Source organism: Agelaius phoeniceus, chromosome 10 (assembly GCF_051311805.1).
Source record: "Agelaius phoeniceus isolate bAgePho1 chromosome 10, bAgePho1.hap1, whole genome shotgun sequence".
Taxonomy (NCBI): domain Eukaryota; kingdom Metazoa; phylum Chordata; class Aves; order Passeriformes; family Icteridae; genus Agelaius; species Agelaius phoeniceus.
The window spans coordinates 18,906,905-19,438,202 of NC_135274.1; the positions used below are offsets into that span (position 1 = coordinate 18,906,905).

A 531,298-nucleotide genomic window follows, 5' to 3' on the forward strand; every position below is an offset into this window, starting at 1 on the left:
AGAAAAGGCTCTGGAGGTGGCTCAGGGCAGGTCAGTGGTACAGGGAAACACATTCCCACCAGCTGAGTCAATCCAAGGGCACACACGGCTCAGTAAAGCCCTGCCCTGTGCCCACCAAGGGTCAGAGTTTATTCGAGTGCCACGGTTATGCTGCATAAAATTACCTCCTGCTAATGCAGCCCTAACACTTTCCAAAAATGCAGTCTAAACTTCCCAAAAGCATTGAGGTATCTGGTACCCGTTGTCCTTTCATGTACAAAAAGTGATTTACAACACCAGGCAGCTCCTCCATTGTCGGCTTCCCAAGTGTCAGAAATGGACAAAGTTGGATGGACACCCACAATCCAATTAAAAAACTGAAATTAATAGAAGTGAAACACCAACAGGGCTCTGGGAGAAGGAACAGCCCTGTGACAAGTTCCACTGGGGATGAGTGTGTTGCCAAATTCCCAAAGGATTTTTAGTTTCCCAAAGCCTCCCTTCATCCTATGGGATCAGCATCAGCCAGGGGTGTTTCTGCCCTAGGATGGCACTTTTGTCCCACACCTGCAGGTTCTCACATGGGAGCTCTGGCTATGGTGGAGCTGGAGGTTGCAGCTGGCTGCTCCTACATGAGCTCCTCTCCTGCAGCAGCAGCAGGCAGGGGGATGCCACCAGTCCCTGGGGCCTGAGGAGATGAGACCCAGCACAAGTTAAGGAGCACCTGGAGGGGGCTGGAGCTGCCTTGGTGCTTGGAGCACTGAGCAGGGAACAATATTCCAGGGTGGCACATAGTTATCTCTACAGGGCAGAGGACTCATTTGGAGAAGCCCTGATGATGGTCAGCAGACCAGCAAGTTCCTCATTTAAGGCTCAGTGTGGTCTGCAGGTCTCCTTCATAGAGGTGCTGGTAACTCTGGTGTGATGAGGGCCAGTGGCAGAGCAGCAGCTGAGCATCTGTCCCCTGAGCCCATGCTGCAGCTACAGCCATCCACTGACATTTTTAACATTTTTCTCTAAAGAAATATTTTTTTCCTCTAGGAATGCATCGAGCTTAGGTGTGCTCATATGGCTCCAGGAAACCCATGGGACCTCAGAGTGGGATTTACTGGCTATAATACTTTGTAAACATGTATGCATTTTAAAATCTGTGGCTCTATTTTGTTAATTGACTGGAAAAAGTGATGCATTAAAGCAAAACTAAGATCTAAGCAATGTCAGATGACCATGGATACTCACAGTGCCAGCAGGGCTTGAAGCTGGAGCTGGTGGAGGCTCAGCCCTCTGGCTGCTGAGCCAAAGGCTTTCCAGGTGGATTCATCCTCAAACTGCCCACTGCAGCAGCTAAACAACATGGGGGAACAAAAGCCTCTTCAGTGGGAAACATCCCACGAGGCTCCATCCCAGGTCCTTTGCTGTGTTCCTTTCAGAGCAGGGACTCAGGCAGTGTCAGATTTTGCCATGGCTGGGGCTTCCTAAAGTCACGAGGGCCTTGGCAGTGATGGGCTCCAGTTCCTTCTGTACCTACAAGTGCCCTGAATTTTTTCAGGAGCAGGAAAGGTCTGAGCAGGGACCCTCTCCCCTTTCATCCCAGGATCACAGGCAGCAGTGCTCACTTTCTGAGGAACAAGGGTCCTTTTTAAAAGTACTCCTTAGGTTTAACTCCCACGACATTTGTAAACTCTTTAAAGGCAGGAATTAACCTGGGTTTCTAGAAAGCATCTCTGACGCTTTTAAGCAGTGTTTCAGAGCCAAAAATGATCTTCAAAATCTTCTGACTTCTAGTTTTGAGAGAAACACTTTTTTTCTTTGAAATTCGTCTAATTAGAAGATCACAAAATTAATTAAAATGCAAAATGAAATGCAACACTTTGCATCAGGTCAAATTAAACGTTTTCACAAGTTTTAAAATGAAATCAGAGCTAGTTTTCACTTTGATTAAAGAAACCTCCCTCTCCCTCCCCAGGTCCTGGAAAACACAGACCCAAAGAAAATCCTCCTTTCCCAAGCCTGCCCATTCCAGCAGGCAGAGGGGCACAGCTCTCCCTGCCCTGAAATATCAGGGACCAGAGCTTCCACTTCACACTCACCCCTCAGCTCTCACCACAGGCACTTTGGCTGGATGATATTTTAAGTGCTCCTACTTGGTGGCAGCAGCTCGTTTAAAATTAGCAGCACCCCTAATTGGGAAGGGGGGAGCTGTGCCTGGCAGAAATGGCACTGCTGGCCCCTGGCACAGCGGGGGCAGCCCGGTGCCACCCTCAATAGCCATCACTGTCAGAGGTGAGCTCCTGGCCAGGCCTAAACTGTCCACCCATTTAAATATAGCAAATCCCAAAATGTCAGGAGCTCTGTAGATGGCTGCAGAGCAGTGGCAGGGGGGAGGCAGGGCTCAGTGCTGGGTGCTGGCTCAGAACCAGCCCCTGCCACGGGCTGGGTCGCTCCAATGTGCTGGTGTAACGCCTGAGCTTTAATTGCCTCTGCTGTGCCCTGTCCTGCTCCCGGAGGAGCTGCTGACACAGCCCACTGTAGCTCTTGGCACCAGAAAATACATTCTCCTCCGAGACCCAAAATATCAGCTCACTCTAAACATCAAGAGAGCTGCTTGTGATTAAGCATTTGGGGTTTTACAGCATCCTGAGGATGTAAAGTGCTATTTAAGTGATGGCTATTTTTACTGTGGTTATTTATTATGTGGGGCTGGTCAGTGCTGGGGTCCAGCCCCCTGTGCACAGAGGTGTTCCCAGCATAAAATGCTGGTGTAAGGTGGGCCAGCCTCAGGCAAGCACCACATCAGCAGGTGGCCACGGTCCTCCTGCTCCTTCAGCAGGCTCCCAAAGGCAGGAATCACAGGGGGAAGACCCTTTTGGCCCTAAGGAGAGTGGTTAAGCCCAGCCCCTTGGAGGCATTCATGTTGCTAAACCCATAGGGGAACCATGGCTGCTTCCCCAGAGCAAAGCACTGTAATGTGGCTGCAAGGGGTGTATCCCTTGGGTTTGGTTTGGCTTGATGAACTTGGAGGTCTTTTCCAGCCTGAATTCTATGAATCTATAGTTCTGTCCCTACAGAGCAGGGTGAGGCACAAGCCTCAAAAGTATTTCTTTTGAAAGAAATACTCCATTTTTCTCCCCTCACCCTGTGATCTGGCCAAGTGCAGCCAGTTCTGCTTGTCCCACTGTGATGACAGCAGGACCACAATCCCCCACTCAGGCTCACAGCAGCTGCAGAAGGTTTGGGTTTTACAGCTCCCTGCTGGCTCCCCTGCCCAGCTACCACACATGAGCTCCCTGGGCAGATGGATGTGCAGATCCCAGTGGGAGGGCAGCCAGAGGGGCTCTGTGTGGAGAGACTGAGGAGCCAGGGCATGCATGACTCTCCCTGCAGCCCCGGCACTTGTGAGTGCTCATTTGAGCCCTAACATTGCACAGTGTCAGCCCTGCATTGCTGCAGCCCTCGGGGTCATTAGGCCTGCAGGAGCTGAGGCTCCCCTCCAGCAGGCTCACTGCCACTCAAATCCCACGCAGCCATGGATACTCCAGCATCATCAGAGCCCTGCCCCTCACTGCAGCCACGCAACCTCCTCCCCAAATGGGAGGCTGTGCTGCAAAGGCCCAAGGATGAGCTAAGCCAAAGCAAACCCCCAGGCAGCTTCCAAGGGGTTAAGCACACCCGCTCTCCCCTCTGCCTTTCCAGCCTCCTCCTGCAAAAGGCAAACAAAGAGGCTCTCCTAAGAGCACCTTGGCCTGCCATAATGGCATTAGGGGAAGGGCGGAAAGAGATCCTAACTCTCAGCTCACATTTGAGCATACAAAAACAAACAACCAAAAAAAGGGAAAAGTTAAAGCCATCTGAAAGTGCCTCTCTCTCTCCCAGAAGAGTGATAAAGGCTTTTTGGCAGAGTGAGGTGGTGTTTATTTTGGTTTGTGTTGTGTTGCTGCTCTGACCCCCTCAGCTGTTAGCCGGCAAACTTGACAGCCTGATTGTTTTTACTGGACTGTGCCGGAGTTTTTTGCTCTGCGAAAGTGATCTGGGAGCAGTTTGCACTGATTGCACAGAGGGCTCTGACCAGGGCCTGCTGCCATGTCCTGTGCTGTGCCCCGTGTCCCAGCCGGGGCTGCAGCCCGGCCCGGCCCGCAGCTGGTTCAAATCAGCACTTTCTCCCCATTTCACTGCACAAGGCAGCGCTTGAAGATTTTCCTTTCTATTCTGCTGAAATGTGACTCTAATTAGATGATAACAAGGCTCTGACATTTTCTAATCGTAATCCTATCCGTGCAAGGGGACATTATTAAACCGATTAAAATTATTGATAAAGGGGAGGAGGGGTGCTCAGTCATGGAACTTGGTATTTGGCTGTGGCACAGGAGGGGTGCACAGGTCTGGGTGTGTCCCCTGGGATAAAGGCACCACTGTCCCCAGGGACATGCCACTCTCTAAACGCTTGCTTGAGTAACACAACACTGCCCACCAAGCTGGAGCTTCCTTTCATGACCAGGACTTGAAGGAAAGGTGGCTTTGGAAACAAAAGGTGGCTTTCATGTAGAGCTAAGGAAGCACAGCTTCACCAGACCTGAAGTTACCAAGGAGGTTCTGGACCCAGTGTTTTCCACACCCATATGTGCTCATGTGGAACACAGTGCAAATATCAGCATTGCACATGTGGCTTTTAGTCCCTCTTTCAGCAAGGTTTTTGCTCCATGGGATTGGCACGAGGGATGAGCAATTTTACTACCTTTGAACCCATCAAGACAATGCAACAAGCATCTTCTCTCTGACCCAGGGGACAGGCAGGTGATGTCCTACACCCCCTGTCCCATATCAGCCATGGCTCCTACACACAGTGCCATGTGAGGGGCATGCCAGTATCCTGAGGGAGCCTGCTGTGCCATAAAGGGATGTGGATCTCAGCTGCAGCCTACTGAGCAGTCCACAAGCACAGGGCCAGCCCCTCCAGCATCCCTCTTGGTGGTCCCTGACTCTGCATTGCTCCTACAGGATCCCATTGATTTGTCAATCACACATCCTTCTCTGCAGGGCTCCGCGCCCAGCTCTACATCATCCCTGTCTGGCATGGAGGCAGGCAGTTCCGAGCCAGTTTTCTGCTCTGGAAACCTCGGGGATCTCCCTCAGTGTTTCCCAGAATAGCCCCAAGGCTCCTCTAACTTCCCACAGCTGCTGCGTGGCAGCGAGCCGGCGGCTCCACCCGGAGCATCCCCCTCGGTGCTGGCAGGAACGTCGGTGGCACAGCCCCCAGAGCTCGGGGATTCCTCATCTCTGGGGAACTCCCTACACCTGCAGAGAACAAGGCTCGTTTTTAACACCAAAACAAACAACAGCAACCCAAAGGGGACAGGGACAGGCAGGCAGCTCAGCCTGTGCACTGACACTGCAGATGCTTCCAAGCTCCAACACCAGCCCTCTTCACCCCCGAGGGCAGGGGACACAGCACCACCCACCCCAATTAGCCCACACGTTCTCCAGGATAAAACAGAGCATGAATTTTTCCAGCAGCATCCATAGCCCTGCTCAGCATAGTCATCCCCAGCTGAGGGGGGGAAGTCCCCAGAGAGCAGGAGCCAGAGGCAGAGTGGGATGGGTCGGTAGAGCCAGGACATGCAAAGCTTGAAGCGTTCCAGAAGCCTCCCCCAGCATTGGTTTGCATGCAGGGTCAAACCCCCAATCCACAGAGGACCAAAGACCCCAGCACTTCTCAGAGAAAAGCCCTCTGGAGCCAGCAAACCGTTCGCAGAGAACAATTTATTAATCCAATTTACATCTTATTTCTCTTCACAAGCAGATCATAGTCTTCATGAAATTGCCCATTGCTAGAAATTATGCAGCAAATATTTTAGGATATGAATCTCCAGCAAACTGCCTGCTGCCAGTGCTGTTTCCCTGTGCAGGGCTGGAAATCTGAGCTGTGCTGACAGGACATGCAGCTCCCATAGCTCGGTGCATTCCCTCAACAGAGGCGTGGTGCTCTCCCAGCCAGGCACCAACAGGCAGCACTTCTTAGCTTATAAATAAGAAGCTACAACAGAATCAACCTTACAGTGCAAATATTCATGATTCTGAATTTGAAAATCACTTCCTATGAATAAGCCTGCATAGTTTGCATTAAAATATGCTGCTTCAGCACCATTCCTGACAGTGTACATGTTTGCTAGAACAGCCACATAGAGCAAACCTGAAAAGGTCAGGAAGGGAAAGGGAACAAATTTATTGAGGAATTGAAACATATGTTTGGTGCTAGTTTAAAAAAAAAAATCTGCTGCAAGTACATAGATGGTGTCTATGTCAGGGAAAGTGCACTATGCAGAGCTCGCTACACAGGGACAGAGGTCTCAACTAATTGAAAAACTGATTAATTTCTACACCTACGAACTTTGGTATTTGGAAGATTTTAATTTCTCTTCAAAACGCTGAAGATTCCTTTGAAAAAGATTTAGAATTCGTATTGGAAATCCACAAAGGAGTTTTTAAGACTCTACCTTCTTATTTTAATAAAATGTAGTTTAGATTTTTTTTCTTGGAAATATCTTCATTAAATAGAAGAAGAACTAAAGGGCATGGTAATATAATTCACAGATGATACTAAATTAGGATATATTGTACGGCAGTGCGGACTGAGAAATAATACAAAGAGCCCCAGAGAGATTGGAAACCTGGGTAGAAAATAAATGAGATTCAATTTGGAAAAATGCTGTCGATGCCTCTGGGGAAAATAATTTGAAACACGCGGAAACCTGGGAAGCAGGAATGGCTAACATGGAGTTTAAAACAATAACAGAGAGAAAATTGTCTGCAAAGCATTACAGACCCCCTCGGACGGCCGCTGGTGTCAGCAGAGAGGTTCCTGCTCCCTGCTGTGAGCTCTGGGCACGGTCACTGCTGATGGCAGAGGCTCCTGGGCACAGCCCCAGGCAGTGCTGAGGTGACAAAGCCACACGGAGGTGACCAGGGACAGGATCAGGGCAGGGGCATTCAGGAGTCTGGGGGAATGACCAGGGCTGGGAGCAGCCCCTGATGGGCTGGCATGGGGACACAGGAGGGTGAGGATGCTCCATGGGACCCTGATAAAGGTGTGGGGCAGTAGGGCAAGAGACACAAGCGAGATTTTGAACCACTGCCTCAGAGGATCTCCCAGCAGTAAAGAGCAAAGGCACAAAGAGGTTTTGAGAACACAAAATTCTGTAGACACGTGTGTTCCTGCATGCAGACCTCTCCTGGGAAGGAGATGGGATGGCACCCATGTGGTCCCTTCCTACCTCAAGTGTTTTCTTTCCTCTCTCTTTTTCCTTCAAACTGGTATGTATTTATCACTGGATTAAAGGAAGAAATGAGGAGCACAGAGCAAGTGTGACCATGGATCACATGGATCCATCGTGGGATGGATCATGACCTTGCTCAAATCCCCTTTTTCCCCCAGTCCCCCACAAACATGTGCTTCCCCATCTCCTGGGACAACAGTTTCAAGAAAATGAAGTGGGGAGGATGAGGGTGAGGCTCCTCAGCTGCTCTTGCCCCTGCTTCAAGGGCTGTGAGAAAAGGGTCTGGCCCTGCAATGTGTCCAAGGCACAGGGGCAGCTCCATCACACACCCAGGAACACCCTGGCTGTGTCCACAGCCCCAACCCTTCCATTCACACAGAATGGCACCAGGCCAGTCTACTGCAGGGTAACAATTATTTTTTTAAAATTATTATTTTCTTTTAAAGTGGTTGGGCACTATTTCTCCAGGGCATTCAGAGTTCTGCTCACATGTCTTCTGTATTTCAAGAAACCATCTAAGCCTATATATTCCAGATGATAAACTCCACCTAGCAATTTTCTCCTTTTCATTAAAATTATTTACACCAGAAGAACTTAAAACAAAAATCGATTTGAGGAGAAACAAGGAGGGACAGACCAAGGACTCTGCTTTTACACTGCTATTTTTTAGCTTCTGAAAGGCACACGCTTCACTTATGAACTTGAGCATCACATATATATTTTAAAAGGAAACAGTAGAAATGCTTGTTACTGTATCCATCACTTTTTCTTGACCTTACAAAAAATAGAGCTCATCAGGTAACAGCATTTCTGACATTTTGAAGTTGTTTTCTTTCGCCTTTGGGATAGAAATAAAACCTTTAAGCATTCTGTTGAATGAGCTTTCAGAAGTGTGGCTTTGGAGACATCTAACCAAAAATCAATGTTTTTGTTTAGATAAGGTTGAAAGTATCCAAAACTTCCAGTCAAGTCTAAAAAAAAGTCTTATTTCAATTCTAATTCTAAAATAAGTTATCATCTCCTAAGAGCGTTTCAGATTAAATGCAATTGTTCTTTTCCTCCAGATAAAAACTCTGGCATGGGAGTGGGGCTGAAGATGGTTTTGATGGTCCACCCCAGAGACATCCACATGCTCTTGGAGACTTCATCTGAAATCAGAGGGAAGTTGTTTACTTTTTTCCAGGACTATTGATTTTTAAAGACATCTCTGAAATAGTTTGTATCTGGATCTCATGAGAGGGGTACTTAGGAATGAAAGGTGTGGATGTACAACTGGATCTTGAATTCCTTGGGAAACAGCAGAGAGGAAGCTTGAAAAGGCATTTTCCTGCACACCAGGACTGCCAGAGCCCATCCTCTTTCCAGTCAACACTGAGCTTGAGCCAGCAAACATTTAAACCTTTTGAGGGCAAGAGAGAAATGAGGAGGCCTCAGGATCCCAGCCTTGACTGATCTCACATCATCAACAACCAGGTATTTCAGAAAGGCCAGCTTCAGGTGATGGATGTGGGAGTTTCAGCAGGTTACAAACTCAGAAAGGAGCATCCCTGCCTTCACAAGACAGGTAACCCCTGGTTGCCCTTTGGTTACTTAAGTGCATTGGGTCCCACATTAGAACACCATGTCAGCCTTTAGACTGAAAAAAGGATGGATTTATTTACCACATGTAAATATCTGCACATGTTGTCACACAAAGCTCATCTCCTCATGCCACCAGTTTCCAGTCCAGCTACCAAGTGTAGGTCAAGGTGATCTTCACCCAGCCCAGCTCAGATGGAACTGGGAGAACAGGGAATCAATCTTCCCATCCTTGCTCACCTGGCAAATCTGAACCCACAACAGAAGGGTGAGAGCTAGAAATTCTAGAATTTCAGAGGAAAAAAGCCACACAAAACATTTCAAAAAGCTGTAGGTACTAAACCAGTAAATGCAAGCCCTTGCTCTCTTGTAAATGGCTTCTGGAAATGCTTTCCATGGCTGCAGAGGCCCTGGACAATGAAAGGCATAGTCCTGTTGTGACCAGAATCTGTCATATTCATTATCTTGTACTCAATCACTGCAAAATGCAAAACATGGTTTGACAAGTTTAATTTCTGTATATAACCAGTTTTAAAAGTATATTGTTTATTTTAATTGCATACCATTCTTCATCCAAGTGCAGCCCAACAAAATTCAAGCTAAAAACCATCTCAAGGTTATGTTCACTTTTTAAAAAGTGAAAAAGCTGAGGTTTTGAATACAAAAATTGAACTATGTAATTGTTTAAATGAGCATTCCTTTACCATATCATCCTCCCTAGTAAGAAGTACTGCCATTTTTAATGCAAGCAGCTATATTTGGTTACAAATCATGTTTTAGCAATTATACTACACAGCAAGAACGAACAACTCTGTAGTCTTTAATAAAATACACATGAGAAACAGGATCTTCAATTTACATTTATTTTTATCTTGCTTGTTCATTAAAAGTCTTGTTCAAAAACTACTTTGTCTTGTCCTTTCATGAGAGCAAAGTAAGGATGTTCTGGAGCCCAGCGTGGGACTCGCCTGTCCTGATCGGCCTCTGTGGGTCTCAATTCACATGTGGCACCACCAGGGTTTGCAAGGGGAAAGGGGCACAAATATTGCAGGCTGGGAAGTGGCAGGACCCCCCTCCCTCGAGGGGCAGCACCCTGATCTCAGCTGCATCAGTTGCCTCAGGGAGTTTGGTCATTCTCAGCCTTGCAGGTTCCTGTGATTTCACACACCCAAGACCTGACACCTAAGAGGTGAGAGCTGCACCTCACAGAGACCTTGCCACCTTCCTGATGTGTCCCACGGACAAACCAAGTACTGCTGCTACTAAAACGAGCCTGCAAAAGCAAAATTCATCTCATTTTAAAGCCTACAAAAGGCTGCAATTAATTCCCATTGGCAACAGACAGGCTTCTTAAATCTACTGTGTTCCAGCCCTTAATTAAGACTTTGTGTAAGGAAAGGAGGAAGACAAGGAAGGGCATAAGAATGTAAAATAAAATAACAGGGCTACATGGAAAAGAGATGAACAAATCTCCCTTAAAACACCCAAGTGATGAGTAGCAGCTCATTATCCTCCAGAGCACCTTGCTCTCCTGCTGCCCCCATGGTTGGTCTGATGTCAGAAAGGATTCTCACATCAGCACTTTACTCCCACTCTAGGACAGCCAAGGCTTCAGCACCCCTGCTCCAGCAAGTACATTGACAATTTTTATTAAAGATAATAATCCAGGTCAGTAACTTGAGGAGAATGATGACTTTGGTGCACTTGGCACACAGAGCTGGCTACCAACAGCCAGGGCAGCACCTTCAGAGTGTTCCCAACAGGCTCGCTCACGTTTGCCAAGCCAAAGCCTTCCCTGGACCCAGAACTTCACCAGCTGGGATGAGGATGCTGCAGGTCACTCAACCCAAGAAATCCCATCAGCAAAATAGAATAAAAAGGACACGAGGGTGAAGACATGGCAGTGCAGTTCACTTTCCGTCCACCACGGGGATTAGCATAATTAATGAAGTATTTAGAAGCTTTTAGAATGGGAAGCAATGCCACCTAGTGAACAGGATGGCGTGTGACAGACGGGGACACCTCTGAAGGTTGGTCCCTCGGTGAGGTGTTGATGCAGCAACTCCCACTGCTGCCATGAGGTGAGCAGTGCTCTGGATAGGGGGCATCTGAGCAAGGACCATCCAGGAATCCCAGCATCTGCCCCTGACTCACCAGCTACACAAACACAAGTTCAAAGACATTTTACCAATGAATAATTTAAAGAAAAATACATTTTCAGTAGACCATGAATTTAAATTTTCCTTCAACAAGACCTTTTAAAGCTGGAAAATACACAGCTCAAAAATGACAGATGGCTTTAAAATTAGAGATCAGATTATATGGGAATTTATAAAGGTATTGCAGAGGAAAGTGAGCGCTGAATGTTACTAAATTTAGGATAAAGCCTGAGCAGACACCAGCAATTAAATAAAAATTCAAGAAAATGCATGGCCCAGAGGCTGTCACAGTGTTTGGCAGTGGTTGACAGCCACAGCACAGTCCCAGCTCACTAACAGAGGGCAACCAGTTCCCATTCCTGCACTGAACCATTTTCCATTAAAAGATGCAAATTGTGAGCAATTCAGACTCCACACAAGATATTTGATGCAGCCGTTTTTTTGAGTTTTGGGTAGGTTTTTTTTTCTCCCCCTAAAAGAATTCCTGGTTTTGTTTAGTTATTTGCAAGACCATGTCAAGTTATAAGCATACGACCACAAATCAGACAGAGGTTGCTACTGATGTGGTTTCCCCCCCGTCCCAGCATTTGCCATGGTAATACAGAGTTATAAAAATAACAGTCATGATCTATGGTAGGGCAGCAGTTTGATCAGACTAAAGACCTCTGGTATGCAAGGCTTCTCTACCAAAAAATGTTTCGACCAATTTGTAAAATTGATGGGACTCTGGAGTAATCGCACTGGAGCCAAACACTTACATGTTTGATACAGAGGGATTTTCAGTGGATTTGATGGTGGGTGGAAGGTGGTGGTGGGGGGGTTGGTTTAACACACACATTCTTTCTGCAACTGCAGTGCAGACGTTGCTGAGGAACGTGTGAGAAGACAATCACCGACGTGGCAGCGACACGCAACAGGAGACACCATGGCTTGGTCAACCATGAGCTGGGAGCTGGAGCTCAGCAGCACATGCTGTTCTGGTGGTCCTTGCGTGACATCTGGTGGCCAAAGAGTACCCTGGGAAGATCCATCTGACTCAGGCTGCACCCAGGGAACCCCACAGCCCCAGGAAAGGCCATGAGCTACAGCCCTTCTAAGAACTGCACCAGAACTTAAATGCTCTGTTTCTGATGTTCGTTCAGGTAAAATGATCAGAGAGTGAATTTGGGAGCTGGACCTTTATGCTCCCTGTTTTCTAAAGAGCACTGATCCCCTCAAAATACTTCCCAGTCCCTTCTAAAGACTAGGACATCCCATCTGGGGACAACCAATTGCTTACAAGAATCTTAAGTGGTCATTAATACAAGGCATTACATTTCATGACTTGAGAATATTTTAGCTATATTCATGTTCTAAAGGGAAAAAACCATTGACCTGAAGATCCATTCACCAGAGAACAAAACCCAAAACTCTGCCAAAAATTTGGCCCTGAAGACTTTTTTCTGCCCATTAATAGTGAAACAGAAGCATTTCAGTATGCAAAACTGAGAGCAGATCTCCTGAGCCAAGTTTCCTGAATGAAAAGGGAACATACTAATTGAAAAATTACCCTAAAACTCTCTGTACTTCAGACTTCTTTAAAACAAAACAAAAACCAGCAACCCCCCAAACCTGAAACCCTGAAGAAGCCAGACCTGAAAGGTGAGCTGGAATTGATTGGATTTGTGAGCATCCTCCCTTGGAGCAGCCCTGGATTTGCCTGGAGCAGCAATGCCTGCCAGCTCTTCAATGGGCTGGAGCTGCCAAGAGATGCTGAGGAGGAGCTGTCAAGCCCCAACTGCCCTCAAGAAACGTGATGTTCAGCTGAACACTGCAGAGGGAATTTCTTCCTTTGCTGCAGTTGCTGCCTGCATTAAGTTGATGGAAAATGCACAGGCTTGAAGCAAGACAGAGTGTCCATTTGTGCAGAGCAATGATCCCTGCAGAAGGCATCTCTTCCCTGCATTTCTCCCCCACTCATCTCCAAAGGTTTCCATAAACAAGATGGCTCCTTGTCTGCCTCAAGCTCTATACATACCATAAACATGACCTGACCCACATTATCCAGTAAAATACATCTTTCTTAAAGCTTAGTTTCTCCCCTGCCCTTCCTCCCACAAAACATTTATCACAAGGTGGTGCAAACAGATTCCCCAATCAATTTTTGACCCCTCCTCCTCTCAGCCACTTCCCAAAGTTGCCTGTAAAAAGCCCCAGGTAACCTTAGTGCTCAGGTAAGGTCTGGAACTCTGAAGTGCCAGGTTAGGGGAGATGAGTTACCAGCAATGCTGAAATTAAACCCAAGAATGAAGAATCATGACAATTTCAGGCAGGAGCTGGAGCTGCTTCACACATGTTCTGCTTCCTTGTATTGAGAGAAAACAAACCAGTTGATTTCTCAAGATATTTCACTCCGTTTACAACAGTTTTTAGCTCTGTAGTTTGTAATATTACATACTCTGAAATGAAATTCAATCCCCAAATCCTTCTAGCTGGTTACTCATAAAACCCATTAAGTTCAGGCATAAGCAAACCAGACTCATCTTTTTCCCTCCCAGTGCCTATTACATATAAATAGTAATTATTGTTCCTGGCAAGGCTCTAGTGTCTCTTATGATTCTGTACTTTAATGATCTGATTTCTTAGTACTTTCCACTGAAGAATATATTTAACAAGCATCCATGTTTCCTCCTCCAAGATAGGATTTTTAAATTATGAATGTAATAAAGACAATGATGTTGCCAGTCTCATGATTAATAGCTTAAAGAGACATTTGCTAAGCCTTCATTCTCACCATTATCACAAATTCACAAGCTGTATAGCTTTGTAACATGCAGCAAAGACAAGATTTAACTCTATAGTTACACAGCTAAATCCACAAGCAATACAAGAAGGGCATTAGTGTAGTTTGATCTAGAAAAGCAATTTAAGTCCTACGTGCTCTGTTGACAGATTTGTGTTTTTTAAATGCCACCTTAGAAGAAAGTGTCTAATGCAAGATTCCCACCCTTATTTATGCAATGGGTGACATCTCCAATCTTGTATGTTGTCAGAACTTAAACCACAGTAAGTTACATCACTGTGAGACAGAGAGCATCATTAGTGTTCAGCTCAGAGTTACTGAACTAATCAACTGGAGAGGCTTCTCCTAATAACACATCCCCAAACAAGCTGCTACAAACATTCCCTCAAACATCACATCGGTTGCTTTTAAAATTAAAATGAAACCAAACCACTGAAAGAAAATAGGGTTTATGGTAAAACTCAATTTTATTACTGCACAGGAACATGGGCTTCATTCAATGCAAGAGCACACCCACAGTGCACAGTCGTTGCTCAGTGGAGTTAACTCTGCAGCACTTTGCAAGGTTTAAATTTTCCCGTTGAATTGAGTAAATGCTACAGTAGATAACGCCAATCAAAAGTCTGAGAAAGTAAAGGCAGGTTAAGCATTATGCTGGAGATGCAACACAAGCCAGCAGCTCTGTGCAAGCCTGTCTGGCTCGGTGATCAGTGCATGTGAAACATTCAAAATATCACCTTCACACTCAAGAGAGACAGGTAAGAACAGAACAACTGCATATTAGACAGCACAAAGGTCCAGCCTGCATTCTGCAAGTGCCAGCAGCTCAGCAATAGGCATCTCTCTACTCACCTTGCAGAATCAAGGCCACACTCTGCATTTATTGATTTGCATCAGGGGCACAGTCATTTAAAACTATAGATTAAAGCAAACAAAATGGAAACTGATAATTCATTTTCAATTCTGTTTAAGGTTTATTACAACTCAGGTAGCTGAAATTTGTCACGCACGAGGCAGAGGCTTCACCAGTTCTGGGACTATTTGTATAAATCAGCACAGCGAGACAATCTCTTTGGAACAAGTCGTGAAATTTAAGCATCTGCCAAACCAGTTCAGAGTGATTTATGAAAATCTGAAGATCACATTAATGGAATTGTTAACAGCCATAACTACATCCACATAAATGTGCCTCTCAAAATAAAAACACTCTACATAGTTCTGAATGTTTTAAGAACTAGTAAAATGACTACAGATTATGAAGTCCATCTCCTTTAAGGCATCAAAGACATTCTCAAGGAGGAGTTAATTAGTCCAGTTTCACAGGATACACCATTACAGAGCCTGAGATTCCGACTGCCTGTGATTAATTTCAACACTGCACCAACATACTTTGCTTACATTAGATCTGTTTTCAATTTCCCCTCCTTTTTTTTTTTCAGAGGCCCCTCACTGGTGTGTTCACAGCTGGAGACTCAAGTGCAACTCCTCTGTGCTGCCCCATAACCAACTGGAACACTTGTCAGGAAACCTCTAGATGACAAGAAAGCACATAAGAAGTACTTTCCAACATGCATGTTTCCCCACCCTGTTCCCCAGTTCACAAGGCAGCAAATTCAAATGCAAGCCCCCTCCCCTCCAATGATCTGGGACACACATGCACTTGCTTCAAAGCACTCACGTTCAACACACAGCTCACAGAAATCCTGGGCTCTGGCTGATGGTGCTGATAAGGAATCGTGATTAAAGGCTCCTCACCATCTCTCATACAGAGCAAGATGGATGCCTACCAACCAGTAGTAGGCACCAAGCCTTAGGAAACAACTGTCTGTAGTGCAACGTTCCAGCACATTCCCATGCAATGAAATAAATCCATCAACAAGGCAACTTGCACAAAGAAAGAAGGGTCATTTTTTGAGGTATTGAGCCTCCCAGGCTGATAGTCTCACAGGACACCTTTCAAGCTTCCTTACCAAATTGCTCAAGTTCTGAAAATAAAAGCAATTTGCTCATGCAGTTCTTTTTGTTCCACTCCCTTTCTGCCAGGAGTCTTCAAAATAAAGCCTCACTTTCATGCACCCAGAGTGGCACTACCTCCACATCTCTTCCTGGCCACCCAATTCCGTGTATTTCTTCATACTGGGATGCACAATTAGTAGCAGGTTTTACTGAGGTAAGAACTGTCCTCTGGGTTAGCTGTGGCCTGGATCAGTTGTCCCACCACACAAGCATTGGAACCATTCTTGTGACAGCAGTGCACAGAGATGAGAATGGCAGCACTGGCTTGTATGTGCTACCCCACAGGAGGAACTACATCCCAAGTTCCATTTTCATGGAAGTCACCCTCCACTGCTCACAAGCACTCACCTCAAGAAGGTGCTGCTGTCCTTCCAGTTACACCTCAGGGAAACACAAACCATGTGCTGTGGGGTGCTTTGCACTATACAGTGGGCAGATATATCTTGCCTGTCTGGGTTTTAGGTTCTTTCTGATTCATTAAGTTCCTCATTTAAATTATCTAACCAAGTGCTTAAGGCTTTCCTTATCTTGCTAAATTAAGCCAGTCCTTGCCAGCTGCCAACAAGGGGAAGTGGGAACACGCAAGAACACTGCAGGAACTCCTTCTCCAGCACAGCAGTGTGCACGTGCTTCCACTTCCTGGCCTGACTGTGCTTGGCACCCCCTCCCTTCTCCCTCCCGTCATCTAGGAGGGATTTGCACCTGGCTTAGCTCAAGTCTGAATTAATTTGCAAGACAGGGAAGTCAAAGTGGTTTTCCTCCATCAGGAGCCAGGGCTATGGATGGACACAAAGTGAAGCTGTGCAGCAGATGATGCTTAGCAATGAAAATACTTTTCCTCTGGGCTCATTCCTGTATCTGGCAGAAAAACACAGCAAAGACATTTGCTGGTGTAGCAGTGCCAGACAACAATCTCTTCAAGCAGAAGTAGCTCTCTTCAGCAAGGAGCACATCACAGTTTACAGCCCAAGGTGAAAGCCCAGCAGACCCACTGCTCTCACCCACCCTCTGCCCAGCACAGCAACCCTGCAAAGTTCAGGGCTGGGCTCGTGGGCTCCCACCCCTCTGGAGCAGGGTGACACTGCTGTGTTTGCACTGCACCCACCACAAGTGCTGCAACTCCCAGCCAGACCCATCGGCGCTACTGGACACAGACAAAACCAGGGATGTTCGAGACAATCAAACAGCAGATGCAGCAGAAATGAATTAATTTACATTTGAACAAAAGCAAAAGCCAATGGGAGGTTAAAGACAACAAGCTTTGAAGACAGAGCTGAAGGGAGAAATGGTACATTTTCACTGCATATCATGGATCTGAGAAATGACTCAAAGCCATCTGAGATGTAAACAGTTACTGTCAAGGAGTTTATCTTACTATCTAGGCTGTGACTCTTCAAGGCTAGCTTTATAGTTCTCTTTAATACACACATCATGGAGACTTCTGCAGCATCTTGGAACTTACCACCTATCTGACTGACTGAACACTTCTGTATTTTCTCTTACACAGACAAGTCCTGAAGCTTTATTTGTGCAAAGACTGCTTTTTGTCTATAGGGACAGGCTGATAATGACAGCCAGAGAAATGCTAACAGAACAAACTTTATTAGCAACTTGGACTATTTGAAAAAGGGGTCTTCACAAATTAAAGCTGTAGATGAGTTTAGCCACCCTAAAATGTGGTATCCAGTATTACACAGCCACAACAGGGACAATGGAACTATCAAATACATTCTAGCTGTTCTTTTTATGGCATTGATTTTTTTTTTGATACATTCAAAGCATTATTGCATCAGAAAACATATCATGCATCTTTATTTTTCCAGACAAATTCACCTGTATTTGTCATTTCTAGCTACACCTCAAAGGTGCCCCAAATCTACCGTTTCATGGGTTTAGTTGCATGCTTTGCCTATATGCATGCTGAAATAATAAATATTAAATACAGGAAAGAACATAAGAGAACCAAACTGACATTAGGAAACCTCTATGGCAGCTCTGTTATGTTCTGCCAGTTAAAGAACTTTGCAAAAGATTGAGGTAACAACAGTGGCCACACCACTCAGCTGAGAATCGCTCAAATTCATGGAAATTTTCAGAAATTCAAGTACACAAACACCAGCTGCAACTTGTCAGAAATGCCAGAGAAATTAGGTTGGCTGCATTTTATTAGTCTATTAGCTGGCGTTCACACAGCTCCTTGTAAATCCTTTTTCTCACTCGGGGCATATCTTCCTGGGAGAACTGAAAAGGCTGGTCTAAGGCGAGGCACTTGCAGTACTGGGGAAAAGGAAAAGGCTTGGTTGAAAAAAAGGACATTTACTACATGAACAACATAGGCCACTGATTTTTACATAGGAATGCTCTTACCTGGAGCACAAAAACCCCACAGTCACTGTCATTTTTCTGTTGTGGAATGCACTGAAAGGAAAAGAAACAACCAGAGACATGTCAGGTCCTTATCCTTTTACTTAGTTAGATCCTTTTATTCTCTAACTCCTGCTTAATATCCAAAAGCAGATTCAGCATAAGGATCAGCTGTCTCATGCTCAGAGATAGCTGCTTTGCAGCACCAGAAACTGGAGTTGTAATTACTTGTTCTCATCCCAAACTTTGCAAGGTGACACTCAACACCTTGTTAGAATAACACCTAATAGTTAGAAAAATATATAGTATAGGACAGAAAATAAATTACAGTCTTTCTTTCAAGTTTATTTTCTTTTAGTGACCTACACAGAACAGCTTCTCAATTAGTTTAAATAAATGTTTGTACAGCATTATCTACTTTACACAGGACAAAACTATATCAGCAAAGTCACACAGGCCTAGAGGAAGCTTACTCTCAGCATCCATGCTACCAGCAGTGGCTTTCCTCCCCCAGCCACACCAAAGGGTTTCAGAGAGCATGACAAATGGTTCATCACTAGGCAACAGGACTGAGCAAGGCAGTCTCAAATGATAACTTTCAACCTTCATTATTTCCTCAAACACGCTCAATTTTGATATGCAGAGCTAAAAAGTCCCAATCACTAGTGCTATTATGTCTCTGGCACTTGAAAAGGCAAAGTAATTGTTTTTTCTCAGCTCCCAGATCTTCTGCCTCACAGAACGCAGGAGGATGAACTGACTGCACAGGTTGTGCATGAGTGCAGAGAAGAATCATTTTATCATTGTATCAGCATCTAAAAATAAATCTGTGCAAGGAGGGAGCTGTTGGAAATATGTCTAGTGTGCAATGACCTGTTTTATATCTTTGGAGCCATTATGGGATGGCTACGCAAATTACATATTCCCTCATTTACACTACACACAAGTTATTCCCTTTTATTGTTGCCAGACTTTGTTTACTTGTGATCAAACGCAATGTGCCACAAACAGCCCTGGAGACCAAAGCCCTCTATCCATAGCAAACATAAAATATCAGCAACATCAGCCTGTTCCCTCCCTCACCAAAGCCCATCCATTCAGAACAGCCCTTTCAGGAGAAGGGAGGCAGCTGAGTGTCCAGCTCAGTGAGTCCTTGACCTTGTGTCAATATGGACACCAGGTGCAGGTTTGCTGTGCACACATTTAATTGTTCAGATCACCAAGCCACTTGCACAAAGTGCTAAAGCCCTGGTGGGAGTTGAATGACCAACAGAGCTGGAATTCCAATGTGTAACTACCTGCATCTCTCCCAGTACCCTCCCTGTGGGCAGCATAAACCCATTTAGTACTTGTACAAATATATGAATTTAGAAGCAGCTCCATGAAATCTCCCACAAAGTCAGACCCCAGGGCTCAAAGTGCTGTCATTTACCTTTGTCACAGCAGTCTGCCAACCCTGAAGGAACTCGGGGCGATTCTTCTCTTTTGCTTCAGTCAGCAAATACTTTCGAATGTTCTTTAAAGAAGGAAAAAAAAGCAACATTATTCACCCACTAAAGAACAGGAGAGAAACACTGACTGCTTGGTTGGCATCCTTTTGACAATAGGACAATTTTCAGGTGAGCATTAGGAGATGAGCTAAAATCTAGAGGTAAAGAAATGAACTCTGGTGGGTACTGTGCCTTCTACCATCAAGACTCATTTTAGTCTATCAAGGGGAGCTCTAACACCCCTCAGCCACACTGTACACTGCTCTACTTCATTCCAGACTACTGTGGCACCCAGGCACAAGGTCAGAGTGCTCCCAGACATGCAGAGAAAAACAGAGCAGCCTGGCATGTGTTCTCTTCTGGCTGACACCAAGGTCCTTACGTTCAATACGGCCGCATGTTCCTGCTGGAATCTCAATACAAAATGCTCCAGTTCTGCAGCTAATCAACAAAGCTCCAGGGAGAGTTTTAGTGACATACAGGGGAAAAAAATAGGCTGACACAAGCAAAGAGAAGGAAGCAAGATAAATGAGACTATGGTCTTGGGTTAAACAAATCCTACTTCTCTGTAAACAGGCTGGGAATTTACAGCACAATTTAAACACTGCAGCACACAAATATTCACCTTGGTGTGTGGATCACAGTGAATTTTGGGGTATTGCTGCCCTCCTACCCCTAGAACAGGCAGAAATAAAATTTCCTCATGTCTGTGAGACATTCAGGTGCAAATGCCTTGCCTGGAATGGGATGGGAGAGATCAGGTTGCAAGGCTGCAGGAGAGACCGCAGGGCTGATGGCTGGTTCCTGCTGCACGTTCACAAGCTAGAGAGCATAAGATCTCTTGTTCCCAGGACAAACATTAGCTTCATCCTCAGCAAATGCCAGCAGGCATACTATCTTCATTCAGAAGTCCTGGCTGGGAACTCTCCTGGGTACAATAATTACTACTCTTCAGTAAGCCAACAACTACACACAGTTAAAAGTAGAGGGCTGCTGCATCAAGCAAGCAATTAAGTTGACAAAATTAGCTTTTGTAAGAGGGTCATTACAATTTGCTAAGCCCAGCAAAAATTTCCTGGCTGTTCTTTATCAGGAAGACGGATAATTTAACTCCAGTGTTCAGGTTGCAGCCCTGAAAGGTTGCTGGGTTCTAACCAGAGGCAAACACTCTGTTTCAATGCAGGACAAGGAAAAAGGCAACACAACAGCATCTTCAGTCCTGTGCTCTCACCCAGGCAACCTATCCCCTAAAGGAGCACAATTTATCATTTATCCTAAACACAAGCCCCTTAACAGATGAAAGAAGTGCCCTCACTCTCCTTGGGGTTCTTCTGCTTCCCCTTGGCACTGGGCTTTGAGCTCCTGCTTTTTGTGGGAGTGCCAAGTCAGAGTCACCAAAGCTGTGCTGATTACACGGTCAGGCTAATTGGGCAATAGGCAGTCTGACCTCAGCTCCCAGCTCTGGTGTGACCCTCGAGCTCTGTGCTTCAGACTCCTCAGCAGGACAGGCTGATTCTCATTTCATACACAGCAAGACAATGACAGACATACCACATTTAAAGTTTATGGCTGAACAGAAACAAAGGGGGAGTGTTCCCTTTAAGAAAATAGTTCAGACTTTGCAGACACAGCTGTCACTCTTACCTCTACACAAAACTTAAAATGAATGCCTTGGGAATCGTAAAATGAAATAATTCGACTGGGGATGTTCACAGTAATGAGGGACCAGTGGACTTCCAGGTGAATAGGAATTAACAAGAGAGTCTTCTTAAACAAGTCCACCTGGCAAAAAGAACAACCTATATTACAGAGAGTTCCACAGGCAGAATACAGCATAGCCAGAAATTAATTGTATCCAAGTTTCCTTTCTGCCACTCCATAACTGAAATCTTCTTTTGCCCCCTCCACCCTTTCACCACATTCTTCATGTTTACCTAATACACAACTTGTTAGCAGGCACAAAAATACAGTTACAGTCCAGAAAGTGGCTGAGGAACCTTGTACAGTATCAGAATTAATCACTACTGTATTTGTGACAAAATCCTGCTCATGCTGCACTGCAACATCTGTGTTGAAGTGCGATTTCTTAGGTAATGATGGCAATACAACTGAGCCTCAGTTTAGGTTAGCTCTTCATCTCTTCAGTAATGACACTTGTCCAGCGTGAGCACCACTCATTTCTATCAGAGCTGCTGATAGAAACGAGTAAGTGACAGACTTTGGAGCTGTTGATGAGAAGCTCAACACAAGGTAGCAATGAGCATTCACAGCCCATTCACAGCCCAGAAAGCCAACTGCACGCTGGGCTGCATCACAGGCAGTGGGGCCAGCAGGTCAGGGAGGAGATTGTGCCCTTCTACTGCTCTCACAGGACACCACACCTGAAGTGCTGTGTCCAGCTCTGAGGCCCCATACATAAGAAGGAGGTGGACCTGGACCTGTTGGATAAGGTCCAGATGAAGCCAAAAAGATGTTCAGAAGCCTGGAGTACCTTTGCTATGAAGACAGACTGAGGGAGTTTGAGCTGTCCAGTCTGGAGAAGAGAAGGCTGCGTAGAGACTTTATAGCACCTTTTAGTACATAAAGGACTACAACAAAGCTGGAGATGGACTTTGGACAAGGGCATGGAGTGACAGGACAAGAGGGAATGGCTTTAAACTGACAGAGGACAGGTTTAGATTAGATGAAAGAAAGAAATTCCTCCCTGTGAGGGTGGTGAGACATGGGCACAGGTTGCTCAGAGAAGCTGTGGCTGCCCTACCCCTGGAAGTGGGGCAGGGGCTGAATGGGGCTTGGAGCAACCTGGGATAGTGGAAGGTGTCCCTGCCCATGGCAGAGGGGCAGAACTGGATGATCTGCAAGGTCTCTTCCAACCCAAACCATTCTATGATTCTATTAAGAGACTGTAATTACAAACACCCCACAAAACCAGCAAGTTTGTAGTCTGACCCCTTCTGCTCTAACACAGGCTCTGGGACTTGCCAGAGGAAAGCAGAGGAGTGCAGGATGCTTTGGTGAACAGAGGAAAGGAGGGCATGAAGGTAGAGCAGATTCATCCTTTCTCAAAGCTAGCTTTGTAGCAGATGTACTGTGGTCACAGGCAAGCAAACAAGGGAAAAGGTCTTGAAGTACAGAACAAGTAGATCAGATGCAACACCCCCCATGTCTGTATGGCAGATGAGCCCTTATGCTTTTGGAAGCCAGCCAAGCCAGGGCCTTTCATGGTCTTCCTTCTCCTAGCTCCTCTTGAAAGAAGTGTCTAATTACTGGGGTTTTGGTGGCACAGTCCAGAAAATAAGCAAAAATAGAATCCTGAACTAAATGAACTCATCCTGTGGGAAGATTTCTAAGCTTTTTTCCTGTTTTTTTAAGCACTGTGCAATTTGAACAGTACATAATTGCAACACTACTGGCAAGGGCAGGTCTTTTGTAGGAAAGAAAAGTCTATTTCTTGAGTAACAATGGGAAGTCGAAGAGACAAAAAGGTGTGGGCATTCATAGCAGTTATCAGCTGAGCCTGGCTCACAACAGTCCTTTGATTGTGACAAGCATCGACCCTGCTCCCACCTGCAGAAACTGCTTCCTGACTGGATTACAGCACATTCACTACACACCAATCCATCACTCCTGGAGAGAAGCACAGGGATGTCAGCCAGCAGCAAGCTGAGACCACAAAGGAAAACTGGAGTAAGAGAAATGAACTCCATCTTCTGTGATATCCAGCAACAGCAGAGCCACACAAAACTCAAGGGACCTCATGTGGCCCTAGTTGTGGGATTACTGCAGGTGTGCAATCCTGCAGCAGAAGAGCAGAAACAGGCAGCCAAAAGTTTGTCTTTAGTTACAAACTGATGTACAGCAAGAGTGGTGGCAACCCAGATTGACTTCACCATGAGAGCAGAGTCAGCTCTGTGTCATGGCAGTGAATCAGGAGTGCCAGTGTGATGGGTGATCAGAAGGGACGGACACTAACAGGAGCTCTGAAACCACTGCAGCCAGAGCCAGCACAGGAGATCCTGCATCCCAGGAGAGAACATTTACAAAACATGGTGCTATACTCTGCTGTGTTTCAAGAGCAGAAACAAATTCCCCTTAATTGTACATTGCATGATGAAGGAGTCTGCAAATCCTTCCCATAGAAACGGCTTAGTTCTCATTCTTGCTTGAGAGATTCTTCAGGAATTTAGGTGTAAATATCTAAAAATTGTCCTGTCTCATCAGGTACCTCTCAGCAGCAACAATACAGATCCTGCTTCCAGAATCTCTCTTAATTTCGGGAGTTTTTACAAAACTTGGGTTGCTGGAGAAAAGGAACGTTTAAAAAATAATATGTGGGAATATTAAGCACCGATATTCCATCTCTCTTTAAAGAGATTTTTAATAAATTATATGAATAGATTTTATATTTGGATAATGAGTTCATCTCTAGCATTTCACAGATGTGTGCTATTTAAGTACTTCTGCAGAAAGATCATACATTCAAACATGGCCTTTGATTAGTCTTGCCTCATCTCCCATATTAGAAAGGACAAATGTTCCTAGAAAAAAAGAGAGTATTTCTTTTTGCATTAGCTATCCCTGAAAATATCCCACCCATGATCTGGTGTGGGTTCTGGAAAGCAAGGTGAATTCTGTTCTTGTCAAGAGAACAACAGTCTGGCTTATTAACCATTGGTCTCTTTTTTGCTTTCTAGTACCTGGTATGTGTTACTTGGAGTAACAATTTGATTTTGTCAAAGAATACCAGGCTGAGATAAAAGGAAGAAGCAGAATTAAGTCTGCTCTCCTGTAGATTAGTGTACCTGGCACTGTCAGGAGCAGTAAGAGACATTTCTTGCAGTTAAATTAACAACTTGCATGAACATACACAAAGAGATAACCTCCCACTGAAGATTTAGCCATTCCAAGTACAACATACCCGTACTAACTTGAATAGTGCCACACTACTATTTTCATCAAGCCCTTCCCACTTTCTACAGCTCCTTTGCTCACCCATCCTTTGCAAATAACACACTGTAACCCAGCTTCAAGTTAGTGGCTGAGCCCAGCCCAGCAGAAGCCCAGCACTGATGACACCATGTTAAAGGTACCTTTTTAGTCCATCGTTTTACCCCATTATATCCTTTGGTTACGAGCTGTCTATGAAAAAAGCTGTTAAAGAAATGAACCTAAAAAGAGAGAGAGAGGAGCAATGAGCACAGAAATTTTAATGCACAGTCATTCCCCTTCCCCCAGGATAATTTATACAAAACAACTTGTAATGAGGCAATATTTAATGTAGGTTTAGAAGCAGAACCCCAGTAGGGACAAACGGAGGTTTTGCCAAGCCTCAACTCTTACTGTTCTTCAGCAAGCTAATAAAATAAGCCTCATTTCCCTATAATATATCATGTGAGCCACTGCAGCATTTATATTTACATTTTTGTATCTCCAGGCATATCATATTTAATTTTTTGTTGGGGACAGACTTGGGAGAAAAACACCAGGACAAGGAGTTAGTTTTTGTTGTTCTTTACAGGGATCAAGGAAGAGAACACTGGGCTGGAAAAACAGGGGTGGTGGAGAAGGGAGCAACTTCTGGCTTTAGTTGCTGGAAGCTGAGACTCAGAAAAAGAAAATTGATCAAAACAGTTATGAGGTTTAGTCCAACAACATTGTCTTTGGCATTTAACTCTCATGACATGAACAATATTCTGCTATTGAGAAGTATTTTTAAGGTATGACTGATCCATTTGGAAAGTGAAAATCAACATTTATGACAAAAAAAATGTAGGCTTATGCAAAAAAAAAATAAGCTCCAAGTTCACACTATTATTCCCTCTGCTTCATTTCTTGCAATTATACTAACATATTAATACAAATAGAAATCTGCAACATCTGTTTTTAATAATTCTGCTAGTGTAGAGGTGGTAGGAGGCTTGAGCTGTTACTTGAAAAAAAAAGTTAGAAAATTCAGCATCTGAGAACACAGTCTAATAGCCATTAGCTATGCCAACAGACTTCAAAACCACATTCTGAGGTACCAGCACAAAATCTCCCATGAGGATTTCAATTATGCACTAGGAAGAAAAAGCAGACACAAGCAAACAGATACAATCTCCAATACCCCTAGCCTAGCACACTCAGGAAATATGGAGAATACTAATGAAGAATCACCATCACCTCCAATCAAAGCAACAATGCTTTCTTCAGAGCTTGAAGATTTTAAGAGTTACATTGTGCAGAGCTCATCTAAAAATTGCTTTGTTTGGTTCTTCCTTTGTGGTCTCACCTGAAAACTGTTCTGTCCCTAAACAGATGGGTTTTTATAATTGTCACTGCTGCAAATTTAGTCACAAAATGGGGGGGGTTGTTGTTATCTTGATTACTTTTTTCACTTTCTTTCTCTCAATTGCCACCAACAGCCAGGCACTGCAGTTGCAAAGCTGTAAGCATTCTGAGGAGGATGCACAAAACAGAGTCCTGCAGAGTCAATACTGCCAAGGAACCAAGCAGCTCCACAGAAATTCACATTCACCAGGCAGGCAGCTGACACAGCTTGAGCTGTTACAGCCCCCACAGCTACGAGGTGGGCGGGAGGGTGAGTGCAAGCAGCACATGTGCATGGTTCAGATGCTAACACTCATGGTTTGTCATCTCAGCAGAAATCCATCTTCATCAGAAATTTCAGCTGAAACACCAGGCTGCTGAGCAAAGGCATGAATACAGGACTTTAGAAGCTGATAAGCTGGAAACAGAAACCTCCAGGGAAGTTAGGAGAGTGGGATGGGCCAAAATAGGGCACATGTTTTCCACAGGTACACCACTGACATCAGGCTACCACAAAGAGCACCTGCAGGGCTATTACAGTCAGTTCCTGAAACAGGAGCAACAGCACTGAAAAGGGAAAAGGAAAGGTAGAAAATCTGAGCAGCACATAGCAAAAAATTATAATGGAACCACTCGTTCCACTATAATTTGTTGGCCATGGTTGAGTTGAATCCTGATTCTATACCTGAAGTGTGCAAAGTTTCACCCTCCCTCTTCATCTGTCATTAGGTACATTTGTGTAATAACAAAACCCCCTCACCTTTTCAGGGACCGCATCCATTACGAGTTCACCATACATGTTAATTATCTGGAAGAGTTAGTAAATAGTTAAATACATACATCACAATTTTTTAAGATCCAAATTCACAAATGCCATAAAACATAGGCCCCTACCCACTTAAATCAGCAATATGGAGAGGAGACTTAAGAGCCACATTGTCTGAAGGACAAGCACTCTGCAACTAATAGTGGTCATCCTGGAGAGAGACTGTAACTTGCTGCTTGAAGTCTGCCTCAATCTTAAATGAAGTTTAATTCAATTTAAATCTACTGGTGCATCCCTGGGCTCTGCAACCTTCCTGTTTTTTTGGCTGTGGGCCACAGCTTGCTGTTTCACTTTGTCATTCTTGCAATCTGCTCAAACTTAGGATGGGGAAAGTTACTAAAACCTATATGAGTAGCCACTATTTTATGAAAATAGTCCAACATCATTTGTTCAAAAGGAAACAGTCTAATTGTGACACCTCCCAGCTTCCAGACTTACTGCACCTGTCACTGTAAAAGCTGCCCACCACTCCTTTTACTTGAGAAGTGTAAAGTAAGGGTAGCCCACCTGTAATGTCAGCAGGCATACAACTGGTATTCTAATATAATGGGCTAAAAGGGGTTAGGGAAACACATGAACACCAAGCATGTCTGACCTGGTCATTCAGCCAGTTCTGGCCTTCCAGTGTAGCCAAATCATCCATATCTAGCATGTGCTTATTATAGAAGACCCGGAAATTGCAAGTGGAGGTTTTTGGATGTTTTTCCCGATACTTCATGATTTCCCTGGTGATAAAAGGTTTTCTAAAACAGGATTCAAAAGGTAGAGAAAAATCAAGTCAAGGTCATGTCAAATGGATTCTGTTCTCCTAGTTGTTAGATGAAGATCATGCAGTAGCAATGCAAGTGATTTTTGTTCTTTACCAGGTGTACAATGTGATACTGCTACACACCTATGGGAGAAATCTTCATTAAAGACTTCTTTTAATCTTCCCATGACATCTTTTTCACAGAGTGGTACTAAACTGCCATATTTCTTCATAACTTCATCTAGGAATCCTTTAAATATACCAGAAAAATTAAAGTGCAAACATATAAAAAGCTTCTGAGTTCACCAATCCAATAAAGCTTTCAGCTCTTATAGGTACAAGCAGCAGTCATTCTGCACCCAACCAACATGCAGCACCACACATGTCAAGTACCTATTTAAGAAAACTAAGCTCAAATTGGCAACATAAAATAAAAGCGGGGGTAGGGGAAGAAGGACAAAAATAAAAATGCATGAATCTGATCACTCAGCTTCACAGGAAAAGATCACCCCCTCTTCTTGCCATACACATATATATCTACAGCAAACTAATTATACCAGTGCTAGAGAAGAATCCATCCCCTTCCCTGCTTCAATTAGCATTTTAAATCATTTTACTGCAACGTGAAAAGCCATCAGTTCCTGCAACAGGTTTCATTGAAAAGCCAGTATCCTGTCCTTATGGCAGGCAGAATGACTCTCCTCAAATGCAGGCAGCTGGAGCTGGCAGTGTTTGCAGCCTGCTCAGTTCCGCTGCTGCACCACAGCGAACGGAAAAGACGCCACACAGACTCCCAGCAAGTTCAACTCCTGTACCCTTGTATCCCAGGGATGGCATCTAAGGTGACACAGCCAGCCATGTCAGCCTGTCATTGCCCAGGAAAACACTGAGCAACCACACCAGAAAAACATATTAACTTGGAAATAATGAAGAGATGAATGCTGGAAGAATTGAAAAACCTAAGAAATAGATGTTTTTCTTTCTCAAACACAAGACTGGAACACTGGAGATAAAAATTCCATAAGAGCATCCAAAAACACTCCGAGAATGAAAGAGAATGGGGAACAGGATTTCAACACTTGCTAGTAAACAAGAGAAAAAAGACCAAGTTGTCCAGCTCTCTGAAAATGAATTTTCAGATGCAGCAGAAAACGTTTGTTCTGTGTACAGAAAGCTGGTGTGTACAGAAAGCTGGATCTGAGATCAGAGTCCAGGAAAATTGCATTAATCCAAAGTCCAGGACTCTTCTGAGGCTGGGGTGTGATGGCAGAGCATCACTGGATAGGGCATTGTGTGCTTACTGAGACTTTAAGAACATTTCCTGGAAACTTTCAAGATCAGGATAGGAAAAGGAAGATGAAACACTGGACAGAAAAAGTGCCAGAAAAACAGCAGTAAGAATAAAAACCAAAGGAGAGAGACCAAGAAAAAACCCAAACCAAAATGAGCTGAGAATAGCAGGGAAGATATAACAAGATGTGCGAGAGAAGGAAGGGAGGAAGGATTGAAGAACAAGATCAAATCACAATGAAGCATTCTTCATGGAAAAGAACCTTCTTGCAACTCTGCCACACTTCTGCCCAACAACTTTTATCCCTTACATCTCAGTACACTGTGACAGGGAAGATGTTCCTCACTCTGGCTAGAAGTCTAGCTACACAATGCACGGGTCTTATGAGTGTAACTTATTCTGTTTTAATATGTAAAATTTTTAAAGGCATTTTATTAATGCAAAGAAGAAGGACTGTTCTTGTCATTACAACTAAGAGCTGCAGAGCTCCAGACCTCCAGCTACCACTGACCTCACTTGGTGTAACTCAAGGAAGAGAATACAAAGTTCAGCCCCGGGGCAAAATCAGATACCCATCATGAACAGGATTTACCATGGGGCTGTTTGATACCTAATAGCACTTCTGAATGCACTAAGCATTGCAGCCCATTAACGTCTGAGTTCAGCTGCTGCAGAGAAATTCAAAACCCAAGAGCAGCCCTAACACTTGCACCTCCTTCATGTTTCTACCCCAGGAACTCCTGCCAGGTCAGTGCTATCTTTTAGGGTGCAGTTAATTATTAACAACACTCCTAAACACACAAGAACTCCTACAACTACAATTCTTTACAGCTTTTCAGCTGAGAAAACTCAGAAGTACTATACTATCAAACCACAAAACGTTGACCTTTGCCACCTTGATACAACCTTGGCTCTTGCCTGTTATAGAAGGACTACATCTCTTTTTCTGATGGACAAACTTTGTAACTCCATTGCAGAAGTGATCTCTTCACTGGGTTACCAGAGTTTCTCTCCATTTCTCACACAGCATATGGTCCTTGCTGGATCACATAAAGCCGGTCACAGAGGTACACATCCCACACTAACTTACAGATATGGATGTGGAGAGCTAACTCCTCTCTTGAGGTTCACTGTGTCCTTCTTCACATTTTGCTTTAGAGAAATCAATTGCAAAATTGAAGGACAAACAGGTAGGCAGAAAAATCAGAGCACATCAAACTTCACACAATTCCTTTAACACTCATTGACACCAGCTTACAGTATATGGGACTCTAAAAAGCCAATTTCTCCAAAGGAAGATATCAGAATATCTCTGAAGTTACACTGAGGATACAAGATGGCACAACGTGTTAGCTTACTGCTCCTTACTCTGTGTGTAAAAAGCTGCTACACATAAATAAGACACCAATTACTATTTTTATCGTGCTTGTCTTTAGAGTGACTATTGAATACTGCATGCTCAGCATAGCACAAAAAACCCCAAAGACTTTTTGCTGAACCTTTGCTAAGACCAATCTTTTAAAAAAAATATTGTCTCATAGGATTTATTAAGCTTACTCTATGAACAATTGGAGAGAAAACTAAGGGACAATGAACAGTATTTGGCTATTAAAACCTAAGTTTAAGTGATTTAGTGAGCAAGAGAAGAGAGTATAAGGGCAGAAGCAAGCATTAGAATACCTAGGATTTTCAAAAACCGAATTAAGAATAACAATTGTCAACCAGTTAAAAACCTGAACCTTTTGATTCCACATGATAAGACATTTAAAATTTCTATCAACAATTTCCTGCAGATTCCAATTAAACTACATTGTATTCTCTAAAACAAAATAATCTTAAAATAGCTTGACAGATAAACATTCATTTGTCCCTCCTTCATGCAGCTCTCCTCTTTGCAGCCTCATTTAATCAAATGTTATGCTAAGTGACCTTTACAATTCAGAGTAAGAAACCATTTTATAAAGGAATTAACACAATATGTAAACTCCACAATACACGCAGCAGTTTCCAGGAACTCCTGGATGCCCTAAGATATTTAAAGGTATACCACAAAGCCATGCTGCCAGCTGCTCATCAGCCACCCGGGAAGTTTTCTGACTGTTCCTTTTGCCTCCCTTCCGAGTTCCTGATTTCACTCCTGTGCTTTCTGGTGAAGGCTCCTCCAGAGGACTTTTACAGTAAGGGTGATCTAGCAATTTTGAACTAAAAATGTCCAAGTTTAAGGAGCCTTCTACTTCCATCTGGCTAGAGCTGTCCTCATTCTGTGTCAGCTCCATGGATAAAGGTCCATTTGCAAAATTATCACTGACATCAGAATCCTGCAAGGAGGATTGCAACAGTGTCAATCCATCAACACACACAACCTCCTTGGATTCTGACCCATCTTGATCTGAAACAGCGATTTCTTTTCCTGTCACAGAGACGACAATGTCAGAGCAATGATCCTCTGCAAGAGCCCCGTTGGTCTCCACCTGGTGCAAGGTTTCTGCCTCTGGAGAAGCTCTAGCATGCAGTTCTGGTGGGACAGCATCCTCACTGCCACCACGCCCTCTGGATTCGGGATCCTCGGAACACGGCTCAGTGGACACATCCTGCGTGTGGCAGATCTCAGGCGCACAGATCTCATTCTCCGCTCCTAAAGATTTGGGTGTATTATTGTTCATATCTGACAAGCTGTACCGCTTCCAAAGACGCTTACTTTTAGATTTCCAGGAGGAAAACAAATTACACAATCCACCTTCAAAATCCCGCTGAAGCGTTTCCTGATGGTCCCTTGTAACTTTCTGCACCCACCTTCGCTTGATTTTTCTTAATTTGCAAGTCTTGCCTCTTGCTCGAAGTTTTGGGAATTTTATGATTCTATACCGAAACCTAACCATAGAAAGTTTCTTATGCATCATAAATAAAAATCTCTTTTTTACAGTATGATGGTTAAATTTGGACCTCTTTAGAGCTGTCAAGGGGCCACAAGTTCCATTCCACTCCCTTTGCAACAGCATTTCCTTTTATAGTTGTTTAAAACTACCAGGACTGCGTTGCCCTCATCATTATTGCTCTCCTCCACGCTATATACAAAACCACCTTTCTTTACAGGCAAGGCAGCACCTTCCAGCGAGCCACATGAGACATAATGGATATGGCCAGAGATGCTATTGAGAACAGCAACAGTTTCAAATTCTTCATTCAAGGGATCTTCACTCTGAAAGGATTCATTGTTGAGTTTCCTTACTGCTTCTACAGATGAGCTTTCAGCTTCGTGATAGGGACAGGATCTTTTTGCTCTCAGTAGTTTTGTAAGGAAAGTTGTATAATTCAACAGTAAATTTTGGACAGGTTTCTGCATTTAGAAGCACATGAGGAGCCCACCTGCTTTGGAGCTCAAGTGTCTTCCTTCTGCACTGCAGTATTCTGTACAGTTTGTTGTGATTTAAACTCACAAATAGCTGGGCACTCTGTCTTTTCTTCTAAGTTAGGAAAACTTGCTTTTTGAAGCAGTATTTCCCACGCTTCCCAGAAACAGTGGTCCATTTTCCAGACTGGGCCAACAGCTGACTTCTTTGCCAAAGCCAAGGTCTTCTATGGCTTTTCATTTTTCTGCTGCATTATTATCTTCAAAAATAACTGAAAGAATAAGGGAAATTAATTCAGAGTTATCTGGACTGTAACATAATAGCAAAACACTAAGGCACATCCCTCAGGCCACATGCCTATCTAAAATTCCACTCCTCCTCCATTCACAACCCCACATTCCCGAAGACATTTTCACTTCCACCAAAAGGAAAAACAAGTAATAGTTGCAATGGTCGGTGTGTAAACAGACTTTGTTCATTTACCTTCCCTAGAGGTAGAGCAATAAACAGGTAATTCCCACCCATCCCATGCTCCCCATATGTAATTCATGACTCTCTAGCCTAAGGGTAAACCTCTCTCACTGCCTATGCCTAGGGCAAGCACAGTTAGCCAGCTCACCGCAAAAGGCTTTTGAAAAACAAAACTTTGAAGTCCAAGTTATCAACAAGTGCATACAGGTACCCCACACCATCAGCACTGTACAAAGGAGCCCTTACTCTTGTGCAATAACGTGAGCAGACTCTGAAAACACTTCACAAGCTCACACAGTCTTCCTTTAAAGGAACAGCAAAACACAAACACCCACAGAAATTTTGATTCTCTGACTAGATAAAGAACGACACAGTTTACTCCTGAAGTAATTGCTCTGTATTTACAGCTACACCTCACTCCGTATGACTCCACCACTATCAGCTTCTATAATCAGTGTTTATCTTTGCATTAACAAAGCAGTACCAATGCAGCACAGCAGCTAATCATCTTAAAAACTCCTTTCCCCACTAAAAACCCTGCATCTCAAAGTGTTCAATAAGGATATATCTGAGACTACACAAGCGTGTAACACCTGCATAGTAATAATCTGTTTATCTTCACTACATAGCTAAAAATATTAATTAGAAGTTAGAAGAATCCAGAAACACAAGGGGAAGGCAAAAGCAGCATACACAACATGGGATGCTTCATGCAAATTGCTCCAGCCTCACTATGTACATCTCATCCTGTATTTTACAAGTTTGTGTTTTTCTCCAGTTCAGAAAAGGACTTTTTCCAGCCCCTCTATCAGAATTATCCTGACTTACAATTATAGCAAGTTTTACCTTAGCTATGTCTGTCCTAATCATTACACATAGGCATGTGTAGCTCAAAATAAAGGAGTCTATAAATAAACATAAAACATTAACAACTTGACTTTTAAGGAAAGTATGAATGACACCTGAAAAACGAGGTATTCAAAGTCTGACTTAAGAAGCTCTTCTGCATTTTTCACTCTACTCATCTTAGACACAAACAGCAGTTGGGATTTTTTTGTGTTTGTTTTTGGTTTCTTTTTCTGTTTTTTGTTTTTGTGGAGGAGTGAGAGGGGAGTGCAAATGTAGAGAGGACAAAAAATATAATTTATCACTTGGGTAATATATTCCCATCACACAGAAAACTGTCCAGAATTCACTGGACCTACAACATAGAAAGAAACCTGGCTACCTCCACTGATAGAGAGCACAGCTGAACAATATAAAAGCACTGCAACAGGGCCTAGCTGTTTTGTAACCCTCTATTACTCACCACACAACTCAGTTATCAGAAAAATCAGGACATAACATCCCATCACACCAATTTTCTTGTACTTGCTCATCTAGCACTTCCATATTTCTCTATCCTAAATGCAATTTACCCCTGTTTTTCCACTACAAACTCTTATGTCTCTGTCTACTGTGTGCAGCACCTATTAAACATTCCTTGAGTGGCCTCAGTAAACATCAGCCAAACCACAGGCTTGCTAGGACAGCTTATTCCAGACACATTTCATCCAGGTAAAACAAACAAACCCAGGCAAATCTCAACATTCTCAACAGAGCCCCATACACAAGGGGCTTCTGCCAACACAGTGAGTGCTGAGCACTCCAAGGACAGCAGAGCAGATGAAGGCAAGGGTTTAATCTTCTCAAGCCCTGCAATAGGTGCTACATACCTGCCAGTTTTTAAGAACTCTCCTGAACAATTTGGAGTCACCACGTTTCCCCTTGCTCTCTCACAGCCAAGTCCAACAGTCTCCACAGACACCGCCTCACACATGGGAAAAGGCTCTCTGAATGGCCATGGATTACACAGGAGCTGAAATTCCTACAGCTGCCACTGCTCTACCCAGAGGAGACTGAACTCATGGGGAAAAACAATGCATCAGATTCTAGCAAAGGTGAAGTCCTGGTAACAAAAAGGACCCAAGGCAAACCTGAATGGAGACAAGAATGATGCCACAGTTTCAACATAATAGCAACAGCAATGGAAATATTTACTCACTGGTGTCATGAAATCCAGCTTCTTAAAACTGCAGCAAAGGAAGACGTTAGGAAAGCTACTCTACCTACCTGTTCTTCTATTTAATTTTTAACTTAGGCCATTAAAGAATGCTTTAATTATAACTTACAGGATTAAAAAATATTTCATGTTTGTCTGTGATGTCCACACCAATTTTTCCACATTACACAATTTTTCTGTACAAAAAAGTTTCTCCCTAAAGGGTAAATAGTTTGAGTAAGCCATTTAATCCAAGCAAAGTTTTCTTGCCCTCCCCTCTCCCTTTTCAAACATGATCTGTTTTGAGTCTGGATCCCCTTAAAGTAAAGGCCTCCAAAGAGCAGTTAATCCCAGACCTAGGAGCTAAAACAGTTCACTTTTCTAACAGCAGTGTTACTCAGAGTGACAAAAGATAATCCATATGCAAATACTTAATTCAAGATGCTGCTTGAAGAACTGACTTTCCACCAGTGCTACAGGAGTATCAGTGGGTATACTTGGCACCATAAACCAGCAAGACAAAAGGGCAGCTTAGAAGTTCACTGCTAGAAAAGGAACTGAAGTGAGCAATGTAAAACCAAAAATAAAGCAAGCACTGCCCGAAGTTTAAGAACCTGAAGAGAAGTGAAATATGTGCCCCATTCATTAACAGAGATGAAAAACCTCTGGACTGAGGAACTTGCACCAACCACTAACAGAGTCGTGTGGCTCATCAGTGGGGGCAGCCAGGTTTCTGTGCTGTGTGACTGCACAGGGATGCTGCCAGTACTACACCAGCAAACCTCAAAAAGCCCAAGATGTACATGTCCCAAAGACCAAAAGTGAAAGAAATTTACTGTAACTTACCCCTTTAGCAGTGTTTGACATACCATCTGCAAATGGTTAAATATTAAAAGGCACAATCTCTTTTGCACTGGACGAAGGCAACCCCAGACTGTTACACCTCCATATTAATGGCAGATTCTGATTACAGATTTGTTTCATACTCGAATTTTTAAAAATATGTTTGGGAACCACTCAGTTTTCAGAATGCTTATCCCAAGAGCTCTGGTAAGGTATAAGCAAACATGACTGTGGCAACTTGACATCAAGCACTGCACACTTGCATGGGAATGGAGAACATGAGGCCCTCCATCCTTTATGAGTAACAAACTCAGTGTGCACACACACACACACACACACACTCTGTATTCTCCTTAGATCAATCAGCAGATCACTCCATTTGCAACTTACATGGCTGAAACCTGCATCACCTTCAGTGAAGTTGAGTACTGTAAAAGATACTTTACATTCACCTTTCACCCATTATAAGCCTCTTAGTTTAGCCACTCATTAGTCCTTGGCAGTCCTATTTATTTTTGACAGTTTTACAGACCACAAGTTCTAACTGAAAAGCACATAACTGGGGAAAGCAATCCCAGCAAATGCAGCTGACAGAACTCTACCAAAGGTTTCTAGCTGACACCTGAACTGTCAGACCACAGAAACCTTTTGTCCACACAAGTGCAGAATAAACCCACAGTACTGCAGAAGAGCTCTCCCTCATGCTGAGATCAGCACAAGCCATCCAGGGCTGTGTCAGGGAGCCCAGTGGGTGAAGAGGCACATGGAAATTCTTCTGTTAAAGAAACTTATTTCTAAGAGCCACAGTAATGTAAATAGAGTGAACAGCTGCTGTGAGAGCGTGGCCTTGTCCAGGCAGGAGTAACTCGGGCATCACCTGCTCCCGTGGGAGGCAGCTCTTACAACATGCAGAGCTCAGCCTTTCCCAGTGAAGGTCTGGGCAGCTCCCAAGGACAGGAGGTAAGGAGGAAAGAGAAAGCCAGCCTGAGACTGTGGTGTGCAGCTGAGATATGCTGGGCAAGAAGATGCCCTCCCTCCACCAAGCAGGATCCAAAACTGGAAAGAGAGAGAGGAAGCTGGAGAAGGGTGTCTCTCTTCAAACCACCACGTGGCCGGAGCTAAGCTGAGAAGGTCCGGAAGTCTGAGATTACTCCATTAGCACATGCAAAAGCAGACTCACAGCACTGGCAACCATCCCCTCTTCTCTTTCTTTTCTGACCAGCACAGTTCTGTGAACTGTTAAGCAAACATTTTGTCCCAGAGGTGAAGCAAGCCCTAGGGAAAGGCACTTTGACACAACATAACTCATTAGCACAAGACCATACAGAAATAGCCAAAGTCCGAAGTTACTGACTCAGAGGAACACAGCAGGACATGCAGCTGGTGACCTCATGGTCACACTGCAAAGTTTCAACTTCTACAGTTACCACGGACTCTTCTCTCAACCAGCACTTCTGGGAACTCAAAGTCTCACCTGGCTGGCTACACAACTACTGGATTTATTTCTGGCAAGATGATAGAATTTACTTACAGAAACATCCTCTTTTAGGCTAAACCAGATTAATGGAGATATATGTATTTTAAGAGACATAGTGTCACAAATCAGAGATGGAAATTTTCTACATTAAAGAACCCAAAGATTGTTTTCTATAAGCAAAACATAAGGATATAAATACTTTTTAATCTTCAGGCTTTAGATTGTAATAAAATGTTACTCAAGCTTTGTCCCTTCCTTCCTGATTACCTCTGCAAGGGAGAAGCACGGAAGCAGCTGAAACAAAGTCCATCAAACTTTGCTGCCCAAGCTCTGTGAAGGGAACAGCAACTGGTATTTCATCTGGGGGTCCTGAATGTGTCTGAGGTCAAGGGTCTTCCTGATGCTTTCTGAGGGCCTTCCTTAAGAGAGAGTGTATTTCTACAAGTATTAAAACACATTTTCCTGCACTTTTTAAAAAAATTACTTCTCTTCTGTGTTAGCAACATGAAAAGATAAGATGAGGGTATTACCAAAGGCAATCCATCTCTCTTCCAAGCGAGAAGTCTGGACTAGAACAAGGGGAGTTTGGAAGTGATAGAACACACTGGTTAAACACAGCTTTTAGCTCAGGAACACATCTCTGCTGTGCCTGTCCCGTGGCTCAGCACTCACAGCTGCTGCTGCTGAACTCCCTGACCCTGTCGGCCAGCACAGCTTGGAAGGGCTGAGAGACGGGACAGCAAACAGGACTGGAGCAGATAAGCGCTGTGCTTACACTGCAGAGAGACTGGGAACTCAGGGAGAAGACAACTCGGGGGCAGAGCGGGGTCGAGAGCCCAGTGATGGAGAAACAAAGCTCTTGCAACACCTGAAAATTCCCTTCTACAGCTTCCCAACCCCACCAACGCCCCAACTCTCACAGCAGGTAGTCAGGGAGAGCCTCCCCGTGCTGCCCAGGGCACAGCATGCCTGGATTGCCCCCGACTCCCGCAGGCCCGGTCACAGCCCCGCGGCAGCCGCGGCCAGCGCGGGGCGGGCAGGGCAGGAGGCCGGAGCGCAGGGAGGGCCGGAAGGCAGCGCAGCCACACGCGGCGCCCAGCGGCCTCCGCCCGCCCGCCCGCCCGATCGCGGCCCCGCGCTGACAGCGCCCGGACCCCGCCGCTCCGCGGGGCCGAGCTCCGGGCGGGCCGGGACCGCCGCCCGCCGCCCCCCGCTCACCTCTGCCCGCGGCGCCGCCCGGCTCAGCCCGGCCGCCGCCTGGGCCGCGCTCCGCCCCCGCCGCTCTCGGGCCGGAGCTGCGCCGGCGCCGCCGCGTCAGCCCTGCGACGGGCGGGGAGCGGCACCGCGGGCAGGGCCCGCCCGGGCAGCCAGCGCAGCGCAGCGCAGCAGCGGGGCCGGGCCGCGGGGCAGGGCCGGGGCTCGGCCCCTCCCGGCGCAGCCGTGCCCGCCCTGCCCGCGTTCCTGGGAAGCGCTGGCGGGGCACGCGTGGGGCTGTGAGCTGCGAAGCCGAAGGTGACACCGGCCCTCCCTGGTGCCCTGGTCCGGCCGGCACCTCGGGGCCGTCGCTGTGCCCGGGAACGGCCGCGGAAATGAGACACTTAAAAATGCCAACCTGGCTTTTTAAAATGAACCGTTAATTAATACCACGGTCTGTGGAAGTGCTTCTCAAAAACTCAATTTACAAAATAAGAAACTCAACAACCTGACCTTTTAAAATAAGCCATTAATTAGTATCTCGACGTGTGGAAGTGCTGCTAAAAATCCCCAAATTAAAAAGTTCTGCTGTTAACTCTGGCCCCAGCAGTCTGGCAAAGCTGCTTCTCTATGATGCAGGGCTTGTTTCTCCATGTGCTGCCATGTGTGGGTCACCCAGCATCTGCGTACCCCAGTTCCCCTGCCTGCAGCCGGGGAAGAAGGCACAGGCCAGTTTAACTTCTGTGCCTGCTGCATTGTACAGAGACATCATGGAAATGGGAAGTGCTCCAAAACCATTGCATTTTTGTTGCTGGGTGGAGAAAGGTTACACTTCCTCTCTCACTCAGTAGCCCTTGTGAGGAGAAGCTGAAAGAATTTCTCCAAATAAAAGAAACCAGTGAAGCAGGGACAATTGGGAAACAGCCATGTTGCATCGTTTTCTGCTATGGCTTTGCACGAGGTGAACTATTTTGTGATCATGCAGTATTCATTATGCTGTGCATTCCTTCAGGAATTACCGTATCCAGGCTGTGGGTTGTGAAATGCTGTAACAAAGAAATTTAAAAAAAGAAGGGATAGAGAAGACAATGGGGTGATGCAACAAACAAAACGGCAAAGTCCATGCCAAGCTCAGAGTTGCTGGCTTTTATCTGTTTGTTTGAAAAAAGTTCAGCCCGTCTCTCTCGTTAAATACAGCACTTTCCTAAGCAACCGTTTGTTCTTCCTGAACAGTAAATCCAGCCAAAGATGGGCTAAACAGTTTCAGAGCAACAGGATGAATCCTCTGGCCTTTATGAAACACACAGTAAACAGGCTGCACAGGGCAAGGCTCAGGCCATGAAGTTAAAACAGGAATATAATAAATGGAAAGAGGATTCCTCCCCCAATCCATCTGAGTGCTGCAGAGCTCTCTGCATCTAACAGCACCTCTGCACTCACATCACGGCCTGACCCAAGCCATCATTAGTAGAGTCTATGCCAGGCACTTGAGACACATAAATGGGAGACCCAGTTCATGAGATCCTCTTAAAAAAATCATATTTGACTTTTTAAATGTGGAGTTTTATGAGCCTTCTGGTTTTGCCTGTGAGGATCAGCCTCATCACACGTTCCTGCTTCCTCCCTGTCCGTGAGGGCTAATAGCAGATCTTTAAAAACTGGAAGCTGAGCTTCTCAAATGACTAAGATGCCTGTAAACACCGAGGCTTTATGGAATGCCTGAAAAACATGAGACTTGTGAAAATGAATAAATAAATAAAAGCTGGACTTGGCAACGCTGACAGAAAGGACTGAATACCAACTGCATTACGGTAACATTTTTGTGGCCAAACTTGCAGCCTCAATGTTTTAATGATGGCAGCCTTTACTGCATTTAACAGAAGCCTGGATTTGATTCTTTCAGAATAAAAGGGCTTTTGAATGCTCTGTAAAGGCAGTATCCTGACTTCATTGATCGCTGACACAAACACCAGAATTAAATCTCCTACATCTTGAGCTAAAGCAACAATCCCATTAATTTGGAGACCAGTGGGCTTGTACAGGAAGCAGTTGCTGGAAGAGGACATGTAGCATGAGCCGAAGCAGTTGGCTGCTCTCTGTGTCTCATGTCGCCAAGCAAGAGCAGGGCCAAGGTAAATCTCCATATAACCATGTTTTATTTGGAGGCTGCTAACAGCCAGTCTGAATTCATGAAGGAATGTGAACAGCCACATCAGGAAACTCAGCAAGAGATTATTCGAACTGGCAGGGTTTAAGAAGGAAAATTAAATTTGCTCTTTGCTGTCCCTGCCTGTTTTTCCGCTTCTGAATCAGAATAAAATGAGGGACCACTCCAGAGAACTTGCACATTCCTTCACATAACGTCAAGTTGTGATGTAAAGACTATACTGGCAGAAATATCTGTAGGTCTCAGCACATACTTTCATTAAATACATGGAATGGATTATTGTTAAATTACAACAAAGTAAAAAAGCTTGGAAAAAGGTACATTCACAGCAGGCAACCTCTAACCTGAACATAACTATGTACGTAATGATGGAATGTGGCTACTCCTTGGCCCATGCTTTGGAAGTCTGAAGTTTTTTCAGGCCATAAGAATTTTCATGAGGTTAATCCTTCAATGGCACAGGGGTGCAAGAGGTGGGAAGAAAGCAATAATACAGCAGAGGTAGCCCAAGCTTCCCTAAGAGGAAACAGCCCCACTACATAATCTTACCTCAGTATTTCTAAACCCTGCTCAGTTACTGAAGAGAATCTCAGTCAGTTGGAGAAGCTCTGCCCCTGCTGACCCTCCCCATGTGCTCACACCCTGCCCAGGATTCTGCTGCCTCCACCCCTACTTGTTCACTTATTCCTCCCAGGACAAGTGCACAGCAGCTTCCAAAAAGATCACTTCAGCATATCCCAGAAGTGAATCTTCTAGATTTGAACATTGATCTCTATGTCACAATAAAGTAAAAGTGTCATTTCTTCTTCCCCCAAATTCAATGGACTTGATAAGGATAAAGCCTTATATCACTACAGCCATGTAGATCCACACAAACCTCATTTAAGGGATTGCCAATTTTCCAGCTGCACATCTTAGTACATGCAGTTACCCCAAATCAAGGACTGTCCATATAATGTATGCAGCAAACTCCAAACTGGATTTGCAAAGTGACCTGGTTAAAAACTCCCAAACCTACAATATTTTAAAGGCAGACTTCTGATAGCTTGTTTAGGGCCACTCCATGGCCTGCACAATTCACCCACAGCAACTTCTGGCAGAGGTGGGGGTGAGGACACCTCTGACATTTTTTACCACTGCAGTGTGAGGCTTTCAGTTCCTCCTCTATGATTATAACCCAATTATATAAATACAGAGAGAGCTTTTAAAGCACAAAACCACCACGACTTGCACATTTACCCAACTGCATTTAAAATATCTGTACTTTCATAATTACAACATTGACAAGGATTTCAGAGGAAGGCTAATTTTCATGGGGGAGAGAGGATGAGAATGATGTGCATTGACATCAATATTCTGCTCCACTCCAAGCTGCTAGAGTGAACCCCCACATATCTGGCATTTCAGGACAGAGCTTCCCCCACAGTGTCACCTCCTAGCCCAGGCTGCAGGGCACAAAATGCTCTTGCTCCCTGTCCACTTTGTGTGCAAGTCAGAATATCTTGGGCCACCCTGAAGCAGTGAAGTGCAGATACCCAGCCTTGTGCTGAGGGATGAGGAGCCACACAGCCCATCAGGTCCCTCTCTCTCTCTCTCTCTCTCTGCCCTCACACTGGTGGAGTAGTAAAGTCCCAAGTGATCCTTGCTGCTTTTGAGTGTGTTCCCACATCTCACTGACAGGACCCAGACAGGGATGCTTGCCTGCCCTGCAGGTATGTTTTGAAAACAAACAGATTGAAGTCAACAGGCTTGAGATTTAACTGCAGAAGGGACTGTGGTAGTGAAAGAAAGGCAGCCCTAACATAGTGCTTAGCTTTGGACTTGGAAAATCCATAATTGTATCTTGCTGTGTGTCTGCACCCACCAAAGCTCACGGAGACCATGTACAGGCTATATTTAAATGAGCTATTCCAGGTACCACAGGCAGTGTCATCATGGTACCAACACAGGCTGCAGAGTCCACTTCTGAAAACATGCAGGTACCACTGCTGTGCTCTGCAGCTCACCAGCTGCTCAGCAGGTAATATAAAGCTAGTTCTAGGTACAATTCCACATGTTTATTTAAGCAGTGAAGCCAGCAGAGGAATTTCTTGATCCCTGACACTCTTTTTTGCTTCTGCATCTCTGTTCCCTTCCACTGTCTCCTGTTATGCCACTACAACTATCCATGAGGCTCTGGAAACTGAATGATTGAATTTATCCACATAGAGAAAACAAAAACAAAACAAACAAACAAACAAAAAAACAAACAAAAAAAAAAAAAGAGGAGAAGCAATGCCCAACAATTTTTCTCTAGAGTTGCACAGGGACCACCAGAGGCAGGGGCTGAAATGGTCAAGACTGGAAGCATAGGTGGGAATCTCCCCTGAACATGTATAAATGGCACTAGTCCAAATGGTGATACAGAAAGAATAAACACAGTTTTTTCTTTTCCAGTCAGCTGCCAGTGTTCTTCATTAAAACATGTTGGTTGTGTTCTCTCTAGCAGTGACACACCAGGGGCTAGATCTGGAGGAAGGCTGCCTCCTGGAAGTGCTGCTGCTGCACAGCATCCTACTGGTACATTTTGTCTTTTGCTTGGCAGCCAGACGTGGGACTTGCTTTTGACACTGTGCTGGCTTTCACTGATATCAGATTGTGAGGGGTTGTTTCATCAGAAACAAAGGAGTGAAATGGAATATGGAATAAATTAGAAGAAGGACCAAGCTGTTGTTGCAATTCTTGCAGCTTGAAAGAAAAAGAGGTAAAAACCAGCAGAGATTTCATTATCAACTTCCCCAAATGATACTAATATTGTAATTGCTGAACTCCTTCTAAAGCAGGATATAGCTCCAGTTATTGCAGCACCAGAACTGTACTTGGGGAAGGATACAGAACATGCACTGTAGGACAGAAATGAGGATGTTTGAGTAGGTGGAAATCTTTGTTCTCTGGAGAGGCTGGAGAAGCCGAGACCATTTTCAGAGAAAAATGAGAGTGCTGGAAGGGCCTTCTTACATGTTTTCACACCATTTAAAGGCAGCTGTGTTTATGGATTTTTCTTAGCCTGGGAGAATCCAATAGGAGAAAGTAAGGTCAAGTGGGGCAATCAAAATGACGTGGGCAAGGATGTCAGCCTTTCCCAGTGTCCTATGAAGACATTTATGCAATATCATCTGTAGCTGGGCTGCCATACCTAAGGCTTTTGACACAGAATGAACTTCGCTTTTCAAATTAGAACTGACAAATAAAATAGATTATTCAGCTCTACTCAAAAAAAGAGAAAAAAGAAAAGAAAAGAAAAGAAAAGAAAAGAAAAGAAAAGAAAAGAAAAGAAAAGAAAAGAAAAGAATTGAAGGATTCCTTGTGCTCTTCAAGTATACAAAAAAACCAACCAAACAAAAAAAAAACCCACACAAAAAACCCACAAGTAACACATAAACAAACCCCTAGCAAAACCTGTACAGTGTTAATGGAGTTTTTCTAGTACAAGAAATATCAGGGATCCTCCTGTGCTGAAATACAGTGGTATTAACCAAAACTGACTGTGTAAAAGGAGACATCCAGTCTGACCTTACTGCCAGGACTTCTGAAATGAACAGTAAAGTATATCCTTCTCCAGTGGCAAGTCATCAAATCTAGATTAGATGATGAATCTTCAGGTGAAGACACCATTCCTGCTCCATTCATTATGGACACACCCAGACAGCTCCTACAAGTTAAAGGTGAGGCAGATGAATCTACCTTTAGTGAAAAACAGATTCTTCCTTTCTTCCCTAATTTATCACAAAGACAATGGAGAGACATCCCAATCCAGACTGCAGAGTTGCCAGGATGGGGATGTGATAGGACACTTCAGGTGGTAACCTCTGGACCCAGAAGATACCATCAAAGGCAGATGTTTACCCTCATGTACAGGGCAGTCACTGGCAAAGCCCAGCCAAACCCTGTAGCCAGATAATCTCCTTTTTAAAAACAGGAGTCATCTCTCCTGTACAATGAATATTGTCTTGAATTATGAAAACATTTTGCCTATTGTTTTGAACAAAATCCTGACTCATCCTTAGTTGACCTAGTTGACATTTTTAGTAGTTTCTCACATTTCTGCATTGCAGTGCTGTTAATATATACCTGCAATATTGTTATAAAGATCAAGGGCTCAACTTGTTTCAAGAAGGATACCTATAAATATTTCTACAGGCTTTTATGAATAGTCATCCAAATTCTGCACTCACTTTTCTCTGGATAGGAGGGAAAGATATTCTTTAAAGCCTGTTAGATAATTATTTTAACTTACATTTCTTGAACATTTATTTGTGGTCCAGAAGATAATGTGATTTAGAAGCTTATAAAATGTGTTAAGTTGGCTTAAGAAGAGCCACACAATGATCCCATCTAGGTAACATGTTAAATTGGAATAAAGTTGGATTAACTCACAAGAAGAAAAACCACAAAATACTCCAGATTCACCCCAGTGACCAGTGATTCACCCCAGGCTGAATTTCAGTTCAAGGAAGATTTTCAAAGTTACTGAAATTCTGGCTGTTGAGCAATTATTCATCTGCAGTTCTGAAGGACATTCTTCACATTCCCCACTTCTACTAAGAGCTAGTAAGTATAAAAACATGAAAGAAATAAGCAAATGAAATACTTGAGCCTCTTACCGAAACACACTAACAGCTAATCATAATGCAGTCCAGGAAGGTAGGCTGCCATAATGTATTCAATAACGTGCTAAAGTTCCCATTGCAGTCAAACAAAATCTATGGTAAGAGATTTCTAGATAGACTCCAATGAATATCACTTACAGGAGGTCTTACTTGTCTCTGTGAGGCCAGAGCAGCTGGGGCAGCCTGTTGACTGACTGCAGGGATTTTCATCCAGCTCACAGTCAATGAGCAGCTGCTGCCTTTGGTTACTCTCTAAGGCTCACCTGTGGAGTTTTCCTTGGATGAAGGCCTTGACCACCCAAAAGTGGCAGGCAGGTTCTTGGGCTTCTCTGCTGCTTTCTTGGCCAGGTGATGGCAGTTGGATTTAGAAGAACAGGTCAAATGGTGCACACAACAGTAGGAAATGGGACATGTTTTTCCACAGGAGAGATGCAGAATAAAATAATGCCACTGCTACAAATTTTAACTCCAATCTTTTCTAATTCAGATGGTCTTTAAGCATAGGTGAAATGCTTTGTAGCATTCATACTATGAGCAACCCACATTTGAATGTTTTTTTCACAATACAGTGTTCCCTCTTAGAAAGAGGAAGGAATCAGAGTTTAGCACTGGGATTGCCTCATGTGGTAACATACTGTGATTTAGTTTCCAGTTGGTAACATAGGAATACTAATTCCCTAGCCAAGGAGGGATCCTGTGAAGATGAACATGTTTTAGGCATTCAGTTAGCAGAGATACCATGATGCTGAGAGGATCTTGCACTATGTTGTCCCTTGTCCCAATGTAGTGTCATGGTAGGTGACTTCTAACCCTCTCCTAGAATATATTTACATGTGCCCTATTTACACAGCCTTGTGTCATCTCTAGATTTAATGTTTGATACCCTTCTTTTGATACCCCTTCTTCAGGACTCACCTGCACAAACAAATCTGTTTTCACACCTTCCCTGTAGTTGCTTGAGATTCTTAAAGAGCAGGTTCCCTTCTCTTTTATCATTACCCAGAAGTCCTCAAACAATTTGCTCTCATCGATCTGTCAAAGCAAGCATACTCAGATGAGACACTTCAAACAGTATTTTCTTCCTTTTCCTCCTGCCTGTCCTCCCTGAGCAGTCTGTACATACAGACAAACTCTAACTAGCTGATGCCTTCAAAATGCATGTCCAAGTCTCTGTTAAAATCTGTCCCCCCTGCTCTGAAGCTGAATGAGTTGCAGAGCTTCTGAAAGGATAAGGCCTTGACTGTTGGAGATTTTCAAAACTATGCATCCTTTTGATCCCTTTCCCAATATGCACAAAATACTAAAATTCTCTCCTGGATTTCATTACACATAAAAAGACATGAAAGTGCAATTTGCTCCTTACTCATCAACAACTACCCATCAGCCTTAGCTCCAAGCTAGACCATTCTGGCCACTTCAAGAAATGTGTTTTGAAATTTCCATTTCCAGATTGCCCTGGCAGGTATAACTGTGACTTTGCAAACAGCTACAGCTGTGTGTGCTAATTGCTTTCTCTAAATTATTTATGAGACGCTTTTGACTGATGAGATTTCTCACAGCAGCATGTGCTAAGCATTGGCAGTGGGCTCCTGAAGTGGTGGGAACTCATCACCTGCCGAGCTGCAGAAAAGCCAGCTGTTAGCAGGCACTGCACTGAGCTGGGAGGACAAGGTCTACCTGCTTTCAGCTCCTTTTCCAACAACTGCTCAATAGAAATTTATGTGTAAGCATTATATCTGCACATAACACACACCCGCCACTTTTGGGATTAGATCAGAGAATGCTGGAGACTGCCTAATTTAGATAAGGCAGAATATAGGGTGTCAATGACCTGTGGAAGACAATCCATTTCACTAAACAGGACTTTTCAAGCTCTGGTCCCAGAGGCAGCAGGGGTTCTGTAAAATGCAATTAGGACAGCTACAAATCAATAGGCTTAAGTTCACCACATAGAAGGTAGCAGATTTACTGGAAAAATTTTACAAGATACATAAACTGAAAAAGAATGGAAAACACGACTACAGAGAGAACAAAATATTTATAATGACCCACCACTTTACCACTGCTTTTTCCTTCAGGGCTTATCTCTGTCATCCAGCTAAAAACTACTTTAAAAGCTATGTCTGAAGGTAACCATAAGCCCTGTCAGTTAAAAAAAAACTTGTATTCCAGGGTCCAGCAATTTATGTCAGTGTTTTTCCTTTCCCTTTCAGATATGAATAACTGATAGGGAGAAGCAGTTGGAACCATGTTGGGTAGAAGAAAAATTTCATGTCTGGAGTTGCAGGAGCTCAACAAGGAGTAGCCAGAGGAATGAAGCAAAGCAGCCTGTTAGAATTACTGCTCACTATTGGTGCTGTGATTACCTTCCCAGGAGGCTCTTAAGGTTGTTGGGTGAGCTACTGATGTGGCATCTTCATGAGTTTCACAACTGTATTTAAGAACTAAGTTTAAACATGATTCTCAGCCAAACTCTAGATGAAATTGTGCACTGGGTATTTTCCTAAGCAGTGGTTTTATCCTGCCCATTCCATAAGTTTTAAACAATTTGAATTTGCCTTGTGCTCATTTATTCAATATATGCCAGAAGATCCAATGTTTTCTGTACAAAAGTGTTCTGACCCCAAATACAGGAGTTCAGACAAGAAAGAGACAGTGACAAAGGGGGCTCTGTTGTTTCTCAGAGGTGAGCTGGTATTTCAGAGCCAGGTCAGATATTCCTGAGCTACTCTGCTCAGTGCAGCAAAGGTATAAACTCAATTGTTGTGGAAGGTGTGCAGAGGACAGCACACCATAATCCAGCTGTGCAGAAGGTCAGGAGGAGGAAGGCAGAGCAGAATGTGCCATTGCTCTAAGAGCACACAGGAGTTTCATTTCCTTACTCCTTTCTCCCAGGCAGTGGAGTTGACTCTGGCTGTGACCTGTTCAGTAGGTGGAACTTAGGAGTTGAAACAGATGTCCCAGCTTCCAGGCCTGCTCCCTCAGAGAGGTGAGCCACGTGGACAACTTGTAATTCCATGAAACAGAACATGGGGATGAAGAAGAAGAGGAGGAAGCAGGGAGGGGGAACAACTGATGCTCGCAGCCACCCATCACAGATGCAAAAGGAGACAGGACAGAAGGTATCTGTCTGGATCTGACACAGACTAACAGCATGGCACAGGTAAGGCTAGGAAGTCATTCATGCCTCATTTCTCCCACCTGTAAATTATTCCTCCCCCTTCATCCCCATTGGCACATCATTATGACTGCTCAATTAATTAACAGTTTAAAAGAGCTTTGAGACATTCAGATGAAATAAAAGGGGTTTTTTTGTATTTCTGCTTCTCCAAAGTTGCATGTATAAACACTGAGCTTTTCAAGTCCTTCACTGATCATGAAGATTTATTTCCTATTTATGGATGGGAAAGTTAAATCATGGAAATGTTAAAGCACACATTTTGAGAAACAGCCTCAGGTTCCAAGGTCCTACTTTCTGCATGTTCAGGTACATACAAACACGGCTTTCCTTTCACTCCCAATCCTACCTGTGAGCAGCCACAAGTGAAGACATTCACTCACTGGAGATCTTGTGTTCAGGACCCCAAATCAAGTATCTCAAAACTCAACCCTCTCTTGGAAACCTAAAAGAAAACCCAAGAAATCCTGTCTGGAAGCAGCACACTGCAGTGCTCTGCCCACCACATCACACACAGCATCCCTGTGTTCAGACAGAGCTCTGGAGCAGCTTTGTTGACACTGGGGAGTCAGAACCTGGGATCAGACTTTGGGAAGTGTCTGTCACATGGCTCTCCAGCACAGTGAGTGTAAATCAGTGTATTACAGGGGTGAGAGTTTCCCTGACCAAAACAATTAAAACTCTCACATAAAAATAGAATGCTGGAAGGAAAATCTGTCCATTCTGCACTATTATTGTGTTTAACTGAAAACCCAAGTTCCTGTCAAAAACGAGAGAATAGAGAATCTCCAGCCAGCTTTAATAGCAAGATCTTTTGAAACACTCAGCCATCTGTCACAGCAGGAGTGCTTGTTGTTCAGCCCTTCTGAAAAATTTGGCCTTTCTTTGGGAACACGATGCTTTTGAAACTCAGCTCTCAGGCCCCTCCCAGGAATCACTTCTTCCATGGAAGGTCCTGCTCTTTTTGTATCTACCACACAGAGCTGGACAGAGCTGTCCTCAGTGCAGTGCAACCTGCCAGTAAAGCAGGTAGAGATGGGATTGAAGTGCAAAACTGGAAGAATGCCCTGAGGTAGCCCTAAATCCAAGGAAAAATTGGTAGGTTAAGTCCAGGATTAACTGTACTTTCATTTAATGTTTCTTATGAAAAACATTACAAACATATTTTAGCAAATTTCCAAATGCGTGTATCTCATGAAAAGTGATCACAGAGTTCTCCTTTCCCCCCTCCTCTGATTCTTCCAGTCATTTCTCTTCCTTCTCTCTCTATTGTTGACACTTTGACACATGTGAAGAAGAGGGAACAGAGGACTCAGCAATGGAATGAACAGCTCCATGCTTGTAAAATATTGTTAATAGTAAGACCTCAGTTTGGGATGGAAAACCAGCTTCCAGCTTTCTGGGGGTTAATAAAATCTGCTATACAGAAAGGAAAATCCAGGAGCAGGTGAATCATCTCATGCACTGGGAGCAGGCAAACAGAGGCAGAATCATGCACAGCACAGCACTGAAACAGAATCTCCCTGTAAACACCTACATCTGGAACCTGCAGTGATTCTCCTCCACAGAACAAACAATTTAAAAGCAATGATATGAAAACTGCCCAGCAAAGCAGAGCACTAACCTGGACATTTGCCCTTTCCTCTGCTACTGTTGTGTTAGAAGAACATGTTGCTGGTCTCCATTTTAACAAATATAGATCGAGTTCCTTGTGGTTCTCTGGGACAGGGACAAAAAAATTGCGTTACCTTCAATGAAGCAAGACCTCCAACAAGTCAACAGGATATATAAGAATATTTTTTATTTCTGAAGTGGGCCAAGAAGCTTTGAAGTTACATTAATACCTCCAGATAGAGAGTCACACAATCCCTCCTGCTGCAAAGAAAACCTCAGTAAAATGGCTACATGAAAGTCAACAGCAAAATTCCCACCAGCTTCACTGTGAACAAGACTTCAGGCCATAAATCTGTTCTGCAAAGGGTTTCCTACCAAATGTTTGAAAATTATTTTTTCCAAAGGAAAAAAAAAAGTTAATTGTTTCATTGTATTTTCTATAAAAAGCCGTAACCAAACATTTCATTTTAGATTGGGGTCAATCTCAGTTAAAAAATTTTCAGTTCCCACACACATTTTCACAAAGCAGTAGAACTCTGTTGGCTGACATGTTCTGTTGCTAGACTGAACTGACACACAAGAGTTTGATAATGCCAGGCAAAATGTTTTGAACTTTGAGCTCCACAAAAGAAAAAAAATCAGCATATCAATATTCTTCTCCAACCCTCACTCCCAAGTTTTCACAGTACAAATACATATGGTAATACTGCAGTTTTTGAAAGAGATGTTAAAACTACAATTCACATCACAAATGGCTACCACCTGGCACAACCCTACCAAAGCTGAGAAGTTACTTTGGAAAACAGCATAATTTGGAACAGAAGTCAGCCTGAAGAGCTCCATTTCCCAAAGAGCCCAACAAAACCTTTCCCTTGGCTCTACTCATTCCTTTTCAGGAGGAGCCCAGCGGAAGGGAGGCAGTCAGTGTGACTGCCAGTTTTGCAGAGTCCGTGAAACTCTTCAGAGACATGACCCCTGTTCTGGCTCTTGGATTTCCAACAGAGGACTCTATTAAAAATTATCCTCTCCAGGGCCCCAACATCTTCACCCTTAACCTTTCTGAGTCATTAAAGAGTACTCAGCCCGTAATGCAACAAATACAAACTTCCATTTGCTGCATACAAAGCAAACTTCCATTTGCTAGAGCACAGCCACCTCAGAAGCTGCTGAAACATAAAGTAACAGCCCAGACTTTGTTCTGCAAGGCTGAAGCCCCAGGAACTGAAAAGAACTTCAGCACTTGCTTGAGCTTAAGCACAAGCTGAAATGCATGGCTGAATAGGAATGGCCTGAGGAATTATGCAAATGCTTAGCTGAATCCGGGTCCAAATATGAATTACTTTAAAAGATAGAGAAGCAAGCAGTGCAATTTAATCATTTTTATCTCCTTACCAAGAATGCACAAGTTCTTACAGCTAATATTACAGCATCTTCTGCTGCTGCCAGAAGCCAAATGACCTATTCTTTAACAGTCAAGCTCTCCTCATTTTCAAACTGAAGATTAGTCCATTTATGCTGAACAGTGGCACAGAATGACAATTTCATAATACACAGATTGAGAGCTATTCCACTCACATGTCACATTACCTTGCCCTTTATCCACTGCACTACCACTTGCAATTGACTATCATGATAATAAGGTGGAGCTGATTCTAATCTCCAATTTTATATGTTCTGGGATGCTGGCAATTCATTATACACTGCCACAGAGTGACCAACTGGATCTGACCTTGAATCTGAACACAGAACCTGAACTCCAGAAAAAGTGGAGACATAACTTATTCATATGAACAGACAGAAGTTAAGTTACAACATGATCTGGGCACTTCCTTAAAATGCTGAATAAAATGAACCTCCAGCAATGGCACTGCCAAGGGCAGCCAGCTCTTCCCAGCAGACTCTCAGCACTGTCCACAAGTGATCCCTCCCATAAACATGAAGGCTAATTGTGAAAATTTTTCTACACATGACTAGTCCTTACTTCTGCAAATATTCTCCCAGCCATGAGCATTTTCAGGGTCAGATCCCACAGCTATACTGCTAATAGGCAGTGCAGTAAGTGTCCAAGACAGTTTCCAGTTTGCTCTCCTTGCAGGAATATCAGTGAATCCATAATATAATCTCTGATTATGTCACCATAGAAAACTAATGTGTTACAGTAGGCTATCATAACTGTTCCACACACTGAAGAAAGTCTTTATTTCACTGTGATCTGAGCAGAAATACATTGGAGAAAGTAGAAAGCAATTAATAAATTCTGCTACCAGAAAGAGGATTGTGGTGATTACAGCACAATTGCCATAGAAGATATACAAAAGAGCTCACTGAGAAAACATCCCAATTTAGACCGCACAACTCCAGGGACTTCTTGCTAACAAAATACAGAGTATTTTACTTCTAGGTCACTGATTTCAATCTGGCCTCAAAGGAAAAAATGACTGGAAGTTAATGCCAGCTGACAGTGGTGTGAAAGCTGCAGGGTGGATCTCAGCCCACTTCCTAGCAGATTGGAGGACACAACACAAGTATTTGTGATTTGTGTAAGTAATATGGCTACAAATTCAGTCTATGATTCAATGATACTGCAAATCCAGCTGTAGGACTCTTAGGACAAGGAGCTGATATGACACACACAATTCTGCCAATTCCAGCTTGTCTGAAACCTTTTGACAAGTTAACAGTGCACAAACAGGTGCTGGGGCAGATCAGATGTCATTATGCTTTTTACAGCTGTAAGAAAAATCCAGGTTGTGTGTGCCAGCCAGTCCAACAGGAATGTAGGTAAGTGCCCACAGCTCACTGGGATCCAGCCTGCCTGATCTCCAGGGTCACCAATCCATGGCCTCCAAGCTCCATCCTCCAGTGACAGCAGGTGCAGGCTGTGTCGGAGCAGGCACATCAGAACTGAGCTGTTTTACTGCTGCTGGTCACTCCCTGAGCCAGAGACAAGTGAAGGTGCTGTCTACACCTCCGTCTGTCCTGCGAAAGGGTGGAGGCTGCCAGATGGTTTGCAAGTCACCCAGGGCACATAAAGCCACACAGGCATTAAATAGCATAAATAGCGAGGCATTAAATGACACCATCCCTGCTGGCACCACATCCCTGCTCATCAGTGCTCCATTCATTTAAACGCTTTAAAGAGAGCAGGGAAATAGGAGATTAGAGAGATGTGCTGCTGCCTTTGATAAGCCTGAAAATAGAAGCAATGTTTGTGTTAATCCTGTAGCAGTAATATAGAAAAGGCACGATTAACTGCAGTTGCAGGCACAGTCTAGTGCAATCTATTTTGCCAGTGAATTTCTCCACGGAAAGATGGGTCACAGGGCACACCTGCAAAATGCATCCAGGCGTTCATATCTGCATTGTGTCCATGGCCTCTGTTCCAACAGATGGTTGGCCAAAGGATTTCTTCTCCTTTTATTTTATTTTGGGTTTTTTTCTGAACACACAGGAGCAGAGCAAGCCCTCCTGCCAACAGCGCAGTGAATGCAGAGCATTCAGCAATGAAAGGGTGACCTTGATTAGTGTCTAATGTGTAAAAACCAGTTACTTTTCAGCACATAATAAAGTAGAAGTGTTCTGCTATGATCTGCCAGATTCTTCAAGCTGCTCTGAGGAATACTGTTGGAGATGTTGTCTATACAGTCTTTGCTTCAGGCACCAGCTAATCCTTGGTCCCTCCACCCAGGTGGTTTCTCCTGCTTCACTGCAAGATTGCTCCTATAGAAGAGTGTGTACTGCTTATTACATAACAGGCTATTCCTTAATCAGCAGCACAAATGTTAGGGCAGCTCTACCTGACTTGTACCTACAGATAGAAAATGCAGACAGCTTCTAGAATCCTTATTTCCTATCTTATTTCCTTTTAAAATTATTATATTATGTGAGCAGTATCTATCCCTCATTGCTGCTAGTAATGGAGAGGAGTGAGCAGCCCTGTAGGGTAAGAAAATAAGAAATTCTGGATCCACTGATACTGAGTGAAAATATCCTTGCTGAGTGTTCCCCTTAGAACTCTACACCTTTGGGAAAGAAGCCAAAAGAGGTTGGATTAGCTGGTGTGAAGGTTTGCAAGATCAACTGTAGCTTGGAAAGGCAATACCATCATAAAGGTGCTACTGAGAATAGAGGGGGATTAACACGGTGTTTGAATGGATCCACCAAGTCTTGGGATGAGGAAACATGAACAGTGTTGGCATTATGTGATTGTAATAAAATCAGGCTGATGATGGAGAGGGGGAAAAAGTGATATCTCTTCTCTACTAAATAACAAGAAAAGAATGCTGGCTAGAAGGCTGCAGTCCCTGTGCACACAGCCACATTTCACTGGAACTGCAGAGAAAACCCCCATTTGGGACAGACTCTGCATTAGCAGAGGCCACAGAGGAACAGGAATCAGGAACTGGAGGTAGCAGTACAGAAACAGAACAAACCAAGGACTTTCCACATTCTTTAAAAACCTAGGGCACTCACAGGACAAAAGCTTCCCTGGGGGCATGGGAGGGGGGTAAAATCTGTGCTTTGAAAGAGAAAAAATTCACAGCTTATAAAAAGGAGGGTGGGAATCACAGATCTGGAAACCAAATGCATACAGGGGCTGCACTCTGGTGCAGGGGGAGGGGTGCTGCAAATGGGAGGAAATATTTTTGTGCTTTTCAGAGATTTCTAACCCATAAACCTACAGCCTTCCATAAGGTATTCTGCTCTCTCTCTTCAATTTCAGAGCTTATCTGGAGAGGAAAATGTTACGTTGTTAGCATTAAAAAAAAAAGGGAAAAAAGTTAAGGTGTTTTTAATTTTAAAAAGCAGAAACTTCTTCATAGCTGCATGATCAGTTAAAAGTTGTCTGTGGTGTTATGTCCATGTGCTAAGTTTCCTTAGGGATCCATTTACATCTGCATAATCATCTATTTTAATTATATGATGCCATAGGGTATATGATACTGTATGGACAAGTAAAGAGACAAGGAGATGACAGTGGGACAGAAAATACAGCGACCACATTTCCATCAGCAAAAATGACTGTTGCATGCAGTCATGAGCATGGGATAGAGGAGGAAAAGTCACGTGAAATGAGTTACTTCAGTCCTTCAAGTCCCTAAAATAAATTCCTTCAATCCCTTGTGAAGCAGATTTTCTCTTTTCTGTTCCACATCTCAAACCCAGTATGATTTCCTGCTCCAGACTGTGGCAATACACTTCAAGCCAAGGCATCCATCTTCTCCAGACTATGATCCCAAGTCTCTGCCATTTCAGAAACCCCCCCAATCCCAACTCGAAATCCCACCATTTCTCCAGACTCCCTGTTATCACTTTTACATATATAAACATTGACATTATCTATACAAAAAAAGATCAGGAACTTCTGGTATCTGAAGAATCCCAGAGCACTCCTTCCAACCCTGAAATGTTCCCATTTCCTAACCTCATTTGCAATGGAGGTGATACAAAGAATGAGACTTGTTGACATCAACTACAGCAGAAGGATCTCCAAGCTGGAGAGAGATCAGGGGAATATGGGCTTTGCACAGCCAGATCTCTGAGCAGCACATGCTGTTTATCACACCAAGCCAGAGTCATGACTGCATCTCTTCCTGGCAGATGAATCCTTTCTCTTCTCTTGTTTTTCTCCACCAGTGGCTGTTGTGCTCTCCCAGCACCTCTCCAGAGACCAGCAAAGACAGTGGTAGGTACAGGGGCAGCACATCTGCATTAGTCATTTCCCAGGGATCTTTACTAGCTGCTCTGGCCCCTGTAAGCTTATGCTGATTTTGTAATGATGGATTCTTAGATCTCCTCTTAGAGGTGAATCCCAGGAAATTACAGCACTGGTGAGGGCACCAGGACCAGTGATGAAGCTGTCCCACCTGAGATCCTTAGGGAGACCGGGAGGTGAAGAGTCTACCTGAAAAATGGAGCAAGGCACAGGGAGGACTTTTCAAAAATTAAAATATTTCTAGCAGAAAGACAGACTGTGACATGACATGAGCAGTCTAAAACAGCTGCCAGAGCTTGTCTTTCAAATGTTTGGTTCTAACTATCAGCACAGCACATCCAACCACTGAAAGTCAATTCAACAATATCTGGATTAGTAACTTTACATGCTCTGTTACAGATTGAGACACACTTGGGTGGAAAGGAGTTTCCAACTGGAAACTGCACAGCCTCAAATTTAGTTACAGATTGAGCTTTAACTCCTGAGCACACTTGAACTTTGTTCTAACTATAAGACAAAAGATGCACACGACAGAACTAATCAGCTTAAAACAATGCTGTTGACATTCACAATTTCATAAAGAATGGTTTCACCTACCAAAGTGAACAGATGATCATGCAAGTGGGTAAAATATATTAAACCAGGAAAACAGTGCTAGCATTCCCCATAAAGAAAATACTCTGTAATTACCAAGAGACAGGATATGGATAAGCAGTTTTCAAGAGGAAAGCCCCTCTATCTCATTAAACAGCTGCTTCGTTCCTGCATTTTTTCCCTGTTCAACTCTTCACCTTTAATCTGCAATCCTCAGCTATGCTGCACACACCAAGAATGCAAAGCTGACAAGCACAGGAGGGCCTCCCTTATCAGCTTAGGATAAAAGCAAGAGATCGAAAGGATGGATTGTCTGTGATTTTTCATTGCAGACTGGTAGATATTTTATGCTGGTTTCAGACAGGCTAAAGATTTGGAGATCTGAAGATTCATTTATCTCAAAAGATTTGGAAGAATATTGGTAGAAAATAACAGGTGAACTTCCACACAGGAAAGAAGTGCCATGGTGTGGCTGTGTGGCAGGAGCTGGGGACAGCGGGGCGCTGCCCTTCCTCCCCTCACAGAGGGCTGAGCACTCCCAGTGCTGCTAAGAGGAACATGCAAATCAATGAGTCAGTCCTGTCTCCCCACAGGATGCAAAAAAAGGGTACGTGCAGGTATAAAGCCTGCAGTAATATGCCAGCAAAGGAAGTTTCTTGCTAATCCCAGTGCCTGCCTTGTGGCCTTTAGAAGGAGGATTTCGATTTTTCCTGAGGACAGCAGGTAACCCCAGAACACTGCTGAGCCACTGCGGCAGGCAAGAGGAGCACAGAGGCTCCCAGGCCCTCTTCCTGGCTGGCTGAATAAAGCTCCTGAGTACAGAATAGACAGCTTGGTCAGGGCCTTCCTTATCCTCCCCTCCCTGCTGTGATCACAGGGAGCTCCCACTCCAGGCCTCTGATGTGTTGGCAGCCTCTATAATTTAGAGTAGCTGTGATTTATGGCTTGGACAGAGCCTGTACTTAGGGAGTACCAAGGTAGGGCTGGCCTGACCAGTGTAACTGTGTTGTGTCCGGCCCTTTGTATTGATCCAATGAGTGATGGGAGTGAAGAATTCAACGGCCTTTGCTGTCTGTAAGGAACAGCAAAGGGACAGGAGCTGGGGTGGAGGCAGGGATTTCATTACCCCTCACACCCAGCACCAGCAGCCAGAAGTGTGAGAGTGACACTCTGTAGTGATGGGGGAATCACTCTCGGCGACCTCCCCCTGCACCTCCGCTCAGTGAGGAAGGAAATGGGAACAAGAATGAGAAAATTTTTTGAATGCTTCATACTGCATTAATCACGTACCATATCCTTCTCCTCATCTAGTCTCAGGGGGAATGTCACAGGCACTGGAACAAGAGAAATGAGAGGAAGTTTACAGTTGCCTAAATCTGAGAGAGAGAGAGGTGTTTGTGGCACACAGCATGTTGTAGCTCCCGCTATAAATTCATGGGCAGATTTCCAACAAGTAATAGGGAGCCAAATCCAAACTATTCAGTGAAAGGCTTGAGCAACCTTTAATCAGACTCCTAATTGGTCTTTTCCTCTGTTTCAACATTTGTTGTTTGAGGAAACCAACAAAAGTTCCCAAATGAGCTTTTTAAAGTGCCATTCAGGATATAATCAGGTCTCTTTGAAAAGGGACAGCTCTAAATTCAGTCATAAATATTTAATACTGTTGTCTGCCAAATTTAGCAAATGGTTTTAGTGGGGACCTGTATTTATCAAATTACCACCTTCAAGACAAATGCTTATGAGGAATGCTCCATCTTCCTAGACCTTATTCTGCTAATGAGGGCATACCCCATCTTTTCCAAAACACCACTTCTAAGACAATGGTCCAATTTTTACATTACAGCCATGTCTGCCTTGTACTGGCTGAGTAGCTGTCATTTGGATTCCTCCTATCAACTCTGAATTCCCTTTCATCTGGGGTCTGTGTTATGTGATGGCAGCCCAGAGCAGTGACCTATGGCTATGCTTGACTTCTTATCTCATGACATGTGGACTAACTTACAAATGCAGGTAATTAGTTAAAGACGTTTCATGACAAATTAGACTAATGGAATTGTAATGGTTAAATTAAGTCTTGGGGTCAGTTTTAAGGTCCCTTGTTAGGGGTGATAGTTAAAATGCAAGCTGTCAGACTCTGGGACGTATCTTGTTTCTTTTAATAAAGTGCTTCTTTTGCATGTGAAAAGCCAAGGACGTAACTGCTTCGATAGGGTCTGATCCAAGGGAAACAATCTGGTTGGCAGTTTTTGGATAAGTCCCCCATTCCTGCCCCCAAACTCTGTCCTATAGGCAAGACACACGGTGGAGAGGAGCAGTAAGTGTGCAGAAGGATCAAAGCACACAACTTTGCACTGCTCTGAACACTAATCTCTCACTCTCCCCTTGCACCTTTCAACTGAAAATTTCATCTGAAATCTTTCTTCGGGGAGGAAGTTAATTTTGCAAAATCAAACAGTCCAACATAAATTAAACAGATAAATCATGTCCTGTTATCCACATCCTTCCTCCAGAAGGAGTCTGCAAGGCTCTCCCTGTAGGCCCTTCTAACAACAGAGCGACTTGATAACTCACACACTGCTAAGGACAAATGGGAAAGGAAGAGGCAACAAAATGGAAAACATTATTCTGCAATTTTATCATTCCCCAGTGTGCCCATGTCTTGAGCACTGCCTGCAATTCTGTTTGTGCAATCTCAAAAAGGTACATTAGAGTGAGGAGAAGCAACAAGAACATCAGAGGTACCAAATGGCTCCTGTAGCAGAAGAGACTTCATACACAAGGACTCGTTTTCTTGACAAACAATAGCTGAGCTTGGATGTGATTGAGGTATTTAGGTGGAGTGGGATGGAGGAAACAAATGGAGTAATTGCTCTTCTTACAATAAAAGGAAACACTTTTTACACAGTTGGTAGTTGAATTTGGATGTTCACTGATGTAAAGTCCAAAGGAAATAAGTGCATTGAAAAAATGAGATAAATTCATGGGACTCTAACAGCCACTACATACTGCAATTCAGATACAGCCTGGAGCTCAGCAAGTGCCTCCACACTGGGGACCAGAAGCTGGAAAGACATCAAAAAATGGAGTCCTCTCCACTAATGCTCTTTTTTACACTTCCAGCACTGCAGTCTGAGACAGGACACCAGGCTGGGCAGGGCCTTGTTCTGACTCGACAGGGCCACTATCATCACTTGGTCTTGGGTCTCTCCTCCCTGCAGACAACAGATTAGTCACAGATAAGGTTAAGCCACTTCCCTTCAAAGCAGCCCTGACCTCTGATGGCCACGGCAAGAACAGCTCGATTCGGAGCTGTCTGCTGGCCCAGGACGGGCGGTGGTGAGGGCAGGAGGATCTCATGTATGTCAGTACATGTGCATGGACTGGGAACGAGGGGGGGTCCCTAATTACACAGTCTCCATTTTCAACTCCATGCACACACTTTGATCTTTCCTTTTCCAACATAAACACAGAGCAGAGCACAGATTTAGGCAGAAACCCTGCACTGCTCCCAGCCCAGGCAGAGAACCAGACAAAAAGTGACACAAGGCAGCTGTTTGCTACATCCCTGCAGCCACACTCTTGGGACATAATGGCAAAAATCACAGTGCAAGGACTCCTAAGGAAGAGAGAGAGTAACATAAGTATGTGTTCAGATACCATTCCAGAGCCAGTCCAGGCAGCTCTGGCAGGCACAGTACCCTTCACTGCTGTTTACCTCTTGAAAATAGGATCAGTCCATTGAATTCACTTAAAAAAAAAATCCAAGCCAGAAGAACAGAGCCCACTCTGATTTGGTACTTCTGCTTGGTCTTCTGCCATATAGGCAAACAGTGTCCTCCCCAGTGCCTCAATGATGGTGGCTGTAGGAGATGGAGACCCCACAGTCCAGTCACAGTGTGCTCTCTTCCTGACTTGTGGCACTCCCTGCCCCTGGCTGCACCTGGGGCAGCTTGCACAGCTCATCTCTGGAGCTCCCCAAGTCCCAGCCAAAACAGTGCTGTCATTGCTTCTCTTCCTACCCTTTTCTCCCAGCACACACACACATGGAGTAACAAGCCAGATCTCTGGTGCTTAAAAGGAAAATTTAAATTATTAATGTGCATCAAAGGAAAATAATTATTCTTTAGCACACTTACTACACTTTTTCTCAGGACAAAAACTGCAGGGGTGGAGAATTTAGGTATTCAATATGCATGTAAGATACCAGTAAGGTAACAGAAGGAAATCAAGGCCAACACCCACTCAGTGCCTTGACTTTCTGTATCTTTCATTTCCTTAATTCCTGCCATGTGTCGTTCAGGCAGGACTTTTTTCATATATGCATAAGGACCAAATGACACTCAAATGCAACAATTCTCCTCCACCATAAAAACAGGACTCGAAAGCCCATTAATAGAACGATGCAGAATTTGTTGCATTGTGCATCCTTGTAAATATGCATGCACACTCTTTTTATCTCAGTTCATGTACGTGAAATAGTAATAAGTAGGAAACACAAAAATATAAAATGAGACCCTCATGTTGTTACTACACTACAGTTCTTCTTCTTTATGTGAGAGCTTTTAGCATTAATAGCTAGAGGAGAGTACACACAAGTCACTCTGAGTTGAGAGAACTCATTAAGTTCTGCTGGTTTCTATTACAGAGATGGGACTATTTGGACCTTGAACATAAGACAGAAAGACGTGAATAATGATTTATTTGGAATATAAGAGAGAGAAGATACTTCCCATTAGTGGAATAGCAGCAGCTGTTAACTCTGTAGAGCATATATGTATTAGTTTGAAAAGTCTGTAGGTAGGGAAGATATTTCAGCCTCAAGTATCCTCATAAGACACTGACATACTTAAGCTGCAGTTTGCAATATGTTTGTAGAGTTAATGCTTGACAATTTTTTGGTTTAGTATTATTATACAGAAGTGATACCAGGATGGTGTTGTCAAATAAATTATTATGTAAGATGCATAACCAATGGATATAATAGAAAAATTAATTTGAAAAATGGATAACATATCAAATCTAATCTAATATCTGTCTTTAGTTTTGCTTTGAGAGAGCCAGAAAGCAGGGCTATTCAAGAGTTTGCCTTTGGTAGAATACTTACTCAATCCTAGTAATAAAGGATAACAAACACTTATCTTCTTTCCTTCCACTGCACAAAGATACAGATATTTCCTAAAATAACTTTGATATTTCCATGTAGGACGAAGCTAATTAGATTCACAGAGTCACAGAAATCTTAGTTGGAGGAGACCTCTGGAGATCTGCAGTCCAGCCTCCCACTCAAAGCAGGAGAGCTGCCAACACCAGATCAGGTCATCCACGGCTTAGCCCCACAGCCTCTTAAAAATATATAAAGACGGAAATTTCACAACCACTTTTGGTGACCTCTTCCAGGGCTACACCACCCTCTCGATGAAGAAATCTAGCATGAGAAAGTCTGCTGAGAGTTGTAGTATTTTGTAAAAGACTAATGAAGGTCAACTAAATTTTGTTATTAAGAAGCTGTCCCTAAAAGTCTTGTCTCACTGTTAATTCTCACAGAAAGAGTAAAACCCAGTTAAAGAATAGTATTTACTGGCCTGTCTATTTTAATCTCTCACCAGTGAATATATCTTCAAAATCACCTTCTGATGGGATGGAAATATTCTCAGTTTTAACTGATGGAAGGAGAACTGAGGTGAACAGACACTGTATTCAATTACACAGCACATCCAAAACAAAGCCGGGAGCTGAATCCAGATTTCCTCTGCACTGCATAACTGAATTAACCACAAAATCACTTTAGTGTTACTTAGTGTTTCTTTTCCCACCAGCTACTTCAAAGGTAAGTTGCAAAAAGTTGAAATAAGTATCTAAGGGTAGCAGGAATGATGATAGTCTTTGTCAGAATCTGAAATTTAGAATTGCTCTCTGTTAGTACGTAAGAAAAAGTCATTCTTCCTTATCCCTATAAGTGTGGAGCTCACTCGGATCTCAGTCTGCCATTCTTTCACTTCATCCTCACTGAGATGGATCCTGCAGCTCCTCCTGGAGAATGTAAATCGAAGTCATTGACTGGCACACACATTGACTTTAGATTTCTATCAGATTTCAAAGATGCCACTGGAACCTTTGAGAAGGGTTCAGTCTTTAAAGAGACACTTAAAAATGACAAGTGGGATCAGAATGCAGCAGCAGGGGTGGCAAAAGCAGGGTTCAGTGTGTGCATCTACACTCCTAAAATGGATCAGCTGGAATGTCATTGAGCGTCTTCCCTGAAGAGCAAAAGAGCAGCCAGGTCTCTGTGCTCACTTCCTATCATTTTATTCCTATCATTGTTGTGCCACAGGGTCAGTTTATCTAACAGTAGGAACTGACTTCATGGAATGAGGATTTACTCCTGAGAATGGGACCACTCAAGCCCCTGCAGAGGTGCTATTTTGTACCTGCAAACCTTCTCTGCACTCATCTGGTGATAGCAGAGATATGCAGCTCCCATTACTATCTCTGAGCACACAGTCCCCTGTTAGCCGAGATCATGCAGTGCCCCTTTTACTGCAGCAATGTAAACATTTACCAAGAGAAGACAAGGAAATATGATCTGACACAAGAAGATTAAGCTGTATGGGTTTTTCACAGGAAGCCAAGTCCTTTAGCTGTCAGGTAGAAGCCACAGAGTGATGCCTATTGTTTCTTAAAGAGTAATTACTTCTGATTGCTTCCGAGTACACTAATTTGTCTTGATACAGAATGACAGCATAACCCAGAGCAGTGGATAACTGCATTACTTTACCTGTGTACAGGTTTTCTGGGGCTGGCAAGTACACCTATGCTGGTCTGAGCAGCACTAGAGCATTGCACTCACACTTTGCAGCAGGGCTGTACCCACAGGAGCAAAACCTGCTGCCTCTGCCCGGGAGGGGCAGGGCCCTCACTTGGTGCTGAGATGGGATCCCAGAAAATCCTGGCTGCTCAGGGATGGGGCTAGCTCAACACAGCATTATGGAAAGGCAGAGGGGACTGGGAACAGCTGGATCCTAGAAAGGAACAACTAAACTGACTGACTGAACGATAAGACTGCAATTGCTGGTTTTCTGATCTGCTCTGATTCTCTCATATTCTCATATACATTATATATGCTACATATGCTGCTACTTGAATCCATTCATGCACCTATGAAAAGCCTTTTGCTAAGTTCATCCAAATAAATTGTTTTCATTAGTATTCCTTCCAAAAGGCAGGAATAAACAGAATAGAGGGAAAACTTGCTACTTCACAAAATTGTTGGAAATGTCAGAATACTCTGTGGGTGCCACCAAAAGTCCTATTGCTCAGGGATGACTTTGCTATGTCACAATTTTATGTGGTTGTTGCAGGGCAGGAAGAACCCCTGCACCAGCCAAAGAATCCTGGTTTGTCAATGCTTTGCTCCTGTGGTGCAGTCAAATCAGGAAAGTCTAGAAATTTTGCAAACTGAAAGCTGAACAAAATGTTCAGGTTAGGTCACTCAGAGTGTTCTGTTGTAATTTTTAAACATTTTGTTTCTATTTTAATTTTATTCATTTAAATCTTCTGATGTCAACTACCTTAAAACTTTGAAGTAGAAAGTGACTTCAATTGAAATAAAAATATTAAGGTTTCTGGTAAAAAATGTCAAAAAATACTGTCATATACATTTTGAAAAAGTGGTTCCATGCTTTGGCTGAGCTAGAGAAGATCCTGGTTCATTAATCATTTAAATTTTGAAAAATCAGGATTTCTAAGAGGAGAAAAATAGTGAAAGGAAAGCCAAAACCATAAAAGGATCCCTGACTGGTCCTAAACAAAAGTTCACCAAGGCTGTTATCCAGTGATGCTGTCTATTTGCAGAAAACAACAGTTTTATCATTACTGACTGTTGTTTATCATAAATTACTCTGGTCAATCAGAAGCTGCCCAGGACTTGAAAGTCAGACCCAGAGAGCTGCAGTGAGGGGTCACAAAACTGACCATCATGCTCCCAAACTTCAGCTGTCATCCAGAAATTCAAAAGCCAGAGGAGAAGCATGGCACGGATTTTTCCACCCTCCTGGCATCCCTCAGATTCTCCTTATGCCACTTCACAGCCATAGCAGCTCCCTGCTGCTCTTCACATTTTCTGACACTTCTAATAATTCTGGTCTTAAAAATTCTTCTTTGCAGGGAGAACAGTGACGGCATTTCAACACTTATTGCAGATTCATTGCAACATGAACAAAAGACAATGCTCACCTCATATTACCTCTGTGGTGGTAAAATTATTATTTTTAAGATCTGAGAGGGTTGGCTTAGTTTATCCTAACTAGAAGAATGCTCTCTTTGGCTTAACAGCCTGTGATTGTTCCCAGCTCCCCACTTCTGAGGCAAGATAATACTGAGTGTGCCACTCCTGTGGGCTCCACCAAGAGCCAGCTCTCCATAAGGCCTCATTATCTGCTTTGATTCATTCTCACAGTTGTGGCAGTTAAGAAGCTTTTAAGGAGTCCCTCCCTCCCAGGGTTGGCTCCCTGCCTTTGTTAGCCTAAATGATGTTTTCTTCACCTGGTTTGTTATTTTCTGAACCAGTATATAAACTGGATTTCTGCAACCACTTGGAGGAAGGGGGAGCACAGGGGGGGATGCTGTCCAAGTGTTCTCTCACTGATCATAGCTAAAAAGGCTTCTGTCTGACCTACTCCAAATTGCACCTGTGTCATGATGCTCTTGTCCCCAGTGCCTCCAAACTCTTTCCTGGGGGCACATCCCACTGTGCCACAGACACTGTAAAGAGAGACCAGAGCTTATGGGAAATGCAAGGCCCCAGCTGCACATAAATCTCTGGGGTGATCATGGGAAGCACCAGAGCCCTGGGAGCTGCAGAGGGGCTGGGTGCCAGTGTGTGCAGGCAGAACAAGACCTGCCACTGGTGTAAGTTCAGGCTGGTAAGTAATGAGGACTCAAATAACAAGAGCTGCAGAGGATTTACAGAGCTGATGGACAAAATGAGTGGCCAGCGACCAAGCAGGGATCACAGCACTGACTCGTCCTGAGGAGCCCCTGCTGCCTGCAGCAGCCAGGAGCCAGAGCTGGAACAGGAGTGGGTCTGATGGCTCAGCACACTGATCCTCCATCATCCATCACCATGGCACACTTGTGCACCCAGTCAGGACAGGCCCCAAGGCAGTAAAATGTCAGCTGCCTGCTCTCCCAAAGTGCACAGAAAAGATCCCTGTGACTGTGCAGATGGATTTTTGGAATCCATGTGTATGGATGCTTCAGGTGTGATCAAGCCAAATTCTAATTACAGTCCAGCATCCATGGGATAGCACTCTGAAAGCAAACAGTATTTCAGAGTGACTTCAGTTATTTACTCTGCAAATTTTGCTGGAGTAGCAAAGAAATTTGGCTCATGAAAGCCTAAAGAGGATCTCATGTATAATTTTTAGTTAGAATTTATTGATTTAATTCTGTCTATAATCAGAACATGAGATCTAATTTTCCACTGGACATTAATTTAGAGAGTTTTCTGAATTTAAAAACAATAAAAATGAAGACCAAAATGTGACCAGTTCTTAAAATAACCTATAGAAAATTAAATAACTTTAAAACCTTAAAAGTAAATGTGTATTTATGCTAGAAAACAGGTTTTTTCAGATTTGAATTATGCATTGTGAAATAAAAAGAACATAATAAATGCCTCTCCTCATTTGTGTGGGCTTTGTGATAAAAAGAACTGATAAATAGGTCAGGATAAAAAAAAATGGATGCTGTGGTTTGGAAGTCTTGTTTTGTGTTATAGAAGTAATAAAGTAATAAATCAGCATTAACATAAACACATTTACTCCTCCTCTCCAAAGCAGTTAATTGTTCCACGTTATCAATAAATATGTAACATTATTGATGATGTTTTCTTTTCTTAAATCAACCCTGAAGTAATTCTATTGATTTCCACTGAGTTACCAAAGGCCAGTTTAGACCTACTATGACCATTTAAATATATAACTGTGGAAATCACCTTTCCATAAGATCTGTGACATTAGTTGCCATTATTCAGTGTTTCCAAATACAGTTCTTCCATTAAAGTTATTTACCAGCTTCTTACACTGCAGTTTATCACAACCTTCATTATTCCCTCTAGGAGTTGCACTAAATCACCCAGCTGACAGCTCAAGTGATCCAGCTCCCTGACTGCTGGTGCTTCTAAAATAATCAAGGTCCAAACCGCCTTCTATAAAGCTTCCATTTAATCAGTGCTGACATGCACCTTAGATTGCACTTCAGGAGGTGCCAGCAGTGCCTCCAGGGCTTTGTGCCTTTATCACCAGGCAGACAGGACCTTGTTCTGCTGGCAGGTCTCACCATGAGCCCAGCCCTTCATGTGAAAGTCACTGCCTGGGAGGGGGATTTGCTTTACTACCAAATCTCCCTGCACCTTTACAGTTTTGACCCAAGTCAAGGAGGTGGGAGGGGTGTTATTTGTTTTTACTCCAAGGAAGCAACAAGAGCAGAAAGCCCCTTGCAGGATGAGCCAGGTGACAGTCAGGACCAGGTACAGCCTCTGAGTCCTTGCCTGCACATCATGGGTCCAGTCAAACGACTGCCTTGATGAGAAACTGGATATTTTTCTTCTTCTGACAATAGCAGTGTCAGCAGAAACGAGTTTTCTTCCAGGCATAGTTCATGCAGCATGGGAAACTAGTTTGAAGCAGATTGGCAAAAGATTACTATTATTCTGCCAATATAAGCCATGTCTGCACTAGGGAGCTTCTGCCCCCAGTGCTCAACCAGTCAAGCAGGCCTGTGGATAGACTGACAGATATACAAGGGAACTTCTTTTCTTCCAGTGGTGCTAGCATGGATTTGTCCTGATAAAACTGTGAAGCAGATACTGGTCCTCTGTTCATTCTTTGGCACTTAAATGGTTTTCTGAGGAGCCACAAGAGTCAGTGCTATAACAGTGAGCCATAAAAACAGACAGAAAATATAAACACATCTGTCCCCATCTCCCATAAAAATTAACAACATTTCACTGAAGAAATACTTTATAAAAGTTCCAGGCAAAAAATATATTCTTTGAATGATTTTTAATAAAAAAAGTGAAAATTTCCCACCAAAGACTAAACTTCAAGCAAAACGATCTTGTCAAGAATCCAATTTTCCACTGAAAAGCATGATAGGCTCTCCCTTAATAACAATAATAACAATCACCACTGCCAGTGTGCTACAGATGGAGCAATGAAGCAAGAAAATAGCATGTTCTTTAAGAGAACAAGAAGAATAGGCAGCATTGCCCTGGACACCGTGCTAATAGCAGTTTTTGATGGTGGTACAGCAGCGTTTCCTGCTCGGGAGCTGCAGCTGACATGGAGCACTGCAGGCAGCTTTTCAACACCTTCACACTTGCTGCTCTCACTCGGAAAACTGTCACAGGAAAACCACCACATACTGCAGCAGGATGAATTTTAATTCCACTTTTACAAATTTGCATCAGAAAACATTGAAGACTGATGGGAGGGAGCTTATCTGGAGGAAGAAGATAAGATCGAGCAGGAAAGCTCACTTCTTCCAGCCCTTGTGCAGAGGGCTGCTCTTTGCAGCAGAGAAATGCATCAAAAACAAATACATAAATCAAGATATATCAGTCTTTGGGATATAGAAAGATACTTCCAGCAAAATACACAAGATTTGGAGTAGAAGATGCAACAGAAGTAGGAAATGTTTTTTCATCAGGCCCATCCTGGTTTGGATGAGGTACCAGCAAGATGGCAGAGCTGGGAACAGATTTCAGGTCTCAAAAGTCATAAGATGAACTGCAAAGGCAAACTGATCAACTTACAGTTATCTGAATAATGCTCATGGTGGTAAAAAAACAGAGGTCGGAAATATAGATATTTGGTCAGTGGCTTTTTTTCCCTTTTTTTGTTTTTTTTTGAGATTTCTCTATTTTTGTGCTGCTAAAGCAATTGTGCTTCAAAATTCTGTGCAAAGCAGGTGCATTCTGTGCAAGAACATATCCTTGCATGCATAAAGTGAAAAGTTCTGAGTATCCCTGTGTCTGAGTCTGGGAAAATCTGTGCTCCACTGTGAACAAAGCCCTCACAACAGGGCTGAGCACAGACCCTTCAGTTATACCCACAGTGGCTGAAAAGTCAAGCTTCTCCCAGAGCTGCCTAGGAGAGGTTTGAGGAAGGGGAGCTCTGCAGCGCTTTGCTGCTGTGACAGAAGCCTTTGCATATTTTCAGTGCATGAACATTTAAGTAGGCCTGATGTACAACTAAACCTTAGAGATTATGCCCTGGGAAGATTGCACGAGGATTCAGCAGGTCCCACAGATCTGTGAGTGAAGGCACCAAAGCTGCTCTGGTGGCTTAACTCATCATAGGAACATGAAAGGCACAGAGCATGAGGGGGCTGATGGCTTTTCCTCTGATTTGAAGACTGTAGCAGGAAGTGCTTGGCACAACTGTGGGACCGTTTTCAGGCTTTGCCTGTTTTCTATGACATAACTGCTTTCTTTGTTGCTTCCTACAAAATTTAGATTTGCACTGTCATGTAGTTCATTTCACCAGTTTACATCAATAAATTGATGACTGTCTCCTTAGAGTATCCTGAACTTCAATCCAGCTCTATCTGAAAACAATAGGTATTGTCCAGTGACACCAGAGGAGCTGGGATGTGCTGAAAGGGGAGGAGAGAGGTAGATCACTTGGTAGATCTAATTTTTAAAATGCCTTCTAATCAAGGGAGAGGCAAAACTGGTATCTCAGCTTTACAGATGAAAACAACAGTATAATTTGGGAAGATTCCTGCACTGTGGTGTCTAAAAGTAGATCTCTGCTGCAAAGAGACTTCTACAACAAATCTACATACAGTTAAAGACCTAAGTGCTCAGAGGCAGATACTCAGAAGTGGCAAGCAGCCATAATTCCTCCTGAAACCACTGGAGTTTTATGGATGGAACTGAGGAAGCACTCTCTCCACAAGAGAAGTTGCTGACAATAAATCAGCAGCAAGTGTTGCAATTACTGCCCCACACAGCGTGATGCCTTGCTTGATGCTGCCTCCACAGAAAAGAAATTCTATTGATGGTACTTCTCACAGTGGCACTGGAAAAAAAAACCAACAACAAACAAAACCAACTTCACAGCAGTTTTGGCACAAGGAAAGATCCAGACAACTGCCAGTCTGCACTTCAATACACAATCCTGACCAGGAGGAAAATGACTCATGCAAAGTCTGGAGCAAGACATGGTATAATGCTTTCATATGGCCCCAGACACAATTATAATTCCTCCCATCAGCTCTTCCTGCTGACATCAGCTTTCTCATTGGTTTGGCCTAATAATTAGAAAAGTTCTTAGAACTTAACCAGAACATCATTGTTCCCATGGAAAACACCCCACTGCTCCTGTGATGGGAAATAGCTTTTTTCCTCTTTCCTTTTGAAAATTTTACTGCTGATCTGGCTAGGCCAGGCTCCAAGTCTAAGCTAGGTTTCAGTGTGCTTTTACAACACTGGCTTCACATCAGCATCTCCCACTGCTTCTGAAATCAGCCAGAGAAAATGAGCCTTTGTAGGGAGCAAGCAGGAATGTCCCAGAAAAACAGATGAGCAGCCTGGACTATACCCTGGCAGCAGAGCAGGAGGGGGAAAGGCTTCTCACACCGCCCTCCCTGTGCCCTGGCTCCGGGCTGCTGGGAAGGAGGAGCCCTGGTGCCATCACCAACCCATCCAGAGGCAGCAGCAGCCACAGAGAGAGGGAGAAAGAGCAGGTAATGAATGTCACTGAGAGATGTGAGCTGCTCCTGGGGCTCAGTGTGTGGCAAGCAGAGAGGTGATCAGAGGCAGCAGCAGCTAACAGATGTCTGGCAATGCTGCTCCAAGGGAGCCCCGGTGTGGTGGAGACGAGGGAGGGAGGGAGGGAGGAAAGCACCCCAAGGACCAGGGTGGATGGTCCCTATTTGCAGGAGGCTGACAGGAGATATTGCAATCCCAAGCCACCCTTGGGGGAATGAATTGGGTCAAGCTTCTCTGGTAAATCCAATCTCCCAACTTCCCTGCACTATTTCCATATTTCCTCTTAAAGATTTCGGTCATGACAGGCGCTGTCATACTGTGACTGCTCAGGCAGGCACAAGGGGAAGAGATGCCCTTGGAATACAGAGGAGGAAAGGGCTGGCCCTTAACTGTGGCTGGTGATGCAGACAAAGCTCCACCCAAAGCTGCCGTGGTCACACGGTCTCAGCCTCAGGTGATGATTGGATTTGTTCTGTGCCTTCACAGGCAGGATTTTAGTGAGCTTCCAGCAGGTGAGGTGTGACAGTGTCCTTCAGTTCACTGTCCCATTTGCTTTTGCATGGCATTATAAGGATTTGGAGACTGGAGCTCCCAACTTTAAGATGGTAATAACCCTTTTGCAGCTTAAAATAAAAAAAAACAGTAAACCCAGTAGAGGATACAGTTAAGCAGTAAACCAGCTTAAACTCAGTAAACCAGCTTAAACTCAGTATGTTTCATTTGCTTTTCTCACTATCCATCATATCATCCTGGGAGAGCTGAAAGCATCTTATAATAATTTGAAGAGTGAGAATTTTCTGGAAGGATACTTGCTAGAAAATAGCTTTTTGACTCCTGGGCAATAGCAGTTTTACAAAATCACTCATTTTGCACACTTGACCCTTTGCCATCACCAAGGAATAGTTTTTAATATTCATTTTAAGGGCCCAATTTCAGATTCTTCCAGCCACGTAAGCCACACTCCTTACTGCAGCTATTCCACTAGAAGAGATGCTCAGACCATATTATGGGTTATGTATATATATCCACATACATGCCACACTGCTCTACAGAGCTGGAGTGGTTTAAGGAGGAGCAACAGTCAAATTGAGGAGCAACCCAGCCATGCACCACCTTAGCAGGCACTTTCAGGTGTGGTGACATGTTCTGTTCTCTTCAGCAGTGAAATGACCCCTGACTTTATCATCACCTGTGCTCTGGGGTGTGCTGCCAGGAGAGATGATCCCCTGAGGGACCGTGCTGTCACTGGAATGAGCCAGAGATGGGAATTCCTCAAGCTGCCATTGCTGAGAAATATTTTATACTGCAGAGCTCTAGCCTTAGATTCATATGGCATTACAGCATATGGCTTTAGGTGCCTGTCTCTGTGAGGAGAAAAGGTGTTCCTACCTTGTGTTAGGGTTGGAAGGGGACTCTCCCCTCCTGCTGTTCTCACTGACAGGCTGGGTGTGCTGCTGTGACTCCACTGAGTGTTGGTCTCCCTGAGAAGCTGATGTGAGTTTTAATTGAATACACACAAGAATGCACTCACACTAACCTTACCCAGCACTACAAAGTTGAACTGGATGTGAGGGGCACCCAGAGCAGATTTTAGCCCTCCCTGTGGACAGCTGAATAGTTTGATGCATTGTTGCTGGGAATTGTGTGCCTCTTCTGATGAGGGCTGAGAGGGAGGATTCCTTGCTGGGCCACTAAACATAGCAACATTCCTGATAGTGAATCATCAGAATAAACAACTTCTTCAAAGTGAAGCACATTTTCCAATTGTGAACACAAATTTGGCTTTTAATTTACTGAAGACATCAGAGAGAGAAAAAAAGTTAATTCTTACGAAAGGCAGAAGTAGCAGCAGTCACCTGTAACTCAGCACCAAGGGGATCAAATCACTCTACAATTAACTCTCACAGGGCTCCTGCTGGGAGGATGATTATGCCTTGATGCAGAAACTGAGGCATAAATGGTTGATGTGCTTAAGACTCTGTACTGGGTGAGCACTCAGGCAGGAGCAGAGCCCAGGTGTCTTGGGCCACCACCACTGGCTGAGGGGTTCCTGTGGGATGTTGGGCAGAGGCACTGACCAAAAATTCATGACTGGTTTCTGTCTGGAGGTACCTGCCACTGCCCTGCCACCAGATCAGCAGGCAAGCAGGACACAGCCTCTTAGGGGATGATCTTTTAAGCATTCCCAATCCTATCAATCAAAACAAGACAGGTTTACTTAAAATGGTTTAAGTAATAGCTCTTTGCTAACTGAGAGGATTTTGTCAGAAGCAACTTAAGAACCCTCTTCTGAACATTCCTGCAAACAATCTGAGGACGAGATAACATCTGGCAGGAAGACACCAACAAACAGCTGGGAGAGGAGGAAAGACTGGGAGATAATAACCTCCTTTTTTAGAGAATTGGATTCAGAGATGGATATCTGATCCTGGCTTATCACAGTATCACCTGAATCACTTGGTAAAAAAGGTCCCACAGAGGAAAAAAAAGCTTTTTTGAGCACCTACCTAAGAGCACTTCCTGTGGCCCACACACCGGGTCAAAATTTTGGCACACTAAACAGAGACAACACAATTAATTAAAGTTTAGTTTTTGTTTGGCTTTGGTTTGGGCATTTTTTTTGGGGGGGGGGGGGGGTTTGTGTTTGTGTTTTTCATGGTAGAAAAATGCACAGATATGCTGTCTCTCTGACCTTCATTTTAAGCTAAACTCTGACAAACCTCTCATACCCCAGAAGAAGAATTTTCACCCCATCTTAAATTTATGCATCAGTTTAATCCACTCTTTTTTTCCCACATAGACAAAGCTTTAGTAATCCTATAGATATCACGTGTTTTGAAGCAAATTATGGTGTTTTCCACTACAAAAGAGCACTGATAAGTAGATGCAGACCTATTTCTGGCTTTGATCCTCACTGTGCCATGAAAAAGTATTGATCAGTCAGTATCAATTAGAAAGAACCAAGCAGCAAAACACCCCACCAAAACAATATTCCATGTAAACATTTCAGAAATCTTTGCTGTTTTCCTAATGTTGGTGTTAGTCGAGAATAACTCAATGACAAACTGTGCAGAGGTGCACAGAACCAGGTCTTTTATCAGTATTGCAAAAGGATGTTGTCCTGCTGAGGGGATCAGTGAGGCTTTATCCAAGGTCAGGGGTTTAGTGAGAGTAACTGACCCCAGTCATGCTGCTGGGTAAGCTGGTTAGCCAAGGTGAGGAGTGAATCCCTGAGGTCTCCAGAGGTTGGTCACACTGGCACAGAGCACAGAGCTCATGAAGCCCAGCTACTGAAGTGCTCCAAGTCTGGTTTGCCCCTCAGGTGGCTGTGGAGATTAACACATTGTTTTTTTCTCAGTTGACAGTGCCCATTTTCAGGATTACTTCTGAAAGACTGGAAGGTGAAAGTGTCACAGAGGCATTGAGAAGATTTGGAGAGCTACAGCAATTAGAGCTGCCTTTGCTCATGTCTAGGGGAGCAAAAGGCTGGGATGGCTGTGGCAGCACAGCCCAGGGCAGCTCTGAGGTGCTGCTGTTCCAGTCACTCCAAGGAGCTCCATCTGTGGAGCCAGTGAGCTGCACTTTCTGCCCTGCAGGGAGCCCCTGCTCTGCCTCAGAAAGCACAGCTGGGGAAGCACAAAAGGCAGCACCTTCAGGCTCTTCTTGGGAGCTCAGTCACGCTGAGAACTTTGAGAGCCATGTTTATACCATGAAAAGATTGATTTAGGGATGAGTTGTCCATATATCAGAGTTCATATGATGACATCCAAAATCTCTAGTCTGCAGAAAATCTCCTGTCTTAGGGGACAGCTCCCAGCTCTACTGAAAACATTTCAATCACTGAATTCATCGCTTGGCTGTGCTAGCCCAGCCCAGGGCCCAGTCCCTCAGGTTGTTACTCAATCAATGCAGCTATTGATTTCATCAGGAGCCCTGTCGGCATCAGATCAAATGCTAAGGAGTTCACAAGTTGCCAGGCTGATAAAGAGTTTCTCCATGACAGAGTGGCTCTCTTTCTTGGAGAGTATGGCTCACAGATATTAACTGTTAGTGAGCTAAGAGCAGCAGAGATCCACATAGTGCATTTGGTGTAAAACAAGTGATTTATTAGACCAACATGCTGCAGCAACAGACTGAAAGAAAAAACTCCAAGTGACACCAGGAGGTGATAAGTGGGCAGCAACAAGTGTAGTTTTGGTACCATCTTCTACACCCCTGCAGTCAGTCCACTTGTACCAGTTCAGAGCCTAATCTTACATTCTGTTCTGGCCTGAACCCTGCAAATCTTGGCACCCAAGAGTACTCTCACTGAGCACTGAGAGATCACAGCCTGCAAACAGCTAATAAAGCAGAAAATGTTTTCAGCAGTAGACCTTGAACTAGAAAGCATCAATTCCACCATCCTTTCAGTATGATGCATGCATTTGAAAGAACCACTCTTACACTTACACAAGGAGAATTGGAAAGTCTGACTTAAATTGAGGCTATGTACTCCTCAGGCAAAAAATGTGTCAATGGGGAACTGATTCCTCATCTCAGATTTTGTACCCTCTCAATCTGTTTTGTGTTGCAGTCTTCATTTTTAACAAAATCCTAAAGAATAAGAGAGACATTAGTAGACTGCCATCAACTTTGACCAATTTCAATTCCAGCATCTGAAAAACACTGAGAGGTTATTATTTTGTTTCAGGGATTTCTCTTTCCCATCTTATATTTTGAATTCTTTAGGGTAGGGACCAGTCCTCTGAAGACTTCAGAAAGCACATACTGATTTTCAGACAGTAGTTGCAATGAGTATCATTGACTCTGGGATATTTCTGAAACTTGATTAATCTTTCTCTGAAATAGTCTTTCCAAATTATTCATAAGACTAAAGTATATTTAATGCCAGCAATATTTAACTGATTTGAAATGCATAGTTAGGGGTTTTTTCCTTTTAAATGTATTTTATGCCTAAAAAAATGTTTCTGTAGTATTTATTATAAGGAAGGACCACTCACACTTTCTCAGTATAGAAGTCTTGTCTTTGCACTGATTTATACAGGTTTGAGATTGACCATGAAATGAAATTCTGGCTCCACACAAGCCAATGGCAAAATTTTCATGAAGCTCAGACTTGAGCCATGCCACACAGGGCACATCTCTGTAATGTGAATGGTCTTTTAGATGGTACTGCATCAAGTAGAACAAAGGTATATTTAGAATAAATATGTATCGTTATTTAATACTAATACTAGTACTAGTAATATTTGGTAACCTAATTGCATTCTGCCCCCAGGAGTTCAGAGCTCCTCCTGCTCACATTCCTGAATTAAGTGGCACAGCACGATTACATATTCTCCCTCCTTTTCAGGTGAGGAAACTGAAGCTTACAGAGAGGTTAAGCAACTTGCCCAAGGCTACAAAAGAAGTCTGGAACATGATATTCAGACATTTAGATATATTGCCAGTGGCTTAAGGGGTCTAATTTCTGAGAATTATAATTTTGGAGAGGCCCAAAAGCACCAACAGAGATCAGATTGGGGAATGTTCAAGAACGTCTCTCTGAAGCACGAGGCAGAGCAGCACAGTGATTATAAATCTCTCAAACTGTGCCGAGGTCCGGAGCCAGTGGAAACCTTCTGAAAACTCTGGTCCAAGGCATCCAGAAAAGTGAATGATCTGATGAAGAAAGAACAGTCTTTTGTCATTCTAAAAATACCAAGCCTGTACATCATGTGCACTGAGAGAAAAGTTCCTGTGTGAGACATCCTGAAGAGAGAGAGCTTCACACACTTTGTGTGATTGCCTCTTTCACACCTAAAAGTGTTTAACAAAAATGAGTTTCACTTTAGTCACAACTCTACCTACATCCAAAGCCTTAATGTAAGAGTGCTTACATACATTCTTTTATTCTTTACTGAACCAGGGCTGATTTCAGCTCATGAGATATAGTCTCCACTGAAAACAGTTCATTTCTTGCATTCTGCAACAGAGAAAATAATGAGGAGGAAGAGAGGCTATTCTACACATTTTGTAGAATGAATTTTTATGAATTTATGTTTTCTTAAAAGTGATTTCAATATATTAAAAAATCCAATATATTCTTTCTTTGATGTTCCACTTCCTTTGGTAGAAAGGTCTGACTGAAAGATGCACCTCAAGATTGAAATAAACAGCTCCACCCAAATCCTATGGGACCCAGAGTGTAAATCTCTGAGTGCTCAGCTGTGCTACTTGCTGAGTTTACACCCTCTGTCCAGGCTCTCAGCCCGAGCCAGCAGTGCTGAGTTCCACCCATAAATGGCTTTAGAGCCAAAGCTCTCATCTTGAACAGCACCTGGCAAGGAGCTGTGAGATAGTGCAGCGTACAGAGCCTCAGCACAATACCCCTGTGCAGACAGCTCAGAAAACCAAGTGAACACCTCATTCTGCTTATGCTGACATTTCCACAGGCAGCATTACATACTTTCTTGAGATGGCAGTTCCCAATGAGCATAACAACATCCATATCCAAAAAGCACGGGTTAAGTGTGTCCAAGAGCACTGCAAGCTGTGAGTCTTCATCAGAACAGCAGAAATTACCTTGTTCTTTTCCTCATTTTGCAGCAATTTTCTGCATTAACAGAATTTTTTTTCTTTCTATTGATCTCCTTAGACTGTCCTTAAGGTTCCTTTAGACTTCAAAATTACTCAGGAAATTTGGTGTTGCTAACATTACTCTCTAAGTTAGGAATCTGAGGGAGTTTGTTCTTTGTCTGGCAAGGCTTCAAACTATCTTGATTTTATCAGCTATAATTCATGTTTTGTTCACGGGACAAGCTTTTTCTTTTGTATTATTTTGAGTCATCTCTGGAAAAAATCACCTCGCACTAAAATGTAATAAAATATGAGAAGAGATTATGACTTATTAAATTAAGCCAAAGCATACACTGTATTTTGGTATAGCACCATCCCTGGAGGGAAAGCGAATACATTTTCAAATGAGTTCTGCTTCCAATTAGGCAGGAAAACAAGTACCTAAATTTTCAAAGGAAACCAACACACAAGGTGTGCAGTGAACACAGGACACCAAAAATCCCAGCCCATAAGCAGTACCACAGAAACTGCTGGGTGCTGACAGTCTCAGCCAAGACTGGGGGCTGCACAATGTTATTTGTAATTTTTTGCTCCAGTCCTTCCCCTCTAAATTCTGCTTGCTTTGCATGTATTTTGCTACATGGGTGAATCTTGAAGAAATGGTAAAGCATTTTTCATAGGCATCTTAATTCATACCTATAAACAGCTTAAGAAGAAAATGACCTTCTGCCTGTTGGATGTGTGCCTTCTATCACCAAGGGTCACTTATTTCAATTATTTAAGTTTGCAACATTAAATGCTCTACCATTGGAACAAACAAGGATTTCAGTCACTGAATTTAACAGTAGCAGGATCAGGCAGGTATTTACTTCCTGGCTCACAGAAAATGAAATAAGATAAAAACCCCTCTCTGTTGAGCACTCAGTGCCCCAGTATTGATAACCTTTAAAAATTATGTCAAATACACATGAGATGGGAGATGACTCAGCAGCTCCTAGATTTTCAGAGCAGATGGAACGTCGATGTCCCCATATGAGAGATTTCTGTACAATTGCTTCTTGCTGAAGACACTGGTTCCAGTCATGGAACAAAAGATTTTTACTGCAAAGCTGGCTTTACTAATAATAAGTGTGAAATAAGGATATTTCTCAAGGGGATTTTCTAAATTTAAAATGCATTTTGCTTCTTAACATCTCCTATCCTATGGAGTGCTTTAGCCTACCACAGTCAAAATGCAGTAATTAAGTGTAAGTGTAATTGTTACAACTGTCTGTGGCAGGACAAAAGTAATTGTCAGGGAACTGTCACATCTCCAGACTGTCCTGCTTCCAGTCCATAAGTCATGGCTGTGGGACCAAATTATTCCTCCCAATTTCCCTCTAGTTCCACTCCAGTGTATTTAACTTGACTAGTGGTACCATGACAAATGTTAGTTACACTCCATCTGACTCTCAGTTCAAAAAAGCAGGAATATGCCCTATTTCTCATTACACAACTACAACAAAATCTCAACCAGCCCCACTGATATTTAACTTCCTTGATCCTTTTAGTCATCATATTTGTTGAGAGGAGGCACAAAGTGTTGTCCTGAATGTGAGGTTGAATATTTGATTTCCTTATGGATTTTGTGTCCTCCATCCACTCATATCCAAAGCAATGGCCACTTCTACCCTAAGAATAAAGCCCATCATTCAGATTCTTTGACACTACTTATGCTGATCCGTTTTGGCTCTGTAACTTTATTTTCTGAATTTTTATATGGAGACAGTGACTATAGCATATAGCCAGGAATGATTTTCAAGGAGTAAATACTAGGGTTGGGAATTAATCACAGGACATTTGAGAAGGGCCACTAAGCTCTTCTTGTCTGCCATGAAAACTCTCTCTGCAGGGCCGTTCCCTCACCACACTGCTGCTACTAGGGACCAGAGACAGGATCAGTTTCTTTCCTGACCTGGCCAATGTGGGGCCAGTAGCTGTTCCCTGTTCCCTGCCACGTCACAGGAGCTGGAAGCAGGATGTGGCATTTTCCCTGTTTGGCACAAACACTGGTATGAAAGGAAGGAAGCAGGCAGGCCCATCTCAGTGCTCTCACAAGGCCTTCTTTCCCCATGGGCACCTGGGGGTAGGGCTGCAGGCAATACTGGCATTTGTGCCCTTCACCTCGTTTCATGAATCTTGAAATGATCCTGCCTAATAAATCTTAGTGGTAAATCCAATCATCCGGCCTTATTTCATTAGTTTTGCTGCTCTGAGAATGGCAGGCTAGTTTTTCCTGTAACCCTTCTGAATTTCACACATTCCTTTTACTCTCAGAATTTATTTTCCCTGTGGAGTCTGAAGTAATCTGAGAGAGCAACAAACCACTGCACCATTATAAGCCCCAGTTTCTCTATCAGTGTAGTCCAAATACGCTTCTTACTGTGCTTGCGTCTGTAATAGAGGTTTGTACAAGCTGCCAGGCAGAGACTGATGGGAGACAAGATAGGTATTTTCTGCCCAGAAAACAAGAAACATTATTAGGCTGTGCACAGTTAAGAGGAAAACTTGGTAGGATTTAACTCCACTTGGGCAGTTTTCCCATTTAAGATGAGCAGCAAAGATGAGACGCCCTTGCTGCAGCACTTCACCATCACTGCTGAGGCAAGCCTGGGTGAGACAAGATAGCACAATAGTGTGGACAAAGAAATATTGGTCAAGGTTGATTTGGTACAAGTTCTTCCCTCATAAATGCACAGAAATTTCTAATGTTCACACAGATTAAATGGATGTCGCTTGAAGTCACATTTGGAAACTCCCTGAGTACCAAATTGCCTGTCACTTGGGCATTAAAAGCAAAGTTCAAACACATTTTCTGTAAGTCCAGTGAAATATTATTTCAGAGCTTTGGTGCTTTACTCAACAAAAACAATTTTCTCATTTTTAAAGGCCATGCCAAGTATTCTAACAACTGTAGCTACAGATCATGTAACTGAAAACCTTCCTAATGTGAGCTTGAGAATTTTTACTAGCTCTAAAAACAGCTGGTCATGAACATACTAGTCAGAAAAGAATACAAAACAAAACTAGTAAAAAGAGTGTTGATTGCTAGCTCTCTCACGGGTATTTTTAACCATTTCTTAAATGTGCTTTGCCTGTCTAGAAGTGAGAATATTCACATTATTTATTTCACATCTATCTGGGAAAAAATCCCCTAAATTCCTTATGAAGTGCATTTGTATTTGACCAATACTTCTAAAATGAAACCTGGTGTATGTACTTACATAAAAAGTTTATTAATTTTGACTGTTCTAGGATGAAGCAAAACTCCTTGAAGACGAGTCCTAACCTCAAAAATGTTTTTGAACAGGTTTCAGGGATCTGTCTTCTGTAGCTCTGTGTATGCACAGACGTGCTGTGAGTGTAAAGGTGAGGCTGTGTGTGAGAGAAGAAAGACCCTGACTGTTCATCCCATCCACTAAACTGGATAAGGATCCTTGCACTCATTTCAGTGCCTTTGGTCAGAATATACCCACAACCTACAGGAAGCTTTCACTGATTTGCTGGGATCTGGATTTATTGCTAGCTTTGATTTTAATTGTTAATATTTTTAGTAAGTGGTACCTGGATGTAAGTATTGATTAGGAACTAATGCTTAACAAGAGCAATACAAAAATATGATTAAAATGTCAGTTACCAGGCATTGGCAAATGGGTTTTTACTACATCTTTGCCAATTATTGTGCACATAAGTTGTGCACCTATTCACTGTGCCAAGCTGTATTAGACAGCTGTAAACAGTGGTAAACAGATAAACAAAACGTGCTTTCTGTTGCTATCACTGGCACAAAAGAGAGAAGTGGATTTTTAACTTCCCAGACATTTCCAGGAATAGTGGAAGGTTACTCCAAAACTTATAAAACAAGATGAGAGAATGAATCTGACATAAAACCATTCCTGAAAGGCAGGGTCAGTCTTAGTCAAACCTTCCCTGGTCAAAACTAAACCAGCTCTTTAAGGTCTCCATCTCTCTGTTTGAGCTGTACACGAACTGTACAGGCCGGCAGCAATACTGCATTCCAACCAAAACACAGCTCTCACCTTGTCACTAGAGAAGAAGATGAGTCCAGTGGTTCATAATGGCTCACAAGTATTTGATTGACCTTTCTGTGGTTGCTGAAAGGAATTGCCATATTGCAAATCTGATTGTCTCCCTGTAATCAGTCCTCATGGCAATTTCAGGGGGTATGTCTAAGAAGAGTCCCTGAATGCTTGAAATCCAATAAGGATATTGATTAGCACTAGTGACCTCTGCCAAGAAAGGTCAAAGGGAAAATTTTCTTTCAACTTCTCATCAGCTTTTAGCAAATGAGTGCCAGATCCCATGCTTCCAGCTTAGCAGCACCATGGAAACCGGTCCAGGTGAACTGCTTTCCATTACAAAAATCTGTGTTAATCACATGCATAAGGATGATAGAAACGCTCCCTGGGCTCCCCAGTGCAATGAAACAATGTGACTTAATGACATTTGCAGGATCTTATATAGAAAGGGAGGAAAGAATAGGATTTCCTTCAGAGATAATTAAGATAAGGAAGAGAGACATCAGTAGGGTAAAAAAAAAGGTTAAAATAAGGAATAAAAATCTATGCTGCTGATCTCAAGCTTTGCACCTTGGCCTTTCATATCTTTGCAATAATTTTCAGAGTGCTTCCTCAGTACAGGCCAGAGAGAATTTTTTATGAACTCCTGAAAATAGATTTAAAATTCACAAAGTCTCATAACAACCGCTATGCTTCCTGCCACTCTCCTCTACGGTCGTTTTTTCAGCTGAGAACTCAGCAAAGCTCCACAGCCTGACGTGGGGCCGTGACTGGGCTGCTAAGCAGCCTGTGATGTGGAGGAGATGCTGCTGCCCATCCTTCCTTTGGCTGCTGAGATTTCCCGGGGTTCGGCTCCGAGCCCCGCTCGGCCCCGGGGACGGCGCCGGGCCGAGGTGCAGCAGCGCCACCTGCTGTTCACAGCCGCGCACTGCGCCCGCCGCCTCCCCGCGCCCCGAGCCTCTGCGCGTTCATCCTTCGAGAGCCTTTATTTGTCTTGTAAGGCAAGATGAATAAAAACAGAGGCCACTTAGGCAGGGGTTGTGACATCAACACTCAGGAACTCACAGGTGGATACACATTGCTGCAGCCAAAACACAGTCTGGTGTTAGAGAGCAGGGGAGGTGGAATAAATACATCCCCATGGCTTGGGAACAATTTTCTCACCTCCCCAGCAAGCACTCACACAATAAATATATTTCCAACTCATGAAATGGGGAAGATTTATCTTTTATCACTAATTTAAGCTCACTGAAAAATCCAACTGGCTCTTTTACATAAGGAAATCAAATGGCTAAGTCAGAACATATTCTGGTAAAAATCAGCATAGCTCCAGGGACCTCTACTCGGGTGGATCAGAGCCAATTAACTCTGCCTTGTGTACAGAGGTCTGATAAGTAAGCCTGTGCTGGGGATTAAGTCACCCAGAAGAGCACAGACAAGGCCAACTTTTATCTGCTGCTGTTTGTGAGCAAAGGTGAAAAGACAGTTGGTCAAGTGAACCAAAGTGGGCTGGCAGCCAGCTGGTAAAGCCTCAGTGACTCGGGTAGAGCCACTCCAGGTTCAGGTCTGCATAACGGGGACTGCAACCTGGCTCCCCCCTCCAGCCCCATGCCATTTGACTTAAACATGTGTCCTAATGGCACTCCTAAGTAACACTGCCTTGCCAGAGAGCTGCATCCACATTCACATGACTTTACATCCATTTGCTTTATCCACCTGTGATGGCAGATCTCAAACAAGCCTTTGCACTAAATCTCAAGATTTAGCTATTTTATCAGCATCCTCCAGCTCTCCTTTTTAAAGGCTACATAGAAAAATGTCTGATAGTTCTGCAGTCAGTGCACACCGACCTCCCACACAGGGGAGATGGAATTATCTCCATATTACCATTCCTCACCTCTGCAATTTCTCCTTTATTTTTGAGATGGGCCTGATTAGGCTGTCTCTGCTTTAAGGAGGGCCATTGCTGGCTCTGCAGGCACTGGCACGTGCCTGGGGCTTCCAGATCACTGCACAATGCAGTAAGGGGAAGCACAATAGCAAGTGGAAGCTTGGGTGAACCTCTCTGTTTCAGACAAACAGACTGTTTAATCTGTCCAGAGTTTAGTGACTGATAATGACTGACTGACTGTACTGTTAAAAACAAAAAAGGCCTTATTTGCTCTTACCTCCCCTTAGTCTTGAATTTCCAAGAATAAAAGAGCTACTCTTCCCACATCTGCTGCTGTCTAAGGGGCTCTGCTCACCTTAGAAACCTTTTCCTACACCCATCTCCACAGAAGGCTGTTCCTGAGCAGGGTGCCAGACAGGAGTATGGCACTGCAGATGTTCTAGCAGTTCCCTGGGCATTCACACCTCCCTGTCCTGCTGCTCCTCACCATCAGACACTGAAATTCTTTTCCAGATGCTACATGCCAACAGTCCAATCATCCTGAAATCAGGCTAAATGCCCACTCTTCCCTGTCCTCTCTTTTGTTCTATTGAAGAGTTTACAGCACAATGTTCCCAGCTACGTGGCTCTGCTTTTCTCTTCTTTCCTTTGTTATGTTGCATTCCATTTCTATTACTCCACTTCTGGAGGTCACCTGGCCCTTTGTGTAGCATATCCTGATCCTCCTTTACTAATGGTGTCCTCCAAACACTACCAGCAATTTGCATAACATTGTCCCTACCTGTGTGTGCTGAGGACATGAACCAATACAGTTCTTCTTACTATACCAATATAGTAAAGCAGGATATGTTTTAAGACTAATCTAAGATATCTAGGAAACATCACTATCAGCTTCCCTCCAAGCTGATATGTTTCCTATTTATAGTACATATTTTTGTGTCTCCACTTTAGCCAGCAGAATTGTAACATGTAAGTAACATCTTTAGTAATTCCCCATATAGCAGCTATCAGATAGTAAAGCCTGGGAGATCCACCACATTTTTCATGACTATGAAAATTGATTATCTTAAAAATAGTAGTGTGACATGACCCAGCATTAGTAAAAGCTTGCTACATTTTATTCCACTTTCCTCTCTCTGTCCCTCCTATCCTTCCTCTCCTATTATTCTTCCCTCCAAAGTCTATTCATAAGTCTTACATGCTACTGTAACAAGTTGAGCAGCCCTGTTGTTACTGCTTGGAAATACAAGGCATTTTTTATTTGCTGTTCTCCAATCACAAGCCTGAGGTTCTGCTTGCTCATTTCTCGTGCCCAGTCTGAAAGGGTTCTAGTACAAAAAGTGCCTTGTCCTCGTGCCCACTTCCCTCCATAAAAGTGTACAGATTTTGCTGTACAAATACAGATTTTGCTGTGACATTTTCTCTCTTCCATCTCTGCCAATGGCTTTTTAGGGAAGTGGTAAGCAGTTTGTTGCTAATTCCTGTTATGTTTGGAACAAGGCTAAAGATTGTCATAAAATGAAAAGATGCAAAAGGTTTATGTACCACTGTCATCAGGCTTAAATGGACTGGGATTGTCTCTTGGATGAGCCACAAACTCCTCATGCATGTCTGCAGAGATGTAGCTCTTTCCAAGACCCATTCCTCTGTTTAACTCATATCCAGCCTTGGGTCTGCTCAGCTGCTGGAGCATCCTCACACAGGCCAGCAGTCTCCAGGACTGAGCCCACACAGCGTGGGCTTGTTCTGGGGAGATTCCCCATTCCCAGAAAGGAAACCAAGCTCTGTTTCTTCCCCAGCACAGGACTTGCAGGCAAGACCCCTGCCACAGGCTGAGGTCACAAACTTTTGGTATTTCTTACTTCTTTTCCCCTTTGTCTTGTCTTGTCTTGCCAGCCAAGCAGTATTTTTGGAAAAAGAATCCCACAGTACCTATCACCAGGTGCTTCCTTCCGCTAGAGAGGATTCTAAGGCTTTTTCCACTCATTCTCATTTATTTATAGTATTTTCATATCATTCTCCCTCTGACTTCTCCAGTGAGATCAGGCTCACCTTAAAGTATATATATATGCATTATTTATCCCTGCCTGCAGTTAACCCTTTCAAGGCCAGTGTAGAATTTTTGCATGAGGTCCCAAAAATATAATAAGGGTGAGTTAAAAGAGACTGACCATGAACTTCTCCTTATTGCATCACAGTGTGATGGTCTGGGTGTTTACTAGAGAAAGAAAGTGGTTTGGTGTTGACTTAAATGTTGTTCATTAACTTATTTTCCATCTCCCATGTTTCAGACTATGCTGAAATACAGTGTTTGTTCCTTTGGAGAACATGTTATGTAAACCTCTGATGAAAAGTAAATATTTTCTTTGAAGGAAATGTTTATACCTGATCCAGTCTGAAACATGGAAGCTACTATAAAGGAGCAAAGAAAGTCTCTCTATTTTGACATCATTCAGTTTAGGTAAACAAATATGACAGCCAGTATCACATTAGGAACAGCTTCTAGGCAGCCACTGGTTTTAAATCTACTGGGAAACAGATGAACTTTTAGGGCTGTATTATCCCCTCTTCAATGGTGTATGTACCAATATGGTTGTATTTTTTTCTACAAGCTGTGCTTAGAAAGGCTATATTTGAACAAATTCAGCATTCTTGTGCCTAAAACATGAATCCATATCACCAGCCTTATACTAAGGCCAGGAAAACCAGAATTCTTATCCTTGACTGCCAGCAGCTTTGAGTAGTTTTGTACGTCCTTCAAGCTAAGGCAGTGCTGGTTGCCTGTTGACCTCCAGATGCTTCACCAAACAGGTATTCAGCTTCCCAGTGTGGTGTCACCCCTGTTTCACATGCACAGAAACTGAAGCTGAAACAGCTGGTGCCTCCAACCACCGCTGGAATGCCAGTGACAGTCTTGCTTTGTGTCGGCAGTTTGCCCAAATGATCTCCAGAGATCCCTTCCCAAAAGGTTTATGATTCGGTGACTCGACTGGTTCGATTATCCAGGTTCTCCTCGGGCTGTTGTTTCCCATGTGCCTGCACAGCCACTCGCAGGATCTGTGTTAACCCAACTCCTGGAGTCAATCTGCCAAAGAACCAACCTCACCACAATGACTGATCCATCTTCAGATGGCAGAACTCGCTGCACCACCGCACTGCATGGTTGGGTGAATGAAGGAGCAGTGCCAGGGGAGGGTGAGAGCTGTGGCCAGGAGCAGGGAATGGCACCTCCCCTTTCCGGGGCAGTTAGCGCTACCCCGTAACGTCAGCCCGTGCCATGGCACAGCCATGGGAACTGAGCCTGCCCCATGCTCCACGCCTGCCCCGTTCCCCGAGCTGTCACTGTGCCACGGGTGTGGTTGAGCACCTCTGATGGACATGAGCCAGCCTGGCCCAGGGTTGCTGCCATTGGGAGGCATTAGGCATGGATCCTGGCATTGGACTGCAGGCACGCAGCCGTGCCTGAAAACAGTTGGCAGGGGCAGTCCCTGAGCATCGTGATTAAACCCGTTAGTAGCACCAGCTCCTTCATTTTCTGCCAGCATGTTCACCATCTTGCTGAAGGTGCAAACCCCTGCATCCAGAATATGCCCCTGTGGGACATGCCACTTGTGCACGTTTTCCACAGCTTTCTGAATACTAAAAATTTTAAGCATTAAGAGAGTTTGGCAGCAGGTAAGATGTTCTTAAGCCCATGCACAGCGCCTCTTCTAGTTTCTAGCTACTCTGAAGCATTTTTTATTTGTAGGCTTGGGTTCTTCTGCCTCAACAGCTTATCTTCAAAAACATGCTCTTATTTCAGATTCAGTTTCTTTGACCTTTGTTACACAGCAAACTTGAACTTCTGCTCTAAGAAAGCCTGTTCATCTCTTCCTGTCTGCTTCCATAAGCTTCCCAAAGTACTCTGCAAGTCCATTTAATACCCTCTTGTTGTCTCTTTTGCTCTTGGTATATTTTCCATTCAGTAGTCTGTTCAAAGTTGGCTAAACTGGTTTCCCAGATCAGGCTTTCCATTTGAATATCAATCACTCAAAAGTACAAACTTCAGTGTTAAGTGTCCCACATTGTCCCTAGTCTGAAGGGACAGGCCAGTAATGGTTTTTTAAACACCTACAAAAATTTACAGGCTGGCTCTTCTAACCTGATTAGTTTCAGTGGAATTTAGTGGGCTTTCCTATTTTTCCCTCCCATAGTTCCTTTCACAGGCTTTAGTTGCTGAGAGTTTCAATTTGTGGCATTCAAGGTCATAAATATCCAAAGATCTCTACCCAAGATACCCATCAGTTTGGCTCATTGCTCCTGTGTTTTTTCCACAGGCACTGTTGCACTTTCTCCAGTGTCTCTGGTAAATATAAACTGGATGGGGACAGAGTGGGAACTGGAGATGGAAATGGCTATTTCAGGAATTATTCCTGCCCCCAAATAAGATGTTTTATGTTCAGCTCCAACTGCAGAAAGGGCCTTTGGACTGGAATGGGGGAATTTACTCCTGAATGCAGTGCTAATCTGTTGGAACCATGTGTTTCTTCTCACAGGGACATGCTTCTTACGGAATTATTACTTTTTCTGGATTTATTAGGGGGCATCTTTGGGGTGAGTTACAGTTGATTTCAGATTGCAGAAGAAGCAAAGGGCATATATTCCTTACAGAGCAAACTGTCTTTTACTGACAAACACATATTGATCCTAGCAGTGGGACCCAATTGTGACCAAGATCTGCAATCCCTATTAGGTTATTACTTAGAGATGCAAGGAAAAAGGGTTTTCTTCCCTCATTATTTTCATAATACAGCTGAGAAATTGTCCATTTCTTACTGACTTAAATTTTCTTTTCAACAAAACTGAATAGAAATTATTTAATCATTCATCCTCTATTTACCTTTCATATCAAAGCAAAGTTAGCATAGGCAGCTTCATGATGCATGTAAAATAAATCCCAACAGAGACTATTCCAGGATTTTAGGGGAAATTATTTGTATCATTATTATTCTACCAGGCTGCCTGCAATTTTCATCTCAAACCCAATAAATTTTACCCCCAGTATCTGCAATGACTTCCAAAATTATGCAGATGATTATTTTATTAGCATGTGCCCAGATGGTAGACTGCCAGGCACAGTTACTGTCATTGCATGTAGCTCTCTGTAATGCAAGAATTACTAGGAAAACAGTGCATTTGGGCACTGGTTATATAAATTAAGACCAAAGCAACAGTAACAAACTCAATTCAAACAAAATCAATAAAAGGTATGTAAATCATCAGACTAGTAACATTAGACATAATGTTAATACCAATCTCTTCATGTCAGTCTAGCCCTACACTGAATTGTGGGAAATGTCTGACAGGCTTCTGCCCCATAATGTCATTTCTCATTGACTTTATTTAAACCCAGTTCTATTTAAAGCAGTTCATCACAACTCTTGCAATTTATTCTATGGATATACCTTAGACCACACCTGAAAGACAAGGACCTAAGAGCAGACTACTATAAACAGGGAAAAACACACATTCACTTTAAAACATCATTTTTGTACCATGGCAATCAGATCCCTCTGTGACATTTGCCACACTAGACTGGTAGTGATGTTTATTCCAATACTGTATTTTGTATAAATGCAATGTTTGTCTCTTCCTACCTCTGAGGGATACAGTTTGTAAAATCATCTTGAATATGAAAAGCACTGTGGAGATGAAGAACCCTGTGCACTGTAAGATCACTGAATGCATACAAAGCCCCAGAACCCTGTGGCTGCAGCTGTGCAGTGGTGCTGGATGGGCTGCCTGGTATCAGCAGTGGCTGATGCAGCAGGAGCCAGCAGAGCCTTGGGTGGGCCAGCACCCATCCTCACCCTGGGGGCTTTTCAATTGCTGAATACTCCCCTCCTCCTCTCCTTAATTTGATTTCTTCCTCTGGTGTCCATCCCTTCTTTGTGGCTCCTCTCAGCAGCTGTGGACTCCTCTTTGGCACTGACACAACAGTGACCAGCTAGCCTCAGGTGTGTTTGCCCTTACTTAGCCCACAGACTAAGAAGTATTTTATTCTGTCTGGGCCCAAGGACCAAATATGGACTGGAGAGCCTTTCCCTCACTGAATCCTGGACCTACCTCTCTTCTCTGCAGCACATTGTGCAATGCACCCTGCCTTCCTCCACAGACAGATCACTGGGGGAATGTCATGGCAGCAGAAGTCACCTGGCTTCCTCTGTTGGACTGTGACCTGTAGGTAGAAGTTTCCCAATGCTGCTGCTTGGGAAACTTCTCCCCATCTTCTTCAGGAAGAGGCAGAAGGCTACCAGCTTAACCATGCAGGTTAAGGCCTGCCCCAAAAGTGTGAAAACATAATCCACAAGTGCAGGAGTTAGTATACCAAGGAGGCAGCAATCTCAATACACCTTACACTGTTTCAGAAATCTGTTCTCTATCTGTTCAGGCACGGGTGGGAAGATTGTACTGTTGGATCTGGACAAGCTAGAAGCCAAGTGTTATATTAAAATCTGTGTGCCACAGGAGGCTTGTGAACACAGGTCTTTTGTTGAAATATATTATATATACTATATCTGCAGATTGGGTTTAGCTTTACACCTTGATTCTTCTGGCACAGCTGTTCACATTAGGAAAGTCAAACACGATGACAGATCTGATAGCTGGCACTGTCTGATGCAAACATGGGAAGCAGGAAGCAAGAGAAATCAAAGAAGAAAAATGTGTTTCTCCTTTAATGCACAACAGCAAACACTCCAGCCATATTCTCGCTGAAAGGAATTTGATGTCTCGGTCAGTGCTTTGCCTAATGAGCTACCAACATCAATCTGTCATCATCTGTATTATTTGAAATGGCCTCTGCTGACACAAGGTATATTCATGTACTGGCCCTCCTGGGCACTTGAGAGTTCAAGTCCTGGGCAGTTTATACCACACTGAATGATAATGAAGGGTAACAGAATAATCATTGGCTTCCTTCTCTCAAGGGGAGGCAAGAATGTTGTTGCAGGGATCTCCCCCAGCCAAGAATGGCTTTTGATTACAGAGCTGGGAATATGAGTTATTTGTTTCTCTGTGCACAAATAGTCTCCAGCAACTCTTTGCAACAGTGCTTTAGCTCCCCAAAGCACATGTAGCGCATCTGTCCATCTGTCCTGGCATTTCCATGAGCCTGCCCCAAGTATCTGACTCTCAAAAACTTGAAGGGCTGTATCAAAAGCCAGGAAAGAGATGAACACTGACAATAGGTGGGAATTTCAAGGAAAAAAATCCCCTTTTAGTGCCTGTCTTTACCTGTTCCTATAATATACACATAACATTACACAATCATCTTTAACATCTTCAGCTGTACTCAGAAAAGTACTGTTTCTGGAAATATCTTCTCAGTGAGATTTTAGATTGCAAGGTTTCTAACCAACACCAGCAGTTGTTTCAAGACCCGAATCTTTAACTTGCATCATTAAATGGAAGCTTCACACAAATGAAGCAAATAAATTGTCAAGAAACTTAATACGAATGACAGCTACTATATTTTTATTGGTCCAAAGTTTGCAAAAGATCTTGTTTCCTTTCAGAAAGTACCTGGGAGTTGCAACACTCCTAGCCAAGCCTTACGCTCCCATGTTAATGCACACTTAAAACTGCAGGTGAGCTTCAGGTGAGTTACATAACAAGAAAAATAACAATGTTTGACACCACTATTACCAACCTTTCTCTTAAGAACTCAAAGGTTTCAAAATGTATGAACTAGACCTCACTTCCTCTTCTACAACAAGTAAATATTATATGTTCCCTTTTGTCAGTGAAAGGCTTTCATCCAGCTACCCCAAGGACAGTCTTATTTGCAAGACTTGTGTATGCACTACAGGACGGTTCCTTTGTTCCTCACATATCCCAAAATGAAGGCAAGAGTTAGGGAGGGGCCAGATAAGAGTCCCTCTTATCAAATAAGATTTGTTTTCAAAGGAATGTTTCATACCAAACTGCTTTTGGTAAGTGGAGAAGATAAGACTGTCCCTAGAGTGGCACTGCCATGTGTGCTTTTAAAGGCAGATTGAGCAGATACCTGTCAAAACAAAAATGTTGTAGATAAATTCACAATTTCAGGTGGTTTTCAAACATTTTGCCTTGTGAAGTCCTAAATTTTTTCAGTTAAGTTCAGCCACCCATATAACAAAAATGGGTTTAAAAGTCATGTAACACTTTACTGCAGATAATGTGACAAGGGGCAGCTCTTCAGGCCCTGTGAGAGCTCAGAGAGGTGATGGCCTCAAGGACCAGCTCAGAAATGGGATTCTTTCTGAAGAGAGTGCAAGAGACATATCTGTCAGTGACAAGGCTGAATGGCTCAAAGAGATGGTGATGGCAGAATGGACAAGGTGAGATCCAGGTGAAAGTTGAGCAAGAAGGTCTGGTCTTGGCCAGGGCCTTGCAAATGCAAGGAGAAAATTGAGCCTGATGTTCTTGTGAATGGGGAGAACTTGGAGAAATGATGAAATACAGCCTTGCTTAGGGAGTAGGATCAATGGTAGAGGAAGTCATCCTATGGAGTTCATTGTAATATGAACATACTGAGCTACAGTGACAGATAAAACAGGGATTTCCGATATATTTGACAGGAAGAAAATTATGCTGTAGACCCAGAATAGTTGTATTAGACAAGAGGACTCAAAAAGACCCAAGATTCCCTTCAAGAGACAGAAAAATGGAAATAACTAATGGAAAAATTAGAAATTTACTGAGACTAACAGTGCTCAACAGAACAGCAGAGGGGACATGCCAGGAGCAAAGCCTGAGATGCCCAGTACAGAAATACAGAACGTTGTAGCCTCACCAAAGCAGTTCTGTGAGTTCTTTTTGCCTGTTTCATTCATAAATCCATGAGTACAAAATCAGTGTTCTGCACTAGCCAGTTACACGTACAATTTTAACTGGCAACATTTAACATCACTGTTTGGTTCAGAATTTCTGGGCTGAATGTAAACAAAGCTACAGCTCTCTTTCCTCTGGCATAACAAAATAAATTCACAAACATATCGGGAAAAAGTGTTGTTATGCACCTCTGCACTGAAACGTGACACTGGATATTGTTTTTAATCAGCCCACGATGCTCACATCACATCTCCCTTGCTCTGAGACACTAAGGAGGAGGTCACCTGGGCACGGGTGTGTCTGCTCAGAGAGACTTGTGTTTATTGCTCCTGACAGCCTGGGCTCCCTGTCTGCTGTGAATCCCAGGCTGTGTAAATTAAGCAGGGAGAGCTGTAAGTGTAGTTACTTTGTTGTCATAAAAGTCATCCATACTTTATGTCTAACATGCAAAATTTCAACTCCTTAAGCAGGAATGTCTATATAAATTCCTTCAAACTGCACTGACTTGGAAAGACCCACTTCCCCTGTTGCAAATGTGTTATTAATATATCGCCTCCACGCTATTAAATTAAAATGTCCCCCTCATGTTTCCGATCTTACTTCCAGATTTTTAGCCATGTGGCTGGAAGGCAGCAGAGATTGAATTAAATGGGTGATTTAGGGACATGTAGCAGTAAAAAAAAAAATGCAAAAACCCATAGGACTTCATCATCTGCCTCACTAAAAATAAATAACTTAAATTTTTTAAGACTCTCTTGCTTGTCAGAATTATGTAAATCTCACTGGGATATTGATTGAGTTTGTCATGCCCCTGAAGGAGTGCTCCAAGGTGAGAAAGGATATCAGTTTGCCATTCCCCACCTGCCATTCCCTAGCCCTGCCTGGAATGGTGTGGACCCTCCTGTCACTCATGCCAATGAGCCTCCACATGGAAACACATGCACTGTTTTCAAAACAGTAGCCCAGCATAAGTAGGGAACAATTTCATAAGTAGGGAACAAATGTTCTCAGACTGCCACAGCATAAGAATTCATAAGAACGAATGTGTAGCTTTTTCTACAAAACTCAGTGGAAAAAGCACTTACCTACAGTGCCAAGAGTGAACTTTTGTTTCTCACATCAAAAATATGTCATTGCAGCTGAGCATGTGGGAATCCAGAGAGCACAGCAGGCTTCCTTAACACTTGCTACTAAATTTCAGGGTTTAACTCAGCAAGGGAAGATAGCATGTGGAGTTATCATGTGGAGTTCTCCATCAAAGAGACTAACAGAGTCATAGAACATGACAGCACCCAGACAATTTGTGCACTTACATCTTTAAAGACTCCTGTAAGTAGAAGGAATTAATGTAGCATGTTTCAATTTGCGTTTTTAAACTGGAGCCATGTGTTTGTGGACACCCTGGTAATGCCAGGACAGTCACTGGAGTGGAGTTGAAATTCCCAGGGAGTGGAGCTGAAATTCCCTTGCTGCTCATGGAGATGGGGAGAGGTCAGTGTGACTGCAGGGTGTTTGTTTGCTCAGTGTGAAATACCAGGTTTCTGCTTCTGATCCACTGTTTGCTCCGGAGGTTCAGCCCTGCAGTCTCTTCCCAGGTATCCTGCTCTGTTTGTTCTAGGTTCTGGTATGAAGCAATGATCAGGGGAACACCCAGAGAAGCTGCAAGAACAAACTATAGCATAAGAACATAAAGCCAACCCCCCCCCAAATCCTTCCACAGCTGCTAATCTCTGATTTCACAGTTGCCACCTATCCATCTCCAGCACAGCTTTCCCACACCCATCAAATTGCACAGGAATGATACTGAGAGAACCATGACATCCCTGCAGGGCTGAAGCAAAAATATCCCACTGTTTAGAGTTGCATGGCAACATAAATAACTTTGACCTCGATAAAAGGGTAAAAAAGTATAACAAATTTAGGAAGGGGGGGGTCTCCCATAGCAGGTCAGTGTAACACAGGGTAAGTCAATCAGGGGCTTGAAAACCCTCAACTCATAAAACTGCTCCTGTTACTGATTGCAGCATCAAAACACAGAGCAAGGAAAATGCGGAAATGGGGAGGAAAATTTAAATCAATCACAAACTGCACTAAGACAAAACATCTTATATAATCTTCCCACTGGGAAGAGAAGGAGAATAGACTTTCATGTAACAAGTGCTAGTTTTGTCAGTTGATGTACTTCTGGAAGGCACTCAAGTATTTCAGTGCTATAGACAATAGAAGAGCAAAATGAACAAGAGAGAACAGAACAGAAATAGACTTGGTTAGCTTTGTCTGGGAGAGCTGGTCAAAAATTTAAATTTTCATTTCAGTAAAAATTTCAAAATTCTTGACAACTTTTTAAGCTCTTTCAAAGGAAAAGAAAAATAAAAACAATACAGTTTTTTAAAAGAAACTCTAACCAGTGAAAAATGTCTCTGAAATAATAAATACTAAATCTGGAAGACCAAATTTCAATCCTCTCAATCTTCCTACCTTTCTGATAAGTCCAGGAAATAGTCTTATCTAAGGTTTTACTGACTGGCATCTGGTTTTTCTGACTCTTGGATTCCTCGAATGTTTTGAATTCATCCTTCTACCCAGTGATACCAAACATTTTTACAAAATTCAGTAAGTTATTTCAGATCACAGAATTAAAAGGGAAAATAGTTATTTTCATCCTACAGTTGAAAGAAAATAAAGGTTAACAGATTGAGATCAGCAAAGCTCACAGAAAAGGAATCTTAGCTGGACATCCAGGACTAAAGGCTCTCAAATTAGATGCCATGTCTGAACACTTTATATCTCACAGTAAGAAATTTCTCAACTGCAAATAGCACAGCAAACTAGGGCACATGGTCAGCCTTTCTTCTCTTGAAGATTCTAATATTTAATAAAAATAAATTAATTTTCATATCATATGCTACTATTACTATCTGGTAAAATTGTTCAGACTTCACAGTTTTTCTTAGCCTGAAATTCCTGTTATAGGGACAATGGGGGACTTGGACTGAAGTGATTCTGAGCCAATTTACATCTGCTGAAGATTTGCCCAGGTAGTGGAAAGGGGCCAATAAGACTATGCAAATCAATTAGTCTAATTTGTCTTGAGGTTTTTCTCAGACCTCTATGGGTTTTCACACACTTTATTTTTAAATGCTGATTATACTGTCATTTAAGGGAGCAATATGCTGCCTTGACAAGGCTGGTGACTTTAACTTTCTGACATTTTCCCTGCAGACATTTTCTTGCCTTGGCGTGCAGGTTTCTGAGTAGGTGATGGCTATATAGAAGACAGCCCTGATGTTCCAATATCTTGTGAACTCGATGATCCAAAAGTAATGTACTTAATCAAGTGTAAAGCAAAAGGTGATTAAGTTTTGCAGTACTGTACAATGCCTGACTGCTCAGAAATGCATCTTTTGATGTGGTACAGAGAATTGGACCAGTTCTGTCTGCTTTACCAAAAAATGTCGGTTTAGTAATCTGAAAAGAGAGCCTCAGAAATCCCCACAAGTGTTTAACTTTGATGTGAAGCTTTAAAAAGATGATATTTATCTGTTTGCTTGGTTAATTTGCTTGAATTTTAAGCTCAGGAAGGTGTCAATTTGACATCTAGGAAAGGGGTTTTTTGCTTTTTTTCCAAATGAGTTTGAGCAGGGGCAGCAAATTTCCAATCATCGCTAGTTGTTCCAAGCATCCAACCAAAAAAAAGAGAGAAAGCAAAAAAGAAAACCATCAACTCACCTTTCCATTGTGGTTTATATGAATTATTAAGAACTGAGATTCAGTGGAGCCTCAATTTTTGAGCATAGAATCAATACTATATTTTATATAACAAGGGCAGTAAACCCAGCTTGTTCTGCTTCCATCACAGTGAAGCCTTGTCAAGTCTCTCAGGCAACCTAATTCACCAGGGCCAAAGCCTCACACCACTGATGTCAAAGGTGGATTGAGGTGGGTTGAAAACTGGCTGAAGAGCTGGGCCTGGAGGTGCTGATCATGGCACAAAGGCAAGATGGAGGCCAGTAAGCTGCAGTGCCCCACAGGGGCAATTCTGGGGTCCAGTCCTGTTTAACACCAGCAGTGATCTGGATGATGAGCAAAACTGTGAGAAGTGACTGGGATGCCACAGGGTGATGCTGTCATTGAGAGGGACCATGGCAGGCTGCAGAACTGCCTGATAGGAACCTCACAAAGTTCAGAGAGAAGTCTGAAATCCTGAAATCCCCAGGGCAGCATATGTAGGAAAATATGCTGGAAAGCATCACCCAGCTGTAAAGCAGCTTGACAGAAAAGGACCTGGGAGTCCTGGCAGGCACCAAGCTGAGCCAATGATGTTCCCTTGTTGCACAGTACCCTGAGCTGCACTAGGCAAAGCACTGCCAGCAGCTTTAGGGAGGTGATCCTTCCCTTGTATTCAGCACTGGTGAGGTCACACCTGGTTTCTGTGCCCAGTTCTGGGCTCCTCAATACAGGAGAGAATACTGGAGACAGTGTGGCAAAAGGCCACAAAGGTAACTAAAGTACTGGAGCATCTCATGTGAGGAAAGGTTGAGAGCTGGGACTACTTGGCATAGAGAAGGCTTGGAAGGGCTTAATGGGTATAAATACCAAAAGGGAGGGTACAAAGGGGTGGAGCAAGGCTCTTGTCAGTGGTACTCTGTGACAGGACCAGGGGAAATGAGCACAGACTGACATAGAAGGTTCTGTCTGAACATCAGGAAACACACCCGACTGTGAGGTGACCAAGCATGGGCACAGGTTGCCCAGAGAGGCTGTGGAGTCTCCTTTCTTGGAGATAATCAAAAGTCACCTGGACGTGGGTGACCATTTCAAGGTGGCCCTCCCTACTTGTGCAGTGGGGTTGCACAAGGTGACCACTCGGTGTCCTTTCCAAAGTCAACCCTTCTGTGATACTGCTATTCTGTGAAAGACTTGTTTGCTTCAGTGGGGTTGAGATGCCACCTTCTGTGCAGGAGCCCACGGCATTCAGATCACTTTCTTGTGCTGTAAGAACTATTTGCAGCCATTACTGCAAATACAGGACAATGTGTTACTATGTCTCAGGCATGAAAGAGGGAGAATAGATTTGCCTGGGGTCAGTGAGAAGTTATCTCTGCATTATTGCCTCTTCAGTGAGGGGGCTGTAAAAAGGACAGTCGTGATGGGCCACAGGCCTGCAGGGAGCTGACACCAGCCATCCCACCTTCAGAGGGAATAATTAGGCAGATGCGTGTCAGTCTGTACCCAAAATGTGCAAGGCTCCTTTGTCATATTACCTGTACCCAAACTACCTAATTGTATTTTTAAACTCCTTTCCCAAACATAAAAACCAAACACAAATTTCCTCCCACATATCACAAGTCACCCCGAACTGCCAACATTCCACATTGCACTAATAATTGCATTAATAATCATGTGGGCACATTTCTCATCCTCTGTATGCCCACAAAGAAAGTTCACACAGTCACCAAGAGGGGAAGGGCTTGAGTAAGCCTATAGAGAAAGTAAAGAGAGGTACAGCAGGCTTCAAAGTATTTCCTTTTTGTCCTGCTTGGTAAATGGAATACAGAATGTGACTGACAATGAAGAAGGAAGAAAGAAGATAATAAATCCTGTTTGCTATTTGAGGTTTTAAGTTGTTCTTTGAAACTGGAACCTGAAGTTGACTGAACTGGGTTATACATTACATTTAGGAATATGCAGAGCTTGACTGCAGAAATGTTATACATCCTACAGTATTTGCAATTCTAAGTAGAAAAGATGTAACCTAAGAAACTGAGTAATGACCACACAAAATTTAGAAATAATATTTTAAGTCCTTCACTGGGATAATTATATGTCACTCAGGTGAAAATCTGCACCTGGTGGAAGTTCACCTCACTGTTTCCAAAAAAAGGAAAAGGGGGATTAAAGGATTTACAGGTTAGAAACTGAACTGTGCATTAACAGTAAAGAGTAAAATACTATCTTGCTAAATAAATTTGCTGTAATTCAAAAGATGCCCACAAGGAACACTTAAAGTGTGTTTCTGGGACACCAAGCCTTCATTCTTTAATTGTTGCAGGCCAAACTCAGGAAAACAAATGATCATCCACACAACAGAGCAAATGCCAAAAAACCCCTGCTTCAAGTAATGGAGAAGAAACAAATCATGTTCAGACCAATTTTTTAATGTGTGTGAGAGAAAAAGTCTTTCTTTTCCCCATGAATCTCTTCAATTTGCAAATCCTAGCATCCATAACACACCTCATGCCACACAACTGAAGCAAATAATCCAATCTGTTCAGTTGCTTCCCATTCTCCTTCTTTATCACGTAATCTGTCCAACTGAACCATTGCTATTTATAGTGTTTCCTCTATTCACAGATTCTAGGACAGAGAGGAATGACTCAAGATTACTTCTTTTCCCAAAACTTTTAGCCTCTCTCACAATATCATGTAAGCTGAGGGGAAATACTTATTATCTAAAGTAAAAAAAACCCAGCTTCTAACTATGCCAAAGTCCTTCTATTCATCTCAAATCTGCAGGTAGTTCCTCAGCTCTAAAAATGACAACAGAGATTCAGATGTGTTAAAGCCAAAAGGGACCTTTACTGTTCTGATCACTGCCCTAGCATGGATGGTAGAAACTTGCTCTGAAACCCCTGCAGGAAAAACCATTTCTATTGATTGAGCCAGACTGTCTAGATAGAATCTATCTAGCCAAAGTCATCTCACCTTAAATTAAAGGTTGTAAATGCTGGACACATCATAGATGCTTTATTCTGCTATAAATTTTTTTTTATCCCGTTATTCTTTTGTAAATATGTACACTATGAATGTAAATATAAGATAGGATCCAGCATTCCTAAGCATTTAAGCAGCTAATTTTCCTCTATATCCTCCTTAAAACACTTTGTGCTCTTTAGGATCTTCTGCCAAATCCTCAAATCTGTACAACATATTCCAGAAACATTCCTACAAGATGCCTGCTTTGCAAAATAAAACTCCAAGAACTATTGGACATATTCAGATTATTCAGAGAAAGAAAGAGCTGATGCAAAGGATTTAGGAACTATGCCTCATTTCCTATTCCAAATAAATTCAGTAGCAAAAGTTGCTATTCAATTACATTTGCTGTTGAATGTGATCCTTAGAACTACTTAAAATTCCATTTTCTAAATTATCATGCTACTGATCTCACAATTTAGCTTGGTGTCTGGTGAGATTTGGGCCCCAACAGAATGTCCTGTTTACAAGAAAGCTTAATTAGCATTAGCATCTCTACACATTTAACAGAAGGGATCCCATTCCTCTTATGTGGACAGTATTTGGTTGGTAGAAGTGTCTAAAAATTGTGTTACATTTTTGCTGACGCTTTCTTCTTAAGCTGCTTTAGCAGACTTCGCAATATCCTACCTGATAAAATTTACTTTGGCCAAAATTAATCAGTCAGCTTGATGTCCTAACATTTACTTTTCTCTTTTGTTGTTTGCAATGCTTCTTGGAACTGGGACAAATATCAGGCGTGTGCTCATGTAAATCTGAGGTATGTACTATATAAATGAGGCCCCAGCTCTCGCTACCTAGCTACCATCTGAGCTGTATTCTTAGATCTCTATTTCTGAAAGGGATCAGTTTTCCTCAGGTGCCATGAAGGCACTAGTAGCTTTAATACTGCTTGTTCAGCTTCCAATTCACAAAGCTGTACCAGCAGCTCCCCCTGCTCCCTTGGGCTGTGATGACCCAGAATCTGAAGCAGCAGCTGAAGTTGCTCTGAATTATATTAACGGCCAGAGTCATCATGGATACAAGTTTGCCTTGAACAGAATCGAGGATATCCGTGTGGTACCCCAGGTAAGTGAGGAGCTTGCAGGCAGAACACTCTGCTCACCTGGGGACGCTTGGAAATCACCCAGGGCCTGCAAGGGCTGTATCCTCACACGGGGAAATCAGCGTGGCTCTGTTGATTTAAATGGGGCAAGGACACCTGGTAGCAGTGGAGAATCCAGGTCACTGGGATGTATCTCTCAAAGAGCAGAACAGAGGGGGAGGGAGAAATGTTCAGACGTTTTTGTACAGTGCTAGAAAGAGCTCGGGTTACAAACGCAGCATGTTTGCTAGGGCAGATCATCCCAGGTGCTGATTTGTAAGCCCAGTAGCTAATCTGGAGAAAAACCGAGGATAATCTTTGAGATGCAGGTAATTACTTATTGGCTAAACACATACCTATCAAAACTCCATGCTATTTGTGATGTTGTAGTAGGCACTAATTTTACCTAATGTCCCATTGAGCTGCCAAGGAGTCTAAATGGAAATTACCGTGGCTTATTTTCCCATAGATCTATTGCTATCAATGAAGGCATCTAGAAAGGCCATAGAAGAGTCACAAATACAATGTATGTGCCAATTCAGAACCTTTGATTCTCTTAAAACATGGGAAATAGTCCCATGAGTGAAAACATGACATGAGTCATAGACATGAGTAAAACTCCATGGCTGTTTTCTACTTGTTATGAAAGAGAAGATACCAAAAGATTCGTTTAGAAAAGACTACAACAGACATAAAAGAGATTAGAAGTGTGTCCAGAGTTACCCATATAAAAACACTGGTGACACTGCTTTGCTCATATTAATGCTTTTACACTAAAATGACTTAATTGGTTTAAATGTAATCACTCATGACTCGAACATCACAATCAATCTTGGACCTAGAGAACCCAAGGAACTGTGTCCTGTGTTACAGATGCAAAGGAACTGGTGCAATTCAGTGTAATTCCAATGGACTAAACCAGACAGGTCAATGTTCACTGGTGTTTGTTTGGTATCTGGTTATAGAAACATGAAGTTTTTTCATCAGAAAGCTGTTGATTTCTTTAAAACTACCCAAAAAAATAAAATTAAGTTAACTTAAGAGAACTGACTCACTACATACAAGCTTGACTTTGCCAAATTTATGAGCCTGTTCCTTATTAGCTGGAATAAACTCAGTGTGATTATCTTGACTTACTCCAGATTTGGAGTCCTGTTTTTTTTTATAAAGTTAAAAGTAAGGACCTTTTCATTTACTCTGGTGTATACCTGGAGCTACCCATGATAGTCAGCAACAGAGGAAGTGCAGCCCCAGGGAAGAAATCTGGTGGTGTTTTGTGAAGAAATTACATCAATTCCAATGGTTTATTTTTTTCCTTTCAGGGGCCAAATAATGACATCATATTTCTTGAACTTGACTTACTGGAGACCACGTGCCCTATTCTCAGCCCTACACCTCTTGCAAATTGCACAGTGAGGAGCTTTGCAGAACATGTGAGTACCTGAACATTACCAGCTGGGTCCAAAGGTGCATGTTCAATATGTTGATGCCGAAGGCCAGGCTATCACCAGATTCCCAAGCAAAAGTCATATCCCTGTAACAGCCTTTAACCACCCAACCACTTGTAACCTCCTTGCTGACTTCACTGCCTTCATGTCATGAAAGACTTCTCTCCTGGATTTCTTTCATGTCCTGTTATCTGAAGAGGACAGATCTCTGCCAACATAGCATCCCACACACAGTCCATGAATGCCATGGGGCCTTCTGCAGGGGTTCCAGATTCAGTCAGCCCAGATGTCACTGCCTCATTGCAAACCACAGAAAGAGCAGGCTGTCAATGTGTGCAAAAATACCCTTCCCTTGGCTACATGTGGGTTGTTACCTGCTGCAGTTCCACCAAGCCTTCTCTTCCTAGTTACAGCTGCAGATGAGCTATTCCCTTCAGCTAGGGCTCTGCCTTTGAAGTAATGCTCAGCTGGAATTTACTGGCCTCAGATATTTTGTTCTTATGCAAGTGTGATCCAGCTGTGAGACGCTTTCCTGACCAAAGCAATGGAAATGTTGTCTGAGCCTGCTGTTTCTAGAATGGGGCCCAATTCACAGAGCTCACTAAATATGAATCATGATCTACCCCTGTATTCATCAGGGCTCAGATTCTATTTTCCATCAGGGGGGAGGTAACTCTAACTGTTCCCTCTTCCCAGTGACTCCAGCTTTGCCTTTGACATCTCCTCCCTGCTGGATCATGTTGCTCACACAAGGCAGCACACTCTGCTGTTACCATGGCCACTGACCAGCTGAGATTAGTGAGAACGTTATCAAAGAGCTCTGTGGAAGGTCTTAATTCATAAGTATTCATATTCTTTGCTCTATATGAGAGACAAATCTGTACTTAATGTCCACAATCTTGCTACCCTGGTACTTTTGATACTTTTGAGATCCAGATTTGGATCCAGATTCTGTAGCTCTGATCTGCCTTTTACAAAATCACAGACATCAGGACATGCCTAGCAGTGCCTTTGCCATCAGACCGATGTTGCCAGGAATGGTCAGCCAGGATCTGTTCTTTTGAATTTAGTGGCCTTTTATCAGAAAATCCAACAATGTAACCCTTTGATTTTTGTCTCTCTCTAGGCAGTTGAGGGTGACTGTGATGTTAAACTGCAGAAGGTGGATGGGATATTATCTGTACTTGCTAGCAAATGCCACTCACATGCAGGTAAATGCTTTGTTCTGTAGATTTGAATCTAGAGGCTGGAGTATTTTTATAGCAGTGGTTACAGTTCAGTGGCTTTTCTGATTCTAAACTCCTGGGTATAAATATGGCATAAAGGACAGCAGTTAATGGATTTTCTAAATCCAGCCCTCTTTTCTGGTTTCATTCCCTTACAAACCCACTGTTTCTCTTTGCACCTCTTTACTGTTACAACTAAGATACTGTAAGACTAACTGGGGAGCAAGTCCCAGATTTGAGTCTTTTCAGTCAACAGTTAAACCTTAAGAATTTGATTCCTTGTTGGTCTGAGTTTACTTGCACTTGTTGGTCATCAGAGTCCCATTGGCAGATGCAGCTTCTTTACTGAATCCAGCATTTTCAATAGTACCATGGGAAAGCAGAATGTCTATTCTGCCTGCTCAGTGTGAGATCTCTTTGCTCTGTACGAGATGTCTTCAGTACTACTGTCAAAACTGATGACTGAAATAACAGACACAACTCCAGTGAGGTAAAAGATCTTCATTTTTCTACCATTCCTTGTGTAAGCTGAAGCACCTTCTCACTGGTGTTATAGAGAGGTTTCCAGAAAGAAAATTTTCTAAAAACTGAGTAAGAACATATAAAATGTGCTACTGAAGTCCTCAGAAAGATTTGCATGGTCAAGTCGTGTGACACACTGCCATCTATAGCCTGCACTGGAAAAACGCCACTTTAATTTGGGACAGGTTTTTAAACAGTGCTTTGTGTTACTGAATAGGCCTATAATGCCTTTCTAAACAATTTACAATCTGATCAAAACATGATCTATTCCTCCTGCAGACTCCAGTGAAGACATTCGCAAAGTCTGCCCTGACTGTCCACTGCTGGCAAGAATGAACGACACAGAGGTGCTAGAAACTGTGTCAGCTGCACTCAATGACTACAACAGCAAAACCACTGATTCTTACCTCAGACTCCTCGAGATTGGAAGAGCCAAAATACAGGTAATTTCTACAGCTATGTCTAGCCTTTCATGTAAACATAATACTTCATCTACAGTAATTGTGCACTGCTACCTAGTTATGTTTGCAAACAGACACAATTTGCTTGCTCTAATTCGCCCTCCTGATTTGCTTCTAATTTCCCAACTATTATGTGTCATTTTAGCCACAGGATTCCCTTTCACTCCAGTGGGAGATGAAGCCACAACATTTGCCTTTTATCTTTTCTCAGCAGCTCTGCAGTTTCTGAGTGCAAAGTCAGTCAAACATTTTTCCTGTTTTATCAGTATCACCCAGGGCACGTTGTTGTTACTGAGTTTGCTGTGGGTGCCACGAACTGCTCTGCACAAGAAGCTAAAGCCAACGTGGGGGCTTGTCAGCTGCTGCCCGAGGATCAGTCTGTGAGTATGGCAGCACACCAGCCCCAGCTCCCCAGCTCTGAGGTGGAAAAGCAGCATCATGCTGGGATGTGCTTGCACTGGAGCAGGAATAGACCCCTGTGGGGATCAAAGTGCAAGAGATGTGTACCATCATGATATATTTTTCAATATATCGTTCTTAAAGCTATATCACACCTTTCTCTTTTCTCTAAGGTATCTGGACTGATGGATTTGGATACATTTGAAAAGGCTTGAGGACCAGAGACAGAATATTTTTAATGAATAGACTATATATTATTGTTTATTCTTAAAATGAGCACCTGAGAAAATCAGGCTCTTTGTACTGGACAGTACACAGTCAAATTAAAAAAAAAGAAAAAAAAACAAAAACAAAAACAAAAAACCCAAAAAGCAGACTGTTTCCCCCTCCTACAATTCCAGTGCACTCAGTTCTGATATATATGAACTTGAGAATTATATTGTATACTTTACCATGTTAAAATTCTTCTGTTTCTGATGAAACTGAGTCCTAAGCAGTTTTAGGGGGTGGGAGCTCTTTACCTAGATTCTTATATATTCTTTCCCTCCCTCATATCCAGACATACAGAAGATCTTACTATAGAAGAACACAGAAGTTTCCCTTATTTGCTGCTTATGCATTTAAAGAGCTTTTTTTTTAGCCCAGCAGGCTAAAATGCAAGCACTTTACTGCTCAGATAGAACATGAGAACAAGTAGCCATTTCTAAATGTGCTGAAATACAAAGTTCTGATGCAGCCTCCCTCTATTTTCTAACTATTTTCTCTTGACTGTGTTCTGCTTTGCCAGAATTTTGGTTTCTGCACAGCAGTGATGGTAAAAGCTCCCACAAAAGACCTTCAGGTGGACTGCCAGTTGTATGGACATCAGGTACCAGCTCCAGATATTCCCTTGCTTTCCTGGGTATTCTAGCCCACTGGTACTGTTACAAGACATCATCTTGAGTTTACTTCTTTCACTATAGACTGCATTAGCCACCTGTGATAACTTAACTTTGTACCCTAAAAGCCAAGGTAAGGTAGCTCCTGATTATCCTATGGATTTCTGGGCTGGGCATTAAGTCATGTCTGCCATCCATGCCTGACATAATTCGCCCTCTTGACCATCTGGGAGATTCACATGTCCATCAGGGCAAAGGGAACCAGACTCTGCTCAGCTAAAGGGATGGAGCAGATAAATGTAAAACAGAAATCAGCATTGTGAGGCTGGAGGCTTTTAGTCCTTAGAGATGACTGAATTCAGGGACCTTGTCCTGCAGTGCTGTAGCAAGGGGAGGGAAACATGTGCACTCGACCTGAGTACTCTCCAGGTATTTTAGCTCACATTTGGTCTCAGGAGGACTAGGTGGTGGTTGAATACTTCCTATGGACAACAGCTCTTGGTAGCTCAACAGTAATTAGCTGTCTAAGAGGTATATGAAAGAGAAAATGAGACAGCTGGTCTTGAATGTTTCACCAGCTGTGCAGGTGGCCCTGAAAGATCATATAGCACAGAATTTGGTCCTGATGATTCATTGGCTATAAAAATGTGTTCCTGGGTTCCTGTGCATGTGTTCCAATGCAAATCAGACTTCCTGATAGTCAGGAACATTTGAACTTGGGTTGCAGGCCTGCAGCTTTTAGGAGCAGGGTAACTAGTAAGGTATCAATTACCTGTACATCACAAGCCCCAAATCCCTGAAAACCAACATGAGCTGTTTTTCTTTTCCAGCCTGGAGTTACCTACGCTCATCCAGGTCAAGACACATCAGCAGGACTGGCACCCAGTGCTGTGGGCATCACAAACCACAATCTTGGGCTTTTCCACAATAACCCTGTTGCATCTGAATCCAGCTCTTCAGAAATTTTGCGTTCCATGCTCCCAGCAAAATCAGTAGCAAAGAGAGCAGTCGCAGAGGCTGCTCAGCATGACAAAGTACCTCGCCCTGTTGGCTTTGTGCCTCCTCCTCCTCCCTGCCCTGGGAGGATTCGCTATTTCGATATCTAGGCTGTGTTTCAGACATGCAATGCAGCCAAGCTGAGGGATCAGTGCAGCAGCAACACACAGACCACAACATCGACTACAAATAGGTGAGAACACTTGACTCTCAGCCTGAATGAGTTTTACCCTCCAGAGGGCAGAGCCATGGTCAGGGTCTTGCAAAGGCCTGCTCCAAAATATAGATTATTACAACATAAAGCAGTAGTTTATTTTACATACAGGGATTCTCTAGTTAAAATACAGAAAATATTGTTTCAGTGAAACTGTTGTAAGAGCTATACAACAGTTGTAGCTTTGTGATAGAAACACCACCTGAAAGGTTAGTTCACAATAAAATGTTCAAAGCTTTGCTACCTTCTATCTGTATATATTTTCATTTAGTTGTCAAGTATCTCCTTCACAGTATTATGAGTCATATTCTGGGCTTGATTTCAAAAACACTAAGCTCCTGCACTTCTCATCAGCTTCACTGGGATGTGTGGGTGCTGAGCACTGCGGAAAATCAGGTCAGTCCTCCCTTTTGATCACACACCAATAGCACTAAAGAAGTGGCAGGAAAAAAAGTACTTTTTCCTTCCACCTATAATGTTTCCTACCATGTACCTACTTTTGATATCCACTAGAAATACCTCAAAACTTTTGGACGTGGCACAAGAGCATCCATGTCTATGAAAAGAACAGAGAGTCAGGACACACTCATTGCTGGCAGGCTGAAAGCATCAATCCCTGCAGCCAAATACATGTGCATTGTCTGTCTGCCAGCAGACACACAGGTGCAGTACAACCGTGCGGTCCTGCACGGTCTGTGTGCACGTGAGGAAATGCCAATTCAAGGGAATAAAAAATATATGACTGGCATGTATATCATATAACAGGACCCTGACAGTGATGGCAATTTACCACTGTCCTAGCAGTCAAATCTTCCCTGAATTTCTGGCACATGTTAGAGGCAGAATCTATTCTAGATAGAGAATTAATAAGGGGCTGGGGCCAGAAGGATCTTTACTGCCAGCCAGACTGGAATTCTGCAGGCCCTGGGGAGCAGTCTCAAAGACAGTCATGAATGTTTAACCAGGAACAGCACTTGCTACAAGATAATTATCATGCAGGCAGCAAAAAATTGCAGAACACATGTCATTTCTGAACTCTTTCAAATAACCTGTCCTGTTCTCCTAGTTACAACCACCCAGTACTCAGTAAGCAACACAACTAACACTTGCTCTTGGTGATAGTGCAAAAGCTCACAATACAGAGAGGTTCTGCTCTGCAGTGTCAGCGGGGAAGGAGAAAGTCATTGGCACTTGCACCAGTGCTTCAGCTGGGTGTGTAAAGAAAAGAAAATCAGCCCAGACTCTATAAACCACAGCCTGATGTGATGGCAGCACACTGAGGGCAAGCTCTCCTGTGAAGGTAGCTGCTCTCACATTTCAGCAAATGCTGAATTTTGCAGGAAGTGTGTTGTGGGCAGTTGCACCAGCCACAGCCACTCAGTGGCTCAGGGAGTTTTTGCTCCTCTGTAAAGCAGTGACTCCAGTATAACCTGCATGCAGCCTTCAAAAAGTGCTAGTATTAAGCTGTAGAAATCTCTTAATGCAGTAAGATAGGTCTTCCCATCTCACTGCATGAGACACAGCACAGGATTTAATGAAACTGCAGCTATTGAGTTTTGCATCCCTGTGACACCAGATACATGAGACTTTTCAGAACTAGGAATCACCATTACTGAACTATAGATATTGTCTTCTATATAATGAAATAGGAACTAATTAATAGAAGAGAGAGTGTTTTCCAGGCTTAGAAAATTTTCTGATGGCAGAAACAATGTTTATAGAAGGGATCCCTACCCATGGGGAGCCCTGAAATCCAGAAATGCTGCATTTTCTTGTTGCCTTTTCAAACTACACAAAGCAAAGATATACAGCAGAAACATCTGCAGGCTCCATACTTCACAGATGTTCTCCTATACCTGGTGAAACCAATCCCTTGTTTTCTAAAACAGGAAGAAAAAAAATTTCTCTGTGCATTCCATTTTGGTAGCTGCATTTCATCTTCTTTCTCCTTAGCACTTGTCCTCTTAAGGACACATTGTGCCCCCTTACAGATCTGTTTTCCATGACTGCTTTGAAGCAATCACTTTGTCTCCCACCAGTATAGCCCCATGTTTATGCACCTAGGCCTTAGTAACAGATTCAGTATTTAATAGTCAATTCTCTGGGCAATGAGACATATGAAATGGTGGTAGATGAAATACAAATGCTTCCTCCCTTGAAATGCAGCATGAAGAGTTTTGCCAGGTCTGCATCACTGGCTGACAATGTTTTTCAGCTTTTTCAGACCCTGTTTTGCAAAAGCTCATGTACTTCATATGCTGCTTTGGCTGGACATGCTCGGATTTCCCAGCTGTGTCCATGTTTTGAGGTCAGCTACTTCAACAGAGAAATTTTTCCTTTCCAGGCAGAGGAAGAGTACAAAGAGCAGAGTCAGGGATATAACAATCCCCTATTATAAGAAGCACCAACACAGCCAGTACTAACTGGCACCCATCTCCATAGAAATGCCATGCACTGTAAGGATAAAGAAAATGAGTTATTATCCCTTAGCCGCAGGGGAAGCAGCCCCAGGCACAAGGAACAATGGGAGCGAGTCTGCATTGCTGCTGCTGCAGTTCCTGTACTATGGCTACAGCAGTGTTTCTCAACATTCAGCCCTTGTATCCCCCCCTCGGGGACACAGTCTGTGCATTATCCCTCACCCAACACGAGAGGGGCTCTCTCCAGCAGCCATGTGCCCCTTCTGCCCTGCTAGTGGGGTTTTGCACCTCTGCCACCAAGCAAAGTCTTCTTAGAGGAGTTTCAGCTCCAGTGCTGTTGCAGCTCTTCTGGATGTATCTATAATCCCAGCTTTCTATGGACATTCCCTGGGACACATTCTGCTGTCTCCCGATGCTTTAAACATTTCTGGGCTCAGATTCTTTACACAGCCAGTAAAAAAAGTGACAATATAGAAATCTTTAACTACTCCAAACATCACAGTAGCATTGAAGAGGCAATTATGCCCCTCACTTGAACTTTTTCTTCCTCATTCAACAGAACTTTCAAAACTAAAGGTACTGGATGTCCTCCAGCAGAAAGCTGCAATCACAGAGTCCCATGACAAAAAATAAGAGCCGGGGACATGGTAACCCAGCTTCTGGTATCCTTCAAGGTGAAATGCTGCACAGTTGCCCCTTAGTAGAAAACCAGGGACATTCACCAGGATCCTCCCCAAGTAATAGTCCCTGTCACTTCTCCAGATCTTCAAGATAGAAGCTACTCGCAAAGTTATCCCCCCTTGTCTCCAGCATGGAGTTCCTGACAGGTTATTCACAAGGAACACTGCTGTCATTTCAAACTAAAGTTTCTCTGGGAAGAATTCGCCATGACCCTTGAGGAGTGTCAATGCCTCCAGGGCTAAGGGGTAGCATTCAACTGTAGGTATCCAGATGAGTGGAAATGCTCACAGAATGAATCCAAACTGAGCTTCCTATCACAACCAAACTGACTGCATATATTAGAGTCAATATATTTGCTTAAAACTGTCATTTAACAAATAGAAATTGCAAAATCAGTCAACCTTGTGGCATTTACCATTTTCTGTTCAAATTACTGAGACCTTTGTCTTCATTTTATTTCGCAGAAGAACTGGATCACTGACAGAACAGAACTGGAGCCAGACCTGTTCTCCACATAGATTTCTTCAAGCAAATCTGGTTTCTTAAGGAAGCAGCTTTGTGTGTGTATTCTTATCCCTTGCCATGAGGTCAAAATTGCATGATCTGCCCAGTGAAGTCCAAATTAGAGATGGAAAGCCAGGGGGAAAAAGTGCTGTCTGGTCTCAGAGGGAGCAACAACACTTCTGTAAAACCTTGTAATCATTGACTTAGTGTTTACTGTTGCAGCTGTAGGTTTAAAGGTGATGGTCAGTATGTAATAAAAGTGTATAAAGAGACACAGCTCCACTATAAAAGTCTGTTATCTCACTCAGGTCTCAGCCCCTCCATCCTGACTCATCACCCTGATCTGCAGCACTGGCTCTCTAAGCAGAATGGTTGGGCTTGCTTGGATGCTCTTTGGCATGCAGGTGCTTTGCTCCTGCACTGCTGCCCCTCCAGCCCCAGGAGCAGGGGCTGCCCTGCTGTGCCCCCGCTGCGATGACGCCGCAGTGGAGGCGGCTGCAGACCTGGCTCTCCGCCACATCAACGCTGACCGAGAGGAGGGCTACGTGCTCAGCCTCTACAGGATTGTCAGCGCCCGAGAGCAGCCCCAGGTAAGCCACCCTCTTGCTCAGTGTATGCTCCTCCCCGTGTCTATTTCTCAGAAATATCTATTTGAATGAGGAGATATTTCCAAAGGCAAATGCAAAGCTCTATTCACAGGACTCCAGAGGCCATGTCAACTTTATGCACAGACTAGAAACGATTTCATCACACTGTGGGCAATTAGAGAGCAAATCTCAGTCATGACTCTCTGCTGCAGGCCCTTGGAATAGCTCCAGGCATCAGTTCAAATTTGAAATGAAACACCACTACTCTGATTTAATTTCATTTTACACCTTCCTCCTGCTGCCTTGAGCAGTTGGAGTGCAAAGGCTGGTAAGTCATAGTGTGTTTTGCACAAAAGATATGAGCACTAACAGGTGTAAACACATCCTGCTTGGGACCAAGGAATTCTTTTACAGACCTCTAAAAGATGACTCATTCTCCAGAAGAAACCTGAAACCAGTTCAAGGGCAAAAATACACTGGAAATACCTACAGAATATCACTCACATTTCCTCAAGTATCATATTTCTCTGTGTGTGCTTAATTTATGACAATTTTGTGCTACAATAACTGAATCTATTGGCACTAACTAGGGACAGCCTGAAATGAATTCACAAGGGCCTGCAGCAGATTAGGCATTATGGAAGCATGCTACTAGCATTCCCTGCAATGCCTGCTCACTTCCCATAAGCTTACCTTACCTGAAAGGCTGAGTTCTGAACACTAAAGAAAATTAGGCTCGTTGCCAGATGCTTAAAGATCTGTGCTGGCAAGGATATGACACTTCTTCCTGCTGCTCTTACAAGGACATGGCTCCTGCAGACACACTGTGGACTCCAGCAACCTGAGATCTCACAGCTAAAGATGCTCTGCTGTGTTTTGCACTGTGTTCTCTATATTGCCTTGCTCAGGTGACAGAATGTGCCCACTGAGCAACTGGATCAGATCTCTTCAGAATTTTTCCACATGATGCAGGTGAGCTGGCCCAGAATCCACATCAGCAGGCAGGGAGTTAGGTGCTCAGACCCCTTCCTGGGGCTATTTCATGGACTTTGGTACTCAGACCTCCCTCCTGGGGCTATTTCCTATTGACAATAATTCGAGCCCCCCCTATGAGCACCCAAGAGTGCAGCATGGTAGGTGCAGACATGCTGTAAACCACCTCAGTTATCTCCCTACTTCTCCCTTTACCTGTGCCAAAAAGATCTCAACACTGGAGAAATTTGGTCCTTGGTTGTGATTTGTCTGTCACTCAATTTCCTAAAGACTTAACTTACTGGTTTAGAGCAAGCATACTTTGTTAATCTGGGGGTTTAATTTATTTATTTACTTTTATTATTTCTTTTTTTTTTTAATCTATTATTGTATCCTGTAAATAAGGTGTTTCAAGTCATTGCAATAACAAACTAGACATTCTAAGCCCTTTGTCCCATGGTTGCTGCTGCTGGGACTGAGTACATAAGGAACAGTCAGCAATGTCAAGGGGTTCATGGACAGTAACAGCCTTATGGCACCTCCCATTCTTCCCAAAAAAGTGAAGAAGTTATTTTTCCCCTGTGCACCAGTCAGTGGTCCTTCCTCTCACTTTCTTAAGTAGTACTGAGGATAAAAACATTTTCAAAGTTACTTCAAATTCAAATCTGCCCTTAAGCAACCTGTGGTTCAGCTTTGCTCTAATTGAAACTAATGAGCCATCTGCTATTAACTTATATGCAAGTAGGACAGAGCTTGCTTTCATACAAGATACTCATGATTAGCTTCACTGATGGGCACTTAACCAAAATTACAAAACATGCCCAAATATTTTATTTCTTTCCCTTGCACCAGGTCACCCTGCTGCCACATCTCCTCTGGCTCCCAGGCTGCCCAGCACACATTGCAGCCTGGCACCAGCAGTGCTGTTGGTGGAGGAAGGATCCTTTTGGCAATGGAGAAAGATACAACTTTTTATTCAATACTAAGCAGATATCAAAAGGCCCTTGCATAACGGTCTTGTAATGAAAATTAAAATAAGGATGATTAAATCTTCAGTGATCTGCTGAGCTCTGAATAAGCCCCAAATTATCCTTTCCCTGGGGGAGAATGATACATACAGAAGCAGGTAGACCAAAAGATGTGTAGATTTTGTAATAAACCTATCTGCTTATTAGAGCTGGTATTATACAAGAGACCTATGGGCACGAGTTTGGTCTGCCCTGGATGCATTTAGTATTTCTAAGATCACCAGTCTTTATAATCAATATTCATGATTCAGCTGAGGAAACCCATCTAACACCAAACACATTTGATTATAAGAAGATTTCTTTAATGAGGTATTTGTGTCCTTTTGCCTCCAGAATACCTTAACAACCAGTTTGAAAGCTCAAGTCACCAATTCCAAATATAAGACTCCTTAAAGACACACATTTTTCTTGGCTATTTCTTCTTCATGTGGATAGTCTTAGTGATGGCTTTTTTCTTATACAAGTCAAATGTAAAGTTACAAACTTGTACCAAATGCTGCACTACTCCAAAACACATTTTCAGCAAATAGCAAATACTCTTTGACTGATCTTACTGTGTGTTTACTGATTTAAGCTGTATTAGCTATCATATTAAAGAGAATTATCATCATGGTATTTAGATATCTTGTACATAGACAGAAAATTATGATTAGTCCCTTCCACAGAAGGATCTCTCCAGCCTGGTGTGGGGATATTGCTGTGCCACTGCACAAACAGCACTGCTGCACCTCAGTGTCACTCTTTGTCAAAATAACTTTTGATCTTTCCACAGCCTTCAAAATGAAACTTATAATTAAACCTCAGGATTAGTGTAAGCAAGCTCTGAGATCTCAGTGCAAGGCATTACCAGATCACTTTATAGAACACTTAGGGAAAAAAAAGATAATATGAAAATACAAAAAATAGTAGAAAGCATGAGAAGCTGCATATATAAGAATAGAACTAAGAGACAATGGTAACAAAGCAATTTAATAATTCTTTTTATTTATTTTCATTTTGCCCTTTCATATTTAAAGGGTTTAGTATTACTAGTATACATGTAGAGTTCACATACAATTACCATCCCTCAGATCTCTATAGATGTGATCAGAGTAGTTTGCATCTCTCAATCTGCTCAGAACTCCAGAGCAGACACCACTTTGTGGTTTTCTAAGCACTATGAAGACAAAAAAGTCAGCAGTACTCCATCTTCATAGGCCCTATGGACTGGTGTTTAGTCACTGTTTAAACAGAGGCCAAAACTAAAGCCAAAATGATACAGACATCAGCCCCAGACTTCCACAAGACTGCCACCCCATTTAGTGTTTTCTCCACAAACCAGTGACATCAAGCAGGGATGAATGAACACTGCTGTCACTCAGTTTGGTTTTTCTCCCCCTTCAGCAAAGACATAATCTCAGTCTGAACACACAGCTAACGCTCACATCTAAGTCCTTTAGGTTGTATAAATGACAGCTGCCCTCTTTCCAGCTTTCCACTAAGGATATAAATAAAACATGATCCAACTAAGCTGTATCCTTGATAAATATGCTGGAAAGGTGCTTACCCATGTCTAGTGTGGAAGGAGAATGAGGAGCTGCACCATGCAGCAGCTCATCTTCCTGCACTTCATGATGTAAGCACTAGATATATGGAACTGTATTTTTAGTCCTTCCTTGTACTTCCTGCCTGGAAAGATGAGCCTGAATTGCTTTGTGCTGCAGTGAACTGAATAAAGGTTTCTGGACTTAAGCACAGGTCAGAACTCAAGCACTGGGCTGAAGCTTTAAGTGAGTCTGAGGCATCCATGTGACCCTGCAAGGTCTCTCACAGAACTCCCTGATAGCTGAGATAATATCTAAGCTTCTCTATCAACACAGCCTTTGCCTCTTTACAGCAGGTGAGAGCATCCACACTTGAAGAAGACACTGTCCTAAGAAATAAGATATTTCTCTTTCTAATGCCTGCTGGGAATGTTCCATGTTGGCAGTTTTTTATTAGTTGTGGTATTTACAATCTCATTCTTATTTCAGGCAAAATAACCTACCTTTCAAATCTGATAATAAAATGCAGTTGACAGTGAAAACATCAACATGTTTAGTCTTTATTCTCGGGTTCTGGTTGGTAACAGAAACAGAAGAATAAAACTGACCAAAGAAAGGACTGTTCTTTATATACAGCTGGCTAGCTGCATGACCAAGCCTGTTCTAACAGGACCTGAATTTCACCTGGTTTGCCACTTTTGTCACAGAGAGTGTTCAGTTCTCAGGATATCTCTGCATTCCATCTGTGTGTTTTTCATTTCTTCATCTCTCCTTTTTATGAGCCCCTACTTTGATACAAAACTGGGATGTGACCCTTTTGTTTCTTGTTTTCAGGAGATTGGTGGTTCTGTCTTCTATCTCATCTTGGATGTAGTAGATACTGAGTGCCATGTACTCAGCAAAAAGTTGTGGAAGAACTGTAACACCAGACCTGCTCATTCAACCGTAAGGATTTTATTTTTCTATTTAATCTCACATATGATGAGTTACTCAGGTACTAGTGATGACTGCAAAAACCCTACACTTGCATTTTTAGTGGGCAACAAAAAAAAAGCTTAGAAAAAAAATCAAAGCCTATTTTATAATATCCACAATTTTACTCTGTACCTTCTAGTCAGTTTATAGACTGGTAAGATTTATTTTTAAAAGTGAAAATTAAAAGAAAGTTTTTGACCAGAGCAAATAAAGAGACCAAACTAAATAGCCATGCTAGGACACTATTTAGAATAATGGTTTACTTTTTATAGCAACAGTATAAAAGTTTATTTTAAAGACAGCTTGTCAAGGAGGGAATAAAAGAAACACACTTTTATATAACATGTGATTTTTGGTTTAGTTTAATTCCACTTTTATTCTGACAACTTTGCAAAAATTGCACTGAAATAGGAGAAAAGGGAAAGCTCAGCAAGATAAGCAGAAAAGACAGAAAGTGGTCCAAGACTGTTGCTACAGGTGACCAAAACTGCTCTGAACAACTGAAAAAAACTCTTAGAAAATGAAGAATGACATGAAAAAAGGTTATATAAAAAAAGCTATGATTAAATTTTCCTGGACTGCTTCTAAGGCAAATCAATTTTAACTTTTCAATGAAAAACTAGAAAAAAATAAAAAGAATTCTGCTCACTTCTCATTACAGTGTTTTCAGCAGAAAAAGGGCACAAAGCCTATATGGCTTATATGGCTTCAGTGAAGCCAAGAAATGCATGTCCAGAGGCCTTGAGCACACATGCAGGAATATCTAAGAAGCCCTCAGAGAATATTTTTCAGCCATAAAGTCAGATTTTTTTGTCTGCAAGGATGACCCTACTATGCCACAAAACTGATTTATGGTCCTCCCTACCACTCTCCCTATGATTATAGGGAAAAGGGTGAAGGTGGAAGACAGGTGACTGGATCCAGACACTCCGAATTATCTCTGGGTTTAAACTCTGAGCTCCAGACATAGACCCAGCCCAGGACAGAGACCCAGGAGCACTCTGTGACACTTGGGCACTTCTCAGCTGCCAGAAGAGTGGCCCTGGGCAGGCCACCCAGCAGTCAAGCACTGCAGCTCTGTAGCTCAGAATCACACCAAGGGATGAGCTGGCCTTTTGTTTCCAAATGAGATGCTTGGATATGTGATTCATTTTCATTTGAGTATTAACAAAAGGTATGTATTGAAAAGAATTCCATAATTTCTAGAAGAAAATGAAACACTCCTGTCTAGGTACTAGATGATCTGTAAAGGGTGCAATAATAATTGTTTCTAAATGTTTATATTGTTTTAGGTTTACGGTCAATGCAAAGCAATTATCTATATAAATCAGGCAAGAAATATTGCTCATCTGAATACTTATGAGTGCACTTTACAACCAGGTATGTCTTTAACATACTCTTTATAAGAGAACTGGAAAAATTCTTTGCCAAATAGCATTACTTTAAATTTTAAATGTAATTATGACTGCAGTATCTCCATTAGCTTCAGCTGCCCTGATTTTCTCAAGTCAGTGATCATAAGGCCAGGGAGGTAATGCAGCTCAAAAGAGTTCAGTAATAACTGTTTTAACCTCTGGGACACTCAGCAGAGCCTCTATATGGGCTTTTACCCTCTGAACTGAAAAACATTTTGTGGGTTTGTGAAAGGCAAGGAAAAACAGCAAGCCCACTGTCAATAGGTTGGATTTTTCCTTCAGTGTCTGCTTCCACTGCAACATTTTTATGGGTCTGTAAATACATAAAGATTTGAAATTATTGAGGGGTGCAAACCACATATATCTTACTCCAGGGGAGTGGAGGACAAGTGGGTAGGGTTGGGAGCTTAGATGCATTTACAGTGACCTACACTGTCAACATGCTTTTCTGGTTATGTCTTCTCTAACAACACTGTTGTGTTTGAATAAAAAGTTCCAGGCAAATATATTTGGTCAATATGTCCCGACTGCCCCATTGATGGTTCTCCAACCAAGCCTGAATACTTGGAGGCTGCTGCCCGAAGCCTTGCCAAGTTCAATGAAGAGAGTGAAGAAACTCATTACTTCTCTGTCCTCAATGTCACAAGAGCTTCAATGCAGGTAAGCCAAGGCTCATCTGACTTGGTTGAGCCCTCAAGAATCCTTCTATTCAGAATACTCCTGATCTTTGTGATCCAAGACTCTGATTCCATTTCTTGCAAAAAGAAATGCAGAAGTCAAGACATAGACTTGCTACCAAAGTTCAGAAAAGCTTCACTGTTAACTCTTTCTTCTTCCACCACCATGAATTCGCTATTCCCTAATAGAAAGTACTTAATAAAGTACAGTCATACCTTCCAATTCATACCTGTAATTCACTGAATGAATATAAGCATGGTTTAGAACTAATTTTAGACTAACAGAGAGCTCATGATCTCATGGCAAAATCCTCTTTGTTTACCACAGTATTACCTAGTCTCTCTAAAATTCAGTATGTGTAGATAGCAAAGTGGTTTTTCTTGTTTGTTCTAAACCATCAGATATTACTACAATATACTATTTAATAGCTTCCATTTTCTAACCCCAATTTCAGAAATTGTAAAATGATTCTGTTCATTAAAACAATCAGAAATTGTCAGCAAGACACTGAACAGGGTCTTTGGCTATGTAGTTCTATGTGGATGCTAACTTCTGACAAAATCTAAACCCATTTCCACTATGCCAATCCATGAGTTATGAAGATTGTGCATATATAAAAAGTAAAAAATGACCAGGCAATAAAGCAGCACTAGCAAAAAAATTCACTGTAACACAACAAACAGTAATGTCCAAGTATCACCTGCTCCTTTCATAGCAGGAGTTTTTAATATATTTCAAGGTCAGTAGAAATTCTTTATTGTTCCTGACACATGCACAAGTTCTAATTGCCACTGGCCTCTCATTTACAGTGGGTCATTGGTCCTGCACATTTTGTGGAGTTTTTAATTCAGGAGACATCTTGCTCCAAAGATGACACAGTTGCTGACATCTCGATGTGTGAGCCACTTCCACCAGAAGTAGCTGTAAGTACTTTTCCTTGTATGAGCACCAGCTTTCCAGATACTATGATTACTCAGCAAATATTTAGTATTTATCTCCTTGGCTCTTTGCAGAAAAGAACCAAAACACACCATCATTTTTTTATGGATCATAACTCTATAGTGTCTTGCAAGCCTACAGACTGCTTTAGAATATAGAAACATTTCAGCAAAAGTTCTGAATTCTTACCAAAAGTCCATAAGCAAAGAAAACCAAAAAATACCATTCACAAAAAGGTGGAGCAGCAATCACCTTACAAAACTGAATGAGTTTAAAGGATTTCTTCCAAAGAAATAGACATAGACCATAAATCACTAATAATGCATGAAGAGTATATTCATACTACAATCAGGTCAGCTAAGGAAAACATTTAGGAACTAAAGTAAAAATTGTAAGATAAACTGAAAAACTAAACAGGCATGTTGTCAAGAGGTAACATTTCAAGTCACATCTTAAGTGAGATCCAAGTGATGATACCTATAGATGTATATACCTATAGACAACTACAAGAAACAGCATTTTTTTCACGGTTTCTTTCACTAGTATGGTGTGAAATTGATTCTGTGTGGAAAATTATATTATGTTCCACACACAACTTGCCTGTATAGGGATATTCTGCTGCATGAGAACTGAAGCAAGCTGTTTGGCCTTAAGTAGTCAGCTTAGTTTTGCTACTGTGTTACCTAACCCCCCTTTGCAAACACAAGGCTTTTATCAAAACACTGCCTGCCTTTGTGAGGTTGCCAATCCCAAAACAAAAATTTGCCCAAGCTGTTTATCCCTACAAATACACTTAGAAGCTATAACTATTCAGCCTTTCATAATCACTTATTTTACAAGATAGGAGCTTAGTATCAGGGCTCCATGTGAAAAATGCTTGTATTTTCTTCTTACAGAAAATCGGTTTTTGCAAAGGCTCTGTAGTAAAAAGCCGTGTGGAAGAGTTTGTCACGATATCCTGTGAAATCTACAGTCAGCAGGTATTTCTTAATCTAATCTTAATATTGCAAGAGTAATACTCCTTTACAAAACAAGTATTGAACTTTTGAAAGCCTAGCCATTTTTAAGTTTTCTTATTCACAAAGATGTGCTTCAAGAAAGTGATAAGGCTAGATCAGAAAGAAATCTCTCTTGTGATAAAACCAACTGTTGTTGGGTGGACAAAAAGGCAATAGAGCGAGTATAGAGACAATCTTGCAGAATGTGTTCAGAATGCTCTACAATGAAATTGTAAATCACAAAGGGAATGCAAGGGGATATTACTGTAGTTACCCAAGTTTCATGCACCCATCTCCACTGGCACAAGATGTAGTTACATCTTGTTACCTTTGAGCTTCTGTTCTGTAGCTGGTCTTGGAGGACTAGAGATGCAGCAGATCCTTAGTGTGAAGGGTAGTTTTCATATCTGAAGGAATTTGGAACTGCTTCAATTTAGATAATGCTTAATCCTTGTTATTTAGGATCCTGCCACTGAAGAGGAAAACCAGGAAGCTGATCAGACACCTGGAAAATCCATGCAGGATCAACAGGCTTCCCCTTCAGATGCCAATACTTTTTCCCCACACCTGGAAAAAACAGTGGGCTGGGTTAAAATTCTACCCCCTTCAAATGAGGACATCACTTTCCATAGCCTACGAGAAAGTCAAAATGAACATAAAGACAGAAAGCCAGTTCCTCCTAAGGCTGTAGGATCTGCCCACAGGTGTGATGGAGAAAATACTCAAGTAAACAAACCAGACTTGACCAAACCAGTCACTGGACCAGTTATTCTCCCTTTTCCTGAAGAACCTTCTCTATCAGATTCATGTCCAGGAGAAGCAAAGCATCCAGAAGGCATCCTCCATCCTTTGATAACTAGAAAGCCTACCACAGTCTAGCCAGCACCCAGCACCTCAACTATCTGCAACAAAATAACAGCAAAACAGCAACATAGTCTTCAACTTGTGTAACACCTTCAAATAAATAAATACTTTGTTACAGTCTTCATCTTTGGCATTCTCAGTTTTATGAAAGCACAAGAACAGATTGGGAAAAGAAATTTAACAGAGGCATTTTCCAACAACAGTATTTGGCTTTTAATTCTCAAATTCCCCCCATCAAGCAGGGCATGAAGGAAAGGTAACTGTGGAGGATAAAAGAACTTGCAGGGCTGGGACAGCCCAAAGACATCAGAAAAAAAATATCCTTGGTAGCAAAATCTGTCAGGGCCCAGAGGGAGATGGCTGCTCCCTAGGGGATGGGGAGATGAGCCAAGTGTGACAACCAGGCTGGCGGGGCAGGGGCCTCTCCTGTGGTGCCTGAGGGAGGCGAGCAGGCACAGCCAGGCATGGAAGTCAGGTTATTGAAGGAGCCAGGTCTCTGTGTCAGTCCAGGGGCAGGAGGCAGGCCTGAGGGCAAGCCCTGAATGCGAGTTAGCAAGGCATGGTCAGGGGCTGGAGTGGTCATGGCAGTGAGTCAGGCACAGCCCAGCAGTGTCCCAGCAAGTCCGCAGTGACCCGACAGCGTGAGGGACACAGGGCTGCGGGTCTGCACCTGCCTCTGCACCTGCCCCTGCATCTGTGGGTCTGCACCTGCCCCTGCATCTGGGGCCAGGCACAGGCACAGGCACGGCTGCAATGCAGCAGGAGCTGCAGCTTGGGCAGGGCACAAACACTGCAGCCTCAGCCCAAAGCAGCTCCTGAGGGAAGTGGGGCCGTGGCCTCCCCAGCACTCCCCAGGAGTGCTTTGTCCCCAAGGCCACCAAGGAACAGCCCCGGCGTGCTGAGCCTGGCACCCCGCATCAAACCCCCCTGGAGCAGCCACGCTCTCAGGAGGGTCACAGCATAGAACAGGGCATGGACAGGGAACAGCACTGCAGCAATGGGTAGCATTAAAAGCTAGTGAGGTTTTGCTATTTTGTGGGTAAACTTAATTATAATGTGAAGAGCTTAGCCTATTTTTGTATTTCCTGTAGAAAATCTCAAGAAAGATCATTTTTTCTTAATGCTTCATACCTCACTTAAAGCATGTGGAAGAGCCTACATGCGGGTGAAGTCTCTGCACATAATTCTGGCTGGTGAAGAATCAAATCCAGGCTGTTGAGATTGTTATGCTCTAGTGATGCTGCTGTGCAGGAAAAACAATGATTTTAAAAAATCAGCCTAATTCTTTCTTGAGATAGGTCATATTAACTGCCTTATAATAAAAGCCACAGGGACACTCGACAGCCTGCAGCCAAGAAAAATCAATTTCACCAAAGTCAGACATGGTAATTGTACTGACAAAAACAAACATAAATAAATGAGAAGACAAGAAGAAAAAGAATGAACATAGGAAAGAAATGTCATCTGTGGCCAGGAGTACACTGATATTTGCAATAATTAAGGGGTTTGTATGAGACCATAAAGCCTTTTTCCGGTTGCCACCAGATCTGTAAGAGCATTTCTTCAAAAAAAAAATCAATAAAATATAGTTTCAAGCTTTTATGAGCTGTATCATCCCTAGAGATCCTGGATAATTTCTACATTTAAAGAGCCTTCCAACAAAAAACTATGGTTTTGTCAAAGTATCCTGGCATTCTGCAAGTTGATTAAAATGTATTATTTTACTATTATAAATAAAATATAAAATATTATTTTATTTTGAGTGGGACCAAAATAACATTGAAATGTTTAGAATTTTATTCACAGAAACTATGTTTGCATTTTCAGTCTGCAAAACTCTTAAAAACATAAATTTGATATAAAGAATTAATTTGCTTCAAAGATTAAAATAAGCTAAAAACTGATGTGTGAAACATATCAACTGAGCCAAAAATAATTCCACTTTAATTCTACATTATGAAAAATTTCAATATATTTTGGTTTCATTCATTTCAGAGTAGAAAAACTTTCAAAATCAGACAGTTCTTGAAAAATCCTGAAATTCAAATGCTAACTAATTCTTATTGCAGTAGGAGCTCTAGGCTGTGTCAGCATTCCCGTTTTTATCAAGTCATCCAATTACAGCATCTTGTTTTTCCCTCGGGAAGTTTCACCTTTGCCAGCTCAGGTTTCTCTAACACAACCAGAGTGTTCTCCTTCCCTGGACAGGAACTGCTGACCTGCCATATGCCCCAGGCTGGGATCCCAGGCACTGCTCCACGCCCTCACACAGAGCACCCATGGCTGCCTTCAGTGGGCCAGGGAACTGAGCACTGGGGCAACAGCCTGTCACACTTCAGGGAGTTTCAAAACACTGGGTTTGCTCCTCTTTTCAGTTAATCACCACACTTCTCACTTCTGCTGCACAGTCCTTTTTATTAACTGTTTGCATGTTGATTCTATTCTCACTGTGGCTCCATCAGTTTAATGACATTACTGAGACTTTTATCAACATACACAACCAGATTCTTCCCCTAAAGGAGCACTGGGGAAGAAATCAGCTTCATTAACTGCTAGTCACAGACACAAATACCCAATTTCACTCAGTTCTTTTTCTTGGCTATGGCTTCTTACAACAGTAAATTGAATAGCCACAGTGAATGGAGATAAATGGAGTGGAGTTGGTGTGAACATAAACAGGGGAAACTGGAAAGTCTGGATGCCCAGTTTTGAGCATTCCATTTGGATACTGTGTAGCCTGCTCTGCAGATGAGGCTCAGAAATGACATTTGAATCAATAATTTCCCTAACTTGGATTTGGGATTTGGGTTCAAAGACTTCTCTGATTTAAAAATAAACAGAAGAAGGGGTGTTTATTTGAGCAATAGCTGTACCTCCAGCACAGATCAGCAAAGCACCAGTGGTCAGTGCAGAGTCACGAGCATTTCCTTTATTTGCTGTGGCCACTCCAGCACAGAGTCCATCCCCAGTTTCAGTGCCACCTGGGCCACCACCAGTGTTACCATAATAGAGTCCTGGTACTGATGTCCAAGATTAAATTCTTGAATTACAAGAAGGAGTCTGAGGTTGTATAGTTTCTGTGTTTCCTTTGTCCTCAGGACATACCTGGATACTGCAGCACTCCATATGGCATTGATATCATTAACAGCTGGTAGCATTTATTCATCAGGGCTTCAAATCCTGCTGCTGACTCAGCACCTTTATGCCAATCTGTGAGTGGGCCAGCACTGCAGCATTCTCCCTCCAGCACACCCACATGGGCAGCTTGTCTCCACACTGACTCTGAGACAGGACTGCAGGAAATCCTCTTAAAAACATGCCCAGGTTGTGCTGAATCCATCTCCTGGCCTCAGCTTCCAGGCAGTGTGAGCACAGCAGCTGGGCAGTAACACACCCTGTGTCCCTCCAGCCACACCCTGGGTGCCCCTCACCTCCTCCCAGGGCTCTGAACTGGTACGTGCTGCTTGTCCTTGTCCTGCAGAGAACAGGCCAGTGACACAAAGCAGCCTTTCATCCAGTACTGGAGATGAGAAGCAGATGGATTTGGGCAGACAATTCCTGATTCGCTTTTCAATTTTGTTTTACGGTTTTTCAACACTTATTGATCCTATGAAATAATACCATCCATCAACAACTTATCTGGGCAATATGTGGTCTAAAATGTGGTCTGATGTTTGTTTGAGCAAACATTCCAATTTCACATGAACAACATTTTTTATTCAGGCACAGATAAATGATGGTCAATAACCTCCAGGACTGTTAACATTTTAATCTGATACTTTCAAGCCTTCACCTCTGAATATAGTGAGGCACCATGTGCAAAAACAGGAACAGTAATATTCAAAGGAAACAGAAGATTTTTAAAAGCAAGATCCAGACATCAAAGTTCTTAAGATGGGTTTTAAAAACAAGGTTTTTATAAAATAAACTAAATATAAATTCTATTTGTGTGACTTCAGAACCTACCTATGGCACACACTTCATAGTTAAGCATTTTCTTCTGCATCTGAGATGTAGAACTCCCTCTGACTCTATTCTTAACATCAGATTCTAAACCTCACCTTTTCCCCCAGCCTCTCAAGCCCCTCTGCAGAAAGGTCAGTCTTTCAACATATCCTTACAGTCATCAATTTACAATTAGACTGCTTTTTTCTGAAAAGCAATTTGCAGCCAAAGACACTGAGGACAAGACAAGGAATACTGACACCCTTTTTATTTCCTGTGTTAGTCCTTGAGGCCTCCTAAGCAACAAGACTTCTGTAACTAGATTGTCAACCTGCTCACTTGACAGTTTGTCTCCTCCAAATAGCTTTTGAACTTAAGGTCTCTTTGAGTGAAATTTGATAGACAAGGTGATGAAACTTCTACAAGTTTGATAAAAAAGTGGTGACTGGTAAAGAAAAATAAGCTGCAGGCTTAGAAAATAAGCTGCAGAGAGGGGAAGCTGTAGCTGGAGCTGCTACTCTGAAAACCATAACCAAAGCAAATTTGTCTAACATTGCATTTGCATTGGAGCCATCCTGTTTACACCCAGCAGATAAAAATAAGACATGTCACATTTACATATTTTTCTGTCCTACTTGGGGACATTCCTGTTAAGTGCAGAGCCACCCCAAGAACTGCAAATCTTTTTTGGTTTTTGCATCAAGACCAATAACGCCTGAAGCTCTGGGGAATTTCAGACTGAAAAAAAAGATAAGCCAGCCTAGAATTCATCTCTAAGCAGCTAGAGCCACACATGTCTGTGTTAGCTGGGCTCTGGCTTGGGAGCAGGAGCAGGAGTGGCTGCAGAGCAGCACAGTATGAGATGGGAAAGGCTTTGCAGCCTGCACAGGTGACAGAGCTGTGCAATGTGCTGGTGACACCAGCCTGGGTGTGAAGCACTCCTGCAGAAGGCAGAGAACAGTCTGCTCATAGCAGCTGTGCTCCCAAGAAGCCAGGGATATCTGTAAATAATTACAGCTGTACTTTAGGAAAGGAGGAATTGGTTATTGCATATCATCTCCTTTATGTGTCAGCTCTCCTTTTCCTATCCCTCTCATTTAAAGTTATATTTATTGCACATTTCATACACTGTTTTTCAAGAGGGGAAGATAAGCCTCTTTGATGTGTTCTCCCAGTGCTCTGGAGAGGTTTAGGATGGATGTTTATCCTTTACCATATCCTTTAAGTCTGAATGTGGATCACCTCTTACTGTTGCAAGTCAAGCCTTGGTAAAAGTCATAAATGAGGTTTTCATACACTATGCAAGAGAAATGCCATGTTTGGATAAATATTTCTATTCCTTCCAGCAATCTTTTTACAGAGATGTCTTCATTAAAGCAACACACAAAACTTAAAAGTAATAAATATAAAAACAAAATAAGTTTTTAAAAAGATGTCAAACTGAAGGAGAAGTGATAAAAATACATTATTCTGACTTAAGTACAACCAATATTTAATTAACTGCTCTTACTGTGCCTGGAGTTCTTGTCAATGCTTTAATAAAAGGATCAAATCTTTCTTTTCCAAAGAAATCAAGGACAAAACTCTCTAGAGTGGAAACAGAGTCTTACTTTACTTCTGCAGTCAATTTTGCAGAAATTGCACATTTTCCAGTGTTTATTCATACTGTTTCAATTTCATACATAAAATATACATAAGCTATGGTATAAAAAAAATTATGAGTGTCACAATGAAGAAGAAGAGAACAGAAGAGGAAAAAAAAGAACAATCTGCAAACAACAGACAGCTGAGAAAATTATGTTATAAATCACCTAATCCAATGCTTTTCTTCAGTATCTCTGTCCATTTGAAAAAATTAACAACTATTGTAATAAATGAATTGGGGTGCAATTTGGAACACAGCAATAACAGGAACTTTATTTTTAAATTATGTGATATATTTCAAATGTCTTTGATTATTTACACAACATTTATTTCACTGCTTTTTTACCACCTCCTGGAAGAGATTCTGAGTAATTATAATGAAATATTGTAAAATCAAGCCAAAAGAAATGATCTATTTCATCAGAACAGTTGTGCATCCAGCCCAGTATCCATCTCTCCCAGTAGCAAAAGACAATTGTGGTTAGAAGAAGCTTATGACCTGCCCCTCTCTGCAAAGCAGTCCCCTTGTACTTTTCCAGCACCCAGAATCATTCCACCAGGGACTTTAAAGGGTTCTCTTCTGCTGAGTCTTTCTAGTATCCAGGTCAGGACCTGCTGCCCATGGACTTTTCTAAGCAATTTCTGCCCTCAGTGACAGTATCTGCATCCAGATCCTTCTGTGGCAACAAGTTCCACAAGCGAGGGGACTATTTTAAACCATTTTAAACTTACTCATGATGGTTTTTTTGTGCTCCTGGTTCTAGTATTGTAAGATGTTCCATTTAGCTTATCTATTACCAGAGAACTGTTGTGTCCTGAACTAATGAATGAAATATACTGCTTCAGCTCAGTTCATTTTAGAACATGATTTCTTAGACAACCTGCTAAGAAGTGGAATTTTTAAAAATAAAGATTAATTAAATTAGGTAATTGTTAAGGATAATTATTCACTGTATTTCTGAAGGTTTCTGAAAAAAATAAGTAAAAAACCCCTTCATGGTCAAACATGTAAATCCAAGTCATAGAATCATAGAATGCTTTGATTTGGAAGGGACCTTAAAGATCACCCAGGTTCCAGCCCCCAAGTCAAATCTACAGCCAGCACTTTTTCTGTGAGAAGCTAATCCAACCTTCACATCAAACTAGATTTGGAAAATTCCTCATCTGAGTCTGACCTTGTCATTTTGGACTCACTTTGCATTTTTGTATTTTCTTATTTGGTGTTTAAATTTTGTATTCCATCTTCAGCCACTCCCTGACAAGCAATTACTGCCTTTTAAGAATGTCTTAAACTATCCTGAAAAAAAGATTTTGAATACAACGAGAGAACATCTCATCCTTTCTGCTTAGGAGAGGATGTTGGCATATACTTAAAAGGTATAAATCTTACTAGGTACTGCATTATTTTATTAAATACAAAAAGAAAAATTACCAGCAATTCTCTAAAGAAGTCTATGAGGGCTACCACAGCCAAAAAAACACACAAAACTGCTCAGGTTGAGAATGCAAAGGCAGCTTTATGTAACTTCTTGCCATACCTAGGTTACACAGTATTAGCCAGTCAGTCCCTTTCTGAGTACCAGTCTGAAATGATGTAAAGCTGATAGAAATATGCTCTAAATTTTCTTTAGCTGGAGGAGTAGGAGGTACTCACATAGCAGCTACAGACCACCAGCCTGCAGTGCACCTTGAGCTATATCCCTTTTCCACATCTGAGTGAATTCCTTATTTCTGTAAAAACAGGGATATGAATAGAGCCATAATTTGACCACAAATATTTCAGCATATTTTCAGTTCAACTGTTTTAATAGTAAACAGAAGACCAAGATTGTGTAATATCTGCACACATAAACTGGACCTTCTTACTGCCAGGCTCAGCCTAACACAGTTAGAAGTAAGTTCTTTCCATGATAAAGCACCATTGCACAACATCTGCATAAAGATTCATAAACAGGCCCTTTGGAGGGTAGTCCAGACAGGTTATAAAGCCTACTTTCTTCAAAATCTGATCAATCACTATATAATCATTTACTTGCTGTTTGCAAATGTTAATCCAGGGTCAAGGTAATGGCTGTCTGACATGACACTTAAACTTATATAAAACCATGCCCTTTTAGCATTCATTTATAACTTTGGAGGGCTGCTCTGATTTAAAAGCAGGCTGGCTTTATCAGGGCATGGGCACAAGTGACCGAACACTGCAAACAAAATGCTGCTTCTAGCTTCAGCTTTTTTTCTAACACTACTGCAGTGCTCTAATACCCAAAATGAAATAAGCATTACACCTGCAGACTGTAACACCATTGAAACAGATGCAGGAGTGGCCCTGGATTTGGTCAACAGACATCGCAGAGATGGTTACGTTTTTGGTTTGTTCCGTGTTGCTGATGCACATGAACTACATTTAGTAAGTATGAACTTAAAGGCTGATTTACACAAGACTGTGATTTTTAAATAATGAGCCAGGTAATTAAGAGCTTATGTTTATTGCTTTTACTAGAACAATGTTGATGTAATCCAATGAATCAGCTGTGATTTACAACACCTCAGTATTCATTTGTGTATGATTTACTGCACATAAACTTGATTTCAAACAATGCTGAATGGCCTCTCTTCTCTTGGCCAGCAGGATGTTTGCATAAGAGATGCTCTGAACAGCTCTATACAACTCTGGAAATTAATCTGTTCTGTCTGCTGTCTGGTTTCAGATGGTACACTCAAAATTTATATTCAGAAGGTTTCTTTATTCCATGAATGTCTAACATTAATTAGACCAATGCATCCTGCAAGATTGATATTTTGTTATTACCTTAATTTCAGACATACCTGAATAAACTGGTGGAAAGGGAAAAAGGCAGAGGAAGTCAAAGGAGTTGCTACTCTACAAAACAGGGGAGGGACTGGATAGAGAATCCCTATCAGTCATTTTCTATTTCCTTCCTATTTCCATTTTTTTTTTCCTAGAGAAGATAACATAAGCATTTCTAAATGACTGCTGAAATGCCAAAACAAATCAATAGCAGAAAAAGCAATAGAATAAAATGGCTTTGACTAGTACATAAAAGAGAGCAAGGACAAGCAGATTTACTAATGCACCTGGTAGCTTTCAGCTGCTTGATTATGAAACTGGTATACAGGCACACATGCACCATCACAGACATCCCAGTATAGCAACAGAAAAAACAGGATAGTGTTTGATGGAGCTGCTTGGTAGTGCCTGTAAGGACAAGTATAGATTCAGAAAGGGACCCAAAGTCCAGCTTGTCACAGGTCTTCAGGTACACCTGCAAAAAAACCCGATGGAATTTTTTGCTTTCCAAAGACAAGAATGCAGCAAGTAATATCATTGGGTTGTACACAGTAGTCAGGCAGTTAAAGAGCTTCAGCTGGGAAGAATCTCTTCTGCATTAAGATATTAAACCCTGAAGTCTCCTGTCCTTAAAGAATTCTGCTGCCATGCAGCTATGTATGTGCCATCCCTCTTCAGCTGTCACACAGTGTCTACAAAAACAGAAAAGACACTTCTCTCTGTCTGACTGCTAAAGAACCCTCTCTGTAAGGTCTCTGTATGTTCTCAGACCCAAAGCCACCAGATGTGATCTCCTGCACACTAATCATGTACATTATTGTGCTAGACCTTTCTTTGGTTCCACTGCCAAGATAACATTAAGAATGTGTATATATTAAAAAAACAAAGACCAAAACATTATTTTTGTTTCTCCATGCAATAGTGTGCAACAGGTTTATCATATCATCCCCTTCAGAAATCTAAGCAGAGCAATTTCAGACAAATCTCTACTGGGTTTACACAGGAGTTCTAGAAGCATAAGATACTCAGGTATCCACAACAACACAGTTCTGGACTTGTGTGGGCAAAATGCTTTTAAAACAACTAAGAAGATACCATATTTCCCCCAAAGAGTTATTGAGGAGATGAACAGAAGAATTTTCTACTGCGTATTTGGATGTAGACATTTAACCCCTATTTTAAAATTAGACACAATGCTAAGATATACAAATATTGCAAAACCAGTGTTTACCATGACATTGGTGGACTCTTACTAGTGAAAATATTACACTAAACTGCAGCAATTCTTCAAGGTCTCATCTATAAAGAAACACTGAAAAAGGAACTTGAATGGATGGAATTTCATAAAGCCCAAGGACACTTCACATTGAAGGGCTTTGCACGTTTTTATCTAAATGACAAAATAAAATACATATCTGTTTATTCTGAATGTCCGTACAAGGGCTGAATAAAGTTTAAATAATCCATTCCAAAATCGTTTCTGTGGGCCACAGAAGATTCTTAGCACCAGATGCCATTACACTGCCATCCAAATTCAAATTTTAATTCTCCTAATCGTATTTGCTCAGGAGACAGAACATACTAGAATAGTTTCAGAGTTAAGGATTCTGATTGGGATTATTAAAGTGTTGTTGCATCCCTCCCTGAATAAACTGAGCAGGAAGCAAAGGTCTGAAAGTCTCTGGTCACTAAGGTAATTTGAAATGGATGTACATACAGAATTGGCTGCTTAGACAACTGATGTCCAAATAGAACAGTACATTCTATGGGAAAACCAGAAATAGGGAATGGCAACCTTTTAACAATGGCATTTTCCCTACTTGATGAATGTCATATTAACAACAGACACTTTTCACAGGTTATCAACAAAAGGATAAGAGGCAACAAGTGTAAGTTGCAGGAAGGGAAATTCTGATTATATATAAAACTAAATCATGGAGAAAGTTGTGAAGTACTAGAATGGCCCAGAAATGTTGTGGAATGTCTGTCTTGGTGATACAGAGAATGCAGTCGAAACTTTGAAGTTTCAGCTTTGCCTTGAGCAAGTGGCTTGGCAAGATGACCTCCAAAGGTCCCTTCCAGCCTAAACACTTCCTGTACTTGATAGCTCTGAAAAACCTTAATAAAGAACTGGAGAAGCTGCATTAAAGATTAAATATAGTGACCTCAAAAAAGTTTATTTCAGATCAAACTTCTTGTCTACAAACTCTGTTTCACTTGCACTTCTCTTCCAGGGAAATTCAACGGTCCTCTACTTAACTTTGGATGTGCTGGAAACGGAATGCTCTGTCTTATCCAGAAGACACTGGGAGTCCTGTGACTACAGTCACACCTATCCAATGGCAAGCAATGGCATCTGCACCAACTCATACACCAATAATGCACTAACTTGATCTTCCTCTGAACTGCCCAGAAGTGTGTGTCTCAGAGAACACTGGGCTTTAATATGGCTCTTTCTAAACCAAACTATATCTAATTCTAGAATGTTAAATATATGCTAAAAGCTTGGGAAAGGATTGAGTCTTCAAATAAGTATAACTTATTTAACTTGCTGTCTCAAAGGAACTATACTCCACATTCCACTGCTTGTGGCAGAACTTATGTTTTAAGGGTAATTTGCTGACAACTAAAGGGCACTAGAAATTATTTTTTAAGCATGTTCCTGGTATATGAGCCAGAAATACCAGTGGTATATTTTGTCAGTTTTCTGTCATACCATTTGTGGTATGACAATGGGAAAGATTGGTAGTGTCATTGCATGAACAATGTACAGCAATACTTGTCCTTTCTTTTGCACTCCAGTGATGAGAACTCCCAGTCCAAAACTTTATTTAAATGGGAATTGTGATACTATGACAAAGGAGAAAGAAGAAGGCCCAGGAGCAGACAAGAGAAAGCATTTATTCTTTTTTTTATTGGAGAAAAGGAATTGATGAAAAGGTCCATCCACTTTTGACCAAGATTTGTATAACATGGCATTCTAAGTTTCCCTGTCATCTTGTCTTATCCTACTCTAAATAAGTATCAGGATGACTAAGAAAGCTGTTTCAGTTTTCCATTGTCTACTCAATCATGCAAACTGAGAATTAAAATAAAAGCTCTTGTACAGAGAGATCCCATTTTATCTGAAGACAAATTTTGAGTGCTACCTGATCAAACATGGCATTAATGACCACATCTGTTATTCTTAGAGGCACTGCACATTGAAAGGAGGTATAATTTCTATGGTCGCCTACATCCAATTAAATCCAGGGAAAATAACATCATAATCATGTATTCTTTTTTCCTCTCAGGACTTTGGGCAATGTAAGATTATCACATATACAAACCATCTGCTGAAGAAACCTCAACTATATGGATTTAATTGTACATTAAGTCCAGGTAAAATAACCACTGCTGTAAGCCAATGCATACCTCAAACCAGCCCTTGTACCAAAGTCTGTACACCACCAGTGTATGGAAACCATAACAGATCCATTCATCTGCTTGTAATTCATATTTTAGATAATTCAAATGGAATGTTAAGAATGAGTAATAGAATTAAGGTTACCCTACTCCTCTAAACCAGACTTTATTGATGTCAGCTGATATCACCATTCCAGTCCACCAAAATATGATGATGAACATCAGAACAAATGTAAATTTGGGAAGACTGCACATTTGGGGTGGTAAGAATCTAAGGTGATTCATAAGAATACTCATTTTCATGGGTTTGGGTTGTTTTCACATTACAGAACAAACCCTTATTTGTGGAGCAAGGGACAGGTATTTCACTTCCAAGGAAATGCTGCATTTAAGTTTCACATTATGAGTTCACATTAAAGGCATGGGCACACTCCCAGGAGTATTAATATCCACTGTAATATTAGTTAATTATTTGTTTTCACAGTTCCACCTGACTTAGTAGAGTGCAAAGACTGTCCTGTGAAACTTGAAGCCTTAGAAGTCACTGAGCAACACAAAGATATTGCTGCAAAGGCCCTGAGGAAATTCAACAGTGAAGGTAACCACACAAACAACTTCGCTGTGGATAAAGTTGAAAGAGTTTTAAAGATGGTAAGTGGCATTTGCTCCTAGAATTACTTAGAAATGACACAATTTTGTGAGCAACTCCAAGACCATGGGGCCAGAACTGAAACCCTTCTAGGATCAGATCTAAGTTGAAGGTCCTACTTTAGCGAAGACTTGTTATCAACTTTAATTTAGGTGTGTGAAAGCAAAAGGACTTCTCATTTGCTAAAGAACTATGGCAGTATGATGGCATTCAGAATTCAAGGCCTCCTTTGTGTACATATTTTAATTTTGACATATGTTACATACATGGGTTTATTTACTACTGAGCAGACTTCAAGATGGACAGTCATGTATTATCACAGTCACACTTTTGTCAGTCGCAGACAGATAATTTTTTACTCTTAGAATATTTATCACATGGGTACAACAAACAGTGGAACATGCTCAGCATCATTTTGACTCTTGCTGCAGAGCAAAGCAGCACTCTGAGGAAGGGAGGTGAATTTGTGCTGTAGCTCTTGAAGAACTTCTGGGTCTGGTAAATATCTCCATATCTAAGTGAAGTCAACATGAAGATTTATCCTTTGGGTGATTTGAAGTATATTAATAACAAAATTTCTTGTTGGTAGATACTGGAGACTTTCACTTAAACAGCATGGGATCATTCTGCCAACACATGTGTCAGCCCAGGACACCTCTGTAATGAGGTCCCAAGGCTCCCATCATAATACATGTTGATCTTGGAAACTGCCTAAATGATAGCATGCCAAACTCACCTCCCTGCAGCTTTTAATATCGCTCAGAAACCTGACAGTGTCCCACACTGGAGCCCTGTGCACGCTGTATCCCTACTGCCATTTAGAAAGGGATTGTTTTCACATTGCCTGGGTTCATGTGTTTCTCCCCAAACACTTGGTTTTTCACACTTCACCATCTTCAGCTACAGCAACACTTTACATTGTACCACTGGATTTTAACACTCAGAAACTATGAATTACAATAAAAAACACCATAAAGTATGTGCATGCACTTTCAACCAATTTAGTTTAACTAGTGAAACTTGTATGTGCACACATGCTAAGGACACCTTCAACACAGACTTGATATAAAAGTACTGCTATAGCTGGAAATTAAAATGAAACACCTCTTTATGGATTTTAATGGGATCACAAAGGCTTTCTCCCATGTTCATATGGAGTAAGGCCTTCTCTATAACTAATGCCCTTGACAACAAAGAAAGCAACATTCTTACAGTAACCGGCAGAATTTCACCTCAAATTAACATCAGCACTCTAATACTATGCACTCCCAACACTGGAAATGGGTGGTTGCCATCCAATAGATCTCTCTACTTTCACAGAAGCAGCAGTTCACTTTAGGGAGAAGACTCAAAGGACACTACTTCCTAAAAACACAGGCTGTAAAAGTAACAGATTTTATAACACATGCATACTAAACAAAGAATTAAAGCAAGTGTTCCTGGAAGCAGTAAGGGCATGAGATATAAATTATCTAACCTGTTTTCCTTGCTGAATATGTGTATGTGCATGAACATTTGAACAGGACAGGTAAGGAAAGCATGAGGTAGATGGGATTTTGACAATAAGATGGCGTATGGTTGCTCTGAAAATTGACAGACTTTAAATACACCTAGTCACCACTTCTTCTTTGACCTCTTGGTTTCAGACTGCCTCCCGTGAAGGTCACATTTTGGGATTCTCTATAAAAGAGACCAACTGTTCAAAATCTATGCAGGAAACAGATCAGGCACTGGAATGTGATTTTCTGCATGACTGGCATGCTGTAAGTAAAGTTTTAGAACAAGAACTGATATAAAGGGTGGTACCAGTAAGATTCTACCAATATATTTTCAAGTGTTTATTATAAGCATGCACCCAAACTCAAAACTAAAAATCCAGCATGTCCAAGCCCAGATCCTAATTTTACAGCTGCTCCATTATCTTTTATAAGGAAACAGTCTGAACTCTCAAATCTTAATGTAATTGGAATCTGGCATGTTAGAGGCCTAGAGTTTTTCAGGTTGTATCTAGCTTTTGGATTCAAATTGTGGCCAATCCCTAGCAAATCATTCATGCTCTGTCCATAAAAACTTTTACACCAATATGAGTCATAGTTCCTAAAAAAAAAATATGTCTTAAGTAATCCCAATGAGCTCAGGGTTGCTTTTTTTGCTGCAGAAGAATGGAGAGTGGAATAATTCAAGGTCATCTGCAGAAAACTATCAAAAGTGTTCTCTTCACCCCATTTTTTCATTACTGTTATAGTCTACACCAAAGAAACAGCTAGGCAAGATTTCATAATTTCAGAATAAATTATTTCCCAGAAACTAAATTGAAATAATGAAATAAAACATGGAAAAAATAAAATATGTAAAACTTTTGGTTTATATGATTTACATCCATCACCTTCTCTGGTTTTTTATACTCCAATCTGAAGAGATGTTTGACAAGCAAAGGTGGGGAAAAAAAAAAGGAAGAAAAATCAGGCACCCAAGAGTACTCATTCTGGAGGCATTAGTGGCTGGCCAATTTCTCAGACATCAAAATGGAAGTGAGATGCAGAGTAGTAGCCCCCTAGCTGCACATGGTGAAGTGCATCTAGAGTGCATCACAGTCAAGAACCCCCCAAAACCAGCACTTATTTTAATCATCATTAATCCCTAGCAAGCATTGGTTAGAAGGCTCTGGATCTGGCTAAGTTATGTGAAGATACTTAGGTGTCAAAGGAATAGCCTAACTTGTAAAATGTTGAACATTCAGTAGTTTGTATTAATTCCATCACAAGAACCCAGATGTGCATTGTGGGTTTTTTTCCTTGTCTTTTGCTTAGCACACCGGATTCTGCAAGGCAAGAGTTATCAGTGATGCAGATGAAGCTGATGGAGCAGATATAAGCTGCGAAATCTACCATCCCTGGGTATGTACTCAGTTATGGACACATCTCTGGCTGTATCCTCATGCAGGTTGCAGCAATCTTGCTTAGCCCAGACTGGCAGATGATTGTAAAATTTATGCAAATTTTCTATTGCCTGGGTGCGATGCAGCCTGTCAGGACAGACTGACCTGCAAGTCCTAGGTCACTCAAAGGATTGATCAGAATTGAGCTGTCCCTACCACTCCTTTCAAGCATGTCTTCTCTCAGTTTAATCACTTGACTAAGCGTCAGTGAGTAGAGACTGGCAAAAAAGTTCAAAGGAATTTTAGAAAGCAAGGGGAGGGGAGATGATCTTTATCATATCTGGTATTCCAGTTTATATCACAACAGCTACTCCAGTGTGGATTTGTTTTGTTTTGATCTATCACAAATACTTCTCAGCTGGTTATATAATTTCAAAATGGTGTAGTATTTCAGGCAGATTTTCAGTAACTTGGCATTTTATTATCTATTCCTTCTCCCCCATCATGAAAAAAATACAGATTTTTTTCCTTAAAGATCATTAGAGCTATGAATGCAAACCTGCTAACTCCCCCCTCTCTCTTTCTCATCAATTTCTTCTACCCTATCAACACCTGATTAATACTTCCTCCCTGTTGTTTTTATAAACAGCACCATGGCTGTGGGCAAAGAGGGAAACATTCAGCCCTGGGACATCCACACAGACATCCCCACTGTCATCATCATTTTGGTCACAGACATCGCCATAAGCATCACCACAGACATGAATGTCCCCCCTCTTCTCAGTCCAGACCTGAAGACCTTGAGCATAACCCCAAATCCAGCAAGGAAGATCAAGACAGCAACAAAGAACTTTCTTCTCCCCCTCCTCCCCATGATGAACCAGATCATCATCATCCTACTCTACCTCCTCAAGGACCAGACCATGACCATCCTCCTCACCACCATGGACCACCCTGTCCCCCTCCTCATGGACCACATCATGACCATCCTCCTCACCACCATGGGCCACCCTGTCCCCCACCTCATGGACCACATCATGACCATCCTCCTCACCACCATGGACCACCCTGTCCCCCTCCTCATGGACCACATCATGACCATCCTCCTCACCACCATGGACCACCATGTCCCCCTCCTCATGGACCAGACCATGACCATCCTCCTCACCACCATGGACCACCATGTCCCCCTCCTCAGGGACCAGACCATGACCATCCTCCTCACCACCATGGACCACCCTGTCCCCCACCTCATGGACCAGGTCACCACCACCCTCCTCACCACCATGGACCACCCTGTCCCCCTCCTCATGGACCAGACCATGACCATCCTCCTCACCACCATGGACCACCCTGTCCCCCTCCTCATGGACCAGACCATGACCATCCTCCTCACCACCATGGACCACCCTGTCCCCCTCCTCATGGACCAGGTCACCACCACCCTCCTCACCACCATGGACCACCCTGTCCCCCACCTCATGGACCAGGTCACCACCACCCTCCTCACCACCATGGACCACCCTGTCCCCCACCTCATGGACCAGGTCACCACCACCCTCCTCACCACCATGGACCACCCTGTCCCCCTCCTCCAGGACACCCTCCTCATCACTGTCATCACTATTACAGACATCATCACAACAAGACAAGCATATCAGGGAAGTATTTTCCATGCCATGTAACAGGAGCTGTCTATCGCATCCCAGTTCTAAATCAGCAGGATTCTCTCACACCTCCTACTGCAAACTTTCCTGAACTATCCCAATGCAACCTTCACTTTTCCAGAACTGGCTCAAAACTAAAGGAGATGGCAGAATTTCCAGGCTTTCCAGATCACCCTACACAATCAAAATCATGCCCCGGAAAACCCAAACTTCATCTTCCAAAATTTTTGCCTTTATTTCCTCATAGCCTTGTAACAGAAAATTCTCCTATATGACCTCAGAGAATGATGTTCCTGGCTCAATAATTTCAGGGGCAACCACAGTCCTACAGTCAATGAAAACAGCAGATGGAGAAGTGGGAAAAGTATTCTGTTTCTAGGAAGGAGAATCAGTGAAAATATTCATTAAGTATTTCAACCTATGTCTTCATCATGGCTACCTCAAGTTCCACTGTAACTGAAAGGCTCAAAATTCTGAGTCCCTCAGATAATGTGAATGGGTAAAAATCTCCTCAGAAAACAATGTTCTTTCAGTTCTAACAAAAAAGAAAATTCTCTAATAGTGCAAATTACCATCTATAATCTTTCTTTTTTTTCATAATTCGTAATTATAATGTACTTCTCCAAGGAATCTGACCTAGAGGAAATTTGACTGTTTTCCATAAAAAAGTAATCCATGACACTACATTCATGCTTTATACAGATTTATAGAAAATAAAAATGCAAGCATTTTTTTCTTGACACAGTTGCCTGTTTTGGTTTTTTTTTGTTGTTTTTTTACTACACATAATTAGCTATTGGATACTGAACTAGAAATTATATTAAACTATGAAGTTATTTAAGTATTAAACATCCACAAAGCAAACTCTAGCATAAATTGACTAATGGTGTTTGGGTTAGCACTGTTATCTAGTGGTCTGAGAACAGTTAATGATTTGCTGTCTCACTGCAGGGTGGCCTACACAGGTGCTTCCATCACTACAGCTGCTGGTGGTGATACACAGAAATATTGCAGTCAAGGACAGCCCTTCTCAAATAGTTCATAATTGCTCTCAGGGGAAGAGAAAAGCAGATGCATGTAATAACTCTTTCGTGTAAATGTTTTCTTTATTGCTGAACCTTCCTCACTGGAAACTGAGTTGGGAGGAGAAGGAAGAAAGAACAGTGGTGCCTCTTTATACTCCAGCCCCCATCAAGGTCAAGTCCCTCCAGACTGTCCAGGGACCAGCAAGCTGGTTCAGAACAGCCATGTCATCAGCAAGAACATGGGATTAATCTCAAAAAAGTTAGTAACTTGATCATCCAAATAGCTTTTTAATGGCATAAAGTGAAACACAGTGCAAAGGCCACACTGAAGTAAAAGAAAGAAAATGAGGACCCATTGTGACTGAGTGAAGATTGACTAATTTTTAAAAGTCTGTTATCATGTATGAACAAACTTATTTCTGGTTTAGTTTATCCACAGTGTCTAAAGTGCATTTTCTTTAATCAAAACTTGTACCAAGTGTGGTGAGTTTGCCCTGGCTGGGTGCCAGGTACCCACTAAAGCTGCTCTGTCACTGCTCTCATCAGCCAGACAGGGGAGAGAAAATATAACAGAAAGCTCATGGGTCAAGGTAAGGCTTGAGAGATCACTCACCAAATATCATCACAGGCGAAACTGACTGGACTTGGGGAAATTGGCTTATTACTAATCAAAACAAAGTAAGAGAATGAGAAATAAAGTAAAATCTTTAAAACGCCTTCTTCCCAGGCTTAAATTTACTTCTGATTTTCTCTACCTTCTCCCTCAGCTGGTGCAGGGGGATGGGAATGGGAGTTGCAGTCAGCTCATCACATGTTGCTCCTACCCCTCCTTTTTCCTCAGGATAAGGACTCCCTACACTCTTCCTTGCTCCAGCCAGGGATCCCTCCCACTGGAGGCAGTCCTTCATGAACTGCTCAGTGTAGGTCCTTTCCATGATGTGCAGTCCTTTAGGAACAAACTGCTCCAGCATCAGTGCCCTCACAAGTCCTGCCAGAAAACCTGCTCCAGCCCAGGCTTCCACAGGGTCACAGCCTCCACTGGGCATCCACCTGCTCTGGTGTGGGGTCCTCCATGAGCTGCAGGTTAATCCCTGCTCCACCAGTGACCTCCAGGGGTTGTAGGGACACAGCTGCCTCACCATGGTCTGCTCCATAGGCTGCAGGAAAATCTCTATTCCTCACCCACAGCAGTTCCTCCCACACCTTCTTCACAGGCCGTGGGATTTGCATAGCTGTTTTTCTCACATATTCTCTCTCTTCTCTCTCCTGTTCTTTCCCAGTTCCTTCTTTTTTTTCCTTCACCACTGTGTTATCCTAGAGGCACTACCACCAGCACTGATGGACTCAGCCAGAGCTGGATCCATCTTGGAACTGACTGGCATTGGCTCTGTCAGACATAGGAGAAGCTTCCAGCAGCTTCTCACAGAAGCCACCCCTGTAATCCCTTGCTATCAAAACCTTGCCACACAAATCAAATACAGCAAGAAACAGCTGGAACACAGAAGCCAAGACAATCCCAAGGTGTTCACAGACTCAAAGCTATTTGGTGCCACACAGGGGACAAAAGCACCAGATGTTCTCAGCCATCTCTAATCCTGGCTTGACCAGACTCAGATGATAGTGTTTAATCCTTTGTTCTTGGGTGTCACATATCTGTAATGATAACAAAGCACTATGATCACTAACTAATCCATAAGCCAGGCAGTCTCCACATGGCAGCAGAGATGGACTTTCCAATAGGACCATGAAGGACAAGGTTTATCAAGTGCTATTGAAGGGTTATGTGACATTCAACCATATGCACATGTCCAAAGACTTTTCAAACACATTCTGAGCACTATAGTTCTCAGAACTGTTGCAGCCTGAACACTAAACAGATCTATAAAATTTACAAGGTTGTTGTCCAAAACTTCGTTGCCACTGTGACCTTCCTGGATGTTTTATTTAAGCCTTGTAAAATTCATTCTCAGTAGCAGTTTAGGTGTTAAGTCAGAAAGCTACTGCCACTTCTTTCTCTTATGCTTTACTTTGCCTAAACTGGTCCCCAGCTGCAGCCATTCATCCTGCTATCTTGATGGCAGGTGGATAACCTTAGTGTCATTCTGGTGAAAAAACAAAGTTTATTTAGATAAACTCAGAAGTTTATTTGCAGTATAAACAGGGTATGATAAGAACCAACCAACCCCAGCAACCCACTCACTCTGTTTACTTAACTACTGCTCCTGAAAAAGAGAAGAGGTGACTACAATCCTGTCAGACATTCCTTTTACATTTGGTTCTTAAAGAGCCTTCTAATTCAGGGGGCCTTTTTCATCCAGTTATGAAGGCCTTCATTGTACTAGCACTCTGCTTTAGTTTTTTCTCTAGCAAAGACATTCCTCTTGCGTTTGAGTTTTCAGACTGTGATGACCCTGATGTCTTTAAAGCTGTTGATGCAGCACTGAAGAAATACAATGAAGATGAAGCAACTGGTACCCAATTTGCTCTATACGTGGTGATGGAAGCCAAGAGAACTGTAAGTAGACTTTGCAAAAAACCCAGAAGTTGGAATTGTTTATGCACTCTGAATCAGCTTATCTCCATCTCGTTTGTTAGGGGGCAAGCATGAAAGCACAGTGTCTTCCAAAAATGTTTTAAAAAATCAAAGTGACTTGCACAGTAAGATACTTGTTTCCCTGACAAGTAGGGGTGTATATTATGTTTTTATCAGCAGAACTCTGTGTGCTGGTGAATTGCTTACTAATGCAAGGAACAAAGAATAGAAAATTTCTATCACCAACGCAATTTGTCTTATTATTCCACTCTGTTCTCTTTTTTCTTTATTGGGATTTCTACCCCTTTCCATCATCTGTAAGGTTTTCAGGCCAATGGCAAAACCAGACTTACAAAAAAATATACTCTTGACTTGGGAAGAGCTGGTGCTGCACATAAAAAAGAATCACCTGATAAAGTTTGGCAATATTCTGACTTGTTTGTGAATATTATTTGATTGACACCTAAGTCACAGATCTATCTAGAATCACTAGGTGGTATTTTAGTCAAATAGGATGACAGCTAAAATTACAGGAGAAAAGAATGCAACATGATCCTTTGCCTGGAATCCTTCTATATAGCCTTAATCTAACAAAAGAGTATTTACCTCGGAGAGGTATACAAAGATGGTATTACCATAATAATGACAAGCATTCTTTTCCTTGAAAATAACATTAGCATATTTTTTCTACTGGATTGGATTTTCATATGTAAACCACAAGAAATCCAGTGTTAGAGAGAATATTTTGCACTCCAAAATCACAAGACACTTTTACCCAGACAGAAATTGACCTCGGAAAGGAGCCATGCATTGCTAAACACTTACGGCAAATTACCCACATCTCCTGGCACCTGCCCTCTTGTGCTTCTGTTTACACATTGGGGAGATTTTAGCATGTGGAGACAAAGAGTAAAATCAGAAAGGCCTTTATATAATTAATATTAAGTAAATGAATAGTCTCACTGAACATTCTTAACATTCTCACTCTTAACATCAGCCAAATGCAAATATCTCCATATCAGAGCTGTAGTACCACCTACCTTCCTTTTGCTGGTGTTCCCAAAGGAAAGAGAGGAGTTTCAGAATTTTATCTTAAACAATGCTATATTTTTAAGAATACATATTTATTGCAATTATTATTCATCTTTCCTTCTCTAGATAGCCATCTTTCCTTTTCTTAAAAGATAAAAACTGGAAATAAATTATTACTTTGAATCATTGATCGGATTATGATGTTAAGTAAAAAACAGAGAAAATGAATCTGCAATTAAAATTTCCTCATATTTGAGATTCTTTTTCTAAAAAGAGTATAGATTTTACTCCTCGCTAGTCTCACAACCTTGAATGCATTAATTAAATAGCTGCTTATTACATATTCATGTACATTCATTATTGATAAGGTAATAAAACATAAAAGCTTACTAATGAAAGACTAAACCTGCCCCAGTTAAAGGCATAGCTGTTCGTAATAGTAATGAAATAAACTAATAGCAAATAATACAGAAACAATGCTTTGTTTACTTACTGAGCTGATTTATTGCAGATTTAGAACACTGTAACAGAGAACAGAATTTGGCTCTTTTAAAATCCAAATAGTATAATCTGATGTAATTCCATAAAAGTCAATTTCTACCTGCTGAGGATTAAGTCTATTATATTTTTAGAGCCCCTTTTATCCTTTTTTACAACTATTATACAAGGTACCTCTACAGTTCTTCATACCTGTAGCAATACACAACAGGAATTAAGAGAAGGCAGAATATAATGCTGTGTCTACTGCATCAGTGTAAATCCAGTATATGCCAACCACATCAGCTCAGCTTCATTTTTTTGGTAGCACTAAGGCAAGAATTATAATTTAATCCTCCCAGCAGAGACAGAGAATAATAACTGGATATTTTAGAATAATCAGTGCTAAACTACAGCAGTTGCCTGTTTGTATTTGAAAAGTCACATTGGCAGAGCATTTTAGTGGCTGTAAAAGGTTAGTAACTTCTGACTTTATATCTTCTCTAAAGGATGAACCAAAACCCTATAGTGTTGTCACTGTCCCCTGTAGGCACAGGCCTGCTACCTGGTTTATGACAAGGAGAAAATGCCCATTACTGGTTTACCAAATTCTGAAGTACTTACACTGGCCAGGCCAAATTTTGCTTAATATTTTTATTTCATCTTATGGGATTGCTGAGGCTGTCCTGCCCTGCAGCCCAGCCTCCAAAGCCTGTAGAAAACCACAAGCACTGCCCAAGGTTGTCTCCAGAGCACATCCCTGCTCCCCCCTTCCCGTGCAGGCTGGGCAGCTGAGGTTCCCTGGTACCACCAAGCAGAGGCTGTTTGGGCACTGCCAGGCTGCCTGAGGGCTGCTGGCTCTGGGCTGCCAGGGGAGCTGTACAGAAAGAAAGTGGACAGACCTGGGAGGAGGCCAAGAGTGAGAGCGAGGGAGTCAGACAGGAGCACAGTCCAAGCTGGTAATTATGCTAACTATCCAAGCAGCCACCCAAAATGGCTTTTTGGAGTACATTTGAATGAGAGTATAAAACCTAACCACTTCTTTTTGGTTCTAAACCCATTGTACTACAAGTTAAAATGAAGGCAGTTGAGCATATTGTATCCATTATATCAACATATTGTCATTGTAGGTAAGGGCTAAGTAATATAATTAGGTGAGTTAATATTTGAACTACCAAGATCTGAGAGACCAGCAGCTAATGGGAAACCATACTATAAAATTTAAGGTAAATAAATAATAGTATTTGCTTTTTTGAAACTCTTATCTTTTTACCTGACTTATTACCATGCAAATGATGACGTGTATATTGTTTTAATCCAGGCAGGTCCTGACCCACAGTTCTATGTGAAATACAGAATACTTGAAAGCACTTGTGCCACTGAGGAAAACAAACACTGGCAACACTGTCATTACAAAGTATCTGCAGAGGCTGTAAGTATCTGTTCTCTTTAAAAGTTCTCTGTACAGAAACATAAGGACCAGGACCACAATTCCCTGGGGAAAATACAGTAGAAGAATTAACTTTTTTAGCTGCACTGCTTTTGAGAGCTTATATGACTACAGTACTGAAATGTTTACAACCCCAAAGTTAACCATTATAGTCTTGAGTTTTCTGGTACAATCCTGAATATATGCAGAAAGGAACATTTCAGTGCTTCAATATGAAGGTTCTCAATAAACCCAACATAAGATTTGTGCACTGTCAGAGTGTAAGAACTGTAAAACTTGGTATTAATTATGTGTAAAGGAAACTTGCACAATCAAATACTGACATGGAAGCCACTGTGGCAGAAATTTTGGCAGAGGGCTTTCAGCAGTGCCAAACTTGCCTGGCTCGTGCTACCAGAGGGCACCCGGGGGAGGTACAATGGGGCACACACTGCAGGGACACTGCAATTCCCAGGGGGTGGCACTGCTCTTTCACACGGTGCACAGGAAGGGATGATGGTGACAATATAATTTGAATCTATGTGAAAGGCCGTGGTCATTGCTGCATACCTTGTACTAGCAGAGGGGAAAATGGACAAATACATAGTTGATATAGTCATTACTCATGTGTTAATTTCCATTATTCTGACTGTAAAGTCTTCAGTTAATTAATGCACATCATACAAATAGAAAGCATCATTCAAGTAATCTGCTCAGTTTGTCCCCTGCTTTCCTCACAATCTGATCCTTTTTCAGCAACAAAACAGCAAGTTAGACATTACTACAAATATACACGTGAACCTCTTCCTCAAAATCAGTCTACAACTGTCAGCTGTGTTCAATAGCTAAAGCATTATATTTTTCTTGAGCAAGTTTCAGACAATTGTTGCCATATGTTTTTGCAGAAAACAGGAGAATGCACAGCTCGAGTTCATATGAACGATGCTGATAAAACAACTAATGTTTCACAAGACTGCAGAATTTTCTCAGGTATGTAACTATTTGGGACAGCTTTCAACGAATACATTTACAAATAAAAATGGAATAAATACAATACTGAGACTTTCAGGTAATTTTAAAGGTAGAAGCTCCTTATCATTCTAGTCAGACATTTATAAATAATCTTTTGTAAGCAACTATTGGTTAAAGATAAAATTTCACTTCAGTGGTATATGCATATAGAACAAATCAGTGAAGCACAGGCAGTTTCTGCCCAGGGTAATAAAATTCAGCATGTATGTGTAGTAAGTTTCTTCAAGCACTAGAATTATGCCAAGTTAAAATTTGTTTGCTTAAGACCAAAAGCATACTAATAATTTAAGAGACCAGATGCAACTTGTCACACTTCAACTTTCTGTCCTTAATTATTTAAGCATAAAATTGTCTGAGGAATTACTGGAAAAAACTTGGTATGACAAAATGGCACCTTCATTTTCAAAACTGAAAATGACTGAATTCTTGCTGTTAAAGTTTACCAAAACAAGTATTTACCCCAAACAAGAATAGAAAAAAATTTCATTTACAAGATAGAAATCTGGCAGTGATATAATCATGTATGATTAAGAGACTGATCTTTTACACCTTAACAACAAGCAGTACTACATTTTTCACCTATAGGACACTCATATATGACTATTGCATTCACAAAGGAATTTCCCTTAGTTAAAAGAGATCACATTGTTTTAAAGATTTCCAACTGAGATCTCTATGCCTGGTGCTCTGAAACACACACCCAAGTTTGCTTTAAAATATCCATCTAATTATTAACTACAGAAATATTCCCCCCAATTTCTGAGATGTTTGGCAGCCGGTGTCTGCTTTTGTTCCTAGCTATCTTGTTTAAAGCTGAAACGGCTTTACCTACAGCCTGTGTCTTTCTAGGAACTGCAGTACACAAACTCCATGTTCTGCATTGAACAAACACTGCATTTGTAGGGCAATGGTGACACCTAGTTGCCAGCAAAAGTTGTGTGAATCCCACAGAGAACACAGGGGAAATTTGCATTTGAATCTTTGCTTAGAAAATAAAAAACCCCAATATATGAATTAAATTAATCAGGTATTTAGCCTAAGGAACTCCTCTCTTCTTACTAAATTATAACAACTCTGGAAAATAACACAGGTTTGTTCAGCAAAATCCTTACGAAAGTGCTGAGACCACAGTTGGTCTAGAAGTGGGTGTGCTGTTGGTTCATTATCTCTTCTGTGACTGCTTACTGAAAATGTGGCCATAGTTTTTGGTAAGGTATCTATTTGTCATTACTGAGTCAACATAAGACGTACTTTGGTCTAACAGGTGACAATCCCCACTGTACTGGTACCATGCTGTTCAGCCTCTCTGGAGGAACAGTTTGATCTAACTGACCCTGGACTGGTTTCCTGGTTGGTGCAAACTGGCATAACTTCCTTTAAGCCAGTTTATGCCAGCTGAAGATCAGGCACATAAATTTTACTTCAATTCCACAGAGACCACATATTGTCCCACTTCCATTCTCATGCTCACTGACTTGTGAAATTAATTTATGTACTGAACTATAAAATTAATTTATGAAAATCCAGTCCATGATTACTAGAAAGGAAAGAGAGTTAATAGGATTAGTAGTAGGAAACAGGAGTTTGAGCATCCCTGTCAGGCTTGTCTATTCACAGCCAATCCAGCTGGTTAAGCCTGAAGGTAGCCCCAAGTGGTAACTGGCAGCCACAATGACTGGTGAGGACAGCAGAATAGTCCAGCTACAGTCCCTGGGGCACTCAGAGTCACAGCAGCTCATATGGGTGAGCCCAAACACTTCACCATCCTGAAACATGGTAAGGACAGCAAGCAGCTGCACACTGTGGGTGAGCTTTGAAGAATCTGAAAACCATCCCCTTAATTGTAGCTTCCGCTGGCTCCTCCCTGGCTGAATGAGTAATGTGCCTTCCTCAATGGTGTCAAAACTTACACACAAGGTTTTCCTGCAATTCGTAATTGCTGGAATGGGGTTCACTGCCAAAACCATGCCTGGACCCTAAGGTCATGGATGGCCCCTGCCACCACAACCAGAGCATGTTCCTAAACATTAAAATGTCTTTGTAGGCCTTGAAACTGGAATATAGGGTTTGCTTATCACATCAGTTAAAAAGCAGGAAAGGTTCTTGCTCACTCCCAGATAGGAAAAATGAAAACCTAAGGCTGTTTTGCATGAAGCCCTATGTTTTTTGGTTTGTTTCTTTTCCAGATGTGTCAAAGATAAGACTTACTGAGGCTCCATGTCTTGGATGCTTTCATCCTATATCAAGTGATGGTTCAGAAGTGTCAGAAATTCTGGGAAAAGCCATTCAAAAGTTTAACAAGCACAGTCATGAACCTGCCCTTTTTAAGCTTGCGGAAATAAAAGAAGCTAAGAGACAGGTTTGTGCATGATTTTTCTCTAAATTTTACTGAAATAATCCAACCCAAAGCAGGTACCTCGTTTGTTTTGTGTATGTTTCTGATATAAAAGTGGATTAAATTTAATAGTAAAGCATACAAAATGTTTGATATACCAATCTAGAGGGTATCTACCAATATAGAGGGTAGACTCAATAAATAATTATCTTAATTTATAAGGAATCATTAACAGTTACCGACTAGATTTTCAGAGCTCTCAGCTAATAGTATTCACATTTTTTTCTTTATCTGCAGTTGCTTCTAAGCAGTGTTTAGCGCCAGTTTATTTTCATTCTGGTCTGAGATGATGCAGGCACATGCAACCTGTATAATCTCAGACCCTCCTGGGTATTTCCTTTGGCCTTGCCCTGAGGCTCCAGCAGGAGCAGATCCCTCCTAGGGGCTGAGCCAAAGCTGCCAGCCTGCACAGATGTCTCTCACACTCACCAGCCTCTCAAAGAGCAGCAGGCATCTCTGTTTTTGCAGGCAATAAGGCCCACTTGTCAACAGCTGCTGTGTGCTATAGGACAGGTAAATCCCACATAGGAAAAATGGGTAAGAAAACCCAAAAACCCAGCATGCCACTTGCTGCAAGATTTCTGCTCATGGGAATATCTGCTTTGCAAGAAATGACTACTCAGATTGCAGAAATTCTGTGTCATCTGGTATTTCATGCAATAATTCCTTCCCTGTGAAAAGCTTTCCTATGGATTGGTGTGACATTGCTAGAAAGTAAAGTTTCTTATTTGGTTTTTAACTAGTGTAGAACCCAACAGCAAACACAGACCCTTTTCTTTGAATTTGTGTATATTTACTAAGCTAGAAAGCAACTTCTAGTCTCATGTCAGCTTGACTCATGATTTAAACCAGACTGTCCTTGTTATATTTACTGATGGCAGCAATCCTCTTTGCCAAAAGACAAACTTGCACAACATTTAAGCCACATGACAAAGTGTTGCAGATAGACTGCAATCCAGCAGCTGGAAAGAGAACCATCATGTCACCTCTGGCACACAGAGAAAAGTCAGAGCTCTCCAATTGATCTGGGATAACAAGTTCTTATATTTGATTGGTTTTCCTTTTTCATACAATGTTACCTGGCCCAACAGTTTGATTTTGAGAGGTTTCATGGTTGAGAAGAAGTAGCCACTGTTAGGAAAATGGAACAGCTTCCTGGAGAGAAAATTTTAAAAAAGGGTTATGAACCTGGACAAAGCAGTGTGTGTGGGAAGGTAAAGCCCAGGATAGACACAATTATGGGTAGATGATAAATGCAGAACACTCAAAAAATAATGATGCCAGCAGTATAAAGTTACATTATTCAGATACTGTTTTACTGTGTCCCATGCTCAGGAATGCAGGACTTGCCAGGCTGTGTTACTGTAGTCATCTATCTAGAGCAGCTTCCTGTCACGGGCAGTAATAAGTAACAGATCTTTGGAGCAAAGCACAAGAAACCCAGCAGTGTGAGGCTGCAGGCTTGCCAGAAGTGGACACCAAATACAAAGTGCACTTCTAACAAAAGCAGGATTTAGTTTACACTTTGTACTGCAAGGACAAGTTTGGTTTTTTTTGCTGTCCATGAACAATCTATGGTTTAATGAGTGTGAGTGATTTGATAGATAGAAGGCACTAGATGAGTAGTTTTGCTTTCTTTGCTAATCTCATGTAATAGTTTAACTTTCAAGTTTGCATTATTTTACATAATATATAACCTAAATATCTCTTCCAGGTGGTAGCTGGATGGAACTATGTAATTAGATATAAAATTGAGGAGACTAATTGCACCAAAGACCAATTTCAAGATTTAACTCCAGAATGCAAAATCACTTCTAGAGGTGTAAGTAATCTCCAAATCTGTTTATCAAGAAAGTATCACATTAACAAATGGTCGTTGAGATCTGACTCAAGAAAATATTTATAGTCTTGCTTCAGTTCAGGAACAAAAGCTTCAATCCAGTCTTATACATAACTGTTTATGTAACTAGGACATCTTTGTCTTCTGAATCAGTGACTAAGAGGACCACTGAAAGGCTTACAGATTACACCACAGAATCTAACCAGTCTTACCCAAATAATAAATCCCTTGAGACATTTTTATCCAGATATTCAAGGAGTTACTCATGTACAACCCAAGAGGTGATAATTAAAATTAGCACAATTCCCAGCCTAAGACATACTTTCTCAGGAAAGTCAGTAGCTGAATTATTACTTAACCTTCACCACAGTCCAAATAATAGCTTCAAAAGAAATTTATTAACATAATTTGTACATAATCCAGGTAAACAGTGCTGCAAACCCAGGTACTCCCTTGGCTTCACTGACCCGGAACTGAAGCAGCTGTACCAAAAATAGAGGCTTCCTCTCTCAACTGACCTCCCTGGACCATCTCACGAGGGCATCAGAGAGATGATTTTACAAACACAAGGCAGAGGGCAGGAATGCAGAGTCACTATGAACAGTGGTGGTAAAGGGGAGGGGACAGATGGCATCTGTTTCAGCTGTTGAGGAAATGCACCATTGAGTGTTACATTCAAGAGCCTCTCCTGTTCAAAAATTACTCCTTGTACATCTCAAGAATGTTTCAGAAGTATTGATCAAAAAAGGAAAGAATGACAGCACTGGTAAATAACAGAAGCATGAGAGTCAGACTAGCTGAAGCAAATCCCTCCACTACCCATGTGCCCTTAAACCTTAAGCAAGTTACTTAACCAGCTTGAGTCTGAGTTTCCCCAGCTGTCACCTAGAGGTGATGACTTCTGTCACCTCACCTACTGCAGGAGCACTGCCTCACTCACATACTGCCTTGGTCACACGGGGCTTCTGGAATTAGATCATAAGCACTTATCCCCTGAACTTGCCAGTAGATCATTGACAGATACTAGAATACCTTATTCCAAGAATATTGGAATGACCAAATTTCAAGGAAGTTTTCTCATACCTTTAATCAGCTCTGTACTATTAATCTAAATGGGAGGGCCAGAATTGCACCCTGTATTCAACACACATATGAACCGCTGAGCTATACTGAGACATCATGTCAATCCCTTTAACATGGATAATAAGCCTTGATATTATTCTTCATCAGTTTTTCTAAAATACTACCAAGTCGATTTTTTATAATTACATTTTCAAGTAACTGTCATGGTCCTAAGGCCAGAATTTTAAGTCTTTCTTCTTATTATGGTTTATTTGGTTTCTTTAGTCTTTGATAAAGGATTTCACCAAAACCTTTCTTAAAATCTCTGTATATCAAGAGGTCTCTTTACTCACCTTTGTTGATGCTTTGCAGAACTTTGACAAATCTGCAAAATATTACTTCTGTTTACCATAAAACCTCAGTTTCTCCTGGATGTATTCATTCCCCCTAGTTATTTCCCTATTATTGTTTTCATCACTGGAATGATGGAATTGGTTTTAGGCTCTATAATCTCTAAAAAAACCCCACAATCAATATCTGCTTTCTTCAAGCTTTAAGATATCAAGGCAGTTTTAAGCAAGTTATCTACCACAGTTCCTTTAGAAGACCTGGGAAAATACAAGAAACTCAGTAATGTTTGATTTGATAATTGTGTAATTTTCTTTTTGGTCTTTACATTTTGAGACAGAAATTCCATGGAGTCCTCCATAAAATATGATTCTGGCTTGTAGACATTCTCATTTTTCTCTTTAATGAACACATACAAATAGTTCATTTGGCTTCTCTTTTAGGGTATTATTTTCTCTGAGTGGTCCTTTTGAACTCTGATTATTTATTGCCTCTACAGACTGTCTGTCAGGAAGGAAGGAAGGAAGGAAGGAATTATTAGAAGCATGCTTAGCATGCTTGATTTATTCTGTTAGCAGGAAGGTATTAGGATGTGAGCTTTTTCGTTATTTCTAAATAACAAGGAGCTGTTTTGCATTTTTGACTCCAGCGTGTAGCTATATGTGAGGCCAAAGCATTTCAGAATCTTCATGCAGACATCGTAGATACCACCAGCGACTGCAAGCTTCCAGGTATGTCTTAAGCACTATCAGCTTTAAAAGTTCCACAATTTTCAGTGTCTTTTATTGTTATGTATTGTTATTGTTGTTGTTTTTTATTACATTGTTATTTTTTCCTCCATCCTATCTGGACACAGATACTGTTCCATGTAGTAAATGCTGCATTCTCACCCATTCAGACTAGATTTTCCTCAACACACAAATTCACTGCCAGTTACATGCACCTCTTGTTTCACCCAAATCAGGTCTTTCCATACATGTAGCTGTTCCCTCTCCATATTTTCTGGCCACCTACAACTGGGACACGCAATTCTTGTTTCTACAAGAGAACCGTTGTTAAATGTCCCATGTGACACTGGGTGCTGACGTTCTTTTAGGTAACCAAAATATGATATTGCTGATCAAATAAAACTCAAATATATTTTGTTTTCATTTCATAGACCCAAAGATGAAGAGTTCCAGAAAACAGGGCTTTATAACTGTTTTTCCCAGCCTTTATCTACATTGAACCTTTTGTTTCTTAGATCTGAAACCTGTTGCTCTCTTTCAGTTGAAGAAACGGTGGTTGCTGCCATTTGCCCAGGTTGTCCAAGGACTATCCCAACTGACAGTCCAGAACTGAAGGAGCTACTGAAGGTTTCTACAGAGAAGTATAATTCAGAGAGCGATGATGACTTCTACTATAAAGGTGGAGAAATACAATCAGCGACAGTTCAGGTTGGGATATTTCACAGAGATGAGGAACAGACATGACATTATTATTGGCCTGAGCTAAATGTTACTTGAAGTTTGTATTTAGATTTGAAATAATGTTTTTGTCTAAGTGCTGATACATGTGGTAATTTAAATATCCATGCAATTTTTCCTGTAAAATCAAATCCATATTGGCTTGCATTCAAAAATTTCCAATCTCTTGAATTTTCTTTTTTCTTAAAACAAAATGATTTTAAAAGTATGTAAAGAAGGTTGGCTTAGGACATTTGATTTCTGTGTATCTACCATACTTTTTACCTTCGTAACATACCTTAGACTTTTAAAGTATAAAAGTTTTTTAGACAGGACTACTCCCTTGATCCACCACACCAATACTCTTCATGTTATTTTAAGCAGTGTCCACCCTACAGGTGTTGTATGGTCCAAAATGAGGCATCTTAATTTCCCTTAGAAATGTGTTATTTTATATGCTGATTTTGCTGCTAATAATATTCTAGCTAGATTCTAAAAAGCACACCTGTGCATAACTTAGTACATATAGATAAATAGAGCTTGATAAAGGATGAGGAATCAGGAAGATAATATTGGTCAGCATTTGCATAAGCCTTGTTTACTGTCCCAACACATCAAAACAGAAGTTTAGAAGAGAATTAAAAATTTGACAGTGGAATAGTTTAGAAAATAATTGGTCATAACTACTCCTGAGCATGAGGTGTCACTGGAGAAGGCACTTAAAGCACACCAGAATTTTTCCAAATAGCTCATATTATCTTACTGATAATATCTGTACCTTTTCTTCTTTCAAACTTTTTTCTTCCTTCTGAATTTCCCTATCATGACAGATATTAGCATGCATACACCTTTAAAACAGATTTCAGGGAAATAAAATTTCATGTCTTGCCTGATGTCCCCAAAGGAAGATATATTATTTCAAGCTCTGTGAAAAATACTAAGAGAACTCATAGCAGGCACATTCTTGAACCCATGCAGTTTCTCTCTTTAATGCGTTTGGCAAATAGGTTCATTTTCAACGGAGCCCGTTCATCAGACACTTTGTTTTACTCACATTCCACTTTTCTGACATCGTATTTGGCTCTCTACAGTGCTATCACTAATGATTTCATCTGTTACTAATGAAATTACTACAGACATTTAATAATTGTGGGCCCAATATTATTCTGACCTTTTCTGTTTCCTTCAGTTTCAATGCCAGAATTTTTTGAGAATAGGAACTGGAGTAAATAAGTTATTTGATTAGAAGCAGATAAGTTTATTGCCAAATATTTCAATATTGTTCTTCACATATGTTGGCCCAGTGGTTAGGACTTGTAGAATACAAGTAGTTTAAGCTTGTAGAACATCATCTTTCCTGTGAAACCTTTTCAATAAAATGCCTTTAGTGCAGAAAGCTTTCTTGCTAATTTTTCAGGTGGTTGCAGGAAAAAAGTATCAAGTAAAATTTACAGTCTGGAAGACAAACTGCTCTAAGAGTGAGTTTGAAAAACTTAATGAAGACTGTACAGCCACATCAGAGAGTGTAAGTAATGATAATCTTGCCAGCTGTAATGTTTCTAATGGACAAATTCATTTGCATCAGAAACAGTAAATGCTTATGTAAAATCATATCCTGGGTTCTGTTACCTCTTTCAGTAAACTTTTGTTCCAAGAAGAAGGGCAGCTTTCACTGTTTGTAACCTAAGTTAAGAAACCCTGAAACTTGAACCACAGCTGCAGGATCAGTGCTCACTGCAAAACCAAAGGAACTTTCTTTTGATAATAATCAATCAAAGAAAGGAGAGGAGAAGGCTGCTGCCAAATGAAATAGCTGCAATACTTCTGACTCTGTGGACTTGCAGCTAAGGAAAACATGAGACTGGATTGTTACTTGTGAGCAAAGGAATGAAATTTCTGGAGTGTGTTCCGTGCTCTTGATAGCAGGAAAATGTGTTCTGGACACTGGAATGTTGATAGGGCCAGCAACCATTGGCAAGGGGGTTGTTTGGGGAAAGGGCCTTTACCTCCCATCTCTTTTCCCACCATATGAACAGTGCTTACCTGTGAGCTTTTAGGATTTGTTAGTGCAGCAGGAACCAAAAGGAAAAAATAAGGCTTTATTTAAATTTTCCAGTTTTTAGTAGGAGAAACACCATAAACAAAAACATTTCTTAGGAATATCATGAAGATTATGCAGTTAGTGCTCCAAAAGTGAGAGAGATGAAAAATCCAATTTTCAAGATTTAATCTGAAATCCAAAGTTGAATTAAAATGTTCACACAGGCATACTACAACCTTGAAAAGCTAAGCTGTGGATGTGTCCAAATACAGAAGTATCCATCACTAAGATAGATTTAATAAACACTTGGTTTAAGCTCCAAGGATTTTAAAGTATTATTGAAAAACCCATTTCTCTTTCAGGCCCAAGTCTCTTCCTTTGTGTCTGAAGTTTTGTTGCCTTAATGTGTTGGTTTTTGTTTTGTTAACAGGCATCACTGTCGTGCAATGCACAAATTCACGTGATCCCATGGCAGAATAAAATCTATCCCCAGGTGAACTGCTCTGAAGTGCACCAAGCGGTAAGATTCTTCTTCACTATCCATCCTATTAAGCAGAGTGTAGGACAAAGGCAGTCAATAAATTCTTTATCCATTCCAAGTTATCCCATATTTTATACCAAAAATAAAGGAACACAGTTCTTTTAACAGCCTCATTAATGTCACACTCTTTTCTCTCACCCTCTAACCTCAACCCCATTACATCAAAGCTGTTTCACCACAACCAATGAGGTGATCACACAAACAAAGACACTGGGACAGGGAGAAGTTCTGCCTGTTGCCTGCTCCTCTGCCTTCTCAGTTAAGCTCTGGAGTATCAAGCCCCATCAAATCCCTCAAATTGCTACTCATACTAGGTTTAAAAGTTGAAATAAAAATGTATTTGCTGGCACAATAATTATAACCCACAGATATCCAAAGCATCTGTGCGCCTTTCCATATGAATTGAGTGGCGCCTGCTGCAGCTGTCAGTCTCTGCACAAGGATCTTCCAATTTCTTCCTACTCAGCTCCACGATGAACTAGTCCTGAATGCGAGTCAGTCTGAAAATCTCACAATGGGATACAAATATTTTTATTGTCAGATATTTCTGAGGATTGCAGAGACTCCATTGTGACACTGAATAAATACAGATTACCCTGCCCTTGTAACTAATAACTTCACTCTGCTCAGAACCTTCATAACTACATAGTCATTTGTTACATATCAACTAATGCCTCTCCTCTATTTTCACTACAATATTTTATCCATATCGACTTTCAAATTTAGCTTCAACCCAAATAACTCTGATTTTCAGCTAATAATGATCAGACTTTGGAGGAGAGAAATGAAACTCGTGTTGTACAGTGAGTGTACACCATGTATTCACAGCTTTTGTCCCCCAGTTGAACACTGATGAGTAGAGATGACTCAATAACAACAGAATGTTTGATATTATCAGCTTTAATCTCTGTGTGGGACTTCCAGGCAGTATTCTGAAATGCATATCTCAAATCTAGAAGTAAAAAATTGAATAGCTACATTTTATATAACAAAATTACACAGATCTTCTGCATATTCTGCCATTGATGCTATTCAGAGATGTGTTAACTTTCAGCATAAATTGGTGCTATACATGGGAGTGTAACACTCTAACATGCACCCGGACATTTAGTCCTAGAATCCAACTGTATTGTTCATAAATTAAAACCAGTACATGTGTTTTGCTCTCTGTATTATAATTCCTCTCTTACACTGACAAAATTTCAGTGATACAAATTTTTTTTACACATTTAGCTGCTAAAATATTCCAGAATTATTTGGGAGGACGTTTATGTTTGTATGCTTATCTCAGAAGAGAGACTTGTTTAGTTTAGATTTTAGTTTAAAAATCTGCTATGATTCATGTAATGTAATGAGCCAGCTTCTGAATTTCCCACATCTGAAGTAATTGTTCTGTTTCATGTAACAAATGTGGCTACTATTGCAATGTTTTTTAGGTGTTCTTTGCAAGGAGGCCTCCTGGATTCACACCTTTCCGGAGCACTGTGATGCTAAGCCAGCCACATGCAGTTTCACAGGCTGATAAAAATGAAGAAGAAAGTCAAAGCCCTAGCACAGAAACGAGGAAAGACAATGGACAGGAACCAGAAGGCGAAGGTGAACCTGAGCATAAACACAAGCACAAGCACAGGCATAAGCACAGGCATGGAGTTAAAAAGGATCATGACAATGACAAAAGGCACAGGCATGACATTGGTTGTGGGCACAGAAGTGGCCATGGGTGTGGGCATAAAAAACACAGTAAAAAGAATAAACATAAACATCCAAACCCCAAATCTTCTGAGGAGTCAAATGAAAGGGGTTTTAATCAAAGTGAAACCTTCCCATCATCATCCAGTGCTGAAACTGCACTGGAGCTGGTTAGTACAGGGGTTGCAAGGGAGGAAACCAGTAGACCTGCAGAGCCACTAATTGTTCCTGATACTTCTTTATTTAATGGATTGCCAGATCACCCAGAATCTCCTCGTCCCAGATGTCCTGGAAAACCATGGAAACAACTTGTGGGCTTTCCAGCCCCTCCTAGCTTTCCCAGAGAATTCACAAATGAGGATCTCTTGCCTTCTGCAGCAGGAAACATCGATCCAGCTACAGAAAACAAGGAGAAAGACTTTGATCTCACAGATGCTTTAGCATAATTCAAACATTGCAGGATCCTTTCAGAAATGTTATGTAGAATATAAGAAGAATACTGCCTTTTGAAATGTATAAAAGATGAAGAGGCAAAAGCTCATATTCTGTTAGCTGAAATACTCAAGTAGGTCACCAGCATTTCTGGGGACCTAAGACCATATGGCAATACTGTGCATTTGCATATATTTGCAAATATGTAAATCTGTGTAACTCATCTGCCTCAATTTTCTATAAGCACAAACTGAATCACTGCATCAAATCTTACTGTATTATATCTAAAAGAATGGCAGAAAGAATTTTGCAGATTACGCTAAGAATCTTGACCAAATATGGGTAAAACAAGACAATATAGAACAAGAGAGCCTCTCTTAGATATGTGAAATATTTTTTTCTTTAATTGACTGGAGTGGATCATTTAAATAACAAAATAAAACAAAGGAACCTTTTCACCTGTTAATTTCTTTAAACAAATCAATATTGCTACCAGTCTATCACTAGCGGTTGTTCTGTTGGATGAGATAACAGGGACAGCTGAGAGAATCCTAAAATAAAGCAGATTTATTATTCCCTATACATATTATGTTAACTATCTAGAGAAGCACATTGATTGCCAGATTTTCATTCAGCAGAGATGAACAAATCCTACAGATCAGATGACAAAATTATGAACTCTTGAGACACCTAAAATTTGTGTGCCTTCTTCCATTATTAGGTTGTGCATCATTTTGAGACTGGACTGATTTTTCTGTTTGGGGCATCTTACAAAGGTTGAGTTTTTGGTGCAATGCATTAGCTAAAAAGCAGCAAATATTTCTTGCAAAATAAAATGTTTTCCCTTTGTATGGATGCAATAACTTAGCTGAAAAAACCACAAAGCAATAAATAAATAAATACTTCAATGCCAGATCAGTTCACCAGTTGAAATGCTACTCCATCCTGTAAAGGGTTAGTGACAGGTCCTACAAATGATAACGCCTCACTGATTTTGTTGTAAAAGACCACATTACTTGAAACCACAGTGGAAATGCCCTCCACCACAGCTGCAATTCCGCTCATCCCAGCTGCTAGGATTGCTGTGGCATCAAGACTTTATATTCAACAGCTGGGAATGGCTTCTTTTGTGTGCTGTGCTTCTACAGCTGGGGAGGAGGAAGGGGAAGTCTGCTCAGAGAATGCAAAAGAGATGGGAACAGGATCAGAAGGTCCTGGTGTAACAGGTGAAGGATGATCTGCAGACAGGAGATAGCTACCAAGAAAGGTCAGAAGACACAGAAGTGGAAATAACAGAGGCAGGGTGGCATGATATGGCCTGGGGTGAGAAGAACAAATTAGTGGTAAAAACTGAAACAGAGTGAATGGGATGGAAAAGTGGGTGAAGGTACAATTGTCAGGAAGCTGTAAATAACAGGAACTCAAGAAGGGGGGCAAGAACAAAAATAAAAAGCAAGAGAGAGTTCTCTGATTGTGAAGGAGAGTCCCCAACATATCACAGAACAGAACTCATACTGCCTGAATCTAAACATCCCCTGACAGTGTAGGCACACCTCCCATTTTCAATGCCTGGTTCCTTTTTTTCTAACTGCATTAGAAAATTCATTAGAATGTATTGAAAAAGTAAGGAAATCTAAAATTAGAAACAGGAAACAGTGCCTGTGAGTAAAAATTCAGCATGGTTGTGTGCATCTGAACTTTTTTTCACATAGTATAACTGGCTGCCACATAGGGATGGATGGAGACAGACAGACAGATATCTATCATGACTGATGGTATCAGAACCATTATACTTCCTTTCTTTCTGAAAATAATCATTCAGAAGTCATAAAAATTTGCTGGAGCCCAATTTTAAAGAAAGATACAGTAATAATAACCCCTAGATGCATCACTAATCAGATCCAGCCTTTTTAATTCATTCCTTTCCTTGCAGCATAATATGAAAAGGCTATCTTCTCGTTTTGACAAGAACAAAACTTACAAAGCTATGCCAATGAAAGCCTTGAGAGTTATCTTTAGTTCTCTGCTTCTTTTCTTCTGAATATTTGACTGGTATGATTTTGGCTGTAACTGGAAACTGTTTGCGTATATTGAAATACACACAACAGTATAAGCTCAAAACCAGTTTTTCTTTAAATTACAGTAGCAATTGAATAATTAATGCAAAATTACAGCAAAGACACAAAGATGCAAATATAAGAAAAACAAAGTTTTCTTTCCATTTCCAGTCTCCCTGATGTGAATGAAAGGAACATCACACTCTTGATGTATTCTCCCCACAGAACACATACACAACCATGGGTAGTGAGACAGGACTGAGTGGTCAATTACCACATGCTACAGCGATGATGTGAGGCTCCAATATTGTTTAACACAAAAATGACAATTTCCATTTGTTTATACAATTTACAAAAGTAATTACTTTAAAAAAAATCATTCTGGAATAAAAATCAGTGTTCCACGTGTAAAAATTCTGAAACAGAATGTTTGGATATTTTTAGAACAGAACATTTCCATTTCTCATTGATGTGTTCCCGCAGAAAGTTTCAATTATCACAAAACAGCACTTTCAGATGGAAGAAGCTGCTGTGAGAAAACTCCTGACCAGGCCTTTTCCTGCTCCTGCTGAAGAGCTCTGCAAAACTCCCAGCTTCTCCTCCTGCTGGAATCACGCTGGAGCGCTCTATCCAGGGCCTGCAGCGCCAAACGAGCACTTTCCTCTTTGGCCAGCAGATGGCACAACTTTTGTCACAGGGTTTATGATCACCAAATTTTTTCAGGTTTGTCATTGCCAGGAATGGTTTAGTAGGCTTAACACTCAGCGTTTCTTCTGGGTGAGTAACACTGTAGCTAAAAACACCCCATCTGTGCAATCTGTTTTAAATATTAAGCTCTAGCAATAGAGCTTCGATGCTTGCCAGTTACTTACTATAAGCAAAGCATATAAATAACACTCTAAATGTAATTGGATGAACATGTAAAATAAGGGCTGCTCTCGCACCAGAAAAATTGTATTCTTATTGATACAGACAATCGGAACTAGGAGCCTGGGGTATGAAAATATGTCTGAATTAAACCTCTGTTTACTCATACTGCTGACATCCAGAGCCATATGATGGCCATTCTGCAGCTGTCTGAATTTAATGTTCTCCCTCCCCTGTTCATTCCATCTGTGACAATAGCACAAAACACATATTTTAACTGACCATATGAAAAATTCCTCAGCTTTACTATGGATGGACTATTGGATTTTTGCCATAATTCAGACATGACCTTTTCATCACACTCAGCAGTTTCAATCATCCTCCAGTGTTATGTTCACACAGTGTAAGCCACGGGAGAGAGCTGTGCAAACACCTGACATCAGAACATGTGGAGCATTAATGATGAACACTGCTATTTGATAGGATGCAAGAACCCATTTCTTTCCTTGTTTTCTCAGGTCTCTCAGCCAGCAAGACAACTGCTCCCAATTTAGGAATAACAGCTCTGAGGATAAATGAGTCTAAGTGGCTACAGAATTAGAAATGACACTACTACATTGCCATTGTAATGTAGACAGAGCTGTACCAAATCTAATGTACAAATTCCTCATATATTCTTTAAAAATAACAATGGGGATAGATATTTTCAATTTTGTAACCAGCTACTCACCCACAATTCTTGATTCTGCTGTGTTTACAAGACGACATTAATGTAATGCAGCTCCCACAGTTTTAATTAAGCTTATGTGCAAGTTCATTTGGGAAAATGTAATTAATAACACAATGTTTCTACTGCATTCTAAAATAAGAGGAAGGGTGTGTTAAGGAGTAAAGAATGAAGGTTTTTCTAGTTGGGTACGGCATTTTGCTGCAATGAATACTCCTAATACTGCAGCTCCTGCAATGGTTTCAATCTGCTGCCCACTGAAAACTCAACCATAACCTTCAAAGGAGTAACTCCTACCACTATGGAGTAACAGGGATTAGAAACCTCATAGTGATTCTCTTCTCTTCTGCCATGACTACAGATAGTGCTGATCTGTGGGTTGAAGATCAGGCATTAAAATACTTACCTTACTCAAATTAAGCCAAAGAAAATCAGAATGCCTTGCAGAATTCAGTCACGCCAAAGGAATATATTTGTTTTAAAAATGCAAAGACAAAATATATTTATGAGGGGCCCTGTATGAATTTGGTGGATGCCTCTCCACCTTCCCACTGGATGCACTTATCACAAGATCCAACAGACCACTTGGCTTGAAAGAAAAGAAATACTATAGTTTCAGTGCAAAACAAGGGAACAAAACAAGTCTGACTAAGGCAGAGAATGAACAAGGATGTATTTTTAACTGAAACTTAGATTACTATAAGAAAACTCCAACAGTTGGGCTAGACAAGAATTAAGGATTATTGATTTCAAGTTGGGGAACATAATGCTTATGAACAGAATATCAATAGGAGCATGTTTAAAGAAAAACTTTGTCCTACATGCCCAAAACACTATAGTTCAGTGCCTTAAAAATCCACCAGACACATGTAAAAAAAAAATATTATTTTGTTTCTTATTCTAACCATTAAGCATGTCAGCAGAAGTTAATTTCTTGCCATTTAATCCAAGAGAAAAAAAGACTAATGCCATAAAACATTATGAAGAAGTAAATCTAGTATAACTGAATTCTCTTCCTTTCCTGTGTCAATTGTTCTACTAGCTGTAGTGACTAAAAGAGTAGTAATGCTCACAAAATTAATAAAAACAAAGGGGTATAATGGGATATAACTCGGGCTCTGCAAAAGAAAAAAAATCAGTTCCAGAAGGAATCCAGAATTCGGACTGATCGTTTAAGCAGTCTTGTGACTGCTAAACTAAAATCTCCTGTTTGAGTGCAGAAGCCTGATTTTACATTTTGCTGAGAAGTCTGTGCTCCCATTAACCTTAAATAGCATTATGGGTACTCAGCATTTCAAAACTCAGGCCTTGGACCACTCAGCCAAAGCCTATCGCGTTGAAAGTTGATATTACCTGGAGTGGTTGAGATGGAAATTGAGCAGCGCAACACCTCAAAAATGTAATTATGGGCAGCATTAGCCATCAAAGTAGCTTTTATATTTTACAGTGTTTTGGGAATTAGTGCAAGTCCTGGCATTAACCACAGCAGCACTAGTGGCTTAACAGCTTTTTTTCCTGGCCCAAATGCAGAGATTAGAGTGTTCTGGGCAATGTTTGCCATACTTCCTTTTTCCCTTGATCACTCCCACAATACAAACCAGGTGGAAGACACAGGCAAACCAAGCATAAACTACAAGATCACCCTTTTCTTCAGAATTCAGTACAAACATGTGGACAGATTAGTAGATTTACAAACAACACCTCTGTCTTGTTCAGCTCCGTTAAGTTGCTTTTCTATCATAAGACAACCAAGATGCCTCTGAAACTTTGACTCAAGTTGATAGATCTGTGGGTTGTAGCTGACAGTTTGGCATGGAACAGCAGCAGTATGAAGGTTATAATGTGGGTGCACTCCACTCAAGACATTTCTGTATCAGCACTGCTGTAGCTCTGCTCTTATTCACTGTAAATACATACTAGCCACCATCAATCCATCAACTGGAACAAATAAATATTCATACTATTTGGAAATTGATGAGAATAGCTTGTCATTTAGCAACACTGTGCTTCTGCCCCCACTCTCTGCCAATGAAAAACTATTACATTGATCTTAGACTGCAACACTAACCATGCACTAAATATTTATATAAGGCAACCAAATTTTTGTCTGGATAGGGTCCCTCCATTCCTTGTTTAGCACTTATTCCACAAAGAGGTGTTTATTATACAGTCATACTCGTTTGAATAATCACCTCATGTCTCTGAAGAACCCAAACTGATTTGACTCAGAAGTTCAGTGATCTCTTCTGAAATATAGCACCTAATGCCCTGTGGAAATCAGTCCTAATACACTCAGCAAGGCACTATCAATTGTTCAGAGAAAAAGACTAAACCCCTTGCTGACACTGAACTAAATTACCATCATTTGTACTGCCTCAGTCATGGATTAAGACTTGAACTTCACATGCACTGGCTCAGAGGACCCCCACAAACCTTAACAGGATGTTATCAACCCCAAGTGCACTGGAGAACAAAGTAAATCAAAAGAATGGTTCTAAAGAATGCAGGAGAACTTTTTGTAGCTTACAAGTTTGACAAAATTAGTCTGAATCAAAAATGAATCTGGCTAGTAAAAATACACTTGAACATCCAATTCCACGTGACAAACTTTGGAAATGGAAACTTATGTATGCATGATTGATAGCTCTTGCCCAGTGCCATTCATGACTGGGAAATGTATGAGCTAAACTCTATACACTCAAAGAATAACAATTTCACAGTGAGAGATGGTAGTCCTAAAAATAAAAATCTGAATCCCTAACATTAACAGCCTGAATTACTCAGTCTTACTACCAGGCTGCTATAGAAAAAAAGTTCACTCTGACCCAAACTGCAAACAGACTACAGGAGAACAGTCTATTTGATAAATGGTGGTAAAGTGCAAAACAAGAAATTGTGAGAAAGGGCTGATCTATCCAAGCACACTCAATAACACAGCAAACAGATGGTTAAGCAATATCAACACAGGAGTATCAACACAGCTAATACATTGTTACCACTGCCTCCAGAGTTTGTTTTGTTCTCCTCAAGGCCCCGCCATGCAAACACGGCAGAAGTGCTGGGTTTGCTGTGCAGGGCACGTGGGTTCAGACACCTCAGAAACATCCTAGGGACTGGGAGAAGGAGCAGGTGAAGGATAGCAAAAATATGTAGAGTGTAGGAAAGCAGCAGCAGATGTAGAAACAGCAGCAGCAGCTTTTTCATGAGTGTGTTGCAGATAATTCTGTAATGATATTGAAGTCTTAAACTACTACAGAGCTCACCCCATTAAAGATATCCCACAGAAAGCATGTCTGATGTTGGTTCTATAGTCAGTATGCTTGAGTATCTAAAATTCATTTTTATTTATTTATTATACATTTCCACTCAAAAGACATCTACTTAGATAACAGAAGACAAAAGGTCATTGATAAGAGATTGATAACACAGCAACATATCACAACAATCTTATCAAAAAAACCATAATTTCACTTGCATTTTGAAAGGTTTCACAGCACTGCACAGCTGAATGTAACAACTGAGGCATTTTAATATATACAAACTGCATTCATCAGCTCAATATTATGCTGAATTTTTTACCACCATTTTTTCTTCTTTTTTATCTCCCTACTGAGTTTTTTCATGGCTGTCTCTACCCAGGGTAATAATGTTAATGCCCAAGTAGTATCAAAAAGCAGCTACCTTGAAGCAGCAGTGAGTATTTTCTAAAGGAAAAAGTCACTCTTCTTCTCCCTCCTTTCTTTGCAGCATTTCCTCCTGAAAGCATGGGAGTGTGCTTGCTTGCTCATCACTCCTGCTACCCTAAACAACTGAGATAGATAGCTTTGTTCTTCTGCACCAGCAGTTCTGCTCATGAACACTGACACTGAATTTCCTTTTTTAGACAGCAAGGACGCAGACTTTCTTCCTCTTCTCCCTCCCTCTGCCTTGCCTCCCCTCCCCCTCCTACAGTCTTTGCTGTGCCCTCATCTTACCTTCAGCAGCACAAGAAATCCATGCTGCAGTTTTTTTTCCTCGTTAGCAGCTCTATGGCAACAGCAGTTCTGAGGCAGCAGTCCTTTACAGTTCTCACTTCATTCTCCTTCCTTCTGCATAAAGATACACAGCCCGTTAGCCCAGGAAACCAGCAAAGACAATTCTGATGGGAATTAGTAAACACAATTTCACAATTATTTCAGGAAAAAAGCATGTTCCAGGGGGTACAAAGTTGTATTCCCAGAAGAGATTAATATTATGTGCAATGCAAATGAATAATATTAAAAGGAAATCAGAGAAATTCTTTTGGGTAATTAACTGTAAAATCATCTTTGCGATAACTCTGCTTTCTTGGACAGAAAGGTGAAAAAGAGAATTCTGAGCTTAAGATATACACAGTATTACATTCAAATAAAGTCCTCTAAGAATTTGTCATTGTTTGACCGAGTCTTTATTTGTTATTAGCACATAAATTAAATCATTGCTTTGCTTGTAAAAATCCTGCTGAAATAAAGGCAATAATGGCTCACAAAATCTTGTAGTCTTGTAATCCATGGAAAAATATATACCAGAATACATTTAGAAATGGTAACGCAAACCTTAGAGAACAAAAAAGTGACAAAAGAAAAACTACCGGTAATTGGGTAGTTACTGAGTACTATAGCAGCTGCCTGCTTCAAAATCAGGATTTTCTGATCTCTTACTTTGTTACTTCTAAATTAATCAGAACAATGAGCTACAAATAAATGCAAATATGACAGCAAAAAACCCAACTACTTAAGACTCAGAAACAATTATTAGCAGAAGCTCTTAAATCAAAGCACAAAATACTTTGAATAGAGGCATATCCATTCTCTCTATATACTGCAACAAACTGCCAATATTTTATAATCTAATCACTTTTATCACGTGCACAAAATCAATCAATCGATATAGTCCTGCAATTCAGCATGAACTTGCATTTCTCTCTCCTGCTGTGTAAAGAACAAAGGTTTCTTGCCACTGCCAAAAGCTGTGACAAGAAGTGTTAAAGTGCATGTCCCTGACTGGCACGAGCAACACCACAGTTACTCGTGGCTGGAGTAAAGGCATCGCCTGCATCCTGTCTGTGCTTGCATCAGCCCATGTCCACACCTGCTGGAAAACCTGGGAAACAGGGGCAGGTGCTCCTGGGCACAATCTGAGAGGAAAATATTGAATTCCTTACTAATCCAGCACCTCACATGTTCATTTTTGTCTCATCTGGCAATATTCAGTTGGCATACCAAATAATATAGAATAGTGTTCTGGGATGGGTTGAAGCACAAACTACTGGGGCTAAGGACTGACCTACAGAGGCTTCCTAGCACTAAACAGAAGCCCCAAAAACCAGAGCAGTTACATTTAACAGCTCACTTGGCACTTCAGTTTAATGGGCACACAACTGAGACTCAGCCACAAGAAGAACGTGCATCGCTAACACTGTTAAAGAGAAAAGCCTTTGAATAGTTACTTTTCATCCAAAAGAATCTCAGAAGGATTAAGAAACCAAACAAATAAAATGATTAAACAAGTCAGAATGTTGATCTTGATTAATTTTAAACTTTTTCTAAACTTTTCCCCACCCTGATCTGGCTGCTTTGCAGGCTGAAGCACAGGTCACAAAGCAATCAGTCCAAGCTTTACAATTTACAAAAAGAAATTCTTCAAAGAGAGATAATCATTTCCATTTTACAAAGAGATGAAAGAAGGGAACAAAGCTGAAACTACTCATCTATAGTTTCACATTGTGCCAGTATCAGTGACAGAAACAAAACTTAGGGAATCTGAGCTATTATTACCTGAAGAAATGAACAGTCTCAATTTTCTTATGAAAAGTACAGCTCAGTAGAAAACTTTCAGTTTATAGAAATTAAGATTTACCTTGAGGCCAATACTTCTGATCACAAAGCTCATTTTATTAATGACAAAGTATTTAGCTTAATTAACTTCTACATGTTACAAGAAGCTCTATAAACTGCAAAATACTGTTGTGAAGGTTAAAATCCTCTGATAGAAAAGAAACAAGAAAAATCAGTTACTATGCAACGCTGGATATGGACAGAAAGAGCTTCTGTTAGGAAAAATGAAATTATTTCTGTGATATCTTACTGCTTAGAGATGTACACATTTGAAATATTCTGACAATAAGTACAGAGTGTATTACTGCCTGTAACACACTCAAAGCAAAGCTCTCTGTGCAGTGCTGTATCAGCTGGTAACACCAGACATTTTGTTGTCACTAATTTGAGATAGGCCCTCCTACCTCACAGTGCTGCACACTCTGGAAAGCACAGTGTGTTTGTTCTGACATCCAAAAGTGAGATTGGGATGGACAGACAGAGTCACATGGCTCACTGCTGTCACCAGTGAGGACACAGGCCAGCTATCAAGGTACACATATGTACAGCATACATTACAGACTGGTGCTCTTTTTACCACTTATGAGTCCCGTGAATTTACCCCTGTAAAAGTCAAAGAACTGCTTGGCCTTTTTGGTGTTTTCATCTTGGGTTTGGTTCCCACACATTACTTCCTCCTACTAAGCAAATAACACTCAACATTTTTACCAATAAGGAAAAGTACTCGAATTAAACACAGACATAGGTGTGCCTGCAGTGGCTGTTCCAAAACGGAACCAACTGAACACAGCAAATTAAAAACTCAAGCAATGTCAGTGAATAGCAAATTTGTCTAATCATGAGAACAAACAATGTGCAGAGATGGTTAACCAACAGCAGAAGGAAAACAGTTTTCTTCAAAATAATGCACAGGCCTGTATTTACCCTTCTCTCAGACCTGGTAAAAATATTCTTGGCCAATTGTCTCACAGAAATATATGACATGCAGTATTTCATGGCTTAAAAATTAAATGCAACCACAACTATGTCAGGATGTGATCATCTGCCACCTGGTTCATCTCTCAGCTTTATTTACTTTTGAAATATAAAGAACAAACTCTACCCTGGAAGTAGCCTGCAACTTCTATCAAAGACTTCTAGGCCACCTTCCATTACTGATACCCACATTCTTTAAGGATTTGCCCACACATAACCTTTGAGACAAACAATATCAACCCCACATTACAGAGAAGAAAACTGAAGTGCAAAGAGAGCTCTCACTCCAATAAAAGTCAATGGCAAGTCTAATAAATATCATCTGCTCAATTTTAGTGCTAAAATTCCAGTCTGTGGTCACACTAGGAGCCCTTAACACAACAGAGGAACAGAACTAAGCTGATTTCATGTCCTGGGCTTGACTAGAAACCTTGAAAACTTGGAAACAAAGAATCAAAGTGCTCAATCAAGAAGAACATTCAAGACATAAAACTGTAATTATTGAGTTTTATAGCATGCAGAGGCCTGGATGACTACAAAATCATAGAAAGAAAAGCATATTTCTGTTTCAAGTATTTGGGCTAAAATTTTATTGTGCCAACATTCTTCTTATTACCAGAATTGTTACTAAAATTACAAGACTACTGTAAGTGATTCCATATGACAGTTTTCTTATGTTACACTCATTTAAAGAATTAACAGTAATTTACATACTTCCACTAAGAAATTAAATACTGACTTTCTAGAATTAACCCTGTTTTTTATTAGAAGATCAACCAAATGCTAACCAAAGTAAAAGGGAAATTTTTCACAATTTTAAAGTTTTGGACGAAACTATACCCACTATAAAAATAAGTAGCAATTAACTTCCCCTAGCTCTTTAGATTTTTTGATCCCCTGGGAGAGGGCTGAGAAACCAAGGTTCCTTTGAGGGCCCAGAGTACTTCTGCTGCTTCCTTTTCAGCAGCAGTTTACAAGACCTGTCTAACTGTATAAAGGAAACACCATCTTTCTTAAAAATTCAGCAAGAACTTCACCATTTCAGAGCAAGAAATAAGTAATAAATAACTCCAAACCCCTGAAGGTGAGAGGGTCACTACGAGTCTGAATTTAAACTCCAAACTCTAAGAGGAGATGAATTAATGGATGAATAATCTGAAAGAATAAATTCACACAACTTTGCTGTTATTTACTTTAAACCATCCAAGTAAATTAGTCTTAAATAGTTTAACAAATTATTACAATCAAGAAAAAAATCTAACTGGGAATGAGAGAACTTGAGCTAAGAAACAAAATTCTGCACAAGTGAAGCAGGAACACTCCTTGGAGATGTGTGCTCCAAGCAATTAGGAGGCACAAGCCATAAAGCACCCCACAAACATTTCAGACAAGTGAGTCAGTGGCCAGCCAAAGGCCCCGTCCACCCCACATCCTCTGCACAAGCCTGAATATCTTGAATAGACTGAGCATGTGGTGCAATTAAATCAACCAAAGCAGTTTAAATCCCACTGCCTTTCCATAGTGCTTGGCACCTAAATAATTTAAGGATCTTTGATTATGTTCCTTATTGGCCTAGTGCACAACTATTCAGTGAGACAGAACCTGGACAAGGAGAGGAAATTCTGGATGTACTTTCAATTCACTCAACAGGGACATCACTGAGATTTCACAACACATTTGACTACAGTTACAAAGACTAGAAATATCTGTCAAAACATAACAAAGTTGTAAAATAACGTTAAAAAAGGATGACAAAGCAAGCCTAACAACCCAATGTACTAAAGTCATCATAATGTGCATTTCAGATTACACTGAAGTACTACAGAATACAAAGCCAGCATTCTCAGTCCATTAAAAACATTGTACCTTATACATTCTTATTGTTCAGCTTTTTTAGATTGTAATTTCAATGGAGGAACCAAAAATACTTGTTAGCATTAATGACACCCCAACTGCATTTAAATAACAAGCATGGGACTCCAGGAATTTGGACTTTCTTTCTCCTCTGGAGGTTTTCCAGAACATATCCACTCCTACATCTGAGGAAGCACGCTTTTGTTTAGGCAGGATCCTTTGGGACTGATGAACTGAAAATATCACTTCTTGCTAACAACACCCTAACAAATCATCTTGATCCTTAACATGACCTACTGTGAGCAAACTCTGTTTACCATTACCTTCCTTGCCCTGCCAGTCATGGCAATCAAATAATACACAGTCTGAACCCTGGCACCAGACTTAAAAATGCAGGAAAAGAATTCTGGGATCTTGCAGGCTTCCTATGAAGTACCTGTCAGTTTCACAGCAAATTCAAATCATGCCATCAGATTATTAAAAGGAGATTTCTGAGGTTTCCTAATGCAAATGGTACCATTGCCTTTACCAGGATATTGGTGAGCTGGAGCTCAGTTTCAGGAGGTGTCAGCTCCTACTGCTTTCTTTAACTACGTCACTCCTTCCTTCAGTCTGCATGAATAATCACTGGAAACCCAGCTGCTAAACCAGCTAGTCCATCTGTTACCCCTGCTAATAAATGTATTATTATGTTCACTCTCACTAAAGAGCTCATGATTCACTGGGATTGTCTTTTTGGGAAACACCTACAAAAGTATATTAGGTGTACATATATATATATATATGTGGTTGTGGATCCTATCTTTAGCAGCCTAGACATATTAGTGTCTTCTTGGTTTCCCTTCTGCCTGAAGATAACATGAACCTGGTCCTTGGGGAGCAAGTTTTCAGCTGAGGCTGCTCTAAAAAGCTTAATCAGATTTAAAGCCAGGGGACCACTAGAAATCCCAGTGTCATTACAAGATTTTTGTCAGTGACAAAATCTGACCTTTTGGCACCTCTCAGTTTGATGCTTCCTGTTCAGAACACAAATAATTCCAGGCAGAGTATGGCTAACAGTGGCCCATAAATACACAAAGTTGATATGAACACACATGAAAAGACTGTTAGCACTACTGTAATCAAAGAGATATTTCTCAAACCTTGTACAGAGCTTTTAAAGGGTATAAAATGTAGGATTCTTTTCTCTAGTGCAGTTAGGGGTCATTGCTAATACAAGAAGCCTGGATATCTTGTTTCGTAAAAAGAGAAGACTGATTCTGTGTTTCCAACTGTTTGCTTGAAGTTTATGAAACAACATTTTTTTCATCTTTTCATCTTTTCATTTGGTGAAAGAAGTTGATGATTTCCACTGGAGGAAACACTGGGGTCCTTTTCTCATATACCTTAATATACCATATGGATGTGCCAGATCCATATAAGTGCCTTTCACGTGGGAACTGATGATTTGTTTCTTAAATCATAATTTCATTGTTCCAGTCATACACACTTAGTATGGCAAATAGAGGCATCTGCCAAGGAGCCACTGGACTGAGGAGTGTCACTGCATTAAAACAACCATGAACCAGAGCAAATAACACAACCAAATTATCAAATTCTGCCAAACTCTGCCACAACCATGTGACAGCAGAAACCAGTCTGCTCACAGGCTTTACTTTCAATTTTAGCATTAGGTGAATCAGAAATGAACAAAATCCTCAGACACAGGGATATTTTAAGCTCATCTATAAAGGTCAGCGATCAGGAGCTCAGGGGGATGTTCGGCTCTGTAGTTGCCTAATGACAAGAAATCTTGGCATTTAATCAAGAGAGCTCCCACTATTTTAGCCAATAAATTACAATACCAACTTTTAAAATTGTCCTTCTTGATTGAAGATAATAATTTAAAAAAATTTTCGAGGCTTTTTTTTTTTTTTAGTAGAATGAAGTTTGACCAAGTGTTGTAAAACAAGATTTGCCACAAGCTAGAGCAATGAGAACAACTTCTCCTTAAAGAAATCCAGGAAAGCCTTGTTACTAGAAAACTGTTATCAAATCTGAGCACTCAAAGTAATCTGAATACCTGGGTAATCTGAAATGACACTGATTTCTTTATTGGAAAAGATAAAGCAGATACTTGTTTCTGAGATGCCATTCCAGGTCTGGGAAGAATGATGGCTTACCTTCCTAAAATTCCCACATGTCTGGAAATCTTTTCCTCTCAGATTTGCAAATCTACTGAGACTTAAATGCAGTGCTTGAATAAAATATTCATCTAAATTCAACAATTTTCCTAATAAATATTCAAGATCCTTAAAAAATACTCAGTAGTGTTATTTCTCCATTTAGACTCAAATCACTTTTAATGCAGTGGGAAATCTAACAGTGCTAGCCCAAAACTGTGTTCACATTCTTTCTTCAGTCCATTCTGTTTGTTTTTCAACCAGAGGTTAATAGTCCACACAAACTGGCATCATTTATTTAAAAGGCCTCTAGCTATTGTTGTGTGTCTAGCTGAACTGCAAACAAGAAATATGCTCAATATTTTCTACCCAGCAGGGGTGGACAGAAAGAACTTGAGAGCATTAGGATAGGCTGACAGTGGATTTATATAATTTTGTTGGGATAGTGGTAGGTTGTAATATTTCTACAGATAATATTGCCCCAGCAGATGCTACCATAGGAAGATTTAAGGTATATATAGTATTTGAGAGGTTCCCTTTATGGATATTCTAGATGATTCTAGACAATTTACAATATTCTAGACAAGTAAAGGGTTGAGTTTTTCAAGCACTGCCTCCATTTCTTCATATATAATCACTATGGAAACAGATTGCAAAGTGATACACATAAACCATACAAAGGTGGCACAAAATTATCGCTTATAATTGATATTACTTGCCACCATAAGAAATACTGATTAATAGATTAGATTATTGTGAAATCTGATATGAGCATTAAAATGATCGACATTTTTTCTGCCACAGTAGAAAGCGTTGGGCAAGATCATGCAATCGGTTTGCACAGTAACAGTTCTTAGTGCTTTATTTTGGACTGCACTAACCTTTAAATCATTCTTGCCAGGTTTTTCGTGTACTGCGATCTGCAGCACATCACAGCACCGTGCTTTCGGCAGCACGCCGAGGACCACCTAACCTGTCTCCTACAAATAGTCCTGCATCCCCTTCAGGATTGATCCACCCTCAGGCCTCGGGACAAATTTGGGGAATTCAGCCACGGGCCCGCGGGCCTGCACTGGGTGTGAGCCCGGGCCGAGGGGCCGGGGAGCCCTCAGAGGCGCCTCCATCTGCCCCCCTGCCTCAGGGCCTCTCCGAGAGCTCCCAGCGCTGCCCCCTCATGACCAACGCTGCCCCGGCTCGGGAGCGCAGGGGGAGAGCTCGGGGTGTGTTCCGCCTGCCAGGGAGGAGGAGGAGGCGGGAGCCATTTCTGTGTGAGGATGGGGCGGATGCGCGACCGCCGGCCCCCGCCCGAGGAAGCCTCTTTTTCCCTCCTGTCACCCCCCCGACTCCGGGGCTTTAAAAACAACCAACACGACGGGGAAAATGCAGCTACGAAAAGGGGCTACTATGGCGCCCCAGCCGCTGCCGCAAGGGCCGCTCGCTGTGCCCTCACTCGGCCAAGCCGGCGCCGCCATTCCCCCTCCCGCCCCACGCTGCAGCACGGACCGGACGGGAAACCCCGTGCGCGCGGGGGGGAAGGGGAGGCAGAGGGAGGAAGGAGTGGGGCGCTGTGACGCACTCAATGGTGCAATATCCTTCCGCGATCCGACAGAAAAAGTAGTTCTATGTTCCACGTAGCCTCTTAGACCCCAGAGGTTCATACACAACCTTCGGATTAACTGAAAAAGTCGCGTGACGGGAATCTCTTGGGATACAGGGCTTAAACTGGAGAGATTCTTGCTTTTTTGCGCGTGGTATAAGGTGTATATCCATGCGCAGAGCAGAGCGCAACGAGTCCGGCAGCAGGGCGGGTATATAAGGCGAGCGCCGCGGAGGGCTTGCCTTTTCAGTTGAGGACAGAGCTGGTGATCGGAACATGTCAGGGGGCTCCGCGGATTATAGCAGGTATGGCAGGGGCCTGGGCTCTTTCCACATTCGGGGGCTTCCTGGGTTTTGCGGGGGCGGCCAGGGAGAGAGAAAAAGTCGAAAGAAGGTGGAGGGGTGGGAGCCGAGGCGCCCTGGGGGAGGCAGGGCGCTGTGCTCAATCAGCCCTGCGCCCTGGCCCCTCCCGTTCTAGACGTTTCTGTCCCTGCGCTCCCCTTGCTCGCGGTTCAGCAACGGTTTAGCTGTAGTCCTCGGGGCTCGATTTTCGTTACTGGCTTTCTTAGCAATCCAGTGAGCCCTAGAAAGGACTTATTCGAAATTTATTCGTGTACAGCTGTGTTGTAGCTTTAATATTTAAATGTCTTTCTGCGGATTTTTTTTCCTCGACATTCTAGTCTCCCTCGCGCCGTTGGTTCGCCCCGGGTTTTCGGACCGCGCTGAGGGCGAGACCATTATATTTTTTTTGCGGGGGGAGGGGGAGGCCCCCCCCGGGCGATCGCCCGGCGCCGTCCGCCCGCAGCGCCCGGTTTGCGCAATCCCAGGGGTGGAGCTCTCGCGAGAGTTCCCGGCGGGGCGGGGCGGGGGGATCCGCTGCAGCGCCGGGAGCGCGCCCGCCCCCCCTCTTCCCCCGCCGCGGGAGCGCGCGCTCGGTGCGCCCATGGCCGCGGCGCCGGGAGATGGGCGCCGGCTTCGGGACGCTGGGGAACGGGGGCAGGAGTTTGTCCATTGGCAGCAGCTCAGAGCACCTGCTGGAATGATCTGTCACGGGTCCCGCCGCTGTCTTAGCCGACGTGTCAGCTCGCTCCTGCGTGGTGGCGGCTCCCGTGCTAACAACGTGTTCTCTTTCATGACAGAGACCATGGCGGCCCAGAGGGAATGGAGCCCGATGGTGTCATCGAGGTGAGCACTTACGAAGTGACCTGAGAATTTATTCGCTGGTGGACAGGGGTATTGGATTTATTTTTTTTCCTATTGTTTCTTTATTACAGAGCAATTGGAATGAGATTGTTGACAATTTCGATGATATGAATTTAAAAGAATCCCTTCTAAGGGGCATTTATGCTTATGGTTTTGAGAAGCCTTCAGCTATTCAGCAGAGAGCTATTATTCCATGCATCAAAGGTATGCAGTAGATTCATTAATATCAACATCGGATAATTAAGAAAGCATTGTGAAATGCATACGTTGTTTCATTTAGTGTGCAGTAATAACTAATTTCAGTCTTCATTGAACAAGTGATATGATGGTACACCATCTTTCGGGACTGACCTGAAATGGAGAGACCTCTTTAGTACTGATCACTTACTTCAAGGGGAATTAAGTAAAACTAACGTGATTGACCCGTGTGGGAGCAGTAAATGTGTATCCTACTTTTTTTAGGGTATGATGTGATTGCTCAAGCTCAGTCAGGTACTGGCAAGACAGCCACATTTGCTATTTCCATCCTGCAGCAGTTGGAGATTGATCTCAAGGAGTCCCAGGCACTAGTATTGGCCCCTACCAGAGAACTGGCTCAACAGGTATTGATAGTGTAGTTTAAAAAAAAAAAACCGAAAACTTTGTGTGTTGCATAGGTTTCAGGTTTCACAACTGTGAGACAACATTACCAGACTTCTTCAGGGGCTGTAATAAATATCCATTCAGAACCCTTTTTGTGTCCAGTAATGGGGGATACAAACTGCCTTCTGTCCCACAAGTCCTCTGCCTCCTTGAAGAGCTGAGGTAATAAACATGGAGGGTGTGCTGGGGCAGGCGTGCAGGGGGCAGCTGCTGTGCTGTGTGTAAAGTGGAGGGAGCATCTTCAGCAGAAAAACAAAATTACTAAAGCACAGTGTTCTGAGTGGAAACAAAAAATTCACTTGTTTTGAAGCCGTTTAAACTTAAATGCAGTTGTGCAACATGAAAACTGCAGTGCACATTTGGTTACTTAATGGTTTTGTTTCTTTGTACGTTTTCCTGACAATATAATTGCATGTCTTCGCCTTCAAGGCTTGGTATTCTGTTATGCTAAGTGGGTGTGTGGTAATAACTTTCAGAATACTTGAATATTTAGAATAACTGTATCAGTAGTGAAGGGTCTTAAAGTACAATGTTGAACCAACTCTGAAGTAGAAAACTTACTGTCATTTTGAACTAGACTATACTGAAATGCCAGTGCTATGTGACAGTTTTTCAAGGTAAAGCTAAACATACTAAATCAGACAGAAAACAAAAGAAATGGAATAAGGGCCTTTTATCAGAATGTTAGGCCTTTGTTCTACTCTAAAGCTGTTGCGGTGAGATATGTTTGGAAACCTGGCTGGTAGTGGTGCCATAGGAGAGAGTTCACTGAAGAGTGTCCAAGTGCTTAACATGCAGGCCTGAGCACCACCTCGGAGCTTGAGCTCACTTCTGGTGGCCCTGCTCTCAGCTCATGGCAATCACTCAATCAGCAAGTTTAGCCAGTAAAAAAAAAAAGTAACTGTTCCTCTGGCTACTAGTTAGCAACTTGAGTTATGTGGAGTTGGGCAGCTTTTTTAGCAGCTCTCAGTTCCAAGAGCTCCATAGTCCTTATTTGGTGTCTCAACTTCCAAAGTCCATAAAAGCCAGTGAGAATGGGGCATAAGCTTCATTGTCCTATGAGCTCCTAATGGAAGGTTCTGTTTTAGATTCAGAAGGTAATCCTGGCCCTTGGAGACTACATGGGAGCAACATGCCACGCTTGCATTGGTGGCACAAATGTGCGCAATGAAATGCAGAAACTGCAGGCTGAGGCTCCACACATCGTGGTGGGAACTCCAGGGCGTGTGTTTGATATGTTGAACAGGCGCTATCTTTGTGAGTATGAACCTCATTGTGCCCTTGCTGATAAATTTCCAGTGAAAGCCTCATAGCCACTAAGAGCTTTAGTGTACTTGTTGTCACTGTGGAGAGTTGTGCTGGAAAGCTTAGTAGTACAGAAGCATGATGTTCTTAAAGGATTGTGTATTTGTGAAACTAAATGAGATGCTTCTGTTTTTCCAATAGCACCAAAATGGATCAAAATGTTTGTTCTGGATGAAGCTGATGAAATGCTGAGCCGTGGATTTAAGGATCAAATTTATGAGATCTTTCAAAAACTAAGCACAAACATCCAGGTACAAAAGCTTTCACATGGTGAAGTGATGCATGCAGCTTTGGTTATGGTGTGGCTGAGAGCTAAATTGGCACAAATAAAAATTGTTGTATGGGGTATGTGCTAACATAGAGTAATGTATTTTAGGTTGTGCTGCTGTCAGCTACAATGCCAATGGATGTGTTGGAAGTGACCAAAAAGTTCATGAGAGATCCCATCCGTATTTTGGTGAAGAAGGAAGAACTGACTCTGGAGGGTATCAAGCAGTTCTACATTAATGTTGAGAGAGAGGTTGGTACTGGTTATACTCACTCTGGCAGGAGGAGTTAGGTTCTCTTACCTTCTTGTTAAAGCACTGTGCTAAAATTGCGGAAACCAAGGCTGAGCTTTAGTTTCTGCAATAATGCTAGTAGAGTAAATGCAAGAAGAAGAAAAACTATGCACTAGATCCAAAAGGACTAGGGTGGACCTCTTTCTTAATGTCCAGTGTCCTGTGTCTGAAGATTTAGTGCAACAATTGATGCATAAACTTGACTTAGTTTCCAGGTTATACTGAATGTAGTTGTGTGCCAAAGCAGGCTTAATCAATTGTTGTATTGGAGTTCTATTCCTTGCTTCAAGTTTGTGTTATGTACTGAGATGTGTCATGACGTGTTTCCTGATGGTCTTTGTTCTGCTCAGGAATGGAAGCTGGATACTCTCTGTGATTTGTATGAGACACTGACCATTACACAGGCTGTTATTTTCCTGAATACAAGGAGAAAAGTAGACTGGCTTACAGAGAAAATGCATGCCAGGGACTTCACAGTCTCAGCTCTGGTAAGAACTGCTACTTCAAATCACTTCTGAAATGCTGCGTATTTACTGGAGAAAAAATGGTGAGGAGGGGATATCAGTGAGAAGCAGGAAAGTTATAATATAGCTGTGAAGTGCTGTATTATCGTTCCCCCTGCTTAAAGTAAACTGTTTCCTTTCTATCCCTACCTGCTTAGTTCCCACAGCAGGTAGGGACGCTGGGATTCATACATGCCTTTGTTCTTTATAGAATATTCTGGTTTGGAGCATTGGAAGTGTACTAATTGCAGCTTTTTGTTTTAACTCTCCAGCATGGTGACATGGACCAGAAGGAACGAGATGTTATCATGAGAGAGTTTAGATCAGGGTCCAGCCGTGTCCTGATCACTACTGACTTGCTGGTGAGCATTGTCTTTCATTGAATACGTTCTGTTACAGCCTTCTCCCAAAAGCTTCATAATTGAGTGATGGTTTTTGTAACCTGAACTGCTGGGAGCTTTTTGGAACAGCAAAGACCATGCTCCACTGTGGACTACACAGTTGTAGTTCATAACTAATGATGTGGTTGACAGAAGTCTGAGATAGATAAATTGGAAAATAGCCCCTAACTTGCATTAAAGACTTGGTGTTGCTTTGCAGGCTCGTGGCATTGATGTGCAGCAAGTGTCCCTGGTTATCAATTACGACCTGCCGACCAATCGTGAGAATTACATTCACAGGTCAGTTGGCTCTGCCCCCCGTCAGTCCCTGTGCTGTGATGGATGGGCATTGGCACACACCCTCCTCACCCAACCAGAGGTGTTAGCATCCATGCATGAACTTCTCACAGCTAGCAGGGAATGCAACCACTTGTGGATTGGCTTTTTAAAAGCCCTGCTTTGCACAGCAGTGGTTCTGAAACAAGGGAGAAGCAGAACTTTTGAACACTTGAAGCAGTGGGAAAACTTAAAAGATAATAGGTTCAGTGATGAGTGATGAACATTGGAGCTGTGGGGAGAATGCCAGCAACTGAACTGCCTCTTGTCATGTAGGCTGTGACATAGGAGTGTGACACTGTTAGTGGTGCAGCATCTTGACAGCTTGGTCTGGGCTCTGGCTGATCTGGAGTTGTTGCTGCTCAGTGACAGGACAGACGTTACTTAGTCCTAGCTTGTAGGGCTGCCTTTGCTTGTGGAGGTTCAGCTGTGTCCATGTTGTGTGTGCCATGTTTGCTCCTGGTAGCTCCTTAGTGGGATTCTTTGCAGTGTGTCTTCTGGTAGGAATTTCAGTTTGTCTCCCTAGGTTTAGTTAACTGCTTCTAGTGCCTGTCCCTAAATTAAGTAAACTGTGCTTTGTTACTTGATGTAAAAAAATACAGGAGTCGATAGCAGCAGTTGATGACACAAGATGGTGCTCAGAAACGGCGTTGACGTAATTTAGGACGTGGATTCGTAAGCGGCACAGTTTGAATAAAGAGCGAGTTGGTATTTATTCATTTATTTTGTCATGATTATCCCCTAAGTTTTGTGAGCCCTTTCTGTGTATTTAGCTCCTGCTGGGAAGGTGCTCTATTGTGCAGCCTGTAGGAAGGTGGAGCTCACGGTGGGTGTAACTAAACCGTATGCACTGATGTGTCAGTGACTGATGTGGGCTTAAACACAGATGTTGAGCTTGGATTTTACTCTATAAAGGAAACCAACAAATCCTAGGTTTTCCCACTGGAAGCAGGTTGAATTGAAATTCTGAAATAAAGTGTGCTGTTCCATGTTACTACATTAACTTGGTAACAGTCTGATTGTTAAACAGCAGTGTGTGCTCTCTGCTTGGGTGTGAATGCATGAGGGGGTGGGTGCGTAGTTGAACAGAGGGGAGAGACTGACCCAGGACTTCAGAACACAGCACCAAGCGTTAAATGAAGGTCTTACTTTGCAGCCAAAGAGTAACCATGTGTGTGTCCTGCTGCCTGCCACGGAATGGACCTGCTGTGCTGCTGGCACCAGCTGCTGGTTTTCCTGACCAGCTGTGACTTGGGTGGCAGCATAGACTGGCCAGTGGCAGATAAGAGCAGCAGTCAAGAATGGATCTTGCAGACATGTAAAGCAGATGGGCGAGGTTAACTCGAGTGTAAATGTGTTTTCTTTTCATGCAGAATTGGCCGGGGTGGCCGTTTTGGCAGAAAAGGTGTGGCTATCAATTTTGTCACTGAAGAGGACAAGAGGATCCTGCGAGACATTGAGACTTTCTACAATACTACAGTGGAGGAGATGCCGATGAATGTGGCTGATCTCATTTAATCCCCGGGATGAGGTGGTTGTGAATCCAGTGCTCGCTGTTGCTGAATAGGCGATTCACAACGCGCATTGTGCTTCTTTCTTTGGGGATATATTGAATCTTGTCTCAATGCTCATTACGGATCAGAAATACAGATTTTTGATAAGAGAAGCGACTTTCTGTCGTGAGCTCTTGTGGGGAAGGCCATTGGCTTTGTCCACTTTAGGGTTAGACTGTTGGGGTTGGGTGGAAAGTCATGGGGTCTGTAAATTTTTTCTTTATTAGAAATTTATTTCCTAGTTCCATAGAAGTGGTTGTATTAGATGTTCTTTATCATTTAATAATTTACTTATGGACTAAAAGATATAAGTGCTGTATAAAGTCAGCCAATTATGTTAAACTAGCCTACCTTCCTTTATTGTATGTACTTACACCTCAGATTAAATTGGAAAGGCCTTTCAAAATCTCTAAACTTTTATAAGAGCATTAAAATGCATTTTTGTTTCATATGTATTTATTCAATAAAGTATTTAATTAGTGGTAAGTGTGATCTGGACCCTGTTGCTAAGCCCCAGCAAGCAAGCAATCATACTATTGTCTTAGTTAGGGTTAAACCCAGTAAAATTTGCCATATTGCACATGTCTTAATGAAGTTTGAATGTTCAATAAAATACTTCTATATTCACTTAAATTGTAAATAATTGCTTCTTGGGTTGAGGGAGGGTGACAGCAGAGACTGCACTGTCTCAGGGTGGGAGCTGAAGCTCGTGTACTGTGTCATTAATTGCAGAGGTGGTTCTGGACTCCCAAGTGCTAGTGTGGTTCTGGCATGCTGCACCTGTGTCCTTAAATATGAAACACCCCTTCATCAGAGTAGAAAATGGCTCACTTAATAATTGGTGCTGGCTTGATGAAGAAGCTCTGTGCTGCATTATTAATGCCTGGCCAAGGGTATTTTTTTTCCCAAGCCATTCAGGAAGGAGGACAGGTGGTCAGAACAGCACCTCTGAGAGTGTTCCCCAAAGATGCTCATCCAGGTCACAGCTTTAAAATGGCTTGTGAGCAAGAATAGAGAGATGACAGGGAATCCTAAGTGATGCCTTCAGAACATGGCCTACTCTTTGCTGTACATTTTTTTTCTTTGAGAGCTTGAATGGAATAAAAGTTGCAATAGGTTTGCTAGTAAAGTGCTTTTTGCTATGTTTAATCCCAAAGGATCATTAGATAGATACAAGATGGTGGAGGTGTGGGCCGTGTTCAGCCTGAAGCTGTGTTGTATAGGGATGTGATCATTTTACCAAGCCAATATAGGCTACAAGGACTAATCCTTGTGTCTCTGCTTGCAGCTGATGAAGACACCAGTATGGATATGCTCACTTCTGATAATTTGCTTGCATGTGTAAGCACACAAGAAGGAACTGCACAGTAGGAGCATTACACACCCCTGTGCTCTTTACCAGTGTAAAAAAATTGAATTAAATACTCCAGCCTCAGGTTTTTCAACTGCAGTGCAGTCCTTTTATTGCAAAAAAAAACCAAAACAGTACAAAAGTACACAGGTCCCTGCTCTGAGAGCCCCAGCCACCCCTGGAAAAAAGGGTGCTGGAGGAGTCAGATGTTCTGTGTGAGCTGCTGCATCACAAGGGCACAGAGACTCATCAGCTGCAAGAATTCATCAGCACCGTCTGCCAGGCATTTGTCCACTTCCTGCAGAGGGAACACAGAAGGGAAAACCCTCTAAAACTTGCCATGCTCAAGGCAGCTGTGTCTTGGGATACAGTGGAGAACAAGAAGTTTGTCAGCTGTTCTCTTACTCAGCACAGATTTCTCCACATTACATCCCTGTCCAGCTGGGCTGGGAGCCATGAGCTCTCAGCCTCCACCTCATCTCCCAGAGGAGGCCACCACTGAAAGCTCCAAACACAAAGGGCTGTGGCACTGGCCCTGCCAGCCCCTGCCAGGAGCATCACTGCAGGGCATCCACAGCACCTGCCTGGCTGCAGTCACTTAGGCAAAACCTCCACCACAGCTGGCTTTCCTTCTTCATCAAAAGTGGAGCAAGTTAATGAATTTTCTCTTTTTTGGAAAGGCAGATTTTATTCACCAGATCAAAATCTTACATTTTGCAGCTCCTAAGTTTTTTTCAAGTGCTGACTTACTCTCATCTTAATTTTCCTTCCATGTTATATTAAAAAACCCCAAAACAATCAAACCCGCAAACCTCTTGATCGAATCCACTAGAACAACGTAATATGGATAATAATTCACATAACTAGATTTCAACTCCTCATGAAAATTCTCAGGACAGAAGTTTACATTCTACCAAGAAACATTCAGAACAAAAAATCACCATGTACTTCTTGGGAGAGATTGTGCAAACAAAAATCAATCTGTAAAGATTAATGAGTTTTGGGTTTTTTAACTCAAGTTAGACTTACTGCAAGTTTCTCAACTATGGCAGATTTCTGCTTGTCACTGTAATCTCCACTCTCCACAATGGTGTCATGCAGCTGGTTTACAAGCTGAGCAACAGCAAACCCCTCGTTGATGAGATTCTGCACAGGGAGAGAGGAAAATGGAAGTAATTTGGCAGCAGAAACACCATAAACTGGAAAGATAATCTTGAAAAATTCTGTCTGAACTGAACTGACAGACTGCACTGCAATTTAGTATGGAACCTGTACATTGTAGAGGACAATTCAGTGGCCTGAGCACAGCCCTGCCCTGCACCAGCCCAACAGTGACAGGCTGCACGTGCAAGGCAGGCACAGAGCAGCAGTTCAGTCCAAATGTTCTTCCAGCTTCTGACAATTTACATCTCAGAAATTTTATGAGACATTTAAAGCATTTAACAACCTCCACTGAACCTGTCCAATCCTATTCTAAAATTAGGAGAGCTTGGCATCCACAGCATCAGATGGCAGTTCCACAGCCTTCACATTTTAAAGGGCCAACTACTTAGGATTTATTTTGTTCATCTGGTTATTGCTAGTCTCAGGAATTGAGAGATCTGTAAGACCAAAGCTTTTTTAATGAAATAAAACCCATGGCAACTAAAGACAGCTTAAAAAAAAAAAAAAAAGTAGTGCCCAATTACAAAAATGTCAAGTATTGAGAACAATGGTCAGTGAAGCTATTTGGGAAGAGAGAAGTTTATGAAAATAGAAATATCATTGGTGCAACCTTATTTTTCTGTTCAGCTGAACAGGTCTACATCAGTTTAACCCAGGAGAAAGCCAGAGTCACATTGGTAGGGAAATTTATTTGCAACTTTGACAGCTCTTCCTCAGAAGGGAAAGACTGGGAGTCCTGACTGGTACAAGACACTTCCCAAATGTGCATCCAAACTGACTGAGGCCAAATGTTCCTCAGCCATAGCCTGGGAACAAGGGATTCACAGGGCCTTGACTGAGAGAAATACCCAGGCTAAGCACTAAGAGAACTCTACCTTTGCCAGTGTTTCCAGTTTCTCAAAGGAACCACTCTGGCAGCCCAAGATCAGCTCATCAATTGTTTCTTTAGGGATTACCTGTAACAAGAAGTGATATTTCTTAATTTCAACTTTGTAAACTTAAAATTGGTGTTGATGCTTACAGTAACAAACTGTTCATGGCAGAAGGCATTTCAGGATTTCATTCCTCTACACACCCCTCCACCTCTAGCAAGTATATGGGACAGACTAAATACATTTTAGAAGTGAAAACTAGGCTGTGATATTTTTCCTTTACTGGTGATATTAAAACAAAAACCATATCATGACAATAGACCATCAAAGTCACCTTCCTAAATCCAACTGCTTATTCAGGACACTGACTAAGAGGAGGACATTCTTCAACAGTTAGATCAGCCAATGCTTTCTGTACCATTCTACACCTAAACAACACAGCAAATAGATTTTATTTCCAGTGACAAACCAATAGCATCCAAAAAATGCCCAATGCAACAAGATTAGACAATAAATCAGAAGGAAAAAAGTTGACAGACGCCATTATTTCACTCTGTGCAGAGAAGAGCTGCCCCTTTCCCCCTTCACTCATTGTCATTCCTGTCAGTTGAGTGCCTGGACAGTTTGGTTTCAAAGCTTCTTTATGAAGCTTTTGTACTAAGGTCACTCCACGGTCACAGAAGTTGTGAATGATCAAGAACTTCAAGTTTTTATGGAGATATAAAGTTGGGTTCCCTTGCTTTAAATGAGCTTTATTCATTCAATAATGAAATGTCATTCTTCTCTTTCTTATCAATACTCTCAATTTCTGCCAGGTTTCAGATGTCTGATATCTATTCAGATACTAGCTGGTTTACAGATGCACAAAACTGAACAGTGACTTCACTGTGAAAATTGTTTAAAATTGTTCTGTAAACTCTGCACAGCAGCAATTGCCTCTGGTTTCATCAAAGTCAGAACCTCCCAACCCCTACAACGAGCTATGATGGCAGCACCTTCATGGGAAGTGTGTCCATCATTAAAGCCCATCTATTTTTCAGCTCCTCAGCTCCTAATCTCACTTCTCCTTCTTCAGGGGTGTTTTGTTGCTATAGGAACACCTTCACACAAGTTTTATTAAATGCATTTTCTCTCAGGTTTCTCCTGTGCCTCTCAGTATTACCCATGTCATTCTAGAACAAACCACTGCTGTTTCATTAAAAAGCAGAAGCCACACAGATACTTGTCACTGTCACTGTGAACATTAAGCTGAAAATGAGCTGCTACTGAAAGTCATTTCCCTGTGGTGCTTCCAAACCAATATTGCAATGATCTCTACTTTTACACATACGTACAGAAAAGCACCAAAAATGTTTTAATCTACTCTCCCACAAAAAAAAAAAAACCCAAAACCCACAGTTTGCATTTATGGGCAGATTATCTCAACTTCAGTTTGAATTATAAGACTGTTTTACAGGTTTCCATGATTTACAGAAGTTGCTAGAAACCTGCTATGTAATAAGTGTACAGAATCAGGCAGTCTTTTAAAATTCTGGTAAATAGTGCATCATTACCATGCTGCAATACTAGTGAGTATAAAACTATTTTTTAACAATGGCAGATAGAGATAGGAAAAATGCTTTTCAGAGTAATTCCAGGAGAAACTGTAAGGCACAGCTTACCCCAGCAATTTCAGTGATTATCTTCTCTGTGATCTCCTTCCCACCCATTAGGCGAGTGGCACTTTGAAGAAAAGTAATTGCTTTTCTTAAGTCCCCTTCTGACACTTTAACCAGGTATGACACTGCCTGAAAAATGATGTCAGAAAATGCTAAGTTAAGTGTTCACTGTTAATTAAAATCTAATACACTTTTTCAGCAGTTACTTTAAAACACCAAGTAGTGCATAAAGCAGATTGTCTGAGCCAAGCACAATACACAAGTTACAAAACAACCTCTCTACTAACACAAATGTGTGCTGGCAGTTTGAGAAAGAAGCACAGTTCTCTGCCAGTACACTCAGCAGAGAAAAAAAAGCCCTACAGTTTGGCTTCAGTTTTCTCTGGTGGACATTTCTTTGGTTTTAGGACGATTTAAAATTCATCTCATCTATGGAAGGAGAATAAATGAGTTTATATATTTTATTTCATACAATTGAGCAGCCTGGAAAAGTATGCTGACTTGGCCTCTTTTGCTGCCATGCAATTATGCACTGGATTAAGCAGTAAAATTACATGGCAACCACAAAGTTACCTCATTACTGATTTTCACATGTTCCTTCTCAGAAACATCCAACAGCCTCTGCTGCTGGATACTGTCAGACAAAGGCTTGAAGCGGAATTTGGAGCATCGAGACGTTAAAGGTTCAATTATTCTGAAAGAAAGGAAGGACAGGGGTAGAAAACGTGTGGGTCAAGTTCTCACAGACAAAGCTAACAAAGGCAGAAAAGGTTTAAAATACCTTAAGGTTTAAATAACTCTAAAACTGCAACATTGTAAAAATTAATTGAAATCTAAGTATTGTTTCAGGCTTGCATGCATATAGTGACATCTCTATTAACTGAAAACTATGAAATTAGATATCAACTTTTAAGCAGGGAAAAAATTAAAAAAGAGACTACAGACCAGATAGCAAATCCAAATAAGCAACAAGTTCCAGGTATACCTGCTGATGTAGTTACAAATAAGACAGAAACGTGTTGTTTTAGATTCTTTTTCCATTGTGCGTCTTAAGGCTGCCTGGGCTGCTGAAGTCATAGAGTCTGCTTCATCCAGGATCACAATTTTAAAAGGAGGACACATTTTACCACTGAAAATTAGAAATCTGTTATTCAGCAAACAGGAAGTGTACAGACAAAGGGAAAAAAAATTAAAAACATACACAGAAAAATCCCTGCAAATAGCAAGTAATATTTTACTTAAGCATGTATCTTTAAAAATAGAACAGATTCAGAGGTTCTATCTTTTTAAAAGATTTCATTGATTTTTAGATTAAAGACTAATATTTTTAATACAGGCAGGGACTGAGTTACCATAAAAAGACCAACACTTGAATACTGCAAAAGCCCTCTAAAATACATACTCTTACTGTAAGATGCTTCTTTTAACACCTTATGTGCCTCTTTTTGCAGGCTTCCTGATTCCCTAAACTCCCAAGAATACTCCACAGACTGATTCCAGTACACAATACTGTACTGGAATCAGTCAGGCTGTCTTGGCATGCAGTTTCTTCCTGCTGCTTTCCACAGTCCATACACATGGCTTGACCTGCACTGAGCTTCCCATCAACTAACAGCAGAATCCTTTTAGAAACCAACACCCATGTTGTAGAAATTCCTGCAGATTAGAAGGGCTAGGGAAGTAACTTCTGGCACAATTTACCCAAAGAAATTTTTCTGTGGTAGTCAAACAAAATCTGCAAAGGCAACAACATGTGCCCAAACCCAGAAGTCTTGACCTTGTGGAGTTTTTGCTGTCTGCCTCCAATGATAACAGCAACAGTAAAAATCCTCCTGGGTATTCAAACCCCCAATGTGAAATTCCATGAAGTAAAAGCTCAGCCAAAGCACTGTGTTTTGCCAGCTTCTGGGCAGTGCTGAGCCATCATTTATATTAGAAACAAAAACAACCACATGCTTTGTCCTAAGCAGGAGGGGTTTGATGCAGCACTCACTCTGAACGGCTCCCAGAGGCCGTTAGCTGAGCAAAAGCCTTCACCTTCTCCCGGATCACTTGTATCCCACGCTCATCAGAGGCATTCAGCTCAAGGACTCTCTGCCGGAATAAATCAGGCCTGCAAAATTTTTATTGCAACACGTTAGCTGCTAACCCCTGTAATGATATGTTATAAAATAGAACAACAAGCCTTCTGGCTGCTTTGAATGGCAGGGATTATTTTTATCAGCATTACTAAATAACATTGTTAAAAGAGACTTAAGTTGAGATCATAAAATATCAAGTATGAATTTCCATTAGATATTTTTAGAATCTCCTCCCAGGCTACTGAAAACAATGAAGTATAAAATTATATCAGTTAACCAGGAAGAAAAAAAAAAGGAGGAAGTTGGCCTCATATGTTCACAGCACTATGTTTTATTCCTTTTTACTTACAGCCCCTGAGCAATGTGAAATAACAAGTAAAATGCCACAATGCAGTCACTAACAGTACTACCAGAATGAAATATCCAGAAAGTAAAAGATATGCAGTATTCACCTGCAGTACTATACTCCATTTAAAAAAACAAGCCAACAATTAATACACTGGATTTTAAATCCTGAGAATTAAAATGGACTCACAATGTGGAGTTGTCTTCCTCCTACTAAAGTAGAAGTGGTTCTCTCCAGAAAAACAGTGAGTCAAAGATTAAAAATGACAAATGGGATGGGGGAGGCATTAAATTCAGCATTACATTTGATCATAACATCAAACCACCTTCTCATCCATCTTTTGCTTATAGATCACTGAATTTGCTACTCAAAAACTCCCAAGTGCTACAAGTGAGTTAATGAATGTATACATGCTGAATTTTAGTCTGAGTCCCAACACTACTTTTCAGACACAATTCAATGGTGCATAACAGAGAGATTAAAAGTCAGACATTTTATGAAACACTTTGAGATCTATGTGTAGCTAACAAGTTACTAAATAAATCATAAAAATTGGAATTCCTTTACAAAGTTCAGTAAATCATATGCAAAGCATATTCTTTCTATAGTCTTTATTGGGGTTACATGGCTGCCAATCTGAAGTCCATACTGGTAACAGGAATTGGTGACTTGTGGCAGGACAAATGAGAAAAAAATCATATGTTAGAGCTGAATTAGAACACAAAGATATTCCTGAAAAAGTGCTGGGAACTACCTAAGAGCGGGCTATGACCAGAGGCACTTCATCACATGATTAGGAGACATGTGACAGTTGATTACACTGAAGCAACTTGATTCCAGCTTACCCAAACAGTTCTCTAGCAGCTGCTAAAATAGTGGAAGTCTTTCCAGTTCCAGGTGGGCCATAGAACAACAGATTGGGAAGCTGAAACAGCAAGGCATCATTTGTAAGAAAAGGAAATTAAAAAAATATCCACTAACAGGAAAACCTGCTGACAATCTGAGCACCTAATAGAACAAAAACTGTCTATTCCTCACAGTAAATAATGGCAAGTCTTTCTCTTTTGGTCTCTAAAGGAGGACAACCAGTTGCTGTTTATAGTACAGTATGAACAAGTGTTATTTGGTGGCACCATCCCATGTTCTATTCAAACTGATATTCCAATCTATATTTATTTTTATATATACACTCCAGGGCATGTCTGAGATCACTAAACCTACAGAGCCTACTGTTCTGATTGCAGCAACACCCAAATTTATCCAAAGATGGCCTTAAACAGCCTGGGCAATACCAGCAGTGCAGATGAAACCATCCTTTGCTTTCTCAGCTGCCCAGCCTGCCTTGCCCAGCCAGGCTGAGGATTCTGTGCTGCCACCAGGTGCACTGCAGGGAGCAGGGGCAGCTCAGAAGGCTGGGCTGCAGCGAGGCAGTGCTGGCACAGCCACACGGACACCACGGGGACAGTGCCACCCACTCCCTGCGCTGCACGGCCCTGGCAAACTCCTGCACCCCTCTGAGCCGGTTTCAAAGGAGACCACTGGCACTTCTTAAAGAAACTAGGTTAATTGATCTTTGAAATAATTTAATTAATGACCTCAGCATGAAAAATACAACTGCATTAAGGAGATATGCTGACACAGGAAGATCAGAGCAGCACAGCAAAGACTGCAGCAATAATTTTAGGATGACATTTAGCAGCACAAAGCAAAAATATCTCTCAATGTGAGAACATAACAAAGTACCTGCAAAATATCTGAAATTCATAAGATGGAATGAAACTGATAATAAGCTGATTTTATTTTGACTGTCAGAGGAGCAGTATAAGCCTGTGTAACATGGTGATCTGAGTTGTGCACTTTTAATGCAGATGTAAATTATCAATACTAACAGGTAATGAGCTGCACACAGTTCAAGTCATCCTTAGACAAGGATAATGAATCCAAACTGGGAAAAGTGATTAAAGGAATGAAAAGCCTATCTTATGAGAAGTGACTTTTTGAAGAGTTTGATTTAGTTAGCTCAGTAAAATAAAAACTGAGAGGGAATATGACTGATCTCCATAAATACACCTGAGCATCACAAAGAACAAAGCTGGCATAAACAAAATTTGTGTAAGCCATGACTGAATTTTGGCCGAAATCAAGAAGCCTTTCAGCTGACATAGGAGTGATAGTTTTCTATATTACTGTTTCAAGCAATCACTAAAACTGCTGTCTTTCACAATAGGGGATGTTCTACTTCTACATTCTTAAAACAAGGATCCAAAAGTTCCCTCCAAGTTCTCAGTGTGACTTGATTTCTAACCCCTAATAAGCATTCTATTTTTAAAGAGTCAACTAAAATTAGATTTGAGAATTCTGTGCTGAATATAGCATGCAATGCAGACAGAATGGGAACAGCAAAACCAAAACCATTCAAAGAACAGAGAAAAATGCAGGAGTACACAACCCATAATCAGAAAATGAAATAGGGACAATCAGCTTGGTAACAAAGATCCTGTTTTAACAACTAAGACAAGACACAGTGCACAGACTCAACTGTGTATGTACCTACAAGTAGAGATAGAAGAATTTCAAATTCCAATCAATTTCTTGTAAATAAATGAATTTCAAGTTTTGCCTGCTCTTTCTGCCAATCAATTGTTGCCTGTTTCTCTAATTACTAATAAGCAAACAGCATCCCCTACTAACAAACACCTTTTCCAGTTTAGATACCACAATAGTATTATCCCCCTCTTTTGTGACAGCCAGAGAGATGGAAAGTGTGCTGAATGACAGCTGAAAATTCACCAATCTCTGTGCTAGGCTGGCACATTGCAAGGAAGATGTTTGTGAGATTCATAATTTCATGCCTCTGTGCTAATTCACACACTACTGTTCTCAAAAAAAGCATAAGCAGGTAAAAGGTTTAATTGGAATGTTTCCTAATTCCATTACACCACAACTTTATCACTGTTTCAACCTCACTTATGCTGGTTTCTCACTGAAGTATTTACACCACTTTTCACCAAGCACAACCTAATCCTTTATGCAACTGTGGCAGTATTTTTAAATAAACTGCAACCTGATCTGGTTATCCATTTTTCCACGCTTGCCAGGAGTAAGCAGGATACCTGCAGGCATCACTCTGCTCATGGGAAAGCTACCTCATACAGTGCAAATCTCAGCTGCTTTTCCAGAAGTTTCAGTACAAGTGAAGATGTAAATTGCAATGATAATCCTACACTCTCTTTTTAGTTATTAAGGTATCATGAAGCAAATGAAAACTAAAGCATACCATGACTGTTTTCAGTTTCTTCGACAAAAAAACCCAACAAATCAACACTCCTGGCAGACAGAAATCAATTTCTCCAGTTCAAACCCACATGGACTCTGCTGTCCCCAGTTTATAACAGGATGATGTGTGCTCTTACAGATGGAGGTATATGAGCTATAGGGAGTTACAAATCCTGTATTAATTAATGGAAGCTACAACTCCTGCTCCATTTAGCAGCTCCCAAATCAAGGCCCACAAATACGGGCCAACTGACAGAGGACTGACTCTCCATTTCCAGCACTGTGGTTTAAATAAAGCACATTACTCAAACCTACAGCATTGTCACAGCTGTTTCTTTGATCTCACCAGATCACCAAACTCAGTAAAACCCCTGCAGTAATATTTACTTACTGAAGTAAGTACGAATTCAGAATTCAATTACACTTTTTCCTATTTGACAGAATGAGTCCTTTCAAGATACTAATAAAAATGTCTAAATTAAAAAAAAAAATCCAAATATTTTAAAGTACTTGCATGATTTCATCCTCAAATGCCTTGCTGAGTTTGGGTAGCTATGGCAAAATTCAGAGCCCCTAACCAGAAGGAGGAATTATAATTTGCCTTTTCAACTCAGGAGGCCAAAAGTCAACACAAGTGCACTAGGCTCAGAATCCAAGAAACACTGCTGATCCACAAGCTGTAGGGTTTTAAATAACTGTTGCTGAAAATAGAACTTCCCAACCCATCACCTAAGCAATGTTACACAACTGATATGTCCAGACAGAATAGGTGGCAGCAGCTCATTTCTCCTTTGCTGTTAACAGTTCCTTCCTAATTACCTCAACTCTATAAATACTGTAATCCAGCAGCACTGCTGCTGAAACCCAGATTTCTGGGGTACAACATTACCTGACAAGGTCACATTACAAGAGTGTTCTCAAAGCAAACTGAACATGGAGAAAGAAGCTAAGGAAAGAAGTACAAATGTTTTGCAGTTGTGTTGTACCTGTTTGATTTTGGCTTCATATGCTCAGACAAATAAGGTATGTCTGTTTTGCAAGTTTTGATTAAATTATTATTTTCAGAGATAAACAGACTCATATCACTGTAGAGCAAACCAAAACTGCAGCCCATGAACACAGACAGCTTTTGAAGCACAAGTGGGATTGTCCCGGGTGAGGAGGAAAAAAGTCTCAGTATGTACAAAATAAGGAATTGCTCAGATTTGGAAAAAAGCAGAGCAATCTCTTGGCCATGTACTTTATTTCTCCCTTCAGCCCCTTCACCTCCACACCAGCTACTCTGGAAGAAATAACCATCAAACATACCAAATATTTACTAAATTTTTACCCAAAAGCAAATGCAAGAGTAAACAAATGCAATGACAAATGCTCTGCTCATCTACTCTCTTAGGACACACAAGCCAACCCTGCAACTGCCACATTTAGCTTTTTAAAGCCAGAGAGACTTGGAAACTTTAACCCAAAAAGTTTGGGAATCACTATCCAAGCAGTAGACCTGGCACTTATAAATTAAATTCTCTCATCAACCAAAATTTTTAGTGCTCAGCAGTTTCACAGAAGCACTGAAAGATCAATAAAAATGTTTAGGAGTGACTGTCAATTCAGACTTGTCTATGAAAGAAAAACTTTCTCCTCTTGTCTTAAACACAAATGGTGCAAATACTGGTGGAGTAGCAGTGTGGAGACAACAAAAGCTTTTCCAGGTTTGAAACTATTAACAAGAAGTTTACTATTTGAGCTTTTCTAGAAAAATTCCAAACTGCATCATGGAACTTACAATTCTACAGTGTTCAGAGGACTGGGAATATAAGAAGCTTTACACATATATGACAACAGAATACCACACAGGATAGCACAAGGAAGTCACTTTAGCCTGTTTATGAAGTACTACTGTAAAAATGATCATTGCTGAGTGGGAAAAGAGAAATTTTTGTTACCACTGACACAAGTGTCTGTTTAAAAATGCTGATTAAGTAGATGTTGTCATTGCACTCACATCAGCACCTTCCAGGGACTTCTTCAGCACAGCTACAACTTCATCCTGGAAGGCGACTTCATCCACATTTTTGGGACGACTAAATAAAATGACATTAAATAAAATGTATTAGCTAACAAAGTTTCATAGGAAAGCTAAAATTTAGAAAAAACAACATCTCCCCTTCTGATTACATCAGGTACTGAAGAATTACACTGAACTTAGTAGTTGAAATCAAAATCAGAACAGGAAGTCAAATGCCTCTGGTCTCTGTGAGTGAAGTGATCTCATTCATCAGGGAGCTGTTTGTCTTTTACTGTCGTAAACACCTGTCTGAGATGTTTTTAAAAGCAGAACTGCAATATTTTACCACTTTGTGATAAAGGCTTCTCAAAAATCCAAAGCATTAAATGCATTCATGCACCAAAACACAGTGATGAAACAGCACAGCTTGACATGACCAAGATTTCCTGTTCAGTACCAGCCACAAAGGGCACTTACAGCACCTCCCAGCCCTGGAGTTCCCCCAGAACAGGGAAAGTTAAGCTCTTCTCCCTGGTGGGGACACCCACACCTGCGCCCCCCTTTTGCTATGCATCAACTACCTCTCTACACCCTCCAGAGCCAACCTCCCCCTCACGGCCAGCCCCCCACTGCCCCAGAGCATCCCTTACTATTTCTCCACCCAGGGGATGGGTTTGGTCCTCTTGCCCTCCCCGCTGCTCCCGGCCGCGTTCTTTTCCTTGGCAGCGACGGGCTTGGTGCTGATAGAGGCCGGACCCTTGAGGAAGGCCTGCATGGCTGTACCGGACCGTGCCGGGCTGTGCCAGGCCCCTCACGGCCCCGTCAATCACAGACCCCACAGGCCCCGCCGGCCCTTCCCGCCAACTCGCCCGCTCAAGGGGGCGGAGCCACTTCCGCCCGCCGACAGCCAATCACAGAGCGCGGCGGCGCCGCCGAGGAGGAGGGCGGGCGCTGACGTCACGCCGCGCGCGCTCCTGTACCTGAGGGGCGGGGGGTGAGGGGGGCGGCGCGCGCGGAGGGCGCGGGGTGGGCGGTGCCTCAGGGCGGCCGCGCGCGCCGCCTCACGAACGCGCCTCCCCACAAATGCCGAGTGCCTCCTCACAAATGCGCTTTCCCGCAAATGTCCCCGAGCGTGAAATGAAAAACAAAAAGACCCTTCTAGAGAACAAGCGCTGCGCAAGAGCAAGGGAGGAGGGACCTCTCTGTGCAGTGGGACCTGCTGGGTTCCTGAGACAGGGCCTGCTCCCTTCCCCTGACGGCTGAGGTGCCTTTGGAGGCTCTGGAAGCTCTCCCGAGTGAAGTGAAATGAAACCCAGGAGGGCCCGAGGCTGGCCAGGGCCTGTCCTGGTACAGACATTTCCTTCATGGGCGGCGGTGCTCAAAACTGCTCCGGCCCTCGCTGCTGCCGTGCGAACAGCTCCCCCAGGTGTGCAGGCTCAGGGGTATTGGTGATGGAGTGAAGCGAAAGTCAATCCTTTGTGTTTTCCCATTATTTCTAATGACATCCATCACAGCTAAGCCAGGGAAAAAGTAAATTGAGGAGTGTGATTGATTTGACAGATCCCTTTAAATGACGAGAAAACATCCTGGTAGATGTGGCAGTCGTGATGAACGCCCACGTTTCCATGTGCTGGGTGGCTGTAGCTTATCCTTCCAATTACACACCAGCTTTGTGGGTAGAAAAATGGAAGTATTTCTGCGACCAGCAGAATTGTATTGTGTGGCTGCAGATGTTCTGTTTTACTGTTTTCCCTTGGCTACTCCTGGGCACGAGACACAGACAGAGTGGCCTGGGAAGCTGCAGTGGTGATCCCCCAGAATAGACCCTGTGGAAGTGAAGAGACTGGAAATGGTCTCTATGGCAACAGAAGAACAGCCTTTGGAAAAAGAGATGTAGGAAAAAATGTAGGCTGAAAATACATAAATCTGTCAGTGAGTCAAACCTGTAATTCGTGTCTGGGCAATTTTAAATAAGTTGTTTCCTTTCATCTGGAATTCTTCTATTGAAGAATGAAATCCAGATTGTAGTCTTAGCAAGAAATGCCCACACATATAATTACTGAAGTTGTTTTGTTCTAGGTAAAAATGCAATGATTTTTTTTCCTACTGTAATTATATTTGGTACTTCCAAGTCATGGTAACAAATGATTTCTGAAATCAGTTTCTTTCTGCAACTGTATAAAGCTTTGCTGTCTTTTTGAAGCTTTGTTCTATTTGCTGGTCACTATTCAATCCACTCTCCTTAATGGGGCCACCTCAAATGTACCTTGCATTTCTCATTTTGTCAGCTCTGGATGAGCCTGAGATTCAATTCAGCAGTGGAATTTACCTTCTGCTACATTAACTGAACTTCATAGCACAACTTTTAGTTTCATTACTTTAAGAAAAGTTTACAATTCCAGAAAGGAATAATGAAGCCCAAGCTTCTCTCTGCCTGTTTTTTTCTCTCTCTCCCTCATATATATCTAAGGACTGAAAATTATGCTTCCTCTATTCTGTTGAATGGCATTCACTCACCATCTTAAGGACCAACAGATCCAATTCTGTTACCATGTCCTCTCATTTGCTTCTGTCTGGCATTTCCCATGGAAAGAGTGTTTTTTACACCAGTCTAGTCAGTGCTCCTAAATGGAGACCCTTCCCAGTTGCTGTGGTTTAGCCTTGGTCAGTAACTAAATCCATGCAGTCCTCACATACTTCTGTCCCTCTGATGGGATGGGGAGGAGAATCAGAAAAAAAAGTAAAACTTGTGGGTTGATACAAGAACTATTTAATAATTGAAACAAAGTAAAATATAATACTGAAGATAACAAGAAAAATAGCAATAATAATTGTAATGTAAAGGAGAGAGTGAGAAATAAAACCCCAGATAAGTGATTCACACAAACCTGACCAGTGCCCAGCCCATCCCTGAGCAGTGATCAGCCCTCACTGTTTATACACTGGGCAAGGCATCCTGTGGCATGGAGTATCCCTTTGGCCAGTTCAGGTCAGCTGTCCCAGCCATTCTCACTCCCTCCCAGATTTTTGTGCCCCTCCTCACTAGCAGAACATGGGACACTGTGAAGTCATTGACTTTGGGTAAGCACCACTTGGCTACAACCAAAGCATCAGTTTCATATCAGCATTATTCTCACACTGAATCCAAAACACAGCATTGTAGCAGCTTCTAAGAAGAAAGCCAGATCTATCCCAGCTGAAACCAGGGCACCAGTCATATGTGAGCCATTTGCAGATGTACAGCCACAGAATGAGGGTGCAAGAGCTCATCTGACAGAAAGCCAATGTGTCAGGGGCTAGTGACAGTAGCAGGGCAGGAGAATTGATTAGAGGGAGGACATTTGTCTTTATAAGTTACTCTGCCTGCTGCCCTGGAGACCTCCCCATGCCTCCATCAATCTAGACCTCCAGTCAGTTGACATGAAAGCTTCCTAGGAGATCAGCTCAGGGATTTTTATGATGCTGAAAGTGGACAAGTGCCTTCCTTAAAATAAACTACATAGAGTTCATAAAAGTAACCTGGGCCTAAAAATTACAGAATCACTTCTGTTCAACAGCTTTGTCTAAAATCCAGGTTTTGTTTTAAAAGAGGAAAGAGTTGAAAGAATTGAATTCAATAAAAATAGGCATACGGATTTTTGTAAAAATTTAACTGCAAACATTTATCTCCTAACTCTTAGCATTGGAAGACATCCACCAGAATTACATAAGCAACACAGTGGCACTGGAGGTTTTCACTGTCCAAGCTGCATAAACAAGAGAAAGTTCAAAGCAACATGGCAAGAATGTTGAAGGTATCAATAAGCTTCTTCTTTTTTTTCCCTTAGATATAACTAGTACAGCATTTGTCTCAGCTCAGCTCAGGTAACTGTGGGATATGATCACTGCATAAAAAGTCATGGCTAAAGTGGATACTGCAAATAGGAAAGTATCCATTCCTTCTCAAGATGCAGGAATCAGAGGCCTGAAACTGAACCATCAAGCTTCAGATGGTTCAAGCTTTTAAAACCAAAAGAAGTTGCTTTTTTCACACAATGCATATTTAAATTGCAAGTCTTGTTACTATCAAACTTTATGGTCATCAAAATTATAAGTAGATTAAAAAAATTGGCTAGACAGATTCCTGAAGAAATAGAGTATTAAATATTATCAGTCATATGCAGACTTCAGTTCAGGAAGTCCCTGAACCAGAGATCACTGCAATCTGACAGGGAAATACTGGAGAGGGATAATCTCTTTAAGTGGCCTGCTTCATGCACTCTTTCCTGAGGTTGTATTAATGGTCCTGCTCACAGATGGGCCACTGCCCCAGCCTGTGTCAGGACAGTTGTTCTGGAGCACAGAAAGTGAATGATTGATGTAAATGTTGTTGATAAAAAGGTTTATGACTGGGAAGGAAGACAGGGAGCGGAGCAGAGAATTTTGCTAAAACTAGTGTTGTGTCTTCAGTGGCCTCTTTTTGTTCAGAATAGATTTTACAAGGAGATGTGCTCCTTTTCAAGTAGCTGAAAGAGCATCTGAGGCAAAGCAGGTCAGACTTTGCAGGGCTTAGGTGAGAGGCTAAGTGTGAGGGCAGAGCCTCAGGCGTTGCCAGGGGAGCTGTGTGTGGAGGAAAGTGTTCCTGCAAGTTTTGGCAGGGAAGCCCAGATTTGTCACAGGAGCTGACCAAGAGGCCAGCAGAAAACCGAGAACAGCAGAGGAGCCCCAGCACTGTGACTCTCTTAAAAGCCAAGAAAAGCACTTTGGCTGAAATGTTCCAAATAGAATAAAAGTAAGAAAACTTAAAATATGGAGTGCTATTTTCCTTTACTATGTGACTGATGTTCCAGAAAGGAAGCAGCACTCTGGGTGCCTTCTTTTTGTGTGAATCAAAGAAGTATCTGACTCACTTAACAGTTTCTTCTACTAACGGAAATGTGCTGTTGTTCTGAGGTACTGCCATAGCCTGTCAGAAGTGGTGACAGTGTAATTACCTTTCCCAGTTGTGCCAAAAGTGTTCTAGTTCTTCCCAGCAAGTAACAGAGCCACAGTCTTTGATACAGGGATCTGCCAGTCTAGAGACAAAGGGGAAGGGGTATGATATCAAAGTAGTCCCAAAGTCTTCAAAGGAAGAAACTTGGTAAAGGGATTCTAAACTTCTCTGTTATTCCATCAGCCTGCCTATTTTTCTGCTATGGAAAAGTCTTCAGATGCACTCTGTATAAGAGAAGGTTGTCATCTTGTTCTAGAAGGAGATTTTCATGAAAAACTAAAAGATGGCTGAGTTTGTAAAGGTTATGTAGGACTGGGAAAATGGAAATAATCAAGACAGTGAAGAAGACAGGCTGGTTTCAGGGATGGATCTCATTCCAATTCTCAATAGCTCTTCAGGATCATTTGGCCAAGTGTTTTTTAGTGACTGAAGGAAGATATATAGCTATATAAGATGAAAAAGGAGAAAATGTCTTTTTTTTTCCCTTTTGAGAGTTTCCCTTTATACTGGTCAGGCCATAGAGTCTTATAAACACTTTTTGTTAGCAGTGTGCAATTCACTGCTTACTAAAATTGCTTACAATGCTTTGGCCTCAGATGTTTGATTCAGGATCTAATAAAGAGCTGGTGATTTGTCAGGCTGTCACTCTATGGAAAAATCAAATTGTTTTGCCTGTTGGCCATCATCTTAGCAGTGGAACCATGGTGTTTTCACAGCCCTTGATTCTGTTTTCAGTGAGATCCCTGCCTGGAATGTAAATCATCATCCTCTGTACCTCTACCACATGTTTATCAGCAAGGGCTTTTATCCTTCAGAGGGGAAGTCAGAATTTGTTGTAAAAGTACTGGCTCAATTTCACAAAAAAAATTTCTCAGCACTGGAAATTGTTACCATCCCATTGATAGACTAAGTTACTTCAGCAACTTTCAACCATTCCTCTAGTGACAGACACAGGGCTTTCATTTCTCTGTGTCTCCAAGAGATCCCTATAGTCTAGGCTTCTATTTTTTTCCCTTTCTCAACTTGGCTTTGTGGATCACCCGTGCTTTTGCAATATTTTTGACTTCAATCCAATGGCTTTTCCATTTGGGAATTTGTAATGACAATATACACAATGAACAGTAGCCTTTTTCTAATGCAGGCACCACTGAATCTTGGCAGTGTAAAGAAATCATCCTGTAACTGCTAAAACTAATGGAGTTTGCTATCCCATGGCTGTGTCCTGCTGCCCAAAACCTTCCTACCAAAATTCCCCCTTTTTGTTTGTTATCACTTCCATCACAAGGGAGGGACAGCACCATAACTTGGACTAAATCGCATTTAGCCTTAGACTGACCCCATGTAACCCACCCTGCAGTTTAACCCACCTGGGCAGGGAGTGGCCAGGATTAATCAGTGAGTCCCTACTGCATCCTTCCCCCTTTCAGACTTTGTGCACCTGGCTGAGTTTCAGTGAACCTGTGAGAATTCCTCTCTCCTGAACTGGATTGCAATTGACTGCAATTGACTGGTTCAAAAGCTATTGAAGGTGTGCTGGAAAGCTAGAAAGCAGATTAACATAGCAAGAACAAATAATAAGAGAAAAGGGATCTTAAAATAGCAAATATTCACAAATCTGGAGTTACTGATGCTGAATAACAATGTCGGTATAAGAGCATATGGTCCTAAAATAGCTGAGAATTAATCTAGCTAGAAATTAGACAAAGGCTCTTAGTTATCCTTGGTGTTCTTGAACAGCCTTGCTGTAGGAGTAGTGAGAGCAAATAATCTACTCTGCTTTTCAGTGTACTTACTTTATGAATGGGCTTCTACAGTGTCTGTGCCTGGAGAAAAAAAAAAAAGAAAAAAATCTTTTAAGTGTCTGGAAACATGGTGACTTTTTTAGTGCCATGTTCCTACCTGCCATCTGTGACCCTTCAAGAAAAAAAAAAAGCATCCCAGACCTTTCAAATCCCTCAAAAAAGTTATAGCTAGATGTCAGTCTGTTTCCCACATATTTTTTTCCCCCCACTGATGCCATCTCTTCCCTGGTTGGGGGAATCCTTTTAACATAAGTCAAGGTCTTTGCAGTTTGACCTTTACTGCCTAGATAGGCAGTAAAATTGGATCTCAGAAAAAAAATGGCTTTTGCTTTAATCCTAAAATGTTGCCTGGTGGGTGGCTCTGAAGTCATCCTTCTCATGTTTTCAGACAGATTTGCTGTTAAACTAACTGAACAGAACTATGCAAGGAACCTCTTGGCATAGTTGGTCAGTCATCCAAAAATGAGGACAACAGCACAGGTACTCAGACTGGCTTTTAGGTCAGCCAGCTGATTATAGGATTTTCTTTTCACTGAGGTAAACCTTTTTGCAACACCAGGACAGCCTCACTAACTGTGCTGTAAGATCTCACATGGCCACAGGGGTACTTTACAGCTCCAGCTTTGGGCATCCATGTTGTCAGGTTCTTTGGTGTGCTTGGAAAGGTGGACTTAAGCAAAACTCTATGGATGGGTAGGGATCTGGATTTAGAGCTGAATTAATTCTGTGGGAATAGAGCAGACCTTGCAGGCAGCTGCACCCTGGTCTGTTTTATTTCTTCCATTTTAGCTGTGCAATAAGTTTTCCATGTGTGGAGCTTCAGGTAGGCTTCCAAGGACCAGGTGCAAAGAGGGATGGAATGGAGATATACAAGTCCCTGGCTTGTCCTCCCCTTCCTCACTTCCTTGCCTGCCTTACTCTCCCTGTTCTCACAGGGCTGGTGAAGCTTTCCCGTTGCCCCACGGCAGCCACGCATCCAGGCAAGGCTGGCACCCGTGGGTGCCACAGACCTGCTCTGGCCATTGAAGGCCACCTGTGCCTGCCTGCCCATGGGCACAGTGAGCTCCGTGGCCATGATCAGCTCTGCCCAGCACCCACAGCTGATTAATTCACCCTGCTGGTACAGGTGCAGCTGGAGAGGCTCCTGTGGGCTCAGCCAGGATCCCGGGGATCCTGTTCGTGCAGGTGGAGCAACAAAGCCCCTGGTCACAACACAGGTAGAACGGCCAGGGGCCCCCTCCCCCTCCATGGAAGCGCTGGCCCCGCAGGCAGGGGCTTCTAATAGGGGGTGGGAGGAGGGTCTCTGGAGTCATTGCGGGGTTCCACTCAACCACAGCCTGCAAGGCACTCGGGCCCCAGGGGCCGAGGGGGAGCATCGGAGGCTGTGTGCGTGTTGTTCTCCGCTCCCAGGCTCGCTGGTGAAGGGAGCGTCGCAGAGCAGCTGCGGCTGTTCGAGCTCTCCTGCCAGCTCCACTCCTCCCGATGCCATTCCTACCTCCAGGATTTTTCCCTGACTCGCAGCATCACCATCCAAAAGTCTCCCTGGAGGAAGGTATCTGCTTGCTGGTTTGTCTCTTTATCCTTTGCCTCATCCGCGGGAGAAGGGAGGAAAAAAGCCATAAGCAATCAACTCGTCTGCTTTCCCCCGCTTTTATATTTCCCCCCTCCTGCTCCCTTCCTTCCGTCGAGGGGGGTAAAGTCCCCATCTGGAAGGAGCTTTTCAAGGTCCATGCATGGATGGCAGCAAATTGGAAGAGGTGAGCAGCCGAGAGAAGATGTGAAAGCTGGAAGGGCCGTGCCGTGGGAGTGGTCCTTGCTTTGTGTGCAAGTGAGGCAGTGAGTGTGCAGCCTCCCACTCTGGGTGCATCTTTTTTTGGATGCTGTGTAGTTCCCTGTGTGAAATGCTTTTTTGGCTAAAAGAAGAAGAGATGTCACATCAGGAGCTCACCCAGCGACTGACTACGGTTATCACCCATGTGGGTAAGGCATCTTTATTTTTCTTCTTACTACATTTGTGTGGATTTGGGGGCCCTGTTCCCCCAGGAGGTGCTGCTGCCTTTGTGTGACAATATTACACCTGTGTGTGAAATAGGAGCCATCAGCAGACTGCAAATCCCCGGCTGTGGGCAATTACACAGCCATTTATTGATGGTTTGTTTTCCAAGCATGTTTTCTCTGAAAGTAAGAGCAGCATGTCCTACCTGTGAAGTGATCTGTGTAAAATACCCGAGCACAGTTCTTGCAGGGAGGTGGTGGAGAAAAGGGGGTGTGGGAGGATGCTGGAGCAGCGGCAGCGCTAATGTGCTGTGCATTTGCTTGTGGTACTGGAATAGCAGCCCATTCTCAGAGAATCTTTTCATGGCCTTTGCTGTTTCAGGATTTCTGGAAGATACTAGGACAGGGACAGGATCTCAAAAGCTTTTCTCTCTGTCAGTCTTGATTTTACTGTTTCTAACATTCAAATGCCAGTGAATACAGGTGAGGCCCTATGCTTTGCACTGACATCCTTATGCATCTGAGCTGGATACCCACCTGCTGGCATTGGGGACTGCACGACCAGAAACTGAGGAACCTGAAACTAGAAAGACAGTAGGAGATGCTGGTGATCAAAATATCATCTGAGAAAAGCCTTTGTGACCCTTTTTTGTTACCTACAGTTGAGTTAAAGCAGATTACAGCTATGTTTTATCGCATAAAGAGAACCTTTTTGTTGAATTGCATAGGAGCAAATTTTATAGCTGTCAGTGTTTGAATGGATTGTATGCTATGAATGCCAAAGATGTTGTACAGGTTCCTGAAATGCCTTTGTCACTGGCTTTGTTCAATCTGTATATGAAACAGAGTGTGACCAACATTTGGCTTTTAGACAACATATAAGTAAGGTTTTAGACCAACATTATTCTTTGGTTTGATATTAGCTATGGCAGCTGAACTAAGTTTAATAGAGCACGTGCAATCAGTATCTTGCCTAAAAAAATAGCACAAAAGCAGATTCAAAGTCAACAAAATATTTAGGACCAGGCCCCATCTCTCCAAAATCTTTTCCAGGATATCCTCAGCAGGAGCTTGGTGTGGGAGAGAGTATGATTGCCAGGAGAGCTTGCAGCAGCAGGCTCTTTGACCCAGTAATGCCAACATGAATTGCTTTGCAATTGTGCAAATTCAGATTGACATGAAGTCACATGAATTAACATTTTTTTAAATGAAGATTTGGAATTCAATACGAGGCATATCCATTTTATTTTTTTTTTTAATAAGTATTTCAGGAGAGCCAAAAAGATTTGTATGTCTTCTGGTTTTCTTGTTAAACTCAATGCAGGTCCCGTCATCCATGTTGAGGACTCTCCTTGAAATCAGAAGGGATTTGTTAGAGGTGACATAGCATTATGTTACCTACTGTGTAATATACTATTGTCTAATAGGAAGTCATTCTGGGCACTAGAAATGTTGGTGAACCTTTCCCCTGTTCTCTGCTGAATTCAAGACAGGTTTCTGGGTCATGAGGCTGATGCTAGAGAGTCTTATTGGTTTCCTGGAGGTCACCCAGCAGGCCAGTCCTCAGGAGAGGAGCAAAGAGCACGGATTGTGGTGTTTTATCCATTCCACACTGAGGCAGGAGCCTAGCTGATCAGCTTCCATCAGGGAAGGATAATCCCACCATTTCCCCAGCCATTTGAAACCTACAAATCAGACCCTACTTATGGAGTTTGCCTGCCTTTTTGTAGGCAGAGTTCATTTTTTATTGAATCATGTAAGTGGCAAAAATAGTTGTGCAAAAATGGAAGAAAATAACATTAAAATATTTGTTATTGGCTGAAGGAAAAATGTTTCTCCAAACCCATGATGATGATGCACCATTATTATGAATCACATGTTGTAACATGGGTGCCTTAGCTGAATCAGCAGTAGCTTATTGGACAAATAGTTCCCAGGAACCTGCAAGGGTCTCTTGTATTTCATTGGGAATCTTTACAGCTCAAACAAGTGAAAGGACTCTCAGCCTTAGCAAACTGAGGGGATCCCTGGCCATTTATTGTGTTTACTATTTTTACAACTCTCACCCTCATATTGCCGCTTGGACTGGTGGGATTCAAACTCTCCAGAATGTAGCCAGCTCTTGGTTGGGAGCACAGCTCCCAGCTCGCCCAAGAGCAGGAAGGAAGAAATTTATTCACAAAATTTGCAAAATGTCAAACAAGAACTTTATGGGAATGTTAAAAAGAAAGACCTTTACATTTTCAATAAAACCTTTATAGGATCATTTTGGTCTGTGTGAAGTAATGACACACCATTTTATTTTTAATGTGTCAATAAGAGTGTCACATAATTAATTGCCAGGGGCTCAACTTATCTGTCCTGGGCAAAAGCTTTCATCCCTCATTAGCTGACTCATGTTGTGTTACACGGTTCATGTGCTAGCAAAAAAGCTTCTTATTCTGCTACAGACTTCATACATACAGTATCTGCCTCACCTGGGTCAAAATCAAAGCTTTGAAGGGATTTTCCTGCTCCACAGTAGCTCTCTTACCTTGACACTTTTCTAGTACCGACCTGCACAGTAGCACATCTTCACAGAGCGTAAAACAATGGAGGACCAAATTAGATCTCTTAGGTAGCCCTGTGCTCCCTCAGCCTGCCTGGGATTATTCCTGACTGTCCTGGTGTGGCTGAGGTAATGGGGCCACCACAGGTGCCTAGGACAGGAGTAGTTTGTGAATGCTAGCAGGCTTTCTGCTTACTATCTGAGATTTAGCAGCAACACTACCCAATCTTGTTACCAAAACTGCGTCAAGAGTCTTTTTTTAATTTACCCTACTTTCATTGAACTTGTTTGTTGGGAGGTGTTGGGGAAACACTCATCAATTTTGGAAAAAGCATGTCCTTTGGGTAGGTGGGCAAGTGGCAGCTCTTCTGTGGTGGGGAGGGAAGAGCTTTGCAGGGTGACACGCCTGGTGCCGACGGCAGGATCGTTTGCCTGTGGGAACACATACAGCTCTTGCAGCCTGCAAAGCCCACAGGAATAGGCTTTTGTGCTTTCACTACCCACCCACACTTGGCAGTTGGCCTCCAGAAATCTGATGCCAGCTTTGCTATGTGTGGGCAACATTCTGGGCACAGCTGCACACACAGGCACCTCCACCCAGTGCCCCATTTTCTGCAGATTTTTTTCTTAAAATGATTTTATGATAGGATGGAGCTGCCAGAACCAATGTGAGCTGTCTCAAAAGGTCAGCAGCTTGGCTCATCTCTTGCCAATAAAGAATTCCACAGCACATGGGAGATGGGGTTTTGTTAGAGGCTCCCCATAATTCTCAATGAAGTTGTAAGAGTTCCTTCCCTTTGAGTGTTAACTGGACCCAGATGAGCTGACTGTCAGTGTCCCTGGTAGGAGATGCACTGATGTGAATTTGCAGAAAGTGCTACATTGCACCAATGTTACGTACAAGAAATAACCCCATACATTCATGTCAACTTTCATCTGATTTTACACATTTGTATTTCCCCAGTCTCTCATTTTATGGGGGAAAAAAAAAAAAACCAAAACAAAATGAAAAACCAAACAGAAAGGAATTTAAACAACTTGATGGGAATAAAAAGGAAAATCATTAACTGAATTTAGTTTAGGATTGACATCTCTGGACTTAAAATTCCTATCTGTTAACCATGGTATGTCAATTCCTATCATTCTTAGCTTAACCACCAGAGTTGAGGAGCAGTGTAAAATACCTGTGTGTGTGAAGAGAAGCTGTGTTATAATTTGGGGCAGGAAGTAAAGGATGATACTGCATCCACCTGACTGTGTGAGAGGAATTTAGGTCAGCAGAATGGAATAACCCCAGTTGGCACTTGTCCGAGGCCAGTGGCTAAGCATCACAAGTCCCAGAATCTGCTTTATGCTACAAAGCCACAAATAATCTAATATGTCACAGCTGGACAGACAATTGCAATGTTTCTGATATGTGTCTGTGGACATTAAGGACACAAAAAAGGATATTTTAGGAAATTAACTTTTGAGATACCATATCAAATAGGCCCTTTGCTACTCCTATGCAAAGGCTTAAATCAAATAAAATTCCTCTGCAACATAAAATTCTTTCCTTTGTTTTAGAGCATTCATGCATTTCAGGAACTCTTTTTGAACCACAGATTCTGTGTCTCTGTCCTACTTAGGGATTTTTGGTGCACAGCAAGTGGAAAGTGGTCTTTCCACTGACTACACACACCAGATTTCCTCACCCAAAATAACATAAGGCATGGGAGGAGCATCTATCACTGCATTCCCAATAAAATATGACAATAGAAAACTGCAGAAATGGGTTTGCTAAATTTACTTGGGATCTCATGCTTATGAGAAATGGTTGGTTGAAATTTCCCCATTAACCTACTTCTATAAAAAAATTGAGCTTTGATCACATTATCTGCGTCTTTATCTCTGTTCCCTGGTAAAGCTTTTGAACTGTTGGCCAATTTTTACCAAACTTGGTGAAGTGACAAATGTCAAAAATATTGAATTCATGCCAAGTATAAAAACAGTATCTGAAGAGAAAGATGAAAATAGTGAAGACAAGGGAAATAAGCTCATTCTATTAGACCTCAGAGATTCCATGTGGGAGGGTGGAATGTGGGAAAGGAGAGATAATAGCAATTTATCTTTTTTAGTTTTACAGCTTAAAAAAGCTACTTGTTTACTTTTTTGTTCATAGATTGTGGTTATTAATTTTACCCCATTCTATATGGCCTATTCTGTGCAGCTGTTTCACTGGAAGCTGTTTACTAAAACTGTTTAGAAGTGTTTTGCTAATGCTGCAAATTTTGTATCTATAAAAAGTGGAAACTAAGCTCTCGGAGAAATCCATGAAAAATGTGCAGATGTACATGGTGCACTTTCCAAGATGTAGAATATTGCAAGTACCACAGACTTGTTAAAAGGCCACATTCTAATCTGGTTTGCAGAGGCATTATCAGAAATAAAGATTATAAGAAACTGCTATGAGTTGGGATCCAGAACACTAGTTTGTCTCAAGGCAAAATATTTATGTGATAGTTTGGTCTCATGTTCAGAAAGACAGAGGTGACTAAAGAGCTTCCTAGAAACAGTAGCATGCATTAAGGCTGCTTCAGTTTCAGGAGAGAACAGGTCAGAGATGTCCCTCTTCTACATTCCATCTTTTACTTTAGGTGAATATTTTTTCATGTGGGATGTGATCCTGGCATCCTTGACAGAATTTAAGAACACCTTGCAATATCCAGGTGTGATACTATTACTAATTACTTTCAGAGCAGTGGGCTCTAAGGAGAGCCATGCAGAGCCCCAAATATTAAAAGGCTGCTTACAGCCCTGTTTTCTCATTTATTGATACCCTTCCCAAAACTAGCTGTTACACCCTGAGCTTTCATTCTCATGCCAGTGAGACCAGGATGTAGGGGAGAAAAGGGAATAGGAGTAGCTATCCACCATCTGCTTGCTGCAAGATTTTCACACTTTCTACTCACGCATGTTGTGATGGCAACTGTTGGAGACAGGGAACTAGGCAGGATGGAACTGAGGCGTGATCCAATCTGTCAATCTCTCAGTCATTCTCTCTTTCAAAAGCCTCTGTATTGCTGCTGTTAAATCTAATGCTACAGCAGTCTCCCTCTGCCCTTTATTTTCTAATCTACCTTAGTAATGACTTGTAGGTGTTTGTCTGTTGGCATGGAGGAGTGTTTAACATGGGAGGAAATTAGTAAAGGAAAGTCAGGTGGCGGGATCCAAGTTTAGCTGTTAGTGGTGGTGATTCCTATGGTCCTTTCCACAGCTGTGCTTGCCAGACACCAGGTCCTGTACGTCCTTAGAAGATTCTGCAGTACATTTTTTTAGTGCCTGGAAAATAGTTGGGACTCAAGTGAGTTATTCCAGGATACATGCTTCAGCTGCAAGGAAGTCTGTCTGTTTGCTCTTTGGGTCAGCTCTTCTCATGATTATCCTGATGCTTCTCCAGGCCTGTTAGCCCTCTGTTGGCAGTTTTAGTGAAACAGAAAGCAGAAACCTCTGACTTCCAGAGCAGGCTCTTGCTAACACTATATGGTAGTCTAGTAGGGAGTGGGTTGGCCATCAAGTAAAATTTTTTTTAAAAGAATGAGGTAGCTTAGGTCAAAAGCAAGGGAAAAATGATGCCGTCATGCAATGATCTAGTCAGACTGTGGCACTTCCCAGTCTGCTCTTAAACTCTCCAGGGCAAGCCCTGGGTTACCTGGAAGGAGGAAGTGGGAGGAATCTCCAGGGCAAAGCAAGTGCAGGACCTCCTCCTGTGTGAGGTCTCTGAGTCAAGCACAATGAGAGATGCTGGTGCTGGCAGAAGTTATTGCTTGCTAACAGGGCAGGCAGTAGTGACCATTCTGCATTGCTAAGGCTCAAGCTTAAAAAGCAAATATGACCAAAAGGAGGCAGAGAGGAGCCCCTGTCTGTTCCCATCTCTCTGGCAGAGGGGAGCTCAGATGGCCTCACTGGAAATTAAACTAAGCTGACATTTATCACATTGTGTGGCAGCTCATTAAATACAAGGGCCTTTTTCCACCTCTTGCCTCATCTTTTATTTAATTCCTTTTTCTCACCCTCCATATGGTGTCTAAATCCAAGAGTTCCCCTGAGAGGACTTCTCCCTGAGGGAAGCAGGATCAGGATTTGGGAGGGTACTTACAGCACCAGGTCATCTCATTGAGTAGAAAATAAGCTAATCAATTCCATTGCTGTCACTCTTTTCCCCCTTCTGTACCACGTTTGAGGCCTCTCTTAGTCCCAAGGCTGGACTTAGTGTTTAATCTAGGATGAACTTTCCTGAATGAGGCCTAGGTGACTGTTAAAATAATTTGACAGCACATGTCTGGTACATACTAGTCCTGTGTGTATTTTTCTCCTGTTCTTCAGAGCTGGGTGTGTGTTCAAGTGTCTGGGAGAAGAGAAAAGCCATAAATGTTTTGCTGCTAAAGGCCAGGGTGGCCTTGTACCTCCCTTTAGAGTTGAGCACAGTAACAACTGGATTGCCCCAGGTGGTCAGTGGGTCAATGACTGTCAGAAATCCTAGTTCTCTGCAAAGCTGCCTGATCATGCTCATGTGAGAAAATGTTGGAGAATGATGTGAAAGAGATAACATGGCACATGGATCATTGCTAATCAGTGACTCACACTAACTAGTGCAGCAGAGCTGCCAGAACTGAAACCAAGGAACAGAAGGGAGACAGGGTGAAGAAACAGCCAACTCTTACATGCATAGATGGAAAAACATCAGTAGTGAATACCTTGAGTGTTCTGTAAGTCATGGCATGGAAGGAGGTACTGCTTAGGGAACAGGAGCACTGTAAAAAGCTCTTGAGTTTAGTGAACCAAAAGACATCAGGCTCCACTTTGGCATGGGGACAGATGTGTAGGGGACAATTGGGTTGAGATCACAGTATCTTCCAGCTCCACTGTCATGTAAGCACAACACAGATAACATCTGTGAGTCCAAAAGCATAACTGCCTCTGAGGAATGATTGAGCTCATGTACTGGAGGAGGGCCATGTCCAGCATGTGAATTCAGGCTGGTAAAATCTGAAGCAACAGCATTCATTCAAGGGTGAAATACATTACATTTATATGCACATACTTCTTGTATTTTGCAGTGCAGCATTGCAGAAAGCTGGTGCCTTTTCAGCAGAGGTCTGCAAATAACTTTGTATTAATGAATTATTGTGAATATAGTTCTGCATTCATCCTATTTTCTATTAGAAGATTTCCTGCACTGTAGTATGGAATGAAGTCCTGAACTGAGACAGACAATCATAAATTTCCATGGACCCTAGGATTAGGTTACAAAGCTGCTGTGTTCTGTCTCCATCTTTTCTAGCCATTGCAGGGATCTGACAATACGGTACAATATCCCCCCCAAAAAAATGGCCAGAGGAAGGACAGACTACCAGGATCAATAATCCATGCTGTCATGAAATGATTGTCTATTTTGTTTGCCAGCACAACACACATACACCCACACCCACACTCCTGCTCAAAACCAGCTTTGCACTTGCTGTGCATTGTGTTTGGTGTGTTGTTGAAAATGTGTTGCTCCAAAATCACTGCTGTGATGACCTTTGAGTCCTAAATCTTTTGGGCAATCAGGAGCTAAACAAGCACAGCCAAAGCACTGAGTGTCCATGCCTTCATGGAGGCTGCTACTCGTTTCTGTACCATTACTCTGCCTGTCTCAAAGGTGGATTGTGCCCACGGTTTGGCTCCAGTATAAGGTACTACCATCTCATAGTAGCTCTCCTGCTCTGAGCACACAGGGGCTTGTTTGGCCCTTCAAGGCAGCCAGGCCAGCCCTCTCTTCTATCTGCAGAGCTTCCCTGATTCCAGAGGTATATGAAAACAACACAGATTAAGTTCTCTGGGGACTTGGTTGCAGTTAAGTGCAGGACTATTACAGTGAATGCAAAGGTGACTCTATGGAAGTGTAAACAGAGACACAAAGGTCCTTTCTGGAATGTTAGTCCAATGTTCTTTTGATTTTAAAATTCACTGATTCCTGACCTGGATTACTCAAGCATGGGAGTAAAGGTTAAATTTCTGCAGAAGCCAAAATCCTTTGAAACATTGCAAAGTGGTGATGGGAAGTGATCTGTCATCAATATTACAACAAAGTGGCTCTGATCCAGAAAGCTGCAAAGAGCTCTTCATTTCTGTGTGAATATGGGGAACTGCTGGTACTCAGCACTCCATGGGACCAGATATTTTTGTCTGAGTGCACTCAGCTGTAGCTGACCCAGCTGTAGCCCCTGCTGCAAATAGGTATAAGAGGCAGCACAGAGTTAGCACCTGCTGTCAGCATTGTCCTGGGTTCATATGAGGATCCTGAGTTCATTTGTCAGAGCTCAAGGAAAGCCATGCTGAGAGGATCTGGACTCAGATTCCCCACATCCGTGAGTGCAACCTGTAATCTCTGTGCTTCCAGTTACCTCCATCTGTGTCTCAAAGATCTTGGATGGAAACCAGCAGCTCCTATCCTGAGACTGTTTATGCACCCACCCGTATCACCTAATGCATGAGCACCCCAATAGTACTACAGAAGGGCTGTCATAGTATCAATCCATATATTAACACCATAAATTACAGAATTCATATGAGGAAGGCTGAATCTGCCACTTCCACAGTGCAGACTGTTGCCCAGGGCAACGAGATATGAGGGGCTGCAAACCATTTAGCTCTTGCTTCCTCTGCATGGCCAGGAGCTGTGTGATTTCCAGTTTCCCTTGGGCAATGAATTGTCTACAGCTGGCCCCAAATACAAGAGCAGTTATCTGCAGTTGTGAGACATAAATACAAGACAAACAATGCTGATGTACGCCATTGTGGGCTGCTTGGCAACAGCTCCTGATAGGATCTGACTCTCCTCTTACATGCCTTGAGCTTCAGAGATTTTGTACTCACATTTTACATTGGAAAACCACTTCAGGTTCAATGTGAAGAGGTGAAGAAAATCTAAAACCAGAGAGGGTGCCTTTCAGTATTTCAGGAGAGTGACTTTTGCTTTTAAGTTCCAAGAACTATAAGAATTTTAGTTATACATAGGTAGGCAACTAGCCCACAGTTACTGGCATCTCCAATTATTGTTACTGCAAGATCTCCAGTTTAATTATAACTTTCCAAGGATGTGCACATGCTGACAGACAGGTATTGAGGAAAGAACCACAGCAAACACATGCAGCTCTAGTAGCAATGATAAATGAAAATTAGATTATTTGGATGTGAGAAGTTTGAATTTGCTGCCTGTTAATCATATATGTTACAACTTTAACACTTCAAATGCATTTTTGTCTGATATGGATTTCATATTCTCACCGAATTGCTGTGGCTAGAATTACTATCAAGAGGGTTTGCTTCTTGTTATCAATCAATAATCCTTCACCTAACGAAGCATGACTATAAATATTTCCCCTCTTTGAGTCTGAAGTTCACTGTTATCCATTACACTGTGGTTCAGAGGTCTCTGAAGCCAAGGCTTAATTTTTGAAGGGATCAATATTGGTGTTTGCAGAATAAAAGCCAAAGCTGATGAGATACATAGGAGCCATACTATTGATCTTGCAATATCCAGAGAAAAGGTTATTTCAAACTGAAACAGCTGTGGCCTTAGCATGACCCTGAGCTGTAAGCAGGTGCATAACTGATCAGAGAGCTCTAGCAATTACATGCCAGTTGTTGGTGCAGGAAGGTTCCTGGAAAAACCTGATTAATCCTTGTTATGGTGATCAGCTTATTCTGTGAAAACAGACTTCCTATTTTTTAAAATGAGATTCTAAACTATTCTCACCATTTCATCTGTCTCAGATATTTGTACTGTTATCTGTGTCTAGTATCTCTTCCCTTTCCACATTGATGAAACTAGGAGAGGCTTCACAGCTGGCTTTGAAGTCACAGTTCAGTTTGAGGTAAACTTTTTAGTAATTTTGTTGATAGCTCATAAAAATCCATCTTCCTGGTTTTGTTTTCAGTTAGAGGAGAATGCAGTTTCAGCAATGTGCAATTGTCATTTTGTATCATGTTGAATTACACTCTGGCTATAGATCAGGGCCTTGTGCATCATTTTGTCTAGAATGGGAGCAGAGAGCTGGCAGCAAGAGCCCTGTGAGGAGCAGAAGTGGTTGGACAGAGCAAAGAGCAGCTTGTCAGTGATATTTTGTGCCCATTCTATCCCAGTATCTGCAACAGCAGCTCTGTACAGGTGCACACTGCCTGCCTCACTGTTCCCTTCAGAGCTGAGATGTCACCACTGTGAGGTTTTCCCAGTCCAGCAATGGGAAGCAGAAATGAAACACAAGCAGTTATCCCCTGAATCCTCTTTCCAGCAGGATAGCAGGGCAGGGCTGCTGCCTGGGGAAGGGGTGTGTGTGTGTGTGTGTGTTGGTCCCAGGAAGAAGCTGTGCCAGAGCAGCCTCCTCTGCCCAGGGGGAAGGGGCAGCAGAGGGCACAGCAGCGCTGTTTGACACTGCAGTTCCCACCGCCCCAGACCCTCAAGGATAGGGCCAGACCCTTCCCGGATTAGCTGAAAGGCAGGATGATACCGAGTTGGGCAGAGGAGCCTCTCTCCTTCAAGCCCCTTTTCCAAGAGATGTGATGGCTCTGCCGGGTTTGCTACCCAGGAGCTGCTCTCCGTTGCTGGAGAGATGCGGGCGCTGCCAGCGCCGCCTGTTTGCGGAGGAGCCGCTGGAGGGCGCGGGGTGGAGACTGAGAGGGACACAGGGACCCGCTCCTGGCCCGACAGGGACACAGGGACCCGCTCCCGACCCGAGAGGGACACAGGGACGCGCTCCCGGCCCGAGAGTGACACAGGGGCCCGCTCCCTGCCCGACAGGGACACAGGGACCCGCTCCCGACCCGAGAGGGACACAGGGACCCGCTCCCGGCCCGACAGGGACCCGCTCCTGCGGCAACAGCATTCGCATGCAAAGTACCGACAGCACTAATTCGGAGAGAACCGAGGTCACCAGAGATAAACAGCGAGATAGGGGCTGAACCTTTGAAAATGGGGTACCCAGGTTCTCTATTTAAGCTTGTCATCTAAACTGGGTTATACTATAGAAGGACATTACTTGACTACATGTCTAAACTGCAGGTCAGGAACAGCAGAGAAAGCAGCTGAAAACAGCATCACCCACAGCATAAAGGGAAGGGAGTGGGGAGTAGGGAGGCTACTGCCTCCTAAATGCAGTAGCCGAAGCACTGGATAGAAGGTGTCTTGGTGGAAGCCTCAGGTGAGAATGCCCTGGCAGGTCAGGCTGACTGGTGTACTGAGGACCCTGTGACTCCATACTGCTGCCAAATGCTAAATACTCTCAACAGAGCTCACATGCTCTAAAATACCTGGCATGTCCACTGCCAGTGCTGGTATCAGTCACTGAGCCTGATTATAAAACTCCATGTTAGCGTTTTGTTTTTATTTTATCAAATTAGTTCATTCTTAACAGTTTCAGTTCAGCAGCCTTCACTATGAGACCTGCTGACCCTGAATGTATGTATAGTAGCAATTAGGCTGATACAGATAATACTGCAAAATCTTAATGAGCAGAACTCTGTTTTAAATTCAATGTTGGAAAGATGGGGATATCTACAAATGGTACAAAATAACACTGAGAAATGCTCTATGTGCCATGCTTAAGGCTACATTCAAGAAAGGGATATTTCTTAGTATTTTAGTAGATACTTCTATATTTTCTAGCTTTACTGTAGTAATTGCAATTGATCTTAGACAAACTCTATGAATACCTTGGGATTCAGTTCCCAGTTGAAGAATTTTTTCCTTATGCTTCATTATTTGTATTGAGATTTTAAAGTTCACTGGTGGGTCCTTACAATGCTTCTGATACAACTAAAAATATTGGGTTTATGTGGTTTGTTTTACAGTTGATTGCTAATCTTGAAGCAAGTATATTTAAACAAGAGACAGGAAAATATTCTGTAGAATTATGTGCATTTGTGCTACAAAGGGGCAGCAAAGAAGTGGTTAAAGAGGGGGTGAAATTATTTTTAAGCCAATTCAAAGGGCTCTCAAGCCAGTGGGAGATGTGTGGATATATGCTTTTAGCACATTCCTCCCCATTTTTAGGCTCTTTGTGGGGCAAAACTTGAGGTGAAATTATTCTTTCCCCCACAAGCTTTCTTCAAATAGTTCTCAGATGCATTCTCAAATATATATAAGCAAAAATATTCTTCTTAAACTATATCCTTTTATTGGCAATTAGAAAGGAAATAGTCTATTTCATGGGAGTAACAATTTCTCTGTGGTGCCAGAGTGCTCAGCTGAGAATCACTGGAGAAGTACAAAGCATTATTTAGTGCTACATGCCATGAAGTGAACTTATGCTGGGACTAAGGTCCATAAACGGATGTGGGATTTAGATACATTTTATTATGTAAATCTTTGCTGGTCAGCAGAAAGCATTTGTAATGAGGTTTCCTGACAGACTAAAGAGCAATTTCTTATCTCATCAGAACACTGCACCACTCAGCTTTAGGCAATTTAAGTCCATGGTGCTGTTGAAGTCAAAGCACTGCCCTTATTTCATGTGGGCTGGAGGTCTAACCTTGTGCAGACAGTGTTCAGCACTTCCCAGCATGTGAATGCTGCATGTGGGATGCTTGGAGTTGGCAGGCAAGGTCACAACACTAGTGTGATGTTGCAGGGAAACCCTTGTGCTGCTTCCTGTAGGAAAAGTTCACTCAGGTGCAGCTCTATACCCTTTCTGCACCTGAGGCTGACTTACAGATGTCTTTTTTACTGTGTGGGCATACTTGCCTGTTAATATAGATCCATGAATAATTTTAGTCTTGGTATGAAAGGAAATGAGGCTTTCATGCTCATGCTTTTTCTATCCCAGCTGGCACTTTTCCATATAATTTTAGCAGCTCTTGCCTGGTTTTGACAAAGGATTGAAACTCATGGTTTCCTGTAAATTTATGCTATTTACATATTTGAGATTGGGTGTGATGACAAAACCCAATAACTGTGCTGGCTGTGAAGGAGAGGGAGAGGACTGGGGTGTTGTGGTGTGTGGTAACACCTTGCCCTGCTGTGCCTGGTGTCAGTGCTGCAGGGGGGGAGAGGTGAAGGAAGAGCACACATGGTGCACGTGCTAGCAGATTGTCCATACCTGTATTTTCCTGCTTCACACCAGGCTTTGGTGTGACCTGAGAAATCACCCTATAGATTGTGTTTTTCTAGAACCTTGAATCTGTTCCAGCTGGTGGTTCAGAGACAAAGCTGGGATGGGTAAATTGGGCTGGGAATGGTGCAGGGGTTCAGGCTGTGAGTGGACATGAGCAAGGAACAGCTCTGCAGTACAGTGCACTGAGCAGGACAAGTTCCTGTTACCTGGGTAGGTGTGTGCAAGCATCCAGCTGCCCTGTGTGGTTGCACTTGTGGATGCACACAGAGGAAGTTCCAGCCCCTCATTTGCTGGTGCTCAGCACAGAGAGATGCCTGTGTGGGCAGGTCCTTCAGGACAGATGTCTGGTTTCTGACAGCAGTCCTGGGCCAGGGGGAAAAAAAGGAAGTGTACTTCACAATTGCCAGAGCAGAGGGAATAACTCCTCTTATCCTCAGCTCCCTAGATGAGCACAGGCCTTGTCCTGGGGATATTAAAGGAGTGTGTTTGATGTGTATCTGCCAGCTGAGAGCCCAGTCAGGTGAAGCAGTGTCCAGGAAAGTCTCTACAAGAGCTTCTTTTTCCGTTGGACTGCCCAGAGTGACTGAGTGAACCTCAGAGCACAGACAGGCAAACAGGGAAAAATCAATAGTCCCTAAGGCCCAGTCTCCTACCCCTTGTGGTAACTGATGTTGAGTGCTTGAGAGATGGCAAGAAAACATTGGAAAGGCCCTTACTGTACTTTGTAATGTGAGAAGCTCTTTCTTCCTGTTCAGCTAACATTTGGCCTGTGTCCAAAAGCCTGGAGTATCAACAGCCCTTGTGATGCTCACAGATGCTATTTTTATCCCTGTGTCTTTCTGGTTCTCCTTTATGTGTTTCAAGTTATGAATTGCAAGCAAAAAAAAATGCTGTTTCCATTGGGGAATGTGCACAGCTGCTCCTCAGGGAAAGAAGCTGACCTGGTGGTCTTAGCTGCATGGATCCAGCAGCTGTTCTGCATTGGGAATGCTCCAGAAGTTCCTTGTAGGGAGGAAAAGGTGAAGGGGGAAAGAAAGAGGAATAGAGCAAGGAATCCAGTGCAGTGCTCTGGATGGCAGCAAGGATCAGGGTTACCATGCCCTTGAGGTGACTCAGTCTGTCAGTGGCAGAGTACAGAGAGGACAAAACACGTTCCCCCCAATGTCCAGAGTCTGTCCTTTTCAGCTGTCATGGTGCTGCTGGAGGGCCATGACACAAAGACTGTGCCTGTGCACTGGTGCTAGGGTTTAGGAGCTGGAGAATGGGGCTCTGATGTGCCTGGTTTTATGGATCACAGCCTTCTCTGCATTACCCAGCATCTCACTCGTATTTCTTTTGCATTTACTTGTCTCTCAGTTTATTCCCATGATTTTAAGCCAAGAGCCATTTAATGTTTTGGGTAGAATGCTCAGAAAGACTCTTGGTCTCACATAGGTCTGTAACCATTTTCATTGTCAAGACTGGAATCATTTTGCATCCAAGCTGAAACCCTGGATCCAGCTAGGGTCTTCACCCCCAGGGTCTTTACCCCTGTGCCAGCTACACTTTGGTAACTCTGGGATCTGTTTGTTTATCTTGCCAAGCAGAGGCCTAGCAGGAAAAAATGCCTTCTGTTCTTTGTGATCTGCTCTTAGTTGCAGAAATCAAGAGAGCCAGGTAAAATTAACCCTACATGTGCAGCAACAATTCATGTCCACTGCTTGGCCTGGGAAGATTCTGCTCCTCTCCTGATCTCTTTAGAATCTTGTCTAATCCAGCTGTGACATCATTGGCTTTGGGGTTTCTTTTTGTCTGCAGTTTTGTTTATTTGGTTTGGATTTTCTTCTTCTTTTTTTTTTTTTTTTTTGTTTTGTTTAATGATGGTAATGGTCCTTGAATACCCTTGATGTCTTCACAGCTTTGAGATGACAACAAAAGTTCCTTGGCTAAGGTTGTCCTGTGATCTTCACTGCTCACTCCTGCTTTTGGCAGTTTACGTGGGAGTTCATGTGCGTCAACAGTGGCAGAATTGTTGTTTCCCTCTGCTGAAGGTGACCAAAAATGTTTTGCTTGTCCACTAAGAAATCACTTTAAGCAGATCAGTGTAATGAGATTCTGAAGCCATATGGCACTGGAATTAGAGCCTTCTAGTGCAGGAACTGCATGTTGCAATTGCAGCAGTGCTGCGCGCTACAAGGAATTTCAGGAACAGAGATTTTTTTCCTCTGCTTATTCCTTTAACTCCTTGGGGTTTAAAACCATGCCTGGGATGTAGCTCTTTATTAAAAAAGGAGGGAGAGGAAGTCCTGGTCTGCTTTTTATTAGTTGGAAGAAAATAAATGAAAGTTAATAAAAAGACTGGTTTCTACTTTCTAACTGAACACTGGAATGGATGTTACCCTTGCACCAAGAGTGCTCTGAAAAGAAACCGTTGTGTCAAACTACTGAAATGGTTTATCAGATTCAAGATCTGGGAGATGGGGAGGCAGAAGGAAGGTTATTGAGCTATATGCAAAATGAAAATGTGTTTCAGCATAGCTATGAAAGATTAGTTAAAACATTAGCTGAAACATCATGAAATAGGAAAATGTGAAGCTGGGGTTTCAGGAAAGAAATATATATTATTTTCTTAGCTTCTGTGTGTATCAGTCTTTATAGTGGCATTGGATTTAGATTACTTATTTCTTAGATTTTTGGAATACTACATACTACATGGGGGGAGCTGCTGGTCTTCATGAATAAATAAGACACCTTTTGCTGTTGGGTTTTTATGTTTTGTTGTCTAAAATGTTGGTGGATAAGAGAGGTAATTTTTTCAGTCTCTTCTACACTAAATTTTCTTAATGGTTCTTGCAAGGCTCTGATGGAAAAGCGATGCCTGTTTCCCCTCAATTGCTTTAATGACTGTGTGGGGTAAGCTGCAAACAGCAAGTGTTTTATGGTATTTTCTAGCTGCCTCATTTACACATGCAGCAGAAGCAGACTCCTCTTACTCCTTCCTCTGACACATAATGCTGTTCCCAAACTCAAATTTTGATTCTTCACAAGAAATTATGTCCCTTGGGCTCAGCATCATTGAGATCCAATGTGTTTGTTGCATGTTTTGTGCTTAACAGTGATACCAACCATCACAGCACTGCTTTTTGAGGCAGAAGCATCTTGTTTCATGAGAAGAGATATGGGGCTTAAGCGGATTTAACTGAGCTGACTTTAAATTTGTTGCCATCCTCTGGTCACACAGTCATGGCAGCAAGCACTTTCCAGCAAGCATCAATTCCAAGGCAAACTGGTATTTCTAATGAAACTAGGAACTAGTGCAGTTCTGCAGGCTGTTTTGGGTAATGGCAACTGAGGGTATCTGGGTCATGGGTTGTGGGGTGGGTTTTTTTCTTTATTTTTTCAAAATTTTTAATTTCTGATGACACTTTCTTACATTTATTTACTTGCTTATTCATTGACAGACCAACCCAGATTATGTTGCTAGGCAATGCTGGCAATTCATGACCAATTTTCCAATCATTTTGCTAAGGGTGTTTAGAGCAGCAGGAAAGTAATGCCCTTGCATTCTGTGTTATTATGGAGAAGACCCAGGGAAGCATGCCTACCATTTTCTGTACCTGTTCCCTGCACTACAACCTTCTTCTTTCAAACAGACTGGTACCTTTCAGCTAATGGAGGAAATTCGTGAATTCCCCATCATCCACACAGAGTGTGTGTTTGGTAACATGTTACATAGAAGAATTCCTGCAAGGCAGGAATTCCTGCAAGGCATAGAAGAATTCCTGCAAGCCTTCACTGCAGCTCCTGTGCAGACACAGCCAGAGCAGTACAGAAGAGGTCATTTTTGTAGTAGGAAACAGTGTTCCCATGTCAGTGTTCCCATGTCAGATTTTCCATATGTGTCAGGAGAAGCTAGCCCAGCTTGTGAATGGGACTGCAATGAAACTTACAGTAGAGCAAACAGATCCTTCTGTCCATCCATCACAGCACTCAGTCCCTGAGATGACCCTTATGTGCCTTGTTGCTAAATGTGTAGCAGCTGCAGCCAGCTTATTTTTGTGTCTGGAGCTGGGTGATGGCAGTGGTACCCCAGGCAGCAGAGGTTTGTGTTTAGTATTGTAATGGATCAGGCTTTCCTAGGGAAAGACTGGGAAATTATTTTAGATCATTTCCCTGTTGTGTGCTGTGTGGCTACCTGTGCTTCCAAAGCTCACATCTAGGGCAGATTTCTTCTTGCATCCACTTCCAGCATCAAGTCTCCCCCTTGGAATGCAGCATGTCACAGATCCTCCTGTTCCTAAGCCATGTAGATACTGGTGGGGGGCAGCGAAGGGTGGGAGACTGAAATATATTTCCACAAATTCTGGATTCTCCCTCCTTGTTTATGCCTGTGTGCAGGGTTGAAGTGCAATTATTCTGTGTATGTCAGACATTGATATGTTGTCAGAAAAGTTTATTTGCCAAGGTATATCATGTTTGTCCGTGTAAGGAAGGACACCTTGAACCCTTGTAATGAAAGAGAAGAGGGAGGAAATGTTTAAAGATAAAACTGCAGGGTTGTGTTTCTAGTTTTCTTATCTCATCATGACAGTTTTCTACAAAGTATTTCTGCCTTCTGTGCCACTGGTCTCCCTATCTGTAAAATATTGCTCTCCCCTAGGGATTGCTCTATGGAAGCTCTAATAAATATTTTACAAATGCTAATGAATCAGGTTATTCAACAGTTCAGTACATCAGTGTTCTCACTTTGCAGGCAGGGTTTTGGCAAAGACAAAGAGCAGGAGAGTGAACAACTTCATACCACATACCAAATTTGGAGATGAGAGTAGTAAAATCTTTTACCTTTAAGAGTGGAATTGTCCTTTATAGCTTCATTTCATCAAAAGAAGAGGTTCTGAGACTCAGTTCTCAAGTCTGGTAGCTGTTTGACTATATGGCCAGTTTGTGTGTGCTGGGTTAGGAAGCTTAAACATCTCTCCCTGTGTGCATGAGGCAGCAAAGCTGGCTGGGGAGAAGCTGCAAGTTCATGGAATGGGAAAGAAGTAGGGGCAGGTGAGTTGACTTCTCTATATTTCAGCTTACAGGCATTCAGTGCAGTCCATCCAGTTATTCAGCATTTTAGTAATGGCACCAGAGGAGGCTTTTTTCTCCTTGACATCTTTGTCCCCTCTAGGTCATTCTCTGATTTGGATTAATTAGCCTTCTGCTTTCCCACTCCACATCTAGGAATCAGCTGTGACCTGAGCAGGCCACGAGCTGAACTGGATGTTCTGGCACTGTGTAAAGTGCCAACAGGTGTTAGTGACTGAGGCATAGGAAGGCAAAGGTTCTCAAACTGTGTGTAAGATCCTTGCAGGAAACTCATTGTGTGCTCAGGTCACTGCAGTTGAGCTCTGGGTGGCAGCTCAGCCCTGATTCATTGGGTTCTCACTGTATTCTTTGCACTGTCACCAGTGCTGGCCTTGTGCCTGTTATGCATCTCCTGTGCAGTCCCCTGCCGATCCTAGGGAAAGCTCCTTTTTAATTCACTGTATCAGGATTGAATGCTCTCTGCACTCAATTCCCCAAAAACTAGTTTCTTCATAAGGCTCTCTAACCAGTGATTGGTGTTATTGTAATTGTTAAAAGGGAAAAAAAAAGTCAGCTTAAATATCCAGCTCCTTCCAAGGAGGATTTCTAAATGAATGTTTCAAATATCTGAGTTTGGTGTCTAACTAATGGATCCGACTTCTTTGTTTAAAAAAAATTAGTTGGGGGGTTGCACAGCTAGCAGAGCATGTCTGCCAACAATATTTCCCTTGTCCTCCATTTGCTACTCTGTTCATTTCGATTATCAGATCTTATGAGCAGGGACTGTGCACAGCAGCAGAGGGCTTTTCTGTACAGTTGCAGCCTCCCAGTGCCACTGCCAGACGTGTGAGTAATTGGTTGAGCAGCTCTGCAGAGCAGTCTCCTTGCACCGTCCAAGCTGAAATGCAGAAGTAAAAAAATTCGTTCTCAGAGATGAAGACTCATAAAATCATAAGCCTGAAAGGAAAAAAAATCATGAAGAAAACCCTTTTCTCAAAGAAGAATTCTTTGTGAACATATCTGGCATGCTCATTAAGAGTCGTTCTGTGATCTTGCAATGTGCTTCTGGGATCTTCTCTCTTCATTGTTGCTTATAAGACAGCTTTAAATTAATGATAAGGAAGCCATTCAGGGCATGGGCTGCGCTGAGGTTCACAGCTTTCATTCTGAATGAGAGATTAAAGTAAACTGATATTGAAGGCAAGGAGGGAGAAACAAACACAGTCAGTAAGCCTATAAAAGTCTTAGCCAATTGCAATGGTGAACATCCTGCTGGCGAGGGTGACCTTGAATGAACTAAGTGGGATAAAGTCACCAGGCTGGACTGACAGCTGAAGAATCAGGCTGGATTCCAGCAAACAGAGAGCAGATTCCTGACAGGAGTCTCCTGAGCTGTGGCAATGGCTTCTCGGTGTCGGAAATGTGGACAACAGGTCCTCAGGAATCTGCCTTTCACTGCTGTCCGGATAACAGAAGGTGAAATGAAATCTTACCATGATTTTATAGGAGGATGCGTTAGGCTGGAGCGCATGGCAAAGAAAGGTATGTGTAGCATCTTTAAACAAAATAGCATCTTCTCCTAGTGGTAATTGCATTGCATCCCCAGGCAATTTGCAAAAAGAGATTATATTCTTAATGCTTTCTCTGAGGAGTCAGTGATAATTAAAGGCAACTGGCTGGATTTGGGTATCACCTCAGGTGTGACTGCAGTGTTTGACTTGGCTGTATATTTCTGGGATATTTGCAGTGATTTGACCTAAAGGAGTTAAAATGAATGTTAGACTAGTTCTGAATAAATGTTTATTTCATTCGAGTGTAAGACACTGAGTTTTCTGTATATGTCAGGAGTAGGTATCTGTTGTGCATGGAAAATATTTCTTAAAAATAAATGTAAAGAGCTGGAACAGTGGGTGTCATGACCCAGCTGACCCTGTCACCCTGTGCTCCTGAATTACTACGTAGAAGGTCAATATCTTCCTCTCTGTAAAGATTTTGGTTTCACTGTATTTGGAAAGTAGCACAACAGAGTTTTTTGTGCTCTGTGTGAGTCAGCCCAGGTACAGGGCAGTATTCCACTCTCAGGGGGCTGCTAGTATAAGGTACTGGTACCTAGCAATTTGTGCTAACTGCATGCTAACTCTGAAGTGGAGTGATGCAGTTGAAATCTAGGCTGTTGACTGTCTATTCACATATCAAGATTGCTGAATCATAGAACACTTTTTCTCCGTGTCATTGAGAGGAAGATTTTTCAAAGAGCCCCCCTTCATTTTCCCTGTTAACTTGAATAAATACTTTGTAAACCTCATATCCAGAAATTTACAAGGCATTCACTAGTGCATGATGAAGACTCCCAAAAGCATGCAATATGACTTGGAAGTTAAATTGTTTATTATGATTTAATTAGCTCTTCAGCAAAGAGAGTTGCATTTGATCTGGTAAATCGAGAATATTCTGTAGAAAAAGGTGGCTCAGAAGCAGGGTATTGGCTGCAGCCACTGCTCACACACTGGGCTTTGCAGATGCTTTCTTTAACAGGACTGTAATGCATGCACAATGTCAGGGTTTGAAAAGTGCAAAGCCAGTCCATTGTACCTCTGCTTCTATGGGCGATCCATCCATGCTGATCTTTGGGCTCAGTGCCTACCTATGCATTGTTGTATTTGGCTGACCTTTCAGTAACGTGATGTTTCCAGTTGCACTCTTTGTACTGAGGCATTCCGAGTTCAGCGCGGCAGGGCAGAAATGTCTGGTATCCAGTAAAAGACAGTGGATTCATTGAAGTTCCTTCCTGAATGTTTGATCAGGTTGCTTATGGCTTTGTGGGCCTGTGGACCTGCTGGAGGCAGAGCTCAGGCATCTGCTGCTCTTTTTCTTCCTGTAGTAGAGACGGGAAGAGACTGGTAAGGGCTTTGCCATGGTTACTGTTCCCAGGGAAACACCTTCTCTGCCTCTCATGCTGAGAGACTACCTGGCATAGTATTATGGGTGGAAATCCCTTGGAAAATAATTTTTTGCTAGGAAACAGAGAGCATGTCAGATCAGCCTGAGCCTGTTGTCATTTTGTGAGGCAGAAAACATATTCTCTGCTTTAGTATTAAATTCTTCCAGCAAAGCTGCCACAGGGGCAGAAGTTCAGTTATTGCTGAGGACAAGGTGCCTTCACCTGCAGGTATTGGAGCTATGTGAGTTGTGAGAACACACTGGGGCAGCTCTGTGTGTGCTGACACAGAAGGGGAGCTAAGGAGCTGGCAAGGTGGCACAGGAGTTCATAAAAACATTGTGTGGGTTGTTTTCTCCTGCTCTGAACTGACTCTGACCTTGTGTTCATTGTGAGGTTTTTTTTTGGCCTGTGTTTTCTTATCTGTAAAGTAGGAATGAGAATTAGCTGCCTCCATAAAAAGTGGATCCTGATGATGTAGCTGTGACTAGTTCATATTACTACTTTGATGACTAGACCAGTTTCCCTTAGTTGTCTGTACTGCATAAATGGAGAGGCAAAAAGATTATCTGTCCCAGAGAACTTGGATTCTGTCTGCCCCACCTAGTCCTACAAGCAAAGACTCATTGACTGCCTTTTTCTCAGGCTGGCTTTCTCTGAGCCTAGTGGCAATGCAGGATCCCTGGGCCATGTTCTGGCTTACCATCATTTTAGAGGAAGTACCCTTTCTGCAGTGTAAAGGTTGAGCTGGAGTGTTGCTAAGGTCCAATTGGCTGATGTTTACTCAGTACTTCAAGCACTCCAAAATATGGAGCAATTTTCACCTTGTCCATCCCCAGGACACACACACAGACCATGCCTGTGGAGCCTTTTGAATATTCTGTTGCAATTTTATCTTGTGTATTAGATATCATAATGGGAAGATATGGAAGGCATGCAGGTAACTACAGCAAAAATAGAGGCCACATGCTTGCAGTGGCCTCCAGGTTACCTGCCTTTTATCAGCAGTACCCCACAGTATGCAGTGTTGTGCCAAGCCATTCCAGTTCCTGTGTTCCACTTCCAGTCTGATCTTCCACATTCCTGGACCATGCAAGTTTCAAGGCTTTCTTTCAATCAATGTGATTTGTTCTGATAAATGGTTAGAGGTGTGGTAGTAGGCTTCTGTTCAGGTAAAGGGATAAAGATAGTGAATGGTCACAAAAAGAAGTGCTGCTGTGAGGGGCCAGCTGAAGGGCAGTTTCCTTATGGGCACATAATGCCTGCTGAGAGCTTCACAGCCCTGGCTCCCTGTAACAGGCTATATGAGCTGCCTACAGGGCCCTCTGGGGTCTGATGTACAAATGGTGCTATTTTGAATGCCACTATGTGACCTTGAGACTGGGAGCTGCAGCTCCAAGGTGCTGGTTATAGCACAGCATGAGAACCAAAGGGAAGGAGACCCCAGAAAGCCAGGCAGAGATGTGGCAGGGACCCCAGTCCAGGGCTGATCATTGTTGGAGTGCCCTCAGTTCCTCACAAAACAGATACTGAAGCTGAAGCAAAGCACAGCCTCTTGCCATGAAATGCATCATTCTTGCACAGTGGCTCACATGTCTTTTCAGCACAGACCTGACTATTTATGTCACCCTGGTGCTGGTGAACTCCTTTAATGCTTGAGGACACCTCTTGCCAAACTGGCCCCTTTGTCCCCAAATGCTCCTAGTTAGCCTGTCTTGTTGTGATGCTCAAGTCCTCAAGGGGATCATGTACCCACGGGGCTGTTACATGGATGAATGATCCTGTGCTGGCTATGACTGTCTCTGCATGCTGTGGAGCTTGGGGCTGCAAGGGGATTTTATATTTTTAGGGGAATAAATGTGTGTTTTTCATCTGCACTCAAGGCTGGTGGCTGCTTAAATCAGAGTAGTGAATCTGCAGACACTAAGGGATATGCAGTTTATTACTGAGGCTTTTCAGGATTTTGCTGTTACTGCAAAACCAGGCAGGAGGCTCCTTGCCAGTAGGATGGGGACCTGTCTGTTGTGCTAGCAGTGTTTCTGCTTTTGTCCTCTGTAGGACAGAGGAATGCTGCAGTTTTGTCTGTCCAGCAGTGATGGGAGGTTGTACTCAGTCCTGCTGCTGTGTCTCTGTTACTGCTGGACTTGAAAACCAATTCTTCAGATCCATCTGTTCAGGGAGGAAAAGGGACTCAAGTACTGGAGTGGTTAAGGAATTATGGTGCTATCTCTGGAAGGAAATCCCATCTGAAATGAATTGGGACTGAAATTTGTTGGACTTTTTGGAGCTTCTCCAACTTTAGTAGTAAAATAAATGAGAAATGCTTTCCTTTTTCAAATGAATGACCTTTCCACAAAAGTGCTGGTTACTGGAGAAAGTGGCTACTTCATGTGAAGACCAAAATCTGAAGTGTAAGTGGAAGGTATTTCTAAATCCCTTGAGACTCAGTCACAGTGGCTCCATGTGTATTGCTCAAAATTGTTCTGGTTCTACCTGCATTCAGTATTTCTTCTTCTCTTTAGGAAAAAATGCTACCTAGGGGACCTGGGATAACTTTTTTCAGCTGGCTCTCATTGCATATAGAATAGCTGAAATAAAATATTCTGTTTTCCACAGAGGTTTTTCTGAGAAAAGACAATTATCTTAGATGCTTGTGTTTCTTTTCACCTGTTCCCATTCATATGCAGCGTGCTCTGCTGTGGTGGAGAAATACTAACACCCTGTTTACCTTATCAGAAAAGTCCAGACAATTATGAGACAAATAGTGAAGGCACAGCTTGATTTTCATTTAAAAGAATTCTGAGAGAGATGTAGTACTGCAAAGATCAAGAGAACAAATTCTCAGAGGGCAAGTTAGAGCAGAGGCCTTGTGGGTATTTATGTTTTTCCCTTTCTCCCATGATACCGGAACAAGAAACAACTCAGCAAAATGGAAAAGCATTAAACATGGATAGACAGATTGCTATAATTGGCAATGTTTGGTTAACTTGTGGGACTTATTACCACAATATAATAGCCCAGTTTGCTTTTCTTTATTACCTAAATTGTAGTGTAAACTGCCTGGGGAGAAGATTTCAGGGGAGAATGGTGCGGAGTGTGCTGGGAGGTTGGAGAGTGCCTGTGCAGAGCTCTCAGCCTGGTTATGCCCACAGAGCTTATTCTCCAAATTCAGCCAGTTCTGCTGCTTCACGCCTCACTTAAAGACCCAATTCTGCTGTGCTAATGTATTGATTTTTTAAATACAAATTGTACTGCAGCTTTATTACCTGAATCTTGCTATGGATTAGCCTGACCAGTGACTTTTCTAAGACATGGACTTTGCTTCTTCACCACATTATCTACTAGAGATACTCAGGATCAAGTATAAAGTAATGATAAATAAATGCTTGGTTGGAGCAGCCCAGCTATATATGAATATTTGGACTATGCCAAGTGTCTTGTTGCACAAATTTCTGATCCTATTAGTTAATTCCATTTTTCAAGGGGAAAAAAAAATCCTCCAGGCTCTTACAACAGACAAGAATTATTGACCAAGCTTTTTTTTTTTTTCCCACCATTTTCTAAGCTGGAATATCCCAGCATCTTTATTTTGCACAGAGTCAATGCCTTATTTATATTCAGAACCTGTGCCTATGAGTCATTATGCTGGGGATTGCTCAGTTTAGGCTACTTGTCTAAACTCCTGAGTCATACCTTGAGACAGTGTATGACAGTGTATGCTTCTGGGGATGCCTCTGAGGAGGTCTACAGGAGTGCAGACTTGATTTTTAAATTGGGATACTGTAAATTAGTAAGGTCATCATTTGCTAGCATTGGGAAAAGCTGAGGTGAAATGGGAAGGGGTAAAGGGAAACTGTGTTCCATTTTCCCTTGACTTTACCCCTAGGCTCAAGAACTGACATCTGTCAGAGAATGGATGAAAGGAGGGGAAACTTAAATTTTCAAGTCAAAAGCACAATAAAAATCAGTGGCCTGTAAGTCAAAGTGGGAGCTGTAAAACACAATCCAGTTTCTTTGTGTTAGGCCTTCTCTAGAGGAAGCAGTAGATTTGCAGTTGCCTGAAGTCTTTAACATAAGATTAAAGAGCTTTCTAAAATGCTAGTTTAATCCAATTGCCATGAACATCTTGTGTGTTCAACAAGTCAAACACAATGAACCTAGTGGTCCTCTTTGGACCTGCAGTGAAAGAATCTGGGAAGATGATCTCTGAGTTAGAGGCACTTGGGTATGAGCCATTCCTTGTCTTGCTTTTTGAGGCCCACACCCACAGATATGAGCACATGAACGTGTGGAGACAGATGCTGACATGGTGCAAGTTATTTCAATGAAACTGAGATGTACTGTAGCCAGAGAGGATGATGTGCTTGAATATTATTATTTTTTAAGTAAACTTAAATGTGTAATACAGTTGCTTCCCAGTAACAAAAACTGAAATGTCAGTATTACCCTATTCTATGGGCTGGTGAGACAATATTTGGATAGTACAAAATATTGTTCTGCTGAGAGAGGCACAACTAAGCCTTTTCAGCTTGGCAAAGCCATTTTGCCAATGCACACTGAAATTACCTGTACTAATTACCCAAATGAAAAAATGTCTGACGTGTAAATTTAGCTTATGAAACTTAAAGTACTGCCCAAGGAGAATGCACTGGCCTGAGGAATTTCTTGGTGCCACTTCCATGGTGAGTTCATTGCTCTCCTTATATCCTGAATCCACATTAGATTAGTAATTTCCGTTCACTTGCAGAGTAGTATTTCATCCTCTAACTAACTGGGTCTGCTACTTCTGGAGCATCTCTACACACAGGGTTAAAGTGCTTTTCAGACTGTAATCATCTGGCACATTGATCAGCCACTGGGTCCGATGTGACACTTGTCCCTCTGTGCTCCCGGGCAGGAAGGTTAGGGATGGTGCCAGGAGGGGGCCGTGAGCTACCCCACACCTGGCTGGGGACCAGCTGTGCACAGGCTCTGCTGCTGTCTGGGCTGCCCCGGGGCTGGGCTGGGCTCAGTGGCCAGCAGGGCTGTGGTCTGTTCATTCTGCACAAGCAGAGGGGAGGGGAAGCTCCCAGGAGAGCAAAACATGTCTGGAATGAGAGACAGATCTTGTACATTGGTTACATATGGACATTTATACTGGTACAGGCAGCAGAGTAACATTGCACACCCACTGCAGCTGGTGAATTCACTTGTCTGGCAAGCTGGGAAAGGAAGTGCAGTGTAAAATCCATGCATCTTGCCACTCTCCTTCTGTACCTTTATCCACCAAGTAGCGTCTGTCTGTAAAGCTGCAGGTGTCATAAGCTCTCAGGTGTATCTTGTACCAAGCATGGTGATGTTCTGCTTAAATCTGGCATTTATTTGTAACTACATAGAAAACCCTGTTAGTTTTCTCATGCTATACTATAAGCATTGTCATAGTTTGTGTTGGTTAGCTGATGGGAGAAGGATGGTAATCCTGGGTGTATTAACCTTAAGAGAGATCCACTGTCCAGTAGCCTGTCTGTAGAAACAACTTTGGTCTGCTCCTCAATTTACTGCTGGGGAAAACTGAGATTGACTGGATTCCTATCCCTGTGCCTCAATTTCCCTATCTATAGAATGAATGACACTTGTCTTTTTGGAGCCTGAAGACACAGAACAAACAAGGTATTACCATTTTGCATCACACATCCTAGGGGACAGCTACTGTAGCCTGGGTGAAGAGTGACTTGTATCTAAAGTTACTGAGCTGTGGGGGGTTGTGGCAGTAAAGGGACAGTAAATTTTATGAGTTAACCTAATGTTAATGTTGCTTCCCAGTATTGCTTCAGACTGCTGTAGGTGTGATGTCACCTTCTTCAAGCCACATGTGTACTCCTTTCATGCACTGAAAAGTTGTGTTCTGAAGTATTCATTGAACTAAATATGTCAAAATGATTACTCCCCTGTTCAAAACCTGAGGTCATGTTTCCTACCAAATTCTTAGGTCTCGTGCAGTCTTCTCCCTTGTCTTTAAATAACAGCGCTGTGTTCTGATGTGTGGGTGTGCCTTCGGGATAGTGCTCGAGACAGCAATTCACAGCAGCACTGCTGGTTTCCCTTGGCCCTGAATACCCTACTATTTAAAGTTATTTTAATGAAAGCCCTTTCCATGCCTCACTCTGAGCAAGTCAATCTGTTTTGTTGTCTTTTGGGCTGTACTTTTATTGTTTGTGCCAGGCTGTGAAAGCCACCGAAGTGTCCCTTTGGAGGGGCCCGAGTGAAGAGCTGTCCGAGCAGGGAGAGGCGGCTGTACCTGAGCAGGGTTAAACCTGGCCCTGGCGCAGTCAGAGCTCTCTGCTGTGCTTTGCCCTGCAGCTGTTCCGAAGCACTTTGTGCAGACTCCTCCAGCAGAGGCTCAGCCCTTGGGTGCAGCCTTGGTTGGATCCAGGATTACTCGCAGGGAGTGCGGCCTCTCTCCATCCCTCCCTCCCTCCCTCCCTGCCTGCCTGCCTGCCCTGTGCCTCGGTGAGCTCATTGCCACGGCGGGACTGCAGGAGCCGCGCTGCCTCACCGGGGAGGGATCGTGAGTGGCTGCAGGGGATGCAGGGGAGCCATCGCTCCTTGCCCTGTCTTTCTGTGGCTTTTTGCTGGGCTTCTGAGCTGGGCTGCTGGTGACAGCTTGGAGAAGGCTGCAGGAGGGTGGCTGGGAGCTGTCCCGGGCAGAGGTGGGCTGTGAGCAGTGCTTGGCCCGGAGATGCTGCACTCGGTGCTGCTGGCAGCAGAGGTGCCTGCTGTGGCTCACTGTTTGTCTCCAATACAGTAACCAGGGAAATATTTTTTAACTAACTGGCCTCTGTTCAGCAGTGAGCAAGCAACCAGCCCTTCAGCTCCTGAGCTCAGAAATTATGTGAATAGGCTCTGAAATTATTTTGCTGGATGCAATAGTTCAGGGCAGAGCCAGTGGCTAGAATTGTTCTAAGATACAGTTTCAGCTATGGAACTGTCTCCTGGAAAGCTCTGGGAGAATGGAATGGAGTCTGCCGTACAGCCTGCTGTATCTCTTGATTAGCTCAGTGTCCAGGCATTGTAGTGAGCATATTTTAGCTTTGCAGTTTGCCACATGTGGGTTTTGTTATTCACGATGGTTTCTAACATGACATTATGGAAATGTTCTTTTTTTCTATTCTCTGAGCAGGAATTTGTGTTCTAGCAATCCAGCATTGTTGTGAAGGACAGATTTTGGGAAGAAGATGAATTAACTTTTCTCTGGCAAAAATCAGAAACTATCAAGAAGTTTTTACTACTGAGGCACTAGGCAAGAGGCTGTCCCATGCCGCTATAAATCTGGATTTATTTCTTGAATGCTGAGATTAGACCTTTGCCTTTAATGCCTTTTATTAGGGAAGTTTCAGTTTTGTGGATAGTAGGATGTAGCATCACCCCACCAGGGGGTGGTCTGTGAAATCAAGCAATATCTTGCTGAGCAGATGATGTGGTATGGTGTGTTTCTTTAGATCTTTTCTGATTATGGATAATTCATAGTGCAGAGTGAAGATTTGTTAATAATTTTTTATCTATCTCTTACGATTTTACAGCAGTATTATAGGAAGTGTCTTCATAATAGGCTAGGATATGAATTGAACTGAACAGTGGAGAGTGCTTTGAGAATTTTATATTAGTTTGTAAATTTAGCTTTTATGGGGATTATTAATGGAGAATTCCTAGATGTGTGCACAAATGTATGGTGTGTTCTGACAGTAAATAGTCATTGAAATCCTTGAAGTGTGACTATAAGTATAAATTTGTACACACCAATGTATTTTTACAGAATGTACCAACAGTAAATTAAAATGACAGTTCACCTATGCAGAAGAAAGCTTTTAATTTTTTTGCTATTTACCAATCAAATTTAAGACTTCTTTAAAAACAAACAAAAAACCCTCCTTCAAACCTTTTTGAAGAAGTGGTTAAATGGCAAAAGCAGCAAAATCTGTTTCTTCATCCAAGGAAATGTATTCCAAAATATTTTGACATTGGCTTAGACAGCTGACATCATGCCTAGAGGGTGCATTTCCATTTGGGAGGGCAAGATTTCAGTTTTATATATGAACAGCTCTACTTTCTTCCCCTTATAAGTCAACCACAGTAGACTCCTAATGTGTACTGTGCCTGCCTGTAAAAACAGCTTACTAAAGTCTGTGACCGCTCCTGGAGCACAGGAAAACACAGCCTCTAAACAGGTCTTTTCAATCTGTGACCTCTCCACTTTATAATTTTATGTTAAAATGAGCATCAAATTTAGTAAATGAGATTAATTGAAAAGTGCAGTGAACCAAAGAATTTGAACGGTTTTCCCTGAAAGACTTAAAATCAGCAGAAATATGTGCCTGTAGAGCCAGGCTCAGGTAAAGCTGTACCTCCATCATTAAGCTGCATAGAATGCCTTGGAAATACCAATCATGACTCAGTGTGATGTCAGGAGAAAAGTTCAGAGCACATCTGCTGTGTGACAGAAAATCACATCAGGCACCAGTTCAGCTTCTGCCCAGGTAGACACTGGGACTCACAGGTTTTTGAGCTCTTCAGAGAAAGGTGCATTTCTAACCTTTCATGGAGATTGGGAAAATTTGCAAGGCAATTCCTTCCACACCATGGCCTCAATCTGTCCCCTTCTCAAGGGACTGGAACATGCTGGCAGTGCATCACTCAAGACAGGATCTTGCTCCTAACCTTGCTTCTCCAGATTTCTACTATCTAAGTGTACACAAAACTGGGTTGCTGTTGCAACTAAAAATCCACCAACTTAAAAAGATACTTCCAAACATGACCAAGTGTTACTTAAATATTTTGGAAAGATCCAGTCTTTGGTTCAGTCTTTGGGAGATGGCTACCAAACTCTGCTATGAAACTTGGCTTTAATGAGAAGAGAAATTGCTTTTAAACAAATACTCTTTGTAGGTTTTACAGTTGTGCTTGGTGAAAAATTGCTCTGAGAGAAAAGTTGATACCAGCCACCTACACTTCATTTTGGCTTTTGCTCTAAGCTGACCTAAGTGGGATTCTCTCCTGGAAGGGTAGTCCTGGCTTTGCCACCCCCAACCCCTCCTATGCATTACCAGCACTTGTACCCTTCAAGCAACTTTGCAGAGAGCTAACCCAGATCAGAAGCAATCACTAAGGAAATGATGCTTCACCTTATTTACAATAATGTTATTCCTGGCTTAGTTTTCAGTTGACTCAACATGGGTTAGCAAAAAAAGAGGTGGCAGGAATGTGCAGAAGAATAAGAGAAAGGATGAGATTTCCCTTCTGTTTATAGCTAGATTTTTAGTTCCTCTTTAGAACAATCTGTAGCACAGCATCTTGTATCAGTAACTGACCTCACTGTTTGTCTGCCTGGGCTGAGGGAATAAACAAACCTTTTCAGAAAGTAAACAAGGGCCATGAATGGTGAGAAAGAAAAATAAATAGAAATTTTAAAAAAGGATTCCAAACTAAGAGATTCTTTCTCTGATGTAATAACCTTGAAGTTCTTTTTGACCTTCAGAAAGGGAAATGTTTTGCTTAAGGACTTGAACCGGGAATTCTGGTGGGACAGAATATTTTCAAATCCTTTAGCCTGCTTAAACCTTATCAGTCAAATGTGCAAATTTGTTTCCTTAGTGTGTTTAATTCTTGAAATCTAACTTAGCTCTGCTGGACTTGGCTGTTATTTGTGGCAAGCAAAGCAGACTCAGGACCTGGGAGAAGTTCTGGACTGTAGGAATTCTGCCACTTTCAAACTTTGGATTTGCCTTTTGGTACTTTCTAAGGAGCATAAGAACACATAATGTAAGATGGGCTTTCACGTTTTTAAAATGAAATATCTGACCAAGAAATATCTGGCCTGATGCTTAATCCTGTCTGACCCTTTTCCATCATATCAGCAGTCTGATTTTTCTCAAAAAAATTATGAAAACTCTGAGCATAACTTTTGACAGAGCTTGCACAAAGTAGAAGTAGGCTGATGTACTCTACTATTTTAGAAAAGATTGTCTTTCACTGTCAGCTATCTTCTTTCACTGTGAATTACATATTAGGCTGTCATTAAGAAGACATGAACTTTGCTCTGGAAATTTGTAGCCCATTATTCCAAGAGCAGTGGCTTCACATGGGGGATTGAAGCCATCCTCTCCTGCAGTCAGCAGAAGGCCAGGCAGTTGTAGCCTCCAGCCACTTAAAAACAAAGAAGCCCCAGTGTCCTGGTGTGGCTGATGGCCTTTAGTTGTCCTTGGTGGAGCAACAGGCACTGCTGTGTTAATCTGCTGGTGCAGCCCAGTTCCTCACTCCAGCAGGTCACCTTTCCAGTGCTGTTGGAAACAATTAGTTGCCATTAGCATGTAAACTAGTTTGTGTCTGCTCAGAGAAGAAAGGAAAGAACAAGAGGATATTCTTTGTTGGTTTTAAGCATCTGCTGTTGGTGTAGCTCCTCCAGACCTGCTGTGGGAGCACACAGAGCTGGATGAGACACAGAATAAGTGTGTTTTTGCAAGCCCAAGCAGGTTGCATTGTTGAATGAGGAATTATGAAGCATAACTGAATGGCTTTCCCCTTGAGGATCAGATAGCACAGTTGCAGTGAGCCTCCCTGGAGAGCTAGGAAGGAGGAGAAGCTGTGCCAGACAGATGGCTGTAGTAATTGCTTTTCTTTTCCTCCCCCTTGGTAGAAAACCTTGGGAAGCAAAACTGTAAGGCCTAATTCTTCTGCATTTAAACTGGCCTCTGCTAAGAATTTAATTCATAATAATTTAAGAGGACAACCAAGAGTAGATGAACTGACTTGTTTCTTTTATTTTTTTCCTCCTTTATCACATCCTTATTAATATTTAAATTGTCCTGACAAATTCAATTAATTCAAGTAATGAAGGACTGTATGGTATAGATAAATGTTCATCTTTGATGACCTGTGTGGGGGATTGGCATTGTTTCATGTAACACCAAACAATTAAATTTTTCTTTTTGAAATTTCAGAGGCAAAGAATAACTACTGCCTTTAAAAAAAAAAAAAAAAAAAAAGGTGAAGACCACAAGAGCAATCACACAGAAGGTGGGAAATGTCTGAGTCAAGTTTCCCAAAATAAATATCTTGCAGACACTTGGCTGGTGTATGTTTTGATAAGATCTTGAGTTGCATGCCTATACAAATACAGATTTTATCAGAGGACAGGACTGCTCTGCAGCTTTTCAGCTTCCTGAAACCTTCCCCTTGACCTCATGTAGTGTTAAAATGTGCCTATCATCAATACGTTTTTCTGAAGTGTCTATGAATCTGTAGCTGTCAGCTCAATACCAGCTCATGTCACCCTGAAGAAGGGGTTTCTCAGCTGGAATATCAGTCCCACAGAAAAATGGTACCTTACTTCTATCCAGGAGAGTGAGCAGCACTTCCTGCTGCCTTCTGGCTTGCAGTTCAGACCAGAGAGGCTTCAGAGCTTCCTGGGATAAAGCTAGTGGAAGATATAAATGATTAATGCTCACTGGTGCAAGGCAAATGTCAAAGCTTTGAAACAAACCCAGACTTGTGTCTTTTTGTTTGCTTATAAGATTTTTTTCAAGCTTTTCTTCTAGTCAAAGATTAAAAACTTCCTCCAGCAGCCCCAGGTAATCAATCATGTTTCCAAGGACTGGGACTTCTACTGCAAGGTCCGTGCTGTGATGGTATTACAAATTCTTCCATGTTGGGGAGTAAATACCTTTAAGTACTGTCCTAGAGGAAGTGCAAATGGGACCTTCAGTGCTGTGGCTACAGATGCTGACATTTCATAGCCACATGATCTGATTTGCCCATTGGGCTCGTGAGGCACCTTCCCTTGTTTTCTCAGATTTTCTGTCTCCTGCTAGTTTCTTTTGCTGCAATTGCTTTGCCCAGCATGTCAGTGTATGAACTGTACTGACTTATTGGATGTGTGATTCCCAGTCGCCAAATGTGTTTTGTACCACCTTTCTCATCATCTGAACATCTCCTGAGTGTGGCTTTTACAGCAATCCCATGAGGTTTGTCTTGCCCAGGCAGGGGATTTGATAAGAACTAACTGGCACTCTGCAGTTCTTGTTTCTTTTGCTTCATTTTATCCTTACATCACAAAAACCTTCTAAATAAAAAGGATATTTAGAAACCAGAAACCAAGCTATGTTTAGAGCAAGCTAATAAAGCTAAATAGGGGTTGGGTGGGTGGTGGAATTTCTGTTCTGCTCAAGACTGGTTAATATTAATGATGTCTTCACATTGGCAAACATCAAACACAAATTTAACTACTGGCAGGTTTGTTACCCTGGAGGGCTGGGCAAGTCTCTGAGAGGTCTGTGGTCCATCTGGACCCAGCCTCCTTCCCTCCACCTGCTGTCTGGGTACTTAGAGGTGATCTGTACAACACCAGGACTGGTTGTTCTGTACAGTGGCTAAAGGAGTGGTTCCAATAGGTGTGGATAAACCTTGATCCTGCCAGTTAAGTTGGCAGATATTTTTTGTAAAATGTTGCTGCTTTAGACTGGCGTGAAGAGTGGGGGAAGTAACTGGGTGCACCTGTTACAAAAAGAGATCAAATTAGCTTCATGTGAAACTATAATTGCTTTTCACTCCATAGATCACACACAAAAATTGAGGTCATTTTTTGCTCAGCTGCTTGCCAAGTTACTTTTTAACTTTTTAGTGTTTAAACTAACAGGCTTAGTTAAAATAACAGGCTTTGTTTTCATGAGAAGAAAGTCTCACAGCCCCTTATTTCCTCCTTTTACTATGTATTTGCTTGTAGCGGAAAAAGCATCGGGAAAGGAAACTGTTGTGGATTGGCTGGCTACACAAAGTCCTCCAGCAGAGCTCGGGGAGTTCAGGGTGGAACAGGGCCATGTACGTGGAGTAGACTTCACTGCTTCAAAGACTGAAAAACTGCTGTAGTGGGAGGCCAAATGCAGTGACTTAATATGGAACCTGAAGTGGTTAGGAGCAGCTGTCAGCTTGAGCAAGCCTGTGGCAAGCTCTGGCAAATCCACTGGAGCTGGTTTATGAAAAGCTCTCTCTGAAATCACAAGGCAATAGATGAAGTTAATAGGCTGAAGAGGAGACTCTGTAAGTACCATAATCTTTACCACAATAGTCATATAATAGCTCAGGCAATAGTCTGGCTAGGCTTTGAGTGTCATCTTTGTTTTGCTGGTTTTTTTAAAGGAGGAAAAACTTGTCATTGAGGCTTTATGAACTCACGGAAGATTTCTGTTTTCCCTTGCACAGATGAAATCATGCAGCAGGAGATACGGCCGCTGGTAGCAGTGGATATAATAGAGCAGCTCCACAGGCAATTTGCAATCTTGTCAGGTAAGAAGTTGCTGGTAATGACACTCTGTGATTCTCTTGGAGACATACTGAAATGTGTCATGCTGTCTGTCACCCTTCAGCTCTGTACAGGAGTTGCAATAGTATTTTCATATTGCTCCTGAGAAATGCTACAGTCACATATTCATGGTGTATGGAATGGAAAAGTGCCAGGCTGTTGTACTTGCTTTTTTAGGGCAAGTTAATTTTCCATGTTCTCCACAATGGGCTGGGAGGAACCTATTTAGAGGGCAAGAAATTAAACAAAACTTTTACTACATATCTTTGCACAATGTCCAAGCATCTTGTTTGTGGGAAAAGATTTTGGTCTATCAGAGATCTATTCATGACCTCCCCCTTCTTCCTCATTTGCCTTTGTTTTAGAAATGATTCATTGCTAAAATGTAAGGTTCTAATCTTTAAAAGATATGATTATTACATAGTCCTTTGTTTGCCTGAAATTTGCAATCACACAAAGTGACGCAGTTCCTTCCCCAAAGAAAGAGCTGATACCGAAATATTTGGCAAATTATTTAATTCATTCTTTTGGATACTGTAGATGATAAAATCTTATCTAGGTCCTAAAACAGTCTCTGCTTTGACTGCATGGCCTCTGGCAACTCCTTTTGTCTCTTTTTCTGTCTGTTCTGCAAATAAGACAATTCAGAATTTGCTTATCATGTTCCTCACAGAAACAGTGAAGTATCATGATTTTGCACAAAATGCTGAGGTTATAAGAAGGTCCTCTTGGAAAGCCTGTCCCTCTTGGTGGGTATAGAGTGCAGAGAGTGCACCAGCGCAGCTCTGGAAATGGTCAGCTTGGCAGGCCCTATTCTGGCTGTGCCTTTGCATTTTAAAATACATTCCAAGTTGCCAAAATAAATCCAAATCTAGTTTACACAGAATTCTTTATGAGGCTCTGAGTATTAAAACTTGATTTTGGAGGCTTGCAGGTAGGATCTTGTGGCAGTTTCCTAAGCTCAATGACTAAAGGGTTTGCACTAGGCAGAAGGTATTGACTGAGCAGAGGGGGAACCAACTGCCTTCTCATCTGCAGTAAAACATATTGGGGTCCCACCTTCCCAGAATTCCTGATGAACACAACCCTCTGGGCAGGACAGGGTCTGTAACTGCATTAAATTGCTCAAACGCTTTTCATCCCACTGTTGTGCTCAGTGCAGGGTAAGTAGGAATTGTTGAGAACTGAGTGCCTCATGTGCAATTGCCTACCCAGTAAAATGTGGAGGATTGCTATTTTTGAACTCTATTACCTTGCAACATTTGGGACCAATAGCAAAAGCTGAATACAGCATGTAATGAGCAACTTATGGAAAGTGGTTTACTAAACAGGAAGAAAAAACCCATTTCCAGTATCAGCTAGAACATTAAACAAGGAATAAAAATGTCAAGGGTAGACACAAAAAAAGAATTTCATATTTCTTTATGGACTCATAATTTCAGCAGTGCCTGTATTCTCACCTGCTATTTTAGCAAATTCAACCCTTCACATTTATCTAATTCTTTTATTCTTGGAAGTGATGAGAAAGGTGTTTAAATGAGGCTGTTCAAATGTGAGCAGCTTAAAGACTTGAAAAATAACTCTTCATAGAAGGCAAGGTTGAGGGGCTTGTTTGTTAGGAATCAGCAAATAACTGGTTCATCCACATAGAAGTACTAATAACAAATAGCAAAGGAGAGTGAGAAGGTGTCTTTCATGCTCCCATCTACTTAAATAACAAATCTCATTTTAAGAATTTTCAGGCTTGTCCAAAATCTCCTCAGTACAGTCCAGAAACAGTATCCCACTATGAAACAGGGCAGTGTAGTTCATAGTTTCTAAGTTGATTTCAGTCTGAAGTTTACAGATAAATTTGGAAATCTGGGTGCCTCCACTCCAAAATCCCCATGGTAGTATGTGAAGAAGTTAAGGAAGGCTTAGAAGCCCCTTTGGCCCAGTCTCTTATTCTGTTGGTGACCTCTGGTGAGTCATAGGTAAAACATAGCAGGAATCTTCCTTACTCTCTCTATTGCCTCCTGCAAAGAGAACTTTAGGTGCAAGCCAGACATTACTATACTTTTCAAAAATGCATTTCGCTAAATAATGTAACTTTCTTTTTCCTTTAGCAAAAGATTGGGTTTTTTCATGCAATGAAGACAAAACTGGGCACTCTTCTGCCTCATTTCACTTATTAAAGTAATTCACATGTAAATGACCTCATTTGATTTAGATTTTTTTTCCAGATGGCTCTGTAGCTTTTCCTCAAACATGCTGTTAGCTGCTTTTCATTAGGTACCAGCAACCACAAATATTTTGGTGCTTCAGTGCTTGCCTACATGGTGGCTGAAAATTTGATACTTAGCCTATTTCCTGGTTTCCCATATTGAAATGTTGCAGCTCAGTAGCCACTGTCTGGAAAAAAAAACAACAAACCCTTCTGTTCTTTGGTGTCACCATCTTGGGCAGTAAAAGACAATTCCAATGTTTTTGTAGAGCGTTGTGCACATAAATTATGTTTCTCTGAACAACTTCCTAACAGGGGTATACACTGATTTATACTAGATGGGGTTATTTTTTTCAGTCTGGAGGCTGCAGCCCCCAGAGCACAGCCAGTCACCTCTTCCATGCCTGTGCAGAGCCCAGAGGATGTAGCACTAACTCTGGTTTGTGTTACTCCACAGCCTCTGGCTTTGTCAAGCTCTCCCGCTCAGTCCTGTTGACCCCAAATGCATTTGTCCAGTGATGATGGAAGTCAGTGGTCCACTGTTGTAAACTTTGTCATAAATGAGTATTTCTTTGGTTGATACCACCCTTTTAGTAACAGCTGGCAGCTGAGACAGATGCAGTGAACTCACAATGTTTCCTTGCAGGAAAGCAGAAAAGAAAGGGGAAAATGATTGAATCAAAGGCTCTTTGTTTTCTCTGGACATGACTCATTAGAAACACTTCTCTCCACTATTGCTGTGTGCAAACTTCTTAAGAGGATCTGGTTGTCTTGTGGTCTCTGAGCAGATGGTAGGAATTATATAGCAAGTCTGATGAGTTGGGTGTTTGATTGTGTCAGGGTCTAGTAATAATTAATGTATTACCTGCTAACAGCCTCCTGTTTGTCCTGGTCCTCCACCTACCAGACTACTCAAGACCTTACTCCATGCCAAGAACAGGGAAACTCTCCAAAGCCTTCCCTGGTCCACTGAGGTCATGGAAAAGGCTGCAGTGTAATGTGGCAGTGTCCTTAATCATGTAATTTTACTTTGGTCATCTCTTTTCCCATGTGCTGATTTAGCCCTGCTTAGCTTGTGAGATCTGGTAGGAGTACTGGTTCTTGTGGTTAAATTCTAGCTTTGATATCACTACTGCCTCTTTCCTTTCCCTGAAAACCAAACTCCCAATTAATGGACTACAGCTGTGACAGCATAGGAGTGCTTAGCGAGGTTTGTGTGTTTCCTGGAGCTGTTGAGGGAACTAGATCACAAAGTTGAGTAGTACTGAAAGCCTGGTTATTCTAACACACCAGTTATTACTCAAGAATAAAGAACCACTAGTAAAATACTTTTTCTATCTGTCCTGCTGTACCAATCTACCATTCCTTCCCCCCCCCCCACTTTTTATCTGCAGCTTCACAACCTGTTCTTATCTGTAATTACTCTGTCAAAGAGCCCAATCTGCCATTTGCAGCAATAATGGATCATGTTGCTAAATCACGACTTTATTAGGCAAACTGTCACGAAATATATTAGCAGAGAGAATCATTTTCTTTGTGTTCTGCTCCTGTTAACAGCCTTCAGTGGATGGGAGAGTATATCTGAAAATGGTAACTGACTCAGAAGCCAGTTTATTTAATTTGCAAAGCCTGGAGGGTATTTGGCCATCTGCTTCCTGTTTAAACTGAGCCTTTTGGAAAACCTGGCCTGACCTTGCCAAAAGGACAGTTTGGATCTTTTATAAAAATTAAGACCCAGGAAACTTGATTTAATGAGAAATTCATCATTCACAACTCTTTATCAATATGGAAAACCAAAACAACAGAGCTTGGAAAAAGCAAGACTTGACCAAAGCAGTGAAACTTAGCCAAGATCTCATTAGACTTTTTGGCTGTCTGACCCAGGAGATGAACTGTAGTCAGGGCTGGGCTGTGATGACTCAGGGAGCTCTCTGCATGTGGGCAGGCCCAAGCAGTTAAGGCTGCACGTGTCAGCAGCATTGAGAGAACACTTTCCAATACCAACTGATGAGTTAGTGTCTGTGGCAGGCTGGGGAGGTGAGCTCTGGAAACTTGCAGACTAACTTTTGGAATTTCTCCTGACTATAGCCCCTTTGTTGGGCTGGTGCATTTCCTTTGTTTTGGTATTCTTTCCCAAGGGAGTCAGCATATTTGGTGATCCCTAGTTACAAGAGCTGCTGGCTATGGAATAGGACTTCAGTGAAGCCCCTTATTGTCTCAACCATGGATATTTTTTGTGCCTAGGTGGGAAGCATGGGAGGGCTGGAACTGAGGAGTGGGAGGTTGTTTAAGATCCTGATTGTGTTCAGGGCCTTGGCCTGCAGTTGTGGTTGCTTTCTGCTTTTACATCAGTCATTCCAACAAACAGATTCAGCTGTGAGAGCTCTCAGAATTCAGCACTCACACCTCATTTGTCAATCACACCCTTTACACTGCAAAGCAAAATTAAATTTTCTCAGCTGCCATAACCTTTTCTCCCCACCTATATTCCTTCCCCAAATACTTCAGCTGTTTTGTTTCCACAGCTGAATTCTGGCCCCATCTTCACTGCAGCAGCTATCCAGGCTGCATTGGCTGCTGGAAAGTCTGTCTAATAGGAGCAGCTATGAATGCTGCTCTGTGTCCTGGGACTTTGGGGATTGGCACACCTAAGAGTTAGTGAAGGTCCAATTACCATGGGTACCTTGTACAATCCTGATACAGCTTGTGTGCTCTCTCTTCTAAATTTCATAAAAGACGAATTCCATGTACTCAGTCCTTATGGCTATGGTGCTGACTGGAGACTGTCCCTGTTGGCTTTTAGTTTGTGCTGTCTGCTCTTTCAAGACACTGAATAGTATCTAGCTAAAGTATTTCAAGGACTGGAATAAATCTTGTGGCAACTCCCTAGAAAGAAAGGTTGATGGACGAGGAAAAAAGGGTTGCAGCTTGTCAATCCACATTCTGCAGAAATTTGCATACTGCAGCAATTCTTGGATTAGTGTCAGGGAAAAAGTGGCATTAACATTTAGATGTATGGAATTGCTCTCTTGTACTGAAGAGAGAGTTTTCCAGACACCCTTGGTATTTAAGGAGCTTCCCTTATATCCCTTATCCAAATGGCTATAGATAATTTTCCTATATAACTCAACTACTGCTTGAAGTTCAGATATGGGCAGGAAAAACCCATTTGTAACATATTTGTGGTATTTCTTGTCACTCAACACTTTACACATTTCTGCTCTCTTCTCATCATAGCACTTAACAATTTCTGAATACCAAACACCCTCAAACTTCCCCCTAATTTCCTGGTGTGGCAGGAACTGAAGGTTTCCTTGTTTATTTCCCTGTCTGAAATACAGCTCTGCTGAGCCATCTGAGGGTTCTGGTGTGGCTGCAGCAGGAAGTGTTGCCTTCACATTGGAGAATGAGATGGAGATCAGGAGCTGTAAAGGGCCTGTGGCTTAGTCAGAGGCAGGAGCTGCTGACTCTTAGTTGAACGTTCAGTCTGAGGCTGCTCCTAAGTGTCCTAGATTTGTTGCCAGTGGTGAAAGGAAGTCAGTGTTCAGTCTGCTTACATTCATTTTTTAGATGGCTTTTTATAGGAGAAGATCCCATGACAAAAATACACACCCACATACATAGAGTGCATCATCAGCCTGCCTCATCCAGCTCAGGGAAGAGCCCAGGGGAAGAAGAGCACATGTGTGAATGGAGATGCAGGAGATGAAATAAAAGGGACACAAAGAGATCCTCATGAGCAGATGCATTTGAAACTTGTAGTTTGAACAAATCTTGATTATAACTGCAGCTAAACTATCAAGTGTTAAAGTAGGGAATCCAGGGGAATCTCTACCTTATCCTCCAGTGGTAAATATTGCTGCTTTAAACCAAAATATTCCAAGTTACTACATCTTCCTCATTTGAAGTATATTCACATACTTGAAATATGTGAATGAGAAAGTTTGGTTCCCAGAAATCCTGTGAATGTTCACAAGATACCAAGTATGAAATTCCTTGGCATGCACTGGGCTCTGCACAAAGAAACAGCAGACAAATTTGGTATTAAATTTTCCTGGCTGTTACTGTTTGTGTCCAGAAGATGTCACTGAGAATCTCTAACAAACCAGGCTAACTGGGTACCTGCTGGTCTAGAGTGCAGCAGTCTGGGGAAAGCCTGACCAAACTTGCAAGACAGCATATTCCAGATCAGTGCTGACTGCAGACAGTGCAGCTGGAAGTCCAGCTGCCATGCATCAGCATTTGGCATCACCCCAAGGCCAGTGGGGAGGTCAATGTGGGGGCTGTGGCTCTGCTCAGCATTTGAAATCCAGTCCAGTGCAGTGTGAATAATGGCTTTCTTGCTTTCCCTCTTGGCTGAGACACTTTTGAGTCTCTGTAGGCCTGTTTTCTCCCTAGCTAGGTGAGTTTAGTGAATGATCTCACACAACTGAGTCATTTTCAGATGTAATCAAAGCAATAACCAACCTTCAGGAAGGAAAAGAGGGGCTAAAGGTAGTGTGCTGATACCTGATGTCAAGAAGAAAAAGGGTTTCCTTGTTCAAAATTCCTATTTTCTAGAGCTCTGAGTTTTACCTTGTGCAAACATTGTATTCCACATCATTCTAGCTCTCCATGGCCAGAAAGGATTTTAAATAATCCAACTGAGGCTGTGAGGATAGGGCAGAGGCAGGATCAGGACTAGCAAGGGACTGTCCACTCTACAGAGAAATAGCCAGGAATTACTGGAGCACCTCCTTGCTCTGCAATGACCACCAACAGAGCAGGAGAAACTGGTTTGTGGCATCAGCTGTGGTTATCAACAAGGAAAGGCAATGGTGGATGGGAGCAACCTGGAAACAGGGATTATTTATGGGGTTTTAGAGGGTGCTTTCAAGGAATGAGAATGGGCTTTTTTCCCCTGCTCCCATGCTCCTAATGGGATCATTTATTGGATATTTTCCTGAGGAAGGTAATTTACTGCCTCACAGCTTCCTCTTTACTAAAGAGAAGCCCAGAAACTGGCTGTCCCTTGGGCAAGAGTCCTCTGTGTGTGATGAATGACTCAGAAAACTGTGTCTGCAGCAGAAATACACTCAGTATTGGGTTGTTAGAGAATTCCTGAGCCTGGTCCAAAAAGTAGGTTTACATAAAAATTGCAGAGAAAGGAGAAAGACTCGGGGAAAATATCCTTAATACCCTATTTAAGGAGAACTAAGCAATAAGGTACCTGTAACAAAAGCTTTGTTTCATCGTGTTGCTTTATGTGCTGCTGCCCCCTCAGTCTGCTCTCAGCTTTGAGCCCAAGCTGGTGAGAAAACCCCTAATAACTTCTGTAAGATTGGAGCTGATGATGATTACTGGATGTGGGTGCTTTACAAGGAGAAATATGCCAGTGCTTCCCACTTGAGTACTGACCAGTCTGTACAAAGTCATAAAATCACCTTCTAAACTTTGACTTTTTTTTTTTGCAGGAGGAAGAGGGAAGGATGGGGCACCCATTATAACCTTTCCAGAATTTGCAGGATTCAGTGAGATACCTGATGATGATTTTCTGAATGTGGTCACTTATCTAACCAGCATTCCCAGGTGAGACTAAGCACAAATTTCTGTTGATTTCTTAGAGAGTTTTGCTTCCCCAATGGCTCACTGATTTTAGTGGTGCTACCAGGACATACCAGTGCCTCTGCATCTCTCCAGTCATTATGAAACTTCCCTATCTACTGGAGGCCGTAGGAATTGTGTCATGGAAGAGAGAGCTTCACAGAGGGCAGGTTGAACTGAATTGGAACAGGAATAGATCTGAAGAGCAGCAGCGAAGATGGCAGATCACAGGGAGCTAAGAGGGATTGTTTGTGAGAAGCCTCAGGGGCACTGGATGTAATGAGGGAAGGGCTGCTTCAGGAAGGAGCCATACTTCCACAGGCCCCATGACTGCTTTTTCTCTGAGTGCACCTTTCTATGCAGCTTTCCCTTTGCTGAGAAAGCAAGTGAGGTGCCTCACTGACAGGATTCTGGCAAGCACCCTGTGCTTTCAGGTACTTCATTTCTTTGGAGATTGCTCCACAGCCAGCATGTTTTCCTTGCTTTTTGCCTACAGCTTTATAAGGATAGCAAAACAAACTGACTTTCCCTGCTCTGAGGAAATGTGCTAAGGCCTGACTGCTGAATTATTTTTTGTTCATCTAAGAGAGCTTAATATTTTTTCAGTCCCCTGATCCTGTCTCTAGACCACGGCTGTTTGTACTAGTGAGAAGCACAGCCACGATTTATCATTTCCTGTGGTCTTCTGCAAAAAGGTGCTCAGAGGATCATAGCAGAAAACGTGCCTCCTTCAAGTTTGAGTGAGAAGTTTTACAGCTCCACCTACGTATTTGCCAACGTCGTGGCCAAAGAGTTGCCAAAGCAAGCTGAGAGAAACCACATACTGTGAACTTAACAGCTTCATTGTTTCACTCTGCTCTGTGGGACTTTTGTTCCACCAGGGGAAACTCTGTTTTGAGCATTTCCTTACTCCTTCAGGACTGGGAGGGTGACCAGCCCCAGGGTATATACAACAGCAGCAGTGGCTGAGAAAACCATAAAAGTAGTTTTTTAGTTCTTTGTACTTGGTATGCAGGGAGATGATTCCCAGTGATTTTGTCACATGCGGGGGACCAGCATGTTACATTGTCAACATGACAGACAGAAACCCTTTGAGCTTCTGCAGCCTGTGTGAAGCCCAAAAGCACAGATGCATTCAAAAGAAATTAGCCAAATTCATGAAGGATTGCTCCATCATTGTCAGCTGGACACAATGGCTCAAATACAAACCAGGCTGAAGAAATTAATTATTCCTTAATGCTGGGACTTGGGAGAATATATATAAAGAGAAATACTGTCCTTCTCATTTTCCTGCTGCCTTTGTCTCAGGAGCCACTATCTACCAACACTGGAGTCAGGGTGTTGAGTTAGATGGACCTTTGCTTTGACACAGTTTCAGTTCTCTTCTGTCTTTTCTTCCCCTGAGGAATCCCAGAGCCATGTGCAAAGAATGAAGAACTGAGTTTCAAAACTTTGTAAGTCAGGAGAGCTGTGATATACCTATTTTACAGATGTTGAGATATGTGTGAGTAATATCTCACTCTACAGACAGGATCACCAGAACTTGTGTTGAGTAAATGACTGCTCAGTTTGCTCTAAATGACCTGTTCAAGGTCAAGCTGGGGTTTCAAGGTGCATTTTCTGCATACCAGCACCTTGGTTGGCTCTTAGGTTCATCACAGACCACACTGAAGGGATGTGAATTTTCCAGGAAATTTATTGCACTTTATTGCAGTGCTTTTAGAAAGACTGCTTGCATTTTTTGAATCACCATTTGAAACTTGCCACTATCTCTGTAAATGGTGAGGGAGAAAGAAGTTAATTTAGAAGAAGAACCTGAGCAGCAGGCTTTGTGTGATTTATGACATAATTATATAGATTCAAACTCAATGAGGCCCAAGCTGTGGATCTGTTTGGGTGCAGCAGAGCTCTGTAAATCTGCAGTTGGCTGGTCCATGCACATAGTGTCTCTGTCATGTACCTCAGCAAGCAGTAAAGGGTGTGCATTGTTGCTTTTGCCAGCACTACTGTACTAGATAGGCCTGTGTGTAATATAACAGTATTCCCATGTAATATCCTGAATATTCCTGTGTGTGTAGTTTCACTGCTAATTGTCCACCTTTTACTTTAATTCTCAAGAAAGATGTGAGGGTATCCAACAAAGTGACTAAGAGCAGAGAACTGTCTTTAACTCTTCTGGAGTTACAAAGTTATGGCCATGAATCAGGTAAGATGAGGTACAGTTTGAAAAGCACTTCATCCTATTTATCATAGAAAATTCTTTCTTCTTCAGAGCTCAGTGAACCAGAGAAATCAGCATCATTTTCCAGGCAAATGTAGAGAGAATATCTGTCTTTTATAAGGTCTGATTTTGCATATCCTGTACAATAATGTTCATGCTAGTTGTGAAGATAAGCTCTCTGATTGCAGATAACATCACTTAGCGTTAGTAACTTTCTAAGTCCCTCTTTAATGATTAATTAAATCTGGGCAAATGTGCCAAAATTTATTTTGGAGGTAAGCCTGATGTTTATCTGCTCTTCAGGATTGTCTTCAAAACCTCCTTTTCAGAGAACTGCAGAAACCCCAATGCATTTTCATAATAAGGGTAGAGGTATTACAGTACTGACACTGAGAAAATTGTTAGAATGTGTGTGTGTGTTAGTTCTTAAACAAACTTCCTCTGGATGCACACTGGGCTGGGGGTTCTCAGCTGTCCATCCACTTGTGCTGATGCTGCCATCTCAGCCAGGCCTCTCCCTGTGGCTGTGTGCCTGCATCCCTCCCTTGGTGCCAAATGACATTCAGACCTTGGCATGGCCTTTCAGCATGCTGGTGAAATAGGATCCCTTGCTGACACTCTGTTTCCCTGGTTAAATTTAGGACTTTAGCCAGTCCTATCTAGCTAAAAAGAAAAAAAAATCCGCAAAACCCCTCAACAACAACAACAAACAAACAACCCCACAAACAAGCAAAACAACAAAAAAACCTCCACATCAAAAAGCAAACATACAAGTACCATTTGCTTATCTCAGTGACTACAGCTGATGCTGTGCTGAGCATCATTTGAAGGTGAAGGGCCCAGGTTGACACTTTTGTGTTTAGTTTCTCACCCTTTCTGTAACCATCTGCAACACACGCAATACCTTTGCTGCCTTTATTTGAGCATTATCAAGGAATTTCATTCTGTGGAATATTTGTAGAGCTACTGAAGGATATGTATGTTTTTGTGTATATTTAAGACTACTGAAGAGTATGTATACATTTGTGTATTTATAAAAGGTAAAACAGATGAATTCTCTTCCCTGTGCTTGAGAGGCACTGTTGCAAATATATTTTCTGTTCTCTGCAGAGAGCTGCATGTTGCACTACTAAAGAGGAAAGGTCATGTATTGTCATTGAATTTTGAAATCCTCAGAGGAATGCTGTAAAAATACTGCATTGGAAAATTCAATGAGTTTTCCTGTTATCAGTATGAACTACTAGGAGCATTCACATGGCATCCCATTTTTGCACAATACTTTGGCTTTCAGTTTTTGATCCTGCAGAACTGCAGCAAGAGCTCAGATTTTTTACTGTGTTGATAGTCTTCAGTAGATTATTGACATGAGTTTGAATAAAATGACCATGGAAAGAGTTCCTGAGTTGGTCCTTGTATGGACGGTGGAATAGGGATCAAGGAGATACTTTAAACCCTTTTTTTTCCTTAACCTGTGATAAGATGTTTGATTGCAGTATGTCCTCTGATTATGACATTTATACTCTTACTGCCTGCCTCTGGTGTGTTCGGAGATGGCTGAGCCATTCTGCTTTAGTGAAGGTTCTGGACACTCACTGTGTACTTCTTAGCTTCTCCAATGCTGAGTGCTCTTGGAAGGCAGAGAAAAGAGCAGTCTCACTGAAACCTGGCACTCCAGAGTGGAATTTTTGAGAGGGCAAGAGAGGATGGGGTATTTATGAGGTCTACATAGGAGCACCAAATCACTGCCTCCTAAATCCTCCTTGAAAAGCACTGAGAATGAACAGGAACTGTTATTCTAGCCAATATGTTGAAAAGGATAGTTTGGAATGACTTGCAACCCCAGAACAAGTTTGTGATTGGCAAAATAGAACTCTTCATTTTCTGCTTTGCCTACCAGAATTCCTGGGGCTTTGTGTATACAAGTCAGGGGATACTGATGCCCTGGACCTCAGTGCCCCTGCCAGGTGTCAGCCTACTTGGAGACTGAAGACTGTAGGGGGGTGTCTAATTTTGCAGAAAAAAAGGAAAAAGATCTGGGGATTTTGTCTTCAAAAGACCACAGTGTAATTTGTGATCCTGAACTATTCATGTCACCTAGACTGGCAGCAGAGTAGCACAGCAGCTGAGAGATTCAGCAGATAAAATATTCATGTTTTGTGTAAGCTGCTAGCCTTATGCTGGAAAGAGAAATTTTGCTGGCTTTCCTTTTCATGTGCGTTTCTGCCAAATATTCATTCTTTCCACTGTACGTTGTGTTTTCATAATGGGCTCCGAGCGTGCTGTGACGGAGGCTGTGTTTTGCTGCAGTTCTCTGCCTTGGAACAGGAGTGTCTCCCTGTAACCCAGCACACCTATTTCATCTGTTTTGCAGTCTGGAGGCTGCCAGCATCGGATTCATCATCATCATAGACAGACGACGGGACAAATGGAGTGCAGTCAAGGCATCCCTGACACGAATAGCAGTAAGTGCTTGCTTTTGTTATTTATCTTCTAGAAATTAAATTTGTCTGCTGAACCTTCAGCACACGATACAACCTCCTCTGCTCATTTTAAGCTCCCATTTTCTGACTGTGGATGCAGATTCTCCCTGGCTCTGCAGCTCATAAGTGTTAGATAAGAGGAGTAGGAAGCTGCAGAGACAAATTACACAGTCTTGTTTACTGCTGAATTAGGACAAATTCCATATTTTCTGGGTTGACTGCAATATAAATTCTAGTAATTTGAAGTTGGTTCCTAGAGGAGTATTGAGAGGTATCCCTTCTGTGCCCAGAGGAGGGATGACGTGGCCTGCTTATGAAAGAAATAGATCCCAAGGGATTTGTATTTGCATAGTTGTAAATTATCTCTGTCTGAAACTCTTAATAGCTTATTTGCAAAAGTCAGAGCTGGGCACTGATTTTCAGTGCTAAAAAAAGCAGCTGGTTTTATACATCTCTTACTGGGAGCATTTACTGTGAGAGGACCAAGCACTTACACAGAGGTGTAGGATGCTGGGATGACAAAGGCGACTTTGAGTTCTTTCAAGGTATTTAGACAGAAATGTTTTTCATTCTCAGGCTTTTTTGCTGCTCTCTTAAAGAAATTGTTCTTTTTTTATGCTTGATGAGCTCAGAGGAGTGTGAGAGATGTAGGCTGGGTGTTGCAGGCAGGGCCATATCTGATGAGCATGTTGAGTGTCTGCCTGTGTGTAAAAATATGTGAGGTTAAAAAGATTCAAAACCCTTTGCAGAGTGAATAGGTAGGTCAGCTTGGGGAACCCATCTGTGCTACCAACTTCCCTCACCAGACCAACGTGGGCAGCCAGCTTTGCCCTCTAGTGGCTGCAGCCTAAAAAATGGGAGAACTTGTGGTGTGGTGGTGCAAGTGGGACTTGGTGGGATTCGGGTCTGGGGGAGAAAGGCAATAGTCAGGAACTTTGGAGCTCTGTGATAAATCTGTATCATGAAACAACATATGGCTGGGCAGTAAAATACATGGGTCAGTCTTCCTATTGGATTTGGAAATAGTGACAATGAGCACATGCTGAAGGGACCAGCTGAAGCAATGAGCAGCTGGACTGAGCAAGATTCAGTAAGTCCTACCTGCTTTGCCCTACTGGTGAGGAAACACTTGGCTGAAAATTCCCTTGTAAGGTAGAAATGTGCCTTCTAAGAGTTCTATATTTCTTGCAGGGAGCATTCCCAGGGAACCTGCAGCTGGTGTTTGTCCTGAGACCCTCCCGCTTTATCCAAAGGGCAATCGCTGACATTGGCATTAAACTCTATCGAGATGACTTTAAAATGAAGGTACCGGTAAGCATGCAGTTTTTTGTCCATGCATTTTCTTTTCTCCATTTCTGCAGTTCTGGGCTGTCAGCAATTTCCCATAACCCATGATTGCAAGTGGCACCTGGGGCCTTTCATCTGGGTCTGTGTGGTGATGCCAAAGAGTTATTTAGCAGTGGATGGTTCATAGTGTCTAACGGATATGTTCCCATGTCCAGTCTACTATAAAATGTGGCTCAGTTTTTAAGTACTGGCATTTTAACTCAGTGGAGATGTTCCCTTCATGTAGGCAGAGGTAGATCCCACTCCAGTGACAAACATAAGTATTCAGGACTACAGAGCAGTGGAAGCCTAGGGCTGAATTCTGCACTGTTTGCTGGGTTATCCATGGCAGCTCTGACTATCCCTCTAACATTGCTTATTCTGAATGTCTTTTATGATTCCCATGCCCTCAAGATTCAGAGTTTGTGTTTTAGTTATTTTTATATGCACTTGGCATACACTGTAGGTTGGTGAGACTGTGATATGAAGAAGAGCGCAATCCTGAAAGAGTTGGAGATTATTCTATGAGGGGTCTTTTAGGAGTTGTTTTTAGCTGCATATTTGCATGTGATGTCAAAAATTTTAAAGTTTTATAAATAAACTTGAATTATGATTATTGATGATATTTCATCCTGGATCAGACTCATACTGTGTTTCACAGTGACTTTACTGGAGGGATTTCAGATGACTGTTTTGGATTTTGCTTTTGGGTTTATGTTGTTTTGCAAAATACTTATGGGTCTTCTCCAACAAATTCTAGCTCTGTTGAAACTCAAGTTTGAAGTTCAGGTGTTAAAAACAGTTTCTGCTTCTCCTGAAGTGAGAGACAGCAGATAGTTATTACAGTGCATACAGGAAAGGAACCATGAATAGACATTTGGTTACTGTGGGTAAATTGCAACATTTACTGTCATTTGGTAAGGGTGGCTTTTTGGTAAAATGCAAACTTGATGAAAAAAATTACATTTGAATGCAAACCAAAATATTTTATAGTAGTTTAAAAAATGGATGTACCTATATTTAATATGCCACAATCTGTTGCTATAGCAACATTTCTACCAGTGACTGCAGCCCAGAAAGGGACAACTTCATCAAGGACTGGCATTTTCCAACAATTCAGCATTTCCTATACTTTTAGCAATTTATTTGACATCAGAGTTACATTTCAAAACTTGGAAGGGAGGTTAGTTCTAGGCAGGGGTCAAGCACTGCATTAAGTATGAAATACTAACTTATCTTTCTTATAGGCAGGAAAATCAAGATATCAGTTTAGTTTGGGGTTATCTTGGATATTTTGAACCATCCTGGGTATGTCCACAGAGCTCTTAGAGAGCAGCCTTACAAAAACTAAGAGCATGACACACTTGCTGTCTCCTGCCCAGATACCTGTAGACAGCCTGTCAGATTTATAGACAGGCTGCCCACATATGTCTGATGCTATTCTAAGTTACTTAGGGTTGTACTACAGATGTTCTAAGTTCCTAGGATCTGTCATGCTCTCTGGAGGGGCTTTTCTCCTGCGTTGCAGCCCATCCTTAAAATACCATCTGGGCATGTCCTGCATACCCAGTTTCAGAGCAGGGAAGTTACTGAGAACAATGTCTGTTTGTCCTCCTTGAAAACAGCATCCTAAATGCCAAGCAGGAGAACAGGACCACAGAGTTCTTGTTCCATGGGAGATGTGCTTACTCAAGGAATTAGGGATCAGTACCTGCCTTCAATATCACCATGATCTTTTAAATGGTTTGCAGGTTGTTTGTTTGTGTTGTGTGTTTGGCTCTATGACAACATTCCTGCCATAACTGGCCTGTGGATGAGTGGCATTTCCTATCACTACTGTGAGTCAGGACCAAGACATGAGCATTCAAAAGGAGCTCCAAGAATATTGTGTGTGTTTGTTAAGGAAGCATTTGTTTAATAATTTATTTGAGCTATCAGACTGCAAATATGCTCAGTAAAATAGATTTGCTGGGTTAAATCAATACTGGAATGAATAGAAACCAGAAGCTCAAACAGGAGCTGGAAATAAAGGCTGAAATAACCAACCAGACACAAAAAGGAAATGCAGGATTTATATCACATTGACATACAAATGTGGGTAATAAGACCTCATCAGGTAAATTTCTGTTGGGATAGTGATTTGATTAGATATCATTAGCCAGGATCAAGATATAGAAATATAGTAGACACAGCAGGGTTCATCTGGGATTAAAATCTATGAATTCAAAAGGAGCAGCCAGAGATGTACCCAAGGAACCTCCCGTCATAGGAAGTGAATTAAAGCATCTTCAGAGCAATCTGTCCATAGCAAGTACTTCCTTGAGCTTTTTAGTCTGTGACTTCTTTTTGACAGCCTAACCCATCCAGAAGCAGCCCCCCCACAGCTCCATGTTCCACACTGACCCCTCTCTTCTAAACTGCTGCTCCTTTGCACTCTCCAGCTGACTGACTGTGGCTGTCTCCTGTCTGGCAAGCAGCATGGGAGATGCTAATGCTCTCTCAGATTGGTTTTTTAGATGGATGCTGGATTGCTCATAGGCTTTCTCCTGCAGGAATGCTTGTGTGGTGAAGACTCACACCCTGTTGGGTAGCACCATAGCTGACAATATTAATAGGTTTGTTTGGTGTCTCATGCCGAGCATACCAAGTTAAAACAAACATAAAATTCTTCCTAAAAGAAAACTGCATGACAGTGTACCTCTGTGGTTTCCATGAGGTTTGAAGTATCAGAAGAGTTCCAACTTGTCAACATCTCTGATGGGGAAGAGCTACAAAACAGTTAAGATTTACTTTTTCAAATGTGATTTCCAATTCAGAATTAGTGCATAGACTTTATGTTCCAGTATGAGGCCTTTTCAAGATGTTGTAGCTTTTTGAACTTTCTGGCTTTGATCATAACAGAGCAGTGTTTCATAACACATTCAGGGAACAGTTTTTCCTTTAACTTTGGCTGAGATACCTTTCTTTGCCACAGTTTCTTCCCCAACAAGATCTCCTTGTTTCTGTGTTTAAAGACGGGGGTTAAGGAGAAGATGGACTGCTGGAAGTGAAAAAGAACAGAGTGAGGGCCTACTTGAGAATTTTCAGCCTGTATGGCTCCCTGGGGCCAGATGCATCCTCCACTATATTCTTGTATCCAAGTCAGGTTAAAGTCTGGAGGGATGGACAACTACATGTGGTTTTAAAAACTAGTTTCATGATGGGTTAGGAGGGTAATGGTAATGGGGCATGCTCTGCCTGGAAGTGGGCAACAAGTGGAGTGTTGTAGTGATACCTGCTGGGACCTGCCCTGTTTGATGACTTCATCAGTGACATGAAGAGGCAACAGGCTGCACTGTCACCAAGTGTGCAGATGACACTAAATCAGGAGGAGCAGATGACAGACTCCAAGAGAGGGCCATTGGAACAAAAACTCAAGAAATGGGCTGACCAACATATAATTTTTTATATACCAAAGGGGCAAAGCAAAGTCCTGCAACTGGGAAAGAGTTTCCTTCCACAAGGATTTTCTTACTCAAGAAATAACTTATGTCCTTCCCTTCCAACAACACAACAGCTTTGTTGTTGACAATGCTTCACAGTGTAGCCTGACTATCCGGGGAGCAGCTCTGCAGAAAAGGAGCTGGGAACTTGGTAGACAGCAAGCTGTACCTGAGCCAGAGTGTGCCTGGCAGCAAAGGAAGCCATCAGCATCCTGCACTAACAGGAGCAGCATGAACAGGAGCATAGCCAACATGTTGAGACAACCACTCATCCCCCTTTACTTGGCTCAAATTAATTCACATTGAGAACACCCTGAGTTTTGGTTCCCCCACTACAAGGAAAATATTACCCTGGAGTAATCTTGGAAAGCCAAGAAGAGCAGGACTTGGAGCATGTGCTCTGTAAGAAGATGCTGAGGGAACTGTGCTTGTCTAACATGGCTTAGGAGGGTTAATATGACATAGGAGCAGCTTTCCAGTCCCTCCAGGTTACTGGGCACTGCAGCCAGCTTGTGTGTGGTGGTAGGACAAGAAATAACTCACATCAAGTGAAACAAGGGCAGCTCTGACTTGACATAAGGAAAAACTTTCTCACCACAAAGACAGTTAGGAGACCAGACTGCCCAAAGAGGTTGTACAATCTCAATCCTTGGATGTTTTTAAGTCTTTGGTGGATAAAGACCTGAGCAACCTGGTTTGATCTCACAGCTGACATAGCTTTGAGAAAAAAAGTTGGACTAGAGAGCTGAGGTTCCCGCCAAGCTGAATTATTCTAGAAAGATTCTGTAACAAATATCAGCTAAAAACTTGTTTGGGTTTGTTCTTGAGGCTTTTCTTAGAGAACTCATGGCCTAGAAAATGCATCCTCTTGTCTCCATACATCTGCACTCATCTCACTATCCACAGTGTTTGTCAATGTACTTACCATGCTCCATTGGAGCCTGCTGACATGCAGAGCCACTTAAGCTTTCTTTAAATAGGGTCAAGTAACACATTTGACATGTTTTTGACATTTATTTATTTAAAATTCTTGGTCATTTGTGCTCAAGTTTTTATTCTTCTGTTGCTGAAATCCTGGCAAATCTTCTAGCTGTTGGAACAACAATGAATGAGTGTTACTTGTGTAACCACTTGTGTTGACAAATTTACAGTGGTTACCAAAAGTTAATGCTGCTTATCTGAAGCTGAACTCAAATCTTGTTTGGCTTTCTTCAAGTCTAGTGGTGAGGAGATTCTAAAGTAAAATAATCGATCTAGGTGTATTTCTCCTTTCTCTTCCATTATGATTTTAAATGGAAAAATGCCAGTGAATTCAGTGAACATACAGTGCCAAAAAGATCAGAAAATGGAAAGAAAAATCTTATTCTCAGTGGTTTCATTTCAGCACTTTCCTGGATCAAGTGGTTTGTGTTGAAGAAGCTGTTTAACTTGCCTGTGCCTCCATTTTTCTGTAAATAAATCTAGAGAATATCTTATCTAGAGATAGATCTTATCTCTAGTTGTCTAGAGAATAAATTATGTTATGGAAGTTTGTGTGAGCATTATGAATGCCATACTTTTTGCTCTTGATGCACATGCAAAATGAGTCAGCCCAGCAAGGAGAAAGATGATGTCAAACCAAGGTTAGTTCAAGAATGTCCATTTACACATTGAGAAGGCAAAATGTAGGAAAAATAAATTTTGGCCATGGCATGAGAAAACGCAAAATGAGAACTGATGGCCTCTGGTGGAACTGCAGTGGTCATCTATGTTCAGGCAAACCCAGATCCCAGGAACAATGATTGAAAGGCTCGTTATTTCTCTCAGTCCGGTGTGTTTGGATTCCTTTCAGATCATCATGTTAAATTCTGTCTCTGATCTGCATGGCTACATTGACAAGAGCCAGCTGACCCGGGAGCTGGGAGGGACCCTGGAGTACGGCCACAGCCAGTGGATCCATCACCGAACGGTGAGTGCTGCTCTGCACAGCTGCACCACAGCTGTCCAGGCACTAATGCAGAGCAACCACTAAGCAGGAACTTTTCAGTTGCATTACAGCCTCTGGATTCTGCTAGGGACTCGGGGAAAGAGGAAATCCATGACTCAAACAGAGAAAGGCAAATTCCCCAAAAGTTTGTAATGGAAGCAGTAATTGTATCTCCCTGTGTACCTGGCCCAGGGCCTAACAGTGTCGTGGTGTTCTTACTCAGCAAGGCCTTCTCTTGCCTTTTAAATAATTGATTGATTCATAGGCCTTCAGCTGAAATCGAAAATAGGCTGTAGCACTTTGCTGACTTTACAAAGGTCAAAAGTACGGTCAGAAAATCTCACTTTAATGATTAATTATGTCCATGTTTTTAAGAGAATAAAAATACTCAGGGCACTATATTTTATTTTTCATTTCTGTACTATACAAGCATGCTGGTTCTTATTTTGGGTAACTGAAGAACAGTTGCTAGTAGGAAGGGAGAAAGATTTTTTTATTCTGCTGAGGAAACTTGTACAGGTTTGATTGCTCCCTTTTTGGGCTGATTAATGCATTTCAGTATATCTGCTTCAAAGCAATGTAAACAATTCATTATGGTGCCCCGTTAAGATGACAGTTCACAAAAAACAGACTCCAAATTCTGGCACATTCGCAGACAAAATATTGTTTCATTCTTTCTAAGCAAAAATGTGCTAAGCTGGGTCATGATCCTGGAAAAGTAATTAATTTCATAGAGTGCTTATACAATGTTTGTGTCTCTCTTTGTGGGCCCACTTGCAAGATTGATAAATTAGAGCCCACATCCAATGTAAGCCTCAATGTTTTGCAAAGTTCTGAGCAGCCCTGGGTTTAAGTCTGTTGTTGCTGATGAGCTGGTTACATCTAACCTGTAAAAAGAGCTTTTCTGAGGTAGTTTAAGTCAAACCACTTTTGTCATTTTCTTGCTATATTTTTTTTATGCTTTGCTGTCCTTATTAAATTTTAGTCTCCTTGAGAACCACCAAATATTTCAGGCTTCTAAATATGCAAACATAGAATCTGAATTTCGTCTAACATTGATTTTCTACATTTATAACTGTGTTGACTATAATGAGGTTGGGGTTGAGATGAGTGAACAGGCTTATGTGTCAAAAGTATCAAAAATATGAAACTGTCCTTGCAGAAAGGGGGAGTGTGAAGAAATGAATCATCTATAAGAGCTTTCAAACAGCAAAAGGTCTGAAAATATGAAGGGGGATAAAAAGAAGCACAAGAAAGGTTGTATTATTTATTAATGACAGGGGTTTACATAAAGCAATAATACACATTTTGGTAAAATATGAAAACAAAATGAGCCAAGAATTTATGGGAGTAGGGCTATGTAATCCCCAGAGGTTTTGGTTCAATTTGTTAGAAAAAATTTTACCAAGCACAGAGACTGGAAAAAAACCAATCCACAGATGTAACTTAGGTACATAAAACAATTTATTGCTCATATACACAGGAGAGAGTGGGGGCAAGCAGGATATTAAGTGAAACACTGACAAGTTCATGGTGCAGTCAGCCAAGGAATATCTGCTGGATAAGAGGCTGTCATCAGGGAAGTGTCAGCTTCCATGGCACCTTGAAACAATCTGACTTCCAGTCTTGCTGAGCTATGGTCTTCATGCCCTTTGCTGCTTCTCTCAGTGTTCTCATACCTTGTCCTGCCAGTGCTTTTCTTCTGAAAAAGCTTTAAACTCTGGCTAAATGGCAGGGACACAGCAACCTCCTTGCATAATTCACTGTTTCTGCTCTCCTCTCTTGGCTGCCAGGAGCCTGTGGGCTCTCTTGCCCCCAAAGTGCATTTTTGGCTTTCAGTAAATGGCCTTTGGTCCTGGATGGCCATGTCTGTGTTGCAGTCAGAAGTGTGACATTTCAGCCAACTCTAATCCAGTAGTTCCAGTGCTGAGAACAGCAGCATATAGATGCAGAGCACCAAGACAGAGCATGTGTGGGTCTGTACTGCTTGTGCTGAAAGCAGACATGAATTTATGGGGGAACAGGAAAGAAGGCTGTGAACTCTGCTAGCATTCCTTCATGGGGGCATGTTTGAGGTCACAAATGTGGGCTAATTTCTCTCTACACCTTTTGAATGATGATCTACCTCCAGTTTGTTTTTCACTGAGCACACAGCATCATTTCATCTGTCACAGTTGCAAACAATGAATTCCCATCATTGCTGGAGAAAGGAATGAAGTGTGCAACAACTATATAGTGTTTGATTGGGTATAAGAGCATCCCTAGTGCTTGTTGACTGACTCAGACCTGTGGGGGATTAGATCAAAATGTACAAAGAATAAAGAGCTATACAGAACAACACAGTCACCCCCAAATTTGGGCATGATCATGGAAAAACATCCTATGCAGTTACTTGCTACTAGATATAAAGGTTTTAATCCCTTGTCACAGGTCTGAACATTATGTTCTGCTCTGAGAAGGTGGCATTGTTTTTTTAGCTTTCCTCATTCCCCATTCTTCATTAAAACCAGATTTCTGACAAGTTTTGTGTTGGTGCACCCAAGTGATAAAGAAACAGCAATGATCCCATGAATTTATGCATTTTAACTGTATTTGTAGTTACTTGTTCCTGTATTTGTGTACTAGCATGGACAGATGGGAGGAAGGGACTAGAATGCATCTTGTACAGAGAGGCAAGATGGAGATGCACATATTCAGAAGTCAGGGGAAGACAGATGACTGCTGAATGAACAATGGGTTTCATAAATATAAAGGCTTTGCCCTATATATTTTAGTAGTGTTCTCAACTTAAATAAAGCCTTAATTAAAATTTTAAATGCAGCAGAACTTCCCAGCAAGCATCGGCAGAGGATCTGAAGTTCCAGGCCTGCCTTTGAAGCTGATGTCCTTTGTGGTTTCATTATGTCTGCTGAGCTCTGGGAGTTCCCTGTTGGCTCTTGGAGGTGACAAGGTGACAGGTGGAGATCTGTGAAAAGGTCATTTGTGGTTTAATTTGTAACTTTAAGCACACCCACCCATAAAAAGGCAATGTGACCAGCTTTACAGGCATGTAATACTTGCAGCACGGTGTGCCTGAAGCATGAAGTGTTGCTAAAAGGGCTAATGGTAAATAACCAATCTGTGACTTTATGCTTTTGCTTTTCCAGGCCATTGAAAACTTTGCAATGACAGTAAAAACAACAGCACAGATGCTACAGAGCTTTGGAACAGACTTAGCAGAGACTGAACTTCCCAACGATGTGCAGTGCACAGAGGAGCTTCTCTCCTCACACACCGAGCACCACAGCAAGCTGAAGGTGATTGCTGCCCCATGATGGCTCCAGCAGTGTAATAGATGAGCTCTGACCTAATAAATTTTCTGCCATCACTTGGCAATCCATTGTCTGGAAACCACTGAGGAGGAGGACAGACGCCTGGGTTCAGGAGGTCAATTTGATTCAGCTGTGGAAAAGGACATTTTACAGCCTCAGGAATGATAGAATAGTGTCACTTCCACTGTGTGAGAGGGAGTAATGGGATCACATCTGGAATACATGGGCCCTTGATGAGGAGTTCATCAGAAAGGATTGACTTATATTGGAGCAGAAACAGAGAGTATCTGTGAGGATAGTCAGAAATAGACAAAACGATCTAACTAGATGGTGACTGTTGTTTTGTTTAAAAAAAGTTGGGGCTAGTTTGGCTTTGCAGAGTAAGGATCAGAAGTAAATATTACTGCTGTCAGCAAATGCCTTAGGTTAAACACAAGATTAAAAATACTACTTAAGCTATATTAGCACAAGAACAATTTTTATGGAAGAACTGTGCAGTGATGTGGGGATTCGTCATCTGACAAGTTAACATTTGAGCCTCTTTGTCTTTTTTATTGCTTATCTTTCATGCTGGGAAGACATTTTTGTGGATGACTTCTTATAGCTGGTGTACTATGGCTCAGCATGGCACAATATTGTTTGAGGAAATTCCATTAAGAAGTGCAATGTCTCAGCCCAGTCTCTCAGCTCACAATCTCCAGCATACATTCAATTTGTGGTAGAATAATTTATTCTGCAAGTAGCCTGGTCAGATATGCAATCTGCTCCGAAATTACTCTATTCCTTTTCTCAGAAATAGATCTACTATTCAAAGTGAAAAGATTTAGATCTCTGCATTTGCTAGAAAAACATATCACCTTTGGTAAGCATTTATGTTTTGTTTCAAGTATTCTGTACCTATGAAAGGGTCCTCCTTTATCATTACTCTGTTGTCATCTAAGAGATGTGAGTGTTGCTAGAAGTACATACAGTTTGGTTTTTGGCTTGTTTTTTTCCCCTCAGGACGAGCTGAAGCTAGCAGTGAAGCAGGGGGCCACCTTACTGACATGCATCCGGGAGCCAGTCACCCGAAGTGCCAACAGCAAACTCAGTCCAGATGAACTGGAAAATGTGGCCACAGTGGAAAGGTCAGTGATGCTAAATTACCTTGTGCAACTTGCTAACTTATTCCTAGGAGATGCAAATGTAATTTAAATAATTTAAATATGCAGGTTATAAATTATTACTAGTGCATATACTCAGGATTTTTGGACAGGTAAGTCCGGGAAGGAAATAGCTTAGAGGAAATGACTCGATTAGACTGCCAAAGCAAGTTCAAACAAGTCCTGAATTTCTTGGTAAGTTTTGGTCAGACCACTAACTACCTGGCTGAAGATTTAAGGTGGGACTTATTTTCTCCATAACATATATGTCCTCCACTTCTGTGCCTGGTTACAAAGTAGCACCTGAGTCTCTGCGAGATGAGTGGGTGATGTGCTTGTGTCTGCGGAAGCACTGGGGGAGGAGCAGATGGAGATGATACCTGAAACATTCTGTGTGTCACAGATCCAGAGATACACAGAGAGAGAACCCCCTTTTCCTTCCTACAATGCTAGTTATTACCATAAAGCTTTTAGTCACCATGTAGAAGTTTCTGCTGTGCCATGTGATGCAGAGCAAAGAGAAATGCCATGCTAGGGTTTCAGCGTGTCTGCATTCACTGGGAACAAAGGTGCTAAAAGTAAAGCTGAGCTGATATTTTTCACTGAATACTTTAAAATCCTTTGAACAGTCATCCCAAAGGAATTTGTGAATTCATTTTGAATTCAACGACTAGCTTTGATTAAAAAAAGTTTTCCAGGGACAGACTGAAAACAGAAACTTGTTTTTGAGAAAAATAAGAGGGAGCTATTGGCATTTGCCCCATATAACTTGATGATTTTATGCATGAAACTTGATTAATTCAGCATGCACTGATCCCTTATCTGCCCAAAGAATGCCCATCTATTGAAATACAAGATATTCAGAGAACACTTCCTTTTCGTTTTTTCTTCTTGTTTAAAACTGTTCTACTTTGTAATTAACGGATCATTGAGAAACCATGTGGATGGCTAGTGAGGATGACTCACTAGCCTGGTGTCAGATACTTTACTGAAGATATGACACCTTGAGATTAATGTCTTTGCAAATAAATGTTTCATCATTTACACAAAGTAAAACAATGTCCATGGGAGTCATTATGAGCTCCTAATCTATTGTTTTTAATGGACTGGGAAAAATTATTTAGCCCTTGCCTATTTCTGAAGGGTGAAGAAAATTAACAAGTTGTAGAGTTCTGGTTTAATTATTCCATAAAATAATAATATAATAATAATAATATATAATATCAGTCTGCATAATTTGGGGGTGGATTGTCTTTGAGGCATAGAGTGGAAGCTAGGGAGTGACAGCTGCCCTTGGCTGCCAGCACATGGAACAACTCCGAGTCCCTCTTGCACATCAGGAGGCAGGACTGTAACTGCCACAGTAGATCCATGTAGTTGTCACTCATCTGTCACATTCCTGCCCGTCCTATTGCAAATTTCATTCTCTTTTGCTTATGAGACAGTTGACACAGAGCCCTCTTACATAAGTTTAGGGCTCCCCACCATTTCCCTGCTCTGCTTTCTGCCATCACTTACTGTAACTTAAAAGAAATTATATATAGGAAATAAGTACATTCTGTTCATTATAATTTCTTAACAGGTTGTTGGCTCAGTTGGATGAAACAGAAAAGGCTTTTGATCAATTTTGGACCAAGCATCATCTGAAACTAGAACAGTGCCTGCAGCTTCGACACTTTGAACATGATTTTAGAGAGGTATTTCTTTGTTCATGCTGTCTAGCCTTCTCTGGTAAATAAGGTCAAATTCTACCCATACTTCAAGTATACCAGCAGTCCAAAAAGGAGGTAGGGAGAGAAGATCATTATGCAATAGGAAATGAATATTCAAAAATTAAAGTCTTGACAGCTTTCAGATGTCTTACAACACTTGAGTAAGGCACAGTGAGGAAAGTGCCAGACTGTGAGGGCAAAATGTGGAACACCAATAAGTAAATTTACCTTGATAAATAATTTTTTATTTAGGTGTGAAGTTATCAAACATAAATTCTTCTGTGATGGTAAGTCACCAATTCTACCAGAGTCAAAGGAATACAGTTCAGAAAGCCCAACTGTTAGTCTAGAGACTGGAGTAATACAGATTCTGAAGTAATAGAAACTCTGGAGTTACAGGTTGTCATAACTTTGTGGGCCTAATTAGTGAGAAGCAGGGAAACTCTTTGAAGAATAGTTGGTTGTTGATTTATTCCTTGGATTTTCCATTTTGGAACAAACTGAAAGACTAAACTTGAGATGCAGACTTTTCTCAGAGATGTAGGTGAACGTTTGTTGTAATTTTTATCAGTATCTTGTGATGGGGTTTTGGGTGGGTTTATTTTGTTTTTGTTTATGTTTTTGTTGTTGCTGTTTTTTAGGTAAAATTGACACTGGATAATCTCATGGAAACACAAGCAGGTTTTGCTGACATTGGAGATAGTGTGACCCGAGTTGAGAACCTCCTCAAGGAACAGAAACATCTGGAAGAGAAAGGACAGGTTTGCTCTCAATTTAGTATTCTAGCTGCTATAGACAATGTATTCTAGACACTTGCCACTGTCCTTTTTTTTTTTTCCAGATTTACTCTCTTCTCATGAGTCATTACTTTAAATTGCAAAATACAGATACTAATTTCCAGAAGCCAGAGTTGTTCAGACCCAGTAGTTCCATTTAATTGCTTGGAAAACTAGGGGAAAAAGTAGGGAAAAACTTGTATAATGAATGTCCCTAGTATGTGAGAAAGCAGAAGTGGGCTCCCTAATCTCAGTGGGCAACCTGTTGCAGTGTTTGGTCACCTTCACAATAAAAAAAGTGGTTCCTGGTGTTCAGATGGAACCTCACAAGTTTCAATGTACTCATTGACATGGAAGTTGGCCTTCAATTAAATATAAAGTAAGACATATCAGCTATATTAATATTCCAAACCTTTATCCCCAGGCTACAGCAGGGGTTATAGAGGAGGATTGTCCTTATTATGCATGTAGTTCTAACTTTGGATTTTTCTCATTAATTTCACAGGAACCTTTGGAGAAAGCCCAGTCTCTGGCTCTCCATGGAGAACAGCTCATCCAAAACAACCATTATGCAGTTGACTCCATTAGACCAAAGTGTGTTGAACTCAGGCGAATTTGTGATGACTTTACCAATGAGACCAAGAAAAAGTATGATATTTTGGGAAAGTCTCTTGAGCTGCATAAGCAGTTAGATAAGGTGAGTGAACCTTTTCAGATAACAGCTCTGGCAAGGTTCTATTTAAAATGAAGGATTTTATTAGCTCAGGTAATTATGATGAAGATAAAAAATTGTGTTTGTTTTTTTTCCATTTTATTCAGTAAATGTTAGTACAAATATTGGAGTTTTGCATTAGTTCAGCAAGTTCAATTCTGCATATGCTCATGGGGTGACTTGTGGGCAGGAACTATGGGGCAGGCACTCTATGAGTAACATTGATCCCCTTTTAATGACATGTTAGAGCAAATCTGTTTTTCATAGAGTAGAAGCAACAGCTGACAACTTGGACTGTCAGTGATGATAAGTCCTTCTTCCCCCACTTTTCCTTGAAGGCAAGCCAATGGTGCGAAGCTGGAATCTACCTCTTAGCTTCCCAAGCTGTGGACAAGTGCCAGTCACAAGAGGGAGCTGAAACTGCACTCGTTGAAATTGAGAAGTTCTTGGTAACAGCTAAGGAACACCAGCTCTCCAACCCGAAGGAGTTCTACAATCAGTTTGACATGATCCTCACCCCTGAAATAAAGGTAAAACCCCTCAGATGTGCGTGTGCTCACTTAGAAGTTAAAAATGTCTGATTACTTTGTCCATGAAAGTGTACTGGGCTATATATTTGAGTCTGCTAAAATATGCCTCTTTCCCTACTCTAAAAGGGCACAGAGGTCAGTATTTGTGGCAGTAAGTTTTACTCATAAGAGCAGTCATGCAACACTTACGTAATTTTCTTCAGAGCAGTGCTAGAAACACTGCTTGAGTCACCATGTCTTGGTCAGAGAAACTGTGATCTGGCCAGAATGTGTGGTCTGCAATAAACTGCAGCACAGTGTAATCTCCAGCTCTAGTCTGAGTCTGATAATACAAGTCCTTTCTTCACTCACTCAGTCCAGCACTGACAACCATTTGTTGTTTGTCTTTTCTTTGTCAAGGCCAATGCCCAAAGAATTGTACAAAAACTCGAAGATGTGCAAGAAATGTTTGACAAGAGGCAAGTAAGTCTGAAGAAGCTGGCAGCCAAACAGACCCGGCCAGTACAACCTGTTGCTCCACATCCTGAATCTTCCCCAAAGCGAGCATCACCAAAGATTACCAGACCAGCAGCAGTAGGTAGGCCATGAGCAGCTGCTTTCAGACTCACACCAATGTTTTGTCCACATGGTCATGTTTGATTTTTGTTATCAGAATGAACACTTGAATTTGATGTGCAGTGTCAGCCTCATAGGTCCAGCTAGTAAAAATGAATATGAAATATCTCTCACTGCAAACAAACAAACAAACAAGGGTGAATCAAAAAAACCCATCAACTTTCTCCTCCTAGGTCTAATCTGCAGAGTACATTTCCATACTGTGTCTCAGTGTGTCTTGTATTGCTAATTCTCAAATACCCATGCCAGGGTAGTCAATGCAAGCCTGCAATGCAAACATGTGAACCTCTTTTATATTGCCAGATAATGTAATGTGAATATTTTCAAGTGTCATAATTCCTCAAGTTTCAAACAGATACTTGCAAAATTAATGGTCCATTAGTGAGTGACACTGACTCATTTGTGGAATTTTTGCTTTTCCCCCCTCTACATAGTTCCTTTCTACCTTGTCCTCTGCTATCATAGAAGCTGAGCATTGTTTCTGTTTGGAAATTACTCAAAGTTCCCGATTTGAGGTTAGCATGTGCATTTAGCCAAGACAACTGTTTTCTGCAAAAGGAACATGGGTGAAGCTAATTTGAAACTGTATCCTGAGACCAGCTACCCTGTGCTTGGTGGCAGGAAGAGGTTGTCCCTTTGTAACTTTTAGGGCTGTTCAAAAGTGGAACCTTTAGTAAAAAGCCTTAAAAACCCCCTCTAATTTGTATGAAGAGCATTCAATAAACTGCTTTCTCAACAGGAATCTTCCCAGTGAGATGGATGACCAGTAGCCTGATCATTTTGCTTTCTAGGCATATCAGCAGAAAGTCACACCAATGTCCCTGTTCTCCTGTGCTCCCCAGCATTCATCCTTTCTTCCAGAAGAAAATCATCTTTTTCCCATTCCCATGCTGGTTTGACATCTGTACATTTTCCCCCCAAACCATGCTAGCTGTGTTTTTTATGTACAGTTTCTACCTCAACTTTCAGCTTCTCTTTTAGTTTGAGGCAAGCTGAGAACACAATGCCCGTGAAGAGGTCCTGCTCTGCCACACACACATCCTCCAGCACTGTGCTCCCCTCTTGCGCTGGTGTGGGCACTCAGTTTGCTGGAGTTGTGATTTGCCTTGAAAACTGAGTACACAGACTGCAAAACTGTAGTAGTTCTTTCTCCATTGCATGAGTTAGAAAAATGCAGGGCGCTCTGGAGATCACACAGCCCAGTCCCTGCTCCAAGCAGCACTAATTACAGCATTCATCAGATTGCTCACTGCATGGCCCCTAGTGCAGAAGAAAAGGAAGTTGCAGAAAATGGGGTTATGGGGTCAGTAGGTCAGAACCAGTTAGTTCCTGTCACTGGCAGCAAAGTTTTAGGATGGCTTTTTCCTACTCTGAAACTGCATCTTCAGACTAAAAGCTAATCTTGCCATTCTGTTTATGCATGCAGTCCCTTGAACTGTTTCTTGAACTTCTTTCTTGTCATTTTAGCACATTTGCAGATTTTTAGAATAAATTATTGATATAGATAGAACCTTATAGAACAGTCACTGGTTTATGACAGTGCTTTAAGTTTTGATTCTTGTTCATACAGCCCATCCCATATATCATCAGCTCTTTCACAAAAAGTCATGAAATGCTGCCTTGCTCTGTCCCTTGAATTGCAGTTCATTGTTATACAACCCAATACAGGATAACTGTGTGACAAGGCTTAGCCTTTAATGTCCTGTTGCAAAATAATAGGTAGCTGAAATTTATTTTAAAATGCTACTCTGGTTGTGAGGAGGTGCAAAGTGCAACCCAGTTCTGTTCAGACATTGATAAGCAGACTCTGCCATTTCATTCAGATTCTAGGAGGTGACTGACCAAGAGTACCTCTGTGCAAAGAAACAGAAGTGCCTGAGTATCTACAGCTCATCCAGGGACTCTCAGTCAGTGACTTTAACAGCCATTAATAGTACATGTATATTCACATATTCTTTATGAATCACTTTGGTGTTATCCAGTTGTCTGCTACAGAGAATCATACTGTGCAATTCCTGAGTGCCCTTTCCCTCAGAATGCCAAAGCACTTGGCAAGTACTAGTCAGTATTTTAACCTCTTTTTTTCCAAAAGAAAACTGAAGCAAGATAAACTGAGGAATTCACCAAGGTGTTTCACAGTCTAACTCTGAAACATGTCTGAGAATAGAAACAGGGACACTGAGTCCTATTCCAAGCCTGAAAATGAGGCTGTGAAATTCTGCTCTTCTTGAAGCTACTGTCTTTTGGACTTTCCTCTGTGTCCTTTCTTCACATTCAGGGCATCAATGCACAATCAGCATTTACTTATGAGGAGAATTTATTAAGCAACATCTTGGAAACTGAGAGAGGCTTAGAACGCCGTCTTGAAACAGGTTTTGTAACTCATTTGTCATATTTTACCCAGGATATACCTGAATATTTCTAAAAGCTTGCAAAATAGAATATGACAACAGGAAAATACCATGTTCCTAGACTGTGTAAATAGAAAGGCAAGCAAAGGCAATAAAATGTGGTAAACAGAAATAGAAGACCAGAAAGAAAGGCTTTTGTCCCCAGGCAGCAGAGTAACAATACCATGGCAGCACTGGGGTGGTTGGTCTGTGAAAGGAAAAGAAGTTACATTTGTTCCAGAATAGATTTTGTTTTGTTCTTCCTTGCTGACTCTCCATTTTCCTAACAGGGAGCAGTAGGGAAAATTCAGTCCAATTCAGGGTCCTAATGGAAAAATCTTCACAGATATGAAGGCTCAGACATTAAACACTCCATTATTGTAACTGTCAGGCTCTCCATTTTACATGGACAAATATGTAGGCAGAGATGGATTTTCTGCACACAAGCATAGCTGATACCATGTCTGAGAGAAAGGGCAGGTTTCTGTTGGGAAAATGACTGTCACAGTTTCATGTGCATGTCCTTATGGTTTCTGGTGACTCTCAGCAATCTTTTAGCTCAGTGAAGATCCAGAATAGCAGCTCAGAATTGACTCTACTTAGGTCAACACTTTTCTATGGGTCTGGAAACTCTGAAGAAAAATTTTACATTAATCCCAATTTTGCTTGATGCTTCTGGTTTCACAAGTCGACTTCCATATTTTGCAGGGACAGGCCTGTTCAAGACTGAAGTACTAGTTCTGGAATTATTGTGATGCTGAAAAGTCTGTGGCAGCTGTATTTGGTGCATGTTTTAGCTGTGAGAACTTGATTAAATATTCACAGATCAGACCTGAAAAGGCAGAAAACTCTGTTGACCTTTTTATAATAAGAACCTTTAAAATATTTAAGTAGTATATGTGACACCTTATTTTAAGGAGAACTCCATTTTCTCCCAGTGGAAGCTGGTTGAATTCTAATAGCTAAATAAATTTGTCCCTATGTCTGTTGGGAGGAAAGAAGTGGCACTTGATAGGGAAATAGTTTTGCTGTGATTCACTTTTGAGGGCATATTTTTTGATAATTTGACTACATATTTGTTCTCTGCATTTCTATGCAGAACTCTAGCATGGAGTGAATTGGAGTAGGTCCAGAGAGTCAAACCACACAGTCTGTCAGACACAATGAGATGAACTGCAGAACTGTAAAGGATAATACAAGCAATTAGAAATTACTGCAGTTAGCATTTATCTATTTTAATTTTCTTGTAATTCTCCCAAACTCTTACTCTTTGAAATGAAACTTTCCCAAAGACTATTCCCTTCAACCTCACATGTTCTTGGAAAATTTCAGTAAAAGGTGATTTGGCCATCTCAGTGACCATGGCTAGGAAAAATGTCTTGCTTTAGTTACATTTCTGACAAGAGTTGGGACATGGCAGCACAAAGTGCTATAAAATATTCACCTAGAGAGTTCTTTGTGGGCAACATAAATATGAAATACAGGAGCAGAGATGTCAAAATGTCTGTAAGCTTGTTAAACAAACAACATGTTTAACAGCACATTGCACATACAAAATCCATGACTCACCATACAAGCATCTTAGAAGGCCAACTTGGAACACAAGATTCATAGGGGGGAAAACACAGCTGAAGCCTTTTCAGTTCTTTAAATAATAAAATTTAAGCGGGTTCCATCTCATTTAAATGTATACAACTGCTCATTGGATCCAGTCCAGCATTCCTCACAGTCACTAGTGCATAACACTCACTAACTAATAACATCTGGACAAAGGATAAAGGAAGAATTTCTTGCAGGAGTCTGGGGATGTGTGCAGGGGAAGTGAAGCTGTGGAGAGATTAGCTGACTCAGAAGAGGTGGTGTGTGTGACTCATGAATGGTTTGAGAAACCACTAGTTTGTCTGGTTCAGTATATTTCTATAAATGAAGTTGTAAAAAGGAAAAGATACTTTCAGTTTTGTGGCTGTGGGATTGCTATTACACTTGGGCCAGTCTGAGGAAACCAAGTAGTGTCTCCTTGTAGCAGAATATTCCACATCCAGAAACCTTGCTCTGTGCTTCTTATATCAGCAGATTTTCAGGGGGCTTGACAGAAATTTTGCCAGAGAGAAGTCTAAATTATATTGCCTAAGAATGGCAAAGTCTTTCTGCCCTAAGCCATTAAGTGACAAACCATAGCTGCTCTGGGGTTTCTTTAGCTGCCTAAACATTGTTTTGCCATCACCAGCATTCAAAATAGCAATTAAGCCACTAATTACCTTCAAACTTGTGTTCCTGTTGTACAGCATAAGCAGCAAGCCCCAATAAAGTTTAGCACACTACTTATTCCCATGCTTGTTCTTGCCAAAAGAATTCAATTCTGCTGGAAGTGATGAGTGAGAATGCACAGACCTGTACAGAAAACAGATGGGAGAACATGATGGGAGAATTCCCCCCAAACCTGAATGTGAAGTGTGGTGTTTACTTGAGGGGGGCTTGGAATATCTTACAGGTGCTGAGTATGATTTGTAACCCTTGGCTATGGTCTCTTGCTAGCTAATGAGTTGCACTTATTCTAGCAGGAGCTAACTTAGGGCCACTTACCCAGGTGAACTAATCCAGCTGTCTCTGAGCACCTGGGAGCTGCCCACAGTTCTGTCTGTCTCTCAGTCTGTCCCTCAGTGGAGGATGTAGCCCCCACTGTAAGAGATCAGCACCTGAGAGATGATGCCTGTGTCCTGCCACAAAGGAGCAGGGGGGAGAATGGGTGAAACCACAGCTTTTTCTCACAAGCTGCACAGCAAGTTTTCCTCACTGAATTTATTTCAGTGTTAGAGGGGTGGAGAGACTGCAAAGCAAAACAGAGCACATGAGTCTCTGTCATTTTCTAGCAGCTTTAGGGACAGTACAGCCCACTTTACCATTTGCTGTGGGCTAAATAACACAACAGTGATTCCATACTTATCATACCACTTCTTCATAAAAAACCAGTAAACAGTACTAAAGCCCCATTGGAAAAGTGTAGAGGTGCTCCAGGTGAATGCAAGTGACAGACCCAAACTCTGCTTTACAATGCCCTTTGACAATATTTGCTTTAAAAGCAACATCAAGCAATTAAAAATATTAATGAATTCAAAATGAAATCATCATTATGTATCATCCAGGGGAGTACTGTGAAACAATAGGATGAAAACAACTCTGCAGCCATGCAGACATTAGATCATTTCTAGTTCTCCTTTGTTCCTGTGCCTTTATTCTTTCAGTAGGCAATTCAACATTGTAATTTTCAGCTTCTTAGCAAGACAATACTGACCTTGAAACAGCCAACTGTACTGAATTCTATAAGGGAGTTTCCCTTATATTGCCTGTTCCACGGTAATTATTACAATAATAATTGGCAGGTATTTGGGCTGTTTCTTTCTGTACAGCTTCAGCAACTACTTAAATGCAGTGACATGCAGCAGTTTCTGACTATGGGGCAGTCAATAACTGAAAAATTCTCCAGAGCATAACCAAAGCAGCTTGTTTCCTGTTTTCAGTTCATTTCTGGGTCTAATTGGAAAGGGAAGTTTGCTGTGTCAATATGAATCAAATTCATCTCTGAAACAGACTCAGTGGAATTTGACTGCTTTCATATCTTGTACCTGTCTCCTTTTCTGAAATATGTCACACTGAAGAAGCCAAGACTCAGACTGTGAACTGACCTGAGAAATTTACCGCTGGATCAAGGAGCACCTGTAGTTTGGCTTCTTGTGACTGTGTCATCTTTCATTTAAACTGTGCTGTGCTCTTTCCTGGATCACCTGGAGCTGTCTGAGCTTGCAAGCTGTGATCCAGACATCAAAGTTGTAACTGATTTCCACATTTTCTGCTGATTGCTTTCACCTAGGGTTTTCATACCAATATCAACCATCCCTTCAAGCTACAAAATTTTCTGAATAATGAATAAGCCAAACAACTTGGTATTGCTGACTATGCTCTTCTAAGTGAAAGTCCTCATGTTTTCTGAAGTTATTTCTGTTGCTTCCTTTAATTTCCATGACATATCCATTGTGAATTAGATTGTAGAGCAATCCAAGGGACTGAACTCAGATTTAGATAGGGCAACGAGACATTGGCAGCATATCTAGGGTATTCAAGTATGTAAGATTTTGAAAGAATATCTTGGTGGCCAAGTCTCAGATCTATTTTCTTAATACTGATTTTTCAAGGTATAAATAAGATAAAGCTGGGAGAAGCTCCAGGAGATAATAGTTTTTAGTGTAATAAGTCTGATCACAGCCTGTTTTGTCATGATGGTGGTAGGTGAGACTTTATGGCTAAATAGAATCTCCAGGCTGCATCAATACAAAAAAGGGTGAATTTGCTGATGCTTATAGATACTTTACTCAGAGATTCATGGGAAAACACATAAAAGGACCCATTTGAAAACTTACCAAATATTCTGTTTTTGCCAACAGTGGCAGTCACCCTCCCTGCAGATTAGAAAGGCATGAAGAAGTTTGACAATTGGGGTCAATAGTTTCCATGTGCTGCATCTTGCATCTTTTTGTTCCCTTGGTTCCAAAATGTCAGTAGACGACTTTCTGAGTGAAATAAAAATACCTTTGAGAGAACAAATACTACTTCAGGGGAGAGGAAAAAGGTATTTGTTGAAAGTAGTGTTCAAAGTCAAAACAAATCCCCTGCTGTATATTCTGAAAGAGTGATGGGAGAGCCAAAACCAGATATTTGCATTTCAGCTCAGTCCTGGGAACCACAAGAATTCTCTACCAGTTGATTATAGCTGCTGGTGACTGCCAGATTTCACTGTTCCATTGAGGAAACTTTCTAGTATGGAGTCATTGTGAGGAGGTAACAGGCATGAAATGGGCATTGCCAAGTCCTTATGTCATTCAGCATTGGATAAATCCAAGATTTAGGGAAGAGTTAGAGACAGGCTGCTTTAATTAATTCTCTTCCCAGCTCTGTGATAAGGCTGTTGAAAAGATACAGGGTAGAAGAAATGTCAGCTTCCATTATTATCATCTGTGAAACTGATACGTTGCCTTTTTAACTGAATATAATTTGGGTGCTTCTATGTGCTTCTTTTTGCTGCTTTAAAAACTACTTTAAAAGAAGAATGCAAGATGACAAGGGCATTTGAAACTTTGGTAAAGTGTTTCTTTTAAAAAAGTGTTCAGACCTCTCCTACATAAAAAAATTGATACTAGGTCCTCCTCATTCAAAGAAGTCTTCATCTTTTTTACTGTATCCCTCAGCTTCCCCCAAAGAAGAAAAAGTTAATGACTATCAAGACTCAACACTTCAAAACTTTAAACTTGGTGAAACTCTCTTAAAATGTTGCCAGATGCATTTGAAAACACCAGCTTTTATTCTTAGAGAAAGTGCTTCTTCAATTATAAAGTTTTGACAGAATAAAAAAGAAAAGGACTTAACCTCAATTTTTTTCTTTGTTGCCTGACCCAGATTCTTTCAGCATTTCATCTGGCTGTCATACATGTTTTCACCCATGACATGAATGGCTGCCCATATCAATTCAGCAATGAAGAAAAAAAAGAGTGCTATTGGCCTTGTACTTGCATGTGCTGTGAACTCATTACCAATCTAAAACAAAGATAAAGCTGTAACAGGTATTATTTTCTACTCAAGCCAAATGTATTATTCCCCTTCTCAGAGTTCAGTCTAACCCTTTGCTTTGGACAGCAGGCTCAGCACAGGTGGTTTTGTTGTTAAGGATGTCCAGTAGCCTCAGACACCCCAGTGTCAGCCTGCAAGGGCCATCAAACCTGACACAACAGGGCATATTCTGAAATAATATCCTCAGATTCTGTCCTTACACACCTGTCATTGTGCCTTGCTGAACTCCTGTGATTCTCTTTTGAGAATTGGTCATGTAATGAAACCTTACAGGGAACAATCCTTTAATCCAACACCACTCCGCAAACCATTACCAGAAACAAAATTTCCTGGGAACCCACATGAGCAACACCATGCAAGTGGCAATTACCCACGTTGGTACAGCTGGCTAACATTTACCTGTGCTGTCCTAAAGATGCTTTTCCCAGGGGAAGCCAAACCAAAGGAATCCTTTCAGTGTGGAGCTGAAGATGCCAATTTGAGACAGTGCAGCACTGAACAAGGGGACCCATCCCTTGTTCCACCCAGTCCATCACTGCTCCAGCACAGCTCAGTTCTCTAAGCCAGGCCTCATTTACCACTTGGCTCATTGCTTTTATTAAGAAGCAGAATTTTAACTTTTTGCACATTTTCTAATGCTACTTTCCTTTTTACTCTTTCAGCTACCAACAGGAGGTCTACAGAAATTTCCTGCCCTCCAAAGACTGTTTCTGAAGTAGAGTTATCAAAAAAGAAAAGCATTAAGAAGACAAAAGGTGGAATTAAGGTAGGATTACTTGTAATTTGGGGACATCCCATATTGGGAGAGAACTCAATACCTCATAAATATAGATTTACATACCTATACTTGGAATTAAAAAAAAAAAAATTGGAGCATTGCTAACTTAACTCTCTGATAAGGACAAGCTACTTTAACCCAACTTGCCTGGTATCCACACCCCTGACTTGTTCATACATTTCATCTTTATTCCTCTGAAGCTGAAAGCAAAAATTAAATGCAGTCCATTTTCTGAAATGGCCAATATAGCCCACAACTTCAGCAATAAGTACAGAATAAACAGCTACCAGCAGGAACATACAGGTGGTTTCCCCTTTGTCTAAACTCACAGAGAGTGATTTTAGAATTAGTTTTACTCTCATCAGTAATGCAGGTAATCAGCTACATGTCTCCCACATAGTTAGGTATATGCAGCAGTGTGGTATAGGCTTTATAAAACATCAATTCATTAATTTTTAAATCCACTTCCCATGACTACACTGCAAATTATGCCCCCTCCCTATGCTCCCATTGTTCTGATAATAGTTCAGATGAGGATAGTTCATTACTGGATTCCATCATTATCATCAACCAGCTAAATAATTTAGCAATATAGAATGTAAGAATCAGCCCTTAAAAATGAAAGTGCTCAGGAAGTTGGATTCTGCTGGGATTTAGATATTGGCTTGGATTAACAGCAAACTCAGCAGATGGGTTGTTTAACTGAATTTGAATAGATTGGCTTTTCAGTAAGTGCAAGTAGTGCTTGCTGCTCTTAGAACTGCAGGCAAAAGGAGGAAAAGCCTGCTTAAAACTTGCCTGGAGAGCACTTGAAATGATCCAACTCTGCAAGACTGGACAAGGGAGTGTGAGAGTGTTATCAAAACAAACACTGGAGCTGTGCAAAAGCTCTGTTTCAGCCTGGGCACAGGCTCTGCACAGGTCCCTGTGCTCAGCACTGCCTCACCCAGCACTGCTGCTGGGACACTGACACTTCTCAGAGGCACACGGAGGATGCCCACATTTCTCCACAGGGCATTCTACAAAGAACTCTGGAAAGGTGAAGTCTTTGGGTTGGCTTCAGACAGGAAATGAAAAAATAGTATTCCAGAGTCTAAGGAACAGATTATTATGCCCATAATTATCTACACAAGGAGATAATTCCCCTTCTGTGGTGCAAGAATATAATGACTTTGCCTGGAGTAAGGAATGCCTCCATGACAACACTGAGCAGAGATGGAGAATATAAATAGAAGATATTTCTGCACATCTAGAATTCAATTATTTGAACTTGTCTAATGACTTTCTAGGTTAGGTAGGATCTGGTTTTTATTCTTTCAAAGAGTTAAAGTTCTCTAAATAAAAGCATCAGCAGTTAAGTGTTTTCAGTTTTAACATGTCCTTCTCATTCAGATTGAAGTGATGCATGAAGCCAGCCAAGGAGGATCCAGCAGAGTCCTGGTGACCAGTGAAAGTGATGAGAACTTGTCGACAAGGAGGAGGTAGGGCTGCACATATGAGCCACTATAGATTTTTTTCTTCTTAGAATGCAAACTGAAGCATTTGTAGTACATTCTCTACCTCCTCTTTAAAGTTCACCAAGATTAATAAATAATTAGTAATAATGAAATCACTGAAATGCCTACAGCCATGCATTTATACCAAGTCTATCAGATGAAAAAGCAAATAAGAGTTATCTTTTGTTCATGTTGGGGCTTTTTTGCAGGTTTTTTCTCTTAGAAGCATTAATTACAAGATGTGAGAAAAGAAGTCATTAGAATAAGTCTTGCATGTATTTACAAAAAACACCTGCTGTTAAAAGATCCTCTCATAATGTTCAGAATATTCACATTTGACTATATACCTCTCAGGGGCTTCTGGGTTTCTTAACTGCAAGCTCAGGTTTCTGCAAAAGCTTGAGAAAAAGATTATTAACAATGCATTCTAAAGCACCAGATACTTAAATGATTTATTTCAACAAAAAGTATCAAGCAAACCCAGTTTTAGCTGAACTGCAGTTTCTAGGCCAAAGGGAACAATTAAAAAAACCCCAGAAAACAAAAAACCCACAAGAAACCCCCCCCCACAAGAAGCCAAATGCCACAATCCTGACTTCATTTCCTTTGTTCTCTTCTTCACTATCATTTAGATAATTAATGCTTTAGTTATGCCCTTGTCTTATACACTGGAGTTACCTGATGCAAATGACTCCATTTGTAAAAACTCTAACTTGATACACTAAGTCAGACAAATTGGAGAGACAAACAAATCATAATTATCTGAATTTAATTATACCCTATGAAAATACCATGTCTGGTCCCAAGACCATCAGCTACTTTTCCAAAGGTGCAAAGTATGATCTGAAATCTTGTGTAGACAGATACACATCTCCAGGGGAATGGCTGCCTGAAGAGAACATAGAAATTATAACATTAACAACAGGTTCAGCTTCTAATACCTGGCAACTTTATGCAACTTTAGACCTAGAAGCTTGGTAAACAAATTTGTGAGCTCTCTCTTTTCTTGGGAACACCAATTTTGCTTTTTGCACACACTGGAGGTGGGGGTGGGGAAAGAGGGGCAGTTTGAAGTCCTCTTGTAAAAGGGAATTCAGAACAACACTTAAAAGTATCAGAACTGATCCAGTCAGTTACAAAGAAAGCAACAAGAGATATTTACCTTTTCTGTATTCTTAGGTTTTTTTAAAAGAAATAAGTCTGTTTATTCAAAACAAATTTTACAAAACAACTGTCTTTCTGTGATACAGAGTAAAGTTTAAGAATAAATATTGAATACTTTGTATAAAAATTAGTAATATCAAAGGGAAACTGATGCAAACCAAACAAACAGATAAAAAAAATAGCATTAAATATGCTGTGCAACAATGTCAAACTCTTAATGAGGAGTGACCATTCAGGCTGATACAGTTTTATTTGAAGTAAAACCTATCAGCCCTGCATTGGAGCACTGAGACTATTGTTAAAAAAGATTCCTGATGGAAGTGTACAAATCTTCAATTGTGTTTAGAACCAGAAAATATGAAGTTTTCTATGTCTCTTCTACTTTTTGAAAGGAGTGCCTTCATGCTTTCCTTTTTATTCAACAAGCAACTTCTTTTCACTGCAGCAAAAGAAAATGCATACTACAAATACCAAGGCCCTTTTAAGATTAAGAAACAATCCAAACAAAGCTCAAACCAACTGTAAAACAAAGTATTGCAATGGTCAAAATGGTGATTTTCAGATAATGGCAACTACATTTAAGCAGCATTTTAGTTGTTAGCTAGTTAAAGCTACTTACAGATTACCTTACTTTTGCATGTATGAGTGAAAACAAATCCCAACACGTAGGTATGCTGGAAGACTATAGTCTTACTAGCACATTTTGGTTGCCTACTGCATATGAAGACCCTCTTTCCCTTCAGTGAACAGGGTGTCTTTTTAGCAGTGCAGTTTTTCTGTGCAGCTTTGTTGATTTAAATGGCTCACAAGAAGTCAGAAATCTGATTAAGCAGCTTTCCTTCAATGTACAATATTTTCTCTATATGTGTATTTATTTTCTCTGTATGCAACAGGTTATAAAAGATCTACATCCCCAGTACTATTATCCATTTGTTTAGGCAAGAAAGAAATGAGATTTGTTCCTTCTGAAGTATAGCTGTTATACTCGTCGGTTGTTCTGACACTGATAAATGATTTCTTTGTCAGCTCTTTATATGCCCAACATTTGGGACCAGTTAGGAATCTTATTATCTTCCTTCTGCAAAACCAATGATAGAAAGTTACATGTTTGACTTAGTTCCAGTAACTACCTACCCTCCATCTGAGCAGCTTAGAGAACAGTCAGCAAGCTCCCTCCTGGATTCTGTCTGCACTGACAGATGCCATTATCCATTCAAACCAGAAAACCTGCAGCATGGCTCCAAGAGCAGTAGCAGTTAGTTACACCAACTTTGCTACTCACAGCTTCAAACTAGCCAGTCCTGTACAGCTGCCACAGGTTTGGCAATGAGCAACTAAGATATCTGTCCTGAGAGTCTGTGGAAGCACCATGACTGAGCTGTGCAAGGACTGCAGGCAGCCTACAGCTCTGGGTCTCTGCAGTATCTGAATGGCACCACAGGACAACTCATAAGGGCTGCAGTTTGCAGATTACTTAGCTCTGTTTTGGCTTACAAAGCACAGGCGTCTTGTTCCTTTGCAAGTGATATTAACATTGAGATATATTTAAGGTACAGGAGTTTGTGGACACCAACAACCCTGAAATTTTAAAGACAACTTTGACTTCAGGAGAAATATTTTAGTTATTATGATTTGTGTACTGAGTTTGTGTGAATCACCATCTCCCTATCCCTTCAATGCAAAGTCAAAGTTTGTACAGAAAATATCCTCCCTCTCTGTTAGTACAAGCATGAAATTTTGGTTTTTTTAAGTCTTTAAGTCTTTACCTAGCTCTAAGTAACATTCCCGGGGACTTCTGCTTGCTTTTCACCTCTAGAATACTGGAAAACAGAAGCATTATTAGAAGAAAACTAACTTAACTTATTTCCTTGTTAAAGATTGGACTTTTTAAACGTGCTGATTCAGTCTTTGGAAGACAGAGAAATATTAGCCCAACCAGTCACATGAGTGGTATTTGATTTCTGTAGCTTCAGGTTCTAAAGGGGGTTCCTTTGTTATTTAACCACCAAGTCAGAGGGCATCCAAATACTGTTTCCCTATTTCAAAGATTTAGGCAGCTTTGAGAAAACAATTATGGCAGGTCTTCACTTCTAGCACTCACTATTTCTCAGCTGTGCAGATCCAGACTGACTTCATATGAAGCACTGAGAAATGGTGAATATTTGTAGAGAGTTTACACTACCTTAAACGACTGTGATAGTCTCATTCATCAAGTCAGAAGTTCCACTTTCCTCATGCTTTGAAAGGTTTACTCCATTCTGATATAACAGGGAGTTTTTTGCCACATGCCTTAGTTCACATAGCTTTTATAAAAACCAACAAGACTTATTGACAAGTTCAAAGAAACAGGTATTTTCAACAAGCATTTCAAAGTCTAGAAGTCAAGTCTGTTATAGTTCACTTATAATCCAGACTTGTATTGCTTGAAGAGTGTAAAAGAACAGGCTACAATGTAAAAAGTACAAATACAACAGGAGAGTTATTCCAATAAGTCTCTGAACAGAACCTGGGACCCTGGGACCATCTTCTTACTCTCCCTCTGCCCACCCCAAGTATTCATGTGTAAATTTTACCTCTTTCCATGTTTACATACATTTTGGATAAACACCTAAAATGTTGTTTCTCTGTCTTGGCTCAGTGGATCTTCAATGCAGATATTCAAGTATTAAGAAAATGCAGCTGAACAAGGATACGTGTCCACATAGTACAGTTTACAGAGAAGCACAATATTGACTAGTCTGCAGTACATTCTACCCCAAATCCCTGAAGTAATCTTTTTAACTTTGGGATCTGTAGCCTGCTTCCAGAGCTGGCGAAGATCATCTACGTGTCCATGAGATGTCATCATCTTGTTATAAATGCAGGGATGATATGGAGCCTTTCCTTCCCCAGAAAAAAATACATGATATTGTGGTACAATTCCCATTTTATTGGCACAGAGACCCATGAAAACATCATCTATATAAAGTCTTGTATTCAGAGTCAATGAAGCCTCATAGACTTTAGCTGCTACATCATTTGATATTACATATGCAGCTCCTGCTGTGTAGTCAGGGTAAGAGGGCCACTGGTACATTTCATATGGAACATAGTATTTGCTCCTCCTGTCTCTTACGGGAGGGGATCCGCGATGGACACGACCAATCCAGAGATCTTGAGCACCCATTTGTGTGAGGCTTTGGAGATAAGCAATGAGATTTGGCATATGGATAAATATGTCATCATCTGCAGACATAATGAACCTGGCATGAGGACAGTAGGCATTCACCCAGCTAAACTGCAAAAGCAATTTAAGAGTGAGATTGTGAAAAGTATCCAAGAAGTCTTGCTGAATCAAATCCTGGTATTTCTGGTCTTCGAGCTCAAGTTCTCTTTGCTGCTGTGTTTTCTGCAGATGGTGTGTTGGTCGTCCTAAAGCAAAAAGGGTTTTAATGTTGGCATTAAGTTGAGAACGAACATACTTCTCATCTCCCCAAGTTTGTCTGATTGCATCCCTTCGATAACGGTTTTCAGGAGAAGACTTCACAAACAGTAGGAGAAGGACATCCTGCTGCTGACATTTCTCTCTGTGGTTGATCAAGTACTGGTAGCTTGATACCCTGTTCAGGTTATCCCTGCTGATAGACAGGCTGTCATTCACAAAATGGTAGCTATTTATGAGGTATCTGTAGGAATAGGACTTCATATGGCTCACAATTTGATTATCAAACGGTACCCAAAAAATCATGAGACACAGTATGAAGCAAGTGGCACATAGCTGCAAAAAATGGCATTTTCTGACTCTTCTGGGACTAACAAACATTCTGATGCAGTTTTTATAATCCTTATTGTTGTTCAGGATCAGTGTTTTTACAGTGCCTGTGTTTTACTTTAAGAGCACAGTGTCACCCTTCAAGACCAGTGTCCCTTGTAAGGCATGATGTCTTTCATTCAGTATCCTTGTGAAGACAGCTTTGTTCACAGACTTCACAAGTCATCTTTCTCAAAATACGTTTTTCTTTGATTGAAAGAACACAGGGAGTTTTGAAAGAAGAGACTTGCAGATAAGTATTTTCTCTTTGGGGCATCTTGAAGCAAACACTACAGCTCTAGTCTGAAGTTCTAGTGTTTCTTTCCTTCATGAAGATGAACACCTGCCAATTCTGAAGGGGAAGAGGAAAAAATTTTAAGTGAGCTGTTATTAACACATTTAGTTTTAGGTTTGGTCATGGAAATTAGTTGACTTCTCAGTCACTGCCCATCACCACCCGCATACACACGTCTGTCCCACTCCTCAAAATAACAAAAAAAGAGCCGACTGGCAGCGAGTCAGAGGCGGTCAGTGCCCGGAGCAAGCTTGTGGAGGCCAAGTGAGTGAGAGATGAGACTGACACAGAAACCTCTTTCTTAGAAACTCCCAGTATCGTTAGCCGGCAGATGACAATCTCTTAAAATTCTTCTAAGCCCGGAGAGCGCCGCGCGCTACAAACGGCCGGGTTTACAAATTGTCTTTTGGGCTGGCATCTGCTGAGCCCGGAGCTAGGCGGAGCCTGCGACTGCTCCCGGCCAGCGAGGGCCGGGCCAGCGCTCGGGATCCCGCCCGGCCGCGTTCCGTGTCCCCGCCCCGCCACCCCCTTGTCCGCGCCGCTCCTTCCCCATCAGCCCTGGGGGCGCCGCGATGGTCCCGTCCCGCACCTCGGTGCCCGCGAAGGCCCAGGCCGGCCCCGCCACTCCGCCCGACCCCGCTGGCCTGAGGGGAGCGGCCGTTGGGCCCAACGGCTGAGGGGCGCGAGGCGCCGCCAGCCCGCGGCGGCCGTTAGCGCCAGGCCGCTCCGGGCACCCCAGCTAGGGGGACACACGGACTGACACACAGACACAGACACACAGGCTCTGCATGTGTGCCCGCACCTTCGGGCACCCGAGCTGGGGGGCACACGGACTGACACACGGACACTGACACACAGGCTCTGCATGTGTGCCCGCACCTTCGGGCACCCGAGCTAGGGGGCACACGGACTGACACACGGACACTGACACACAGGCCCTGCATGTGTGCCCGCACCTTCGGGCACCCGAGCTGGGGGGCACACGGACTGACACACGGACACTGACACACAGGCTCTGCATGTGTGCCCGCACCTTCGGGCACCCGAGCTGGGGGACACACGGACTGACACACGGACACTGACACACAGGCTCTGCATGTGTGCCCGCACCTTTGGGCACCCCGGCTAGGGGGCACACGGACTGACACACAGACACACACAGACACACACTGGCTTTGCCTGGCCCGCACCTTCAGGCACCCGAGTTACTGGGACGCACAGACTGACACGTAGACACACAGGCCCTGCATGTATTCCCACACCTTTGACCACTCGAGTCACTGGGACACACGGACAGACACACAGACTCACTGCTCTCCCGTTAGGCACCCCTGCCACAGGTACACCTCTCGACACTGCTCACACTTACAGCGCTACTGTCTCTGCTACCGGCAAAGGTTTAAGTGAAGAATCCAAAGCACAAAAAGCTGCCCAAGTTCAGCCTTCTTGCCCTGCACATTAAAATTTGGTTCTTGTAGCCGGAGTTGTCTCTGCTGTATGATAAACAAGAGCAGCCTGAAGTAGCAACTACTTGTTCATCCCATAAAAAGCCAAAAATAGCTGTCAAGCAAGAAGTGTAGGACTAGCACCATAAGGAATGACATCCCACAAACTAAGCACTTGTTGCATGGAAACAACCCCAGAAGCAAGAGAACACAAGCTATCACTTTCAAGTCAAAAGTTATGTGCAACACAAATATTTTGAGACTCTTTTAGCCATCTGAAGTCTTGCAACCAGAATAGCATGATGAGAACACAACAGAGTATACAGTGATAAGAATACCTGGGGCAATTTTGTGGTGCTCCAAGAAAAGGACCAGCTGCTCAAAATGGAAACCATGCATTGGTGTACCCGAGGATTGCAGATTGTAATGCATAACAGAAAAGCTGTATGGGCAGTTTGGTGAATAAAAGTCAGTCAGCGCTTTTTATAGTATCAGTTTAAACCCTTTTTATTTTGGAAACATGAAGTTAAACAATGCACCTCAGAGTTATAAACTCAGCAACTTTACAATAGAACACTATTGCAAAGCTTACTCTTGTTTCAGATGAAGCACAGGGGGTCAGAGAAGCTGGAGTGTTATAGAAATCTCAACTTTTGGTGGTTCCTTTTGACGGAGTAGGTCTGAAGCTACCAGGTAGTCAGGTTGTTCACTGCCACCATGATAAACTTAAAGCAGAGGACTGAAGGTAAAAGAGGCACAAAGCAATCTATTTAACCACCTGAAGCAAAGTTTACCTTGGTAAACACAGGGATACTCATCACCAAAATAAAACTTTTTTAGATTACACTTGGATAAGAAGTTCGGGAAACAGTCTGCAATTGCCAATGTCATCTGGTAAAAGGAGTCAACAGTCAACACCACAGATAAAAAGGACATGGTCACTGCAAGCTAGCAGTGAAACTAACCTACATGACAGTTATTCCCCACTAGGGAAAAAACCAGTCTCCAGACAAAAACCAAAACCACCAAACACACTCAAACCAAACCTACACACCCACCAAAAAATCCACCACAAAACACATCATGGAAATAGCTTTAAATATGGAGCAGGTAGCAGGGGACAAGGGGCATGCGTAGACTCAGTTTTCTGCTCCCTAGCACCCTTTCCTGAAGTCAGAGATGCTGGAAAGAGAACTTAAACTTTTCCTATAAGGAAAAAAAAAAGCCATAAAATTAACTGGCTAAGGGCTGGAACAGTCTGGTTGCCATTTCCTTGTTCTAGTTCAGTGGAATTAGATGAACCATTAGTAAACAAAAGTTGTTCAGAATTCTCCTCAGAAAAATACCTCTCAGGTAAAACTTTAAAATGCAATTATAGATGAGCAATACTGATGAAATTTAAGAAGGTCTGTACCCACTTGCCCATCTCCCTCCAAAAAAGCATGGAGATGTGCACTGAAGTTACAAATGCACAGGTAGAGTCTCTTTGATTGTTAGAAATTTTTATAGTCCATTTACAAGACCCAGCCTTTGGACTTAGTCATGTTGTCCTTCCCTTAACCGGAAAACAGGTTGAGACACCACAGGTGCTATTTGCTGCTATTCAAATTTCATCATTCCAGGAAAAGAAAGCAATCCAGCTCATCAATGTGTAGCATAAGGAAACACCACGGAACAGAGATAAAACTGTGCTTGACAGTCATTTTTCTGACCATAATTAATATGTTTTTCCTCTTGTTGTGCTTTTTCTTGCTTGTGGCTTGAAAGCTGTTAGATCCACTCTAACATTGGAGAAAGATTGTAAGAACCACGGATCCATACACAGTTCCTGTAACTGCCCTTCTTTCCGGCAGATTTAAGATTAGAACAGGCTGTGGTATTTCCCCCAGTTGCAAGTGCTGCAGGCTTTTGCCACCCTGTAGCAATCTTGTCTTTGCTAAAAGAGTTTGTTATTTAACCTTTCAATACTTCCACAAGCATGACTCATTGTAGCAACTGTTAGAGTTCTGTGTTTTGCATCTGGAATATATTCTAGGGTGAAAGAGGAGCTGGCATAGTTTGACTTGCAAACTCGAGTTTGCGACTTACAAACTACTGGTTTGTAGAGTGACCACTATGGAAAAGCAAATCCTTAGGGACCTACTTTGACTTTTGAAAAAAGTCAGTATGAAATTTATTTCAGGATAGAAGTAGAACAGTTTTGGAAAGTCAACTAAGGAGAGACAGACAAAACACATCCTAAAGAGAAATAAAGACACCCTAGACATGAGACACCAGAGGCACAGACCCTCACAAGAAGAATGAGGACACAACAATTACACAAAAGACATCCAACGTGCAGATTTTTTTCCAACTAACACCACCCTAATAAAAACGTAAACCTAAGAGACCAACTAAGACTGCCCAGAGAGACCATCTCAAAACTCTCAGCTACAAATTTTGTCATGCGGTACCATACACAAGCTGGGCTTCAATACACCACATCCTGGCATGACATGTATTTTAGGACAAAGATCATAATATGTAGTTATTTTTCACTCTTCCCACCTAGGACAGTAGATTAGTTCAGGTCACAAGTAGCTTTATCAGGATATACCAGGAAACACTATCTTAACTAGAGCCACTTTTTACAATCAACTTGTAGCAGCTGGCCCTTTCATATCAGCAACTCTGGGTAAAGTTCAGAAGATTACCAGAAAGACTGAAAGCCTCAAATGTTACCTAGTTCCAAACAGAATTAATCTGAAAAGCTGCTGCTTTCTATGTCCATGTTTTGTCCTTGGCTTTTGGGGACAGCCTCACAGTCACTCTGCCCTCTCATCCTTACCACACCAACTTTCCACAGCTTGCAACAGCTCTGGAGTTTATATAGTTGCTCAATAATCCAAATTCAGCTCTTCCCATCCTCTTATCTCCCGAAAGCCACCTGCTGAATCCCTGAAGGAAATATCAGAAAATGGCTAATTGAGGTCAGGCTGTGCCTAACCTAAGTGCACAATAGGACTCCAGGGTTTTCTTTTGTAGAACCAGATGTAACATTGTGTCTAATGCTTTCATACTTTGCAATTCTAAGGCTACTGCCAGGCTCTGGTACCACAGAAACTTTGAAGCCCTAGGACATGTTTTTGCTTTAAGGTCAGGATAGTTCTGTCACACGAGCTACTCCCTATCAGCTTGTTTGACACTGGATGCCCAGGTTAGAAGGCACATTGTAGAGATGTGTTTCAGCTCCTGTTTCAGCTGCACTCCATCCTGCTTGCTCCATCCTGATGTCAGATGTGACATGAGATGTCCTCTAAGCTGCAACACCACTTCTATGGCACTAAAGGAATGTGCCCAGCCACAGAGGTGACAGAGGCAGATACGTTGCAGTTAAAGCTGCATGGGCCAAGATTATCACTGCCTGGCTTTAAATTCAGAGAGATGTGTCAAGCCTAGTGTAAGGATGTAATCCTGAAAAGAGTGGGTTGGATTTTCTTGAAGCTTTCAAAATCTGTTTAGAAAGGGGCTATGTTATGTTTCAGAGTTTTATTTGTGAAGTAGAATTCAAAACCTTTTTTTCTGTGTTTGAAGCAATTTAAATAGTTATAATTCCCATGAAATTGAACTCTCCCATCTCTAGTATTATGTACTGTTTACACCCAAAGTCCAAAGGAAGTCTAGTCAAGTTCACTCATCAAATAAGCCATCAAACACAAGTTTATCAAGATTTTTCATGATGATTGAGTAATTGAAGATGACGAAAGTACCTGTCTAAGTAAATGGGGGCAAAGCCTGAATGGACTTTGCTGCCTACAGCTTTAGCTACAAGATTATTAACCCAGATTCCTCTGATGGTTTTTCTGTTGCTGACATGTCTTCACAAGTCATGTTATCTGTCATCTCTTCCCAAGCCTATGTCCTCCTTCTTCATTTCCCATTTTTTTAAAACTTCTTATATATTAAGCATTTATATATTAATCTTCAGGTTCTTCTTTTATGTGAGCTGTGCCACAAAATGAAGAACAGTTCCTGGCACTTCTGTGACTTCCTGGCATAGTGACAGATGGTCACATTAGGAAAAAAAATGCAGTAAGTTGCTTAGCTGAGGCTGCCTTCCTACATAGTTTGCAAGCACCAAGATGAAAAGTCACAAACAGCCTGCAAAGAAAATAATTTCAAAAATGTAAAGACTTCCCCTGTTACACCTTGTTCTGTTCGAACTGTTGAGAAATGGAAGCCAATTCAGGCAAGTATTTAGGAAAACATGGTCACAATGGCAATGGAATTAACATCAAAAAAAACAGTCCTGTGCTCCAAAGATCTATGAAAAGTTTAGGATCAGGTCACAGATGTTGCATCAATAAGGAACATAATGCAGCAATGACTGATGGTAGCTTTGCAAATTTTGTTTCAAGAACATATAACCCATCTGCTGTGACTTCCAATGCAGGCTTCACCTGCAAGCTCTTGAGTGTGCCTGCAGCTCCTACTCAGGGTACAGTTTCCTGGGATGGTACAGCAGTATTCTTACATGCTCCTTGTGTATGTGTTGAGGACTTCTCAGGTTGAACAGATACCTGACTTTCCATGAAGGTAAACATCCAACACTTTCCAAAACACAAACTCCTTAAATGATCCTGAAATTGCTCGGTCAAGAGGAATCCCCTTTTTAAAAACAATGGGCATTGAAGCACAGCACTTTGTCCAGGGAAGTTCTGTATCAGAATAACTATAACACCACCTAGAAAAATGAGCCTTTTGAAGCTGTGCCAAATTGCTGATTCTCACTGATGGCTAAAACTTGCAATGGCTGAGCAATGCTGGCAGAGAAATTAAAAGGATGGCAAAGCTTTAGATGGCAGTTGAGTAAAGCAGTTCAATTCCTTCAGGGCTGGAAGCAGAAACAGGTTGTAAATGCTTAGCACTGCCAGGAAGCAGCTAATTGCCAATAGAGGTTTAGTTTCTACAGAGGTTTTGCACTTACTGTAACTATTGGGTGGAAAAAAAGAGAATTATTTCTTCTAACTTTCCACTATTGGGTGGAAAAAGAGAAATGATTTCCCCTAAAATGAATTGAAACTTCCCAGCTGCTACAAACCAATGTAAATGGAGACATCTGCCAGAAATGACAGATTTGCCTTCTTAAATGGCCTTTATCAAGAGCAGTTGTCCAAAACAGCCACTACGGAGATGGCAGGAGAGGAGCAGGACCACATCTTTCAAGCATCAGTCTACATTAGCCTGCAGTTCTCAGTTGTTTTAACCTCCCATATCCACTGCAGACTCTTCCCCATACAAGCTAGAAAGAAGGACAGCATTTTCCAGAATGAGTCTCCAAAACATGAGTCATTTAGTTCAAGGGATTTTGCATAAAATGCACAAGCACCAACATGAATTTTTTTTGCTTGACATGCAGCAGATGAGGTAAAAAGAGCCTGTTCTTTCACTGACAGTAAGGATAATATTCTGAAGTTTCTCTCTGTCAATGACATGACTGAGGCCACATGTCCTCAGTTCTGAGAGGAGGGACTAAGTTAAGCACTCAACTTCCACACAGACAAGTCAGAACTCTTGAGACTCAGCTACAAAGGGTGTAGTGGCACCTATTTTACAACCTACAACATCTGTTTTGGCAGCAGTGAGCTCTAATGATGCACTAAGCAGCAGTCTGAATTTATGTAAGTTCACTTTCACAGTGCCAGCATTTAAAGACATGACTCTGGCACACATTCCTTTCTACTCCCATGCACCAAGAGAAAGAGGTAGCAAAGGGGTAGAGCACGCTAACTGCAGCTGTTAATGTTACCCCATTACTATAGCCTCTGGAGAGTCACCTCCCTCTCCATCTTACAGTAGATCATTTCTCTTCATATTTGGAGTCTTATCTGTGCAAGTGGTGCAATGAATTTTCTAGTGATTATAATATCACTTACTCCCAGGATATTATAAACACAGCTTGCCTGCAAAAGTGAGCAAGGACCACAAGAGGCATTACAAAGGGCTCACCACTACTTTCTGTCCCACATTAGTGTATCCACCTCCTTACAAAAGTGGATTGCAGACAATCTTGCAAGGACATCCCATTAAACATGGCACGCTTTGAGCTGAACATTGAAGAAAACGATTTTTGCCATACTGGAGAAAGCAATTGTGAAATATCAAGCAGTTAAGGGTCCAGTATAAACTCAACACTGGAAGATAATAAATTAAAAATTCCCTAGTTAGGCATTAATACTGAATGTCCCTGTTTCATAGCATGTTCCAGTTGAAGAGCTACAACATCAGGACCCCACCTAATCAATAATTTTTTTCAGGTGCCTGTTTTAAGTAAGCCCATTCAAATATTTATTTGCAACTTGGTTTAGAGATGTTATTTCCTGCCTATTTTCCCCACAAACCCAAGGTGATTTCTGTTCCAGTCTGCAGGAACAGAAGATCAAGCTGAACATCTATCTGAAGCAGACTTTTTCCATGCTAGCCACGAAACTAAAAGAGGAAGTCAAATTTCAGACTGACACAACTAACTGTAAGACTAGTTCAAGCTGCCTTTCTAGGGGCCTCTCAGAAACCTTTCTTTTGCCCAGTAAGAATACTTAAAAATAATGCAGTGACTCAGAAAGTGTGTGAAGGGCTTATTTGAACCAAAGGCTAACACCATTGTACCATGGCCATTTCTAGGTTTTAAGATCTGCTTCCCAGTCTATCCCTCTTCCTCAGAAAATACTGTAGCCTATTAACCTAATTCAGCATCAAACTCCAAATGGATGTCCCACACTGCAGCAAGAGCTTGGATGTTGCATGTGCCACTACAATGTAGGCATTGAGGCAGGAAGACAGACAAATTAGAATTTTTAAGTTCAGTTTTAGATTAGGATGCAGAGTGTTTTGTGCCAAATTATTGTGTTTTTCTCCTTTAGTTAGACCAGTGATGATAAAACATGTTGGAATTAAAAATGTCAAATATGCTGGTTAACTTGAAGGTTGTGGGAGCTGGTGGGTTTTCTTAGTGCTCTTTAGATTAACTCTCCCTGTTCTGCACTGAAGTTAGCACAGACCAGAGGTGAACTCTTGAGTCCACCAGCACAGTGTCATCCCATCAAGACTTCCCAAATCATCCCAGCTGCTCTCTTAAGCATGGCTCATTCAGCTCAGCCAAGTCTCTTGCTGATTTACCATGCAGACACCATTTATGCTCTATAGACAACTGAGCATGAGTCCTGCATCACTCTTCTGCTTCAAATCTTTTCCCAAACCTACAAGTAGAACCCAGGGAGACAAATCTTCAGGTTTGCTTGTAACCTGCAAAGCACTTCCACAAGAATTTGAGGAAGCTGGGTTGCAGAACACTAGTGCTGCATTCCCATCCTAAGATCCTTTCAGTAGAACCAACTAAAAACTCTTCCATCAACCAGGAACATAGCTGGTTGTCAGGGAGGTATCCAGGTCTGCAGTTTCAAGGCCATGTTTTCCCCACCACATGCACACACCCAGCAAGCACAAGGTCCAACACTGCACTGAATCCACCATGCACTTATGCACATGGGTCTGGTAATTTAAACTATAGGATCAGTGTAGAAAGGAAGCTGCTCTGTGGAGAAAAACAATACTTCTATCAACACCTAAGGATGCATGTGCATATAAAATTAATTATAAAAAATGAACTTTCTGATTAATGATAATGAGGAAAAGAACCTCTTTAAGATGACCCCTAATGGCTCATTCCCTCCCATGAATGCAGTAGAGCTGCCACTACCACAACACTTCAGAGGCCTCCTCTTGAGATCACCAAGAGCAAATATTGCCCAAGCCACTCCATCTTTCTGTACACCCACAGACCTACATGCACTTAAGAAGAGACAGTCATTGCCCACTGTTCTTTGGCTCTGAACAGAGCCTGCTCTTGTTCATCCTCACCCCCTCCCATTCACTGCTGTGCATAGCTACCACCAGCACTTAGGGCAGAAAGAGAGAAATGCTGTATTCTGCTTGAGGCTGAGGGAAGAGGAAGGTTGTTAATGACCCTGTCTGCTTCTTGCATAATCCCATCTAGCGAGTTGTCTTCTTTCATTCATAGGAAATGCATCTATTTGTCCGATCACACATTCATTTCTTGTTTAGCATTTGTACTGCAGTTATTTTCTTGAGAGATTAATTACCATTTGGGGTAGCTCAGCAGTAATTTGATACAACTCTGCAGATGCTGTGTAAATGTGAAGTTTATATATACTATACACACACACACACACACACACATTTTCTATAAAAGCATGAAGTACCAGTCATTCAATATATACTAGCAGAAGTTAAAGAACTTACATTTTTAACTACTTTAAAATTAAAGTTACATAAACAGCACCTTAAATTCAACTAAAGAGTCACTCTAACTCGAGGCAAATCTCTATCTAGAAATAGGAACACATCAGACTGTCCATTTCTCCAACTTTCTCAGCCTTCAATTCTGAATGCATTCACAGTTTTCACAGACCAAAGAATAGCCCGAAATAGTTGTAACATTGAAACTGAAGAAAGAGGCACGGGAGATAGTTTGAGTAACCAAACTCCTAAACAAACAAGCACTATCCAAACCTGTAAGGTTCATGTTCTCTAATTTCTATTTGTATTAAAAAATCGCACTTCTTGGGAAGGGGCTGTCAGTTAGGGGAGAAGGTTATATAAACAAAGTTTTGCTATTATACGTGTACTTGAGGAGCTGGCCACCAAAAAAGACCAGAAAGGATAACGCTTCACCACTGATTTAACACTTCTATGACATCTGGATTCACCTATCCAGCTATCCTATTCCATCAGTTCAGTAGTGAAATGTTTCATTTCAATTTTTTGTATGATTACATAATTTCAAGGTTCTTACGTGGTTTGCACATTTTAAAGTTTTCAAGACAGTCAAATATTTCACATAACAAAGTGATCGTTCTTTGAAAATTTAAAAACAGATTCAGTATTGAAGGCATCTACATGCATATTCGGGGTGTCCATGATTGCCTCAAGCCAGCCAGAAAGACGTAAGCATTTAAGATTTTAGGATAATGTGGATCGAGAACCATCAGCATATACAAAGGAGCTGCAGATTGGCTGGGATAATAGCGGTGCAAGGCTTTGTTTAAGCCTGTCTGCAAACAGGGTGGGATGAATTCCATTAGTCCTCTCCTACTTCTGTGGGAACTAAGGAGAATTTTGGCTTTTATACAGCCTCTTCTGCAATGCAACAAGGGCAGGGATTGAACAGGAGATACTTGCCTGCTCTTAGTTGTTATTAAATACGGGGAGCGGGACGAGCACAGGCTCATGGCAGAAAAGCAAAGCAAAGCAAAGCAAAGCAAAGCACCCCTCCTTGCCCACCCCATGCACTTAGGAGGAACACAGAGCTGCAGCTGCCCAGGAACAGCATCCTGCAGTTCCAGCTCATCATGGCTCAAGTGCCCTCCCTGACAGCTGCTAACAAGCAGCCACAACAAGCCACAAAACGGAGGGCTAACCAAAGAGTTCTCAAGATGCAAATCAGATAAGAAAAGTCAAACAAAGGAGCTGCTAAACACTCCCAATGTGTTTAATAAGGAGTGAGATTTCTCCGAGGTAACAGTCTTTGTAAATTAAATGAAGGAACTAGTGCATTTGCATTTAAGCAGAAGTGTTTGTTTCAGCTTAGGAGAAGGGATAATAGATGACATTAGTCAATAACATCAAGAGCCAGTAAAATAATATTTTTACATATATAAAAATACATGTCTGTTGTACATATGTGTGTATATACACATACACACTTCTTTGCAAGATTAATATAAGGCCAAGAATGTAACAAACTACCTACAGCACCTGTCTACACACAGCACCTGATTAGGAGCTGCTGTGAGGACAGTTTAGTGGAACGGAGTTAAGTAGAAACTACAAATGCAATTCAGTGAGAGAGATCCACAAAACACCAGTCTGTGGACTGCAGAAGGAAGCTACACAGATGGGAGCAGAGGCTTGCAAGGCAGGGATGACTTAAGAACAAAAAGCAAAGATGTCGCTAAAGAAGCCTGATCGTTCTAGAAAGTTGAACTTGGAGAACAATGCACTAGAAAGCCAGTATTTGTAATTACCACAGGACTTTACTCAGGGCTAGCTGACAAAGCAGCTGGAACCTCAGCAAACAATTAGTCATAGGTATGGTACCTTTGCTGCACTTGTTACCTACTAGAAGCCTTCCTACTAAAAATGTAGTGACTAAATATGTTACTGAAAAGTCAGGAAAGTTACAAGGAAGAAAGCACTTTGTGTGAAAGTGCTTTGTGTGGCTTTAACAGTAAAACACATGGATTGCACAGTCTGGTGCACAGTGCAGTGTTAAAGACTAAGCATCCTTTAGTTAACTAAGTCAAGTAGCAGAAAGTTCATCCTTCCTTTGCCTGTTTCATATTCCTTACAAAAACACAGCTAATCGAGGGCTGAGGGCACAGGGCTGCAGCCCTGTTCGTGAACTGCTACTGATGAGTAGCAGTTTAAAGTAAGAAAAACTAAGTTTTCTGCCCTAAGACAAAAGGTCTGTTCTGTCTGACAAGCCTCCTCAGGTCTTAGTGGAGATGAGACTGGAAGAAACAAATGATGCAGGATATAATGGGAGAAGAAATGTGAGCAGTCTTAGCAGACCAACAGCATGTTCAGTTTGAAGAAACTTTCCTTAGCTCTAAATGCATAGGACCAAATAAATCCCTTCCTTTGCTGCCATGTCCCAAAGCACCTCCAACCATATGCTCGTTGACAAAAGATGTTCTTTATTCCCAACTTCCTGCCTCACTGGAGTTGGTGAGGTTGAGCTGCTGCACCTGAAAGGTGATCATGAACCTTCAGAGCATGGCAACATTCCTGGGAGTTCTGAGGGACCATTTTTTATTCAAGCTTTAAACTACATTCAGAAATCTGGAGTTGGTACCAGACAGTCAACCTTGACCTCATGAAACTGCTTTGCAGAAAGCCAAGGCAGGAAATCCTACAGCCTGTGGTCCTTGCAGTGTGTACATGTATGTCCCACTTTTACAGCCCTGCCAACTAAGTTGCTTTTGCTTACAACAACATTCCCTTCTTCTGAGGTCATCTGTTTGCAGGTTGTTTAAGCATCCTTGGGATCTGTTATATTTTCTGAGTTATTTGGGCATGTAGCAGCCACAGCATGTCCAAGCCACAATTCTGAGTTGAAGATCAGGCTACACAGCCAGCCAAGCAACAAGTAAACTTCAGGACTGGGACAGGTTCATTCTAAAACATTGCAACTCCCAAATCAAGGCATGTCATCATCCTACGTCCATGCATGGTGGTGGTTTCCCTATTGACTATAAAATTTAAGTCAAGTGTCATCTTTCAAAGATCCTTCCACAGCATTCTCCCCTTTGCTGCCAGGGACAAATGTCCTACATGGAAAACCTATGATAGAGTGGAACCTCTAGTATCCATTACTGTTATTTCAGTGTCTGAAGACTCAGGAATTCACAGATCTCAGTTCAGGATCTGGACCACAATCTCCCAAATGATGCAAAGAATACAAATATATGTCTCCTTTATCAGAGAAAAATCCTGCTTTCACTTCTGACCAATCTGACAGAGGTAGGCCATGCTGCTTTCCACAGGAATTTAAAGATTAGTTATTACTGAGGTCTGCTTGAGATGTGCACATCCTAGGAAGGTATCTGACTAAAGCTAAGGAAGGTATCTGACTAAACTCTGCAAGTGCCATGTGGAAGGAAGAGCTGGTACTGCAATGCTCATCCATCACAGTAGTGCAGTGCTCATCCATCATGTTCTGGTTCCCTCCACCTCTTTCTGCCAGTCCCAAGTCCCAGCCAGACCCACTGCAGTAACAGCAATGCCACAGGGAGACTTCCCAACAACAAAACCCCCTCAGTACTTCTGTACTTCTAGTAATCAACATCTTCAAGGTAGAGGATTACCTGGACAACTATTCAGGCACAGAGGGATAAAACCATGGCAGAGGCAACACTCAGTACATCCTGGATGCTGTAACACTGTAGGTGCAGAGTGACACCAAACACATCAGCCACTGGCATTTCCAATGATAAGCCATGACTTGCAGGGTTTTCCACATGCTTCTCTCTAATCTGTAGGTGAATTACCATTCCAAGCATCAGTACTCACTCCTCCAGTTTGGCCAGATGTCAGAGAGATTGTCCCAACTGTTGCTTTGGGCAGCAGGAGCAACCAGTTTGTTTCTCAATAATTTGGGATCTTAGAGCAAGTAGAAAGTGATACAGTTTTGTTCCACTCAGTGGAAGACAACAAGTAAGCAGAATTTCTAAGCAGAAAAACAAGCAAACAAACTCCAAACCCCTTGCCTGCAAAAAAAGCCCACATTTTTACTGCAATACTACATTTCTGTATATAATAAATGATGGACTTCTATGAAACTAGTTCTGGGAAAAACAACCAGTAACTTCCATAATACCAGAGCAACACACAGCTCTATGTGACAGTCCACGCTTCTGGAATACTGCTAGAATATTCCATAGCTGTTATCAACAGTGGCTGTCTCCTGCCCTATTCAACAAAAAACCCTTAGATTGCAGCTATTTTTCCTTTCAAAAAATAATCCGTTCATTTTCTAGACCCTTTGCATTTCCAACTGCTAGAAGAAATGCAAGTACCGAGGAGAAGTGAGAACAAGACAGCATCATACAAACCAGGTTTCAACAGCTGCACTGGTGGTTTCAACACTGCTGCTAAGAGATCCTCAGGCATGCGCCTGGGTAGTTCGGAGTTGAGGATGCTGCAGCACGTACCGAGTTCTGCGCTGCCTTGCCGAGTCAAGATAGTTACAGGGCTTCTTATCATTGTCTTGCACTCCATGTAGTTGACCACACCGACATCTCCCATCTCAGGTACTTCCAAGATCTCACGCAAAAGCAGTTAACGAAGCTACTGTCCCGCCAAGAGCTCAGGTGTTTTCTGTGCTCCCTGCAGCGCGGATGAGGCCCTGCGGTTCTCCCTTTCCTGGGGTCCCGCCGCCCCCAGCCCGGCCGAACCCGCGGCTCTGCCCCGCGCTCGCCTCCCGGCGCGGCAACGAGGGCATCCCCCAGCTCTCCCGAAACCTTCGGAACCCAGGAGAACGGAACATACCGGGAAAGTCGCGGGCTGGAGGACACCCCGCTGTCCCCACGGGCTTTCCCCCGCTGGCTGTTGCCGTCTCCCGGCAGCCCCGCAGCCCCCAGCTCAGCGATGGAGATCCTCCCCACCGCGCCTTCCCCCATCCCCGTCCCCCGGAGCACCCGCGGAGCCCGGGAGCGGCCTGGGAGGGGCGGCAGGCAGGGAGCAGCTTCCAGCCATGCGGCTGCGGGCGCCCCTTCGGGGGAACAAAGGCGGGAGCCGGCGGACACGTCCCCGCACACCCCCCGCCGCCAGCCTGCCCCCTCCGGAACTCCGCAGCCTGGCCAAGAGCAAAGACAAAAAAAAAGATACTTTTTTTTTTTTCAAGCTTTGCTTCGCGTCAACGCCCTTTTTGAAATCATTCACTCTCCTTCTTTTCCCTAATGTGATTTCTCCTGCCGATTTTTCCTACGGGGTGCCCAAACACTGCTCGGGGCGGAGGCAGCTCCGTGCCCACGTTCCGCGCTCAGCAGGCGGGCGGCAGCCCCGGCGCTCTCGGGGGCGCGTCCCCGTGTTGCAACGCAGGGCTGCGCGGAGAAACTCCCGGCTGGATCTGCGAGTTTCTTGTGTGGGAACAGTGAAGGAAGAAAAAAAAAATACCCATACTTTTCCTGCAGAAAAAAAAATAGTTTGGAGGAATAGGAAGCCGGGAGGGGCTGCTGGAACAAGGGGCGGGAGGAAACGGCGCGCCTTTGAATGGGTTGTTTCACCGCAATGCTCGAGCGGCCGCGAGTTTTCCCTCCAAGGCTCAGGGCATGAGAAAGACCCTGAAAGGACCACAAAAAGCCTGAAAATTTTCTGGCCTTTTTTTTTTTTTTAACATAATCGACTGCCAGACAATCAGAGGTTTGGGGGGAATCTGCTAAAATTTACGCAGAACAGACATCAAAACTACACTGAAGTTTGGGTGTCTTTTATCACAGGAATTTGAAATCCCAAACCTCAACAAGACCCCTCTTTAGGACGGGAGAGGGGCAAGCGCCTACGGCGATAATGGATGCGGTCTGCACCGAAACCCTGGAAACAAAGCAGTTGGAAAACTCGTTTGTCCAAAGCAGGGAACCGCAATTCCTGAAACGCGGAGAAGTGAGACACTCTCCTCCCCTGAACAGACCAGCTCTTACAATCCCTGAAGCCAGGCAGAGAAGGGAAAAAATAGCATTTAGAAATTCGGAATATTTTCGCTACTTTTAATTACCCGGCACTCGCTTTAGCCATCAGAGGCACCAAGAACCCGGCTGCTCTTAGTTCAGAAAGCGCGAGGGGCAGCGGGACGACACCCAGCAGAGATCCCCGCACCTCACCTACCGAAGGGGCCGCAGAGCCGCTTTCTCCTCCGCTGGCTTCCTCGGGCAGCAGGGACGGGCCGGGCCACGGCGCTCCCCGGCAGCAGATGGGCTCCGGGGCCCGGGAGCCACCGGCTCCGCCCCCTGCGCTCCCCGCGCCCGGCCCGGGCTCCCGGCTCGGCTCGGCGGCTGTCCCGCTGCTCGCAAACAGCCGGCCCGCCCGCGGCGCTGCTCCCCGGGCACGCTGACACCGCAGTGTGCCACCTGGGAAAACTCTGTCTGTCATGCGCTGACACTCACAGTGAGAAAAGTGATGTGCTAAAAGTTCAAAAGCACTTATAACTTAAAAATTTCTTAGGGGACGCCATAAAAGTTTAGCTAATTGCTCTTCTAAATCTCCCAGGTGCCAAATAACATCTTATTGCTGCGGAGTTAGTTTGTAGGTCACAGTGAAACTTGTTTGTCTCACTTTGCTGTTGGGAATCTTCAGAGGAGTGAAAAAGAGCAAGATTTAGGGTTTCTTTTTCTCTTCTACCTTCCCTACAAATCTTGGTGACTTCCTTACACCAGCCTGAGGGGAATGCCTGATTCATTGAAGAACACTAATAGTGAGTCAGTCTCCATGGACAGTAGGACTGGGACAGAAGTATTTAAAAAACAAACCTAAGAAAGTGCTATGAACGTGCCTTCATTGAATACACTTTTGCCAAACTTTTGTAAAGAGAAAAACTGGGTTAAAAATGGCATTCAAATTCACTTGAAAAGCCACTACAATGCTGTGCCTTGTGTAATTTTATAGAATCACAGAATCATAGATTTCTCACTGTCTAAAAATATCAAACACAAACCCATTGTGTATCTCCAATTCTTTCACATGACTGTGATTGATCTGAATCATTCCTGATCTCATCATTGACTTCATAGAAATTTAACTATTGCATATCATGACAATTAGGGCCTGTTTGTCACTTTGCAACCATAAATCTGACAACGTCTTTGTGAGGCAAGGAATTGTTTTCTTTTCACACACAAGAGAGAAAATAGAGATAGGAATACTATTGTCAAGGTCACCCAGCAAAAGTAGAGCAAGGGTAAAACCTGAGCAGCTGGTGATCCTAAGGAAAGATGTGTTGTTTTGCAATACAGGTTTTGCTTGGGAAGCTTCAAGGCCTAAGGAGTTTTTCACTTGATCTCTCCTTTCTCCTGTTGTGTGTCTTAGTATGACTAAATACTCTATAGCAGCCTTCCCAGACTTTTCATTGTCTGTTTGATTCTGGAGTAAGATGAAATATAATTCTGTGCAATCTGCATTTCACCTTAGAAGGAGAAGTTTGTAGGTCATTGTGGAGCATGTTTTCTGAGCAGTGTTTAAATAACAATAGAAATAACCTTATAAACAAAGCATCATTCATTTTTCTTACCAAAATGATAATTGTTGGTTCCTTCCCTAGTTCACAAACGTGATGGGGTTTTTCTTTGGGTTTTTTTTTTTTCCATAAATTATTCTTTGTTACTTTTAAGTGTCATTTCTGCATTATCTGTGTCTGGATAATGCAGCTTCCAGAAAACACAGCTTCAATGAGTCACATTCTCAAAATCAAGAGATAACTTTAAAATTTAAGGTGTGTTTATGTGGAAACATCATTCAGACATAATTACAAGATTTGAAGAACTAGGTCCATAGAAAACAAAGTCAGAAATATTTCAATTATTGAACAAAACTGACTATTTCTAATCAGCACTGCAAAGAAACTGAGTTTGTCATACAGTTGTGTCCACTTTTTTCCTGAAAAGTGACATCTGCTCAAAGGATCCACAACCTTTTCTTTGTCCTCGCTAATGTCCCATCTTGATTGATCTGGATTTTCTCCAATTGATATCACGGGAGTAATCACACTTCTTCCTGCTTCTGACCCGAAATTGCAGTAGGAAAGTTTCTATCTGTATCTCTTAATAGATTTTATTTTTCAGTAAACAGAATGTAAAATGGACTTCCCTTCCCTTCCCTTCCCTTCCCTTCCCTTCCCTTCCCTTCCCTTCCCTTCCCTTCCCTTCCCTTCCCTTCCCTTTCCCCTTTCCCCTTTCCCCTTTCCCCTTTCCCCTTTCCCCTTTCCCCTTTCCCCTTTCCCCTTTCCCCTTTCCCCTTTCCCCTTTCCCCTTTCCCCTTTCCCCTTTCCCTTCCTTTTTTCTCCTTCCACTTCCCTTCCCCTTTTCATTTCCCTTGTCTTAAACCAAATCTTGTTCAGTCCTCTGTTGACATACAATTTACTTAGAAATTAAGCTCCACCTTTTCTTTTTTTTCTTTCAGTGATGCTGGTAGGTAGAGTTTTTCAGAGCGCCACCCTTATTTGTTTATAAATTACATTTTAGCATCCCTTCTCAGCTATCTCAGGCCCAGTGAGCCCTGGCAGAGGTGCAGAGCTGGTTGTGTCTCTGCAAGGCAGGAGGCAGCAGTGTGTGGCTGGCTGTTGTGAGAGGCCCCTCACATGTGGTTTTCCCCAGGAAACCTGCCCTGCTCTAATCATGCTGCCCTGCACACACAGGCTCAGGTCACTGTTCACGAGAGATTATCGTGGTTTATCAGTGTAAGGATGTGGGACAGTGCAGTTTGTAGGGATGGGGGTTTAGCAGGTGCATCCCTGCACCCACACAGCCTTTCCATTTCACTCAGTCCATCACACCATGGCACCAATATCAACCTAGGCTGTGGGTTTGGTTCCTGTATGCGCCACTCATTGGCCTCACATCCAGCTGGAAACCTCAGGCCCTATTTCAGAGTAAATAATGAGTTGATAAGATTCAACAGAACATGGAGAAATACCTAGGTGTTACTGTTTTGTAGAATGGTTTGTAGATTTGTGTTGAGGTGCTGTGCTCTTATTGCTTCCTACTGTATGAGCAACATGGTTTAGCTCTTGTGGCCAGTGGAAGAGGAAGGTTGGAGGAAAATTCCATAAAATACTTTGTAGCACAGAAGCCTGCTTGCCAATGATGTATTTGCACAAAGAGGTTGGGATCAGAGATCTGTCATTTAATGCTTCTGATTCAAAGGCTCAGAAGCATTAAATGACAGATCTCTGATCCCAAGGGAAGGGAAGGGAAGGGAAGGGAAGGGAAGGGAAGGGAAGGGAAGGGAAGGGAAGGGAAGGGAAGGGAAGGGAAGGGAAGGGAAGGGAAGGGAAGTCCATTTTACATTCTGTTTACTTCCCTGAGGAAGCCACACAGTTCTCTCAGAGGAGTTGTGCTTCTGGCCCAGCTGCTGCTGTCTTCATCCCACACACCCATCCCAACAGAGGGACTGGCATCTGCTGATCCACCAGCACCTGTTGTGTTGTCTAGTGCAGCTCAGTATAGCCCAGACCAAACATCCATGAGAAGAGATATTCAATCAATGGAAAGGCAATCTAAAAATACAGAACCACAGTTGTGTTTGATAAGCCAAACCAACATCTTTCTGTATATCCTTGAGGTGCTTCTTGTATAAGAAGTGTGAAAGTCTTTCACAATCACATGACTGTGCTTAGACTGTAAGTATAACAGAGCTGGGCATTTTTGACAAAATTTCAAACAAGGCAACCCTCTCTTGTTTATTTGCACAAATGGCACTAGGCAGCCTGTTCCTGCAGGAAACTGACCAAATCATGCATTGACTCCTTTGCTGGGATATTATTCTATTTATTCTCAAGTGTTATTGTTGGGAAATGATTTGGTTGGCTGCTCTGTGGTGTGATTTTATGGCCGGAAATCTGATTCATAGATCTATTCTGAAAATAGTTTCACAACCAGTCTAAGCTCATTTAGGGCTGCTGCTGCACCTTTTGCTCTCTCTCCCCACACCCACCTCATGTAGTCCCTTCGTGTCCCTTTTACAGGACTGGCACCTGAGCAGCTGGTATGACTTTTTTTCTTTTTTGTGAGGTTGGTTTTGAGTTGGGTCATCTCCTCTTGCTCACCAGTTTACCCGAGTGTGCATGCTGGTGTACACTCGCTGTCAAATGTGAGCAAGGGGGCAGGATGGAGTGACTGGGAGCATGCAAAGATGCTCAGTTGTTCCTTTGTAGTTATGGAGTGGATAAACTGATCAAGAAACTCCATCCAGAAAGCTGATATTGGCAATCCCCATCAGATAGGAAACTGAATTTCCTGTAAATTTGGAATATTTTTCTGGTTGATTTGCTTTGGATCTGATAAACCCAGCATTTTTCTAGTCCACCTCACAACAAGGGCTGGACGATTGTTGGGCGGTGTTAGTGCTTCATTTTGAAAACAGAAGTATGACGTCTGTTCCAGGGCTTTCTGACCACAGTTTCACTCTTTTCACAAGATGATCCCCCAAATCTTGCATGTGGTTGTGATGTTCCAAGTGAGTGGTCAATATGGCCTTGACAGAGATCCCTTACAAGCACAGCAATGTGTATCTTGAAGTGATTGGTGTACAGTGGCAGGAGTTACAATGTTATTCATGTTTCATCTTCATTCAGGTCTATTACTGCTGAATAATAAGCTGAAAATTGCAAGGCATTGGTGGTTTTGTACTCAGGTGAGGCATGGCACATAAGCAGCATAACCCCTCCTTCCTCAATTAAATTCTCATGAGACAGTAACCCCTGCTACATTTATATTCAGATAGAATTAACTTCATGAATGACCAGTTCAGGGTTTGAAGTCTGAGGTACTATCTTTGTGACTTTAATGAAAGAGAGTCAAGTTTAAGACTAAGGAGTGGCCTCAGCTATCATGTATGCATGGAGCACTTCTGTACACATGCAAAATAATCTCCAAGCATGTACACAGTCCAGACTCACTGCTTGTCCTCTGAACATGCACATAAAGTGTGCTTTACATACTGAGGAAACCTGTGGAGCATCCGGAATCACTTCTGCACACCAGCAGCCTGCCATCACTTTGCGTATTCACATCCTGGACTCTGCAGCCTGAAGGTGCCTGAAGGTGCTTGTCCCCTTAAATGACAGGTTCCAGTTGTAGATTTGGATATTATTTAAGTTTAGAATCCTTTATATTCAGTGTATCTAATTGTCGGGGTTATTGATCTAACAAGGTCTGGGGACATCCAGTCTGTGCATCTGAACATGAGAATAAATGTATTACTGAATTATCAGGTTGTGTGGGGAGAGCAGGACAGCACTTCTGCCCTGGGTAAAGAATTAGAAGCTATTTTCAGAATGAGAATATTGTGCCAGAGCCCTATTCTAAATCAGCAATAGCAAAGTTGTGCTGACATTAGGTCTGGGAATTGCTAAATTTAGGTGTAGACTGGTGTCAAAAATACTAGTAGCTCAGGGAGTGCTACTGAAAGCTTTGGTGTCCAAGTGCTTATTGTAATCGTCACAGCTGTGTATGGCAGGACAGAACTAAATTTCTAAAACAGTTTCCTAAATTCATTAGCTATTGGCCAAAGATGCAGAGCTCTAAAGGAGGCAGAGATAAATATTGGAAACATAGAATAGTGTGGGTTGGAATGGACCCAAAAATCTTGTAGTGCAACTCCCCTACCATGGCCAGGGAACCTTACACTAGAACAGGTTGTTTAGAGCCCCATCCAGCCTGGCCTTGAACACTTTCAGGTATGAGTAATCCTCAGCCTCTCTGGGCAACCTGTTCCAGTGCCTCACCACCCTCACAGTAAAGAATTTCTTCCTGATATCTCATCTAAATCTGCCTTCAGCCAGTTTAAAACCATTGCCCCTTGTGCTGTCGCTACAGGCTTTGGCAAATGTCTCTCTCTTGTAAGCCCCCTTTATATTTTAAAAGGCCAAAGCCCAAAGCCTTTTGTTTTCCAGACCAGACAACAATTTCCCCCCTTTCCATAAGTAGGATCCATTGCAAAGGTTTCCATTCAGTGTGTAAATGAATGGAAATACATGTATAACCTGAATGTAAAAATAGATAACAAATTTCATAAAATAGTGTAATATAAGGCTTCTGTTACAATTGAAAGAAGGTGATTTTGGTGAGTGTTACAGTAGGAGCCCAACAGCATGTCCTTCCACTCTAATTTCCAGGCTCATGAAAACTTCCAGCTGGTAGAGGGGAAGAACTTGGAGTCTACATTTTAAAAGACAAACCATGTTCTTGACTTTATCAATAGGCACAGAGAGCTGTTTTCTTTCACCAGACTTAATGCAAGTTAGTCAGCAGGAGAATTTTCAAGAAGCCACAAGCCATTTCTTGTTTGCCATCCTCTCTTTCAACTTTTACAAAATCTTTGTTTTCAGAGAAGTTTTCCTGTTGGGCAGATTGGCTCCAGCATTTACAAGTCTAATTACAGCCTAAAGGGTTGGAAAGATCTTTGAAGTGAAGTGTATGCTGCCATGTAGGGAGATCTGGCTGCTGATAGAAATCTGTGTAGAATAGCAAGAAGAGATTCATTCCTACTAGAGTTCCAAATATTTCTGGGAACTGGGAAAATTATTATGAAGAGGAGAAAAAAATTTCTTATTGTTACAATGCAGTAATTGACTGAGTGTTCTGGAGGCTTCCTGAAGTTCTTGTGTCCTTGTGTCCTTCCTCCCCAAGAGTCTGGGAGGTAAAGAAAGCTGCAAAAAGCACTCTCAATATGTTTTCTTACAAAATTTGCACTTAATCGAATATCAAAGAGCATTAAGCAGTCACTTTGGCTATTATCTCTCATACCTGCTTGCTATTGGATACTAAGGTTATTTTAATGCTCTTCAGAAATTCCAGGAATTCCTCAACTTGTTTTCTGTGCAGTTGTTCTGCTGCCTGCTGGCTCTGGGCAGGCTCCTGGAATGCAGCTGGCCACATGCACATTCTGGATGGTCGATTTGGTTCAGGCACAAGGGGTGTTTAGCATCAGAAGTATCTTCTGTCTTGTCCTGTGTCACAGAAATGCATGTGCTCCACTTAAAAAGCACTGAAAATTTCTGCAAGCACATAGTCAGTGGGCAGCAATCTCCCTCCTCTTCCTCTGCCTATCCAGGCCAGCACTAAAGGTCTGCTCCCTCACACCCCTGATCCAAGTCAGGCTTTACAGAGCACATGCAAAGAAAGGCAGCTCTGTGCTGGCTTAGGACTGGATGCATCTTCTCTGAAGAAGCACATGTGGACTTGAAGTTTTATGTGTTTGTTTCTCCCTTAACTGTAGCTTGTTCATCTCTCAATAAAAACCTGACTTTGCTCTGACATGGCAAGTCGATAGTCCTTTGCTTTTATGTATTTGCATAATACATAATGCCTCGAAATCCCTGGTAACACAGGAGCAAGCCAAGGAGCAGAGGAAATTAGCCCTGTTGTCAGTGTTATCAGCTGATGGATGGGGAAGGAGAAGGAGAGGCACTGGTGTGATTTTATACCACCTAAGTTCAGGTGGTGCTGCTTTCTCTGCAAAGGGCAGAACAGTGACAGTCTCCAGGCTGGGAAACCACTGAAACAAACCAGGAGCAATCACACCTCTTTGAGTGTAAAATTCTCCAGACAGCTGCCAAAGCCTTCCCTTTGCACATTCACACCAGTTTCAATGGAGTCTGTTTTTAAACTCTAGTTAAAAACATGCAGTTCCTGTGTGTCAATTAGCTCATGAAGGAGTGCTGAGCACTTCACATTGTTATTTGCAACAGCACAAAGAGCACGTCATGTTGCCTAATCAGATGTGAGTGACTTGCACCCACACTGGGCTGATCTAAATAATTGCACGGTTTGCAGGACAGCAGCAGACAGGACACAGCAGATGGGAGATCACCCAGTCCCATGTACTGAGTGATTCAATGGAGCAGTGATTTATCAATTGCACTGTGCAGTAAATCGCTGCTGACTTTATTTCCTGCATTTAACAAGCTGCTCATTAACTGGGAATATAATAACTAGGTTTGGAAGATTTGTGACATAATCATGTTTAGAATTCTGTATTCACATCTGAAAATTCATGTGGATTTTTTCATCCAGCAGGAACATTCTTTCTATGTATGAGTCTAGAAAGGAATTCTGTTTTACATAGTATGACTTGTCTGTCCAGCAGCTCCTCTGTAGACTCTGCAAAGTTCCTGTGCATATGCAGATTATTCAATACACTGTTGCTGATCTTTCTCTGTAGCCTCTAGTTGGAAGACACCGATGCTTTATTTGCATTTCTAGTTGTTACAAACCTGTCTTCAAATACTGTTCCCTGGTTAATAGCTATGTTGGACAAACTGGCATGGACAGTCTTGCCTTTGTGGCACCTGACCTGCATTAGAGCCAAACAATGACCCTGAGTGTGCTCTTGTGGTAAAAGTGCCAAAGTTCTATTTGTCTCTGCTCCCCCAGCAGTCTGTCAGACCAGATTTCTTGTGTGGGCAGAGGACACCGAGAGCTCCAACCCCTGTAAGAGCCGTGCCTGGCGCAGAGCTCTCACCTCTGCCAGGCAACCGCCCAGCCCCAGCTCTAGCTACAAACACTGGAGTGGCAAACAAGGCATTTCCCATGTAGCCAAGGCTTGTGTAAGACCTGCAACAGCCACTGAGGCTGTTAAACCAAGCTCCCTATTCTTCCGAGGAGAAAAGGGTAGGAATGGCTGTAGTGGATGAGCCTAGAAATCTCTCCATCCCATTGTATTATCTTGGACATCCCCCATTAGCAGCTGCTTAGAGAAAAAAGTAAGAAACCCAAATGCTGGGTAATGTCCTTCCAGTTTCGTGCAATCTGCAGTTGTGAGAGTTTCCCTCTGAGTTTCCTGCTGAGTAAAGTGGCCCTCTGACCATGTTCTCCAGCTGGAGTCTATCTGACAGTTCTCTAAAGTTTCTTTCTAAGTTTAGAATATCCTCCATATGTGTCTCTCCCTCTTTCTCCAACTTTATCATTAAATTCTGCAAGCAGTGTTTTGGGGTGTGGCCGACAGGGTTGCCCAAAGTATAGTTCGGTAAATGGATGTGGATGTTGCTGAGAGCTGTGATTCCCAGTCCCTGCTGGGTGGAGTGTGGTAGCTGCAGATGGCAGGATCCTTGCCTGCCCCTCTGGCCCAGATTACCGTGGCTGAGGATGTGTGACACACAAAAAGGGGATGTTTGTCCTCAGAGTGGTAGTTCACAACTTACTGACTGATGTAAATGTGCCAAGAAGAGATTAACTAAAGCATAGTATGTGTTCCAGTTTCTCTCATAAACTCCATTTGAGCTTGTCAGAATTTTCTCTCTCTGTTGCATTGCTGTTATCCTGTAACTAACACCTGAGCTTGTTTCTCCCAGGTCCCAAAGAATACTGATTCTTGAGAGTATTTAAAAGCAGGGCCCAAGATACACTAGAGTTTGGGCTGGAGGACCAGAGATCTAAGTCTGGCACAATGCTGTGTCCTATTACAGGAAGAAGCAGGATGGAATTTCCTAAGGGTTATATCTTAGACTGAAATCATAGAACCATAGAATCATTTCAGTTGGAAAGGACCTTTAAGGTCATCAAGTCCAACCATTACCCCAGCACTGCTAAGGCCACCTCTAAACCATGTCACCAGGTGCCACATCTACACAAGTTTTAAATACCTCCAGGGATGGTGACTCCACCACTTTCCTGGGCAGCCTGTGCCAGTGCTTGAAATACAGACCCTCAAAGGATGAGGCATCATCCCCAAACCTATCCTCTCACTTCCAAGTGCAACATGAGCTTCCCTGGTCAGCCCTCTCCAGCAAAAACTCAGGCCTGTCTGTAAGAAAAATTGTCATTAATTTTATTAATAAAACTAATTCTTCATTCTATCCAAATGACTTTACAAAGTCTTGCAGAAAAGAGCTTTCAAAGGCAGATCTGCCATGAGAATCAAAACCACTAATGCTCTTCTCCTGCTCTCCTGAACAAGTTGGCTCTTCAGGATAGAATTTGTGTTGCCATTTACGTGAAGTAAATGATAGTTCTGTGTAAAGCTTTTGTATCCCAATCAAAAATGGCTCTGTATGGCACAGAATGTCCTTGCAGGGACAGGAAGGGGACAAGTGAATACCACAGGAATGACACATGTAAGTCACAGCACTATCAGAGGTGCTCTGCAGTGGGAGATTAGGATGGGGTAGGAATCTGTAGGGACCAGAGTCACATGTGCCTAAATCCTTCTCTGTCCCACCAAGACACCCACAGCAAGGATCCCCCCTGAGACTGCCGAGAGTTTTGGAGCAAGGCTGTGGGCATGGTTTAGGTTTAGGTTTAGGTTTAGGTTTAGGTACAGGTTCAGGTTTAGGTTTAGGTTTAGGTTTGCTTAGAGCCTGAGCTCTAGCAGTCAGCATGAATTCTCTGTATGAACAATTTCCCTTACATTTCCTTTAACCTACTTCTGGGTTTAATATTTCTGGTCTTGTCTGTCTGAAAGTTTTGGGGCTTTACCACTTTTGCTGTAACTTTTGCTGTTATTGAAAAAGTGCTTTACCACCCTGTGTGGGAAAATCCACAGCACTGTCAGCCCTTATCAGATTTCTTGCTCAATGAGGTCAACTGGTATTTGGATATTGTTGTATTGCGTCTACAAAGGAACGGAAAAAGCACACAGCGTGTAATCTGAAAGTAGCTGCGGTCTTAAAAGTCAGGTTGGGCATAGAAAAAGGCCGTTAAATATTTTTTTTTTCAGAAGTCAGAAACTATTAAATATCTTGAGATTTTTTTTACCTGCTCTATTTTCAACTTTTAAGGAAAAAACGGCCAGGAAGAAATTACTGCCAGGACATAAAAACCCCGTGAATTTCCCTCATGAGTAGGACATGCAAAATCTAAAGTGCTTCATTCCAGAGGCCTTATCTTTCGAATATCAGTTGTGACTGATACATGCATATATCTATCTATCTCTCTCTATATATATATATCTCACTAATATATGTATGTATATATGACTGATATATTCATAAGGTATGTTCTAATCATTACTATCTAGAAAGAGGTATGAGAATAAATGTCAGTGTTAGTATATGAATTACTTTTATGCATATGTGCATATATTTATATTTCTACATTTTAAAAAACAGTGATCTTCCTTTGTTGGCTGGTAACCCATACTGGTTTCAGTTCAGCAGATCAAATCCATCCTTAAGGAAGTGTAATGAAGAATTATGTCTTCCTCTCTGTCCTCACTTTAAATCCTTTATGCAATATGGTTTGCTGCTGCACTAGATCTGCCTGGCCCTAGGAAATCACCACGTTTTCTTTTGACTGGGTAATATTTCTAAAGAATATTGAAATCTGAGTAATTAATTTAATTCTGTGGCCTGCATGTAAATATTCATGGTCTCAAGCAAACAAAGAAATTATTTGGAAGTCTGCACAGTGTGGGAGCAATTTGTTAACCTGCAGTGTCTCAGTTGCATCAGATATTTCACAAGCATGTGTGTGTAGTAGTTTCTATGGATCTCAATTTACTACCAATCTACTACAATCTGCTGGAATATGACCTAATACTAATAACTCTTAGTAGTTACACTATTTTTGTATATAAATTATTCATCTGCTCTTAGCTAATTGATTACTCAATGCTGAGGTATCACAGAGCTAAATATATCTTTATGACCAAACAGAAACAGTGGAGCTGCAAGATTAAAACCAAAATCATGAGGGGGGCCTGATGGGTAGTTCACAAATATGGGTAGTTGACAAAATATGTACACAGCTATGTGGGCTGTTATTTTGGCCCACAGTAAGGACCAGTCTGTAGCATCCACATTGTATAAAGGTAGCTCAAATTTAGGTTCAGAGATGCATCTTTTCAGTGTAGATGCACAGCTGAGATGAGAAACAGCTCCTGTGTGACTTTTAGTCCTCTATTCATATTATTCCTTTCTGTAGGTGATTTAATTAATTTACCTCTCCATTAACAACTATGCTCTGGTTCCTATAATGTAGGTCAACTAATTAAGATATATAAAAATATTTCCCCAAGGTCATTTGTTTTGGGAACAGTGAATATGGGACAATTCCTTTTATGTGAAGAGTTCAGATCATTTCAGAAGAAGCAAAATATTATAAATGGTGACTTTGGTGGGGAAATATATTTCTAACAAAGATGCAGTCCTTCTGCTCAGAGGAACTTCCACAACAGCTGGAGCAAATCCATTAGACATTGCAGCAGGCAACTACAATAACTTCAGTAAAGGGCACGAATTTTGAGATGGGGTGAAGTGTATTACCTAAGTCCCTTATGCTTCTCAAAGTTGGGTTAGTTGGGTTTTGTTTGCAGCCATGAAATGCACTTTAAGAACAATCATTCCTCTTTTGAGGCATTGCTCTCATTGGAAAAAAAAAAACAACAAAACAAAACAAAAAGAAAACCAACCAAAAAAAAGAGTACATGGCAGAGAAATCAGAACTGTGTTCTGTATCAACTAACAAATACTGTATCAACTAACAACAAGTTCTGTTGAAACAAGTGTTCTTACGTCCAGAATGATCTTTTTTTACATTTACACTTTAGGGGGTAAAGTACAGCAACTGACTCATTACTCAAATTTCATTTCATTTGAGCTGTTGCATAACCTCAGTTGAGAACACTTTTTTACTGAAAAATGCCTTTTTAGCACTGTGAAAAACAACTAAAAAAAACCCTCTTAAATGCAATTATGTAGGTGGAATGGAAGTTTCTTCTACTCAGCTATTGACATGCTGTCATTTCTTTTCATTCCATAGCACTGAGATAATTTTGAGATTTTACAATTAGACCAGTCTTAGAATTTCTTGTAGTGATTTCTAATTCAAAACTGGATGTGATATTTATTGCTGATTCTGTTTCTACTGCAACAATGAGACTTTCATCATATACTACCTACAAAGAAGATACCATTGAGAATAAATGGTAGTTTTGTTAAATTTTATTTACATTCAGAAATAGAAATTTCACAGTACTTAGAACTAGCCAGAGTGCTGGGCCAGGGATGTTTTTACCACTGTGCTCATTTTTGCAAGCCAGTAAATTATTCACTTTGATTTCCCTTAAGTCCAAATCTATCCAATGTTGATATTTTTTTCTGTGTTTATGTTTCCATTCCACATAGGTTCTTTCAGTCTTTACTATTGTGTTTGAAGCCTTGGGTATTAAAAGAGACAGTATTTTCAATTTAATTAGCTCTCTATCTATATTAGATATATTTATAAAAGTGATGGGAGTGTTTTTAAAATTAATTTATTAAATTAAATAGTTTGCTCTTGCATACCCATTTTCTGCTGTTCTGGCTGTTGAAAGTACTCCTGTTCCATCTACTAGGCACCATGTATTTTTGTAAGACAGGTATGCATGACTGCCATTTCTGCTGGTTCCACACCTGTCATGCAGTCAGGTTTTCTGCAGCACAATAATTTTGGAGCACCAGTTATGATTTATGCCAGGGTCTCTTTTCAGAAAAACTCCCTGGTTTAATTCTAATTGATGGCTTCAATTCCTCTTCTGAGAAAAGACTCCTTATCAGGACAGACATGTGTGATAGCAAATCCTGGCATAGAAACAGGATCTGTGAGTGGAGGTGAGCCAATGAGTTTGTCAGAGAAACACAGCTATGGAAACAAAAATCCTGAATTAGTTTATATTGTCATCTGAGCAGGATGCACAAGTAGTAACTGTATGAGGACAAAGCAATTGAGATTTAGCCACAGGAGATATTAATAGGGTAGGTGGTAGGAGATATTAATAGGTTGTGGTAATCTCTGGATAATATTCCTGCTTAGTGTTTCATTATATTTGATGGGGTTTTTTAAGGCAGCATGTCACAGCAGAGAAACCATCCTGCCAAAATTATTTTGACAGAGACTTGCAGAATGACCTGACAACCCTGGGGAGCTTGGCCAACTATTCAATTGTTTCTTTTTCCTTCTGTTGTTAAAGAAGAAGGAAGGAGAAAGAGTTACTGAGATGAAATGGTCTGATATGTGTCTGCTTTATGGTCACTGTGGTGAGGCCCTTCCTAGAAGTGTGCTCTCAGTTACCCGAAGAAGCCAGCTCAGAAATACCTACTGACACAATTTTGTTGCAACAACACAATACAGTGCAGGGTAAGTTTATACTTATAACAACAGTGCTGCTAATTGCTATTTGCACAGTCCAAAGTGATATAAATAATGACCTTTGATCTAAATACCAGCACAGGCAGGGGCTGATAGAGAAATGCATCTCTAAAAGTCAAGGGTGATAGATAATAGCAGACTTTACCTCAGTTTCAAGGTTTCACTTACAACCTTGGCTAAAAACAAGTCTTTTCCCAATGCTTTGTTGTCCATTGCAGCTCCTACATTCTAATCCTTGTTGAGGAACTTCCTCTGTAAAATAATATTTTTTCTTCACTGCAGCATGGCATGACTAACTTGCCAGAGAGAGCACTATTGACAAAGCAGAAATTGTTTTCTTTCTTTTTACTCTCTCTTTCTTATCATCCATATTGTGCTGGCACTTCAGGGCTTCTCAAAGCTGGGGGTCATGGAAAGTGGCTCAATGTATGAGATCTTAGTGGTGCTGCAGGGCCACAGGATATCACAGCTGCTGAAGTGAGAAAAAACAGCCCAAATGGCACCTCTGTAAAACCCCCCTTGTGGGAAATGTGGTCGTGGTGTATCCAAGGCCACAGGGTTTCCTTAGAAACCCAGATCAATCATTCAAGGAAATGTGAGCTAGTTCATGCATTGTAATTAAGTTCCATACCAAGAAGTTTCCTTTGCTGGAGGAACATCTGACAACATGGTATCAGTGAGTCTGTGTGTGATCCCTGCCACAAACACACCCCAATTCTGTCAAGCAGGGGTCACAGCAGGGGCCCTGCCATACTCAGGGCTTTGCCAGGCTGCTGGTTGCTGAGCTCCCTCTGCTAGGACATGTTTAACTCCTCCAGAGGGAAAGCTGGCCTTGACCTCCTGAGCAGTGCACATCACTATTTCCATGCCAGGAAAGCTACTGAGTCAGGTATTTCTGGGACCAGAATATTCTACCTTTGGCTAACTCTGCTGGTTTGATGAATCTCTTTGTTTCATGGGGCATGGAGGAAGTATACTTGAGTGGAATAAGTTTTATTAGCAACAAGGATGCCTACAGAGAGGACCTTAGGGATTTCTCAGATTCTGACCTTTAGGTTAGATGCCTAATCCTTTACCATCCCTGCTGAGATGGCCAGTTTGCTTGGGAATGATCCTGGTGAGGAGTTATCCTTGTCAGAAATGCCCATAAACCTCAGCCAGCTCAGAGTTTTGTTGTGTTTGGACTGCTGCCATGCAAACCTCAAATTCTTGTAAAATTTCTCTGAAATGAATGAACAATACAGTGTGGAAGTTTCCCCCTGCCCCTTTACCTCACACATCCCAGTTACACTAGAAATTATTTCTAACCTAGTCGTGCATGTCAAAGGGGAAAAGGGGATGGGAAGAGCTGCCTGTGACAATAATCCTGTCAATTGCTGCCTCATATTTTTGTTAAATGTGATACTGGCAGCAGGTGTGTGCTAAGCTCTCCTCATTGCCCATGACAGTCATGGAGCAGCTCCAGTCCTGGCACAATCAGCAGTGGAACATTCTGGGGGAGGGGGTCTCCCAAACTAGGGACACCTGAGGGGGAGCAGAGAGAGTCACCAGGAGCCCACAGCCAGTGCAAGAGTGGCCAATGGGACCTGAATGTGGCTAGAGGAGAACTGGTACAGCCCTCACCCACTGCCCTACTTGTGCTAGATACTGCAATTTAAGGCATTATGCCAAGACAGCTATGAAATCCCAGCTATTTTATAACAAAATCTGAAACATCAGTTGAAGGTAAGGTCTGGTTTTCTCAGTATTCATAATGTTTCTCAAGCAGTGGTCCATAAAGGAGTAATAGCCTTTGAGACCTGAATAAGTGGTCCCCAGCTAGCCTGCAAAACCACATTTCCTTGAAAAAGGACTGGGGAAGTCCAAAGGAAACCAGTGAATCTATTGTAGTAGCCAAGTAACATTTTACTCAGTGCTTTTGCATGTCAAGCTGAAATGTGGCTATTATATTTTCAAATGCTTGACCAAACCATTCAAATGAGGCTTTAGCAGAAGTGTGATTGTTTTGTTAACCTCAAAAAGGACATCCTAAAATATTGTGGAGAATAAGGAAATCCCCTTAGAGTGGATGCAACAGTACAGTCATGACTTATAATCTAAAGGGATGACGGGGTCTGGCTGATGGTGTGGCTGTTGTGTGACACTCAGAGCCAGGTAAGCAGGGCCTGGCTGATGGTGTGGCTGTTGTGTGACACTCAGAGCCAGGTAAGCAGGGTCTGGCTGATGGTGTGGCTGTTGTGTGACACTCAGAGCCAGGTAAGCAGGGCCTGGCTGATGGTGTGGCTGTTGTGTGACACTCAGAGCCAGGTAAGCAGGGCCTGGCTGATGGTGTGGCTGTTGTGTGACACTCAGAGCCAGGTAAGCAGGGCCTGGCTGATGGTGTGGCTGTTGTGTGACACTCAGAGCCAGGTAAGCAGGGCCTGGCTGATGGTGTGGCTGTTGTGTGACACTCAGAGCCAGGTAAGCAGGCACAGGCAGTGTGTGCAGGGAGATGCTGGATGAATGCATGTGTTGCTATTGATGCCAAGAGTTGCCTACACTGTCCTGGCCTCAGGTTGTGTGCTGCTCATGGCTGGCCACACTCCAGTTCCTCTAGACATTATTCCCTAGTGTCCTTCTGGGGATGTGTTTTGGCTTGAGATAGCTGTGCTTAAAAACTCTCGAGAAGCACAGACCAGGAAAAGAACACCAGGTACTTGTCCTTTCCTACTGCTCACACCTCTGGAGCTACCCTGAAAACTTTGTTTGTAACACTACTAAAGACCACACTTTCTAGATAATATGGAACATTTGATGCATAAAAACATAAGAGATCTAATGCAATTTTATTTTAAAATCTAATTAGTTATTTGTTCAAAAGTTAATTGGTTACATTCATGTTTCTGTGAAATGTCAGGAATCTTCAAGATATATCTTCAAGTTACCTAGAAGCATTAAACTAATACTAGAAATGAAATGTTCAAAATGTAGTAAAAATATTTTACTCTATACTTTCATATTTTCAGACTGACATAATCTTATTGCCTATTTTTGCATTGTACTAAAGGATGGAATTCTAGCCACTGATTTTGTTTATTTTATAAAAGAAATGAAACAGAAACATTAGCATAGCTCTGAAGTACAATTTCATTTTATTCAGTATTAGTTATTCTTAGAAAAAAAACCTTTTTTTTTCTTCTTGGGAAATTTTTTTTCCATTTGCAAGTATAAAAATGACAGAAAAATCCAAGCTGAAGTTTAAAATGAGCTAAAAAAATTTACAGTCCAAGATGTGCTTAGGTCCTTTAATCTTATCAACAAGGCACAGGATTGAAGAGCTGAGAAATGACCTTCAGAGGGTTTTTGTGTGTAGTTGAAGGCATAAACAGGAATGTGTAAGGAATCCTATTTTTTCTCTTTCACATGTGCTTGGTTAACACTATGTCTCTCTACCTCTTGTCTTTCAGCCACATAATCAATGAGCTGATAGAAACAGAGCGGGTTTATGTAGAAGAACTTCAAAGTATAATAGAGGTAAGAAACTCTTCTGAACTTACTTTTTGATGCTTTACCTCTAAGTCATCACTGCAGGTGCACATCCTTCATGGGCTGAGCACTCCCACCTCCTGTTTATAACACACAGGCTGTGTTGGCAAGATAGCTCAGCCTTGGATATGGAGAATGGGAAGGATGTTTTGAACATCCTTCCTCAGGCCTTAAAGGAAAAGGCATCTTCTCTGGCCCAAGCCCACAGAATGACAGTTTACATGGTTCTGAAAGTTATAGACAGAGAAAGAGTTAATGATGTCTTTTCAAAATATTACCAATAGGTCTCAGAAGCAGCACTTTGATGTCCATGGGGCCAGACACTAAATTCTGTGAATCTGCATTTGGAAAATGATTAAGAAAGAGGAAGGCACCCCTCCTGCTCTTCTTTATTGTCTCATGTTGTGCTTGAACACAGGAAAAAAAGCTCATGCTGCAAATATAATTCTTGAGCTTTTGAAACTGACAGGATACCAGAATATCCGTGTGTGTGGAGTCTGAGGGCCCCAGTCTGTGGGAGGACAGAAGCTGAGTAGGGATCAATCATGCTTGTATTTGGGTGGGACTTTTGGGATGTGTAGTTGATTCTTCATTGCATTTGTTTCATGGGGGCTGGCAGCTCTGATAATTGATATATCACTCTTGAGTTTAAAATCTCAATGTTCTTTTCTCAAAGTTATTATTGAAGAAACACAATACAGTTTTTACAAGAAACAAAAAAAATAGTCCAACAAATAAATCCAAATCCAAACTAACTCTTGTGCAATGAAGCAGGGTGGCAGAAAGATATCTGTCTGTCAATCTTAGCAGTCTCTATCCCTACATGACCCAAATGGCTTTTGAATCCTAGAGACATAATTTTGTCCATTTTTTTCTTAACCTCATGACGTTCATTTGTGGTTAAAATGTGTTTGCACAGTTACAGGGTAAAATCTCTGGGGAAAATCAGAAGCATCAGGAATTCATGGGAGCAGCAAAGCAGCAGGCATGGGAGAAGCTTTGTTTGCTCTGTGGAGAACAAAAGCACATGAACTTTGGGGCTTTCCAGTGCCTTGAACACAGTACTTCTTCCCTGGTAAAAACAGGCTGATTTTATTTTCCACTCTTCCCTGCAGGGGTATGCTTCAGAAATGGACAATCCCAATTTAGTACATCTGATTCCATCTGCACTTCAGAACAAGAAGGAGATTCTTTTTGGGAACCTCCCAGAAATCTACTATTTCCACAACAGGTACCTGGGAACTGGTGGTTGTCCTGCATCCTTGGGTGCCACCTCACGTCCAGTCCTTTTTTGTCACTGTAACTAAAGTGGGAATTTAGGAATTCTTTTGAATAATAATTGCCTGTAAGATGTAACAAATAGTTGCACAAAATAAATTTTAAAAATCTCTTTTGCAAGTCTTAATATTATGCCAGAGTAGTTAATACCTAGTAGAAAAAATTATTTTCCAGTTTATATATTATTTTCAAAGATTGTGTCTTCCACTTGGAGAAGAATATTCCTCTCCCTTTGCAAGCCCAATCTTTCTTTCCCTAAAAGTTTCGAGCATTCACTGTCACTGCAGAAGCCTTTGGACTACATCCCATATTTTCATTGCTTGCTGATTGAGCAACTACATCTGAATGAGCATTCCTGTCTTTTCTAGCTGTTCTGAAAACTCCTCATACCCAAATGGAAAGCAGGTATTTGGTTTACAGATTGGAAACGAAATTCAACAGCCAGCGGAATCAGATGTAGCAGATAAAATATGATAATATTTGTGATTTAGGGAATCAAGTGGCAGCCACATCCCATTTTTCTAAAATATATATTTCTTGGTGTGTTACCTTCCCCATTGATTCCTCATATTACAAAAATGAAGGCTTTAAGTTGCATTTATGCAAGCTAACATACAATGTGAATGGGATTTTACATTACTCTTTACTCTCTTTTTCACCCTCTCAGGATTTTCCTTAAGGAGATAGAAAATTGCATTGAAAACCCTGAGCTTCTTGCCCGATGCTTTTTGAAAAGAGTAAGTATATCCTTTTTCAGGTTTGAATGAATATCTATGGTCTTATCCTACAGTACTTACAGATTTACTCCCATCTTTTCAGTCTGTTTGCTTTTGTGAATGAGGGAAACTCCTCTAAGCAGATATTCCCAAATTAAGTCACTGTTACCAAGCATATATTCTGATACCTGACCCTTTACCTGGTTTACTGACAGAAAGAGAACTGTTACCAGTGTTTTACAAGTATTTTAAGTCCCATTTAAAAGAAAAAAACAACCAATAACAGTGATCCAAATGTTTGCCATGCTTTTCTTATCAGACACATCTATAGGAGGAGAATGATGTAACCCAGACACCACCCTGCAGTAAATAAGCAGAAGATGGTATTGGTGTCACAGCAGGCTGCTCTGAGTGCAGACAACACATCCTGTTCCTGATTTATTTTATCTCTCTCTTCTCTGCACAGTTCAGGACACTTGGTCCCCTAGAACTGTCCCAGCTCTGCTGCTGTCCTTGCATGGACCCCACCAGCCCCAAAAGACTCTGTGAAGTCGATTCCCTTTACTTCTCCACATAACTCACCCAGTGGGATTCTCCCCTCTGCTGAGGTGACTCTCAGTGCCCAAATGCTCAGCTCTCTCCAAGAGCTCCCTGTGATGTCCCTCCTCCACCTCCTCCCCCACTCAGCCTGACCATTAGTTCTTTCCTGTAGCACAACCAAAGGTGTTTGTTTATATAGCACTCCTTCAGGGGCCCTACTAATGAAAAAAAATCTGTTTTGGTGGTTTGCTACTGCTTTCAGGGTTTGACAAAACTCTGTGAATAAGGCTCTGTGTTTTGCACAGGAAATGGAAGTGGCATGAGAAATGGGAAAATCTTCCCACTGTAGTCAAAGGTACCTCCTGCTTCTACTGTATAATACAGGTAGCATTTGCTGCTTTTCCAGAGCACACATTAAATACAGACAAATTTAGATGAACCAGTCAGAGGTGCTGAGCACTGCCACATTACTAAGATTTATTGGGAATTCGAACATGTGATACTTGCAAAGGGTACGTTTCCAATTTACAAACAGGTCAGGCTGGAGAGAATCATACAAGTGTAAATGTGATTATATGTCCACTGGATTATTCTCTGTTCAACAACTTAGCATTTAGAGCTTGAGTAAATGACACTACTAAGGCATATGTTGTTGTCCTAGAATTCAGATGCTGGGCAGGAAAATACTGTGGTGAAATCATTATGAAAATGAGGAAAAGCAGCCTTTGAAGAATGCAGACCTCTGAAACCCAAGAAATGTAAAATAGTCCATGTGCTGCATATATCCCTGAAGAATGCAGCTAAATAAAAATTCTTGGTATAGAAATGTTCTGATTCTGCAGGAGGTTCAAACTCCATATTTAAATATTGTAGCTTGTCTCTCAGTGAAAACAGCTATTAAACCCAGTTCTCCTATGAATATGAAATATGAAATGAAAACAGCACTAAAGCTGAGGTTTCAGGTATGAAGTGAAAGAAAACCAGTCCCTCCATCACCTTAGCTCATCAGTTTCTGCGGCCTCATCAAACCACACTAAATCTATCAAATAAGAGGTTAAATTGTGCATTTGCTTTCTCCCTATTTCAAATTTCACACTAAGAAAGCACAAGCTCCTCTCTTGAGATGCCTTTGCTCACACAGTAGCACCTTTGATTCCTGCCCTTATGTTCTGTTTTTAGAAGAAGCCACACGAAGTCCAGAAATGTGTTGTTTCTGTTGGACTGCCTTTGGGAGGCACCAACAAAAGTCTGGTTGTGTGTTTGTGTTCCCCATGATTTGGCAGCTTTTTATGCCTTCCTGCTGAGCAGTGGCTTCTGGCTGCCCTGTGAGTTATGGCCGTGCTTGCAGTGACAGGGGCAAACAGAAGCAGCTGCTGTTCCAAGTGATGCTGAGCTCTGGGAGGAACTCACACTCTTGTAGGTTCTCCCACTTTGTATGGGTGTGACTGTCCTGCCACAACAACAGTTTTTTTAAAATTCATACTTTGAAGAGTTTTACCCTGTCTGATCACACTGGGCCTTTTCAGCCCTGATTCCAGAGCTACTTGAAAGTATCCTGAGAGCTGCAGTGAGACACCCTGGTGCCAGAGTCACTCCATCCCCTGCCATGTCCCCACACACCCTCCCAGCTCCACCAGTGTCACCTGAGCAGCTGTCACTATGAATGTAAACCCTGCATCTCAGGTGATGGGAGAAACAGCCTGTGGAGTCTCTCTCTGGCTTTGTCTCCTGGCACATGGCAGCAGAATCTGGTAAAAGATGAGCCAGAAATGCCTTTCTTGTTCTCCCTCCCACTTTGCCTGACTTCATTTAGAGCATGATCTTCAGATGAGCTAAATTACAAGTGAGCCAGCTTAACTTTACCCACATGGCAGCTATTTTGCCATCACCAAGATGCTTGACCCTCCTTACAGCTCTGTGTGGTCAAGAACTACACAGCATTCAAAGACAGGAGGAATGTACACTGAATTCCTTGTAGAATGGTCTTCTGGTGCTTTATCAGCAACAGGGGGGGATGCTCTGGGCTGATCTGCTTTCCAAAGGGCTGTGAAGAAGGAAACCTTACCAAACTAAGGCAAGAATGCCCAGGATGGAACCAAAGGTGTGTCAGACTGCTTACCAGAATGTGCCAGGTGAAGTTCCTGGCAGGAGTGATTTACTGTGGATTACCACTCTTCACTTATTCATAGTGCTAACCTTAAAACAGGGAATAGTTTAATAGAAACCAGCAGTTGGGATGTTTGGTTATTCAGGGAGAAAGAAACATTTAGAAAAGGAATCTACCTGTGAAAGGATAGTAGCAGCTGACTAGAAACCTGTGAGTTTGATTCAAAGGTCCAAATTCTAGACTAATGCAAAAATTATCCATAAATCAGCAGTCAAAAAGATAATTTGAACTGTACTTATATGCCATGTACATTGGAGCTTACAGAGCTCTCAAGGTCCAAATCAGTGTGGAAAGGAAAAGCTTTGCAGGATAGAGGAGCATGGTGTAAAAGTACCAGCAATAAGTCAGAATCTTTGCATATGAAAATAGAGATGTGTGGAATATTTAAGACGGATTTGAATAATTAGACAATCAATTATTTCTTGGCATTTTAAAGTCTGAGCCTAATTCTATTCCTTACACTATTGCAAAACTTAAAGCTGTAATTAAATATGTAAGTATCTGCCTTAGCAGGTGTCACTGATTTAGGCAGCAGTAGATTGCACTGGCATAGGGTGGTTCCACTATGGCAAATTACTGGTAAATTGTTGGTAATTGTAAATTTTCTTTAAGTTTAAATTGGTTCTTTTCTGTTACTCCTCATAGTTCTCTTGTCTGTTGCTCTCTCTGTTCTTCTTACCCAGTCCAGTTAGGTTTCTGTGGGCCAGGATGAGATTGTAATCCTTGATTATGCTTTGTTGCTATTTTTGGTTCTGTGAGGTTTACCGCCTGCTAACTTCCCTCCAGGGCAACATGTACAAATAATTATATTTTTGTGAAGAAAACTCTGCACCTATTTTGAAACAGCACCATAAATATTCTATAGAGTTGCAACAGAATAGGTTTTTGTATTGCACAATCCTTGACACAGTGTGGTGGTAGATGGCACAGCTCTGATTTCCCAGCTGATTCATCAAGGTGATGTCAGGATGGGTCTGTGGAGGAAGACAGCAGAAATGCTGATTTCTTCTGGTAATTGTACAGAAGGAAGTGATTTCCCTGCAGCAGGAGTGTATGGGAACTGCCTGGTGGGCTGAGAGCGCAGAGAACAATCCAGGAATTGCTGAGATTTATTTTTGGTGTTTTCTTTGATTTGCTGAGGTCACATCCCAACAGGATAGGTGCAGATGAAGGTGGGAAGCTCCTGGCTGGTCGGGCACAGCCAGCCCTGCTCAGGAGCCCCAAGGCACTGCCCTGGGGCCACCCGGGTGCCCAGGCAGCCAGCCCAGGTCCTGGCAGAGGAGCACCCATCCCTGCCAGCCCAGGTCCTGGCAGAGGAGCACCCATCCCTGCCAGCCCAGGTCCTGGCAGAGGAACACCCATCCCTGCCAGCCCAGGTCCTGGCAGAGGAGCACCCATCCCTGCCAGCCCAGGTCCTGGCAGAGGAACACCCATCCCTGCCAGCCCAGGTCCTGGCAGAGGAACACCCATCCCTGCATCCACCCACAGAGCCAGGGAGCTCAGAACACCCTCTCTGGGCTTTTGTAGAGATTGTTTTCATTGAAGTCAGGGAGATTTTTGCCATGGACCTCAGTGAGAGCACTTGGAGTGTAGTCAAAGCTAAATAAAATTAATCCACCCACTTCTAATTTGGAGAAGAGAGGGTTTAAGTACATCCCCCTGCCTGGCCTGGGACATCAACAGGACAAACTTCCTCCTTTTTAATTGGTCCTTGTACTGTTGAGAGACAACAGTATTTTTGAAGTCTATTGAACTGCTAAACCTTAGTCATCATTAACAATTACAGTCTGTGCCAGTATTGTTAATAAAATTGTTAATAAAGTTTAAATTTCTGATGTTTCTTTTTTGTTTTGTTTTGTTTCTTTCTCCAAACCATCAATTCACCCTTCTGAAAAAGATACTGGTTTTGCTGTTAGATTATGTGTCTTCCAGTCGGCAGTCCCCCTGCTTTGTGTGAAAAGTGAGGGGAAAAAATTCTCACTTTCAGGTGTATTTAACTTAATCAGAAGTAAAAAGTAGGTTTGGTGGTTTCAGTATGTTTTTAATACAGAGTAAATAATTACTTAATGTCTTAGGATAGAAGGTAGGAAAAAGTGTGATTCAAGAAAGACACTCTGGATTCTTTTTTCTTCCCTTACCTAAACTCTTTTCTTGCAGAAGGAGGACCTCCAAATATATGAAAAGTACTGTCAGAACAAACCAAGGTCTGAAGCTCTCTGGAGACAGTGTGGAGACAGCATCTTTTTTCAGGTGGAATTTCATTGCAGACTAGCAGTGCAAGACCCTCAAAGCTCATTTTCCTTGTGTATCTCTATTGATTAGAAAACCTAGAGTAAAACACAGACTTTCCTGCATGCTTTTTATATTGATGGCAGGTGCCCAGTGTGTGTCAAGTTGTTCTCTACAGGAGACTGGGCAGGGAGAGCAGTGGGTAGATTTCTTGGACAGGAGCCTGACTCTGCAGGCTATACCCACACCAAAAAAGTGCTGGCTGCTTTGCAAATCCCAGCTGATTGCAATCTCATCAGCAGGGAATGCCAGATTTCAACACCAAGTGGAACCTAAACATTAGCTCTTGTTTAGATATATTTTCACTGTGGGATAAGTAACCCGGAAATTCCTATGCAGATGGAACAAATTTCTCTCTCAATTAATTCACAGACTTATAATCCTCAGATTGTCAGATGATAATGGTCTTGGTGACTTGCCTGTGTTTCAAGAAACAATTTTATTTTTCTTCTGTGTTGTCTCCTGCAGGAATGTCAGCGTAAATTGGATCATAAGCTCTCACTTGATGCTTATCTCTTAAAGCCAGTTCAGAGAATCACCAAGTACCAGCTGCTGCTAAAGGTAATGTCTCCATGACAGTGCAAAGAATTCCAAAGTATGGCTTGCTTTACTTCCAGAATTGCACGTGGAAATAAATCCTTACTCAGTTCTTCAGCGAATACTCAGCATTTTTTAGTTGTAAATGGTAGAAAACAGTCTTGTACAGGGACTTCCTGTTCCCAATCTATTTTAGATTTTAGATTAGACTTTTTCCCCATAGCTCCCAATCTATTTTAGATTGGGAACTGCTATTACTTAGCAGTACTTATACTAAGTAATAGCAGTATACTATTACATGTATAGCTCTATATAAAATAATATATTGTACTTACTTTCTAAGACAGTAAGTATTTTATTGTTTTATTTATTTTTAAACAGAAATTGAGCTTGGTTTTATTGTATCAATATATAGTTTTACAAAAAACAGGAACTGATGCCTTAAATCCTGTCAGTAACATCTGTCCCTGTTTAACAGAACTCTTTCAGCTCCCTGAAGTAATATTTTCCCATGGTTGTGACTCAAACCTTTCAGAGGGAGCCACTCCCTTTGCTGCTTCTTTTTAAAAGACACAGCCAGGAACAAATTGTCTGTCATTTTTCTGTAAGGTGAATATGTGAACTTACTCTTGATTGGTTGGAACCATGAGTGGTCCATGCTTGAAATTCTGATCTGAAGGCAATAGAAAATATATACACTCAAAACAATGATTTTTTTTTTTTTTTAAGCTGGTTGCCTAAATGTCTCTCTCTATCTACTCAGTTCTTAAAAATAATATTTACTGACTTTCCCTATGGGAAGGTCATGAAGGTGAATTACATGCTGTTCTCAAGCCTCTGGGCTTAGAGTAGGGTTACGTGCTGACCTGAAATTTAGCATTGAAATTTGCAATGAAGATTTGAGGTTGCCATTTAACTTGCTAATAGCTACTATGGCACTGCTCAAAATGTGCCAGTATAAGCCATGGGAGGACCTGGTTGGCCATTCTTGTATTTCTGCTTATTGACTTCATGTAAAACTATAGAATCCAAATATTGAACATGGATATAGACAAGGATGCAACATCACTGATTCCAGTAGATTTACATCAACATAGTCCAGAAATAAATTTGAACTCTGTTTCTTGAAACTATTCTGTGAGAAGGGAAAAAAAGTCAAGGTCTCCAGGAAAGCAAGAGTAGACCAGATTTTACTTTTAATTTGAAATATGACTGTAAATATACCCAAGATTAGATCAAGGAGTAAAATTCTCAAGCAAAACAGGTCTCAGCCATTGGGGTTTGAAGCTGGTCAGACCAGTTTCGTACTTAGCAACAACACATTGGAACTGGCGTTTACTTTGTCAGGGTTTATGAGGTCTGGGAAGATGGTGCACTCCTTCCCTGGCTGCAGGAGCATTTAAAAGTATAGAAAAATGGAAGCCAGTGAAAAATTGGTAACAAACAAGTGCTTAAGAAGCTGTGTGCCTTGAGTGGTGGGCAGATTGGATTTGAATTTTGGGTCACAATTACTGCACAATTACTCTGGTTTCAATCAGTTTAGCTAATGTGCTCATGCTGATAAAAGCAGCATGCTCATATCTCGTGAGATCCATCCTTATTCTGGAAAATCTGCAGCAGGTACTGTAGGAATGCATCCTGCTTTTACCTTCTAATCCCTGGTTACCCAAGCACTTGAGGACAGACTGCTGCTGTTTGAGGTTTGCAGGAACTATCTTTTTGCATCCCTATTTTACAGAAACACAAGTGCCTCAGCTTTTGGATTAAAATATTTCCAAACTCAAAATGCAGAATGTCAAACCTGCCAAATTCAGACTAGAAATTAATTTGTATTTTTAACAGTGGTAGTGAGTACCTTGTGCAACTAATTGCAGAAGAAAATGGGGAGCTAACAGCTGAAATAATTATACTAAGTTTCTTTTCTAGCAGTTTCTTTTCTAGAAGAAAAACAAAAACCCTGGATGTAATTCTATGACATGCAAGGAGTTCATTGTAAATACGTCAGAATGGTCCTGTCTCATCTTAAATGAACCCTTTAAACTTGAAAATGTTCAAAAGATCAAAATGTGTGTCCTCAGTGACCACCCTGGTGAATATCATATTTGGGGTTTTTTTGGTTTTTTTGTTCCTCTTTTGTTTTCCTCTAGTTCTGCTACTTTGTTTGTGCAACACAAATTCCAGGAGGATTGTCTTACAGTGACTCCTGGTATCAGAAGTTCTCAAGTATTCCCCATATCTTTTTTAAATCAGGAAATGCTGAAGTGCAGCAAGAACTCAGAAGGCACTGCTGAATTGGAAGAAGCCCTGGCCACAGTGCTTGATATCATCAAATCAGTAAATGATTCCATGCACCAGATAGCAATCACAGGATATGAGGTAACTGCTGCTGCTCCTCCTCTGGTCTGAGCCATCCCATGCTCCTATCACCACTGACCATGCTGTGCCTGTGGCTGGTACTGTGCTTTATGGAGCCTGTGCCCCATTCCTGAAGGGTGGCACTCAGAGGTCTGTTGTGATGACCAAAAATACATCTCAGCACCCCTGTCATGTGGAGCTGGGGTGTGAATGTGGGGGAATAATGGGGCAAATGCAGGACTTTTGTGTAATTGCACCCCAAACTCATTTGTAGGTGAGAGGTACAAGTGTAGCAAAACTAACTTAAGAAATTTGCTGAAACTCTGTGGCTCCTGTGCAACTCAAGTGTTTTCAAATCTTTTGCACTTAGGGAGAAAAATGTGGCTTTCATTTAAAGTGGGTAATGGAATCTGTGCCAGTGATTGGCAAGCTTGTTATCTGAAATGTGAAATAACAACCACGGTACAAATCAAAGGGCACAAATATATGTCTCTGCAGAAGCTGCATTGAAGTCATATGACTTTCAAGAACTAGGGCTGACTACATAAAATGAGCCCTTAAGTGAGAAGTGGAAGTGATTGACATATAAAGGAGAAATAAGCCTGGCAAAATGAGGCCTGAGAATCATGTGGTTGCCCATTTTGAAATAGCTGCAGGGTGAAAATGTCAAGAAAGAAACAATATACTGAGTATTGTTCAAAGAATTCTTACATCACAGTGACAGGCTTTAATCCAGAAAAAATGTTTTGTGCAAAATCTGACTTCCTGAGAAGGTGCTGAGGTCTGTACAGACAATGTCTGAGTGGGAAGAGTTATTCTGGTTATCAGGATGGAAGTAGCCCCAGGAGTTTTGATTTCTATAGTTCTCTTTAGTGCAACTGCATCTGCACCTGGTAGCTGAGGAACCCATGCCTGCTGCCAACATGATTTTATAAATAAATGCAGTTGCTCATTTAACTGCTTGTCAGAGATCCATTGCTGCACACAGCTGGAGATGTGGACTGTGCATTACATTTGGGATGAGAATTTGAGTTCTGCCTGCAGTAGCTGCACTGGGTTGAAGGTGAAGCAGTTGCCACCTCATTGAACTGGCAAACACTGAATAGGAGTGGTGATTGTGGATCAGAGAAACACCACAGGTCATAAATACAGTCTTAGATCTCCTAAACCTGACAAACTTAAATAAAGTAGAATATACTTAATCCATTCTGGTCATGGCTAAGTCTGAGAGTCTTGGAGACTCCTTTTAGTTCATTTTAGAAAAACTCTTTAGAGCCTGTATATTATTATTGCAGACTTGAACCAGTCAACATGGACATGGGAAGGTTGTATCATAGAAACAGCACACCTTCTACCTCCCAATTTCCACTGTTTCTTATTAATTCCCAAAGAGAAAGGTAGCTTTCCTCCTGTATTTCTCAGTTTAAATATATGTACTTAGAGCAATTCAGCAAAAAATTTATTTCAGAACAGTTCTGTAAAGGGAAGGGAAGAAGGGCTTCTCCAAGAAAGGTAACATACTATCCTGAGTAGGGGGGATTTATCCAGATTCCTGTCCCTATAAATGCTGTGGCCATCCTTTTGTCTATTCCTTGCTTTAAAGTGTGAGTAGTTTTGTACTCAGGAATTCAATGGAACATTCCTGTTCCTTTTCAACTTTTACTTTTGAATTTTCCAGCCTTTCATGAAATACCAGATAGTAACTCTAAGGACTAGATTTTTGCCTCTGTTTCTTAGCTGAACTGCAAAACATGGCACAGTAGGACATGGCCACTGTGTAGCCCAATGCTGACAGCATTCCTGAGATGCTTTGTTACATGATTTTAAATGGGGTGAAAGTGTGAAAGAGGATGTACCCAATAATTTCTTCTCCCTGTTCCACCTGTCCCAGGTGCTCAGCTGTGGTGCCAAGTAAAAACCTCCCATAGACAGTGAAACCACACTCCATCTTGTGGAGTCTTTCCCACACAGCCATGATAGAAATACTTGCCTGGAAAACCTTTCAGAGAGGGATATTATGGCAGTAGGGAAGCAGGTTTTGGGACAGCTTATGAATGCTCCCAACTGCACATTCTGTTTCTTGAACTTGGGTACATGCAGATTTGAGGAGCTGAACTCTTGTGTAAGAAATTGCTAACATGTAAGTCTGGGGTTGGATTGGTGTATGTTTTTTATTTTTAGGCAAAACCACAAAAAAAAAGAAAAAAAAAAAAAGTAGAATCAAGCCCAGAGAGCAGAAGATTTAGATGTGTTTCCTACTACTATCCCAATATTTGTACACAATCTGGCCTGGGTAGTTTGTCTATGAATTATGATGAGAAATTCTTATAAATTATCATTATGTATTGCTCATCTTCCATAAACATGAGATACTATGTATTGCTCTAATAGGGAATAATTATATTTGAGATAGTGATCAAATCCTCCACTTTAAATAAACTTCCTTTAGAATAAAGTATTGCTGTCCACTAGCAGAAATTAGAAGAAACAGTGTCCTCCTATTTGCTGCCTATACTGAAGACAGTGCAGTGCTTGTGGGCTAATATTCAAAGTCTGCTGTGGGATTGCTGCTGTCTGTCATCCATGTCTGTCTCTTTCTTGTCTCCCACTTCACTCACTATTATCCCAATCTCAAGGGATTCAAGGTTGGAGAGACAGACCTGTCACAAGAGTTGAACTGAGCTTCTGGATCTCAGTGCTGCATTGAACAGTGCCTGGAGTGACAGGAGCCTCTCACCATTATCAGAACCATGTAGAAAATATGCTTGTTGGGTTTTTTTGTTTGTTTTTAATTTAGCTTTACATATCAATGTGCTTTTCACAGGCTTGCAGTTTATAACTACATGCACATATAAATACAAACAACCCCAGTCCTGTATGCACAAAGAAAAGATCCAGGTCTATATATTAGAGATGACAGACTTACCTAAATTGCTGAGGTTTTCTGAATAGTTTGGAGGGTCTAATAATACACTGATATAGAGTGTAAAAGTACCAAATAAAGCTCTGGTTTTGCAGTTGAATGTAGGATAGAGGAGGGGGAGTGAGAAGGAGAGCAGGTTGCAATTCTTAGTATAAGAAATGAGACATTCCCACTTGGACCCAACATCTTCACCTTATAATCAACAGAACATGCAAATGTTGAAAGTAAGTACTTTAATAATGGACTGGGCTTCTTTCCTCAACTTATTATACAAAGCATTCCTAGGAAAACTTGTGTTAAGATAGTTATTATTATCATAGTTTGTTGAATCCCATTACCATATAGGCATTGCCATTTCTTATATACCCACATTCCTCCACTTTTAATGTGGGATTGTTCTGGTGGCATCTGAGCTAAATATTTATATCAGTTGAAGTATTTTCCCTTCAGACAAGAGCTTTAATTTAGAAAGGTCTTATTCCTGCCTGGTTTCACTCTCCCTCAGGTAGTTTTATGGTTCCTTGGTGCATTCACTCCCTCTTTGCCCAGGGCTGTGCAGTGTTGCATAGTTTGCAGATGGTGAGCCAAGAAATTATTGACAAAGCTTGTAAAGACTATTTTGAAACAGGAGGGAATTACATACCTACACAGCCCTAGGCACTGATCCGTGACTTCAGGCATCTGAGCTCTTTCAAGGTTTTGCCCAGGGATGGAGGAAGCTTGTACAAGAGTGGAAACTGAAACTAGATCTTCCAGAGTCACAGCCTTTTTTGGGTATTGGACTGCACTAGCCCTTCCTACTGCCTTGGAGTCAGGGGCCTTGAAACCCAGTTTTTGTCAGCAGAAGCTTCCTCTGAGGTCACCGGAGGGGACAGCCTGTGTGTCACATCCAGAGAGATCCTGAGGTGGATCTTAAATGCTAACTATGTGTGGGGAGACAAACTGGGAATTATGGACATGGAAACCAGTGCGTTAATGGTTGTGGGAAGAAACCACACAGGGGGACACGTGCACTCTCCAACACTAGGGATGCCTCTGCCTGGAAACTCAAACACCAGCAGAGGAATGAATTGTGCCTGGGACTACCCTGGTTTGAGTGTGATCTATGCTGTCTCTTTTCCTTGCTTGCTAGGGGGATGTCAGTGAGCTTGGCAAGCTGTTGATGCAGGGTTCCTTCAACGTATGGACTGACCACAAGAAGGGGCACAACAAGGTGAAGGACTTGGCTAGATTCAAACCAATGCAGAGACACCTCTTCCTCTATACAAAGATGCTACTTTTCTGCAAGAAACGGGAGGAGAACACCGATGGCCATGAGAAGACAGCTTCATACAGCTTTAAAAATTCATTAAAGGTAATAAATGCACTGATGGTGGGGGAGGGAAATAAGTCTGGTGCTCTCACAGGCAGGGATGTGCCCACATGGGGATTTGAAGAAGGTGCACATGTTTGGAGCTCTCTTGCACCCATGAATAAATGACAGCTCCCATTTAGTTTTGGGCTGGAGACAGACCAATCTATCCTGCAACTGCAGATGTGAACCTCGTTCTTTGCAACTTGACACAAAGAGGCACCTTGTGTGATCTTGCCCAGCATCCCATAAAGAGAAGCCAGACTGGATGGACCTGCATCTGTCATTGCTCTGCCTATGGGCATCCTCCAGGTGCAGTTCTATGGCAAGTTTTACTATTGGCACAGCTGAGCAGATATTTTCTGTGGCAGTAACACCTACAGATGAATCAGTGCAGTAGAAGTGCCCTTTTATTTGCAAGAGTGAAATTTCCAGATATGAGTCAGGACATTTTAAGGTGGCAATCACAAGTAGGCCACATTTTCCCTCTAAGCACATTGGTGTGACACTTGTGACTTTACCCAGCTAACACAGGTCATCAAGTGCAATGTTCCAAACTTATTTCAGGGTACCCAGACAGGAATTGTAACAGAACCTGCTTTAAGGCTTGAACCAATTCATATAAGTATTTCAAGTTTCTTCCTGTAGAGATAGAAGGAATGGTGGCATAACACTGTCTAAATCTTTAAACTAATGCTGATGTAAACAAGAGGCATGAGCAAGTACAGTAAAAAGATGAGAAGCTGGTTAGTAGCAGCTGAACTTCAAGACTGTGATTAAGAATTTTTCATTTAAGAAATCCAGAATTTTTTTCTTCAGGTTTTTTGTGTCATCTGGACTTGCAGACTGGTCATTAAATTTTACAAAGCCCTATTCCATCCCTCTTTCTCTCCCACCTCAAGAGGTCAGGGATAGCAAGTGAAAAAAACAGTCCTAAAACTGAGAATTTATCAAGGTGAACAAGAGCCAGGATGAGGTTGAAAACTGATCCACAGATCAAGCAATAAAAGAAAAGAGGATAAATTCAAGATCAGACATTAGCTTGGGTTAATTTTGAACATTCTTTTTCCCTCTAGCAATCAAAAAGATGAATGACAAATTAGATATTGAGAAATAACATACTCTGAATTTTACTTTTAATGACTCCCAATGGTATCAGAAGTGAATACAGCCTTTTAAAAATGCTCCTCAGAGAATGAAGTTTAAAGACTATTGATATTTTCCAGATTCTAGCTTCTTGTTTTCTATTTTGAAACAGATGAGCACTGTGGGCATTACAGAAAACGTAAAAGGGGATAATAAGAAGTTTGAGATCTGGTATAATGGCAGAGAAGAAGTCTATATCATTCAGGTAATGACAATCCTTTTTGTCTCCAAGGGCTATACTTCCTTTCAATTGAATTGTTTTTAAGAATGTTCACTGTCCTGTACACTCCAGAAACAATAGCCATTGAAAGCTTTATTGGTGAAGCACTTTCAAAGGCACTGAAATGGCTAATTTGTTGTGAAAATGGTCAGGATTTTGGCCAGAAGAAGAAATAAAGTAATAGAAAATTCCTTGGAATGCTGGACAGAAAAGCAAGGACAGGACTTTGGATTTGTAGTAACTTTTCCATCTTGAGGAGTGTCTGTTTTGCTCAAAGCTGGCCACAGTGTTCCAATCCTTGGCAAAACTGAGAGCCAGTGTAGGTCAGGGCAGCCCAGTGATTGGCAGCATGTTTTAACTGGATCTGCTTTGCCTTGTCCTCTTTTGTTCTCAGGCATCTTCTGTTGAGCTGAAAAACACCTGGATTTCAGAGATCCGCAAAGTCCTGACAGGACAGCTGGAGGCATGCAGAGGTAGGGCTCACAGAGCAGCAGCTGGGAACGTGTCCTTCCCCTGTAGCTGTGTGTGACAATATGGGGCTGGGACAGCTTCAGTGCCAGCCAGTACCCCCAGTGAAGCCAGCAAGGACCAGCTGGGCAGTTACAGCATTGCTGGGATTTAAAGCCATGTCCTGATGAAAGAAAATTTCTTGGGCTTTTAGAAGTGACAGGGATAACTATTCCATTTACAGTTACTCCAAGGAACATGGTTTCCCTCTGTTGTCCCTCTCAAGCCACAACTCCAGAAGCAGCCTTTTACCTCAGCATGTGAGGAGATGGGATGTGCACTCTGTGTCTCCTGGATAAAAGGTCTCCTTCCACATCCATGACTGGACACAGCAAATGCTCCTCTGTTTTAGTCTTTGCTTTGTTTTGTTTGGGCTTTGAGGGTTTTTTGTTTCAAATCTAGTCCCCCCCACCTTATGTTCTAAATGTCGATTGTCCCATCTTTCCATCTTAGTGACCTCCCTGTAAAACATGGTTCATGACATTTCCCTCTCTCACTGAGATGTCACTATGAAGGTGGTTTGTGATGTGTTCAACACTGTCAATGATTGAAGCCTCCTAAATACCTAATGACACCCTTTTTTATATAAGATATTGAATCCCAGACAGACAAAATTCAGTCTGGTTATTTCAGATAGCAAAAGAACATAGTGATGATAGCTGTCATGGATGCTACTCTATTTATTCTCTTAGGACAAAAAACCCCACAGACTTTTCCTGAATCTTGGCATTGCCTCTCACCTTGGTCTGTCAGTTTCTGTTTCTTTCATACATTCATATCTCTTTAAAGCAAGGTCAGCAAAGCCTCTCCACCCACATCCTTCAAATTCCTGAGCAGACTTTGTCCAAGGTGGAAACCTGTGTCTGTGCTTTAACTTTAGAGGTCACCTCTATTTTAATTGCCTGTTTCACAAAGACAATGAGTTCTTGCATCCTCCTTAGGTACAAGGAAACAATTATGAACGTTAGCAATTGAATCCAACCCATAACAATACGCTTATTTACAATGTTTAGTGCTCTGCTCTTGTGTTACTGATCTTTCCTTCATCCTTTCTCCTCTTTATTCTGAATTTTACTGTGGTTAGTTCATCAGGAACTGCTGAGGAAAGACCACAAGATTCTTTTTAGTGCAGTTTCAGGACTGGATCTAGAGACTTTCTGATATGGTTTGTAATATTTGCTTCTGAAGTATAAAAGCTGGTTACTTAGGCTACCACAAAGAGTTGCTAATGGAGAAAATGTACATATTTAATAGGATAGAGTGCTAGTCCTCTATTTGTGTTTCTAGGCAAAGGAAATTAAGCTTGTATGTTACCCAGATGAGCATTTGTGAAATCTCTATAGCATACAAGACCTATTAGCTATTAGAGTTGCTTTGCATTTTCCAGAGAAAAATATACAGGAATCAAGACTGATTGAAACATTTCTATTTTGATCTTCTTTATTGTTTTGCACTAAGATCATACCATTCTAGAATATTTCAGCTTTCAAGGGACGTCAGGACATGACAGTCCAAGGTCCAGCTCAGGGCAGAGTCAGTTATTGGTCAAACAAGGTTACTCAAGACTTTATTCAGTCTGGTCTCGAGACCATCCAAGGGTGACTTTCATCCTACTCTGTGAATATAGTCAAGCTTTCCTTTATTGTGAATCCAGCAGAACAGCAGTCAGAGGATATCAATTGTATCTCATATGCTATTGCAGCTCTTCCCATTGCCTTTTCCCAAATGCTCACATGAATCCAACCCCTTGCTGCAATAACTGGTGTCAGGAAGCACATGCTTTGTCCTGTGGTTTTAAAGTTTCTTTTTTTAATGACTCACAAAAGAAGACACCTTAATCCAAGACTGGATATTTTTACAACTGAGCACTGCAATGGGAGAAGGAAGAGGGATATATTTGGTTTTTTGGCTGTTTTTAATAACTGTTGTTAGGAGTTGCACAGGGGGTTGGAACGTTGGAAGGAACCAGCTGAGGTGGATGAGTGAGGGGCAGAGAAGGTGGCCACAGGATGGGATAAATAGTTTAAAATATGGATCACTGGTGTCCAAACACTTGGTGTGTACCCAGCCCTGTCAGAGACTGCAGTGAGCATGGAGTGCTAACGAGGCTTTGGGCAACACCTTGATCCATCAATCCCCAAGAATGCCTCTCTCTTGCAGGCAAAGGAATTACTGATACAGCTCAAGGGATTTGTGTAAGTCCATGAATCAGTTGCCAAACCCAGAAATGGAGCTACTTCCCACTCCCCAGCCAGCATGGGCATTTCTACCCCACCAACAAACTACCTGAGTTTAATCTTTCAGTGCTGCCTCATCCCCTTGTCATGTCTCTTTCACTGATAGGAGGTTCATCTTTTTCAGAGTGAAATAGCCCAGGGATCTCAGCAATAGGAGAGTTTGAAAGCAGCTCCTTCCACTGCTTCCTCACTTCTCAGTGTCTGACTCTCCTGGCCCTGAAATCCAGGCTCTGAGCAACTGTCTTATAATTTTTCCTCACTCAGCATTTACTGGACAAAGTACAAGTCTGTTGCTACCTTGTGACCTTGCAAAAAGAGTGAACAAGTGGCATATATAACATTTTCTGATTACTGTTTACCAGGATGCTGAGCAAAAGCATTCTGCAGAGAGATAGGGATATATTCTGCTATGTGGCTGAGTATGCAAAAGGACTGATGGACATGTGTTGCTGAATCCAGACAAAGCTGTGAGCCACAAAACTTGTATTCTGGGAAAAAGGCCATTATCCATTCTCCAGATCAATATCATGCAGGAAGAGGTACTAGGAAGAGGTACTGGGAAAAGGGAAGGTAGTAGGGAAAGAAATCTCTTACGTGGTGAAAAATTGTGAGTTTGGTGAGCTAAAAGGTTTCATTAAGATCTTAATATGCCTTTCTCTTCAAGTACAAGCATTCCATTTTGATTGCAGTGGCAGTCAAAATCTCTCCTCTCCTGTTTCTCTCTCCCACCTTCTACATAAAAACAGAAGCAATTGAAACATTTTGGAGCAGCTTCTTTTTACTTTTTTTTTAACAGAAGCAAGTCAACTGCACCAAAGAATCACTGAGAGTGTGTATCATGCACCAATGGATTCCTCCAATGCAAGCAGGTAACCACAGAGCTGCCTTGACATATCAGGGCCATGTTTTGTCTTGCATTTGTGTTTTTGCGGTACATAAATTCATAGATTTTTGTGTTTAGCTTCCTTCAATTGTCTTCAAATTCTTTAAAGATAAATAAATACAGATTTGCTCAAGAAAGAAGTTATATCACAATGCAGAATTAATTTCAAAGACTAACTCAAGTTTAGTTAAAATGTATTGGAACATTTCCAGGATCTTAAATGGAGCTGCCAGCAAAGTTCTGTAATGATCCAGTTGCTGGGCAAGTTTAATGTAAGTTGGCATGGAATTTCACTGTAAAATTTTAGCAGGATCAACCAAGCCAGGAGATCCCAGGTAACAGCCAGCCTTTGAGAGCTGTACAACTCAATGCAAGAAATATCAAACAGATGTAGTGCTATTAATCCTGCACCATATTTTCTCTAGGCTTGGTTAATTTGCTTTTTTTAGGGTTCAAGAGTGGAAATCTTTCAGCAGAACCACCTTGGGGATAGGAGAAAATTATTCCAGTAAGATATGAAGTGCAATCACAAAAATGTTTCAGAAGAATCCAGATGTGTGTCCTTCTTAAAAGGCTCTTAAAGTGAGATTTTCCAGAGCAGAAATTACAGACAAAATATGTCAGCAGAAAATTAACTCCAGGAAGAAATGCCATATGATCAGCTATTTGTCCTAGAGTGGATTAAAGCAAAGGAAAAATGAAGTGTTGTCCTCACTCTGCCAACTGTGCCAGAAAAGGAGAGGTCAGATGCTCCTTCTCCAAATGCTGGGTTATTATAGAAACAAGAAGAATACAGCGAGTCTTCATGAAAGAACAATGTTTTGGGCTGTGATGAATGGCACAAAGTTCAGGGTGTCCCATTATTTGTTATTATATGTGTCCCCAGGATAAGCTGGGGCAGCAGAATCGCAGCATCAAGCTGACTGTGCAGGAGTTGATGGGAAATGGTGGATCCAGAGTTCCTCAGACTGGGGAGCCCTTTCTGCAGCCTGTCCTGGATTGCTGGGGGAGTAGGACAAGGAGGGGAAGGAAGAGGCTGGACTGCAGTAGGCAGCACATGGCACAGTCTGTGCTCAAGGCTGATGTGACCAAGCAGCCCCAGCTGCGAGAGGTGCTGGAGGCAGTGGCGACAGCATCTGCTAAAGAGCAGCCAGCACCACCAGTGCTCTGCCAGCAGAAGGAGGCTGATTAATCACTGCCATGTTATCTACCCAACAGACACCTACTCCTGGTCGGCCCATGTGTGACAGTGACTCTGTTTTCTGTTTGCTGGATGCTTTCCCCTCCCCAAGCTGTACCTGTCCCATGACAAAGACTATCCTCTTTACTGTTTACATGCCACCAACATCACTTGGGACTGCAATTCCATGAGATAAGGCAGGCCTGACTGGGGATTGGAGCTGAGGTTTTGGGAAAAGGAACACTTAGAGCCAGTGTCCTACACACAGGCAGTTACTGAGTGTCCTTAAATCCTGTTCAATCTATTTCAATTCTCTCTCTCTCTCTCTCTCTCTCTCTCTCCCCAAGTTCTTCCACAAAATTCACTGTTAATTCTAAAATGGGATGCCCAGTGGTATCTATTGCTGCTGTATCTCTCTCTCAAGGGATGGCTGCTGCATTTCATTGATAATGAAATGATCCCTTTGTATTGTTTTCTAAAGTATTTAAACACATGAAAATTAAATAGTTTATTGTTCTAACTGCTTAACTATCTGCTTTGTTGGAAATGACTGATGCACTCATACATCCATGTAAAAATATCCCGTGAACATGGATAAACACAAACTCTTGGAATTTGGCTGCAGATGCTGTTTCAGAAAGGCTTTTTTATTTTCTTGGTGTCTTTCTCACAGCTGTAAATCTTTAACTCTGTCAGCTGCATGTTTCACAGTTATCCCAGCCTAGCTGGGAAGAAAGAGAGGAAAAAGAATAAGGAAATGTGAGTGTGCTTTGGATTTGTTCCCATGTTTATTTTGAGCCCCATTTTGTACCTGACATGAGGCTGCAAAATCACATTTTGATGGAGTACAGGAGGTAACAGAGACCTTGCTAGGATTCCATCAGAAACAGGTCAGAAGTTCAAATGCAAAACAATGAGTCCTGGACTACCTTATATTTAGAAAAGGTATTTACAGATCCCTAGTATTTAAAATGTTTTTAAGTTGTTAATGATGTATCTTGGACCTTCCCTTACAGCAGTTCACAAGTTAATTGCAAGGAGCAGTTTAATTGCTGATACGTGTCAATAACAAGCACTTTGGCAAAGAGTATTTCAAATGTGTAAATACAATGATTTGTGTGGAGCAGTCTGCCAAAGATAACAGTCAAACATCCAAATTAAACCACCAGACATTTGCAAAGAACCACAAGAAAACCTTGCAGTTTGAATGTCCTACAAACCTGGGACAGGGGCCTCAGTCCTATTACCCAGGGCAGTACCTGGGCAGGTTTCTCAAGGTGGATCCTCCCATTTGTGATTCAGCTGCAGACAGGGATATCCCACTGGGATTCATGCTCCAAAGAGCAGAAGAAACAGAAGCTGGGGAAGCCAATAGAATTCATATGTTGCTTATGCATGGTATGACCTCTACATGACCATCCAGTATCCATTTCTCTGCTGGAGACAAATGTATTTATGCTGCAAAGAAAGGAAAGTCTGGGTTGCTTTTTCTTACCTGGCTTCCCACTCCAACCTTTCAAATCTGCTGCACTTGCAAAAAGAACTTGTGCAGACAACCAGCTTGTTTCTCCATTTTTCCCTTCTCAACTCTGAAGAAGCACATCCCTCACTGTGTGGTGTGCAGAGGAGGCAGGATGGGTTTTTCCCACCACACATGCCTGCACAGATGCAGGTTTTTATAGCACACAGCATTTAAAAACCAGTCCTTTTTTCCTTAGGCTTCCATGTTTGAGGGTAAAGAAGAATGCTTAGTGCTCAGTGCTTTATTAGATGTTAATGGGAATGTTACTATTTTTATATTTCTTTTGTCCCAAGGTATAGCAGGAAGTCATCAAGTATATATGAAAACAAATCTGAGACATCAAATGTGGATGCATCTAACAATAAAAACAGGAATTCCAGTCCCAGCGCCAGACAAAAGAGAGGTAGGAGTTCTCACAGAGCTTTTGCTTCCAAAGGGTAATATTTTTATATTTGCATATATTCCTGGAGTTTGATGAGGTTACTTTAAATCTACATTATTTTAACCCAACATCAAAAAACCAATGCTACAAAGCTGAATGACTGTACCATGAAAATTTGTGAGCACCAAAAGACATCACCAGTTTAGGGTTTTTAAGTCTGAGTTTTGATGCTTTATAGTGCTCTTTATACAACTTGTGTTGTTTAAAAATAGAACTTAGGGGACAATAGCATATGTGTTTTGACCAGCTGCCTCTTGGTGAAGTTGATTTCTAGACATACTTAATTTAAATTTTTTTCTACAGACTTTGCTAACTGATTTCTTTGTTTAAGTCAAGGAGAGTTTTTTGCCTCCTCTGTGTATATCAGTTTTCCTCAGGTGTACAGTAAATAAACCCACAGGCAGTCACAGAAAGTCCCTCCATTATTTGAGGCCATAAGTACAATAGGTCTTCTATACAACAGAAGTTAAAATAAACACTATAAAGAAATGGAATCTCATTTGACAGCAGGAAGAGAAAATCTTTTGACAGCAGTTTCTCTTTTAGGCAGTATTTCTTAATGTTGAACAAAGAATTTTCTACTAAAATGAAAAAAGAAAATTGTGAGGTCTTAAGAGATTAATACCCAAATGAGGCATAAAGTAGTAACAGCCCCATTTTAAATAAAGATATTTTTAAAGAAAATGGAATGTCTCTCTTGGAAAAGAAAAGCTATTCACCAAAAGATTTTTAATTGCATTAGGTTTTCATGCTGGAAAAAAAGTTACATATTCTTCATTAAAAAAACTAATCTTAAAATTTTGTTTCAGTAAATTTTTATTTTTAAAACATTTGGACTTTTTTTTCTAATTCAAAAAGTGGAAAAGTAGCTTTTCCTTTTAAATTTATAAACTTAAAAAAAAAAACTCCAAGAAGATTACTGATGTTTTCTAACTGTCCAGCTTACTCTAGAGTGTGGGAACGGGGCTCACATTCCTGCTGATTGTCATTCTTCTGTCTTCTGCTTTCCCATGAGCAGCTCCTCAGGGCTCTGGCTGGGATCCCACTGGCTCAGCCCAGAGCATCCTCATCCTCTGGTGGGTGGCTCTTCCTGCAGGGCTGGGCAGTGAGTCCATTCTTTGGTGATTCGGGTGCCCTGTGCATCCTCAGCCGCAAACCTCGCTCTGCAGAGCCAGCAGAATGCTCTCCAGCTCTAGATGTCCCACCAAAAGGCGAGTTTGTGTCCTGTGAGGCACCTGGGGCTGGGGCTCTGCAGGGGGCTGAACTCAAAAATGTCCCAACACCCGGCGCACAGCCTGGGGCTCTGCCAAAACTGTCTCTTTTGTGCCACCTACTGCCTGTAAAATGCTTCCAATATCGGTGTAGTTAATGTGAACACATTATTTTAAAATACTGGGGAGTTTCTGCAGTACAGAAGGGGAGGGTTGACTATTGACAAACTATTTCAGTTTTGTTATTCTTATTTGTAAGTGGCTGTGGCAGAGTTTTCTACATGTAAATCAGTATTTTGTGTGGACCTGACTGGTGGAGTCACTGCCTTGAAATAAAACAGGAGCAAATCCTGCAGGATCCTCTGGGGACCCCCTTGTCTGACTGCCCTGCTCAAAGCAGGGTCAGCTGCAGCAAGGTGCCCACAGCCGAGTCCATTTGGGTTCTGAACAGCTCCAAGGATGGTGACTCCATAATCTGCCACGGGGACACTCTCCTAGGTTTAACCCCTTTCACAGAAAAAAGGGTTTCTCACATTTTTAAATGGAATTTCCCGTATTTCAATTTGTGCCTGGTGCCTCTCTCATCCTTTCACTGGGCTCCACTGAGAAGCATCTGGCTCCATCTTCTTTATTTTTATAAGATCCTCCTGAGCCTTTTCTTCTCCAGGCTGTGCAATCACAGCTCTCTCACTCTCTCCTCATGTCACCTGCTGCAATCCCTTAATGATCCTCACTGGATTCACTCGAGGAGCCCAGGACAGCACTGCAGGAGGGTCTCTCTTGTGCTGAGATGAGGGGAAGCATCACATCACCTCCCTGGAGCTGCTGGCACAGCTCTGCCTGATGGAGAAAATGTTGCCCAGGATGCTGGTGGGTTTCTTTGCCCCAAGTACCCATTGCAGGCTCTCCTTCAACCTGCTGCCCATCAGGACCTGGTTCTTATTATGTTTGGAAACCATTTCCAGGGTTATTTGGTATACCTGCAGAATGAAGGAAAAGGTTTGTATGACTCAGGTGGAGACAACATGACTTTAGAGACCAGTGTCTAATGCTTTGCTGGTGCTGAGAGGCTGTGGGGACTTGTGAAATGCAAAGGGGTCCCTCAGTGAAGTGATTCAATTGCAGAGCAGAAGAACACAGGAGCCCACTCCTCTGCACATGCTCTGCTGTACTCACTCCCTGTGGGACTCTCTGATAATTTGACATCTCTGGATTTTCTTGCCCTAAGAAAACAGAAAGTAAATATATTTTATATACCAGTTTTTGAATTCTTTATAAGCTACAGTATCTGTACAAAGTTTGCCTGGCAGTGGGAGCAGCCATGGCAGGGAATGGCCAACAGAGACTGTTTGGAAGCCAAAGGCAGCCCCACAGCTGAAGCCACTGCTTGGGAGCAGCTCCTCACCAGATGCACCTGCCTGGCCCAGAGCTGGCACTGGGCACTGGGTAGAAGGAGCTGAACCACAGTGACATAATTCTTCTGTGTTGTTAAAATCTGTTCCTCTCACACCCACCTATGCATGCAGGCACCTCAGGTCCTGGATTATCATGGCTGCAAATCAGGAAGTGATGGGATGCACTTTCCTTTGGAAGCACAGCTAATCTGTCAGTTGCTTGTCTGTCAGTGTGGATTCACTGTCTTTGTGTTCCCTTTGTACTTTTGGTCTTCATTTGTCCCTCTAAAGATTTTCATGTGATAGTGTGTGAACTAAAGAGGAGGAAAATCTATTGGTTAAATCCCAAGGCTCAGAAGCAGGTACCCATGGTTTTTCTCCTGCTCCTTTGCCATAAACCTTCTGGGTGTTATCTGCCCACAACAAGAAAGGAGCAGATGGAGGACTTGGCAGGAATGTGTGGACCTGGGGGTTTGAGCTAGGTCCTGTTTCCTGCAATGTGAGTAACTGAGTATCTTTCAAGCCCAGAGCCTCAGGACCTCGATCCATCTGTGACTGATCTCTGCAGAGGCAGCTGTCAGACAGCATGGCTGATTATTCATGCAGGAGCCTGGCATGTGAGCTTTGCTGGCATGGCATCCTTACATCCCAGCAAATCAGGAAATCAATTGCATGACCCTGCCAGCTTCAGAGGCTTTAGAAAGGTTTCAGCAGGTAAGGCTGCAGGTGTACCAGCCACAGGGCTGGTGAGAGCAGACTCTTCAGTGCCAGTGCTGGATTGCAGAAGTGGGACTGCTCCCAACACTTGCATGTCCTGTACTGCAAGGCTTCATCTCTTATTTCTCCCTACAACTCACTGCTCCAAGCAATGATGTGTTTCCATAACAGAAGGCACTAGCTTGCTACTAAATTGTATTTTCCTTTGATAAGAGCTACCTCTCTTCACCTGTTATTCTTTAGTTTTGTTTTGTTGTTGTTCTCCATTAAAACTCAGTGAGCCAAACTCAACCCAGGGGTCTGTTTGGTTCAGCTGGTTTACTCACCCTGACCTCATGTCACCTTTCTAATTGATTAGCTCTTGCTCAGGCTTGAACTGAATCAAAGTTTATTGATTTCTTTTTAGTTGTCATCCAGTGCTAACCTTTCCTTTCCCATAAGCTGAACAGCTGTCCCTTCCTTCCTTATTTCTCTTCCCTCTCCCTCTCTCTCCTAGTTGATGCTTCCAGCAGCCTTAACCTTGAGCGCACAGCGCTTGCTAGAAAGCGATTCACATTGCAAGGTCTTTCCAACCGCAGAGCTCCACCCAAAGGTAAAATCACCCATGCAGCATTTGGTCTCAGGCCATCTGTCTCCTGCACTCCCACAATGTTCTCTCCATCCCATGGTGCCATCCATCACTGTTTCCTAAAGTGCTGCTGCATCTCACCCAAATGCTCCTTTCTGGTGCACACAAGTGGCTCCTCTGCTCAAAGACGCCGTCACCAAAAATTGCTCCCACAGCAGCATTGGCAAGGCAACCTCTGGGTTGGCTGGTTGGGTCTTTTACTGGTGCACAGTGCAAATAACATTTGTTTCAGTTTCTCTCAAGGGTCAAAGTGTGAACTGGTTTTAAATGATCAACTGAACTTCTTTCAGCAGCTTACAGGCTTGAAGGAAAAGAGTATCATATCTGTTGTGCTACGTGAGATTTTCATATGTGAAATCATTCATTGGTTGGATGTCACTGTTTTTTCAAATATTGTTCCATTGTGGCCTAGTGGGGAACCAGAATTCAGGAGATCTGGGGTTTTATTCCACTTAATTATGTTATATGACACCATAAAATGCTGTGTTTTGGGTACTTGTGCATAAATGTTTAGTAGATATCCATGAAAAGAGAGCTTTGTGAGTTCCTGTGATAGCTGTACAAGGAAGAGACTTTAGAGGAAAGAAAGAAATGTGAATAGAAATTAAATTGACTGACTACTTATAATTACTTTCTGAAAAGATACTGTAATTACTCCTTTTATTGTTTTTGTGTGGCTTTTCTTCTGTTCTGATAAATAATATTTCCTCTGTGAGACAAAGGGTTAGTATGCAGTGATGGAGAGGGTGAGCATCAAAGGAGGAAGAACCAAGATGAAAGCATAAAAGCAGAAATACTGAAGCATTAAATGGTGATGTGATAAAGTAGATAAGAATGCACCAAGAGTCAGCACTGCTGTAAGATTCTGGCTACCAGATTAAGGCTGCATGTGGTAGTGAGATCCAAGATGGACAAACAAAGTTTAATGTCTGAATATAAAAACAAGTGGATTTTAGAACTTGTGGCTCAGGAAAATCAATGACAAAACACAGATTTCAGAAATAATGCTGTAATTTTTGCAAGTCTAGATTTACAATTTTGTTTGGGGTCTCTTTTACTTTTTAATCTGAGTTTTTCTTGTCATAAGAAATGTCTTGCCTTGTATTCAGTGTTCCAGGCAGCAAAGCACAGCTCAGAAGAGCTCAGCTGTAGGTATCTGAGTTCAAAGCCTTGCTGGGGCTGGTTACTCGAGATTTCCTGTGGAGCACCTCTTGCACAGTGTCCTGCTTCCCTCTGTGGGGCTGACCTGCTCCTGGCCAGAGGGAGCTGCTGACAGACAGGCTGGTCATGGCTGCAGGCAAAGCCTCTCAGCAGTGCAGGGGCTGGCTGCTGAGGCAGGTTGGAAGCTGGGAGAAGGGAAGTGTTTGCAGTCAGCTTGTCCTGCTCCTCAACACTTTGTCTAAAGGTTTTTGTTACTGGCCATGGTGAAGGATGGTGTGTTGAGCTGAATGTACTTTGGTTCAGATCTGCTGTGTCTGTTCCTGTCAAGAGCACATAAAAAGGAAGGTCTAAACAATATAATAACCCAATGAACCAGGGTGTAAACAAGATTGGGTATTGCCATTGGAGCATGGATGCTGAGAGAAATGCTGAACTGTCTGCCTAGGCTGGATATGACAGGCTGGAAAATGTTGTATATAATCACTTTGGTGTTTTAGTCAAAGAAATGCTGATGTCTGGAGAAGAAACTTTGGCATCCTGCACTCCATCAGAGCAGAGATCCCTGGGGCAGCCGTCCCAGAGCTGGCACCAAAGTGTATCCAAGTCCACACTCAAAGCACCCTGCATCTCCCCACCCTTGGGTCAGCATTAACCATCCTGGTTTGCAGAGCCAAGTTCATATTCCTTGGGGTGGGCACAACTTCAGCACATCTCATAGTGAAAAGTGGGGAATCTGTGTCTTTACTCCTGAGCAGACTTAGAGAAAAGGCAGGATGCTAAATAAGGAAACAAAAAACCACTATGTAGCCTTCACTTTCTCCAAGCTGATTTGCGCTGGTAAAGAAGGAAGCTTGGAGAATATTTTCAGGCATTCACACAGTTAAATTTTAGAAATGACAAATGTGAACTCCAAACTATTCATGCTTGTTTTTCAGTGTATTTCAGGTCAGTCATCACAGAACAAGCAGTTCAGTGTCTAAAATGATCCAAACCTCATCTGTAGACACACACCCCATTCCAGCCATCATGCTCATCTCTGTGTTTTGTACTTGGACACTAGTTGGTTGCTAAAATAATAATTGGCATGGCTCTTTTCTGAAGTATTAAAATTGGTGCAATTGGAATTGCTTTGAGAATATGTTCACAATAACACTTTCTGTGCTTTTCACCTTGTTGAGGGTATTTTTTCTCCCTGCTTTTCACCTTCTTGAGGGTATTTTTAGAGGAGCAACCTTTCTTTTCTTTACCCTTTTCCAGCTGCTGCTTTGCTTTGAACATCTTTTACCCCCAGTGCTTATTAACCTCTAACCCTGCCCTGCATTGCATCTGTCTGTTCTCCCAGATCCAGAGTCTAAGGACAGAGAAGTTACCCGTCGCTTTTCCCTAGCCTCCTCCATCAGCACCACAGCCAATGCTTCTGCTGTCACCAAAGGTACTGTCCTGCTGCTTGCTTAGCTCCCCCTCTCCCTGCCTGCTGCCTGGCACATTCACTGCCAAATGCTGCTCAGAGTGAGCACCTCAGGCCCAGTTTTTACTGAGCAGGAGGTTCCAGTAGAAGAAGAGTGAGCACCAGTGTAACACCTGCAGGGAGGCAGGCCAGGACATTTTGAATGTGTATTGAGGTGTGCTGTCAGCCACAGAGTGACTCTTCCCAGTTTCTCCATTGTAGGCTTCAAAAAGTGTTGCTGATGTCCATGGAAATTGGATTAATTTTTGGCTGATGTGGGTTGGATTTCCAGTAGCATTGTGGGCACATATGCCTGCTTATCAGGGATAATTTTGACAACAGAACATATGGTCTTACATGGAATTCTGAATATGCTACCTTTTGGCACTTCCTGGAATGGACTGGAGGAACTGATTTGCCAGGTTAAGATTTTCAGGGCAATTCAAAAAATCGAAATAGAAGGAAAGATGGCAGAATTAATTTGGATAAAAATCTTTGCTCTGTAGTTGTCAGGAAGAAAGTTGCTCAGTATCTGTTGCCTTCTCAACAGCTGTGAAGGATATGAGCCACATCCTTGGCTGCAAGGAGGCTGTCAGGGATTGAGGGCATGGTGGGGTTCATGGGCAGAGAAAGGATGTGGCAGTCTCACTACCTACAAATGTTTCTTTGACAGCCCCTTTAGACCATCCTCACATGGAAGTGATGGGCATAACACATGAGAAGAGGTTTTTACAGCTTTTTGCCCTCAGCAACAACTCAGAAATATATGATCAGCTGCTAAATTATGGGAAGACTGAGTCATTTCCTAATAATTCTTTTCAAAGCTGGGGAACATAATGAAGCACATATCTACAAAGAAAATGGGCAACCAAGGGTTGTTCTTTAGTGTGGTGTATCAAAGACATCATGTGTGAATTGCAATGAAAGTTAAAATTTGTTACAGTTTCATATCAAAAAGTCCTATCCTAGAATCCTGTCTGCCAAAAGACTGTTGGCAATCTCTTGGGATACTGAGAAAGCCACTTCTGCAATGATTTTCAAAGCTAGAAAACAGAATCAGTGCTTTTAAATTAAGTGTTTTAGTTACAGCATCTACTTTAAGAAAATATTTCAGATGACAGAAGAACTGAAGCCTGAGTCTTGTCTCAGCATCAGCCCAGATGCAGACCTAGCCAGGGTGTTGTGGTCACCACTTCTGGCCACAGCTGCTGCCGTGTCTGATCCTCACTCCTGGCAGTTCAGGTCCCCCCACATCTGCAGTCGGGGCACAGGAGAGGGGCTGCACACGGACCACACTGGACCCCACTTCTGAGGGTCAGAAGCGTTGGCTTTGTGAGCTGTGCCCTGCCAGGCTCACGGCTGAAGGCGGGGACTGCGGGTCTGCTGCCTTAGTGCCATCTCCTGGGCAAGAGTGAGAGGCAACATCTGTGAGACCCCAAGGGAAGCAGATTCTTTGCTGTGATATCTCAATGTCTTTTGACAAAAGGGTTTGTTCCCTATCCACTTCACAGAAGTGTGTATCTTCACCACCCAGAACCCAGGGGTTGGTCATTCTTCTGGCTGAAATTAAAAGTGGTAGGTAGTTAGTGTTTTCAGGTGTAGGAAAGCAAGTTTCTCCTTTAACAATATTTACAGCCTTGTGACTCTATAAACTCCACACAGGTCCCCTTGTTCCTGCAGTTAAAGTCAAGAGACATGAAATAAAGAGTGACCCAACTCCCCTGGGGTTTGAAGGTAGGACTATTTCCATCCTGCATGAAAACCTTGTTTGATATTATTCACTAAATTCACATCTCATCACAGCTGGTGGGTGACACTGGAGTTCATTAGGGGTTGGGGTCAGTTTATCTGCATAACTGGGATAAAGACAGCTTGTTACTCCCTTGCCTGTCCCCTGCACTCATATTCACCTAGGCATGGGCCTGAATTAAACCCCCAGGTCCCTGCCTGTTTTGGGAAGTAAAGCTCTAGGCTGTCACCTGGATCTGAATTTTCTGCCTGGTTCTGCCTCCCTCCATAGGGAGCAGCAGCAGGGAGCCAAGGGGCTCCTTTTCACCTTCACCTGCAGTCCTTGCATCCCTCTTCCCTTGTTGGTGTCTACTCTTAATGAGAGAAGCAGGAGCTATGTGCATGAAGACTACAGGGGAGGCTAGACTGTGCATTCATAGTCATTTCAGGTGCAGTGTTTCATTTCAGACAAGCAGAATTTCCACCAATTTGTTGCAGCGGATTCAAAAATTACTGTTTAACAAACAGTACCAAAGAGTTAAATTGGGGTGCTGTTCCTCAACCACTGGAAGATCACCAGTTTCCATTGTCAGCCTTTCCCTGACCATTTGCCTTAGGGGGACACAAGGATCCAGTTACCTCTGCTGTAGGACAGACAGGAGAGGTGTGGGCTGAGGACTCCTTTCATAGCAATGTGTTGTTCTGCACAAAAACTTGGTAGGAAGAGCCAGTGAACAGGTCAGTGATGGAACTGGTGAAATATCAGAGCTATCTCCCATGGCACTCCCAGCAGAAGAGGAACAGAGAGGTTGGAGGAAACAATTCAGAGACAGCAGAAGTAATTTTGCTGTTTGCAGAATATTTCCTTTTGCCAGTGACCCCTGGCACTATGTTTAGAACCATCCTGGCACCCAGCACCAGAGTTTCCCAAAGTGTGAGGTTTATGCCTTGCTTTCCTCACTGACAGATGCCCTGATCTCAGCATCCCCTGTGGCTGCAGGGGCAGGGGGGATTTCAAGGTGCAAGAACTACCTGCAGCATAGAACTGACTTGCTCCTCATAGGTTAAAAACAAAGTACTGCTGCACAGCATCCCTCACCAGACTGAGTAACTTTAAGTAGGAAACAATGGACATTATCACCCCTTTACCAGAGGATATTGCTGCTATTGCCAAGGCTCTGAGTGAGGTAACAACACAAGGGATTGCCTCCCAAAATTCTGTTGCGTTCATCAAGGGTGAAATCATTAATTTGTGGTCTCCCTGGTCTCCTTTGCTGCTGTATGGATTAGGATCAAAGCCATAAATTATCACCTACAAAATGATTTTAAAAGCTGCAAAGAAAATATGTTAAAATGGGTAAGGAAGCTGTAATGAAATAGAACACTGCACTGTTCACACAGCAATTGTCTTCCTTAATTAACATCAATACTTCTGTTTGATTCATTTCGCTGTTCTCTGTCCTTCTCAGACTTACAGTTTTTCTGTGGAATGCTGCTGTCCTTTCACTCATTTGTGCTGGTCATGTGTCTCCTCTTTTATAACTGTTGGACCGCAGTCCACCTGTTTGTTAAAGAGACTGTCAGTTGCAGAGGTGATGCAGGAATTCACTTTGTACTGGTTGTCTGGTCACTGTTTCACCTTGAAGACACAAATTGTACTTCCTGTCACAGATGCTTTTGAGAACACCATTTTGGCCCAGACTAAATGTAATGCCGGTCCCACCACGAGATCCGTACCTAGATCTGCTTCACAGACAGGTAAACAAAATTAAAGTATTTGTAAATTCAATTTGAGGGTGCAAACTAAATTTATGATAATATTTACTCTCTTTATTATAAGGAGAGTTTTCTCTTTTGGTGAATATTATTTCCCACCAAAACAAAGAAAGAAAAAGCTTGGATCGTTAGCTTAGAAACAATGCCCAGATTCTGGTTTTCTGAGGTCAGGCTGAAAATAATTATTTTAATTGAAAGCAAGAGAGCTCAGAATTTGATCTGTATTATTTTATAAGAATTAAGCATGAGAAACAAGCTGTTTCTTAGTCTCTGAAATTAGAATAGTGATTTGTATGGAAGAGGGAGGCTGATGCATGTATTTGTAAGGAATTCTTGCTGGTGAGGTTTCTAACAGTGGCAAAAGACTGTGGAAGCTTTGTCTAATGGAGTAGAGGGGTATCTTATTCTCTTGGTGTTTGTAGTCCAGCCTGTGAATTTGAACTGAAATTGCAGTAGCAGTTTGAAGTTAATTAGAATCGTGTATTCTTGTATGTTTAGACCTTTGCTAATATTGCTCATGTGAATAAACTGGTACAGGACAGTGTCACTGCAGAGGCTGGTTTACACCTGTAAAAGCACAGATGACCAGACCATCCCTGTGGGGGGATAGCTGGGGATGCAGCTGTGCTGGAAGAAGGTCCCTGTGTCCCTTGGAACTGGGTTGCAGTTGTTGGAGCAGACAATCCCTGGGTGGCAGAAGGGGCTGCAGAGCTGCATGAGCATGTGTTGCACCAATTAATAAACTTATTTCTCCCAGATCAGATCACTTTTCTGTTTACTGCATGAACTGCCTGGCTTGGGTTTTGTATTGCCTCAGGCCAGGGTTTGGTGTGGGTTAAGAGTGCTGGGATGTGCATAATCCCACTGTGTGAGCATGTCTCCATGCCTTGTGGTCAGAGCAATGGCCCACAGGATGTAAAGAACTTGGTTCAGCATCTGGTCAACCCAAGTCCCTGTGAGTCAGCTAATGCCCAGCAGGTACAATAATTAGGAAGGCACATGGTAAATTGACTGACTGCATTCAGCTTGTATCTGTCAGGGCTACAGAATTATTTGGTAGATGCAAAGTCTGTTTCCTCTGAGCTGGACTGTAGTCATCCCCATCCCCACCAGAAAAGGGACAGGCATCAAGTGCAGGAAAGTGCAGATGGTGGTTGCCATCTGCACAAAAGAGCCTGAGCTACTTTTGCACCATGGGAGCCTCAGGCAGACAGGTCTCATAAGGCTCAGCCTCAGTTTCCCTCAGGACACATCCTATGGACAAGTCTTTTTAGGTGAAGAGAGACTGGCTGTTGAGCTTGGGCTGGAAATCTCTCACTGAGTCCATTCCACTGGGTTGGGGTGGTTCTGGTGAAAATCATGCAGTAAGACAGGTAACAGCACAAATATGACTGAGCTCTCTCCTCACCCCCCTGGCTGTCTTTGTGCCTTGCTGTTCACTCTGTCCCTTCCCTGCACTTGCAGCCTGCTCCAGGGTATAATCTTGTAAATTGCTCAGGTGGTAATATCACCTTGGGGTGAGATGGAGATAAGAAGTCAACCAAAATTCCATGGCTTTGTACTTAACATGTGGAGGAAGCTGGAAACTGAATCATCATGGCCCTCTCAAAGTCATGTCAGCACAAGTTATCATTTGCTGTGCAGGAAGATTCCCGGTCCTTGTTTTTTGTACCTCCTGAGCTGAGGGGATTGAGCAATGCTGAGCACTGGGAGTATCCATGGGTGTGAATACTGCAACCACACATGCTGCTCTCACACCAGGGACAGGGACACCATGGTGCAGGCTTTTAGAGACAGAATAATGGCTGTGACATAATTTTTATGGCAAAACTGTGGAATAAGCTATAAAAAAGTACCAGCAATTCGGTAAGTGGAAGAGCGAGAAGTGAACATGTGACATTTATTTTACAGACTGATTCTCAAAGAGGCTAATGTCTGATAGCTAACTCTTTCTGATTTGTCTTTTGAAAAGGTTGGCCCAGCAGACAAATGCCTTCTCTAGACACATTTGAAGATTTTGAAGCCATTCCTTCCAGCATGGATGAGCTCTCCAACTCTTCTGATTTGGAGGAAGAGACCAACCCTAGCAATGTAATTGCTTTTTAAAATTACACTGCCCTTTCCCAGCAAAACTTCTTCCTCTTTAGGGATCACAATGTGACCTGCAAGGTTTGGGTTCACACCAGCCTTAAATCCATGGATGTGTGGGAATACAGAAGATGGAAATTTGATCTGGGGTGTTGGAAGATTATTACAAGACTTTTGTTGATCAGGATGAGGATCATAAAAAGTCACCCATACTTGCAGGCTGTCACTTTGTCTGCTACAAAATGAGGGAAAACTCTGAGTCTTTAAAAAACTAATTTCAGACTTTTCCAGATAATTTCACCTGGTGTCACAAACCCAATTTTTATATCAGAATAATGGCTGGTGGGTTAAGCCTAAAGTCTAAGTGCAGAGGACAGGTCTATCCAAATTTTGAGTAATATTTACCCTGGGCATGATAAATCACAATTGCCTACAGAAGAAATATCTGCCAGCTTGAAATGCCTAATTCAGTATTTAACTAAAATCTCTTGCACAATGTTCTTTCATCCATAGTGATTGTTTCTGGTGCCTTGTTTCATTCATTTTAGGGGAGCAATCTCTTCCGGGTTGAAGGCAGTTTTGACAGCTGTTTCCCAGATTCTCTTTCTCTTGAGGATGGAGATTTAGTGCAGTTTGTGCAGGAAGGAGAGAATGGTCAATGGTGAGTATGGCAGAGAGACAGAACTGGACATCTGGAACAGCCAGAACCTCCTGGAAAAGATGGAAATGTAGGTTGGATATTAGGGAACAGCTTTTTTATGGAAAGAGTGATAACGTTCTGGAATGGTCTGCCCAGGGAGGTGGTGGAGTGACCATCCCTGGATGTGTTTTAAAAACACTAGATGTGGCACTGAGTGCATGGTTTAGTTGAGGTGCTGGGGCATGGGTTGGACTCGATGATCTTGAAGGTCTCTTCCAACCTGGTCATTCTGTGATTCTGTATGGATACCTGTAGGACTGCCCTGCGTCCTCTGCCTTCTTCCTTAGTTCAGGAAATAATAGCCCAACATGCACCTCTAAGACACACAACCCAAGGAGGGTCAAAGTAGGAAAATTCACTGACTGTTCTCTGATTTTCAGGTTAGTGAAGAAACTGGTCTCTGAGAAAAGCGACTGGGTTCCCTCCAGCATATTGCAGCCAGCAGAGGGGGACAGTAACAACATAATTAAGAGCAGCAATGCAGGTAATAGAGAAAATGTGTTACTGTTTTGTTTGTTTGTTTTCTTCTCCCTACTGAAAAAGAATGTGATAGCAAAAAAAAAAGTGATGAAATGAGCTAACCTGAAATTTGGTGCCTGGGTGTCAGAGTTAGTCAGGCACAGCAGCTTTCCTTGGCCTGGCTTAATTGTTTTCCCCTTTCTGAGCAGAACTTGAATCTCCCATCCAACTTCTATGGCTACCAGTACTCAGGCTGGCTGCTTTACAGGGAGCCCAGGTGTCTCATACACAGGGTGTGCCTGCAGGACAGCTTTGATCCTGGCATGGATAGACTTTGGATGGAGACCAGCATCAGGGCTGTGCTTCTGGCCTAGGTTTGAAAACATTAAAATTTCATGAACCATTACTGCCTTCATCATATTTCACAGCTGACTCCAAAAGCTGCAGGAAGGGCTGCTCTGGCAAGATTTCAGCCAAATCAGCACTAAAAGTCATCCAGTCACAGCTTTGGTTCTGACCTAACACCCAAACAGGTTGCACTGGAAAAGCTGAATCTGAGCAACTCTGCAGATCAGAGGTTTACAATTCAGACTACTATTTGTCCATCCTTAAATATAACTTACCAAATGTGCCCTGCTTTTCTTCTGGTAGCAGAAGAAAGCAAAATCTGGCACAGCCATTCTCTGGGGATCTGTGATGGAGAGCTACCAGAACTTTATTCTGAGTTACTGATCTCTTTTGATTTTTTTGGTCAGTTTGTTTAAGTGGAGGAAATCCTTTTTCAACCTCAGGATTTTTGCTGTGGTGTAAAGGGAGTTTGGTAATTGCTGCTCCTTCACCTCCACAGCAGGTCAGTCCTCTCCTCACCTGCCCAACTATGGCTCTCATTTCACTGGCATATCCAGTGCTTCAAAATAAAAACAAAGCCAGGCACACACTACAGTTACACACCAGAAGAGCCTCCCTTGCCTTTTGTAAAGGAATTAGAAGAGCAGTAGAACTGTGATTTTATGTTTTATTTTATTCCAGGCTTTTAAGAAAGAAGCTCAAGACTGTAGATGAAAAATCCTGTAGACACATTGTAGTGACAATGCCCATGTCCTCCTTTTCAGACACGTACAACGACTCCTGCAGCACAGCCTCAGTAGAGTCAGACACGAAGGAAAGTGAGGTGGCCAAAAGCTTCCCAGCAGAACAGAGGGCTGGCAGCTGAACAGCAGGACCAGCCTTCCTCAGGACCCATCCACCTGTCTTTATCTTGGGTGGACACTGGATCAAAGTTGCCTTTCTCACAAGCTCTGAGGTTCATAATTCACTAAAATTTTATCAACATGAACAGATGAGAACTGTGCTGTCCACCTGGCAAGCTGGGAAAAACAAACTTGAAAGGAGCATTAAACATCCACAAAACATCAAACCTACCTTCAGTATTAGAGGAGAAAAATGCTTCTTGCATTGATTATCAAACTGTTTCAGAAGATGTGGCCTAAATTAGGTCGACAGCAGAGCTGAAGAGTCTCTATGCACGCACCTTTTGGCAACTTTGCTTGAGCACCACATCACTGCAGAGGGGCACGTGGTGGTTACGAGTCCTTGCTCCACCCTGGGGTCACCTGGAGGTTTTTCCATTTGCTTGCCTCTGGCTGTGCCTTCCCTGTCCTCCTTAATTCCAGCTGATACATCATCACAAATGTGCCCTTTTTGCTGTCAGTCAACACCAAAAACACCCCACTTGAGGGTGGCTGTGGAAAGGAGACTTCTGGCTGGGACATCAGAGAGGCTCCGTGCAGCAGTGTCATGGCCCTGGAAGGCCCTGCTGCACACAGCATTCCACACCTGGCATGGTGCAGGGCTAAGCAGGGAAGTAAAGACATGTAACAGCTACTGTGACAAAGAACACTGAACTCTTTTTACAGTCCAAGTCATTCCTCTGCCCCCTCTACAGTCTCTGGTTGCTGGATCACAACCCTTTGCATTTGGTGCCGAGAATTCAGTTGAATGCCATTTACTGTCACATGTTTGAGTAGACTGCATGCTTTCCTTGTGTGCTGGGCTATGAGTAGATACATTTCACCCCCCATTTGGAATATCCTTAAGCATTGCAAATAGGCAGTGAGCATTAGATGCTCCAATGAGTGGATAAATTGTTTGTTGTTAAATACTTCTTTCCAGGACGTTTGATGAAAGGACTGTACCAAATCTCTGCCACATAAGGATGTAATGTATAATATAAAGTGATTACAGATGTTTTGATTCCTATAGAAGCCATTAGCTCATTTAGAGCAGCTGTTAAGGCATGAAGGCATTTTGATGGTAATTGTGTCTTAGGTCCCACAAAAGCTGCTAGTACTGATAATTACTGCTAGTAAAGATAAATAGCTAAACTAGCTATTTAAACTAGCTGCTAGTAAAGATAAATATTGACTAAGAGCTGCAAACAGGCAAAGATTAGTCTGGTAAAAATGAGCCCAGAAGAAGCTCAAGAGTGAGTGAGTGGCTTTCACTCTTAGGGATGTTTTGTTTAACCCTCAGACTAGTGGTGCTTTATGTAAATAAAAAAGGGCACTGAAAGCACTAGAAATGGAGATGAAGCAAACCAAAACCCACTCTTTACTAAGTGAGCCTCTGAGCAAAGCAGTAGGTGTGTGTGTCATTTCTGCTCTCACCTTCGCAGGGGCTCGAATGTTTTCCTTTGTGTCTCAGTGGAGGATGGTGTTGCAAGTACCTTAGTATGGGAGTCAGGATAGCTGTGGAGCAGGCAGATAGTCCTGTTTGAGAAAAAGCCTTGGAGCAGGTTAAGGGTTAGTCAGATTTTTTTTTTGCCTGTGAAGACTTACTGCTTGATTATAAGTTGGAATGTGGCAATTGATTCCCATGGCTCTTCTAACCCTCCATATCTAAACTCTGTGATTTTTGACATTTTCTGTTCAGGACTAAAGGACCTTTCTGGAAGCTATTTTTGTTCTACAGAGGCAGGAGCTTGCCTGTTTGTGTCGGTCATTTACCTCAAAAGTAACATGTAGGCTCTCAGGAACACGAATCCTCTTGGTCTACTGTGGTTATCAGCATTTTGCAGGAAGAATTGATTTCTTTCAGTCCCCTAAGGAAATATGCAGCGACATTTTCTTATAGTGCAATTACTTTATCCTCTCCCTAAAATGAGTTAATTCTGGTTTCTCTATTACTTTCAGTAATTTTGCACAGGAACAGTGCTGCTATCTACCCCTGCCCTAAGCATAGGAGAGGGAAGGGCTAGGGAGCTTTGATTGCACATTAGAGAGTATAGTGACCTTTTGTGTGTGGGAGAGAGAGATAGGGAAGGGTTACCCTGAGTGTATGAAACTGCCAAATTGAAGATTTGTGACATTGCTGATGGATGGAAAGACAAAAGAGCAACCTTCTGGCTTTGCTGAGACAAAATGGGGTTTGATGACTTTTTGAGTTTTTTTAAATAGTATGCAGGGCAGTCTTTCAATTAGTGTATTTCTGTCAAGCAAAGAGATAATTAAGGGAATGAGTCTCCATGTACAGTCTAGAAGATGATTTGGTAAAGTCCAGCAAGACTAATGTGTGTTAGGGTATGCTTATTCTGTCTGTAGGTCTTTGACACCATCCTACTCAGGTAGATGGACCTAAAAATCATAGTTTGCAAATAAGGATTTCATTTCAGTGCTGTTTGGAGATGCTCTAGTGACCATTTAGAAGTCATTTAAAGGTAATGGTTGTGACTAAGATTTGGCTGTAGAAGACACCAGATCCCAGGTAAATCTGTGCTGCAGCAGCCCTTGCTGCTGGCCCCGTGCCTGGCTCTGTTCCTGGGCCTGGGCTGGCCACACCTGCCCTCCAGGCTGAGGGTTTGCCTGGGCTCTCTTCTCTTTGCTCTGCTGCTCTTCTGTGAAACTTCAGAAACTTCACATCCTCAAAATTGCCCTCAAAAGTGCCCACTCAGGTGTGGGTGGGCTGCAGAGTCCTTCCCTGGCACCAATGGCGAACAGAGACGGGCAGTTGCACGACACACAAGTCTTGCTTTTAGTAAACCAGACTAAAACAGAATCAGGCCTGATCCTCTCCTCTCACCTGGAACCCCACCAGGTGGAGAACCAGACCAGTGCTCGTTGTCTTGAACACAAACAGCTGCAGCCAAACCACTTCTGAGCTCTGGCTTTCCTTGCCAGCAACAGCAAAGCTCTGTGTGTGTCACGTTCTGGTCGTGTGTGTGATGAGAAGCCATTTTATTATCTATGATTTTCTTAGAGTCTTGATATTTCAAACAGGATTGGGTATGAGAAAGGCCATGTGATTCCTTTCCAAAAATACTCAAAGACTTCAAATATATATATATGTGATTAGAGATATATAAGAATAATAAGAAAAAAAGATCCAAAATGTGTATTTCTTCTTGCAGCTGGACTGAAATAGCTGCTAAGATTTCCTCTCCCCAGCTGAGAATTGGTACAGTTTGTTTTCTTACATGATTTCCATGGTGTTGATAATGATGTATTTGTATATTGTGACTGATGAGAGATAATCAGACAGGGAAGGAGCACAGAATTACCTGTCCTTTTTTCCAGTCAATACAGAATGTATGAATTTATTACAAGAAAAAAAGTGGGCAAATGAACTTCCTGTAATTAGGCCATTCTGACCTGTGTAGAACCACACTTTGTTTGAAATTTATAAAAATTATAACTAGTACAAAACCTTGTGGTTGATGTCTCTATATGAAGCAACAAGTAAAATGACATTTTTTTCTATTTGAAATACATGAATACTCTGATAATGGGCCTTTATCAGTAAAGGCCCATTATCAGAGCTGAAAAAATTGACATATTTGTCCAATATAAGAGTAATTTGTCCAACACATGTATCAAAAGGCAGAGTAGGGTTTTTTCCATTACTCATCTCCCTTAGTTGTGTTCTGAATCACTGGGAACCTGTGCAAAGGTTCACACAGACAGAGGGTCATAGATGACTTTATAATAGTTACTCCTGAGATATCTGCATGCCTTTGCCTACCAGTGTTCATTAGGGAGTGCTAATTGATCCAAATACAAACTGTGGATCATGTAGAAAGGCAAGCAGGTGAAAATAAGAATGTGGAAACAGTGCAAATAGAGCAAGATAAACTGGACCTGCTGCTGATTTCATGCAGCATCCAGATTTCTGGGGGCAAACTTCACCTCACCTGACTCTTCAAGTCTTTGGTTCCTGCAGCTGATATTGGCATGAGGAAAAGAAGAATGAGGAGCAGCCAGATGCCAGCGTGGGGGCTGCTTTGTTCCCTGCCCAAGCAGGGCCCTGGCAGATGCCCAGGGCAGGGGATGCCAGGGCAGGAGGGAGTGAGGCTCCCCTGCTGCACATCCCGGCCCTGCAGCCTGCACTGCCTGCACGGCTCCTGCGCCGGCCCGCGGAGCTGGGCAGGAGCCCTCGGTGTGACACTCATGCACACCTGGTCACACTCACTCACACTCATGCACACCTGCTCACACTCGCTCACACTCACGCACACCTGCTCACACTCACTCACACCCGCTCACACTCTTGCACACTCGCTCACACTCACTCACACCTGCTCACACTCATGCACACCCGCTCACACTCTTGCACACCCATGCACACCTGCTCACACACTCATGCACACTCACTCACACTCTTGCACACCCGCTCACACTCGTGCACACCCGCTCACACTCACGCACATCCATGCACACCCGCTCACACTCTTGCACACCCGCTCACACTCGTGCACACTCATGCACACTCGCTCACACTCACTCACACCCGTGCACACGCTTGCACACCCACCTTGGCTGGAGCAGCACGGGGCCAGGCAGCACAGGATGGTGGTGCCCATGGGACAAGAGCCCGTGGGCGGCTTTGCTCAGCCCTGTATTACTTTCAGCAGGTGCTTTGTGCAGATGGTCACACCCCTCTCCCTTCTGTGCCTTAACATAAAAGATGGAGTTTGCCCTTAAATAAAGTATTTTTCTAAAGAACACAGGGGAGACACTGATTTACAGCTTTTACAGCTGTAACCCTCTGCTGGGGCACTCTGCACCAGGTTCTCACACAGGGAGGGAGATGCACGAAGCTTTCCCTGGCCTCGCAGAGCCCCAGCTCTCCTCCCAGTCAGCCCAGCAGTCATTTCTCTTTTCACTTTCTTTCCTAACCATCATTTATTTCCTTCTGCGCGAGTTTACAGGCGAGAGGCATCGGTGTCCCCCTCTCTCTCCACCTCCTTCCCAGCCATGTGACTGAGCACTCCCTGCAGCCAGTGAAACTTTTCAGTCCGCAGCAGAGCTGGGTTTGCTCTGCACCGGCTCCGGGAGAAGCAGCGCCTCTCACAGCCGTGCTGGCCATGGGGAGGAGCGCATGGCAGCTCATCTCGCTGACCCTCGCCTGTGGTGAGTAACAGCATCATTTCTACCTGGAAAACGGGACATTATGTCAGTCTGGTTTCCTTGCAGTCAGGACAGCACCCAACAGACTCAAAACTTTGGACAGTTTTGTTGCTAACACTGAGGGTGCTTTCAGTCAAGTCCCACTGCTAAGAAATAACCATACCTGCTGTTCATTGCCTCTGCTATACCCTCAGTTTGACACACACAGTGTATCCACCTGTTTCGTTTTTAAGATACACTTAGTTTTTGATGTTTTCCTCTGTATTTTCCCTTGAACTCTTGTGGTGGCATAAACTCTGTGTGAAGGAGTCAGTTCCAAGCCTTGTTAGAAGCAGACTTTTTTTGGCTTTGCTTTTCATAATTAAAAATAATTTCCAGACCTGCTGATCTAACTGAAAATCTTGAGTGAGATAAACAGGAAAGAAAAAGCTAAGGAAGCATTGCTCGAGTCATTAATTTATCTGCATTGCAAGATGCAGAGCAGGATCAGGAAAGCAGGAGTGAGGCAGGAGCTTGGAGAAGACAGGCTGGGGCTTCTCTCAATGACAAACCCCATCAGAGTCACCATCTGATCCTTAATGCTGCTCTGTGAAAATCTGGGGAGCCATACACATGAAGTCTCCCAGTCACTGCTCAACACCTGCAGGAGCACCAAATTAGCCTGGTGAAGAGGACAAAATGTGATTTAATCTGTGGAAGGGCCAAGGGTTTGAGCTTGCTGTTGGGTGTGCTTTGCCATCAGCACACGGGGATGACAGAAAGAACAGCCCTGTCCCCCTCCAGTCCATGAGCAGGGAAAGTGCCCAGGGACTTGACCACGAGCAGCTCCTGCTGTATCTCTCTGCTTTCCCATGCCTGCTTCATAGCCAAAGTCTGCTGAAACAGCCCCAAAACATACAGATGAAAGGGAGAGCAAGATCAGACTGAGTAGCAACACTAATAATTCAGTGGTCAGCAATCACTTTTGACCAGAAAGAACTTGTTTCCTCTGTTCTTTACCCGATTTTGATCTTTCCTTTAATAATTTGTTGTGATGTTTTATTAATGTCACAAAGTCAAGTCCTTCTATGCAGACAGGGAATGAAACATAACTAGTGGAGAACAACACTGTGGGACAGCTGAACAGATGAGTGTGGTTAGATGAAAAGGGGATGAGTTTCTATCACACACCCCAGCACAGACTGAGAAATAGCACAGCCAGGCCATGGCACTGAGCACTCAGCTTCCCACCATAACACCTGGGAGCACAGCAGGGATGTTCTTGTGACCAAAACTTGTCCCCAAAGCATGAAAAAGGGATCTCCAGGCCCAGACTGGGAACAGTGAATTTCTGAGAACTGTGCTGGTCCATTTCTGGGAGTTTTTTCTGGAGCATTGCAAGGAGGCTGTCAGGGCTCCCACACAGCCCTCAGCATCTGTTACACACAATTTTGGTGCTGAAGTGAGACAAGGGGACTGCAGCTGCTTGCTCTGGGAAGATTCACCCCAGGGCACTTGCATCCCTCAAACAAAATGTTGCTTGGATGAAGTTTTGAGTTGGCATTATAGGAGGGGGAAAAAAAGGAAACTACTGGGGGTGCAGAGCTGCCACTCCTCGTGTTTCTGTGGCCTGTTCTGTTCTGCTGGCAGAGCCACAAAAGGCTGTGCTGGGGGAGTTGTGCTCTCAGCTGCTTTCTGAGCTGTGCCAGGCTCCCAGAGAGGAACCTGGCCATGCCAAGGAGCCATGGAATCCTTCCCAGCCTCAGCTGGAGGGTAAGCCAGGGACTCCATGGGCCCATCTGCCCCTTCACCCAGCAGGGCCACCAAACCACCTCCAGCAGCCCCCCAAACACAGCCAGTGCCAATGGGGGCAGCTGGAGAGGGATCCCTGCCCATCCCTGGGGGCTGCTGTGGCCAAATGCCTTTTGGGAAGACCAAGCCAAAGGATTTAGCAGTGTGGCCATCATGCACTGGCAGAAACCCCTAAATTCTTGGAGGAACAGTCTGGTAGTCACCCAGTGAGCAAGAACCATGGGCCATTCCAAAGACATTGCTGGCTGCACCCCTCAGGTCACCCTGTCTTGCTGAATAATGAAAAGTAATTGGGTTGAAATGACCTTTTGAGGAGTTTTTTTTAAAAGCTATGGGTGATATTCTAATGTCACTTCAATATTTCTTTCTACATCTGTGTAACCTGGTCAGTAATCAAAACCAATCTGTGAGCTGAAAACTAAGACCTACAGACAATTTAGGACTCGTGTAAATTTAAATATGGATTGTTTCACAGTCTTAGAGGGGAAGAAAGAGTGAAAATTGCAACTTCTTCTTTCTTGTTTTTATCATGCTGATACACTTGGATGCAGCTACCCATAAGTGGTGCATGGCAACTGCTCTGGCTTTCCCCTGGCCCCACAGAAGGAGATCAGTCATCTGATATACAGCTCTGCATCAGCTGTGGCAAAGCATAGGGGAAAGAAAGAAAATGAACTAAAATATCATATGAATTATGCATTTTTAGGTTCATTTTGAGAAAAATCAGAATATTTTTGAGGTTTTTCAACTGTCTCAAGTTGCATTTTGATGGTAACACCTAAAGTGGCAGTCAGGTGTGTTCTGTACAGCTCAGAGTGAAACCCAGGCAATTTTAGGAGTATGGAGTATTTACACCTGCATTTCTGCTCTTCTCCAGCATTGCCATTTTTAAGGGAAAATTGTGGTAAGGGTTAAGATCTGTGCCTCTGCTCTTTTTTCTTTGATTTTTATCTTTAATTTGATTCAAAACCCAGTAAGTTTTATTATTCTTACTTAGATTATGTGTATCTGAAAATGGTTAGACTTTGTGAATTCAGTTATTATTGAAGATCTCTGTTCATGATGAGTGACAGTAAATAAGTGAATAAATGGAAGAACTTGTGAGATTTCAGCCATTTTCACTCCAAATGTGCCTCTGGCATTAATGTATCCTGATACTCTAATCTCAGCAGCCTGCCTGCCATCAACTTTGACACCAATTCATGAGAAATTTCTTTGAAAGAACCAGTGTACAGTGAACTCAGACATGTTGAGGCATTCTCTGTGGAGCTGTACTGCTGGGAATATGAGCTATCTTGGACTTTTGGGTCCCTTCTGTCTCCAAATGGGAGAATTTATCTCTGTCCTCCCACTAATTTAGGCAGTAAAGCATTTAACTACCTGTACCTTCATGTACATCAAAGAATTCACAAACATCAGTGATTTATTTCTTTAACTCAGCCTTGTCTTTCCAGAGTCTTGTTGCACACTCACAAAGACTCAAGCAGAAGAGTTGTGACATTCAAATATTCTACAGTGTACTTTCCCATTTTTTATTCACTTCTATATTTACATTTAGGAGCCAGTTAATTTTTTTTCACTTCTGCAAGAGACACATTTCTGTAAATGTTATTAGGTGGAAGCATAATTTTGGTATTCTAACTATTTCCTAATGTGGTCCAAAATGCTCCTGGATGCTGCGCCCTAATTTTTTTTTCATTTCTGAAAGCTCATCACTTAGAGGGGTGGTTTTTCTTTGGGTTCTTCCAGGAGGAAGAACTCCAGGGTTCAAGCTGACATTGCTACAACAAAATAAATACCTGGAATTTCCCTGTTCCCAGACTGGTTTCCCAGACTTGTGAATCACTGTAAGACCATGACACTGCCTCACTTCCTTCACACACACAGACACATCCCCACTCCCTACACTTTGTTGGTAAGAAACCAACCCCTCTGGCCTCTACACCCACTTCATCTTCCTTAGACCTCAATAATTTGCTTCCAGCAAATCCTGCTGAACTACCTCCTGCAGGGAATTCTTGTGCTGCCTGGGGATTGTGCAAGGTCTGCTTCCTCCGTGTGTGGAGAGCTGGGAGCCAGTTTGCTCCCCTGGAATGGGAATACTCAGAGGTGTGAAGCTTGGGGGATTGGTGTCTAGCTGTGGATAGTCCTACAAGGTGTCTGCCTTCACTCTCCTATCATGACTGGAGCCAAATGAAAGTGAAATTGTATCACACATTTGACAACAAAGCCAGTGCAGGTATGTTGTGGTTATCAACATAAAAGTGAAGTCTAAAGGTTTCTAGACTACTGACTTTAGTTTCTTTGCAGCATTTTCCTCCTGCTTTGCTGAAGTGGCCCTGGGGGTTGAACTGTCTCCAGAAACCACATCCTTCCACCAAATGGCTACTTCTGCTCAGTCGCTTTCCTTTTATCATTCCTCGCCCCATCAAAGCACCACAGTTCATCTTGCCAGCACAGACCCTCTTCAAACAACACCCACGAGCCACAGAACGATTGAGCAGACAAGGGAGCAGCTGCAGGCAGCATCAGCTGCAGGCCAGCCCACGGCAGGAGCAGCAGCACCATCCCCAGCCCCTGCAGACAGCCCCAGCACGGCCGGCCAGACTGCGGCCCCGGCCATGCCCTCACTTACAGCTGCAGCCAAGAACACAACCTCTGCCCCTGTGTCCTCCACCAGGCATGGCACGGGACCACTTGTGAGCACAGGAACTGCAGCAGTGGCCACCAACACCTCCCTGAAGCAGGAGACAGCGAGCACCCAGGGGACAGCTGCCAGCACGGCCACCAGCACGCCGAGGGCCGGGCCCAGCACACGGTCACGGAGACAAACAACAGCCACGGGTGATCCAACAGCCACGGCCGTGACCAACACAACAGGCACCCATGCAGGGACACAGACAGCCCACACGTCCCCTGCCAGCACAGTGAGACCCTCTCCCACCCCAGAGCCCTCTGCCATCCCCACAGGCACCTACACCATTTCTGATGGGAACGGGACCTGCGTCAAAGCCGTCATGGGCCTGCAGCTGATGGGCCGAAATACACAGCAGGTGAGGTGGTGCTGAGCTTTTAGTGACTTCATTAATTAGCAGGAGCTTTTTCTTCCTCTTTCCAAGCCATTTTCAGAATTAGCTTCTATGATCAAAATAAGGGGTTTGCTGCCAGTCTAAGGCCCCTCATGCCACAGCATCCCCACTGCTGTACCCTCTCTGGCCTGTGTGATGATGATGCCAAGGGGATGTAAAGGTGCTCTCAGTGATATTTGTGTGGCAGCAATGCTGGGGCAGGGGAGCAGCCTGCAAGGTTATTTGTGCTTCCCACAATGGAAGGTTAGTTAAAATCTGAACTGACTTCAGGTAAGAGCTTGACATTGTGATTTGCAATGAAAGCAAGAAATTGCCAGTTCACAGACTTGGATTTAGAGGTGGGCTGTCCAGATGCTGATGTATGGACATTTTAGGACATTGGGAACTGCCAGGTCCTGAAGAGCTGCTCCTCTCTCCTAGAAGTGATCCACTGAGAATGATTCAGCAACAGATGCCATACAACCTGAAATGGCAATTGTGTCCCTCAGGCTTAAGGTTTTTTTGCCTCAATTAATACACCATATAGAGCTACATCCTCAGGCTCTGGAGTTCTTATGCCATCCCTGTTACACATACAAATACTCATGTTTGATGTCTGAATATTGCTAACATAGGAAGAGTGACTAATGTTGGTAAAGGTAATTTTCATCCCTTTTCTTGGCAGAAGCCAGGAAGGGAGCAGGATTCCCAACCTCACCATAGTGAGATGTTGATAATAATATAAGGTACTCCCTCTCTGTAAATTACCACTCATACTCACCTGACTCTGCCTGAATCATCAGTTCACTGAATGAACAGAAACCAAGTATTTTCTGCCAGCTTCATGCACTGGAACAGTTCAGTGATGTGTCAGACAACCACCAGTGCTGGTTCATAAGTGGGGAACAACCCTGGCAGGCAGCAGTTTGGCTGCCACCACCACTAGCCTGTTCATTCAGCCACACAGAGCCTGTCTGGGGGCATAAAAAGGGCAAATCTCTGCATGTTTTAAAGTTATTAAATCTCTGCATGTTTGCTTTCATTCATCAGCAGCCCTGCAATGTCTCTTTTCTCCACAGGAGCAGATGGAATATGTGACTGTCAACCCCAATATGACAAAGATATCTGGAAGCTGTGGGATGGTGCAGTCTGAGCTGAACTTAACTTTTAGTGGAGGATTTGTAAACATCACCTTTGTAAAGGTAATTGTTGCATTTAGAGGGAAGGAGTGTTTAGGACTGGAAAGCAAGAACAAAGCAAAGCTGCCTTTGATCCAGCTTGAGCTGTGGGAAAAGGCATTTTATCCATCTCTGTGCTTGTTTTCCATCTGTATATAAGGCATGGTTACTCCTGTTCTACCCAAAGGGCCAGAACCAGAGAACCATGCTTTAATTAATTCAGATTGGAAAATACCTCTGCAGGCTGCCTGTGCAATGTCGTGCTCACAGTACAACTGACTTCAGTGTTAGATCAGCTCTGTTTGAACTTTCCATTTGGAAGGGAAGGGTAAGCACAGTACTCTGCCATTCTCTGACAGAAAGTGCCAGAGAGTAATGTTAAAGCTGCTCATCAAGCAACACAAAGTCTAGGAATATCCAAGCAAAATTTGAGTCTTTTTTTACATAGGTAAAAGTCTCATGGTAGGGGAGGTCAGATCTGCTGTTTGCATTGGAGTGGTGCAGAGGGAAGGGGTTTGGGACTGGAGTCCCTGTGCAGGAACAAGGTGTGCTGGGAGCTGACTCTCACTGTCAAGTTGCTCTCAGCCATTTGTGTCCCCTAAAAGCCAGCTGGGGTTGTCAAATTCAAAGGACAGCCTGTGCAGTTTTAAGTGCCCAGGAGCTATGACACATCCACAGCTGAAGGAGTCTAATTTCATCTAATTTCTGAGTGGAGAATTCCAAACAAGTGAACTGCCAACAACAAAATTGTAGATAAGTGGCCTTAAAATGCACCACACCAGGGAGACCCTATAAACACACAGAGAAACTTGGACAAGATGAGAGATCCTGCTTACACAGTGGGAAACGGAGCTTTGTTTTTGACATTGTATCTATTAATTCCAAATTCCCCACTGGGGCCACATCACATGCAGGTGTGGCTTTCACACAAGCTACCAAGAGTGCTGCAGCTTTTACAAGCACAGGAGATGATCCCTGAGAGCAGCCATCCTCTTGCTAAATCAGGGATTTGCACATTTTGGAAGGCAGCACTATTTACCTGAAAGCTGTAAGGGCTGGGTGATGATGCCAGCAGAGGTAAAACAGAACTAACACTGTGCATGAAGTCATTAATGGGCAGGGAGGAATGGGCAGGAACATGGCTGGATCCCATCAAACTCGGGCAAGTGTAATGAACATCAAGGCCACATCCTGGAGCTCCACAGCAGCTGAGAGCTTCATCTGGCCATCACTGCTGATCTGTGTCCTTCAATTAATCAAGCTAAATGTCAGTCTTGCAGCCTGGTTCCAAGCTGCAAGTCTCAAATTAGAGACAATTAAGAAAAGTACAAATGGTTAATCAGTCATTTTCATAAAAAGCCCAAGAGGGAACAGGAAATTATACCCCACATGTGTCATTAATTCTTGAACGGAGAAAATATTTCGATTAGTAGTCATCTTTATTTTAGCTTACGGCTAAAAGTTTTCTAAGAGCTACAGAGGAAAAGTAAGGTAAAAAATGAAGGAGCTCTTTCAAAACAAGGGATCAGTTCAGACTCTGAGTGTTTGCTTTAAATGTGTGCTTCCTGCAACAAGAGGAGCATTTTTGGTGTTACAAGAATCCTTAGGGAAAGGCTGGGGATTCAAGTACCCACGAAAGCCCCCAGGTTGCAGCAGTGCTAAGGAGAGTGATGTGAACCTTTAGGAGGTCCTTGACCTGCCTTGCCCTGAAAAAGGTGGTTTTTGGCACAGCATTAGACAATGCACCCTCCACTTAAAGATAAGCCTCAAGAGCATAGCAGGGCTCAGCTTGGACTGCTTTGAAATTCAAGTTAATAAGAAAACAGTTTGCTGCTGGCTCTTTGTGTTTAGTCCCCACAGCCTCTCTCAGTGCTTTGAAGCAGGAGTGCCCCAGCAGTGGCACTTGTGGCTGTCCTGTGGGAGAGGAGCTGGCTCAGGCCCCGGGGCTGGGGTGGCAGAGGAGAGGGGCTGGTTCATTGCTCACCACTCCAGTGGCCTCCATGAAAGGGCTTGAAAAAGGGAAGTTGTGCAACCAACCCACAAGATGTGAAGTAGGAGCAGGTGTTTTCCCCAAGCAAAGTTTTTAACCGTGGCCAAGCAGAACTGCCATCCAAAAATGGTCATATTTATGTCTTTAAGTTGGAATGATGCTGAGAACCTCTCCTCTGGTGCATTTCTTTCTTCAATTTTCCAGCTCCATCCTACAAGTGCACAGGAGACATTCAGGTAATTTATCCACCAGCTGCACTCATGAATCCCTGTGTGCCCACAGCAGGAATTAAACAGGGTAGCAGGGCTGCTGCATGAGGCATCACATTTTACTGCAACATTGCTACCAGGGAGAAGCTCCCAGGGCTGGCTCTTGCCCTGTGGCACCCCAGGGGAGAGCAGTGTCCAGGCTGCACCAGGGTTTCAGGGCACATGTGAACAGGACACCTGGCTGGAAATTCTGTTCTGTGCTGTTGTGCCAGGTGCTTTCCATGTCAGCAATCTTCCTACTATTGGTTATCACAAGTATCTGAGGAGTGCCCAGCTTGAGCAGTTTGTGTAAAATGACATCTGTATGGCCCCATTTCATTGAACTGGTGATGCAGCTGAGATTTGGAAAAGAAAAAAAAATCCAAGAGAGTTGGTTCTTGGGTCTCAAAGGTGGTGCTTTACAAAGTGTTCCTTTGGGAAATTCCTTATGACCATTTTGTGGAGGTAAGCTGTGTTTCTTTCCCCTGCATATATGAGCATGTATTATGAATAAAGATACATCTTCTTTTGCAGCAAGCTCCAAGTTACTCTGTCACTAAAATTGAGAGCAGAATACAGTTATCTTCTGAAGGTCAGTGATTTTAACCTGTCTTAATTTCATATCAAACTGTTCTGGGTGTGGGATAAGCTTTCAGATCTTTAAAACACTGGATGTTGCAAATACGTGTTTTATCAAGCTTTCAATGTGTCATTCACCTAAATCTTGTGGTATAAAAAAGGAAGAGAAGGGGCCTGGCTGCAGTTACATCACTATTACTACATTTTCTTTTTGATCTCAAAAGCTTTCCCTGCCCCACTCTTTCAGAATAGAGATTACTTCAAACCTTGCCTGCTCCTGTGAGATTCTAACCCCCTCTTGCTGACTCAATTTGTTAAAATGTGATTTGAAGAAGCATCTGAAATTTTAGCCAGTTTTTCAGACCTAAGCTCAGCTGAGTTGTCCATTGATAGTTAAAGCACTCATTTAAACATGTAAGAAGAATAAGTGATAGTTTATGGAGAAAATGTTCTGTGCTTTATTCACCTCTGGGACCATTTTACCTCAGGAAGGTGTTGGTTCCAATGGAGTCAGTGTGGATTCTCATCTGTCTCTCTCTGGCCTCCAGGTATGCTTTACTATGCAGCCCTAAATGAGAAGCTGTTCACAACAAAGCTGGGGAATTCCTTTAAGTGTGCCAGCAGGCAAACCTTCCCCTTGGAGAACAATTTCCAGATCCTCTTTGTTCATATGCAGCTGCAGGCCTTTGACATTGTGGGTGACCAGTTTGGAAAAGGTGAGTAGAAGGATACTTTTCCACCCTTCCCAGATCTACAGCACTCTGCTGGCCTGATGGATGAAATCTGCTAAATTATACCCAAACACATCCCACTGCTGTTTTCTCAACCTCTTCTGAGTCATTTCCAACACAGTGCTAATACCTATGGAGGATGGAAAAATATCTTTCCCCCCTGCATTCAGTACCTTCTGTTTCACCTTCTCATTAAAAATGTTCAGCTCTACAGCCACAATTTTCTTCTTCATCCATTCTCTCCTGGAACAAGCAGAGGTGTGTTCACCACCACTGCACCCAAACCCCAACGTGCAAAGTTCATTTCCAGGTCACTGTTCTCAATATAGCCAGATTTCAGATTTTAGCTATTCTAAAAGGCTCCTGATACTCACTCAACTGCAGCAGCAAAACTGTCAGCTAATAAGGGATATTTGTGAATGCAGGATGATATTTTCAGAGCAGCTGTGTCTAGACATGATGAAATGTGCTCCTGAGGAGGAGCACAACTGGCCCACTCCCAGCTTCAGAATTAAACATGATGCTCATCTCTTCAGTTTGTCTTTTCTTGGAGAAGTGCCACAAAGAAGCAATCAGGTATCGCAGTAAAAGACAAAGACCAGAGAGGGGGACTCAGTGGGACCTTGTGATCTCTTTCAAGTTGTCCATTTTCTCATTTCTGTGGCTTCCTCTCAGGGCATTTCCATACAAGGACTCAGGTGCACAGAGGGGCTGACCAGCTCTCCAGCCCTTCAGATGCAGGAATAAGACATTTTCTCTTCTGCCACTTGTCTTTCTGTGTGCTTACAAAATACTGCCCCGTATTCTTTTTACTTTAGATCTGTCTTTTGACTGTTTGGCTCTGTTTGACCAATTCTTCTCCTGTTAGGTCACCATTTTGGTTATCTTTTCCATTCTAACAGGGATATAACGGGAAACAGCATTTGGGGCTTTTTAAAGACATAGTCTTTCTCCACACTGAGAAGCCCATCTGTACTCTCATTCTGTGGAGAATTTTTTCATGCAATAACAATGAGCTGGAAGAATTCATGGGATCCCATCTGGTCCCTGCATTCCCATTCAAATGTGTACAATGAATGATATTACTGATGGGACTAGGTATGGTCTCACCTCTAGGAGAGGCTCAGCTGAGAAAGATGCTCTCTGTTCCTCCTTCTCTCTCTCCAAGTCAGACCAATCTCTGCTAGTCAATGCCATGTAAAAATTTAAATTAGTTTTTCCTTTTAATCAGAGAGCTGAGAAAGCAGCTCCCACCTCTGAAATAATTCCCCTGTGGCTATAAAACAGTCATGAAACGGTGGTGTATTGGCTGCATGTGCAGATTCTGAAAAAGAAAATCCCCAGTGAAGGAATGACTAAACACATCATCAGCCTCATCCCCTGGGGTGTCTCAGGACTGATAGTTTCACTTCTGTTGCTCCTGATTTGCTTATCTTTAAATGGGGAAGAAAAAGAAAACATTAATGGTCACTGGTTTCAAGTTCCTTACAATTTTGTACAGATTACAGCACTGTTATATCAATAGCTTGATCTGTTTGAGTCTAGAAATCTGTAAAAGAGCCTTCTGTACTTCATTGTATCAGAAACAGTTTCCAGAGTTCATAGAGTTCATTCCTTCATTCCCAATGTTTCATCAAAGCAAAATGGCCAATTCAAACATCTTTGGTTTTTGCAACACTTAGATGCAAGTACTTTTCAGCTCATTTAACAGCAGGTTACATTAACCAGACAAAGCTTTTAAAAGGCAACCTCTAATGGAATGCTCATGCTGCTGGCTTTGTGGCATTGCATCACCATCTGGATTAGAGCAGAAGAGGGTCAGACTTTGGGAAGAGCCAGGTGGAGGCTCTGGAGCTGTGACATGATGTCATGGACTCCACATGTTCCATGGGCTCGTTGCCCACTGACAGTACAAAATTCCCCTGGGGGAAAAGCCCAAGCCAAGCTACAACCTGTGCCAGCACAGTCATGGAATAAGAGCTGAGGTTTTGATCTCAGAGTGCTGTCAATCCTGCCTCAGAACAGCCCCAGGGAGTGAGAGGGAACAGGGTGTTGGATATATCCTGGCTATAAACTGGATTTGCTGCTGAGCTGGGATCCACTGTGGGGTTTAGCTGTGGGGTTTAGCTGACCACACTGCCCTGCTCAGAGAACAGTTTGCTCTGCAGCTGCCACTCAGAGCAGCATGACAGAGGTCTGTCTTTCCTTGGAGCATGAGGGAGATCATTCCTGTAGAGCCAGTGGGAGATGTAGGTCTGATCCAATTCTGGGATAACACATTAGTGGCCATTCCCAGACACTGCCTTCATTCCCAGGACTACACTTGTATTTTGAATTTGAGGCTGATCCTGCCATTGTTACTGGGTAAATTTTCCATTTCTGTCAGTGGCCCACATGGTGCAGTCTGTCCATAGGAAAGATGCCAATTTACTTCAGTCTAGAAGTTCACTTTAAAGTAATAAGTTTCTGTTTAATCAGGGGATGATTTGAGTATTCATTTGGGTAGGAACTGGCTGAGAAAGCCAGAATTTGCCCTCTCTGTAGCTAAGAGGTATGTTTGGAGTGATATCTTTGTATGGTCCTTCAGAAATATGATTTGTGTATGATACCATCATATGTACAACAAAATTGCAAAGGTACTGCTAAAGCAACTCTCTGGACTATGTCCAAGGCTTCTCCCTTCCTAATCTCTGAATGTTCTGAGTTAGCCACCATTATCTACAAATACTCTGAATTAAACAGAGAGAATAATTAGAATTTGATTTTGATTAGAAAACACTGACTTAACAAGGATCCCTACTGCACTAGTGATGTGCTGGACTATGGGCTTCTGTCTCTGGCCTGATCCTCTTCACTGGGAAGAAGCAATCAGATGTCACACAGGAGCAGTTTTTGACCATGCAGGATGTCTTGCTCTTTATTTTCAGGCTGGCACTTTGTATTGTGATGCTCCCATCTGCTTTTGGGAACAAAGCCCCTGCTGTGTGTGTGCTGAGTGGTGAAACAATTCCTGCAGATGTGAGGGAGAAGAGCCACTCTCCAGGGAAGCACAGAGCTACTGCAGAAGGGGCAAGGATGGTTTTCTTGAGATAAGTCTCACCACAGATAAAAAGTGTAGTAAATATAGTGTAGTAAGTATAGTATATATACTATATAGTAAGTATATAGGAAAAAGAAAGAAAAAACAAAGCAAGGTTTTGAGAACTTCTGGCTTATATTTGCCAACTTTACTGGAATACAGATGTACAGTTTAGGAGTATGGTGTTCTGCTGTAACATTCTCTGATTTCCTTTTCCTTTCAGAAGAAGAATGTTTTCTTGATAGAAACGGCAAAGTAGCTCCCATTGCAGTGTGCCTGAGTATCCTGGGATTGTTTGTCATTGTGTTTGCCACCTTCCTGATCTCCAGGAGGAAGCCACAGAGAGGATATGAACGCATCTGAGGTGCCCTTGTGCTTCCAAGTGTGTGCAGCAAGCAGAGAAGTCACAGGAGTTTTGCTTCTGCCTGAAAATCTCCCTGCCCTGAAGCCACATTTTTAAGTGAGATGACACCATGTGTTTACAGCTAATGAATGTTTCTGGAAGGAGTTCTTTTAAGGTGGGAAGGAGAGAACTCACACCTTCTGCTTTAGGCTATTCTTAGCATCTAATTTAGATGTAGTCCAAAATGAGGAGCCTAAATTCTCTCTGTTGTTAACAAAGGAGGTCATTCAGATCACCTAAGCCAGATTCCTAAAAATAGCTTAAAGCAAGCAGTATCACTATCCCCCAGAAAATCCATCAGGTTTGTTAATGATGGTTAGATTTATCAAAAGATGTAAATCTGACCTTCAGGTGAATAAACCAGAAGGTTTAGAATAAACCAGCTACAGACAACCCTGCTGAGCGAGAGCTCACTGAAAGCTTTTTTCAGAACACAGTGAGTGCCAAAATCTCAGGGGAATTGTCAGTGTGACTCCACTCACAAGCAAGTTCTCCAGTCCTACACACAGTTACACTTCCTAAACTCCTGGGGTTCTCCCACTAAGCCCTTTGCAAAGACAGAGTGGTAATTGTGACTCTTACCCTGGAGCTGAATATGTTCCTGGTCTTGTGAGAGCTCAGGAATCCCCCATGTGCTGTTCAGACATGGGCCTGTCACAGTGACCACACTGAGCCCAGGAAATGTCCTCTGCTGGGGCAACAGGGTGGTCCCTTAATCCAGGAAGATCCCACTCACTGGAAATGCCTGGGATTAAGTGGCCACCACTGGAGCACCTGCATGAGGTCCATGAGAAATGGAAATCCACTGATGCTGTATGGTCAGGGTTTCAGTGGGAAATAAAAGCTTGCACAGGCCTTGGACAAATCTGCCCAAAAGTGAGTATTCTCCAGTGTGCTCACAGATGAGCAGCTGGATTTTCATATGGAAATAATCTGGAGTTGCTTTAAAGCACACTGATACACTCTGTAGTCTATTTCCTGCTGAACCAATGATGAAGGCATGAGAATAGTAATTGCTTTTGAGATTTAAGTCCAGCTCATGTTCTTTGTTGTAAGAAGGAAAAGTTCCTTGTCACAAAAGATTTACATGGGCAGAAATGTGCACATACACACACATACACGTATGCACATGCCACACAATCTGCTCACTGGAGCAAATGACATCAAGATGATAAGAAATTATGTATAAAAGCATTTGCAAAAGAGAAAATAATATTCAATAAGAGCACACTTCCTCCAAGGAGTTAGGCTAATGGCTTAAATTTTACTAATAAAAGTTTGGCCTGGAAAAGGACTGTGGAATGGCACTCATTAAACAAAAGAAAGATGAAGTCATAGGCAAAAATGCCTTGACAGTTTAATCTGTATCTAAACAAAAAAGAAATGCTGGGAGTTAATTTAATTTCTATGAATAATGGCCCAAATTCTCTGCAGTTTTTAATGGTGATGAAACCTCACTGGATTTTCACTGGATAAAATTGATGGTTATGTCATATCAGATATTCCCTTAAGTATTTTAAAAATAGTTTTGATATTTTACTAGTATTTCACCATTGCAGTTTACTTATTCAAATGAAGAAAGAAAAGAAATTCTTCCATTCTATGAATTAATTAGAGATGTTGGTCTGTGTGAAGCAGGAAACATGGCCATAATGCTCTATAATCAGTATAATATGTAGCTGGAAGTAATTACCATTCTCTAGAAATGTTCCCTTTGAGTCTGAATAAACCAATAAATAAGAAAGATAAAGACAATTTTGAAGCTCTTTTACGCTTGGAGAAACATCAGAACCAGCTGTGAGCACAGGAAGAGCTGAATACATTTATAAGGTAAAACAGCACAAGAAATAGGACACCAAACTTTCAAGACTTGAATACAGACACCATGATTTGGACTGTATTCAGTTGAATACTCAAATTAAAATGATTAAAATGTAAGTATTTCAATTATTCTTTTGCAAAAGGGCTCCAGCATTGTTCATAATGCTTAATGAGCTTTATTGAGCTCATTTTTCCTTCCTCCTTCTCCCCTTAGCAGACAAGCAGCAACTGGACTCAGACCTTGGGCCTAATAAGATCCCTCTAATTCTCAGGGTTACTTAATACTATGAATCTGTTGCTTAGAAAGCAGATTTTTATACTCAAAGCATTCACCTTTTTTAAAAAAATGAGATGTCTGTGAGGAAAGGTAAATGGATGAAGAGCTTCCATTTGAAAATGAGCCTGTGCCTGCAGTGGGGATGTCACTGTCCCCGTCTGCTACACGTGGCCATTTTAACAAAAGCTGCCTAGAAAGCTCAGCACATGGTCTGGCCCTCAGCTGTTCTGCACAGGGATCAGATATCTTTCCCTTGTCAAAGCTGAGTCCCATTTCACCTGTTCTTTGGATTGCTGGACTGTGTGATCTATGTTACTTCTACTGACATGGATATAGCATTCGCTTGTTCTGTTCCGAAAATTTGCTTTATGTTAATAGTCAGTCTTTAATAAAAGTCTGATATCAGCATGAGGACAGAAAAGAGTTACTAATGACTGCTAATTCTGTGGTTAATATTGTGACACCTGCCATTTTTACTAGTGATGCACAAATAATATTTTCCCCCATAGTTTTTTTTTTTCTTTCTTCAGTGAATCAATATGTTGGTATTGAACAATGTTTGGATTCAGATTTATCTTATTTGTTCTTATGCTTTTTCTTGCTATGTTTTGAAGCTGCATTCTGCCATTTGTACATGAATGATACTCTGGGCTTGCTCTAAGGGGCACCGGTGAAGTGCACGTGGTGCAAACCAATGAAACGATTGGATGCTCCCAGGAAATGCTGCCAACATGCAGCAAAATTAATCCAATGGAGTTAGTGCTTTACAGCAGTAACTATCCATTGGAGAAATCCTTACTGCATCAGGAGATCCCAGCCTTGAAGTGCTGCCTTTCTCTCAGCTGTGGCCCAGCCTGCATCCCATCACGTCCATCCCTGATCCCAAAACCCAACCAGCGTGCAGCAGGGATGTGTCAGCATAGCAGGGAGTGTTGCCTCTCCAGATTTAATGCTGAATTAGAATCAGACAGCCCAGCTGCTCCCTGAGCTGCTATGTGCAGCTCTAAAAGCTGATGCCCATGTTTGTTTTCTGCCAGAATATAGGAATATATTTAGCTGGCACTTTTTTACCTAATGGAGTGGCTTTGAGGTGTCCCTCCTACTGGGAAGACTCTATAGGGGTAATTCCTCTTGGTTTGCCAGACTTGCTCTTTTAAACATCTTGTCTGGGGAAGTATCTTGAGCAAAAAGTCCCTAAAAGAACACCATACAAGAGGAGGACATTTGGTAAACTGCTTACACACTAGGTGGGCCATAATGGCCCTGCTGTGGGGCAGCAGGGTAGTTTTGGCTGTGGGAGGAGACAAAGCTGCAGCTGGGTGCCAGAGTGACTCAGCAGCCCCAGCCCACTTCTTCCTCAGCTACAGGCTCAGACCAACCCAGCCCTGAACCAGAAGGTGCTGATCAGGGTGATGGGGTGCACTGATGATGTGGTGCATTGATGATACATCCACCAGGGAAGCAAAGCTTAACTTCTGTGCAAGTGTGTGCTGCTCAGGAGGCCATGGGGCCATCCCAGGACTGAGGTGAGCACATCCCCACATCCTGATGGCTCCCATGCTCTGCTGCAGCTCCCATGCCAGACCATCCCCTGTGGTCTCTGCGCACCCAAGACAAAATGAGGGTCTTGGGTGTGCAGAGAATCTCAGAAACACAATGATGTCACACATAGATAAGTCACTGAGGAGTTTAAAAAGCAGGGTTTAATTTCCTTCAGTTCTTTCTGTTCTCTGATGGACAAGCACAAATTAAGAAACAGCTGTTAATTCAGTTGAAAGAGGAAGAGAGATTAGATTGGCATCTTGAGTATCTGAACATGGCTTGGCTGATCACTGTTAGCTTGCTATAATGTATGGCTGCTAAAAATAACTTGCTATGAGAAGTAAGATATGCTCTTTATTTTTCTATTATTGGTGTTTCCGTAATAAAGGCTGTATTTAATCCTTAGGTGTGCAATGATTTTATCTCTGAAATGTCTGAGTGAGTCTCACATGTTGTGCTCTTCATGAAGCAAAGGTTCTTAGATGGACTGCAGGAAAGCAGAAGACATGGTAAAGATGGGGGTGAAAAAACAATTTGCTGCCAGCAGCTGATTGAGGAACTTTGCTGTGGGACAAGTGCCAGTGAGGGCAGCACAGAGGCTGTAACTTCCCTCAGGGATAAAATACCAGGATTATGCTTCACTTCATTTCTGGTGTCAGTGCACATCCCTACACGATGGATAATTTAATGTCACAAGGTGAAAACTTTGCAAGCCCCTTTATTTGTCCTTCAGAAGAAAAGCAGGGCTGCCTGGGGAGCAGGGGCAGTTTGCTCTGCTCTTTGGTACTTGCTTGGCCTGGTACAGTGTTAAATTTGGTGCCACACTTGCACCTATTTAGATTCCTTCCTTCTTCATGTTTTATAAGCTGGGCTGATAAATACACACTTGTGTGTGTGAATTAGGCCCTCAAAGGCTGCTGGTGTTTCAAAATTCTTTCTTGACAAGGTTTAGTGGCAGATGGAGGAAAAGTCAACTATTTTACTTAAAGGCAAAAGTCCCCATCTATGAGTCACACCCTGGACTGTCCCAGAGGCACAAAGGTTTGGAATTCATTGAAGAAACCTTTGCACCAGAATATTTAGGAGAAAAAAGGAGGTATATTTTTTAAGCATCAATTTGAGCAAAATAACAAGCATGAGAAGAGAAGGATTTCTGTGGAGTTAACCCTTTGTGATTAAGGTGACAAGACTTGGACAGGACTTTCTTCCTCACGTCCAGGGCGGTGGCCATTGCATGCCAACAAGGCAGGGGGATGTGGGTCTGAAGTTTATCTGCCACAGCAACATAACACTGCTGGGCTTTCCTCAGCATCTGGGCTTCCCCAGCTGGCCACAAAATGTCACAAAACATAGGCTTCTCTTTTTCTGTGAGTCTTATTGCCTATGGAATTGGTAGATCCCAAGCACTGTATGAAATTATAAACTAATTGACTCAGATTCTTAGCGATTTCTTCACAATTTTAGATAGGAGCTTTTCCAACAAGCAGAAACAACATAAATGGCTGTTGGGAAAAAGGAAGGTCAGTATATCCTGACTCAATGAGAGTAGGATATCTGTGTTTATTAGACACTGATCTTGGTTTAGAACCTCAGTCTTACTGAGACTTTCCTATATCACAAAAATGTTTGAAGATTATGAATCATGAGTCCAGACAATGTTTAACCTCATTTTACCAAGGAATGGCTTTTTTGTCATCAGGTCAAGGAAAATGGATTCATATTTCACATTATATTTTTCACAACCTGCTCATGGGAAAAATTATTATGAGAAAACGGCTCAAATTATTAATCAAAGCAGCTTTCAAAATATGCCCAGCTTCCACAATAAAATTTAAAAAAAATGTTGCCAACCCACCTATCCACTACATTGGCAGGTTCACCTGAGTGCTTCGGACTATGGATGTGCACATCAAAGATATTACTGGTGTCACTGAGGAAATTATTATTTCTGCATTTAAGCTTTATTACACGGTACTTTCAAACATCTGCATGTACAGTCTGGTGATCCCTCTTGATTTTGCAAGCCCTAAAGGCCCTGCTGGCAGGATGCCTCCATCAAGAGCAGATTTGCAATGTAAATGAGTTTGCCATTTCTATTAGTTCTATTGCTAAAAGCCTCCTCTGCCACCTCTGATTTATGTACTGTAAAATATCTGTTGCTCTCCTCAGTGTCCAACAGTTAAACTACATAAAATGCTGCCATCTTGTGTTTAGAGGCAAATTAAACATGACCTTTTAAAAATCTGGATTATGAAAGGCAAAAGTAGGATCTACACTGTCAGCATCTTATGTTGAAGAAGATTGGAGTGAATGGCTTATGGAAAAGCGGAAGCTTCACTTAACAATTTAGTTTTTAAAATCTCATCCATAGAGCAAGTGCTGATCCCTCTTGCAGTCAAGGCCAAGGGATGATTTCTCCAAGCTGATCTGGTGTCTGTTTAACCTACTTGAACCTTCCAGTCACTGGTGTGAGGGGTCACCATGGCAAAGTAAAAATAGCAAGAATGGAGCAAGCAGAGATTGCCTGCATACTGAAGATGCTCTTCATGTAAGAAAATGCTTCAGAGTATGGAGAACACTTAAGACACTAAACACTGCCACTATTGCAATTGATAGCTTGTGTATTCCCGTTGTGGAAAAAAGCATGGCAGCTTTGCTATTTGTAAACAACAAATGGAAATACTTATTTTGACTGTGCTGGGGCCGGGCAGGTTTAGCAAGGCCCCACACTGGGGTGGGCTGGGCCTTAAACTGATAAATATTGGGAATAAATTCTTCCCTGTGAGGGTGCTGAGGCCCTGGCACAGGCTGCCCAGAGCAGCTGTGGATTCCCTATCCCTGGAAGTGTCCAAGGCCAGGCTGGATGGTGTTGGCAGCAACCTGGGCTGCTGGAAGATGTCCCTTCTCAAGGGAGCGTAGTGTAATGTGATGAGCTTTCAGCTCCCTTCCAGCCCAAATCTTCGGTGGCTCTGTGGCTTGCAAAGCTCCAAAGCCTGAGGGAGCAGAATAGATCCTGACGGCTTTCTGATCCCTTCGCTCTGTGACCGCCTCTGCTGCCCGAGGCGGTTTTGATGCCGGATCTGGGGATGTTGAGGCACCCGAGGATGCCCACGCCCTCCCAAGCACCCTCACCGTTGTGTGTCTGTTCCACTACAACCCCGGATATCATTCCTGAAGGAGCGCGCTCAGCTGAATCCGTGCACCCACAGGGCCGACAACCTTTCAGCGACACGCATCGTTTCACATTTAAATGAATTTATTCCATCGGCCCTCTCAGCGCCGTTCCTCGGTGCAGCCCAGCCCCGCCCCCGACAGCCATTTCCGCGGCTCTCCCCGAGCGGGCCCCGGCCGTGCCCGGCTCTCCTCCCGGTGACGCGCTCTCTCCGCCCGCTCCCTCCCTCCCCCTGAGGGCTTTCCCCGCTGCCGCCCGCGCTCCCCAACATGGCGCTGGCGGCGGCCGAGCGGGGCCGCGGCTGCCTCGGGGCGCTGCGCCGGCTGTGAGTGCGGGCCGGGGGAGGCCCGAGCGGCCCCGAGCGCGGGCAGGGGCGGCCGGGCCGGGGACAGCCGTGGGTGCGGGCCGGGGGTGGCCTGAGGAGCCGTGGGGAGCTGCCCACGGCGAGCACAGAGCCCGCTGCCCGGGCAGGAGGGGAGGGGGCTCTGCGGGGTGTGAGGGGACACACAGGGAGCCCGGGCTGCTCTGGGGGAAGGAAGAGCAAATAAGCCCTCCTGGGCCTTAGGGAATGGTTGTGGCAGATGCCGCGGGTGCCACGAAGCTGCTCCGGCCCCGGGGGTCGGTGCGCAGGCTGTGCGCAGGGAGGTGACCATGACAGCTGTGTATTCAGAGTCTGAGACATGCACAGATTCCTCCTCTGTTACATCCGAGCTCTACTTGTGTGGTGCCGAGGACGTCCCGTGTCTTTCTGTCCGATAACGCTTAAAGAATTCTGGACTTGATCCAAAATTCCGACGTTGTTTTACATACTAATTAAAACAGTTCCAGGAGTTTGCTTTCACAGCTCTATCCAGTCACTTCACTGCTGTTATTTCATTTAGTTAGCATTAATTATCTGAAGTTTAACTTTCCATTTCTAAAAGTCACCATAGCTCACTCTTGCTCTTTCACATTCTTTTCTCTTGCACCTTTGCTCTACAAAAGCAGCTCCTGTTGCCTTTTTAAGCTTTTTTATCTTATGTTTGCTCACGTCTTGTTTCCCAAATAATTAATGAGTTGGCCTCTCCGCAATAAATAAATGCGAGTTGTTGGCTGTTCTGTCCACCAAAAGAGGTTTTTTTGCTTGTTTGTTTTAAGAAAGCTCCTTGATTATTTCTGTTTGAATGCTACTAAAAAAGCATGGGGGTAATTTTTATTTTGTACGAGTGAAAGTACTTAGGGTGATCTGGTAAAGTTTGAGCAACTTCCCTTGTTACACCTGAATATGTTCTGTGTCAGTAGATGTATCAGAAGTTTCAGTGCTGTACTTCTCTCACCTGAAAATAAAAGTAGCTCAGTTGCTACTTGTTCATATGCACTTGTAACACTTCTGTCCCTTTATAATTGCACAGGCAATGGAACCAAGTACGAATATTTGTGAAATGGGCCTCAACAATAGGTATGAAATTTCACCTCTTTAGCTACTAGCTTAAATTGCTATACAGAATGGATGGTTTTAGAGTATTAGTTGCTGAAAGACTGCAGGGTTTTTTAATAAATATTCAGTATCTTCACAGCTTTTGAAGAAAGGAACCTGTAGCTAACCAAAGAGAAATCGTCTTTAATGTTTAAACAACATTTTGTATAATTTTATCTATCATATTTAGGTATATGGAAATTAATGAAAACGATATATTTTTTGTGATGTTTTTCTCTGAGTCCTTTTCTGATACAAATGTTGCAAAGTCTCTGATAATTGTTTTATAGGCATAATGGTATTTAAATAATATATAAAGGAGTGTAAAGGGGTTTAGCAAGATTATTTAAACTCACTCTGTGTTCCTGTTATCTAAAAAGTTATGTTTGAGAATTCAGAGATCTATTTTCATTTTATTGTTTAGTTTTAAGCTATTTAGTTCTCACTGAGAAGCCTCTGTCAGTGTTGGCCTCATAATTCTATCAAGTTGTGGCTGCTGTCATGACAGTTTTTAGAAGTTTGTAAGTCACTGATTAAAAAACCAAACCAATAAAAATTGATATCTTTTTATTTCTTTGTCACTGGGTATCAAGGGGGAATGGTGCTCCTCATACGTGAATCACTTCTGTTGTGGGGGACACAGCACAGCTTTGATTGTTTCCTAGTTAGTCCAGAAGGTACATAATACAACTATAAGCATTAGCTGTTATGTAGAAGTGGGATTTTTTTTAGTGTTAGGATATATTTCTTGAATTCTAAAAAAGAAAAAAAAAAGCATAAAGATACTTCTGCATAAGGACCCTGAGTTAAGAATTCGAAGAGCAGCTTGAAAATGCTTTTGGGTGAAGCATGCTTTTTCAATTATTGAAGAAATGCATAAACTTTGTAATGTAAAAGAAACCAGAATTTTAAAGCTGCTTTGTTTCCAGAGATGTTTTTGTGGCTTGGTTTCTTACTGTGCTTCATCCTTTCAAACAGGAGGTCACAGCATAGGGAAGATCCTCATTGCAAACCGAGGAGAAATCGCCTGCAGGGTGATGAGAACAGCCAAGAAAATGGGGGTGAAATCTGTGGCAGTTTATAGTGAAGCAGACAGGAATTCCATGCACGTAGCAATGGTGAAGTATATTCATTAAACTTGGCTGATGTTCATTCATGACAGTATTTTTCAGTGATAAGTTCCGTGGGTAAAGCAGATTTGGGTGCTGATACAAAGTTGATTTTCACTTCTGTAGACCTATTGCCAAGTTTTCCTTGAAGGGATGGAAAGTTTGCCTGGTGTCTGTCTCAACACCTGACAGCTTTACAGGAAGTGCATTCAAGTTTGGCTCCCAGACTCTGGACAGCCAGGGGTTGGAGAGTAGACTGTGATTCTGGGGAAAAAGTCGGAATTTGTTTCACCCAGCTGAGCCTCTCCATGAGGAAAGGCAGTGATTTCAACTGCAGTCTGATAAGTGATATAATTAGCTTAGAAAGTAATTTAAATTTGCTAGTAACCAGTCTCTGTTGTATGTATTTTTTGTAAAACAGGCAGATGAAGCATATTGCATTGGTCCACCACCCTCTCAGCAGAGTTACTTGGCCATGGAGAAAATACTGCAGGTGGCCAAGAGCTCAGCAGCACAGGTAAGGAGATCAATCACATTTTCTGTTACTTCCATGTCTTTAGTTCTTTATTTTTGCTCATCTTGTTTTTCCTTAATGATCTATGAAATTTTTGGGTTTTCTAAGCTAAACTGATACAAAAACAGGCTGGTAACATTTTTCTGTTTTAGGCTATTCATCCGGGTTATGGTTTCCTCTCAGAAAACACAGAGTTTGCAGAGCTGTGTAAGCAGCAGGGAATCATCTTCATAGGTCCTCCTTCATCTGCTATCAGAGATATGGGTATTAAAAGGTATCTATTTCTGATTTATTACTTGCTTATGCAGTTTACAGCTTGGCAAAGATGATTTTGTTAACAAATGACCAGTTGCTCTGTAATTGTTTTATTCTGTCAATTTGCATTGTATTTTTACCGTTTTCTTCAAAGGAATAAACTCCAGGTTTATAGATTCATTTCGGGACATAAACAGTCAAGATTGTTCAGTTACTGGGATTTTAGTAATTAAATAAGTAATGGTTCTACTTTTCCAGAATTGAAGCATTGCAGTGTAGTATAGGTAAAGGTTCAGCAGTCAGATTGGATAGGTCAAAAGAGCAGTGGAAAAGAAACACCAAATCATCAGGGTTGTGGTGGCTCATGTAAAATTATAAGTTTAGTTCATCACAGAGAATCTTATTCTTAGTTTCTTAGATCAAAGAAAGACTTTAAAGGTATGAAGTATAAATCAAGACTATGGAAGTATAAATCAAGACTATGGAAATGAAGATAATACTGACACAGGAACTGTATAATCGTAGTTAGAGAGAATTAACTTTATCACCTCATAATGTGAGAGTAAATTGCCTCAGTAATTTAACAAGCTTTGCATGCATTTTGGAAATTAGAGTTGTTATGCTTGAGGGTTTTATGTGTGGTGTGAATGTAGCCTGTGTAATGAAAAGTTTTGCCTTTGTACAGCTTTAAATATTGTAGTGTTTTAATTTGAAATTGTTAAATTTTGGCATATATAATGTGGAAAAACCAGTCAAACTAAAGTGTAATCCTGCTAGGAGAAATAAAAATGTTTGTTGGAAGTATGTGCTGAATTACAGTCCAATGCTGTGTAACCACCTATGCAAGTAGTCCTGTTGAGGTCTACTGTGGAACTATTTTCATGGAGAGAATTAACACTGGGAGCATTAGACAGGTTGGAGCTTAAAGTAAGAAAAAAATATTTTTATCATTCTAAATATAAAACTGTTCTGTCAAAGCACTTCCAAAGCTATAATGTCTGCTGCTGGCGTTCCTGTTGTTGAAGGTTATCATGGAGAAGATCAGTCTGATGAGTGTCTAAAGGAACATGCCAGGAGGATTGGATACCCAGTAATGATTAAAGCTGTCCGTGGGGGTGGAGGAAAGGTAAGGAACTCCTCTGTTCAATATGTGCTGTAAAGTTACCATGGCTCAGGATCTGTAACTCAATATTCGAAAAGAAAACAAAAACTGGAAAAGTACTTTGTGTTAAAATTTATTAATGGCCAATCTAGCACTATGAAATCTCATTTCCCTTTGATATGCAGAAGATAAATAGCTGGAATAAACTGGAACAGTTTTGTTTGTTTCAATGGATCTCCAGTAATTCACATAAGCAGAAGAGTTATGCTGTGGATTTATGCAAAATGAGATGACTTTAAATTGTTACTCTGTGATAGCTTCTGTGACTTCCTTTGCCAACAGTTTTAAATGTTGTATAAGAAATGATTAGAAATAACATTTTGTGTCGAGATATTTTTCAATGGGTGGTGAACTCCCAGTCTAAATCAGACTTTGCTCTGAAATAAATGTCTATAAAAATTATGTATAGAAAATCTTAGTTATTTCCAAAATAGCTAGACTTATTTTGTAGAAAATAAGTTTTTCTCTGCCAGCCTTGGAAGATTTCTATAATATTTGAGGAAAAAATTGAATTTTGTGCTCACTCATATCAATGGAATGATAATATCTATTTTTTACACTTCTTATGGCACTTTCACTGGGACTTAGTAGGATTCTCTTACTGGAAGCTGATACACAATTCTCCTAAAGTTTTTGAAGGAAAGAAAAAATGTTATTTTTAAGCTAATTTTCACTCTGTGTATGCAGCAAGGTTTTTCATTGTGTATTGTTAGCTGTTTGGATAAGCTTTTTTCTTGTATTTTAGGGCATGAGGATTGCTCATTCAGAAAAGGAGTTTCTGGACCAACTAGAATCAGCAAGGAGAGAAGCAAAGAAGTCTTTTAATGATGATGCAATGCTGATTGAGAAATTTGTAGATAATCCAAGGTGTGAAATAGATGTTTCAATATAAACACTGTAGTGTTTCTTCTGCTTAAATAAACATAAATAGCTCAGTTTAGTTAAATAAACGTAACTAGCTTAGTTGTAGGATTAAAATTGTTTTTGTATGTCCAATTTGCACTATGAAATTTGTTAATTTGGTCAAAATTGTTTATAATTTACTGAATTTCTTGTAGTGACTTTGTTTTGAATGACAGGAATTAAAATGCTACTGCCTGGGAGATGTGGCAGTGAGATTTCTAAAATTGATTTACATCTAGGAAAAAAATCACTATAATGTTCAAACTGTAGACCTTAGTGAAGCTGTGATGGTGTTTCTGCTGCCCTCAGGTGTCCCAAACCAGTTATTTAATCTTCCTCTACTTGGATGTTTCAAACAGAAGTGAGAGTCTTTAGCTCATGCCTGGCCTGTGCAACTGAACCAATTTATTTTTTATAAAGAATGTCTCAGAGGTCTGTTTGACATTCTTGTACTTTACATCTGTTCTTCCTTGAAGCATCACTATAGGGAAAGCATTTATCCCAAAGAAATTGAGGGTCTGCTTATGCTGTCAGGTAGACATGAGAAAAAACTCATTGCTGGGGAATTTCTTTTGCCAGGATCAGGGGATTGTCAGAAAGGTGATGTATTTTTATTAGTTTTATGCATAGAATAAATTTCTGCCACCCAATAGTTGTCCTTTGAAATGGTGTTTTGAAGTGAATAATGTTATTCCTGAGCCAGGACTGCTGCAGTCTCTTGTGAATTGCTGCACAATAAATTATGATGGAAATAATCATTATCAAATTAATAGTGAAGTGGTTTTACTTTATTATAATAACTAAGAAAGAGGTAGCAGCCTTCAGATATGTGTCTTGCTTATCCTACAATCTGTGAGATTTCACTGCAGTAGTTGGTATTAGGAATCCTCTTTCATTTAGAAGATGAATAACTCTAAAACAGCAAAATCCTGCATAATATCAGCCTCTCTTTACATTTTTGGCATTTATTTAAGGGCAGACACTTAAATTTATAAGAAATCCTATTAAAATTATAAGTTTAAAGTCTCTTTGGGGCATTAAAATACATTAAAACATTTATTTTTGTGGAGCAGGCATGTTGAAGTCCAGGTGTTTGGTGACCAGCATGGCAATGCAGTGTATTTGTTTGAAAGAGACTGCAGCGTGCAAAGGAGGCATCAGAAAATCATTGAAGAGGCACCAGGGGTGAGCAGAAAATTGTTAATATTTTTTATGAACTGCCATGTTTTTATAGTGATTGCTATCCCCCTCTGAATGCATGTAGTGGGTAATAATTTAAACAGGTTCCTGGACCTGTTTTAGTTTTGCTGCTGAAGATGTTCTAATTGAATAAAACCCCTACATTCTTTAGGAAAATGATTCTCAAAGAAGTACTATGTAGATTTCAAGTGTAACAGAGATCAGGGTTTCACTGCATTTGTTAATTCTGTTCAATATTCATGCATACCAGGTTTAATATCAACAAACTTAACAATAGTTTGTAATCTTTTTATTGTTATTTACAGCCAGGAATTAGTCCAGAGGTTCGAAGGAGACTTGGAGAAGCTGCTGTCAAAGCAGCTAAAGCAGTGAATTATGTGGGAGCAGGTAAGCCTGGGGAGGTGCAGCTTTTAACTTAGTCAGACTTTAAGTCTCAAGCAAATGGCATCTGGTTGTTTTCAAGTATGACACACATCCCTCGAATTTTTGAGGTTTAAGCAAGTAATCATGTAGTTAATTCTGATGTAATTACAGATTTAAATTAGCATACCTGAACTCAAGACCAGTGGCAGCTGAAGGATAGAAAGAAAAAAATTTCAGGGCAGATAATTTGGTCAACTCAACTGTTGTTGGAAAGTGAGCATTATGAATTAGTAAATTTGAGCTGAGCAAGGGGAAAATAATTTTTCTTTTAGCATAGAAAGGGTAATACTTTATATGCAAACAGTAGTCTTTAAAAGAAAATCACAACTCACTTTAAAGTCCACACCATTTCCCAGATGAAAAATAACCTCCTGAAATGATTTGTAACTTTGTTTTCTCACTGCTTTCTTCGGATATTTATTTTTAAAAAATTACATATCCCATGAATATTCAGAATACTTTCAAAGAGTCTTGATGCACTTTTTAAAGTGCTAATGAAATGCAGCTCTTACTGTAGAGAATGGCTACTAAACAAAGGTTATGTAAATGTATAAGGAAACAACCCTTCTGTTTTCAGATCTCAATTTTGTGACCCTTTTAGATTATTTGTATAGAATTTAATGAAATTCAGTGTGTCTGAGTTAGAAGTAATAGTCTTGGCATAGTTGAATTAAGTGTCTTGGATGTCTTTTCTATAAATGGACACTAAGATGCTCTTAGGTGAAGTGTCCTTCTGTTAAATACTTCAGGAACAGTTGAATTTATTATGGACTCCCAACATAATTTTTACTTCATGGAGATGAATACCAGGCTGCAAGTAGAGCACCCAGTTACAGAGATGATCACTGGAACAGACTTGGTGGAATGGCAGCTCAGGGTGAGTGTTAATTGATTTTACATGGAGTTCCTCCTGAGTGCTGTGTGACACTGCCTGTGAGAGGCTGGATGGGTTTCCAGATCCTCATCTCCTGCTCAGCTGTCAGGGTAGAGTTTCCTTTGCTCCACAGGAGCATCTCACATTGCTGTATTGGATGTAGAGCATTGTGTAGGTGCTCTGAATTTCAACCAGCTGTGTAGAGAGAAAACATTTTAAAAGTGTATTTAGAGGCATTAACAGACAGTGTGGAAAGTGGGAGGGAGTGAGGTCCTGATCTTTCCTTTGCTATGTTGTAAGGTTTCTAAAACTTTAATTGAAATGGATCTGTGACCCAAAAGTCATTCTTGCATCAGGCTGTAGGAGGAAAAAATCCTCACAAAAACCTGTGTCTGGTGTTATACCAGTATAGCCACATTCTGAAATAGATGTACAGTGGGGTGGACTGGAGCAGTGGATTTCCTCACACACCTAATTTGCAGAGATTATTCACACATTTAAGTGATCACAGGAAGTTTTGGGTATTAGGGAACTTGAAATAAACCCCAATTCTGTTTTCATAAATCCAAAAGTGAGGACAGCAGCTTAAGAAGTGTGAGATTAAGAGTGGGGAAGTGTAATCAGAAAGAAAATTAAACTGGCAATGCTGATGCAAAAAGAAGGAACATTTGTCTTCCTTATCTGGGCATGGAAATTGAGAATTGAATCCTGGGTTAGAGCAGGGATCAAACAACACTGGAAGAGAGAAACAAGGTGGACAGGTTCAGTGGTCTTGGCAGTGTTTTTCTCCTTGTGCTTTTTAAAATGTGCTTCCTAGTTCTTCAAATTCAGAAGAAATACACTTAATATTTCATATATCAGCATTCCAGAATATTCATCCTGCATTCAAGAAAAAACCTATTTTTTTCAGGTTGCAGCAGGAGAGAAGATTCCTCTGATGCAGGAAGAGATCCTGCTGCAGGGCCATGCATTTGAAGCTAGAATATATGCTGAAGACCCTAATAATAACTTTATGCCAGGAGCTGGGCCACTGTTGCACTTATCCACCCCCCCAGCAGATCGTTTCACCAGGATAGAGACTGGAGTCAGGCAAGGTAAAACTGAAGGCAGTGATGGAAGAAGAAATAATTAACATCAAGAACTTGTTTTTGTAAGCATTTCCCTCTTTGGCCTGAATAAGTTTGTCTAAAAGAGTGGTGTTATAAAGACAAATCCCTACAGAATCATTCTTCCTTATGATTTTCCATGTACTTCTGGTGAATCACTGAATATTTTATTTACCTCTTCTATACCTGTACCCACATTAATGTCCGCTGGCTCATGCTGGTGATATTCTCCTCACCATTTAGCAATCCTGCATTCTAATTGCAATAAAGAAAGCTGAATTTGAGTCATGTTATCTCTACAAAAATTTATAAATTTATTTATAAATTTATAAAATTTATAAAAAGTCTGTGCTGAAATTGTCCTTGAAATTGAAATGCCAGGTCACATCATGTCCTTAAACAATTTTAATCTTGAGAGAAATGTGGCCATGAGTTGTGCCCGTGTTGGATGCCATGTGGTGCCCAGTACTTTGCATTACCAACTTCCATAAATTCGTGGTTGCATGTTAGAGCATTTTTGTTTTATTGCTGCATTTCAGGTGATGAGGTTTCTGTGCATTATGACCCCATGATTGCCAAGCTGGTGGTTTGGGCTGAGGACCGACAGGCAGCGCTCAGAAAGCTGCGCTACAGCTTGCACCAGTACAACGTAAGTGGGAGGAGGAACCCAGTGTGGTACCACAGCTTGAGCCACAAAAGTGGTTTCCAAAAGGGAGCCTGCATTGCTACTGCATTTCAAATTCATTAATTATTTGCAGAAGTTGTATTTTTTCCCAGTTTGCAAACTGTTTTCATTGGTGGAGTGAGTGAAAATAAGTGTGAAGCCCAGTTTTACACATAGATTTTTAAGTTTGTGGTTCAGTTTGAATATGCACCTGGGACTTTGTAGAAGGGTAAGGCTAAAAAACATTTTTAATTGTACTGTGAGCTTTCTCAGACTTAAATGGTTTCTTTAGTGGAATTTGTATCAGACAATGTTTGCTTGTAATTTTTAATTTATTAAAAGAGCTAAGTTTTTAGACTATACATGTGGTAAAGAAATATGCTGTCAGTTCTTTTTAAGAAACATTCCATTTTTCCCTATGAAAACTACAGGTATTATAACTGTTTTCAAAAGTGGAATTCAGAAGGCTTGGCTTGAGGGGAGACTGAATATTACTTGTGCAGAACTAATTTACACTTTTAAATCAACAACATGAATGGCATGTTCATGTGCCTGAGGTAGTGAAAGTGTTGGGCCCCTTATTGTTTTAGCTAAAAATGAAATTTACTTTAAGAGAAAGAGATAAAAGAATTCTCTTGTTTTTTTCAGAATTTTCTTAGCAGTTCTGTCAGTAAATGTTAACAGCATAACATGGTTACCAGTGTCAATGATTTCTCTAAAATAATAATGTTGTTTCATTGGGTATTTTACACTATAGGAAATGGATAGTATCTAGTAAACTTACAGAAATCCCTGTTCCTACTTTTTACTATTAAAAGATCAAATATGGGATACTGGATTTATTGTAACTCATTTTTAATAAGAAGCACTTGTCAAGTTAGGAATGTTCTTCTAAATACTCAGAGCACAATTTTCCAAAAGTAGGGGTTTTTTTCTGAAATTACCTCCTGTTACTGTTTCTGGGAAACTTTGCTCACCTTCACTGTGGACAAAGGCAACATTTAGATAACAGAGTGCTTTTGAGAAAGCAGCTTTTGGGTTTTGTTTTGGTTTTTTGTCTTTTTCCAGTCAGTGGTTTTATTGATAATAAAACAGACTAGTTGAATGAATTACATTTTATTGATAAACTTTGTGAGCAGAAAGCTGTGTAGTCATAATTCAGTTTGGCAAAATACTTCTGTTCTGTTTCTTTACAGATTGTAGGATTAAGCACTAATATTGATTTCTTACTGAGCCTGTCAGGACACCCAGAGTTTGAGGCTGGAAATGTGCACACTAATTTCATTCCTCAACACCATGATGAACTATTTCCAGCCAAAAAGGCAACTCCACATGAAGTTATGTGTCAGGCAGCTCTAGGGCTCATACTGAAAGAGAAGATGCTAACAGATGCTTTCAGAGATCAGTCAGATGGTAAGGATCATTGTTTTGTATTGTTTCATTTTATAAGTTCACGTGCAGTTGCTTAATTTGGATGTTCTTTCTTTGCCCTACTTTGTGCCTGCTCAGGGTTCTGCGTGCTCACATCTCCCAGGTATTTGCACACAGGGTAGACTATAACTTTTGTTAAGGATCAGATATGGAATATATCACCACTGTAATGTCCAGAGAACTTCCCAAAGCCCTTCAGACAGGCACTGCTTGAGAGACCTTGGGATTCATGGTCAGTGACACTGTGAGCTCTTTGCTCTTGATAAGCACAAGCAGGGACCTTCTGCCTCTCTTATTCCTACAGCTGGCCAAGGTCTTCAGACAAAATTACCTCTGCTCTGAATAGGAGAAGCAGTGGGGATTGATTGAAACCTTCACCTAAAGGTTAATCAGGACCTGCTCTGGTGTAGTTGAATTCTGATGCTCTCTAGTCCTGTTCAGGGATGTGTTCATGGAAAACAGCCAGTGCCCTTCTTAGTGTCACGTTTTCTGTAGGTCACACAGCATCAATTTATTCTGTGTTGGAGATCAAGGAATTGTCACTTTCTCTGACTACAGTCGTTCCCCAGTCTTTTCTGTGCAATATAAATTAATCAATACTAAGGTAGTAAGAGTAGGACAATGATTTTAAGGCCTAAGTTCTAAGTATTGTGTTTTGCCGAAGTAGAATGAAAAATAATAATATCTGTATATTTTGTGTTTTAGATAAATTCTCACCATTTGCATCCAGCACTGGTAGAAGATTAAATATATGTTACACTAGAAAACTGTCTCTGCTGGATGGGGAAAACAGTAAGTTAATAAAAAAGTGTGTGGAGGGAAGGGAGGTACTTGATGGATGAAGTTATTTTAACTGGTGCTTGAAAATTCAGGCTAAGAAACAGCATAGAATCAGTATGAGTTTTATGCAGTGTAAGCTGGGAATTCACAGAATTGCATGTTTAATCCACACTGTTTGATCCTGAAGAAATGTAAACCAAATTGAAATGACTACTAATTCATGTTCATCATTTAAATGAATGAGGTTGAGATTTTAAAAAGAGAAGAGTGACATTTCCTTCTTTTGAACTTCTTTTTTTTGTGAAAGGAGTACTTCCTCCCCTCACAAACTTGTTTTCTGTACAGATAATACAGATTTTAGATACATTTCAGATGTTCATCGTTGAAAGAAAAATTGTCTGGAATTCAATAGGAATTCTGCAGTGTGTAGTAAGCTAATCTGAAAATACTTGTTCTTATCTTAGTGTTGGTAGGCCTCATTTTTATCAAGAAAGCCTTGATAGAGTTTATATGTCATCATTCTCTAGATACTGCAGTGAAGTCTACTCACACATGCATGTTTTGTTTTATTGAACAGTTGTGGATGTGGCTGTAAGTTACAATCAAGATGGGTCATACAAAATGCAGGTATGAGTACATTTTTTTCAGATACTTCATTAGATAAAAGAATCAATTTCTTGTAGATTTCTCTTAGTACTAATTGTTGCTAAAGTTGCTTGGTGATTACAGATGCAGGATTCTGTTTTTAGTTTGCTTGTATCCATTGCTATACACTGTTACTTCGACCTGAAATTATCTGTGCTAGATGCTGGATCGGCATGGAAGAGCTATCAAAATGTTCCTGACAAGGCTAAGGGAAATGTTTGTATTTTCAGTACTTAAAGGTCTTATTCTTTATTTTCCTTGTTGAATTTGTCTGTTTAAAACCTGGGAAGTTAGATTTAAATCTGCATTTAAAAAGACTTTTTTTCCACAGGACTCCTGCTCTGTTCTTTGCATGAGAATGGATCTTCTGTGGGATAAATAAAAGCTTTCTAGAGCATTATCTGCAAGATAACATTTTATTTTGAAGATGGAAATTGGAGAGTGATTACCAAATGAGCTGAGGCATCTTCTGGTTAGATAATTGAGTGATACCCCCTAGAATTGGCTTCTTTGTCCATGCTATAGAGCTCCTGTAGTAAACAGCTCAAGATGCCTTAGTTGTAGCTAATTTTGTGTGTGCACATGTGAGAGTCTCCAGTTGTTGGCTTAAGGGGGTTGTGTTTGGCTGGGTGTTCAATATCCCCTGTAGCTGAATGTCTTATTCTCTCAGATTTGGCACCCAGAATGGATGAATACTCAGGAATGTCCTGAGTGAATATATTAGATAATTTGCTGAGCTATTTTTATTGAATACAGAACAGTCTCTTAACTGAAAGACAAAGGATACATAAGGTTTAAAAATGGTTTTTTTTAATTCCTGAGTTGCCTATGCAGAATCACAGGTTATGAGGGTACAAATACAATCTTTTGATTTATTGCTCATGAAGGGTTAACCTTTGTCCTTATAAAAGCATTTAACTTTCAGATTCAAGATAAAACGTTCCTGATTTCTGGAGAGATCTTGAAAGAAGGTGATTCACTTTACTTGAGGTCTTCAGTAGATGGAACAGTCTCTAAGTCCAAGTTGGTCATTTTGGACAACACCATTTATCTGTTCTTCCCGGTAACGTTCCTTTCTTTATTATCACAAATTTAAAATTTTGGATTTTTATCCATATAAATGAACAATATAAATTGCAATGGAATGTGAAAGAGAGCAACAATTTCAGTCTCTTACTTTGACCTATCAAGTTTTGATACCTGTTGGATTATTGTTCTAATTAGAAATTCATTGCTTGTAGTGAGTGAGAAAAAGAATTACTTTTAAAAATTTGAAATACAGCTGGTGAGGAAATTATGGTTTGGAAATGATGGTTTAGGAGAGGGGAACACAAAATACTAAAATTTGTCAGGTATTTGAGTTTGTCACAGAACAGTAGCAAGTACTTCAAACTGACAAATATTTGAAAGGCCTTGTAATTGGTGTTTTAATTTCAATTGCAATTTTTAAATTATATGACAAGAAATAAATCAATACTGGTCTGAGGAAGGGTAACTTCAGCTAATATTAAAATATGCAATTATGAGTTACCATGGCATTATATGCATTGCATATATGCAAATGACATTTGAAAGAAGAGGTACTCTAACTGCATTATTAGGTTGTAATTTTTTATTTACAGTTAAAACATTGCAAGGCCTTAAAGTAACTCAGTGTAATTAAATAAATAAATAATCATTTATTAGTTTCAGTAATTACCCTCTAGCACTGAGCCCCTTAAGACTTTCAGCAGAATGCAGCAAAAACTTTGTTGCTCCAGTGATGAGGACAAAATAACCCCATGCTGGAATGGGAAAGCTCAGTGGTCCTGTGGTATCAGAGTGGAGTCTGGGATGAGTGATAGAAATCACAGGACTTTAGGGCATGGGAAGGATGTGGGAGATAATGAGTCTTTGAGAGACTCTGGGAAGCAACTCTGAGAGGACTTAAGGGATTTTTGAGCAACAGTGAGAAATTTTGACTAAATTTAGCACTGAATTAATTTTATTGTAAATTGTGAAGGATTCATTGGCAGTGGCTGGCAGTGGAGATGCCAACGTGTCTCTTGTTGCAGCAGGTGCCTGCCCCTGTGCAAACAGCCTTTATGCACTTCCAAAACCTGCACTGCTGATGCAGGAACAGGGAAGGTACAAACACAGGGTTTGTACAAAGATCCACGTGGAGCTGCTTTGTCACAGGGGTTGTTCCTTCCTTGCTGGTCCTTCCAGCTGCAGGTGTGACTTCCTAGGCCTCAGGCACTGGCACAGCAGTGACCATCGCAGTCCTAGTGCAGCCCTGACTCCAGGCTCTGCCACCCTCAGAGCTGACTGCTTTGCCTAAGGCTGGCGCTGTTCTTTCCCTCTCTCAGCCCATCTACTGGTGCTGTTATCTCATGTTGTTAACTCACCTGTCCTGGATTTTCTTCTTGCAGGAAGGCAGTGCTCAGATTGGCCTCCCTGTGCCCAAATATTTGTCTGCAGTGAGTTCAGGGGCAGAACAAGGTGGAGCTGTGGCGCCCATGACAGGCACAGTAGAGAAGGTAATTATAACAACAGGATGGGACCTGAATTCTCCAATATATTCAGATTTACTCTGCCAGAACTAGAGCTTCTGTACTGCCAGGAAAGAACTGGGGCCAGTAATGTCAGTGTTGTGTGGCTTCTGATTGGAAAAAGCTTTGTTTACTCCAAGTTTTCAGCATCCACCCATGGCTTTTTAAGGCTTCTATTTTTTCTCTAGAGCTCTGGAATATCTGAACTAATGCTACTGCTTAACTAGTTTTTTCTTCATCTTAATTACTTCCCAAGTCAAAGCTCCCTGAAGTGTTATGGGCTGTTTGATTCATTTCATCTAACAAAAGAGTGAGATGCACTTGCAAAAGAAGAAATAATCAGAAATGCCTCTTTTGTTAAGCTGTGAATTGATTTAATTTTCTTTAGCTCAGCAAGTCTTCTGCATTCTCTGTACAGTGACAAAGTTTCAACAGAAAGAGATTTTCTGGAGAGTTTAGTGGTTGAAAGATTCAGCCACTAATAAAAAGGCATAAAGGTTGGAGTACATAAAACATGGATCTCTGACATCCTGAATGAACATTCCAATTCAGAGTAATTGTTGAAAAATGAGGTGGCTTCTGCCATCTTCTTTCTGGATGTTGTTTTAAAGACTTTATGGACTGGCTTCAGGAAGAGGTTCTGCACTTTTCTCAAAATAGAATTGCTGAAGCCCAGAAATGGTAGACTGTACATCATCTCTTGTAGTCTTTCCTTTGACAGGTAAATGGCTTCCTGTTCATCCTGTCATCTGGCACTGACCCTCTTTCTGTAGGCTCTGCCTTCCCTTGAGGAGATCTATCTAGAACTCTTCCCTATCTACAGAACTCAGATACCCAGATCAACAAAAATAAATAATATGAGGCTGTTTTGTAAAACCTCCCTCCCTCTGTTCATTGTGTTAGTCAAGATCCAGCTGATTCTGAATTGTACAGGCATAAATGATTTTTCCCCCAATTTTCTCCTGAATTGCAGGTGTTTGTGAAGGCAGGGGATAAGGTGCAGATTGGAGACCCTCTAATGGTTATGATAGCTATGAAAATGGAGGTAAGTGACATATAAAGGTTTTAATAATTGAGAAAATAAAAATCTGCTCAAAATTTAATAATTTTTGGTTGCATTATTGAATTTCAGTGTGGAGTGCAGCTTGCAGCTGTCAGTATCACTTCATCTGCTGTAACATCAGTGTTGTGTCTGACTGGATTTCAGAGGATTATATTTGCTGTTATTTCACTAACAAATGATGATTATATAATGCATGGTATTTTGCAGCTGTTTTAACATGCATTTGGGTGGTGGTGTCAGGCCTTCTGTCCCCTCCTCTCCTTTGACTTTGCTAGCACAAAACTGTCTTGGTGTGTCTCTTGTCCTCTGGTTGTGATCCAGGCACATGGATGTCTGCAGTTTCTTCAAGTAGAGATTTAGCTAATGGGGACTTTGTAAATATACACGGGATTCTTCTTGTGTATAATCCTTTTATTATTAATGATAATAATAATAATGATATTTACAGAAAGTTTTATGAGGAGCACACTAAAGATTCTGTGTAGTTATTCACACAGCATTCAGAGGACTGAATTTTATCTTGTCACATTGCTTGACTGTGGCTCAGATTGCTTTAATTACAGTTTCTGTAGCCTGAACTGGTTTGGTTTGACTATTAGTTTAAAATAAACCTCAGTTTGTGGCAGCAGAACTAACACTGTTGAGAAAATCTGTCTTTCTCTTATCATGTTCTTTTTTTAATTACACTCAAATTCTATTAAATAAAACTGTGTGCACTAAAAAACTTACACACAAACTTCTTTGCAGTTGGATGCTAAATGTGTTTGTGCCTCTTCAGCTGATACCCAGACCGACATTATCGGAGTTATTTTTTAAACTGCTATTGAAATATAAAATGTAAAATTTAAACAGCAAATTATTATTTAGAGAGTCCTTAGATGTGAGGATTTAATATCTGATCTTAAATGTTTTGATGCTAGACTAATCCTCTGTAGAAAACTACCAAGAGGCAAAGCTCCAATATCAAAGTAACCTGGTACAATGACAAGCAGACCAGCTGGGGGTTGGTGTGTAAGCATGCTGTTCCTTTACTGTCATTAGGAGCTGTATTTGTGTTTCATCTGCATTTTGCCAAATATCTGCCCACTAAAGACCCCTCCTGGCCAGAAAACACAAATATCTTTAGTAAATCTGCAGATTTCTCTTAAGGGAGCAAATCTGCTCTCTGATTAACATTTTGGATTAATTGTGTGTTATTTCTGTTTGGTATTTATTACAACAACAGAAAGTATTAGGGAGGTAGTCAGCTGTTCATACTGATGATCATTCATATGATGATGATAATTCATATAAATGTATTATACAGCATTTTTCTCCACAGAATACTTGTCAAATATTCATGAGAAAATTAAACTCAGAAATGGACTAGGAATGTTTAAAAGAAGGTTTAAAATAAAATATGTCAGAGGAAGGAATTAAGTGTGTTCAATTCTCTTTGGACCAAGCAGTAATGCTGGCATTTGCTGGAGAGAGAGGGAGGGCAGGGAAGCCCCTGAGTGTCTGCTGTTGACTCTGGCTGTGTTTCTGTGCAGCACACCATAAGGGCTCCCAAGGCAGGAGTGATTAAAAAGGTCAATTTCCAAGAAGGTGCCCAGGCCAACAGACATGCTCCACTCGTTGAATTCCTGGATGAAGAGGCAGAGTCAAAATAAAATTCAAGAAAGATGCGTTTTATTTTTTCTACTTTGCTGATTTTCTCCTGGAAGAAGATTTCTTCATGTTTTCAGCAAACTGTTTTGTATGGTTGGGGGATTGGTTTCCTCTGCACTTCCTGCATAGTTTGACTGGAAATTATGCTGACTTCACTGAAATTTGGGTATCACTATACTGTAATTGTATTTATAACTTGTGGACCTATGTGATTGTTGTCCAGTGGTTGTTTGCTTGAGGAAAGGACTGGAAGAAGATGTGAAACTCTGAAAGTATCAGAGAGGTTAATAAGGACTATAAGGTACAGACAGGTTGGGTTCTTCTTATTCACAGCTGCCTTTTTTCCCTTAAATATGTGAGGATTGATTTGAAGGAAATCTGAAATACAGTTTTTCTATTTTCTGGCAAAATTCCTGTTTCTATCTTATGTTTTTGCCTTAATAGGGAATTTAGGATTGTTCCTTAGCCCAGAATCCCTCTCAGTCATTTCTGGTGCATCTGTTTTTCCTGTTTACCTCAATGAGTTGTGAAAATTTGCATTTCAAAAATTATTTTAATATACCTCAAAATATGTGATGCAAAACATTTCTAAAATACATTTGCTACACTAATCAAAGTTAAAATGTAACTGCTTTCAAAAAATGCCATTTTAACTTTAAACATGAAGTAGTAACATAGAAATATAAGCTTATTTAATACTTAGTGTGCCAAAATACAATACTGACTTCAAAATCTTTGTTACTGTTACCATATTGTTCATGTTCTAGTGTATTTCTTATTGGCTGGAATGAAGTACACCACAGTCTTTATAACAGCATGAAATAAGAATACTAAGAATAATAGATTTTTTTTTGTATCTGCAGGGTTTCAGAAGGGAAAATTGGTAGATTTTTGGATATGCAAAGAAAAAGAATTCTCAGACTAAGCATACTGATAATTTGCCATAAATTTAACTTATTTAACCAACACCTTAGGGAAACAAGGGAAAGAAAAAAATGTTTTAATTGTTGCAAACTTTTCAGTTAATGTGAAGTTCTGTTATCACGTGAAGTTTTGGTATGCTAATTTAATTAAATAATCTGTTCTATACTGCAGAAAGGAACAATCAGATGCTGCAGTGATCCCAAGCCTGTAGTTAGATCTGTGCAAATGGACCCTTACCTGAAATCTCATTTCTGAATCAATATACAATATCATGGGGAATTCTCTGATCTGCTTTTATAATTGTGCAGCCTTGTCTGCAATGCAGAAAAAAAAGTGGTGAAAAAGCAATGACTCTGGATATCAGTGTATTAAAAGCATATTTGAATACTTTACAATTTTCCTTCCAATCCTCTGGTCACCTAGCAAATAATTAAATTCCAGTGATCATCTTGTAGAATATTGCCACTATGATTTTTATTTACTGCCAAATAAAAATGAAGCATAACTTGGAATGTTTGTTTTGATGTTTTTCCATTTTGTTCTTTCCTTGGTTGCTCCTGTTCATGCATTGGATTAGAGGGTTTAAGCAGCTGTTTCTGTATCATCTGATGATGATGAGCACAATCTGCAGACCACATTTAGGAGGCAGTGATCCAGACACTCGTGATGGGTTTCACTGCAGGTAAGGTTAGGCACTTGTTTTATCCAGAACTGAATCCTCAGATAGAAACATGAGCTCAGCCCTGAAGAGACTCAGCAGCTTGGCATTTCTTTTTCTCTCTCTCTGTGACACGGCTGTTTCCAGACTGACTTTGCTGCACTGAATCTGTACCAAAACATGAACACTCCCAGCAGGAGGTTCCCTGCCCGCTCAGTCTGCACAGCCTGGCTGCACACAGCCAGTGCAGCAAAACACATTCCCTGGGAGCTGACAAAATGTCCTCCCTTTGGAGCCAGGGGAGACAGATAATCTCACCAGTGTTCGTTTTCCCTTGCTTCTCAAAAATTAGCTGGTTTTATCTCTATAGGTTTCTACTGAGATCGATTTTTCAGATAGTGATGGTTTTGTTTATTTAAGAAATATCTCTTGCAGAAGTCACTGTCACAGTTTGCATACTTGAAATGCTTTACTGCAGTGTGATTTAATTGAACTTGGAGATGCTCAAAAAATTATTAAAGGTAGGTTGTTCCTATACCAGTATCTTAGTTAACAAAATATTCATGAATCTTCAGTTTTTTACAAATAAATGTGTTTTATGAATGTAAACTGGTCCTAGCATAGTAACATAGCTGTCACTTGTTGTCTCTAAAACACTTAATGGCAGACTAAGAAAAAGAAATTAATTTTTTAAAATGCAGTATTTTAGCATTTGGGCTAAAGGGGTAATCTCTGCTACTAATTTATTATCAGTGTACCTTTTCAGATAGTGCTGTAGTTCTGAAACAACAGTCACAGATGTTACAGAACAAAGAATCTGAACTGATTCTAGCTGTAATGATTTTTCTCTTGCTACCAGAGGAGAGAGGGGGCTGTGTCACGAGATATTTAATTCAGCCACAGTTGATGGTCTGCAGGAGAGAACAAAGGTGTTGGTGTTCCAGACTCAGGCTTCTCTGAGACAGGGTCAGGGAGCCACTGAGCACTGGTGAGCTTGGATCAGGAATGGCTCATCCTGCCAGAGCACAGTGAGAGCCCTGTGTGCATTTCAGTTATCCCCTGTGGGCATCTCCATCTCTGCTGCACTCTCCAGCCACTGCCAATTCCTGTGGCTGATACCCAGGGAAGCTCTGTGGTGTGGAGCCTCAAGCCCTGCTGGACTGGGAGCCAGGAGAGCAGGACTGTGTTCTTATTTTAGCCACTGACTCACTGTGACTTCAGACAAGTCACTTGCTAGATATTTGCCTGTTTCCTCCTATTTAATGAGGTTGATGGCAATCAAAACACTGCAAAATTTGTGGACACACTGATTGATAAATAATTTTCTCTGCTTGTTGGGAAAGTTGTAATTTCAGATGTAGACTAATTCTACTTGGAAAAGTAGAATTTTTTTTTACCTTTTATACATCAAATATCAATACCAGAAAATTACAAAGTTTCCAGTGTGTGTTGTATCCTTTGTTGTAATGATTGTACCAGCTAGTTACCAGGAAATCATAGCTTCAACTCTTGATGCTGACTAAAAAATGAATACTCATGTGCTTTTTTGGCAGGACCTTTAAAATTTAGTCAATAGTAGAGGAAAAAAGTTCATCTGGGCACACAACTCTTTTATTAAAGTAACTTGTTGATATGTCCCTTGCAATAGGTACCAGTGCACTCTCACAGGTATTTTCATTGCTGCTGATAATCCTTTTCAAGCAGATCAGGAATTGTCTGTGTTCTGTTTTAAAAAGCTCAGCTGTGCTGATTAGAATGTGTTTACTGGACAATCAATGGCAATTGATTAAGTTCTGAATTACCAGCTTTTACACAAAGTATATTCTGAACATACTCAAGATACTTCAACTTCTCATACAGTTATGTTCTAAATAGAGATTTTTACACACAAATGTCTCACAGGTAAGTATCATTTAGTACCTCTATAATACTGGGGCATATCCTTCTGCATAAGAATTCCATTTGGAATATAATATGCTCTACTGAATGCTGTGTTAAAAAATCAATATTGCAGAAATTGATAATTGAAACCCTGGTATTTATTTTTATGTGATCCAACTTGGAAGAGAGCCTGGGTTCTAAAAGCAATTTTGAGACATTTGATGTTAGCTTAAAACCTGTTGATTGTACAATGAATTCATATTAAAACAAACATGGACGTTCTGGTTGAATACACCATATTTTTTATTATAGCAGTAATTAATAAAACACATCTGGAGTCCTGCTGGGTTTTAAAATCATAATTGTTGCTGGGTTTAACTTTAATCTGTGTCCTGGTTTCAGCTGGGAGTTAACTTTCTTCCTAGTAGCTGGTCCAGGGCTGTGTTTTGGAGTCAGTGAAAGAATAATGTTGGTAGCAAGCTGCTGTTTTAGTGTTGCTGAGTGCTGCTTGCTCTAAGTTAAAGGTTTTCCAGTTTCTCATGCCCTGCCAGCAGCCAGGTGTACAAGGGGCTGGGAGGGAGCAGGGCTGAGCCAGCTGCCCCAAGGGACATTCCATACCACAGAGCACTGTGGCAAGCACTGATGCCCCTGATTGCTGCTTGGGGACATTCTGGGCATCAGTCAGGGTGCACTGAGCAACTGTAGTGTGCATCACCTGTCTCTGCTGGGTTTCATTTCTCACTCCCTTTGTTGTCTTTTCATTACAGTTGTAGTATTATTATTTATTATATTTTATTTCAATTATTAAATTTTTCTTACCTCAACCCATGGGTTTTGCCCATTTTTTCCCATCCTCCTCCCCATCCCAGCAGGGACATAGAGCTGTCCTGCTCCCTTTTAGAGATGCCATCACATGGAAAACTGCTCCTAACAGTGCCTTGGACTGGGTGTAGTAACTTGTTAACCTCTTGTGTAATGCAGGAAGGATGAAAAACTTCACAGAAGGTGAACACCCTTCCCTGTAACCTATCAACAACAATCTTCTGATATTGGTGCTGTGTCACTGCAGTTTAAATTGCTCAGACACCTACAGGAGGACTCACACTGTTTACTTCCTCTGTGCTTCTTTCAGTGCAGAAAAAACCCATTATGGGCTGATAGAGACATTCCAGCTGTGTGAGCTGAATGGCACAACAGGAGCAGAGCACTGGGTCTGCACCTCTGGATGCCTACAGAGTGGCATTAACTACCCTTGTGCAGGACAGCTCACGGGACTTTGTTCTCTCTAACCATGGGGCCAGTTTGCAGGCAAAGGGCCACAGCTGTAATCACCCTATGGCTGTTACATCAGGATATGATGATTTGGTGGTTGCATTTTCTAGAGCACCAAGTAGCTACTAAAAAGATGTGGTTATAAAGACACATCCAGCACAAGCTGCCCCAGGTTATTGTTATTCTTCATAAAGCTTTGGGCCTCTTCCTCAGAAAGTGCCCTAAGTTCTCAGCCAGGGGATTACACTAAATGGATTCTGCTTTGACCCAACATGAGACTTATTTGTCTGCTCAAGAAGAGAGCTCAGGTCAGTGTAAACCAGTGTTAGAATCAGATATGCACTTGACACGGTTTACAAAAAATAAAGCCACTGCCTCATTTTCCTGGGCTTCACGTGAGAAGATAAAACATCATTGGCTCACACAACAAAACAAGGCAAGTGTGTCAGCCTTAAAATAAATTGAACAAGTCATCATGTTACCCTGGTCATGGTGATTATGCTGCGTGCACATTGCACAATGAAATTTCCTGCTCGTCTGTGTCACTGAGGGCACGTGTCACCTTCACAAGCAGCAGAGCTGGGTTTCCCTGCTCTGACCTGGGCTCCATCCTGCAGGGAGCTGCACAAAAGGCAACATGTAACAAGCCCAATTCAGGTAACTTACACTTTCTGGTGGCCTCATGCTGCCTCTTGCTTTATAAAGCATCAGAAATGGTGCTTGGTTTTGCTCAGAAATGGTGAGGGTGAGATTCAGACAGCACACACATCATGCCAGTACCCATCTCCATCTGTAGGCAGGCTCAAACGTGTGGGTAGGGGTGGAACTGGAGCAGTCTGGCTGTGTCCTGAGCTGTGTGCCTGCCCATTGCAGTGAGCTGTGTTGGAGAGTAACTCAGTCTAGTCAGATCATGGTGACCAAGAGCTCTGGGTAAGGTAACCTCAGATTGAGAAATTCAGCCATATTGCCATGGAAGCACTCTGGAAACCAATACAGAACACTGCAGTTCCCACTAAAATCAGTAACACTAGACTTGCAACCTTTCCCCAGGTACAGTTTCTCCTGAGGAGTGATCTTGAATTGGAAAAAAACCCACAAGAAGTAGTATGTATGCTGTGAATAGCAGCAATATGCATTTCACATTTTTTAATAGATTTCATTATCATATCATGGGATGATCTTGTTATCTGCCCTGCTCAGAAGCAGTTAAATATGATTTTCCATACCTTATACAACAGGAATTTGTAATATAGAGCAATCTAGTAAGTTAGGGAGATCAAACCAGAAGCCAGTCAAAAAACTAAACACAAATACAGTGTGCACCCATACACTCAAAAAACCCACTAAGAGACCCTGCATTACAAGAAACCTGCAAGATCTGCAGGTATTAGAAAAAAACAAGTCACTTAAAAAATCCTCTTTCTCTCCTGAGGAGTCTCCTGCATGCACAGCTCATCCCTCAGATTATTGTTACATGTCACAATAATTCTCCAGGTCTAAACTGTGTCTTCAGCTGGCAGGAGGGCTGTCACAGCATGTTACAGTGATGGCAATTAGCTAACTCAATCAAAGAGATTTCCAGGTTTGGCTTTGCCTCCCCTGCCGTGGTTACAAGGACTGGGCTGGTATGCAGTGTTCATGGCTGTTCACTGGCCAATTTGCATCCATCCTCAATTTAAAAATTATGCTCTTTGGTAGGATTCAAGGTATCCAGGCAACTGCTGTCTCCAAGGATAGCTGAATTCAGCTATATTCCTGTATACTTGATATCAAGCTCTTAATTTTACTGTTTTGTACACCAGCAAAATTGGACGCTTCACAGGACAGGCCTGATTTTCCTCACTAAATACAACTTAACTCCTCACACTCCCATCTAAGCTTTGCTCTGACTTTCAGGAAAGTAAGCAAGAAACTTAAGCAAAGAAATTCAGACCCTTTTCTATAAAAACACATACATAAAGTGTGGACATCCATGATGAGGAATGGCTTTTTGAACTCTTAATTTCTCTGTGGTGTGTGCAATCATACCAGTCATAATAAATACAGAAGCTTACTTTAATAACTCCAGTCTCAGCAGGAGATGAGAGAACAAGATGAGATCTCAAACCTTTGTCCTTCACAACAGCAGTTTGCCACCACTGTGAGTTTTATCAGCAAGTATTTTGCTTCCCCAAACTCCCTCGGCTGCCAAAAGCCTGCAGTAGGTAGAGTAAGCTTTCCTGGGAAAAAACAACTGTCTGGGATAGTGGTACAAACCGTGATTTAACCATTGCAGACCCTTCTGCAAGTACAGCTATGCTACTGCAGGAAGAGCTATACCTGTCCCCAGCTCCCCAAAGGGGATCACAGCCTGGACCAGGGAAATCAGGGAAATCTTACAGGTGTGCAGGTGCTCCTCTGTAAAGCTGCTGCCCCGAGACTTCACCTTCCCCAGGTGTCCGTGGCTGCTCAGCAAGCGATTTTGCCTCTTCTGCGAATCCATCCTAGAAAGCCCGGGGGATTTTCCAATCTCGCCCTTTCCGTGTTCAGGCCCCCGGGAACGGAGGCCACACGAACCTGGCGCTCACACTGGATGCTTGAAAAGTGTTTGACCTTTTGATACTGACGAAATAGGAACACAGAGGGAGATTCCCCGACCCAACATCGCGTCCCGGGGTGAGGAGCTGCTGGGAGCCCGCATCTCCGCCTGCCCCCGCCGCATCCCCTCCGAGCCCACCCCGTAACAACCTCCAGAAGCCTTGGGGGCCTTTTCCCCTCCCTCCCTTCCCTGCTCGGGCCGAGGCCCCCCTGGTGCTCGCCGCGACCTCAGCGCCGAGCGAGGGCCGCCCGCCGTTCGCTGCCGCCGCTCCCGGGGAACGCGGCCGGGGCCGCCCCCTGTGAGGGCTCCCGGCTCCCCGCACTGCGCATGAGCGGGGGAAGGCGGCGGAAGGGCCCGTGAGGAGCCGGGAGCCGCCGCCGCCGGAGGAAGCGCCGCCGCCGCCGCCGCCCTCAGTGTCCGCCCGAGCCGGGAGGGGAGAGGCCCGCACAGCCCCCACCATGGTGAGCGGCCGCCCGGGGTCCCTCTGGGCCCAGCGCGGCGCCTCGGGGCCGGGCAGGGGCAGCGCGGCCTGGTCGTGGCGCGCTGGGTGTCCGGGAGCGGCCGAATGGCCGGTGTCGGGGGCTCCGCAGCCGGGCACGATGTGTTGGCCCGGGGCTGCTCGTCCTCTTGCCGGGCACGGCAGGGCCGGCGTGTGGGGCCCGGGCCGGGGCCGCGGGGCGGGCGGCAGGGGCTGCTCGGGGCAGGGGCCTAAGCGGGGGGCGCCGGGATCCCGCCCAGGCTCCGACCCGCGGGGCCCCGGCAGGCCCCGCACGGCGGGAGGGGCTCGCTGGCACCTGGTGTGAGGGTTCAGGAGCCTCTGCGAGACAGCGGCCGTGCTGTGGCAGCGCTGTGCGGGCTGTGCCCTGTGCCTGCAGCAGCACCGAGGGAGTGCAAGGGGCTGCCCGCATCCAGGAGCTGCTCGGAGTTTTTCCGCAGGATTTCAGGCGACTCAGGGCCCATTAGGTGCTGTCAGCTCACAGGGAAGCTTGGGGGTGTTGATGCTTCTTGAGCTGGAATTCTGTTGGGGAATTTCTGGATAATTGTTCCAGGGTCTTGGTTGTTTTCATAGAAGTGTTGTAAAGGAGGGCCTTGCAAAGGTCATCCTACTAAAGGTCTTGTAAAGGTTTATCTTGCGTTTTCTCTGTCATACTGTTCTTGTAACTGAGGATTTGCTGTGGACTCCCAAATCGCCTTTCTCCCTTGCTTCTTGTAGGGGGAAACTGCAGTGTTTAGAACAGCATTTGCTGGTTTTGTTTGCCTAAACAAAAGAAAAATGTATTCCTTCAATTTAATTAAGGAGGCCCTCGTTGGTTTCTTGCACGGTGCCTTATGCACCAGAGGGAACAGTTTATAGTAGTACTTCCAGGCTTTCTCCATATTCAAATGTTGTAACAGCTTTAGCTACTACACCTGTACAATTTAAAGCAGTACTTTTCTGTAGCAGTGTTACAGTCTTAGGAAGGGTGTAGGAGGGAGTTGTAAGATCTACTGGTGTATGCTTATTGGTGTAAAAATATTTTATACTTGCTGTTAATACTATTCTGACAAGCAGAGTTAAAAACATATTAAAAAAATTACAATGTCACCTTTAATTGATGGAGTTATGTTGGCATAAAAATTTGGTTAGCCAGCATTTAAATTTGTGGTGTGCAGACCTCTAATAAACTTGTCACTGTGTAACTAGTATAATTTTTAATTGAATAGTTTGATGTAGATCTTCATTTGTGTTTTTTTATGAGCGGACTGAAGGACTGAAGTCTGAATAAAGTTCTGACTGTAAACTTGTCTTACTGTAATTCTGCAGGTCTGGGACTGTCTGAAATTGTGCATACACAGTAATGTTACACAACTTTTTGTGAAGACTTTTTTCTATAAAAATCACCTAGACCTATCTCACAGTATATCCAGTGTAGGTAGGCAAAATAGATACACAGTTGATAAAATAGACAGTTAATGTCTTGAATGTACATATATTATTGGCTGGCTATGAGATTAGAAATTTAAATTGAACCATACTGTAGAAAGTGGCATTATAACAGAAATAGTGAGGCCCATTACTCAGAGAATATCTTTTTGTGAGAAACAGCAGAGTTCTGTCTGCTTGGTCTTCTTGGAAACACTTAACTGAAGAACCAGCAGACATATTCTGTGTAGCAATTCTGTGCTGGTAGATTGGTATTTATCAGATGGGAGGGAGTATGAGAATACTCCACTCATGGCCCTGAGCAGAGCTGTTGGCCCTGTGCAAGCAGCTGTGTTCAGGCTGTGCTTGTTGGCTCCAGCACCCAGGTGAAAGGATGACACTGAAGGGGGACTAAATGACAGGCTGCAGCTTTTAGAAGTAGTAAATACAGGTATGGTGGTTTCCAGTGCCTTGGTGTAGGATTCTGTCCCTTACTTGTGGTATGGCAAAATCCTCTGTTTGGTTAGGGGAAAGGTAGGGAGACTTCACAGAGATCTGAGGATGCTCATCCAGAAACATGAGATTCCATGTCCAGTTTTTCTGCCCATGTACACAAAACTGCTCTGGCTCTTCCTCCCAGAGGCTGTGGCTTGTGCAGCACAGCAAGTGCCATGGCACAGGCTCCTGCTGCTGGGGCCTGGCTCCTACCTGTCCATGCAGCACTGCCAGATTGAGCACTGCTGGCTCTGCCTTAGTCTCACCAGTGTCCATATGGCTTTGTGCCTTCAGGACAGAGGGTTCCTGCCCTTGAACCATCTTTGTCCTGGATCTGGAAGGGACAACACCCTGGCAGTATTCCTTGGGCTGCTGGGAGCAGTCAGCCTTGCTTACCCACTCTTCATCTGAGCTGGCTGAGCAGCACCTGTAGAAGGGCTGTCCTTCACCTTCCCTGTTGGAGTGGTAGTGCTTCATCTCATCCTGAGGACAGTGCTGTGCCCATGAATCAAGGCACAGCAGTGAGCTGGTCCATTGTACTCTGAGCCATCTTCACTGCCTGAACAATTCTGAATGATTTAATGAATTTAGAACTGTGTGTGGTAATCGAGGCAAGCGTGTTATTATCTACATCATTATCCAGAGCCATGTGCTAGCCTTATCTCTATTTATATTATCTATTATATTGTCCAGTTTGTGTTCTCTGGAAAATATTTCTGTGCTGATAAATACATAATTTCTTACTGCTAACCTCAGCTGACAGGAAGTTGTAAAATTTCATATTCCAAGAATTTCATGTCTGACGCTGTCTCCTGTAATGTTGGTGTACTTCATGACATTGTTATGTGGTGTTTAACTCCACGAGCTATTCTGCAAGGCCAGCTGTTTATACGTGTAAGCAGTGGTGCATATGCATGTCTGAAGCACTTTGTTGATATTAAATAGTTGAGGTTTACTTGTCCCATGGTAAAACTTCAGATTCTTGGCATTGCGCTTCGGACGGAGTAGTCAGAGTGCCAGACAAGATGGTGCATGATTCTGTTTCCTCTCCTAGCTTACCAGAGATCCCTTTGAACTAATACTTTAAATCACTTTTAACTAGAGCCATGAAAAAAATATTCAAGAATATGAACTACTCTGAGAACAAGGTGTGAAATTTATTATGTAGCTCTTGATATTTTACTCATGTTTTATGGTGCCAATGCAAATATACACTATGAATAGAGTTTGTGCCCCAGACCAGAGTTAAGAATGCTAAACAACTGGCTGCTTTATGTTGTCCTTTTTTATTTGGAAAAGCCCTGATTTTTGTGTTTCCTTCACCTCTCAGGTTAGCATGAATTACCATTATATCTACAGCAATATTCTTGGTAGCTGTAAATTGACCTTCTGCCTGCCTGCAAATACTGAAATTATTTTATCCATTAAAAGAACGTTATAGAAGGTGGAAAGCAACTTTATGTTGTGATTTTTCTCTTGGATTTTATATCTCAACACACTTTTAAAGTGTATTTGTTCTGTTCCACTGCAACCAAGTAGATTTAACATCAGTTTGAAACAGAAGCTACAAATGTCCTGACTGTCTTACTTTGTGTGCCCTCTCTTAGAGAAACTGCTGTGGAAAATAAAATGTAGTTGAAGGACATATTTGTTTACAGTATTCAGAAACTGTGGCTATTTACTTTCACTGTTTTTGTCTTTACCTCAGATTTTTTTTGGTAGTATACCCGTGTGCCATCACTGTTGGTGGGTTAAGATGCAGTTCTGTCTATTTGTAGATTTCTGTTGTAATTAACGTTTTTCTTACAAAACAAACTCATGATTACTCATGATTCTGCCTGTTAAGCTTTAGCCATGTGTTTGTTGAACACAAGCAGTAAAGCAGACATTTTTAGGTGCCTTTGGTTCCTGTCATGGACACAGTCCAAGGTGGGATGGTTCAGGAGCAGAGCTCCCCTGGCCGTTCGTGTGGCATCAAGGGACAGCAGTGGCAGTCGGTGAGGGGCTGCACCCCGGGCCTGGGGGACTGAGCTGGGTCCTTGGGAGGAGCAGGGATCTTCCCACAGCCCCAGCTCCTGCCGGAGTCTGAGTGCAGTCAGTGCAAAGGCCGAGACTTCGTGGAGGTTGATACTATTTTAGAAAAGGCTTTTACCTGTCACATGCATGAGAACTTAACAGGCTTTTCTTTGAGTCCTGCCTGAAACAAAAGCGCAGATGTCACATCGTTCAAATTCCTTTGCTTAGCAGTGAAACTCCCAGGATTTGGATGGTCTGTATCAGTGCCGGGAAAGGTGCAAAGCAGTCGCTCACTGATGAGGGACTGTGTGATTGCCTTCCTTGGGGGCCACAGGGGACTTTGGGCAGCAGAACTCACCGAGCCCTGCTTGTCTCACTGGGGCCACATGGGACCTTTGAGCCAAGTCCAAGAACAGGCTCCAGTCCGGGCAGTGTGGGACAAAGGTTGGTGCTGTTTCCCATGAACCTTATCCAGGAGAGTGGAGCCCTCATTCAGCTATTAACTGTCTGCAAAATGTTGATGACCAGCGTTCAGAATTTATCTTTGAATCTGGGGTGACTGAAAACAGTGCAGAAGATAAGGAAAAATAATGCTGTAGTCAGAGCTGGTAGAGAAGTTCTAGCATTTTTTGTACCTGAGACTAGGAGAAAAAATACTTGGGGAAATAAAAGTCCAAGTATTTTAATTTTTATTTGTAATTTTTCACTGAAGTATCTGATCAAGGAAAGGATATTGAATTAGAATATTCAAATTTGGTACTTAATTGTAAGAGGCAAATCTTCGTTTTAAAATCAAAATAATAGAACCAGATGTTAATTAGAATGAGTGTAGTTTTATGAATCTACACAATGTAGCTTTTCATTTGGAGAAGTTATTCTGTGTTCTAAAAGTAAGGTTATCTGTCTTGTGACATCTTTATTATGAAAGGTAGCTTGGATACCACACAAACTTGATCAAAGGCTTGCAGAACTGAATTTTTCCTTTGCCTTTTGATCCAAGAAATAAGAGTACAAATTTGTTTCATTTGCTTTCCATTGGTGTTCATTTGTATATATAGGCAAGACACATATGTGTTAAATAAAATTCTGTCTTCCTTTTTAACCTGTGTTAAAGTTGAGATGTTTTACATGGATTGTGTTGCATTACAGTGAGCACAATTTCAGTGTCAGGTATTTGTTGCCTGATGACTGTAGGATTAAAGGTTATGTGCTGCTCTGTATTGCACTTGAAACAATAATAGAGTATTAGTGCTCAGTGTCTAGAAATAGCCCTCAAAAGTGCAGAAGGTTTGGAACCTGTTCCTGCTTGAAGTGTGGGTTTTTAATGTGCTGGAAAAAGAGCTATAATAGGATAATAAAAACTCAGCAGTAATTCCATCTCTTGCTGTCCTGTCGTAGGCCTGCAGAGAGTCCCCAGTCACTTAGGATGTGGAGTGTCCTGTCCATATTGGCAAGGTTCTGCAGAAGCATTCATCAACTATAAAGAAAGGGTTTTGGCACTTCTTCACTAAAAATAAACTCATATTTGACCAGGAAAATAGGAAAATTAAAGAAAAATATTATGGCTGAACAGTGTGATTTATTGCATCTTATACCTTACTGAATGTTGTAATTAGCTGCTTGATTCTCTGTAATTTCAATCTTCTTTTAAAAAAGGTTTTATGTTGTTGCTATCACTTAGGGAGCCCCAAGCATGGGAAAATCTCATGTACATATGTAGAATTTAAATTTTATCATAACAGGCATTTAAGCTGCAAGCTTTTGTTCTAACAAATTGCACTCTTCTTTTATGTGACAAGATGCAGAACATACCAGCTTCTGTGGTCCTGGGCATCCATGGTAAAGCCTACTTAAACCTGTTCCTTGACTTTTTGTGGGATATCACTGCTTTTAGAGTTCACCCTTGCAGGAACAGGGAAGAGCAAAGCCTCCTGGGGTTTTAGAGAGTACTCACTATTAAATGGGCTATGCATACTTATATGTACACGTTTTTTAAAAAATCAAAATACTAAAGATTAAAGGCACCAGCTTTGTAAAGAAAAAAGGAAAGCTAAGATAATTAAGTATGGCTGCCCTATAGTGCAGCTGAGTCTGTGGTGATGCAGCAGTCTGGCTGTGTGGAACTGATTACAGGAAGCTGGTAATTGATAGATTTAAATTTGGGATTGTTTCATCTTCGTTTGGGATTTCTTTCAGTGGTTTGTTTCCAATAATCTGAGTTTACAATACATTTTAAAAAGCTGCAACTAAAAATCCATTAGTCATTTCTGGAAGTTGTTCCACGTGGCCTTGTCAGTGTTAGAGATTTTTGTGGAAGTGTGAGCTCAGTAGTGCAAGGTGTGAATGTCTGCTCTGGAGCCAGCCCTTGACACATGGGGTGCACAGGAGCTGTGCTCAGGGTATTGTTCTATTCAGTATATTCTGTGGGTATCAGTTTAAACCAAATGTGATGTTCTTGTATTGTTTTCCAGTGGTGTAACTGAAGCTGGTGACTTAACTATTCTTACAAATAAGTGTTCACACTCATCATCAAGCCACAGAAAACTAATCCTGACTTTTAGGACAGATGAATTTGTCCTCTGAAGCATTAGTTCTTTTTTCTTATGATGATGTGATTGAACACTAATTAACGCTTTGGAATTAAGAGCTTGAGCACATACTGCTCCTAAATCATTCTTTGGCTGAATTTTATCATGTCATGGGATTTTTTTTGCCTTTTTTCTCCATATTCACTGAGAAGGAGCTGTTGAAATTACAGATGCAATAATGAACAGAATATACAAGTTTTGGTTAGAATACAAAGTAAACTAAAAATGAAATACTTGTGCCATGTAAGGAATCCAATACTGATTTAAAATTTTGTCAGAACTTTTCTGTACCAAGTTGTAACACTGGGAGTGTTTGCTTCGACTGTATTGAGTGAACTGTGGAGCTGAGTTTGGGTGTAGTGCAGGAGCTGTGATTGCTTTCTCATGATGAGCAGTTAGTTTTGTGTAACTCATACCCTTGAAATCCTGCGTGTGCTTCTCCTCATCAGAAATATCCTTGGGAATCCCTCTCTGCTGATAAGCAGCAAGTCTGCATTCATTCTGGGCTGGAGCAGGGCGGGATGGCTGGGTCTGGGCAGGAGGCCTGGAATTCCTGAGCTCTCACCTTGGCTACTCACTCCCCCGCCTGCCTCAGGCACCACTGCCTCTTTTTTTCTGAGCTTCGGTTGCTGCACCTGTGAAATGGAGACAATGCCTCCTCGCAGGAATGTTTTGCAAATTATGTAGGTGGAGCTGAGAACCTTCAAAGTGAAAAATCTCTTTAAAGGAAAAGAAGTCTTTAAGGTGTTTCAGTGTGTAGCTCCCTGAAATGGATGTCCCAGCCTGGTCCCTTGCTGCCATCAAGAGGCACCTCAGGAGATGCCGTTCCAGGTGTGGCCCTGGTCCTGCAGTAGCTGGGACACAAGGGACACCGGGTTTGCTGCTCAGAGGTGCTGAACGGCCCAATGGCCTGCTCTGCCCCACCTCTGGAGGAACTTGATCAGATATTTTGATATCCTGATTGCTTGGGAAAGTTAGACTGATTTAAAAAGCATTAAGAGACTGGTTTTTATTTACTGGTGGGGTGTTTTTGTCCAGTAGACATTTCTAGTTACAGTATTGTCTGTTTTCACTAGAACAAGTTGAAATCATCACAGAAGGATAAAGTGCGTCAGTTTATGGTCTTCACACAATCCAGTGAAAAGACAGCAGTGAGTTGTCTGTCTCAAAATGACTGGAAGTTAGATGTTGCAACAGACAACTTTTTCCAAAATCCTGAACTTTATATACGAGAGAGTGTTAAAGGATCACTGGACAGAAAGAAGTTAGAACAACTATATAACAGATACAAAGGTGAGTACCCTGAATTTTAAGGCTTATTTCATACTTGTATAATTCTTATTTACAATGTCTTGGTGATGTTGTGCTCTTGTTCTGGGAAATCTTAACTGACTCTTTCAGCTTTTTTTTCTGTGCTAATAATAAAAATTAGAAGGGGAATATAGGTAGGTTTCTGCTTCACAGGGATTACATGCAGTTACTTTATGTGCTCTGAATGTATCTACATTTATAGGACATTAGGGTCTGAGCTGGAACTGTGTGTGCAGTGAGTAATTGTGATGGTTAATGAGGATTTTAGGTAAGTCTCCTGGGGAAGGCACACCACACAGGACTTGATCCTGTCAAAGGACTAGGTTGCATACTAGGGATGGGTTCTAACTTGGTTTTTATTCAGCTTGTTCTTATCAGGTAGTTACAAAGAGAGTGTAAAAGAAAACAGAGTCTCTGTATCTTATATAGCCAGTGTTCAACTGGTATCCTACCACATAAAGTGGATTCAGTAGAGCAGAACAATTCCTGTGCTTTAGCACTTAATCTAAAAATGAGTGCTCTGTTTTCTGTCAGTTTTCCTATGTTTTATATGTATAATCCAAATACCATTTTTGTGAAGTCTGTGTTGGCTTGTGTTAGTAGATCTTTGTTAGCACAGTTGAAATGTGAGCATCTCACTTCCAGACCAGATGTTGATTCCTTTGTGGAAGGAGGAGTGGACCTGGCTGACTTGGAATCGCTAATGGAGCAGCATAACTTCCCCCTGGAGGTTACTGTGTCCAACCTCTGCATGCTGGAAACCTCCTGTGGGCCAGGAAATGCCTACATCTGCTCTTGGGGGAGCTGTGGATGGGCAGATTTGGGTGTTGGTACAACTTGGAAATGATCACTGCAGAATGGCTTCTATGGGAACACAGCTCATCAGTCTGACCAAAGAGGCCAAAAATGGAGTGTGCTGGGGGAGAGAACCAGTGTGCTCTGTAGGGAATGAGTCAGAAGATCCTGCACATTATTAGGCAGAAAATAAATGTTTGTGGTGCTTTTGTCTCTCAATTAAAATAACATGATCTTCATTGTATGGGAGGCTTTATTGCAGTAACTGCCTCAATTGTTAAAGCTTAACCATTGGGAGCACTCATTTAATTTTGTTTTTAAAATACTCTCTTATAAGGGCAGATCCCAAAAATGGCTTCTTGAAAATGTTTCCTTGTCCTAAATATACTTGTTGAACAAATTAGCTTTTTCAAATATCTGTTTTTCTTGATCCTTACTTTTATGTGCCCAAGATCCTCAAGATGAAAACAAGATTGGCATAGATGGAATTCAGCAGTTCTGTGATGACCTAGCCCTCGACCCAGCCAGCATCACCGTGCTCATCATCGCGTGGAAATTCCGGGCTGCAACACAGTGTGAATTCTCAAAGCTGGAGTTCATGGATGGAATGACTGAGCTGGGGTAAGTGCTCACTGAGTGTTAGATGGTCACAGTGTGACCCAGTGTCCTGCTTTGGGGAATTCTCAGCCTTGTGTCCTTTCTGAGATGTTTCAGAGCCCAGCATCGCTTGTCTGCCTCTGGAAGAACACAGCCCGGCCTTGGTTGTGTGATGGCTGGCACAGAGCTGCTCTGGCAGGTAGAGCAGGAATGTTGGGCAGAATTGGGGTTTCTCTGCCTTGTGAGAGTGCAGGAGTCTTTATCACATTTCCTAAAAATTTTGTGGATTCTGGAACCTGGTATGTCGGTTATATGTGCAAATGCAACATGAAGAAATAACAAATGAAATTCTTGTAGAGGTGCAGACTCATCAAAGGCTTCTTGAATTCTGTTTTGATAACCATATTGTATTCTACAAACAGTTTATAGATTTTTGTTTAATTCACGTTTTTATGGCAAAATGAATAATAAATAAATATACAAACAAATGTGCTTTTTAAAATGCAGATGTGACAGCATAGAAAAACTGAAGGCCCAGATTCCTAAAATGGAGCAAGAATTAAAAGAGCCAGGAAGATTTAAGGATTTTTATCAATTTACTTTCAACTTTGCAAAGAACCCAGGACAGAAAGGTTTAGGTATGTATTCTAATTCATAAGCATTTGCTCATTAATATTGGAAATGGCTAATTAAAGCTGTAAATGAATGTATTATTGTGATCCAATGAATCTGAAAGATAATCACCCTTGGGTTAAAATACATCTCTGTTTTGAAAGATGCATGTCAATTTAAGGTATTCAAATTGATTATTAATAAAGGCTACAGAATTTTATGGGAGAAGGTTTATTTGTTCACTCAGAGTGAGTGCAGTTCTCAGTAAGCACAATGGATTATGTTCTTATATTAAAGACATAATTGCAGCACTTAGAATTTGCAGCACTGAACAGATTAATTGAATTTTTACTTTTAGGATAAATTGAAGCTGTTAAAACCATTTTCTGTGTAAGCACATTTGTACAGTCCCTTGTAACACCAGAAATGCTTGCAAATGTCTTAGCAGGATAGAATTGGAATGGTACAAATGGATTCCTGTGTTCTGGGCCTGATGCCTGCTGGTGCCTACCTACAGAGTTTTTTCCCCTTACCTCACTGAAGGCTTTTTGCCATTATTTCAGAGTTCACACGTGGAGTATGGCTTTAGTTGATGTAACAGGTGGAGTGGACAAATAACTTATTAAAAGTAATTTCAGAACATCACACTTTGGATGGAATTAAAGCAACAAACTGTAGCTCTGTCTATTCGAAACAACAAAAATGAGGGAATAAAAATTTCTTTCAAGCAGTGATGTTTAGCAGCCAGGATGTACATTCATTTCTCTACAGTGTGATTTGGCTGTTAGCCATAACTAGCTTTTCATGATCCTGTAACTTAAGTTAATTTTTCTGGTTTTGAGAAATAATAAATTCTGGAAAGGCTGGTAGGTTCTTCCTTCACAGCTTGTGAATTTGTTCTTCTCAGTAATGAAAATGCTCTAAACTGGCTGCCACTGGACAGCTTTGCATTCCCAGGCTGTGTAAAGATGAGCTTTCTTCTTTAGTTTTACTGGCTCTTATGTACAGACCAACTTTTGTCTTAAAATGAGTATTGAAAAATAAGTAAATAAGCAAAAGTTCTATGTCCTTCTTTGACACCTGGCTGTTATCTTGTTTGTGTTTTCAGTGGATTGTGAATTTCATTGTATCCAAAGGAGCTAAAAGTGCTGCTAAACCATCTGAAAATACTTGTGCATGCTTGTAGTCATTTCTGAATCATGCAAATAAATGAACAGGCTGATTTGTATTTCTTGTAGAAAATCATAATAATTTTTTTAGGCTGCTACAACAAGGAAAATGTGGACAGCAACTGAATTGTGGGAATAATTTCCCAGGAAAACTCATTGGCTTGCTTTATTTGTCATTCATCATAAAGCTTCTTCCTGCATGTTAAGCTCTAGCAGTGGCAGACAGGTATAGTTTTCTGGGATCCATATGGCATATGCATAGTGTAAGATAGGTTTTTAAATTGTTTTTGTTTTAAAATCTGGGTCTGGAAGTCTGAGCCTAAATTCTGGATGCTTACCAGCCATTTTGGTGCTCATAAATACACAGTTCTAGGCATGAATTTACAACAGGGCAGAATAATTCTGGCAACCCTGGAGCAAAACAATACTGGGAGAAGTACAGAGCTGCAAAGTAAGTGCTGCTAGTTAGGCAATTAATTTTGGTGTGTCTAAATAACTGCTTGTAGGAACTTGCCAAATTGATTTTAATGTATATTGGTCTCTAATCTTGCAAACATTGTGCTGTAGTTCAGGCACAGTTCTGGAAATATATTTCCTCTGCATAATTCCTTACTACTGTGTAAGTAGGAGGGTGTCTGAAAAGTTCTTGTGGTATTTGTATCTCACTGGAGAATACCTTGTAGCTGGTGTTCATCTCAAACATTGTTTGCTTCTCTTGCATCTCTCTGGATACAATTCAAAATGGAGGAATTTTGAGACTCTTATATTTGATCCAGGAGGATTTCACTGAGCATTTTCACACTTAGAGAAATCTAAAATTATATCTTTACCTTCCAGTTTTGCTATTTAATATAATTTATTTTTAAAAATGTAGTTTGTCCCAAGGTATTATGTCATCCTGCTTTACATGTTTGGACTCATACAGTGAGTTTGAGGTTGCAGCACCCTGAGATTTAGCTTTTAACAGCCTTTGCTTACCCACAAGAATTACCTCAAAATTGGATAAAAATGTCAGAATGCACAGTTTGTTTATAGTGATTGTTTACAAACCACTGTAAAATGCAGTGATTTGATCACCTTGCCTTTTTGTATCCATACCATTAATGCAGCACAAGTAAATAAAACTTAGTTTTCAGCTTTTTTCCTTGAGGAACTGATCAGCTTCCTCTGAAGTTTGTATCTATTAATTTTTAGAAAGACAGTAGTTTTAGTTGAAAGCTAAAATGCATGTTTTTGTACCTGAATCTGCTGTCAAAGAGAGACTTTGAGCTTCTACAGTCTTGAATGAGTTGCCATTTTCAGATACAGCTTTATTTACTGAGGAGTAGTGACTTCTGTGTAATTTGTCTCTGCTTCTTGCACTTTTGTCTGAAATAAAACCTCTTTGCAGCTTTACAGCAGAAAATCCTTCACAAATTTTATTCTGTACTTTGGTCAGGAGATACTATAATGTGACTCTGCTGTTTGAGAACTTTTAATATCAGATGCTAAACAATTCAGAAACTCCTCATCAGCTCCTATTTTCCCTCCAGCAATGCAGATTTCATACTTTGTTTTGTTTGTGTTGGTTTCACCTCCAAGATCTACCTCCCTGGGTTCTTTTAAATATTTGGGCATCCTGGGGGAAGGAAGGGAGTGGAGCTCTTGGTTTATTGGTGTAGATATTTTTCTTCTTTTCCGAGGTGTGCAGTTGATCCTGTGCCTTCCCCCCCTGCTTCCACAAGGGGATTGTTTATAGAAGAAATTTGCTAGTCTGCCATAAGAGCTTTTTTTTAAAAAGAGGCCACTTACCTGGGCAGCCTTTTGGGGTCACTGTGTGATATCCTGCAGCTGAGGATACTGAATTTGGTAATTCAGTGAGTGGGGTTTGGTGCTGCAGCAATCCCCTGGTAATTCCTGGAAGTGCAGGTGACCCTGCAGAGCTGTGGGTTCCAAATGTCTTCATGTGCTCCTGTCTGCCCCTCCTGGCCCTTCAGCCCTTGCCCCTCCCCAGGGAGGGGGGACCTGGCTCTGTCCCTCCCCTCCAGCCGGACCCGCCGGGGTTTTTTGGGAGCTGCTGCCCTCCAGCAGCTCTGACAGGCAGGGGGCTGCTCTCAAATCTGTCGGGCCAGGCTTCACTCATTGCAAACAAGCAGGAATTTAACAGGAGGCTTGGAAAGAAGAACAAAAAAAGCCAACCCACCACCCAACAAACAAACAAAACACCCCACAAGCAAAAGGAAAAAAAAATCCCAAACCAAAACAGCCAAAAACTACCCCACACCACCAACAAAAAAACCCACAAAAGCAAAAACTCAACCAAAACACCACCACCACCAAATAAATCAACTGTCTTCTGTCTGCTCAAGGACACTACCTAAAGAGTCTCTTTCAAAAGGAAATCTTGACTACAGAAATGAGCACTTGACAAAAGTCTCATTACAAAGGCAGCACTTGTAATAAGGTTGCCTTATGAATGAAATCATTAAAAGTTGGTTTTATCTAAATTGTATTTTGTACATTAAAAAAGATAAAGTCTCAGTACAAAATACTATAAATTTTCTTTTCAAGCCAATAGCATCTTTAACTGAAAATATTTTGCTGACTTTTAACTAAAGTATTGCTAGATAGCAAAAGGCATATGCAATGTCCTGGGGGGGTTTGGATATGTTAGATATTAATATGGGCAATTCTGTTCTCTAAAATGTAAAATATGTGTGTAACACTTTATTTATGGTTGCCTTTTTGTAAAGGATCCTTGAGTATATTTGCATTAGTTTAATCTTTTCACGTTTATGGATACATGGTTGATCCTGGTGTTAGATACTTGTGGAGATTATATATTTGATATGTATATCTCTAAAAGTAATTATTTTAATATTACAGATTTAGAAATGGCCATTGCCTACTGGAATTTAGTACTTAATGGAAGATTTAAATTTCTAGACTTGTGGAACAAATTTTTGTTGGTAAGTTTAAACCTTTACCTAATCTGGACTGCAGTATTTTCAGAACTTGGAAGATAACCATGTTTAAGTTACTGAGTAGATGAAATAGACTGTCTTGACCTAAATCCCAGATATTCATAGTGTGTACAACAGAAATATGTTTTGGGGATATGGATGTGTTTGAGACAGTAAAAATGAATGTCTAATAGGGTTTTAACTTATTTTTTAAATCTAAATTTTCCACCTCTCCAAACAGGAACATCATAAAAGATCAATTCCTAAGGATACCTGGAATCTTCTTCTAGACTTTAGTACAATGATAGCAGATGACATGTCTAACTATGATGAGGAAGGTAAACGTTGCCATTTTCTCTCATTAACTTCTGTGTTTTATGTTACATTTATTACTGTGCATCTGCCTTGGCACAATCTCAAAACCAGCTCCATTAGAGTATTTCTGGTGATCTGAAGTTAGGGCTGCTTTAATGCATGTTGTAATCATATCTGTTATTAATGTTTTAAAAAGAAATGCTGGAGCTTTCATGGAATCCATTTTCTTTCTTTGTTCTAAGCTCAGCCACAAATTCTTTCTTACTGAGACAACCTCAAATTCTTTCTTACTGAGACAAACCCTGCTATATGTCCATTTAAAACCCACAGCTTCTCTATTGCTGCAGTTCTTGGCATCTTCATCGAAGGAACTGATCCGTGGTTTGTGCAGCTCTGTGTAGGGTCCTCTGGTTACTGCATTTCATAGCTGAGAATGTTTTTAAGTCTGGTTGCTTCTGTTTATGTGAGCCTTGGACATGTTTTGACATAGAAGTGAAGCTGGCAGCACACAGGGGTTGCTGAACAGAACTCACTTCCTACCAAATGTGTTTCTTGTAAACTTTTGTATCGATCTTTCCTCTTCAGTCCATGTGCAGCCAAGAACAGCTGATTGCCCTCAGCCCTTGGCAGCACATCAGTTCAGTGAGGGGGAAACTAAACTTGGGATACCTCCAGAGCAGAGGGCAGCAAACTGCTCCAACTTTATTTAGTAATTATGGACCGTGCTCATTCCCTTGTCAGTGTTGAGTTAGGATTTTGATCAGTTTTTTGTTTTTGTCTGGAAGATAACCCTTGAAAGTGATGTGTATTAACTGGCTTTAAAGGAAGCAGAAATCTTTAATCAGCTCTTAAATTTTAAGCAGGAAAATAAAATTATATTTTTTTGCTTCAAATTCTGCCTAGTTTAATACTGGAAAGCAAATATCTTGTCTGGATAGGAAGCTTGTGAAAGAATGCCTTGTTGAACCAAGTTCTTACATTCTGGTGTTTTCCTCTTTCAGGGGCATGGCCAGTTCTTATTGATGACTTTGTGGAATTTGCACGCCCTCAAATTGCTGGGACAAAAAGTACGACAGTGTAGCACTAAAGGACCCTTCTAGAGTGTACATAGTCTGTACAATACCTGAAATGGAAAATTGCACAGTCAATTTCTGCTGGCTGGACTGAACTGAAGATCAATCCTCACAATATGGCTGAGGGTTGAGACAAACCTTTAAGGATACATCTTGGACCATATCATATTTCATTCTTCTACTGGTGGTTTGGGCTTTTCTTCTAGTCTGGACCACTCTTGCCCGTTAAAATTCCAACACTGTGGATTTCATCATGGATTTATTTTTTGTTGGTGGATCACCCTAGTTTCATCTCCCATAAGTCCTAGAAGCTTTATTATTATTTTGAGGTTTCTGATTTCACATAAAGCACAACGCTGGTCATCATCAGACAACTGTTGTATGGCATCTGAATTATACAGATCAACATCAAAACAATTTTTAAAAGAACCCTTAAATACACACTTGGGGCTAGTTGCAAAGACTGTACTGATAGCACTTCCTGCAAGAGTGATATATTTAAGTGTACTGGGTCCGAGTTTTTTCTTTTCTGGAAAAGTGCAGGTGTCGTCTGAGTGTGAGTCTCTGGTCACAGCAGTGGCAGGAGTGACCCAGGAGCCCCAGGGCTGTTGATTGGAGGTCCCTGGTGCCTGGCTGGGGTTGGCTGGTGGCTCAGCTGCTCTGGGGACAGCTTGGGGACGACACAACTCGAGCCCGCAGGGGGCAGAGCTGTGTCCTCACAGAAGCCAGCGTTCTCTAGGTTACTCTCTAAGAAATCAGATTTCATTACAGTTTTGAAATGCTTATCTGTCTGTCAAAGAAAGGTTTTTCATTTCTGTGGAAATCAAACACTTGAATATACTGAATTTGTGTCTTAACTGTTTGCTACACAATACAGTATTTTAAATTGAGACATGTGACTTTTATGACCCTGTTGTACAAGAAGCTGGTGAGGTTGATATGAATCTGGGTTTTGAAACCATTATCCTGGTAAGTTAAATCTTCATAACATAGAGGTACTGCCATTATGGATGACACCCCTTTTTAAATTATTTTGCTGAGTTTTCCTTCAATTGACGTATCACTGTGGTTGCCAAATACAGAAATTCAGAGTAAAGCTTTCCCAAACAGGCACAGGTCAGATACAAACTCCTACACTGGCTTTGTTTAAATTATTTTGTTGATCATCACTACTTCTGTCTAGCTGCATTTGACTAAATCGCTTCATTTGGATCAAAGCAGCTTTTATCAGATGCAATTCTTTAATAATACAAGAGCTCTTGAGCTGCTTTTATGGTCTTTTACTCCTGAGTTACTTGGGAGGAGATGTGATAAATCCTGCTCTGGAAAACAAGCTGGAAAGAACGAGCTCCAGGAGAGGAGACAGACCATACTTACAAGTGAGAAGAGGGGGTTGAAGTCCATGCTCTAAATAGTGCCCTGATAAGGCAAGAATTATTCTTGAGATGAGTCACTGGTACTTGCACTAGACTGCAGCACGATTTTATGCAGATGCTAAAAGTATTTTAAAGAAAAATTGACTATTAAACAGGTAAAATTTTTATTTGTACTCTGTGCAGTTGACCTTAAGGCTGGCTCCCCTTACAGCAGTGCCCTTTTCGCAAATCCAGTTGTGCATTTATTCCAAAAATACAATTCCTCAAAAACATTGCAGACTTTCTCCAGCTACTGGAATTGGCTATGCCAAAAACTGTGTGTTTTGCTGCTTTCAGTATTTCCTTTCTCAGTTTTGTGTAAATAAAAATGGGGACTTGAAATTATGGGGTGGGTGGGGTGGAAAAAAAAAAGCTCGACAAGGTTATCTCTGCGTGCTGTTTTCTGTCTTGAGGGTTTTGGTACTGTTTCAGATTGATTAGTTCAAGTATGCTGTGCTTGGAGAGGAGAACTGACTTGCTTTTCATCCCAATGCAGACTTGTCCCTCAAAAAAGTCTGGGGTTGGGCAATGGCAAAATGCCGTGGTGTTTTAGAGACTCTTCCTTCTGAATGCAAGATCTTTCCAACAAAATAGTGTTGTCATCAGTTTGGTACTACATGCTTATAATTACTGTGTAATTATAAAGAAATACATAAAAACTTTGACTAATTATGTTGCAGAAAAGGGTTATTTGTGCTATCATGGCATCTTAAAAGTTTTTCAAAATGACTGAAGTTGAAAGAAACATTGATTTAACAGGGTGTTGTTCTAAGGACAAAATGCCTGGTTACAGGGAATATTTTGTACTGAAACGTGCTCGGATGTGGCCATGTGGCTTTTTCCTTTATATCTGTGTGGGGTTGTTTTTTAGTTTTTTGTTGTTTTTTTTTTTTTTTTTTTTTTTTTGTTTTGTTTTGTTTTGTTTTGTTTTTTTTTTTTTAAGAATGCAGCCAGTTGCTTACTTGGATTGCTTTAATTCGTAAGTGCTTATGTCCTCAATTTGATGATCTCCCCGCAAATGGATTGATTTAATTTTGCCAAATGTCAAGAAAAAAAAAAAAGAAGGCAAACATCAAGTTTGTAAACTGTTTTTATACATTAAAATATGTACAAAATTAGAAGTGCCCTGATATAAAACACTTAATCTTGAGATTATATTTAGTAAAAACCCATAATTTACATATCTCTGTAAGTTCAAAATGTAACTTCTTACAATCCCTCTCATTACCAACAGAGGCAATAAAGCTCCAGTGAAATTGCCATGACTGAGGTTTGTACTGCATTGTTTCAGTGTATTATTTGTAAAACTTATTTCTGGAATGTGCTTTTAGGGAGTGGGGGGGAAAAAAAAAAAGCATGGAATACACGTGTTCTGCATAAAGTACAGTTCAGGGCAAGTCTTTCTTTTGGGTGGGGGGAAAAAAAAATCTAAAAGCTGCTCCTCCACCTTGCCTGTTGCTTGTTCCCAATGTTTACAAGTCCCACGTGGAGCTGATGCCCCAGCTTGTGGAGGAAGACACCACACACTGCAGTGGCTCAGCTCTGCCTCGAGTACAGCAGTAAAGCCACTCCTTATTGATCAACCTGTTAATAGGTAACTTATGACTTGCCTCAAAACTGTTTTACAATGAAATCTGTACTGAGACATCCTTATTTAAGAAAGATAATTTTTTTTTAAGAATGCATTTAATAAACTTTTGTCATTCACACTTTTATTTAAATAACGTTGCCGGAAGTCTCTGTAGATTTTATTTGAGGATGGTAAATTGTCTGGGTTGGCTTTTAAACAAATACCAGTGATGCCCTGCAGGCCTCTGAGCTCTCCAGCAGTTGACCACACCATTAAATACTTGCTAGAATTATAATTTCATCTATCAAAAATGGGCCTTAGATTTGTAAATATGAAGCTGGTTTAGTACCAACATGTACTAAAGCAGAAGTATCTGCAGAAAATAAACACCAAGACTTTTGCTCCTAAGTAGGCACCTGTAGCTCAGGCCCAAGTCTGACCATTTAAACTGGCAGAAAACTCAACACCCAGCTTCTGGAATTGTCAGCAAAAGCTGCCTAAATGCAATTTGAATGTTTTGCATGAAACTGCAGCTGTGTCTTTTCTAAACTCAGCTCTGTGTTTGTGGAATATACAATTTCAAGCCTTTTTCAGTGTTCAGAGAACAACTGGCAGGAGTCTGAGGGATAAATCAAATTAGGGCGAGGAACCTGGGAGGGTGAGATGAGGGGACTGTAGGAATTGTGTGGGGAGCGGCCCAGGTTTGTTATTTTCTTGTTCTTGCTGGTGATTTCTCTCCAGCCCTGCTCCTGACTGTTCGTGGGCCAGGGTGCAGCAAGCCTGGTTTTGCTCTGCCATCTTTTCCTCTACCAGTTACATAATTAAAACAATGACTCAGCTAGAAGTGAAAATTTTATTTAATAAATATAATTTTCATAAACCATTTTCAAAACAACTACTGACCAAGCTGTACAAGGAGCAAGCACACAGCCTCGCTGTCAAAGGAGCAAAAATAACATGAGGCAGCCACAGTGTCAGAGGTCCAAAATTCTTTGTATAACTTATTGCTCATTTCCAGTAGGCAACACCCCTAATCTGCCTAAAATTAAGGATCAACAGCTTTTAAAAGGTACTTGCAGAGATGAAATCATTTGTTTTTCCCTTCAAAGAAGCAAGCTCAATCCCTCTTCAGTGAAAAAACAGGAGTCTAGATGATGATTTGTGATTTTTGTATACATAAACGCTGAAATCTGTCATGAGGACTGCAACTAGGAATTGTAAAAATATATTCTTTGAGATACAAATTAAGATCTTCCTGGAGCAAGGTGCGCCTCATTTTTAACCCTTTTCAACTGCATGCTCCACAGATCATCTTTCATCCTGTTGTCAAAATGTAAAAAGGGTGAGAACCTGCTGCAGTTTGAAGTAATTTCCTTGAAAACTGCTGAGGAGAGATGAATAAAGCCCCAGGCCAGGTGGCGCCCGCGGGGTCTCTTCCAGCCAAGCCGAGCGTCGCTCTGAGCCCCCGGGAGCTCTGCGCGTTTCTGTCCCCGCGTCCCGCGGAGCGCTTCCCCCCTCGGGGACACGGGCGGGCTCAGCCGGAGCCGGGCGGTGACTGCAAAGGTCCCCGGAGGAGCAGCACTGCAGGCGGCCCTGGCAGCACACGCGGCTCTGAGGGCTCTGAGCCAGTCCTGACGCCTTGGGAGCAGCACTGAGCTGAAGGGAGAGAGAAACCCATAGGAAGCAGAAGCCTGGCATGTCCCTGGCACGTCCCTGGCACATCCAGGAGCTGCCAGAGCATCCCCGCACCCCGGCCCTGCTCCTGCTCCAAAGCAGAGCAGAAACCAAACCGTGCCACGGAGAACAAACAACAGAAGCAGGGAACGTGTGAAACAACCAACAAGAAAAACATTTGCAGAAAAAAGTCCCAGCCCAGAGCTGCAAAGCAGAGAGTCTGGCTGGGAAATAACTTAGGAACGGGATAAAGGCTAAAATGAGGCCCTGGTGAAAGGTTTGCCCAGCTCTAGGAATGGCTCCTTTAAGCAGTGACATCTGTGTAACAATCTGTGTAAAAAAGCAGTGGTGAGGGCAGTGACAATGGTGAGGTATTAGGGATTCTACACCAAAAAAAAAAAAACAAAAAACAAAAAAAAAAAAAACCTCAAAATAAGTAGTTCAAAAGCACATTTTGCTTGAGCACTTTGGAAGACAAAATCACATATTTAGAAGTACAGCAATAGCTGATAGAACTGTGAAAAATAATTTAGGCTACAGCTTTGAGACACTTCTAGCACTAGAAAATAATATTTTATTCCTATAAGAAATTATAGGTGCTTAATATGCATTCTAAGTTGCATAAGCTTTTCTCAAATCTTTCTGAAAATGAAAAACCAAAGTTTTCAGCATTCCTTCCTTGGAAGCTTCTGTTCCCCCTTCCCTGCTGTAATCTTAAAAAATACAGAGTATTTTTAAACTGAATATTTACATTTTATTTTTTGTACCAATTCAGAACATCTCAGGTTTTTTTCCACTGCATCCTCTTAGAAGCATGAGTTTGGCAACTAAAATTTTCCTAAGTAACAAAACCAAACCCTGTTTTTCCCAGAGGCAGAACTGACCTGCAGAGAACATGATCCCATGGAGAAGGTGCTTCCTCGTGGACACTGCACAGTAAAGTGAGTGCACACTGCTCTTGCTTTGAACTACAAACATCTGCTACAGGCTTTTATGGATTTCAAGGCTAAAAAGGTAAATAATAAAACTTTTCCTCCCCATAGCAAAGCAAATTTGCAGTGGGAGGTCAATGCCAGCATTACACTGAATTTTTAACTGGATTTTTCAGTTTCCCTCATAAAGGACTCTGCACTGTGCCCAGGGCACAGTGAACTGGCTCCTACACTTCAGCTATCAAAGAAATACACAAAATCTTTCTTCCTTGAATAGGAGCATTTTTAAAAGATTTGTGATATCAACACAAAACCCCGGTGACTTCCACACAAAATATTTTTCACACCAAAGTCTGTCCTCAAGCAAACCACATCTATGCTCTTACTCAATGAGACATTACTGACTTAGATTTACTGCAAATAGAAAAATATACCTTGGCCGAGGGATGGATTCTTAAGTCCTTCCTGAATTGTTTAAATGCAAGTTTCTTCGGTAACCTTACAAACACTGGGAAAAGGGAAAGCAGGGGGAAAGGGAGGAGAGGAGATGGAAGGTTTTAAAGAAACACATCATGAGTGCAAATTATTCTTCAAATACACGACTGTGCTGCTTTTGTGCAAATCTACTCAACACACTGGTGTGGTAAAAGCCAAAATACATCACCCACAGAGCTGGGCCAGTGGAAATGCTTGGAGTGGGGTTTTGGGCAAAGCCTCTGCTCCCCTCACACAAGGAACAGGCTCAGGGCAGGACACATGAACCACATGGATGGATGAGGGCACACGGTCACACACACTGACAGGACAATGCTGTGCCTGACACAGACAAACAAGCACTGCTGAAAGGTGAAACACTCTGGTTGAGGTGGAAAATACAGCTAAACAGCAGATATCTGATTAGAGTAGTAAATAATTCTGTATTTCCTAGGTATCCATGGCAGCATGAAGACTCCTAGGAAAAGAAACTACTAGGAAGAAAATTACTATTTTAAACCCAGGTTTAAGATAGATATGAAATATAAAGGAAATTAGAGGAATTGGTGAAAATTAAGGGTATTTTGCTGCTACTGCAGATCTGGAGGGGACTGGATGGATTATTGCCTCTCCAGCTGGATCCAGGTGTTCAGCCCCATGCAGGGGGGTTAGCCACATGTTCATACCTGCTGCATGAGAAGACAAGGCTCAATTTTAGTGTTTCTTCATCCCCTGGGCACTCGCTGGGGGGATCTAGTGCACACTGACATTTTCAGCCTCAAGCTTCACTGCACTCAGGCATCTGAAGACACGATACAAAAATGCACTATGAACGCTGAATTAAACACTCCTTTAAAAGGAAAGTTTGCTGTATTTTGTTCCTTCTTCTTGTCTTGTAATTTATTTTTAAAGCTTCTTAATTTCTGAACTGATCTTTACCTGTAACAGTGGGAAAAATCCCTCGTGTGCTGCAAGTTCAAGTCACTAGAAATTTAACGATGAAGTTGCAATGACCATTTCTTTCCTAGGCAGATGTTGCCTTGAGCACTGAGATCTTGTAAACTCCACGGTACCTACAGCCTTCAGGTCTGAGAGAAGCTGCCAGGCACTAATGCAAAAACAAAGCTCCAAGAGGAGAGGTGAAATAATCCCAGTTAAAGTCACGGGCAGGAAAATGAACAGCAGAGCTGTTTATAGGTAAGGAACATCTGAAGGATGTGATCCCTGGAAAGTGGGACCTGTTCCTTTGCTCATTGAATTTGGGGGAATTTGGGATGACACTCTCCTGGCAGCAGCCCAGTTACAGTCAGCCAGGTTTGCAGCAGCCCAGATTTACAGTTTTTACCCAGAGCTAATTTTAAGGTGGATCTTTACACTTTTAACTGTCCGACAGGGCAAGTATTCCAGTTATTGATGGGATGTCACTGTCAGAGCTGACAAAAGAGGGTGTCCTGGAGCAGCAGCACTTTTCCCAGTCCCCAGCCATGAACAGCTCTGTTCTAAGGCACCTCCACTTCATCTCCCACATCCCAGGACAAGCAGTGGGTTCAGCCACCCTGGCTGAGGGAACAGTGAAATGTTGCTGCTCCCCAGCCCCCATCATGCAGACAGGTCTGTACTGGGACAGGGAGGCACCTGCAGGATGCACCACCCAGAGCTCCAACTGTGCAATTTGTTTTTATTGGCATACTTAGGTATCAAAACATTGCCATCAAGGTCTCGGATCCTTCCGATAGACGAAGATAATTAAGCATTAATTATATCTTCAAAGTACAACGTGACCGAATATAAATACATGAAAAAGAACAAAACATGCAAAAATTCCCCAACTTTAAAAGGATTAATAATTCAAAAATTTATGCTAGTGAGACTTCTGCTCAATCTGCCAATTCTTAACAAATTTTTCCATGTCAGGATCCAGAACTGTTAACAAAACGTACAGGGCATAATAAAAGATGACTGGTTTCTGAATTGTACTTTCAGAGAACAGTGAGCTGTTATATCCCTTATTATTCCAAATTGCTGATTTGTCACAGTTAAGTGTTTTTCAAAGCAATGGCTAATATATTAGCCACTCATACACCAGCATAAATATTTGAATTGCGTTTAACTCTCAAAAATTACTAAACTGATTGCTTATAGAATACAGTAACTGTCCACAGAAGTAACAAAATTGATTTGCAAACTGCTAAGACAGCATCTGCAAGACAGCTTAAAATGAATGTGTGTTTAAAAGGAAGGGTCGTCATTAAAAACACAACTTTTAAAAGTTTAATTGCACAGATTCAAATTGATTCAAATTGGATCACTCTAATTTGGGAGGAGAAAGATTTCTGTCATTGCCCTATAGGGACATCTCCAGTATTTAATGTAGGATTCCAATCTGCTCATACAGCAACAAAAAGGATCAAATGGTCAGAGGTAAAAGCATTCCTTAAAAAAAACCCCAAAAAACCAAAAACTTATTTAGCAATTGGTAGATATAATTAGAAAAAATCCTGGAAGCAATTGCAGTGCAGATTTTGCCAGGCCAGACAAGCCCTGCCTGGACTCAGGAGTCCTCTGGGCTTTCCTAGGGCAGCGCCGGACACTGAGCTCGCCTCAGCACCTGCTACAGGTGTGTGAGCACCACAGGGCTTCCACAAGGCATTCAAAAATGTCCCTGTCAGCAAGTGGCTGAGTCCATTGTGGAGAGAGTCAAGATGCTCCTGTCGTTGGCATAGAAGGGATCCGTTGAACTCCATGATCTAAAGTAACAATAAAAAAAAAGTTTGGCTGACTGGGAACTTGTATTTGTACTGGGAGGTGAGGAGAAAAGTCTATGAGAGCAAAAGATAGAAGTGTTACAAGAGCAGGCAAATTTACCTCTTTAAAGGACTAATGCACTAATTTCATGTAGGTACCTGCACAGTTCATTCAGACCTTTGGAAACAGAGGCCAATTCATGCTTGCTGTGTAATCAGCACACAGCTGCAGCTATTTTTCCATCACTCTAAATTAAAACAACCAGAGGTTTTTATGCCTATTTTGCAGCTGAAGTTTTAGTGCTGTGCCTCGGGAGGCTGGGAATGCTGCCTGTGCACAGAGGCACCGTGAGGCTGCTCCAGCAGAGCCCTGTGGAGCACACAGCCAACCTGGGAACCCAGCACAGCCATGTCCCAGCAGGAAACCTCCACACTGCCTGAGCCTGGGGGAGGCAAAACATCTACAGCCAGGAACCTGTTCCATCCCTTCCTCTTACACTTCAAAACATCAGGGAACCACCCCTGCTGTCACAGCTGCTGACTCAGAGGGGTCTCACAATGTCTTTCTCTTGATTACTGCTTGGGAAGAAATCCTGTTCTTGGCTGCACAGCATTCTAGGACTGTATGGGAAAAGCTGAAGAAGTTTGGAAGGCAGGAAATAAAAACCACAATGAGCTTATCCTCCAAATTAGGCTCTGTCAGAAATCTGCTGTTTCTTTAGAACTGTTCCATCCAGTGCCTTGACACAAGAACCACTAATGGGAGACCCAACAATTCAGCAATGATTCCTACTGTACAAGTGATGTATGTGATCCAGCATTCTTAATATTTTAGTGACTGACAAGTCAACAGACAATTTAATGGAACAGACAGACAAAATGCATTTTAACATACCACACCACACATTTTATATTCTAACTGGCTAATGAAGTTATAGAAAATACTTCTCAAATACATTTTACAAGCAGTAAATTAAGCACAAGAGACTATATTCCTGTGGCCCACTACTCCAAGCATTTGTATCACTTTGATTCATCAAAGTTTTTATCAAAATTTGATACAAGGTTTGATTTCATGTTATCATATTTGACAGAATATCATATTTGACAGAATATCAGGAACAGAGAATACAACACAAGCTGCCTACAGCAATGTTATTTAAAATAGTGCTCTTCATTCTACAGCACTTGCACAAACAACATATTCATCAGCATCACTTCAATCAACAAAAATAATTTGCAGCTACTTCCTGGTTGAATACTTAGCTGTTTTATAGAGTACAAGTACTCAAAAGACCATCCTGTTGGGGACTGCACAATCTTCTGGAGATTTAGGTAAAAAACAAAGCAGCTCAAGCTCATGAACAACGCCTGAACAATTTTAAAATCACCCAACAGTTTTCTTAGTTGTACCTTTGGCATTTCACAACTTGTAACTGCTCCATATGATTTAAGCAATTAGTAATTTAAAAAAATGAATAAAGACTTTCTAATATTAGCAAAAAAGTTTAAGGGAGAAAATGGTCCCTTGACTTTTAGACCAGGTTGTCAACACTGAGTGGAAGGAGCTGAAATCATTGGAGAAAATAAATATGACTGACTTTAAAAAAAATCTCTCTTGTATTTGTACTGTACATAAATTTAAGTGACACTAGAAGATTGTTCAGAGCAATTTCAACCAGAGGCAGATGCAAAATCCACAGAACTTCAAGCCCTTAGTGTAGCACCAAGATAGTTTTGCATATTCCTTGAAATTAATCCTTATGTCTATGTTCTAAGAACTCTAAAATAATTTGTAGTTTTCAGATGAAGTTCCATCTGGCCATGAGGTAAGCAGAAAAGAAACCTAACAAAAAGCAGTCTTGAAAAAACTGTTTAATATTCTGTCAAATACGAATTAGCTTCAATAAGTATTTTTAAGTTCTTAAGGAAAGAAAATTTGAGTGGAACAAAGAGAAAATAGTAAAACTGCAAATACATTGCAGAAAACAAAACACAGAATACCTACCTTATAAGAAGACTACAGGTTACTAAGGCAATTGTTAACTAACAATCTGCCCTAATTAGATAACAATAAGTGAAACAAACTAGCATGAGAAATTCCTCATTTGGAAAGCACAGTTTTACAGAGAAGTGAAAAACACCCCAGAAAAGTTAGAGCAACTGCTACCAAAATGTTGATTTTTAGACCAATTAAATGCTCACCTTGTAGATTAAAAATTCTATTAAACTGTTTATTTTACACATCATGCCCGCTTTCTACACACCAAGGTTGAATTAAAAATGTACTTAATAGTAACAGTTCATTTTTCATATGGAATGAAACTTCTTGCATACTCATACCCTAGATTTGTAGAAACATTGAATAAATTTCATAAGCAAGCCAGAAGAGAGAGACTGACTGAAAGCACAGACACCGTGTTCAACACAAGAGTTCCAACAGAGATGAGCTACAGACCAGGCAATACCTAAAGGCAGAATCAGAGCTGACAAAGCTGTCAGGGTAAATTACCCACACGAGATTTGATACCCAATGAATGATATCACAACCTTTAACTGAAAGAGACAAAGTTCTTCAAATACAAAATGAGTTTCCTTGAAAATGTGTGAAGTTCAGTGTTTTCAGGTTTGCCTTTTGACCAATGAAGGACCATGATATCATTCAGGGACAGAGATTACGATGTACAAAAGACTATTTTTATTTCTACCCCCAAATATTTCCATATTTGTTTGCTATCCCTCTTTGTTTGGAAATGGGGAGATGGCACATGAGAGGATTCAGTAGAGCTCCTCTCCCAGTTGGGCTGACTGCAAGAGCAGTGTTGCTCTGCAGGCATGTTCAATTACTCAACATGCTTTTACCCCACTGAGGTTTGTTTCACATGTGATTTGTGAAGGAAAGATTTATTTAGCACATACTTTGGAATGGCACACATGATTTTGACAATATACCTTCTGGAACCCAAAAAACATTGAAAATTCTTAGAACCTGAAGACTCTGTTCTGTCAATCACTCTGATTTTAGAAATAGATTATAAAAGTTATACTACAAAAATATTTCATCTTCATATCAATCAATGGCTGAAAGATTTAAAGGCTCTCCTCCTAACAATGAAGTTAGATTTAAGGGGGGGAATGTGAGCCTTTTGTATACCTTCAGGAGTAATGCAAGCTCCAAGGTAAATATTTGGAGGTTGTACATCAAGAACCAAAGGGAAAAGTCTTTCGACTTTACAAACAACTCCTGATTTGTGAAGGCAAAAAAGTAATCATAAAAAGGAAAACAAAAACAGGAGCAAGGCTTGATTTTCTAAAGAGAAGAATGTACAAATCAAGAGAAATTACGATAGATACAACACAAGAGCTTGTAAAGCCAAACTAAACACTTTAACAGAAATCTTTCGAAAACTGGTTTTCCCCTCCCCATCCCAAAAGAAACCACTCAAAAAGAAACAAGAAGCTAATCTTTTAGGTTGAAAAAAGTACAATAAAGAGTTGCATTTTCTACTTAGATAAGCAAAACCTGCAGCTGGTTTCTAGACATCTATTGCTGCAGGCTCATCGGGTTCCAGTTTATAGGAGAATCGTCTGCAGCAAAGGCTATTGAGAGAAATGCCACACCTGTTGACCCGGGTTGGGCTACACCTTCCCATTAGTCGTTCCAGCATTCTTCTAACAGATGTGCATGCTGTTTCCCCATCTGAGAAGCAGCACATGGAGTCCAAGCAGTTGATACCTGAACCTGCCTCAGTAAGCTGGAAAGAAAAAAAAAAAAAAAGAAAAAAAGAAAAAAAGAAAAGAGGAAAATCAGTACTCACAAATTCTAGCAATGAAGATGTTACTGAAAAACACATAGGAAAGCAGGTTTTCTTAGCTAGAGTGTTGAATATTTTTCAATTTCAATTTTATAGGAGAACTACAATAATATTACCACTCCCTAAGGTCTACATACTCTAAAATTTCTTCTTCCCAAGGTTTGATTGCAGCCTTGCTGAGCGCACGGAAATGGTCTGGCACCGCATCTCCCCAGCCCTGGAAATTCCCTCCACCAAACCCCACAGCAGAGCACATGCACTTCCAGCTGGGATGCCTTGATTTACCTACAACAATTTCTATCAGCTCAGCCCTATTTTAAGGGAAATTTATCAAGACAAAGCTTCAGGCTGCAGAATACAACACAGCAACTTGGTCCCAAGTAATTCTTCCTCAATGCAACTTCCTAGAATAATTGACATTATATCACTACCACAGATACCCTTGGCTTGGTACAGAACAAAAGCACATTCCTGATTGTGTGAACATGGTTTATCCAAAAGCAAACAAGGCTGATGTCAGAAAGGTTCAGTCATGTTCATGCCAGCATGAAGAATAATTCAGCATTAGCATAATAAACTCTTTCAAAGCTCATGTTTTGTAGGTGAGGAAAAAAAGGAATAAAAGAAATAAAATGAAAAGAAAGCAGCAACAGATGTATGGGTGTAATTGCCACCTACCAGTGTGCTCCTCTACAGCACTGCTGCACCAACTGCAGCATAACTGGAATCTCCTGCTTCTGCAGAGAGAATATCCTAAACTGACTTCAGTACCATTCTAAAGAGAAATAAAAATGTGAAGTGTGGGGATGCTTTTAAATTTAAACTCTCCATGAGAGCATCCTGTCAAACAAATACTAAACACAGAGGCTGAACTTTACTCTCTCCTCACACCAGGAGAAAGAAGAATTCTGGGAGGAGGCATCTTAGCCCATGACAGGACACAGCTCACACTTAAGACCTTCCCACAACTTTTCACTGTGACACTAAAGGTCACTGACTGTTGTCTGAAGATTCTGTTTTTGAGCCCAAATTTATTCCACGCCACCCACAGTTGCCAAAAACTGCAAGGAAAGCAAAGAACCTCAAGAGTTCCCTATGGGAATGGTTTACTTTGAGTGGAGACACTCTTTTTCCTAATTCCCCCAAACAAGCAGCTGGACACATTTATAGCTTCACAACAGAGGAACAGCCTACACAACAAAGAAGAGGCAGCTAACAGAAACAAGAGGCTTTTGGAAATACAAGAGAAAAAATCTCAGCTGGTAGGACAAGGAGGAACACACGCAGAACTGGTGTTTGTTTCCATGCACCTTTTCCTGTGCCTGCCCTTCCTCAGCCCTGTGCCACATTCCCCACAGCCCCTCCAGACCTTCCCATCACACCACTCATTGTGATGTTCACAGAACTGTCACTCAGCAGCTGATGGAGTGTACAGGATTCTCCACAAACTGAGCCCCTTGATCCTGTGGATGCTGCACCTCAGAGGCTGTGGCTGAGTACAGGCAGAACACACTTTGACTCACACACTCATCTGGGGGGTCTTTGGGACACAGAAGGAACATGTACTGTCACAATGAACTTCTGTACAGGCAGGAGCAGAAGATTTGCAAGTGACAGGTCTGAAAGGGGTTCTGGTCAAAAGACAAACAAAACAAAACACATCTCAACAGAGCCTGAGTCCCTGAACACCCTCATGTGATGACCACCATGACTGGTCCCAACTGCAGTGCCACAGAAGATACCAGAATCAGGAACTGCACAGTTGGCAGCACTGCAGTACCAGCAAATATGACCCTCAGAGCCACCTCAGACTGTGAGTTGTGACACAAGAGATTACACAGAGCAGAAGGAATTCCCATTTGGAGGTCAGCAGGCAAACCCCCTGCTGCAGATGGAGAGACCCTCACAGCTGTGGCCACAGCAATACAAAACTGTAACATTGCTACACTCAGGATTTCAAACAGAGTATTTAGTTCATCCATTATGCTCAAGCAGGCCTTCAAATTTACTGCAGAAAGTCACATTACAGCAGCTGTATGCTGGATCAGATGAACCAGAGCATTTTTTCCTTAGAATCTGCTACCCTGAGAGCCAGGAGCCCTGGATATTATCCAAAGACTGCCAGAAAGAGGAACCAAGAGTAACCCAAAAAAGCTTCCAAGGAGCAAACCCTCAACTCTGGATTTTGGAGGTCTAGTGTCTCTTTTTCTGGAGAATCTCCTTTATTCTTCACAAGTTAGATACAAAAAGATCACGCTTGAACCAATACCTCTGAAAAAGTTAATATCACTTTTTTAAAAAATAGCAAATGAGACCTTACATAAGTCTGGAAACAACAATTCTTTTCTAGCAAACTCACAGTGTACACAGTTAAGTGTAAAGAAATGCTGTGAGAACATTAAGGACAAAAAAACCTAACTAAATTTTATATGTAGATATACTGTTTATCATTGCCTGATGAACACAGATTTTTCTATTTACATCCACTACCTGGAAGGAAGATACATATACTAGAAAGTCTCTTTTCTCACTTTCTCTCTGTGGAGGACAATTATGGTCAGAATTTTATACCAAAGTAAAACCTAGCATGGCAAGGCAGGAAGGCATAATGTTCCCTGGAGACCTGAAACAAACCCTCAGGAAACACAAGACAGGAGAGACAATGCTTTAAAAAAATTAATGAGTGTAGAGAAATACCAGATATTATTAATATTTGGGTGGCAAACAAAGTATGTTCATAAGGTGAGATCTGGAATCTCAATAAACATAATACTTCATATGAGAATGGCCCACTGGATGTAATAAATCAAAAAGCAACTGAGGTGCAGAATTAAAGAATGATTGAGCTTGATAAAGAAAAATAAAATCAAACCAACATTCTATGATGCAATTTTTCTTGCAGATATCAAAAATATGGGTATTTTGGAGATGGCTCAATGACTGTCTCTGTATGATATATGTAAATAAACACACACACATTAGGGTACAGTGGGAGTACTACCTAGTGGAGGTAAGAACTGTCGGGCAGGCAAGATGGGTCTAGCAGCTGCCTACTGTCCTCCCCTCTGTGCCTGCTTTCAGCAAAGTCACATGCTGAGCTGACTGAACCCTTATCTTCTTCCATCTGGAAGGACAGAAAAGCAACAGATCTTATAAAGCACCATGCTTGCATTGCTTTAAAAGTTACCATTGTTACAAGAACTTTCACAGGTCTGGTCTTGAGAGAACAAGGCAATTTACAAGGTCAAGAGGCAATTTTTATTTTTGGTGGATCAAATGTGGTTTCTCAGCACCCAAGTGTTAAAAGTGTTTGGCCTTCTTGTGCTCTACAGACTACAAGGAAAAACAACAAATTTGGAATCTAAAATTCTTAAGAGATTTTGGAGTTTTGTTTTCATCCCCTTCTAACAGAAAGGACCATTTCAGTTTGTTTGTCTTACTTCAGGTTATTCCATATGTCACAAGATAGACATTTCAACCCAAGATTTAATCACACTGAAAAGTTGGGACTTTGCGGAATGGGGAATGTGTCTAATCCTGTACACCAAGCTAAGAGCACTGCAGGGTATTCCCCTGAGCCCAGGTCCCAGCTGCCAGCATTCTGATGCCACATGGATGTTTTAGAAGATTGATATGAGATGGTTATTACTATTCCACAATTAAGTTAAAGCTTGCTCCCTACTGTAAATCTCACCATCTTTAACCCTTAATATACTGTATACCAAAATCCCAAACAATTGGATTTAAATTTTTTAAAGAAAATATATAGGAATGTTGATGTCTAACAACTTCACTGCCATGATGTTTCTATCACTTTTTTTCTACTCTTTTTTTCATTTGATACTCTGTATCAAATGAACCTACAAGGGCCAAATTATTTCATTATTTCAAAGTCATTAGACCAAGGTTTCTTCAGGTAAGTAGTATGTGCACTTTGTGACTGAAGTCAAATCCAAAATGGTGCATTCTTCCCTCATTTCCTCATCTTCCTGTGATAGATTCTGTGGATTAGCCAACAGATCAGCACCAAGCTATGCTAACAGGTCTGTAAAGGAAGAGATCACCCTTGATCAAAGTGCAGCACATCAGGGTGTTCTGGCACTCCTCACTAGTGGGAATTCATGCTTCCAATGGGTCAGTTTTCTTGGAAATTGCATGTTCCTTACAGAAAACATAGGCTGTAAAAGGAACACAGACCTCTCTGCTCTTGACTCGACACAGCTGGGCTGGGTCAGACCTGAAAGCTGTAGGGAGGAATCCTATGGAACAGGAGCTGGAGTTAAAAATATAGACAAGGAATGAAGGCCTTAAAGGCAGGGCCTGGAGCTCCTGAGACAGCTAAAGAGCAGATCTGGACTGAGATGAAGGGAAAACCAGGCAACAACAGACTCATGAGGCTGGAGATGGGGAAAGAACAGGGTTTGGCTGTGACAAGGTAAATGCTCCAGAGCCCCAAATATAACACTGTGCACTGACAGCCTTCTCTGTAAATAAAACCCTTCCTGGTGTCTTACATTTCCCCAGTTCTGGGTACAGTTCATAACACACTGTCCAAAGGTAGAAACTCTGTAAACACAGTTAATCCCATCAGTAAGCAGAATCAAAACATCTGTCCAAGCAACACATCTCAAATGTGGCTTAAGATTTCTGACAGTTCTTACAAAGCACAGGACATGTAGACATACATGCACACAGAACACTTTCTTTACAGATAAAAACATGGAATGAGATACAGTGGGACCCAGTTAGTACCCTGGTACATATTTCACACATTCTAAGAACAGAAGAGACAGCTATGAAGGAAAGCAGTACTCTGCCAGACTCCAGTGAAGCACAACACCTGCACCTGCCTGTGCTGCCTCATTTCCTCTTCATCCCACGTTCCAAAAGGGACAGTAAAGTTCAGAGGCAAGACTTTAACAGGCACAAAAGACTGCAATTCTGATTTACAGGAATCACCTCCACACTTAGAAGATCCCCTCAAAGATCCTAACTGTACATCACCAATGTACTCAATATAAACTTGAGCATTTTTTGCACACTGTGAAGCCTACAGAAACAAAAAATTATTGTAACATCATACTTCTCTTTTAATTTGCATTCATAAAATAAGTCTTCTTTTGGTCTCAAGAGAAGAGTAAGCATTTTGGCAGAACAAGGCATAACTCAGTTTAACCTGGAGTAATGCTCCTTTTGAGACTCTTAATACACATTTACAAACAACAAAAACCTGCCAAAGTTGTTCATCAACCTCCATGCATTCTGCAGTCACAAAGGATGCAATCCCTGGGTGGGCATGTACAAATGAGATGTGACAGATTAGCTGCTTTACAGCTACATATTCACCAGGCAGCTGTTTTGTTTCATGCTCCCACAATTTTCTTGCCTTCTTTGCCCTGTTGCTTTGGGAAAACCACAGAAACCAACTCACGCTCTCCACTACAAATTAGATTTTATTTAGTATAGTGAAGTGAGTAGTTTCTGTCTATCAATTGATGTTCCTTTTCACTGTTTTAGGCAAGGATCCACAGGATAACTTTTGAACTTTGTCCAAAGACAGAAAAAAGAACTAGAGAAACCTGAATCTTTCTTTGCTTCTTGTTGCACTTTACAAGCTCAACTGCACATTAGAAAGCAGCTAGTGCTTGTACTTCAGGTACTATCAGATACTCAAGTGCAAAAGTTCTGACTTACAAGAGAATTGGATTTGCATAATCATTTGTTACTCATGGACAAAACAGATTTCCCCTTTTTTCCCTAAGTTTAATATGAAGAAAATTGCCTCACATTAGCAAAGATTCTCCTGGTTTTAGCATTTTAATGGCTACAGTGCTGCATTCCTAGACAGCTTTATTTTTCTTTGACCATCCAGCTGTATAACCATTAAGATGTGTTTAGTTTTTGAAATTTTAGCAGAATTATAAAACCTTTGGTGTAGCTATGATGTGTGATGTAATTTACTTTAATAATTAATTGAGAAAATAAACTTACACTTATCCACAGTTTTTAAAAGGTAACTTGATAAACCAAGATATCTGATAAACTAGGAATTTGAAAAGCTAACTTGTAAAGGCTTTTGCAGAAGAACCTCCCCAATATATTGCTAAGTTTAACAGCTTTCAAAAGCTATACTGTACTTTGCCTGTTTTAAAGATATTAACTGCTGAATTCAAAACAAACCAAAATAAAACCAGTCCACCACTATCCCCCTGGGTGTTTGGAAATCCAAGGTGTTGTGTTTCACACTGGGGTCACTAACAACACAACACAATGGCCATTTCAAGTTTTGCCTTGTAAAGTTGTAGTGCACTCTCAGAGGAAATACAAAACTTTTCTCTTTTGGTTTAATAAACAGGTTTAACAATTAAGTCCTTAAAATGTAGGTTAGTTGGTTCTCCTAGGCACCTATTTGCACATTTTTAACAACAAAGTCACCTTGAAAAATATTTAAAAGGAATCAGATTTTTGCATTAATTCTTGCTGTAGGATGTGGAATTATACAGACTGAGACATTGCTGATGTATGCTTAAGTCTTACAAAAGAGAATCAGCATTTGACAGCATTTCATTTGCTGAACTCAGTGCATTTGAAGAGTTGCAGAATCATGTTTTACCTACACAGACACATGTATGCTTTGATCTTGTTTTGAATAATTTTCTGGGACTTTGTAGCCAAATGCCTTTAGGAATATGTATCTATACACATTGAAAACAAACAACACTCACTTTATAGCCGCACAAAACAGACACAAAAAGCCTCAGCTGCACAAGGGTATGGACGCACCCAAGCTTCAAACATTATCTGCTCTTTTGACACAATTGAAAGCAAATTAAAATGGGCAAATAACTTGCAAGAAATTGCTGCCTGAAGTACATGGATCTTCCTGTCACAGCCTTATAAAGCTGAAATTATCCAGCATGCAAAATGCACTGTTAATTTTTATCATAAAGAAACCAAAAGCATTATAACCATGCTAGAAACTACGATTATTTAAAAATGGATGCAAGAACAGCTGATCTTTATTCTGGAAGTTGACCATCATGCTAGGGATGTTTTTTCCTTTTAAAAAAAACAAAACGTCCAACACATGCTACTTAGGAGAAGCATTTGGCTCAGAAACACAGAGCAAAGCCAAGAAATCACCAAACTGAATGTTTCTGCACTACATGTATTGCCCTCTCACCCCACTAAAATATATTCATGCCTCTTCCCATCTCTCTCAGCACTGGTTAGTTCACCTTAAGCATGCATAAGAGTTGATGAGGAACTGTCCCTCCTACTCTACCTAATTTTGCTCAGCTGATTCCTGGCCCTGGACAATGGCTGCAGTGCGATGAACTCGTCACTTAAAGCAACTCTGTTGGAGTACATCTACAATTGGACAGAGAAGGGATGGAACATACATGTCAGTAAGTAGCAGCAGTAGTTTTCTAAGAGAAAGACACAGGACAACACATTGTTATTTAAGTGGAATACACATCATATACAGAACACAAGCCTGGTACCTTCAAGACAGCTTCTGGGACCATCACAGCCAGTCACTGGCAGGACCATTCTTAAAGTACCTTTGCTTTCATGCTGAGAGAAAAGGCCTACACACTTTTACATCTGTGCTTTACCAGACACCTTCATTCTGTATTGATTTCTCCCCTCAACAGTGTGATTTATCTTTACTCAAAGATTTATATTTTGATTCACATTTACCTTACTGTCCAATTCCTCCTGTATGCTTCTGTAACAGATCTATATTGAGAAATTGCCCACAAGCTACTTCAGGGCAACTGACCTCAGTGAAATATAAGATGGCTTTTCTTTAGGCCAGCAAAAAACCCTTGAAACCAGCAAAACTAAAATAAAATACAGTAACACACATTCACCTTAAGTGCATTAAAGAACATAAAGTTAACCAAGCTCATCCTCTATAAAAGTCAACTCATGCTTGCCTGTCGAATTTTTAATTTTTAGTTTCCTAAAACGAATGACTGAGATTTAAGTTGCTGTTAAAGAACAATATTTACATTTAAAAGCCTATCAAATTTCTCTCTCATATCAGTTAAATTTCTCTGCTCTCTAATGAAAAGCTTAGCTACATGTAACATCTAACAGATCAGAGGCAATCTCACATTTGATACTATCACCTTATACTAACAAAAAGATATAAAATCAAGGTAAGGCAGGATCCTACAGATATAGTGAATTCAGAGCACTAAGGTAAGTCACACACAAAAAAGTTCTGAAAAATTAGAACAATAGGGGCCAGCATTTTCAGCTGAGAAATGTGTATTTTGCTCATTGTTCCTGGGATTAGTTTGGAATTTAAATGATGGCAGACAGAAACAAATAACCTAAAAAGCTGCAATTTAAAAACAAAGAACTAGGGCATGTAAGAATTTATCTTGCCACAATAAAAACACAGTAACTGTAAACCAAGCTTTTTTCTTCCTCCATATGAAAATATACCAATGTAGTCCTACAATAAAAATGAATAATTAAACATGTTCAGTTATACAGAGGATGCACCTACACAATGAAAAATAATTTTAAAGGACAATATACATATTTCCATAGTTATTCCTTCAATGACTTCCACAGAATTCATTAGCATCAGTCATCACCCTTAGCATTTAGGACAAAGATATTCTCCAAACCCTTTCTATCTGAATGTCAGTCTTCCTTTGCTTGGGAATGGAAAGAAAAATATTTACTAGGAATTTTAAACAAAAATTATGAGGTATGATGATAAAAGAAGCACTCTGTCACTTCTTGACAACAAATGTGCTAAGCTGATCATCTGCTCCTCTTCAGTTACATCCACTTCCCCACTGCAAGAACAGTGAATTGAATCCAGTGGAGTTGACTGTCTCATTAAAGCAAGAGTAGGAAAATCTCAACAGATTAAACCTCAAGAAAGGAACAAAGAGGTGCCTTCTTTTTGCAAATACATTTGTAGCTACAATTTCACTATCAGACACACAAAGAGAAACCACTGGATGGATGCTGAAAAACTTCTGGTTGAATCCCATTTCAGACACCTTGACTTTGCAGCATCAGGAATTAAGAATTTTCAGAGAAAAGACAGTATTTTGGTAAACAGAGACCTCAGTGCTGACTCTGTCAAATGCAAAGTAGAAAGCAAATAAGAAAAAAGATAACTAATAGAGATGCACAAAGCAAAATCCCCATGGCCAGGAATCAAGCTATAGCCACAGGAAAGGAGTTAGATATTCATCAAGATTCCTTCTTAAAAATAAAAAGTGTTACTGTGTCTTTGACTGCACAGCTGTAATGGCATTAAACTGAACCAAAAAAATCTTTAGAAAGGAGCCCTAAAGCAAGAGAATGTAGCAAGAACCACATGGATAAGGGCAGGAAAATCCATGTGGCTTTTAGGGTTTTAATTCAAGCACTTCAAGAACATGAAAAACCTCAAGAACCACACCAGTACCATACCACACAGCAAGAGGTGATGTACAGCAAGGAAGGAAAGAGAGTGTTTGATAAATACTACCACTAGTTTTTGAACAAATAAGAAAAGGTAAATATCATTACCTACAGACACTCTAACCCAAGAAGTCCAGTAATGTGCAATCCAGAGCCTTACCAGGTCTATCTGAACAGTCTTATGAAAGCCTGTGGTTATTTACTTTGGCTTTTAGCTACTAAATTCCAAGACAGGAAAAAGTAGCCAATATTGCAATTTTTGAAAGGGACTAGTGGGATATTTTGGCTAGCAGTAGGCTTATCAGCACGATGTTGATCCTAGGCAAACGAAGAGAAGGTCTCACACGTTTGGTTTTTTTTTAACACGCACATTAGAAGGGTAATATAATCTAATTAAGTCAATGTGCAGTTACATCAAAGTAATTACAAGGTTAGATGCTAAAGATTGCAGCACTGATGCAGTGCAGTCAGCAGTTCTGCATGGCACAGAGCTCAGTGCCACTTGCATTAAGCAATTGGGACACCACAAAATCCACCTGGCACACAGGTGGACAGAAAGCTGCTGAGATGTTTCAGACCATAACTGTGCATGGGACATCTCTGTCAGCTGGTTCTTCACACACTTTCACTATTTTTGGCCCTATGCTAATTGACCTCTCATCAATGCCCAAGAAACCAACATCACCACCTGCAGATGTGTTAGAAGATGCAGAAGACAACAGGTTATTGATGTATGTGATTCTGTAATCTGAATGTAGCTGGGGACTCATCATTTCTGTACTTGGCACTGATGTCTGCTGTACTGGAATATTGGGTCCACTGGTCAAATCCAAAATTCAAAATGAGGTTGAAGAAGGGTGAAAATTACAGGAGAAACACAAGAATGATGAGAAGACTCTAAAACAACCTTTTTGACTGAAGATGCAAGTCCAATCTACCTATCAGTGCTAAAACTAGCTTGATCACAGAGCTAACTGTGAATAAAACACAAATTGTAATTGAAACCTTCTCAGTTTAGCAGAAGAAGTATAAAAGATAAAATGTTGAAAACTGAAACCAGAGAGACAGTTACTATTAGAACAATAGGCCAGGATTACTTCTCAATAACTGTCTCTAAAAAGAAGAAAACACTCAAAGATATTTACCTAAAAGACAGTCTAATCTCACCAGAATGTTTTAAATTATTTTCTGTAGGCTGTGTCAGGCAGAAGGGAGATTCCATTACCACAGCATAACTTAAGACCTTGTCTATGAATCTGTGAAACTGCCACATAGGTAATTAGTTTTAATTACAGAATCAACAATCAAATGTATAGTATATGAAATGATTGATATTTAAGAAATACTAATTAAAACAAGTTTTACTAAAGTAATTTTTACAATTATTGTTTCCATCACATTTTAAGAACTATTCAGTGCTAATTAGAGCAGTAGCTTCTAATACTTCTAATACCTAAACAAAAAGTAAGTTACCATCTATAAAGCACTGTAAAAATGTGCAGTATGATCCTTTCATACAGCTGCAAGCCAAGATGCAAAAGACTGACCCCTTCAAATAATTCTATTCTTTTTATTACCAATTACTAAACATAAACATTACTGCCTTGTAAAATGGTGTCCTCACTTTCGTAATTTGAAATTAATAAGTGTATTTTGAAATGAGAACACTTCTCTGCACATGACAGCAATGTAAGAGGTTTACTACTGGTCAAGTTGGATACAAAAGCATAACATTACCTGAGCTTTTTCAGTACTTGTTGGTTGCAGATGTCTGTACAGCACTTTCTTCACAACATCAATAAACAAACAAGCAACTACTATGAGGATTATGGCAAACCAAGCAGAACCACTTGACAACAGTTGAACAAATACAAAGTACATGTCCTGGGTATGTAAAAATGGCCTGAAAAGTTAAAAGAAGTGGCAATTACTAAAAACTTCTAGGAACAAAAGTACAGCACAGGCTGTCTCAAGTGTATCTTATTTTACATCAAGCAGAGGCACTCAGGATGCAGAGTCACAACTGCACCATGTCCACCTGAAGTCCAGCAACCTGTTGGACCTGACCTGCCAATGAGCTCCAGGGAATGGGGGTACTGAACTTTGGAGGAAAAGGTTCTGATTTAATTTTAAATTGTGCTGCAGAGAATCAATCACCACTCTACCTCTCCAAACTCAAAATTAAAAGCAAAAATACTTCACTTTACTGATTCAAATCCCAGCATCTTTATTTCTGTTGCAATTATTCACCTAGTACATAGCACCTTGGGAACCTAGTTACTTAAAAATGCCTTTATAGTTACAGGCTGTCAGAGAAAGATACTGTGTGTCCTTGAGCACAGGACAGCACAGCAGCACTTAAATTTTTCAAAGACTCACCAAAAGCAAGTGGCCAGTCTAGATTTAAAACCTTTTTACCACAAACCTGTCACAAAATTCAGAGCAAGATGGTAGAACATAATTTCTCAGTGTTTTTTAGCTTCATTGATATTACATGTGATAAAAAGGATGGGGGGAAAATCACTTACCAGATAATTCCCCCATAAAACAAGGAGAATATGAAATAAAATACAATGGATCCCCAAGTAACAAAATGGTTTATCCATGTCCAGAAGTGAGTTTCTAGTGCCATCTAAAACAGAGATAACTTCAGTGAGCTTCTGTTTTCCACTTCACAGAAAATTATAAATACCAGTCAGAACACACTTATGAACTTCCAGCCCCAACACTAAGTATTGTTGTAACACACAAAAACTGAAGAAAAATTTCAACCACTGTTTAACTAAACATAAAAATCACTTATCTGGAACCCTCAAGAATCAGTAACTTTGGAATCCATTTTAAATTACTGCTATATTACATATTTGCCTACACATCCAAGCCCAAAGAGCAGTGTGGTATCATACCTTCATCGTAACAGTTATAACCATAACGGTGAAGACCAAAGTACCAAATGTCCAGTTCCCAAACATCTAAGAAAATGGCAAGGCAAAAATCATGGAAGAAAAAACCATCAGTTAAGGGCATTCACAGTAAGGTAAATTCTTCTCAAGTCAGCTACACTAAAGAAATAAAACATAAGCTTGTGACAAGTAATCATCATGAAAAAAGCAAGGAGGATACAACACAAACTACTAGAAAAAATACGGATTATGATAAGAGCATAAATAACAACCCTCAAGTCATCTTTCTTCTTAGTTCAAAATAAATCATCACAAAGGCTACATGAAATATGGGGGGAAAAAAGGCCAAAAAAGGAATATGAAATGATAGGGAAATGAAGACACCAATTTGATCAATTCATTATTAGTGTCCAATAGAAAGGAAATATTGGGTGGAAGGTATTCACTTTAAGTGCAAAACAATTTTCAGTTTAAATGCTTCCAGATAATTTTAAACATGCAGCATCGAATGAAGGTTCACTTTTAACCCCAAGCACGATTATACAATTCAAAAATAATGGTGCCATTGTATTTTACTAAGAAAATTCTAAGGAAAAGACACTTTGTTTCAAGGCTAATAACACACAAAATTAAGCTAATTCTGAAACACTGAAATCTGTCACTTTTGTATTCTCTTGTGCTCATAAATTAAACTATCAAAACTCTGAACAAGGTCTACAACAATAAAATCTCAGCTCTGACAACCAAGCAGGGATGCTGAGATTGTATCTATCTACACACATGCTACTCAGGGCTGCCATTCTACACCAGGTCCAGCCTGGAACTGGCTGGGGGATCACGGGGAAGATTTTGCTGTTTCACAGCTGGTTTTGCCACTGGCAAACTGAGCAATGACCAAATCCTCAACTCTGTGTTTACTGGCAGCAGACTAAGCAAGCAAGGAGGGAGGTACCACATGCAGACAGGCAACCAAGGTCATCCTAGAGCTGATGTGTCAGTACAGCACAGGGGCACGGAACTGGGGTTCACACAGTTGTAGTTCTTGTTGCAGAGCTCTGACAAAAAATCCCAACAGCCTGAGGACAGATCTCACAACTGCTTCTCTCATCTATACATAAGGTACAAAATAGAGGCAGCCATGAGTCTGGATTTACTGATCATTTTAAAGATCTTTGTGATAACATGCCTTTTGAAGCCTTGGATTTACTTGTCCCACCAACAGTAATGGTTAACAAGTAATGTGCTTGTTGTTAACTGCTGCAATATTCATCTTAAAAGTAAAATTAAACTTCTTCTCCTGAGTGACCTGTGAAAGAAAGTGTCTTTGCTAACACTGCTCTCAATGGTCACAGAGTTAGAACGCAAAACACACACAGGTTCTTGCCACCATTTTATTTTTGAACACATTTACACTGCGGATGCTGCATCCTTTAATCCTATGAAGTAACAGATACAATATCTTGTATCTCCTCCTCTTCTAAACTCTTACCATTTGCCTGTTAGGTTTCAATATCTGACGACATGCACAGCATGAAAAAGGGGGGAGAAAAAAGAACTAAAAGATCAAGTTGTTGCACAATGTGTTGAGGTAAGCCTAACAAAGCACCAGCATTACCAAAGTATTTACAGTCTCTTCTATTCTGCTCTGCTCTGAACTGAGAACTTGGAATGGAGACGTGAGGCCCTGCACTAACACTACCTGTACCACACATCTGTACAGGTGATCACTTCTTGAGGACTTAAGAAAGCACTTCAGCAGCACACAAAATCCTCTTGCTCTTAATTTTGGCTTTTCCAGGCACACATTAAATTTGCAAGAAACTATGCAATGAAGATATTTCACTGCAACACAGTTCTACCTACAGTTCTAATCAACATCTTTTAGCAAACACAGAGAGGCAGAGTAACTAAAACCCAGAAAAATCTTAGAATTCATTCGAAGTCATATCACATAAGAAGCTAAAGGGCAGCTGCCAATCCCCCAAACCAAACAGTTGTTACTAAATACAATGGGAGAAGTCTCTTCCTAGCCCGTGGACATTTACTAAGCAATTCTGAAGTGTGGTGCTTTGACAACTGAAGATGGATGCACCACACACACTGATTCATAGTCTAAAATTACCTCATTACAAGAGTCCTGAAGGACCTTTACCAGCTCAAAATAATTTCAAATCCCACAGCTTGTAACAAATGACAAGAGAGGACACACTCATGCCTCAGCTGGAAAGAGACATTTTCGTCTAAAGCACAACTATTTTAATATTCTTATCAATCATCTGATGATGGAACGGCTGCTCCAGGTGGCTGCACCACTCCCCCTTCCCTGCTCCTCCCTCTGCCTGCAGCCCCTCAGGACCATTCTGTTCCCTGCCTGAACATCACTGCATTTCTGACTAAACTTCCTGAGCTCACACCCACTCCCTGGCACCAGGTGACACTGGGAATTCAGCAGGATGCTGCTTTTCTCCCTTGTGCCCTAACTTGCAACTCTGCCAAGCATTATGAGAATTGGCAAGTTCTTCATGCCAGTATTAAGTATGGCATAATGAGAAGGAAGTGTATTTTTCCATTACTGCCCATGTTTAACAAGGGAAAAATCAGTATCTAATTGTTTTAAATTGAATTAAGTAACTCAGAACCAAGGAAAATAAGGAAACAGACTTGTAATGGTCTCATTCAAGCTTTAGAGATTTTTGTAAATGATTCTTCCTGTGAACTTTAACATCTTTAAAATAAAAAGTGTCAAATTTGTGTATGATGATTTCATTAAGGTATGGACTTAAAAACACTTACTGAATAAACAGCATAATTTAAAAGTAGCTTGCACTAAATTTAGAAAAATTCAGAGTAACTAAAATAACATTTTCAGGAGAAGCTTTAAGACTTTTGTCAACTTTCAGCCTAACTTTGTAACAGTTACTGAAGAGAAGTCATTGCTTCTCTTGCTTGACATTGCAATTAAGTCCAATTCAAAAAGAGTTTTGAATGAATGAATATAAATTCTAATTTGCTGACATTATGAAATAGGATTTTGACAAAACAGTTTATGAAATACAACAAAGTTTAAGACAACCATGATACATCTATTATCATGAAAGATATGTTCTTTAGGGACATATGCTTTCTGACAACACCTTACAGTTTCCATGCTAAGAAATGTTACTCTTGAGAGCACACACAAATACTGACAAAGAATCTTTGATAATTGTAATTGATAAAAACAAAATTTTTTGGACACAGGAGGATTCTTCAAAAAAGCATTAAGAAATACCAACAAAAACACAGTGGTAGAATAACACTTATGATATTGTACCTGGCCATTTCCCAGCAGAGAAGTGTCTTCTCCCATTAGAAGATACGAGCCATAAAAGAAAACAAATGCATGAAAGAAGCCCAAGATGGTCCAGTAAAGAAATGGTTTAAACCCCAGATGGGCATTTTTACTGATGTCTCTGCAGAAATAAAACAGATTTGGATTTCATACTGTCCATAACCATCAGCTATCCACACTGCATGACTGCTACTGGTTTGAATAAATGTACCTTTCAACTGCACCAAGACACATTAAACAAATGCTGACATATGAAAAAAAATACATAAATCATGGGGAAAAAAAAAACCTCTGAGCTCTCAAGATTTGGCTCTGCTTTAAGGAGAGGTCACCAATGGCCAGGGTCTCTAATGGGTCAAATTCAGAATAGCACAAACTAGAATTCTTGTCCCTGGAGGTGGAACTGAAAGAGGAAGAAAAAGCCAGATCTCCTGATACTTACCCCTTGCTCTGCTCAAAGGACCTTTACAAAAACAGAAACATCTGAGAGGAGACATCTCTTTTTTACAAAAATATCTATTTTTTACTCCAAAAAGTATGCAGTGCAACATACTACCACTGGGAGGACATCTAATTCTACAGGAAATCACTCCTCCTCTTAGTAAAGGATTTTTTGTGGTGATTCCCCTAATCATGGTGTCCTAGTTTTTCATTCTCCTTGTCTGAGTGATTTTCATCTCCTACATGTAATGCAGGAGAAGGCTGCCAATCATGTACACTGACCAAGTGCTTAGTGCTCTTCACTCATAACATCGCTGACATAAAAAGACACTTCTATTAAAATATTCCTTTTAATTGACTTTTAGGATGAGAACTATGTAGCTTTAATTCTTCCTCATCAACATAGTTACTAAAAATGCCTAAATTACAGATAATTATTGTAGCAAGTTCAGAGCTGTGCAGATGCCACTGCTGCTGCACAAGATGTGTCCCTGTGGGAACTGATGCAGGCCATACATACCTGTAGAGCACAGGTTTACTCTGCAATACATGCGGGTGCACATGCTGCTCAAAAAGACTGTAGATGAGGACAGGCAGGGAAGTGAAACAAATATTGTACAAAGTCAGGTATACACTGTCATAGAGCGTCTGCAAAGGAAAGCAAAAAGCATTTTATGCCTTGGAATTGATAGAGATTTATTAGCACACTTATAGCAGCATTGATTGATCAGTTACATTAATTTGCTAGTTAGGAAAACAGCTACACTCACATAACAATCTAATAACATCAGCTATCAACTACAGAAAATGAAGCTGGGTATTTGCTAAGTGTAACATCTCTACTGCTCCTTGTGTCACCCTCCTATTTTCTTAATTATGGACCTCAAGTGTTTCACAGACAAGATGGCAGGCATGCAATACTTACTTGTTGTGAAAACAAACAGAAGAACTGATATAAAAATTGTGGTGTAATAAAGCACACATTCTGAAATAAAGAGAAATTAAGGAAATAGTTAATCCTTAGTACATGCCTCACAGCCCTAAAAGAAATTGCTAACTCTTAGAAGCTGCTAAAAATACATAGGAAGACCACAAAGCCTTTCAGCATTTTACTTGGCAAAGTAAAACAAGCTGCTTTTCTTGAGGGGATATTTTGTTTGTTTGTCCTTTGGGACAATGAACTTGAAAAGTATGAGCTTAACTATATGTGCTTGATGAGCACATCTCACTACAGGAGTCTAAGTTGCAATTAAGTAGAAGAAATCCATTCATTTTCCCCTTCTGCTTCTTTTTAAGAATTTCTTTGCAGAATAGTTTCCACATTTTGTTCAATAAAGCTGTGACATGCTCTTGTGAGTTTGTTACACAGAAGCAAACAAAGAAGAAACCAAAATATAACACCATGCTATTGCCATCAAATGAAAGAAATCAACTTCAAAAGGGACTTGGGAGCCAAACTGAAATCCCAGATAAATTTCAATAAAGATAGTGAGTTTTGACTTGTTTTAAAACTGATGAACAAGTGAAAAAAACCAAAAGCACCCAAACAAACAAACAAAACCCGTGCCTTGAGAAAACAAACACATCAGCCTCTCAGCCTAGACAAACTCACTGCAGTATTTAAAGCCTATTTCTAGGTGGAAAGACTAAACAATTCCATAGTTAAACTAATACATTTGGTTGTAAAAGATAAAATAAAAAAGCTCAGAAAACATGTTTAAACAGAGATATTTAACCTGATCCCAAAAAAATCTCAGATCTGAAATAAATTTTTTGCTGGGAAAAAAACTCACCTTATAAAAAAAGTACTGTACAAGGGTTGCTATTCTAATATAGTAAAAGTGCCCATGAACAAAAAGCAACTTGGAGAGGAATTTAAATCGTGCTATTGCATAGTCACTGTTTCTTACAGCTTGCCTTCCTTCCTTGCCCATGATTCCTGTAATGTTTGGAAAACAAAACACAAAACAGGTCAAGTATAACAACAACTGAAGTTTAAAAAACCCAACACCATACATCTGAAGCTACAGCTCTGTTTTCCTTCACTTCAACACCATAAGGACTTCAGCAGTGTTGCAAAGGAAGATATTCCTCAAACTTAAAACTGAAGGAAGCTGCTCATGTGATGCTGATTCAAATAAAGAAGCCCCAGTTGGTGGAGACAGAAGGAAGTTACCTATGCCAACATGTGCCTCCTGGATCATGCTCACATCATTAGCACCATCCCCGATCGCTAACGTTATGGGCTTCTCCGGAGAGGTTTTTAACAGTCGAACCACCTGGAAAAAGAAAATGAAACACTTTTGGACTAGACAGTCTAGCTACAAACCATGTCAGCAATTCCCAAGTATCTCAGTTAGCTGCCTATCTGTAGATATAATTAATATGTTTTATGAACATGCATGTTTGGGTAAAAACTATCTTCGGCATATCACATGCATACATTAATTCCTTCTTTAGAAAAGCTGCCTGTTTTGGAGCACAAGCCTGATTTAAATATTATATCTGCCTTAAGCCTATTTTCCTGTTCTTATTTCAATGTTCTGTTCCAACTCTTAGTTTGGTGCTTTATCATACAAAACAAAGTCAAGTAAAATTTAGAACCGAAAATTCACTTACAGACTAATACAGATTTAATGCCCTTTAATAAACCCAGATTCTTCGTATTTATAATTAATGGAACTCATCCAGGTGAAAGAAGAATTTGAAAAAGCAAATGCATTAGCTAAAAAGTCAATATGCCATTATTAAGAAAAATAGCTTCTTTCTAAAGCAACTTCATTATCATCAAGGGGTATCCTCAACTGACAAAGAAACAGAAGAAGATATGACAGAATGAGAGAAAAAACTGTTGACATGCAAGGCCCTAAAATACTCTGAAGAGGAGCAGTGATAACATATCTTCAATGTAAGTGTCAATAATATTCTAAATACAAAGGAATTAGTTAGATGAGGCTTTTGGTTAAGGAGAATTAGTGATTCATTAACCTCCCACAGAGCCCTAGCTTAAGGTAGAAGCTTCACTAATTCAGTTGTAAGTGGGCTGCAGGTAAAGGTACGAATGCAGATCAAGAGGTTTTCCAAAATCAAGAAATAAATATGTATGAAAAAACATTTTCCCCCTCAAGTTCCAGAATCCCCAAAGTGGAAATATCAATGGAGCCACTGCATGAAGTTAAGTAGACACAAAAAACTGTATTGGAGTAATTGAGTTATGGCTGGCAGTGTCAGGGCATTGATTCACAGGAATGGGAATTCACTTCACACAAAGAACACAACAGCGATTAAACAAAGTCCACAGCTCAGAAAAATCCACCTGATTGTGGGAATACATTCCCTAATTGCAGGTATTAATATTCAAGTTTAAAGGCTCCTCATTCCTAAGGGGCAATTATTTCAAACACATTTAGTATTAGATCCCAGGAAGCAGCCTTAGAGAGGTAACAAGGCTGCAGGACAGCACCCAGATCAGTCCTCTTGAGATCCCCAAGGCCTGGGAAATTTGGACAGACAAACATCTATGTGAAAAGGTCAAGACAAAGCCTTTAGCAAATTTTAACAGCAGCAGTCAGCAGCAGCTCCAAATGACTGAAATGATGATGTTTAAACAAGGTTTTGAGTCATAAAACATACCAAAATTAGTAGTGAGACCACTAACCAAACATTAACATGCATTATAATTAAAGGTGCAGGAAGTATTAAGCTGAGTTCCAGCTTAATATTGGAATAAACCTCACAAAAAGTCTGCCTACTGCAAAAAATAATGTTCAATACTAGACTAAACTGCCCTGCACTTCCTTCCCTACCCCTCAAATTGTTTGGCATTTGTCTTGGTGATTTATATACTGCAATATTTGAAATTAAAAATTCACTGCAATTAAAATTGCATTTTGCTGTATTTCATGACTCAAGACAGGAAATAATCTCCATTATCTGCTGGTGAGGAGAAGAATTAAGAAAAGCAGTACAAAACATTATAAATCAAGTTAAATGACAAAATAAGAACAAGGACACAACACTGACAAATAAGTGCACCTTAAAGAGACAGCATGGCAAAAATTTCAGCCAAGAAATGTACAGAGTTGACACATCCAACAGATTGGTTTACTCAGGGTAACTAAGCTGCAACTTCCTTTCAACATTTCACTGAAACTAATAGCAGGTGAACAGTTCTATACTGAAGTGATTCTAAAGACTGCATGAGAACTCTGGAGGGAAGAGTGACCTCCAAACAGGTCACTCCTGTTACAGTAGAACAGCCTCCCCCCTGAACATCTGATACCTCACAGAAGGGTTTCCTAGTGCTTTAAGGTAAAGAGAAGTCTTATCATTAAAAGAAATTTTCAAAAGGAAAAAATATTTATAGTCCTTCAGAGCTTAGCATTCTGGAGTTAAAAAAAAAATAAATCACAAAATCTGATTTTGAATCTTATCCAACATGTATTTGAGTAAAATTTAGTATTGTGAATGAAAAATTTTATTAGAAGAGAGAATTAAGGCAAATCTTTCCTGAAGACTAGGCCTTGCCTTCCCTTCTACTTCTTCCTCAAACTTGGGTATTTTTAAAGTATTTAGAGAAGCACAGTTTCTCCTTAAAGATTAATGAATTTTCAATTTAGTGTTTTGGTTTGGAGAAGTGGTGGAGCAGCTAAGGCAAAAACATGCAGGAGACTGGGAGAGCTGCTGCCTTACTGAACACTCAAGAGGCAGAATAAAGATGAGCTTGGTGGCAGTTTGATTTCTCCATCAACTTGCAAATTTACAAACACACATGTAGAAACTTCTGAGCAAACTACTCTAGATCTGAATTTAACAAGGATTCAGAGGTCACAAAAAGGGTCAGACAAACAAACAAAGCAGTTTCAGACATATTTGCCTTCTCAAAGCATGACAAAAATACTTCAAAGGCAATCCTGACCATATTGTCACTTACCTTTGCTTTCTGAAGGGGTGCCATGCGACAGCACAACACTGCAGAGCAGTTTTTGCAAACTTCCATGAACAGTTTTTCATGTTCCCTGAGTGCAAGAGAGAGGCTGGTCCCATCCACAACCAGTCCATGCTGGATAACATGGTCTTCCTTTATTCTATTTGGGGATAAAAATGTTGAATTTGTACCAGTGTTAATGGTAAAATTCTGATTTTGCTATAAACTATGTTGTTGGCCAGACAATAAGCAAAGGAGTTAATTGTCAGACAGACTACTTCTTCCAGTCTGTTATATAAATAATTTTAATATGTTAATAAATAATTTTTTTTAAAAGACAGCTTTTTTATTTGGCACATGCATCAAAGAGACTGCCATAAAATATAAAAATGAAAGCAACCCAAGCTGAGATCATCACTGCAATAGTGACTTCTCAGTTATTTTACCTCTTGGCTAGCTGCCTCAGCTGTTCTGCACAGGTACTGTCTGACTTGTGCTGCACAAGCTCAAGGATGTTCATGGTTCTGTGAAAGTGTCCACAGGATAAACTGACACTAACAGCTGTTTCGTGCTTGTCTCCAGTGAGCACCCACACTTTGATACCAGCCAGCCTGAGGGCTTCTATAGTTTCTTGGACTTTCTCCTGCAGTCTAGAAACAAGAAAAATCTTAAATAACCAACTGAACAATTTACAAACAAAAGAGCTCATGCTGTAACTCCATGCTACCAACTGTAACCCCACTGTCATGGTGAGTTAAGTTTGCCTTTCCAATGTTACATATATTTTCAGAGAATCATAGTCTGGCAAATGATATTCTGTTACCACCAACAAAACAAAGGCCTAGATGAAACAAAAACTAAATTTCAATCCTTCTAAGGGATAAAAAATTTGTAATAAGCATATCCTGATTTAAACTAGGCACTGCCACTGCATTTGAGAAGCTTTAAAACAGTCCACAGTAATTCCTGGCTACTGAGGTGCATGAAAAGCTTCTCAAGCCCCATGTGCTCACTTCAGCGTCCAACACACCCTGGGACCTACAGAGCACAAGCACAGTGCTTTGCAAAGGAGCTGTGTGTAGAAGCTTTCCCAAGGTATTTGCTGTTACCCTAAATATTTGCTGCAATTATTCCATTTCACATACATGACATCTCTCCCGATGAAACACACTGTACATCACCGTTATTAAGGCAGAATCAGTTGGTACAAGTTTTGTTTTGAATCTGCCTCAATCCAAAGGTAAATATACTAAAGAAAAATAACACAGAACTTTTAGTCATAGTGGGAGAGCTTTTCACACTTCATATTTCAAGTATAAATCCTAAACTTGCTGGGTTTGAACATAGATAGCAATAACTCCATGGCATACTTGTCTTCTACTCCTGTAGCTCCAAGCAACTCCAGATCCCTTTCTATGAAGTTGAACACATCTGCCAATCTCTCCTCCCGCTGCTGTAAGGCAGTCCTGGCCTCATGAAGGCGTTTGCCAATTTCTTGGTACTCCTCGGGTGTGAATCTTCTGTAGGCCACACACAAAGTTCTTAGGCCTTTCTGCAAGAAAATAAAAGGCTACATTCAGAGTAGACAAGTTTCTGATCTAACAAGGTGTCACCAGCAATTTTTTCACTTCAAGTCACAATTTATACGGCAAGGATTTTCTTCTGATCAGCTGAGGCTGAGAGCTGGGCAAGCCTACACACTTACCAAAGCAAACTCATCCACATGTATCCTTGTTTTATCTATTTCTCCACTCTTACTACGAGGAAGAATGGAAGATTCTGCTCCCTTTGTGAATAAAAGCTTCTCCCCTAGAAAGTCAAATAGAACTGAAATTAAAAATAATGTTGTTTAAGAAGTTCTCAAGTGCTGCTTGTGCAATTTCTGATCACATACCTGAGGGACTCTCTACAATGACACTCATTCGTCTGCGATTTGGATCAAACTCCAAAACATGAAGCAATTTATACCTGCATTTTGTGTTTTAAAAGAGGGAACAGGAAGAAAACATTTTTAGAAATAAACTTCCAAAGACAATTACTTATAAATAGACTCTTACACCACAGACCTTTCCTCAAAGTGTTATTTTTGTATAGAAACTCTGAAAGCAAAGCTATCACTGCTGAACAACAATCACTGTTCATTGCTTTTTATGAATTTATATATGCTTAATTCCATTCTGTAAGAATAAAAGGTTCTTCTACCAACAGGAATGGCTTTCTGAATACTAACTTGGCATTTGGCAATTACAAATAGCTCCTATCTATTTCTTCACCCTTCTGTCATTATTTCAAGTATAACTTTGAAAACTACATTTTGTTTCTGACAAATTTGTAAAAATCTAGACTGTCAAAAAAGTGTGTGTGCCCTGGTAAGTGGATTAGTTTTTGTTATATTACCACTAGCTTAGCAAATTAATTTTAGACATTTAAATGCAAAGTACTGCCAACTAGCTGACACAGATCAAATGAGTAAAAGGAGTTATGGAATACTGCACACATACAGTTATTAATAATTTGAACTCATTTTAGGAAAGTTTAAAATATCTGATTAGATTATGCACAGACGAGACTGATTCTGGGAATTTCGAGAGCTGAAACAAAACTTGAATAAGCAATTCAGTTTTCCAACTCTGCTACAGTCTCAACCTTTGAGGAATGGGCAAAGATACAAACTGTTACAACACACACCTACACAGAGTAACTCACACAAAATTCTTGCATCTCAGCTACAATTGGTAAGGAATAAGATGCAAGCTGTCTTGAAGACATCAAGGGAAAAGCATTAAACAGAGCACGCTGTGGAAAGGCAAGGTTTGCTTATGAACAAAGAGGATTAAGAGGAGAACATTACATTAATCTTCACTACTGTTCTAGCCTTCAAAATAATCAAGGAAAAAAAACAAAATACCTCTCTGGTTTTCCAAGACTTTTTACTTCCATACTGTCTCCACTAATTCCAGTAAATACTACTCCGACCCTAAAAGTAAAGAAGATATACACTTAATTATGAATTTAGACAAAATGCCTCTTAATGGAGGGAGGGGAAGATGGCAGGGAAGAAAAGGAGAGACTCTTACACCCCATTACTGTATTTTGCTCTAGGGAAAACTAAGAATGCCCATTTCTGCAGTATTTTATTCACATTATACTCTGACTACTGTAATTTCTCACGTATTTTCATAAATATTTCAAATCATCACTTTATAATACACCTAGGGGGTTGTGTATTTTACATTTGAATGTTTTCCCAGTAAGGTGACAGTGCCAGGCCCTGGTCTTCACCAGTGTCCTGAGCCATTTGTAAGGCTGCCCTTGCAGGCAATTCCTGTGTCAGACAGCCCTGGCAGTCCTGCTCACCGGCTCGCAGCTTCCACCAAAGCCTTCTCATCTGGGGAAGAAGCATAATATTCCAGGGGGGATGTTATTCCATTGGCATGCCAGGGACCATCAGCACCATCTGTCTGATCTGCATTGATCTGCACTGTATGGCACAGACAAACTGCTTTCAAGAAGAGCTCTTCCTCTTTCACCTACAAGAAAGAAAAAACTTGATTTGTAACATTTACACATCAACCCAGTTCTGAACACACTTAAGGAAAAAGTGGTTTTACTTACAAATCTGCCAAGCATTTCATGTTAAATAATCACATCTCAACATGCTTAATAAATATTATTTGTTCAGTGACACTTGAAAGCGTCAAGCTATTCAGAAATTCTGATTTATGTTTGGCTTGGGATTTTTTTATGCTAATGGTACAAGAATATATCTCTGAAATAAAGCACTTTCAAACTAGGATGACTAATGGTGGGAAAACCAAAGAGCCTTACCAAACCATGCCTATTTCCATCTGGAGAATCTTCAGAAAATCCCTCTGGAGTTAGTTTACCATTGACCTCTTGGTACTTTATGCCATTAATAGAGCACTCCCGAAACTGCATCTCATTTTCAGTTAATGTACCAGTTTTGTCTGTAAACACATACTCTACCTTTTGTAAAATAAAACAAAAAAAACCAACTTGGAATTACATGTTCTTGTTAGAAGAAAAAAGATACAATAATCTCCACTCACACTTTCTTTTACACACATTTTTTAATCATATAAGAATTTTAAGTTCTGCATCACATCTTTATACCTTATTTTAAAATTAATCAGAAATCATATCACAAGTAATAAAAATCCCACTGTAACAAATTTTAATATTAAAAACTAAGTAAAAAATAGATGAAAAAACCCAACAGACAACATATTTTTTACCTGTCCCAATTCCTCATTGAGGTCCGAAGTATTTACTTGTGCTCTCTGGTTTGTTTCTTCATGATAGAGGTCAAGATCCCAGCCAATAAAAAAAGATCCAAGAAATTTCTGCATCTCCACAGTCACATAGAGTGAAATGGGTATGATAAAATTGTAAAGTACCAGAAAAGCAAGGAAATCTGAAATAAATCTCAGGATCTACAAGAGAAAAAAAGAAAAAGTGAAGATTACCACAGTGGTCAGGTGAAACATGGTGACTTAATTATCCTTCAATATGCATGCAAAATGAAAAACTGGGAGAGCCAGAGAAGCCCAAGTCCCCCCCACACACGAGAGAGACAACGCTCCAGTGACAACACAGGCATTTGCAGGTTGCCCCAGTAACACGCCTTCACACTGATGCAAAGTCTGCCTTAAGCTCTGACTGGAGGTTTCAATTCACAAGTTCATTAATTTTTGTCTCTACTGAATCTGTGAGGAGGGCTGCCAATTAATATTAACTGTCATGGTGATTCTGTTTTCCAACTCTGAAAAAGTTTGGTCTGAGAAATCAAATGTATTCCCCATTCCATCAAACATCATCATTCATGGAAGCTTTTCGAGGAACCCTAAATTGTGAAGGCAAACAAGTGATTTTCCAGACTGTCAGAGGAATCTGCAAGCACTCTGTTGGTTCAGGACAGCAAAGTGTCACAAGGGTTCCTGTCTACTGGCACTCCCCAGTTATTTGGGTGATCCAGACTGCACAAAAAGAAAGGGACCACATGGATTTCTTTTATGCCTCTTCAAATCATTGTGTTCCACACACACATTTCAGGCAAACACCAATGTGACAGGAGAGAAACTTCTTTTTACTAGGTATGATAATTTTAACAAGCCCTGAAATGCAACACTACAGTCTCTTTTCATCTGCACAACAAACTCAGTATCTAAATTGTACTTTGGAAAGACTCTTACCAACACTTGAATATTGAGCAAGGGAGACTAGAGATGACAAAAACCAGGCCACCTCTTTTAACTCCAGCAGATATTGGTGCAGGAGAACATTTTAAATAAAGGAAGCATAAAAGTAGTCAACAATTTGCAAAGCTAAATAATGTCTATTTTTCCTCTTTAGGGAGCATTGTTGTAAGTATTTAATAAATAATTAAAGTAGCTGGCAAAAACTCAGCAAGTTCTGTGCCTAAAGAGATCTTCCAAACTAAACCAGAAAAGACGGACAGAAAGTGAGAGCAGTAATTCATCTAAGGGAGGTAGTGACAATTACTTAAGAGAGTTTCTTTAAGCAATGGCAATGAAAAAACAATCTGCATACACAGGAGGAGATGGACAGAGAAAGAACTCTGAGTAAGGATGCCAGCATGCTGAGAAATGAAAAGCAGATTGTAGAAGTCAACATGGGAGACAGAAAAACAAAGACATGACAGAAGGAGAATGACACTGCAGAAACACACATGGCTCTCTACACTCCTGATGGCAAAGGAATGGAAAGATTGAGGAAATACTTATCCCTGCTCTTTTCAGAACTGAAAGGCTCCACAGGCTAGACTAACTCACATAGCAATTATTTCAGATTAAGCTCCTGAACTGCTTTGGACAAAGGCAGACTCATATAGAAATCAAAAATTAAAGAGAACATAGAAAAATACAGACTAATTGGAAAAAGAGATACTTTTCAGAGCCATAGATTTCAGGGACACTTTAAAGGATCCCTTCAATCTCTAAAGAGAACTGAGCAGGCAAGCAGAAGCTTGAGCAAAATTGCAGCCTTACAAAATTGCCCAAACCATCTCAACATCACAGAAAGTACAAAATGCCTGAACTGTGAAATCACTGCAATAGAACATACACAAGGACAGCCACCCTTGTCCTCTTTTCCTTTATGGAATGACAAAAGACATCCTAAAGAACAATAATTACAACATAGACCATGAGAAATATGTCCTAACAAAGCCTTTTCAAAAGTTTTCAAAAAGTCTGGTCTTTTCATAATGGAAGGAAAAGTCCAACCAGTAACAGAGGTAGAAATATTTCTACACAGTGGTGAGGATACATGGGACTAACTCAAAAAACACTGAGACAACAGCACAGAGACCTGCAAGTGGATCATGTGGTGGTTACACGTAGCATAGAGACATAATATATATGACACTGAGTGCATATTGGTTGAGTGTTCCTCAGATATGCAACTGGACAGAACTACGTTACCTTACTGCTGTTTCTTTCATGCTCTGTTTTTTCATTATACCAAGGCTCATCCCATTTCTCTTCAGCTTGCCATGCATACTTTAAAATAGTGCTCAGAATGGCTTCAAAGAGGAGGATTATTAGATAAATAATCAAAAAGGAATTCATGGACCTATAAAGAGCCAAAAAAGTAAAGCAAGACATTTCAGTTTATTTTACTTCATCTGTTGACACAGTGTGGTTACATGAATTGATCAAAAACTTGCTGGACCTTTTTTAGAAAGTGTAGCCTGTGCTTGATACAGATATAAAGTTACTATGCAACAAGCAGGCAACAGAATGGGAAAGAAATTCTACCTCTGACTAAATTAAACCCTCTACATAGCAATATGAAGCCTAGATTAAGGTGCAGGAACACCCCAACAGCTGACTTGTGTCACACCTACAGTCCCACACTGGTCCTCTTTTTCCCCAAGGAGCTTCCAAGGCTGTGCAGGCAGTGCAGTACAAACAAGCACAGCAGAAATCCATGGCTGCACTTTTTCCTCAGTTAGAAGAGCACTACCATGTGCAGCTGAGCATTTAACCCAGGCCAGGCTACAGCAGGATAGTCACCCCTGCTTCTTGTTCTGTAGCCAGCCAGACCATCCTTCCTGCCTGTACTTTTATGCTGGAACTTCTCTTGTGCTACATACAGCTGTTTGTATGTAGCTATATATTTGCACAAGAATGCCAGGGGGCTCTCTCAGATTTTTAGTAACTGGAATAAAGGCAACATATCAGAACCCCTTTTCCTTTTAAAATAAATCATGAGACTCAATGTAAGTATCTATCATAGTAACACCTATCCTGCAACCAGGAGCAAGCTTAGTTATTTCCACTTTGTACACTACTAAAGGATGTAATATCAAAAAATAGATTTTATCTTTATAGCTTCCTACTGAAGGCAAGGCAATTAATACTCTCTTCCCTTTGCCTATAACTCAATGATGAGACCACCAGGGTTTTAAGGCTACACAGGAAAAGCTAAGTTAAAGCTCTACAAATAAGAGAGATATTAGAAAATAAACATACTTTTCTACTGCTGACCGTTTCTGAGATTTACTCTTGTAATTTAATGCCATCTTTGTCTCCATACCTGTATACACAGCAACACCTGGGAAGGAAGGGGGGAAGAGTCAGACTTCACTTTCTGCATAAATACAATTTGCAGAATTTTTCATTTTTAGAGATATAGGATAAAAGCAAAAGGTGGTACTACTTCTGTGTTTACTATGAGACAGAATTTTGTACTGTTTGCAAGACTCTTCTGTAGTAAGAGTACTGCTGAAGTAATTTTAACACCTACTTTAACACTCTTCATTATTATGACTGTACTGCTCTTCAATATGTATTTTATGGAAATCAGCATGGTAAATCTCAGGAGAAAGCCTTCAACAATAGGTAACAGTAAGAACAGTCATTTATCCATTGAAGTTAAGTTATTCCTTTATCAAACCACTTCAAATATTTTCACAGAGCAGAGCTGGAACTTTATATCCTTAGAGGTTCTTCAGCATAATATCATTACTTTCATCTATAATCATATCCCCTCAGGTAACAGTCAGCAAGATTATTACATTTTCTTCAGTGCAAGTAGAATTAAAACACAGTTCATCAACATGCTTTAAGAAGAGAATACTCTTTAAATATTTAGATGTCTACAAACCAAATATTTCTTTAGTGTTTTTTAATCTTGCTCCACGAAGTAAGAGACTTTCAGGCCCAAGAGGTCTAAAAAGAAATAGACATATCAGCATGTGAACATAAGCTGTTCTGTATTCTGGAGAAGTACTGAAATCCAGTTTCCTATGCAAAGCTGTCCTATGTCCCCTACAAATTCCCAATGCAGCAACTCAATCAGTGATCTTACCCCTTTCACCACACCTCCCACACGTCTCCACAGAGCTCTCTGTTTCCTTTCATGTCTCCTTTGGTCACTGCCAAACTCCCCCACCGCTGTTCCATATCCCATAATACTGACTGAGCTAAATATTCCAAATGGGTGCTTCAGAGAGACCCACAAGGTACTTGGGAAGGAAGCAGGCAAGAAACCAGTGGAGCTCAGTGTACCCAAAGTGCTGGTTCAGGTTTGGCTAATTTACCAATCCTCTACCCCTCTGTCAGACTGAAATGATCTACAAAATTCAAAAGATATTCATACCAAAGAAACAAACAATTAGATGGGTACCATGGCAGCAGTGCCAATTTTTTTTTCCTAACATAGAGATACAATTTCAGGAGGTAAAATAGATGTTTCTTCCTCACATCTATCACACTACAATAACACATTAATTTCTTTGGCTAATTTCATCACAAGCAGTGCTGTGAAAATAAGGGCCTAGTTAGAAACAAGGTTACTATAAGGTTAGAACCATATGTTCTACTGCAGCAGCTGTATCATCTTTTGAAACTGCCAGCAGGGTGGGTTTGAAATTTAAAAAAAGTATTTTTTCCACTATTTCAAATGAAAGCAGAAATTTAACAACTACAGTGGCCAGACTGACATATTAGGTAGAAATAAAAGAATTAGAGCTCAGATGCTAAGTGCTTTGGCATGCAAGCCCTTGGGTTTACCCTATTTTTCCTTTAGCTGTGCCACATGTAGGCCATGATCACTATCAGATAAACAAAGCTCTGAAACTTGAAGTCCCTTTGAAAGTATAATCTGAAGTTACTCAAAAGAGCCGAAGTAAATCCACAACCCACCTCCCACAGTCAAAAAATTAACTTAAATGTTACTGCAAATGTAACAGTTACCATCACAAATACCACGGGTACCAATTATACACACAGATTATGATGGATTCTTTAAATGAAACATACATTTGTTAATATTTTAGGCTAGACTCAGACTAAGTGAAAATTTGAGTTAAAGCAACTAAATTCTTGAGCATTTAAAATTTTCACATAAGAAACGTAATTTATATTTCTGGATTCAATTTTGTAAAACCAGCCTGACAAACCCAAAATACCAAACCTGAATCAGTGCAACACAGACTAGATAAGTTTATCTTAGACAGAGATACAGCTCCACTAATAGTCAGAACATGCATTTATTTTTTTCACCTCCCTTTAAACCAGCTGTTTTACATTGTCAACTGAATTCTTTTGATAAATTATCCCATATGTCAAGCTTGGCAGGAATTAATTCTGAAAAGCTCTCAATGAAGTAGCAAAAGTGACCTTACAGAACAGCTGAGTGGGTTTTGGGGGGTGGCATGGGTGAGGCTTTTTGGTGAGGGTAACTAAGCCACTGAACTTGGGGCCAAGTGACCTGGCTGCTACACTTCCATATTTCTGGCAAAACTCGATTCACTCTGAACTCCATGTCACTCCCATCCAAAGCTGACAGATGTTTGTCAGTCTCAGACTCAGAGACATTCAGCTCAGACTGAAGGCAGATATTACAAGGAAAACAGTAGTCCTTTAAGATTCAAGTAGAAATTTCACTAAAAAATAAGTGTAAAGGATATAATTTTGGACATTAGAGGAGTGAAAGAACCAAAGCAGATTTACCTGCTTCTGTGACAAATTTACACACAGCACTTCACCTTTTCAGAAGAGGTGACAAAGTTTTTTTGAAAGCTGGACAATCAACAACTCTCAAGATAAAATAACTGAACTTGAATGCTAAGTATTTCTGAAAATTTGGCAATTTCTTGTGAGTGATTTTTATGTCTTTATTTCAAACCATGATCCTTCTCACTTCTGTCCTTCCTGTTTTCTCTTCTATCCTGTTGTGGTGGAGGGAATTGAATGAGCAGCTGTTTGGATGCCTCACTGGTAGCTGAGACCAACCCACGGCAATTAGAAATCTTTCCAGGAAGTCGAGATGGAAGTCTGTAAAAGGCTTCACATCTTTATTTTTGTAATTGCAAGCATGTTTGTTACTTGCTGTGACTGCACAAGGAGAGGTGGTGGGCCCATGATTATGTGGACACAGCTGTGTTGCCTGTAGCAGATGTAAGCACTTATCTGCACAGTCCAGCTATAATTTGAAATAGATACTAAAAATTACAAATTCGTAGCAGAGGCTTTGTTAAACCAGGAATTTCTAGGGATTTCAATGGCAAAAACTCCTTCTCAGTGCCTCTGATGACAGGGGATCTGTTGTAGTATAGATACTACATCAGTGGAAATAGTTTCAGATCAATAAATGCTTTGATTAACAAATAACAGCAAAGTTACCAGCTGATTACCAGTGACAAAAAATTACCTGCCTCGCAACAGCCAAGCTTTCCAGAACTGTTTTATTAAATCTGTAAAACTGGGTAGTAATGAACTTTTTTTCACTCATCTTTTCTCATCTCCATCTGAGGTATGCAGCTGCAATTGATACTTTTAGTAAAAATACCTCCCCTTTTCATATATTCAACAGTAACCCCCGTGATGGTCAAGATTTTAACCACCTCCATGTAAATAAACATCTTATACAATTTTACTCACCGTACTATTTCTTCAGCTTGTTGACTTACAGTTATTCTTCCAACAAATCTATGGAAGATGGATATATCTTAGAAGTATCTACATAAAGACTCAAAAACATAAAAACCTTCTCTACACTTATAAAATAGTCATTAATAGTTCACAAGTAAAAAATAAATCAACTTTTTTTAACAATCAAACTAAACCAATATGGCGAAACTGGCAGTAATTTTACAAGAGACATTTAGCAACAGAAACATTTATCCCTCATAGGAACAGGCATTTGAGAAAGCTTATTAACTCTGATTAATTGCCACAAAAGATTCTATTTCTATTAATTTAAAACAGATTGTGACTTCTTGATGATTCAGTAAGAAATAATTCCTCAACAAATCTAAGTTTGCGCATTATCCATCAAAATAGAAACTTTTCATTTAATAACGCCAATCTATTACACATTTAAAAATCTGACATGCACATATTTAGCAGGACTCCAGCCACAAAAAGGGACACAAACTTCTATAGTGATTGTACCTTAATTTGCTAAATATCAAACATTTGAACATCTGTTCAAACTGAGTATCTTAGTTTTAAAATACCTAATATTTCTCAAAGATCTCCAAGCTTACTTAAGAACAGCTGTGATAATATACTTGGATTTTAAAAACTACTACTTTATAGCTACCATTTTCCATTATACAATTCAGAAGAAACTTGGATGGGAATATAACTTTTGCTACCCATGATGCTGCTTTACAGAGTCTATGACTTTGCTTGCTGATGTTAAAGCATGCTCGAATATCCCTTTTTAAATGTAAGGTTTTGCTGCTGAAAAATGGAGTTCAAATCTTCCCTGAAGCATATGCAAAATAAATATGAGCAACACATATCCTTAGAATTAGACTTGAGTCAATTCCACTTTAACATATCCTATATAATATTGAAATCTCCAGCAGAACCTTATGGAATTCTCTTCAACCTGATCAGACTGTAGGCCATTTAATTCTTTAAAATCTAGAAAGATGTTTACTGATTAGAACTGAAATGTACATAATTAAAATAAAAAAGAAAAATATAATGTCTGGTTTACTACTCAAGTACTCAAGTTTAACTTCACACTTGCAACTTTCAGTAAGTACATTGTATAAAAACAAGCTGATTATTAAAACCTGAAATTCAAGCAGATGTCTGAAGCTATTTTAACCCTAGCAAGACATGTAGCATTCTGAGTATTGAACACCTCATTTTGATTTAATTTCAAAATATTTAATAATAAAGTGATACCTGTATAGATCTGCTTCTGGCTGCTGACATTCTATAACAGCTACCAGTTTATCCAGGTTGGCAACAGACTGCAGCACTGCTGTTTCTGGGACTGCAACATGTGTCTGTAAAACAGTGACCATTGGGTTACTACAGGACTACCAGGCAGCAGGGCAGCTATTTCAACAGGCTGAAGGAAAAATGGCACCACAAATTAACTACATTCTATTTCACATGAGTAACCCAGACCTTAAGATTGGTCTCTCCATCCAAACTTGCAGTGGTAACGTGGCATGAACCATCCACTCGGTCAGACGACAGGAGCACCAGATCAACAGGGAAAGTCTCATCTTTGGCTACTCTGACAATGTCCCCCACCTAACAAAGGGAACACAGATCAGAAAAACACAAAGAGGTTTAAAGGGCAGAATTCCTTTCAGCATTGTTACCAAACTACAATGATTAGCAATAAAACAAGAGTTTTAGCTGTATAATAGAAACAAAATGCTCAATTAGTCCTTTACCCGAATGTTTTTAGATCTGGTTTTCACAAGGCCACCACTTCGAACAACATAAACTGGAGCACCGTTGACTTCATTGTCTGCTTTATGTCGCAGCCAGTCCTCATAGCCCTGTGGAAAACACATAAAAATCTACTTTTTAAGAAAGAAAACTAAAAAATGGACTAAATTTAATCTACTACGCAAATGTGTTCAAACTACTTCCTGTTTTGTCTGAATAGTTATTAATGTCTCTTGAGTTTCTGCTCCAGCTGTTACTCAAGAACCTGTGAACCTCTTAATTTTGTCACTTTACACAAACATGTAAAGGCAAATAAAGTAGCAGAAGTGGTGAAGACAATTAACAGTCCCATATTCTCTTAAACCAAACAGGCAGTGACATTTTCTGTGGATCAGATGACCAAGCACTCAATAAATCTTGGATCTATACGGATTAATACACCACAAAATCGGGAACAGTCAGTCCTCAGGCTCCTTTCTGGGTTCCTTTTTTTTTTTTTAGAAGTAACAGATTGAAATTACTTTCTCAAGTCATACCATATAGCATTTCTTATAGTTACTGCCATAGCCCATGCATGAAACCTCAAGACTTAATTCTGTGTGACATGCTGTTGACACATTAGCTCTGTCCAGCAAGAGAAGATGACTGAGAAGAGTTTTGTTTTTTTCTAAAGTATGAATCCACTGCCTGTTTAATCTAACAGCATTAGATCATAATAGCATATTAATCTCTGATCCCCAAGTCTAGGTACTGTTTGGAAAGTCCCACTAGCAAGCACAGGAAATGGATCAATCATGTAGGAAGTTCAAATGTCTCTTGCAACATGGCAAGACTCCTGCAACTAATCTGCAATAATAGAGACTTCCCAAAATGCGTTTCTGTAGTTATAAGAACTGTGAAAGAGTTAAAAACATTTCCTTGGAAGTCTGCAGACAGAAGAAGGTAGCTGTGTGAAACAGCAGGCATAATCCCAATTCATCCAACAAACATTACATGAATGTCATCATACAAGAAGTACTAATGCAGATGCAATTTGGAGAGTTCTGGAGTTCGTAGGAAAAGTTATATGATGAAATTTGCATGTTAAAAAGTGTTGTAGTTCTACCTTTGCACATCTCCACTGTTACTTGCACAAATGTGTAAGGACAGCACAACTGCACTACCTGTGTTTGAAAAGAAAGATGAAGGAGAGAGGGAATAGGGAAAAGAAAAGAGCTTTATATGCCAAATAGTTCAAAATCAATAATTAAGAAGCGTGCACTAATAGCAGCCATACAGAGAGATACTGGGACATCAGAATCCCGAAGTCCCTAAGTACGACTCTTGAATCCTTTCTAAGCAGTATGAAAAAGCACGAGTCAGTACCTACAGCTCCTTGTTAAAGGTGACTGACAGAAGAAAACAAGGATTTAACTAACATCCAGTAACCTTGGGGCATTTGTCTCACAGACCTGAACAGCTGAGCAATGTGGGCATTTGGCAAAGAACTGAAATTTACCTTCTTTAGAAAGTACAGATTTCAGCGCTTTCTCCATCTGACACCTACTGCCTCCAACACAAGGGTGACACCTCACACCAGGGAATTTTCAAGAGCCAACTTAGTGTGGTCAGTTCAAATTCCCCCCAGATTTACCTACTGCAGCATTTTTGAGAGGTCCTTGTCCTCACTTGAAAACATTGGAAAAATACAGTAAGAAAGAAACATGTAAGAGGAATACAGGCAATGTTGCCTACTTGCCAGAAAGATCAAAATCCCTCAATTAAATTACATTCTTAAGTCCTGCTTAAATAACTGCATCAATGTAATTGAGAAAAGATCTGCATTTTATACCACCAGGTTTTTCATTTTCAGTTTAGGTCTATAGTTAATCAAAACCTGCAAAGTAGTTGTTTATAATTTACCTGGTAGTCAAGTAAACATCTGTGTTCCTTCAGCTAAATACATATGAACTTATTAAAATGCATTGCTTCCTTAAGTTCCTTGGGAAATACCTCTATTTTGTTGTATTTTTGTTTGGGATTTTTTAACTTTTTGTTTTGTTTTTATTTATTTGCTAACTTTGAACTCCCTGGAGGACTGCATAAAGATCTTCAGAGGCATAAGGAGGAAAGTGCTCTGGCTAACAAGACAGACAAAATGACACAGCATGAGCTGCATCACTTTGCAGTCCTGTATGTCCTTCTTCTGACCTAGGTGCAATTACACTTCCAAGTAGAAAAAGTTCTGTCTCCTTGGCTGAGACTAAAACAAAGCTGAGTTCTGAGGTTCGCAAGAGGTGCCACATTCACCAGTCTTCTGGAAGGCAGGGGACTTTTTCCATCCACTGCTAAGCTTCTCAAACCTTCATATGATTAATGCTTCTATTTTTCCCCTTCATCTTTTGAGAGAATACAAAATTATAGTTTAACATTTATCCTGATGTAACTTTGTACAGAACCAGAGCCCCACAGCATTCAAAAAGGAATTCTTTCTTTAAGATCTTCTCCTATTACACTTCTGGTTTAGAGAAAATGGGAACTGATTTTGAGGCAATACTGGGGATTTTTCCCTCTGCACTCCAACAGATTTATGCTTCTCTCTTGTCTGAGAGCAGCCTGGTGGAAATAGCACAATTCATTGTCCCTTGAAGATAACAGCCTGTGAATATTGTTTGTGTCCTTTGCTGCAGGTAGGAGAAACATGAGAGTCCATTAGAGCAGTTTAGGTGGTTCCAATAGTCCTTGCAGAGATATTGAGACAGCCAGAAAATCTCTTGATGCCTGGCAAGTCATGAATCATTTGAAGCTTCCAGGAGGAATGACAAAATCTCTGTTCTTCAAAATTGATGATAAGGGAGTTAAATTTCCCAATATAAGATTGGACATCTAGAAGCAAGGTGGTGTTAAGATTATTTTGGACTATTTTAGACTTACACAAGTCCAACTTCTTTCTGGAAAAATTGATCTAATATTTATAACTCTGTTTCATAATCCCTTTTAGTCCACACAGTTTCATTATCCATTGCCTACATATGATTAATAGCTTTTGAACATGTGATTTTTTGGGGGGTGATGGTAACAACTGCAATTGAATAGGATTAGGGCATTCTGCATACACAAATTGCACAGCAACAAGATGAAATATTAGTCCAAATATTACTCCAGCTTTAAGAACCACTCTGTCCCAAACACCTTTCTATCTGCTTGAAAGCTAGAACTATTTTTACTTTTGCCCTGTTTCTGGGTGGCTTTGGGTCTTTCTGGCACAGAAGGCAAATTGAAATTCTGGTTACAGCTCTAAAACAGTCTCCTGCTTATTTTTCAGTAGCGAGGCTGCATCTATTCCCGACAGCACTGTCAAATCCCTTGAAGAGGATAGTTCCTGAAAATAACCTCCCTGCAGAAGAGATTATAATTTTTATCCACATCACTTCTTTATTTATGAGCTTGTTTCTTTCTCCTCTTGCTTTAAGGACATAAAGAAAACAGAAGACCTTTTTTTACTTTCTTTTTCTTTTTTTTTTATTTTTACATTCTGATTCCAGATGCTCTAGGTCTCAGTAGGATGTAATATGGTGCTGGAACAAGGTTTCTATTAAACTCAGATGATTTTTCTTATTTTAAGTGCTATAAAACACTCCAAAATGTTTTATGCAACTGAAGAAGACCAGGGGCTTTTACCTGGTACAGAATCACAGTTAATACACATTTTACACGACAAAACTTACCCCTTTTGCCTTTTAACTACTGACAAACACACCCTGCATCACTGTTTCATCTGCCCAAGCTCCTTTCTCAGGGTGTGATGTGGGAGGACTGGTTCTAACAGGCAGTGAGGTGTGCCAAAGGAATGAGTGAGGAGCTTTTGGAAAAGGTCTGATAACAAGTGACATGTAATGTTTAGACAGAAATGCTGCCTGACAGTCATCCACTGTCCATTTTAGGGTACTGCAGTGAGTCACTGAGTGCTTGACAACCAACCAAATGCTGAAGCTCAAGCATCTAACTAGAAGCATTAAACCCAAAATAGTTTCTAAAAATTACACCATTTTAATGTATTTTTAGTATCTAAGCACTATCCTGGTGAGACTCTGTTAAGTAACTTTACTTCAGTAGGACTTCACGCTGCCAGATTTTTTCCCTTTACCTGTTTTATGGCTGTCACAGTTATGACAAAGAATAATGGCAATCCACTGGTAATAGGACTGGTAGGGGTATCTATCATGAGCTAAAAGAAAAGAAAATATGAAAATTAGTCCAAATGTCATTTTTACATTTGTACTTTAAAAAAAAAAAAAAAAAAAGAAAAAAAAAGAAGCAAGACGACTATTTTCCAAACTGTTTATTATAACCTGTGAGTATTTTTACTGCATGTCTTGCAGAGTTTCTCAAGCAAAACTCAGTTTCTGACAACTAAATAATATGTCAGTAATGATGAAAACAAATGTTTTAGGGCACAGAGCAGCCTTAGTCACATTCTTAGCCTTAGTATAGGATGTGACAATTTTAAAGGTCCTTACCAAAAAGAAGGTATTAATTTCATCCTAGAAAAATGAATTCAAAAGAATATTACAAAGGAAAGAAAACTACACTTCATAAAGCTGTTTCAACACTATACAATCTACTGCTTACCAGCAATGTAGAGTATAACATCATCCACTTTAGAAGTGAAAATAAAGTTAAGATCAGTAATTTTCAATGATTTAGATATTAGAGAACACTTTTTTAAGACTGCACCTTTCTGGTTGCCCCAAGTTAACATGCGGTTTTTACAATTTGTGCAATTATTGCTGGCATGCCAAAAGTGCAGTGTACACGCTAAGGTTCTGTATGTGGGGGGATGTTAGTGGTTCTCTTCTGCTGCAGGAAAAAATCAACATGGTCAAGTGCTGTAAAGGAGATATACACAAGAACTACTCAAAACCACAGACATTGATTTGATCCACTTTACCTGAGACTTATGGCATTGCTTTGGGAATCATTAAAGAAGAAAAAAAAGTCATACATGAAGTTTACTCTATCACTGGGGAAGGACCTCACAGAAAAAACATATCATGCCACTTTACAATGCACACATAAGGTTTTTGGTTGTTTTTTTTCACTGAAACAGACAATTTATAGAACACAACAAAACTGAGACCTAGCCTGCAATACTGTCTGTTCTTTAATGGTAGCACTACAATTTCAGCTTGGCAGCATACTGACCAAGAAAAACCCTACCAAAAGCATCTGATTCTCGGCTGGATATGGTTAATCATGGCATTTCTGCCGTCTATACTCTCTCATCCTTTCTCAAGAGAGCTCATATATGAAAATGAAACAGGTTTTGTGCTGGTGGAATTGTCACGTTTCACTAGGACACCATGGTCCTCTGCCTGCCACGCAGCTGGACACACAGCCATGACACACCTCATGTCACCAAAATGCAGTCTGTCACCTTGTTTTGGGCATGCACATGTGTGGTGAACAATGTGGACTGGACTGTGCTGCAAGTTGAAATCACACAATGAGACCCTGCCCCAGCTCTGCCATCCCCAGTGGAAAAGGTGGTAATGACAGACACTGCATCTTGGCCACACGAGATTCACAGGACAGGGAAGGTTCCATGGTGTCAGCTTTAAAAGGCAGCTTAGCCTCATAAAAATAAAAATATTAGATATTAGTGAACTTCCACCAAAAGGGATTTGAATAAAAACAGAATTCCATTCTAATAAATGAACAAAAATGACTTCAACTTTTCTGCTGTTCTGTTTCCAAGAACGCAGACACACAGACAAGAAGACATTTCCCATACACGTGAGGGCATCCACTTGATACAAACTGAGAGGACAGGATTACACTCAGAACAGAATTTCTGCCTTAGATCCTTATTTAGATACTACTGAAAGGCAATAGTTTGAAAGAACTATGACACAACATTGAACTGAAGAGATAAATCTGCACTAAAAAGAAGTAAAAGCCATGCTTTTACTTCTGTGTAAAAGTCTGTGGTTACTTTAATAACACTTATGTTCCATCTTCAGCACATTCTCATCTCCCTCATACTACAGTATGTTAAACAGCATGAAACATTACAAGAGGAATGATACAGTCATTATTCTTAACATTATACAGTCATTATTCTTAACATCTTAAGGAAGATGTGACAGACAACACATTTTGTGAGCCTAAGTTAGAACTGTATGACTTTAGTCCAGCATAGGAATTTTCAGCCTAGGAATGTTCTTCTTTTTAAATGTGAAAGAACAAGATCAAGGGACACAGGAGGCAATGGATTAAAAGCTGCAGGCCTGGCCCTGATACTGACACCTTACACAACCACAGACAAGTTTTCTGAATTCTTCACTATTCCCATTCTTTGTCAAATGAGGTGCCATCTTTTTCATATGCACACTCTAAATGTTGGTTAATCACTGTACAGGGCTGTACATGTTCAAGTAATTCTATTTTATAATGAAAGAGAAGTTTGTGTACCCCAAAATCTCGTCTCTGCCTCAGATATTAATTAGTATCTCAAAAGTTACTATCTCTCCTCTGAACCCTTCTCCCATTTATCCATCATCTACTAAGCCTACAACAGCTCCACAGAATTCAGGTACATTACAGAGCTGGAGAGGCAATGGTCATAGAAAATGTACAGATTGTCCTAATCTACTCGTGGGTGTTCTTAATGAAAAGAAATACAATCAGCTACAAAAGCCACAACAATATTTCTGACATAAACTGTAACAATAACAGCACTAACTGAGGTCTTCAAAACTGGCAAACTATTGATTTTACCTGTAATAACTGTGTGTTCATTTTATATGAACAAATTGAATTTGGGGATCTTAGAACTATATCACAATAGTCTGTTAATGACAACCACCTACAGTGGAAATATACAAACATTCAAACACCACCAATGCCCACAAAGACAAGAAGCATATCTGGAATTTCATTACTCCCTTAAGAGCTTTAAAGTTGTATTGGAGGGAGACAACTGAAACCCTGTGCTGACTGAGCAACAGACTTTGAAGCTGCACACTTAAACACATTAGCATTCATGAAGGTAAAACCTAAGGATAATACTTAAATTTGGACATAATTATTTTTAAAGTTATATTCATGTTCCTTTCCTGGAGAAACTGGAAATGTATTCTTTTTATAGACAGAATATATAAGTAGAGAAGTTAAATTCATAAAACAAAGATCAGTGGCAAAACTTACAACAAAAATTGCAATTTCTTGAGTATTATTCAACTTACCTGAACCAAAAATATAATGAGAAAATAAAAGTTGGCTACTCTTCTGAACTGCTCAAATAAGTTTTTTGGAACAAAATTCCATACTGTATACTAAAGGGGAAAAAAGGAGAGAGATGAATAATTACAACGCAATGCACAATTTTTCAGTGCAATTCAGTTCTGCTCCCATTGAACTCTCCTAACCTAAATGTTCTCATTCCCCATGTCCCCTCCCCCAGACCTTGCTGCTGTATCCAATTTTTGTTCTTTTTTTTTATTCCTTCTGTTTTAAGTACAGTTAGCAGGGAAGCAGTCGTAGCAACTGCATTTCCTCTACAGGCCAAGTTTAAAATGTTTTCCTCCAACTGGGACAGGGGCAGCTGGAGTCATTTGGCCGCTTGTGTTCTGGGTAGGAGGAAAGAAATTAATTCCTGCAGCTGTAACATTGCCTCCAACACTACAGCAAGGAGGCACATCCCCACCATCAGCTCTATTGATTTCAATCCAAGGACACACCGGGAGGGAATCCGCAACTGCAGTCCACTGCTGATTTATTTTATGCAGAGTACTGGATTTCAATTTGGCTATTTTAAAAATCCTCATAACCAGCTTCATCCTGCCTTTTAAGTAGTTTTGGTAACACTGAATGAAAAACTACTTTTCTTCAGAAAGCCTGACCAACTTGCTTAATTGCTCTGTACTTGAGTTTTGAGGAAAGAAGGGTGAGAGGATGAGACAAACTACACAAGAAGCAACCCAGCTTTTCTCTCAAAACAGCTCAGAGTTTGTTTCACTCTGAATATTGTATATGCACCACTAGAAATAATACAGGCATGCACATCTGCCACACAACTTCTTAAGCAACACATCAAGTGGTTTTGCCATGACAAATTGATTCCTTACCTTGGATGATATGATTCTGTTGTCTGCAAACTTCTGAGGAACATAATGGCCATGCTGGGGAAAACGGTTTGCTATATAAATAGTTCTTGTGTCGCTTTGATGCGGTGGGTCAAAACCCTAGAGCATAAAATAAAAAAAAGAGGTAATCAAGAAAGTTGATTTTATTAACTGCTGTTTTGTAAAATTCTGTAGAAAAGGACATTCTGTGGAGAAGAGAGCAAGCAGCCATTTTCAAAGAGTAAAGAAAATTACTGTATAAAATTGAAGTCTGCTGTGTCCAGACAATTTTCAAAAACTGTGGGGAAAAAAAACCAAAATCTTACTTTTGAGATTGTGTACTCATTCTGAAAAAATGAAAGGAAAAAACGCTGTCTCAAGGCTAGAGAACACTTGCTACCATGCAAACTTGAAACCCTGCAAAACTTAAAAAGGAAGAAACAGAAATAATTTACAAAACTTCACAGCTGTGCTCATGATAACCCTAATAAAACAGTTTATTGAGAAAAATAAAAGGTCAAAACATACAAGCTATACTACTATGCTGTGGTAACTGGATTTTGAAAAGATTCTCACCAGAGAAAAGCCAAAAGCATATGCATCTGACCAGACAGCAGTATTTTTCCAAACAAGTTCTATCTCCAAGAACTAATATTTTGTCTCATTTCAAATGTGATTTCCTGCCATTACCACCAATTCGTACCTGAATGGTGCAACAGTGAAAACAAACCCATGGGGAAAAAAAAAGAAAAAGCATACTCAGCAATACTTATCAATAATTTCCTGCCAAAACAGATGATCTGAGTGAGGTCCCTGGGAATCAAAGCCCTGTTGCAGGTCTAATGGTCAGTGTTTTCATCATCTGCTTCTTCAAGAGAAGTGGAACACAAGTGTTAAACCTGCAGATGATACCACCCTGGGACTGCAAGAACACCAAGAGAAAATTCTTGACCAACCAGATGCACGGAACACAAAGATCCAGCACAAAGAAACTGCATCCAGAAAAAGAGAATAAAAGCCCGTAAAGGAATTTTGATGAAAAATGTCAAAGGCTATAATAGATCACAGGCTAGACATGAGTCATCCACATCACCCCACTGAGAAAAAGGCCCTCACTGCAGAGGAGGCTGCAGGAAGAGCGGGAGCCACAGCTGAAGCACTGTGAACCAACTGGACAGCACCCAGAGGAGTGCAACATGAGCTCCAAGAGATCCTGAAAACATGACATATAACGCAAGGCTGAACAATCTAAAGAGCAAACAAATTAGAGTCATTTAGCCTGGAGGAGAGGAAACTTGGGATATCCTAGTAAATCTCCTGATACACAGAAGACTGTTCCATTGAGAAAATGGGGGCTTTGAAGGCCAAAGAGGAACAGAAATAAACAGGCTTAAGTTGCAGATAAGAAAACTTCAGTCTGGGTATTGGAAAGCAAACAAATTCCTTTGTTGTGGAAAGGAATAATTAAATACCAAAACAAGTCATGAGGAAAGGTTGCAATGTCTGTAACACAAGGGCTAATATCTAGGTCATTCAAGTCTATGTTTAATTGAGCCTTTCCTGGGGCTACATGACTCACCAGAACCCTTCCTAGCAATAATGTTCTGACCCGGAGAAGCAGGTGATGGCAGAAGACAACCAAACAGTAATAATTCAGATTACAGGCCAAGAAAACTACTAAAGAAAAAAGGCAGAAAGCTCTTAGGCATGAAATAAACTAGTGAAATTAAATTTGGAACTGTTGTTTGATTGGGAGTCAATGACTGTCTGCAAAGTGGTGAATTCCAGCACCAGCATCACACACATTCCTAATCTTAAAACCAACTTGCAGAGTTTACACAATCTCCTTATTCTTTGATGCCAAGTGCAAGGACAACTGGTGGTGTCCTTTGCTAGAAAGGGCATTATCAATTCCACCACTGCAGGTGAGGAAACTGCATTTGCAGTTGTTTTGCTCCACTTGTGAATGAGGCTCAGAGTTTTATCCATGTGAAAAAAGTGACACTTCACAGAACTCCAGAAGAAGATACTTCTGTACCAGTTAACTACAGAAGATGAAGTGAGCACAATGACTGACATAAAAAATGATTGGTGCAACCAAAAATTTCTTTTTAATCCATGAATATCTCTAACACAGGTCATTAGGTATGTTCACATTCAGGATGGTGTCATTTTAAAATAAATGAATAATTAAAACATCCTCTCAAACATACAAATGTTTGTGTTTGGCATCATTACTACAGAAACATTCTGCTTGAGAAAGAAAGAGGTCCAGAATAATGAAGGGAGAAAGAAAGGAAGGGGGATTTTTCAAAGAGATTTGAAGGAGAATAAACTTTAGATGACAAGCAGTGGAAGGCTGGTCTAGTCACATGCTCCAGGGTGAAAACTTGTTTAAAGATAAGAGTGGAGCAGGGAGACAAAAAGTAGATAGGGGAAAGGATGGAAAAAAATACACAGGATACCAAAAGCAAAATGCAAGGAACTGTTCACAGCTTTAAGAAAAGAATACAAGCATGAAAGGAAGATGAAAAAAAAAAATGTACCTGTTAACTGCTGACACAAAATTTAAAGAGAAGAGTGTTTGTAGCAGAAGCATTTTGGATATCTGACATTAGTGACACAGTATTTCTAAATCAATCCAGAAGATGCCACAAATAAAAGTGTTTTTCAGGCAAGAAAAAAGGTGCCTAATTAGTAAGACTTCGTGCACAGCTCTCTTCTACATCTCAGAAAATGTCTGGCACTCACAAAATGCCAGACATCCTCACTTTGGAAAGTCAGACTCTACAGCCTGAAAAAATTCCACTCTAAATCAAACAGATGTAAAGCAAGGAAAAAAACCACAAAGAGCAGAGAAAACAAGTTGCAGTCTTCTTTCTGACAGTGATAAATGCTAACCTGCATGCCACTCGCTGAACGCTATTAAAAGATAAATCAAAGATTACTGACTGACTAGGATATCACTGAATTTTTTATATGCCCTTTTTAGGCCACTATCTCAGCACCTGGAAGGTTGATGAGTATGATGACATTTTATGATGAAGAGTAAAGACCTCTGTACAACTCCAGTCTCACTGCACGAGCACTTCTATCAGAATGACTACCTCCACTGAAGCAGGCTCAGATGATTAAAAACAAGAACTTTACTTTCCAAATAAATCAGAATCTCAGGCCATACAAGTTTACAGGTGCAGTTGTGGAGCTAAAACAGCTTAAATTTGCAGTCCACAGAGATTCAATTCTGTTTTGTTGACATTTGCCACGGAGAAGGCACAGAAGCTGTGCAGTCAGCAGATCACGGAGCACATGCAAGGCAGGCTGGGGACAAAAACCCCTCAGTTGTCAGAGCTGCAGTTGGAAAAGGACACATCCCTGACAACCTCAGTGACTCGGCTGTGGTCACAGCAGGAAGTGAGTGTCAGAGCTGGCAACACAACTTAGATATCCTAAGTTTTATGACTATGACTACCAAAAATCACTTGAAATTAGCCAACAGCTCTGCTGTCTCACAATTAGCTGATGAGACCACAACTAAGCAGATCTTCCAGAGAAATTTTAATTACACATCTCTCCAAGGAAAATTCTGCACAGGCATTGAACTTCATTGTTCAAGAGCTGAAATGTCTTTAACTCTTCTCTAACTATGGAGCTGGTCATAGAGCCTGCTCCTGACACTAAACTGATTTGTAGACCAAATTTCTGCCCAGCAAGGGATTTTCCACAGTGACTCTGTGCAGCCAGCAAAGCAGAGCAGAAAGCACACTGTTTCCTAATTTCACTTAATAGACAGTTCTCTCTCTTTCTAACGTCATTCTCCAACTCAGCTGCAAAAGTAGGGTAACATGCCCTTGTCAAAGGATTTCTGCAGCTAAACAGCATGAGCAGAGAAACCCTAAATTAGAGTCTTGCAAAATGATTAAGTTGTCACCAATCTCTTTCCAAAAAAATTTAGCTTTCCTGCAGTTATCTAGTTATCTAGATTTCTACCCATGTGCACAGATCACTGACTTCATAGCAAATAATGCTGAATATATGACAAGACCTGGTATTTAAGGTTTCTTGACCAGGTATATTACAGGCATATATATTGCATGAATCCCCTTTAAATAAAATTTGACCATATGATGAAGTGACCAGATTTTTCTCCCCTTCATGCTGCAAATTAAATCTAGATTTATTGGCTAAAGATCAGTTCTTCAGCTGATTTACCAACACAAACCAGTCATTATCTACCCTTGGAATACAACTCCCATTTAATCTCTGCTACACACTTCCCCAGCAGAAGTTTTGCGCCCAGATGAACTTAATACCTTGGTTTTGAAAACAGCCCAAAAGCATGCCACTTATATAGAGCACAGAGATACTCTAGTCAAGCTGATTTATAAAGCACAAATGAAAATAACCTTTATAAACAGGAAAAGAAAGAAGTCATTCATAGTTTTAATTTCTTATAAATTTGAATGACTGTAAGCAAAGTCTGGGTAATTTTCATTGAACTTCTTCAGAAGTGATTTCATTACTGTTCTAAAAGTTACACAAAGATATTCTCTGTGCAGTAAATTAGGCCCCTTTAAAACAGCACAGAAAACATATCCTGGGGAACTGAGAACTATTTGACTGTAATTTATGCAATTTATTTCATGAAAGCCATGAGATTCAACAGCCACCCCCGAACAACTCTTTCCTACATTTTGTCTGCATCTCAGCCACTGTACTTGGAGAATTGGCCATCAGGTAAGGAAAACTGATTCATCCATTTTCCCATTTTGGTTTGTGGTTTTGGTTTTGTCTTGGGGTTTTTTTCCATCTTTTTTAATATGCCATGCCAGTTGTCTGGTCATATAATAAAAAGCTTTCCCATGAAAGAAGAGTTTTACACTGCTGCTGAGGAAGCCTTAGTAAGACACATAACAAACCAGGCAACCACACAGGAAGCAAATGAGGATCAGCACTACAAAAAAGACCCTCCCAACGCCTTCAAGTGCAAAGGAAGAAAAGAAAAAAAGGCTTTTGTACTCAACCTGTTGCTGTACCATACACATCTACTGCAAGACTTAACACTTCAATACCACTATTAAGGTATGGCAGTGTGCACCAGCGCCCTCCCCACACACTCCACAGCACTGTGAGGTGAGACAGCAGGAACCCACAGATCTTTCAGCATGGATTACTGACATGAGCCTGGCAAGCAACACATCAATTTCGTTATCAGGCTTTGCAATACGTGCATTGATAATCACAAATCGTCTGCCAGGTGTTTTTTGCTTATGACTTGCATAAACTTAGTATACTTTAATATCATCTCCCAGGGTTTCTCATTCATTACTCACAGCTTTTACAGAGGGGGAAGAAAAACCAAATTTGTATTTGCCAAAAGAACTTCTGCTACATGACCACTGAAAAGTGAAAGGGGTTTCAAAGAAGGAGGTCCCATTCAGAGCCTCTTCCTCCTTTAAAAGCCCACACTGAACACAACAGACAAAAGCAGCAGCTCCCCTAAAACCTTTCTGAAGATCACATACTACTTAATAAAGCTAATAAACAGAAGAAAGGATTTCTGAGACCAAGTTTTCCCCTGGGGAAGTGACTTGACTGATCATGGCTGCAGAAGCAGAACACCACATTTCCTGGCAGACAGCCCAAAAGTCTGCTATTACACTGCTGTCAAGATATATTTTGATTAAAGGTGTTTTGAGGAAATGGATTTTCTTGCTTTGGATTTTCTTCTGAATATACATAGAATACTTTTCCCTCTGTCAGATAAGATGATCTATTCACACTCCATGCCCATTTTCAGAAGTCTGTGTAAATTTGTACTCCATACAGTCAGCCAATAATTCTTTCAGTCATGTAACTGGGCAGCAGTCAAACTGAATTTGCCTTATCAAAGGTTAGCATGAAGGAAGAAACAGCCTCTCACAGCAATTTTAAACACTGCTCTAACAACTAAAATAGTGAATCAGCTGAAGCACCCTGATGTGTACACAGTGCCATGCAATTTGTACCTCCCCTTTTAAATACCACTGCAGTAAAGAAATAAAACTACTTAAAGTCATGCACTATTTGTGCAATTTCCTCTTCCCTCTTACTGTATCTACAGCTGTTCAAAATATCTGATAATAAATCATGTTGTAACCTCCTAAAAGACCTATAACCAGATTACATTCTTTTGTGAAAACACACCCTCTAGGTAACAAGGCCTGTGAAATCATGAGGCAATAACCCTTCCTCTCACAAAGTTAAAATATGCCTAGTAAGGCAGTTAGAAAAGTTGTACTGGTGTTTGCCACAAAGTCCTGCTCACAAAGAGCTCAAGTTGTTCTTACTTTACATACTATTTTGCCAAGATGCCCACCAAAAATAACTTGGAAAAATCCCTACATAAAATTCAAAAAAATCATTTATCGTCTCTTTATTTATCTGCAAACACAACAAGCAAGGTAAGCTGGCCTCATTCACTGCCAACATACTGCCCAGTGCCAGTTTCTCTGCTCAGGTCACTGATGCCAAACAGACTGGTCTTGTAACATCAAAAAAATCAGACAGGAAAAATGAGCTGAGCAGGCAAGTTAATATTTCTAACACAGCACACTCAAAGGCTGCTATGGCACGTCCAGTTCCTGTTAGCAGCAAAGGATTTGAACGGAGATTCAGGTAAATTGTTTAATTCAATAACAGTCCAACTTGCATCAATGAAGGAAATGGCTTTCTTATCCTCTCTTAAAATCCAAATCACAGTATTTATAAAACATAATCCATTTTGGACTTCATATGATAATACAAACCTAAGACCTTGTAATAGTTGCTCTTTCATGACTGTCTTCAACAGAATGCCAAGATTCACTTGCTTAATCCAGTAACCAAAGAGGGCCTACATAAAAGCCAGGGAGGGACTGTTTAGAAGTTCTTGTAGTGATATGACAAAGGGGAATGGCTTTAAACTGAGAGAGGGCAGATTTGGATTAGATACAAGGATGAAATCCTTCCTTGTGAGGCTGCAGAGGCCTGGCACAGGTTGCCCAGAGAACCTGTGGCTGCTCCACTCCTCCAACGTGCCAGTGTTCAAGGCCAGGTTGGATGGGGCTTATCCTCTGGCCTCCAATCCTCTGTGCTTGACCAGCCAAATGCCTCTAATACATTCCTTGCCCATTGCTTTATTTTAGGATGCTCCCTGTCAGACACACAGATCATCAATAACTTTTGCTCAGATGCTTTTTGGAAGAAAAGGGACTCTAGAATAAATTGTCTTCCGCTCCAATGAAGGAAGAAACTTACTTAACATTCAGGTTCTAAGAAGCAAGCCTCAATCCCAAAGGCAGGGCTAGTGGCTCCCAAGTTACATTTCAAGGCCTGTCAATGTGCTCTCATTTTTTTTTTTTCTTTGAAAAAAAGTGCTTTATGTAAAGTCCAAGAAGGTGAAGAGACCCTGAGGCTGGATAGTGTCTGTAGTCCAAAATGCCAAATGTGGTTGGTCTTTTGCCACATGCTCCCAAAGCAGCCCACTGCTCTAACATGGAAATGAAGATGCCTTTGCAGTTCCAACTACACAGTTCTAATTTCAGAACTAAAAGTTTTCCTCTGTGGGCTCCAGCAATTAGTTTTCTTTATCTGCAATATCATCTTCCTGTCAGGCATGTACAAAAGGAGAGTAGGCAAGATTTTTAAAGCTGAAGGGTGACTTCAGACACCCATCAGGAGACAACTGCAGGGCATCACACTTAATAAAATAAGAAATGAGAGCTCAAAAATCACAAGCCACTTCTTCAGAAGACTTCTCAAACTATATATAAACTACATTGAACATGGAAAGTGCTACAATCCTGCAATAATCAGCCACAGAAATAGCAGCTACTAAACAGGCCACACTAAGAAATAAAGAACCAACACAAGAAATGAAACATTTAACACACAAATCCTTCACGTATCTCTAATGACCATAGGATGGATCTCAGAAAAAGAACCCTCCAAGTGCATCCTTTCTGTGCATTCCCTGCATTTGTTAACTAGGTTTATAGCAGATTTTCAATATGAAATAAAGCATTCAAATCTGTGACAGGCTATGAACTTTCCCTTAAGGCTAGAAAGCAGCTCAAATTTTGTAGATAGCAATTTCACCATAAAAAAATTACATTTCTCAAGTCCATGACAGGAAAAATACAGAGCAATCATACATTCCTTCACGTACTGGAATACTAAATACACTATTATCTTAAAATGAAATGCTGTTTACCCTCTGCTTTGAAGAATCATTTATAAAAGTATTTTACACAAGCATGAAGGGCTCCTGTTCTGGACTACTCATACAGCCATTATTGAAAACCCTTGTTTTCAATATTTGGATTTGTTCTAGTAGGCAATAGCTATTTATGCCAATCAGTTCCTGCACTGAGAGTCTAATTCATATTTTCTTTCAGCATGGAACAAAAAACAACAAATCCTTTCCAAAAGTATCTTCCCCAAAATCACCATTAAATAATAAATCTTAAGGCTTTTTCAAAATGTGTGCCAAAATTATACTGACAATTGCTGACAATGGCTGCTCAACAAATTTCACAGGAAGATAATTTAGTTCATTGCTGGAACTGTCTGGCTCTTCTTTTAACATGCTTTGAAAAAGCCTGCTCTGTAAAACATTACAGTTTTGAGTCTACTGCATCCACCCAATAGCATTTTTAGTTCTTATTCCATTTTGAACATGATTTATGATTTAAGTGTCAGTTTAATGCCCTGCTTTCAGACATGTGTACAGACTAGTCTATCCTTAAAGCTTGCTAAATCTTAAGCTTCCTTTCCATTTTGTTGCAATTCTCTTTCAAAAGAGAAATGTAAATATCTACAAAAATGTGCACAGCCACACAAAGTAGCATAAAAACACGCAAAGGAGTAACAAAATGCAACAACAGATGACAACACGTATTTTGGGGGATAAACCATTTAAAACCTCTTCCTCTAGTAAAACATTGCAGGATAAAAACAAACAGTTTGCCTTTTGTCTGCATCATTATCTCTCCTTCCCATTTACAGGAAAGTTCTCCTTTCCCAGACTTATTTTTACTCAAAGTAAACAAGGAAAAAAAAAAAATCCTCTTAAGTCACTGCATGTGGGAGGCCAAGGAGTTGCAGGCGTTTGTTTTTTAAATCACAGCGTAGTTCTCAGTCCTACTTTCTATCTTTCCTACCATGGCCTGTACTAATGCTAAGTGGTTTTCTCAACAGCAGGTGAAAAGAGGTTGCAAAAAGTCTAGCTGCAAATATGTCACCTGTGTTTTGCTAGAAGATATGACCTTGCATTTACAGAGACACTGTGTCACATCTATTTTGCTGCAGTTCTTACCTGCTTGCTTAACAAGCAGATTTTGTGCTAGAAATTGAAGGATTTTTTTGAGAGGTAAACTTTTTCCTGGTGACATAATTACAAAAACAGTCATAACTACTGAGCACATCATAATATAGTCAAGAAAAAGCAAGAGCAGATTGCCAGTGAAAGTCACAAGTCACGATGCTTTTAATGAAATTTAAACACGTTGTTATATTTTTTTTTATAACTTCTGTCTCTCCATCCCAGAGGAAAGCAAATGTCAGCTTTAATGAAGTCAGCCAACCCACTTAAAACTAGAAAAACAAATACCAATGATACTCAAAACACATGTTGAATGTTACTAAATCCAGCACATATCCACTTGCCTTAGATTACAAATTTTACCTTCCACTGAGAGTGCAGAAACAATCTCTGAGCAGTAAACAGAGCCTTTCACCCATCCCACCAGATACTCCCTACTGACCAGAACACAAATAGTTTTTGCTCATTGTTAACAAAATTGTATTTTTCTCCCTCTTCTCCCTTAGTCACATAAAACCATAAACAGACAGAAGCTATTAAGGGAGCAGGGCCCCATTAGTGCAGGAATATCATACAGTCAATTAAATAGTCCTATTATTGAGTGATAAGTGGAAATTTGGCACAACAAAAATTTGCTGTTTGAAAAGCTCATGGATAGGAGAAAAAAGAAAAGAAGATGGGACAAGATAAAGGTCAAATGCCCAAGTCTCACAGCAAGGCAGCACATCAGACAATACCAAACTTCCCATTTTTAAAACAGTTTTAGAAAGAATCAGTGTCAGGACTGGTTTGATTATGTTTTGGTATGCAATTCTTAGATTTAGAGTTTAATTTTCATGAGGTAGGACACATGAATTGCACACGGGACACAACGGATGTCTCCATTTGGAGCAGACAGCTGGCTGAAGGCAGGGCCAGGTTCGGCAGGCTTTGGAATACATTGTGCTGCAAATGTATCAGCCCTCAGCAGCCACAGAACACAAATGGAAAATAAGGTTAAAAGACCCTAACACACGGGAGCACTGGTCCAGAGATCAAAGAATAGCTCTAGCAAAAAAAAGAGGGCCACATTTGCCCCTCTGCTAAGTTACAGGAGGGGAGTCCTTGACCTCCAGCTCTCAAACTACTCCAGCAAAGCAATGCAACCTTTGGGCTGTTCCAACACACACCTTGCTGATCCCTCAGTGATTATTCAGAAGGCATTAACTGTGCAGTCTGAACCCCAGGAACTCTTCTGAAAAAATATGTATTTCTTTTTCTAGCATAAAATAACAAGTAGTTAGTTAGTTTTAGCCAGAAAGGGGAAGAGGCTTCATTGACAAATAAGAGGAGTGAATATAGTATTCCAGAATAGCAAGGTGATTTCAGAAGCTAGATTCTCAATCATTGGATTAGTTTAAAGTACTTCTGGCATTCAGAAAACAGAAGGAATTTTGGCGGGGAGGGTGGGGAGTAACTGTATTCAGTAAAATGATTAAGAGAAAATAATACACACTTGTCAGGGCAAATAATGAAATAAATGCTGTCCACCTTGTTCAGAATGGCAGTAACTGCAAGGTATTACAAAATACCATCTGTTCTCTCAGAACATCTTAACAGTAACCAGCATCTGAAAGGAAAAATAAAACTCCGTTCCAGACATCCAATCCTCCAGTGCTAATCTATTTGAGGACATTCCCTTATTAGTAAAAAATTTTCATTAGAACACATGTAGAAGATGAACACTCCTACAGATACTGTGCTGGCTGTGGAGGGTGTGAGGTGTGACAGGCACTACCTACACAGAACTGTCAAAAACATTCCCTGTGATCACCCCTCAATGCAGCCTATGGAGAACTTCTGGACTTGATGAACTCCCAACATCCCTCCCAGTCTGAACCTTCTTATAACCAGGAAATAAATAAAATAGCCTGGTAACTAGGTTTTACAGTTAATCTACAGATTTAATCTTTGATTTACAGTAAAATAAGAAAACTGCATTTGCCCAAACCCAGCCCTCCACAGCATTAAAGCTGTTGTGCACTACACAAAGATATTTGGCCAAATCCAGCACACTTGTCTTGAGTTGTCATTAATATAAGAGGGGCCAGGCAGGCAACTCCTAGGTTTTGTCCATGTAGAATCCTTTGTACTTTACTGAGCTGTTAGACAACAGCTCAAAAGGCTCAAACTCCTCATAACAGCAATAGAAGAGAAATCCTGAGTCCCTTCTCCAACTGACAGGACTAATAATTTAAAATTACACAGCTAAAATCATACATACAAGGGTATTCTACCACAATTTTCAGAGACCTCCTTGCCAGAGAACTGAAGGTGTCAGTACGTTCTGTTAATAGCACTGCAACAGCTCCTGCACTGCATGTGCACCATCAGAGAGCAGCACAGCCCAAATGCTGCCATAAACCCACCAAAGGAGAAGTGGAACAGAAAGTCCCTGGCTGTTACAAATGTCACTGTATTCTCCTTTTGTGTTGGTACTGCACAAACTCGACCGTGGGAGCCACAACAGCGCTTGGTACACAGATTTGCCATGGGGTCTAACCCATCATATCTGGAAATGCAAATAAAACACGCTACGCTATTCCTGAATATTAACGACGCTTCCTATCAACTGTTGTTTATCCGGTTGCTTTTTTCAAGCGGAGCTGGCTGTGCCTGTGGTGTTATGCAACCCTCCAAATCCACATGCCTACTGCTCTCTGAGATCTCAAGGTAACAGAGCTGGAACCCAGACATCTCTCCTGCCCAAAGCCTGTCTTTATCGTGGCATTTTACTCAAAGCCACGAACTGTAACTCCATTTGGCTCTATATTTTTTCATTACTAAAACCTAAGTACTTCCAACTATTAACTACATTCTATAACATCACATTAACTAGGAAGTTAATGACTTACTATGCAGCTTATTTAGCATGAGGCAGCATTAGATGGAGAAAAACTGATGAACTGCTCTGCTAGGGTGGTATGAATTGTATCAGAGCAAGAAAACCAGACTTAATGCCAAGATATCAAACAACCTGATGATTTGTGCCACATAGGCACTGAAGGCTGTACTACTGTCACCCACTTCTTAGATACAACAAATCACTAAAAACCATCTAACACCTCAGTTAAAAAACTCATACAGACTTGTAACACGATAATAAGGATGAATGAAGCCTTACATTCTCAGCATGTCTCTTCAGCTGACTGTTCATGCCTTTCTATCCCTTTCTGTAGCTCTACAGGCATGCACTGGACTTCACAGAGAAAGCACAGCAAAGTCACTACTTCCAAAACATAGCTAAAATAATCTGAATTCCATACCAGGTCTTGTCATTACTTTAAGTTCACCTTCTTCATTCTCCCCCCATCTTAACAATGCAAGTTCTCAAAACCATACCCACTCCTGAGCCCTCAGTATATGAAATACTGTTCTCTTAAGCAAACAAGAAATTGCAAAAATTCATTGGTTTCATACAGAGAGTACTTAAAAACTACCTCAAAGCACCTTCAGCTAAGTACCAGTCCCTCCCCCTTTCCCCAGTCCCTTACTACTTTTCCAGCATTTCTGCACACCAACGTTTTTCTATTGTATTACTACAACATCCCACTTCCATCACTCCCACACATTTGCCTGACTCCAACCCTCCTGTAAAGATGAGGACCCTTTTATAAAACCCATTGCCACATCAAGCACAGGTACAAACGCACGCTCCGAAGGCATCCAAACCCACACATTCCTCTGCTCTCAGACAGATTTTGGCACCTTTTAATTCGATTATTTCTGTCACCCCACTCTTCCCACTCATTCTGGTTATTTTGTCAGCATCCTTCCCCATGTTTTTAGCCCTCTGACATTCTTTCAGAACCTAAACATCACAGCCATGTGGAGAAGCAAACATATGGTGGGATCTATGTTAAACCAGCAATTACACACAGGGATGAGTTGTCTGAGTGTCTTTAGGAAGAAACATGCAGTGTGATACCTATCTTAGGCCATTTTGCATCTTTATGAGCAGTGAAACAACCAAGCCATTAACATCTGTGATGTCTATAGGAAAAAACCCACAAAACACGTATCATTGCAATAATTTTTTCTCATCAGTACTGTAATTAGATGTCTGCCAAGAATCTTGAATTTTTATTGTCCTGCTTTTCTACTACACTGATTCGTTTCTTCCCTGTCAAAACTAGTGCAAGTTTTAAACTGTTATTTTCCACCATTTTCCTTTAAGAAGCACTAAAACCTCCTAGTGCCAAGTTTATTGCTCATCCTGTTACACTAAAGTTTTACTTTCTATTAAGGGCAAACAGATTTCTGGAAAACTGGTCAGTATACTACTTGCAGTGAAAAAAACAACCATGTTTGATACATAAATTGCTAGCACTGATACAGTCCTAATCTAAACTCTATGGAAGACAGCATAATGCTGCTTTAAAAGCCACACACGCAAACCTCAAGCCACCTTCAAGTGGAAAAATTGACAGCTATGTTATACTAGGTTTTTTTTGGTTTTTTTTTTTTGTTTTTTCATTAAAAAGGTGTGTAGGACTGTAACAGAACAGAAGAGTGCGGTCAGAGCTCAAACAGAGCAATTCATTTCCAGGTCAGTAACTCTTGGTGTCAGACCAAACTACTGAGCACTGTCAAGCTGGCAATGAGACCATGACCACAAGCTCTCTGCCTCAGACACAGAACTGGGAAAATCTATGGGCCATGGGAAACCAGGTCAGGGAAGAACAGGAGGAAAAAAGAAAACACAAAATTTTTAATTTTTTTTTTTGGTAAAAAAGCGATGCAACAAATTGAGCAAATCATTAGCGACACAGAAGATTTAACAAATCAAAATCTGAAAACCTAACTAATGTAAGCTCTTGCACTAACCTGGACAACATCCGTGATGCAAAGTAACTCCAAAGAATGGAAAAAATTATTTTACAAATACATCATTTAGAGAGAATTTCTCCCTTAGAGAAAACGCAAGCAGGATAATGCTGGTCGGGGCAGGAAGCCGGCCAATCCTTCAAATCAAGAGTAAATCTCGATGTACTTCCCTGCTACAGTATCACAGACGTGACAGCCACGGCCGCCTGGATTCCCCTGCTCGTTCTAACCCAGCACAGCAAGCAGCGCGCGGGCGGGGGCACAGGCACCCTCACTGCTGCCTTTTCCAAGGGGCTTCCCCCGCCAAAAGCATTTCACGGATGTTTTCCTTCAATTTCATTCACTTTCAAATCCTCAGCACGCAGCGGCTGCAAAGCGCTCAGGTACGGGGAAATATTTGAGAGAGGCACGTAGGGTGAAAAAGCCTTAAAACATTTCGCAACGGGAAGGAAGGAGGAAGAAGCTGCGAATCTCTGAAGTGTGGGTCCAGGGAAAAAGGCACCGTCATTTCTCCGGGAAGTCTGGGGAGCCCTTCCCAATGGGGGCCACACGAAAGGGAACGCGCTGTCCTCTGTGCCAAGGGGGTTTCGAGGAAAAAAAAAAAAAAAAAAGCACCACAAACACCACAAAACCAACCAAAGGCCAAAAGACCGGAACACCCCAAACCCTCACATACGAGTTAAAAATAAAATTTAAAAACCCTTCAATAACGATCCAAGTGCAGCCCGCGGGTCTCCCCAGACCCTGCGGGGAGCAGGACTCTCCTCTCTCCCGCACCCCGGCCCTGTCCCCCGCTCCCTCCGCGGACCCGCGGCCCGGGCGGCGCCGTCGGGACGGGGCCGAGCCGAGAGCTCGGCGGCCCGCGGCGCGGAGGGTGCAGGGAGGCACCTACCAGCTGCTGCCGGACCCAGCGCAGCATCCCCGGCGGCGCGGGTCGCGGCCCCCGCGGCGGGGCTCCCTCGGCAGTGCCGCGCCCTCCCTCCGCTGTCGCCGCCGCCGCCTCAGGCGAGCCGCCCGCCGCGGCTGCTCCCCATGGCGCGGGGCCCACGCCGAGTCAGGAGCGGCACAGCCCCGCCGGCGCCCCGAGCCAGGGCTGCCGCCGCCATCACAGCACGGCCGCTGACACTCGGCGGCTGCGGCCGCCCCGGGAAGTGACGTGGCGGGGCGGGGAGAGGGGCCGGTGTGAGCGATGGAGCCGTGAGGGGGGAGCCGTCGTGACCTGCCCCAGGCTGGGCTGCCATGGTCCGGCCGCTGCGCCGGCCTGAGGCGCGGCTTCTCCGGCACAAGAGCCGTGCGTGCGCTCGGGTCATCCTCGGGCAAAATTCCAGCTCCCCGCACGGGCTCCGGCCGCAGCCCGTCAGGGCTCAGCGCCCTCAGCCCTATGAGGGCCCCCTGTTCTACCCAAGGGAAGCTACTTCGCAACTTGACTGTTTTATCTTTCTTTTCTTTGCAAAAAGCGCAAAGCGTACACATGTTGGAATAAAGACTTTGAAAAGAGAGCAGATAATCACTGATTTAAAGTTAAAGCCCAAGTGCACGGTGTGTGGGTCTCCCAAAGCACGGAACAGGTGCTGGAGGATCTGGCGCCCTGCTGCCGGCAGCATTGTCTGGAACCGCTGTTCGTTAAAATCGGGAGTAGAGACGTGCTGCTGTCAGGCAGTGATCTCTCTGAAATCTTCCCACCTGCACGCGTTCCTGTGTCACCTGCTCTGGGTGACCGTGCCTTGGCAGGGGAGTTGGCCTGGGTGATCTCCGGAGGTCCCTCCCAACCTCAGCAAATCTGTGATTTTGCTCTGAAAACAGCTGTTGCTTATCAAAACAAAACAGCGTTCAGCGCCAAACATTGGACACACCTATACCAGTCTGCAGCTTCTGCGCCTCTGTGACTAAGAACTAAAGGAGATTATTTTAAGCAGTAAAGACCTGGGCGTTTGTGACCAAATACAGTTGTCCCTGAAGTCAGTGACAATTTTGACACTGAATTAAAGAGAAGTGCTTCTGTGAGTGAACACTGTTCCCGCTGCTCCTATTTGTTCCCAGGGAATGAGGACTTTTAGCGATAAATTATAATCGTATCTGCTGTAGTATTTAGTGTTCATATAGAAATTTAGAATGTAATTCAGGATTTAAGATGGATGATCTAATGTCTGAGAAATGGAATCTTGTGGTGGTTTAAGCATCTGCATTTAATTAGAAAAATAACGTTTAAACAGTGGGGAATAAAACTATTTTTATCAGGCACTTAGGAAAGCTCATGTTAGCAAAACTTGATATTAAATGCTAGGCATTATTTCAAAACAAATACATCAAAGCAGAGTTTCAAACAGCTTGCACTACCCTATTCATCTAATGAGAAGTCGAAAATAACAGAGTGATTTCATAGCTGTGGCACGTTGCCTGGAGAGTGGCCTTAAGCCAGAAGCTGAACTGATACGCTCAATATCCATGCTCCTCTTTTATCATCAGATGTAGAACAGGGTCCTGACCACTACACACTAAAATTCATATGCCATTACTCTGAAGTGCAAGAATATTTGGCAGGCACTCTCTCCCTGCCAAATTCCAGTATGAGTTGCACTTTCTGCAAGCCTCTGTTTCCATGGCTTGCAGTTGTGTTACATAAAGCTGCTTGGCGCTGTCTGTTCCACATTTGCTGTAATGATACTCTTTCACCAGACAAAACTTGGAAGCAATTTGCAAGTGATTTGAGCCCTGCAGTTTGTATTTTTCACTCTAAGATGTTTGTATTTTAGTGGATGAAAGTATATTGATAGGATGGAATTTTTTTTTGCTCTGTGCAGCAAAGGCACCTCTTCAAATATACAGAAAAATTTCACTAAGAAAACATCCTTTCCAACCATCCTGCCTAGTAAAACTTTGCACCTTTTAAATTGCTCAAAAGCCCACACTAGACACTTAGGAAGTTTCATCTCACCCTTGAGAGATAAATAGTTTTCAGAAGAGAAAATTGAAGCAGAGCAGCCAAGCCAGATATTGATTAGCCAGTAACACTCCAGCACTTCTCAAATCAGAGGTCAACTGTGTTAAGATTCCCACATCAGAGGCCCCACTTTAAAATAGTGCCATGGAGTCACCTGAATTCACACAGCAGGCTTATACAGAAAAAAAAAAAGCAGCTGCTGAAGAAAAAAGTCACCTTCTAAAGATTAGGTTTAACTCATTGCCCAGGCTCTCTTGATTAGACTCCAAGCTTTCTACTTAGAGTTCTATGGGACTAATGATTTCAAATGTTTGTTTAGCAAGATCAGGATACAAATGCTGTCTGATAAAGAAATATTTACATAAATATAAAAACACACACTTGAATGTTAGGTCCAGCAAGCTTTTATTTATGCATGCATGAGTAATTCTTATATAATTAATGGTGCTACTTTTAGGTTTATAAAATTAAACATTGGTAACCACAGAATCATTGCCTGAACATGCAACCATCAAATTGTCACTGGGGCTGCTGATGCTTCTCCCTGAGCTTGTTCCTTTGGGAGACACTCACACATTTCCATTAGTTTTGAATGGTGTTTTGGGGCCAGCAAATGGTGTTTTTTCCAGCAGGAACTGGTGAGATGCTGTCAGGCTGTATGGCCACATCCAGTGCATGATGAGAGGAGATGGAAGTGCAGCACTGATGCCAGAGGGTGAGCTGCCTGCAGCATTCCTGCCTTGGAAAACTCTGAAGTGCCTGGCAGCCGAGCCCTGTCACCTACCCCATCCCTGGATGTACCAGCCCCATCTCAGGCTCCCAGGGTGCTGCAAAGAGGGAGGTCTCATCTGGTGCACTGACTTTGGGGCAGCCCAGCTCTTGTGTTGCATCTAGAAAACACCTCTGTCCTTTGGGACAGAAAAACAGAAAAGTCAAAGAGGTGCAGAGTAGAGATGTAGGTTTCTGTAGCAAAAACCAGTAATACTCCTTACAGTATCCCTTTCCTGGTGGAAAAATCCTTTGGTTTTATTGAAATATTTTGTAATTTCTCTAAATTAGTATTTTAATCTATTCATTATTTACTTGCTAATTAAAAATGCACACTATAAAAATATCTGTTTTGTTTCTAATCCATTGAGGTTAAGGGCTGCCTGAGAGACACAGGGCTTCTTCAAGGCATCTTTATTCCTCAAGCATTCACTTACTGGCTGAAGCATCAATTATATAGAGATAATCAGTGGCTGATTTTCAGTCACAAGGCTTTTCATCTAAAGACACATGTATTCTTACCTAGAGCCACCAGTCTTCAGGGAAAAAGTAAAAGAGTTAAAAAATGAACTGAACTTTTTAAAGGGAAACCTTGTGTGCAGTTTGTCACTACCTTTTTGTGCCCTGAAAGAAATAAAATCAGATTAAATGACAGGATGCACAAGGTGACATTTCCAAGACACTGGATCTCCACAATAATGCAGTATTTTTTTATTTCTTCTACCCTTTCTCTCAGTTGTTAAAACCTGGATCTTGACGTCACACCTCACCTTTCCATTGCTGTTTTTTCATTTTCACTTAGAGGTTTGTTGAGAGTGTAGAACTTCAACTTCTACCCAACACAAGAAGCTCAAGAGATCTGGATCCCAAATGCCAGGTGAGGGGCTCCATGTGACACACAGAAGGTCAAACCTGTCAGTGCCCTGCAGGCACAGAGATCTTTGCACTGCACCACACTTCACCGAAAGATGCTCTGCACTTACCTCATCCCTGGCTCTGTGGAATGGCCTGGCCTGCTAAATGCAAGTCAAGAGAGTTTACAATCAGTGCTACTCAGTTTGCAAGGCCCCAGGATAACAGGAAGCTGTGGAAAGCATTAAAATTTATCCTCCCTTTCAGCCTCACTGTTAACTTTTTAATTATGTGTTGCCCGTAGGCCGCAATGTTCATCTTGTGGCTTTCTCTAAAGCTCTTTTATTTTCTTTTTCCCCAGGGAAGCAGTCCAAGATTAGAAGAAACAGGAAATCCTGGAAAGCCATCCGTTTTCTTCATGAAGCTGAGTATGACCAGGATGAAGTATAAAATGCTAATTGTTCATGCTTTTTTTTTTTTTAGGGAAGAAATACAATTTTTCAACCCATGGCTCATAAGTTTGGAACATCTCCAATGGCCCTGTCTTGATGGAAAGTGGAGGACTCATAATCTTGCAAAACAATGGTTTTGTTAGAAAATGTGTTCAGGAAAGTTAGTTAATTTCTAATATATCCTTGGCAGTGACATAATTTTGCAATTCTGTAATATAAACAATGATAACCTTATAAAATGTGAATTTTTCTCCAGACTCTTTATTTAATGATTTATAAATATACACTTTTCCAACTAATTCATTCTTATCCTCATATTTTTATAAAAATTTCCTTTTCTAATTTATAAGCCCTAGTGATTATTGGCATTCATACATTACCTCATGGTTAACCTTTGTAAAAAATTGCCAGGCAGAAAATGATGCATCTCAATAAAAAACTCATGAGATTCTACAGGGAATTTTTTTTTTCTGCTTTGTAGTGCTTCAGTTGAGATCACTGAGTGGATAAAGAAAGACTGAACTCTGGAGAATAAACACAGGGCCTGGTTTCCAGGTCTCTTGACACCAGTCACTTGGGACATTACCGTGACAACTGCAATACAAACAGTTACACACCTAGGGATGTTACCTTAAAAAGGAGTTTGAGATCTTTGTGGGAAAGGAACAGGGGGATCCTGGCCATGGTTGTACACTTTCTTTTGGTTTCATAGCTTGCTTCAAAATAGTGTAACATCCAATATATAAAATGTTCTCCAGGTCGTGGGAAGTAGGATTTCAAGCACCCTCATGAAGAACTTCAGCTTCCCATGCCTTGGAGGGCAAACTGCTGAATTGGACAGAGGTTTTCTGAGAGCACCTTCTAGTTCGGACTTGACAAATTACATAAATCTCTGTGGGATTTAGGTATGCAGTAAATTTGTCTTAACTAACATATTTTTTTGTGTTCCGGATTCAGTTTTTTAGTATTTGAGTTAGCTCATATAATGCCAGCTAACATGTTCCTATACTGCACTCAAATGATGAATTAGATATTTCTGAAGGTGTTCCTTGCTGTGCTGTTGGCTGGATTGTGGCCAGCTTGAATGCTGAAAACTCAGCTTGAATGCCTGTGGATCTTACCTGTCCCAGCAGCAAGCTGTGATTATACAGGTTCCTTTTCCAGAGTCTTCCTTTCTCTCAACTCATCTAAGGAAAAAGGAAAAACAATTCACCAGAGCCTTATAATTCAGTGCTTTCCACCATTTCCCCTTTATTTAAGCCTGTGCCTCAATGGTAAGTGGCAGGATATTAGCCAATATTGGTGAGTTCCTCCCTTTCTCAAGGATGAGAGATTAAATTCATGCCCATTGACTTTACCCCATCCCTGCTTTGTTCAGGTGTCTTTAAGAGCAGTGGTCACTCCTTGCACAGGCGTGTCCATGACAAAGCCCAGGGCTCCAGCCTGGCTGGGTTACACAAATGCTTCAGGGAACAAGGCAAGGAGGCTTGGAGAAGCAAGACAGACACCTTGGGGAGGTGAAGAAAATTTCAGTGCCTCATCTAAAACTCATACACCTTGGGTGGCAAAGGACAGAATAGAAGAGCTCTGCCAACTTTGGTCATGAACACAGGTTTCAGATATATCAGTGGGTAGGAGAGGGTCTCACAGATGAAGACAAAATCTTGTACTTGCTCAGCACTGGAGAGGCTGTTAATTAGTGCAACTGTAAAAGCAATTTTTCCTAACAGAGATGCATTTCATATAGCAAGAGGGTTTTACAAAAGCATCTACCAAACAGAATAAGCTGGCAAAAACACCTCTTCCTTCCAACACAGTGTTTACAATAAAGTTTTTGGCTCTTCAGAAATTGTAAATTAATCACATCTCCAGCTGGTATTTATGATTGGACCTGTCTTTCCACCAGCTTTCCTTTCACCACCATCCTTCCCACCCAAACCAAGAGTGCTCACATTGTGCTAATAACACCCTGCATGCCCCTGGGCAGATCTGCCATGTAGGTGTTTCCATCAGGAATGCCAGGCTGGCTCCCAACTGTTGCTGACCTCCCTTCCCACCAGAGCCCTGTCCCGGGCCAGGCTTCCCTCACACAGCACGTTGTTGTTTGGTTCACAGCAATCACAAAAAAGGCTTTTGGTTGGGTTTTTCCCCTCCCCCCTTTATTTTGGCATAAATATAGTAAAATGGGTTGATTGATGCTGGTCTTGGGGAATGAGACTTTCCTGGCCTTTAGATTGGAGATCACTTTCAAGACAAATTATGTATCATACAGGAAAAGTATATGTAGAGTCTGAGGAGAGGTCATGGTACCACTGATTCCACAACACCTTCACATCTCATTTCCAGCTAAGCTTTAAGAAAAGTCACATAGGCTCAGAGGTTCAAAAACCTGTCTACCATTTCAGTCAAGTTTCTGAAGTAGCTGCAGAATAAATAAACACATAGGAAGTGTTTAGCACTTAAGCTTTATAAATCTGAAGCTGGATACTCAAAATGGGAGAGGGTGTGTGCATATATTTATTATTTTTTAAAAATCCCTTCATGGCCTAGTATTCTAGAAGTAGGGTGCAATAATCTACCATGCAGGGATAACTGGGGACTCTGCAGACAAAAAAAACCACTATGAACATGACAGATGATGTTCCTACAGCCATATGAGGCAAACAAACATATGGTTGCTCTGTCTGAAGCTCCTACAATCCTTTATGTCTTCAAAGTGTAGCAAAACATTGGCTGATTAACATAATTAAAGCATTTTACAAATGATTCTTAATTATTTTTGCAAATGTAAATGAAGATGCTAACATGAAGTTCTTTTGCTGTGCATGATGAATACGGAATTCTCATTTTACTGAGTACTGTAATCAAATTTAGAACAAATGTTATATAAGTGCATAAGTAATCCTAATCCTAATCCCTTTTCTGCTGTCTCACTTTCTCCATCTAGGCCTGCTGCAGCTGTAAATCTATAAATCTCCCATATTTTGTAATTTCCTCACATATTTTTATTTTTGTTTCCCAATCTCCTGCCTTTCTGAAAGGAGACAATTTTAGTTGCTAATGGTTCTGATGGAATGAAAAGTTTGGTTTTTAGCTTTCTGCCAGTTTTCTTACCATACTGTATGTTTGATCACAGCAAATGTACAGTACTGATGCTATTGTTATAAGACGTTAAGCCTCACCCTGTTGAAACAAATCTAGAGGTCTTCAAACATTTTTTACTCTGTCCTTAGTTGAATATCTGTTGTTTTCAATGTTTTATTAATATCAGTAGAGGTTGGCTGAGGGTATGTCAACAATGCATAATTCAAAGTAGCCAGAAGATATCAAAGATATCTATAAACAAACTACTTGGTAATAAATCAGTTCTAGCATTGGAACACTGAATTCCCTGTGAGCAACCTGGCCCTGTTTCTGATTTTACCCTAGGATTTGTGCCACTGCTATAATCTGAAATTATTTCACTGGCTCAATGAAAAACAGCCAGGAGGGACAGGCTCCAGTGCAGATTTAAAAGCTGGACTCAGAAAAACAAGAGAAAATGTGCTAGTGATTGTGTTTTGTGATATATTTCCAGAAGATATTTTGGAATTTATTTAATAATTTCACAAAAAATTATTAAATAATCCACATATCAATTAAACAATCTTGTAACAATTATATTCTTTAAATTACTTTTATTAGACTGTATTTCTTATTTGGAATATTTCTAAGGGTACAAAATAGCAAAAGATAAGTATTACAGATGAGTGGTTCACAGCATATAATTTATCCAGTTAATTTAATTTCTTTGTATTTGTCTACAAATTGCTTATAATTTTATGTAATTAATTCATTATGTGAACCTAATTGCTAAAATAACTCTGAGATTGTCCAGCTGAAAAAAATAGCAGCCTTTTCATTGCCTTGAGTGGGAACAATGCAGGGCCACAGGAGGTTTATCCCTACTGTGTAGACCTTACTGACGTTATTCTTCACAAGTACACATCTGACATACTACTCCTTCTACTTCTTGCTTCCTAGAACAAAAATTATTCTTAAGAAGAGAAAATTCACATTTATAAATTGGCAAATGAGACACAAATATTCTCTGATTTTATTTTTTTAATATCATACTGCCTATGAATCTATTTGTTAAAATTTATCTGTTAGAAACATTGGATGGTGAGCCATAGCAAGCAAAATAGCCTTCCATGTTTTTTAAGTTACTGTATTTCCTTCTCTTCTGCTTATCCTCAGTTTTGCTTGTTCCACAAAAATATATTCAGATATTTCAGTACCACTGACATTAGTTGGGACTTAAGCAATTGTTTTCTAGAGAATAAAATGGGCAGCAGCTTTCCAGCCCCACACTCCTGCCCAAGGCCTGCTGCACCAGCCAATCCAGCTCACCCACCTGCTCCTAAAAATCAATCATAAAAGCTCAATATCCCCCAAACATTAAATTTTTCTGAACCTCTACGCTAGATCTTCACCAATAGGTAAAATTTTTGCTTCTTATCCTGGCCCAAATATGAAGTGTAATACTGAGAAATACCTGTGTACTATATGAAAATAATCCTACTTCTTTAACCTGAAGTTCACCCAGTTTCTTTAAGTTTTCTGATAAAGTCTGTTGGTTTTTTTGTTGCTGTCATCTGGACATTATCCTGGGCACTTCTTTTCCAAATCTACAAGTACCAAATGGAGCTGGTACTTTAACTGAGGGCTTATCTGTGCTGCACGCAATGGAAAAATAATTTCACTTATCTCACATGTATTTGTATAACCCATAACAAGATATGCTTGTTTTTTCCCTTACAGCTATTATGCTTTTGACTACTTGCAAATGTATGCTCTGTAATATTTGAAACTTTTTTCCTTTATATCTAATGTTCATGCAATGCATTACTCTAAAATAATTCCTGCTTTTAAAAAATTACCATTTTTATTTTAGCACTACCCAGACTATTTATCTATTTTACCAAGAACCATTTTTATTTTAGCACTACCCAGGCTATTTATCTACTTTACTAAGATTTTTTTGAATTTACCTTTTCTCCTGCAAAGTGCCTTCCATCTTGGTGTCATCTGCAAATATAATACCACAGTATGCCCTAATCCCAATGCTTAATGAAAATACTGATTACTATTGGGCCAAGAACAGATTCTCATAAGAACCACTCTTTGATTTACACAATGAGAATGGATTTGATCACCACAAGCTCTTATTATTAATATGGAATTCAGTTATCCTTAGACAACAGATAGACTCCTGTGCACCCAACTTGCCTGGCTGCTATGGAGACTTTCTTGAGCCAAGCAGGATTCTGGGTTAGCCAAAGAATTCATTAGAGAGCCCACAGATGGCTAAACCCACTGTTATTGAACTGCATCAGCCCTTTGGAGGAATGCCACCTGAAAGTACCTGAAAGTGATACGGACAAAGTGCATTGTCCAACTTGTACATTTTTAATGCTTTCTGCAAGGTAAATGTGTGTGGTGCCAGCTGAGCTTGCCCTTCTGCATTTTGCCAAAAAGATACTGCAGGTGACCCAGAAAGTACCGCAGTGAAGAGCTGAGGTTGGATCATCTACACCACTGCTATACATCCTTATGCTCCTTTCTCACTTTCTGCATCTCCAGCTCTGGTGCTGGGCTGATGGCACCCTCAGGAGTGCAGAACTTGGCTGTGAGAACACCATGACAGCCACCCCAAAGAGACGTGTTCCTGTCTATCTGTCATACATGGTTGGAACAGGGAGTATTTCTCTTTGTGTTTTGGGAGAAAGAACAGAGAAATTGAGAGACTCATAGATATATTCAAAATTTATCAATGCCAATTCAGATGGGATTCACTTATTTTTAATATATTTCTCTTTTGTGAACTTACCCATCTTCTTACTTGAATGTGTGTGTCTTTGAGCTGAATAAGGAACTGGGGATTTGCCTGTGGAAGGGCACACATAAATTAAAGAAACAAGCACCTTCTTTTGATAGAAAAGGCTGTTACTCAAAGAACTGTCTGTAAGGGAAGATTCTTAACTTTTTTATTTCAGATTTGAGGATCTGATTTCCATTCTGAGATTGAAGCACTCTAGTAACAGTATAATTTAGATATCAGATTTACCTGTTCCTTACTGCTGCCAGCCTGTATTTGGTTTCAGGGCTCTGATGTTGACTATTAACCTATTTAAATATTCATCAACAGCCTTCTGCCAAGGTGGATTAATTCACCATCTCGGGTCGTTGTCAAGTTGTCAATTTGTCAGATATTTTTCATTTGCCAGTGCCCTTTAGAGTGACAATGATGGCACACTTACAGCTGAGCAACAATTTCACTGTTGGTATCTCCTGCTATAGAAAAGCTCTCCAATACTTGAGTGGGTAAATCTTGTTGTTGTGGCAGGTCTGAAAAATAGTCTTTTAACAAAAAGAGAAGTGAATATGGAAAGGAGCTGATGAATCTTGTTTGATTTATGACAGTGAAGGCCTGTAGCACAAATATGAAAGTTGCCTCTGAAGCTAAAGAAACACTGTCACTTTTTATACTCCCTTAATTTTTCATCTAGAACTGTGAATAAATGACATTAATATAATTCATGGAAGGATTCTGGCTCTCCCCTCCAGTGATGACCAGAATTAACCACATAACTTTGACAGAATATGGAATAATTAACTTATTTACTGAACTAATAATTAAACATTAACTAGTTATCATTAATGCAATATTTATTTAATATTCACATTATCATTAATACCAGTGCCTTAAAAAACCCACATACAAACTAACTAGATTTCTTTTGTTTGCCTCAACTTTTAGACCATCTTTCTGGGGGACACTTTCAGAAACATTTAAGACATACTCCTGCAGCTGATGATTCATGTATTTTTCATTATGGAAATCAAGTCAGCTGCATCCAGTGCACAAAACTCCTTTTATAGCTCAAGTACTTCCAGCTTCCAAGTGAGTATGAAAAACACAAATTAAATAAAACCGTTTCCCAAAGCATTGAAACTCTGTTGAAATGTAAAGAGACAAATGTTTATTTTTGTATTTTGGGGGCATTTAGGAGTGCTAGTCCTCCCGGAAGGAGTCTAGGTAAGCCAGTGGAATTACAATGGGGATGTAAATGGGATGGGAATGAGACCCTTTGGCTCTCATTCATTTTTCTCTCCCCAGGGGCTCTTTTAGGTCAGCATACCACAGAGGAAAGGGATTTTCCCTCTCTCAGGCATATCTGATGTGGAGGGTGAGCAGAATAGACCCAGTGTTACAGCAGGTCAGAGCCCAAGAGGACATTACTGCAGCCACAAGCATTCCAGAAAAGCATCTCCAAAAAGTGGTAACCCAAATATGGCCTTTTCAGGCTCAAACATCTCTAAATGCATCTCCCAGGACATGCACACAAAGAAGAAACTCAAGCTTTAGAGAGAGCTCTAGACTGGAAACTGAATTTTCTCCCAACTGCGCAAAGGCCCTGACTCCTGACACCTACTGACTTCCAGCAGTTTGGTTCCAAGTCTAGAGAGGGCACCAGTTTTCATTTAGTTAAACACAATAGAAACAGAAAACCATCTAATATGCATCAGAAAGGTCTGACAGTCCAGATTAATAGCTGTGTTTAAAAAGATGACCAAACACAGAGAGATCTGCACAGTTCAGTTCTAGCCCCATTTGCTAGAAGCAGTTTGCATACGGTGATTGATTTCAATGTAGTCTGCAATTCTGTTGAGCAGGTGCTGTATTGGCAAATCCATCATTAAATAAATATGACACATGTAATTCTACACATGGGGATGCTTTCACAAGGCTTTGGAGGTGTTACAAATTGGTACACGGGTAGACCGTGCTATATAAGATCAGATAGCTGAGGCTGCAGCCTGTGCTATATACATTTCCACTCTGATAGCAATGCAGTGATGCTCCTAGGTTAGGAGTTAAAAAGAAAAAACTCGAAAAAACTCCCTAAGGAGATCCCTATTTCCTGCAGAAAATTTTCTCTCTCTCTTTTTTTTTTTTTTTTTTTTTTTTTTTTTTTTTTTTTTTTTTTTTAGTTTTTTTTTAGTTTTGACAAAAGCTGAACAACGGTGAATTGGAGCAAAGAAAGACAGGAAATGATGTATGGATAGGGAGAGTCAGTCATCTGGGAGATCAGTTCCAACAGATCCATGGGAATGAACCTCTTTCATCATCATCAGGTTCCAGTAATGCTTCTGCAGGCACTCAGCAACACAAACAAGGACTGGGCAAACCAGGAGCATTCAGGACTGAGGTTAATGGGGTGCACATTATTTTAGCACCTAAAGTGAGTTCCAGAAGAAAGCTAGTATGGTCAAATAATGATTTGTGTTTGTTTGCAGTTTCTGTTCCTAATTAGTCCGTAGGGCTGTGAGCTGGCTGTGCCAACAGAGCATTTCCTGAGCGACAATTAATCCCCATCCTCCCAACGCTGCCTTACGGGAAAGGTGGGTCTGAAAAATGTTAACAACACTTGACATAGTCAATGCAGAATATATTTTTAAGTCACTGGTGTTTTATTTGCTCCAGCAACCACATCTGCTACACAGAAATGCCCATCTGAGGTACTTCTCACACACCAAGAGGTGATTCTGGTTTCTCTCCAGGGTCCTCAATGGCCTGGAGAGTTGGGAGATTAAGACTCTGAGTCTTGTCATAGTGTTGCTTTCATTACATTTCCACAATTCACTTTTTAGTGCTCTCTTCAAGAGCTGCTGGTGAACTGCCAAGTTAATTTTAAAACATTTATTCTAGTGGTTAATGGTAGTGTAGTTTCACAGGCTATTAGTCTAAACTTTCTCCTGCTACAGGCCAGGGAGTTTCACTTGGTATGGCCCATATGCAGACTTTACTTTTGAGTGAAACCAGGTGTTTTTAGTCCTTAATTTAAAAAAACCAAACTAACAATTATTTACATAATGATTTCAAATGCAAAGCAGCCTAGCCCTCCCTTATGAAGCTGTTACACTGTTCAATCCCAAATGGAGGCAAGCCTTTATCCCTAATCTAAGGTGTCCACTGGATTTCAGAGTCCTATACTATCAGATATCTTAATTATGTAAATATTTACAGACCACTGTCTAGTCACCACTTCACTTTTCTGTTAATCCACTAAATAGGTTAAACTTTCTACAATTTTCACTGGGAGCTTGTTCATTTCCCACTTTACTCCTCCAGCTGGTTTGCAGACAAGCAGTGCTTTCTGCGTAATCAGATGGCCAAAAGTGGAATGAATGAAGTATTACAGATCAAAACCAGGAAGAAAGAAGCACCAGTGAAGGCCAAACTCTCAAATGCTTGGTGTGGGAAAACAGCATTACCTGTCCTGGCAAGACTGGGGTTGGAAGAGGACTCACTCTTCAGGCTCACACCTAACTAATTAATCTGGTTTTTACTGCCCAGGCCAGCTTCCCCATTGAGTTTGCTGTTAGCTGAGCCATGGAGAGCACAGAGGAGGCCCAGGGCTCCACCTATTTCACATCCTGCTGTCAGCCAGCTGGGGAACCCTTCCCCTGCTGCTTCCTCACACCTTTGCACAGGAACCACAGAAAAGATGTCACAGCCTAAAACCAGCCCTGTCCCGCAGTCTCCTGACACTGACAGAGGTACAGCCTTCTCGGGGGAGAGAAGAGGTTGCTCCCACATCTCAGCAGCCCTGGGTGCACCTGAGTGAATCCAGCTCCTTCTCCTACTCTCTGTGAGCTCATTAGAAACATCTTGCTGCTGGGCAGGAGCAATTCCCAGCGAGGAGGTTTGCAGGCAGGACTCTGAGCCTGGATCTGCCTTGTCCTGTCCAGGAGCAGGGCTCACCATCCCAGTCTTGCTCCAGTGCAATCCTGAGTTTCAAAAGGGAATGGAGAAGCCATTTTTAAGGGGCAGAGAAGTAATTGGGTAATCACCTTCAGTTACATGCTCAGCTCTCTAGTGTTTGCACAAATGAATCACAAACAGGAAGATTGATACCACTGGAAACCTTAGGCTGCCTCTCCAGGCAGAGATAATCGTTCATCTCATGCTTAGGCAGTCAGTAAACAAACAATAGCACCTTACACTTCATTTGTCAGCCTACAAGGCATGGGTTGTATTCATATTTTATCTCTACACTCATCTTACACAATGCTGCCATGCAATTCAAAGTGATTTTTTTTGAATTAGCAATAATTATAAGGAGAAACACACCACTGAGTAAATTATAGAGTCGCTTGCCATTTCCCCAAGCAGCACACTGCTGCTCTCTGCTTCAGTTTTCATGCTCATCTGCACCTGCTACAGGGGAAAACTCAACATGACACAAATTCAAAATATAATCAAAAGCAAGCTGAACCAGTCCAGAGAAGAGTGGTCAGTATCTGTAAAGCACAAATATTTCTGTATTATAAACTGGGCTAATCAGCTTTATCAGCATTTCTCAAGCTACATTTTCAGATCCTCGCTATTATATATATTTCAGATCCTCGCTAGGATATTACAAGACCTTTTCTTCAGTTTAAAGCACAGTGCCAGTCATATGTATTTTTGTAAAAGCACTGATGTCTGTCTGCTTGGCCCAACAAGGTCCCCAGAGCTCTCTGGGAATTTCTGAGAACTCAGAAATGCTGTGGAAGGACAAACCACACCCTGCACGCTGCAGAGACCATTGCTTAGTGCCATTTGGCATCTAAATAGAAGAGGATGACACAACATTCAGGTTTGGGGGAATGCAAAACCCAAAGAGACACTGACTAAGTCTGCCATGCAGTGGTCCTTCTCTGAGGACCATTCTCACTAGCACTGAATGATTCCTGGCAGCCCGAAAAGCAAAGTGAATCTTACTGGAATCAACCAATACTGTGGAACTGAGGTGATGAATCTCTGTTCTTATCACCATAGATTGTACAAATGGGGCTGAACGTTTACTCTGCAGTGCCTGAAATATCTCAGGAGTCTCTTCCAGCCACTTTTGAATGGCTTTATACTTCCACCCATTATACTCACAAGAAATTACATTTGCTCAGCCTATTCTTTTTCTCTGTTCCCTAAACACCATTTTCTCTCAAATATGATCTCAGTTTCAAAGCCTGAGGAGAACACAGTTCCTCAAAAATCTCCATAGAACATCTGTAAGCTGCACAATATCTATAAATTCCAGTATGTGGCCTGGAAGCCAAACACAGGTGATGGAAACAAGGACATTTTTATAGGAATGAGCTTATAATAATTTTAAAACCTCAATACTGAACAGAAGGATGGAACAGCTAAAACTCTCAGATTTACACCATCTTCTTTCAACACAGCCATAAGTAAGCAGAGTCAAAAATTATAGGAAACCGAGACAGGAATGTAGTTATAGTATCCTGTGCCACTTGTTGGCAGCCAATATAGTGGAAAATGTTTAATATTGGATAAGGAAGAGCTCACATGGGGATAGCAAGGATTTCTCTTTACCAATATTTCAGCTCACCCTATACAAATAGAAGTTCTGGATATATCCACACCTTGGCAGGATTTGTGCAAGGAAGAAGCTCTCTAAAAGATATCCACAAACCAGTTCTGAAAGCTGAGGTAATAGAAACACTTCTCTGTCTAGCAATATGTCTGTAAAGGACTTGGCACTGTGGAATGAGATCCCCTCATTTTCTTGAAATAATTGATGCTAATCCCTTAAGTGTCCTGCTCATCTGTTATTGCACCTTAGTGTTATTTCCAGGGCCTATGCCTGTATATTTCCTATACTGTGATGCTTCAAAATCTGTTGTATGTGCACATATCAAATGCATCATATTGGATCATCAATTCAGATTCCCCTCCAGTTCTACTGGAACACAAGAGAACCAGATCCTGCTAACACTGTTACCCTGTTATCAGCAATACAGAGCAGGCTCCAGCCCAGGACCTTTGCTTATAAGGCTTTTTATTAAATAATCACTCTGCTGAAAGGCTTTAGTAAACCCAGTCTCCTCTTACAATGGACTCTCTTACAGCCTCCCTCGCTTCTGGCCATTCCTTATTTATACCACTCAAATTACTCAGCTCATTAGTCTGCCATTATAACAGAAGTCCAGTTTAGTTTATTTACTGTTTGTTAACAGCCTTTGCTTTACAGAATGACATACATACTTCTGCATTTGCAGAAATATGGAATGTAACAGGACCAAGAGAGTAAAAAAATCAATCAGAGTTTTAAAGACTTTAATCATTCACATAAACAGCCAGCTGACTGCAGTCATTCAGAATAAAATAAAATCAAAACATACAGACTTCCCTAAGCAAGTAGATAGCTCTTAAAATGACTAACCAGATAAAGGAACAAGCTAGTTAAAACAGTATTGACTGAATCATACTGCTTTTGGAAACTCTGATAATGAGAGAAAGCACAGAATAAAATAAAAAAGATCTTCCAAGTATTCTGGCTACACTGAAACACAACAAAGCAGATTGCTTCCACTTAAGGAAGCTTCAGCTCTTACTGTTCTTCCTAAATGGGTTGTGTCACCAGGATTTATAATTAATGTGGACTTAAGCTTGCCAAGACTCTCAGCTTTATGTTAAGAGGCCTGAGTGCAGATTTAAGGTGCCAGTTTGGCATTACACACAACTTCAAGTAGATGCTTAACTTCAAGCTCTGTTGTTCCCAGTGCTGATCCTAAAGAAATCATCAATTTAGATTACCTATCTTGGTAAGACAGCAAGAACTGGAGCCTCTGAATTGAGGGCTCATGCCCTCCTTGGCATGTGGTGAATGCTGTCAGAAAGGCCACGTCAACACATAGGCAATTGCTTCTTAAATCCTTGCAGGTGGCTTCAAAGGACACATGTTTGAGAGCTGTGTCTAGGAGTCAGATTTGAAAATTGTTTGAAGAAGTGAGAACAACTGCAGCCAATTACAAGAATGGAGCTGGGAAAAAGAGAAGGCTGTTTGCCTCATGGTAAGAAGTTCAGGCAGCCACTGCTTTGCAAATCTCCTGGTGCAGAGGCTTGGAAAATGGAACAGTGTTCACCTAGACAAAGATGTACTCTTATACCAGAGACAGCTAAGAGCAAGAGTTAAGGTTTACCATCATTGGTGTTTAGTTTCACATTGATGGATTGTTTCAACTTGTAAACCATGATTGTTTAATGTTGCACAGAATCTCCTACCATGAGCTGCTGGAAATGTTAACTCCTACCTGATAACTCCTGTTACATCTCTCTTGTTACACAAGATGTTGCTTTATGGATTCTTGTGTGTAGTAGTACATCCGATTGAATTACATTACCAACATGCTCTTAACAAAATGACAATGCAGCTAGGTCAGGATAAACTAAAAATAACTTCTAGAAAAAGCTATTGGAAAATTAATTAGTTTTTTTGGGTCTAACCCAGTATTCACTGCACTCCATGGAAAATCATCCTCTGGTAAGCACAAGGAATGGCAAACCAAGCCTTCACAAGATTCTTTATCCCTGGGCAAGTTATTTCATAAATGCAAGTCCAGAATAGCACCACTAAGTGAAGAACTGAGGATAAAAGCTGGCTGTATCCCTAGCAGCCCATTTCAGGCATTTGTTCACCCATACGTTTGTCAACTGAAACCAAGTTAGTTAAGTTATTTTACACTTGTACTGTAGGCTGCCAGAGGCAAAACATGAGTTCAGTTTGCTGCTGTGTCCTTAGAGTCCTCTGCTGTATCATAAAGGTTCCTTTCCTGTTCTGGTTGAGTTAAGGACAATTGTCACCATGAACTGTGAACTGTTTTGGTTTTGCTACTTTGGTTTTTGACCTCAATGTTACTTAAACTAGGAAGGAGACAATATTAAAATGCATATCCAAGTAATCCAAGGAAAGAGTGTGAATGACTTCCTAAGCTTCAATAAACTCTCAACCTTTTTAATTCTTCCTGAATATTCTCCTTCTATACCTGTGCTAAGCAGCCCTAGACCTCACAGCCATTAACTACTTGCCTCCAGTTGTAAGCATTTAGATGTCAGTTATGGCATTGAATTCAGGGACTGAGTTGTAGTGCCTTACCTTGGTGTAACTCTACTGGCCAAGGGCTGCAGTTACCATGAACTATGAACCACGGCTATGAATCAGCAGTGCTGTGCTGATCTCCATCCCCTCTCACCAAACCACTCCTCAGTTACACCAGTGTGAATGAAAGGAGAACCAAGCCATGAGAACCAGCACGACAGCTTAACATGCACAAAGGTTTCTAAAGTTCTAAGGGAAAAGTTCTTATAATATGATGGGTATATAAAAACACTGAAGTCGCGTTCCCCAGAAATCAATGCAAGAAGGAATAAGTAGCTCAGTAGTTGACAGGATGCAGAGTTATTCTAGAGTTGCTGACATACACTGATTTCTTTCTTAGTCATTTCCAAGCATCAATACAAGGTGTTTCTTCTAAGCATGTTAAGGCACTTTGCAGGAGATATCCTTCAGAACCAAGTGAAGAGAGCAACCCGAGCCAGGAGTGAAATGCAGATGCAAATCTGCATCACTTCTCTTCTAGGAGAAAGCTCTGACTATCAACAGTGTTCTGTGGGATGCAGCCCACCAACTGAAACAGTTTTGCAGGGAATGAAGAAGGTAATTACTGCTTTACACCACATTGTGGTCAGGACATGCACTTGAGATGCGTGTTCAGGTCTGTTTTCAAAAAATGTGTTGGGCCATCTCTGCATTACATAAACAAAGGAGAGATTTAGACAGATTCCCTCTCAATAGCCCACAGCCCAATGACCACATGCCTCTCAGTACCTCTGCAATGTTTAACCATAATTGTGGTTAAAAGAACAATATTATAGCAATGAAGATTTACATCGAAGCTCCGATGCTTTTTATAGCTGATAAAATTCAGATGTTGTATTACTGAATCCATTTAGTTTTCTGCTCTTTTATCAGCTTGAGTGTTTGTGCAAATGGGACTGGTGACTGACTCCCTAATAATCAAAATGTAATTATTCCCTTACTTCATGTCATGGAACTGTAACTTTTTATTTCATCAATATAAATGTTTAAGCAGTAACATCAGTGCAGAGCAGCTACGTATCAGCTGAGCTGTAAGTGACCTACATCACCAGTTGATCATGCTTCTTGATTAGTGTAAGCTTTAAAGCTCATAAGCTGTATTCTGCACTAAGATAGACATTTAATAACAGTGATAATTAGCTAGTAGCTTGCAGTTTTCCAGTACTAGTCTAGCTATGAACATAAAAAATCCCAACCTAGCTCTATATATGGTATTAAGAAGAAAATTTTGAGCTACTCTGAAACTACATGTCTTCATACATGGCTCTTGGGTGCAATTCTCTCGTTATTAATATATACTACTAACAAAGTTTATGTAATCTAAACCAAATTGCTAATTTAAAATCTTTAATAAATATTTTCTGAAGTTGATAGCCATAAAGCACTCACAGATGAAAATATTTCTATGTATAAATACATACATTTGAACAGCTGGCCTGAATCAGTCTTCCAAAACAGTCAGTAGCAGATTAAGGAAAGAGACAAGAACGAGGGACACATTCAGGGAGCCCTCCTTGTAATCTGGTGTTGGTTTCAGGCAGTATATTTGGACATTGTAGTTGTCAGTATTCTGTGGGTCAGTGATTTTGAAAATTATTTTGGCTACATGGGAGTCAAAGCAACCTCAGGGCTTTCAATTTCCTGAATTTCTGCACCAGCACTTCCAGTGCAGCTGGCCTCCCTGTTTCACTGCCAGGTATTTCCCGTGCTCATGGCTAGTGTCAGTCTGTCTGCCAGGGGAGGAGAAGAAACCCCAAGGCTTCAGGAGAGACTCCTTTCCTTAAAGGCAGATTCCTCTGCACCATGTCACTCACCTGCCTTTGCAACCAGGGCTGGGTGCCCAAGTAGAAGGAAGCTGCTCTATGAAACAGGGTCAAGTACTGAAGGGATAGATTTTTTAAAACTATTTAAATGGCTGATGGTGTAGGCAGGCAATTAGTCTGACTTTCAAATTGCATTTCCTAATTGCATCATTAAATACCTGAACACACTTCATAAAATTTAGTCTTTGTTCCTTCTAAGATCAAAATGAAGGGAGAACAGGATAAATTACAATCCAGCATGTAAGCAGCCTGTTTTTGTGCACCTAAGTAAGATGCCCATGTGAGAAGTGCAGTTTCTCATCTCTTCCCTGGTATTATCAGTTCTGCCTGGCTTTGCAGTGCTGAGCTGGAGACTGAAGATGAGCTGGAGCTCAGCCACAATGAGCCCAGCTTCCAGGGAGCATGAGTGGATGGAGAGGTGCCAGCAGTAACCCCACCAGCCATCCTGGGCTCAACCAGCCCCAGCCCTAAATCAGATCCTTAACTCCATCCCTGAGTGTCAGTTGGAGCCTCCAAGCAGGACTGGGGGGAGTGAGTATGAAGAGGCTTGTTTTGAGGCAGCTGTGTTTTTTTCTCAATCTTTCACAGATCAGTTCATATTCCAGGTTGGACATGATGGCAATGCCTCCAAACTGGGGGATGGGGCAGGCTAGGAGTGGGACCTTGAGGGTGAGACAAGATGGGCAGTTAACACTCAGACCTACAACACATTCAAAAATCAAAGCCCTTCTGTGGTTCAGAGAAATTTCTCTGGCTAGTTTGAATATCTGTGCCAGACACTGGCAGTTACATGATGTGAACACCCCGTCAGAGGCAATTATTTTGCTGATTTGTTCTTGTGACAGCTCAGTTATACACCAGCACTTACGGAGAGTAACAGAACAAAAAAACAACTTAGAGCATAGCCTGAAGTGCAGTGACAAGAGAGATTCATCTCAGGGGAAAATAATAAGGAAATACATTTGAGCACAGGAGCATCAGAGGGTTCAGAAAGTCACTGCAGAGCGTGGGAGGGCTGGGTGTGAAGGCAGCTGACAAACGAACGCAGGGACTGCGAGATGAAGTGCTCCCCTCCGGAGGAGATGCAGCCTTTGAAGGAACACAGCCTGGCACCCAAGAACCTGCTATGGGGCTTTGGCTACTCTCTCTGACTTCCACATTCATCCCTGGCACTGCTGCTGCCCTGCAGCTGGATCCTTAATCCCCACAGGTAAATTACACCCCTCCTTCTAACTCTTCAAATCTGTGTCTCTGATCTGGGCTGCCCTGAGCCTGACAGTTTTATTTCTGGTGTTTTCTGAAACAGTGAGCCTCCCCCTCCTCCCTGGGCTCTGAGAACTTCTCCTGCTCCAGCTGAGAGGTGCAAATCCCATGGGCATTATCATTACTGCAGGCTGGCAGGTGGAAAGATGGCAGATAAAAAGGAGCACTAGGCACACTCTTCTGCTCTCCTGCTCTAGCCTCATTTGAAAGCAGAAGCACCCTTCTCTGTCCCTCTCTGTGAATACAAATCAAAAAGCCTGGAGTGTGAGAATGCTGTAAATAGTCAGATGGGAGATGTGTGTCTGACAGCTCCTGCACTCCGCGGGGAGGACGCGTTCCGGGTATGTGACAGACTTCTTACCTCCCTTTGAGCACATCTCTGACTGTTTCTGATTTCAGCCCTAAATGTGCTTGTCTCCCCAACTTTCAGACAGGATTTACAGAGGCTTAAATCATACAGCCAGCCACAGTCTTGACCTGGCACCCAACCCACTGAGATGCCTTTGGGAACTCCAAAGTCAAGTAATATCATCCAAGTGCTTTTCCCTTCGGAAATGAGTCTTGGAAATGCAAAGCAACACTGCAGGGATGACCCTGAAATGGTGATATATTCATTTCTGAGAGCTCAGAGGATAACTTTTTCCATTGCTTTCCCAGTGCAATAGCTGACTCTTCAGGTGCCCTTGACAAACCAGCTATAACAGCATCATCCAAATATCAGCAGGATCATTACATTACCAGCTGCCAGGCAACACCTTCCCCCCACTGCAGCCACAGACCATTTTGCAAGCAGCCCTCCTGCAATAGTGAGTGGCATTGCTCTCTGCCACTGAGTCCAGTTGTAAAGCTACATTTTTTCCAGAACAGGTAGAGAGCATTAGTTTTAATCCCTCTGATTTAAAAGTACAATGGCCAATCAGATGACTGGCAAGCAAACAATGCCACCATTAGCTCTGGAAACCAAACACACTTTCAAAATAGCCAGAGAACAAGAGGAGGAAAAAAGGCAATGCCTTTTGTTACCGAATCGTGCAACAGAGGCAGGCTCCAAAAAGCTCACCCATCACTTTGGGCAGTTCCCAGCATACACTGTTTATCCCTGTAATCAGAATTTTGGGGGAGCTAGTGCAGCAGGAGCCACTCACAGGGACACCCTTTGCTGAGGCAGACAGTGCACAATCGACTGACCATTGGGAGCTGGAGCAGAGTTAACACTTTGCAAGGGGATTCAGAAAACTGACACCCATTGAGCTGTGCCAGTGCCTAGGGAAGGCTCAGAGCCGAGCTGCTTGTCAGGCCCCAGACCTGCCTGGGCTGTCAAGGATGACTGGTGTCATTTTGGCCAAAATCTATTGTAGCAGAATAACTGCTATGTCAAGAGCAAGCTTCCAACTTTCCTGTTCAGGAGAAGGGAAAACAGCTCTTCCACAGAGTTTAATGATGATCAGCAAATTTGAGTTCAAAGAACATCTTGAATTTTTCAGTTGATAAACTGTCTGGCAGCTAAAGTCTCAATTTAAACAAAATAGCCTAGAAATAATATTGCTATGTGATGTTTGCCTGAGGAATCCTGCTTGTTTAGTGCACCCTGTGTTTATGCCACTTCCTATTGGTATTGCTATGATTTCCAAGACATTTCAGTCTGTTCATACTGCATTCTGTACAGCCTCCCATGAACCACCAAGGTGATGTCAGTACTGCTCCAGGTGTTCAGTCAGAATTGTTGAAAATTACAGATGCATCTCTTGCCCTCAGTTTTATGTCACAGATTTAATACAGATACAGATTAATAAGTATTTCCTAACTGTCTAGGGAAGCAATACTTAGGAGAGGACCATTTTTCACCTATGTAAGCTGGTTTAAAAGACTGATTTATATTATCCCCTCAGAGATATAGAGTCTCAGGTCTGAGATTTCACCTTAAGCTTTACTTTCCTTAGCCCTGAATTCTTTCTGCAGCTGGTATTTCCCTCCTCCCTCGATAACAGAAACTCCTTTCCTATTCAAAGAGCTCAAAGACTTTGCTTGTGGGATACACAGTATAAAAGCAGTGGAAATTAGCATATGCGTGGGTTGAGAAGGGCACATACACAGTATTAAAACCTCAGAAAATTACCCAGTAGGCTTACTGCTGATTTTCAGAAGATACAAGGAAAGGGATGGTTTTTTATTTTTCTTTGTGGACTGGGAAATCAGATTTTTTTTCAGGAAACACTATTAAACTTCTCATTCCTATCAGGCTTCAACAAAATACCAGTGATTATCTGGTCTTCACAGAGCCCCTCACAGAACAGCTTTCATATCTGTCTAGAACCATTTGCAATGAATTTTAGTAGTGACATGAACCCTAATGTGACTGACCTTCAGAGCCAATATACAGCACAGCCTGACCAGCCCACGTGGCCCCTTCTGCCCACACCATCATCACCACAGCTCAGGCAATTCTGCCTTCAAATAGCACTGAACTAGAACAGAGTCTGGCCAGATTTTGGAAGTTACTTTCCCAAACCATAAAACCCAAAGCTTATGATGAAACACAGTTACACTGAAGACTACAAAAAAAAAAAAAAAGCACTCAGATGATCTGTAGGACTATGCTGCTCTGCAAACAAGTGTGTGACTTCAGGAATCATCCCATAAGGAATTTGCTTGTGGGGTATCTGGCTTTCCACTAAGAAATAATTTGTGTTTTTCAGCAGAGGAAAATAAATGTATTATTAATGATATTGTCTGGCAAGAATGATACCAATAAAGCAGGCCAAGAGCCATAACTGCACTGCTGGATGCTGCTGCTCCTGAGCAGAGCATGGATGCAGGGAGCTGCAGGGATGCGTGGTGAGGAAATACTCAAGCTCCATCTAGTGGAAAATAAATCTCTGTAAGGTCAGATTTGGACACGCAGTTGTTGGCAGTGATATGCACTAAGAAAAAAAAAAATTGAGGTATGGACTCAATTCCCTGGGAGGGAATGGTCTCTTTTCTTTTTCAAAGGAAGTTAGGGTATAATGATTATTGAGAAAATAAGGTTAGGAAAAAAGGAGAAAACCTCTGTCTACCTACTGGGACTTAAGGATTTCGCCTTCCTGCACATATATTTTACTCTCCCCTGCTCCTGCCATATCCACCTTGAGCTCCCTGTCAGAGAGGGATATGGATGTTTACATCAAGGTGGATGTTTACAGCCATCCCCTGTCAGAGACCGTGTGCTGGCTGGCACAGGCTGACCATGCCAGTGTGACCAGGGAGAGTTAAGGAAAAGTTTTTGTTCATTTGGCTCCACGGTCCCATGTCAGAACAGGGCAAAAAAAGCCCCCTTCACATGCGGTGACACAGCGTTACTTCTACAAGTAAGAAGAGTAAACAGTTTCAATGTTCCACTTGTACAAAGGGAGAAATGTGTGTGCTGGACTCTTACAGATCCAGCTTACCTTGTCATTTGAAGGAGCCAAAACAGAACAGTGACCCTGTGCCTGCATGCTGGACTCATATGATGAGAAGAACTGCTAAGTTTGAGCCTGGCTTGTCTCAAGATGCCTGGAGTTTGTGCTTGACTTCAGGGTTCCTTTAATAGATGATGCATGTGTGTAAATCCTCCCTATGCCTCCAAGAAACCTTGATGCAGAGCTTTAGAAAAATGGAGATAAAAACTTAATACCTTAGGTTATTAAAATCTCAGCACTTCTTTTACTGCAGAAGCTTTTTGCAATATCTACTAATCCTTTCCCTCCATAAAACTCCATATCCTATCTCACAATATACTTTTCTGTGTTACTGCTAATCTTTTAAATTTGTGCATGTTCTTCAGTAGGTGGACATTAACACAAACACTGTGAGAGCATTGCACTTGGAGGATGCTGGATGTGCTGCTTTCAGCTGCAAAGTCAGGGTAAGAAAAGTCTCCTCCACCCATGCCCACCCCACCAGCACTGACAGCACCACAAGGCAGGGCAGGAACTGCAGCAGGGGCACAAGGAGATGCAGCAGGGTGCATAGGGGAGGGGAATTTTAACAGGGCTTTCTTACCAAAACCAGGATGATACATATGCAGAAACCAGCATCTCAGAAATCACCTCATTCTGCAAATGGTGAATGCTCTCTGCTTGTTGAAACTGCTCCTTCATCTCTGCTCTGTGAAAGTGAAACAAGCAGAGAAAGAATTGTAAAGGCCAGTGCTACAAAGCCATGGGTTGTGTTGACAACACTTACAGGTTCACAGTGTCAGCTTTAGCTTTGCTCAGGTTTCTACCAGCAAAGATAAAGAGAAACTTGCCATCCCTTTCCTGAGATAAACCCCACCATAGTATTTTTCCATTCAAGGATTTTTTTAAAGAGAGAAAATGGTAATGTTTGAATTAAACTCTATATGCACATGGAAATAATTTTTAGCTTTGTTGGCAGGCCAAGTACAAAACAGAAGTTCACTCGAAGTAAGGTCCTTCTCCCTGTAGAAAAGAACATTGTTCTGCTTATTCACATAGAGAACATCTGATGCCTTTTCCTGTACTTTTATTTTAAATGAAAGTAAAATGCTTGCAATAGTAAAAATGCAGTGATTGATCATGTTCTAAACTCAACGAACTGTTTCTAGAGATGAGACTTTTCTGCAGAGAAGGAACACCTCAAACTCCAATTTATGTATTAAAAAAGCAGTTAACTGTCAAGAATATGAGAGAAAGTAGGGAAAAAACCAAAGCCTAGAATTTGTGTGGGATAAGATATGAAACCACAAAAAGTCTTAATATGCCAGTGCATGCAAACAGGCCATGGCATGGCCAGACACATATAGGACAGCTTCTCCTTAAATCATTTGCATCTTTCCTCTTCTCTGCCTGTGTCCATTATGTCTCCTGCTGAAATAAGAAGCAAAGGTGACACAGGTACAGCCAGGACAGTGTCCTTCAGTGTTTGGGTGCTTCTCTTTTCTGCTTCAAATGCAGCTGCAATCTCCTTTGCATTTGTTTCACTTTATTAGTAGCAGAGGAACTCACATCCTCCAATACACTTAGTGAGAAGAGAGTTTGTCCCTCTCTTGGGCCCCAGCTTTATTATCAGAACTGTGAGAGAAGGGCTTAAAATGCTTGTCCAGCATTTTCATTTGTTGTGCTGTAAAGTGGCTGCTGTAGTCGCTGAATATGTAGATTTAGAAGTAAGTTTCTAAAGCAGGGCTAGGGAGGTATTCGTGTTAATCCCATTATCTGATAAACGGATTTTTGAACACACCTCCCTCCATCCTGCATTTAATAACTATCCCTCAGTCACACTAGGAAATGAAATTTAAAGGCTTGTGAGAAGTTGATGGACCATATGTTCAAAATCATGGAATTAAACAAAACAAGTTTACAGAAAGTTGCAATGTTGTCAGGATCTTATCCCTTGCTCTCTCCTGCCAGCTCCCCATCTTTCAAAGTCACCAATTTGACCTGAAGCTGATTTCTGCCCATCTGTTGAATGTGTTACCCCATGCAACTTGTCTATCCTGAAGTGTGCTGGAAGCCGAGCAACACAAGATCTGACTTAGATTTAGATTCTGCTCCAAAGCTGGACACTGGCTCCTGCTCCTGAGGAAGCCATTCATTCTTTATCTTCTGAAGCACACCAAATCCTGTAAGATAGGATTTGCATTTTACTCTAATATCTCTGCATGTTATCAGGACTTTTCCATCACACCACTGTGAAGGATGGCAAAGAAAATCTTTTGCAGCCCAGACAACCAGTTGATACTGAAATCAAACCTTTTACTTCCAGGCCATCAGCAATGCAGAGCAGTGGTTTTCATTTATCTGGACTGAATGGATATAAAGACTGGACTTAGAGTCTCCTTATAAATATATATTTCCAAGGAAGAAACTTATCAGTGCCCTCTGAATATTTATTATCAGAGCTATAGATTACTTCCTTGAAAATCCATGATGCCATAGATTGTAGCGCTACAACAAAAGGACCTTACATCATCAAGGATGTGAGGACAACGTACACAAGTTTTTGGGAACAGGCTGGAGTACAAACCTGTTATCTGCCCTGTCTCACCACACTGACAGGCGTGGGTACAGGAGAGGCCTGTAGCACCCAGTCCCAAAGCAGGGGCTCTGGGAAGCAGAGCTCACAGGCCAGGGAGAACCACCATAACCTGCTTTTCCAGAGAAGCCAGCACGGTCTGCCCATGGGGTCAAAAGAGGAAAAGAGACCATAGGACACAGTGCTCCAAATGGCCAAGGTGCAGCCACCTCAGCCAGCGGGGAGAGGGAAGGTGGAACCATCAAGTGACACACTCAGCACTTGAGATGTGAGAGTCCCACAGGGTGTCCTCGTAGGCCACACTCAGTGGAGAGAGGCATCTATTCCTTCCCTGTCACCCATCTTTTGCTGAGGTCATTTGGCCTCTTTTACTCTCCACAGATAAATTCTTGGGTCCTGAGGTTTTCCATTGCCCTTGGCTGGAGCACACAGTTAACACCAGCACACTTGTTTTTGTAACCCACTTGACCAAAGAAGGAAAAAGTCAACTCAAGTCCCACCAGTCCCAGCTCTGAGAGCATGGCAATAAAGAGGCACTCGATTTTCAAAACAAGCAGGACCAGCTCAGCTGGGGGGCTCAAGTCCAGACTTGCAGCCTCTGAAGGAGTCCGGCCTTTTGCCTCGCCAGAGCATTTTAAATGAAGGACCGGCTGCTCTTTGTTACCAGGTGGGAACTGGGAGTGCGGGCACCTCTCCCCGTCTCCAAGTGAAATTCCTTTGAAGACTGGTGCCAGCCCTGCCGAGAGCCAGGGTTTATGAGGGCAGCTCGGCTCTTGGGCTGGAGCGGGGCCGGGTTTGGGAGCAGGGCCCGATGCGGGAGCAGGGCCGGGATGGATGCGGGAGCAGGGCCCGATGCGGGAGCCGGGCCCGATGCGGGAGCCGGGATGGATGCGGGAGCCGGGATGGATGCGGGAGCAGGGCCCGATGCAGGAGCCGTGCACTGCCCGCCGCCGTCGCTAAAGGGAGCTCCAGGCTCGGAGCTCGGCTCAGCCTCCTGCTCCAAGCGTCACTAAACCCCTTCTCTTCCCTCCTCCACTAACCAGGTACATGGAATTAATGCGGCATTTACAGGCTCATTCGCGAAATGTAAATCTGCTCCTTCACTGCAGGTTTGCAACACAGCAGCTACAAACTCTTTGGGGAGCTGGGCACAGCGTGAGTAAACTGAGTTATGCACCATTTCACTGGGTATTTCCCGGGAATGTCTTCAAGATACCTTGTATTTTCGAGCCGAATTCTGTAATTGGTGTAAAAAGTATTCACAGCCTAAGCTTGCAAAGAGAGGCTCAGTAAACCCTCATCAATTTTTGAAGGCTAAGATTTTAAAAACATAGCTACCATTAACATACAGCTTCCAACAGAAACACACTTCTGAAATAAAGTAACTCCACTGATTTAATGTGACTGGCTTTGAAGGGGGGCTGTATAACACCAGAATATTTCAGTCCCAAAGGCAGGGAGGAACACATCACCCTTTCACAGAAAAACACACGGCAGCTTTGGATTCCTGCAGCATTGTCAGGGCAATCAGTGCCCAAAACATTGCAACAGGTGAGGAGAGCAGTTCAGCAGAAACACCCCTTGGCTCTTGAGACCAGGAAAATACCACAAGAAAAAAAAAAAAGATAAAACGACCTAATTGTGTTGCAATGGCAGAGTGATTTAAACACCAAGCAGCAAACCCCCCCAGGGAACAGCATCTGCTGCGTGGCAAGCGCAGCCTCCAAATTCAAGTGGCCCCGAGGCAAAGAAATCAAAACCTGCAAGCACTTCCGAAGGTAGTGATGGTTGGCAAGGGCTGCTCGTGGGGCTGGGGACCAGGCAGGAGAATATTTCTCCTTTAAGTGTTTCTAGCAGGTGATGAAGCTATAAAAGCTACTCTTCTGGTATGAGCAGTGGTACCTTTCCCAATTTTGCTGGCCCTCCTGAGGGAGCTCTGATTAGCCAGTTTTGTTCAGTCACTGCTGGAGTTAACTGTTTATGAAGAAGTGAAATACCTTGTTTTCTACTGTCTCTTCCTACAAAAAAATAAAAATACAAATCCATGGACTTCTTTGGGGGACTGCTTAGAAACAGCTGACCTTGAGGTACTTTCTGCATGTTGTCTTAAAGAGACTCACAATCCTATCAATATATTAATAATAATAATAATAATATATGAATTATCATTATTCAGTTAATCCAAAGCAGTACATACAGTGCAGAAAGCAGCAGGGGCAGGCAGGCAGTCTGAGAAAGAGCTGAGAAATGTCTGAGAGGAGGGAAATTCCCACCACTAGCCTATCTGCCATGCCAAGCCTGTGCCTCTATAGATGCAAAGTTATGGGTATTCCAGACAGCTCATGATTCACTTGTTTATAATTACTGCCAGCATTTACAGGAAAAAAGGGGGTTGTTTTCCTTGAGGGCAATATACTCCAGCTCTTGCTCCTCACCTGAGCACCTGCAACTAAAATAAAGATAAGGGACAGCTTCTATCCCAGCTCTGGGAAGACCCCAGCCAACTGCAAGTTGATGTCCTGAACATTACTTAGCCAACCATTAGGGACAATAAAATCCTCAAATCAGACCCAATTAAAAAAAACCCAAACACCTAAAATCAGACCCTGCACTTAATAAGACAGGGTTATCTGCTGCTAACCCTGGCTGACTGCTCTCCACAGGGCATGAGTAGATGTGCCATCAGCAGGGAGGTGGGAAAGAACAACCTCCCTTCGTTCACACAAGTGCAGCAGAGCTCATTATGTGCCCTGCTGCCTATTGCTGTGAGAGGTTAGAAATGCTTCCTTATTTCCCCTGCCCTAATGCACTTGCTGCCTTCTCCATTCTGTTTATTTTGTGCCACCAAAGCAATGACAATCAGCCATGTGAAGCACTATTCCCTTATTCCCCAGCCTCCTTTCTGAGGTGAGCACAGTCCTGAAAACAGGAGCAACTTCCAAAATTTTAAAAAAGAAAAGAAAAGAAAAAAGGAAGAAAAATTACTGCCACATCAATTTCTATTCAAAACACTTGGCACATTTCTCCAGTTCTTTTGCTGGAGCCCAGGGTTCACTTCCAGCTCCACAGCCTTCAATACCTCGGGACAGTGAGTGCTGGCACAAACTGAAACCTGGTGACCTTCCTTTGAGAATATTAAGTCTTGCTGGAGTTTCTGTGAGGTTAATCGATTCCACTCAGCCCTCTCTTGTGAAATCCTCGGACAGGAAAGAATAAGAAGATAAAAAGCCAAGGGAGATTTTCATGCAATCCTTATAGCCTCAAGATTGCTTCAGTTTTTAATGGTGTTTGTCTCAGTTTCACCATCTTTGGAAAGTATGCTGCTAGATACTCAAATTACTCCTTAAATAAAAACCCCCAAATACTGAACTGCACTTTTAATTTGCCAAGACCACCCAGTCTGTGCCACATTTGAAGTACCAACAGCAAATTACAGTGCAACAGCACGTGAGTTACCAGAACCACTTGAGATCCCAAAACTTCCGGAAGAGATAGATTAACCTTGTACAGCCTGGCACACAAAGAGCATTGAGTGCAAGGAAATTTGAGTGGTTATAGACACATGGAAATTGGCATGTTAAACACTGGCCTACGGAGCCACCCAGGCAACACTGAACCTGATCAAATTGACAAACCCTCTTCCCTCTTTGCCACAATTTCTGTTGACTGGGCACTCACAAATGCAGTTTTGCTACTGAAAGGTCCAAGCTCATTGGTTTGCAGCAGCTGGAGCTCAGTGGTGCCTCTGCATTTTCCTGTAGCTGATGGGGAACATGGACTGGCCTCTAGACTTTCCCCTTGCTCTCTCACATTGTGAATTGCACCACGACTGGGGCAGTGGCGGACCTTTGTCTAATGTGGACATTTCACATGTGGCAAAAGCAAATGCTACATCAAGTGAAATATAGAAGGAAGCAAAGTGCTAAAATCCCCTTGACTCCTCCCTGAGAAAACTGGTCTCCAAAAGGCTGTCCCACCAGGGCACTGCTCTTGTACCAAAGTTTGGCCACACCTTGGGGTGTGTACAATACTGGGCACAGGAGTGCTTGAGCTGTGCACATGATTGGGCTGAACTGGCCTCTGTCCTGCTCAGGGCCAGCAAGGAGCACCAGTGCCCTCAGGGCCCCAGCATTTACAGAGCTGTGGAACACACAAGGCATCCTTGAAAACAGCAGATCTGACCAAAAGGATTTTTCTGCTGTGAAAGCATCCCCATTCCAATGTTTGCACCTCACCTCACTGTGATCAGTGCTGCTTTGATTTGGTCAGGATTACTTTATACTGCAAGTCCCCAGCCATCCCAGCAGCAGCAGGATCCATATGGAATAACTGGGCAAGGACTGCTGGCACAGCCCAGCTCTGCACAGCACTCAAATCCCTAAATAGCAGCATGAATAAAAATAGTTCAGTGTGGACATCTAAAAACCAAAATGGGGTAGGAATATATTTAAATCAAGAGGTAGTTTCTGAAATGCAGAGTGATTCCTAATTATTTGCCACTGTTCATGAGGTTGTACTGAGAGATGCTACTTCACTTCATCACTTTTAAAATGCTACACAAACATCACACAAATAACTGACATTTTTTGAGCAGCAATATTTCCATTCTTTCATCTTAAAAAAATGTTCATTTTTCTTCTAGGTTACAGACACTGATTAGGAGCGCTATATAATCTTTGGATTCATCTGTCCAACAATCATCTAATTAATTAATCATTGGTAATTAAAATGACCTCCTTTTGACTGATACTTGATCTCAGAAAGGTTCAAAAGAAACTTGACACATGTTGTGTCATGTTCCAGCATAACCCACTACAGGTATTTTATCATGTTATACCACATCTGGTTTCCAGAGAACAAAATCAACTGAGGAACAAATTAAAGGAGGAACCAGTTGTACACATATCAGATCTAACCAGTTCAAGTATCTGGCAACCTACAGGAGCAATCCCTGCTGTACTTAGATGCTGCAAGAACCCTCTTTAGAGAAACTCTGACTAAAATCTCAGCTAAACTGACAAGAGAGATGAGCATCTCTCATGTTTTGCCTGTACAAATACTGAAAGCCTGTGAACATTGACTCTGAGATGTGCAAACTATGAGGAAATGAATGGTCTGGCCATCCTACACCTCTTGTGATTTTCTTATCTTACATGGGATCTGCAGACTGACCCACAGCCCCTGTGTTGTATCTCCTGGTCACTGCAGTGATGAGGGACAAAGGACCCCAGGTGGTTCAGATGAAACACCACCATGAAAATCTCAGTTCCCCAACCACAGCAAATAATGTTGTTCAGGGAAAGCTGCCACCCCCATCCCATGGGCAGTCCAAGCCTCAGACAGAGAAATCCATGTGCTGCAATGATTCAGGGCACTTGGCTCTCTTTTGCCTTTTCTAGGTGTTTCCTTCTCATAGACCCATCAATGCACAGCTCTGACTTCACTTTTAAAACTGATTAAAATGCAGCAATATCATTTACTTCTTTCTTCAGGGATATTTTGTCAATTAGAGGAGGAAAAGCATTTTTTGGGAATGGTAGTTCAGCTACAGAGTTGGAGTCCTGCCCTCCTCACAGCAGCACAGTTGAACATTTCCATTGAGTATGGAAATGGCTGAAAACAGAAATAAACATTTATTTTTTCCTGAGGCTAAATAGGAGCTTTTAAAAGCAAATATGGAACAAGTGAACCAAGGGGTTTCAGGGCAGAAAATCTATAGAATATTATAAGTTGTAGGTGTCCTTCCAATGGGATATTGGTTTTCAGTATATAATTAATAACGAGAAAACTGTATCCTGACTTTGGGGTCTGCATCAGCATCCTGGAACAAAAAGGACCATAAATTAGCATCAATTATGTATTAAAGTTCCAATTAACCTGGCTGACACTGATATACTTTAACTGGTACACTTAGATAAAAGAAGCAACTCTCTAATTACTTGGAACAGGACCTCCTGACCCATTCTGCTCTTTTATCCCAATGCCAACCTAATGAGGAAGGAAGTGTGAGATAGGAAACTGTGCAAAGCTGTAGCACCACAAGATGCCCCTTGGGAAATAATTTTACCTTCTTACTAATGAGTAACACTTTATTGCTCTCAGTGCCTTTTAACTGTTTTCAGAAGAAGTGGGTTTGAGGCTGAAATTGCTAATCTTCATTTTAATGTGGAAATCTGCTATCTAATGAAGGTCCTGGTCACATGCTCCTTCTCATGTCATACCACATATGACACACCACAGACACATAATTTGTGGCACCTGGGGTTGCTGTACACAGATTTAAAGTGTGGTCCTTGACATGAGAAATCTTGTTTCAGACCTGAGCAATGATTGCAGTTAATTTTACACCTTAACCACAACAGTTAGTTTAAATGTATTTTCAGCACTGAAATTTTGTTCAGAGACCAAGGGCAAAAGGTAGACTGGTGTAAAAGCTGTGCTGCCTGTAGGGAGAGCAACACCAAGGTGAGGGTAGAACCAGGAAGGTGCTTATGGAGCATCTAATAAGCCACAACTTTTTTCTTCCTTTCTATGATCCTCGAAATCAGATAACTCCAGATATTGTGTCCAGGGAATCATCCCAGAGGCATCTCCTCTCCCTTACCAAACAACAGGTGGTTGCAGAGTGTCCAGTCCAGCAATCTGCTCTTGTTCACTTCTGTTCAGTGCTCAACTCTTCTACTCTAGACTGACTCACCAGACTTTAAACATATGCAGTTATGCAAAGGGCTAAGAGAGGTGGTTTTTTTCTGGTGTCATGTTTTTTTAAATCACTCAAAAATGTTTTACTCTACCACTGAAGAACAGTTCCCTAAAGCAAGGCAATTCCTGTAATGAAAACTGCAGAGTAACTAACTTGGCTTTGAAGAACAATCTTTTGTCAGTGCCAATTCTTGCTCTGTGTCTTGTTGTCAGCACATAAAATAGTTTGAAATTAATAATGATGCTGACCCTTTATTAGAGGTTTTCCAGTGCAATAGAGATGGGAGTCTTGGCTTTCACACTTGATCTCCCACTAGCCACACAAGTCTGACTTCTGTCCTTTGGGAGAAGAGGTGTTGGTGGAATCCATCAGAGGCACCTCCTAATTATAGTCACAGTCTTCAAAACTCAGAGGGAAGCAAACCCATCACTGAGATTTCAGCTGGATGATTCCTGCAGCGAGTGCTTTCCTGGGCCCTTGCAGTCAAAGGTTATCTCCCACCTAAGCCATGTCAAAATTTAAACTTAAACACATTGGGTCATGCTCTTCCCTACATGGAATTTCACTGCAAAGGGACAGAGATTTTCTTCCAGTGTTGCTGAAACACACAGCACTGGAAGAGAATTTCAGCAGCTCCAAGCCTGGAATCACAACTCCTTTCCCAAACTATTGCTGTTGGATATAATGTGCTCCATTTGCAAAAGCAACCAGCAGACAATCCCCCAAATGACAGCTTCTACAGCAAGACTTTCAGAATTCCTTTGCTTTAGTTGGGAATTTTGTCTCTATCATTTTCCTCCTAACTTTGAGCAATCCTTCCAAAGCCAGCAGAGAATGAAGACAAACCTAAAAGAAATTCTTTAGTTGCTATAAGGGTCAGAGTAAGGTCATCTGCAAGATTTGAACAGTTCATCGATGCCCCAAGCTAACACTACCATGTGCATTATTCTCCTCCCCTGCATTTTCTGCAGGAATATGTCTGGATCATTCAAGTAGTTTGTGAAGACTGAAAAATGTTATACAATCAATTTTGGCCTTTTGTGACATCCCCAGCCACTTCAGTGAGCCCTTGTGGAAAAAGGCCCATCCACAGTTCATACGTATGCACACCCCTTGATCCAGCCCCATTTAAACCAAGGTCTGGCTGAAACATCAGTGGGAATTGAATCAGACTGACAGACTATTATATGTGCACCATAGGGGACTGGCTCATAAGTCTCTTGTGGCAAACATGCTACTTATACAGTATCCCATTCAGATAAGTGACCTACTTATTGGTTGCATGTTGTAAGCTATTTTGGAGAGAGCAGTGTGATCCTTGCTGTTCTTTGCTTTGAGTAAACTTCAGCCTTTGGGTATAAGAAGAGGGAAATTTGACATCCATGTAATAGAGGACAGCCATATACATTCAGAGTGGGATTTTCAAAACCATTCATAACTGCAGAAAGGAGAAAGAATAAACTCACAAAGCTTTGATTCTCACAGGAATACAGCCACTTCAGTAAATATCCACGTGGCTTTATTCTCTATCACACAGGAATGGGCCTAAGTCCTGGGAAAATAAGACAATTATTTGCTATTGCATGGCTGCAGGTATACAGGAACATTAAGGGGTATTGCCATCTCTATTTCATACCGTTTGAAGGGAAAAAGTCCAGTTTTATTAGACTATTACTAATGTGAAAAAGGGTAAAGGACAGGACTTCAACTTTTTTTTGCTAGTTTGTGCTATTGATTAAATATGTCCACCATCTTTGCAAGACTTTGCATAGGAGTGAACAGATGTGAAACCCACCATAGAATATCCAAATTAAAACACCCTTTTAAAAAGACACAGAGAAGGAAAAAACTGTTGTTCTTGAGATCTTATCTCTTTCCCTTCCAGCTTTACCCCTCCATAGTTTTATGCAAAGCAAGCTGCAGGAAGAGCTGTCCTTATCAGCCAGGGCTGCCATGGCACACGTGCCTCAGCACGGGCTGTCAATGCATGCACACCCTGGCTCCCAGTTCAGATGACTCCATCCACTGGTGAGCAGCTTGTGAAAGCCCTTCAAAGCTCTTCAGTGAGCCAAGGGTGACAGTTTACTCAATCTTTTGTAGCTCCTCTGACCCTGCCTCGTTCAAAGGAAAGCTTTTTTTTTTTCCTTCCTAATTCCTCCCACTCCCTCTTTTAGAGGAATGAGAGAAAATTTAAGTGCTCTGCTTTGACACTCAGCTTGCTGCTTGCATGCAGTCAGGCCAGCTGCCTCCCCAGATCTCCACTGCATTGTCGATATGCTCCTCTTGTGCCAAGACAAAATTTATAAATAGATTTGCCCAGTCAGTAAGCCCTTTCTCTTTAGAAAGACAGGGATTCAGGCAAAAAGAGGATTATTGATAACATGCAACATCTTTATTATAGCAGAGACTGCTACTGCTACTATAGTTAAGGACCTGTCAGCATTTCTATTGTAAGATTTTTTTTTTTTTGTGCAAGGGTTTAACTTGGCAGTAAAAATTTAAATATACTTGAAGCTGGACTTTTTCTTGCAAGAATTCAGCAAAAGTGTTAGGCACAAGGCTCTCTCCTCTCCCTAATTAGCAGTGAATTCAATGAGTTTTAGAGCTTCTCTTGTGAATATGCCTCTCCTGTTTTCTGAACAGTGGTGAGTAACACCTGATCCACCATCACATATTATAGAGCAGAGAGAAGAGCACAGGGCAAACAAAGGGCCAAATCCTGCTCTCATTAGTCATGGTGCTTGAATAGCATTTGGCCATTACAGGAACACAGTTTTGGCTAACTTCCCATATTTTCATCTACCAAAAAAACAGCAGAGGGAGATGCTAAAAAAAGTCCTTTCAAAATCATCTCATTTAGGTAGTTAATTTTCCTTGCAATGCATGCTGGTAGGACAGCACAATCTGCCAAGTGATGAATGTGTCTTGGGAGTCACCAGCCCCACCCCTCTCCCCTTGTAGTCTGTGCCTCTCTTCAGCCTCTGGCAAATTGCCTAATTTCTGCTCTGCCTCAGTTTCAGGGTTCAGGATGGAAAACAGTAAAACCCACACAAATGGTTTTGCACACAGAATTCATTCTGCTGCAGCTCGAGCACTTTCTGGCAAGAAATAATCCAGCTCCCTTGGACTTCAGCAGTAATTAGCCCGAGTGCAAAGCCACAGCTTGTTCCTGCACAGACCCTGGCATCCCCAGACTTGTGAAACTTCAGTAGTCTTGAGGACAGGACTGCTGAAATACTGCAGTGTGCACACAAGGGTTTCATCAAAATAAGGCCATCTTTGCTTTCAACCCTGCTCACAGACACATGCAAGTAAGCAGCAATGTGTCCTCTGATCAATTTTCTCCTCTGCTTCAGGTTTAAAAGAGGAGGAATAAAGTATTCGTGCATTTCATAGTATTCACATCTTCTGGGGAAAGAAGAAAAAAACCAGAGGGGTATGTTGAAATTGAGCCACTGATATTTGCTAAGATTTATAAAAAAAGAGTGGTAAATTGACTGAGGGCCTGCATGGAGGAGTGGTAGATGTATTTTCCTTGCTTCTCCATGGGATGCTGCATGTCTTTTTCTCACAACCAATACAGCAGAACATTTTGCTTTAAGGATCTGAACAACTTTGCTCCCTCTCAGCCTGAAGTTAAACCCTTAATATTAGGAGAATGAGGGCCTTTCTCAGGGTGCTTTAAGCCCAGTGTATGTTACATAAAATCCTTTACACACACACGGCACAAAACATTCTTTGACTTGTGTCTCTCAACATTTGTATTTGTGGTCAACTGAGCAGTAGCTTTTGTGTGCTGATTCCTACAAAAGAATAATACTGGTCTGTTTTTTCTGTTGACAAGATCTTCAAATCCTACTGCCCCTCTGACACATTAAAACAGTGCATTTCTGTCTAGTTTTATTTTTATGGTATGAGGATTTAGCTAAGACTTTGACACCATGGAAACTAGACACAGGACACGATCCTGTTCTATCTAAATATATCCCCCAACTTTCAATCATGCTTGCCTCCTTTATACTTCATGAAAACTGCTCTTTACCTTCTTCCATGTAGGCAAGTTTTTTGGCTAGCAGGATAACGTTGAGTCCACCCTTAGCTTTCATCACCAGCCATAAACATTTCAAGAGAGAATCACACGCACTGAGTGGAGGGGAGGCAATACAAGAAAACTGTCCCTGAAATGCCATGTAGCATCATGGAGGTAATTCTCAAAGAAATTGAATGTTAAATGGAAAGCAACTTTTAACCCTCCTAAGTGCCAAATGCAACTTTAATTAAGCAAAGCAGATCGTCTTCTTTTCCCTTGTGCTGTAACAAGAAAGGACTGTCTCTTTCTCAAGCCATCAGCTCCACTGTAGATCTTTGGTATTTTCTATTACTGTCTTTGGGCATTAGTTTTTTATGGCTAGTTACAGGTCACAATCATAACACTCATTTATACCTCTTATCTACAGGACTACAGCATTACCATTACTATTTTTTTAAATCACCAAATTATCCCTTTGTTATAGCTCACACAGGTTCTGCTTGAGTAAAAGAGGAGGGAGGGACAAGCCTGAAATGCAATTTGATAAAATCAATTTCCCATTTCAGTGTGGCATTGGAAAGCTGCACTTCTGAAGACAAAAAAACTACACATGTCTCTTAAAACCAGCTTTGTGGGCTAATGTGGATTTTCCTACCACTGTGAAATCAGGACACAAAATTGAAGCCAGAGTCAGGAACTCAGTGTAGTTATTGGATAACCCAGGTGCAAGTGAGGGCACACACAGCTCTCACAATGCAAGATGGAGCTGCCTCTCCATTCCTTTCTACCAGACACAGCAAAAAAGACCAAAGTAAAAATTCCCCTCCAAAAAAGTCAGTATTTCTGCCCACAATGAGCTGAGTGGCTATTTTTGAGCAGCTTGTTTTAAGTGTCAACATGTGTTATTTTGCCTGCACCAGCCAAGTGAGCTGATAGCTGAATGAAGAAGGCAAGACATGCAGGAGGAGTTGGAACAAATGTCTTAAATTTTTGAGCCTGTCTGTTTTGCCAGTGACCCATAGAGTGAGGAGCTGTGTCAGCTAATCACTCAGCTGGCGACAGACAAATGCCTTGTGCTGACATCTGATGGAGTCCCTGCAAAGCACCAACCTTGCAGGGCTTGGAGCTGAGGCTGAGCCAGTGCCTGGTGCTTCTGCACAGCCCCAACAGTGCAAAAAGTGTTCAGATTAATTCCTTAAAGAGCAGGCATTTGTGTTTACTTGGGCACTTTTATCCTAAACCAGTGATGATAATTAACTGATTAAAGATATGACAGTCATCAAAAGCAAGAGCATTTTTTCAAGGACCATGCAACAATAGCTCACTGCTTGTATGGCTTTAATTATAAAAGCAAATAATTACATCCTTTTCAAGGCTTGAAGAGAATTGCTTTCAACTGTAAACAGAAACTATGAAAATTCTCCAGCACAATACCCATTTTTAAATGGCCACTTTTCCTTAAAAAAAAAGCAAAGAAAAGAAAAGGAAGCAACAGCTGTGTTTCAGGTGCATATTCAGGGAATAATTACTGACATGGACAGTTCCCAGATAATCAGATGAGGCTCTGCTCATCATCAGGGTGTCTTGACCCATGGATAGAATTGGCCTACATAATTTTTTTTTTTAAATCATGACAAGGCTCCACATGCCATGTTGGCTACACTGGGAGGAATGCAGATATGCAGATGACCTCAGGACTGAGTCAGTTCCTCTGTCATTACTCTACAAACCACTGCAGTGGCTGGTTCAGTTTTCTTCTTTCCAGTTCCCCTCCCTGCATCTGATAAATCTCATATTCTTTGTGCACTGAGAAATAGAGACTCATTGCAAATTCTGGATGCAAACCATAGAGGAAAGTGTGAATGTAGCTCTGTTTACCTCACAAACCTTTTATATTCTGATGGATTTTGGTGCCTGGGATTGATCTCTGTATAAGCTACACAAACAAAACAGAGGTCACAAAGGACCATCCAACAAATAAACCTAATTACTGATACCTTCCACCTGACACAGTCAGCAGGGTTTTTACACCAGCTTTCTTCTACCCCAACTTCTCTCGGGTCTGACCCAACCTCCTCTAAAGCGGAAACAGAACCAGATTTAACTGGACTAGAGTTGAATGGACAAGAGTTGAACGTAAACATAAGTTATGCAGTAAACAAAGTTTGGTATCAAAACTGAAGTGCTTTAAAAGTCCATTTTTAGCTGCTTACACAGGAACAGGCTTGCCAACCTGTGAGGTTTGAAGTGTATGTGGAGTGTGGAACTACACCAAAAGTCCCTTTCACATCAGCAATCTTAAGCACTCAGCACTGAGCATTGTTGCTTTGAATGTTTCCAGCTCCTGAAGCAATTCCAGGCAGACATGCTGACAAAAGAATAATTTTATCAGCATATGGCTGATCACAGCATCCAATTCCACCACTATGAAATGGCCCCGTAGCGCACACCAGCATTTCTGCATACAAGTGGAACAGATGCTGCAGAGATCAATGTAATAACAGTTTAATTAATTTTAGTGTCAAAGTCAAATGCTTCCTTATTTCCAGTTGACACATCCCTAATTTCATGGTTGGCTCTATAAATTTTGGAAACGGGAGGAGAAATTTGATTTGAGGGTTAAATACTGCAGAAAGGCCTTAAAAATGCAAGAGAAGCACTTCTTCATAGTATTCATAACCTTGAAGCCATAGTACTGTCCATTGTCCTCACTTTGTTATGAGCGTTTTACAGTCACAGTTTCATTTTCACAAAACACACCCCTTGCTCCAAGCAGTCCTCTGGCATAAAAGCATAGTAGAATCTTGGAGCTCCAACCCTGGAACAAGATCCCATTGCAGGTGACATACTGGGCTAGGAGTTAAGAGAATTGGCTCAGACCTCAATCTGCAAGCAGGGTCTTCTGTTGGAAATCCTGAGAATCTATTGACCACTAAAAAAATCTCATTGTATCAGAGTGAGATCTTTTACCCCACTGCACTGGTCAATGTTGTAGAGCTTCTGCTCCAAAATGGCATTCAGCAGATGAGCTGGACATGTGGAGGAGAGGAAATGTCTCCTTGGGAATTTTTTTTACATTTCAGGTCACCAATAACACCAAGCACTCTCTGTATATTACAACAGTGGAAAGGCTGCATGTCCTGCATCTCCCATTATTGCCCTACTGTCCAGCTCCACAGAACACACAGGGGAAACCAGCACTTTAAATAAAATTACATTCAACAAGGAAATATGGCACTCTGACATCTGGTCAAGGGAAGTTAAGCAATCTACTAATGAAACAATTCTAGGAGCTATTGACATAGTTGTGTTCTGAGTCGCCTTTGGATTGTCACAACACTGAGAAGACAGAGGGTGGTGAGAGACTGCTTGCTGCACAAAGTATTATTAAGCTGAAATGTGCCCAGCAAATGTTTATTCCACAGGCAGGAACTACAAGTGCCTGTTGTGGTCACTTAGGCCTGAAACCCAAGATTTCAGCGATTTTGTCTGAATGCATTTGCAGAGCTCTGGGTGACATTCACCAACACAGGCAGCGTCTCAGGTTTCAGCAGGAACTAATCTACCATCCTCCTGCATCTCTCACTTCCAATGACCCAAACTAAAGAGCATCATGCACACCCTGCCTGCTCTGACACTCGCTGGGGTATCACCTCACAATTAGGACTCTGCCTCTCAAGGCATTTCATTAGCAAGAGGCTGCCAGGACTCTGCACACGTTGTCAAACAAAGAGTGCCCCGATCACAGCAGGCACTGCCACAGAAATCCCCCACCCCTCCAGCAGCCTCCTCCCATCTTGAAACAAAGGCAGGTTGAGGGGAGAAGTGATGGGGACGGGAAGAAAGGAAACCTTAGCAATGCTTGAGCAAACATATTTGGAATGAGGCTTAGGTTACTACACATGTCAAGGGGAATTTTTTCCTCCCCCTCCTCATGTTGGCAAACTGTTGATGACCACAGGCATGGAGGGCTCTCAACAGGGGACCAGCAGATACCAGAGGCAAAAGGACCTGGGGATTCCTTGTGCAAAGGAGAGCATCTGACAAGGCACATCCTCTGGGTGCTTTTGTTTGAGGGCTATGCTTCACTAACAAATCCTGTTGCACTAAGATTGCAGGCTGCAGATATCCTAACAAAAACAAACCCAGGGTATTACCTTTACATCCAAATGATTTCAGGGAAGAGCTGTTAACAGCAGGATGACAAACAACACAGTCCTTGAGCTCATGTGTGCAAATCTGGAACAACTGCTTGCGTTAGGATATCACACAGAAAAATCCCACAAATCAAACACGGTAATACCAAGTGCTTGTATAGCATGTTTTACCTGCAGCTCTTGGAGCGATTACAAAGAGAAATGAAGAAGAAAGGCTCATTACCACCATTTCACAGATAAGGAAACTGTGGCACAGAAAGGAAGTGATTTGTCCTGCAGCCCAGTGGAAGAACAGGGCAGTCGAGTCAAGCCTCTTAAGTCCCAGTCCGATGCCCTCTCCCCTGAACTATTGTAGCTGACTCTGACCCTGCAGGAACTTCACATTTGTCATTATGCTTTACACCTTGATCATGAGGCTGGGTGTCTTCAAAGCACTGCCCTCAGCTCCTTGGCCAGGAGAGGAAAAAGCTCCCATGTACCTAATCAAATATAATTGCCATTCCCAGAGAAAAGAGATTCCTTCTCAACTCCTCTGGATGATAATTCACCCTGTGTTCAGGTGTAAATGTAATGCTATATGTAAGCCAAGATAAAAGTAGCTCCTCTGACCACTTTTAACTCAACATCCCTTATGCAGTAAATTTCATACACAGCTATTGAAATAGTGCCAGAAATTGGCTGTAATTTTGTTGTCTATTAATATAATTTCATACAGCAGTTTTAGAGTATTCTTACTAAAACATAGGCTCCAGGGAAAGCTTGTTTAACAATAAAAGCCTTTCACCTTTAAACACAGAGAATTAGTTTAACTATTGAACTGCAACTGGGGGACAAGTTTGCACCAAGGCACTGGCCCAGCATCCTTCGAGGCTCAGGTACAGCACTTGTACCTGCTACAGCTGCAGTTGTGTCACACAGGAACAGAGAAATAGCCAGGACAGGAATATGGGTCAAAATCAGCACTTGAAAGTTAACCTGGAAAACAGTAAATCACCAGTGGGTATTCCAGAATGTGAGCACAGAGTGCTTGAAAAGAGGGACACTGCTTAACAAGTCTCTGCAGAGTGTGACTCCCACGGTCAGCGGTGTGGGTTTAGGATGCAACATGAATACAACCTCACGAGACACACGAGAGCATCCTGGTGGGTAGACAGCAGGTTTCCTCCCTGTGCTGCTACCAAAAGGTCATTACTGTGACCAAGCCACTCAGTTAAATTATCAGATGTGAACAGTTAAACAGGGCCAGGGAGGAAGGGATGTTTTTCCCCTAGGTGCCTTGTGTAAACTTAGAGCCTGTTACGCTCTAAAGGTGGCCATAGGTGACTTGTAATCCAGGCCAAAAGCAGAAAATCACAGGATTAAAAGTGGGTGGTCAGATCATTCATTTGACTTGCAGGGGAATAAAACCCCACGATATCTGCTCGTAGACGACAAGCAGTTTTGCAGAGAACAAAGAAATCTCTCACAGACAAAATTGGTCTGCCAGGAACTGAGCCCATCTAGCTCCTCACCTCCCCACCACCCTCCCCATATCTTCCCCTCTAAAAGGATCTTTTCTGGGATTCAGGGAATGCGTGTTTATAAAATAGTTCCATTCAATTAGGGCACAGAGTACAGCAGCTTTATATCAGAGGCAACCCAGAGCGAGAGCTCTGTGGAAGTGCAGGTACATGGTAATGATGACAACCCTGCACTGGTTGTAGTGTCATCACCTCTTATTCTTAATCAAAAGGCTTCCAATCCCTTCTCGACGTGTGCACTCGGAAATGAAGGGACTGCTGGAGCATCATTTGAATGTGGCAGCCCTAGATAATGATGAAACGAATAAAAGACTGACTTTTTTGTTTAGGTTTGAGGAAAGATTCAGGATTCCTCTCGTGAAAAGGCAGCAGTTTAATAGCAGTGAGGCAGAAGGGCTTCTCGTTATCCACAGAGCTGCTGCCAGCACAGCACTAATGGCCACGGCTCGGGCTTCCCCGGAACGCTCCCCGCGCCGCCGCGCCCGAGGAGCCCGTGTGCCAGGGGCTCAGTGAGACTGCTGGAGACTCCTGGCCTGGGACTGGGGAGCAGCACAGGGCTCAGCTGCATGGGCTTTCCCTTGTGGAAAAGGCAGGGACAGTGTTTCTGGGCTGCCCCAAGCAGTGCAAGCTACACAAACCCACAGCTGGCTGGCCAAGTGTGGGGCCTGGGCAGCTCTGCCCCTCAAAATCTTCATCCCCTGCTGGGGAAGCAGCTGCTTCAGCAAATGTGATGCTGCACACAGAGAAAAGCCATGTACATCAACTGTGGGGCAGGAGCTGCTTCCATGAAGTAGGGGCCTTGGGCAGGCACAGAGCACCTCTGGGAAGCAGCCTATTGATAAGCTGTATCTTCCTATACACTGCCCTGCAAGGCTGATTTTGATACTGGATTTGGGTGGAAGGAATGGAAAGCAGCTAAACACTTTGTTTCTCCCTGTAGCTCATACACACCTCCCATCACAGCTTATTAATATCTCTTGACATTTGTTTTTGCAGTGTATTTTACATACTCCAGGTAGCAGCCACTGTAAGTCTTAGGATCTTTTCTCTGAGGGAGGTCAGGAGCTGTGCTGAATGACCTACAGGATACCTGCTGGTTCCATTTGGGGAATACCAATCCATGCCAGGCAAGAGCAATAGCAAAGGCCTTTTTGTTTTGTTGATTTAAAAGAGCATTATTTCAGAAAAGGAAGTTGATTAGCAAACACTTTTTCAGTGACTGTTTTTTCACAAAAAAAAAAAAAAAATTGACGTGTACAAAATTGCAACTATCTTTAGCAATTTGTTCAGTCCTTCTCAGGCCTTCACATTTATCTATACCAGAGATAAATACACAAGCCAAAATTGAAAACAACTTCTGTTTAACATCAGCTAAAGTTACTCTGTTCACTGCAGTAACATTTGCCCCAAATGCAGAGCTGGCAAGGTCAATAGTTTCACTTTTTGTGCTTCAGCTACATTAATATAACAGTTTGCCATTCCTCTCTATTACTATATACATTCAAAGCTTCATGAGCAGCCTGATCTCTGACACACAAGACATGTTAACAACAGCTTTTCCCATTCAGAGAGCCAGCAAAGAAGAGAAGTCAGACCTTTCAATGTATGTTAAGTAACAAATATAAGATCTCCATGATGTCCTACATGATGAAACACCTTACAGCAGGTTAGAAAAGGAGGTATGGGGAATCAATACATTTCTTCTCACAGTTACATAGCTGCATACATCACCACTTTTAACTTCACTGTCTTCAATCCAGCCCACTGTGTCCACAAGTAACATCATAGGGACAAGGCTATAGAAAAGCCAAAGACATTATAAATGAACAATGTGGTTATTCAGTGCATACATCTGGGGTTAGGGCACAGTGACCAGCCACATAAAAAGCCCAGAACACCATGAGATTTCACTGCATAGCAACACCTGTTAGTATGAACACCTAATAGGAAGAAACAGCTGATAAAACGAGCGTGCAGAGCATGCACAAGAACATGTGTTTAGTCAAGAGACTAAATGTAGTCAAGCATAAACACAGAACAGATATGTGCATGATTTCAGGATTTCCTCCCCCCTCCTCAATCACAAAACCATAGTGAGTGAATCAGGACATTTGGTTTATGTGGCACAGTGTGGTCTGCAGGGGTGACTCCTGGGACAATAGGCCAGGAACTGCCCCAATACTGGACAGAGCCAGCTCCAAAAGGACATAGCTGAAACTGAGCCCAGCAGCAGTGCTGATGGCACCTCTGTGAAAACACATCTAAGGAGTGACAAACACTGCCCAACAGCTACAAGAGACAGGAATGAGGAAAAAGTGCAGAGGAAACAGCCCTGCAGGCACGGAGGTCTGCGATGAAGGAGGGGGGAGAGGTGCTCCAAGAGCTGGAGCAGATTCCCCTGCAGCCCATGGAGAAGGCCATGTCCAAGTAGGTTGTTCCCTGCAGCCCAGGAAGGCCAACATGGGAACAGAGAGCCACCCTGCAGCAGGGGCCTGGGCCCTGAAGGAAGCTACAGCCCATGCTGGAGCTGTTCTTGAAGAGCTGCTGCCACAGGAGAGCAGTTTCTGCGTGCCATGGGAGGGAGCCCAGGCTGGAACAATGCAAGAGTGGCAAGGACAAAGTGTTATGAACTGACCACAACTTCCCCCCTCCCCATCCCCCTGTGCCAAATATGGGGAGGGGGTGGAAGAATTGGGAATGAAGGAGTGAGATTGAGTCTGGGGAGCACAGGTGGAGAGGGTGTTTTTATTTCCTACTTTCCTTCTCTGTTTTTAAATTGAAAATAGATTAAATTATTTTCCCAAAGATGAATTCTTTCTGTTTTGTTGGTGATGCTGATTGGAAAGTAATCCCCTCATCTTTATCTTAACCCATAAGCTTTTTTTACACTTTGTTTTCTTCCCCTGCGCCATTGAGGAGAGGAGCAAGAGAGCAACTTGGTGGGCATCTAGCAGAAAGCTCAGGTCATTCCACCAAAACAGCATTGGGCCCTAAACACCAAAATACAAAACAAAGCTCCAGAGCTCCCTAGAAAATGAGGTTTACTCCAAAAATATGTCTTAGACCAAGAGAAGTAAAACTATTGTCATAAAAAAAAGGAAGAACTGATTAAAATTCAAATAGCTACTATTTTTTTTAAACGGTAAACCAAGTGAATTAATGCATCCCATTCAGTAAGTCTTACCTTTTTAAGAGTTTCAATGCTCAATTTCTTTTTTTTTTTTTTGTGCCAATTTACTCATGATGATTTCTGACAAAAAATACCTTCCCTTCTAGCCTCTCCTCCATCTTGATACACAGAAAGTGATCTCACCTGTGGGTTAATATGCCCAGCACCCTCTTTTTCCATTGGTCTGCTTCTTCCTCAGTCATTTTCAATAGAGCAATTAGAAGGCTCAGCAAGCTCACAGTGCTCTCCATCTGATTTGCAGGTAGCTTGGTGAAATGCACAGTAAGGGGTTGGAAAATGAATGTACAGATGAACTTCAATAGCACAAACTGCTGAGAAAACATTTTAATCGTGGATTATAATACCCATTTCAGGTTGAGCTGACACTGTTTCCTAATCATTTAAAGCTTCACCAGTCATAAAAATATCTATTCACTTGGGTGTGAGTTTTATGGAACCAGCCTATGATCTCATAATAAATCTCTCATAAACCAGTTGAGGATCAGCCCTGATAATGGGAAAGATTCAGCAACCACAAGACATGAGAAAACAGACTATATTTTTACTGTGCTTTAGTTATTAGGGGATCAGCTGAAGAAAAGCTTGATGAAAGGCCCTTGTATCCTTAACTGGATAAAGTATCTCTTCCTATAGCAAACACATTAATGCCAATAAAGAGGCTGGGTCTTCTATGTCATCTGACTTTATTGGCATTGATGTGTTTGCTGCAGGAAAAGATACTTCTCTAAAGTGTGATGAGATCCTTCTCTCCCAGCACTGCTGGGTGGGTGCATGCTCTTACCAGGGTAAATGAGCGTCTTGGTTAGCTATAAATTATCTGCAGACAGTTCAGCACCCTGCTTAGCTGTAATCCCCTATTTGGATTAGTATGTTGCTCCAATTGCATGTGCCATTTTGGGTGCTAATGAGTAAAATACAGTGTATTTTACTTACACTGAAT

At 41.6% G+C, this 531,298-nt stretch overlaps 13 protein-coding genes, 1 long non-coding RNA gene and 3 other non-coding genes across 38 annotated transcripts; 12 read left to right on the forward strand and 5 right to left on the reverse strand.

The window, feature by feature from the left end:
• Nucleotides 1-14,212: 14,212 nt before the first annotated feature.
• Nucleotides 14,213-38,563, reverse strand: SENP5 (SUMO specific peptidase 5). The gene is made up of 9 exons (XM_077184085.1): nt 38,214-38,563; nt 27,667-27,772; nt 27,370-27,517; nt 26,709-26,756; nt 24,730-24,807; nt 21,284-21,421; nt 19,582-19,665; nt 18,153-18,203; nt 14,213-18,062 (listed from the first exon to the last, which is right to left on the reverse strand). The coding sequence occupies exons 2-9, from the start codon at nt 27,753-27,755 to the stop codon at nt 17,952-17,954; spliced, it is 747 nt and encodes a 248-aa protein (XP_077040200.1). The 5' UTR covers nt 27,756-27,772; nt 38,214-38,563; the 3' UTR covers nt 14,213-17,951.
• A 9,979-nt stretch (nt 38,564-48,542) lies between these two features.
• LOC143694853 (uncharacterized) lies at nt 48,543-162,833 on the reverse strand. The gene is made up of 3 exons (XR_013183579.1): nt 162,777-162,833; nt 49,808-49,902; nt 48,543-48,628 (listed from the first exon to the last, which is right to left on the reverse strand). It is a non-coding gene; the product is annotated as an uncharacterized LOC143694853 (long non-coding RNA).
• AHSG (alpha 2-HS glycoprotein) lies at nt 98,875-105,497 on the forward strand. The gene is made up of 7 exons (XM_054639617.2): nt 98,875-99,089; nt 100,428-100,538; nt 101,680-101,764; nt 102,581-102,744; nt 103,029-103,142; nt 103,949-104,029; nt 104,870-105,497. Exons 1-7 carry the CDS (start codon nt 98,886-98,888, stop codon nt 105,143-105,145), a joined length of 1,035 nt encoding a protein of 344 aa, XP_054495592.1. The 5' UTR covers nt 98,875-98,885; the 3' UTR covers nt 105,146-105,497.
• On the forward strand, nt 109,195-118,880 carry FETUB (fetuin B). The gene is made up of 7 exons (XM_054639660.2): nt 109,195-109,444; nt 113,799-113,909; nt 115,232-115,319; nt 115,848-116,014; nt 116,842-116,955; nt 117,868-117,951; nt 118,432-118,880. The coding sequence occupies exons 1-7, from the start codon at nt 109,223-109,225 to the stop codon at nt 118,846-118,848; spliced, it is 1,203 nt and encodes a 400-aa protein (XP_054495635.2). The 5' UTR covers nt 109,195-109,222; the 3' UTR covers nt 118,849-118,880.
• HRG (histidine rich glycoprotein) lies at nt 126,632-136,105 on the forward strand. The gene is made up of 8 exons (XM_077184103.1): nt 126,632-126,829; nt 129,466-129,573; nt 130,525-130,612; nt 131,121-131,287; nt 132,932-133,048; nt 134,096-134,182; nt 134,813-135,053; nt 135,318-136,105. The coding sequence occupies exons 1-8, from the start codon at nt 126,632-126,634 to the stop codon at nt 136,103-136,105; spliced, it is 1,794 nt and encodes a 597-aa protein (XP_077040218.1).
• Nucleotides 139,176-155,606, forward strand: KNG1 (kininogen 1). 2 transcript variants are annotated; one of them, XM_054639580.2, is made up of 11 exons: nt 139,176-139,370; nt 142,219-142,329; nt 143,232-143,316; nt 145,545-145,717; nt 147,468-147,575; nt 149,653-149,734; nt 150,273-150,439; nt 151,866-151,973; nt 152,920-153,009; nt 154,467-154,626; nt 154,978-155,606. In XM_054639580.2, the coding sequence occupies exons 1-11, from the start codon at nt 139,176-139,178 to the stop codon at nt 155,163-155,165; spliced, it is 1,467 nt and encodes a 488-aa protein (XP_054495555.2). In that variant the 3' UTR covers nt 155,166-155,606. The 2 variants fall into 2 exon arrangements, with proteins under 2 accessions (XP_054495555.2, XP_077039730.1); XM_077183615.1 differs by having other exon boundaries at nt 154,467-155,606.
• Nucleotides 162,834-171,403: 8,570 nt separating the features above from the next.
• EIF4A2 (eukaryotic translation initiation factor 4A2) lies at nt 171,404-178,353 on the forward strand. The gene is made up of 11 exons (XM_054638892.2): nt 171,404-171,550; nt 172,384-172,429; nt 172,519-172,651; nt 172,910-173,049; nt 174,178-174,346; nt 174,536-174,645; nt 174,771-174,914; nt 175,305-175,442; nt 175,730-175,819; nt 176,058-176,137; nt 177,547-178,353. The coding sequence occupies exons 1-11, from the start codon at nt 171,522-171,524 to the stop codon at nt 177,689-177,691; spliced, it is 1,224 nt and encodes a 407-aa protein (XP_054494867.1). The 5' UTR covers nt 171,404-171,521; the 3' UTR covers nt 177,692-178,353.
• Nucleotides 172,763-172,833, forward strand: LOC129124712 (small nucleolar RNA SNORD2). The gene has a single exon (XR_008534896.1). It is a non-coding gene; the product is annotated as a small nucleolar RNA SNORD2 (small nucleolar RNA).
• Nucleotides 174,962-175,142, forward strand: LOC129124710 (small nucleolar RNA SNORA81). The gene has a single exon (XR_008534894.1). It is a non-coding gene; the product is annotated as a small nucleolar RNA SNORA81 (small nucleolar RNA).
• Nucleotides 175,524-175,651, forward strand: LOC129124701 (small nucleolar RNA SNORA63). The gene has a single exon (XR_008534885.2). It is a non-coding gene; the product is annotated as a small nucleolar RNA SNORA63 (small nucleolar RNA).
• Nucleotides 178,354-179,158: 805 nt separating the features above from the next.
• On the reverse strand, nt 179,159-191,353 carry RFC4 (replication factor C subunit 4). The gene is made up of 10 exons (XM_054639538.2): nt 191,127-191,353; nt 190,474-190,552; nt 186,044-186,123; nt 184,765-184,884; nt 183,757-183,900; nt 183,345-183,465; nt 182,775-182,900; nt 181,117-181,197; nt 180,107-180,223; nt 179,159-179,375 (listed from the first exon to the last, which is right to left on the reverse strand). The coding sequence occupies exons 1-10, from the start codon at nt 191,249-191,251 to the stop codon at nt 179,280-179,282; spliced, it is 1,089 nt and encodes a 362-aa protein (XP_054495513.1). The 5' UTR covers nt 191,252-191,353; the 3' UTR covers nt 179,159-179,279.
• A 7,232-nt stretch (nt 191,354-198,585) lies between these two features.
• MCF2L2 (MCF.2 cell line derived transforming sequence-like 2) lies at nt 198,586-351,502 on the forward strand. Of its 5 annotated transcripts, none has more exons than XM_054639104.2 (34): nt 198,586-199,230; nt 234,146-234,229; nt 241,902-242,016; nt 246,624-246,714; nt 247,924-248,043; nt 253,372-253,488; nt 256,653-256,802; nt 257,820-257,944; nt 259,542-259,656; nt 260,313-260,432; nt 260,953-261,144; nt 261,498-261,689; nt 262,089-262,266; nt 270,976-271,079; nt 272,484-272,572; nt 311,122-311,188; nt 312,316-312,431; nt 313,146-313,215; nt 318,059-318,151; nt 318,659-318,751; nt 320,978-321,103; nt 325,138-325,359; nt 326,615-326,707; nt 327,117-327,195; nt 330,263-330,335; nt 333,345-333,454; nt 337,312-337,407; nt 339,947-340,036; nt 341,714-341,785; nt 343,451-343,537; nt 345,528-345,646; nt 346,192-346,304; nt 346,724-346,827; nt 347,915-351,502. In XM_054639104.2, the coding sequence occupies exons 1-34, from the start codon at nt 199,128-199,130 to the stop codon at nt 348,013-348,015; spliced, it is 3,819 nt and encodes a 1,272-aa protein (XP_054495079.2). In that variant the 5' UTR covers nt 198,586-199,127; the 3' UTR covers nt 348,016-351,502. The 5 variants fall into 5 exon arrangements, with proteins under 5 accessions (XP_054495079.2, XP_077040203.1, XP_077040204.1 ...); XM_077184086.1 differs by lacking the exon at nt 198,586-199,230 and adding an exon at nt 218,828-219,519; XM_077184087.1 differs by lacking the exon at nt 198,586-199,230 and adding an exon at nt 218,828-219,519 and having other exon boundaries at nt 247,924-248,037.
• On the reverse strand, nt 272,946-293,855 carry B3GNT5 (UDP-GlcNAc:betaGal beta-1,3-N-acetylglucosaminyltransferase 5). 3 transcript variants are annotated; one of them, XR_008534806.2, is made up of 3 exons: nt 293,724-293,855; nt 276,345-277,893; nt 272,946-273,476 (listed from the first exon to the last, which is right to left on the reverse strand). XR_008534806.2 is itself a non-coding variant. In XM_054639097.2 (2 exons), the coding sequence occupies exon 2, from the start codon at nt 277,551-277,553 to the stop codon at nt 276,417-276,419; it is 1,137 nt and encodes a 378-aa protein (XP_054495072.1). In that variant the 5' UTR covers nt 277,554-277,893; nt 293,724-293,855; the 3' UTR covers nt 273,516-276,416. The 3 variants fall into 3 exon arrangements, 2 of the variants coding, with proteins under 2 accessions (XP_054495072.1, XP_077040205.1); XM_054639097.2 differs by lacking the exon at nt 272,946-273,476 and having other exon boundaries at nt 273,516-277,893; XM_077184090.1 differs by lacking the exons at nt 272,946-273,476; nt 293,724-293,855 and adding an exon at nt 292,389-292,439 and having other exon boundaries at nt 273,516-277,893.
• An 894-nt stretch (nt 351,503-352,396) lies between the features above and the next one.
• Nucleotides 352,397-370,315, forward strand: LAMP3 (lysosomal associated membrane protein 3). Its single transcript, XM_054639614.2, has 6 exons — nt 352,397-353,206; nt 357,305-358,047; nt 359,142-359,264; nt 362,013-362,070; nt 362,606-362,773; nt 366,091-370,315. The coding sequence occupies exons 1-6, from the start codon at nt 353,161-353,163 to the stop codon at nt 366,228-366,230; spliced, it is 1,278 nt and encodes a 425-aa protein (XP_054495589.2). The 5' UTR covers nt 352,397-353,160; the 3' UTR covers nt 366,231-370,315.
• Nucleotides 370,316-373,145: 2,830 nt separating this feature from the next.
• Nucleotides 373,146-392,284, forward strand: MCCC1 (methylcrotonyl-CoA carboxylase subunit 1). The gene is made up of 19 exons (XM_054639215.2): nt 373,146-373,407; nt 374,474-374,520; nt 375,517-375,656; nt 376,069-376,164; nt 376,314-376,435; nt 377,395-377,542; nt 378,324-378,445; nt 379,555-379,666; nt 379,987-380,068; nt 380,854-380,981; nt 381,889-382,072; nt 382,624-382,733; nt 383,945-384,161; nt 384,885-384,971; nt 385,537-385,586; nt 386,530-386,667; nt 388,016-388,123; nt 389,109-389,180; nt 390,731-392,284. The coding sequence occupies exons 1-19, from the start codon at nt 373,352-373,354 to the stop codon at nt 390,848-390,850; spliced, it is 2,139 nt and encodes a 712-aa protein (XP_054495190.2). The 5' UTR covers nt 373,146-373,351; the 3' UTR covers nt 390,851-392,284.
• A 6,177-nt stretch (nt 392,285-398,461) lies between these two features.
• Nucleotides 398,462-416,652, forward strand: DCUN1D1 (defective in cullin neddylation 1 domain containing 1). Its single transcript, XM_054639264.2, has 7 exons — nt 398,462-398,622; nt 406,240-406,456; nt 407,722-407,890; nt 408,374-408,504; nt 412,513-412,595; nt 412,831-412,927; nt 413,906-416,652. The coding sequence occupies exons 1-7, from the start codon at nt 398,620-398,622 to the stop codon at nt 413,983-413,985; spliced, it is 780 nt and encodes a 259-aa protein (XP_054495239.1). The 5' UTR covers nt 398,462-398,619; the 3' UTR covers nt 413,986-416,652.
• Nucleotides 416,653-417,801: 1,149 nt separating this feature from the next.
• ATP11B (ATPase phospholipid transporting 11B (putative)) lies at nt 417,802-483,810 on the reverse strand. Of its 15 annotated transcripts, XR_013183665.1 has the most exons (33): nt 483,546-483,810; nt 468,448-468,564; nt 467,566-467,655; nt 464,466-464,546; nt 460,342-460,449; nt 460,067-460,195; nt 459,839-459,942; nt 458,576-458,623; nt 455,796-455,860; nt 455,162-455,243; nt 454,109-454,259; nt 451,901-452,098; nt 451,473-451,631; nt 451,002-451,174; nt 450,553-450,621; nt 449,539-449,612; nt 449,350-449,453; nt 449,015-449,196; nt 448,091-448,294; nt 447,651-447,804; nt 444,894-444,996; nt 444,511-444,656; nt 443,643-443,702; nt 443,238-443,365; nt 442,259-442,397; nt 440,435-440,458; nt 438,949-439,014; nt 438,571-438,674; nt 437,780-437,945; nt 433,887-433,972; nt 426,408-426,541; nt 420,003-420,076; nt 417,802-418,618 (listed from the first exon to the last, which is right to left on the reverse strand). XR_013183665.1 is itself a non-coding variant. In XM_077184099.1 (32 exons), exons 1-31 carry the CDS (start codon nt 483,570-483,572, stop codon nt 420,043-420,045), a joined length of 3,423 nt encoding a protein of 1,140 aa, XP_077040214.1. In that variant the 5' UTR covers nt 483,573-483,810; the 3' UTR covers nt 417,802-418,618; nt 420,003-420,042. The 15 variants fall into 15 exon arrangements, 12 of the variants coding, with proteins under 12 accessions (XP_077040214.1, XP_077040211.1, XP_077040210.1 ...); XM_077184099.1 differs by lacking the exon at nt 433,887-433,972; XM_077184096.1 differs by having other exon boundaries at nt 417,802-420,076.
• Nucleotides 483,811-531,298: the final 47,488 nt, after the last annotated feature.

Excerpts from the sequence above, each read along its gene's own strand:
- B3GNT5 (XM_054639097.2), bottom strand. The coding sequence starts at position 277,553 with ATGTTTGTTAGTCCCAGAAGAGTCAGAAAATGCCATTTTTTGCAGCTA.
- DCUN1D1 (XM_054639264.2), top strand. Across the intron at positions 407,891-408,373 it reads GATGGAATGACTGAGCTGGG|ATGTGACAGCATAGAAAAAC; the intron begins GTAAGTGCTCAC and ends TTTAAAATGCAG. Across the intron at positions 408,505-412,512 it reads CCCAGGACAGAAAGGTTTAG|ATTTAGAAATGGCCATTGCC; the intron begins GTATGTATTCTA and ends TTAATATTACAG.
- MCF2L2 (XM_077184086.1), top strand. The coding sequence starts at position 219,378 with ATGGCTTCTCGGTGTCGGAAATGTGGACAACAGGTCCTCAGGAATCTG. Across the intron at positions 256,803-257,819 it reads AGCACCACAGCAAGCTGAAG|GACGAGCTGAAGCTAGCAGT; the intron begins GTGATTGCTGCC and ends TTTTCCCCTCAG. Across the intron at positions 311,189-312,315 it reads AACTTCAAAGTATAATAGAG|GGGTATGCTTCAGAAATGGA; the intron begins GTAAGAAACTCT and ends TCTTCCCTGCAG.
- AHSG (XM_054639617.2), top strand. The coding sequence starts at position 98,886 with ATGAAGGCACTAGTAGCTTTAATACTGCTTGTTCAGCTTCCAATTCAC. Across the intron at positions 102,745-103,028 it reads TTGGAAGAGCCAAAATACAG|TATCACCCAGGGCACGTTGT; the intron begins GTAATTTCTACA and ends CTGTTTTATCAG. Across the intron at positions 103,143-103,948 it reads TGCTGCCCGAGGATCAGTCT|AATTTTGGTTTCTGCACAGC; the intron begins GTGAGTATGGCA and ends CTGCTTTGCCAG.
- MCCC1 (XM_054639215.2), top strand. The coding sequence starts at position 373,352 with ATGGCGCTGGCGGCGGCCGAGCGGGGCCGCGGCTGCCTCGGGGCGCTG. Across the intron at positions 375,657-376,068 it reads ATTCCATGCACGTAGCAATG|GCAGATGAAGCATATTGCAT; the intron begins GTGAAGTATATT and ends TTTGTAAAACAG. Across the intron at positions 376,165-376,313 it reads CCAAGAGCTCAGCAGCACAG|GCTATTCATCCGGGTTATGG; the intron begins GTAAGGAGATCA and ends TTTCTGTTTTAG.
- FETUB (XM_054639660.2), top strand. The coding sequence starts at position 109,223 with ATGGTTGGGCTTGCTTGGATGCTCTTTGGCATGCAGGTGCTTTGCTCC. Across the intron at positions 113,910-115,231 it reads CCAGACCTGCTCATTCAACC|GTTTACGGTCAATGCAAAGC; the intron begins GTAAGGATTTTA and ends ATATTGTTTTAG. Across the intron at positions 115,320-115,847 it reads TGAGTGCACTTTACAACCAG|TTCCAGGCAAATATATTTGG; the intron begins GTATGTCTTTAA and ends TTGAATAAAAAG.
- EIF4A2 (XM_054638892.2), top strand. The coding sequence starts at position 171,522 with ATGTCAGGGGGCTCCGCGGATTATAGCAG. Across the intron at positions 171,551-172,383 it reads GGCTCCGCGGATTATAGCAG|AGACCATGGCGGCCCAGAGG; the intron begins GTATGGCAGGGG and ends CTTTCATGACAG. Across the intron at positions 175,820-176,057 it reads TGATCACTACTGACTTGCTG|GCTCGTGGCATTGATGTGCA; the intron begins GTGAGCATTGTC and ends GTTGCTTTGCAG.
- RFC4 (XM_054639538.2), bottom strand. The coding sequence starts at position 191,251 with ATGCAGGCCTTCCTCAAGGGTCCGGCCTCTATCAGCACCAAGCCCGTC. Across the intron at positions 183,901-184,764 it reads GCCTCTGGGAGCCGTTCAGA|TGGTAAAATGTGTCCTCCTT; the intron begins GTGAGTGCTGCA and ends TCTAATTTTCAG. Across the intron at positions 179,376-180,106 it reads CCATAGTTGAGAAACTTGCA|GAAGTGGACAAATGCCTGGC; the intron begins GTAAGTCTAACT and ends TTCCCTCTGCAG.
- LAMP3 (XM_054639614.2), top strand. The coding sequence starts at position 353,161 with ATGGGGAGGAGCGCATGGCAGCTCATCTCGCTGACCCTCGCCTGTG. Across the intron at positions 353,207-357,304 it reads CTCGCTGACCCTCGCCTGTG|CATTTTCCTCCTGCTTTGCT; the intron begins GTGAGTAACAGC and ends GTTTCTTTGCAG. Across the intron at positions 362,774-366,090 it reads GGGTGACCAGTTTGGAAAAG|AAGAAGAATGTTTTCTTGAT; the intron begins GTGAGTAGAAGG and ends TTTTCCTTTCAG.
- SENP5 (XM_077184085.1), bottom strand. The coding sequence starts at position 27,755 with ATGAAGAAATATGGCAGTTTAGTACCACTCTGTGAAAAAGATGTCATG. Across the intron at positions 24,808-26,708 it reads TGGATGCGGTCCCTGAAAAG|GTTCATTTCTTTAACAGCTT; the intron begins GTGAGGGGGTTT and ends CTCTCTTTTTAG. Across the intron at positions 21,422-24,729 it reads TAAAACGATGGACTAAAAAG|GTGGACTTGTTTAAGAAGAC; the intron begins GTACCTTTAACA and ends TCTTTTTGCCAG.
- ATP11B (XM_077184091.1), bottom strand. The coding sequence starts at position 483,572 with ATGCTGCGCTGGGTCCGGCAGCAGCTG. Across the intron at positions 460,196-460,341 it reads CCAGATCTAAAAACATTCGG|GTGGGGGACATTGTCAGAGT; the intron begins GTAAAGGACTAA and ends TCCCTTTGTTAG. Across the intron at positions 444,657-444,893 it reads GGAGGCACATGTTGGCATAG|GAATCATGGGCAAGGAAGGA; the intron begins GTAACTTCCTTC and ends CAAACATTACAG.
- HRG (XM_077184103.1), top strand. The coding sequence starts at position 126,632 with ATGCTGCTTCTAGCTTCAGCTTTTTTTCTAACACTACTGCAGTGCTCT. Across the intron at positions 129,574-130,524 it reads ACAGTCACACCTATCCAATG|GACTTTGGGCAATGTAAGAT; the intron begins GCAAGCAATGGC and ends TTTTCCTCTCAG. Across the intron at positions 131,288-132,931 it reads TTGAAAGAGTTTTAAAGATG|ACTGCCTCCCGTGAAGGTCA; the intron begins GTAAGTGGCATT and ends TCTTGGTTTCAG.
- KNG1 (XM_077183615.1), top strand. The coding sequence starts at position 139,176 with ATGAAGGCCTTCATTGTACTAGCACTCTGCTTTAGTTTTTTCTCTAGC. Across the intron at positions 139,371-142,218 it reads TGATGGAAGCCAAGAGAACT|GCAGGTCCTGACCCACAGTT; the intron begins GTAAGTAGACTT and ends GTTTTAATCCAG. Across the intron at positions 143,317-145,544 it reads AGACTGCAGAATTTTCTCAG|ATGTGTCAAAGATAAGACTT; the intron begins GTATGTAACTAT and ends TTTCTTTTCCAG.